Raw genomic sequence first — 474580 nt, 5'->3', positions numbered from 1 at the left:
TATCTGGGTGTAGTAAGAAAATGTCTTTTAATATCCCCAATGAGGTTGGACGAGGCGGTAGACTTGTAACTTCAGGTAACCTCCCCCCCCCCCCCCCACACTACTAATAATCACATGGGTTGAGATCAAAGAGGGCCAAGCCTGATGGAAGTGGCATCTCAGCGTGTGATCCTCACCACACAATGTGCACAAAAGATCTTTCACGCGTTTTAGAATTATGAGGTAGAGAGCCATCCTGCATAAAAATCGTACCTTCCAGCAGGTGTTTGCTAGCATGCCGGCTAGGGGTGAAAAGATTATGTAACATAGCTACATACCTCGCACTCGTCAAGCTAACAGTTTGAAAAGCAAAACCACGCATTTCGTCGAATTAAAAGGGTTCCATCACGATAAATGTGGTAAATCCACACCATGTCGCGACTTTCTCAATGTTGTCGACACCTCGTCGTGACTTTGTAATGGGATTTCTACAACAGTTCTAGGATTTTCAGTAGCACAAATTCTGCAATTGTGGAAACTGGCAGACATTCGGAATGTGAAATGTGCTTCGTCGTCCAGAATGTCCAGAACACGTTGAATAACTTATCATTTTTTTTGAAATACCTATACGACAAGTGCTTTCCACTTTACAAAATCGATAGTTAACAATTCGTGATGAAGCTGGATTTTATACGGATAGCATTGGAAGATGCGTCTTAATGCTCTCCAAACTGTAATGCATGGAAGGCCATTGCAACTTCTACGAGTGCTGACTTCCTCATGCGTAGACAAAGCTGTTAAATTCGCCATTTCTTCCTGCATTGTTAAAGCACACACACCCAACACCGCTTCATGCTCCTGCAATTATAACCAACTGGTTATTTAAATATTGTAATGAGCATAAAGTGGGAGAGACATCAAAAGATGCTCCTGTTCTATTCATCGCTGTGACTATTGCCCAAATTGTTCAACATCTGACATTTATTGATTAAAATTGGGTAAAGGGATTTTAAAATTAGACATAAAAAAAGCCGAGAACAATAAGCTGGTTGAAATTCAAATGAGAAACGGCATTGGCTTATTAACCCTTAAATGGGGAGGTGAAATTTTTGGACTTAACTGGGGAGGTTCGGTCTACGAGACCGCATTTCATTTACACTCAAATTAAATTTTCTAATGAATGTATTAGTATGAAAAACTGCCAATCTATTTTGCAGATATTTTTCTTGATATATAGATATGTTTTAGAAAGTTTTCAAAATATATTACCATTGAAAAAAGTAAATGCGTTGGGACATACATTTTATTCTCAAATTACATGTTACAATAAATAATATTCTTGAAAAGGCATATTACTTTTTACTTTTGAAGTCATATTTATTTTTACAGTATATGAAGGTATATAGAAGACAATATAATGTAAAATTCAACATTTATATGAAAAATAAAAAAATGACAATGGGTAAAATTGGCCCCTTTTTTATAGGCTTGTGTGGCTTTTATAGCACGGTTTTTTAGGGCATTTTAAACATACAGATTAAGAACTAGTATAAAAATCACCCTATAAATTCTGTATGTATATCTCTTGGTATATTAATATATTTTATAAATTTATCAAAATGCATTATCATTAGAAAAATTAATTATGTTTGAATGTACATAGGTTCTACAATTTAGATGTTAAATCCGTGTACCAAATTTTATCTGTCTAGCCATCTAACGAAGAGAGCTAGATAGATAAAATTCTAGATCCAGGCTAATGTTTAGCTGTCTTAGTTTTGAAGCTATCGCATTAACTTATATCCGGACAGTCAAAACAGATAGTCTTCCTCCGAATGAATTTCGGTCAAAATTTGATAGAAATCTATAAATTTGGTGCAAAGACCATACCAAATTTCATCCATCTAGCTCAAAGCATTTTTAAGTTACCTTTGTTACCGACAGCCAAACAGAAATAATATCAAAAATACGTCTTATGACTTGAGAAGGTCTAAAAACATGAACATTCATAAAAAATTCACGTGTTTTTCTTTTCTTTTTTGTAAGACTAAAATACTTTTTCTATATTTCGTGTCAAAGAAAGCAAAAATATACAAAGCTATGACAATCAAATTGGAAAAAATATATCTTCAAAAGTATATCTTTTTGATGTTACCAATTAAATTGCTGTGATTACAAAGGTATACTTTTGAAGCTTAAGATCGTTCGAAATTTATTTCAATACAATAATATTTTCAGCAATTGCGTTGAAAAATCATCAGAATGTTGCTACAATTTTTATAAAATATTTTTAAAAAATCGTTTTGAGGTGTACATTAGCAACCCTTTAAAGTATATTTGATCCCAATTTGGTAGTGGCTCGATTGCTCTGCCCTACATGCGCGCAGATGATTAAGGACATAAAGGGGTAAAGAGCATTATAGCACATATAACGACCATACTTTTTTTTTATTACAATATCCACATTTTCGTTATACATCGGTAATATTTTAAAGGTCACTCGGATTTATGTATGAATGCTTATATGTGCGGGGAGAATGGTGATTCTGCTTCATGTCAATGTACTCATATTTCCAATATTGACTTTTTACTCAAATTGAAAAATTCGTTATTTTTTCATAAGTGAGAAGATATTTCATATTATTTTAAATATATTTTTAATCCTTAGAATTGGTATATATCTATTTCATTAACGTGATTAGGGCAACAAATGATGACGAGAAAGACAATTAAATAAAAAACAATTTCATAAAAATATGTAATCATTTCCTGCTGTTTACGAAGCTGATTGGCTGAATATTGTTTTTGAAGGAAAAAAAGAAAAAGAAGAGACACGATATTATCTCCAACAACGATACCAAACAGTAATGAAATAGCTGAAAACTATCAAATTTGTTCTTTTTGGAACATTGACAGATTTGTTAGCTCCGATTTTCAGTCTCAATACCACTTTTGTTTTCCTATATATCAAAGAAGAATGATTAAAATTTATCTAAGGACATGATGGAAGAACTGGGGGTGAGATTTCTTCCATCCCTTTCCCAGATTCCCTTGCTTCTCCCTCTAACATTAGTGCTATTTGAAATTTCGGTTATCATTTCTGAAAAATCTTTGAACACAATCTGTGCACTTCTGTATTGTTGATATGAAAAATGAATAAAGTGAAATTTTATCTGTGGAAATGTTTTATTTTATTTATGTTTAATCCATTTATGTTTTGCGAAACAATTACAAATGTTTTATCAAAAGAATTGTTTCTGTTTCTCATATGTTATCTCTGTGCTGTGACGTTAATTCAGCAAACAGCCAATGAGATACTCTCAAGAGAGCATAAGTTGATTTCACGATTATTTCAGATGGATGCATCACTTCTGATAACAAATACTTTTGAATCTGTATACCCAAATTCTTATATATATGATAATGCCTTCGTCGCAAAAGTTTTATTTTTGAATATTTTTGAGGATTAGATATCACAGCTATTATCATTGTTAGGTTACACTGATAAAAGATAGTTATATTAACTAGTACAATTTATTTTTGACTAGAAAAATAAGGGAAAATTCATCGAAAAGCAAGAGACTAATTGATTCTTTTTAAAAAACGGAGATTCGTATTTTCAGATCAGTTAAAATTACAAAGTAACCATCGAGTAGTTGTTTCAGGTTCGAGTAATGTGAAACATCCAATCACTTGTGACCAAAACATGTGATGAATTTTTGATTGCATATACTTTGTTTCATAATAGACAGTTCAGGATTTAATTTTACCCGGTGGTTATACAATAAATTTTGACAATGAGCACGTTTTTTCGGTTGTTTATCCTCTTTCTGTTTTATTATTTTCTGAGGACACATGCATCAAATTCACAGAATGACAGACCCATTATTGGTATGTATCTGGATTTTTTTTTTTCTAGTGAAGAAAAGCATACAAGTGTCTTAAATATATGTGACTTTTATAACATAATAACCTAAAGATTTGGACCCCCTCCCATTTTTATTGTTTCACCTTTTATTTGTAGTCATAATTTAATTATTTTTCTTAATAATTGGTAAATAATTTTATGTACTTAAACCAAATAATTTTTTTTTCTTTCGATATATGTTTCTTTGTCATATCCTATTATATATTATTTTTATTCCTGTTAAGTGCTGTTAAAGATTATGGTATTTGAAGCTATTTGATGTAATACAGAGTTTGATATGAAGCATATTGATGTATGAAAATAAAATGTTTAAATAGAGATTATTCATTATGCTTTATTTTTATATTTAAATTACAAAAAATCTTCATTTTCTATTGGTTAAGGATGTATTTTATTAAGGTTAATATTTTGGATTTCATTAACTTCATTTAAGAATACAGTTTAATTAGTAAAACTTTCCTATTTCATACTGATTTACAAATATTTTTTTTTATTATTGATTTTGGTTTTGAGAATGATCTTTCAGAGTTTTATACTCTGTTTCATCCTAACTTGGCAGTAGTGTATATTCTAGGCATGCCGAATCACAGTCACTGTGAGGGGAACTGGGTTACTTTAAACTATAAAGTTACTAGAAATGCAGATCGCTGGCGGAACTTTATCTCGCAAATTTTTCGCCAAATAGTAAATATTTATTAATTTTATTATATTATCATTTTAAATCAGAGAATTTTTTCCTTATTTTCATTATTTTGTTCAGTATTATTGATACATTATTTTAATAAATCATTAAAGTTCGTTCATCGTTTCTCAAAAGAAAACCCTAAATCTTTCAATATTCTATAAAGCGTAGTTCGGTTAATGTTTTTAGAAAAGATATCTGTATCATTGTTCACATCTTTTAAAACTTAATCTAATGTTGGGATCTCATTTCTACAAATAAATACATGGATTTTTTGTCAGATACAGGATAATGTAAAATCATCATATTTTAATGTAAAATCATCATTTTTACATCATCATATTTACTTTTTCATAAGATGGCCTGAATGTTTACCTACTGAGCCTGGTCGCTTCTTTCCAGGGGTACTTTAAGGACTGGATGCCTTTATTTCTGTTTTCATGTTGCACTTTTTGTTGATTTCACTCGTCTTGAAGGTGTGCACAGCGTATTCGGTGATAACACTTTTTCTTTTTCAGACATTTTAGAAGTGAATAGAAATGACGAATCGAATAAATATTCAACAATCAAAACTATTAACTACTCATGTGATTAATAGTATCAAAAATATCAGCTGGTAAAAAGGAGGGAATAAAAAAGTTCAAAAGATGATAATGGTTGGGAACTAAATGAAGCTGAGTTGGCGGAGACGTAAAAGAAAAGCGCGCCAAATATTTGACCTTGAAGACCGGTTCTAGCCAAAGTGGAATTCATTATGTCAATCGTTTCATTTTATTCGTTCGCTTTATTTACAAAATACTTAACAGATAAACACTTCTAACTTGAGAATAATTTTAAATACATACTGATAAAAAAAGGATTTCTGTAATTTATGATATTATTTGATAAATTTCTGAGCATTTTAACTATTTTAAAGTCGGAATTGATGGGGAACTCTTTCCCAATGTGGAGCGTCACATTTTCTGCCTTTTACAATACTGCCTAGTTTGGGTGAAACAGAGTATAGCTACATTTACTGAAATGATTTAGTACATAATATAAGCTGTGCATGCATTAGAAAAGTTTAAAAAATTGATTATAAAGTTTACAGTTCATTTAATTCTGCTAATCCTGTGAAGCTAATAAAATTTTCATGTTCTTCTTTAAATGATGTCTTAACTAAAGAGAACTAGGATGGAATTGTTGAAGACACTAGCTTGACTTTCTTTTATTGCAACTTACTAGAAAAGAAGGGAAGTTTTAAAACAGTTCAGTTAATTTATTGCAATAAAAAAAAGTATCCTCACAGCCTGGATCTAAGACTTTGATACAGTTCTTGACAGATTCACTGTAGACCACTTAGGCAGTAACAAGGGGTGGATAAGTTAAGTGTAAATGATTGCAAAGACATTATTTTATAATTATTATAGATTTTTAAATGTAGAAGTCATGAAATCTGGCTAAAGCAGAAGCATCATTGCTTATAAATAAGCAGTACTGATTGCTTATAAATAAGCAGATCACTATCTATAACTGTTGAAAGCTAATCTCTGGAGAGAAATCTGTAAATTTTATTCTCATCAGAAAACGCACTGTTTTTAGCTTTTGGTTTGCTTTTTAATGCCTAATGCTCAGTTGCAGCATTCTACTAAAACACTCTTGCAAATACTTTTTTTATTAATAATATATTTTCTGGTAACCTATAACTTACCCAGAAACCTTTAATTTAAAATGGGCTGTATAGTAATATTAATATAATAATAGGTTTGACCCACTCATCAACATCATCATAGTGTAAACAGTTTCTTTGGTTTTTATACATTCATTTTTTTTAAGTTTAAATAAACTTTATTTCTGATTGGATAAATACTTTCTGAACTTGAAAGGTAAAAATATGAATATTCTTGACAAAATTTTTCTTCCTTACTCCAGAGTTCTAAGGCACTGATCGTCTCTTTATAATTTCAGATTGTTTTAACTTTATGGTTGAATTAAAAATATATTTCTGTTTTAAAAGATTCTGCTATAGATTTTGTGCAAATTTATATCAGAATTATTTTATTTTAATTAATAAAAATTATATTTATTGGATTTAAACTTCTTATAAGGGATGGGCACGGGATTGAAATTTGAGATAAGGATGAGATTTAGTATAATGATAGTATACATTTAGAATGTTCATCCATGAAAATATTAAAATGCAATGGCCAGTAAATTTCAAGAAAATGGTCCTCAAACTTTTTGTAAAGTTTATATACTGATGACTCCCATTCCGATGCCTGACGATGTCAGAGTTCGAACCTGACTAGAATTTTTTTTCTTTTCTAATAACTTTTATTAAATTAAAAATGTACAAATTCTCTTAATTCATATGTTTTTAATTTTTTCATCCAAAATAAATATTTATAATCAAAATACATAATAATAAAATTAAAATTTTAAAAGAAAAATTCTAAATACAGATGCATTTTTTAAACAAAATAAAATTATTTAAATTTATTTCATTATTTACAGATAGTTTTAGTTAATATGTTACTTATTTTTATGCAAGAATAAATGCTCATTATTTTAATACTTAAATTGTAATTTAATATTAAAAAAATAGTAATAAATATAACATAAATAGTGATAATTATTAATTATAAATACTCACATCGTAAAAAAAAGTTATTTAATATTTCTAAAAAATCATCCTATATACATTTACTTTCGATTATATACAAGAACCAGAATGGTAACTAATTAAAAACATTCAAAACAAAATATATTTCGAATCTTGCACAACTAATAAATGATGATTATCCACAAGAGCAAGATTTCTTTAGGAGATTTATGGGAAAACAAACTTCATTTGCATTTAAAAATATCTCACTTTCATCAGAAAGTTGGGCAGCGTATAATGCATACCTTCTCATCTTATTAAAAATTGGTGATGAAAGTTGATGTTGTACAATTGATTGAATTTTTACACTATCTTCGCAAGAATTTATTTCTTGGTCATATTCGATTAATTATGAATTTTGCATACACTTTGAATCATCTGCCTGCGCATTCAATAAATTAACACCTGCTCTCTATTATTTCTTTTGATTACTGCAGTTGGGGATGTTTGCTTACATATTTAACAAATATCAGCTGCTCCCTTCAATTTTTGATATAAATACAATTTTGTTGAGTTAGAATTGATAATTTATTATTATTAAAATCCAAGAATTTAAAAATCAATTGTTTGAAAATGATGCAAGCAAGTTAAATTATCTGTAACCATTAATGTTACATTTTTAATTATTTTTCCTTTAAACATTAAATTATAATTTAAGTATTAAAAGAATAAACATTTATCCTTGCATAAAAAATAAGTAGCATATTAATTAAAACTATCTGTAAATAGTTAATTAAATTTAAATAATTTTATTTTGTTTAAAAAATGCATCTATTCTTAGAATTTTTTTCTTTTAAAATTTTATTATTATGTAATTCAATAATAAATATTTATTTTGGATGAAAAAGTTAAAAACATATTAGTCAAGAGTATTTGTAAATTTTGAATTGAATAAAAGTTATTATAGAAGGAAAAAAAAAAACCTAGCCAATTTCGAACCCTGAGACGATTACTAGACAACTATGCCATCAGGACGGGAGTCAAGTTATCAGTATATAAGCTTTACCAAAAGTTTGAGAACCATTTTCTCAGAATTCACTGGTCATTGGGTTTTAATATTTCCATGAATGAACATTCTAAATATATACTATCATCATATTAAATCTTATCCCTATCTCAGATTTCAACCCTGTGCCCTCCTCTTGTTAGGCTAGAAAATTGTAATATAGTAAGAAATGTTGTTACTTTTTTTATTTTTATGGTTCTCACAAAAAATCGCCAAAAAATGCTAACCATTGCCAACCTGATGATTGACAATTCATTGTTAGTGATCTTAGTATAATGAAAGCAAGACTTTTAATTGACAAGTAAATCTAGAAATGCAACCATTTTAACAAAATCTTTGCATCTTATGTATAATGAGGCTTTGCAATCTTAACATAGTTAGAAAATAGCCAAATAAATCCATTATTTTGGTGTAATTATCTGAAAATAAGAGGAATGCAGCTATCTTGGTGAAACCTGGCATCTTATGTATAATATAGCTTAGCGTTCTTAAGTATAACTGAAAAAAGCCTATTAAACTCATTTTATTGGCAAAATCTGAAAATTACCAAGTAAGCCTAGGGCCATAAAAATAAATAAGAATGAAATATTTTAACATTGATTATAAATTATTCATATTCAATGGATAGTATTTTTAATAAATATTTATTTCAGCTGTCAAAATATTTATGTTTAATGGCCTTGAAGTTGTGTATTCACTGATATTAAAGATAGCATGTATTATTTCTATACTTATTCATAGAAAAGAAGAATTTAGCAACTTGTAATTTGCTGTCTGAAAAGGAAATAAATTTTATCTCATTATGTTTTTGACAAAAAAATTCAATTTAGTTATATATAACTATTTGAAAGAAATATTTTCAACAAAATTGTATGATGATTGTTATATGATTAAACTAAAGTTACAAACAGTATTTTATTACAATGAATCTAAATTGCTGTAAATTTAGAAGTTTATATCAGTATAAGAATTCTATGACTGATTAATATAATCAAAACATTTATTTATATAATGGAAAATCTTTTAGATACTGAAAGTTAAATAAGTCACATAGCAACTTATTAAATTTGATTTATTTAAAAAAGAATTAGTTTCCAATTTCTGCTACAAATGCTATTTCTCATTAAAAATTTATTAATAATATTAAAATAATTTAGTATACTTGTAAAATAATATCCAATTTGCATTTGAAATATTATTTTTATTCACCTTTGTTTATATTCTGGATTGTTTTAAAAGTTTTATTCAAAAGAATAGGGTTATTTATTTTTATAATGGAAACCATATTCCTTGTGTTTATAATTTAAATGGAAAGACCATGGGAATTTAAAAGGGTTGGATTATATTTTAAAAAGGAATTGTATAAATTATGTATTTATGCAATTCATATTCTAAATTTGTGGCAGCTTTGGAAATTTTATTTACATGTTCTGATTCTTTTCAATTTATAATTATGCTCATGTCTAAATTTTGGATCTGAAATTTAATTAATGAGAGTAACTATGGAGGTGTAATCCTTCATATATTTGTGTTTACTTTTTCGTATATGAAATATAGAGAAAATATTGTAATTGTCAAAAAATTCAAATTCAGGATATTGATAATTCTCCATTTTCTGGACCTCTCTGACAAGAAAAAAAAATGGCTTATGTAACAAAATGATTTAAATATTTTAAATTTAGTATGAAATTGTATGACTACAAGTGTAGTTTTGTGTCAGATTTTTTACTTCATTTGCTTTCAAACATCTAAAACTCTTTTTTTTTTTTTCGGATACTTTTCACTGCATGCTAAGAGTTAATTGCCAAAACAATCACCGAGGTTCACGATAGAATCAGTAAAGATGCTAAATTCGCACCAAAAGCTAATACTTTGTGAATATTGAAAGTCAATGTCGTGCAAGGCTATCTCTGGGATAACATCTTTATTAGAAAGTATGCGAGAAAGTTTTGGGAAGCCAATACCCACTGCTTATTTTTTCTTATCTTTCTTTAGTTTTTATACATTCATATTGAGCTATAATTATTTATATCTATGCAGAATCGTATTCAGTGATTTATAAATATTTTGATATATATATGCTATAAATGTATGTTTTGTGCTACTTTCTCTTTCTACTTAACCACAAAAAAAAATTAGTACTTCTCCAATAGGAGAATTTTGATCTTTGTCAGGCTTGAATGTTGGACAACATCCATTACTCTCTGCTTATGAGAGATAGCACAAATGTTTATCAGATTTTTGTTTGAAAGCTTACTAACAAAAATAGTAAAAGAATCAAAAGTGGTTTAGAAATTAAATTTAGAAGTGAATTTGATTATGTACATTTTATCTTGTTAAAATTTTATTTATTGATTGATTGCAGACTTTCAAATTCGGATTTCTATATTATATTTGCTTTCTCTGTTTATTTTAATAGTATTTACTTTATAAATTGTATCAGTTTGAAAATAAATGGTCTATAAAGTATTAAAATATTTTATAGATATCTTTTTTTGGTGTGCAATATATGTGAAAATCAATTGGGACTTTTGCACCATTAACATTTTATTTTTCTTTTCTTGTCATTATAAATTATGTGAATTTATGTTTGAAGTTTACAAATGAGATGTATATACTATTTGAAAATAGTATTTTAAATATGTTACAATAAATATAATACAATATGTTATAAATTGTGTATCCATTTTTTTATAGATTGCATCGTTTACTTTTGTATCAGAAGTTTAATTTAGACAAAACAAACTTAGAGAGTGCATTATATTTTTTTATGTAACACATTTTATATTTGGATGATAGATATCTAATGTCTGTGTATTTTTAGGAGTTGTAACAGAAGAAATAAATTCCACCATCGTGCCAAGTGCTAAAAGTTATTTACTTGCTTCATATGTCAAATTCCTTGAAGCAGCTGGTGCAAGAGTTGTTCCTATATGGTAATGTTTATTTGTGTATACATACTGTATATTTCCAAAATAAACTGTAATTGGATTTTTTTTAATTTGAAAATTTACCTGAAATTCAAAATTCTCAAAAAATAAAATTTAAAACAATTCTTGTAGTTTTTAAACAAAATATTTGGAAAATAATACAAATCAGGTAAAGTGAATTGAATGTTTTCCAATCAAATTGCTATTAAGTGAGTTGCTTGATACCAATGGCAGTAGTTTTAACTTTGGTATCTGTGTGAAGCCAACATTTTTTTTTCTCATACATTTGTGGTCTTTTATAAAATCTGTGCTAGTCTTATTTCCTGTGCCATTTTAATTTTTTATTTGTAAATTGAGAAATTTTTGAATAGCAAATTTCAAACTTTCATGAATTATTTTTGCAAAAGATTCTGAAGAGCCATTTAGCACTTTTTCATAAATTATCTATTCAACATAATAAACTAGCAATAATAATTTTGAAACTAAAACAAGTCATTTTTATAGAGAGATTAATTCACTTTATTTAGAATTAATTTTTTCTTTAACTTAAGAAATATAAGCTATAGAAATTTGAAAAAAAATCTAATATTTGACAATATTTAACTCTTTATTGCTGGCGCCTAGCTAATAAAAATGTAATTACATTTTTTGTGAGGTTAATGGATCTGTATATAGTGCCAATAGCATAATTTAAATTGTTTTAAACTTTCAAAAATTTCTTAGTTTTTATATGGAAATATACAACATATCATTTAACAAATTATGTGGTATGGTTATTGTTAGTGGAATTATTTGTATTTTATTAGATCGTTATAAATATTTTATTCAAGTTCAATATTTTGTTATTAAATTTTTTCTAAATAAATATTTTTTTATAAATTGTGGTCATTTTATTTACAAGTTGCCTCATAAAATATAAGAATACTTTGAAAAACCCTTACATTAAATATAAATAGCATTCATCAAAGTTTCATAACATAATGGAACTTTATTATAAATATAAAAATATTATGAACCTACACAAGCTTTGTGATTCTAAATAATAATTTTTTCATGTTTTATAAATAGAATTTTTCTACTTTAAAACTATTTTGTCATAAATAGTAGCTTAACCAGTTTTGAAAATTACAATTACTTGATAGTTAATAATGCTTATAATATTAAAACAAAAATAAATTTATAGGACATTAAATATATAGTGTAATTTGTTGGGCCAGTGTGTTGGTTAATTTAACCTTTTTTCTTTGAGAGCATTCTGGCTGGTGATAATTTATCTGAAAGAAAGCCTTCATGCTTAACATTCAGCAGAGATAAAAGATAAAAGAATGGCATTTCCAGGAAGACTGAGCGCCTTCTATTAACGTCATAAATTTTATAAGGAGGCAACTTGGGCGAAATTTTGATAAATAAATTGTTGACATAAATTGATTGTTTGGAATTCTCTACTAACAAGCATATATATGTTTCCTGTTTCATTTAAATGTATTTATTTATGTGTGGAGGAAATGCAATATAATATTAATTGTTCAAAATCAGCTGTAACTTCAGGAAAATATAAAATGAGTAGGCAGACATTTGGGACATCTTTTCATAAATTTATGTAAAAGAAGTGTCATAGGGCACCATTGTTCCAACATTTTAATTATTAAATCAAGTAACAAAAAAATTAATGCTATCATTTTTTGGGTGATATTTCTGACAATGTATTTATGAACAACTAGGACTCCTTTTTATGTTATTAATCTTTCTTAAATATTTTTACTTATTGTTTTAACATCTTGTATATATATACTGATATAATTCATACATTATAGTAACTAAAAGTTACAAAGGGAAAAAATAATTAAATTATTCTTATAGGGTCCTTAAACCAAGAAGCTATTATGAAGATATAATGAGCAAAATCAATGGGTATGTTTTTAAACAATTATAAGAGTTTCTTACTTATATAAATATTTTGATTTTTTTTATATATTTTCATTCCCTCTTTCTTATATTTAATGATTATGAATTAATATAGGAACCATACGGATTAATTTTAATCCACAATCATATAACAAACAACAGATTTATTACACCTCATTTTTCTTTACTTTATTGGGCATCTAACTGAAGGAAAAAAAAAAAAATCAAGTCAATGCATTTTTTATTCTAGTTATATATTTGTTTTATAAATGGATGTCATTTTGAAAGAAAAATTGTTTGAATATTTTGTGTTGAATCTGTATAAATGAAAGAAATTCTTAAATAGTATACTATAGAAAAGCAAGTTACTTAATAGATCTCTTATATTGCTTATAAACATTATGAAGCATAAATAGAATTTTCATGGAGATAAGGTAATAATTATTTAAATGGCTATTGTTTATAAAGTGAAACTGTCTTTTTTGTACAGAAAAGTGTATTTTATCTTCATTGTTATCATTTCACTGTTGGCTATTGTTTATAAAGTGAAACTGTCTTTTTTGTACAGAAAAGTGTATTTTATCTTCATTGTTATCATTTCACTGTTAGCTATTGTTTATTAAGTGAAACTATATTTTTTGTATAGAAATATTTATATTATCTACACTATTATCATTTCACTGTTAATTATTGTTTATTAAGTAAAACTATATTTTTTTGTAAAGAAAAGTTTATTTTATTTCCACTGTTATCATTTCTATTGTATAAATGTATTACAAATATCTTAAATCATTATAAGCCATCAGGTTGCCTATTGCAATTTTTAATCAAATTTTATACCATTCTTTATGAAAGAAAATTCAGTTTTAGTAATCAAAGATCATTTGGTATACTCCAATGCTTTAAGATTTGAAAATTTTCTTGGAGCTACTGATATTCTCATTTTAATCTGAATATAAATAGATCATTTTGGTTATATAGTATGTATATTTCACATTTCCTCCTAAATTGAGTCAATTTTTTAAAAAAATATTATTTAAGACAAAAGGCAGAATAGGCCAACTTTTCAAATTATGAAAGTTAATTAAATATATCAAATAATTAGAAAGTGAATGATATTTTATCATTTTTCTGCTACAGTTTAAAAAAAATGATCATGCAATATATATATATATATATATATATATATATATATATATATATATATATATATATATATATATTATTACTTTTCAGTGATACTAATTTCATTTTTGTGCAATTAATTTTTCAAAATTTAATAAATAATGAAAATAGGTGCAAATGATTTTGAAATAAAGAAAATTATGAATTCTATATTGATAAGCAATAGCAAAATTTTAAGCTACTCTGTTTCAATTTCTTGACATTTCTGCTTCATTTTTAAATATATTTTTGGTAAAAGTTTATCAGTTTCAAAAGAATTTGAAAGATTATGTATTAAAAGTAAAATTGCAAATAAGTGAAAGATTTTATGTACTGTGATATTTTATTTAAAATAAGCTTTTGGATTATAAATAAGTTATTTAAAAAATATTTGTTTATGAACTTACTGACATTCTGTCAAATGCCATTATTAAATTAAAATTTTTACTTTTTGCACGCAACACATACTTAAATTTTTGCTCACAAATACTGTAGCAAGGTTTCATTACATTTAATTTAAAAGAATTAATTAAACCATAAGTGTTTCATTAAAAGTATGAAAGTTCTATCCTGAGTAATGGTACGTATTTGAGCTAATTAAACATAAAAATTTAGATTAGATTATATGTATGTTGTAATATTTTATATAAAGCCATTTTTACCTACAAATTGTTGTATATATATTGCCATACTTCAACTTAATATATATGAAATAAGTTATATAACTTATAATCTCAAAAATAATTAAACACACATGGAATTAGGGTTTCATCTGCTGGGAAAAAAGGAGAAGGATAAATGGTTGAATGAATAAAAATAAAGGAACAGTAACATTTGTTGGCAGCACCACATAAAAATTGTCTAGAAGTTTCTTCTTTAGATTTTTATGTTTATGTGGCATTGTGAGCATTTATTTTTATTTTTTTATTTTACATTTAAAAGTGAACAGAGTTAATAATACTATTAAAAAGCATTTTCTTAAATTTTATTCATGGCAATATATATTTATATATGTGTAGATATATATAACTAAATTGATGACACCTATTTGAGGAATGTGTTGTCTTACTAATTCAAATAAGAATTGGAACACTTTATGCATTTGTAAATTTTGTGTGATTTTTATATTGAATTATAGTTATTTCTGAGAATGTCATTAATTAAATTTCCTTTTTTGTTGTTGTTGTTGTTATTGGATATTGTTTACTTAAGTGTGATTATGCAAAATCTTGGAACTATCTATTAAAATGATGTATTCATTGAAAACAAGAAACACTATTTTAAGTTTATTTTTTATGCTGAAGAATTTTGTTTAGGAAATTCTAGCAGAGCTGATTTGAAATATTTTTTTAATATTAAACTTGATGTGCAATCAATGTTAAATTATTTCAATTACTATTAAGTAGCATAAGTATGATTATTATTCAATGCTATATTGTTTATAAATAGAAATTGTTAATAATTATTAATGTACATAGTTAACTTCTTGGTGATTAATTCATTAATTTAAGAAATTCAGCCTTTTTTCCCTCAAACCTATGCCATTTTTAAAGCAATGATATTAATTTATTTAATTCAAGGTTGATAACTTTCATTTCTTCCCCCACATATTTTATAGGGTACTTTTCCCTGGTGGTGGCAATATTTTAAACAGCAAAGGGTATGGAAGAACTGGGCAAGTAATATTTGAGATTGCTACTAAGGTAATTTCTTTCGATGCATTTAATTATACTTACATTCTGATAATTGAAAATTCTAAAATGAAACAATAACATTTAGAAAAGGTAAATATTATTAGAAATAACAATCTGTAGCTTTCAGAAGTGTTGTATTTCTTCTTTTAGGAACACATTTGTTTTTAGTAAATAATTTTTTTAATTTATTTTATTCATTTTCAATGTTATTTAGAAATTATGTTTTTCCCCCAATGAATTTCTATTTATTGAGAATTTCTCTTTTTTCCATATGAAGATTTATTCTTTATAAGATAATGTGGTAAAATTTATATCATCATCACCAAATCATAATATATATATATTTCCAATATAAAAAGTTTTCTTTCTTACATTTTTTAAAAAGTTCCATGAAGGCAAAAATCTTATTTGTTAATAATATTTTTTAATCGAAGATTTTTGAAAATGCTTTGTTTACTAAAACTGTATGCACTTGCTTAAAATGGTTTAAATCAAATTATATACTCTTCCCCCCACCCCATCCCAATGTTTTAAAAAGGCAATAGGTGACATATTTTTAGTCTCTTAAAGTTATTATTATAGCAATAAACAACAAGTATAAAAAGGAATGCCAGACAAAATTGTCTGTAAATTAAAGTGTGGAAATAATGGTGATAAATAAAATTTCAGTCACAGTTTAAAATGTTATAATACCAATGTATGATGTCTTTTTTATTTTAATGTATTTTCTGTAATAGTAAGTTAAAGAATAACCAACTATTAGAAATAAAGGTTTTTCATGAATAAATTAATGACCTGTAACATTTGATTGTCTGAAATTAAACACTATCATCAATTACCAAAACAAGTTTTGATTTTGTCAAATTAATATTTTTCAAATCTGTTACATTCAGTTAATTACTAACAAAACCATCAATCTCTCTGGCACTTGAATAATAGGTATTCCGTTTGGTATCTTTTACAGAATCAATCAAAATCTACATATTTTTTTCAAAAATTAACCACAGATCATCTCACATTACTTCTTTACAACCTTAGCCTTTTATTGAAAATCGCAAAATCATCATTTTCAAATTGGTACGAATTTATCATAAGTTTAAGCTGGTTCATTTCAATTTTTTAATAAGTGGACTGTAATTTTATTTAAGTCAAACGACAATTCGAAAGCCAATTTTTTATTTCATCGAAGTTTACCGACCCCACAACGATTCAGTACGAAACTGTTTTTAGAACTGATCCCATGTCAGCAGGGTTACAATAAATTTTATCGCTGAAGCCAAGTCAGTGCATGGTTGCAACATTCTTTAACAAAGAGCGCCAACGATGCTGTAACATTCCGCCCCGCGTTGAGTGTTTATGCAACACAAGTTACAATTCAATATTCAAAGTTATAATCAACAATATACAACAAAATATTTTTTTTTTCAAGTTCAAATATGAAAATATATATCAAAAAAGACATAGAAATATAAATAAGTATGAACCATAAATGTACAATTAAATATGTAAAAATAGAAAATAAACATTTGAATATGTACAGAACAATATACAGTTTTTTTTATGTACAGATTAGAAAATCAAGTCTGAATGGGTAGAAGGCAAATTTTAGATTGGTCTTTTAAAATGACCATTTTTAGTTTTGACAGTTACAAAACGAATTTTGTCGTCCTGTTCGGGAATAACTTGGCTTATTCTTCCAAGACACCATTTAAAAGGTGGAAGGTTATCCACCTTTAGTAAAACCATATCATTTTTCTTAATATTATTTTTTGAAAACCGCCATTTTTTTTCGGTCTTGCAAATGATTTATACTCTGTTTCACCCTAACTTGGCAGTAGTGTATATTCTAGGCAAGCCGAATCACAGTCACTGTCAGGGGAACTGGGTTACTTTAAAGTACAAAGTTACTAGAAATGTAGATCGCTGGCGAAACTTTATCTCGCAAATTTTTCGCCAATTAGTAAATATTTATTTACTTTATTATATTATCACTTTATCGCAGAATTAATTGTTTCCTTATTTTCATTATTTTTTCAATATTATCGATACATTATTTTAATAAAACATTAATGTTATTTCATTTCGTTTCTCAAAAGAAACCCCTAAATCTTTCAATATTCGGTAAAGCGTAGTTCGGCTAATGTTTTTCGAAAAGATATCTGTATAATCGTTCACATCTTTTAAAACTTTATCTAATGTTGGGATCTCATTTCTACGAAAATATGCATGGATTTTTCGTCAAATACAGGATAATGTAAAATCATCCTATTTTACAAGACCTGAATGTTTACCTACTGAGCCTGATCATTTCTTTCCAGGGGTACTTAAAGAACTGGATGCCTTTATTTCTTTTTTTCAAAAGGAAAACTGTTCATTGCGAAACACCTGTAAGGTGCGAAACTTTATCGACGATTTGATTGATAGAATCTTGAGGGTTTTTTCGGAGTCGAGAATAAACGTTTAATATGTTTCTGCATGCTGCACTTATTGTTGGTTTCACTCGTCTTGAAGGTGTGCACAGCGTAGTCGGTGATAACACTTTCTCTTTTTCAGACATTTTAGAAGTGAATAAAAATAACGAATCGAATAAATATTCAACAATCAAAACTAATAACTACTAATGTGATTAATAGTATCAAAAATATCAGCTGGTAAAAAAGCGAGAATAAAAAAGTACGAAAGATTATAACGGTTGCGAACTGAATGAAGCTGAGTTGGCGGAGACGTAAAAGAAAAACGCGCCAAATATTTGACCTTGAAGACCGGTTCTAGCCAAAGTGGAATTCATTATGTCAATCTTTTAGCTTTATTCGTTCGCTTTATTTACAAAATACTTAACATATAAGCACTTCTAACTTGAGAATAATTTTAAATACATATTGATAAAAAAAGGATTTCTGTAATTTATGATATTACTTGATAAATTTCTGCGCATTTTAACTATTTTAAAGTCGGAATTGATGGGGAACTCTTTCCCAACGCGGAGCGTCACATTTTCTACCTTTTACAATACTGCCAAGTTAGGGTGAAACAGAGTTTTATAGATAGTCAGTCAACCAGTGTTTCCAGATTTGTTCCATTATTTTTGTCAGTCTTTGCCAACGGGTTAGTTTATTGTCTAGTTCATTTATTACCGAAGTCTGGGATAGAATTTATGGGCCTGCCTATTAAAAAATGGCCTGGAGTTAATGATTTCATGTCCGAAGCATCAGAAGATAAAGGTGAGATACGTCTTGAGTTTAGGATGCCTTCTATTTGAGTAGCAACAGTTAAAAATTCCTCATAAAATAATTTTGTACCAGCAACAGTTCTTTTTAGATGATGCTTGAAGGACTTAATCCAAGACTCCCAGAGTCCTCCGAAATTAGGGGACGGAGGGGAAAGAAATTCCCAGGAGATATTTTCCATTGATAAAAACCTGGATAAATTTTCCATTGATAAAAACCTGGATAAATTTTCATCAGGAAAATTAATAAGTGAAGCGAGTTTTTTCATTTCAAGCGAGTTTTTTCAACAGCCTCATATTCAATCGAAGTAGAAATTCTACCCAGAAACCGATATATTTATTTTTTGTCTTCGTAAATTCGCGCTGTCAGCAAACTGCTTTGTTACAAAATTCGCCTGAGAAGCGCTATCAAGTATTACTCTTGAGAAATGGCCATAAATATTCTGAATAAGTACTATTGCAGTTGGAAGTAGAACGCTTTTATTCTTTATAAGAAAGCAGGCAGAGGAAATATGCTGTGAATCGGCCAAGGTCACATCTGTTGGAGATAAATCAGTTCTCGGCTCCGAAGGAATTGCTTCGGAATGAGTAATATTTTCTCCTCCGATCGAAGGTTTGATGTCTGTGCAAGAGATAATTATGCTTACTATTTCAGATGTTACACAAGTACTTAGATTGGCGACAAAAAGCTAATTTGTGTCCTGGTTTTAAACACAACACACAGAGGGAGTTTTTAAACCATAATTAAACGTTCTACATCATTTAAATCCAGAAAACTTTTGCATTTATAGATAGGATGATTTGCTGGTAGACCACAAACAGGACACTTTGATGAAGTGTCATTTACCTTTGTTACTAAAGTACGTGGTTTAGAACTTTGGGAAATAAATTTTGATTTTGGTGGTCGAACGATATTACTTTGCAAATTTCATAAAATTTGGCATATTTTTTCAATAAATTTTATAAAGGTATCCCAATCAGTTAGCACATTTGACGTCAAAGTCATTTCAAATTGTTTACGCGATTCTTTATCCAATTTCTGCATAACAATATTAATCATTATAGCTTCACTTAGTTTATCCAAATCTAAATCCTATAATTTTAGAGCTCTTAAATGTTTATGTAATTGATCAACTAATGATCTTAAATCTTTGGCACTTTCATTGTGCAATTTTTCAATCGAAAATATTTCATTAATGTGAGTATTAATAATAAGTCTTTTATTATCAAATCTATCTTCCAAAGCTTTCAATAAGGAATGAAATGTATCGTCATTCGATATCATCCGAGTCGCACTTCCAACTAAGCATGATTGTAAATAGTAAAGCTTTTGCGACTCTGCAAGTTGTTTGTTAGAAGAAATTAACGAATCAAATTGAGCTTTAAAAGTGCTCCATTCCTCAAAATTACCCGAAAATTTTGGTAATTGGATTTCTGGCAGCTTGATATTAACACCATTAGATTTATTAATTTTTGCATTCCCATTTTCATGCATGCAATTATTAAAAAGTTTTTTCAAGCTTACCTCCAATTTTAGGAGATCCGAGTAGATATCCTCGAAACTATTTTCAATTTCCACTAAATCTTCATCTTTTTTCACAACTTTGTAGTAGTCTTGTCTTAAAAGTTCAAACGGATGATTTAATTTACGCACTTTATCCAACTTGACTTCAATTTCTTCTACTTCAACATCTTCTAACTGCTGATCCTTTATTGACGTTAATAGTCTAGTTATTTGCGCCTTGATTCCACCACGTGCCCTATTTAACGAAGTAATGTCTTTCTCCATTATTATTTATTATTCAAATCGAAATTTAATTAAAATTCAAACTCCGGCTCGACGGACCAAATTTTATGGTACGAATTTACCATAAGTTTAAGCTGGTTCATTTCAATTTTTTAATAAGTGGACTGTAATCTTATTTAAAATCAAACGACAATTCGAAAGCCAACTTTTTATTTCATCGAGGTTCACTGACCCCGCAACGATTCAGTACGAGACTGTTTTTAGAGCTGATCCCATGTTAGCAGGGTTACAATAAATTTTATCGCTGAAGCCAAGTCAACGCATGGTTGCAACATTCTTTAACAAAGAGCGCCAACGAAGCGGTAACACAAATTTCTTCCTCATCATCATATTTTCTTTTTACTTGATATCATTGTCCTTGTTTTTTTCTGTGACATCAAACTGTGTCAAATCATAATTAAAAATCAACTTATATGTAATGATATTTTAAACTTTAATTTCAATTTAATTAATTTCCTAAGTTTTATTTTAATTTAGCATAGTAACTTCATTCTAAAAATATTCTCTTATTTCGTGATCCAATTCCACTTTCTCTAAGTAATTAATACAAGAGAAGCTATGTAAAATTGCTGAATCGGCTAAAAGCCTAACTTTCCCACACTCCGCGTGAAGAGACAAAATCCCGCTGATGAGACAAATTCTTTTTTAAAATCTCCCTTTGTTTCCCCTACCTTGTCCGCGCGTGTAGCGGAAATCCCTATCGAAATCTCATTAAATATTAGCACTATGAAGAAATATTTTCCCTGTCGATTTCTCAGGTTATATAAGACCAGGGATAAAATGTCTAAGAGCTTTTCCCTCATATTCCTTTATGCGTCGTTCTTTGTGCTCATCCCTTGTACATATGCCTGCTTCTTCAAAATGAAATAAAACGAAGTCACGAAATCAAAAGTATCTTCACTGTCTTCAAACTGCATTCTGCTTCACATAAAACAATGTTATATATATATATATATAGTAGGCATCAAGAGGATAAAGAATCACCATACAATATAGGGTCGCAAACGACGTTTAGTAAGAGAAAATAGCACAAATATAGGGAGTCGGAATAGAAAAATTAATAAAAAAATAACAAATGGTGTTTCAACTATGATTTTTTTTAAAAATGAAAGCACATTATTAAAAGCTTTTTCTTAGGTAGGTAACATGCGGATTTGATGATCTAGGGGATCGTAAATTACTGAAAACGAAAAAGTAATTTAGAACACATATTTGCAAAAATGTTAACACTTGAAGAAAAATAAAAGCTTGAAAATGTAAGGAATTTTATATTCTATAATTTGATATAAGCATGTAGTGTGGGAACTGTTGAGTTTTAAAGATGTTCAAGAAAAACTAAAATGGGAACCAAAAAATATCACTGCAATATCAGTACCGATGTTTGCAGAGAGCGTTGTCAAATTCGAAAGATAAATTTAGAACAAGGATAATAGGCATTAATAGATGAAAAATTACCAGAAAACTTAGGATCGCAGGTAACATTTATTCAGTGAAAATCGTAAAAACAGACGTCGGAAAGAGAATGAATCTGGCGAAGAGAATGGCCCTATGTATGCGAGGATTAGGAGCAAGGTAATCGAGAATAAGCCTTCTCGAATGTAAATTTTTCATGCGCTCGAGAAAATAAAAAGCAGAGAGCAAGTATTCATTAATGAGCATTGAAGAATTGATGGTCATTAAACTTCATTCGCAAACAACAAGTCAGATTTCATGAATGTAACTAAAATGTGCTAGTCTCCATCATGTATTGACCAAATGTTCTGGCGTACAATTGTCAATATTCCCTGCAGTAAATCTGGAGGAGCGTGCTGGAAGAAAACAAGGTACTTTGTGAAGTTGAGGCTTTCGAACAAAAGATACTGGCCAAATAGATGACACTGCCCAGATATTAATATCAAACTTGTGTTGTACGTTCGACGAGATAGTGATGTGGGGATTTTCGAATGACCAAATATTTGCATTGTACGTGTTGAAGACACCTTCTTTCGAAAAGCAGGCTTCATCTAAGAATAAAACTCTAGCAGAAAAGTTTGCATCTTTCTGTGTGGATCAAGAATCCAGAGTGCGAACTCCTTGCGATTTTCATTGAAAAACGTTACCTGCGGCCCTATGTTTTCTGGCAATTTTTCCTCTACTGAATGCCCACTATCCTTGCTCTGAATTTTTCCTCCGAATTTGACAACGCTCTCTGCAAACATCGGTACTGATGTTGTAGCGATGTTTTCTGGTACCTATGTTAGTTTTTCTTGAATATCTTTAAAACTCCCCAGTTCTCACACTTCACGTTTATATCAAATTATAGAATATAAAATTCCTTGCATTTTCAAGCTTTTATTTTTCTTCAAGTTTAATATTTTTTCAAATATGGGTTCTAAACTGCTTTTTCGTTTTCAGTAATTTATCACCCACTAGATCATCAAATCCGCATGTTACCAGCATGAAAAAAAACTTTTGGGAATGTGCTTTCACTTAAAAAAAAATTCGTTGTTGAAACACCATTTGTTATTTTTTTATTAATTTTTTTACTGTTTCCAACAGTTTTTCGACTTTCTCTATTTTTGCGATTTTCACCAATTAAACGTCGTTTGGGACCCCATGTTGTATGGTGATTCTTTATCCTCCTGATGTCTCTATCACCCCTCTGAATTTGTCGGTCGAATTCGGCAACATCCTGTACGTGAATATATATATAATAGATCACATCACTGATTTTTTTCTTTAAATGTTGTTTTAAAAACTTGTTTCTAATTGCTCTCACAGTTAATTGAGAATAGTATCTTGGTATTCAGAAGAAATTTAAAAAAGAAAAGTGATTCCAGCAGTATAGTGACTGAAAGGTGAAAGGTAGTATTGGTTACTTGGGTACCAGTCATATTTTGCGTCAATGGAATAAAATATTAGTGTGTTTATACTAATTTTTAAAAATGAAAATTAATTCATCACAAGTTGCAGATTATGCCTTGGGCACCTGTTATCCTTGTTTTGCCTTTGATTGAATCTTACTTGTAGCTTTAAATATCCTACAGATCCTTAGAAATATATAACTTATCAACTCACTTTGCAAATAACGTTTGTAAATAAATAATGATACTAAGAAAAGTTTTGATTTTTTTTTAATATGGTTGAAACAGAAAATAACACTAAAGGAAATATGAAAGTATTTTTTGTTGTTGTTGTCTTCTGTTAGAATGCCTTAAATAAGATACATATTCACTATTCCCAATTACCTTACCGGACTTTTCTGAGGTTTTACTTATTTATGTTTCTTACAATCTGAGGTAAAACTGTAGGTGCTAAAACGCGAACCCTATGCAATCAGGAAGTAAAGTAAGGTTGTAATGAAGTGAAGTAGTTAGAAAACAGTTAATGTTAAGAATATGAATAAATTTAATTTATTACAAATATATTCTTCTTTTTAAAATATTATCGTAATACAGTATATATTCTACTATATTGTTTGTAAATTCATTAATTTCTTGTTACAGATGAATGATAAAGGAGATTTTTTTCCTCTTTGGGGCACATGTCTTGGCTTTGAATTATTAAATTATGTAGCTGCTGAAAAGTTATGGATGAAAGCTTGTGCTGCTGAGGACTTGGCTACAAATATAGAATTTGCTCAAGGTGAGAAAGATTTTTTGCATAATCAATAACTGATAGTTTTATTATTATTCAGGTATTTTACTTTTATAGTTTCCAACAGTATTAGGAAACATTTAAAATTTCCATACATAAAATTTTTATCACAGCTGTTTTGCTACATATTTCATTAGTTTTAGTTTTATATTTCTCAAAATTTGAACAATAATCTATAGTTGTTTTTTATATTTACATAATGAAATGCTCACCTGTAAATTATAAAAGCTGAAAGGCATGTTTCCTTGTATACACTTCATCTGTTTCTTTAAAAATATAATTTGATTAAACAATACATTACTCTATTAAATGGGGAGTGAAATATTATTATAGATGAATCAATCCAGTGATTGTGTAGTGGAAAGTTCAGCAGGCTTAGTAAAGAATAACGATACTTCATTCAACACAAAAATATGAAACATGGGTAACAAAATACAGATGAAGCATATACAAAACAGCACTTCCAGAAATAAATTTCTTATAAGCGGCAGATTTCAATTAAACAACCATAACAGCACTGTACACTTGAAGAGATTTCACTCAACTACTCACTTGAACTCATTTGACTGTTTCTGGCTGGCTGAAATATTCTGAGTCTTTATTTTTATATCCAAAGGATCCAAGGCAAGAGTCATTGATCTAGCTATCTGTAAAACTGTCTTCTTTACCAGGAGACTTATTGCATAAAGAAACAATATTACAAATTCAAATCAGTATTGAATCATAATTTTTATTGAAAAAAAGGTAATCATTCTTTTCAATTGAAAGTAAGATGTATGAAAAGAAGTCTAATATGTGAATTTAAAAGTTTTAGTTAAGTATGCAATCAAATAATTTTTCACTAGATCCATTTTGTATAATCAAATGGGCTAGGAAGTTAAATTGGCAACTGTTTTAATCCGTTTTACTATTCCTACATCATATTTAAAAAAACAACATATTAAATATTCTGTTTATTCCAACTGGTATGACTAATGAATCATAAACACTTCACTTGTTCAAACTTATTGTATAATTTACAGAATTTTTACTTAAGTTTGCCTAGGAGGTGTTATTCATATTTACTTATTATTCAAGTTCCATTTTGCTTAAAATGCATTTGTCTAATATCATTTTATTTCACCATATTCTATCAGAATGGTCAAACTTTAAAGCCCAGCATTATCATTCTGTCAAAGCTACAAGAATTTACTTATCAAAATTACATGATAAATTTTCTAGTGATCATTGTTTTTTATTTTTGAAATTTGTAAAATTTTATAAATTTAACTGAACAATGGTGTAATTTTCTGGGTTTCTTTTACATTAATTGTTTCATTACTGTATAATAATATTTTTTTTTTAACTTGATACATCTTTAACATCCATTCTATACAGTATAGTCGTTTAATTTTTCTTACAGGAAAATACCTCCAAATAATAATACATTATCTTTTTTCTATAATGTTTGATACAGATGGGGAAGAACATTTAGTTCTTTATTGTTGAACATGAAGTGAATTCAATATTAACTTATGAAAATTTTTCACAGTGCTTTTTTTCTTTGTTTATCTAAAATTAAAAAAAAATATTTTAAAATGAAAATTGCATTAGATTGTATGAAATAGAATATTTTTGTTTGGTATTTTACATTTAACGCATTTTATCATCTTCTCATTTCTCTTAGGTTTCAAAAATAGTAGGATGTTTCAGGATCTTGAAAAACCTTTAGAATATAAAATGAAAAACCAGAGTGTAGTTATTCATTATCACCAGTGGTGTTTAACTCCTCAGGTAACTGACATAGAGAGATTATATTGCTTTTGATTTGTCAAGTTATAAGATTATTATTTGTAACCAATTTTCCATTTTTTTTAATTGGTGAAAACATTATTAGTTCTGTCTCTTTTCTAGAATTACTCATTATCTGGACTAGACAAATTTTTTAAAGTTCTGGCTTTGAATCGAGATGCAAGAAATATGACTTTTGTATCAGTTGTTGAAGGTAAACAAAAAAAAGTTGTTGTTCTTTGTCCTCAGGCATTTATTTTTTAATATAAATTTATTTTTGAGAAGCATTTTATTTTATGTATGCAAATTTTTTATTTGGGGGGGATTTTTTTATTTATGATTTAAGATTTTTTAAAATAAATGTTAGTGTAATTTCAAATGCCAGTTGATTTTCAGTTATATTAATATAGCTTTCCTTCTAAAAGAATTTTTTTTGTTTGTATAGTTTATGAATTATGCCATTTATTTTATATCATAATTTATTAAAATTAATTTTAATTCTTTGAAAAATAGGATTTATTTATTTATTTATCTATTTTGCAGCTTATAAATATCCTTTCTATGGGGTTTCTTTCCACCCAGAAAAAGTTCTCTTTGAATGGATATTGTCCAAAACTCACCAGCACATTCCTCATAATTTAGATGCCATTCGTGTTTCTCAGTATTTTGCTAACTTCTTTGTTAATGAAGGTGAGTAAAAAACATTTGATTGACTTACCATTATTTCAATTTTGTTAGTTGAAATTTTCAATGTGATAGCTTTTCTGATGAAACTTCAGATGTTTATCATTTCATATAGTTATTTCGACACATGAAAAAGTCGTTGGCATTTTTGTCATTTCTTTATATTTAATGTTTAATGATTTGATCTAATAAGCATACATTGAACTATTTGCCTGCCATATTCCTTTTCATCCTCATGTGCTAGTTGAGTTTCTTAAAGCTTATGTGGCAAACTTATTTTATATAATAAATTCAAAGCATGTGTTATATATTTATTATAAATAGAGCAAAAAAAGTATAGTAGATTTTTAGTGACAAATTTTCATCTCAAATTTATGATTGAGTTTACTTGATATTTGAAAGTTTTTAAAATGGTACTTCGTTATTTAATTCTGTTTCTATCTCTTTTTCCTATTTTTAAACTGTTTTCTTTTTTCAATTTGCATAAATATGTTCTCTAAGGGAATATTTTTAAGTGAACTATATTACATTCTATTTCTTATTTGTTGTCAGTCAAATTATTAGGATTGTGAATTAATTTTAAGGGATCTTATCTTTGTAAAATTGAAAGCTCTGCTTAGCCAGATTGTGCTCTATAGATGGGAATAAGTTGTAATTTGCAGAAGCTACATATGGTGAATATGATCAATGAAGTAAAACATCCCCTTTTCAGCATTTCTAAGTATTTTTTATTACTTGAACAACATGTGATCGGATGTTATCATGTTGAAAAATTACTTTATCACGCCTCTGCTCAAATTGCAGTACTTTTTACTGCAGTCTATGGCTCAAATGCATCAATTGTACTCAATAATGATTCCATTCAGATGGAGCAGTTCTTAATACATAACACCTAGCTGGTTCCACTAGCTATAAAGCTTGAGTATTTGGCCTTGCCATCAATATTAATGTATAACTAGGCAAGTCTCACGATTTTCTAAGTTTTGGATTATTATTGGATATCCATTTTTCATTGCCACATACACACACACACTCATGCACAAAACTTTCTTTTTTAATCTTGAAGCAATTGTTTAGTTATAAAAAATCGCCGTTTATCATATCTGGGCTTTATTTTATATGGTTGTGAATTCCCTTGCTTTTGAATCATATCAAGTGGATTCAAATATTTAGAAAATGTTGTGCGATTAATATTTAACATTTCAACAGGTTCATCTTGCATTTGACATGAATTTTCTTTGAATAATGCTTCCAGTTTCTGTTCTTTGATCTTTTTGTTCACCAGAGCTTTCTTTATAAATTGCATTGAAACCAATTTTCACATATTTTTATCGAGAGTTTAAGTTCACCATAAATTTTCAACAGTATTTGACAACTTTCATTTGCACATTCTTTAAAATAAAATAAGAAAAGTAACATGTCCTACAAATATGTTTTGTTGGCTCATAATTCAATATCTTCAGAATGCAGAAAAAATATATTGTTTAAATGTCAGCAAAGTGACACATAATAAAAAGTGAAACCCAATAGCAAAAGTGTCCAATGTAAGTTTTGCCATTTATTATAAAGCCTTCAAAGTTAATTCACAGTCCTTGTAAATATTTATATATTTTTTTAATTATAATATAACTATCAAGGTAATTATGGATTCTAAACTTATAAACCACACAAGGCCATTGTTGTTTATATTTCAAATGTTGGTATATATATTTTACATCATAACCAGTTCTAACCTGAAAAACCACAAGTAATTATTCCATTGATTGAGCTTGTTATTTTTAAATCAAATTTTAAGTTTCATGTTTTTTGTAAAATATAATCACATTTGATATAACATGTAACATGCAAAGCATAAAACAAAAACTATCACAATTCTTATGTTTTGTGGTAGTTTTTTTCTTTAATAATTATTTGTTTTAAAAATTATAATAATGTACAAAATGTAGAAATCTGGAATCTTGATACATAATTTATGTATAGATGAAAAAAAATAATTATGTTAATTATTATTTGTGTGTTTAAATGACGATTGCTAATTTTTACAGCAAGAAAAAGTTCTCATCAGTTTCCAAACAAAAAGGAAGAAGATATTGCTCTCATATACAATTACAATCCTGTATTTACAGGACAATATGGAACCAATCCTAATACACAAACTTACTACTTTATGCAGTAATGATTCTTTTATTATCACATTATTTGCTTGTATTTAGATGGCAATATACATTTTGTTTGATTTTATCTCATTTTAAATTGTTTAATCTGTTAACAGATTTTTTAAAAAGTTTTTATAAATGTTATTGTTAATATTATTTTAACTAAAAATGAGTATTTTAAACCAAAATTCAGAAACTTTTTTGTAAAATAAATGAATAATAAATAAAATATCTCTAAAAATATTTAATTTGCCATTTTATTATATTTATAAATGTTATATATTTTTAATGAATGTATATGTCGATACAGTGTAGTTTTCAAAAGCTGTATGATTTTAATTTTCATATTGAATGAAAGATGTATTTTTAATTTTTTTCTCCCTACCCAATTGAATTTTTTTTTACATATTTTGAAATATGCTCTATTTTTCATGCTTTTTTTTTTTCGTCCATAGTGATAATTTTTTTAAAATATAGTGTGTATTTCTAATAAAAAGGATCTTTATATCTAAGATTGCAGTATTTTATAAAATATATTTACTTCGACATCAATTATTTTTATACATATTTTTTTATGAATTGATGGTATATATATATAATGTGCATACACATAAAAAAGAATTAAAAGGGGTTGCAAGATTTCCTTTATGCTAGACTACATACTTGCAAGTAATTAAACTTCACATCTATGCATTGTATCATTTTCTTGTAAAATATCTGAAATGATATTAAGAGGGGAAAATCAGCTATAGAAATGCAGTGCATGCTCTCTAAAGTGGAAGAATAGCTACTTAAATTTTGTTTTATCATCAACACTTAGGTTTATTTTTAAAAATTTGACAACTATTTTTAATATGTTTTTTATGCTTTTTAATTCAGTTGTGATGTGTCTGTTGTTAATTTTATAATTATTTTATAAAGTTTTGTAATGTGACGTTATTGTAGTGATTTTATTATTGTTGTTGCTTTTCATTTTTGAATTTACTACTTAAATAAACTCGCTTTTATGCAATATTCAGGTAGTTGTTTCCTTTTATTAGATTGCATTTAACATGATTACTTCTCATATTGACTGATTGCTTCAGATATTGACTGGCAGACAAGTAAACAAACTTTAGAGGTGCACAGTTATTGAAGATGTAAATATATATTTTAAAAGCTATTGTGTTTTTCACTTACATGAATAACACAAATAGCTAAATCGTGCAAACTTTTTTTTATCATTGTGTACTATTCAAGTTGATGCTGATTTCTATTAATTCATTCATAAACCTTGGTTGAAAATGTTTTGGAACTTGCAATTCTTTTATCTGATGCAAAATGCTTAATATTTATTTCTTTTAAAACATGCAACTTAAACCAAATAATTAATTAATGTTCTATTTGGTAAACATGAGTATTAAATCAAAAGGATAAAATAACAAAATATTTGTTTTAAATCTTATAATACATGTTTCAAAACAGTAATATTTTGAACTAATAAAACCAAATCCAATTATTTTTAAGTTATTCAATTCTTTATTCTCATTTATTATTTTTTAGAGAGGGAATAATTTCTATTTGCAATGATGCCATCAATAAATTTTGGAGCATTTTATTCTGCAGCAAGACATTTGTATTTACAGCAAAATAAATATGACCTAGTGGAGATATTATGAAAATACAAGAGAAACATGACTAGTCAAATGTAGTAAAAATCTTAATTTGTCCTTGAGTGCTCTCTTATAACTACTTAAGATTATTATGTTATTAGCAAAAACAAAATATATTATTAATCATCCAGTTAGATATTCTACTATGTTAGGAGAGAGCTGAAATTTGCTATCTTAGGTAAGGTCAAGCATTCTTTACAAAGTTTAAGTCCAAAGGTATATGAATCAATCCATTTGATGAATGCCTTCAGTTTGAAGATAGTCATATAGTAACTCTGAGGATAGTATTTAATATTTGAGAAAAAAAAAAAAAACTAGGGTTAATTTCTTCCCTAAAATTTTGCATACAGGAATTTAAAATTACATATAGATATGCAGGATATCCCAAATGTTGCTCATTTACTGTAAGGGCATTATTTTAGTACCAGTAGATGTACCTTATTTTATTAACCTGTTAATAAAATCTGAGATCTGATTGTCACAGAATAAGGAACAAAAGTTGTAGTAAAAAATCTCATGTACACAAGCAAAGTGATTAAGAAATCTTTTAAAAAATTATTTGTAATGCACCTTAGATGTAAATGTATTATAATATTAGAAGTTTTGTTTTCTTGCGATGGGATCCTCTCTCTATCCATGATACTCATGAGTACTCAAATCTAATGACTAAATATTAGATAAAACCTAAAATGTCCTGGTGGATGATCCGCCACTGATGACAAGTAAGGTGTAGTATCGACGAGAGTTCTCTGCTCTACTTGAAGTGAGCGCTCGAGAGACGTGCCTCTGAAGGCATAATAGTTGACTATCCCCCCCCCCCCCGAAATCGAAAAATTCAGAGTGACTGGGCCGCTGCGACAGCATTAGATGGAACTAAGTCCTTAGGGCTTTCACCGACCACGGTACAACCCCTCCCGTAGGAGGCACGTCTCGTCATCACTAGAGAATTGCCGGCTTTACACCGTTTCTGTATCCATCAGGGCGGCGAGAACCGGCCACCATTCCGGACACTTCTCATCCCGATGTCTTAGGTGTCTCCCGGGGGGGTGAGATTGCCCTTAAAGATATTGCCGTATATTTAACTTATTCTGTTGCAAATTTGTAATTTTATTAAATTTATGTTATACACATTTACTGAGCAGTACAGGGGAAGGAACCCGGGGTGGTATTGCCTTAAAGGTATCGGTTTGGACTGCGTTGTCAGGGCAAAATATTAGTATGTTTATATCAGTTTTTAAAAAGAAATATTATGAAGGGATAAAAATAATGCTGTGTTCCGGGCGCCATTTATATTTACTAAACAACCGAGAGCGGAAAAATTATATCATACTCAGGCCATCTGTTACTCTTGTTTGATATAATGTTTTCTTTCACTTAATTCATTGACAAAGAACCCCCTTTGAAATAATTTCATTCAGTAAAATTAGACCTATCTTTAAAGTTTGTAAAAGCTCTTTTGTGACATTGATATAGATATTTTTTCCATGGAATGATTGCATGTGTAGTTCCCCCACCACCACCACACATATATATGTGTGTGCGGGGCAAATGTAGTTAAAAGATACTTTTCTACCTGATGTATCGACAATGATTGGCACTTTACAGATAATTCAATGTTCAACATACAAAGAGAATGTAACGTTTATCGTCTCATGAAGAACAATGTCAATTACAGAACTGTAAATGAGTCTGACAATAAGAAAGTGCATTTTATGGATCTCCTCATTTTTATATAATCTTTACCAAGTTTAAGATTGTATGGTCCAGTTCAACATATTTTGTCAATACAGAGCCGGATTAAGTCTGTAGAAAACTTTCGGCAAAGTAAGTTTCGGGAAAAAGGCTTTTCCCTTGCAAGCGTAGATAATAAGGTATTTTTATAGATTTTAATTTGATATTTACATACGAATATTTTAAATTACAATTAGGAAGATAAAGTGAAATAACTAAACAAATTGCGGATCTCTTTCGAGATAATAATATTAGTATATCTAGTGTATGAAGAAATTAAAAAAAAAAAAAAAAAAAATTGCTCACTATAGAACTCTGCTCCAGAATGTTCCAAAAAAAATAAAACCAAGTATTCTTTTAATTTCCGAATATAATTTCCGTTATTTGTTTATTATTGCAACAGGGCCCTTTACTACACCATTCTACAATTCCTTACAGTGACCTCCTCTCTTAGCCGTGAAGTATTGTTTTAATTTCAGAATATTATTTCCATTTTTTACTTTTAAATTCGTTTACAACAGAAATTCACGCTACACCACTGTACAATTCCTTACAGTGGCATAGCGAGAGTATCACCCCCCTCCCCTCCCTTTCTTATTTGCCATCAGTGACTTCCAAGAGCAAATGGCGTCTGGTGCGTAATGTTATTATTATTATTTTAGCTTTTTTCTCATATTTTTCTTCAACATGTTCATTGTCATGAATCATGCCTGTGATTCGGACCACTATCTAATAAACAGTTGCGTAACTAAGATGGGGCAGGCAGAGAAGTGCCCTGGTCGCCATCACCAGGGGACTCAAAGTTGTAGAATAAATTAATCGCATTTAAGAAAAGAAAAATACATTTTTTTTTTCGTTTTTTTTTTTCCTTAAAATTAAAATAAAACTTTTTGAAAACCAAAATGGGTTTCTTTTAATACCTTGATGTATTCAGATTTCTCAAGTTCAGTTCACTATTTAACTAACTTTGTGTTAACATTAATAATCAAACCATAAACATCTCCAAATACTTTTTTAATTAATAGGCAAAGACATGTATATCACTATAATATGAAAAAAATATTTGATAAAACTTGATTAACGTGCAATAGGAATTCTATTTACCCCAAATTCTGTCTTATCAACAAAACAGGGATTACTGATTCAAAATAGCTAATAGATTGTTTAGAATTGTTATAAAATAATTGAATCAGAAAAACGGAAATAAACTTCACTAACAATAAAGCTATCCAATCGTAGAAATTATAAGTAGAAGAATTTTCTGTAATGAAAGATGGCGTAGATCGAACACGAATTATTAATTTGATATTTTGCGATTTGTGGCTAGAATGAACAAATTTTGTTGTACGCTAAATTCTTCTCACAGAAGATCGGCGAAAGAAACCTTGACAGTTATTTGGCCTGTAATTAGGGTTGACCTTGAAAATGTATTATTCGCTGGTATTACATAAGTTTTACATATTGGTGCAATTCGAGAACAGTGTTTGGCATTGAATAATTAGTCGAATGATTTCTTTACATAATCTCATTGAATTTCAGAACAAAAATATGTTTCATAAAAACACAAACTTTCATGTAAATTTTAGAAATAAATTCTTAGGGTTTTTTTTTCCCCAAAAAAAATGCAGAATTTTAATTTTGCTGTTTTTATTTAATTTCATAATAATATTTCTGAATTTTAAAAATTAATTTATGTTCAATTTTTAATTTTTTTATTATTTAGCTTCAAAGCAAAGATTTTGACCAATATTCTTTCTCCATATTTTCAATGATAGCGGAATCGTTTACTGGGTTATTTTTTTGAATTTAATTCGATGAAAAATTATTTCCGAATTCTAGAAACATGTTTTCTTTATAATAAAAGGGTATTTCGAAGGTTCTTGTAAAAGCTTGCCGTATTTAAATCCTCAACTCTATATTAAAATAAAAGGAATTCAAAATAATGGTTTAAATTTTACATTACCAACTGCAGACTATAATTTGATAAAACAGAGTGGTGTTAATTCTTTTTTAAAAAAGATGCTCTTGAACTGGATTCCTTCATTTTATAAATTTTCTCAGTTTTTGTTTATAACAAATATTTTAATTTCAACTTCTGGTCAACTTTTAGTAAAATTTCAGCTTCTTGTATTAAATTGGGTAATTTTTGTTCATAGAACTCTAAAATGTATCATGAGATTAGAATTTTTTAAAAGAATATACCATTAATTCTCGTTCGAAAATCCTTAATGAAATTCAAATTTGTAATTATGTTTCAATTATTTAAACTGGTCTTTAAAATTTTAGGCAAAAGAAACACAGATAGACTGCAAAGCAAAACTGTACTGTATAATAGGGTGGGACGAAAATAACCTTTTATTTATTTAAGATTTTAGTTTGGTAATAGTGCGGAAAAGTTGCCTTTTAAGTTCAAAAACAATTTTTAAAAGTTTGGTTGCACTATTACATTATCTTGAGATGCCGCAAAAAGCTTAAACTTTGTAAAAAAAATTGAAAAAAATGGAAATTTTTAAAAACGACCTTTAAAATTTTTTCTTAGATTTTAGTTTGGTAATAGTGCAGAAAAGTTAGCTTTTAGGCTCAAAAAGAATTTTAACAAATTTGGTTGCAATACAACAATATTTCGATGTGGTGCAAAGAGCTTAAAGTATGTAAAAAAAAAAAAAAATGAAAAATTATAAACTTTAATAAAATATTTTTATGAATCTTTCGTTCATATAATTTTACAAAAAAGATTTTAAATACATATGTAAGAATTACAACTGAAAAAAAAAATATTAATTACAAAGTGTAATATTGTTTTGTTTTGTCAAATTTTGCGTTTTTTACTTCTGTATACTTAATGATTACAAATGATGCATCTGCAAAATGTTTGTTTCTACTTCATTGCAACATTAAACTGTTTGTTTTTTTAAATTAAATTTTGGCATATTCACAGGTGAGTCAATTTTTGCTCTTATTAATCCTTCTCTTGCAATTGAATCGCTGACATTTTGAGCCGATTCGGCCACCAGCTTCCTAGCTTTTTCCACTGCTTGCATATGACAAGGAAGCCTCAGAAGGTCGATAACTGATTCCCTTATACTATTTGGTTCAGCTTCAGATGACTTCTGTATAAAGTCTTTGAGATAGTCACTGGAAACATGTTTTAGCAAGGGGGCTCAGTTAAGTCATTTTCAAGCCATGAGATCATGTCGATGTAATCCTTTGCATCGAAGTTTATCTTTGGAACTTTCAACTTCCTGACTCTGTTTTTACTTTCTGTTCTTACTTTTAAAATACATCGTAAACCAAGTTCTCTTTGAATGTTACGTTCATCACTTAGCATGGACAAAAGGATATTTTCTGAAGCAGCAAAGTACCCATTTCTCTGAATAATCTGATCTATAATGTTCTTGAGATCGTCAGAGAGATAGCGTGAATATGATGTTTGGAACCATAAATGCATGAAAGGTAACTTAATATTAAACCACACAAGCATCTGGTAGTTTTATCTGTTCTTGTCTATTTGATGGATCTGGTTGGTTTGTCTCTTTTTGTAAAGAACACTTTTGTTCTTCAGCGTTGTCACTGTCGTCAGTAATCGTTTCTGATGTACTAGTATTTTTGTCCGTTCTTGATTAAACTTAACTATTTTCTATAGTTCTTTACTCTTTCTTGCTGCTTTCTTCCTCAAAGAGCTTGTGGTTTCAATATCAATATTACCTGAAACCATTTTAGTGTTAGAGCGTTGATCGTTTAGAATCTTTTATTCCATAACTGGCATTTTTTTTCTTTCATTTATACAAGTCAGCAATATTAAATAAACGTCTAGCTTCTTCTCTAAATTCTGTGAGGTTGGAATCAAACTAATCTGAACATTTTCTGCTTTTAGACTTTAATAAATTCCTGTATTTAGCACGATAAGATTTTATCATTTGTGAAATTCTTTTGCTAGAAGCAACGGGAATAGAAGTTCTTGACCATATTTGTTCTATTATAGGAATTAAAATGTTTCGCTTACAGAAGGATCCTTCTCTGAAGCAATTTGGAGGTTATGCCTATATAGCAGTAGCACTAGATATGAAATTAGTGAGTTCAACTTCAAGCAAATCACTAAATTTCCCAAAAATAGAACACTCCGATATTTGTCTTGTCATCATTAATTTACACTGAACCAATTTTACTCACAGCAAAGCACACAAGCGCACAAACTAACAAATCAATTAAGTTAATTAGTTACACAATAGACGGAGCGAAGACGCCAACTCAACTGAACTCGGCAAAGTTAATGATTTGAAACCAGCTTTGTCCTTGTCACAGGACGCAGGCAAATCTCAGCCTTATCTTAATAATAACCGCCCCGGTGACGACTCAGTGCCATGCCAGTGCAATAGTAAAACTGTTTTTATACTTTTATTCATATGACAATGCCTATTTAAAGCGTTTTATCTCATAATCGAGCCACCCAAAAATCCTTAAAAAGTTACAAAAAGCGCGTTTTTATAAAATTTTAAAGTCCTTGTGGCACCTCAAGATGTACTGTAATATTTTTTATAATTTTTATTTATATTATCTATACCAAAAGGCAATTTTTCCGTTCGCTTAATTTTTGATCATTTAAAATTAATTCAAGTTTAAAAAGATCGCTTTGAAGTACAATTTTCATCATCCAAAACATGAATAATATGACTGATAAGTTTGTTAAGAGTTATAAGTTTGTTTGTTTGTTATGAATAATAAGTTTGATAAGATTGAGTCAAAGAGTTTTACCTATAACAAGCATCAAGACACACCAAAATATAATTTTCCGCTTTTAATATTATCAAACTGAAAGCGAAAAAAGTAAAGATAATTGCGTAACGTATATTACCGATGGTTCTTTCAATTAATGTCGTCTTAATGATATATCATTAAAATGTTTTGAAAAATTTCTGAAGCGATAAAAAAATTTTTAATACAATTTTATGAAACTTGCCTAGGAAATGCGTTTGTGTATCATTGCTATAAATCACTTAAAAAGGGCACGAATGAGAAATTCGAATAATTTCTTCCATGAAAATTTCAAATTATGCTGATATTCTAGGAAGAATTACTTATAAACTACATTTTGAAACATAATTTCAATTGACTTTACACATTTTAACTATATTTTTGTTAACATCTCCCTTTATAATTGCTATATTATTTAATTCTTAAAAGCAATTTAATTAATCAATTAAATAATTTAGGTCGGATGCTAGGCTATATTACCCAAAAATGCTTTATATATAATGGTCTAGGTTTAATTTCAACTCTCCTTATATCATAACATTTTTTGAAAGGGCAGAGGAGGAGAGATTATGAAGATTGCAGTTTAAAGAAAAGGAGGAGGGGACATTGCTTAGGCACTTGTCCTGAGCGCCATTTTATGTAGATATACCACTGCTAATAAGATGCTTGCTTTTTAACTATTTCTTAATTGTAGAAAAGGAGAAAACATCTGATTAGATAGCAGGTGTAAATCACAGGCGATTCATGCGGTGAACAACAGGATATAAATAGTAATAATAAAAAAAGTAGACAGTGGCAAAAAAATTCTACACTGAATGAGAACTTTTGCTGTCACCCAATAGTGTGATACAACACTCAACGTGCTAATTAATAATATTAACGAAACTATGTCTCTTTAGTGCTGCCTTAAACAGGGGCATTTAAAACCCCTTGCTCATCGGTCACTTAAACTAGTGTTTATCTCTCTATCTCTCCTTACAGCGGATTGATTCTCTCAAGCTTGAAAGCCTTAACAAACTTTTTCGGCTGTAATAAACTGAAGAAAGATAAAATTTCAAGTGCGGATTAAATTACTTAATTTGGCACCATTTTCCTGCGGGGAAAAAGGTGTGGCGCTAACATTTACCTTAAATCAAGCGGATGACCTTGTGTTGCAGCTGCATTTTCTGTCCTAAGTTCCGAAAAAAATCCCAACGTTTTCTGATTCGCATAATTTGAGCCATATATATTTTATTAAATTTTTGGAACCAACTAACTTTCGAGGTTTATAAAATGTAGATAAACAAATATACTTTTGTTTTGAGTTAAGAATATAATTATTCTCAACTAAGATATATTACTTTACTATTTCTTTCATTCATTCCAATGTGTTTATTTCTTCAAAATAAAAATAAAAAAAGGTTTAATGTATTAATAACAATAAAGAAACAGGACGGAATTATCTCCCCGCAACTTTCTTGCCCAAACAAAGACCTTGGGTAAGACCTTGAACGCCACGTATGCTCGCTTTTTAATTTTAGAACACCGTAGTTGGATTAGTTTGTAATTTTGTAGTATTATGCAGAAAACCCAGTATGTCCGAGTTTTTAATCTGATTGAAATTAAAATTTAGTGCAGAACTACTTTAATAATTTTAATAACAAGGTTACATACCAAATTTCGTTTAATTTAGTCGCTATGTTTTGAAATATTTTTGAGACGCTAATATCTCTATCTCTACTAGTATTAAAGATAAACATATGTTTCTCTGTGTGTGTTAATGTTCTACAAGCCAGAACATTTGATCAGAAATTCCCAAATTTGATACGATATACTTATGCACTTCAGAATAAGTTTTTGAATTTTAATTAGTTAAAAATTATGCCAAATTTTGAAAATTTTCTATCATAACTTTCGAAAGTATTACAGCAAGAAATTTTATGCCGTTTTAATATTCAAAACGTTATTTTTTAATGATAAAGAATAGATAGTCGCGCAAGTTTGCATAGGTTTTTTTTTTCTTTCAACAATAGCTCTGAAATCGAAACCGTTTTCACTGTTTCATCAAATACTGAATGGCGCGATTTTCCATGCAATCCATTGTTGGAAAAATATATTCAAATCATGTTAAAATTCTAAAAAAAAAAAAAAAAAAAAAAAAAAAAAAAAAAAAAAAAATGAGCGACTACTGCGAGCAGATGATCAAAAGTGTTTCCAGCAGAGGCTCATTCTTCTTGAAGCCGATTTTGATTTCGTGAATTTTTTTCTCACCAAAAAAAGAAAAATTGGGATATACAATTTAGTTTAGTTATATTAACGTCCCTTTTAAAGCAACACTAGAGCTATTTTGGGATGGTCTCGTAATTTTGAGCCGTGGTCAGATAACGAGGATGGCACCTGAGCTTGCGCCCCTTCTCCAAACTTCCACACCACACCAGTGGGAAAGAATATACATGTTTCTTGAATTATGTCTGGGAAATATCTGCAACAGTCTATATGATTGCAAAAGAAGGTGAAAAAATTTATAAATTAAATTGGTATAGTAAAAAAGATAATTTTTCAAAATTTAAAACAGAGTAAAATTTATTTTTGTGCAGCAATATTTCCGAAAGTTATTGCGTGAAAACTCTACAATTCAGCTTAATTTTCAAATAATTAATTTTATTTAAAATTTCAAACGATCTAGCTGTAAATCAAATAGTCTGGCCTGTAGAGCGCCAATCCACTCCCCACACATACATTTATATTTATTATTAGTAAAGATTGGAACTATTAAATATTAAGAAAGATGCAATTTTTAATCAAACTTGTAGCTTTCTTTTTCACTACTCATTTCAAATAAAGTTTTTCTAACATAAATTTCTTGGGAAAAAAAAGTATTTTATTAGGACCTCGTTAATTTCGGATTAACAAGTTCGTACTTTTCATTATTTTACATTGTTTTTGTTGCATATAAAATTTCAAATGCAGACTAAAATAAGAGCTTCCCCCCCACCCCGCTTATATATTCCTGACGAAATAATGATTGGGAATAAAAATTGGATTGAATTAGAAGCAAATTTTTTGGACCTTGAGATGATTATTTCTTTTCTCTAATAGCAGTTTTGATGGTGTGACGTAATAAGATTTAATTCATTTTTATGAAATAATTAAAATATTGGGAAAAAAATAAAAATATAAAATATATTCCTTTCGGACATTAATAAAATTGTGTTTTTAAAAACTCTTTTTATTGAATTACTTTTATATTCTTACCACTCTACAGACTTTCATAAAAATTAGCTGGGAACCGGAAATGATCATTTTTTTTCACAGAGCCTCATTCCTCCTGAATTTAGATTTAGTTCTGTATTGATTTATTTTCCTTCCAAAAAAAAAAAAAAAAAGCAGAATTAGGATATACATGTTTTTTGAATTATGTTTGAAAAATGTTTGCAGTATTTTTTATGATTCCCAAAGTAAAAGAGAAAATTATAAATTAAATGTTTTGCGACCATAGATCTTCATCATAACGCTGTTCTTTACATTCAAAAATAAATGAATAGTTCATTATTCCTTTGTATGTAAGGCATTTACATATATGATCTTTTTAAGCAAATTAAAAGCTTCTGTTGATTTTCAAGGAAATGGCAAAAATTATGAAAACTCATTTTTTTTTTTTTTTTTTTTTTTTTTTTTTGTTATAACTAATAGCCCCATACGACCAGCTATTCGCCGAGAATATTGGTTATATTTCATTTCAGATAAATTGTTTTTTATACCTTCATGTTCATTATTCTGCCAAAATGTCTGATATTAAATTCGTGTTATTTTAATTAGTTAAATTCTGTTTAAAGTATACACGAACCTTTTCGATGGAGATAGTTCCGTGACATCATAACACTATTAAAAACAAATATTCGGATCATTTATCTTCTGAATTTCGTGCTATTATAACCTCACTTCTTTATTTGTTTCGAAAACTATATGGATATTAAATAGGATCCTTCTTTTTTTAGTTATCAACAATGGAAGAAAATCACGCGGTTAAGTATTTCATGAAATGAAGAAAGTTTGAATTTTAGGGTAACAGTATAATCTAATGTTAAAATTAGGTAAAAAAATATATATATTAAAAAAATTGCCAAAATTGAATAAAAATTTGCATTAGTAATAAATTGGCATTACTAAAAAGATAAATTTTAAAATTTTGAAACAATGTAAATTTTTGTGTGTGTCTGCAATCAAATTTTTGGAAGTTATCGCGGAAAAATGCAAAAATTTAATTGATATTTTAGTTATTAAGTTTCTAAGTAAAATTACAAGAAATTTGGTTGCTAAAGGTCATTGCTAAATGCTGCTCATTGATTGCTAAAGGTTGGTTTGTAGAGCACCAACACATATATAATCCATAATCAGTGTAAGTACGCATGCCCTTTTAGATAATAGTTTCATTGTAGGAAAAAAAAAACTGATGAATCATAGTCTCAAGTGAAGAAAGCAAACTATTTTAAATGAATTAATAAAGGAATGGTGAAAAACAAAATAAAAATTAATTAAATAAATAGATGATCAATAAAAAAGTGAAAATTAAAAAAATAATTATTATTTATTTAAAAAAAACACAAAGCGGATGTTCCATGAACTAATAGGATTGTTCTGAGAGAGTGACGATCGTCACAGGGTGGCTGAAAACAGGTTTCACCAGATTATCTATTCACATATGTTTCCCATAGTCGCATTTAATCTGCGCCGAATGCTATGGAAAGTTGCATTCGATACACCATCCTGAAGTAACGAGTCTGGATACTAGTATCCATTACAGGACATTTTCTGTGTTTAAATAGGGGACTGAATGAGTTCCGTAAAATGGCTGGCGTAAAAGAGACGAAAGGATGACTAGTATGATCTGTTATACATATATAAGGAATTCAATTAATTAAATTCCTTTGTAATTTATTAAAAATTCCGGATGAATAAATTTTTTAAAGAAATATATGTGAATATACTTGTAATTTATTTATTACAGTAATATTTAATTTATTGTTTAGAGATTTTTAATTAATTTTTTTTCATAAAGTATTATTATTAAAGAAATATTAATAATAATTTCTAAAAATCAAATTAAAAAAATGCTATTTTGTGTAAAATAAGTTTCAGGAAAGTTAATTTTTATGACAGCCATAAAGGATGAAAAATTGTCAAAAGTGAAACACGAGATTATTTAGGGATAAGGTGCAATCTTGGCAGTTCTGCCAATGCGCAGTATTACTCGGGGCCACAGCGATGAAAATACATCCTATACTTCAACTATTTTATAAAAACAATAAGCCCAACGAGGAAGCAATAAAACGATTTTATTGCTTTCTCGGAGGCCCCTATCACCTCGGTGCGGCACTGAAAACCGGCATAATCAAAAGCAGGATAGAAAAAAATTTATCCAGGTTGTCTAGTCACTTCAAGAAACACACACAAGCACACTCGCATAACCATATTCAAAATACTCGTTCGTTTTTTTTTTTTTTTGTTATATATATATATATATATATATATATATATATATATATATATATATATATATATATATATATATATATATATGACATTTAGAATCAGCATGTTTTTGATTTTGAATTATTGCACGAGAGATTCGAGGTGTTATTTTTTTTTCCTCCAGGAAATTATTATTACAATTTTCTATTCGATTCGTTTATCCCGATTCGGCGTGATTTGATAAGCATGCAGTAGGATTGGTTACTTCGGAATCGATAAAAGCGTGGTGTCCAATCGCAGATTAATCAAGACATGTGACAGTTTTCGGTTTACGCTTCATTTTCGCTTATATATAAATACACGCTTCGGTTTTCGCTTATATAAATTGTTACTTTTTCAGTTACAATTTTATTTCCCCTTCGCAATGAAAATGCCTTTTCAATGCGTATTGATTTTATTGTTTTGTTTATCCAAATCTTTAAATGCACATGATAGTTTTAATGACAGACCTATTATTGGTAAATAGTTTGCCAATTCATTTTTTAGTTTTTAATACTAATTTTAAAATTTTATTCCTTATTATATATTTTTAGTTTTTAATTTTTTGTATCATATCATTTTCACAATTTATAGGATTAATTGTCTCCATTGTTTCATAAATTGCTTAAAATATCTGTAAGCTGCACCTGAAAATGTTTAGGCAATTATTATTTTTTTAAATTTTATCTCAGGAAAAATTACACAATATTTAAAATGAAAAATTGGTAAAAAAATTAAATATAATTAAAAATAATACTTATTCTGCTTGTTAAAATTTTGAATTTGTTACAATTTTTGTAAATTCATAAAAAATTAAAGAGAGCCATTTTTTTCTCCTGATTTGAAAAGTCATTAAAAATTATTACTCAGTCATCATAGCCAATGAATCAAATATATAAATTTAATTTAAAATTGCAGTAAAAAATTTGTTTGAGTAAAATTTGTTTTGAGTAAAATATTAATACAATTACTATCTTGTAAATAATATTTATTAAAACTTCTGAATTTTTTTTTTTTATAAAATTGGTTTTTCAGTGGTAATCTTTTTTCCAAATTGCACGGTTTCTTTACATTGTTGAAAAGAATGTAGAGGATTCGCATTAATTACTCTATTATGTAGCTTATGTAAATGGTGCATTTTTCCTTTATAATTGCAAGAAAAATGCTTATAACATTAAACATAATTCAATTCAAATTTTATATAGCAGTTTCTGACATTAATAAGCAAATATACAATATATTAAAATTTTCACTTAATTCGCTCTTATTTTATTTGTTAAATATATTTATTTCATCTGTTTTTTCACTTATTATTCTTCATTTAAAAGTCAATGAAAATGCTTCATTTTAGGAGTTGTTACAGAAGAAATTAATTCAACTATTGTACCCAAAGCTAAAAATTATGTCCTTGCATCATATGTTAAATTCCTGGAGGCAGCTGGAGCAAGAGTAGTTCCTATTTGGTAATATAGTTTTATACTTTATGTTAATTGAGTAAGCATAATATATTATATATATATATATAATATGGTGTATGGAAAAACCAATGAATTTTCATTAATATGTATGCCATTACTGATATTTTTTTTTGTGGATTATTCATATAGATACTTTTATTTAATGTTATGTTAAAATTGCTTGGTAAATTAATCAAATATTAAACATATTTCAATATTTTTATGTATGGAAATCTGTGTTATTATTAACATGTTGAAAAGTAGCCATCAAAATAGCACCAGGTAAAAATAATCTTTAAAATTTTGATATTATAGAATGAAAGTATGAAATTTCTTAAAACTGGTTAGTGCTAAGTGTATGATTTATAAAACATTTTTTTTTGTGAATTTATTTATATTTGTTTTTCATTCACATTGACTAAAATATTAATTTTAAGCATTTTTTTAAAACAGTAGCATCTATTATGATAAACTTGTTCCTCATATTTTACTTTTGCTACAAAAATAAATTATATAGGAAAATAATAAAAGGAAATTGCAATCTTGACTTAGCAATAGTTATATATTTTAAGAAATGTGGCTTTTTTTATTATGCCTGGGGCTAAATGAATGTAAAAGCACACTTGAAAATCTTGAAAATAAGAAGTAAAACAAACAACCCTATAAACAAAAGGAAGTAAAACAAAACAAACAAACACCCCCCCCCCTCCGACAGTTTCTTTTATATAAATAGAAAGGATATGCCACTTTTACATTTAATAATCTGCATGATTTTACTAAACTGTGCTATATAAGAATTTGTAATTCAAAATGTCCTAATGTGATAAAAATATATTTTTTCTATTAATAAAAAAGATGAATGTATATGTGTTTGTTGGCGCTTTGCAGGTTGTACTGTTTAGTCTAGAACTATCCAATTTGGCCCATTTATACTTTTCAGCATGGAAATGTGCACCTTGGAATGATTTTTTAGAAATTTTATTAAAAATTAAGAAACATTTTGGGGATTTTCTGCCATAGCTGCCAAAAAATATTATTGCATAAAATGTGTTTTAAATTGTATTAAATTGACTGTCATTCTAGTTTTTCCTGAATTTGGTTCCTTTTTTTTTGTTTACTTTTCAAAAATAAACTACATTATTGCCCTGGTATTCAAACTGTTTTCATTGTTCCATCAAATATTAAATTTATTCCTGTGATTTTCTTCCATTGTTGAATAGGAAAAGAAAAAGGATTCTCTGTAATCTCAGGATTTATTCTTATTGCTCTACAGGCAAGATTGAATGTTTGAGTATTTGCAATTATTTATTTAAGTAGGGCTCAGCTGAATTTCAATTTAGTTTAAAAATTTAGTATTTTATTGCTTTTTTTAGCATATTGGATTATCTTAACTTCATTGAGCATGCTGGATTACTTTAACTAATTTTCTAAAATAATTTTACTTTCTAAAAAACTATTCTGTGCCTGTAAAATTTTTTAGTGCAATACATATAAATTTGTCTAATTATTTTTAATCCATAAATGCTTTATTGAGAATTTCTTATTTAAAAAACAATAGTTTTATTTTATTTCTCATAGGATTTATAAATCAAGAGATTATTATGAAGAAATCTTGAGTAAAATCAATGGGTAAGTCTTAAAGTATATGAGCACATGAATACATAACAATAACATATTTAATTTCTAGAATTATTTGAAACTTTCTTAAACATAGGATTGTACATAGAAATTAATATAACGTAAAATGCCAAAACAGCTCTGAATTTTGCATTCAAAATTAGTTAATTTCTCTGTGAAAATTTTGACTTAGATTCAAAGGAATTTTCTTTTGCATGCATGATGTTTATTACACATATATTTTTCAGGACATTTGTAAGATTTGATTAGCCTTCTCTATTATTATTTGAGGTCTATTGTATCATTTTCTTCAATTTATTTTCAAATGGGAAAAATATGGAACTTCAAAGAAATTTGAAAAAATCTTATTTGCATTAAAAGATTTTTTTTAATGAAAAACTCATTGAAACTCATTGCATTTTTCTCATATATTTTTTGCATTAAAATTTTTTTTTTTTCTTTCACATTGTCAAATTTTTTTTGGGAGAGGGATTTAAATGACTTCACTAAAAATTTACAGGAAACTGAAATGCATATTCTGCTTTTTGCTCTAGAACACGTGTTTTAATGTTTCATTGAAACTCATTGCATTTTTCTCATATATTTTTTGTATAATTAGAACTGTTAATGTTTATTTGTGATCAAATTATCTTGTATATGTTTCAAAATGATGGTTGATAGATTATTACAATATAAAAATATCATCTTATTTATTGATCAACAAACATCATCCATATGATATCTGTATTTTTTTAATCTTATATCTTAGGTGAGATTAAAATTACATTTTAATTTTTTCCCATGTAGTTCCATTTCATAGACTTATAAGAATTTTCTGCTCATTCAAAATTTGTGCTTATTTTACATTTATGTCTGTCAGAAATTTTCTAAATTAGGATGTTACTGGTAGAATTTTCTTTTTATCTGCCTTAACTTGCAAATGATAAGAGATAGTACAGAGTTGCAGTATAGTTTTATAATTCATATGAGTTCTTCTATCACCCACTTTCATTTCGCAGATGTAGTCAAACTTGCCATGTATATGTAGCCTCTAAGTGTGTGCATACATGCTTATTTTTTAGATGGGGGAAAACTGGATTAAGAAACAGGAATAAATCATAATACATAAACTTTTGCCTATGTACCTATTAATTGTATTTGCCTAATACACATTTTTTCAAATGAATTTGTCATAATAAAATATTGTTGAAATTAAAAAAATAATAACTGTCCATTTTACTTTTGCCAGATTTTATTTAGTTTTGGGAAAAATGTTAAAGTTTAAATTATTTAGCTTTCTTAATTGTTTATCATTTTAAAAATTATTATTGCAAATATTGTATTTATTATTTGAGATTATGAATTTGATTGTACCTAACTAGATAATACATAATCAAAATATTAAAAATATTTTGTGTTTGTTAAATTATAACTTGAATTAGTGTCTAAGCAATGGTAAATGCTCAGTAATTTGTTGGTGTATTAATTAGTTAATGAAATATTCATTCTGGTTTTAAAAACTTTTGATACTTTTTGTAATATCTAAGGATATAAATTATTTTAAATATGACCTGAATTTAAGATTTTTTTACAGTGTACTTTTTCCCGGTGGTGCAGATTTACTAACAACAAAAGGATATGGCCGAACTGGGAAAATAATATTTGATATTTCTACGAAAGTAAAGTTTGGTTTGAAATATATAAGTCACATTAATTGGAATTTATTTTTTAATGGTGTCAATAATAAATATAATGATTTAATTTTATTTTTAACTGATTTAGATTTATAACTTTTTAAAATAACCATAATTTTTTTATTTTTATAGTATGTTGAGTAAGAAATTTAACTAACCATAACTATCAATATTATAACTATAACCATAACTATCAATTATTATATTTAACTAACCACAATTATCAATATATCATTTGATTATTATTATCTTATCTTTTTGAAGGGTGTAAATTAACTTTTCAAGTATAAAATTATTAGAAAACATTTGCTGACTTGAAAGCAATATCTATTATAAATACAGTTTGCATCATTTCATGGAACTTTCCCTCCAGATAAACCTTAGCATTTTAGGTCAATCTATGATGCAACAGAACTTACATAGAATATTTTAATGTAAATATGGCATTAGTGTTTTGATGTCAATTTTTCTACTGCAGAACTGAAAATTTGTAGTTTTGAAACTTAATTTCTTCAAATATTCACTCATGGGATTGATGCACATAAAATCTATGGATTACAATTCATGGATTTTTTTGGAATGAGTTGCTTTTCAGCGATAATGAGCAAGAGATATCAGGCTGAAAGTAATATAATTGTTTTAAATAGCTGCTATTATAGAAAATTCAGAAATTTCTTCAATCAAAGGTAAAAAAGTACTTGGGACTAAAAATGTATAAAGGTTATATTGTATCATTCTCAAGCAGTGCTTGAATTTAAGATATTGAGTGACTTGATGTTACTTAAATATAAACATTTTATTTTTTTCCTTTGGGATCATTTATTATGAGATATTTCACACAATAAATGAATAATCAAAGAAAATTATTATTTAATTACATTTTTTCTTATGTTTGAATAGTTACAGTTTTCAAACATTTATTAACATATTAAAGTAAATATGATTTAATTCTCTTTTACAGACTTATTTTGCATCATTATTTTTAAGGAACATAACCCTATTAGTACAAAATACCCAACATCATTTTTATGATATCTTCACAATATTGGTCAGTGTTTAGAATATTGAACATCATAGAGCTATTGTATAATATCTTGAGTTAATAGGAAATCATTGTTCTTGACATGTAATAATTAATAATAACTGTTTTCTCAAAAAAAAATTTTTCATATGAATAATATTTTAGAAAATTACCTTTATTCCATTTTTTAAAGAACAACATCTATCAAAACTAGATCTTTTTCTGTCAAAGCAAGAAGAAAAGAAACTACAGCTCATAAAATTTAATAAGAGAGTCAGCGGAGGGAGGGGGGAGGGGCACAAGAACAAATGTGAATTTTGGATGGAAGTGAAAAAAAAAAAATGATTGGTGCTCCATGTGTGGTCTGCCATGATTGCAGCCCCAATGCTTTAAAAATGCTTTTTACCATTTTAATACCAGGGCAAATGCTTTTTACCATTTGCCCTTTGCCAAATGGTAAAAGGGGTGCTTTTTTCTTCAAATCAATCAATATGTTGTGTATACATTGGGTTTTCATAAGTTGCTGGTAAAATCGTTCTGACATGCCTTTATCTTGCCTTTTGCTTCATTTCTTGTCTTATTTTTATATTTTTACTTTCTTATTCTATATCCATTGATCATCAGACTCTCAGAATGGCAAAATAAGAAAAACGAATAAATGTCTCAAAGTAGCAAAGTAAGAAAATTCGATTAAAAAAGAGAAGATTTGCTTTTAGAAATAAATTTAGAGGATGATGCAATTTTTGAGCCCTAATGGATGAGATGCTTTGGAATTTAATATTACAGATAGCATAAAATGTAATTTTTTAAGTACATATATATACATACACATATATATATATATATATATATATATATATATATATATATATATATATATATATATATATATATATATATATATATATATATGGTATATCTCTTGAGCATAATTTCGGGGGATTTTCGGGTCACGAGGAGTCATTGTTAGACTTAATGTCTGTATGTCCTCACAGAAAAAATCCCTTTATTTGAATCCCTGCCTGAGGGTGACCCTTGAAAAAGTCTTCAGGCCGGATTCTTTTTTAATATTTTTTAATAATTTTTTTGGTTTAATTTTTATTTGTTTTTTGTTTTTCCTATTGACTTGATTCTAATACTTTTGTATCAATTCATCTGTGTTTTAGAAGTAGCTGCAATTGCGCTCTCTAAATACTATGAAGTTCCTTTTTGGTTTTAGTTTAAATAGGTAATAAATTTTAGTTGCGATTTCGAAACTATTTTGTTTCGTTTTCATTTTAGTTTCGTTTTCAAACTTTTTCTTACTTTAGATTGGTTATATATATATATATATATATATATATATATATATATATATATATATATATATATATATATATATAATATAATTCATATATTTTTCTCGTATATTAGATTTAATTATCTGTTATCTGTAATTACATCTTTATGAACCTATTATATTATGTTTTTTAAAATTTTGTCTACACATTAGATAACAATCATATAAGCAATTAATAGTGTATTTAAAAACTTGATACAAATATAGAATTTTGTTGACTATTAGTGGTTTTTAAGTTGTTACCAATATTTTCTATTTATTGCTGATTAAACCTACAAGTAAAATTGCAAATGTTTTTAAGCATGCTGGTTATCACTAGGTACATTCTCTGTTATGGATACTGGTCTCAGCTTGTATGTAATTGGTCTCGAGTTGTTAACATTATGTGCATCTCAATAAATAGATAACTATTAAGATTTAATAGGAGTGGGGTATCAGTGCTACTTTTTCATCCTAATCATCTTTCCACCAGAATTCCTTCAAGACAGCTCTTAAATAAAAAATAATTGGAGTTCTCTGTTATATTACACACAACACTTGAATGTGTGATTATGAAACATTATTTGAATCGAATTGAAAGCATCACTTCATTGAATATTTTACTTATGAAACATCACTTGAATGCATGGTTATGCTTTGCTATTATAGTTTCATCTGAACATCAGTAATCATAGTATTTTTTTGGAAGAAAGGCCTGATTGATCTGTATGCTGACAAACTATTTTGTCTAATTGAAATTAGATAAATTTTCATGATTTATTGTCAAAAGAGGATTATTAGCAGTTGAATAATTATAACTTTGATGATTGTTTATGTAATTTTTTTTGGGTGTTAAAGAAAAGAAAAAAGATTATAATTATAAAACCTAACAGTATTAATTTATTAGAATAATGGATTTACAATATAAGACTATAGCCTATATTTGCATTTCTTATTTTGAGTGATGAAGATTTATTATGTGTGTTATTATTTACATAACAGTTATGGAAAGTATGTATATATTTTTTATCATGTATTGTAATTTGTGTATATTTGAAATAGTTATCTGTATAATTTTTAGTAGTTATCTGAATTAATATTTGTATTTTTAAAAATAGATTGTTACAAAATTTATTCCTTTTACAGATGAATGATAAAGGGGATTATTTTCCTCTTTGGGGGACTTGTCTTGGCTTTGAATTATTAAATTATTTAGCTGTGAATAAACTTTGGATGAAAGCTTGTGATGCTGATGATGTGCCTTCAAACATAGAATTTGTGAAAGGTAAGCAACAAGTCCTTCCTTCCCACATTTTACACATTTTTTTTACAACATATAAGTAATTGTGACATTGCTCAGGTCTTATGCACTTTCTAATTGTCTTTCTAAAGTCTGTTCTAAATAATATTTACCTTTTCAATGTGCACTATCTGCCTAAATTATTTGAGGTTCAGAGATATGATCCATTTTGTTGGCCTGTTTAATTGCTTGAGACAACAACTAAATAGTATTTCCTTCTTTAAGCTCAATTTTTTTTTTCTTTTCAAAAATTTTATATTTTTTTCTATGTATTATGTAGGCTTCCCATAAATAAATAAAAAAAATTATCATTTAGTTGATTTTCTAAGTCATTGTTAAGGATATTTTATTATTTTCCATTTCCTCTCTGAGCTTGCTGATTTCTCCCTCACTACTGCATTCTAATATATTTCCTTTATCAATATTTCTTATTTCCTTTATGTTTAGTTGAATTTATAGGATCTTGGAAAGCGTTTTTTAAATTAGTTTTGCATCCTTTTTCCTTTGATAACATTTTAATGTTTATATATGTATGAAGCATGTTATCTTTAGCACTAAATAATCATTTGATGTTTCAACATTTTATTTGAGTAAGGTGAATTTTATTTTTTTGTATATGATTTTCACTTATTTTCATGCATTTTATTTGGTGTTTCTCTAAATTTCTATCATAGTTTATGAAACATATTTTGGTACCTATTTCAACTCTATTTAATAAATATATTGGGAAAGAAGATACTTACAGGGACCATTGATAATATTGATTTGATTCCTTCATAATATTTTGATGCTAAAAATTGGAAATTGAAAAGAAGATTAGAATTAATTGAATTGATTAATTGATTTTGCTAATTTCATGTGTAATTTAATTTATGCATTGTATTAATGTGTTTCTTACTATGGAATATCATATAAAAACTATAATGTAATCTATTTTTAATATTTAGGTTATAAAGACAGCAGAATGTTTCAAGATCTTGATAGTTCTCTGGAGAATAAAATGAAAAGCCAGAATGTTGTTGTTCATTATCACGAATGGTGTTTAACACCAAAAGTAAAAATTTATCTTAAGTGTATTCATTATGAATTTGAATGTTAATTATATAAGATTATATAACATGTTCACCATTGAGAATGACTTTTTAAAAATTTAGAATTTCACACTGTCTGGTTTGGATAAATATTTCAAAGTTTTGGCTCTGAATCAAGATGCAAGAAATATGACATTTGTATCTATTATTGAAGGTAAAATTTTTCTTTTAATCTATCATTTTTATCTTTGTAACTTTTGTTAAATGGTATACAAGAATATTCACATTTCCTTTCATATTTATTTCTTATTTGAGTGATGTTTTATAACAGTAACAGTTTTTAAAAAAGATCATTAGTTAGAAATCATAAAACATCATTTGTTTACGATTTAAAAGTCACTTTTGGGGAATTTTTTAAAAAGATAATTTAGAAGTAAAACACAGTTTCAAAAAAACCTTTAAAAAGAAATTTAAAGGAACAGCATAGTACAGAAATCGAAATTTACTAGTTTTTGTACTTCCCTTTTGATGGAAGCAGTAAATCTTCAAAGGTCACAAGAGTTTGCAAGTATGAATGCACAACTCTGATTTTTATGTGTAGTAATATTGTAAGACATATTTTATGTTTCTAATATAATGCAACTAAAATGCTTTGCAATATAAAGAAATACATTGTAACATAATGAATTTAATTCCACTTATATTAAGTATAGCTTACTAGTATTAGTGGAATCCTTTGCACTGATTTAATTCAAAATTTGTCACAGATATACAAATTTGGCTACCAAATAGCATATTAAATTAAATTTATTTAAGTTCATACATTTCTGAACTATTGCTTTTATATGCATAAAAATAAACAGACAAATAGATAATTATCTCATTGACGAAAATGATCCAAAATTTAATACACATCTACATTTATAATGATAAAATTATGTAACAAATTTAAACCATCTAGCTCTTGAAGTTTTGAGTTATTTTGTTCATATGAATGGAACAAAACAGACAAACAGAATTTCCTTACATGGATTTTGACTATAATTTGACAGAAATCTATAAATTTAGGATTAAGATCACATACCAAATTTCATTTCTCTACTTAAATGTGTTTTTGAGCTATTGTGTTCAGACAAGCATGCTCCGAAATTTAGATTTTTTTTATTTAAAGGAGGCCTGAAACATATAATTAATCAAAATTTCATATTCATACTTTTTGACACTTACCAAACTTCTCTTTATGCATATGCATCTCTTTGTTGGAATTGTGCACAGCAAACAGCTCAATCTAGGGCTATCAAATTTAAAAAAATTTCATCTTGGAGGTTTTTTTTAAAGATTTTAGTTAGTTAAAAATCAGTCAAAATGGTGGAATCATTCTTGCAGTCATTCCCAAAACTATTATTTCATTGTAATAATTTTAAAATAAAAATATATAATTTTTTAATTGTACTAATTTTTTTGGAAGTTTTTACTAATTTTTAACAAATTAAAAATTTTTTTTAAAATATATATTGCAATTGTACTTATTGTTATAACAAAAGTTGAAGAGATTTTATTCATTCATCAAATCTTTAAATTTAATACTTTTCTCTATTAAATTAGGACATCTTCAAGTTTTTTATATCAACATAAAGTTAGATTACCTTTATAAATATATAAAATATCTATGACATTTTGCATATTTTACCAATTTAAAAAATCTTGAATGTAATTTGTAATACTATCTTCTTTTGTTCTAATAGAATACTGTTCATTTCCATTGCTTTCCCAATTTTCTTTTCCAAAGAAAGTTTTTCTTTTAATTACTTTATATTAATTATTTCTTTTAATTAACTTTTCCATTTCATTAAATTGTAGTCATCAGTTAGTATTGAAATAATTATTAAAACTATGTAATTGTACTTGGATTAAAAATATTCTGACACAGAAAACCAAGTTCAAAAATTACTTTCCAAAAAGACAATATTAGAAAGCTATTTGATGAATAAAAATAGATCTTATGTAAATAAATTCTACTTTTATCTTAGTTTCATATTTTTTTTTCATATCAATAATGTGAAGAGAAAGATATGAATAATCAGGTTTCTATGTACTAATATTGCTAATATGTTTGAATTAAAATACCTCCTCACCTTAAATTCTTGATCAGTCATCACCTTAAATTCTTGTAATAAATTATATATGTCAAATGATTTAATTGATTGAATTTGAAAGAAAAGGAAGCATGCAGAGATTTTTTCATTTTACTGTTAGTTTTTTGTAGTTCTTATATTGTCAGCCATCAATGATTTATATTGCTGAAATATATTTTTTATGCATTATGAAGAAATTTTTAACTGTACCCATCTTTTTTTAAAAAAAATAAAAGTGTTATATCCTTTTCAGCTTACAATTACCCATTTTATGGAGTGACTTTTCACCCAGAAAAAGTTCTATTTGAATGGATAATATTTAAGTCTCGCAAGCATATACCTCATGACTCTGATTCTATTCGTGTGTCACAATATTTTGCCAATTTTTTTGTTGATGAAGGTAAGTAAAAATAATCAATTAATATTGTTTTTCAATTACTTCAACCACTCTCAAAATGATTATAAATTTCAACCTTTATATTACATTCAGTTATCTTGAAAAATTGTGTTTCTTTTTTTACTCATAATATTTAATTAACTGAAACAAAATATAAACCAAATAAAGAGAGCTATTAGAAGATATCAAGAAGCCTGTGAAAGGACATTGTCTTTCATATTCATTAAAAATGAGGAAATGTAGAGTCCTGAAAAACAATACATCAAATATATTTTGCAATAATTATGTACTATATATATCTCAAATAATCCAATTCTGAATTTTCTCTCTGCATATATTACTCTAAAGTTCACATTAATTAAAAATCTTTATGAGTAAAAATGAAACAATTTATATAGGTAAAAAGGATTGTTGAGGAATACAGCAAGAATAGATGAAGTTTACATGTCAGAGGTGGACATAAATTGCAATTATTCTTAATGTCATTTTCAAGCATTAGAAATTTCTCAACATATCTTATTCACAGCGAGTCAAAAATAAATATTATCTGAGTTGTATAAGCCTTAGTAATCCATTGCCATTTTGCAAAGACTTATGAGACAATCCAATATAAATTTTAAATAAGATTGGTCAACACTTTAAATAAAATATTACCAAAAGGTAGCATTCTTTGCACATTATTGAGTTATTTAATTTTTCATTTAATTTATATTCTGTATAGAAGTTTATAAATAATGTTTTTTAGAAAAGATTAATAGTTTGGCTGTTAAACAAGATTTTATTGAATTGAAGAGATTAAGGAAGTTAAAATTCCTATATAGATAAAAAAAAAAAAAAAAAAAAAAAGAGAGAGAGAGAGAGAGAGAAATAATTATATTTTGTTTCCAAATAATTTTTTTTTGAACTATATATTGAAATATACATAAACAAATCTAGTCAATGTTAATTAGGAGTTATATCACTATTCCACAAAATAATTTCTACGAGTGTTTTCATAGTATATACAAAATATACTGTTGCTTAACTTTAATATTTTGCCTATATAAAAATGAAATATTAAAAAAATAATTATTAATGATTAGTACATAATTTTTGTCATATTTTTATAATGATGAATGCTTTTTATTTCCTCGGATATTAATACTAATAGAAACATATCTATAAATTCATAAATTTTGAAATAATTTCTTTGATTGATCAAAAATTGATTAATATCCCTATTACCATATTCTATTAATTAAATAGTCATCAACAGGAAAATTAATTTCTTTATTACTGCTCAGAAAAGATATCTAGTAACTACACTGACATTCAAAATTAAGAGAATTTTCATTTTTGTTCTTCTATTCTCAGAAGCAATGTAAGTAAAATGCCTAAAAATTCGATTTAATATGAAAAAATGCTATACAACATTAATGATCTATATCATGATCACATACGTAGGTCATTAATGCAAGAAAGTGTTAAAAAGATGTTATAAGATGAGAAAAAAATGAGTTGATATGAGATATGTTATATGGTTGTCACAATATGACTTCACATTGAATATTATGTAATGTACGAGCCTCTATATACTCTCCCTCTTACAAAATACTTCTTCAGGTACAATAGGATTCTCGCAGGGGAAAGTGAATCATTTACCCCCCCCCCCCGAAAAAAAATCCCACACATGCTCTATGATGTAAAATACAGGAATCTGATTTTTCAATTCATACATGAATATCCTCACTAGCTAGAAATTTATTGATGATATTACCCAGCTGTGGAGGATCATTATCATCCTTAAAAATGAAATTTGGACTAACTGCCATCCTGATAAGGCAAAAAGATGGTTACACATCTTATCTGTGTAACTGATAACGATTACAGATGTCCAGCGAGTCCACTTAGCATTGGACGAAGAACATTGACATTACAGAGACATAAATGGTGACCTGTTATCTGTCCCCCAACTTCTTAACTGCTGTTTTAGATATAGGAAGGGGAAACTGGAGACCTCTGTTTATTTTTTTCAAGAGTGCAATTGGCCCTGCTTTCATTTTTAAGGATAACAACTTTGGTCAAAAAAATATGGAAATTTTATGAACTTATGGATTAGTTAGCTAGATCTCCAAAACTTGATGCATGCAAAATATCTCAAACGCTCTTTAGAGAGCGCAGGGCCGGCCATCTGGGGGGTGCGGCGGAATCTATGCACCAGGGCCCCAACATGAAGTTACAATTGAAGTTTCAACTGGCGAAGAATGTTCCTCACAAACTACACAATCTTGCAATGAAAGAGTAGAAACCGTGAAAACCTTTGAAGAACCATATATTTATACAAATATGATTGAATCAGAAAATAACGACAAAAATGACATTAACAAATGTGATCAAGTGCATGTCAGTAATTCAGGTTTATGACCAAGCATTATAACTGTTAAGTTTAAAATGTTTTCTGTTAAAAACAGACCTGTACAACACAAAGGAGTTTTTGCTAAGAATGTTGAAGGTGGATCATTTTCCACCACTTACTTATTTTTTTAAAAAAAGTTCCAATTGATGAAAAGCAACTTCGCAAAAAACTGATTTATTCAAAAACGCAAGAATCGGTATTTTGTTTTAGTTGTATGTTATTTTCTAGAGGAAATGAAAAATCTACGTGATTTATAGGTGTTTATAATACGCGGAGAAAGTTATCAACTGTAATTCAAGATCATGAGCGTTCGTTTTGTCACGCGTTCTCTCTTCTATCTTATTCATTTATTGTTTGGAAAGAGTTACCGAAACGACTAAAAATAAACGACTGATAAAACAAATCAATTTAATATAAATAAGAAAATGGAATGACTTAAATTACAATTTCAAAAAATTGTAGATGTGATTCTATTTTTAGCATTCCACTTCGAGGAAATCCTGAAATAATAGAAGCGCCTAATAACGGAAATTTTTTAAGTTTATCAAATTATTAAGTAAATACGACTCTGTACTTATAGATCATATAAATATAATAAAAAATTCTAAAAATAGGATTTTACATGATTTAGCATATATATCACAAGAAAAAATTATTCCTGTGTTAGGAAATGAAGTTCTCAACAAAATTAAGGACGATACAAAAGTAGTATACAATAGTACAATATAAAATGGATTCTAATTCTGATATTTCTCATAAAAAACAAACTTTAGTTTTTATTAGGCATGCAGATTTTGAAGAGAAAAAATTAAGTACAGATGAGTCATTTATAGGGTTTATTGATGTGATTAGAGAAGGACTAGTGAAAGCTCTATTGGAAATATTAAGTGAGCATTGTGGACACGCATACAACAACGATAGCAACATGAAAGGGAAATATAAAGTAGTACAATCTAAAATGATTGCTCTAAACACTCATGCAACTTATGTGCCTAACCTATGACATTCTTTTAAATTATTAATTTATGATTCCACTTCCAGTAGTAATTTTTTTTATATATATATTGCAACGTTTACATTGCTTATTTTCTGCATCTACAAAAAGGTGGGACATTCTACAAAAGCGTTATGCGACGCTCATGGGGAAACCAAAAGAGATACGTTTAGAATAGTGTATATACAGTTCGAATAAACTTGTAATGCCTTAGAAGAATTGATTGATGCAAATAATAATATAGCGGTATTCGAAGCTGAAAATCTATTGGATTCAATACAAGAAATGACATCTATTTTATATTTAATAGTATGGTTTACAGTATTGTCCAAAATAAACACTATAAATAAACTATTTCAAGTAAAAAGCATTGTTCTCGACTGCACTTTTAATTTAGTCAATAAATTTAAAACTGAAATCCAAAATTAAAGAACAAAAATTAACTCATTTTTAGACGAAGCAAAAGCGATCGCACGTAATTTGAATCTTTCAGAATATTTTCCTGAAATTCCAAAAAAAGAAAAATTAAATTATAAAAAAATGAGGAAGATGAAATTATAAAAATGCTGGGTGAGATGTAATTTTTTAACTTTGTAAATGATACTGTTATTGCACAGATAGAAGATAAATTTAAAAGTATTCCAAAGTAGTCACTGATATAAAAATTTAATTTGACAACAGACAACAATTTGAAAATTTTTCCCAAAACTTTGTTACGTTTTATAACGATGTAGATGAAAACCTAATCAAATAATTGCTTTGCTACGGAAATGAAAGGCATGTAAAGATTTATTTTTAAATGTATTAACTGTGTTAAAATTTTTCTTTACATTGCTAGTTACTTTAATAAATGCTGAATGCTGTTTCAGCAAATTAAAATTAATAAATAATTGTCTTCGGTCAAGCAAGTATGCATAACTCTTAAATGCACTTGCTATACTTCATAAAAAAAGTATAATTCGAAAGGAATAAGCAAATTCTTAAACATTTTTAAATTAAAAACTCCTGAACTGGCCGCCAATTTATTGAAATCAAAACAAATTCAAAATTTACAAACATAACACCTATTTTTCTCAAATTTTAAAATTACATATAATATTCTTCCCAGATATCTAATTTCTTTAGTCTAAGTCTATTTGTCTCGAAATTATGAGCCTAACAAAAGTTTGAACATCTAATATTAAAATAAAATTTTGAACTTTAATTCATATCTAAAAAAAAATAAATAATAATATAGTTATTGACCTCAAGTCTTTTTATAATAAGAATATAAAATATTCTACACATTTAAACAATAAATAAATAAATAAAATAAATAAGCTTGTCATAGAAATTTTCATTGTAAATATTTTATCATGTATGAAATAGCAAACGATTTTACCATGTAAATAGAAACTTTAAAAATGCTTTTAAAATATGATAAATAAAAAATAAAAATAATATTACTGATGTCTAAAGAATATATAAACCTTACATATTTAAATATGAAAACAATTTCTTAACAGAAAATGTCCAATGTCGCTTGATGCATTCGTAGTATATTAACCAAACTTGTATATTTTGTATAATTTTTTCAGGAATAATTTTTTCACGAAATCTATTCATGACATCAAAAAAAGGAAAAAAGTTGCCTCAGGAAATTTTAAAGTTCGTATAATTTTAAATATGTATACAATCCTCTTTGAAAGCTTTGTACAATAATCTGTTAATATACACTGCTAGCTTTAAAAAGGTATTTCCTTTTTTCATATGCAATGATTGGCAGCAGAATAAGGTTGGGTGACCCCCAACCTATACATACACTGCAACTGCAGTTTTATTAAAGTCTCTAAAGTACTTCTGTAGACCAAGATTGAAAATTCTATTAATTTTGGACACTAATATATATATATATATATATATATATATATATATATATATATATATATATATATATATATATATAAATTTTATTGCATTTATTTAGTTAATTTATTTAGTTTAAATTAAGTAACTTTTCTCTGCAAAATCAAAATTCAAAAATAAATTTATCTAATTGAGAATTATTTATTTCATTAAGTATCTGAAATGGCCTCCCCTTTTGTTATGTAATAAGTTTAATTGGTTATATGAATTTGATAATATTCATCAAATATTAATTGCTTATTTGTACAATATCTAAGCCAGACTGTATGTAAAGAAAAAAAATTCTACTCGTACAGTATTTATCACTTAAAAGAAAATAGTTAATATTTTTTCATATTACTTAATTGCTGATCACATCTTATATGCAATTTCATTGAGTCAATACTGATGGAATATTGTATGAAAGTGTAAACTATCTGAAAAATTAACTGCATCATTTTGAATTGCATTTTTTAATCAAAAAATCAACCAGTTTCATTTTTATTAGAACACATATCATTGATGTATATTGCTGACATCAATATAAAAGACTGTTTTAATAAATTATTTATGCAAATAAACTTTCATTGAATTCTCACTGTCATTTTTATTATGGAAGGCATATATATGTATAAAAATTCTGAAAAATAATGTAATATTTTTAAATTTCTAAAAATTTTGTTTATTTTTACTGCATGCATGTTAAAAATAATTAATGCTTATTTTCGCAGCCAGAAAAAATGACCACCATTTTTCTAATAAGAAGGAAGAAGATGGTGCCCTCATATATAATTATGATCCTGTATACACTGGGAAATATGAAAATAATCCCAATGAACAAACTTATTATTTTACCCAGTAACATTAACTTTACAGATATATATTATTACCCTTTTTATTCTTTATATTTTATCTACATTCTTATATTTACCAATGTTTAAACTGTTGGATTTCATTTTCTACTAGGGTATAATTTTTAAGAATTGATACAACATTATTCAATAAGACATATTATTATAATCATATTTATAAAAGTGTTTTTTTAACTGTAAATAAACAGAATTAAAAAAATTCTTGTTTGAAAATCAAAATAAGTTCATAAATTTTAGTTCACATTGGATAAGAAAATGTTTTAAATAATTAGTAGTGGATGAAAGTTTTATAATTTATTTCATTGCAAACAAAAATGGACTTTTTTTAAAGATTATATTATTATTTAAAATTTTTTGGGTGAAAAATTAAAAAAAAAAATTATCAAGATTTCTTTTAAAGACTTACTTAAAAAACATAAATAATTCAGTAATAATCACAATTTAAAATCAACAATTTTCTGGAAAATTTTTAAAATTGTTTTCCTAGTTAGATATCAATCATTTTATGACTTAAAAAATTTTTTTAGTTTAAAAATACATGTTTAGAACTAACTTCCTAACATTTTCCTGTTCAAAATTGTCAACAGTGTTTTATATTTGTTGAAAATATCTGCAGAATGTTATGAAAATTCACTCCGTTTTGGTATGTTCAAACTCAGATTTTGGCTCAGGAACTTTATTTAGAAGGAAAAGATTTTAAGTGTTTTTTAGAGGTATTTACATTTTTATGACTCATTTTTTTTGAGCAATTACTTAATTTTAGCCAAATATTTACTTTTATTTTCTTGTTACACTTGTGTTTATTTCTTTATTATTTTCTATCATGCAATATATTATTAGTTCAATAAATTCTTTTTAATATAAAAAAAATGTTTCTGAAGTTATTTTTGCGCAGTTTTCAATAATCTGGTTTCAAGTCTTTGTATATAATGATTAATTTAATATTCTTTTGTAAGCTATCTATAACCACTGTGAGCAGGTGAAACTGTGAAAAGGTTGAAATGCGGTTCTAATTTAGATTATTGCAAAGCATTGGCATTCACAAATAATTTCGCCGAGCCTAAGCATTCAGATTTACTGAATGACCAATTTGAGTTCCAAGTTAAATACAAGGCCTATGGAATAAAATCAAAATTTCATTCAAAATATGGTAGGACAATCCACGGCACCAACCACTGATTGTCATAAAGTGGGTAAATTATGAATGATTTAACTGGACTCAAAGTATGTAGAACACATTCACAGTTGAAGAAAAACACAATTGCATAAGACCAGCAACTGCCATACTAAAAATCCAAAGCCATTTAATGCAAATTCACATCCAGCACTTCTCTATTATATCCAATCATATGTATAAAATTCTGGCTTCGAGTACAATGCCATTTTTAGGCATATAAAATGTTTGTCCATAATTGTTACAATCATGGAAGAAAAGAAAAATGAGACCTCAAAAGAAGTTTTAGAGATTCTTAAAACAATTTTTATACCATTTAGAACTTCATTATTTTATTTATTATTAATTTTTTTTTTTGAATTCTGAAATACCTACATAGTGAAAATTTCCTTGAATGTTTTTTTTTTTTTTTTTTTTTTTTTACTAATCTCTCTGAATTATTGGCACCTAAAAATAAAAGATGCAGTACTTTTAATTCTAAAAGGGTATCCTGTGAGTTTAAAAAAAAAAATCTTTTTATTAGAACCCCCATCCAGCATAATCAAAACTAAGTAAATATGAAAATTGTCATAGCAAGCATTGATATTCCAAAATGAAATAGCACATTTGCAGAATTTCATCACTTTGTTACTTGTAAATAAGATCTACCTTTTTTCTTTTGTTTACATCAAAATTTCTGAATTTTGGTATCATAGGTGATAACCTCTAGATAGGTTGTCTGATTTTCCTAAATCATTTGTACATTTATTTCCCTGAATTTCTACATGGGCTTTTACTCAACATAGTTTAATTAATGATTAGTAGTTAAGCGATTTTTTAATACATATAATAATTTTGTGGTTTCTCTTTATGAATTCAATGCTTATAAAAACAGAACACGAGACTGGAAAGATGAACACAGAAATATTTCACATCTCTAACTTTTCCAATACTATATGTAAGGTTATTGCTTTTTCTGTAAATATATTAGCTTTACCATTTTTTCACACAGCATGTCATCATTCTCATTGCAGCAGACTATCTAAGTGTTAGTTTCATTCATTTCCAAACACTGAAATAAAAACTAATCAATATTTTTTCAACAAAAACTTCTAATTCAATATTTTTTTAAATTATGAAATGTATTTTACTACAAAAAATATTTAATATCTAGTGCAAAAAAATAAACTAACAATTGTTTAGTTACTTTAATATTTTAAATAATATCAGGAAAAAATGAATTTTTCAATTTCTAAAATTAGGTTTAAAGCTTGTAATAATTTTGTTAAAAATTCACTGATTTTCAGTGCTGCTTTTGGACATAAATTATAGTGCTTTAAATTTTCTCACATTTAAAATTTTATTACAAAATTATTTAATGACTACCACTGAGGAAAATTTTTTTTCCAAACTATCATTTATTAAGAAATACATGAAAAAAATTTATCTTAATGAATTTTATAAAGCATTATAATCATCTAATGTCACATCAGTCAAAATTCCTTTTTTTATTAAATTCCATAAAATTATTGATAACTTTTCTGTAATTTTGTAACCTGATGACAGTGTCAAGCATTTATGATCTATTTCAATTAATGGTTTCTCATGAATATATGTCTGCTGCATGTAAAATTTAATATGTTTTAAATGCAATGTAGCTTGAAAGGTGAAATGCTAATCTGGGTGTAAGCTTCAGTTATAAGCAAAATGTTCAAAATAAACTAATCTTTTGCAATGTTTTATAATAATAAAATGATATTTACAGAATTTTGAGTGATTTTATTAAGTAAGAAAATATTTACATCATATTTGTGATAAAGCAAATTAATATGCATATATAATAATCGTTGTTTAAAATAATGATTTCAAACTATTGTTTTTTAAAATTCTTATGGCATTCGCAATTAACAGTTATCTGTGCAACAGCAATTTAATTAATTTATTTAAAGTAAAATTCCTTTTTGTAAAAACGTTTTAAAAAATGCATATACAGCAATTTAATGTATACTAAGTAATACTTCACTTGTCATAAATTCTCTTAAAATTAAGTTAAAACTAGTAAAATTTGGTTTAAAAAATAAAGATAAGAATATAAGAACCATAGTTTTATCAAAACAATTTGTCTCATTAACAGACTGAATATTTTAAAATATATGTATGCAACAGTAATATTGAAAGACAGAATGTATCTTTTCATCTTTATTTCATTGGCTGTTTAAAATGAAATAAAAATTTCGAATTTAAAATACACAAAACTGACTAGATACTAAGCAAACATTTAACATATATGTCATGTAACATCGAGTTCACCAGAAGATTTTGAAAAATTGCTCCTAAAGTAACATTACACACACACATTGGTCAATTATCACAGCAAACATATAAAGTCATAACATCAAATACACAATACATACCAACAAAAATTAGAAACAAATTGCGCATAAATACTACGAAATTGCCTTCATTATTTATGAAAAAAATTCTTTATATATATTATTAGATGTCAATAATTTTTTTTCAGCTATCTAAAACAGGACTTCTAATAACTTTTCTCAATCCCTTTTTGTAGGAAAATTTTATTACCATCTCCTAAAGTTGGATTATATTTATACATTCCTTTACAGAAATGAAAATTAATTAATGATAATTAGGAAAAGTATTTAGTAAAATTTGATGACATCTTGCATAATAAGATGTCTATTAATACTTTTGTTTTCAATGTTGATGAATATGGAAAAATGGACTTGCTAAATTTTTCACAACCCATAATGCTAGAAGCCCTGTGTTAACACATCAAAACAGTATTACTGGTTCACAAGCTATGACTTGTATCTCAAATTTGTATAAATCCCATTTTTCTTTGGATCGTATTGCAAACAAAACTTTTTTCAATATTATGTACAGTTAAAAACTATAGCTAAAATTTAAACATTAAAAATTGATGTCTCACATTAACATTCATTTCTTCCAGAAGTTATACTGAAAGACTTATTTTTTTACAGTATGAAATGCAATATCAATTTAATGAGTTTAATAGAAAGCACAATTTTCAATAAAAATGAAAAATTCGTTGTAACTTTTTATTTGTAAAGAGGCAAAATATTTTTCATAGAAAGTGTTTCAACTTTTTCATTAAAAAGTCACATACTTGATTATCATTAGTTTTCTTGGCACATTTTTATCTGAATAGTTTTTTTTTTTAACTTAGATATTTATTTAAATGAGAAATTAGATGTTTAAAAATAGATGAACATTTCAACTTCAACACTATGTCAAATTTTAATAGGATTATATTTATGAATTCTATGAACAAAAGTTTTCATTTTTCTTTCAATATATTAGTTTTAAAATATTAATAATGTAACTTTTTTATACAATTTAAAGAGAAATTACATGCACCAGACCATGAATATTACATCATTTCATGGAGGAATGTAATATGGTTAACATTGGATCTTATTAAAATTGACTGATATCTAATAGTATAAAGTACAATTTCTATGGCATAAATATACAAATAATGAATAAAAAATGATTAAAAATAATTCTATATATCGATTTGCAAACAAAGAATTATTTTAACAGATGCAACACATTATTAGCATTTCATGAGCAATTCAAACTATATCTCATATATCTGCATAACAAACTTCAAACTATATCTCATCCAATTTAATTCACAGCATAAATGTAATACATATATTAAAGAAAAACCCAATATAAAAAAATACCTCAATAAATTACTTCATAAAACATGAACAACAAGAAAACATTTTTAGTACTTGAATACTATTAATTATTGCACAACCAAAAGCTAGGACCAAAGCCCTAAAATATAAAGTTTCAAGCAATCTTGCTAAATATATACATAAATTCCAAATAAATGAAATATGAACAGACTGTCAGATTTATTATTTCTTTGAATTATACTGAAAAAAGTTTTCTACTAGACTGTACAACAAAATACTTTGACAGAATAGAATTTCAATTATGGTACATACAATGTAAATAGAAAGTTAAAAAATAAGTTTAAAGCTTTGCATTGGCTTTTATGTTAGTTCCATTTTTGTGTGTTTTTAAATGAATTAAAAAATAAAAGATTTGACACTTTTCAATATTTTTTCACAAAAGGGAAAGGAAAGAATAACTATTGAGAAATCAAATGCCAGAAATTAGTTATTAAATGCATACATCTGATTAAAATGATAAGTGCTTGTCAATTATCACAAATGCTGAAATTAGCATATAAGTTATACTTGTATGATCCATCAACACTGGTGTGAAATACCCTCACATAGAAGTTGGTGAGAGTATTTGAAATTGCACAAAATTTATTTGCTTAATAAAGGAAATAAGAAGACTTTCTGACAGACAACAAAAACCAAATACTCTGTTTAAAAGAATCAATCATGCTTATTGATATATCAGATTTATTTGCAAAACTGTATAACTATAAAACATTCTTTTATTGTTCTGTTTTTCAAGTTTTTTTTCTGTTCTCTGGTAAAGAATGATTTAAAAAAATCAAACAGTAAAATATATAAAGGATTTCACAGCTTGTTTTAAAGTATATATTATAGACAAAAAATTTACAATTCCAAAATGTTTCACGATTGCAGGGCATTAGTTTTTTCTCATGTCATTTTATCACAAATTAAAAGATTTTACATCCAAATGTTTAATGACATTTTTTGACAAATGGATTTTTCAAAATATAAATTAAATAAATATAAAATTATCAAATAATTCAGTGAGGCAAACTAAATTCTCAAATGGAAACTATATTAATAAGGAAGCAGAATTTAAACTTTATTCACTCTATACATTTAAGAATAAGCTCTGAACAGATGTTTATACAAACCAGGTCTTCCATTTTTAAAGGAAATATCATAATAAAGGAATTCTCCTCCACCTCCTTCTCAAACAAAGCCAGTATTACTGTTTTCTTTTGCACATTGAAATAACATTTATTCTATGACAAAATGTCATAACAATAAATAACATATGAACATTTATAATAGAATAAATAAAAACGGTACATTTAATTGTGCTTAGATAATACTTAAAACAATGCTCTACAGATAATTATTTTTTCAATATATCCTTCAATATCAAACAGTCTATTTCACAATTTTAAGAGATAATACTTTGAAACTGAGGTCTATAACTTTAATCTTTCTTTTACTAGATACTTTAAAATAAATTATGTTCTGTAAAATGAATGTGAAATTGATAAAATTAAGTAACGTTCATATTCTTCTGTAGCTGATAGCTAAATTATAAAATTAATCTTTGTATAAAAAAAAAAAATGAAATATATAGGAACAAGTCATCAAAAATAAATTCCCTGCATGCTTTGTAAATAAAAGAGAGGAAGCGGGGGGGGGGGAAAGCTAGAACATGATTATTTGGTAGAAATATAATCAATTATTGAAATGAAAGAAAAAGAAAATGAAAAGTAAAAAGTAAAATATAAAATCCTACACAATAAGTTGTAGAGTATATAAAAGGGGGAAAAAAATCACATCTTTTTATGAAAAGGAATATTTGGTGTCATCTACTAAAGAAATATTATATGCTTCATTTCAAAATGGTGAGTACACAGAACACTTTTCTTTCTATTTTCTACAATATTTTGCCCAACACATAGATATGATATATTTACAAGTTTAAACATAAATCTTCAAATGAAAGCGTGTTATAATCAGCCTTTCATGTAATTCCATTTAAATTTGGTTCTAAGCAAGCATTGGCAAATGCTGATTTAAATCAAACTGCTGTTAATTTTGAATAAAATTCTTTAAGAATACTTTATATCTTAATAACAATATGCCACTAAATATGAAAGAGGACTGCATATTGTTATAGCATATTTTTGTTCTTTTATATAAATTCTCAAATTCTATACTCTCACAAGACAACTCTCCTACTCCTAAGCTCTTAATTAACAATAGTATCTGATTAAGCATCGAAACATTTGTCACTGTTACATACCACAGAGTATCAAATATGCCTTTAAGTACCAAAGATACACAAGTAAGATTAAAGCACATCTTATTATAAAAATTTTATGAAATACATCATTGTCACAAATCACAATGACAGATTTATCACAAGTTTAAAGTAGCCATTAACAGCTTCTTGATAACTTATACAAAATCATTTAATTAAAAAGAGAAAAAAAAAAAAAAAAGAGAAAGAATAAGCTTAATATATCTGTTCTAAGACAATTAAAAATAAAGATAGTCACAACAATAACAGCTCTCAAAGGACTAGAAATACTATACAAATTTGTAAATAGTAGCAGGATTTTAAGCTTTAGAAAACTCAAGGTCCGACTGCATTATTGGTATTATAAGATCATCCATGTTTGGCATAACTAGGATTTTCTGAAAGAAAAGAATAAAGACAAAATCTTAATGTTAAAAAGTTAATTTTTATTCTTACACATGCTTAAAATTCAAAATATACACTTGTTTCAAAAGAATAGGAAAACCAAATAATGCATGTAGTTAAAAAAATAAATGGCATTTAGGCACTGTTGGTTTAAAAAATGTCATTAACATCTGCAATTTTATTTTCTTGAAATGAAACAGGATAGATAATTACATATTCATTTTTTTTTATTAAAAAGGGTGAAATGAAACAGGATAGATAATTACATATTCATTTTTTTTATTATTAAAAAGGGGTAGGATGACTCAAAATAGAAGAAAGAGGGCACATGAAAGATAATAATATTTTTAATTATAGATAATGTAATTTAATTAGAAAAGTAATTCTTAAATGTAGGTAATTCTCAAGTCTATAGTAGTTGCAATATCTGTGGTAAATAACAGGAATCTTTGTAAAAACTCATTTAGAAATTTACAGTCCTTTAATTTGCAGTTCATATATTTTTATTATTACATTTTTTACATTATTTAAATCTTTGACAATAGAATTGAAGAATATTAAAGCTCTTATTATTTAAGCTAAGCTAAATAAAGCTTAAAGCTAATTATTTAACATACTAATTTTTGCAAATCAATGAAAAAAAAAACATTAAAAAGAAACTAAACAAAATATTAGAAAAATAATTTATGTACCTGAAATTCTGATACCAGTTTCTTCTCAATCCATTCAGTGACATGTGTCAACGTTACTACATGATGACCAAGCTTTGGACGGGCCACAATTGATAAGTGAGGATTTGTACGAAATCCATACCTTATGGGAAAAATTTAAAATAAGAAATGCAGACAAATAAATATATATTGAAATCAAACTTCTATCAATACATATTATTGTTTTCAATGAAACATTACTTAAATATATATATATATATATATATATATATATATATATATATATATATATATATATATATATTGTTAAAAAAATCTTAAAATTGCTCAGATGAATCCATTTCCTCCTTTATATAATTGCATAAAAATTTCAATATTATTTATATTTATGCAAATAGAAACTAATATAAAAAATTCTTTAATATATCAGTGTGTCTCCAGTTAAACAATTTAATGATAATTTTAACTTTTTCTAATTAGTTTAATTTAATTTCTAATTAACTCCTCTAATTTTTTTTAATTATGAAACTACATAAATCTAAAATAACACCAATTCATATTGTTGCACAAACTAAGTAATGTGCAACAATATGAATAGGTCTTTTACATAAACACATGTGTATGTGGGAGGGGGAGAATACAAAATAACATAAATGATACATCCTGTAATGCTAAAAAAAGTTCTTACCACAAACGATCTGTTGGCATTGGTGGGATATTAATAGCTAAAGTTCCAGTTAGCCACTGTACTTCAACTGTCAACACTAGAGGAGTGTTTGATATATCTTCCATGGCTTTTTTTATGTACTTATTTTTGGCAGCTTGTTGAAAATATGTGGACTGAGCAAATCTATCTACAAGTCTCAACAGTTTCTTGCCTGTGCTTCCACCAGCAAGTTGTGCAGCACTAAAGAAAGAAGAAAGTTTATTGAGACTGAGATAAAATTATAAAAGACAAAACAATTGAAATTCCAAATATTCACTTAACAACAGAAATATCTTTAAATATATTCCAAAACTAATAATCAAAGGAAATAAGAGCTAGTAAGATTTTTTTAGATGTTTATAATTTAAATCTTACTATTAAAGTAACCCAAAATTCAGATGTCAACCAGAGAGATGCATTTAAAGCATTATATTGCAGAAATAATATTTCATAAAATATTAAATATACAAAAATAAATTATACTTATGATGTGATTGATATAATTGGCATTAATATTATAATAAATAATTGTATAAACTATAATGAAGCATTTGCTAATAATAATAAAAATGATTGCTTCATAATTTTTCTGAAAAGGAAACAGAGTAAAACTCTAGTTTGCAAGTTATCACAACTTGGATGTTAGTATCCCTTCTCGCAAATAGTAAAGGTCAGAAGAAATAATTAAACACAAGACTTAGCAGAAGGCCTTTTATTCTGAATATTAACATGTTCATATACAGTAAACCATTTAATGAGCTATAAAAACTGACAGCTAATTAGAATATTTACTCATCATGAACAAATAATTTTTTATATTGGACTGAATTGAAAATTGTATTATAATGAAAATTAAATCTTCATATAGCATTTATGTGCTAAAGTAGATTAATTTTCCATTTAAATTTTTAAGATTAAACATGTAAATGTTTAGCCATATCCACAAATATTCCCACCCAGAAAATTTCACATACAAATTTTCAAATGGTTCCAAATCTGGGTGGGAAATATTTATAATTTTCAAAATTTCTTAACTTTGCTGAAATTTATTTTTACAATAATAATCATTTATCAAAATTTCATCTATTTGTGTGTAATTAGATGCTGATTATTAAGTTTATTGCCAGAATGGATGATACAGAAATATTGTATCCAAAGATTCAAAGTCTGCAGCCCTATTTTTAAAGAATTTTGAAAGGTTAAAAAATTATTTGATATTTCTGATTTGATAATTTCCTTTTTAAATTAAATACAAATTATACATAATTAGGAGTTTAACAAATCAAGCTTGAAGTTTTTGTTAGTTTTTTTATTGAAATTTCCATTAGGTAGATTTATTATTGGAGAACTACCTACTGTTATTGTTCTTAGACTATTTCAGAACATTTTAGCAGATCTTTAACAATCATGACCCCTAGAGATCAAAAACATCTTATATTTAAAACTTCATATTTATCGACTATACGAGTTTAATATTTTTGCTATGTTATCTTGTTAAAGTGATAACTAATGAAAATTTGATGATTTTTTTTTATTTGAATTTATTACAAAATGGCTACAAATTTGAATTTACTACAAAATACCACAAAAGGTATAGTTTAGTTTAATTTAGTTATATTTATGTCCCATTTTAAAGCAACACTAGGGCTATTTTGGGACGGACCTCGTAATTTTGAACCATGGTCAGATGACGAGGATGACACCTGAGCTGGCACCCCCCTCACCACACCAGATCAGCAAGAGGACGTTTGGTGCGGACAGTTATAGCATGCACCAGACCCAGTTACACGATGGCTCTTCGGTGTAATCAGGTCACGAACCTGAAACCCTCCGGTTCCAAGGCCATGACCTTACCACCAGACCACCGTGGCCCTTCACAAAAGGTACGGAATAAAAAATAAAAAGTAAACAGTCAATATATAATTAAGTTCAGAAAATATTAAAAAGTATATTGTCATTGACAACAGATATACAAAATTTAAAACTAGCGCAATAAAAAGAGAGGGGAAAAAAACCAATTACAAAATTCCATCTGTAAAGATATGAAAGAAGTTAATTAAAGTACTGAAAAATGAAAAAGAATAATTCAAAATAAGCTTTAATGTGTTCATTAGATTGGCTGTTAATTTATAACATAGACAATTTTATTAAATAAAAAACATACATCCAATAAAAAAAAAAAAATTCCCTCAGAAAAAGCATACAGAAGACCAATTTTTTCCCCATTAATTTCCATTAAAAACATTCCATTTTTTTTCCATTAAAAACAATTTTTATAATATTATGATGAGTTGGTAACATATTTACTTTTTTATTCCATTTTTTTTCATTATTCTTTTAATTAGAAAATCTATTAAGTCTGATACTTTTTTTAATGTTTTTTTGAGACAAATGTTTCACCCTTGTTCTACCTATCAATTAGCGTTTTGCTCATTAATTTATATCACCTTATAAAAAATATAATTTGTAAGAAACAGCAATTACATTTTGACTAAATTCACCTTTCTTAAATTTTCAATAACAAAATAAGATATAAAAATAGAGATTGTGAAAAAATTTAAAACAATTTATAAAATTTGTCAAAAGAGCTCAAACCTTTCATCTGCAGCAGTTGCAGAGTCAAGCATAGATACATCTTCGTCACTTGACGATTCAGCACTGTCTTCTTCTTCACTGTTGTAAACAGGTGATCTGCAATGTCGATTACAAAACCACATTACTAATTTTAATATTAATTTAAATAAATAAATGAACTTATACAAAAAATAAATTTAAAATTTTAACGAAAAATCTCTTTTCCTATATATATTTGAATATACATTTGCTTTATAAAATTATCAATATAAAGTAGATTATAAAATATAACAATGAAAAAATTCTGAAATTTGAAAAATTCTGCTCAAGTATAATAGCTTGTTTGCATTGCACTAACATTATTATTGAAAAAATATTAGTTTTATTCACATAAATGTAGAGAACAAAATTTTTTTATACATATTTCAACATCATGGGGGTATAGACATTCTATATACTTTCGCTAAAATAAGAGAAATACACAATTACGTATACTTTTTTCTATTTCGCCCCAAACACACAGAATATTATTCCACACACCAGTAATTTAGAAAGTTAAATACTTTAAAAGAGCACCAAGGTCACTTTATTTATACAAATAAAATGAACAAGCTGATCTCCTGTAAAGTTTGATAAAAGTTACCTTATACCCTATATGTCTGAGGAACAGTTTCAAGCATAGCCTTTTTCCCATTTGCCTCTTAATTCCTCTCTTTACTTTTTTTGCAATATAACCAATTACATTTCATATTTCTAAATAATTTTTACAATTTTTCCAATAATTTTATTTGATGCCATTTTAGAAAAATTATTATTGAGAAATTAAAAGTCATTTCAAACAAAAGACTAATCAAGATGAAAATAATTTGAATATTTGTAAATATTAGTACAATTATTTTCCTTAGTAAAAAAAAAAAAAAAAAAAAAAAAAAAAACATAAGAATATTTACAAAGAAAGAGTTAAAAAATATCAAATATAAGATTACAAACCTAAGAATTTGCTCCATACTGTCAGTTTCTTTTGACACCTCTGATAATGAAAGCTCTTCAGAAGCACATTTGTATCTCAACAAGTTTATTTTTGTTTCCAGTGTCATTTGGAAGAAGCCATTATAAGATAAATCAATATCAATCCAAAGACCTCGCTGATCAACGGATGGCTCAGATGCTCGATGGATTTTAGGTAATGCTGTGCCTAAATTGATGTCTTTAACAGTAAGTTCTTTTAAGAATACAGGTAACTAGAAAAAAAAAGATACACTTCTATTTAGAATGTTTTTTTTGGAAAATGTCAAATCATTAGAACTTGATGCCAAACTATTGCATAGAATTTTAACAATACTGTCAAATGTACTGGGGAACTTATGACATAAGACTTATTCAGAATGCTCATTCTAAATATGTAACAACAGCTAATTTCTAAATTGCAAGAGATATATACTTCCATTCAGAAAAATGTTCTAAATGACTGAAGAATTATTTCAAGTAATAAATGTAATGCAGAAAAGAATTTTTATACAGTTCTCCAGCTTTATTAGTTATATTCAGTAAGATATTTTTGATGAAATATTTTTTGGTTTAAAATTTTAGTTCATGTTCTTATGACCAATATTTATGAAGTTTTGATTTTCACAACTTTATGCTAATCCATAACCATCCTGCACAAGTGTAGCCCATAAATTAGGGTATACTCCTTCATATAGCTTGAAGTGATCTAAAATCCTTTAAAATAAGGACACACATTTAAAGTTCCTAACTTGGTCAGTTTTAATTGCAGAAGTGTGTCATGCCTTTTTTTGTTTGTTTAAAATGTCAGTATGTCAACATTATACTAAATGTGGCTAATAGGATATAACATAGTATAAAAACGTAGCACTCAAATTCTTTTACAACAGAATATTTATTGATTTAAATAACAAAATTACAATTCTTGACATCATTCAGAGTCTTTTTCAAATTATTATATGACCACCAAATGTTTTAGAAATTAGCTTTTAGGCTATGATTAGAGTAAACATCTGTATCAATAACTTCAACTGAGCAAGAGTCATATCACACAAAAAAAATGATATAAATAGTAGAAAATTTGACTGTTTAATATTTCTTTTTTTAATAATCAGATTCTATGATTCAAAAATAATAATTTCAAATAATTATAGCAAGGTGCATAGTGAGAAATGGATGCAAAAATAACAACTTTTCAAGAAGTTAGATTTTTTTTTTTTTTTTTTTTTTTTTTTTAAATTCTTAACAGCAAGTACATAGCACAATACATTTCCTTCATAGCACAGTAAATAATTTCACAAGAAAAAATAATGCTTCAAAAGTGCAGATGTATCTATAAAAAAATGTCATATGTCTGAATTTAATTTGAGTGAAACTGCTAAGTATATCCATATTCTTTGCAAATTCACAGTTTATGCTAAATCACATTAATTTTTCGCTCTTTTTCTTTCTTTCTTTTTCAGCAGAAAGTACTATGCTTTCTCAGAATGCCTGAGTATTCTTTTCAGTAGACCATTTCCTGCTGCTTTTGAAAAACTTGGTTCGTGTTTCCCACGGCATACTCTATCGCATTTGGCTTACATGGGATGCTGATTTGTTTAGTTTAATTAATGTACAGTTTTTTAGAGCAACACTAGAGCTATTATGGGACAGACCTCATAATTTTGAACCGTGTTCACATGCTGAAGATGACATCTCAGCTGGCATCCGCCTCTTCAAACTTCCACACCACACCAACGGGAGGACATTTGGTCTCAATGGATTTAAAGTGCACCAGACCCGCTCATACGACGGTTCCTCGGTGGAATCGGGACTCGAACCTGAAACCCTCCGGTTTCGAAATCGAGACCTCACCATCAGGCCACTGCGGCCCCTCTGGTGGAGGGAAACATTTTATAGTAGAGCTATAGTAGAGCATCCGATTTGAGAGTTGATAATGGGGAATTCTTCTTTTATTAGCATAGTTAATGCATACTTTTCGGGCATTTGAAGTAAATGGACAAGAAAATTTCAGGCAACCAAAGTAAAGGAGAAGCAACAAGCGGCGATGACAAATCGCAAAAAAAGTTTTGGGAAATAAAATTTCTTGAAGGACGTTCTCAAAAGAAAGAACTTTTTGTTTTATTACGATGTTAATAATATAAAATTGCACGATTCAAAGCCATGATGAAGCATAGATAGTATTTTGAATTTCATTACCGTAAAAATACCGTTTTTAAATTTTTTAAAAAAAACAGTACGACAATAGAGTGCAGTAAAACAGTAAAATTTTTAAAAATTGTGTTCAAAACTATTAAAAATTATTAAAATTAAAAAACCATTCATTCAAACAGAACTAGTATTATTGAAAAGCTATCTTTTTCTTTTAAATGGTGTAAAAATATTTTTTTTTTTTTTTTTGCAATAATATTTTTAGATATTACGGCGGAAACATGTTTAATTTTTTAAATTTTAAATTAAACTTGTGATTGAATTGTTACAAAATCCGTACTTAGAGAATCTCTAATACGAAATAAGTAACTTCCTGCCATATTTCATATTCCTAACTTCTTAATGATATTTTAATTCTAATTTCAATTTAATTAATTTCCAAGATTTTATCTTAATTTAGCCCATAGTAACTTTATTCTAAAAATATTCTCTTATTTAATGATCCAATTCCCCTTTCTCTACTTAATTAATTCAAGAGTAGATTTGCAAAATTGCTGAATCGGATAAAAACTTCACATTCCCACGCTCCGCGAGAAGGGATAGAAAAATGTCCAGTAAGCACATTCTTTTTAAAAGATACCTGTGTTTTCCCTTACCTTGTCGACGCGTGTAGCGAAAATCCCTATCGGAATCTCATTATATATTAGCATTATGTAGAAGTATTTTCCCTATCAAAATCTTAGGTTATATAAGACCAGGGATAAAATGTTCAAATGCTTTTTCCTCATTCCTTTCTGTGTCGTTGTGTGTGTGCTCTTCGCTTGTAAATAATGCACGCGTTTCCAAGATGAAATAAAACGACGTCATGAAATCGAAAGTCTCTTCACTGTCTTCCGCTTCCCATAAAATAATGTTTATATATATATATTATATATATATATATATATATATAATCCAATTTAAATCTTAATTTCCTAAAGTTTAATTTAAATTAGTTCATGTTACTTTCTAAAATTTTCCAGATCCAAATTCCACACGGGCCGCGGTGGCCTGGTGGTAAAGTCTCGGCTTTGGAACCAGAGGGTTAGAGGTTCTGGTTCTCGTTAAATCCGTCTTGCCAAACATCCTCCTGCTGGTGTGGTGTGGTGTGGAAGTTTGGAGAGGGAAGTGCAACTCAGGTGTCACCCTCATCATCTGACTGCGGTTCAAAATTATGAGGTCGGTCTCAAAATAGCCCTAGTGTTGCTTTCGAATGGGACGTTCATATAATTAAAACTAATTCCACTTTTTTTAAATTTAATTATTACCAACACACACTCTAAAATTGCTTTTTTTTTCCCCCCAGCGCCACGAGCGAAGGGATTAGAACACATCGTTGGATTAGAATCTCTGGTGCCTATGTAGGTGTTTTTAAAGGTTCTTACGATTCCCTTTCCTAAGTCGACGCATATCAACTAAATCCTTATAAAAATTTCGTAGTAAAACCATTAAAAGGAACACATTCTGTTATTCTGCTGTTTTATCGCGATGGGAACAGAAAGCTTTTTATTATAGCTTATATTATTTCTTGCACAAATTATGCCTCCTGGGATGAAATAAATCAAAGATAAAATTTCGAAAGTTTCTTCCTTTGGGCCACGCAAGTGGAAAATTATGCTTATATACATAAGAAAGACAGATTTCACTGGAATCAAAAAATGTGTAAGAGTTATAAAAACTTAAAAAAGCAATAAAATCTCAGCCTTAAAGAATAAAGATTTCTTTTAAACTTTAAATATAAGACGAAACAAAACAAAAATTAACATTTCTCAAGATTGATCCAACGAATAATAATTTTCAAAAGAATGGAGGCATTTGAAATGCTCACCGCAAAAGAAATAGTTATTAATGAATATGTACGGCTCCAAATCAAAGGAAAGAAAAGGATGTGAATACTTCCTGGCGCAAGATTCTTTCACAGGATTGCTACGTCGAAAAACGGTTCAATTACGAAGTCTATGCCCCAAATTAGAATTTCATGACACTGGATTTTGTGCAATTGGTTAACGCAACACCGCATCGCAATAAATATTAATTAAATATCGTATTGTAAAACCCCTTTAGGTTGTTCAAGAGATCGCTTCGAAACAACATATTAACGAGAACGATGATCCAATGTGTAACGTGCTACAGAGACTTCACGGTAATAAGAATAAGAGCTGTTAAATGCTATACATACCTTTCATGTATGTTTTTAGATCAGCCTCTACTATCTTCGATGTATCTTTTTGAGATCAGGGGCAAGTCTACATAAAATGGCGTCCAGGATCAATATCAGAATCTCCATGATAATTTTTTTAATGCAATCCTCATATACCCCCATCAAAAATATTACGAGGGTGTTTGGAATAGGTAAAGTCTAATTAATTACATATAATGGCTTAGTAGTTGGTTATACATCTTAATTATTCAGCTAAATTATTTATAAAACCAGGGGAGTTATTTACCCAAAACCTTCTCCCATACTCCTAAATAAGCTTGTCATGCCACAGAAACTAGCGTATACTATTATAGTTATGAAAGACTAGCCTTATGCGTGAATATAGAACTTTTACTGACTCTATCGTGTCATCCTTGGCAAGTGTTTCGGCGATTAACCTCTGACATGTCGTTAATAGTATCCGAAACTCGAATTTGTGCTTTAGGGCACGTTTTTCTCAACCGATTGAAACAAAGATTTGACAAAAAAAACTGCACATGTAGTCAAAAAAATCCCATACCAAATTTGATATATTTAAGTCATTGGGTTTCTGAATTACCATGTTTACACATTACTGAAAATGTAGACCAACAGACAATCAACCCCTTGTTGGATTTGGCTCACAATTTGACACTATAGATGTTAAATCTCAGTACTATATTCTTATCTATCTAGCTCTCTTCTTTTTGTAGTAATCTTATTAACTTGTATTCGAACAGTCGGACAGACAGAACAGATTTTACCTTTGAACAAAGAACTTATCAGATTTTATTAAAATTTTGATAGAAATCTGCCAATTTGGTGTAAAGACCGTATACCAAATTTCAAACGTCTAGCTCAAAAGCGTTTTTGAGTTATCTTTGTGAGTCAGACAAACGAACATTTTCTAAAAATGTGTTTTTCGAACTCAGGGAGGTCTAAAACGTGCAGATTCGTCAAAATCTCGATTTCGAATTTTTTTTGACGATTACTATACTTTCTCTATACAACGTATATGAGAAAATAAAAACAATAAAATAGCAGTTACACAAATAATTTTTAACATACAGATTGTTAAAAGTAGTCGATATAGTTAATTGTAAAAGCATTTGGAATTACATTTTAAAATTTAATAGCTGACAAATCGGAATGTGTATTATATATGATTTCAGTGGAAGCTTCTCAAGAATATCGGCCCCGAAGCCCTCAAGCAAGCTGATTCTGATCCTAACAAGATCTTTGGAATGCATATTGATTTTATATTTTTCTATATCAGAATTTTTATTGAAATAATTGTTCAAGTTACGGCAAGTTACTCATTTAAATCTATTTTTCTGTAGTTTAAATTATTAATACATCAAACATTTTCTGAGTAAGGCTAGTAAAATTTCATAAAAAATTTTTCGAAACGATTTACCTTTTTATAAAAACTTTTTTAGATGTCCGTATGACACCCTTTTAGATAAAAGAATCATTTGTATTTAATGCACCTCATGTAGTTATATCTATTAATATTAAAAACGATAATTGTCTCCTGCCTGCGTTTACTGACACATTAAAGGACAAACTGTTAGAAATTAATGTTACCGGATTTCACACAAATATACTTTGGAGGGTGGGAACGTGCATTGCAATGTAATTTTTCGACACTTGAATTAGTTTTTATTAATCAGAAATGAAGCAATATTTCGATAGTTTTTGAAATAACTTCTAAAAATGTTATCACGCACAAAGACAGTTGCCAACTACATAATGTTAACATAAAATTAAAAAAATAATAATAATCGCACTAACATTAATAACTAACAAATTAAAATAAATTTGTTAATTTAAAATTTTTAAATTCCAGTAAATAAAAATGGCAAATTAAAATTTAAAAAAATAAATTTAGAAATAATTAACAAACAAAGTTTTAACTTTTCAATTACTTATTTAGTTGTGCAATTTTACGTTACTTAAAAAATATATATATTTATTCCAAAACATCGCATCCCTGATAATGGCCTCCGCGGCATTTGTTTTGCCTGCCCCACACTAATTAACCCATTGTAATGCACTCTGATGCATTTTTACTTGATTCTAATTTTTTGTTGATCAGAGCCAATTTGCACATTGTTCTTTAACAGCAAATAAAGGGTTAAACATACACTCATCAAAGGTAGCTAAAATAAATTCTTCATCATCCAAAAAAAAAGTTCGAACGTTTTATGAGTTGCAGCAAGTTTGCCACGGTTTGTATTTGTCATTGCCTCTTAGGAATAACTATTCCAATATTTCAATACACTGCGGTATCCACTGTTGGAGAAAATGAGCGGGAAAAAGTTCATAAAATTTTATCTTAACAATTTCTAGATCCCTTCTCTGAATTTATTCCTTTCGTCGTTTTTCCCCCTTCTTATTTTTTTCTTCTTGATATATCCGGTATGCAAAGATTTATATGTTTCCAATTCACCGTATTCAACGACTGACAGATTTTTTTTTTTTTTTTTTTTTTTGCAATTTTTGAGAAAATTAAGCACTTTTAAGGAAATAAAAAGCCTTCCTCCCTCTTCAAAACAGCTCTTTTAAGATGCCTAAATTTGGTTTTCAAATTCAAGCACTTTCTACGATACTACGCACCTTGCAAAAAAGTATAGAAATTTTATTATTTCATTCCAATTCAAATAGTAAAGATATCTTTCTAATAATACTACTTCACATTCCATCCTCTACCTTTAGGGTCACCCATAAAGAGTTTCAAAAACATTTCAGTTCAATTAACCTGTTAGCCGGTAATGAACTTATATTTAATTCGTTTTGCATTGAAATATTTCGTCATACACAGTTAACAGTTCAAACAAAATTTAAATGATCACAATGCAAGAGGATAAAACTACAAACAATTCTATTAAGATAAAAATTCTGTCAGAAAAAAAAATAATAAAAAATTTTTTTAAAAAAAGATAAAAATCATGGAACAAAGAATTTTTTTAATATTTTTCATTGCTGACAGAAATTGTGAAGCTTTGGAATAATTTTTAAATTTCCACAATTGTAGATAAATACATTACAGAGATAAAATCGTCTGCGTCTTGTTTGGAAACATAAAATCACAGGTTAAAAATAGAGTCACACAGAATGATGTTTTAATTTGAATTTTTAGCCAGTTTTTTTTAGAAATTATGGTGTATCTAATATGTCAAAAAACTCACAAAGCGCTGCCATGACATAAAGAATGAAAACAGCGAAATTAAAATAAAAAAAGATAAAAAATGAAATCTACGATCGCAAATTTCAAGTTATTATGTGAGAACATTATTATTTTTTAAGTCATTATTTGTCTTAATTAATTTGTCATTAACCAGTTTAAACCGGTTTGAAACAATCACGAGCCTTCTCTATCCCTCTCTCTTTCTATACATATATATAAAGATAATTTTTTTAAAACTTTCATTTTCAATTTTTCTATCTGGTAACAAAGTTTTGGAGCTCGAACGATTTTGAGATGAAAAAAACTCATCGTTTTACTAAATGTCTACGCATGCGTAATCTGATAGTTTCGTGAGTGTTTCAAACCGTTTTAAACTGGTTAATGACTTAAATTAATTAAGACAATTTGTAAGAATTCAGAGAATGAACAATTTGGAAATCAAGTCGTAACTTTAGTTGGCGATAAATCGCCAAATGTTACAACTTTCTGCATTATTTTCTAATAATCCTAAAAGTGAAAAATTGATGTCTCAAAAGCGATAGATCGCCGATTTGTTGCCTTCGCATTTTGAAGCTTCTACAATTTGTTGCCTTCGCATTTTGAAGCTTCTACAATTTTATTGCCTGCGCATTTTAAGGTTTCAACAAATTGTTGCCTACGTATTTTGAGGCTTCAACAATTTGTTGCCTACGTATTTTGAGGCTTCACCAATTTGTTGACCACGTATTTTGAGGCTTCAATAATTTGTTGCCTACGCATTTTGAGGCTTCAAAAAAATCAAACCAAAACAACATCATGTTTTCACATGATAAAACAATTTAACCTGCATTTTACTGGACTTTTAAGTTCTGTAGTCTTTACGATTGGCCATACTACACTGCTCCTAATTAACAATAAATTATTATATGTAAGTCAGGGAATAAAACTATCTATAGGGTGATGGATCTCTATATGACAACCAAATTAATTCAATAGGGAATAATTTAACAGCACAACCTCTTTACCAGCCCAAATATAGATAAAACAAAAATTCTTCCAGTAAAGGATCAATATCACTTTTAAGGAGAAGTTTTAAATATTGAAATATCACTTTATAGGTTCTAGCATATACATTTTTAAAATAATCTAATATATATTTAGAAAAATTTATATTTACCTTTATTTTACTTAATTTCCTTTGAATTTTTTCTGCAACCAATTGTGCCCACATATCTTCTGTCAAAAAATCAAAGAAAATTCTTCCAAGTAAAACATTTAACCATGTCAAATTACTTTGTGATGAAGATGATTTAGAAACTTTGCTATTTTCATCTTTCTTCTCCTTCATTCCAAGTGATAATGGATGGTCATGATGAACGGGATTCATCAGGTGCGACATATACATCTTGAATTTTTCTTGCTTCGACATTGATAGATCAGTAAAGCTATCAACTTCATCATTCCCTTTATCTAATGATTCAGAATCACCATTTGAGCACAATTGTAATGAAGCTAAGTCAATTGATATAGTTCTTTTACTTTCCAAAGAATAGGTGTCAATAGCAGCTATGTTAGGGGATGAAGATGGGGAATGAGATTTCAGGAGTTTCAAGCGAGAAGCCTTTTTAAAACGGTTGTGCCATAAATCTTTCTCCCTATCTGTACGAGCGAATAAGTATAAAACAACTTCATTATTTTCATTGATGCGTGGAATGTATTTTTTAACAGGAGACTCCTTGCGACCAGTTGTTTTCGTTGGCACAGCAGAATCAACAGCATCCTTCGCAAAGTTGGAGAGTACAGATTGTTTATGATTAGGAATTCTTAAACAAATAGGATATTTTTTACTCCATAACCTAGAAGAGAAACAAGAAAGAAATATATTTAAAAACAAATTCAACAACTAAGAGAATAAAAGCTTTTTAATGACACTAATATTCAGCTTAAAAAATTAATGAATATAATGATATTTCCGCTTATAAAATTTTTGTTGCATCACAGAAATTAAATTTTTTCCTAAACATATACAGTTAAATTTAATTACATTTCATAAAAGACGCTAGTGACAGAAAGTATTAGATTATTAAAAGGATAAATTAACAATTACAAATAAAATGTAATAAAATTAATAGTTGGATTCAAAGTTTACTGATTATTGATGTATAGAAACTAGAAATGAAATGGAAAGAAAACTACCAAAAATGACATAATGATAAGGAATCAAGATAGCAGTAAATGTAAAGAATCTTAAGTTTTACCTCTTTTTTTTTTCAAAATTTAAAACTTATTGATCTAATTTATCTGTTGTCGTTGCTCCTAATGCCACTTATCATAGACAAGCCCACTGACTTTAGAAGTCAGTGATTTTAAGCCAAGAGTACGTCTCTAGTTTTTCAGTAGTGTTATCTAGGGCCAAGAGTACGACTTAGCTACACAAACGTCACAACCCTTTTTACGAGGCGGATTTCATTCATGCATTTCAATCACTCATCCACAGATCGTAATTTAGACCTGAATCAGAGAACGATCACCTATGATTTAGTATCCCCAGTGGTATTACTCTTGACATGGAGGACTTTGTGACCATGACAGATTTATACGCGCGGGAGCCACCACACACGCGAAGAGTCTTCGGCCGGCGAGGTTCGTACTCGCAACCCAAGGAACACGAATCCAACGCCCTACCAACCAGGCTGTCCCGGCCTACTCTAATTTATCTAGTGTATGTAATAGAAAATATTAACACTGGAATAATAACAGAATCGATTCGACTCCTCCATTCACTCAACTATGATCCTATCGATTCTGGAAGAGGTCGAACTCCCTCTACTAGTTATGCTACCTAGAGATCTTAAAACAGTTGAGGACCCATTTAATATTCATATACTTTCTGGTCTTTCCGGTTTATCCGGTAATTTTCAAAACACTGTGAATCAAATTGACACTAAGTAGCAATAGAGGACACCAAGTATGATCAATCTGACTCTTTATTTCCATACAATTATAAGTGCTATGAATTAACCACATGCCAGCAATTAACCAACAAAGATATCATGTTTATTGAAACCAATGATTTATCACCAATAATGTCATGTTAGTCTATGGCTTAATTTGCCAAAGATGTGCTGTTAAGAGAAAATTTGTTAATGATATGCAGTTAAGCCAAAAGTTAGTCAATGGAATAAGGTTAATGTACAAGTTGACAAATATTTAAGAAGAGTCAATTTCATTCTAGCTCCATTTTGTATCCTTTTGATCCTTGATATTATTTTATTTAAGAATAAAATAATTTACTGATTACATTTTTTAAAGGAAATATAAAGACAATTATGTATATTATATAAAGTTTTAATTCTTTTCCAGAGAAAATGTTAAAAAGAAAACAAATTGCAAATAATAAAAGCTATTCTGCAGCTGAACAAAATTATAGTTTAATGACTGATAGGATAAATTAATCTAGATAATGATTTTGATCATTTTTTTGTGAATCATTTACATTAATAACTTTTTTAAAAGTTAATTTTTATAGATTAGTTATATAATTTCTATATGCTACCCTTCTCTTTAAGGATAATATTTTTTAAAAACAATATATATATTTAAAAAAAAAAAAAAAAACTTAACACATTGACCCTATTTATTTTAAACAAAAAATATTTTTTATTATAAATTTTGAGTTGATTGATTAGATTGTGTTTTTTTGCACAAAAGCTATATTTGATCATGCTGTGTCAACACAAGATAATCAAATGTTATCATTCTTTTTTACGAAATGTTATCTTCTTATTCTGACAACAAAAGTTACTTTTATAAACAAAAACAAAAAACTAATTTTTAAATTTATACCATTTAATAGAATAACAATGGTTTAATCACACTTATTATTATACACATGCTTGCGTTTCAATAACATTTAAATTTTGTTCGAATAAATTTTGTTTTTGTTTTAAAAAAGGCCAATTCCTTTTTATTGCATCTAATCTATCATTCATTAATGCTTGAGTTTTTAAAAAAATGTAAAACATAAAGGGTACTGAAACATGCATGAATATCTGATTAGATTTTAATAAAATATTGCAACACTTCAGACAGGATTAATTTTAGAATATGAGTCAAATTGATTTCATATTTCCAAAAAAATGATTACATGGTTTATGTTATCATTCTGGGTAAAATTTTTTCTTAATATTAATTTTTTTTCTTTAAATTTTTTAAAAAGTATTGTGTTAATGCATATAAATGTTTCATTTCATAAATAAAATTTTATAGGTTATTATTATTAGAATAATACAAATTGGTATCAACAATATAAATTGTTGCAATAAAATACAAGTATAAATTGTGAGCTTTGTACAATTAAAGACTTTAGAATTCAATAAATCCTTGAATAAATTTTAAATCAAGATTTTATTTATGTTTTATAAATTCAATCTAGAAAACAATTTTTTTTAAATTAATAGATATGAGGATTAAATTATCCATTTTAAGAAGCATTAATTTTTTTTTTTTTATTAAAGCCGATTTTTTTTTTTTTTACATATACCTAACTTATCAGTAGGAAGGGAAAACGCAAAATCCTTTCATAACATCAATGTATGAAAATATAAACTAAAGCTTTTATATGTTACTACCATATTTCTAGACACAAAATATGATCATTAAAAAAATATTATGAAAGAAAAAAGAATTAACGCTAATATATATATTTCTTTTTTCCCTTTTAAAAGTAATTTGACAAAGTTAAAAAGAGAACATTAAATTTTACTCAACTTTTAGATGCTGAATTCCAAGTTTATAAAAGCAGGACATAATATAAATATGCAATAATTTTTTAGATTATTAAAATAAATATGTAATAATTTTTTATATTATTAAAATTAAAATATTATTTTAAATGATTTAATTAAATAAATTATGAATATTTATTCAAAATAAATTTTTTTATCTTGAAAATATTTATTTATTTATTAAAATAAAAAATAATTAATAGCACATCAATAGGACTTTCCCCCCTCATGAACTGGACTAGAATGTGAGGAATTATTATGTAACAAAACTAAATAATATAAGAAAGAAGCTATGTCTGTAAATATTTTAGTGTCAGATTACGAATACAGATATCTTTAAAGGCCTGTTTTTTAATATATTATCTAAATCAACACTTCTTAAACAATATGAATGGAACTCTACCATATCACACACACTTTTCAATATTGCTTGCTTTTAAGATTTTTTTTAATAGTTGTAAGTAAAAAAAAAAAAAAAAATGATAAACAAAGTTTAATTTCAAATATTTCATTTTAGTTTGTTGAATAATTTTTCTTTCAACTTGCTATTAACTAAAGCTTTTTATTATACTTTGCTTCCATTTTTTGAAGATTCTATTTAACCTAAAAAAGTTTCAAAAGGAAAAGGTTTTTAAGCTAACATCTGAATAATATTTTTATATATCTGAGCTGTAATTTTTTCATTATCTAATTATTAAAATTAATTTGATAAATAAAACAATGAAATAAAAATTACTAAAATTTAGAGAACAAGAAAAGAGAACAAAAGAACAATTTAGAGAACAAAATCCTAACATTCAATATTATCAGCACATTAAAAAAAGTCAAATTGATTTTAAGAAATTTAAAGAGAAAAATTCACAATTATTTGAAATTGTATTTTTCTTAATTTTTGAATAATAATGATTCTGAATTAGTAACTAAAGATTTATAAGATTCTTTTCTAAAACTTCAAATGGAAGGAAAAGTAAAAACATCATATTGCTTTCATTTCATTTCCTTTTATTTTGTCAGCTGCAGAGAAAATAGAAGAAAAAGAAAAGACATTATTATTCAAACAGGTGGTTTCAGAAAAGTCTTTGACAGAAATGAATGCACAGATGTTATCAGATAATGGAAAGCAAATATTTCAAATTATTGTGCAACATGAAGTAAATTATTTATTCATCCTCATAGGTAGGATAATAACAATAAGAAAAAGAAAAACCTTCAATAGCTATTTGTTTAAAATAATAAGGAGGAAAAAATTACATGTGGATAATTTTATGCAAGGGGGAAAAAAAAAGGAAGAAAAAAGATTCACTTTTTAATATTAAATATGAATAAGTTATTTTCTTTTAAGAAAGCTAATTTTTTTTTAAATAAAAATCTAAAAGAAAATCTAATTTTATTTGTATATTGATTTTTAATTTTTTTAAACACAGCTTACAACTAATAATAATGTAAAACAAATAAGCAAAATAAATAAATAATTTTTTTAAAATACTGTATATTAATGAAGCATAATTGTGAATTAACCAAAATTGATAAAATTTTAAATATTTAAAATATATAAATTTTTATATAAAGAAAAAAATGTATTAAAATTTTTTAAAAAAATGTACCTCTTTTTTGCCAGACCAACTGGTAAAAGCTCAACAGATGATCCTGTAATATCATAATGTTGCTGATGGACAAACTGCATTTCATGTCGTGGCTCATTGAACATAGCTCTTTTTGGAATGTTTTTTTGAGGGAAGGACACTCGCAAATAAGATCCGTCAAGTCGAATAAACAATGACCGTGTACAATTGACATGATAAGTATCAGGGTTATAAGTCATATCATATGGCAAAATATTCATCCAACCCTAGATAAACATAAAAAAAAATTACATAGTTAAAAAGCATTAGATACCACAGTAATGAAACAAGAAATTTGAGAAAATGATGCTCATATAAGTACATCATTAAATTCACACGAGCTAAAAAAAGTAATTTATTGTCAAGTTAAAAATGGAGTGATTTTTTTTAAAAAGATTTATTCTTGTTTCCAGCTACTCACTAAATCAGCTTTTTTTTTATAAAATTTTATTCATCACTTATGATTATTATTTATTCAATAAGTCTTTATTTTGATTATTCAATTCAGTGCTTAAATTTAAAAGTACATCAACAGCAAAAACTATCCCATCTTAAACACCAAAAAAAAAAAAAAAAAAAAAAAACTGAATGGTAATTTTTTTACATAACATTAAAAAAAATTGTTAAAATTATCATTTATAATACTCATTAAATGTTTAAAAACATTAATAAATGAAAATTTATGAACAATGGTGAAATCTCCACTTTTTCTAAAAACTCTAATAATATAACTATATTTTAATTATACTGGAATGTTTAAAGATGAAATGAAAAAAAATTCTTATTATTAGTCACACAATTAACAGTTCTCAGAACTGCATATAAATATTAGGCATTCTATTGATCATTTTTTAGCATCAAGTGGCAATAAAATCTCTCATACCACTGGCAATCTTATATTTAGGAATATTTTTAAAAAATATATTTGATCTCAAATTATATTGCAGATGAGAAAAATTTACACCACAGTCCCTTCATTTTATCTCTTTTTTTGGTTATCTTCATTATACATCAATACTAAAGTCAAGTTGTCAATGGTGATGCCTTTAAAAATGTAATAATGGTATATTTTAATCAACAAATGTAAATTGTATTAATGCATTTTTTAATAGGATGATAAAAGATTTGAAAATGACATGAACAGTATACTTAATACTTTGTAGTTCCCACACTCATTACAATATTATATATATATGTGCACACATTGCAAATTAAGTAAATCATAATTAAAGAGAGCTTACAGAATTAGAAAATGAAAATGACTGTGATTACCTATATATATGATTCTGTAATTATCTATATATTGATTTCATATAGAATAAAATCATATTTATAAGAAATCAAAAATATGATTTTAAAATAGCATTTAAAAAAAAAATTGTTGTTTTTAATAATATAATATTGTTGTTTTTAATTTTAAAAGTATAATAATGAAGCATATTTTAAGATTAAAATAAGGGATACTTGAATAATAACCATATGGTATTGCCAAACGATCAAATTCTAGTTAAAAAAAACTATTAGCATGGAGTCCTGAACTGGTATGCAATTAATATGCGCGTATCAAAATAAGATTACTATTTTAAATAAATGAAAATTTAAATATAATGATATAAATATGCTTACCTTATAAATAATAACTTCATCTTCAACTTCTGTGACTGGTATATTGGATGGAGATGGCTGACTGAAGTCAGGAAGAACAAAGGCTTCCTTCGGTTTACCTGGTTTAAATAAAAAATATACAAAATAACCTGATAAGACAGCACCAGCAATAAACCCACATATCCAGGAAGGTACAGGAACAAACAATAGACCTAAAATGCCAACAAGAATACGAAATATCACTGTGTTCCAGTAAGTTTTTATAAAATAGTAGCATCTTCTAATTTTTACAGATAATCCATTTAATTCATTTTCTGTATGAATTTCTGGTAGTTTTGGAGGTGATACATTTTCTTCAATTTTTACAGGTTCTGTACTCAGTTCCTTTTCTTTTGATGCTATATCAATATCCATACTTGGTTGACGATTAGCCATTAATGTTGATAATGTCATACTAATATCCATTTTTGCAGCGGATGGTTTGGGAGGATGTTTCAAGAAGAACTGTGAAGAAGAAGTAGCTGTTTTTGTTGATATTATTTCACACTTGGCTCTTTCAAGTTTGTCGTCAATATATTCAGCAAATACAGAATCTTCATTCTCGACTTCTGCCGCCTCAATTGCAGGACTCAGTTTGAAAGAGCTCTTTTCCTCAGCAGTTTCTGTTGGAGTACGATCTGGGTCCATATAATCACAAGAATCTTTTCTTTCAATATCACTCTCTGATGTGCCTTTTTCATCCTTACCTGATTTTGATATAGAAGACTTACGCTCTTCTAAGGTTTTCGTAAGCTTTCCTTTGATATCTTTAAAAAACATCCATCCTTCATTTGGATCTGGAGGTTTATCTGGGATTCCCATGTCTGAATCCACACTAGACGCTCGTTTACTAATTCGAGACCAGTATTCCTTAACAACTGAGTCTCGGCCTGGAGTCGATTCACGACTATTTTTTTCATCTTTGTCAACAATTGTTTTGGATAAGTTTTCATCATTATCACTTATATCTTCCTCAGGACATTTATTTTCTGATGCCGATGTTGCTTCCGGTATATTTTCTTCCTTTTTGGCAGCTTCGGATGCTGTTTCACCTTTATCACCATAGCTTATTTCTAACTGTTCTTCGTCGGCTTTATTAAAATGGAGAGATATGAAAGTTGTTGAGGACGATCGGCTTTTAGATCCATGAATATTACGGAAAGATTTGTTCATTTCTTTAGTTAGGAAATATTAGAAATTCTATTACAAAAACATCTTTAATTTGTTTTTAACTAAAAGCAAAAAACATCCATTAAAAAAAAAACTGATAAAAAAAGCTACAGCAATATGCAAATGATATAAAAATTATATATTCTTAGAATTCCAGAAATTTATTTCAGTAAACTCAGAATAAAAAATTTAAAACAGAAAGTGGAAACTCCGGCTAATTAACAGGAAGGAAATAACTAGCTTTGAAAGCGATTCAATTCAGCATACAGATAGCTCTCCCAACTACGACACTTACGATCAAAACATTGAATTGTATACAAAAATAGAAAGTGGAAGTAAAAGCAGATACTCCCCCTATGAACACAAAATATGTTCTAACAAGTGCCAACTTTGAAAAACAATTGAAAGGTTTTTCAACAGAGTGAAATAATTTCGAAAGTTTTTTAGAATTGCGTAAGCTTTTAAAAAATCATATAAAGAATAAAAAATATAATTGTATTGGTTCATTAAGTTCATATTATATAAAAATAAACACTAAACGTGTTTTCCAAAATGAAAGAATAGATAATTAGGTCAACCAATGGATTTGCTAACTGTAACTGTTTGATGGACTTGATTGTAATTGTTTGTTTTTAATTTTCGGTTTATCGTGCTTGTATCTGTCTACTTCGCATATTTAAGAATTCATTAAGAAATAATGACGAAATCAATTATTTGATTGAATATGATGAATTTAAGGGTTTCAAAAATAATAATTATTTTAATTAGTTTAACATTGCTGTTTATTTATGCAGTTAATGCAGATGAAGTAAGTCTTGCTACTTGATCAGGCAATATCAATTCTTTAACATATGCTCGCAATTATGACATGCTAAATTTTTCATTAGCCTAATATAAAATTAAATTATTGTTATACAATGGTTATAAAACTTTATCTTAAATATTTTATGGTATTGATTGGTTATTTCTCATTACTTGGCTTAATATGTGCTTGACATGTGATTATTTACGCGTTGTCACTGAGTGTAATTTACATTAGATGTACACTTATTCTAATCCTAATAATTCGTTAGTGGAGATACGTTTGTACAAAAATACATTACTGTTTCATGGCTTTATGGTGTAATTTTTATATTCTGAATTAAAAATATTTTTGAGAAACTTGAATGTTTAGTTGCAAAATAAAAAGCAATGTCTTATTAATTTTATATGCAGTTTTCCTTTAATATAGCTACATTTGTGCTCCTTACTATCAAAGTTTATTTTATAGATGACGAGTACATAATTTAATAAATAATTGTAACTCTTAGAAAGATCGTCCGTGGATTTCTCTCTCCATTAACCAATAATTGTCAGCATTCGTAAATGTTATAAAAAAGCAGACTTTGCTTTGAAGTGATTTTTAAATAAGATTTTTGTTAAGCGTTTATTGAAACTTAAATTTTTCTCTGGGCTGTATTGTTAGTTTTACTATTCAAGCATAATAAAAATAAGAGTATTATTAATTGTTAAAAGGTGGATTAGTACTAACCACACTAATCTAAATGAATGTCTGTAACGGATATTGTCCAGGTTAGCATATTTTGAGATAGCTGTTTTTAAAATATGAAAACAAAGCTTAGATATTATGAAATTCACTTTCTTCTATTGTTAGAACGCTTACTTCTTGAAATCAGAAATTAATATTATTTAAATATCCTTTATCCTTCCTGAATGCATGATTATTTGTGTTTTTTAAAACAATATATTTAATTTAATATTAGTGTGTTTTTGCATCAGCCCATAAAATATTTAGTCTTGTATCGTATTATGATTGATTATAAAATACATTTGAATTTCTTACTTCACAAAGGTTTTTTATATCATATTTTTTAGCTGCAATCAAGTTCCTTTTCCTTATATTTGCATTTATTAAATGTCTTCGCCTCCTTTACAAAAAGAATATATTCTAGACCTTTGAAAAAAAAAATATCTGAGCAGTATGCATTGTATTCATTGATTTTCTTTCTTAATATCCTACAATCACTATTACAACAAAAGTAAAAGATATATATATTTTTTCATTTTATTAATCTTATTAAGTGGTGAATGACATAAAAGAGATATTATTTTGTCACAGTAAATTGCTTTTTATTTGTTTTGAAATTTTAGATATAAGTTTTTTTTTAAAAAGTAGAAATGTTTTAAATTTAATCCAAAAAAATGCTAGTTGTTGTTGTTTGTTAATTAGTGCTTAGTCTGTATTCTTCATTTCAGTTTAAAAATATATTAGTAATATGATATAGAAGTATAATTTGGAGACAAAAGCTCAATACGAAACTTTATGATGTTTTTAGTATTAAAAGAAGATCCCTGCCTTGGATTTCTGACTTTTTACAGCTCAGATCGATTAGAGTAAAATACAAAAACACTGTCTGACCTTTTTAGACTGAGTCATGGTTTACCTCAGGGGTCAGTATTGAGTCTGTTATTGTTTTCTCTATATATTGCTGGTATTGAAGGGGTAATTGGTAACTACTGTAACGTGGGACTTTTTGCCGATGACATCATCTTGTGGCATTCTGCCTCTGACATAGGAAGAATTGAATCTAACCTCAAGGTAACCTCTGAGGTATGTGCTTTTGCTGAAACTCATAAATTGACTTTCAATTCCTCAAAGTCTTTGATTACTTTCTTTACTACCAACAGACGACTTTATAACTATCAGCCAAGTGTCTTTATGAATGGCTGTCAATTAAATTATGCAAAAAATGCCAAATATTTGGGCTACGTTCTTGATCAAGAGATATTGAGCAACTGACATATAGAAGCTCTTGTAAATAAATGTAGGAAAAGACTCAACATACTTAAATATATTTCTGGACGAGACTGGGGTTCAGACACTAATACACTGAGAACCACCTACATCTCTCTGATCAGACCAATTCTAGAGTATGGTTTCCCAGTTTACTTTTGTGCTTTAAAAGCTAACTTAGGCAAACTTGAAAGAGTGCATTTAAATGCTTCAAGAATAATTACTGGCCTTCGTAATAGTTGCCCTAATAATATTGTACTGTACGAGAGTGATCTACCACCTCTTTCTCTGAGAAGAAGTTACTGTCTTTCAAAATATTACAACAAGCTCTTTAGCTACAATGATCAGCACAGAACTGCTTTTCATTTATGACATAATAATAAGCGTTTAAAGAAACACAACCCTTTTTCCTTTGCAAAAGAGATGGGTCTACCTTCTGCAGATGTGGAACTAAATTCCTTAATGCCTTATAGGAATTTTAAGTTAGACATTGATCAAATTCATTTCCATATTGATCTTTTGGCCAAGATTAGCAAAAATTCAGAATTACCTGAATTTACTAGACAAATGTCTCTCGAAACAATTCATAGCATTCTATCTTCGGCTCTGAAAATGTACACTGATGGCAGTAAAGGAGATGGTGGCGTTTCTGGTAGTGGCATGCACATTGAGACTCCTGAAGGAACTACTGATATTTTGTTTAGTAATTCTATCAACTGTTCTGTATGCGGGTTCGAACTTATTGCAATCTATAAGGAACTTCAATATATGAACACGTCCTCTGAAATTGTCTTCGGAGACATTTGGATTTTAACGTACAGTCGTGCCTCTATACAGCACCTTTCTCATTGAACAAAAGTGTGGGACAAGATTAGCATGGATATCTTAAACCTTATTGCCAGACTCTCCACTGAACACTCTATACACTTTCAATAAATCCCCTCACATGTTGGTTTAAATGGTAATGAGATTGCCGATAACTTAGCTAAGATTGCCTCAGCTGACATATTTCATGGTGATGCTACACTAACTTATTCTGAAATCTCCTCTATCAAAAAGATGCAGTCGAGTGCACTTTGGAGAGTCCCACCTGCTCACTCTTGGTATTTTGGTTAGAGTCCTGGTTGTTGTCACCGCCTGAATATCTCTAGAAAATAGCAAACGGCTCTATCTCTCATTTTTCGAGTGGACACACCAAATCCATCACCTTCCAACACGGATGGAGGATCTTTGCTGAATGTCCTTGATGCAAGGCAGATCAAGCCTCCCTCAATCACATTCTTAAATGTTTAAATTTAACGATTTTTGAAATTTTAAAGGATTTGCTATTGTTTTTGGATTTCTTAGAGATTTCTTTCTTTCTTGTTTTTGGATTTCTTTGGTTTCATGGAGGTAGTATAGCGCAGCTATAACACCTGGGATTAGAAACAACAACAGAATTATAATTTATATATGTCATATTTTAAAGTATAAAAAATGTTAATATATCACCATGGAATTAAATATTTTGTTGCATTAAAAAAACAACAACTGATGCTTAACATTTACTTTAGCTATTTTTTTTAACCTTAGGAAACATAGAAAATTGTCTGAATGAGTTTTGCAAATAATGGCTGAACATAGAAAATCATCCTTTGTGTATTCAAGCATCTTAGTTTTTGGGAAATTAAGGTGTTGGACAGTTGCCAATTCAAGAGTTAACTTTTGCTTTAACTATAAATATATACTTTTTTTATTTTTGAATAAATTATTTTATATAGTTTCTATAAATAAGGAATATATTCTGGCTGTTCTTTTTCTACAAATTCTTTATCATAATCATTATAATTTGCATCTTGTAATATCCTGTATCAAGTTTGTATTGCCTGTGTCTGGGCCGGCCATCTGTGGGTTGTGGCAGATACTATGCACTGGGGTCTCGTGTTTGAGGGACCCCCAACATGATTAAGAACTAAAATTATGTTCTGGATGGTAATAATAGAATGGACAGAAGAGAGGAAGAAATTTAACTGAAACAATTGATGGGTTTTGAAATATATGGAGTTTACAGATATATTATAGTTTTGTGCAAGTGTGCAATGTATCATAAACATAAGTATGGTCATTTTCCTCATCTACTAGGTTAGATTGTATATATTAATTTGATAATTCATTCATTCATGCGACAACGGTAGCAACATGAAAGGGGAATATAAAGGTGTCCAATTTAGAATAATTGCTTTAAACCCTCAAGTAATTTATGTGCCTTGCTCTTTTGTGACACTCTTTTAATTTATTTATTTGTGATGCTGCTTCCATCAATATATATTGTTTTTAGGATATTGCTATGTTTATATTGTTTATTTTCTACACCTATGAAAAGATGGGAAATTTAACAAAAGCATTTCAACATTACTCTTAAATTATTATGCTAAACTCGTTCGAAAGCGTAAACAGATATGGTTAAAGCAAAGCAGTGTAAACACAGTTTGAACAAATTTTTATTGTCCTACAACAATTTACTGATGCAAATAACAATAATACAACAGTATCTAAAGCATAAAATCTATTGGATTCAATACAAGAAATGACATATGTTTTTTGTTTAATAGTAAAGTTTACAATATTGCCCAAAATTAAAACTATCAATAAACTATTTCAAGTAAAAACAATTATTCTTGATTTGTCTTTCACTTTAGTGAATAAAATTAAAACTGAAATCCAAAATTGAAAAACAAAATTTAACTCATTTTTAGATGAAGTAAAATCGATAGCACATAATTTAAATCTTCCAGAACATTTTCTTGAAAAACGAATTCGAAAGAAGAGAAAAATTATATTTCGAAACAGCAGAAGACGAGATTATAGAAACCCGGGTGAGGAATTTTGATGTAATTTTTTAACTTTATAACTGATACTATTATTGTACAGATAGAAGATATATTTAAAAGTATTTCAAATTAATCACTGATATAAAAATTTGAGAAAAACATGAATTAGAAAAATGTTCCGAAAACTTTGTAATGTTTTATAATAACAATGTAGATGAAAACCTAATCGAAACAATTCTTTTGCTACAGGGTTTGATTTTGAAAGAAAGGGATGTAAATAACATTCTACTTGCATTGCAATATATATTAATGAATAAGGATTTATTTCTAAATGTATTAATTATGTTAAAACCTTTCTTTATATTACCAGTTACTATTATAAATGCTGAGTGCTCTTTTAGCAAATTAAAATTAATAAAATATTGTCTTTGGTAAAGCATGTGTGGATAAAGCTTAATTGCTTTTGCTATATTAAGCACTGAAAAAAAAATTGAAAAAAATTATAATTTTCTTGAAGAAATTAATAGCAAAAACAAAATAGCACATTAAATAAATATTCAATTTTTTTTTGTTTGCAAAAAATTTAGGACCCCAAAGGGTTTTTTTGCATCCGGGCCACTTCATAGAGAAGACCGGCTCTGGCTTGTGTTAAGTTGTGTGTGTAATATGTAAAAAATTATTATGCTTGTCATAAAAGACTGCATAATTAAACTATTTGTGAAAGGAAGGAACATGATGCTGATTAAGGAAGGAAGGATACAGTAATAAAAGAAAGAAAAAAAATTAGCTCTTTTTTTTCTTTATTTAACATTGTTTTTATTCACCCTTTTTTTTTTTAAATAGACAATTGAAAGCTTTCATGTCCTTTCACTGAATAAAGTTTGAAGTACAAATTATTAAAAGTGAAATATTTATTGAATATTATTTTTTATATTATTATAGACAAATTTGGCCTGTTTCTTAAAATTTATATGTTTGTTTTTTAACGGTCTGTACTTGCAAGCTTTTTTCCCTTCATCAATAAGCTTTAACATTTAAAATATTAAATTCAACCTATTAGATTTTTTTAAAAATAAACTGTTCCTTTGTAGATGTTTGATTGTGTAAAAATTCTCTTTATCATGAATTAATTTTGAATGTATTAAAAGCATTTTATGTTTTGTATGCATAAAAAAATTATGAAAATAAAAAGTTGGCAATTATTGTACTAATATCATTATAAAATGTTCATATATCTCTTTAAATTTTCAACATTCATACAATGCAGAATATAGCTGAATACATATGTTTAATAATGAGATTTGTTGTTGCTGAAGATTTTAGTGAAAACTTTACAATATGGAGAAGAATATGTATTATAATCAGTTTCATACCAATGTGACTGTTTTGAAGAATATTCAATGTTATTAACTGCTAGAAGGTTTTAATCAGAATTTATAATTAATTTATTAGTATATAGTACATGATTGACTGATGTCATGATTGGTCTGTCCAGTATCAAATTTTTACCATTTGTTGTGCATTTTTTTAGATTAAAAAAATTATTAAAATTTAAATGCTGCAAATGAAATTACATCATTTTTATGAAGTTTGAGGAATTTATTTTCTTATTTTTTTAATAATAACTGAATGTCAATTATAGAATTTTTTAAAAATGTTAGATTTTTTTAAAAATCTATAAATAATTTACTGGCAAACAAGGTTGTAAAATTGTTTACCTTTTATAATTTTTAATTATGTTGTATTCCTATAGGAAAGAATTATTGTAATTAGTAAATATATGTGATAAGTTTTTTTCTTTGTCACGTTGCCAAATGTGGTGAGGAACAAACTATAGTTTGTGGATATATAATGCAACTCGATTTCTCATTCCAACCTGTGAAATTTCAAAACAATAATATAGAAAACTTATAGCTATAATCCTATATTGTTACAAATCTATAATTTGCTTTCCTGCACAGTTAATTTCATAGTAAGGAAATTAGTTATACAGATATTTTAATGGTTACCTATTATATTAGTAAATGTATGTGATAAGTTTTTACTTTGTCATATTGTCTGGTGCAGTGATGGACAAACTATTGTTTATGGATATAATGCAACTCACTTGAAGTCTCACCCCAAACTGTGAAAATTTTATAATAATAGTATAGAAAATTTATAACTATTAGTAATCTTATATTGTTACAAATCTGTAATATTGTTTTCCTGTAATATTGTTTTCCTTATTTGACCTAAAATAAATTTGTCTTTTTGTGCATTTCCTCTATAGAGAAGGAATATTCCAATAGTATCTGCTTAATAATTTTTTTTTTTTTGAAAATATAACTTTTTGAAATTTATCTTCTTTTTATTATTTTCTGAATTTTTTTATTTAGTAGTTTTCTTACATACAAATATATGCAAGTATGGTTTTAGAAAATTATGTTGTTTTCTTTGTCATATAATACATTTATAATTTTTTGAAGTTTATTTTTTAATTTTATTAGTATAATATTTTAACTCGAAGAATATATCCTGATATACTTTGAAATTTTTCAGTCGTCCAGTGTTATTGCCATCCAAGACCCAACTTTGTTAGTCTCGACTTTAAATGGTACTTTATATGCTGTTAGTTTAAAGACTGGTGCTGTGAAATGGAAATTACAAGAAGGTGAAATTTTGTTTTCAAATACTACTGTTTCTTTTAAAATTAATGTTGCAAATGTTTTAGTGCAACTTGTTTTTTAAATGAATAAAATATAAAATAGTAATGAACAAAATTTTGCTCATGTGTGATACACCTCATAAGTGCAATATATATATATATATATATATATATATATATATATATATATATATATATATAAAATTTAATAATTTAATAAAATTTAATTTAAAAATAATTAATTTTGAATATCATAATACAAGATACCATTGAAAATGAGGATAAAATACTTTAAGGTTTATATAGATAACTAAACCATTTCTTTTTATACAACATGAGATTTGATTCTATTTTGATTTGATTCTTTCTAGTGTATCCTATATTTTATATATATTTTTATAAGTTATTATCAGTGATACATCATATAGCTGCACCATTTTGTTGTTCAATTATGTAATGAGTAATTAACCAGAAAATATTATCATCTATTAGATACTTTATTTTATTCTTATTATGAAAGTAAAGTTTATTTATCTGTAACAAAGATTATATTACAAAATAAAGCTGTATTCTTTTTATTTAATTGACTTTCATGGCTTAATAATGCTCATTGATTAATTGATGCCGTTTTTACTTTCCTAAAGAAGTTTCAGAAGCAAGCAAATTAACTTTAAACTTTTAATTTTTTATCTCATAATGAAGATTAATCCTCAAAATTCTGTGCAGATTTTTAAAAACATCTGTGCAAGTTTGAAATAAATTTATCAGAATATTTCTAATTTATTAAGTCATTCATAATTTTTACAGTACTTCTTAATTCAAACTATTTTCAACTATGTAAGAATATCTGCTACTTAAAAATATTAAAAAAATATTTTTGCTCAATATGCATTAAAAATTTATCTTTAAATATTCAAATTAGCTGATTAGCGATTAATAATTGCTTTAAAAACAGAAGGCATACAATTTTAGTCCAAAGTTTAGCGAAATTATTATAAAAATGGTTTGTGCATTTATTGAAGAAATCTAAACTACTTATAATTTTTATATATCTTATTCTACCAGGCATATTTGTTTCTTATAATCTGAATTTTTTTGTGTTGCATTGCTTGCCTTTGGCAGCTAGCTAGTTGTTTGGTTTCATTTACAGTTTCATTTACCTTCAATTAAACTTCTTATGTCTAATTTAATGTTCATGATTTTCCTAAGAAAATATTTTTAAGCATCAAATTGTTGCACATATTAAAGCCATATTATTTTAATAGACTTTCACGTGTTCTGTCAATTGTGTTTATGAATTACTGTAATAAAGTCCCATGACATACATTATAGTTCTATTAAGTGTATAGTTATTCAAGTATTCTGTTTTCTAACATGTGCAATGACGTAACTTCATTCATTATGTAAATATTAAACAACCCTTTTTTTTTAGTTTTCAATAATGGAAGAAAATTACATACATAAATATTTAATGGAATATTTAAAATCATTGGAATTTCAATTCAACACTGAAAACTATTGTTGAAAATTTTATTAAAAATATATTAAAAATTACCAAAAAAATTTGCGCCCCAATTAAGTTGTTATTAAAAAGATAATTTTTCAAAATTTAAAAAGGTTATGAAAATCAATTTTGTAAAATAATATTTTAAAAGAGTTATTGCAAGAAATACGTAATTTTTGCTTAATTTTTAATTAATTAAAATTTAAAAACATTGCTTTGAAGTGCAAATTATCTTTCCTCAAAGTATAGCTCTGCCAAATTATGTTTCTTTATATCAAACAGTGTTTCCTGTAGAGTGGCAACATATGTTCAAAGAACCACCAACTCTTTTTTTATCAGTTGAAATGGGGAAAAAATAATGAATAATAATGTTTTCTAAACTATTATTATGCACATATAATAAAATTAGCAAGAAAATTTTATAAGCATTAATTTTTTATATGTTTGAATAAAATTTCTTTATTTTTTTTATAAAGTATTGTAATGCTAACTATTTTAATTTTTTGAAATTGCAAATATATAATATTATTTTTAAATAGCGAAGAGAAATTGTTCAAATTTATATTCTAGTAAATATCACAAAGTATTTCTTTGTCTTGTAACTGCTGTAAATAATTGGTTGGCACTGTACATTTTGGATTGATCTGTAAAACTGATTTATTAAAATATTTTGAAAGTACTATCTGTAGTTGTGCTTTACATATAATATTATTCAAGCACTTTAAAGTTTCTTTTGAATATTGCTGGATTAGAAATCTTTGAAATCACATAGAATTCCTGGTGTAAAGTAGATTTTAAAAATCCCGATTCATTCAATCTGTAAAAATCTATAAATTTCATTTAGAACCTTAAGAACATTTATGGAAATTAACTTATCAAAATTCTACTATTTAACTTTTGATTGATATTATATGGTATGCCTAATTTTGATAAGAGAATAAAAATATATTGTTGCTGTAGAATAATAAGGAGAAAAAAATGTCTAAAATGTTACATTTTTGTGATATTTAGAATTATAAAAATGTTAATGTTAGAATGTTAAAGTTATGCATATAATTTTATGAATTGTTGAAAAATAATTGGTAGAAGATTATATAATTCAATTTCAAAGCACCAAATGCTTAACAAAGATTTTAAATATCACTTAAAAATCTATTTGTCTAATTCTAATTCTATTTTTTGTTTTCTTTTTTGATAATTTTCATTTTACTATTCAATTCCTGTGACATTCTGATCTATAAAATTGTCTTTTATTGATAAAAAAAAAATAAAAATTTGTAAGATTGGAATAATTTACATGTCATTTTTATATGGATTGTAATGTATTTTAAAGTTTCATCAAATTTATTTGTCATTTTTTGTTTGATTTATATTATTAGTACTTTTGCATCAAAGAAAAATGTATAATTGTGATTTTCCGATTTCAGAACCCATACTGAAATTAAATTTAGGAGGTTCTCAAAAGTAAGTTTCTCATTTTATGGTTCCTTTTAGTGTGTTGATTTTACCATTTTTGTTTTTAAATAGTTGCTAAGAATAAGAATTAATATATATATCTCCTTCAACCTCATTCAGCATTTCTATTATAGAAAGTTCACACTTAGAAGCTAATAATGATTCACATGAAAGCAGAACTTTAAAGTATAGCAGCATAAATAATTTATCCTGTACAATTTTATTTTCTTCATGTTCAATAAATGTAAATTACATATTTTAAAATTGGAAAGAAAAAATTCATTACAAAAGTCCATAAGTAAGTTATGTTGTAGTTAATTATATAATATAATTTTTCTGATAGCCTGCTTTTAGCAATTTATACAATTCAAAACAAAAATATTAAAATTTGAGGCACATTCTTATCATTATGTTTATTGAAATAGATTCTATTATACTTAAATATCTTGATACCTTTTACTGCATCTTATGTTATTTAACAGAAAATTATGTAATTTCAAAGTATGGCAATCATGATAAAATTGCTAGTTGTGCTATAGTAGACATTAAATTACTTGTATAATATTGTCTTGAATTCTACCGATTTTACAATGGCCTAAATCTTTTAATCTTTATTGATATTTGATGTGGCTTGAAAGAAAATTAATAAGGCTTTACTAAATGACTTGAAATTTTTTTTAAAAAAATTCTCTATTCATTTTATTTTAATGAGTAATATTCATATTATTTTTAGCTTTAAAATTGTCTTTAACTCTTGTTGCAATAATTTTATTAAATAGTGATTTTTTTCTTCTAAAGATGAAAAATGAGTTTTAATTGTTATTGTATACATATATGTATATAATGTTTATAGGAAAATTTTTCCTGATCCTCGAGATGGCTCACTTTATATGTATATGTCCAGCCATGCAACAAATGACTTCAAAAAGTTAAGATACACAATATCAGAATTAATATATCATGCACCACTACGATCTGATGATGGAATTTTATACACAGGTTTGAATATTTTTCTTGTCATATTTTGTTTGATGCTGTGTTAAATAAATAAAAAATTTATTTTATTCACTTCAAATATACTGTGCAATTTAATTTGAAATGTATTCTTAACCTTGATTTTCCATGTTAACTTTTTCATCGTAAAGCCTTCCCAAATTTGACTTTTTTGATACTGAGTTCCATCTTATATATAGCATTAATTTTATGGAATATAATGATTCATATTTTCATCACCACATTTTTGCCTTTAAAAAAAATTTAATAAATATTTACTATCATTAGTTTTGTCTTGGAAGAGGGAAAATATTTTTAGCAAAGAAATATTATTTAACAATTTTTTAATTAATAAGTTTTGATTAAAAATTTAGTTAAATTTTGAAATAGTTTTTTTTCTCACATTTATTTATAGAAATTCATACAATTTTTGTTATAAAATATATAGTATGTGAAAGTCATAAATGATTAAAAAAATTTAAAAATTTATTAAAGAAATTTGCAAAATAGTGTTCTCTTTAATTGAAAATAGATTTATCTATTTGTTCATGAAGAATAATCTCTCTTTCTCTCTCTCTCTGTATATATATATATATATATATATATATATATTTCTTCTCATATTTTTTCTGAATCTTTGTCTTAACTGACTAAAATATTGTGTAACATTTAAAATTATAATAGTAACTTATTTTATATTAAAAATACAATATTCTTACTACCTTTGATTTAACCAGGGAAGAAAATAGCATCTTGGTTTGCAATTGATCCAATTTCTGGAGAAAAGCTGGACACTGTGACCAGTGGAGGATCTGACAAGATTTGTCCTGCTGTTAATAAAAATGCTGTTTTTATAGGACGAACAGGTAAATGGTTTGTGCTGGAATAATATTTCTGTATTTTCAAAAGTTTCATTTCTTTCCTGCAAGAAATATTTCTTTCAATGCTATTTTTGTTCTAGTTTATTATTTTTTTTTATCTGTGAATGTTATTTTAATTTTAAATGAAATGAAAAATATATTTTTCTCTTCATATATTGTGCCATATTTACTTGAAAATTCAACATTTTGTTTTACTTTTTGAATTTTTCTTCGTTTTTTTTTAATTAGTTGTTTACTTTTTTTACCTCAATCAGTTTATAATTCTGTAAAATTGATTTTTTTTTTTCTTTTGCAGATTTTGAATTGTCTATGTATGATTTAAATTATGGTGTCCAATCGTAAGTGTATTGCTAGTTTATAAACAATAGAAATTACAGATATATATAATGCAAAAAATTATTCTTCATAAGAAAATATGAATGAAAAAAATTATTAAGTCTGTTACAGTCTGTTTTGCAAGTTGCAAGATTTAAATGATAGATTTTTTTGATAAATGTAACTCTGTGCTTGTCTTATTTTTTATTTTGCAATTCAATAATATGAACTAATTCGTTAATAATTTATTAAAATGGCTTCATTTGAATTTGATATATATTATGCAAAACATTTACAAATGTTTTAATACATTTTAAACAAATTTGACTCAAAAGAAATGCTATCCTTATAAATAATTATGAACATCTAATTTGGTTCTGTAGTTTGAAAAAGCAAATTTACATCAGTGTTAGGAATAATTACACTGATTTGGGAGTGGCAGCGCTTCTATTTACTGGGGAAAAGGCCAGAGGTAGGAAGGGAACTAATTTATGATTCATCTTATAATTGTTTTTAAGAATATGGTATAAATTGTTAATGTGCCAATAATTGTGTTTGAGTTAATCATATAAATGAATAAAAAAACTACAATTAAGGGTATTAATACTTAATTATTTCATGAAAATTTAGTCCAGATACTTTATAAAAATTAAGGTTTGTGTAAAAATCTTTGAATTTACTTTTTAAAAAAAATGCATGCTTATTTAGGGACCTACTGTCATGTTGAAAGTTGGAAATAACAATGGTAGTTTACTTGGTTGGCTATGTGCTGTTTCATTGAATTCTGTAATAGTTTTCTTTTATTTGTTTTGAATATATCCAAATCTAGTAATTGGGAGGGGGGATTACTTTTTAAATGTACCAGGGCTGTTTTTTACTCATGAGTTGAAATGATAATATTTTGAGTGCTATTTGCACATAAGATATGCATTAAATATCTCATAATGCAATTTAAAATGATGGATGTTTTATGTGCCTCTACTATTAATAATGATAATTTATTGCTTATTGGCACTTTCTTTCTCTTTCTTGTGACATCTGAAGATGTTTGTTCATTATTTGTGTTATATTAAATTACTAAAACTTTTCATTTGATTGGATATAATTATTTAAATTATATTTTATTTTGCATTATAATTAATATTGTACATGTGTTGAAAACCTGCTTATGTTATATTGTTTATTTGTGTTATGTAATTCAATAGATAATTTATATGTATTTTAATCACTTAGATGGAATGTTACATACTCAGATTATGCAGCAAGCAGTTCTTCTAAATTTAATAGTGAATATGGTTAGTATATTATCTCACAATAATATTGTTGTAGCATTTTATATAGACATGGCTTTGATTAATTGTTTGAATAATTCCTTTGCAGGTGTTGCTCATTTTACATCTTGTTCTAGTGGGAGGATTTTGTCTGTTGAAAAAAGAAATGGTATGATTTCTTTTAAAATGAATTTGCTTCTTTGATTTGATAGAAAAATATGTTTAATAAATTATCACTTAAAATATTGAGCCAATACTATATTTTATGTAAGAAATAAAAAACTATGCTATCAGTGGTTAGTCAGTTGGTTATATTATCAACGACAGGTTCTAGTATTCAAAGAAATTTTTTTTAAAGCTGTGATTTATGTAAATCATTTATTGTAATTAATTATTTTTTAAATTTATGCTCTTGACTGAAACATTTACTGAAGTTTCTTAGATTTCATAAGTCATTACATAAATTTTTATTTATTGTTTTTTGATCAGTAATTGAAGTCAGTTTTGTTTTAATGTGTTCAGCTTATTTTTGTTTGTATTGCAATCTTTATATTTTAATTCAATTATTCTTAATCATGTAATAGTGACTTTAAGTATAGATTTAATTTTAATTTATTTATATATATATATATATATATATATATATATATATATATATATATATATATATATATATATATATATATATAAATAAATGTAAATTAGTTTTCTTTAAAAAACTTTTTTTATTATTTAGTGTTCAGTTTAAATAACAAATTCTTTTTAATATCAGTTAACTAAAAACAAAACAAAACTGAAAACCAAGTAGTCTTATGCCACTAAAACCAACTAGACTTTAGCAGCCATCAATGTAATAAATTCTTTATATTTTTATATATTGTTTGTTTCATTGCCTATATGTCTTGCTATAAATATGCCTGTATACTTTCTATTTCTTTAATTATGAAATTATTCATTTGCTAATTGTGAAATTTGTATATGTATTCTTTGATTCAAGGAATTTTAATTTATAAGTCTTATTTCTCATTGATACTTGAACCATCAAGTTTTAATATCTTTCTTTTATATAGGAAATATCTTGTGGTATGGTGATTATGAATCTCCTGTAGTTGGATTATACTTGCTAGAAAGAAATGGGCTAAAAAATGTTCCATTCCATAGTTTATCTACTGAAACTCTTGAACACATTTCACAAGCACAAACGTCTTCTCAGTGGGAACACCTTTTCTCCAATTACAAAAAGGGATCTCTTTTGTACGTAATTATATGTTTTAATATAAGTATTTAATTTTCCTACTGTTTTTCATTTTGCAATGGTCATATATTCAAGCAGCAGCTAGAATATATAGTGTATGGTTTTCATTTGCTATAATTTTATCATAAAAATGAAAATTGATATTTTAAAAAAAATTAATTATGTGCAGCACTTTAGTTATCCTCTTACTGTATTACTTTGGAAACTCATGCAAGCAATTAGTTCTGGAATTTTCTGCCAAAAAATTTCAATAAATTGTTTTATGTATGATTTGTTTGTAATAGTTTTATCAGCAGAGTTTTAAAAAATTTGGATGGACATGTAATATATATTATTTTGAAGGTTTTACTCCTGTTCTCTTCATTGTGATATGCACCTGCTAATTTCTGTATCTGTCATCTCAACTAAAATTTAAGTTTTAATCTAAAATTGAAAATGAAGTAGGAGAATTTCAATAAATCTTATGACTTGCTTGCTGAACAAATCATGCTTAAAATTATAAGAATAAGAAGTGAAATAATTCATCATCTGAGGATTGTTTTTTGTAATATTGATAATGTTTGTTGTATATTTGAGACAGTTTTTGTTTTCTAATTCAATAAAAAATTATTGTATTACAATAAAATAGCAAAAACTTCATGTTTTAAGAGTGCTAACATGTTTTTATTCATATTAGCTCATAGAAATGTATAAATTATTATCTATTTTCATCATTGCTTACTGAAGTTTAACCTTAACTTTTGAAGTTGAAGTTTTTTTTATTAAAACCATGCTGTTGAAAGAAACTTATTGGATATGCATAGTAATAAAACCCTTCGTATTTTAGCTAGTAATTATAGGAAAAAATTTGTATGCAGTAACAATGACAATGATTTAAATGTCTTTATAAGAATGAAAAATATTATAAAACATACTTTAAAGTATATTTGAAGATGTAGCAAAATTAGAGAAAGAAATTGAATTGCAATAAAATTGGTATGTAGAAGACATAATTTTTTTTAATTTTCAGATATTTTCTATAGTTTTTAGCTAAAGGTTGCTTAATTTTTAATTAAAATTTAAAGTAAATAATTAAAAATTTCAAGGTGTACATTCCCACTTTCTAAAGGTAATTTGTGGGAAAGACTTCTGTTTCAAGACTGGAGGGTTCCATTGAAATGCGATTCCACTGAAGAAATACTATGCAAATGGGTCTGTTCCACATTGAATTCATCAGGGACCAAATGAACCCCTTTGACATGGAATGAAAGTTTGTAAATCTAGTGCCAAATCTGTGTAGTTTTTTATCATCTGACCATGGTTTCATTATGAGACCGACCCCAAAATAACTTTATGTTGCTTCCCAAGTGGGATGTAATTATGACTAAACCTTTTTAGAGGTATGAGACGCGGGAGGATAGAACCTGAAACCTTTAGGTTAGCAGTCCAGTGACGATCCGGTTTTACCAAAATAGCTGTTCGGGTAGAAGCGCTGTTACTGGCTTATATGCAATTCACCACAGTACTCTCCCTCCAGTGAGTCAAAGGGGAGACGAACGATATGGCGTTGAGTGGTGATGTATTATTAGTAGTAGCTGTTGTCTTAATGGGCCGGTACCAAGTTTGAATAGCGCCAAGCGTTATGGCGAGCGTTTGTGGGTGCTGATGTGCCAAATGTGTCTGGCGACTTTTTGGGTTGCTGCGTCATGTGAGTCTGACGACTTTGCTGCGGCAAGTGATTCTGGCGACTTTAGTTGCGGGTAGATGGCGCCACAACAGCTGTATGAAGGTTGAAGGTTCAGCGTCTGAGGTCACCAATTTAGAGGTATGAGACGCGGGAGGATAGAACCTGTGACCTTTAGGTTAGCAGTCCAGTAACGATCCGATTTTCCAAAACAGCTGTTCGGGTAGAAGCGCTGTTACTGGCTTATATGCAATTCACCAGCCCTTCTAAAGCATACTTATGCTAAAATATGTATTTTTAGATTCAATTATGTAGATTGTTAGACATAGAAACATTTTTTCCTTTATTATTAGTAGATATATCTATTCAATGTAAGTATTAAATGCTAATCTAATTTAAAGGTCTAAGTTTTATAGGTCTTAGTTTTTGTTGATATAAAGTTTAGGTGGTCATAGTTTGGTTGATTTTTCAGCTATTGTAAATTACAAAATTCCTTACTCGACATTTTAAACTATTTTCAGTTTTATATTATTTATAAGAAGGAAGGAGTATTAAAATAGACTGTTTCCTGATGTTATTAAATTATAATATGTAATTAATCAAATATTTTCAATTTCTTATCAAATTTGATATAAAATCTAATTAATCTTAATTTTTGATTGAGCACAGCTTTAGATTGAAAAGCAAGCTTATAAATTGCTATTGTATACTCGTGGGTTTACATTTTAATTTAAAAGTACTAGTGCATTATATATATATTTGATACTATTTATTGAATATAGATTAGAATATTGAAGTATTGATATATTAAATAAGAGGAATCATAATCACTACTTGTAAAAAATTTCTTTTTTTCATATTTATATAATTGAATTTTTATTTAGAACCCCAGGCATTTTTTGTTGTCTGATTTCCCTAAATTTCAATTTTTAAGGCCTTCAAGAAAGTCAAAGAGCCTGACATATGAAATGGTTTATTTAATTGAAATCTGCTGTTTTTAAAATTGAAAAATGAATAAATTTGTACATGTAATGTTGATGTTTCTAAAAACATCCCACATTTAAAATATTTCCATTTCTATGATTTGCTCTACGGACCTTGCAAATATACTTTTAAAATTTGATTAGAAAATAACGATTTTAAATTTAGTACTATCTTAAAGTGTTTTCTTTTTGTTTATGATTTTTAACACTGTAAAAGTCTGCTTTTTAAGGATTTTATTGATAAAGAAATATATGAACTTTGCTCAAATGTGCTTTTATTTATTTTTATTTATGTATGTACTACATACAGAGTAATAGTATCATTTTTTGTAGGTGGTATGTACAGTAAAAACATGTCATCCATTACATATGGGGATGGTTTGTAGATAGAAAATGATGAGTATTTTATGATTAGTGTTACTATTAGTTCTTTAGATAATTAGTACTATTTTATAAACAAAATTTCTCTAAGTCTAATGATTTAAGTTTCAAATTATTGTTGTATTTTTCCAAAAATACTTAATAATGAATAATGTGTGTAACATTTTTAATAGTTCATTAACTTCAAATTTATTTATTATTACTATTAGATGCCTATTTTAAAATTGTTTGTTTGTTTTTTATTCTGAAATATTATCCTATCTACATATTTCATTTTTTAATTTTTATATACATTAAAAAATGTATTAGTAATTTTTTTTTTACCACGTAGAATGGTTAAGTCAAAGAATTTCTCATTTTACTTCTTAAGTTCTGAATGATTTTCATCTGTCATAAAAGAAGTTATATATGAGACTATTTGATATTTGTATAAATGATTATTATTTAAATATTCATCTAAATAATTCACTACTCTTTTATTGCATATTCACTAAAACATATTTTCTAAGGCCATATTTTAAATTAGAAATATATTTTATGTTATTTATAAAACTGGAATAACATTTTAATAATTTGTAACTAAATGTTTAATTTCATATGAAATTAAAAACCCATATGGTATTTGCAGATAATTATAGAATGCACCATATTTTAAAATACCTTACATTATATACAGTGCAGTATTAGAAAAACTAAATAATTCAGATGGTTTCAAATGATTAATTTCAATTTCCAAAGTTTATATAATAAAGCCATGTTAACAGGATGATGATTCCAATATAATACTGGCAGTAGCTTTTATAGATATTTCATTGAAAATATTAAACAAGTACTAGTTGATTACATCTGCATTGTATTTTAAAGAATAATATGGAAGAGTGAGTATCAAATACACAGGATCATTACTTGTATTTGTAGTCTCATTTCTATTATTTAGAAGTAATAATATATTTAATTGTTATTAACTGTGGAAATGTATCTCATAAAATTTTAAATAATTTTATAATTTATTTTTTTCTATACTTTGTTATTTCCTCTATTATATTTCTGTAAAGAAAGTTGATGTTAAATTCTTTTTATGTCTTAACTAATTTTCATCTAATATATATTAATTGTACTAGGGGATGTTCACATATTATTTAAAATATTAATTACTATTTATTTTAAATATTTGAACATACATATACACACATTATTCATTATTTTATTTGCTGTAAGAGTTTGATTGCTGCTATGAATAAGAAAATTCGGGTTATTCTAATATTTCTCTGGCTAAATCTGATATAAATTTATTAAATTAGGATAATAATCTTAATTTTGCTATATCTAAATAGAATAAATTTTATCATTTCAAATAAATAAATGAATAATAAAATAATAGTAAGGAAATTTAAAAGATAAAAGAATTTTATTTATAAATATTTTTACTAATTCTATTGCCTAATTTTCAAAAATTAATTGTAATGATTATTTTAATGATATGAACAATTTGCAATTGTTTGCACCAATATAATTTATATTAATTTTTTATATGTTTGCTAAGTAATATTAATAAAGATTCAAATTTATAAAAGTCAGGCAAACAAATGGATGTTTTTTAAGAACTTGAAAGACAAATAAATGTAATCTCAATAACCTGTATTTTGTTGCAGATTATTGTTCGTTTGAAATTAAACCAAGAAAGATAAAACCAATCAATACCTTTTTTTTAAATACATGAATTTTAAATTTAAAAAAAAGTCAAAGCTTCATAAACTAATTGTTATTATATTTCATTTGCGATTTGTATTTTGTAGTTAAGATCTTTATACAGATTTATATTTAATCTATAATTTTATTTAGTTTGAATGGTATGTATTTATTCTGCTTTATTATTAGATAGTATAATAATATTTGATTTTTTTTTCTTTAAAAAAAATAACTAAAAATTAGAATGTATTTTCCCTTTTCTCCATTTTTCTATTGCATCTCATGATTTCCACTAGCTAGTAGAATTAACTTATACTAATATATCTGTAGATTATATTATGCTGTTGCAGCATTGTATATGTATTGTAAATTTCTAGGCAGTGAAAGTATTTGACTCTATTTTACAAGTTTTGCATGGGAAAGCCATCAAAATATTAAAGAAAAATATTAAATTTGAAAAAATTATGAGGGATAATTTTCTAAGTTAGTGTCTTACCTTTCAAAACTCCGTTGAATTATTTCTTCAAGTAAAAATACAATGAATGTTTAATTAAAAATTCTGGTTTATGTTTCATTTTATTTTTGCATTTCAGGCCTACTGTTTATGTTGGACATACTTTACATGGCTTCTATGCTATAACCTCTCTAGTAGATGATAAGCAATTAATAATTCCTGTAAGTACATTTTTGGAATATATAAATTTATAATTGATTATAACTAATTTTTTAAATGTCATTTAGAAATTCAAAAATTTTACGGATTCTATTTATTATTTTATTGCTAATTTTTCCCCTTTCCATAGGAGATTTCTGAAATTCTGTATTTTATATTCAAAAAATCGAGCTTTTAGTTTTCAATTTTGCATTTTAGTTAAAGAAGCTCTTTTGCATCAAGTAGAGTAGAGTAGAACTGTTATTCTTTCACTATGAGACTGTTCCTCCTTGCTTACCCTTTTTGTAACAGAGTTGTTTTTTTAAAATTATGATCGTATAAGCATAAGATTAAAAAAGTTATAAATAAATTTCTTATTTGAATTTTGACTAATAACAAACTTGCTGGATTTCAAATATAAATATTAATGTATTGAGAAAATTGGTTATGATTCTGTATGGACTTTTCTTTTGTTTTGCATAAATAAAATTTCTAAACTTAATTTGAAATTTTCAGCCATTTTTATGTATTGAGAATATAAAATATAAATAAAATGCTTTTGATCAAGATAAACAGCTGAGAAATGTTACAAAATATTTTAAGTTGACTAACTTTTTTTATCATAAATTTGCTGTATATGTTTTTTTTTTCTTTCTTTTTAAATATTCAAGATGCACATGAGAAAGCCACTTCTTTTGGAAGGGCCTAATGCGACTGTAACCATTCCACATGACACTATAACAGAGACTATCGAAGAATTTGTTCGTAATAACCATAGCAGAATGAATGGAAGAGTAGATGACTTTTTGATAGGTATATTTATTTCCTGTAATATTTATTGATGTACTTTTTATTAGGGGAATAAATGTCCTAATTTATAATTAGTATATAATATTACCTTATATTTACAGGTATTAAAATGACATTACTTTAACTCTAAACAAGATTAACAATTACTTTTTCTAAAGCTACTTGCTTGGTAGTGAAAGAATTAATTGAAGGATACTTATAATGTTGTTTGGTTATCTGCAATTACAATTCAATGGAATCAAACTTTATATGAATCAGAATACAGTGTGAACTAAAGAATATAACAATAACGTTGACATAACTTTTAATAATCATTCTAATCTTGATTATAGTGCATATCCATTATAAAAAAAGTATCTAAAATAATGTGATAAAATAATAAAAAAATATATAATGCATATAATAAAGAATATCTTTTGAGGCATTAAATTAAAACTAATAATTGAAATTCACCAGTATTACAAACCAGAGAGAAAAATTTGATTTTAATATCAGGTACAATAACTGATTTGATTTCATATAACTGAAGCATTATGTACTTACTCAATTCTGTTTGCGTTTATTGATAAGGTGAACCTCTCTTAACGAGCATGATTCATTTCGAAATCTTACTTGTAATGTGAAACACTCGTTAAGCAAATCAATTTTTTATATAGGAATCCATGTAAAAAAAGGACAATGTGTTTCATTCTGAAAAAATATTCAAATCAATCAGTAATAATATATTATCTATAATATATGCTTGTTTTAAAAAAAAGAGTCTAAAAATATTTCTTTGTCTAAGCTTCAAAATTTAGTAAAAATGAGTCTCAGCATTATTATTAAATGAATTTGTAAAATGCATAGCTGCTACTTTATTAAGATTGTTCTTCTCAATATACATTGGAATAATTTTCCATGATTTCAGCATCTGCCTTATTTCACTGGAAAGTTGTTGCTCTTCTGAATGTATTATTTCTTCCTTTCCTGACCATATCTTCTCTGCAACTTTTTTTCTGCGGCACAGAATGCAGATCCATAAATTGTTCAATAGTTCTAGCTACATTCTCGCACCAGTTCATTGATGTCATTGTTATCCACCTCCAGCCGCATAATCTTGGCCAGAGCCATAATCTCATCAGTTGAGGTTCCACAGGAATTTGTTACAACTCATGGGAGTCGCATTGGTCAGAGCCATTTATCTAAAACATCTATTATGTAGATATAAGGGTTCTTTCAAAAAAGCATTTAACACAGAATGATACAGACCAAACCTATATCTGAGTTAATTGTCTCCATGCCATCCGTTCTGTGAAACATTGTTCATTCAGTGAGTCATTTTTTAAAATATTTTGTTTTACTCATTATGCAAATCATTGATAAGAGGTACTCATTAAGCAAGGTTTGACTTTATTTATTTAAGATCAGCGCTAATTACATTTCCCCACCATCTACTATTTGCACCATTTCTTTTCTTCTTTAGCACTTAGTCTATTTAACAATAACTATAACTATCTATTAACAATAACTTAGTCTATTTAACAATATCTTATTCATAAGTGTATCCTGCTGTGTAATGCATCCTAAGATAATTAATCACTTCTCTCTGTAGGTCATAGGTGTACACACACACACATACATTAGAATATTCTTAATGCTGAAATATCTTTAACATCTTAAAAGTGAATTGAAAGTATTTGTTTCTGGGACATTTATTTTTAACTTATGAATTGTATTGAATTTGCTCTATAAAATTACCCTTTGCCTTTCCTTTGAAATAGAGGATTGCCTTTTTTTTTTAATCCCTATGTAATAATAATAAAAAAATTGTGTTTTATTTGTTTCACAGAATATTAAAGGCTTATGTATTAAGACTTTTCAGCAATTAACTTATTTTAAAGAAAACATGTTTCATTACATTTGATAATATATGGATAATAGTGAGTTCATAAATAGCCTCATTTTTTTATGAAGTTCTCAACTATATTTTTTACAACAGCCTTAAAACTGACGATCAAAACGGTTTGATTAATATATCTATGGGTGCTAAAAATTCTGTGTCAAATAAAAGGGGTAATGAAAGGAGTGACTTATGCAGGGGTGTTTGTGCTCCGGGGAAACCCCGGAATTCCGGGGATTTTGAACTTCGATACCCGGAAATTCCGGGGATCGTCGTTCAAAAGGAAGTAGGAATAATAATGAATTATTTATTTTGATCTGGGTAATTTTGTTTGCTTTGAAAGCAGAAAACGCAAGGTCAGTGTGTGTGGTGAAAACTTTTCCTTTCTTTCTCAAAAGGCAGTGATAATGCGTGAAAAGGGGGAAAAACTTCTTTTTTGTTCTTTCCTTATTGCGAGTTATGACTCATTCCCCCGGTTCTCGGACATTCTCTTCTGGATTCTTTTCGGCAAGTAGGCGCGGCAGAAAAAAAAAGGGAGAGACTTCGTTCGACCAGATGTGCGATCACGTGACCTGGGTTCAAAGGTCTTAATTTTGCAAAAAAAGTAATTCATTGAACTTTTATAATTAGGTCATTCAATACTTCATAATCGTAATTTTTCATTTCTCCCCCCCCCCCTTCTCGAAACTCCAAAATGTCGGTAGTAAGTCCGTAAAAGTTTCTGGGGATTTTTTGGGGTCCCACAAACACCCCTGCTTATGTTATGACTTAGCAATTTAGAGAAATTTTACTGTAATTAATATTCTAATGTGGGCTGCGATTATTATTTGCATTTTAAGTAATCCAAATACTATATACTTTTTATTAATATGGATTTTATTGATTTAATATTGATATTTTTGTTTAGGGCATTATGAAATACCAGACTATGCAACTCCTGCCTTTTCCCCTTTGTTACAAATAGCTGCAATACCAGACCTTCCTTTTGCTCCTTCAAGACCAACATACACCCCAAAAATTATTACTGAAAAAATAAATGACTCTATTGTATCATATTGTTTAATTGAAGGATTGATGCCATTCTTGGAGAAATCTGATTATGGAAAGTCAAAGCAGGCATTGCTTTCTGTTGATGCTGAAACTTCAACTGACGACCTTTATCAAAGAAATATATTTTTATCTTGGCCATTTATTCTGCTATATTTTCTACTTTTTGGAACTGTTTTGAGCATAGTGGTATACTTTTATATTCAGGTAAGTCCTAGTTATTATTCTATTTAGTGTATTAGATATATAATATAGTTTATTAGGTAACATCTTTCAATATAAATGTTGTTTTAAAGAAAACAGTTAAAGAACATTTTTATTTAACTTGAAAATAAAATAAGCAGTTTAGCTATCACTTTGCGAAAATTTAATCAATAGAATTATCTTTGCCATTTATAGTAAATAATTAAAATGAATGCATATTTCTTTTCCAAGAGTGCAATACTAATTTAATAAAATAATTAATTTAAAGAGAGTTTTCAGTCTTCTAGATATGAGTTGCACTCAGTTATCATTTGCATCATTTTGGCTTCTGATATAATTTTTCAAAGGAATAGCATTTTATTACAAGCTACAAGGCTTAGTTGGCAATAGGGATTGCAATACTGGACCAAAAGTTCAATACCGGTATTCGGTATTTTTTAGATCTTAATACCGGTATTAGAAATTTTAGGAAAAGAAAGAAAACACGGGTGTCTCTTTGTTTTATTTACCAGTTTTATTAGAGAAAGTAAATATCACAAAAATAATTTGTAGCATATAAATTATAACGGTTTATAAAGAATCACAAAAAAGTAAAGGAACATCTTTATTTCAATCACAAAAAAGTGCTGTTGTTGTTTCTGATCCAAAGTGGTATAGCTGCACTATACCACCTCCATGAAACCAAAGATCTCTAAAAAGTCCAAAAACAATAACGGATCCCTTAAAATCTCAAAAATTGTAAAATTTAAACATTTAAGAATATGATTGGGGGAGGCTTGATCTGCTTGCACCAAGGACATTCAGCAAAGATCCTCCTTCTGTGTTGGAAGATGAGGGATTTGGTGTGTCCACTTAAAAAACGAGACAGAGCCGTTTGCTGTTTTCTAGAGATATTCAGATGGTGACACCAATCAGGACTTTTACCAAAGTACCAAGGGTGAGCAGGTGGGATTCTCCAAAGTGCACTCGACTCCATCTTTTTGATAGAGGAGATTTCAGAATAAGTTACTGTTGCATCACCATGAAGTATGTCTGCTTAGGCAGTCTTAGCTAAATTATCCGCTACCTCATTACAATTTAAACCAACATGTGAGGGGACCCACTGAAAGTGTATAGAGTGTTCAGCAGAGAACCTGGCAGTAATAATGTTTAGATAAACAAAAAAGTGTTAACATCACCACTAAAATAATTATAATTATGTAAATACCGTAAGACATTTTCTATTTCAGTATGCCTTTCTTCTGTGCGATTTTTCAATGTAATATATAATTCTTCAGATAGTGATGTGTGCTGTTCTTTGTGACTGTAAAATGAAATTTATTGTTGCATTTGCTGTTAATAAATTAGAATCTCTCCGACATAATGCCTCAACAGCCAGTTTTAATATTAAGTTTATATTAAGTTATAACAATCTGTTCTGAATATTAATTCAAATTCACTATCTGAAAAATTAATTTGGTGGTTCAAGTCGATTATTGCTTTTTGGATTGGATATCTCAGTTTTAAAAATCGTTCCATCATTAGGAGTAAACTGCTCCAACGTGTTTTGAATCTCCTCCTAAACATCTCCTTTCATCTTTCCTCTCACTCCTATTTTGTCAAAGTAAACGCAAAGTTGTGCGCAAAAGGTGGAGGCTTTAACAATCCATTGTCATTCAGTATTTTATCACTTCTCTTGATTGTACGATGCAACTTTGTATTCACAGTCTAATTAATTTCGCCCGTTAGGAGACATAAAAACAAAAACTTTACTATTTTGCTATGTTGGCGATTCTTGAACAGATAGTGGAGACAATTTAAAAGATTTCTAATAAATATCGAAAAAACGGTATTTAAACTTGTGAATACCGGTATTACAAAATTGTACAAATGGCTCAAAATACCGGTATTCAGTATTCCCGGTATTGCAATCCCTAAATACATCTATTACTCCTAATTGAATTCCATGTGCATAGCACAATTGCTGATTTGCACCAATCAACTTTCCAACTTTTTCATAACTGTTGCTCCATCAGTCGTTATGGATACAATATCTTTTTTCGGGGATAATCCATGTTTTGCTAATTTAGATTTAAGCAATTAATTAAGCCATTAATTAGCTAATTAATTTCGCCCGTTAGGGAAACATAAAAACAAAAACGTATACTATTTTGCTATGTTGGTGGTCCCTGAACTTATAGTGGAGACAGTTTTAAAAATATTACGAAATACCGAAAAACTGGTATTTAAACTTGCGAATACCGGTATTACAAAATTGTACAAATGGCTCAAAATACCAGTATTCGGTATCCCGGTATTGCAATCCCTAGTTGGCAATAATGTAAAGTGATATTCAATGCACTTTTTGTTCTCCAAAGCATAATTTTTTTTTTAAATATCCTGGAATTATGTTGAATTGCAACAAGAATTATGCCTTTTTTAATCACTCACATGTGTCTTTAATTTATTGGTGTATAATAAAGTTATATTCTTTATACATATAGTAAATCATTTCTCTAATTGTAGTTACTCAGTGCTCAATTTATTTATATTTTACCTCATTTTTTTTAAGTAATTGATATGACAGCTCCAATAAATTGTCTCATTCTGATATTTTTTCTTTCATTGACATTGCTTGTAGGGACTGTTCTCAAATATATACTCACGACTTTAGACTGAATGCATAGATTTTCTTCATAAAATTGTTTCATATGTATGACTTCAAATTTTAAATCCACTTTTAAATGAATTCTGTTAAGATTTTCCATCTCTTTGAATAGCAGAATATTTCTTTAAATCCTTCAATATGACATGAAAGAATCATAGTAATTACACTCATGGCATTGTATAATGGCTTTTTAAAAAAAATTATAAACTCATTGTTTTATGCTTGGCTAAGTTATGTTAGTTCTTAAAAGCACTTCATAATTTAGTTAATTCTTCAATTTTTTAAATATATTTGATCTTAATCTACTGACTGACAACCACCTGAGTCTTTATAAAACAACAATGCATGAATGTAGAAATATATATTTTCTACATTCCAGCTATTATTGACAAAATTCGTTGGGTCAACTTTTTATGTTTCATCTAGTTGAATTGTTAAAAAAACAATACACATACATATACAAAAAAAAAAAAGTATTTGCTTTAATTGCAATTTTGAAAGTTTATTTGTTTAAGTGATTTATGAAATGTGAATAGGCATATAAGAATCATTTGGAATGTATATCTTATAAATTTTGCATATTCTAGTTAAATAACTTTTTATTCAGGAAATTTGAAAAATCATTGTATCTTTTTGACAAATTATTTCCTATTTATCACTTATTTTTTGAATAAATTCATTGAACATTAATTGATTACTTTGTGATAGTTTTCATTAAGAAGAATAAGAAGAAATATTGTGATTCCAACATTAAAACAGAATTATTTTATATGTTATTACATAAAATTTTGGATTAAAATACATTTTGCAACATAAATCATAATTTTATTGTTTGATTTGTAATATCTAATTATTTTCTAATTTTTCTTTCTAACTTTTTCCTTTTTCATTTCTAGGCTGGGAAGACTTCAAGCTGCACAGATTATGTTTTAGGTAGTGAAAATTCTTTCATCGTTTTATTAGTTTAGTTTTAAAATTAATATAAAATTTTAAAAATTTGTTTTTAATTCTCTTTTGATGTTTTAATTTTCAGGTTCTGAAGACCTAATTCACGTGGGAAAAATTACTTTTAATCCAGTTAACATACTTGGTCATGGTTGTTATGGAACATTTGTATACAAGTAATTGAAATTTCATGATATTTTATCTCAAAAGAGATTTTCATTAATGCATTTGTCATATAATTAAATTTTTGTAATTAAATATATAAGTTTATAATGGTCAAGTTACTTTTATTTATATTTAAGAATAATCTATTTTTAATATATATGCCACTTTTGCCTTTCAGAGGAACATTTGAAAATAGATCTGTTGCAGTGAAAAGAATTTTACCTGAATGTTTCAGTGTTGCTAATCGGGAAGTGGATATGCTGCAAGAATCAGATGAGCATCCTAATGTCATAAGATATTTTTGTATGGTATGGTTTGATTTATTAGTCACTTAATTGATGATAATCTATTAATTGAATAATGTTTTTCTAAATGTATATCTTACCGGCAAAGAATGAAATCTGGTATTCTTTAGAATGCCTAAAACTGGCTGGCAATGTATGAAATGATTCTTATTTCACACATATCCTATATTTCACACATATCCTATATATATATATCCTATATTTCACACATATCCTATATATACATATCCTATATTTCACACATATTCTATAGAATGCCAAATGAGAAAATGACAGAGTATGAAATGCATCTCCAATTTATTTCAAATATCACAGAGCACATGACTTTTAACGTGCGCTTTAGGCATCTCTGAAATTTTTTTTCCCACTGCTGCTTTTGGAACTACTGTGCAAGTTCCTATTCCTGACATCAACAAGAGGCAAAGTGATTTGCTTGATAAATTGGCAATTGTAATGAGTGTGACAGAGGATAGTTTCTACTGACTTGGAACTTCTGAAGGAACTTTAAAACAAGTAAATTTGAGATCATACGAACTTCCTTAGAATTGAAAGAACCTAGAACATTCTAAGAACTTGCTTGGAATTGAAAATAATCCTGGCTACAAAATTCCTCTCAGTTGCAATTGCTCAGTCCACAAGAATCAGTCAAGGATTTCTCAAATTTAAGTGTCAAACTGCCAAATATGAAATGTCTTTACTTGAAAAATGTAATGTAATGAAATGGAATTCAAACCTACCATGTTGCAACAAATAGATTGATTTTAATATCTTATTTTTTATATGAAAATTTATTTTCCTTTGATAAAAAAGGTATAAATTTTGTTTTGTACTACTTTCATTTTTCTTAATGTATTTTGAATAAACTTTTTTAATGGAACTTTTATCATTTTTTAGAATAATATTTGTATTTTTGGAGAAAGTACATCATTTATATGATTTTATTAAGGCCTTTTTTTAAAAATTTGCCTAAATAGCATTTGTTATTCTATAGAATGCCTAGGTATTATATACAATTCCTAGAGAAAGTATATAATAATTCTCATTTTTTTATACATCCAGCATTATATACAATGCATAGGCATTTATATAATGCCTAGTTTGTGTTTCTGTACTTTATTTGGTGTTTTATATAAATTGAAGTGAAAGTATTCATTGTCATCATAATTTCATGCAAAGTTCTGTCAAATTCTTTATCATCAAATCTTCGATTCTTTGTTGAATAGGAATAACAAAATATTTCGAAAATTAAATGTGTCATTTTATTATTTTGCACTTGCATAATCAGGTTCAGTTCCCAGGTAAAACTTCAGCATTTTATGTCTTTCTAAAGACATAGTGAGTGGACAGATTAAAAGATTAAAAAATAACAAATATTTTTAATCAGTATATTAAATAGAAAAAATAATTTTCTATCAGAAATCTGGAAATGAGAATATTATACAATTGTTAAGATCGTGCAGATTGTAAATATATAAATAAATCTTAATATATATAAATTACGTGTCACGTTGTTTGTCCGCGATGGACTCCTAAACTACTTAACCGATTTTAATCAAATTTGCACACCGTGTGCAGTTTGATCTAACTTAAAAGATAGGATAGCCCATTTTTTGAATTTTGAATTAGAATTTTAATTATTAATTAAAAACTAACTTTCCCGCCAAAAAAACTTTTCATTTTCCCCATCGCCAAATGAGTCAGGCTTCAGTTTTTTTTCCCAACAGTCATGAGGCTAGGTTTAAGATTTTTCGGCTGATTATTTGAAACGATTCTATTTATTTTCTTAATCTTCGATGCATTTAAAATTAAACATTGTTAATTAATCGATCTTTCAGATTCATTCTTAAGTACTTTTGAATTAAAATAAAATAGTATAAAGGAAATTAAAAATGTCTAATCTGCATAGCGTTACCCCAACTGGCGTAGAAAAACTCACGCATTTGCATTGTGTTCTGATTGTTGACATGACAACCATTATCAACGGATGATTTAAATTATTTTTAGGTTAGTTGCATGTTTTTGTAATTAAATTGTATTTATGTTAGTTATATATTTTTTGTATACGCTTATAGTTTTAAGTACATCGTTTTTTAGTTTTTTTTAACCTGTTTTCGACCGATTAGTTTAAACGATTCGTTTTATTTTCTCAGTGTTTGATGCATTTAAAATTAAACATTGTTAATGAATCGATCTGCTCATGATGAATCTAAGAAAATTTTGTTGACTAATTCTTGAAATATTACATAAATTAGTAAAGATATTCTTTAGTGCCCATAAAGTTTAAACGCCCAGTGTCTGTTTTCAGTAATGATATTGCAAAAAAATACTTTGTTTCAGTAAAAAATATTATTATATTAATTGCAGATTAATCCTTTCCACTTTAATTTATAGTATAAATTCTACGGGAACTAACAGAAAATTAGAGAGATACATATTATGTTATGACTGAAAGCGTTTATAATATTATGAGTGAATTATATAACTATCAAAATTTGAAGTTTTAAAATATTTTGATGAAGAAGCTATTAAAGTAGGAATTGCATAAAATATTTAATTATTAAAATTTTAGCGAACAATAAGATTGGCGAACCGGCTGGTCGCCAAAGGCGGCTAGTATAAAATAAAAAGGAACTATTAACTACAATTCATAGAAGACAAGTTATAAAGTCACAATAAAAATTGTAAAGGGGAAAAAAAATCCTAAACACTTATTATATAGAAATTAGAATACATTATAAATGTGATTCAATTTATTTAAGACTGTTCTGTTTTTTCACCTCATTCTTTTGCTATTTTTATTTTAAATTTTAGATAAAAATATTTTTTTAATGCTTTTGGTGAATGCTTTTTTTATGTAATCATTTTGTGTTATTTAAGTAGGATTGGTAATTGCCTTTTTGTTTGCAATCTTTTGTCCTTTAATAATGGCTCAAATTTAATAATATTTGTAGTTACTTGAAAATAATTCATTTATTTTTCAGTTTCACTTTTTCTAAATTTAAATGCTATTTCATATAGTTATTTGCTTCTGTTATATATTTGCTGTGATTAAAAATTTTTTTTTAGGAACAAGACAAACAGTTTCGATACATTGCTCTTGAACTGTGTGCTGCTACAGTCTGTGATTATGTTGAAGATGAAAATTTTGATCGACTTAATTTAGATCCTATTTCACTTTTAAAACAAGCAGCTTCTGGCCTTGCTCATTTGCATTCCTTAGATATTGGTAATTATATATTACAGATAAATATAATTTTTTGTTATTTTATTTTTATTCATTTCATTTATATATAAAAATTTCTGGTGTTTTATAGTAGACCTTTCTTATCTATGCATTTTATTTGAAGCCCATAATTTATTTTTAGTGCACAGAGATATTAAACCTCACAATGTATTGATATCCATGCCAAATGCAAATGGTGAAGTTAAGGCTCTGATTTCTGATTTTGGAATGTGTAAAAAGTTAGCTGATGGCCGAATATCATTGTCAACAAGATCAGGAGCTGCTGGCACAGAAGGCTGGATTGCTCCAGAAATGTTATCAGGAGAAAAACGAACTGTAAGATTTTTTTTTTTCTCAAAAAGTTATGTATTTTAAAAAAAGTTCACAAAAGTTCAAAAAGTTATGTTTTTTTCTTTTAATTTGTATATATTTATTGTAATCTAATTCATATTCAGATGCTTTAAAAAACTGCTGTAAGGAAATATTATGATGGAAGAATGGGTAATATCAATCTTTATTGTAAGAAATTAAGTCATGGTAAGAGACAATTCATTGTAAAAAAGTACTATATATACAAAACAACATGGTTGCTTTATGACAATTAATGTTTTTTTTTCTAATTATCTTGGGAAATATTTTTAATGGTTATGGCTGTTTTAATATATCAACTTATCAGTAATAAATGTTTTTATTTCAATATTTTTTTTAATTAGAAAGAAATCTTTTTTTTTGTTGTTGTTTGTTTGTACTAAATGAACATTTAAAAAATTTTAATATAAGTAATATTTTGTATAAAACAGTTTGTGAGAAACATTTTTTTTTATTTTAAAATTATGAAATTTAATGCATATCTTTGTATTATCATTGCTTGTTTATTAGATAAATCATTCTTTTCTTGAATGGTTTAATGTTGCATTCTGTCTGTGATCTTTTTCTACTAATTTGCTTTTATTTTGTAAAGTCTTTTGTAAATTCACAAATATATTTTGAATCTTGGTTGAGTAAAATTATGCAATGCCATTAAAACTGTTGCTATAATTTCAAGAGAGGTTTGTTAAGGAGTATGGGTTATAGATCTTTAAGATTGTTTAAATAAAAAGAGGGAATTTTTGTTACCTATAAAGCAAGTTTAATATCATTAGTATAATTTATTATAATTGCTAAGAGTTTTAAGTGCTTTGATAATTTTTCATAGAAATATTTGAAATTTGGTATATTTAGTATTTATCATAATTTTTTTGTTATTTAATAAAAAGTACATATTGAATTATCAATTTAATGTGATTACTAAAAGTTTTGAGTACTTTGATACATTTTTCATAGAAGTATTTGAAATTTGGTGATGATTTTGATGTTATTTATTAGAAAGTATATGTTGAATCATTAATTTTGGTCTAAAATTTCTTTTTTTTTTGTTCCTTTTAGACCTGCTCTGTAGATACCTTCTCTTTAGGATTAGTGTTTTATTATGTTCTGAGTGATGGAAAACATCCATTTGGAGATTCTGTCAGAAGACAAGGGAATATTTTGAATGGAGAATATTCTTTAAATGATTTAGATGAGAAAAGTATGATTTTAAATCTTAATCTCCTAGAATAATTAATATTTTTTTGAATTCAATAGATAGAAAAATCATAGCAAGATGACAAATATCTTGTTGTTTAATTTATATAGATCTTTTTTAGTATTTTTGTGTTTCTCCCTACTTTGGGTGAAAAAAAAAGAAAAAAAAAAAAAAAAAAAAAACCTTTTTTTTTCTTTTTTTTTTGAAAAATGTTTTATTTAATTTTTTTTTCTTGGAGCAAATAGTTTAATCTATTAAAGTTTATAACTTTTATAATTGTGAACTATACATATATGGTTCATTTGTACATTCAATCACTTTTGTCCCGATAAAATATAAAGATATATTAACATAATTAATATGGGTATTAGATTAATGCATGAAAATGTAAAAGAATTGCATGCTTGTGCTGAAATTTTGAAAGACATCATTTTTTCTTTTCTTTTTTCATATAGTAACCATGATTTTCAGCTTTGCAGTTCCAGTTTTATTTTGAGAAGAAAATATTTATGTAATTTATTTCAGTATTATTATGTGATGTTTAATCCATCTGCCATTTTTTCCTCTTTAGAATACCCAGAAGCTTTTTACTTAATTGAGCACATGATAAAAAACAATGCTGCTGAAAGACCTGCCATTTCTGCTATACTAAAGCATCCATTTTTTTGGAACAATGAAAAAACATTGAGCTTTTTCCAAGTAAGATTCTTTATTTAAAATGCTATGTGTTTTTTTTCATTCTTTTTCATATCATATTTTGAAAGTTAACATTATATTTTTCAATTTTATAATTTGAATTTACCAATAAATATTAATTTAAGTTTTACAAAACCAGATTCATAGTTTCTTTTTTTTTTTTATCATTACAATTTCTTCAGGTATATGGAAGAAACATTTTTGATATTCTTTTATCTTCTTTATTTTATTATTCTAGGAATTTCAAAAGTGATTGATATTGTACTTTATGTTAATGGTAAATGCCACTAAAACTGCCATAAATATGTGTAGTTATTTAAAAGAACTGATAAGCATTTTGTTTTCTTTTATTAATGAAAAAATATTTTGAACTTCAAAATAACTAAATTCTATTAAAATGGGGGGAAAAAAAAATCTAATTATAGGATACCAGTGATCGTATTGAAAAAGAGCCTGCTGATAGTGACATTGTGAAAACCTTGGAAAGATTTAATCATTATATTGTTAAGCAAGATTGGAGGGAACATATCACAGTTGAACTCCAAACTGGTGAGTTATTTTTAAATATTATTATTTTGCTTTTTTTCTCATGTATCAATATTTAAAGATGTTGAGAGATCTACTTGCAAGATTAAAAATTTTGAAATATGTAATTTTTATGATAAAAAATATTTGTTTTCTTTTATTAAAAATGTTTTTTGTGGTTTTATTGTGATTTTAAGAATAACTTTAAAAGTTTTGAAGTATATATATTTTTAAAGTTAAAAAATATAAACATTTAATGAGGAACCAATTATGAGTCTTTTAGTGAAAATTCTATCAGATATTTACATTTTATTAAGGTTTTTGAGAAGTTAAGAGAGAAAAAAAAAATGGAGAAATATTTGCATGAAAGAAAATGTCTAGCTCAGAAATTTAGTTTGTCTGTCCATGAATTAAAAAATTTTTATGCAGAAATTTTTAAAATAAAAATTATATAAAAAAATTAAATTATTAAAATTATTTAAAATATTATTTTATTTTAAATTTAAATATTTTTTTTTTTTTACATTTGTTTTTTACATGCTAAGATGTAACATGTAAAAGATAAATTTTGATTTCCATGCCTTTAAATTTCCTTCTTCCGTTTAATGCATTTTAAAATTTTGTTCATCTTTTATTTAAATAAAAGCAAAATTTTCTGAATCTGTTAAATTGTATATTTATTGAATTTAAGTTTTTATGTTTTTATTAATGCATGAGTGAATATTTTATTGGAGTTATTAATTATTCGATTTTCTGCTTGAATTTGGTAAATTATTAGAAGGTTCTGGCCTTCTATCCAACTCTGTCTGATCTCTTGAGAAAAAGTCCAGCTGATTTTGTTCTCCTTATTTCACATTTTTTATAGCTATATAATAAAAAAAAAAAAGAAAAGAACTGAACACTACCATCTTTTGTGCTATTATGAATTTATATTTTTAAACTTTAAAACCAAATAAATTTTTAAAATTTCTTTAGTATTTTACTAAATATGGATAAAATTAGAAAAGAATGATACTAAACTCGGAAACATAGGATTTAACATAAGTCAGAATATGATAAATTTTGGCATGTCTTGTTGTGTGCATATTTATATATGCATATTGATATGTATATTGGGAGAAGGTACATTTGTAATTGTTTTTAATTAATTTGAAATGGATTAGAATATGTTTGCATATATTGTCTACAAATAAAATACATAATTGATTTTTCAAATCACTGTGTACTCTAATCTATTTAATGATTCATTGTGAGTGCATTTGTTGAAGTGTTTGATCTATGATATATTAACTTATTAATAATACTTTTGTTAATTTTAATATAATACTTGTTTTAATACATTCTTGGGGAAACTGAATAACTTTTAATTCATTGTTTAGCATGTTTTGCTGTTTTGTTACTTTTGATCTATTCACTTAGAAAATTGATTGGTTTGGATATGTTAAATAAAATTGAATTTAGAATTTGTTACTGATTAAAAATGGATTATACTTAAACTGATTACATATAACTAACCACTATAGATTGATCGACATATATTGCCACTTTAAAATAAAAATTACGACTCTTCTAGATTTGAGGAAGTTTCGAAGCTATAGAGGAAATTCAGTTCGTGATTTACTACGTGCTATGAGAAATAAAGTAAGTATTTTTTAAATTTTTAGTAAATTATTCTATCAAAGAGAAGACTTACACAAGAGAAAACTTATATTTATTATCTATATAAATTTAGAAAATATTGAATAATTCTTTACAATTTTTAATCATAATAAATTTTAACTAATGTAAAAATTTTCCAAATAATTTACATTTTTTTATATATTTATTTAGCCCTTTACGATTTACATAAATAAGTACAATTTTTTTTTTAAATTTCAATCTGAATATGATAAAGGAAAACAATGTAATTCTATATATTGCACATACAAAAATGTGAATAAATTATAGATAAGTTAGATAAAAGATGGCTTTTCATGTACTGGCAAGCCTTTTCTTTTTTTCTCATTTCATTAAAGGAAAAGGAACTAATGTTTTATATGGCTAGGAATTTGTCTTCATATTATGTTTTATGTAGGCAATTATAATATGATCCTTATGATCCTTTGTAAAGAGGTTTCAAAAACCATGAGATTTCCAATCGTTAAAAAGGAATGGAAACATATTCTGTGATATTCAAGAATTTTTAGCTATTATATTAGCTATTATTTTATTGTATTTATTTTTGATGTTGGGTGTTTTTTATGTTATATGAAATGTTATATAATAATTACAGAGTGTTGTGTTATTTGAGGACTGCACTACTTTTCAGAGAAATAATAAGCAACAATTACATGAAATTATGCCAAAAAAAATTAAGCAACAGACAAAATTATAAATGTTAGTCATGTCAAATTATAATATTATTAATTCAGTTCATTAGAGATAAAAAAAAGGGAATAAATATAATTTAATTCATATTTTATTCCCTTTTTATGTAGCTTGGAAATAATAAAGCATTTCTTAAACACATTTTCATAAAATTTATTTTTCAAGAAATTCGTAAAGATTTTCTTCTGTTTTTCACAAATTCCTGCTTGTTAATAGTTTCCTCAATTTTCCTTTGAATTAAAAAATAAAAAGAATTGCATAATATTTTATTTTAATCTGATGTTAATTAAAAAAACTTATTAAATATGAAGAATCACTAATTTTATTTAATTTCCTCATTTACTCATAATTAAGTAAAATATTTTTAATCATTAATTGTGTAACTGTGTTACTTTTTATTGTTTTTGCAAATATTATATTGGAAAATGTAGCTTAAAATATTAAGTATGATTATTTTCTTGCCTTTATATTGTTATTTACATTGTGAACATTTTGTTATAAAAAGGCAGTTATATTTTTAAAAAGTTATGCTTTTCATTAGAATTTATACTGTTGTAGCTACTTATCAAGGTTTATAAATAATTTTGGTTCATTATTTTTGTACAAAATAGAAAATATTTTGATACATCGACTTATAGGTGAGAATTTAAAATTTGAATGTTTTTACTAAAAAGGTTGGTAAATATTTTTAGCTGAGCATTTTCTATGAGTTTTACTGAATCTCCAACTCCCTCCTTTTTTTGCAGAAACATCATTATCGGGAACTTCCTTCAGAACTACAAGAATCATTAGGGGAAATTCCAGATAAATTTGTAACTTATTTCACTTCTCGTTTTCCTAAACTTTTGATCCATACTTATCTCTCCATGCAACAGTTGAAGAAAGAGAATATATTTTCTAAATATTATGATTCAGATGTTGATTTACCGTTGTTAGATCAATATAGCAAGAAAATTCCTCTTCCCCTCTGGAAAATCCAGAAATTAATGAAAGCTACAGAAAATACTTCTCAGTCTGAACAAACTGTTCAGTCTAGTGAAAAACTTTTAGAGAATGAAGTTATTGCAGAAATCAGCATCGAAAATGACAATATCTATGATTCTGAAGCACAACCGAGGAGCGGGAAAGGTTCAAACTTTTTGGACTTACAGGTCCCTTCTGACTTTGTTTCTGGTAATGAAGAAGCAAACATTACTGCTGACAGAAACCAATTCTTTTGTTTATTAAATGACAATAATTTTAAAAGGTCACCTCGGAATGACACAAAAAAGAAAAAACCGAAAAGGAAACAGAAGCAACCTGTAACTATTGAGAATTCAGTATGTCATGAGTCCTCAGAGATATAAAAGAATTTATCTTTCTTATTTATCATGATTATTCTTATTAATTTCTTAATTATTGAAAGACTTGGGCATGGTGCAACTTATGTGTTTATTTATATGTGACCAAGTGTTAATTTTCGTGCATGATTTTCTAATAAATAAAAATTGTTGAAGCCATGGATAGTGTATAAATTCTTCTGGAAGGATCAAGTTTAAAATCAAACATGAATCATATTTAATCTGAATGTCCTAATATTAGGAAATACTGTTACATAATAATATTTACTATTCATTGGCTTTGTTACAACTTGTGTGTAATCTGTGATAAAAAATATTTGTAAAAGAGTAATTTGTAACAACTAATTTGTTGTTATAACAAGTAAGTTATTATGTGGTAATATAGACTGCTTTTAAAAATTGTGTCTGCTGTTTAATTCAAAAGCAGTTTGGTATACTAGTCTATGTTTTGTTGAAAATCTTGTTATGAATTTGTGATTATTTTGTTCAGAATTGTCTTTTTCATTTTAAAAAGATTTTTTTTTTCAGCCTTTTTAAAAAATCTGTAAGGAACTAGTAATGTATAATAATATTTAAGTTTTTAAATATTTTCTTATTGATATGTTAAAATGACCCCAGTCTAAATATATTCTGTTGGCTTCACTTTTATCCAGAATGCATCCAAATTTATTGTGGCACATAGTTAATCCAAGTTTGTTATCAGTTGCATACTTAGATTTGCATTTCTAGGTCTCTGTCAATCATTTGCAAATTTGTCTTAGTTCAAATTCTAGACTTTTATAATAATCATCACATTTCATTTGCTGGCATAATTGCATGATCTCAGTGTAGAACTTTAGACTATCTAAAATAATTTTAAACTGAAAGAAAGAAAAAAAAAAAAAAACTGTTTGGTTTTTTCACTTTGAGACCTGTAAAAAGAGCATTTTTTAATGCAGAAATTCTTTTTATGCTGTGATATACATGATACAAAGATTTTTACCACCAATTATTTGTAGCAACCATTATGTCTAGCTTTATGACCATTATGAATGCATAAATACTGTATTATATACAGTATAAATGTTTGATAAGTCATTGTGCATATTGTTTTTATGTATTATGTTTCAATTTTTGGGTTATATTTTTGATTTTCAAACTGTTATTATCATTTTTTTTCTGTGTTTTCCATGTGTATTTTTTATTATACATACATGTATATAATATGATTTATCATTTTTCCATTAAACAACTTTCAGAATGAAACATTTTTTTTCCCCCTTTAACATAAAGAAGCTCATATTATCATTCTTTTTCTAATGAATTCCAGAAATATAATAGCATGTATTTTATGCAAGTATGTATGTATTTCTGATTTAACAATGAAAGGAAAGTATATATTAAAAAGAATGTTGTTTTTGGCACTTAATCTGCTATAAAATATTATACACTATTTTTATGTATTAAATAGTTGAATTTTCGTTTACATTCATGCATTATATGTATTTACTGACTTTATTTGTAATATTTTTGCGTGGTTTTTTGTCATTTATAATTTTATTTTTTCACCATATACTTAAAAAAACAAATCTTTATCTAGAATAAAGTCTAATTAAAAGAAAATATTTTTATGGAATTATTAATGACAACTACAGAAATAGTATAGTAATTTCAAATTGAAACAATTTTTCTGTTCAAATAAATAAATAATTAAAAAAAAAAATTATTTGCATTTATGTGAGTTATTACATTTATTTTTTTATGATCATGACTTTGCCAAAGCAATTTTTATAGTACGATCATATTTCTGTTGTTAGTCGCTTTGTTCATTCAATAGAAAATAATTCTCATTGCAAAGATATTTGTATTTAAACTATATACTCCTGCACAAATCCAATTCTTTACAATTTGAATGAATATTCATATTAAAGATCAGATTGACATTTGAAAGGTATCTCTTTTTAGTTTTTGTTAACAGCAATTTGTTCTAAGTTTCTTTATGATTGGAAGATTACTTGTAAATTTTCTTTTTATAATTAATGTGAAATTGATTTTTAGGAATGAAAGTTATAGGTCATTTTTTCAACACTTGATATAGCATGCAATGAATCTTGTATAAATAAGAAGCTTAGGGATCCTATATGATGATGAACCATATCAAATATAGAACGGATTATGTAGTATTTTGTGGTGTTATTGAAAAACAGTTAAAATGTGCCTTGAATTTTCGCATTCAAATTTCTTTGTTCAGAAAAAGATATTTAAACTTTAAGTGCCTTGGTTTTATTTTAACCATCTAATAACTTTTTTTGTAAATTTTATAACGACAAATATTTGCTTATTATAATCATTTGTTATCAGACATTTACAGTACATTAATCTGTGCCACTTAAATAATTACAATTAATACAAATTATAATGATTTAATTTTCGATTTTATTCTTTTTTACAATACCAGAGTAATCGATATCAAGGATTTGAAGCAAAGTCATATGAATTAAACTGGAAGTAATAAATAGTTAATATGAATTTTTTATATATACAGTGTAACAAAATTTTAAAATATTGTTTCCTTTTGCATTAGTTATCGATATTTCTAATTTCATTTTCATACGTAATTAGAAGAATGCATTTCAATTCTTTCCCCTTTTTACTACTTAAAATTTATCAAAACTGGATGTATTTTTTGAACCACTTAAATCTGAAACCATTTCATGTTACATCAATTTGTTAGAAAATGTAGATAACAAATATATTATACAAAAAAGAAAAAAAAAAGGTAATTTTTATTCAGTAGTATTGTCCTACTTTTCAAATTTATTTTTAAAAGTATGTTTTTGTTACTGTTAAATATGCATCATTATTGCACAAATGCTGGTCATTAATTTTTTTTGTCATAATTTATTTCTACATTCTCTATGTTGATTTTCTTAATGAAAATGAATTAATAACAGTGCTAATCATTCATTGAGAAATAAATAAATGTGCCTTTTGAATTTCATATTATTTTTTTGTAAAGATAATTTAACTAATATTACATTTCTTACTATTATATGTCTCATCTTGGATGATACTTTGCTGCCAATGCATGTTCTCTTAATGTATACATATAGAAATTGTTCATATATGTGATGTTTGATGTATAACTTTTTAGAGATTCATATTTTTGTTTCTGCTTATCAATGGCCAAATCATTTTAAATAGTGTATTGCTTGAATGAAAATATGATAAATATTTTGTGTGCATACCTCTTACTAAAAACAATGTTGCATATGTATTTTAAATTATTGCATTAATTTTTAAAGTTATATTTTCATGAAAATCAAATTACAAACAATTATTATTAAAATAGTTCAAATTTTGGCCTTCAGTCTAATGAAAGAATGTTATTGGTAACATTCTTTGTGTATAAATAATTGTATTTTATTTTTACCAACATTCCAAAACTATATATATATATATATATATCATAAGTTTCATATGTAAAAATTTTGGCTATTCATAATTCATGGTTTTGTAGGATGGATGACATTATATTTATCATCTTATTTGAAGTATTATTTTTACTTTAAAATTTCAATAATGGGTACTTTAAATCGCCATATATTTTTTAAAATACTTTTCATGATCTGTACATAAAAAATATGTTGTAATGGTAATGAAATTCAATATTCTGCTAATTAATACTATGGAATCTATTGCAATGCATTGTTGAACTTTAAAAAAGGGTGCTTTCATGAATGTTAAAGTTATTGGACTACATATGTTTATGAAAATGTTATTGGATCTAAAATTGATAAAATGTGGAGTGTTACAAGTTTGATTATTACTTGAAAAGTCTTATCTTAATTACATAATAGTTTATTTAATATTGATATTTTTAAATGAGCTTTTTAGAATTTTGAAGACTAAATCCTGATTATTAATTAAATGTTCTCATTTTATGGTTCAATCAAAATGATACAGTGAACAAAATAAATTTTGTTCGCAGTATTATTTTGAACAAAATTTGCAAATGTTTTTAACCATTATTTTTCATATTTTCTTTTTATATCTTTTTTTACTTAATAAGTACAAAGAAAATGATGAATAACAGATTGCAATCTTTTGTTTGAGTAGTTTATATGTTGTTTCATGAAGAAAATATGTGTATCATTGAATAACATTTACTCTGTGTTTCATATTTACTTTTACAGTTGAAATTGGATTATTTTTTTAAAGAAAGATGAATTGTAAAATATTCTCATCCTCACAAGAATCTATACTCTTTTTGTGACACAGTTGCAATTTCAAATATATTTCGTTTATTAACATTTCATACTGTTTATGAATTTGTTTTTTTGTATGCAATTTGCACTGTGTTAAAATACTGTGAAATTTTATTTATTCAAATAAATGTTGGGAGTATTTTGGTTCTTATTTGTTGATTATTTTTTTGTTTATTGTTTTCTATTCGTTATAAATAATCATTATTAAGTCACAACGACCAATATAAAAGAATTCAAGAGGTACCGAATTTGGTACTTAAGTACTTTGGAAGGTGGGAATATGCACTTTGGTGCTTTTTGTGAAATTTTATTTAATTAAAAATTGACTTATTTTTGTTGTGTTTTTTTATGATAACTTTCGAAAATATTATTGCACAAAATAAATTTTCCACCATTTTAAAATGTATGTATAAAAAAGGTGTCTTTTTAGTGAAACCAACTTAATAGCCATGCAAATTTTTGTCAATTTTTTAAAATTTTTTTATATGATTTAAATTTTCACCAATAGTTTACATTGTTTCCCTAAAATTCAAACAGTTTTCATTTGTTTCATGAAATAGCAAACTGCGTGATCTTCTCTGCAAATAGCTGAAAAAGAAGGACCCTGTTTAATATCCGTATAGTTTACAAGAGAAATAATGAAATGAAGTTATAATATCAAGACATTTAGAAGATGAATGAACTGGATCTTTATCTTGTAAATAGTACTATGGGATTACGGAACCATCTCCATTAGAAAGGTTGATGTATATTATAAACAGAACTTAACTAAGACAATTAAAATGACACGGCTTTACTTTCAGACAATTTGGCAGAATCATGTAGATAAAGTGTATTTATCTGAGATCAAATATAACCAAAATTCCTGTCGAACCAACTGGAGCCCGAGGCGACTAGTAGCAAATATAAAAAAAAGAAGAAGAAAAAAAAATCATTTCTGTTAATTTTTATTTGAAAATATGAATTTCAAAACATTTAATTTTGGGCTATTGAAGCAATTTTCATTTTATAAGGACAAACCGATTATCAAAGAAATAGAATAATATACTGTGACAATGCTAGCCCTTTTTCTTGGAACAATTTTCCATATCATGTGTTTTACTTTAACATTTCTTAACAGTTTATATGTACAATTTCCAACAAATTGGGAAAATTACAGTGTGTTTTGGTATGCTAAATGGATAACAAAAGGACAAATCTTTATAAAATTTTTAATTACAAATTTTTCTGAAATCTAAATTGAGTATAAGGATTTAAATTTTCTTTCTCTGAAAATATTAGTTATTCCTGGAATCTCTCTTTCAATTATAGAGGGTGGATTCAGATTAGTTACATAAAAAGGACTTTTTATTTATAATTATGTACCAAACGGGATTGTTCAATCTTGAAACATGAGACATGCTCACTTTTCTCTAGCCTGAGTATAAAAGGGGACCTTGTGAGAAACCTGATAAATTTAGCTGAAGGAATTTTTAGGCCTGAAAGCAAAAGCCACTCAGAATAAGATTTCAGATTAAAAATGACAAATTTTGAGGTTGCTTCAAATAAAATAAGTCACAAATTGGAGTGGTTTACGAAGATGTTATTTGATATTCGCATATAAGAAGTATGTACGCGTTCCTCCTTTTTGGAAATTTTTTTTTTCCTTCTTAAATCTTCAATTTTCAGATGGCATTATTTTTCAAGCACTATAGTGATTTCTAGATGTGGCTATATGATAAATAAACGCACAAATATTCCTTTTTGCGTGAATGCTAAGTGTTACGCCTCCCCCCCCCCCCTCGTGATTCTGATGACATGCCATCAGTAAATCAGTTCTTGCCATATATTTATGAGAATGCTCTGACCAATCAAGAGCAAATAATGTTCCATCCAAGGCATTCTGTATGCAAATTTCATTTCACTGGTTTAATGGAATTGAGTCGTAAAACCATAGTCAGCCAATTGCATTTTCAGCGTTGTTATACATCGTCACAGTTGCAGAACAGTTACACAGAAAGAAATATAAATGCCAAAGGCATCTTACTCAAATGCGGACTTCATACATCTCAGGCTAAATATGCATTAATTTGCCATGGAACCTGGTGCCTTAGAATCCATATTTCGCAAATTATTGAGCTAACTGAAGCTGTCCAACTGTATTGGTCTATTTTTAAAAGTCGCTTGTTTGAAAATTGAAGTTGAACAAACTTAATCCTTGAATTTATGATAAAAAAAAATCTTAAAATAGTAAATTATTTAAGTAATTAATATTTAAATATATTTAAGAAATAAAACATAAATTCGAAAATAACCTTTAGTACTCATTTTTACTTTCTCGCATGCCAAGTATAGAGGAAGTACTGTTATCTCCAAAAAATTCTTACTCGAGATTTTAACGAAGATCCACGTTTCACACCTCTCAAAAGTCCGAAAAACATTTTTACTATCTGTCCATGAGTCGATAACTCAAAAAATTTATAAGATAGAAATATATGAAAGATAATCTGAAATTTGGTATATGAAATAAAGACAAAATTGGTAGATTTCTATCATATTTTAAAATAAGTTCATCGACAGGAAGTCTATTTGTATGGTTGTCCAAAAAAAGTGAACTCTGTAATTACAAAGCGCAATGAGCGAGGTTGATAAAATTTGGAACACATATTATGCATCTAAAATGTATATACTTATCAAATTTTGAACCAAATCTGTCAATAGTTGACCATTTGCACTTTCGTAAGCATGTCAGTGCAATAACTCATAAACGCCACGGTTTACATCAATGAAATTAGTTATTTTATGTCTACAGCTGTAGCTTAATGTTAAATTTTGGTGTCAATCGACCAGCAAAAAACCCCATCTAAAACGTATATTCTCGTGATAAATGCCGTAAAAATGCTAGAATCATGCTAAAGATTATATTTCGTAACTTTTATTCACCAATGCCATTCTAGATATTCACAGCTTTACTCAAGGTCCTTAATTCATGCGGATGAAAGGGATAATAATCGCGTGATAGATGCCATTTCTTAATATTCTCGTGATAGATGTCGTAAAAATGCTAGAATCATGCTAAAGATTATATTTCGTAACTTTTATTCACTAATACCATTCAAGATATTCGCAGCTTTACTCAAGGTCCTTAATTCATGCGGATGAAAGGGATAATATTCTCGTGATAGATGCCATTTCTTAATATTCTCGTGGTAGATGCCGTAAAAATGCTAGAATCATGCTAAAGATTATATTTCGTAACTTTTATTCACTAATACCATTCAAGATATTCGCAGCTATACTCAAGGTCTGTAATTTATGCGGATGAAAGAGATAAGATTTTCATTGGAGTGCGTACAAGAAAGTTTCGGGGGGGGGGGAAGATCTCTCCCGCTTGTTGTATTTAGTAACTGTGTCTCTTCTGTTTGAATGCGAGATATCAAGATACTTGAATCATTCAGTGCAACGCTTATCAAATTCATGATCCTCAAAGGATAATTTTTTTTCTATTCATATTGACATAAATGTTAGTAAAATTTTAAAAACTTAATTATTTTAAATTAATTTCCAAGTATACTTGATAAGAATGGACAGTAAATTTTTGAGGTGACCAACTGATTGCTTTATCAAGTTGTTTATAGTTTCTGTCGTAGAAAATCAAAGGTATTAATCACACTTTGATCAGATGCTGAAGGCCGGTTTTATCACAAAATGACACTAGATGATCGTCTAGATGTGGCACAATAATGGGACACTTTTCTACGATATATGCGATGATTTCTATACGTATTCTAATTGTCATTTGTTCGTCGAGTTTCCGTCTCTCGTCTCTACTAATTCATGAGAATGCATACATATAATGCATACATTGCAAGTCAAATCGTTTGGTCTAGAATAACCAAATTTGGTATAAATATACTTTGGAGGTGGAAATGAGCATCTAAAAGCGATTTTTTGTTGAAATTTTAATTTGTCAAATTAAAAATCATGTGAGATATTTCCGTTTTTTATACGTAATATTTTCTGAAAATATTACTGATCAAAAATGATTTTTATGCCATTTTAAAAGTAAAAAATAATCTTTAAATGATATGAATTTAATTGCATTGCAGTTTTTTCTTTGAAATTAAATAATATATTATTATGCAATATTTAAAACAATATTTTTCATTATTGCAATAAAATTCAAAACATTTAAAATAAAATTCCTCCGTTGTTAAAAATTAAGGACAAACAATATTCTTAACAAAAGTTGTCATTATATATGTTACGGCCAAAGCCCGAAATCGGCCAGATCGCGAATTGGCCGGCCAATTCGCGATCTGGCCAACGTTGCTGTAAACTTACCGGCCAATGTCCGATCTTTTCTTGATTTCGGGCTTTGGCCGGCCAATTCGCGAAATGGCTGGGGACGATCGGCCAAAGTAGAAAGAAAGGAATCAAGAGTACATTGTTTTACACCCTGTTAAAAATGAAGTATTTAAAAATGAGTAATTCTGTGTACTGTTTTTTTTTTTTTTAAAGTACAATTGTTTCAGAAACGAGTTCACATATAAGTGACACCTCTGAGTTAAAAATAAGCTTGTAATATATAAAAATATGATCTCATGTTATTCTGTTCTCATATTAAAGCCATAATAGAAATTATTCAGTGAACGTATATACTTTAACAACGTGATAGCGTGAAGATTATATTTGTGCCCTTCAAAATGGAAGAATTATATCTTGAGCAAAGGCCTTGCGTATCGTGTATGAATACAAAGACAAATTGAGTACTCAATTTGCCAACTTCCTTTAAGGGTGATCCTTACTCTTTTTCTGCTCCGTAGACCTAATGTTAAAGATCCCACATCACATTGTCTCCCGAAATGTCGCTTCAAAAAATATGAAATTTTTTGCAAAGGCAAATAACAAAAATACGGGCTAATTAAAACAAATAGTTCTGTTATTAATATCATTTAAAGACATTTCTTTGTTGGCGCCATCTGTCGAATTTCACCTACAGCATGTCCTTATTTATATTTTATACATGAATGTCATTATATTTATTTACCACTAGTCGTCTTTGGCGACCAGCCGGTTCACCAGTATTAATGATCGCTAAAATTTTCAATTAATGTAAATTGCTCTCTTAGTAGCTTTTTCTGCAAAATATTTTTGAGCTTCATATTTTGGTAGTTATATGATTCAGTCGTACTTTTATGTAGGCCTTAAAGAGTTCTGTTTCATTGTACTACTTTCCCTAATGTTCTGTCAGTATCCATAAAATTTCTACTTTAAACTAAAGTGGAAATGTTAAACTGCAATCAATATAAAAGCTTTTTATATTAAAGCTAACCATGTCTTTTTTTTAAATATGAAAATTGAAATCAGAGTCGTTCAGCAGTGAAATCTGACCCATTTATGAAGTTTTTATGCATCAGTTTTAGAACTATCAACATTTTTATACTCACAGGCCAATCACTGTCTAGAAACCCTGGAGAGGATTAGCGTATCTTCATTGAGACAGTCGGTGAAGTGGTCTAAAATCGCCAGTTTTTATAGAAGAGTGATATTGAAATTTCATAAATCAGTCAGTTTTAGTGATTGATTTAGTTGGTTTGGAGTTCAACAATTTTTATTAAAAATATTGGTGTCTCAAGAATATTTTGTTAAATATGATTCAAAGGGTAGAGGACCTATGTAAAAATTTAAAATTCCTGATTCATCGGAGCATTTATTGACTAAAGTTATATTAAATATAATTATTTAGTTAATTTAGACCCTTTTGTTAGCAAATGTATGCCCCAAATTAGCTGGTGGTAGCTGATTAGAATGATTATCCTAAGTATATTAAACTATGTTTGCCTTAAATTAAATTGTTTTATAGAATTAATAATATAGGTATTGTCAAAGCTCATAGTAAACTTTTCCTCCTTTTACTTTTCAGAAAATATCTTATTTCATTTTTTTTTTATTTTATACAGACACCTGCAGAAAATTACAATTTTGTTTATTAAATTTGCAATAATAGTTGATTTATTTTTTAATTTAAACTTCTATTAATGTGATGGCAACACGTTGATAAAAGCTATTTTTTTTTAATTTGACTTGCTCGTGCAGATTAAATTTTAGCATAATTTAATCTAAGCATAATTTATTAATTAAACTTTAAGCTTTAATTAAAAAAGAGTTTTAATTTGATGCAAAAATCGATTTTGTGCTGTAATATTTTCTGGTTTTAGCGACAAAACGCCGAAACGGCGCTTAATTTTTAATTAAAATTCTAATTAAAAATTTTAAAAAATCGCTCCACGGTGCACATTTTCGAACTCCAAGGTATATATATGCCAAATTCGATAATTGTTTGTCAAACGGTTTGGACTGTAGAGCGCCAACACAGACACACACACACGCGCGCGAGCACAAACATACATTGAGCTTTATTTATAAGTATAGATTACCACATCGGGCTTTGGCCAAGGATCCCCGGTAACTTCGCGAAATGGCCAGCCAAAGTAGAAAATACAACATTAATTGCAAGTATTTCGGACTTTGGCCAAACCTCTTGGCCAGTTCGCGAATTGGCCGGCCAATTCGCGAACTGGCCGTATTTCGGGCTTTGGCCGTAACATATACAAAGTTTACATTTGGAATAAGAAAGTGAAATTTCAGTTCCACGAACAATAACAATTAGAAGATAAATTTCCCAGACTGTTACATGTTTAATGGTTTACGTTTTTATAGAACTTTATTCTAGTAGAAATGTTCAGAATAAAAACTAATATGTCCGGTTATTTAAATACCATGGTTTTAATATCTTTCACAATTTAATGGTTAAAAATGTTTGTCGAGTGAACCGTCAGCATGAAGTTGTGTTTAAGAGATTTAATTGAAGTTAAATGCAATTAATATTCCAAGCGAACCAGCTGGTTGCCAAAAGCGGTTGGTAATAAATATACATTTACAGCTTGTGTATATCTAACTGCAGATATATTATTAAATGTGTTAATGAATTATTGATGCTTAAAATACAAATTAATGAATATATTACTGAAAACTATTTTACCATTTCCCCTTATATTATGTTTGGTTAAGCTTGTTAATACGTAAGTGTATACAGTGTAATTGTTAAAAGACAAATACATTTTTTTCTTTTCCTTTAGGAGCAAAAAGCATTTTTATACTGATTTTGAAGATAGTCATTTTCATTAAATAGTCTAATATTATCATTTAAAAATCATTATCATTATCTTAAAAGAATTTAGGTAAATTCGTTGGTAACATATAAAGAATAATTATCATCCAAAAAATATCTTATTTTGGGAGGGTAATTTTTATCAAAAGTTTGTGCAGTGGCGATCATCAAATGCTTTGTAATTGCTGCGATACAGTTAGTTCTCACCTTAATTTCGTCGGAAAAAATTACATTTGAGTTTTCCATTTTCAGGCGATTGACTTAAAGCTTCCTCCTTTTTTTTTTTTTTTTTCATTGTGCGATGTTTTTCGTCAATCTTTAAATGAAAGCGTTTGGTTTCGTTTTTTCCCCTTTCCTGATATTCCATGTGTAATTATTGATGTTTTAAAAAAAAATATTTAGAATTTATCAGTCACATTTGAAAGTATTTCGAAATTTGTATATAGAATTAAACAAAATTTCTCTATATTTAAAGGCACAATTACACTTTGCGGATTAGAAGCAAATAAGCAGGAACACAATAAAGATTCTATTTACCAGAAAAAAATATCAAATGAAATAAAACTGGGTCTGAAAATGAGTATAGTAAGACAAAACTAAAAATGACAGAAAAGATTTATTATTCAACGATTTTAATAAATAATACAAAATTTATAACAATCTTGAATGAATTCAAATAAATAAAGTCATAATATTTGTAATTAAAACTTGCCAATTTTAACAAATAAGTAATTCACTAGTATTTCAATCACCTCTATAAATGAAATAATGTTATAATAAAATTTCGACATAAATAGTGCATTTACCGATTTCATATTGAAATTTAAAATATAGAGACTTTCTTAATTGAAAGCATTCGGCGGAAGTAAAACCACGAGGAGAGTAAAATGCTTTAAGTAATTATTCACTTTCGATCACTGATGATAAAAACTATATTAAGAGTGTTTAACCAACGAAAACAATTTTAGAAATAAGAATATTTTATACCGTTTAGATCTGATTTCGAACTAAAATAAATTTGAATTGTAGACAATATTTAACATAATGTTAACAATAAATTCAAAGAACCGTTGAAAAGATTAGAACAACCGGTAAATTCGAATTAAAAACTTTTAAATTAGCCAAATTCCACTGTCGTTAGATATTGTTATCAGTTACAAAGGGAAATAACGTGTAGAATCTATGCCTTTCCCCTCGAATCAATTATGACTGTAATAATACTGCGGACAACATTTTCCTTTAAGTGGCAAGCTGGTGGCAGAGAAAAAAAATATATATTCAAGAATAAAATATTGACTGCAACGTGGTAAATATTTTTTTTTAAAATTCCTTTTATAATAAATCTACCTTTCCGTAAAACATTTTGCCATCATCACATAAATTAGAGCTTTTTTTATTAACTCCATTTAGCTTAATGCAAAATTTGACTGGATTGTTAATCTTGCTAAAACGTGCGCAAATTACATTGTTAGCAGTTAAATACTGCAAGTATATCTCCCGTTCGCTGTGAAGTTACGTTACGAGGTGCGGTTGTCTTTCGATTATGTGGTGGAAAAGCTGGCCACTATTTTACGGTTTCATTATCTCGCAGATAACATTGACCAAAAGGCCGTCAATATGTTTCATCGCGGTAATCGCTTTTCCTGGATTTTACTGCTAATAACCTGTCCAATAAAAATCGGATTATACATAAGATTTTAAGATATGTGATTACATTCAGATTGAATTTATTGAAAAATGGTATAAAATGTTTCTATTTTTGTATAAAATGTACTGGAAACATATCTATAAAACAAAAATATATCGTTAAAAGTCAAACTGTTTTGAAAATTGAAAGAAATAAGAACCCCCTTTTTTTGGGCTAGAAAGAGATCAAAGCAAAAACCCTGTTAAGATATTTTGTCAAACGAACTTTCAAAATTTTGAAACTTAGCTCAAGAAATATATTACATAAGTTTCTGAACCAAGAAATAAGCTGTATCTCTATTCAGTCTTTAAATACTGAAACCCGAGTGTTAAATAATATGAAATTTACAATTTTTTCTACATTGTAAAGTATTAAAACAGTTGTAAAGTCTTTTCAAAGGAACATAAAATTTATTCTGTTGTTTAAGATTTGGTGAATGTATAGAGAAAATACGAAATTGTATTTAGATTAAAAAATTGGCATCAAATTTTAATATTTTTTTTTTAAGAAGGTTTTACCAAAATTCAGAAATTGGGAAAATAGCATTTAAGGCATACAAAATACTATTAAAATGCTAAAATATAAAATATGAAAATGAACTTCCTAGAATGAACGTAAAAACAAAATTAAAATGATTTTAATAAAGAAAATTATTCAGAAATTGAGAATATCGAATAAAAAATATTCGATATTTTCGCCTGAACTCAATTTTTCCAATACAATCACTTATTTTAACTTTCGAATTTGACATGCCTAGCTTAGGGAATTGTAATTGTAATCCTGTAACTGTAACTCTGCTTGATTTGTAAGTAAATTTAAATTATTTTGACTATTATTGAGAAAATGCACCAAAGCAACATTTTTTTAAAATTTGAAATTTTTGCGAATTTTGCTTAAATTATGGATTGCATTTTAACTGCAGTCTATTAAGCAATCATGGAGGCATAAAAATCTTTTTACAGTTCTTCTTTCACATTTTAGAATACTTTAGAAAAAAAAATCTATTAAAAAACAACTTTTGAAAACATTTTAATAAAATTATCTGCATAATATGTCATCTTATCTGCATAATGTTTCATAATTATTTTTCTTGCTGTTGTTATTCTTCAGTAAATTTTTCATGTTTTTGATAATTTTGGAGTATATGAAAGCGGTTTTGTGAATTCGAAAGTAGGCCTTGTTATACACGAGTACAAAAACTCTGTGATACTATTTCTGTAGTCAGATGCAGTATGTACAAAATTTTTGACTTGAAATGAGTAAAAATATTCCAGCTATTCTGCTTCTAAAACATATAAAAGGAAGCACTCTACGATAATTTTTTTAATGTAGTTTACTGAAACAAAAACATATTCTCATTTTAGTATATACACATGTATTAATAAGCGAGACATTAAAGTATAATACATAAAACACTGTCCACAACCGACTGACTCACAAATAAGAACACTCAAGGAACACATCTACGGGACTGTCAATATGCATGATGACATTCAAAATGTAACAAGTAAAAATGAGAAATGTCTTCCGAGCTGATTAGAGCAGCATACGAACGAATTCTGAAACAAAAAAGAAAATATCATGTAAAAATTTGAGTCACAACAATATATGACTTAAAAACGATCTAGGCACATCGTAAAATTGTATGAAAAACAATAAGAAAAACAGTTGCATTTTTTTAAATACCGCGTATTGTTAAGGTCGTTCTTTTATGACATTGTTATTCCCTAAACTCCAATAGATGGCGCTAGTTGTAGCTTTATGTGGATTGTATGAGAAAATATCACTTAGTACTTATAGAATACGATTTCTTCGTGTGGGGTTATATGAAAGTTTAGCCATTTTGTACCAATTTGTAGTTTTAGAGCAACGTATGACAGCTGTTATTCTATTTCTAAATCAACGGATGCTGGAAAATTCATGGCGGGAAATGAAATAAGTTTGTACATAAGGACAACAATCAAGAAATTTCGCATCAAGATTTATTTTGTAGTTCTATTGTAAATTAGTAATACCACTCTAGTTTCAGCGTTACATACTTTTGCAATGTGTCCAGGACTTCTGAAACGACCAGAATATGTAAAGGCAGATTATCGATAAATAAATTTGTTAGCAGTGAGGAGTTGCAAACAGGTTGATTAAAAATATATTATTAGCCTTTTGTCAAATAAATTACGATAATATATATATACATTGTGAAGGATAATTTATCATATCTATTTCATTATGATCACTTAGTTATTACTATATTGCTAAATATAAAACATCTGTTTAAATAATATTGTGTACACACATAAATGCCATGTAATTGCAAATATTAAATAAATAAAAGCACTGGAACTTTTACAAAATTACTAAAATAAATCATTACATCATACTAAGTTAAAAACGTTTTAAAAAATGAGGCTAAATTAACAAGTTATTAACCTTTTGTGGCATCCTCCTATGTTGTTGCAGCATTCTGATCATTCAGTTTTTTTCTTATGCCAAAGACTAGAGTATTTTAGCTTATCGTTTACACTTAGAAAATCATTTACACTCTTACTTACGTTAGAAACTAAAATATTAGGAACTTTCTGTTTTGCTGTAATTGTGTTAATCCTCTTCGTCACATTTTGTCGCAGGTATTTTCAGGGTATAAATTCTAAATATTGAGGGATATAATGAAATGTTCATTGAAGTTCAACTCTTTATTCCTTTAAATTAGATGGTGGTATTTGGGATTTGCGAACAGATATTCGCATTTCAACCTTTTAGTGTATTAGACGATCTACCATAAGTATGATGGTAGAAGAAGTATCAATCTTAACATTTTTCCATTCGATAAATGTCTGTGCTGTCGGTTGTTTTTTAATACATAAAAGACGCTTTTTTTTCTGTTTTGAAAGAAATCAAAAGTATCTTTGTCGCCTTATCAAAGTATCGCCGGCCGCTATCTGATTACAGTTCAAATTACGAAATTCTTTTCTAAATAGTGTCCGAGTTGTTTCTAAACAAGATGTTTATGTAAATTAGCAAAATAAAACAAATTTTTGTTTGCCTACTATTAAAATAAATTTGTTCTAAAATCCATCCATTCAAAGGCAATATGAAATATTTCTAAGCCAGTTTTCGTGAACGAACATGTACATTATTAAAAAAATAGCCAAATTAATACAATCAAGTTTTTGCAAGTAGCCAATATTAAGAAACCGGCAACTTGGTAATCTACAAGAGAAAAAATTTCGTTTGGACTTTAATTAGTTTATAAATACTTTGAACAGTTGTTTAGCTTCTAAACGAGTTATTATAATTAACAAATGATATCAATTAGAAAACGCATGTCATCTTACAAAATTATATTATTATCTTGTCATACTTCTAAGCATTCTTAGTCACAATTAGTACTCTTGGATTACCAGAAAATTAGACAATTATCTGTAGAATCACGACAGAGAGGGTAAAAAGAGGGTATAGATTACCTCGATGCCATTGTAAAAAAAACAAAATAATAGTATTTTATTTCATTCTAGATATATTTCGATCCATAACTCTAGATATGTTTACTATCTTAGGAATAATAATAATAATAAAAAAAATTGATACCAAGATACATTTTATGATAATTACGCCAACGGCACGTACGGGTCATTTCTCATATATAGCTGTGTTCGAGCTTATAAGAATTTCATATATCAGAGGAGAGAGAAAATTTAACATCCAGGGGATACTTAGCCTCGCTACGCCACTGAATAAGGAGTATTTCTCATTTCTTGTTTTGTCTTGTGTCTGGGCCTGTCTGAATAGCGTGAACTCAGAGGAGATAAAATAAGTATTTAATATTTTTGTATACATTCTTGTGTTTACTTTTACAGGAATGTCATGCATCCGAGTAGAGAAAAAATATCACATACTGACCATATTTACCCTTGTTATGCCGCCAATGAACATTTACCACTTCTTGTATTTTCGTGTATAATGCCTACCCGAAATGAACATAATCGAGAAGAGAAAAGATAAATATTCACCATTTCTTATATATATTCTTGTGTTTGGATTTACAGGAATTGCATACATCCGAGGAGATGCCGACGACAGCCTCGCTACACTACTGATGAGTATTACTCATTTTTTATATTTTCTTGTATAATGCATGTTCGGATTGCACACAATCGACAAGAGAAAACATTAGTATTTGCCGTTTCCTATATATACTTGTATTTGAAATTACAGGAATTGCACACACCTGAGGAGATGCCGGCAACAGCATCGGTACTCTACTAATGAGTATCACTCATATTTTTTGAGTAATGTCTACCCGAATTGCATACACCCGAGATGATAAAAAATAAATACTTGTCATTTCTTATGTATATTCTTGTGTTTGTATTTACAGAAATTGCATACACCTGAGGAGATGGCGGCAACAGCATCGCTGCGCTACTAATGAGTATCACTCATTAGTAGTGTAATACCTGCTCACTCATTATTTTCTTGTGTAATGCTTGCTCGAATTGCGTACACTCGACATAAGAAAAAAAATACTTGCCATTTCTTATATATATTCTTGTGTTGAATTTACAGGAATTTCATTCATCCGAGAAGGGAGAAAATTTCGGTGATACTTAGCCCCCTCTTGCGCCATTGATGAATTTTATTCATTTTTTTTTTTACTTCATTGTACTTATGGCTGCCAAAAGTGCATTTCTTCGAAAAGAAAAAAAAAGTACTTGTCTTTTCTTATACATATTCTTGTGTTTGAATTTACTCAGATTGCGTATATACAAAGTGAGAGAAAATACGGATCTCGGTAACACTTTGCCACTGTTGCAGTATTACTATTTTCTTATATTTGAGTATACTCGAATACGTACACCCAAGAGAGAGGGGGAGGGAGAAACGATACCAGCATCAATTATCCTTGCTGAGTCATTGACGATTATTTATCATTTATTATGTTTGCGCACTCACCAATTGCATACTCCATTGTTGTTTGAAGAAAGAATTTACGCTTTTATCGATCCCGTCAAATGAATTATCATTGTGTTTTGAAAGAAATATATCATACTTGTCTGATATTCGAAAATCCTTTGAGATTTTTCTTTCTATAAGCATTTAGAACCCCAATAAATGTGATATAATCTTTTTAGACTCTCCACTTTCATTCTGAAAGAATACCGAGTGTTTACAGACACATCATCCAAGACAAAAATTAAAAATTAAAGAAAAAAATCCTATAGTCAAAACCATCTGTTCACAAACTAAGTAATCCTCACTATAATTCGTCTTTTCGAATAGACGCAGAGCTAAGAGCTTTCGCAAATTCTTCTCACAGCTAAGTTGATGTCTCGGATAATTATCATTAATGGCATTTAGATTCGAGATTGATTCAATACCAGTCTCGAAAATGACGTTAGGAGCTCCAGTAAGAAGATTAAGGTCTTTGGGCGTTTCTCTTTTTTCTTCGGAACCCGTGTTTGGGACAGCTGTTTAAAGGACAGCTTCATGTAAGCCTTGAATGTGGTGAGATTTTTACGACTTTAAGCATGTCTTTATAAGGATTACAGTCATGAAGATCGTTTTAAAGTTATGAGGTATTTATTATATTAATCCCTGATGCTGAGAAGTGAATGACAAAATGCCCATAGCCGATTAAATCAGAATCGGGCTATGACTTGTTTAGTTCTTCTCCCACATGTCTGATTGAAGTCTTAACATGATTTAGTTTTGTGTGTGGATCAAAAACTTCATATGAGACCTCTGAAGCAATAATTTAAAGTTGCCATGAAGTTGTCATGATAAGACATTAAAAATTAACAAATATTTCTCGAAAAAATCATAAGTATTTTATACTCAACTTAATCAAATGTTTCAGAACAGGATATATTTTTTTTGTACATAATGAAAAAACTGGAACAGTTAGCAATTTTTACTTTTAGAAGTGATTTCAACATGAGTAAGATAATAATTAAAATGACAATTAAAATAATGCATTAAAGTTTAAAGAAAGGCCTTTGGTAATTAATATTAATTATAAGCATTTTCAACAAATCAAATATATTTCAAAACAGAAAGAATAAATATGAAATATATTTGTTTTTTCTTTAATGAATAGTTTCTGTTTATTTATTTTTTCATTTATTTACTTATTTTTTTATTTATTTATATTTTTCTTTTTTCTTTTCTTTTTCTTATTTTCCTCTTTTAAAATTTTAAACTAGCTATTTTTGGTAAATTTTATTATTTACTAATTATTTTTCAATGATACTGTTACTGTGGAATATTATGTAGGCTCTTCGGCTGGAGCCATTCAGACCTTCTCCACTTTTTCTTTTTTATACTTGCTGCTTTATTATTTGGTCCGTTTTTTTCTTTGGCTGTCTTTAGCTTCTTTTGCATCTAGTACACACGCATATGAAAGATTTTTTTTTTGAACAACCAGCCCTTTGATAGCTATTTTAATTCTATTTTTTATTTTAACTATGATCTTTTCACCGGTCTAACCCCACTTTTCGCACACACCTAATCATCATCAGAATACATCAGAATATTGAATAGTTCAATAATTATGCAATACTAATAGTTCAATAGCTCAAAAAACTTCAATAAATTTTTTGTAAATTATTTGTTCATAGTTTCTTATTTGAGCTGTCAATTAGTGTTATCGAGTTTCATTAGTGACTCCATGTCCACGATACAGATTATAAAAGCGCACCTTCGTAGTTGATCCTGCCATCGTTATCGGTGTCTGTGGCCCGTATCATCAGATCGAGCTGTTCTTCTGACATGGGCTCACCAATCATTTCCATGGCCGTCCGGAGTTCATCCTATAATAATCGAATAATAAAAGTCAAATGTGACGGAAACAACATTCCATTAAAGCATCTGAATTGGAGATTGATATGAAAGTAGAAAATATATAAAAACAGAAAGACGATATTGCAGCTGCAAATAACAATTATATGGAGACGTAGTCATTCTGACACCACTGAAATCTGCAGCTTCTACAGGATTAACCTGACCGAGAATTATCACAAGTCCTACTGAGCTACGTCACTGATCAACCTTTCTCTTAATCCTGACTCTAGGGATCTAATCTTTCTCTTCTACATCCTGACTCTAAAGAAACGGTTTGTTCAAAGCAGTACAGTGCCCATAATCACCACTCTAGCTGCAGACAATACCTGGGATTTCGAGTTGCCATATTTAAAATAGATAGCACTCTGTGCCTCATAATCATTGACCATTACTAATAAATAATACTTTAATTATTTTACTGATTAAATTATTATTTCTTTAAGGACAAATATTTTATTATTGGAAGGTAAGGCCTATGCTGGTATGTTGGTCTGATTTTAAGACCAGAGGAGATAATTTGAAATCAATTTCACTAAAGATCGATTGTGCATTTGAGACTGACATAAGTTAATTCCGGTGTTACATGTCAAATGCCAGTGGTTCGAAAATTTGGCTTGAAACTAGAAAATATGTAAAAGCAGAAAGATGATCTTGTACTTATAGAGAACAGTTGGGATTTCTAACAACCATGTTTGGTATAGATCGCCCCCTCAGTGTCATAATCATTGACGATTACTAATTAAAAATGCTAAATAATATAATATATTAATAGATACTGCTAACATATATCTATTTTTAAGGTTTTAGTATCAGAGGGTTTTAGCCGATGGAGAGGAATGTAGCCGATTTCATTTAAAGATCGAATCATGCATCAAGGACTGATATATGTTATCACTAGCATCAAAGGTCAAGTGACTACCCTTCAGTGTGGCATGAAAGATTGGACTGAAAGCACTAGTTCAGATATCCTCTTTTCCATTTAATTACAATTTAAAATTTTAATTTGAGACTCGTGTTGTTACGAAATTAGAAATCAATAGAACTAAGCCAAACTACTGCATTGGCTATTTGCCAATGGAAAACGTAAAAGGAAAGATACACCAAATAAAGTGTACAACATATATTGAAAGGAAGAATAACTTACAATAAATAGCAACAATATAAATAGTACACACCATGGAAGATATAATAACATTGAACGCAACATGAGCAACAAATACTTGGATACTCGTAGTAAGTGTTAAAATAATTTGGCATTTGCGATGTTGCAAAGTCGCTTTCTATTCAATCTGTGTTGTGCACTTCACCTAGTGATTTCTTTTCTTTTACATAATACATAGGCAGACATCCTATGTGGTGGTCGCCCTCAGTGTTTGCGACCTTGTGTTCCGTTGTAAAATTGATTTATTTCTATATGCCTGACCTGTCTTTTGAGTTTATAAGACAACCCCGTGAATCTAATTTTAAGTAAAACCGGCATAGTTTTTCTGAATGATATATTCCGAAATCGTGAGGAAAACATAGCTCACCCGCGTGATATACCCATTCCTGTCCTTGTCGAAGACTCTGAAGGCTGCCATGAGATCGGCCATCACGTCTTCCTGGACACTTTGGTGGGCCATCCAAGAGAGGAACTCCTCTTCATTCAGCAAGCGGTCACCTGAAAACCATACGATAATAAATATTTCCAGTGCTAAAGATTGAAATGTAAATAATGCTTTTATTTTTTGCAGGATTTATACTGATTTTTAACCACTTGTGGTGGAAGAAATTCACAGGTACTCTACCCAAAACAGCCTATTGTAACTCTCAGCGAGACTACACAAAATATCTGATTCTTTATAGAAATCGGATAAAGATTTATATCATCAAAATGAATTACTTTTCGATTTCTGTAAAATGTGTTCCAGCAAACAATATCAGCAGACGCGTCGTTAACATCATTTTTGCCTCTGTGAAAATTCCCAGCTGCGTCTTTAACATGTCTTTGGCAATTCAGTGATAGAAGCATATCGGCGTAAGTGACATTTTTCCCACCACAAGTGGTTAAGAAGGTAAAAGCGGGTGTAGAAACAAAAACATTTCACTATAGTACGCAGAGTGTTTCAAAATTCAGCGCATAATTTGTTAACGGGAAGAAAGCCAAGAATCACATAGAAATATTAAACAGTAAGATCTTATTTATACTTTATAATTGGACAGAACATTTATATTTAGTTTCACAAAGAATGCCTTCGCAGTTATGGAACTTCCCTTTTAAAACTATCCAGCCTTTCGTGTACGATTGCAGAAGAAACTTAGATTCTTGTCAAGTCAGAGCAAGGTCAACGGTTATTTGCTGAGTCTCGCATGCAAGAAGAAAAATTCAGGCTAATTAAATCGAGCAGTGGTTATAACCAATGGTTGAGTGTTCCCAGTCTTTGGACTCCTAAAGTTTCTATTCAAAGAATCATGCGCAGTGTTGGAAAAATGAGATACAGTTAAATTGCTCTGGAATCATATGGTGTAAAGAACAGATATAGGGAAAAGGTTGAGTTCTTGTATGCGAGTATAATTTATTTTAGAATCTTGTTTTTGCATAACTTGTTTTTAATCCAAGGTTGTTCCCTTGTTTTTAATCCGAGGTTGTTGAGTTATAGTGTTTTTAAATCGAAGTTTCTGGAAATATATCCATTGGAGTAAAAGCTATTTTGCAAGAACCGTCATCTTACCTCTCTTGCTCGCCTGGTCGATGAGTTTGCCAACCATAGTGTCCGTGAGGACGATTCCGAGTTTCTCCAACATGCATTTGATCTCCGTTTCATTCACGCGCCCGTCCTTGTTCTTGTCCAGCATAGAGAAAGCTGCTTTCAGCTCTGCAATGGAAGAAACAAACATTCCGTTATCGAATTACCTAATAACGTCAAATTCAGAGACTCTCTTTAATTTTTAACACAAAAATAAACAGGTGGTAGTACACAGTAAAACGAACAGTTTCTGCCATAGAACTCGGGATCGCAGTCTGTTTGATTTGGAAGGGAAAAAAAGGATATCACTTGTATTCGCATGGAAATTTTTGCATTATTAAATCATTCACATTCATTTTTTTTGTTTCACCAGATTTAGTAAATCTAAGCATAATTCCTGGATATTATGAATTCTATCAGAATAATCATTTGTAGTTTAAGTAAGGTACCAGAGAACAATATAGCCAATGAACACGTTTTAAAACGAAGTTTTTTTAAAGGTCTTATCCACAATTAAATTGCATAAGTTTCACCTTATCGAAAAAATAAATAACAGATTATTCTTACTGATATCTATCACTTTGAAGTTTTTTTGATATTAGCTTTCTTTCCGAATTTAAAAAATTGCAGAACGCCTTATTTAGAAGAATAATAAAACCAGTGAAAGAAGTTTGAACTTTTAAAATTTTTCTCAATAAATCCAATTATTCCAAAGCTGAAAAGCCACAATTTCATTATTTTTATATCAATAAAATTTAGTTATTTATATTCGAAGCAATTCAAATATAAATAGAAACATCCCCCTCCCCCAAATCTGAAAATTTCCAAAACGCTTTAAAAAAATTCAGACGATTAAAAGTTTTGAAATCATCGGAGTATTCACACACACACACACACACACACACACACACACACACACACACACACACACACACACACACACACACACACACACACACACACACACACACACACACACACACACACACACACACACACACACACACACACACACACACACACACACACACACTTATTCTTGCTTTGGCAGCGTTTTTAATAGTGTTGTGTGAATTGTGATAGCTTAAGTAGGCAGTCCACATTTATGAAACGTTTTTGTGTTATTGCTAACAACACAAAAGAAAAGTATATCAACCCCGCATATTTTTTCTACGAACTAATGATAATTATTCGTTTGTGCGCTTCTTTTGAGGACTCACGTGACGGAATTTTTACTCACGTGATGGAATCTTATTTTGTCTTTATTGTGTTGCAATATGGAAAAATTTATTAAAATGTTTTTTAAATGCATAATTCATTTGCCACCATCTTTAAACCTAAATACTGTATACATAGCTTTTTACCCAAGCTAGAAAATATTTTATTATTATTATTTCTTCAGCATATTCAATTTCACGATTTACGTTATAAAGATTATACAAATTCGATAACTTTTGGTCTAGACATTTTCTTTTTAAAGTCCGTAAGCAGTCTCAAAGTGAAATTTTAATTACGAACACACTGTTTATTAGAATTATGTGTAGATTTAGTTAATTAAAAACCTTAATTGTCAACCAAAAGATCATTTGTGACTGTCATATTCCTACTAAACAATACAACATACATCATTATATAAGCCGTTTATTTTGAAAATGGGGCAAGTCCATTTTTGAAAAAAATGGGGATAATGGTAGTTATAGATTAAACTTGTTATGATCTTTTTTATGAGAAAACAGTTTAAAGTAAAAAAAAAAAAAAAAAAATAATAATCAGTGTCTAGTATTTTGGAGATGGCAGTTTTAGCCCTTAACAGTATTAAAAATCTGTTTATTTTGAAAGTGGTGCAAGTCCATCTTAAATTGAAATAATTTTTGACGGAATATATTACTGCAAAATTTTGTTCCGGTTGCAGCAAGGCGAAGCAAATGTGGCCATTTGATATCATGTCTGAAATCTAGGGTGTTTCTATCCATCTATCTTTGATAATGAAAATCGGTGGTTGTACAGTGTTTCATAAATAATAAAAAGTATATCTTAATTTTGTGTTTCAATAATAATAATATCATTATCGATAATATTATATTCGATAATAATAATATTAATAATACTAGCTGACCCGGCAAACGTTGTTCTGCCATATAAATTATTTCTTGTGAATATTTTGGTTATTAATTAAAAAATAACGAATGTATTGTAAGTGTCTAGAGAGGGGATCTACGGCAGAAAGAGGAATGGAGAGCCGTAGACGATGATCGCCGATAAAAACAGAAAAACACCAACCATTCATTTTCTCAATACAATGTATTTCATTAACGTAACGAACATATACATTGTTTGATCTCTTAAAAGTTAAACGTAAAGTGAAAAAAGTAATATATTTTTTGTTCCTAAAGTATAAAAATGAAATAAAGAAAATCAATATTCATTTCGAAGAGCAATTGAGTGTACGATATTTTTTTGTTAGTCCGTCTTTAGCCAATACAAATATGCTCGATGGTTTGCCCATGCAAGAACATGCCACGTATAATTGTCCGTGTGAAAAACCTGGTGTGCCCAAATCTAATCCGTAAACAGACATCTTTTGGCATTGCGACTTATTGACTGTCATTGCGAATGCCAATCTAATAAGAAATTAAACGCGTTTGAATTCAATTGGAATGTCTGTGAGAATCATTGAAATTCGTGGCAGCAAAACATTTTCGGCTAGGAATTTGCCATTCAAAATGGTGGCTTCGATAACGTTTTTCATCAATTCTTTAATGACCAATCGCGTGCCATTGCACAGCTGTTGTGGGTTCAAATTCCGAAGTAAAATAACCGGAGATTCAACTTTCAGTCATAGAAGGTGTGGTGACATGCCTGGCAAATCCAGTTAGTTCAAAAACTCTGTTGGGTAATTTACAACTTCATTAGCATCGTAAATTTATGATACCAAGTACCCTGGCAACGACTGTTGTATCTTGAAGTTTAAATCGTCGACGTCCACATTTTTTTGCTGCCAAAATGGCTCTTTCCGCCAGCCACGCATGATTCATATATTGTGTGCGTACATCGGGAAATATGCGGTCAATGAGAACATTTTGCGAATCAAAGACAGTGCAGAAATTGGTGGGCAATTTTATGCATCCAGTATTTTCATAGACAACAACTTTGCAAGCGCCGATATCTAACAACTGGTCCGAGAATGTGTCAGCAGATGGATCTTGTAGCATTTGGATGCGCATGTTCATTTTTAACTGGACGTTTTCCAACATTATTCCACAGTGGCGATGATTTCAAGCAAACATTGATCTCATCAGCGTACATTGAATGTGGAATGACGGGATACGGACACCTAATTACCTAGCGTTATGAAATATACTTTACGACCTATTCTCATACCTACCAAATGCACATAAAACATTTCATAAAAATCGGTCGAGCCGTTTCGGAGTTTAGTTAAACAATTTACGGTTTCTTCATCGGTATTTTTATTTCCTTTTAAAATCGCATTCTCCAAAGGTTTGGTTGAAAATAAATATCCGCGTTTCATTTCATGCATTAAACATTTATTATATTTTCGACAATTTCCATTCTTTTATAATAATCCTGGGAAATATAAAAGAAACTGGTTTTCCGGATTGCCAATACTACCACTCCAAAATCACGACAACAAAAATTTATGATCAATGATATTTATTTCATTGTCACTGGACTGAACAATGGGTGTTGGAAGTAAACATATTATTATCGAAACACAAAATTAAGATATACTTTTTATTATTTATGAAACACTGTACAACCACCGATTTTCATTATCAAAGAAAAATAGATAGAAAAACCCTAGATTTCAGAAATGGTATCAAATGGTCACATTTGCTTCCCCATACAGGAACCGAAGCTAAACTTTGCCGTAATATATTCAAAATAATTTCAATCTAAGATGGACTTGCACCACTTTCAAAATAAAAAAATTTTCAATACTTTTAAGAGCTAAAACTTCCATCTCCAAAATACTAGAATCCGATTTTTTTTTACTTTAAATCGTTAACGCATAAATAGCTCATAACAAGTTTTATCTATAAGTATCAATATCTGAATATTTTTCAAAAATGGACTTGCCCTACTTTCAAAATAAAGGGCTCATATGGATCTAAATAGATGCAGATCTGATGCAGGCTTAATTAGTTGCGGACTTGATGCAGGCCTAATTAGATGCTGTTCTATTTAGATGCGGATAAAATTAGATGCAGATCTAATGTGGGCCTTATTAGATGCAGATTTGAATATATCTAGTTATACACATCTCTAAATAGATGCCGATGAATTAGATGTCGTTCTGATGCGGGTCTAATAAGATGCAGATCTATTTAGATGCGGGCCTAGTAAGATGCAATGTTATTTACATGCGGAAATCATGCACGCTTAATTAGATGCAGGACAGATGCTGGCCTCATTAGATGCAGACATGATTCCGATCTAATTAGACGCAAACATGGCGCAGATGTAGATATGGATCTAATTAGATGTAGATCTGATGAGAGCCTAATTAGATGCAGACTAGATCCAAGCCTAATTAGATGCAGTTCTATTTAAATGTGGATCTAATAATATGATAGATCTGATGCTCGCCTAATTAGATGCAGATGAAATCAGATCATATTACATGCAGTTCTACTTAGATGCAGGTCTGATGTAGGCCTAATTAGATGAAGATCTGAACAGATGTAGTTACATGCAGTTCTAATTAGATGCAGATCTAATAATATACAGACCTGATTCAGATCTAAATAGATGCAGTTCTATTTAGATCTGAATCAGGCCTAATTAGAACTGCATCTAAATAGATTATTATATGCGGATCTGATGCCGGTGTAATTAGATGCAGGTATGATGAGGGCCTAATTAGACGCACACCTGATCCAGACCTACTTAGATATGGGTCATATTAGATGCAGACCTCATACGTGCCTAATAAGATGCAGACTTGCTGCAGGCCTAATTAGTTGCAGATCTATTTAGATGCAGTTCTATTTAGATACAGGTCTGATGCGGGGTTAATTAGATGCAGACCTGATTCAGATCTAATTAGATGCAGACCTGATTCAGATCTAATTAGATGCAGATTTATTTAGAGACGCGCCTTATATGAGGATCTGATGTCGGCCTAATTAGATGCATGTATGATGACGGTCTAATTAGATGCAGGTATGATGTCGACCTACTTAGATATGGGTAATATTAGATGCAGACCAGACTTGCTGCAGGCCTAATTAGATGCAGGTCTGATGCGGGTCTAATTAGATGCAGCCCTGATTCAGATCTAATTAGATGCAGATTTATTTAGAGACGGCCCTTATTATATGCAGATCTGATGCCGGCCTAATTAGATGCAATTATGATGATGGCCTAATTAGGCGCACATCTGATGCAGACCTACTTAGATATGGCTTGTATTAGATGCAGACCTCATACGGGCCTAATAAGATGCAGACTTGCTGCAGGCCTAATTATAGGCAGATCTATTTAGATGCAGGTCTGATGCGGTTCTAATTAGATGCAGCCCTGATATAAATTTAATTAGATGCAAACCTGATTCAGATCTAATTAGATGCAGATTTATTTAGAGACGGGCCTTATTATATGCGGATCTGATGCCGACCTAATTAGATGCAGGTATGCTGAGGGCCTAATTAAACGCACACCTGATGCAGACCTACTTAGATATGGGTGATATTAGATGCAGACCTCATCGTGCCTAATAAGATGCAGACTTGCTGCAGGCCTAATTATAGGCAGATCTATTTAGATGCAGTTCTATTTAGATGCAGGTCTGATGCGGGGTTAATTAGATGCAGACCTGTTTCAGATCTAATTAGATGCAGACCTGATTCGGATCTAATTAGATGCAGACCTGATTCGGATCTAATTAGATGCAGACCTGATTCAGATCTAATTAGATGCAGATTTATTTAGGGACGGGCCTTATTATATGCGGATCTGATGCCAGCCTAATTAGATGCAGGTACGATGATTGCCTAATTAGACGCACACCTGATGTAGAACTAGTTAGATATGGGTAATATTAGATGCAGACCTCATACATGCCTAATAAGATGCAGACTTGCTGCAGGCATAATTAGATGCAGGTCTGATGCGGGTCTAATTCGTTGCAGCCGTGATTGAAATCTAATTAGATGCAGCCCTGATTCACATCTAATTAGATGCAGATTTATTTAGAGACGCACCTTATTATATGAGGATCTGACGCCGGCCTAATTAGATGCATGTATGATGAGGGTCTAATTAGATGCAGGTATGATGTCGACCTACTTAGATATGGGTAATATTAGATGGAGACCAGACTTGCTGCAGGCCTAATTAGATGCAGGTCTGATGCGGGTCTAATTAGATGCAGCCCTGATTGAAATCTAATTAGATGCAGCCCTGATTCACATCTAATTAGATGCAGATTTATTTAGAGACGCACCTTATTATATGAGGATCTGACGCCGGCCTAATTAGATGCATGTATGGTGAGGGTCTAATTAGATGCAGGTATGATGTCTACCTACTTAGATATGGGTAATATTAGATGGAGACCAGACTTGCTGCAGGCATAATTAGATGCAGGTCTGATGCGGGTCTAATTCGTTGCAGCCGTGATTGAAATCTAATTAGATGCAGCCCTGATTCACATCTAATTAGATGCAGATTTATTTAGAGACGCACCTTATTATATGAGGATCTGATGCCGGCCTAATTAGATGCATGTATGATGAGGGTCTAATTAGATGCAGGTATGATGTCGACCTACTTAGATATGGGCAATATTAGATGGAGACCAGACTTGCTGCAGGCCTAATTAGATGCAGGTCTGATGCGGGTCTAATTAGATGCAGCCCTGATTGAAATCTAATTAGATGCAGCCGTGATTCAGATCTAATTAGATGCAGATTTATGTAGAGACAGTCCTTATTATATGCGAATCTGATGCCGAACTAATTAGATGCAGGTATGATAAGGGGCCTAATCTGACGCAAACCTGATGCAGACCTATTTAGATATGGGTCATATTAGATGCAGACCTCATCGTGCCTAATAAGATGCAGACTTTCTGCAGGCCTAATTAGATGCAGGTCTGATGCGGGGCTAATTAGATGCAGACTTGTTTCAGATCTAATTAGATGCAGATTTATATAGGGACGGGTTTTATTATATGCGGATCTGATGCCGGCCTAATTAGATGCAGGTACGATGAGGGCCTAATTAGATGCACATCTGATGTAGACCTAGTTAGATATGGGTAATATTAGATGCAGACCTCATACGTGCCTAATAAGATGCAGACTTGCTGCAGGCCTAATTAGATGCATGTCTGATGCGGGTCTAATTAGATACCGACCTGATTCATATCTAATTAGATGCAGACCTGATTGATATCTAATTAGATGCAGACCTGATTCATATCTATTTAGATGCAGACCTGATTCATATCTATTTAGATGCAGACCTGATTGATATCTAATTAGATGCAGCCCTGATTCAGATCTAATTAGATGCAGATTTATTTAGAGACGGGCCTTATTATATGCGGATCTGATGCCGGCCTAATTAGATGCAGGTATGATGAGGGCCTAATTAGACGCAGGTATGATGTAGAGCTACTTAGATATGGGTAATATTAGATGCAGACCTCATACGTGCCTAATATGATGCAGACTTGCTATAAGCCTAATTAGATGCAGGTGTGATGCGGGTCTAATTAGATGCAGCCGTGATTCAGATCTAATTAGATGCAGATTTATTTAGAGACGGGCCTTATGATATGCGGAACTGATGCCGTCCTAATTAGATGCAGGTATGATGAAGGCCTAATTAGGCGCACATCTGATGCAGACCTACTTAGATATGGCTTGTATTAGGTGCAGACCTCATCGTGCCTAATAAGATGCAGACTTGCTGCAGGCCTAATTAGATGCAGGTCTGATGCGGGTCTAATTAGATGCTGACCTGTTTCAGATCTAATTAGATGCTGACCTGTTTCAGATCTAATTAGATGCAGACCTGTTTCATATCTAATTAAATACAGACCTGTTTCAGATCTAATGAGATGCAGATTTATTTAGAGACGGGCCTTATTATATGAGGATCTGATGCCGGCCTAATTAGATGCAGGTATGATGTAGACCTCCTTACATGTGGGTAATATTAGATGCAGACCTCATACGTGCCTAATAAGACGCAGACTTGCTGCAGGCATAATAAGACGCAGACTTGCTGCAGGCATAATTAGATGCAGGTCTGATGCGGGTCTAATTTGTTGCAGCCGTGATTGAAATCGAATTAGATGCAGCCCTGATTCAGATCTAATTAGATGCAGATTTATTTAGGGACTTGCCTTATTATATGTGGATCTGATTCCGGCCTAATTGGATGCAGGTACGATGAGAGCCTAATTAGACGCACATCTGATGCAGACCTATTTAGATATGGGTTATATTAGATGCAGACCTCATTCGTGAATAATAAGATGCAGACTTGCTGTAGGCCTAATTAGATGCAGTTCTATTTAGATGCAGGTCTGATGCGGGTCTAATTAGATGCAGACTTATTCAGATCTTATTAGATGCAGACCTGATTAATATCTAATTCGATGCTGACCTGATTGAGATCTAATTAGATGCAGACCTGATTCAGTTCTAATCAGATGCAGATTTATTTAGAAACGGGCCTTATTATATGCGGATCTCATGCCGGCCTAATTAGATGCAGGTATGATGAGGGCCTAATTAGGCGCACAGCTGATGCAGACCTACTTAGATATGGCTTGTATTAGATGCAGGCCTCATATGGGCCTAATAAGGTGCAGACTTGCTGCAATCCTAATTAGATGCAGTTCTATTTAGATGCCGGTCTGATGCGGGGCTAATTTGATGCAGACCTGATTCAGATCTAATTAGATGCAGATTTATTTAGAGACGGCCTTATTATATGCGGATCTGATGCCGGCCTAATTAGATGCATGTATGATGAGGGCCTAATTAGATGCACACCTGCTTAGATATGGGTCATATTAGATGCAGACCTCATACGTACCTAATAAGATGCACACTTGCTGCAGGCCTAATTAGATTCAGATCTATTTAGATTCAGGTCTGATGCGGGTCTTATTAGATGCAGACCTGATTCAGATCTAATTAGATGCAGATTTATTTAGAGACGGGTCTTATTATATACGGATCTGATGCCAGCCTAATTAGATGCACACCTGCTTAGATATGGGTCATATTAGATGCAGACCTCATACGTGCCTAATAAGATGCACACTTGCTGCAGGCCTAATTAGATTCAGATCTATTTAGATTCAGGTCTGATGCGGGTCTTATTAGATGCAGACCTGATTCAGATCTAATTAGATGCAGATTTATTTAGAGACGGGTCTTATTATATGCGGATCTGATGCCAGCCTAATTAGATGCAGGTCTGATGATGCACACCTGATGAAGACTTCATTTGATGTGGATCATACTAGATGCAGACCTCATACGGGCCTAATAAGATGCAGAATTTCTGCATGTGTAATTAGATGCCGTTCTAGATTCGGATATAATTAGATGCAGATCTGATGTGGAGCTAATTAGATGCAATTACATGCGGTTCAAATTTGATGCAGATCTAATTAGATGCATGTCTGATGCGGGCCTAATAAGATGTAGACCTGATTCTGATATGTATTTAGAGGTGGGCCTTACTGGATGCAGTTCTATTTTGATGCATATCTGATGCGGGCCTAATTAGATGCAGATCTGATCAGAGATGCACATATGATGCTGTATTATTATCGAAACACAAAATTAAGATGTACTTTTTATTATTTATGAAACACTGTACAACCATCGATTTTCATTATCAAAGATAGATAGATAGAAACACTCTAGATTTCAGAAATGATATCAAATGGCCACATTTCCTTCACCGTACAGCAACCGGAGCTAAATTTTGCCGTAATATATTCGGTGAAAAATAATTTTAATCAATGATTGATTTGCACCACTTTCAAAACAAACAGATTTTCAACACTGTTAAGAGCTAAAACTGCCAGCTCCAAAACACTAGAATCTGAATTTTTTTTCACTTTAAATTGTTTAGACATAAAAAAAACCTTAACAAGTTTTATCTATACTACCATTATCTCCATTTCTTTCAAAAATGGACTTGCCCACTTTTAAAATAAACGCCTCATCTGCTGAATCAGATGTACAAGGGATGCACCATATAAAATATGCTACAAAACTTCGATAGAACGAGATGCTGAATTTAATATTATCGGTATGAAAACCGCAACGAGGAAGACCAAACGATTTCTGAAATATAAAATTATCCTTTATGTATGAAAAAAGAAGGTCTATTACATCTGAAAAATGCAAGGGAGGGATGGATTTATTACCATATATAACTCCTGTCCATCATGGACATTTTAAAATGTTAAATCCTGAATAAAATTCAATTTAATTATACCTACGTATAAACTGAAAATGTATAATTTCATTGAAATTCTTAATAAAACTGAATTGTTTTTTGTTATTTTATATTTTCTACAAGAATATTCTTTGTTTCGTTTCACTTTTTATCAAATGAATAAATAATTGTAAATTTTTGGATAATATTTTGTTTCTATTATTAAAATACAGACTGATGTAACTGAAATATTTTCCAATTAAATGAACGTTTACAATGATTCATTCATTTTGAAAGTGAGGCAAGTCCATTTAGTTATAATAAAACTCGTATTTTTTTAGTCAGCACTGTAAACACTATTGGATTATAAACTTGCATTATCTTTTACCACAAAATACAAAAATTATATCTATTAATACTTACCAATATTTTTAAATTTACTGAAATGCAAACCTTTAAATATCTCGCAATAAGAAAAAAAGGAACTTGCCCCATTTTCAAAATAAACGCCTCATATATGGTACAGCAAACATCATAATGTACTGCAATACTATATTACACATATAACAGTATGGATTCATTAACTAATAGAGTCACTCAGTATACATTCAATAACATACATCATTAACTAACAGAAACACAAATCGCTCATTCAATGAATCAGTGAATTAAAGAATAAATAAAGATTCTTTAAGAGATGCATTTATGCTATTTTAGCTACTTGTGTATTAATGCTATTTTAGGCTCAATTCAAGCGACTATTGAATGCTCAGACGAAAACCAAAAATGTTCTTTAAGCCTGATTAATAATCCAGAGCTCGATTTTTTCAAGGCTATTTAATTTAATCATTGGTGGTTATTCAATAGTTGGTTAAATTATACCAAGAAGAGTCTTCATTAGCTCATGAGCTGTTTTTAGAATTTATTATGAAGGGAGAAGGAGTAAACGATTTTCAGTCCACTTCTTCGTGAAATGTGGAATTTATTTTTGAGGACAAAAGCGAATGATTACGTAAAATCAAATCAATATACTTGAGTTTTTTGTTTTTGTTTTTAGTAGTTTCCTCCTCCCCCCTCTCCCAGCAGAACTACTCTTGAACTCCATCCTTCTTTCACGTTTGGCGAAATATTTTTGGAGCGTGACTTCCACTTCAATCCATATCTCGCATTGAAATGCCCAGATTTCGTTTCTTAAAATTGTGTTTTTCAGGTTCAAAAAGTATCCGATGCTTTTAGGTAATTTATTCTTTTTTACTAATCGTCATTGTATTCGATAACGAATAAAATCTAAAACATAGTCAGTTCTTTAGGAAATTTCAGTCAATATTTTTCAAAAATGCTTTTTAAATAACAAAAAAAGAAGGGAATTTCATCGATGGAATTCCCTTCAATCTATATTCTCATGACATACAACAAGTACTCAGCATCAATTTGATTTTGGAATACATTTCCCATTGTGTAGGATAATAAAGGACCATGGTATCACATTCCAACACAAGATAATAAATAGATGATTGTTTGATGACACGAGCAGTCCTGTTTGTCATGTGGGTGTTACATCGCACATACTGATTGTAATTTATATTTATATTTCAAACAGGTAATAATAAACGCCGATATATTTTACTGTTTCAGATTAGTAGACAATGTGCCCCGAAAAACGATCAGCAAATGCATAAAAAAGTGTATTTCAGAGTGATTTCAATTTTTTAAATTTCTAAATGATCAATAACTGAATAAAGGCTTCACACACGCTGTCACAGGATCGGCATGATATCAATATCGCAGTTGCTGTGAATATAATTGAAAAATTTCTATAAACCCGAAACAAATAAAAAAACTGCCAATTAAATTTATTATGAAAGTTACACTGGCAACGGTCCGATAATGTTTGATACTGTGAATGGTTCCAATAACAGTTTCGAGTAGCTGGAATCATTTTGACGAATCTTAGTTCGCATGAACTTCACACCTAAACTAAAAATATTTTGAGGTAAAAGAACACCATCTCAACAAGTTAAGGGTCGAGTGTTTGTTAATGGTTTGAATAGGTATAACAAATGAAACAAAAGGCATGAAGTTTGATTTTCATGAGTTAAACTTGTTAAATCAAAAATATGAGGGAATCAAATCCTCCAATTAAAGCCTTATAATGATAATTATCCCTAATCCTCCTATTCTTTAGAACTTAAATATAATTAAAGAACCAATAAACTTCCCACTCCCCACAAAATGTATTTAAAAGGATAGAGCGTTTGACACGAAATTTGATTCTCAAGTCTTAACTTATCCAACTAAAAATATGGTGGAAATAAATCTTCTTTAATAAACCCTTTAGGACTTAATTGCCTTTGGCTCCAAGAAATATTTGTTCAGAACAGCTGAAGCAACTTTGACGGAGATTAATAAACATTCTCTCATTTTACAACGTAGTAAAATGAGCCTAAACTCATCCCCATGCGCTGGGTGCTAGAGGAGGAGTCCTTGAAAGACATTTTACAAATGAATGAAAAAGTATGCATATTTCATATCCAGGGTTCCTGAAAAGTAAGATTTTTAAAAAGTCGGAAGTAGCGATAATAGAAGAATAAGAAATTTAGGATTTTATGTATAACTAAATAAAAAAAAATTCTACACTCTTAATTTCTAAATGATTTTATTAGAATTTAAGAATTTAAAGAAATAATAATAATTACACCAAGAATAATTATTTTTATTTCTTCCCCCATTTATTTTTACTATGTTTCTATCCTCCTACTTACTTTATTATCTAATAAGTGTGCAAATAGAATTAAAAACATTCTTTAATATATACAATTTCCCTCTTATTCTGGATATATGTAGCTTGGTCATTGATGATTTTTTTACACAAGTTTCAGTCATTTACAAGTTGTCATTCCGTATGTGTCAGTTTTATATAAGGGATGGATAAATCATGATAATCAACACTTACGCTGTTGCATTCCCTTCTGTTTTCAAATGAAATTAAAATGCTGCTCAAGCAATGAAATTGATTAATTCGACTTTTAGTAAACATTCTGTGCGTCTTTGAACAGTAAAAATGTGGTTTGCAAGTTTTCGCGAGGGAAATTTTAATCTTGAGGGCGATTCACATCCAAGAGCAATTAAAAAAAATAAAAGACGAAAAAGTTTTACTGTAGTTAAAGTAGTTACCTTCTGTTTTCAAATGAAATTAAAATGCTGCTCAAGCAATGAAATTGATTAATTCGACTTTTAGTAAACATTCTGTGCGTCTTTGAACAGTAAAAAAGTGGTTTGCAAGTTTTCGCGAGGGAAATTTTAATCTTGAGGGCGATTCACATCCAAGAGCAATTAAAAAAAATAAAAGACGAAAAAGTTTTACTGTAGTTAAAGTAGTTACCTTCTGTTTTCAAATGAAATTAAAATGCTGCTCAAGCAATGAAATTGATTAATTCGACTTTTAGTAAACATTCTGTGCGTCTTTGAACAGTAAAAAAGTGGTTTGCAAGTTTTCGCGAGGGAAATTTTAATCTTGAGGGCGATTCACATCCAAGAGCAATTAAAAAAAATAAAAGACGAAAAAGTTTTACTGGTTGAAAACTCGTGTCAAACTAAAGAGCTTGTAGAAAGATTAGGATTAATCACCAAACAATATCACTTCGAATGCATGGAATGGGAAAGATACAAAAGTTGTGGAAAATGGTTCCTCATAAATAGATGGAAGAAAACAAAAACCGAAGAATAGATACCTGCATGAAATTGCTTTCTCAGTACAAAAGAATTTTTTTTTTTTGCACAAAAGGAAAAATAGATTTTGTGGTAAAATCCTAAAGGCAGAAATGCATTGGTTGATCCAGACTAGTCATCAACATCAGTGGCAAAAAGAATATTCATACCAAGAAAATGCTACTGTGTGTCTGATAAGATTGGGAAGGAGCCATTGACTACGAGATTCTGGTACCTGGTCAAACAATCACGGTTGCACGTTACCAAGCACAGTTGATCAGTGAAGTTCAGCAGGGAAAAACATTTATGGATCAAGGAAGGCGGAAAGTGATATTGTTGAACAACAACTTTCTTCCACGTACTGCCAAACGAACGTAGGAACTCATCTTCTTTTTCTTCTTAGTTTTCTAGCATGCCGCTTATTCTCTAGACTTGGTGCCTGCCAATAATCTTTTATTCTCAATGAATTTCGTTAGTCATATTTATTTGAAAGACGAGAGGTTCACAAAAGTTGAAGATGTGTAAAAATGACTCTATGACTATTTTGCTTTGAAACCACCAAGTTTCTATCACTATTCTTCATCATCTAGCCAATGAATGGCAGAAGACCATAGATAGTAATGGCGAATATCTCGATTATTAATCTTCATTACAAATATATTTTCAATAAAATTAATATCGACCAAAAAAGACTAGTATTTGTTTGTAATTCCGTTTTTTTTTGTAACCGACAAGGTTTCGATAAGAAAAAGATCGAGCAACTCTATTAATTTTGAAGTAATTTGTATCTTAGCCGACTGAAGGAAAGACTTTTTGCCAAATCAAGTAAAAATGAATATATCAGATAAAGTATATAGCTTTAATGGAATGCAAAGTCATGATAAAAAAATAATTTTAATTATTTTCTATGCTTTAGTCTTTAAATGATTATAATATTGGAATCCATATTTAAAATTCACTACTAGATGGCGTCACAGAACAAGAATCAAATTTTAGTTATACTAATCAATTATGTGATTATTAAGTCCCGAAAATATTAAAATCATGAATTAACATGGGAAATATACAAACTTTAAGAATTTTAGAAACCTAAAATATCAGGAAATGAGTGAAAAATTCCATTTTTGCAAAAATAAAACGAATCAAGTGAAAAAAGAAATACGTAACACGTAACTGTTTTAAAAATAATGATAAGCAAAAAATAACCACAACTTCTAATGTATGTCCACTTTCCCCAACTTTTAATAATAAGATATCCACTTTGGCAGGCCAAATATTATGCCATCAATAAATAAGAAAATAAATAAGAAAGTCATACGTCGACAAACGTGACCCAGACATGCAAATATTAAGCAAGAAAACACTCTGTCCTTATCGCTGTATACCAGACTTACTTACACAGGTTTCATTTGGACAGATGGATTTGCTTACATTACAGTCCCGAAAGATTCAAAAACTCCGAATCTGTTTGACCTTGCACGATAAAAGCGTTTCTATTTTGGAAAGAGGGATGGATTGAAACAACACCAGGACCAAGGGGACTGGCCTTTTATTTTTTAACCGTATGCATATGATAGTTGATGAATTTACTAACTTACTTATTGTGGTTGATTTTATTATCGAAATAGATATCAATAGAAAAACATCGAAATAAGTTGTATACTTCAGAATAATTAAATAGGAAGAAATGCTCAAATTAAAGGGAAATCTTTTATGCACCTATATATCCTTTCCTTACTTAGTAAGTAGAATAGTTCTGGCATTCAGTCTTATAGATGGTTGATGAGTTCGGTTTCGCGGCTGTGAGGAAACAATGTCCACATTAGAAAGACTTGCAAAACTTTCAGCTTTTTTAAAGACAAATAACAGTTTTGCAGTATCTGTTTTCAGCTGGTAAATCACTTTTCTTTTTCTAAAATCACTTTAATTTTCACTTTTATCAATCACTTAATTCACTTAAATCATTTTTGTTTTCAGTCATTTTGAATGATGAGAACAAAAGCATCAACCATAATGGAAATATTAAATTTTGGGTTTCTTTTTTTTCTGTTTTGTATGGATTATTCATATAAAACAGAATTCATTCAGAATTATTTATATAATTGTCGTGTTCTATTTGAATAATTGAATCAAAGGTCAAAAAAGTAAAAAAATAAAGGCAGGAAATCAAATAGCAATCAGAAAATAATGTCGATAATTGACAAAAATAATTATTTTTAATGTTTCTAGTCTGAATCCATATTAATTGATGCTTAGTATAGCTGAAATATACAGGGTAACCATAATTATTTAGATGTTTAAAGTTCAGAAAAGAAGAATGAACAGGGCCACACACAATGCCATTTCTTATTCTTAATATTTACAACATAGAAATTATATAAATAAAAAAGAAAATATAACTAACAAATAAAAAATGCAACAAGAAAGAATAAAGCAAAACTGAAAAGAAACTGAAATAAAAAGAAGAAGAGAGCTTAAAGATAAAAACACATGAATAAAAAATGGAGAAAATGTAAAATACAGACGATCCAAAAAGAGTAGAATAAGCAATTTTTTTCCTTAACTGTTGCAACTAGTCATATACTTCCAAATGCAAAGTTTTTCCAAAGAAGGCACTCAAATATATGTAAATGTTTTGACTTCTGCAGAGGAAGATAGTAAATTTTTTTAAAAAAGTAAAATATTTTCACACTCAACTATAAGGTAACCTAAGTTTCGTATTTCTATCAATAAAATTTGCTGAGACATTAAAAAGTAAATTCAATGACATAGATTTTTTCCATACTTCTGACCGGTGTTTGAGGCTTTCATTATAATTTTTAGGGGTATTGTACGCATTAAGAAATATTAATAAAAGGGTGGGATCAGAAAAATAACAACGTATTAATTAAATATCTTTCATTAAATTAAAAAAATGATCAGATATATAATCACAAATAAAGAATGCATTTATAAAAAAAAATGCCAAAAATTCAAAGTGATAGTTTTGAAAATGACGGTTTTTATCTGGGTTAAAGCAACATCTTTATATCCAGACTGCATTTCCCAGAAAAGAAGAATATAGGTGTACCAAAGTTAGGCCCTAAAAGTAAAAATTAAATCTAGATGCCGATTCTAGATTTAATTTTAGATTGTATGGATTCAGTTTTTACTTTAAAATATTCTGCACTCTGTCGGTTTTGTAATGATTATTCGGAAACTAACAAGAAGGGTAAATTGGAAAAATAAGGCAAATTGTCGATTTCTACATCAAATGTATAATCCCTAGAAATCGTGGATAATATGCTCCGCAATTATCGAGAAAAGATGTTAAAGCCATTATTATTATTTTTAAGCTATTTAAAAGTTTAGGTTAAAATTTTATAAACTCCTTTCTGAGCGGCATTTACTGCCTAAGAAGTGCTTATGTACCAAATTTGACAGCTCCAGGTCCAACAGCCTTTTATGTAGAGTAGTTTAACAGATTTTTTTTTAACTATGCATGTCAGAAAACGTAATTTACAAACATCATTTATAAATAGTATTATGTTAAAAAACGGAGAAAAGAAATCAATCAACAAAAAGTCAATCCATGTAACTAGTGTAATCCTGATTCAAAATTCATAGATAGAAATCCACATTTCTCATTTTAGGGTTCCGTTTTCATCGGAACCCCCCCCCCCCCCCAAAAAAAAAAATGAAAATCATTTACAAAAGATAAGGAACCCCATTCGCTGGCGAGTTCGTTGTTGCTCATGGGAACCTTTTATTGTTCTATTATTATTTATTCATTTCTCTGGTGGCAGCGCCAAAAGATAACAATAAGATGCATTTCTAAAGTCTTACATATAGTCCCGATTTCTTTATTTGTTATGCAAAGAAGATAATATGTATTCCTTTTAAGAACAGAATCACAAAATTCTTTCGCAAAAGATGTATTCATAGTCCGAAAAGTTCCTAAATTGATTATCCACTGTATTTTAACACATAATGCATTTCATGAACAATGCATAAAGTTTCATGCTTTTAAGAATTTTCAAAATCAGTTTTTTTGGCATTTCGAAATTTTTGTTTCATCCAATTGTCATGCAAGCATTTTCCAAATGTAATTTCAAATTCTTACCTCTGATTTGACTGGATGTCAAGGTGGGTCTTGAAGTATCCTGAAAGAAGAAAGGGTGACTTTTAGCTAACAAAACTAAAAAATAAATATACAATTTACAAAAAGTTATTTTCCTTAGAAATCGAAATATTTAAAAAGTTATACATACCTATTGCAAATATATATATATATATATATATATATATATATATATAAACCCACACACACACGCGCATTGAATAGTGTTCTCCTACATTTCTCACTAACTTTCCTATTTGAAAGGAAGCTATTTACTTCTTATAAAAATGCAGTTTGCCCGAAAAGCATACATCGCAAAAAATTTCATACATATCAAGTTTTATGTCAAAGAAATGGAAAAAAGAACACTGTAAGAAATGGCTGTTTTTGAAAGTAAAGCCTTTCTTTGATGCACATTACATGTTGCATTCAGAAGTCATGCTGTTTTATAGTGAAAAATGTCCCCACCCCCTTTTTTTCTTGAAACCAGCTTTCCGGTTGTAGTTGACTCAATTTTTATTCAGTATTAAAAAGCTCTCGTTTCTTTCCACTGAAAACGTTCTTTTCCTTCGCTTGCTCTAAGGAAAAATTCGCTCTTTTCAAAAGTAAGGAGAATCGCCATGTGAAATAAATTTATTTAAAAAAAAAATGACTTTTACACTTCTGCGTCACATATTTAAAAATAATTCTAATTAAAAATAATTTATAGAAACATATCTTTATTAATGTACTAAACAGAGGAACATTCCTTTTTATTATTTTGTAATATTTAATTCTGATGCTAATTTTTCACAAACTTGTCACCGGATGGCAACATAAGCATGAATTCAAAATTTAGTTTTATTAAGCGATGAATTACTTTCTGGAAAAAAGTAAAATAGTTTATCATCTCAAATATCAGTTTCCCCTGACAACTCTTCAAGAAAGCATCCCATTTCCATATATATTCGAGAAAAGTGAGATTTCTAACTTAGGCTCTCCAAAATCGCTTTAACCATCATTATTTGTTATACTTTTATTTCACCATACATTTTTGTCTCACAGATGGTTAAGTATACATTTTTAGATAAACCATCAAAAACTGATACATTTCCAGTTCATCATGAGTTCTTGTTTCATAAACTTGGCAAAATGTACCATCAGGAGATATTTCACTTCCATTTCATCATGAATATTTGTCTGATGAACTTGGTTAGATATACCATCAAGACATTTTTCACTTCCACTTTATATTAGTTTTTTGTTTAATTAATTTAACATGTATATTAAAAAATCAAATTTAGTTATTGATATAGATGATGCAATGTGAAATATTATAGGCTAATTCTCCGCCGATCCTAGAGTGAAGAGGTAACACTATTACTACAAATAATGTACAATATCTTCACTATGTTGGCCTATATTCTGAATGCCGTCCAATGCTGTCATGATATCATAAGAATATTGTTTGTTATTTTGTGCTATATAAGGAAAGTCATCTAGCAAGACTAGCTTGGCGAAGTTAGAGCAGCCTCCACATGCTCAGCCATTTTAATACTTATTTACTGGTCAGGAATATATAAAATTCCTCAGTAGAATCCATCTTAACGCTTTTCTTCGCGCATTAAAGCTTCTAATCACGCATCTAATTAGCAGGTAAACTAAAGCATCTTGACTAGGGATCAAAAATGTTTTTTCCTAGAGAGTCATTTTTAGAATTACATTTACATAACAATAACGGAGCCTAATATCAGCAACTGAATTATGAAATACTAGCCGCCTTTGGCGACCAGCCGATTTGCCAATCTTAATGTTCGTTAAAATTTTAAAAATTAAATATTTTATGCAATTCCTACTTTAATAACTTCTTCATCAAAATATTTTAAAACTTCAAATTTTGATAGTCATATAATTTACTCATAATATTATAAAGGCCTTCAGTCATGACGTAATATGTATCTCTCGAAGTTTCTGTTAGCTCCCGTAGAATTTATGCTTTAAATTAAAGTGGAAAGGATGAATCTGCAATTAATATAATAATATTTTTTACTGAAACAAAGCATTTTTTTAAATAATATGATTACTGAAAACAGAGTCACTGAGCTTTTAAACTTTATGGCACTAAAGAATATATGTCTTAATTTATATAATATCTCAAGAATTTGTTAATAAAATTTTCTGAGATTCATCATGAGCAGATCGATTAATTAACAATGTTTAATTTTAAATGAATCAAACACTAAGAAAATAAAATGAATCGTTTAAAATAATTGCTCGAAAACAGGTTAAAAAAAACTACTTAAAAAACGATGTACTTAAAACTATAAGCATATACAAAAAATATATAACTAACATAAATACAATTTAATTACAAAAGCACACAACTAACCTAAAAATAATTTAAATCAAGTCCGAATCCGTTGAAACCGTAGTCAACAATCGGAACACAATGCGCATGCGTGAATTTTCAACACCAGTTACGGTAACGCAAATGCGTGAATTTTTCTACGCCAGTTGGAGTAACGCTATGCAGATTAGAAGTTTTTAATTTTCTTTATTCTGTTTTATTTTAATTCAAAAGTACTTCAGAATGAGTCTGAAAGATTGATTAATTAATAATGTTTAATTTTAAATACATCAAACATTAAGAAAATAAACAGAATCGTTTGAAATAATCGGCAGAAAAATGTCAACCCTAGCCTCATTAGTGTGGGAAAAAAACTGAAGCCTTACTCATTTGGCGGTGGGGAAAATGAAAAGATTTTTTTGGCTGAAAAATTAGTTTTTAATTAATAAAAATTCTAATTAAAAATTCAAAAAAGGGACCCCAGCTGCACATTCCCGACCTCCAAGGTATACATGTACCAACGGTCTGGCCTGTAGAGCGTCAACACACACACACACACACACACACACACACACACACACACACACACACACACACACACACACACACACACACACACACACACACACACACACACACACACACACACACACACACACACATTGAGCTTTACTTAAACTAGAGTTTTTTTATTATGATGAGTTTATATTTGCTTTAATTGAAGATATGTAATGGACCAAATAGTAATTCAATAATTTATTATCAATATTATTACTTGTTGGTTGGTGTCCCGGAATTTCTAAGGAAAACGTTAAGGGCAGTTAAAATGCATTTGAAGAAAAAGAAACATATTTTGTACAGTAATAAAGGGCCAGAGATAAAAAAAAGTGTAGGTGGGAAACAATAAGAAATGCAGAGGAAATGAAAAAAAGTTCTTTATTTTCATAATATTGTTAGAGCAAACGATATACAAATTTAGTGACACAGCTTAAATAAAAATGAATTTTTGAGAAGAAAAATATGGAAAAGTTATGAAGGTTTAATTAGTTTGTATTATCAAATCGTCTGAAAAATAGTTTTATTGAGTTTGAATGGCATTATGCGAGCTTCAAACGATTCTTTGTTGCTAGAGGACATTTTTATATGATGAAGCTCTCTTTGATAAAGCAGGCATGCCTCTTATGTACGGGGTGCGAATTGTAAGGAAGCGAGGCGTAATACCATAAATGCTTCCCCTATAGGACAAAATCGGATCATAAAAATTTCCCCCACTCACACCACCAGTTTTGCAAGAGCTATTTCTTTCCTATCAAGAAACAGTATTTTCTTGATAGGAATAGGAAGTGATAATTGTCCACAGCATTTCTTGTTTTTTTTCCGCGTATACGTTTCATTTTCGACCCTGTATTGCTGTTCAAAAAATGCCTTTTTCATGGGTATTTTACTTACCTTTAAAGTCTGACCCACAAATACAAGGATGCCCTGTATCACAAGTTGCAATCTTAATAATTGCAAAATATAGCTATTAAAATGAGAAATAGAATGTGTTTATAAACATTTAAAATTATTATGTTTCGTTCATCAAACAGTCTACTGGAATTTAAAATATTTTATACAGTTTATATAAACAATAAAATTTAAATATACGCATCCTAAAAATTAAGAATATATAAATTTTAATAAATTTTCTTTTTCTGAATTTCTTGAAAAATATTAATCGAAGCACAATGAATATTATATTTCTTCCATTTCCAAATAAGAGAGCTGATTTACATTGCTCAGCTGATCTCTTAGTTGATGTTTTTCTTTTTTTGTAAAATTTATATTCGGAAATGTTTATTGCAAATAATATATCGTTCAAGAATCTACAGAAATCGAAATGCACACGTGTTAAGTTAAACTATATTGTTTATCAACTTGAAATGAGTCACAATTGCGCATTTAAAAGGAGAAGTCGCTGATGTTCGATTTTTGATCAAAGTAAAAAAAAAAGTTCGATAAATTATAAGTTAACAGTGAAAAGAATTGTAACATAGTCAGACACTTTTATAAGTTTCTTCAAGAGAAACTAACTCCTTGATCTGAGATTATTCACAATTTACTTATGAAGTCCAACAAAAAAGACATCTAGTACAGAATTTCATATTTAAAGGATTTTGATACAGCTTTTTTGAATTTTTTTTTTTGTAACTTTAGTATCGATTCCGAACATCAAAGACTAAGAGTCTTATCGAACAAATTGAAAGCGAGGGATGGAAATGGGTGGAGTGAAGCTATCTAATGTAATTAGTTGCTGTTTTTTTCGCTCTTCAGTGGTCAGCATCCAAGTAATGACCTTGAACCACAGTGCGATTCATTGAACCAAAAAAAGTTCTGGAAAATAAGATCATTGTTCTGTTATACTCTAGTGACAAATTACAGTTGCAGTGCCGAAACAGGAAAATCAGAAAAAAGTGCTTTTTTTTCTCTCTATGAGTAGAGCTATACGATATGCAATTAGCACTGATAATTTTTATTGCATTCATTGCGTATATTCACTTAACTATGAAAAATACTTTTGGGTATTTAATTTGAATATTTATATTTAACTTGTTACAAGTGTGGAAAAAAGGAATTTTGCCATCGAATTTTCGTTCTCTTTCTTAGAGTGCTAAAGTTTTCAAATGGTGTGCACTTATTTAATATTAATGGTAGCACATTATTTTAATATTTTCGGATTTAAATTGACAGTTGATCGATTAATGAAATTAATTTTGAATCCATACGAATGGCGCCACCTGATAGAGAATTTTAAGAACATCCGATCTTAGTGTTCCATAATATCCATAATAATTATAAATTAAAGAATAGATTTGGAAACGCAATAAAAATATTCTATTGTTAGAGCACTAATAAAGGTATGGATTAAAAATTGTTTAGATTATCTTATCACTATTATCTTATTATCACTCTTATCACTATCTTATCACTCTTAAAAGGAATACCATGAAAAAGAACAAAGAAATGATCGCTGTATGGATTTTGCACCATTTCTCTTATTTTATTTAAATTTGAATTGTATTAGAATATTTAATCAGCAATAAAAAATAGGGAATTTATAAACTACTCTAAGGCAATGATTACGTCCCAGAAGAATGTTTTGAGAAACACTCTAAAATAGTTATATTTCTGAATTGTTGCATAAAAAGGATTGGAGAATCCAATGTGGAATTAAAATATACCATTTAATTAACAAAAATTTTTAAAAATGGGGAAAAAGGCTTTTTTGACTAAAAAGTGAGATAATCTCTTAGTTCAGAGGTTTATCAAATGATTTGCTTAAAATTTTGCAAATAGATTAAGAAATATATTATCCAGTTCCAGAATTAAAAAAATAAACTGTATTTCTTTATCCATTTTTAAATATCGGGGTGCGACTGATAGATAAAAAGAAATTATCCAATTTTCTTTTTGCATTGCGATGCAATAAAAAACTATTGAACCTTTCTAAATGAGTAGATTTTTTTTCTCTGTAGAACATATTGAGAAATTACTTTATATCAAATTGAGCATAAATATGCATCAGAGCTTAATTTATGACGTTTTTCTTAAGAAAATTTTATCCAAGATTAGAATTTGAAAAAATAGCATTCAAAAGGCATGAAATTGTACATAAAAGCAAATATAAATATCAGTGTACCTACCAAAAACTGATTTTAAAAGGAAAATTTAAGCGGTTTTTATAAAGAAAACAGTTTAAAGGTTAAGAATATAAAATTTTAAAAAAATCATAATTTCGTAAAAATTCGACTTTTCAATGTAGTCATCTACCTTTAATATAAACTCTTTTTCATGCAAATTAATTTTATGTTGACATTAAAATAAATTTAGTGAGAAATGGATCAAAAGGAGTTAAAAGCCGCCTGAAGAAGTTTCTTGGATTTCTCTTGAAAAAACATTTTGAAAAGGACAAACTTTCATTTTAATTTGAATAGGAAGTTTTCAATAGTCTTAGAAAAAAAGAAAAACTGGACACGTTTTAAACGGAAAAACGTTCTTTGTTGATATTAGATGATAAATATTAGCTGCTGCAAATTCCAGAAAAAAAATGGAAAAAGGATGTAAAAAGTAGAATAAATAAAATTTCATGCCAATTTCCTCAGAATAACTACCAAGTAAATATTTCACATCAAAACCACGTACTAAATTCTAGGAACATCAGTGATTCTGGAACAGAATCTTCTGCGAGAAGAATTTTGTCGAATGAGCAGCATTCTGTTTGAGGAAAAAGAAATATGTTAAAGAACTGTCAAGTTCTGATTGTTTCCTAGAGATGAAAATGAATAAATAAATAAAAATAAAATATAAAGTATAGATTTTCCAGTTGATAGACATTTAGCTGAATTGACAAGATTTTTTTAAAATTTCATTTTAGGAGAAGCGTAGGAGGAATTTATAACCCAGAGAATGAATTATAAAAAGAGAGGGATACAGAATAAAAATAAGACATAATAAATACAAATTATAGAATAATTTATTATGAAGGTTAAAAAAAAAGCAGAGTTAAAGAAAAATCAATAAAGTATTTTTTTTTTTTTACAATTTTTCCGTCAGGTTAATTTATTTTTTATTATTGATGTTGCGATGATCTTATTCTATGCATATCAAAAGCTGAAAAGGAGACTTCTAAGAACTTGAGTATGAGTCATATTTTGACAAATATGAATTAGTACAATCCAGGATATTTATTTCAAATGTGAAGTATATTTCAATCAGAAGAAAATTTTCTTCAAGGAATAAAGAGACAAAAATACTCACACACAACCATACACGTGAGCGCGCACACACACATCAACACACATACACACATACGTATATATAAAGAGAGAGAGAAACACGCTCGCACACACAAAGAGAGAGAGAGAGAGACGCATACACGCACACACACACATTTTCATTGTTATTATTAGTAGAGATTGAGAAAGCCTAAATATTCACACAAGAATAAAACGATAGAATCGAAGTAATTTCTTAAGCGTGCGTTGTTCTTTCAATTTGTTAACTCTCACAATGGAAGCTTTTTTCTAACTGAATCTTCACGGAAGAGATTGTAAAATATTTATATATTTTTTATTACTTTAGATTAATATTTTTTTAATGTGTACAATTTGCTTAAAAGTAAATTCTAAGAAATTTGATTCCAAATCTGGATACTTTTTCTACCCGGAGTAGATAATCAAGACTGGTCTGGAATATCCAGGATGTCTGGTTACTTTAACTCAGAAGAAAATAAGGTAGCATAGAGGAATAGCAACAGATAATAAGAGATATCTATAGATATAATGGAGAACACCCACGAGATGGATACTTGTTTACATCAGTGAATAACACTTATTATTATGACATTAGATTCTCATTTTCGATCTACAGCAAACAAATATCCAAGCCTCGACATTGGCAATATGTTCTGGAATGTGATAAAATCTTGATTTCGAAACTATCACGCAAACTCCACTGGATAGTCTCGAAGCAAAGACGAAACATTTGGCGAAAAGGGGAAATTACTCATTATGCGCATCTCAATATCGAGATTTCTTTCTCTCTAGACTAAAAACGGTTTTGTATATTTATTTCACGACACTTATTGTGTGCCTGTATAAAATATCGATTGTAACTGCAATATTATATATATTATCCACAAATATATGTTTTTATGTCTTTTTTTAATTACATATACACATAGTACGAAGCTCATCAGCCCCCCCCCCCCCGCGCTCCAATTTACTTTCTTATAAAAGCAATATACCAAGAAACAGTATTGTAATCGTCAAATAATTCGCATTCGAAGTTTTAATTTCAGATTTTTCTAAGTCCAAGAAACACGTTTTTAGAATTTTGTCTGTCTGCCTGTGAACACAATAACTCATAAACACTTTAAAGCAAATAGTATATGGTATATGATTTTAAAATCAAATTTGTAAACTTCAAATTCCTCAGGGAAATATATCTGTCAGGTTGTTCAAATACAAGTTAATGCGATTAATAATTAAGTATAAGAGCTATACAGATAAAATTCAGTACACAGATTTAGTATCTAAAGCGTAGATTTGTATCATACTAATTAACTAAACTATTAAATCTATTAAAGGGTTGTCTGTATGTCTGTATGAACTTTCATATGTATGCAAACGCAATGATTAAAAAAGCAAGGACTTAAAGAAATTTGCTACGTGGTTTTGTGAATTCTAACCGTAGCTCTGCGTCAAATTTTGGTGTAAATTATTTGGAAGAAAAAGCGGCTAAAATATACATTTGGTTTTTTGGTACTTGGATATTAATCGTATCACAACGATTAATCGCCAAAAAATCGTACTCCAGTAGGATCGTACATAACTATTGTTCGACAATGGTATATGGTTAATAATACACAACAACCGGCTTTCTATAGTATACTTTGAATCATATAATTATTATGCCCTGGACTTGTGAAATAAAAATCTGAGCATTGTCCACGGGGTCTACAATTTTATGTGGTGGTAGAGGTGAATAATGTATTTTTTAGAGAGCATACGAAAAAGTTTCACGAAAAATATTCTAACTGATTAATAAAAATTGATAAACTTTATGTATTCCATTAATTAATTAATATTTTTTTGCTCTATTTTGCTTTTTAGTATGTATAAAAAAGGCGTCAAAGAAACTTATTCATCAAAAATATCAGCTATCTAAAATTTTGTTGAATAGATTTCAAATATTTCTATGTCCTAAAATATAAATTTCCAATATATGGGACATTATCCAGAAAATAGAGATCATTTAGTTATACAACATGAAAAGCACAATATTTATTGTTAAATACAATTCTGTTTATACTTAAGGCTTTCTTCCTATCCCTGACTTCCCGCATTTAAACATTTGTCCGATCCAGCCAAAAGCTTCAGAATACCCAATTCATATTCTTCTGTCGCCAATTTATTAAGCCAAGTGGTCACTGCATTCGCCAACTCTTTATCACTTCCAAAATATTTACCATCAAGAAATTCTTGAGGCAGTGATAGAAATCGTCAGGAATAAGATCATAGTGCCTTTTGGCATGAAAATCTTCAAAAGAACACCTATATGATCCCAAAAGATAGTTGCCATGACATTTTGTTTTTAGAGCGGTTGTTCAAATGGTTTTTTTTTTAATAATGAGGAATGATGATGCTCAAGAGAATGACAACCAGAACTCATCGACATGACAATCCGAACAGAGAAAAGAAAGGGGAAAGAAGTTGCATTTTTCATAAAATTTTGATGAAATATATCAACGGGGAGTCTGTCTGTTTATTCTTTCGTATACGTACGAAAATAAAAATTTAAATTTGAAACGATTTAAGTCTGTGAAATTTAACAAGTTATAGATATATGTCAAATCTCCAACCCATGTATATGTTTAAAACATGTTTTTTTGTCTGTCTTGTCGTTATGAGAAACTTATTCCATATAGATCTCTTTCTCATCGAAGTAAACTGCCATTCACAGGACATATTTTTTCGCACGAGATCTTCAAAATCGCGAAAGCTCTTATATTGTTCACGATCCAAGCGCTTCACACATACGACATCAACCAACTAATCAAATAACAGCTTGTATAAAATTATTTATGATAATTTATACATGCAATAAAATCATAAATTTGTTCTCCCCAGTGAATTCTAAAATTTTGCACAAAATTGATAAAAAATTAATTGCTTAGGTGCAAGGTAATCATTCGAAATATAACTTTAAATCTGAAATATTCTAGAACTGAAGAAAGAGAAAAGAATTAAAATTGGCCAAGAGAAACCTTGTTATTTTTTTCCTTTGTAGTTTTGTAGTAGAGTCTTGCAGTTTTTTTTATTTCTTTAAAATTGAGTAAGCATCCTTGAAAGAAATACATTAACGTATCAATCATTTTACTGTCAGAAATGAATATATGCTTTTTTTTCATTCCTTTGTATACTCGCCAAAGTTTCCTGCCAAATGTCATTAAGTCAAAGAAACCGGTAAAGTATATATTAAGAGTTTATTTTCATGGAAAATACTCTTGTAAATTTTTTTATCAACAGCATTGTAGCATAGATCCAACATAATAAATATGTGAAACTGTGTCCAGGTGATAAAATTATGGTCATCAGAAGAAGTAGTCATATTGTTGCTACTTATCTCGAAACTGCAGAAAAAACAATATGAAAATTATAAATCTTTTATTTTATATTGCACAAAACATCGATTATTGGTAATGAAAACTAAATTCACTTCAGATAGAGGTGGAATGTAAAATAAATTGATTTATTCATTCAGAGCATTCTGTGTCTGCAATCGCTGATTTGGCATCAAAATTCGTGCACATAATGTAGAAGGCGAGCTCAAAACGATTCCACAATTAAAAAAGCAACAACTCCAGTATTATCATACAGAGGACATTTTGTCAGTTATAGGTGGAGGAAAAGTAATTCACAAAAACAAAATAAAACTTTGTATGCTATACAGTACAGTTTAAAAAATATATAAAATTTGTTTCATTCTGCAGTATTATTTATTGGAAGTGTTTTAGGTACGCCATTTGTTTTGAAAATTCACCGAATCAGTGCTTTAGCATTGATTGAGAAAATGTTTTTATTTTTTCATTCCTTCGTAATCACCCTCTCCCGACCTAATTCCCTATGATTTCTAGTTGTGGAGATATTGAATGTCTGTTGCTAATTTCATCGAACTAATAAGATCGTTTCACTCTACAAGAATGAACTATTCAGCGGGATTACATACGATCAGCGAATATGCGATTTTCATTCAAATTTTGGTATCGATATACATATTAGACATTAAAATATAAACCAAATTATACCCATGTAGTTACTTACGCTTTGAGTTATTGTGATTAACTGTTCTTGGGTGATCAGAGATACAGATTTCCTGTGAATAGATTTCCTTCAAACTTTGATAGAAATCTACACATTTGGTGTAAGGATCGCATATTGAATTTCATCCATCAAGCTGAAAGAATTTTTCAATTATCGTTTTCATAGATAGAGTAAAATAATTTAAACCAGAGGGAGTGGTCTCCATAAAATTTTCTGCTTATTCTCTCTGATAAACTTGTCATTCCAGAGAACGCCTTGCATGACTGGCGTACAATTGTTATGAAATATTAACTTTTGGCGTGAATTTAACATATTTATGGATTCTATCGTATCATCCTTGGCGAGGATTTCGACGCTTAATCTCTGGAATGCCGTTAATAGTATCCGAAAATCGAATTTGTATTTTAGATTCCTTTTCGCCGCCGTCCTGACTTATGGGTAGCGCGTCTTCCTCGTGATCTGGGCATCCTGGGTTCGAGTCCCGGTTCGAGCATAATTGTTCTACTTCTGTGCTCCATCTTTGAGGTGTGCGAATGAACCCCTCTGTAAAAAGGGGTTGTGCAAGCGAATGTGACGCATGAAGCACCTAAGCTGTACTCGTGGCCCTAGTTAGCGCTACTGAAAAAGCAAGAGCCGCTTACTCGACTTAAATCGCTGCCAGGTCTGTCAGCGGGCTTGTAAAGTGCCATGAGTAACAACAATAACTGACTCATTTTCTCAATCAGTTGAAACATAAATCTGACACCAAACAAAGACTGTATACCGAATTCCAACCGTCTAGCTCGAACCAGTTTTGAGTTATCTTTTTCATAGACATTTTCCAAAAATATGTTTTTTAAACTCAGGGTAGTCTAAAACGTGGAGGTTCATCAAAATCTTAAGATCGAATTTTTTAACGATTTACTATACTTTCTCTATACTACGTATATGAAAAAGTGAAAATGCATTTTTCGGATTCCAGGAGATTTGAAAAGTGGAGATTCATCAAAATCCCGAACTCAAAATTTTTCACGATTTTATTACTTTCTTTTTGTATAATTAGTATACAAAACAGTGAAACAACTTTTCGGACAACTATCAGTGAAACAACATTCACTGATAGTCTTAAAATATTGCTGTCTTGATCGATACTGCTTCGCCTTTCGCTTACTCGACATTTTAATAATTATCGAAAAATTCTATAATGGATATTTTAATGACACTTATACTTTAAAATCAGGAAAAAAACATACAAAATTTGATGACATCAGTAAAAACGAAAAAAAAAAAAAATCAAATGCCAGAAGCAGACGCGCTTAATTCTGCGATCAACAAAAAAGAGTTAACTCTACAGTAAATATTTCGCGTGAGCTTCGTGTTATGTTTTACAGAAAAGTTGTAACAAAATTTGCTCGAACTTAAGAAATTTACATAATACTCTTTTTCGGCGAAAACTATTACCGCTTCATTAGAGAGTAGTAAAATGATCACGTGCTTAAAAAAATAATGATTCCAGAGGGTGTGGCCACCCTGAAACTTTTTCGTGTACTTCTTAATAATGGTATAATCTCCATCCCTTTGCATAAACTTTTGGACCTTAAGCAAAGTCGTGAAAACCACGAGGTCCCAGATTTATTTTTAAAGTTTTGTAAAGAAGCATTCAATGCTTAAAAAAATGCGAGTACAGTTTGAACGCCTTTTCTCCGACCAAATGAAACCAGAATTTGATATACAGTTATAATATTAATAATATGATTGCGTTAAATTTCATTTATCTAAGTTGTTGCGTTTTGGAGTTATCAGGTTTACACTTGTTAACGTACAAACAGACCGATGGTCAACCGTTATTCAAAATTTCAAAGGATCTGCAATTCAGAAAATAAAAATGGACGCAGAATTTCATTCAACTAAGTGATTACGTTTTTAAGTTTTCTTATTTATATGCATGCGAAAATGCAGAAAGATGGATGGTTAACCCTTCATCGAGCTTAGTTTGAAAGTTGATATTGATCTAGAATTTAGATGCCAAATCTGTTTTCGAAATTATATTTATCCATCCTTTTATGCTTTGTGGTTATATGCTCATCTGTTCTCGAATAATTGCCATGCAGAGTTCTTTTGATTGGAATTCTCTCAATTTGATAAACAGATACAATTTTGATTGTACGATCATATACAAAATTTAATCCATCTAGTTCAAAGAGTTGTTGTGATATATTATTCACAAACAATCAGGACGAAAGACACGCAGAAAAATATGACTCCAACTAGTGAAATTCATCTTCCCGAAACTTTCCAGCGTACTCTCCAATAAATTTTCTACCCCCCCCCCACGATTCAATTTCAAGATTCGATTTTCAAGATTCATCCAATTAAAATTGTGGACCTCGGATAAATTAAATTAAAAACCGGATAAATTAAATTAATTAACTCGGATAAAACCAATTAAAATTGTGAATACCTTGCATCACATTGGTGGACGATAGCTTCGAAATGTAGATCTTTTGCTTGAATATAGCATTTTTAATGAATCTATCGTGAGAATATGTATTTTAGAAGCATTTTTGACGACTCATTGACATTGACATTCGATGCGGAATTGCAATTGTAGTTACAGCATTGACTAAAATCAAATTTCATTGATTTCAGTCATTGCCTTTATTAATTACTAGCCGCCTTTGGCGACCAGCCGGTTCACCAGTATTACCGCTCGCTACAATTTTCAATTAAATATTTTAAGTAACTTGTCTCTTAATAGCTTCTCAAACAAAATATTTTTAATCTTCAAATTTTGATAGTTATACCAAACTTATACTGTTGTTTAGATCGTTTCGTTCAATTTACTATATATATTTTGCTAATTTGTTGTCATTTCCGGGAAAACAACTTTAAATTAAAGTGGAAATGCTGAAATAGCAATTAATATAAAGATATTTTTTAATGAAACCAAAGGTTTTATTTTATTTATCATTTTTGTTGTTATTTATTTATTATTATTATTATTGAATATGAGTACTGCAAACAGAATCGTTCGGTATTTAAGTCTTATGTGAACTGCAAAATATTTTTCATAATTTGTGTAATATTTCAAAGAATAATTCAACAAAAAATTCTCAGATTCAGCATAAAATTCAGTTTTTAGTTTTGCTTTCAAAAGGATTGAAATGAAATCAATAATAATATTTTGTTCCGGCCTATAAATATATTTCAAAAATTATGAAGTCTAAATTTCATGCAGTAAGGTATCATATTCTGAGAAATATTCTGGACATACCAAATTTTAAATAAATGAATGAATGTTTCTATTTTAAACGATAAATTTATTCTGATTTATTAAGTTTTGAATGTTAAAAATTTAGAAAAACTCAACATTTTCATAATATTAGGCCAATTAATCTTGAGAAACCTGCGCGCTGATTGGCGCATTTTCTTTAAAACAATCAATAAAAAATCTAAAATTATCCTTTTTTTTTTTTTTTTTTTGAACAGTGATATTCAAATTTTCATAAATCAGTCAGTTTAAGTGATTGATTTAGTTGATTGGAAATTAATTCTTTATTTAAAATATTAGTGTTTCAAGAACATTTTGTTAAACGCGATTTCCACAGCAGAAGCTTTATGTAAAATCAAAAATTCGTTATATAGGGTGTTCATTAATTATTGTCGGGGTTTCCGTACCTCATAACTTTCAAATAAAAAATATTACACAAAAACCTATTACGTATTCGTAAATTACAACTCAAAGAATTTTACGTGGCAACAATGCGATCTTAGAGCATTTGCAGTGAAACTAAATCAGTCATAACTACTCAACGTCGCTTCAGGACCACGTACAAGAAAGATCCTCCTTCGGATAATTCTATCAAACGCTGGTTAACACAATTTCAGGAAGCTGGTAGCGTTCTACACCGAAAGGGAGCGGGAAGACCGAGCACATACGACGATATGGAACGTTCTCCATAACCGCCTTCAACTGAATGCCTACAAAGTGCAAATTGTGCAAGCTTTACATTTTAATGTCATTAATAAAATTCTTTGAGTTGTAATTTACGAATATTTAATCGGTTTTTGCGTAATATTTTTTATTCGAAAGTTATGAGGTACGGAAACCCCGACAATAATTAATGAACACCCTATATATTAGAGGATTTATTGGTTTAAGTTACATAAAATATAATCAATTTCCATTTAGACCATTTTAGAAGATCTATATCTATTACTAAAGGTTTACAAATTAGCTGTGTGGCCCTGATTTGAATGGATATCCTGTTCATATTAAACAAAACTTGCCTTAAAATATAACTGATTTATTGGATTAATAACATAGATAGTGTAAAAGATAATAAAATAATTTTTCTTGAATTTATTTTTTAGAAAAAAAATAATATTTTATATTTGTTTCATTTCCTACAGACACGTGACGAAAGTCATATTTTTGCAGATTTCATTTCTAAAAAGATTTAATTGATTTTTAAATGGAGCTTTAATCGATGTGATGGCAACACTTTGAAAAAAGCTAATTTTTCCCCATGAATGCGAAACGTGCTCGTGCAGCTTAAATTTTATTTTTATTTTGTACAAAAAAAATTGTTGAAAAATATAGTTAAATTATTTATTTAAAAATTAATTAAAAATAGAAATTTAATTTTAAGGTTAAAACATTGGTATCATTTAAAAGATAAATTTTTGATCTTTAACTTCATGTAAAAATCTTTTTTATGCGGTAATATTTTCGGAAGTTATAGCAGAAACACGCCAAAATTACGCTTAATTTTTAAATAAATAAAATTCTAATTAAAAATTCGAAAAACTAACCCCCAGGTGCACATTCCCGGCCTCCAAGGTATACACGTGCCAAATTTGGTAGCTGTAGGTTGAATGGTCTGGCCTGTAGAGCGCCAACACACACACACACACACACACACACACACACACACACACACACACACACACACACACACACACACACACACACACACACACACACACATTGAGCTTTATTATAAGTATAGATTACGTTTATATGTGTGACAAAGTGTAGACAGATTGATGATCAATCTGATAGATTTGGTCCAAAATTTGATAGGAATATATATTTCATATATTCTAAGCTTTTGTACCAAAATTCATCTACATAATATTTGTAGTTATCTCGTTCACTAATACTCGAACAGTGAGACAGACGGACTTCCGGTAAATGAATTCCGTTCAAAATGTGATAGAAATTTGGTCGTAAGCGCATGTATTGGATTTATGTACCCATTAAGCCTATTTCAGTCGACTAGCTGAAAGCATGTTTGAGTATTGTGGTCTCTGCCTGAGTTATCGTGACCTCTGGCAAACTGATATGTATACTGCCAAAAATGAGTTTTTCGGTCAAAATGTCCTCAATACTTCGCACACTAGAAAGTAAAAATAGGTTGTTCGGACCCTGGTAGGTCTAAAACGTAGAGTTTCAACCAATATTTAGATCGAATTTTTTTTTATTACAGTACTTTCTTCTACGTTTCCCAGAAATGAACCAATTAGCGGGACTGATCTTCTCAAAACTCTATCACATACTGTCAAATAAAAGTAAATTTGTGTTTTAGACGCATTTTTTTCAAACCGTTTGAAAATAAAATTTAAGACAGAACTACAAGTGCTATCGCGAAATCAAACAGCAGATTTATTATATTTAAATCATTGCATATTTTAGCAATCGCGTTTACATGTTTCTGAAAGTATAATAACGACAGAAGTTCAATTCCTGTTTGGATTTGGCTCACCATTTGTTCGGGGTCTACTATATACACGCTAAATTTGTGTACCGAATTTTATCTGTCTAGTTATCTTCATTTTATAGTTTTTATGTTAATTTACATTCAAACTTCCTCTGAATAGATTTTGTTCAAAATATGATAAAAAATTTACAAATTTGGTGTAAAGACTATGCGAAATTTCCTCCGTTGATCTCACATAACGCATGCGTATGTATGGTATGGTTTAATTTTTGAGTCATCTGTATTACAGACAGACAAATAGACAGCCTGACAGGCAGATAGACACAATGTCAAAAATGTGTTTTTCGAACTCAGGGAGATGGAGGGGTCTCAAAATCCCGAGTTCGAACATTTTGATGACTATAATACTTCGAATACGTTAAAGCAAAAATCAGCCTTCTATAGATATGTTTACGAATAACTGAAAGGGCGTTGAATTCGTGTCACTTGGGTTGCGAGTTTGAACCCCGAAGACCGAAAATTCTCCATGTGTGTGGTGGCTGGTGCACGTATAAATCTGTCGTGGTCACAGAATTCTCCATGTCCACTGGGGGGTACTGGATCAGGGGTTGTCGTTCTCTGATTCAGGTCTAAATTACGATCTGTGGATGAGTGAATGAAATGCATGAATGAAGTCCGCCCCGTCAAAAGGGTTGTGACGTATGTGTAGCTAAGTCGTATCCTTGGCCCTAGATGGCGCTATTGAAAAGGCAAGAGACGCATCCTTGGCTTAAAATCACTGACTTCTAAAGTCAGTGGGTTTGTTTATGACAAGTGCTATTCGAAACAACAACACGAGTAACTGACATACTTAGAGTCGCTCTGGATAAAATTGTTTTATTGTCTTTTATTCCTGAAATATTAACATTTTAATTTATTTTTATTTCGAAATCTTTCTTATATACATCAACGCTTCTGAGAAAAAAAATTGAGACTTTATGATAAATATTAAGTTTATCAATCTCTAAATATGAACACTAAAACGCACAGACCATGAACGAACGGATGATAAAAATTTGAAATGCGAGTCATAAAAGACAGAAAAAGGTTGGAGGCTGGATTTGAACGGCCTGGCCATGCTGCGCCAAACATATGGTAAATACATAGGCACATTTAGTATGGTGAAAAATTCTAGATTACAGTCTACTTATTTTAATAAAAATGGTTAAAGTAGTTAAAAGCAAAATACACCCGATAAAGAAAGACAACAAAATTATAGTTAAAAGTAGTAGAGTATGATATTTTTGTTATTCTTCTACATTCATCTGAAAAAATTATAATGAACTAGAAATTGTTCCTCCCTCCATTTATTCACTTCACTTCATTTATTTTAAACAATACTTTTATATGATTCAGGAAAGAGGAATTATTATAAAGAGAGGCACTTTCTTGTAAAAAGAGTTTTGATACACTCTTAAAAAAGGAGCAAGAAATTCAGTCGACCGTAAAGACTCTGGTGAATAATTGGTATTTAAAAATCAAATTTCTGAAAGTCGTTTCCAAAGATTTCATATTTCAAAGATTTAAAATAATTATAAAAGGTGTCCGAAAATTAACTCAAGATATGAATTTGACACCATTTGTGCAGCAAGGGGTTGGCAACCCTATTAAAGAATCCGTTTGACAACTGATAATTTAGGGTCAGTAAAATAGGAGAGTTACACGATAGAGCAAAGCGTTTTCATTGTTGAAGAATATTTCAAATATAATGAAAGTCTGGTGGCGACAGTTCGAAAATTTGAGAATGGACCCCCTAGATTTTGTGATTTAACACCAATGAATTTCTTTTTATGAGGTAAATTGAAATCAAAGATCTATGCCAGCAAGCCTACAACCACGCGTGCATTGAAAGAGGAAATTCAACTCTGCATCAACGAAATTCATCCACATTTATGCAAAATGGTCGTGGAAAATTTCGACAAAAGAGTGAGCATGTGCCAGTAAGCCATGGAAACCATTTGCTGTATATGTTATTCCATACATAACCCTATGCTGTACACTTCACGATTCAATAAAAATATAACAATTTAAAGAAAAAAAGATTGTTTTTTATTTAATTCAAATCTTGCTTTAACACGTTGCTCTAATGAGTAAAGCTCCATTTTTACTAACCCTAAACTATCAACTGCCAAATGGTCTTTTTTTAACAGAGTAGCCAACACTTTACTGCACGAATGGTAGCAAATTCAAAACTTTCTTTAATTTTGAGAAGTTTTTTATAGTTAAATTATATTAATTGCGAATGTTAATCACACCGACATTACGTTCATTTTGATAATCCATCTGTTCCATCCGATTATGTACCATTTGAATCCAAGCTTCTTCAATTACCAATAAAGATATGGATTGACAAAAAAGCTAAAAAGCAGAATTCAGAAATGATTATTGCATGGGATGTTTTCTTTTAGGAACAGTATATCATTTGTTTACAGTCGTTTATTCTAAAAGCCTGATCATTCTACAAGCCAAAGAGAAAACTACAAATGCAGTCTAATACGAAATCCTTTAAAATTGCTTTTATTCTATTAACTTTTTTTTCTAGAAATATAATAAACCAAAAAAAAAATTATGCATATTCTTCTTTGCTGGGCTACCTATCAAAACTGAAGCTCCGACAGGAATGCTTCATTCAAATCAATCATTGACTTTGTTGATGCAGGTTTTGGATGCTTCGTCACGTGATGTACGTTTTGCACAAATTATTCACCCTTTATAATTATTATAAAAAATATTCTGTTAATTTTTTTATGTAAAAAAATTAACAGAATATTTTTATATGTAATTTTTTAAATTTTTTTTTATGTAAAAAATATATTAATAGGGAAAGAAAAAAAAACTGAATCTAGTACTATTTCTTTTATTTGCAAATTTTAAACCAGTCTAAATAAACACAGCGAAAATTTTATCATGTTAGATTTTTATTACAGCTAAAAGAACGTCCGATTTATTTAAATTCATTTTTCTCGACTTATTATTGGATTTTATTTCCATTTGATATCTCTTTATTGTTCATAAAAATCTTTTCCCTATCATTAATTAATAATTTAATTTAAAAAAACTTTCATACCCTGGATACTGATAAAGAGTTTCCTGTATTTATTTAGATGGTTGATAGTAGTTCCTAACTATAGTCTTACATTTTTAATCACATTCGATCAGTTAATTACATAACCTCTGTCTGGTAGGAACAAAATAAAAACCTACAATACAACACTAGCATTCGATGAAAGAAAAATGATATATATTTTTTGACAAATTTATAAATGATACACAGATTCATGTATTTGTTTATATAGATATTGATAGTAATTCCTAACTATAAACCTACATTCTTAATCATATTTTATCAGTTAATTAAACAAACTCTGTCTGGTAGGAACAAATAAAAACATTCTAAACAACATTGGCATTCGGTGAAAAAAAATAATTGTATTTTCTCGCCAAATTTATAAATGATAAAGTGATTCCTATATTTATTTAGATAGATATTGATGGTAGCTCCTAATTAGAGTCCTACATCTGATCACATTCTATCAGTTAATTATATAACCTCTTTCTGGTAGGAACAAAAAAAAAAAAAAAAAACCCTACTATACAACATTGGCATTCGGTGAAAGAAAAAGGATTTTTTTTTTTTTTGCAAAATTTATAAATGATAAAGTGATTCATGTCTTTATTTAGATAGATATTGATAGCAGTTCCTAACTATAAACCTACATTCTTAATCACATTTTTTCAGTTAATTAAAACAAACTCTGTCTGGTAGGAACAAAATAAACACATACTAAACAACACTGGAATTCGGTGAAAGAAAATTATTAATTTTTCACGCCAAATTTATAAATAAATCGTCTTCTATTTTCCCGCAGGATCGCCACGTGCGACTCTCCATTGTTTTCATGGCGGGCTTGATAAGTATTCTTAGCCCAACTTCATATTTCAGGCAAGTCTATTGTTAGCACCACGTCATCGTAATCGATTTCCGCGACGCCCCACATACAATTCTACCCTCTCCCTTTCCGAGACCTTTAAAAACTTCCCAATCCTTACTACCAAATCACTCTTGGCCATTATTAAAATCAGAAAACAACCGTGAAAAAGTTGTGGAAGAAGTTTTGGCGCTGCTTTCTTGGCGCCCTGCCAGAGCCCCTCACGCCATTCAGGATCATTTGGCGGAATAGAATAGGTGATAAGTATGACGAGATAAGAAAAGTAATTTGCACATTAGCTCAATGTATTATAACTGACGAGTTGTTATGTAGCAGGTAAAAAATAGATCTAGCGTTGCTTGGAAGCTTTCGAGCTTGGAACCGTAGGCAGCATGAAAAAAGATAATTTGGAATAATTGAATCAATTCCTTTGTAGCACGATGCTTTGATAAGAAAGTGCACGGGATGATATAGCATGTTGTAAAAAAAGTGCGACAACATTGTCACAGATCTACTTTAATAAAGTAAATAAAATAAGACATTATCAAAAGATGCTCTCAAATTATTGAGCATATAACAGTATTGAACGAAAGAAGAACGAAGATAAGAACTTACACGTCTTCTATTTTTTATGTAAAAATATCTCAAACAGTTTCATTTAATAATATTTTAAAATCTCAATAATTTCAACATGGCTCCATTGATCACACGCAAAATATGCGAAGCAATATACGATCTTTCGCATTTTCTCAAACGGAGTGTTATTGCCGTAAATCTTCCTTTTAAATCATGATTATTTCAAACTCTTGCATATCGGTCTTTTATTAATTCTGTAAGAACATTAAAAAAGTGGACATATAATAATTTCCACTTTTCCTACCTATTACAGATGCAACATGTTTATTTTATTATATATTAATTTATTCTGTTTTATTGTGTTTATTTTTATTAACTAGGCAATTGATTGAATAAAATAAACTATTTTTTTCTACTTACACTTTTTTGAATTGGAATGATCAGTGGGATAGGCAAATAAGAAAAAAAAATACATAAAACATTAATAGGTCTTTCTCGATCCATTCATCGTGTCGAAACGTTTTTCCTAAAGTTTATACTAGACAATGGAACTCCAGTGTAACAGTGCTTACTCCCAAAAAGTTGTTATAAATGCTACGTAATTAAAGCAAAACAACTGGTTAATATAATTTGATTTTCCTTCATTCGATTCAGACATGCATTTAAAATGTATGATTATCTTGTCTGATAACAAAAGGGAGGGATTTTTTCCAAAACTTTTTCGCATTCTCTCGAATAAGAGTGTATGAGAGTATATAAAAGTGGTACTCTTATAGAGTACCCCCCTCCATCTTCATAAAAATTGTGGAATTTAAGCAAGGCTATTTATTCTAAGAGTGCTTAGAAGAAAAAGGAAACTTTTTCTTGTGCCTCATTTGCCTGGCATTATAGAACAATAACTACAAATATCGATCTTTGGCGTGATTGTAGCTTGCAATCTTTGACGATTTTTTTTAAAAAAAATGTTACTGGCATACGGTTAATACACAGTACCATAAAATTGAATATGTATTTTAGACGATCTTTTCCCCGATAAATAAACACTAAATTTGATACAGTATATAGACATATAGGTGACATCTATGGGGTTTGGAGTAAAGTCATTTCAATCTTATATAATAATACGCACCGAATGCACCACATTAGTTAGATTTTAGATCCACTGCTCATCTTATAAGAGGGAAAATGGCGCGTAATCACCGTACAGGTTATGGTAATGTGTAGTTATAAATTGTTGGCAAGTGCAGCTGCCTTTATAACATAACTTTTACGTCATATAAGCAGATTTCATTGAGTTTCATAAGGTACAGTAAACATGTTCACTCCATTTACTCCCATAGCACAAATGTTAAACAAAATGTTTGAAGCCCACGTTAGCGAGTGCTTCAGATTGCTGGTTAAACGCACGACCCAACAAATGGGTGAGAAGGCACTTCGATTAGAGAGTGATGAGAAATTATCCACATCCATCATTACGTGGAATCGGAATTGTTTGCTCAGGGCGTTGCCAATGGATAAGAGGAAACAATTTGACCAGAAACTTTTTGTGTGCTTTACGTGGATTGTGTGCTCGGTCAGCATTCGTCCATCATTATTAACGCCGGGCGATTTCTCTTTACACAAAAACGATGTATTTTTTCTTTCCATCGCTTATCGAGATTATACTTTTATTATAATTAATCGTTAAAGTTATAACATTGTTTAAGAAATATGATCATGTACTTGAAACTTAGTATGTCACGAAAATTTATTATTCAATTTCTTATTGGCAACATATCTCTAAACCAATAGGAGTCGTCTCCCAAAACTTTCACGTATACTCTCTAATAAAAGTGCAATACCAGAGAATGCCTTGTATGGCACTCTCTGCAACTGTTATATATTGCAACAGTTGCGAAATATTAGCCTTTTTATTGAATCCGTTGTATGATCCTTGGCAAATTTTTTGGCCATGACTCCCTGGCATACTATTAATAGCATCAAAAACTCGAATTTCTGTTTCAGACGCGCTTTTTTTAAACGATTGAAAAAAAATCATACAAAACTACATTTGTAGTCATAAAATCCCGTACCAAATTTGCTAAATTTAAGTCACTGCGTATTTGAGTTATGTTTATATATTTCTAAATGTACAAACTGACAGACGGTCAACTTATTAGATTAGGCCCAAAATTTGATGTTTCTACGCATTAGATATTAAATCGATGGGCCGAAATTTATCTATCTAGCGTTCTTCGTTTTGTACTTAACGTGTTAACGTATATTCGGACAACAGGGTAGACATACTTCTTCAGAATAGAATTTGCTCAGAAATTTATTGAAATCTGCAAATTTAGCGAAAAGACTGTAAACTAAATTTCATCAGGCATAAGTTAAAGCTTTTTTGAGTTAACTTTGTCATAGACAAACAGACGGACATTTTCCAAAAATATGTCTTTGACTTCAGGGATATCTCAAAGGTGGAAATACGTCAAAATCTCGAGTTCGAATTTTTTAATTTTTGCAACATTTTCTCTATATACGAGAAAATAAAAATTTATCTTCATTTTGACGTGATAATGTTATAATTTGAACAACACTATCTGTAACTTGTGGTATGTGAAATACAAAAATCAACCAAACTCAGGTGTCCTCCTTGTCATTTGACAACGATTCAAAATTACGAGGTCCTTCCTATAATAGCTTTGATGTTGCTTTAAAACCGGACGTTAAGATTATTAAACGAGGCTAACTAAACTAAATTCTTAATATTGTACACATCATTTTAGTTCTAAGCAAAACTTGTCGAAAAACCATTGTATCTACTTTTTCATCTAAATGCGTAAGCAAACAATTATCGAATTAAATAATGGTTGTATGAAAGAAAATTGGTATGGTTTTATCAGTTTAACTATAGATTTGTATCCAATTTGTAAGAAAATAATTGAGTAAATTGATTGCCTGCCGATTTATCTGTCTGTGTCAAGACGACAACTCAAAAATGAAATAGTACAGATGGCTGATTTTCGGTTGTGATCTTCAGACTAAATGAATGATTGGTAATAAATTTTGGATTGCTTTTGTCACAGGTAAGTTATCTGCTTGTGTATTTGTTTGTCTCTATATTAAAAAGTAAATGCATAGAGCTAAATAATTGAAATTTGGTAAGTTGTCTCAATTAGAGAGATGTGATATATTTTGGTCTCAATCAGTGAACAGTAAGAGAAAAATACATATTTGATATGAAATTGATACCTTGATCTAGGAAGTCGCCTCTCGCTGCTACCAAAATATTGTTGAATATACAAAATGATTATCAACGAAACAGTTCAAAATTTCAGCATCAAAATCTCTCCGAGATTTAGAGAATCTTTCAAGCGTTATTGCTCGACATTAGTTCATAATTTTTTTAAAAAATGCAATATATCATGATAAGTAGATCATGTAAATCAATGCTAGGAAACTCTTTTTCAAGATTCATCCAATTTTTAATTTATTCCTAAAAATAAATTAAGAAAAAAATCATTATTACTCATATCAGTTCTTTTACTCCTCCTTTAAATATTCAAATTTTCTCTCGACAAATACTGACATTATTAATCACGAATTCTCACAAAATCAGAGGGGAGCCAGCTGATTGGTCGTCCTCGTCATCTGACTGCGGTTAAAAATTACGATGCCTGTCCCATAATAGCCACAGTGTTGTTTTAAAATGGGACATTAATATACCTAAGCTAAACTAACTAAACTGAATTCTCATTACTGTATACTGCATAAACAACATTTGCCGAAATTTTTTTTTATCTCTCTCTTTTTGTTTAGATGAGTACAGAAACAATAATCGAATTAAATAATGACCGTATGAAAGAAAATTGGTATAAATTGGAAAATTTGGTATTTTATAGGGTTATATGAGTTGTTTGAAAGTAGGAACAAAATAAGAGAGTAAATAGATTACCTGCCGATATATCTGTCTATGTGAAGACAATAATTCAAAAATGAAACAAGACAGATGGCTCAATTTCGGTTGGGATTTTCAGACTTGATAACATTTTGAATTGTTTCTGTTAAGGTTTAGGCTATCTATTTGTGTATGTGCCTGTCTCTGTATGAAAATGCTAAGATAAAAATGAAACGAGCTAAATAGATGAAATTTGGAACGCTGTTTAAGCCAGATATGTGTCACATATTTTGGACTCAATTAGTCAACGGTAAGAGAAAAATGCATATCTGATGCGCATTTGATGCTTTTATCTAAGAAGTTTCATTGCGAATGTTGCCAAAGTACAGTTGCAAATACAAAATGATTATCTATAAAACAGCTCAACATTTCAGCATTATTTAGATTCCGAGATTTAGAGAATGTTTCAAGCTTTATTGTTTGATATTAGTTTATAATTAACAAAAAAATAGAAAAAAAATGCAGTATATCTCTTGATAAGCAGATCATGTAAATCAATGCTAGGAAATTCTTTTTCAAAGTTCATTCAATTTTTAGTTTATTCCTAAAAATAAATAACGTGAAAAATTATTATTACTCATATCAATCCTTTTACTCTTATTTAAATCTTCAAACTCAAGTTCGAGAAATACTGACTTTATTAATGACGAATTCTCAAAAATTGGTGCGAATGTTTACTGTTGCAAATATCCGAGCTTGCTTATTTGAAACTGAAGAGTAATTGGAAAAATCCGGAACGGTGACTTTTTCCATCTTTTTGTTGACTCCGTTTCAAAAAGCCCGAGGGAAATTGATCTGGATTTGGAAGATATTTGATTTAGTTTGTCGCAGCATCGAATGCAAATGAGAGAACTCTTATTTTTCTGTCATTTATTTACCAAGCATCTGCGTCTCAAGTCTAATTTCCCCTGATTTTTCAACTACATTTTTTCCACTACAAAATTTTCGGAAGTTTAGATTTGTAAATTATCTCTCTCGTCAATGAAGCGTTATCCGCTAGAATTCTGTGTTTGACATTTATTTAAGAAATTAAATCAGATTCGAAGCTTTGTTTAAAATTCGGCCCTATGGGAGATTCGTTAGGAATATCAAGCTTAACTACTTCATTGAAATAAATACCATTTTTCAAACTCTCAGATTGCTTTCCCAATTATAAAGTTAGAAACTTTAAGAGGAGTTTCTCTAATGATTAAGACTTTTCTTCTGAATGCAATTTAAATATCTAACGTATTCGTTATTATATTCAATTCGACTTGTTTCATATTTGTGCCGCTTTCTAATTAATTTTTCGTCCCTCCCGCTGGTCTTATTGATATGCTAGAATTTCCAAATTTTGTTCACTTGTACCTTCTCACAGACGATACATTATTTTAAAATTCTCAGTACTTGATTAATTTTAAATCTATCGACCCATTTAATTAAATTTTGCTTTTCAAGGAGTGGCGGCACCTGGTGGCTGATTTGATAAAATTGAATTCTGACATTCTATAAGATTTTTAATAGTAAATTCTAAATTAAAAAGAATTGAAATAATTAAAATCTGCATTTATTTTGACAATATGAGAAGACATTTCAAAAATAAGTTCACTGATTTGTGTGAATATCTTCGATTTTCCCTCCGTGTAATGATGGAATTTTGAATCAATTTTTTCTTCATTTCCTGATGCACAAGAGTTCTCAACTTCTTAAAAGCTGTGTGTTATTGATAATAAAAAATATTAATATTTCCAGGAATTTATTTTCATTTTTCAATTATTTTAATTCAGCTTGAGATGCATTCTCCCGTAGAATAATTCGAGAATAATGACAGCAAAATTCTATAATAACAGGCTATAAGAAGCAGAAAATGATAAAAAAAAATTATTTTATATCATACGGTTTTATCAGTGATTTGGCAAGTAGGAAATAATTCGTTATCAAAAATCTTATCATCAAAACCTTTTCGTACAGTCCCGAAAATAATACTTAAAGTTTAACCACTGTAAACGTGTTAGGAGAGAAATACAGTTACAGTGAATATCACAAGAAAGGAAAAAAATCATGCAAGAATTAAAACTTTTTATAAAAGCCATTTAAATTCCAGTTGAATTAAGAGTATTATTATTGGAGTCTCATAACTTTTACGATTTTGGCTTTTACATCCTGTTTTTTAAAAAAAATATTTATTGTTTTAAGTGTTCTAATAAAAGTTTGTTAGTTTTTAGAGTTATATATATATATATTATTTTTCATCTTTATTTTAACATGTTTCTTATTGTCAAATCAAGAAAAAAATATCAATAGTATCAAAAATAAATCATGATAACCTTACAAAATAAAAAATAGAAGGATGCAAAGTTTTGCATTGTGAAGAACAAGAACGAATTGAAATGAATACAATTTATTTTCGTTTAGATAAATTAACATCACACTACGAGCTCAAATTTGTGTTATTTTTTTGTGTACAATCGCCAATTCCCGGTCACTCAATTCCTTCTGCCTATCATTCGTGTTAGTTGTAAATGATGGCGCATTCTTTTAAAAAAGAATAAAACTTTACGAGAAAAAGTTCGACTTTTTTTATCACTTGTTCAAAAAGTGAATTGACAATTTTCTCAAAATTGCTTTTCTTTTCCTTATAAATTAAAAAACACCAAGAGGAAATCCATTTATTTTCTTCATCAGATCCATCATTTAAAAAGAACTGACAGAACGGAGCAGTTCCATCCTAATTGGATAGGGATCGGACTTTCTTATTGTTCCATATTAATCCGAATGAGAATGAGCCGGGGAGATACTTCTTATCATTTTGTCCCGCGTCAACAGTTTCAAACGATAATTACCGCCTCATTAGCTCAAGGTTAAAGAAAGGTCGCAGGAATCAGCCCTACAAGGTGCTTTCTTTTAATTTATGATGTCAGTCAGCAGATAAATCTTTTATTCTAAAGAACAGTTCTTTACTTCCTTTAATATTCTCTTCACTTCTTCATTTTCTTCGATAATTTAATTAGCGTTTATTAACACTTGGTACCTGGAAGATTAATTAGGCATGCAGCGATTAATGTGTGAATGCCCGAATTAGCAACAGGACAACAAAATACTGAATAAATCAGAATAATTGATTTGAAAAATCATTCAAAATGTTTGACGGGTATCATTAAAATAAGTCATCCTTAGATGTCAGTGAATTTGCTTACTATAGTAATGAAACAACTTAAACTGAAAATAGCGGGAAAGTGCAAAAAGTATAATAAAGCGAACGTAAATAGTACTCATAATTTTAATCAGATTAAAATTCGAATTTCGAAGCAGAGATACTATTTCTTAACTCATAATTTTAAACGTTATCAGATGATGAAGACGATCTCTAAGGCGGTACCCTTATTGAAAAATCACACGTCTTACTAATATTGTAAAGAAACCTGTTCTAACTTGGCGCAAACTGAATGGCTCAGTGGCAAAATGTTATGAACTGAAAGCGTTAGTTCGTATCTGACTGTAAGAAAGTTGCCTACAAATTGTTTTGTTATTGATTTACTTTCTGTTATTCCTCGTTTGTTCTGAAATGTTCTTATAATTTCTGTATCTTTCTAAATCTGGAAGATTCGAGTCATTTCGTCTTGGGGATAAAAGCAGATATGAGGTTTAGTCCCTTGAATAAAGTATAGAGTTGCGATTAGCGAGTGTTCTCTTTGTCTTTACTTAACACACGGTTCATTAACGCGACAATAAGAAGAGTCTGATCAGCGAAACATTGGGCATGGTCATGTACATATAGTACAAGAATGTACATATAGTACGAATATTCGATGAAATTGAACCCCCTTTGCGATTGCGAAAGCCGTGATCTTGCCACAATAGCGACTTTGTCAAAAGTCATACTTTTAACTCGCGATCAGAGGTGGAGGACGACGCTTGAGTCGGTGCCCTTATGGCAAACTTCCACACCACACTAATTTGAAAATGTTTGATGAATGAGAAATTTGACATGGTCTTATCACAATAGCAATTTCACCTCAATAAAATAATAATAATAAACACCATTAATCTTCATCACAAAATTATCCGCGCCTATTCAATTCGGGAATCCGAGATTGCTATTTGTGATTTCATAAACAATTTGTCTTTCACTGTCTGAGATAGCTTTCTTTTTGTTTTGTGTTTTCTTCAATAATATGATTTAATTTTAATTATTACGTTGGCGTGTAAATTATTATAAGGTCTCAAATTTTATCCAATTTATTTAACATTGTATCCTGTTTACATTAATACTATTTATATTCATTAATATTATTAGAGTTAGGCCTAATTTAAATTGTATTGTTGTTTATTCAATACGTAATATACTACATAACTTTTACTTAAATTTTTTATTGGATTATTTTTCATTTTTATTATTTTGTTAATAAATATGCACACCATTGTGTTAGAAAACTCTTTATGCTTAAAAGAATGCAATATGATATAGATTTAAGAAAAATTTTTTCTAGTTTTCATAGTTCAGACTTTAATAACATTTTAAAATAGAAATCTAAAAAAACTCATTTTAATTTGATAATTTCTTTTATTCTTTGTATTAAAACTGTGAAATCCTGACTGCAATGCACTTTTTTTTACACCTTTAAAACATATAATGTAAATACAACTTTACAGCACAGCTTAAAATCGTAGATAACAAACAAGTGGTCATTATGCCATAAGTTATGCTTATTATGATAAAGTGCGAATATTATTTAAACATTTAGTTATAAGTTTTGAAGGTATATACAGCTACTTTCGTCAGGTGACTTTGAAGTAGTATCAATTGCCTCCATTGTTAAGCCACTAAATGAATAAAATGTTACTTCCCTGACAGAACTAATCCGAGTTTCTTTTAATCACCAGGTAGATTTATTAGATAGATTTACTTTTGTGCTCTGTTGCATCATATGATATCTGACAGTTGAATTTACAGCGAGTGGAAAGAGAGAAAAAACAATAATCCAAGGACAGTTAAAAGATCTGAGAAATCTTATCTCAGAATGATTTATGAAGAAGAGAAAACACTTTCACTTTTCCTTTGTCAAAATTTTCTTTGTAAGAGGACGTTTGAGATTTCTCTTTCTCAATAATCTGAAAGGAAAAAAAAGTGGTATTTGAAATGGGACACCATACAGGTTGAAGAAGCTGTTCTTGATTTCTTCTATTCAATAATGTATCCTTAAAAAACCGGAAGGCGAAGGCAGTTTCTGTTTGTACCTCTGAGATAAAAAGGGAAGAAAATTTTAACCCCCCCCCGTTGTTTCTTTTATCTATTTCTGAAGAATTGGAACTAAGACGATGAAAAAGAAAACTGAGAGCTTTTCTACGAGCTGTCACATACAGATGTTAAAAAATACTAAGAAGATTTGAACTTCCGAAACGTCTTAACATGATAATGCTTCACTTGTTTACATATTACTTAAAAAAATTTTCTATTAATTACAATGATGATAATGCACAAATAAAAAAATATGCCTATATACTTAATATGTGTAAATGAAGTAAATACAACAATGAAAAATATTGTTTAAAATGTATTTTAAAACATTTATTACAATTAGAAAAATAACTGTAGAGGGGAATAAATTCGATATAAATATAAATTTTTTTTGAATTTATAAGTGATATAATACTAATTTATATATATTAAAATGCTCAGCTCCAAAGGTATAAAGAAAAAGGTTAACATTTTAACCTTATAAAGAAAAGGTAACGCCTCAGGCGACCAGCTGTTCGCCGGGAATATTGGTTATATTTGACTTCAGATAAATCGTTTTTAATAACCCCAGGTTCATGATTCAGCCAAATTGTCTGACATTTGAGCCATGGTCATTGTAGTTGTCTTAGTTAAATACTGTTTATCATGTATATGAAGCTTTCTATTTGAGACAGTGCGATAATATAATAGCGTTGTTAGAAATGTAAATATCGAATTTTCTATTTTTTCAAATTTTTTGGTATAATAATTTAAGTGTTTTATTTGCCATGCAATCTACCCAGATATTAAATATATAATTCTTCTTTAGCTTTCAAACACGGAAAAAAAAATCACGTGATTCATTATTTGATGAAACAATGAAAATGGTTTTGCATTTCGGGGCTGTTGTTGGAAATGCGACAAAAATTATTTTTTAAAATTTGCCAAATTTCAGCAAACATTTGCACGATTATTAAATTGGTATCATTAAAAAGAATTTTTTTAAAATTTTGAAACGCTTTAAATTTAATTTTATGCAGTAATATTATTTTAGAGGTATTCAAAAAAACAACCAAAATTACTTTTACTTTTTAATTAATTAAAATTTCAAAAAAAGTTACTCCGTGGGGCGTATTCTCACCCTCCAAGTAATACATGAGCCAGATTTGATAGTTGTAATGCAAATGATCTTGCCTTGGAAGTGCCTACACAAACACACATGTTTCTCTTCATTAGTAACATAGATATAAATTAAACGTTATTAAAATGTTCTTTTTAAATTTCAAATTTGAATTAGAATTTAAAAAAAACTCTTTCCTACACAGCACCAACTTTCCAAGAAATAATTTCGCTAAATTTAGTAGCTTTAAGTGCAGCGATCTGTCCTGTACAATACTGCGAATAATTTGTGCGAAACGTACATCACGTGACAAGGCATCCAAAACCTGTGTCAACAAAGTCAATGATTGATTTGAAAGAAGCATTTCTGTTGCAACTTCAGTTTTGATAGGTAATCCAGCAAAGAAAAATATACATAATTTTTTTTGGTTTATTATATTTCTAGAAAAAAAAAGTTAATAGAATATAAATACTTTTAAAGGATTTCGTGTTAGACTACATTTGTAGTTTTCTCTTTGGTTTGCAGAAAGATCAGGTTATTAGAGTAAACGACTGATAAACAAGTGATATACTGTTCCTAAAAGAAACATCCCATCCAATAATCATTTCGGAATTCTACTTTTTAGCTTTTTTGTCAATCCATATCTTTATTGGTAATTGAAGAAGCTTGAATTCAAATGGTACATAATCGGATGGAACAGATGGATTATCAAAATGAACGTAATGTCGATGTGATTAACATTCGCATTAATATAATTCAAATATAAAGGATTTCCCTAGATTAACGCAAGTTTTGAATTTGCTACCATTCGTGCAGTAAAGTGTTGGCAACTCTGTTAAAAAAATAATTTGACAGCTGATAGTTTAGGGTTAGTAAAAATGGAGCTTTACGCGATAGAGCAACGTGTTAAAGCAAGATTTGAATTAAATAAAAAAAACAGTCTTTTTTTCTTTAAATTGCTATATTTTTATTCAATCGTAAAAGTATACAGGATAAGGTTATGTATGGAATAACATATAGGGCAAAGGGCCTGCATGGCCTACTGGCACATGCTCACTCTTTTGTCGAAATTTTCCACGACCATTTTGCATAAATGTGGATGAATTTCGTTGATGCAGCGTTGAATTTCCTCTTTCAATGCACGCGTGGTTGTGAGCTTGTTGGCTTAGTCCTTTGATTTCAATTTACCTCATAAAAAGAAATTCATTGGTGTTAAATCACAAAATCTAGGGGGTCCATTCTCAAATTTTCGAACTGTCGTCACCAGACTTTCATTATATTTGAAATATTGTTCAACAATGAAAATCTGTTGCTCTAACGTGTAACGCTCCCATTTTACTGACCCTAAATTATCAGTTGTCAAACGGATTCTTTAATAGGGTTGCCAACCCCTTGCTACACGAATGGTGTCAAATTCATATCTTGCGTTAATTTTGGGGCATCCTTTATAATTATTTTAAATTAACAATCTCTGTGATATTTAAATTGCGTTCGCACGGAAAACAGCTAATACTAATCATGGCGAAAACGTCAAACGCAAATATTTGAATATGTGGCTACTCGGGGAATGAATTTTGATATTAGAAAATGAGCATCAAAAATATTTAAATAAATATTAATTATTTAAATAATAAAAAGTAAAACTGCCCATAAATGACTCATGAAAATTCAGCATTTTTTTTCAAATTATTTTTATTTATTAAATATTATCCTTATTACAGTTTCAAAACTAATTTTTCCTTCTATGTGGTTATATATTTATAATCATTTGTTATATATTTTTGTAATTCCATACTAATTTTTTACCCGCTTTTTAATATTTAGTTTGCTTAATTTTGTGTTTTGGATAAGTTTTTATTTCACCAAATGTTTGGAGTCACAAATAAATTCTATATAATTTTCATATCATTGTTCTTTTTTCTTATTACAATATTTTATAAATTTCATTTATTCATTTTCACACTGTCGAAATGTTTGTAAAAGTCATTTATATTTTGTAGAATTTGGTTGTTATTTGTAAATATTTGTTATATACTGTATTTAATAGTTATAGTGCTGATTATATTTCTATAAATTTTAAGATGCATTGTATTGTGCTGAATTCTAAACATTTAAAAATTTACTTCTAGTGATTTATTATTTATTTGATACACTTAATTGCCTAATTGCATATATTGTGTTACCATTTGAGTTCCTTTTATTTTTTCAAATACGAAGTATAAAGAAAGTATTACAATCGTCAAAAGTTCGAATTCTAGATTTTGACGAATCTCCGTGTTTCAGACCTCCATGAATCCGAAAAACATATTTTATCTGTCTGTCTATGAATACAGCACCTAAAAAAACGTTTTGAGCTAGACAGATGAAATTTGGTATATGGACTAACGACCAAGCTTGTAGATTTCTATCAAGTTTCGAAAGAAATCTATCCACAGGAAGTCAATTCGTCTGGCTGTACGAGTATAAGCGAGCTCGATAATTGCAAAATGCAAAGAACTATGTAGATGAAATATAATACACAGGTTTAGCATTTATAATATAGATTCTTCTCACATTTTGAACCGACTTCTGTCTCCACTTTTAAATACATGAAAACGCAATAACTCACAAATGAAATGACTTAAATAAATGAAATTTGTTATATGTTCTTATGATTCAATTGTAATTCCGCGCCAAATTTTGGTTTCATTCGATTGGCTAGAAAAAGATATTCAAAATACATACTCACAAGATAAAATCAATAAAAATGCTAGATTCACGCCAAAAAAATCAATATTTCGTAACTATTATTCACTAATTTCATGCTAGTCATTTGCGGTCTTACCTAAGAATCGCAATTTAACGAAGGGGATAAGACCTTTATTGGGGAGTAAGGGAGAAAATTTCAAAGTGACCACTCCCGCTGGTCTTTACAGTATTCTCCTCCCGGAAGACCAATTAATGCTCTATAACCAAAGGGCTAAGCCGGCTCACTTGGGCATTAAATGAAAGTAAAAACCTACTAAATTTCTACAACTAAATTAGTATTTCAACTAATTTCTACTAATTCTATGACTGAATTAGTATTTCAAATTATTTCTATTAATTCTACAGCTGAATTAGTATTTCAACTAATTTCTACTAATTCTATGACTGAATTAGTATTTCAAATTATTTCTATTAATTCTACAGCTGAATTAGTATTTCAACTAATTTCTACTAATTCTATGACTGAATTAGTATTTCAAATTATTTCTATTAATTCTACAGCTGAATTAGTATTTATATTAATTTCTGTTAATTCTGCAACTAAATTAGTATTTCTACTAATTTCTATTAATTCTACTACTGAATTGGTATTTCAAATAATTTTTATTAATTCTACAGCTGAATTAATATTTCAACTAATTTCTATTAATTCTACGACTAAATTAGTATTTAAATTTATTTCTATTAATTCCACAACTAAATTAGTATTTCTACTAATTCTACTGCTGAATTGCTTATTTCAGATGAAATATTCACTGAGTTTCAATAAAAATCAATCTTAAGAGATTGATTATTTTCACATTTGGATAATCAGTTGAAGTTTTCCTTTTTTTCTAGTAGTTTGAGAAAGGCCGCAGAAGAACAGAATTTCTGATCTTGTGATTAGTTTTTAAACTCTAGTTCTTCTTGGAATATTACACCTAAGCTCATTTGAAGGAAAATGAACAAAATTTGAAGTCAAAAGAGAAAATAACCCAAGATTCAAAATTTAACTTGAAACATTCTCATGAAAACTACAAACAGTGTTTAAACTACGTACAGTTCATTATCAAATACACTTTTAAATAAATTTTATTTTTTAATGTAAAAGAAAAACGACTAAGTGTAATTCTCAGAATTTTGGAGAAGCATTTAAATTGTAATATCGTTTGAAGCCTTACGCCTGAACTCTTCTTTATGCTAATACACTAAACTAATCATTTGCGATTTCGATCAAAATTTAAAAACAAAAGAGAAAATAATGCAAGATTCAAAATATGAAACATGCTCATGAAAACAACAGAATGATATTTAAAATATACGCATTTCATAAACTTAAGAACTTTAAAGAAACCTTATTTATCAATGCAATACGAAAACATCTAGCTTTAATAAGGAAATTTGAAGCTTTCAAAGAGAAGAAAAATGTCCAATCGCCAATATTATGCCAAGATATAAAAAGCTGTCATTTAATAGCGTTTTTATTTCTAAAATAAATTCTTCATGGCATTTATTTCAAAGGTAAATACAAAACATTCGACTAAGTTTTAGAAAAAATTCACAACATTTAAGATGGACGTAATTCACCAATCTTAATAGTACTCTAATAGCAGATTTGGCGAAAAAATATGCAAAAAATATTTTTATCGTCACTTTTATAAAGAGAAAACAAGAGGATAAAGGAATTAGCGAAATAATAAAATCAATTTGAATAAACTGTATAACAGATTTAATTGGAGATATTTGAAAGATTAATTCAAATTTAAAAAATTGTGGCACAGAAACAAAATTTAAAAGCATAGTTAGTTATACACTAATAAATATAATATTTTTACTTCATTGCATGAGAATTAATATAAAAATTCACAATGGTTATTGAAAGTGTTCTTGTTTTGCTGCGCATGATCACATGAAAGGAAAAAAATCATTAAAAAATTGTCTTAAGAACTAATTTTAAAAATTTATTAAAATGAAAGAAACAATTCGTACGGAAATAAACTATTATCCTTGAAGAGCTAATCTCTTAAATTGTAAGATGGTGTAAATAGGGTCTTGATATGATAATATTCTCCTTATTTATTATGAAAAATCTTCAAAATTTGGGGCAATTTTTAGTTAAGAAAATTCTGATTAAAATCTTGAAAAACTGTTTCTAAGAGAGAACTAATACGCAAGAGAAAACACCTGCCGAATTTCAAATATCTAGGCTTAATCATCGAGATTTGATAAAAGAGTGTTATTTCACTTTTACATATATAGATCGAATTAAAAGAATCGAAATGAGGGATTGGAAATATATCCTCCGTCTGCAACTTCCAAGAAATGGCACTCAATAAAACATTTTCAATACAAAAGGGGTTTCTATAATGAAACGCATTTTTCCATTTTCAGTCGTAAGGAACTTATAGGAAATTGAAGATTTCCTCCAGCTATGAGCAAGATGGACCATGTATGATTTCATTCAAAATTTTTACACTCTCTACTTCATATTTTACACTAGCTAATATCGAATCAAAATTACTCTAATCATCTAGTTACGATGCTTAGAAGATAATTTAGGTAAAATTACACACACACACACACACTCACTCACACACACACACACACTCACTCACACACACACACACACACACACACACACACACACACACACACACACACACACACACACACACACACACACACAAATATGTTCCAAAAAGTGGGTAAGTGTTTATTTCCCTAAATAATATACCTAGACGTAAGTTTTCAATTACAAGTTTTATTCAATAAGGTTGGCAGTTGTATGCCTTCACTTTAATCTCTATACAGCCTGACAATAAAAAGTTGCAAAAATTAAATTTTAATAGGGTCTCCTTAGTGAAAAAAGGCCAATTAGTAAAATGCTTCTCTTACATTCATTTATCAGAATATAAAATTAGAAGGCACATTTATTCATTTCGATCGCTTTTCATATTTCAGATTGGTATTTGATTGAATGTTCAGAGATTCTACATACATTACAGAAGGTTATTAAAAAGTTTTAATCAGAAAATAATAAAGCATTTATGAACTCTTATTAAATTTTGAAAAATTATCATTGACGAAAAGTTTACAAAACTTCTTCTCCAAAAAAATCTGCGTAGATCTGACAATACTTGTGTTCATAAGATCCAGCTCATCACAAGTGGCATTAACATAGGCTTCGTGAATTCGTCGGCAAAGATATACCACATATACAGAGGCGGTTATATACAGAAGAATGCAAGCGATTTAAAACTGCTTGAATATAATGATGACCATTCAGCTGACTGCTGTTCAAAATAGGAAATTTCTGAAAAATCCACTTCACACATCAATAGAAGATTTCCACTGATCACGAACCTCTCGGACTAAGAATAGAATTCTAAAGTTCTAAAAATGACCATTCTGATAAGTGATGCTTCAATATCAATTAAAAGGATACTTGTCTATTAAAAATGATATTTCTCAGAAAAGAAGAATTTAATACTATCTTAAACTGAATCTAATTGCAAAATTTTAGCTGCCGGTCATAATACAATTATAGAAATCCGTGGAGTCCGCGAATATAATATGGGTACTAGTTATTTTGTTGAATGTTTTGCTGCACCATCATTTTGATATGTTCATTCTGAATTAGTTTTTCGTACTCTAGCTTGATAATAACTTAAAAATAAAATTATTAATAAGGCAAAATGACAACTATTGTGTCATTTGTATAGCGCCTCATTCTTTCCGATGAAGTAAATGTCCACCAGTTTGCAATCGCTAAAACATTCTGTAAATTCAAATTCCTAGAAAAATACCGGAAATTAGGAAAACATCTATTTCCTTTTGCAACTAAGGTAGCATTATGATTACATACAAATTTCTAATCATTTCTTGTTATTGAAATATGTCATACTTTTGGAAAGCTTAATAATGCATATATAATTGTGAGAAAGCATTATTATTTTCTTTTTCGGTACTTCATTCCATCTCTGAAATACTTTAAAATTTTATTTTAAAAAATTTAAATTGCTTTCTTTATACAGTCGAAGCTGAAACTATGGGCCAATCAAAATGAACAACATATCACGCGATTATCAAGTTTTGGCACTCAATTCCTTACATGATGATTACACGATGTGCAACTAGATATCTTTGGAAAATTTTCTGCATTGAATAAATTTGCATTTCTAAAGTAAATATTTCAAATTACTTTAGAAATGTCTTTGTGTAAATGTATTTAGAAATGTATTCAAATTTGTGATCAGTCTCTCCAGAATTAAAAATAGGATTGAAATTTTAAAATATAAAATTATTAGCAAATAAACTTTTAAATTAGTAAAAATTAATTCTTTAATAAATTTATTTTGATATCAAAATTAGTTTTAGTTATAATCAACCCTCATCGAAGGTAGAATTTTTTTTTGTACAATTGCCCATTTATTTATTGAAACTTTATGAATGAAAGTATATATCTGTGCGCAATATTTAGGGGGATAAAACATTTTTTTCACTATTTTGGGAACGAAGAGGTCTATGAATTTTGAGTCGAGGGTTCTATAGGGCACATTTGGAGAAGACACGAATAAATGTTTTTTGAATCTTGTTATGAGAATCCCTACAACAACTAGTCTTCCTATGAGGAATTTATTTAAAATTTTTAAACTATATTTGCCACTGGGCGATGAAATACAATTTTAGGTCACCCAATAGGTTAGGGAAATCTCCGTGTGTGTGTGGTGGCTGGCGCACGTGTAAATCTGTCGTGGTCTCAAAGTCCTCCATGTCGAGAGTAATACCACTGGGGGGGTACTGGATCAGGGGTTGTCGTTCTCTGTTTCAGGTCTAAATTGCGATCTGTGGATGAATAAATGAAATGCATGAATGAAGTCCGTCCCGTAAAAAGGGCTGTGACGTGTGTGTAGCTAAGTCGTACTCTTGGCCCTAGATGATGCGACTGAAAAAACAAGAGACGCACCCTTGGCGTAAAACCATTGACTTCTAAAGTTAGTAGGCCTGTCTACGGTAAGTGCCCTAAGAAACAACAACCACACAACTATCAATTTCTCCTTTGTCCTAGCTCTTAAAATGGTTTTTTTGAGGTTATGCTTTATTATTATAGGTCTTATACGATACAAGTGTGGTAGATATATTCACCGATTCCTTTACATTTTGTTTAATAAGATAACCCTCAAGAAAGGATAGCTGCATAAGTATGATAAAGGTCAAATAGGACAAAGTTCTCGGTTTTTGTATCACCACTTTTAAAAATAAAGGTGATTCGCTTTTACTTTTATGACCTGAAAACATGAAAAAATTTCGCCTAATATCTGAAGTTCAGTTCCTTAATATAAAAATCTAAACGATGGTCATATCCGTTATTGGACAGGACATCAATAAAAACTTGACGGCAGCTATTTGCGTCAAAAAATGATAGATTATGAAATATCTCCTACTTTCTCAGCTTCGGTCTTTCAAAACAAAATTTTTCAGTTTATTTTTATTGGCTATTCCATCAAGCTGAATATTTGTTGGAATACTGACCTTCATGCGGTGGTGTTATCTATAGTCCGTTCTGTCACAACACTGCACAGCCATCTTGTCTTTATTCTTTAGATTATGGACTGAAGACATTTAAGATATCTTTTGAGGGCAGGGATTTAGGAAGGAAAATGGCTTCCTTTCTGTTGACATGCCACGTTTGGCGTCTAGGTTGATAAGCTATGTGTATATTGAGTTTTACTTCTTGGGGTTGGTCTCTAGGAGGCTTCTCAGTAATAAAATCAATAAGATATTTATGTTCAACAGTATTTCAATATTTCTTTAAATGGTTCTAGATAGAACAATTATATGCATCGAATGGTTAGGCAAATTTGTTACATTTAGCTGGAAATTTCAATATTTTTTGGACATTACTAAACTCAATATACAACCCGCTTATGTACTGTCTTGCCAGGTATTGAGTCTTAAATCCTAAGAATTTTGTTCGCGCATAAAAAGTGCGAATAAACATAGCATCAACAGGTACCACTCACTTGGTTGGATAAAAATATTGAAATTGTTCAATCAAATCCTTCATATATATATAGTCATATCACTGACTCTCCGCCTCGCTCGAAGACACACGGATAAAGAAAACTGAATGACCGGACCGCCGCAACAGCAACACTGGCGGGAACTGTGGTTGAGTCCTAAGGGCCATCACCGGCCACGGTACAACCCTTCCCGAAGGAAGTACCTCCCGTCATCGTACCCTCCAGCATGGCGAGATCCAACCACCATACCGGAAGCATCTTATCCTCTTTTCGTGGTGCGCCCAGGGGTTATCCTTCATATATATATGTGCTAAGAAGGAGTCATTCTTATTTAATTTCCTAAATGCCTGTCATATCACATATGAACCGTTTACCGATGTTTCAATTTATATAAAATGGAAAGGACATCAGTGTACTTAAGCGTTTTCAAAAGATTTTTGTCATAAACTAATTGTTACTTCAAAATAAATATAGGGTAAAATTTCAAAGTTTTTATTCTACTGGAGCCAAATATATCAATGGAAGCAGAGGAAATAAATTTAATAATGTATATGATACCGTATGCAACCATTTTGAGTGGTTTCCTCAAAACTTTCTCGCTTATTCTCTTATATTTCGCTAGAATACAATAATTTTGAAATATTAGTTATTCACGTGAGCTTACCCTTTTTACTGAATAAATCATATGATCCTTGGTGAGTTTTTTTGGCAATTAATCCTTATCACACAGTTAATAGTACCCGAAAATCGAATTTGTGTTTAGAAGCCTTTTCCCCAATCAATTGAAACAAAAATTTGATACAAAACTAAACGTGTAGCAACAAAACCACATACCAAATTTGATATATTTAAGTCATTGGGTTTTTGAGTTATACCATTTACATGTTTCTGGAAGTATAGACCGACAAACAGTCATCCCCGATGTGGATTTGGCTTAAAATTTGATAAGGTTTTATGTTATAGATGTTAAAACGGCATACCAAGTTTCATCCATACAACTCTCTTTAGTAGGTAGTTATCGGGTTAATTTCTATTCGAACAACTGGACAGGTAAACTTATTTTGAACGGATTTTTCTCAAAAGTCGATAGAAATTTACAACTATAAGGATCGTATATGAAATTTCCTTTATTTATCTCAAAGAATTTATGAGTTATCTTAATCATAGACGGATAGACAGACGGATATTTTCTAAAAATGTGTTTTTGGAACACAGGGAGATCTAAAACATGGAGATTCGTCAAAATCTCGATTTCGACGTCTACAATACTTTCTGGACGATTGCAATAATTTCTCTATACTTCGTACACAAGAAATGTAAAAAAAAAGATACTATTTTTTCTATCTCTTATCAGACTTTTCCAAATGTTCGACATGGACAATCCCTCCCTCTAAATATCGAATAACCGAGACCCAAGCGAATGATACGAGCAACGGGTAACACGAGAAACCCAATTCAGAAAACAATGACCTCCGCGCAGCATATATATTAACATGGTTATCTTTCTCTTTCCCTTACTAAATGACCTGCGATTTCAAAGAAACAAAAGACAAAACGGTTGGTTACACTACGCTGTCCCCTGGAAATAGTCCTGCTATAAATAGTGATTACTCAGAGCTGAGTGCGCAATGTGAATGGCTATCACTGCGATTTGGGGGCTGATCCCTGGGGATCTCAATCGATGAATGGTCGAAGTGGTTTAGAGAAGATGTGTGTGCCAAACTATCGGCGACCAGGAGTGGAAAAAAAAGGGCTTTCCTGTCCGATCTATTTCGAAAGACCATTCATTGCTGGCCAATCACGGGACATCTAGATAACGGTGGGAGTTTAGGAAAGCTTTTATTTCACTGTGACCCATAAATTTAATCTTTATGAATATGCGAGTGGACAATGTCCACTTTTATTGTTCTGCTGTGCATTGATAATGTATATATCTACGAAAAAAGGTCACTTTACTAAATTCAGCTTTAGATATGCATTCCTCTATGTTTTATCTTTCGGAAAAAGTTCTATGCAAATGAGGATAAGGAATGTAATAAAAATATTTATTTTGGATTTATTTCTGGTTAAAACTAATTTTCAAAAATTGCAAAAATTCTATAGAAATTTATAGCAAGTAGTATATTATATATTTAATAAATAATTGTATTAATTAATTTGTGAATTATTTAAAATAATTTGAAGATAGAACTAATGATTGCGAAAACTTTTTTAAAGGACCAAAATTTCCTTTTTTCTTCAAATAAAAGTGACTTTAATTTCCCTACATTTGTATTTGTTTGAATTTCGTGACCTACAAACTTTAAATCTATTGGCAGTTAGCCTTTTTCTAGTGGTGTAGTGCACATAGTCATTTTATCTGCCCGTTTGTGGTAAAGATAAATCAAAGATGATGTGAGCTAGACGGATGAAATTTCATATAAATTCTATACACCGAATGAAAAGATTTGTTTGAAATTTTGTGCAAAATCATTTCAGAGTTAGTCTGTCTATTCGGCTGATTGAGTGCAAATGAACTCTATAATCACAAAACGCAAAGAGTTATGTAAATAAAATTTGCCACATGTTTAATGTAAAGGTCTGATATGTAGATTATCAAATTTTGAATCAAATTTGTCATACGGTTTACCATCTGTCGGTCAGTACATTCTCATGAAAGTAAACGCGGTAGTTCATAAACACAAAAACTTAAATCAATGTAATTCGTTATGTTGTCTTGTGACCACATTTCTGGTTCCGTATCACATTTTGGCGTGAATCATTTGGCAAAAAAGCATTCAAAACGCATATTTTCAAGATAAATTCAGTAAAAATGGCATATTCTGGTCAAAGATCTAAATATTATAACTGTCGTTCATCATCGTCATGTTAGATATTTGCAGCATTACTCAATGTCCAGAATTTCATGCTGGAAAAGGGGGGGGGGCTAATTGTAGAGTATCCTTGAATGTTTCGGGATCACTATTCATTGCCTTTGGTTTTTGTCTAAAGATTGAAAAGAATTTAAAAAAAATTACAATTCTGAAAATGGATTTTAATATTTAAAAGTTTTAAATTAACAAAATGTACAATTAAATATATTTTAAATACCAATTTCATTAAAAGTTTCCATTCAAATTTTTCTTTGTTATTTTTAAGAATCAAAATTCTTAATATTCTATTCGAGCCATAAACTATAAAGACATAAAAGTCTTCACATTATCATTAGTTTTGATTCTATCCCATCGATAGAATCGACAAATATACGGTCCATTCAACGGTTAATACCCAAGGATCACACTTTAATAATCATTTTTTTGTAACCATTGTTTGTCGAAATTACACGGTTAATAATATACAAGTATCTGTAAAGTTTGAGGGGTTTTTTTTTTAATGATTTGAAGCACACAAATCTCATGTATCGAACTCAGAAATTAAAAATCCGAATGTTTATGGAGCCGTACCTTTGCCAAAGTCTACAATTTTATGCAGGGAGGTGATAGGGAAGGGAGGTGATTATTTATATATATATATATTTTTCCTTATTGGAGATCCTTTTATTTTAACTTACATACGTGTGAAAGTTTCGAGGAGACAATTTCCACTGGTTTGTAAATGATCACATAATGAAAGAGAAGATATGATCCAAAACGAAATTCCCAGAAGAGTAAAAAAATATTTTAAAAAGTAAATATCGTTGTTTAAGCATAACTGGCTTTATCATCTCACTTTTAGGATAAGAAAAAATGCCTTATCGTACATGGGATTTAATGTCTAAGTAAAATAAATAAATACAATTGGTGTTCAAATGAAAAGGTACGAAACGATACTGTGGTTATAAATGAAGATTTTATTCGAAGTATACACCATAGGCCGAAGCACAACGATCCCATTGAATAACGAGCCGAAGAGTCCTTGTTCATAGAATTCCCGTGGTCGTAACGAGACCCAGTCCTTCACAGCGTCTTTGAGTTCGCCGTCCAAGGTCCACCACTTGTTGAATTGCTCTAGCACAGAAGAACCATTAACTCCGATGTGTACTGTGAGACACTCCAAAAATTACGCAGGTCCATCAAAAACAAAAGAACGGGGCTACTCATGGAGGGTGTGGTTCTACTCCTTGATAACGCAAGTCCACACGTCTCCAGGGTCACACACGCTCAACTGGCCAAGTTGAAGTGGGAGCAGCTCGACATTCACCCTACAGCCCTGACATGTCACCCTGCGATTTTCATGTGTTTGGTTCCCTAAAAAAACATCTGAAAGGGAAGCGCTTCAACTCGGATGGCGAACTCAAGAACGCTGTGAAGGAGTGGGTCTCGTTACTGCCACAAAAATTCGGGCAACAAGGAATCCTTCGGCACGTTAATCAATGTGCTCAGGCCTATGGTGCATACTTTGAATAAAGTCTTCATTTATACCCACAGTGTCCTTTCGTACCTTTTCATTTGAACACCCCCTTGTAAATAATAAATAAATAAAACTCACTCAATGGAGAGATTTTTAGATGACAAAGTGGAAATGGCAAAGGCTTAGAAGCACTGACTTCATTAAAAAAATCTCACGCTGTTCGAATATTTCCACATTCACAGTAACACAGCAACAAACAGCGAAATTCCCCGCAGAATTTGTTTTGGAAGTGAGTCGAAATTCCGAAAAAAACCCCAGGCGAGTAAAGAAGAACATGACCCGATAAATGGTTGCTATGGTAAGTTATAAATCAGAAAAGTTTGCAGACGATAATTTTAAGAAAGTTTTTTTTTTCAGAAATAATTTACTGTTAAATAAAATGAAAGTTATTCAAAACAAGATTGATGAAAGCGGAACTTCTGAGAAGATAAAAAAAAAGTTTTATATTAGCTTTAAACAGCTAAATTTAAATGAAAAAGAATTTGCGTGTAACAAAAAATAATAAATAAATGGAAAACGGATTTTGCTGAGATCTTTTTTTTATACAAAGTTATTATAAAAATTAAAAATAGGAGTGGGAAAGAATATTAAAAATAAAAGCAAAAATTAAATATAATAAGCGGATTAAAATTTAAAGAAAAGACGGAAAGAAAGAAAAAACATTTAAGTATCTTAAATTAGTTTTATTTTGAGATACGCAAATATTGTTTTGTCCTCTTTTATTTTTAATTTCTAGTACTTGAAGTATAAAAAGAGAAATATTGCGATCGAAAAAAAAAATTCGACCTCGAGATTTTGACGAATCTTTACGAATAACCCCTTCCTGATTAAAAAAACAATTAATTCTCTAATTATGTCTGTTAGTGATGCATGATGTTTGTCCAGATATCATAATACATCTTACTGGACATCTTTCAAATGCAATAAGTTACATATATGAAATTCAGTGAGATTTGCAGATATTTAAACAGCTTTGAAAGCAATCTTTCAAGGAATGGCCATCTAATCATCATTCCATTCCACGTGAACACGAGAACTCAAAAATGCAAACAACCAAATGAATTGAATTTAGCATATAAATATATCATTTAAATTTTAGACCTCAATAAAATTTTCGAATGAAGACGTAAAAGGATTTGTCTTTTGTTGGTTTACCCATTTTACTTAAACGAAACTTGGTTTGTGGTATTGACTGAAACACTATAGATTTGTACATAGTTTTGAACCTGATCGGCGGAAGGAAATACACTTAAAAATCAGTAGTTAGTTTTTTTGGTAACGCAATGAAGTACTAAATGCGTCATATGGTGGAAAAAGGCAAAAACGTGATGGGAAATCTCTTCAACCACCAAATAAAAGAAATAATTCACATTTAACCATCTCAATTTCATCAATTTTAATCTATCATGGAATATATTTACAACCAGCTGCCTTTCGCGACCAGCTTTATCGGTACAATTATTGACTTTTTAGTTATATATATATATTTCAACCTCGATTTTAATATTGGAAAAGGCGCTCACCTGAATGTTTTGAAGGATGGACTTGAATTTCAAATAATAAAATTTAATTATTGTAAACTAAGGATTACATTTCAAAACTTAAAAAAACTAAGAACATACTGTACAAAAATAAAAATGATATAATTAAATTGGTAATTTTTTAAGTTTTATGAGTTTTGGAAAATATAGTCATCCATTTCCTAGATAAATCATAGTGATTAGCTGTCATAATGATTAAGCCTATTTTCGAGCTATTTTAGAATTTTTGATGTCTATTTCTTGATTTTTTTGTAATTTATTTCCTTTGAGTGAATAAAAAATTTGGGGAGTTCTTTCCAGAGCATTTCTAATAATATTTTGCAGCTTCATTAATTAGCGCCTGTTGAATTAAGTGCAACTATAAAAATATTAATTCGTCTGAAACGTTCATGTAGTGATTTTTTTACACTCAATTGTTGCCATTCGATAATATGTAATAATAACGATTTCTGTTCCACGTATGTTATATATATATAAATATTATATATATATTGTGAGGGAGAGAGAGAAATTTTTGTATCTGTTACATATATTGGTACGAAATATTCTATTATTATTATTTTTTGCATCAGACACGGTTATCTTTACTTACAATATAATATCTAACAACAAAAATTAACTCAAGAAATTCACAAAAATATGAATAAAAAATTAATTAAAAAATAGATCATTTCTTTTTTTTGGAGAAGCTCATCTTGTGATTATTTTAGAATAAAGAAATAGAAAACACATTCTTTAAAAAAAAATTAATTCAAGATCTTAGAGTGCCGGAAATAAAAAAATAAAATTCAAACAATCATGAGTGAAAAAAGATGTCGCAAGTTTAGAAAATTTATTAATCTCCTAGATGAGATCAAACGATCATCTTCTCACCTAATACTTGAAGAATAATTTAATTAGGACGCCCCGCGTTTGTTTGTTAATCGAAGGGCTTGTTAATTATAGGTGTCCGCCTGGGGACCGGGTTCTAACTACTGGCGGCTCGGTGTAATAATTCTGTAGAGCATTCCTAGCACTCCTGACATTATGAAGTGCGATGACATATTTGCTGATCTTTGTGAACATAATCCGTGTGTTTATTAATTATTTAAGATAGAACCTGAGGCAATATTTATCGTCTGGGGAGCTTAATTGCATTTTCTTCTATGGGAATATTTGGCTGAAGCGTATAGTTTAGGTGAAAGAGCTTTATTTATTAATTTGACGCTTTCGGCGTTGTGCAAAGGTACGCCGATTTTCTGAATTTTAGTAAACACAACAGGATTCTCTTCTATAAGTTTATGGATTAGTAAATTATTATAAGTATTAAGCATTTAAGCGAGGAAAAATTGTTGGTTGTAATTGAAATAAAAGCATACAACCTAGAAAGGTGATTTGAAGGCGTAATTAATTTTGTTTCAAAATCGGAATGTAAATTTAATTTAAAACATTTAGAATGATTTATTTTTCATTATTTTATTTTTGTTTAAATAATTATTTCTTATCGAAAATCTGGTTCTCCCTCCCGGAGGCACCTCAGGCATGGGGATGAGGAACTTCTGGTATGGTGGTTGGTTCTCGCCTCCCTGAAGTGTATGGAAATGGTGATGGATTAGCTACCCCCTACCTATGACGGGAAGGATTGTACTGTGTTCGCAGATGGTCCTTAGGACTCAACCTTATTTGCAGCCAATACTGTCGTGGCGTCCAGTTATTCAGGTTTATTCGTGTACTTTTGTAGGGAGCAGAGTAGCTGTTGATGGTTATCAGAAATCCGGAGGTTTGAACTAAATTCATAAAAAATGAAGCAAAGTGGTATTCCATGCATTCTGAGCAAAATGGAAATTTAATTATAACATAAGTATGATTTTGAGAATTTTTATTCTAATGGTATTCATTTTAGCTAAATTTTCTTATAGATATGTTTTTAGTGCCTCGCGTTTTTGCCGTTTGCATCAAATATCTGAGGCTCATTCTATATTTAAATAAAAAAAAAATTATTTTCTGTTTTTCAGTACAATATTAAAAGTTTCTTTTTGCTAACCTTTTTATTTTATTATTTTCATCAATCTGATCTATATTCATCATTATAAATATTATTGAATTCGGAAATAAATTATTTCTGATATTAACTATCAGGTGAGCCACAGGTAAGGAATCAAAATTTAACTTCAATAATTAATTACCTGATGCACATTTCATAAATTGTAAAATATTGTCATCCACAGCACTCTAGTATACAACATTTCAACAAAAATCTTGTACATAAAAAGAGTGAAAATTGTATACAGAATTCCAAACAAATCAATTTTTAAAAAAAATGGATAAAGTTAAATCTACTCCGGCTATACGCGTACAATTCATTCTTGTCAGACTGTAAGGAAATCTCCTTTCTTTTAGTAAGAATTATAGACGTGAATCACATAGCGATAAATTTATCGAAATACATGTATTCTTTTACACGCAGACTTGTTTTCCTTATTGCTATTCTAAAAATATCATCCCTTAGTTTTGTTTGTTTCTATTTTCATCTACCTGTATGTTAATTTTAAACTATTAAAAGTTTAATAAGAATCTTGAATAAAAGATTTTTTTTTTAATTCCCTAAACGAATAACTCTTTTCAAAAATTGACAAGTAGTACCACGGCTCTCTATTGCTTAGAAAGTTACAAGAATCTTTGCTTATATAATTGAATAATTTATAATGTTTATTTGATTTTTAAATACAAGCATAAGCCTTTATTATAATAGAATTCAGGCGTGTCTTTAAAACACACTTTTATTAATCTATTAAATAGTTCACGCTTTTATTTCAGTTATTTGGTGTTTAGTTTTTCAAGGACCCTGGCACTGTAATGGTAAAGTCTTGGCTTTGGAGCAGATGTCCCCTGATTCGAAACGTGTTTCCTCAAAAGACTTGTCGTGTAGGCGGGGTAGCATACACGAAATATGTTGGTGTGCATCCTTCGCCTATGTGGTGTGAAAATCTGTAGAGGAAGCCCCATGCCAAGCGTCAGATGACAAGGTGAAATCTTTGTCATCTGATCAGAATTCAAAATCATGAAGTAGTCTCAAAATAGCTAATATTGTTTCAAACTTTACGTTAAAATAACTGAACTGTGTAATTTTGAAATCTAATTTTCCTATATTCACTGCCTATTACTAAATTTCTGTTTTTCTCTGTTTCTCGCCGCATTAGAACAAACAAAACTAAAACCTCAAACAAGTAAACCTTTACAAAGGGTTTGAAACGTTTAAAAGTTTTAAAAATGTAGAAGAACGCTCGAAGCGTGTTACGACCGCCCTGTAGAAATTTCACTTGAAAGCTAGACGCGTTACGGGCGACGAAGTGGTTAATATAATTAATGATTGATTTATACTTAAATCCTCAAATTATTAAAGCTATGTAATGGCATCGAGACACAACATTCCAAATTTCTAATGTTTAAGGATATAATCGGAAAACAAGCTACGAAATTCCATCTTTACTAAGATGAACCTGGTAAAATAAACGTATTTAGTAAGTAAAAAAAAAAAAAAAAATTCCACGTTAACTTCCGCTGCACATTTTCATTCGTAAACTTAAAACATAAATGTTACTTAAAAACCCTTAATTTCAAAAAAAATCAATACTCCTAATCTGCCTTAATGAAGTAAATATAATTAACTACGAGAAGAAATTCTTTAAAAAAAATTTGAGCTTGCATTTTGAATAAGATTTTTTTTGTCAAAAAAAAAAAAATCCTTTGAAATGCATTTTTCTTTAACAGTTTAAAAGTATTTTTACAGACTAGAAGAACAAACATAAAATTCCGTTTTATAATTAACTTTAGATTTTTCTTTATGAATTTTAGGTATTTTTTTTTCATATGTTTCTTTCTTAAAAATTCCACTAAATTGCTTTTATTTGATGCATTAAACATAATTAATAACTCAATTTCCAAGAATAGTAAGCTTTAACTGCTTCTATTGTTTTTGTTTGGCAAAAATGTATTTATTTTCTCGGTTGTAGACTTTTTGTTTTAATTGAATTATTTTTAATTTTATTTAATTGAGTTACTTTTAATAACTACTTCTATCTTATACGTTTATATTTTAATACTACGTTACATGTTTATATTGAATAAACGTTATTATTTCATATTTACTTTATTTTTTTACATAAAAATGGCCATGAAATTTGCATCAAAGAAACAAATGTTTCAGAACTTTTAATGTTGACAGCATTTAAATATAAAAAATAATAAATGTGATATCTCACAATTGTTACATTAACCAAATTTATCGATTCCAAATCTGGTACATAATTGATTAAATTGGACCAGTAAATTCAGTTATTAAAGTCAAATTTTCAACTATTTTGGGTTGCTTGGAGAACTTTATTAATTGAATTAAATTGAATGTTAATGATAACAAGTCAACACTTCACAACCAAATTTTAAAATAAGGCCAACTCGGAAATGAGTGATTTTGGAAGATTTCATATGCATGAGATCCTAAACCACCTAAGCATCGGATTTTTCATGGTCTTGATTCTGAGACCCTTTGATCCGAAATTATAGCTCTGTTACGAGGTTAATAAGCCTTATTAATAAGTTGAAAATGCATGTATCTGTGTCTCACCTTAGAATATTTTCTCGTAAAATAAACATCCACGGAATTTTTTTTATATTATTGGCACAGGTTATTTTTCTAGTAAAATGAGCAGACGCAAAAAATTCTTTGATATTTTCTTCTCGGAGAATTTCTTTTTCTTCTAAAAAGATCATCCGCAAAATTATTTTTTTTTGCACTCTTCCCACAGGGTAATTTTTCTTGCAAAATCAGCAAAAAAGGAAGTTTCTTTTCATACTCACTCCTCAGGACATTTCTTTATCTCATAAAATGAGTATCCGCAAAACATTTTTTCTATATTCACCCTTCAGGGCAATTTTTCTTCAACAGGGCATTCGAAAATGAAGTTCCGAAAAATTTCATTTTACGCTCCCACTTCAGAGTATTTTTTTTCCTCGTAAAATCAGCATCTGCAAATTTTTTTTGTACCCTCACTTCAGAGTATTTTTTTTTCCTCGCCAAATCAGCATCTGCAAATTTTTTTTATACTCTCACTTCAGAGTATATTTTTTCCTCGTCAAATCAGCATCTGCAAATTTTTTTTATACTCTCACTTCAGAGTATTTATTTTCCTCGTAAAATCAATCAGCATCCGCAAAAATGTCTTTTTATACTTTTTCCTCAGGGTATTTTTTCCCCGTAAAATCAGCAGAATGAAAAATTTCTTTTCATACTCACTCCTCAGGAAATTTCTTTTTCTCGTAAAATGAGTATTCACAAGAAATTCTTTTTATATTCTCCATTCAAGGCTTTTTTCTTTGCAAAATGAGCATCCGCAAAAATTTATTTTTGTACTTTTTCCTCAGAGCATTTTTCTCTTAAAGTGAGCATCCGCAAAACTTTTATTATTACTTACCTCTGTCTCTGATAATACAGGAGAATGTCTCTCTCTGCGTGTGTCTTTTGGTGCCTGCTTTATAGAACACAGAATTTAAAAAGAACTTCCAATTTTGGCATAAATATACTTTACGGGAATTTGTATATACTGAAAGGATTATTTGAAAGTATGGTTATAATTTTGATTAATCAAAAATGAAACTTTGTTTCAATACTTTTTTGCTAAATCTATGAAAATGTTATTGAGCAAAAATAATTTTTAAGCCATTTTAAAATAAAAATAATTTTTTAGTAATACCAATTAACTATTGTGTAATTTTTTCCAAAATTTCGCCAATTGCTAAAAGTATATTTTGTGTAGTTTTCACCATTGCTATGAAATTCAAACCGTCCTCATTGTATCATAAAATATTTGAGCGATTTTCTTCCATTGCTGAAAGCCATGAAACTGTTTTGTTTTAATTGCTGTTAGGTTTTTCTTTAAAGTAATAATGAAGTTAACGGCATTGATCCAATGAGAAGCAAATCATCCATGCAATAAATAAAACAGGTGCAAGGTTATTAAAATAACACGAATTTGCTGCATTGGCGACACATCTAAGTGGCATTAACTTTCAAATGCATTTTTTTAAATGAGAAAAATTGGTACAATATTTGTTACTAGAGGACTCTTTCAAGAGTTTTGTTCCCAAAAAATGTTTACTGGCATTTTTTAAATCTCTCAAAAATTGAGGATCGCAAGTGACCCCTGGTAACATATCTAGAGATCATGAAATTCAAATAAATATAAAATCAATGAAATCGGTCTCGTGGTTGTTGCTAGTGGATTGATTTCCCGATTTTGTCAGTTACTGAGAGTCGAACAGATGGTCGCCTAAGCGGCTAGCATTTATAATACATTTTATATTTACGTGACCTAAAATAAGTTTTATTTATTTTTACTTAACTTATATAAAAATTATTGACTATTTTGCAAAAGCTATTTATCGGAGTTTTACAGAGAGGATCTGGACGATTTTTAGATTTAGAAAAAAACATCAAAAATTGTTAACCACTGCATCACACATTTTTTTATTTCTTGAATTGCTCTATTATAGTTATCTCCTCCTGTATAGATTTCCTGAACCCTCTATACATAAGCCAACTCTCATTCTTAAGCTATATTTGATAGATAAAATTGTTTTAAATATTTCCCACATATATTACCGTTACCAATTTATATGTATTTTGGTACCTTTCAATCCTTTTCTGAAACACACGATCGGCTTTGTAATATCTCAGACTGCCAAGATTTTGGGAGATATTATTGAAGCAGCTAAATCCGTAATTCTCAATCATCATTTTGACTATATTTTTCACTTTTTTCGTCTTTAAATTATAAATCATTATTGATAACATTATAATAATAGTCTTAAAATCATTTTTTCTCAAAACTAATTTATTTATTATATTTTAAGTGTCTAAAAATTACTTCGGGTGTTATAAGTTATTATTCTTCATAATACTCTTCTGTCAAAGTTTGGTAATTTTTGGTCTAACTATGGGTCATTACAACCCCCCCCCCCGAACACACTCTTCTTTATTATTAATCGAGATTTTTCATTAATCACAGCAAGAAATTCCAGCATTAAGATCAATTTCACAGACTATTCAAATTTAATAATGTTGGCACGACAACGAATGGAATTTATCTCAGCACTATTATTCGTTATTATTAAGAAGATTCCCAGGACGTCCTAGCATAAAAGAATAAAAAAATTCCATTGAACGCAAGGAAGAGCTTCCTTATTAAAGGAAAATCCTGATTGACGTGCGCTTTCTGATGCTTCATTATTTTGGATTTATTTTGAAAAGTCTGAGATATTCGCATGAAGTGAATTGAAGAAAAAATAGAATTATATTTTTTTCTTTGAAACGAGGCCTAAGAAAGCTCTTTTAACTGACTCTTATCCCGCTTTTATGTTCTCATTTTTGACGTTTTTCGGTTGTATACAACACTTCTTTTGTCAGATGTCTTATATTTACCATGTCTTAAAATCCTCAAGTTCACTTTTATAAAATTTTGTAATTACCACTATTTAGACTAAGCTTTAGATCCCCTCGAACTTTTTATTAGTTCGAGGGGATCAGAAATCGAAATAAAATGATTTCACAAGGAATTGGAGACATTTTAAGAGACCAAGGCATCATTGGTAGAGAAGGTACAGACAATTTTGACAACTTTTGTGAACTTGGAAGTCAGATAGCAGTAATAAGAGTAAAAGATACAACTTGAAATCCGTATTGGATAAAATATTTAATCGGAAAATTTTAATTGTGTTTTTCATCCGGAATACATATTTATTAGTACAAATACAATACCACTTAAAGATATGTATTGTCTCTCAGGTAATCAAACATTTTTTACCATGGAAAAAATAAGCAACAAAAAATCAAAAATATATATAAAAATAATGAGGTCCTAACTACGTTTTTCCGAGAAAAAATACAGAACAACAATTTAATTGGTTTCAGTGTTTGATTTGATAATCCAAAACAATCCCCTAAGTATTCACTTGGTTATAAAAGATGGAGGGGTAGTAGTGGAAGTTTTAACATCGGTGCTTTACATACAACTAAAAAAACCGTTGATTTGAGAAAAAGAAATGAAGTTAAAAAATTATAGATGCAATGAGGACCTATAGAATAATCTATAAAACGTAATGATAATTTAAATTATATCAGTAATAAATTTAAAATAACAGAAAATTTGGAAAAATGTTTTTTTAATTTTTTTATAATTCAAAGAAATTTTCGAAATTCTATTTGCGTACGTCTTATATTAAATCGAATAACTAGTAAATTTAACTATCAATACATGCATTGTTTTTTTGAAAAAAAAACATCGATTTTGTTGCAAAAAAAACAAAAAAAAACAGGGTTATTGAAAAATGCGTGTTAGAATTTTTTATCAGGTGGAATTTGTGGAAAAAAAACAATGTTCCAAAAAGAGTTAATCTACATTTAAAATAATATTCATAATCCTCAAAGTGGATTGTCTCAATTATTAAGCCTAAATTTATTGTATGAAATCATACATTCATAGGTCAGACTTTTTTTTTTCGCGATAGATATTTTTTCCGAGAAGGAATAATTGCAAGGTAAGGCTTATTTCATTTCCAAATTTAATTCTGATAATAAATCTGTGTACCAATTTTTTTTCTATTCAGCTCTTTGGGTATTTTTTGTAGTTATCGTGTTTGCTTATATACAAACATTCAGACACATAGACTTATTTTGATTGTATTTCGTTTAAAATTTAATAGAAATAAGCAAACTTTCGTAACGATTACAAACAGAATTTCACCCCTCTAGCTCAATGTATTTTCGACAGACAGATGGACACAATTCAAACAAACGTATTTTTCATGATCAGGGAAGAAACGTGGAAATTCTATGAAATTTCGAGATTCAGTTTTTTGAAGTTTGCAATACTTTCTCTTTGTATATTTCGTATACGAGAGAGTAAAACGGTAGACCTATGCAAAAATGCGCACTCGATCGGTCAAAGAGAAATGCTTCAAATGCATTCATCATTTTCTCAATATTTCACGAAGATAAACACAAAATGTAAGACAGAATTTGTTGCTCTGTAGTATTTTGGTATTTTAGGATGCTAATACCAATTCTATGATGGTGAATTTCATGGATGGTGTGATTTCATAAAACCAACAATACTGTTATTCTTTAGATACTCTTATATACTTGGAAATAAGCACCTTGTTTCAGATTCTCCTTATGTCCTGAATGACCTTGAGATAAGAGGATCGGCTCATAGTTGAAGTGACGGCTAAATCCGTTCATCTTGTGACGAATTGTGATGAGCGAGGATAGAACCTGGGACCTTGTGGTTCACAGTTCAGTAACATGACCACGATATAAAAGCAATTGCTTGGGTAGCGTAGTTATTAACTGGCTTATAAACTATTCACCACAATCTTCAATTATCGCACACTTCGCGAGTTTCAGCTGTAGTTACTCAATATACTGCATTTTGCATCAAAATAAAGTAAGAAAAATTAAGTATGAATTTTGAACCTCTTCCTTTCTGCTGGCTGGGTTCAAACTTTAATACATATTTACAATTTTGGAAATACACACACCATACACCCGAAACTTTATCTATGCCGTCATGTTTCTGAGCTATCGCTTTCACATCAACAGAAAAATACTAACCGACAGAGAATCACCCCCTTGACCCCATATAAGCAAGAATCTGTTAGTAAAGATGTGTATCACATTTGATCCATCGAACTCTTTGCACTCTGGATTATGTGCTCCTAACATAGAGGCAAATGGATAGAAATAAATCTCCCAGGCGAATTTTATCCAAAATTGGATAGAAATCTGCATGTCTGATGCTAAGGCAACGTGTCACATTTTATTCCTTTCAGCTCAATACGCTTTTGAATCATCGCATTCACAGAACGAGAAGATTTTAAAAATGATTCTTTCGAATTCAGATTCAGATTGAGATAAATCATCACTTCGATGTCAAGTTCTAGGACGATAACGATGTTTTCTTTTTTTGTATACTTTGTATGCTTAGAAGTGAGGGGGGGGGAAAGGGGAATTCGAATCTCTAGATCGAGCAATCGTAATATATTAATGTTTTAGTTTTGATTCGTCAGATTTGATCGTATGAAATACAGTTTTTACTTCTTCGAAAACGAAGTATAGAGGAAGTATTGCAATCGTCAAAATATTCAAAGTTGAGATTCTGACAAATCTCCACATTTCAAACCTTAATGAATGCGGAAAAAAAAAAATATTTTTTTTGGCATTACTTTTCTCAGTTTATTTGCCCGGCTGTCAATCTGTGACAAAGATAACACAAAACTCCTTTGTGCTATACAAATGAAATTTGGGATATTGTTTTAAAAACAAATTTATAGTTTTCTATCAAACTTTGAACAAAATTAGTTCAGAGAAAAATTAAAATATATTAATTATCTGTCCGGTATTCGAATGGAAGTTTACATTAAAACTACAAAACGAAGAGAGCTTTATGGATAAAATTTGGTAGATAGATTTAACATCTGAAATGTAGATTCTTTACAAATGTTCTGCCATATCCAACAAGGAGTTGACCGTCTGTCGGTCTACACGTTCAGAAACATGTAAACAACATAACTCAGAAACGTACTGTTTTAAATGTATAAAATTTCGTATGTGATTTTTTTATCTACAAGTGTAATTGTACGTCAAATTTTGTTTTCAATCGGTTAGGAAAAGCGTGTCTACAACGTATATTCGATTTTCGTATACTATTAGCCGCATACTGAAGACTAATCGCCAGAAATATCGCCAAGGATTACTGATAAATTCAGTAATAATGCTAATTTACGCCAAAGATTAATATTTTGTAATATTTGTATGCTTGTGCTAAAGATTAATATATTTCATGTAAAGTGTTCTCTATGATAAAGTGTGCGAGAATTTTTTAGTTGCACCATTCCCGCCTGTTACTTGGCGCAATTTACAGAAAGGATGCAAACCTCAGATCATTATCGCGCCAATAAAAGCGAAAGCACGCCTTAGTAAACTTTAACACTTTCCTATCTAAAGTGACCCGACGTCCTGAGGATTAACAACATTTCCTGGAATGATGTGCGGGGTATGCTGATTGCGAATTAAGCTAGAGCGTGGGCGGGAAATGCAGGGCACGTTTCAACCCATCTTATCTCCTTTTGTTTTCTCTGATAAAAAAAAAAAAAAATATCTTTTTGACGAAAGTCTTAGAATGGAACTCATTTAGGGGCCGTTTAACATTTTTTTCTCCTGATTTTTAATTTTTCTCAGCTTTTGTCATAAGCACACTCATTGTGTGTTTAATAAAAAACTGAATAACTGAAATTTAAAATAATCAGCGGGTGTGTTCTTCCAAAAACTTTCAAGCATATTTTCTTGTAAAGGTAAATTTACGTTTTAGTTGCAGATTTTTTTACATGTGAATTCAAACCAAAATTTGGCACAAAACTAAAATTGCAATCACAAAATTATCTTCTGAATTTGATACATTTAAGTCACTGCTTTTTTAGATTATCGCATTTTCATGCTTCTGAAAATAAAAACCGACAGATGTTTAAACTCTTGTTGGATTTGGTTCAAAATTTTATAAGTGATGCGATATATAAATTAAACCTGTGTACCGAAAGAATCTAGTTCTTTTGGTTTTGTAGCTTTTGTGTTATCTTATATCCGAAAAGCTGGATGAACAAACTAAAATAAACTAAACTCCTCTAAATAGTTTTTGCTTAAAATTTGACAAAAATCTAAAAATTCGATACAAAGATCGTATGCCAAATTCCATCTTTCTAATTCAAAGTGTTTTTGAGTTATCTCTGTGATAAATGTTTACAGACAGACAAATGAACAGAAATTTTCCAAAAATGTGTTTTTCGGACTAAAGAAAAGGTCTAAAACATCAAAATCCGGAATTCGAATGTGTTAAAGATTACAATATTTTCTCTATACTTCTCAGAGAGAAAGTAAAAAACCATCAGGGAGAAATGATTGCATTTATTTTTAAAACACCATGAAAATCTTATTTTTGTATTTTCATGTAGATTCTTTTTAGGAAGACTACTTGTTGCAATGGTTCCCTTAAAAGGAATTGGGGTGATTTAACTGAATTTGTGCCGGTGAGGATATGCAATAGAAAAGTTTAGGTCTCGGTCGATTATATCTTTAGAGTAAAGGTGAGAGAATCAAATCTCATTTCCTCGTAGTCCTTTGAAAAGTAGAAAGGCGATTGAAATTCGGAGTATTTTCGCCACATTGTAATTAACATGTTTTTTTAATGACAGAATTTAAATACTGTAATCTCTTCGATTCTGGGACTGAAAATCCTCTGAATATATACTATTCCAAATTTGACAGAAATTTACAAATTTGATGTAAAGACAATATACCAAATTTCATCCGTCTTGTTAAAAGGAGTTTTGAGTTACCTTTATCGCAGACTGACGGAGGGCCATAATGCCAAAAATGTGTTTTTCGAATTCATATAGCTAGCTGTAAAACGTGAATATTCTCCAAAGTCTTGAGTTCGAATTTTTTTGGTGATTACAATGCTTTATCTATGCTTCTTGTACGTGAAAGTAAAAAGCTGCCACTTGAATTCACGGAACGAAGTCAGTGAAAGAGAAAAGTTATTCGGAAATGTTGATTTCACTATGAAGACCAATCGAAACTGTGAAACCTTTCCCTTGCATTTTCTCCATTTTCCCCTCGCCCACTCACAAGCAATTCAATTGTGAAATCTTATTTCATCTTCATTTAGACATTTCACTTTCTGATTTCATAGTATTTAATGATTTCCAACTCTCTAATTTCATATAATTTTGAACATTTTCCCGTTTTCTATTCATAAATATTAATAATAATAACTACTTTATACCTTCCTTTTCCCTTTCCACCCTCCCCCCCCCCCCCAACTGAACAGGAGCAACCCATTCTTTAGTACGAGAATGTGTCGTGGCATAATAGTAGTACTTGATGAATAGATAAAGCCTTTAAGTTTTACGTTTAAAAGGTAATTTTTGGTCAAAATTTACAATTTTTATTGTTTTATTTTAAAATCTATTTATTTGGGTTTCCAAATCTGTGTTTGTTTTAATTCTACGATAAATAGAAACTGAGATAGGCGATATTTTATAATCAACTATAGCTGAAAACGAAACTGGAAATACCAAGGGGAAGTTGAAAGTTTTCCAACGTTATATTAAATACACGCCTCTCTAAATTATAATTTATTTTATAATATATCCTATCACTAAGCTACATGTATTAGAATACGTTTTGAGTAGTTTTTATACCGAAAGGATTGGCAATTATATCTGCTTTTGAACATTGTTTATCTTTTCAAAATATATTTAGTACAAGACAAACGAAATTTTTTTTTGAAAAACTTTGATTTCGTATAAAATTTTATACTCAGAACATGATACCTTAAAAAGTTATGGCTAAACTTTGATATACAGTCATTTGGCACCTTGCGAGGTCGGCAATTTTTCGGTGGCGCTTTGTTTGGAGTTACGATTGGAAATGTTATTGCTGTCGTTCGTGTCGCATTCGGCAATTTCTCTAAAATTTGGTGATAAACTATTTTTTGGTGAAAATGACTGCATATCAAAGCTGTTCCAAAGTTATTAAAATTGTTACAAAATTTTTTTCTACAAATACCGCCAATCAATTGTAATAACGCAGCACATTTAATCGTTAATTCAGCAACTTGCTTGCTGTCTAATCCTCTAGTTCCTACTCACTACTTCTCAGACTCCGACTACTCACACACGACTTCCTCGCAGCTTGATGGTTGGGTTGACGGGGAGCCTAGCTCTGGCAGAGGCTTATCCCCAGTAAGGAGAGACTTCACAGTGATTTGCTGTCTATACTTTGCCGTGGCCGTTTTCGTTGAGATTTGGAGATGGCGAGTGTCAGGACTCATTGTACTTCCTCGCAGTTTGATGGTTGGGTTGACGGGGAGCCTAGCCCCGGCAGGGGCTTATCCCCGGTAAGGAGAGACTTCACAGTGCTTTTCTGTCTATACTTTGCCGTGGCCGTCTTCGACGAAATTTGGAGATGACGAGTGTCAGGACTCATTGTGACTTCCTCGCAGCTTGAGAGTGCCTGTCTTTTATAGTTCCAGGAGGCGGGGCTAGAATCTTCCAGACCAATCAGGGCATATCTGGGTATATCTCGATTCCTACTGGATGGATCGTGAAAATTCTCGAACTTTTCAGTATTATCCATTTTGTCGCCAAAGTCATCGCCAATCCGCCAAATGATCTCCAAGTTTGTCGCCAAGCTTTGAGGTCATTGACGCGGCACCCGCTCAGCATGCACAGGACAGATCGTACAACGGTCTTTCTTACAATGACATTATTCGTGATGGGAAGCAAATTACAGGTTTGTAACAATATATTACCTTGAAATTTTGCATTATAATACCTTAATTATTCCAAAGGCAATGAACTAGGGATATGACTTTGAACTGAGTAGTTATTGTTTTAGAGCTGCTTAGTGTAATTTTCAATAACGAATTTGGTGAAATTTTTATACACAAATACTCGATTGGCTATAACGTTTTTGAAAAAGCATATATTTATTAGATTCTAGTTCCTTCCATTCACCACAGCAGTAAGTATATTGTGTATAAAAATAACTGGAATATGTGCAATAGAATTTTTTATAGAGTGTTTTAAGTTTTGTTGCAATTTTAACTTTTTTTTTTAATCCAAATTAACATTTGACAGAATCGCAATTGGAACAAAATTTCCTGATCAATCTTTTTCATTCTTTGCAATCACATTGATCCAGAAAATGAACTGAAAAAGCTCATTAGAGGGATTTTTCAAATATTTGTCTGCGCAAGTGGACAGAAACCTTAAAGACAAAGATTCAAATTGAGCAATCACATGAAGAATTGATATGAAAGCAATTTCACAAATTTCCCTGAAATTTTATACACTCGGTATTTTTTATTTAATTCTTTCCTAGGAGATAAGGCAATATAAATTATAGTAAAAACAATTATAGTAAAAAAAATTTGGCAAACCATAAACTTTTACAGTTTAGAAGATCTTGTCGCGTTATTTATTTAGAGTAACAGATATTTAAATCTTTTTGATGCCTCCATTAATAATGACTTTATAAACATTAAAATTAATTTTAACTTTAATGCGTTTTCCAAATTCCATAAGCCAACAAAAAGATCATGAACTTCATGAAAATATTTCAAGTTGTTTGCTTAAAAATGGATTTCAGTTTTTTAATTTCAATTTGGAAAAATAATTCCTCACTCAGACAGAGACAGTGTTTTAATTCAGAAATACTTAATTCCCAAAAATAACAAATTTAATTCTTAATTTTCCATCTTTAGAATTCCAAAATTTGATCATTTAATAATACTGGTTGTCATTACATTACGAATCTGGAAAATATTTTTGACCTTAATTTCATTTTTTTCAATAGTTTCATCTCATTTTGAAAAATAATCGAGGAAATTGGTTTTTTTCCTCTTTACCAACGGAACTCCGAACTTAATTTCGTTAGAAGATTTATAATTAATTCCGATTCGATAAAATCGTTTGGTTTTCCTGCGGAAGAAAAAAACAATCAGCGGTTTTATTATTCTTGCTAGGAGTCATAAAATCTTCGAAGCGTTAACATCCGCTAACTGTATTAGCAGATTTTTTAAAAAAATATTTCCTTTTAAAGATAGCTAATTCATTAAAAATTTTATAATTTAGGATATCCTTAATTATTTGGCAACGAATCTAAGGGGAATCATGCTCGATAAGAATATTTTGTGTGTTTATTTTGGTTTTTGAAGTTTAGTAGTATTTTCGGGTATCTCGAATTAAGGATTTCAATTAAGAAGATTTAAGCAAATTTTCGAAGGACAGTTAAATAATCCTCTGGAAATTAGGTTCAATATTTTTTTTCTTTTTACTTCTTGAAAAAATGAAATTTAAAGTTTTATAATTATTTTTTTATAATTTAAAAGTTTGAAAATGACGAAAAATTTTTAAAATTTTTTATAATAGTTACATCTTTTGAATTATGGAAAAAAAATTAAAAATGGGAGATCCAAACTGATAAAATATTATATCTAAATAAAGAGCACTGATTAGGGAATAAAAAAGATATACATATAAGTTTACGTTTAACTAGCGAATGAATACAAAACAATATATTCTTGTTATATAATTTCTGTACTTCGTAAATGCCCTAATAAGGTATAAAATTTATGCAATTAATTCTTTTATTATAGTTTAACTTATTTATTTAGATAAAAAATAAACGAAAGAATGTATTGTCATAGTTAAAATATTCTACCTGAAGATCACAAAGAATCAATATGATTTTAATTTATATAAATCTGAAAAAATAATTTGAATTTTTAGTATGTTAGGGAACACGATTAATTCCAAAGCAAAATGAAATCAGATATATGATCTTTAAGTCCAAATTGCAGATTTTTTATAACTTGCTATAATCTATTTCATATTCATGAACACAATAATCCGCAAACCCATGAAGTTACATAATGAAATTTGTTGTATAATTTTATAGCTAAAATTGCAGATATCTGATACTTTTTGGACAAAAGTTGCCAAAAGTTTGATTGTAGATCTATTTTTTTCGTATTTATGCGAAAGCGGTAACACAAAAATAATAGAAGCTGAAGAAATAAATTTGATTGGACAATAAAAAATGAAATTTTGTTTGATTATTCTTTTGGTAACAATATTTTAATATCTACGCAAGACGCAAGTTCGGTCGAATTATTTGGTCACCAAACTAATTTTAAATAAATTAAAAGTAATTTGGGAGCTTATAAATAAAATAAATTCTATTTGTGACATGAAACCAATAGAAATATAATGCAAATTAAAAAAATAATTTCAAAAAGCAAGAACATTATCGATTTCATTTTGAATTGCAGAATGCTCAGTGGATTTTAATTTTTAGTAGATATGCATTGCTTTATAATGATCACTTGAGCTCCATTGATTCATGGATAAAATATATTTCTTGTAAAACATCTTGACGCTTGGATGGAGAAAGGCTGTTAGAATATGCATATTTAACTACTTTCCATATCCAAGTTAAAATTCTAATTACAATTATAAAAGACATGACAATCGTTAAGTAACCACTGCAGTAATATTTCCTACTAACATTATATATATCACGTATGTTGCGCCAAATTGATTCTTGGAGCCACTGCGCATTATTTAGAAGAAAGAAGGCTATATGTCATGACATGTGCAATAATAATTTTGATGTGATTTTCAATGACATAAATTGACAAACATGCTGTATTAGAATTTAAATGCGTCAATAAAATATCAAAATTCATACAATTGTAATTTAGAAAATAAGCATAAAAATATTTAAAAAGTTAAAACTAAGGTAAACCAGCGGAAGGAATCTTCCTGAAACTTCTTCGCAAACTCTCTAATAAAAGTGTTTCAGTCATTCTCGCTTAACGGGCATCTCCCATATTGAGTGAAACAAAATGCAAAAAAATGACTCTCTTAAAAGAGCGATGTTTCGCAGAATGAGTGCCGAGCAAACAACGTGGCATTACATGCTAGATTGGCCTGTATCTCGGGTATCAATCTGAGTTGAGCACTTATTTGAAAGAAAAAAAAAACCTTATTTCTGAACGAAAAAAGCTTTTGCTGGACAGCGTTGTCGAACGCGATTGTGAGAGGTTTAATAGCCAAGGGAATTGAGCTTAATTGATGAAATCGTATCTCTGGCAAAGATTATGAGACTAGAAGTGAATAGTAATGACATCGATGAGCTGGTGGAAGAGCAGAGTTAGAATTAATCTAGAACATAAGCAGCTGCATTCTATATTATGTCGAAAAGCTATGGATGCGATTTGTTCCGTAAAGAAGAAATTAATAGTCTCAGCAGAACAACATTCATCCAGTGAAATAATGAAGATGCTGAAAGCATTGGGAATTAGACAGTAGCTTGGCAAAGCAGCGAAGCCTTATCCTTACAAGGCAATAGCTTCGCACATGTAATAAATTCATTTAATGATAATGCTCAGTCTCTTTTTCACCAAATTTTGAGGCCAAGCCAAAGATAAAAGCAATTTCTTGTAAAAAAAATGGCCTATACTATGTATAATAAATTCCAATATCATGAATTTGCTTGAGCAGTTTTTTTTTAAGAATGAAATGCAATTTCGATTTTATCTTGATTCTTATGGAAAGAATTGTTTCGCTTTACGAATAAAATTCGTAACGAATCATGCTCCTAAAGCGATGCTCCACTGCATTATTCCTCTTTTTCCTACATAAAAATTGTGAAAATTGAACAAAGCTGTTAACATCGCGAGTGCATAGATTTTTTTTATTGTCAGTCTCACACAAGAGCGTTTCGCGCTTCTTTCTAGTACTATCTTATATTTCATTTTCTGTGTGTGAGTTATTGCGTTTGCGCGCATGCGAATGCACAGATTGGCTGAAGGTTAATCCATTGACAAATTCGATTTAAAATTTACTATGACTATTCAATTGTGATGAAAAATCTGTGCACCAAATTTTAATTACCTAGATGTTTATGTTTTGCAATTATCATGCTCATTTGTAATATCTAGAAAACCGAGTTTCGCTTGGCAGTATTTTTTTATTTTTTGTAAAGTCCTGTTTTTTCGGAGAAAATATTTAGATACGAATCACAACTGATTACATACGAATATTTTTCAATCTTACCTAATCTCACATCCATCAGCGTCATCTCACAAAATTTTGTGTTACTAGTGGGTTATCATCCTATGGTAATAATGCAAGTACCACACAAATTTATGAGGCGGCGCTGCATAAGATTGTCAATATGAGAGCAAATAGAAACTGATTCTAATAGTTTAGTTTTGAGTGTATGTGTGCGTGTACGTGCGTGTAAAATCATGTTTTTTTCAGAAAAGACACCTACATAGGCAAACTTAAAAATCAAAACTTTATCTGATATAAAATTTAATCCAAATAGTTAGAGCCATTTCCGAGATACATGAAATAAATTTATATATATATAAAAGAATTGCTCGTTCAAAGATCTGGATAGTCGGGCAGATTTCCTGGCAATGGATTTCGTTAAAAATTTATAACATTTGGCGTGACATAACTGTCATTTGGCGTAAAAACCACATATTAAATTTTGTCTATCTCAGTGTATTTTATAGTTACGTATTCATAGACAAGCAGACATAATTTCAAAAATTTTGAACTCTGGGAAATTTGAAACTAGACATTCATTAAAATCTTTGAGTCGAATTTTTTGACGATTCTTTCACTTTTCATTCGAGAAGGTAAAAGTCGAAATGAGAGAAAAAAAAAAAAAAACGATTTTTTTTAACATTTTTTTTAGCAGCTGCTATTAATAGTGTTAAATAAGATAAAATAATCGGCAGAGTTAAAAAGAAAATAAGTAAAAAAGAAAAAACACAAATTAAACTAATGAAATGGACAGAAGCGATTTGAAAAATGATTAATGCTGTAGTCATCGTATACGATGTCAGCAAACTCTAGGCTGTTGTCACTCTAGTTATCCTGCCAAGATTTTATTCCTTTTCCCACCAACCCACACGACAGCGAATTCAGAAACCAATAGAAATGCCAAATTTCTTATACCGCCGACAAGTTGTGTGTAGTCTCTTAACGGTGTGGGAAAACGAAACATCAGAAGAAAATCGTGCGCGTTGGCGGCAAGAGGCGGAAAAATTGGCAAAATGTATCATATTTGGCATCGTGTGGACTGAACGCGCGATTCCAGATGGAAATAAATAATGTAACAACCCCCAGAGGCGAGCCCACGCGCTAAATTTAGCTGAAACGAGATCCGGTATTGCTTTGGCGCGCTAAAATATTTGGAAGTTGCAATATTCATCTAGGAGCATTCGTGCCTTTTCAAGTTCGGAGAGAATTGTAAGTGTTCCGGTTTTCCCAGAAACAAATATGAAACATACAGTTTTCTCTGAAATCGTGTGGAGCCTTTATTGACTTTTTAGATTGTTTTTAAAATATTTTCTCGTGTAAGAAATATGCATAAAGTATTGTAATACTCTAGTTTCAGATATCGTCGAAAAATTCAACCTAGTATATTTGATGAATTTCTACGTTTCAGTCCACCATGAATCTGGGAAGAACATTTTTAAATTTATGATGGTAGTCCGTCATATTAAAAATGGTAACTATCAAACGATTAGATATTTTTCAAAGTTTAGACAAAATCAACACTTAAAAGAAACAAACACCTTCCCATATTATTTACACGCCCACGTAAATATGAACTCAATATCCTGAACTTTGTTGAAAATATGAAGGAAAAAAAACCATCAGGGCATATAAATCTGGTATTTGGGACACAATTTTTATGAATAGAATCGTAAATTTTGAAACAAATCCGTCAATAGATTGACTTGTATGCCTGTTTGTCTTATGTGTGAATGTGACAACTAAAAAAAGAATTAAATAAATTATACTTGTTATGTCTTGTCTGTCTACTTGTTTATGTGTGAATGTGATAAATCAAAAACAAAGACAAAAGAAATAAATGATATTTGGTATGCCTTGTTCGTCTATTTTCTTATGTGTGAATGTAATGACTAAAAAAGAAGTTAAATAAATGATATTTGGTATGTCTTGTCTATCTGTTTTTCTTATGTGTGAATGTGACAACTAAAAAAAATTAAATAAATTATATTTGGTATGTTTTATCTATGTATTTATCTTAGTGTGAATGTGACAACTAAAAAAAAGAAGTTAAATAAATTATATTTGGCATGTTTTATCTATGTATTTATCTCAGTGTGAATGTGACAACTAAAAAAAAAGTTAAATAAATTATATTTGGTATGTTTTATCTATGTATTTATCTTAGTGTGAATGTGACAACTAAAAAAAAATTAAATAAATGATATTTGGCATGTTTTATCTATGTATTTATCTTAGAGTGAATGTGACAACTAAAAAAAAAAGAAGTTAAATAAATGTTATTTGGTATGTGGTTTCTATCAAGTATGTAGATGTCTATTAACTTTTCGTTCTTAAGTTCTTAAAAATTTTAATAGTCCAAAGGGAAAACAATCAGATGCATATTCGATTTCTCTTTCTGCTAAGCTAAACTCAAACGCAAATACTTTGGAAATGTACGAGAAAATCAAAGAAAGAACGTTCTGACTGGTTTTTTGACATAATCACAATCGCAAAATGCTCTTTTTTTATTTTCAGGGAACAATTACGCTTTTTCCTTAAAAATGTTTTAAAAATATTATTCGGTTATCTATATTTGGTACAACTCGTGACATTTTATAATCATAGACGAATGTGAAAAAAAAGTATGCAATTTGAACTACTACTACAATCCGGAAATATTCCAATATTGAGATACTTTTTCCTTTGCTGAAAGAAATAAAATACACGTAACATCATAGACTATTTTTTTAAAAAAAAGTAAATTACAATGTTCAATTCTTAAATTCCTCACAAAAGAAAAGGAGACATCCAGGGGATTTTGAAAATTACTTTCAAAAGAAAACGGATGACACACGTCATTTTTAACCGGCAAATATTAGCATCAATTTCTGTAATCCCTCTCCTTTTTTGGGAAAGGTGCCCAAAAGATCCCACCCACGAAAACAAAACGTAAAAAAAAGGAAGAAGACAACCATTTAACAGCTTGGCCCAACCCTCTGAACTTTAAGGCAGGGCGTTGCCTAGCCTAGTTAAAAAAAAGACCCGCAGAAAGAACCGCGAACAAGATTGATAACAACGTAATAAAACCTGGTTGTATTAGAACTTTTTTTTTTTGCTTATTTTTTGTTCTAAGTCTATTTATCAAAGAACACCAGATTATTAAAAAAAATGAAAAGAAGAAATCAAATTAGGTTTCCTCTTCGTTCTTTTTTATTAGCTGAAGCTGGATTATTAAAACAGAATTTTGAGCAGACGATAAAGAATCCGTTGCCACAAAAGGCGAGAAGGAGTAATAATTATTGTCGACAAACAGAATGTGATTAGCTTCCAAAAATATCCTTCCCCCAGAACCCATCAGACGCTTTCTGATATGATCAGTGTCATTTCGAATTTAGACGCCCGAAGACAAAAGATGGAAATGATTATGATTCCTTTATCGGCAACGCGATATTATTTTCAAGGGAAGAAGTGCAAATTATTCTTTGGCTGTCAGAATCGTTCGAAGGCTTATTAAGTATTCTGGGGGAAAATTTCGCGCAGTATCTTGTCGTTTCAATAATCTTTGACTTTGGTAGTCGATTGAATTGAAAACTCTTGGATTTAATTAAGTTGGGAAGAACGTTGAAACACTGATATAAAATTATCAGATATTGTTTTTGACAGTCAGGCTAAATTATAGAATGAACAAAATTATTTTTCTAGAACTGAATAACAAGTAAAAGTCTATCACTCTGAATAGCATTTTATTTATGATTAATTGCTAACTCATTGCTTTTAGGGTTCAAAATATTTTTGGGGGTCTTTTATTATTAAACATTAATTATTAATCGGTATTTGTTAATTTTTACTAAAATAAATTATGCACCAATATTTGTTAACAAACATTGAAATGCTTATAATGAGATAAATACTGATACTATGGGGGAAGGTTATAATTATCCTAAATATACAGTCAAATATCATATCAAATCAGCTCTTAAGGCTGTATGTAATAAAAAGTGAGAAGATAATGTTTTTCATGCACAGGGTCGTCTTCTTTATGGCTTAAAATGACTAAATTCACCCCAAAAAAGCACTTCATATTGCATTAAATTGGAACGCTATTATAATTAAACTAACTATCTCTTTATAGACTTTGTATGCGAAAACTGGGAAAGAAGTAAAACCGACGAAGTTCTGCGCCAGCAATTCGATATTTTTTTCCACAAAACACATCGGAGCGAAAATGAGACCATCATCTCCACTTTCCCGAAAAAATAAAAGCCACCGGCAACCTAATACGACCTGCATAAAAAGAAATCACCAAGTCACGTGCCACGCTGAAAGTTGCTACCAGAGATCGTATTCTATGAATATTTAACAACTTCTTCAGGGCAAAAAGATAGTAAGAAAAAGGTGGATGTTTTTCTTTTCTACAGTTTGTGCGCGAGTTCGAAATGTAAGTCAATTATTATTACACCGAGCTGCGAATCTTCTATGGCTACCATCTGGAGGTAAAAGAAACAGAATTGTGCATGATTCTGGAAATAAAAATCATATTTTATGCAGCAGTGGTTTTGGTGGAACTTTTCAGTTTGATTTTGTTAGGAAAAAAAAGTCTTTTTCGTTTCTGTTTAGTACGTGTAGAAAAGTTTGGATTGAAATTTGCAGATTCGAAAGTCCAGTATAAAAGATGGTGTTTAGCCCCGAAGCAAGATAAGAAGATTTAATGAACATTTTTTGTTGTTTTTCATTTCATGAAATGTTTCTAGAGGCAATGCGAGTCTTAACAACTTATTTGAAAATTTTTAAATAAGTGGTGTAGTTGAAAAAAAATTTTTTTAAGGAAATTCTTTAAATACCTCATTAAAAAATGTTTAGCTTTAAAAAAGTTCGTTCTCTTTCCTCAAAATTTGCAGAATCAAAAATGTCATGTTTGTTTATTCCATAAGGGAAAATAAAAGTAAAAATTTTATTCACATTTTTTTTTCTTTTTCAGCTCTATTGATGATTTTTTTTAGCTCTATGGATTTACTTTACTCGAATGGAAATAATTCGTCTATAATTTAATTTATAAAAAAGAAATTAATATATTTATTTAATATATTTTTAGTAAATTTAAATCCTTACTATTCCACAATTAATTTCGAATAAAAATTGAAAAGAAATAATAAGTCAGATAAGTTGAAATTAAATAATAAGAAAATCAACTGTTCACATAACATTCATTTCATTGATATTTATATTATGTTAGGTGATATGCAGCACCATGAAGAAAAATCAATTATTTTGAAAATTATAAACAAATTTTATTTAAAATAATTGGTTTGATTTGTAAATCATTTGAGTGAAATACTATATGCACCAAAAGAATAAATTAATTTCCCATAAAATTTCCCACATAATTTAACATTTTTGCCTCATATTTCGATGCTTATAAAGCATCGGAAGCATTAAGATCTTGCGTATATGAGTAGACATTAGGTACCTTCAATATGTAAAATATCGAATTACAATTTTAAGTTGTTTTGTATTTAAAGAATTGCCTAAAATTTATAAATATTTAATAAATCGTTTAACAGTAGCAAAGTATCGATTTAAGAAATTAACGAGACGAAAAGAGATGTTCCTTAAATTATAAATCGTGTGGTGAATTATTCTATATATGATATTGTACTTGAAGTTTTATTATGTGGCGCAATTGAAAATATTTACTGTACCTTCCATATTAGTAGAAGATATAGTTTTATAGCTGTACATTAGAAAGATTAAAAATGTTCAATATTAAGTATCATTTATAGCATTTAATATGAATTCTTTACATAAATAAATTTTAAACAGTTAAAATAAAAAAAAAAGCCCCACAATTTCTCTGTATGCCATGTATATAGAATTATTCTTTGAATGAAGGTGTAAGGATATTATCGTTTATCATTACAGACAATCAACAATTCTTTTTGTTTTCCCTCTACATTATGTTTGTATCAACCGTTTATTGTACAAAACATTTAATGCATGTAAAAGATTTTATTGTATTAAAGAAATTTGTATTTGAATTTGCATAAATTTCAATCTAACATTGTTTAAGAAAAGTTTTATTATATTCATCAACAATTCGCGGAATAAATTATTCAGAAAAGCACTTTGATCATTTAAATTCATTATTGGTATTAAAACTACTTTACAACGATAATAATATTCTTACAATTTCATACAAATGAATTGTTGAACTTTGTATTTCAGCTTTTTTCAGTGGTGTTTTACGACTGCATTATTATTTTAGAAATATATTCTGTATTACTCATATTTATCATGAAAGATCATTTGTTAATTGGTTTCTGAGTATCTATTAATTTGGTTAAGCAAGTTTCAAAAATAACATTTCTTTCGTTTAAGTTTCGAAAATAAAATATTTCTGACAACGAATTTAATGTAATATAATCAGAATAAAGGAGGTACATTTGAAACGTAATGAATAGCACCTAATTTCAACTGAAATGATTTTTTTTTTTACTTTCATGTAATTCATATAAAATTAGATATTTCGTAAGAAATTCTGTTTTTTTATGTAAAAACTTTCATACTGATTCCTGCGCAAAAGTTTAATTAAATTTCAAATTAATCAAAAGTTTGGAAATGAAAGTAATAAGTATAATATAGACAGACGAATTTAGGGAAAAATAAATAGAACATTCAGCAATTATTCACTGTGCACACCTGAAGTGCAGAAACATGAATTAATTCCTCTTGAATAAAGAAGAAATCATTCATATAAAATTAAACAGCGCATATGAATTTCAGATAATCTTATGTTAAAAATAAATTTAGATTAATAAATGTCTTAAAAGTATTTCTAAGATTTACGATAATTTTATTGCAAATATTCGATTCAGTTCATGAAATGATCTGATTTGACTGAACTTATAATATTTTAAAGACACTTCGGCATTCTTCCTATTTTATAACGGAAGTATCTCAGGCATTCTTTTAGTTTGTTAGATTCTTAATGGTAAATTAAAGTCGTTCAATTCTTGCAAATAAAACATTCTTATAAATATATTCTTCCAGAGTTTTAAGGTGCTTTTATACAATAAAGTACTTTCAGATAAAATGTGAATGTTTCATGCTTTAAATGCATAATATTGAAATACACTTAAAAATATAAAAACAAAGCCCGAAAAAAATATCTCAACAAGTTCTTATATGAATTTGAATAACAAAAAATATTCCAAAGAGGATATGTTACTTATTTAATACTTTTGGTAGAATCGTTTGTCAAAAGTTTAAATAAAAGTTTAGAAATCTTTCTAGAAACTTTAATCTTTATGAACGATCAGGATCTTTTATTTCAAAAAACGTTATTTAAGAAAGAGTGTCTTATCCAATAAATAATTAACAATAAACTTTAAGTTAAATTTACGAAGTTCGTAAATAAAATATTTACCACAAGTAATCTCTTTATGTGAGTGCTGATTTCTACAGCAAAAACACTCCAATTTAAAGCAAATACTAGTACCAGAAGAGCACAGAAAGCTGTAATTTAAGAATTTCGAAAAACAAGAGCTCCAATCACATCCAAAAGATCACGTGTCTAAAAAAACAGAGAACTATTCAGTTACACGTAGCGATTACTATCTAAAAACGAAGAAAGGGAATCAATACCCAAGAGTACAAAAGACAGTCTGATGTATTTTTTATACTGTAGAAGAGAAAGGCTTCTTTACGATAACAGGGAAAAAAACCCGTAATTCTAGACCAGAATTGTAAAAGATAGATTGCCCTTGTTCCTCGCCGTAACACCTAAAGTACTTCAGATATTTAGCTCCATTCTGCAATTACTTCGTACTTTTATCTATTCTCTCTGTTTTCACCAAGGCGGCTGTCGACGAAACTTTTTATCACTTTGTAATTAAGGTCAAATCGAATGGATTAGGGTTAATCTAATAAAACTTTCAAATTACCTTCACTAGATAAAGACAAAGGGTCAAGTTGACACAATTGTTCAGGATTTCCTGAGATAAAAACTGATTTGATGGCTTCTTTCGATGCTGCTAATTAAATCAATTGACAATAACATGGTAAACTTATTTACACATGTCGTTTTTCTAACAAAGTTTTCTTTGTTTTCTGCTATACTGTGACATTAAGTTTTTTTTTCTTTAAGTAAATGTACAAGAGTTGAGGAAATTGAATTGATATTGTGTGTTTGAAATGTATCACATGATAATATCTTTAGGCTGGCTTACTTTTTTTTTTATAAATTAGATAACATAATCATCGACCGAAACGATTTACAGAGCTTACCGCTAGACGTAGAACTACGAAATTTGCTATATAACCACTTTTTAGGCAGAAAATGCTCTCTAGTTTTCTTTGTTTTATACTATATACTGTGACGTTATGTTCTTTTTGCCTTCAGCAAATGTGAAAAAGCTGCGGAAATTTAATTGATACTATGTATTTAAAAGGAATTACATGATAATATCTTCAGGTTGGCTTACTTTTTATAAATTAGATAACATAAAAATCGATCAAAACGATTTACATGGCTTAGTGTTCGATATAGTGCTACGAAATTTGGTATAACCAATTTTGGGGCAGAAAATGCTTTATAGAAAATGAGTTTTGAAAATTTTTTAATCGGATTTTTAAATAATTAAAAAGTTAAATGAAATTTTAACGGTTTTCCACAGTTAAAACAATGTATTTTTACCATTTCTCTAATGTAATGCTTAGCAATCTGTTTATTTGTGCAGACGGTTTTCTCAATATAACTTTTAATTAAGAAATATGCAAAATTTCATTTTAAAAAGTATATTTTTTGAAACTTTTCTTCACATTTTTGTATAAAATTTAATGGAGTTATTTCATATTATGCATTATTTGGATATATTAATATGTAAACTTGATTCAGAAATGAAGGCGAAATAAAACGAATAAAATTATAAATACGCAGATGAAAAATTAAAAAAAGCTTTTTTTTAATCACAATGTCACGTAGATACTTTGGTGTTGAACTCAATGACACACACAAGAAGTAGAGCTAAACTAATTTATTAACTGAACTCTGAACTGAGAACACAATGACCGACAAATCTGCTTTTATACTAGCAGGGAAAGTTCCAGGATACTTTTCTGGAGACAGTAAGAAAAGTCCAGAACACTTGTCTGGTAAACTAAAGAAATGTCCAGAATCTTCTGGAACATGAAATAAAGGGAAACATAAAATTAAGGAATTAAATATTTACACAAACTGTGAATCGCAGTGTTTCTAGCGGGATTCGAATTTACGATCTCTTGATTATGAGATCAGTGCTATGATCATTCAGCCATGGAGAGTCGACTGCCTCTTTTCAGAGCGGCAATAATAATGATTTTATACTTGCATTATTTCTGTAAATTCTGTGATGTAGAAATCGTCAAGCACAGAATACAGCAGCTGATAAAACTAAATCAGGCGAAACTATTCTAACCGACTTAAGATTTAAGTTTTTAGGGTATACGAAATCATATTCGTTTGTAAATTCAACTAGCAATTGTTATAAATTGATGCAATATTTAATCAATACGTCTGTTACCTAACTTCGTTTGTAATGTGATTTTTATTTATTTGATTTCGATTCTTTCATTTTCTGAATTAATTTTGAACAATTTAATAATTAATCAATAAAAACCATTTTTTAGTTACATTTTTGACATGAAGAAGGAAACAATTTTAGTAAAGAGATATAATTAAAAAAACTCTATTGAACAATTAATTTAAGTAAAAGAATAACTTTCAAATTAAAAGTTTTATTACATTATCCTGCACGATAATTCGACACTTAATCTAGATCAACTACCTTCGATTTCCGTATTACAAACAGGATATATTTTAAAATTTGCATACCAAAATTTCCCATGGAATCCACAAATTTATTCATTTTCAAAGCCTATTTGGCACATCTCGTTAGAAAACAAGCAACGACATGGTTATTAATAATGGGCAATCGATTTTTTAAAAATTTTCTAAGGCTTTTGTAAGTAAATACCTTAATAAATAAGGAGGCTTTGGGAGTTGAGAAAGTTTAATTGAAAAGCAATTCATCTTTCGCTGCGGCTTATTTTTCTGACACGTTTTCTGATAAGCATTAGTATTATTTCTTTTTAAAAATTCTTAGGTTATTCTTATGAAATAGATAGCCATGTGACATTGAATATGACATAAGATTTCGCTTCATGGGAAACAGAGCATTTAGAATATTATTTACATATTATATACATAGAATCTTAATACATAGAATGATTTAGGAACAATTGAATTAATCTTTAAAAAGCAAAAATAAACTTTTTTAATGTTAGATCTGGTAACATTTGCTCTGCACTACTAAATTCTGCATTAAGGCAGAAGGGATTTACATAAAATGCATTGATTTCCATTTCGTTTCTATTACTTTACAGATTCCATCAGTCGAAGTAGATTTGCGCTTAGAAAGAATTCGTTTCAATATAGGGTCAAGTTTTATTTCACTTAAACAAAAAGTCACAAAAAAAAACAAGCTAGTATTATATATACATTATTTATATATTCTCGTACCTCGTATATACATTACTTATACTTTACCCACTAATTTACCCAATACTTTCTCGTTTTATATTTCGCACATCTGAAAATAAAAAGGAACGCACTAGACAATAGGCCTCGGATGAGATCGCTGGTAGGACATCTAACTCATAGGGAATGGGGGTTGAAAAATTCATTTCCCTATAACTTCCTGAATATTGACGATAGAAAAATGAACCAAGTTAGGCGAATTAGGTTTTCATTAAGACGAATACCTTCTGTATTGAAATTTTTTCGATAGCTGCAGATACCTAGGAATTGGGGCGAATAAGGAATTTTCTACTTCATCTATTTTAAAGGGCCCTGTTGGCATAGTTTTAGAATATGGCCTTCGGGATTTAGTTTTGTCAGCAATAACGATCATCTGTATACCATATTTCGGGCCGACGTCCTGGCATAGGGGTAGCACTTCTTCCCTGTTATCTGAGCGTCCTGGGTTCGAGTCCCGGTTCGGGCATGGTTGTTCTTCATCTGTTCTGTCTGTGAGATGTGTGAATGTGTCCCCCTGTGAAAAGGGGTTGTGCGAGCGAATGTGATGCGTGAGTAGCTGAAACGTACTCTTTGCCCTAGTTGGCGCTACTAAAAAACAAGAGACGCACTCTCGGCTTAAAATCGCTGATTTCGCCAACGAGCTTGTCCATGGCAAGTGCCATTAGAAACAACAACAACAGCCATATTTTGGACTCAGTTGTAAAACAGAAAAGTTCTCGAAATTCAAACTCTATTTTTTACAGTACCAAGAAGCACAAATTGTGATTATACGAGGAAGTCGAAGGGAGATTTATTCCCGATGATTTATTTCACAGAAGTAACTATTGTAAGATTGTGCTTTTGTACCAAATTTTAAAGAGATAGAAACTAATTTCAGAATCATATTTAACAACCATTGTCTAAGTAATTTTATTTCTATGGCCATTGTCTGCATAAGTGAATCATGCTACTTCCTTTTAGATAGATGGACTTTTAAGATTCATGTTATTTTTTCTTGCATTCTTCGGATTCCTTTATAAAAGTTACACAGCTGTTTTGAAAAAAGAAAAGAAAAACAATTTATTTTAGACTGAGTTTGTTCCGGGGCAATTGTTTCAAGCCCTCATTGTTTACACCCGGAAGGAAATGCAAAAGCGAACCTTTTGTCTTAAAGGTTAGAGGTGAAGAAAGGAGGCTGTTGGAGTGCTATAAGCACTTACAACCCGCATCTGCTTTCACTTAAGCACTTTAAGTCTCACGAAACTCGATTGAACAGGAAGAATACGGTGTCCGGAACTCGCGCGGCGAACTGGAGTGCCATCGAAAGAGATACATGTGGATGAATGTCGTTTCGCACTTTCTTTTGTATTTTTTTAGGCACTGAGACTATAAATAGATTATGGAGATTTCGAATTTGCGCTTTAATTTTATTTTGAACAGTTTTATCTTTGAGAAATATGAAAGTTTTAGAAGATTTTTTTTATTTTTTTCATTTTCTGAAATAAAAAAGTCCAGAACACTTGTCTGGTAAACTAAAGAAATGTCCAGGATCTTCTGGAACATGAAATAAAGGAAAACATAAAATCAAGGAATTAAATATCTATACAAACTGTGAATCGCACTGCCTCTAGCGGGATTCGAACCTACAATCTCTTGATTTTGAGATCACTGCTATGACCATTCGGCCATGGAGAGCCGACTGCCCTCTTTCAATGCGGCAATATTGTTAGATATAATCATGTCCATGCCAAGGATGTATCTCTCTGGGTGCCAAGACTGGATTTTAAGAAAAGAAAATTAGCAGAGAATAAAGAAGAAGGAAAGTTATATTTCAAAAAGTTATGAGTAGATTTGTTTTCTTGTTAACGAAGTAATTCTGACAATGAAATTGTTTCGTTTTCGTAAGTTAGAATTCAAGCTTCAACTGGTAAAGAAAATTCCGCCAAACTACACAATGTTGCGATAAAAGTGTAGAAATGGTGAAAACTCTTTGAAGAATCATATGTTTATACAAATATGATTGAATCAGAAAATAATAACAATAACAAATGAGATCAAATGCATAAAGTGATTCAGGTTTATGACCAAGCATTATGAATGATAAGTTTAGAATGTTTTGCTTTAAAAACAGACCTATCAACACAAAGCAGTTTTTGCTGAGAGTGCTGAAGGTAGGCCATTTTCCACTAATAACTACTTTTTTTAAAAAAAAGTACCAATTGGTGAAATGCAACCTCGCAGCTGACTGATTTATTCAAAAACGCAAGTCTGAGTATTTTGTTTTTGCTATACATTATTTTCCAGAGGAAATGAAAAATCTCCATGATTTATAGGGGGTTACAAAAACTGGAGAACGTTATAATCTGCAATTCAAGATCATGAGCGTCACTTAATTCATTTATTGCTGGGAAAGAGTTACTGAAACGACTAAATTTATGTTCGACTATTGATAAAACAAATGAATTCAATATAAATAAGGAAATGGAATGGCTATTTCAAAAAATTGTAGATGTGATTCTATTTTTAGCATTCCACTTCGAGGAAACCCTGAAATAATAGAAGTGCCTGATAATGAACATTTTTTAAGTTTATTGAATTATTAAGTAAATACGACTCTGTGCTTATGGATCATATAGATAGAATAAAAAATTCCAAAAATAGGATAGTACATGATTTAGCACATATACCACAAGAAAAATTATTCTTGTGTTAGGAAATGAAGTTCTCAACAAAATTAAGGACGATACAAAAGTAATATACAATAGTACAATATAAAATGGATTCTACTTCTGATATTTCTCATAAAAAACCAAACTTCAGTCTTTATTAGGTATGTAAATTTTGAAGAGAAAAGATTAAGTATAGATGAGTCATTTATAGGGTTTATTGATGTGACTGGAGAAGGACTAGCAAAAGATCTAATGGAAATATTAAGTGAGCTTGATTTAGATATTATGAATTGTAGAGGGCAGGCATACGACAACGATAGCGACATGAAAGGGAAATATAAAGGTGTACAATCTAGAATAATTGCTCTAAACCCTCATTCAATTTATGTATCTAACCCATGACACTCTTTTATTAATTTGTGATGAAGCTTCCTGCAGTAATTTTTTTGGCTATTGCAGCATTTATATTGCTTATTTTCTTCATCTACAAAAAGATGGGAAATTCTACAAAAGCAATTAAACATTACTCTTAAACCATTATGCGACATTTGTTGGGAAGTCAAAATAAATACAGTTAAAGCAATGTATATACAATTCGAACAAACTTGTAATGCCTTAGAAGAATTGATTGATGCAAATAACAATAATACAGCGATATCCAAAGCTAAAAGTCTATTGGATTCAATACTAGAAATGATATTTATTTTATGTTTAATAGTGTGGTTTACAGTATTGTCCAAAATTAGCACTATCAATAAACTATTTCAAGTAAAATCCATTGTTCTCGACTGGGATTTTAATTTAATGAATAAAATTAAAACTGAAATAAAAAAAATTTAGAACAAAATTTAACTCATTTTTAGACAAAGCAAAAACGATAGCACGTAATTTGAATCCTTCAGAATATTTTCCTGAAAAATGAATTCGAAAAAAAGAAAAGTTATATTTCTAAACAGCGGAAGATAAAATTATAAAAAGCCAACTGAGGAATTTAGATGGTATTTTTTATCTCTGTAATTGATACTGTTATTATACAGATAGAAGATAAATTTAAATGTATTTCAAATTAGTCACTGATATAAAAACTTTAGAAAAGCATGAATTAGAAAAATGCTTCCAAAACTTTGCAACGTTTTATAATAAAGATGTAGATGAAAACCTAATCCCAATAATTGTTCTGCAACTGGATTTGATTTTGAATGAAAGGGATGTAAATAACGCTTAACACATATTGCAATATATACTAATTAATAATCATAACGAGTTATTTCTAAATGTATGAACTGTGTTAAAAATTTTCTTTACATTGCCAGTTACTATAATAATATTACTATAATCTGAGCACTTTTTCAGCAAATTAAAATTAATAAAGAATTGTCTTCGGTCAAGCATGTGTGCATAACGCTTAAATGCATTTGTTTTACTAAGCATCGAAAAATAAATTGCAAAAAATTGTAATTTTCTAGCCTTAGAAACAACAAAAATGTGTTTAATTTTAATTTACTGGCATTTTAATGACTTGGATTTTGAAAAGTTGATATTATCTTAAAGAGCGCGTATGCCCAAATTTCCTAAAGATACTGATTCTAAGTGTAATTTTAAGCAAAACTGTCGATTTGTATAAAATATATGCAAACACTCATCTTGATCTTGCAAGCTACGAAATAATTCCATCATCTATTCATATCTATTGAGTTCTTTGGTTTAAAAAAAGCCAAAGAAAGTAAACACAGATTTCATTCTACTTTTCCCACCTTATTTCCCAGCGAAAACTCTCATTTAGGCTATTTTCTTGTGTCCCGAGGGACAAAAGAAACTTGGCTTTTTCAGAGGTCTTAATGGTTCTCTTAACCCAAAAACGGAAGCCATTTCTTCCACTTGATGGTCCTTCCTAATGCCTTTTTGTTTCACCCTTTGCTGTCCAGTAACATCGGAGGATATGATGTTTTATTATTGAGCGATCTTGGCTGGCCAGTGCCGGGCTGATTAAGGAATGCCATCTTTTATAGTCGAGATAAATGTCTTAGTTTGTGTTATTTATCCCCCATAATTCAGGTGGTTATGGTTTACATCTAATCGTAAACAGTGATCAGATTGATGATTCAGCAGTAAAATATATAATGAAAAAAGAAATTAATGCGTTTTTCTCTAACTGAAATATGATTGGAAAATTGCTTTTTTCCCTTGTGTGTATATGATACCGTTTCGGGTAGAAGCAGGTGCCAACTTCAGAATGAGCAGATGTTAAAAAAAAGAATGGGGAGGGGGGGGGGACAGGTTAACCCTTCTTTGCACGGTGGAAATTTCCATCACAACATTTAGTGAACAAAAAATTGTACTCAAAACAGGTGTAGTGTAAATTGGTTGTTGCTGTCAACTTTTTTCACGACTATTGCGTAATAAGGAACGTAGTTGTATATATATATAAAAAAAAAACAGATGTCCCAATCATTATATCGGGTTTGAACTTGTCATTCAACTGTCTGTTGTGGTTGGAAGAAACTGTAATTTCTGGAATATTTTTATATAACTAATCTGAGATTTTTTGCTAATAAAAGCGATAATGAGCGGAGAAATTTAGAAGAGAGAGACATTGAAATATTGTACTGATCTTAACGTGTAAATATGCATGATGATGAATTTCTATCATACTGTTTTATAACTATTTTATATTGTATATTTATACTGGAATTTTTAAAACATTTTTCTTTTAATCTAGAGCATAAATTATATCACCATGATTTATTTCACAAAAGAGAAAAAAAAATCATGCAAAGAATTTTTAAGATCTCATACAATATGTAGTAGAACAATAACGCTTTTAAGTCTGATTCCTCTGCCTTTATATTAGTTTTTTAAATTTATTTCTAACTATCACAAAGATAACGTGCTCAAAAAGTAACGTTCCCACTTCATATCTTCATAATACGAAATCAAAAATAATATCAAATATTGCTGCAAAATATACTTAAAATATTCGTATAAATTCTATAAAGCTGGAGAAAAAAAACTGTGCTGAAAATTCAGTATCGCAGAAAAGCTATATACTTTTTAAAAATGGTGTAAGAATAAATTTTTGATCAGTAATATGTTCCAATGTTATAGAGATAAAACTAAACATTTTTCTTTTAATTTTTAATTAATAATCTAATTCAAACTTTGAAAAAAATTTCTTAAGAATCTCGTTCTCCCCAATAAATAAGAACCAGTTTCGGTAATTTTATGGTTAATAGAGTGACCTTTAGAGCTTTTTGAAAAACTTTTCTATTTCTTCTTTCTAGGTGTCACGTCAGGTGATTTACAAATGATATCCAATAATGTAATTGGGTATTTTTAATTTTTTTATAATGGTTATGAAAATACGAGTTTATATTAGAAACTATTACTTATTCTTTTAATATGTAGTTAAATAATATAAAAACAACAAAACCAATACATACAAAACAATTTTTCATTTAATTTATTTTTAATACTTGAAGAAGCTTCCAATCTTTGAAACATAATAAAACTAGAAAGTGATATCAGTATATCCATGAACTTAAGAAGTTTTAGTTTTTCAAATATAAAGTCTTTTTCATATTAATAATAAATTGATTATAAGGAATTAACAACTGCTCCCTAAAGATTGTTATTTACAATGAAGTGTTTTCTTTAAGAATCGGTGCTTAGTTATTGTTTAAAATATCATTAAGAGCAGAATCACGTGATTTATGAAAAATTGAACTATAATTTTCAATAATAAAACTATGCAGTCACTTTTAGTGACTTTTTCCCCCTTGAAAAAGGTTGTCGAAATTCCAAAACATTTCGATAAGTTAAGTTTTATTGTAAACTTTTTTTCCACGAAGACAAACTATTAAATATTGTAGGTAGTCCTCACTTTTCGATCTAGGTATACTAATTCTAAAAAAATTTATAAGTTAATTAGTTTTAAAAAATTTCCAAATATTCAGAATTAAATTAAAAAAACATGAATTGAATTATTAATGTTGCAATTAATCTACTTTTCCATTATTTATTATGTAATCTGATTTAATGTGCAATTATGAAAATTTTATTTTACCTACATTTATAAAAATGAAGCTCATAAATAGATTACTAATTATAGAGATTCAAAGTATAATATTCATTTTTTTCTGATTCTGCTCGCAAATTAGATTAGAAAGATTTAATTAGAAGTTTGAAGTAACCAATGAATTAGTTAATCTTTTATTAATGAAACTGTGTTTCCATTTATAGGAATATAAATGCATTAAATATACAAATTAATATATATTTGGCATTGACACAGAATAAAAATATAAAATAATAAAAACATTTTATTTAGTACTCTCTCTATTGTATAGCCATTCGAAATTAATTATAGATTTAATTAAATTGTATAGCCATTCGAAATTAATTATAGATTTAATTAAATCTTGTAAGATTCTTTAATTTATTAATAACTTATGACAAAAATTCAGCTTCCATGTTTTTAAAAATTTTCAAAATAGTCTATATATTAAAAATAGTTTTTTTTTAAATATTCTAATTATAATTGAAAATAACATTGCGGACAATAAAGAGAATCTTTGTGTTATAATATTTTACATTAAACCATTTTTTTATTTGAAAATCTTTTGAGAAATTTTTATTTTTTTTAAAAAAGAAGAGCAATTTAAAATGCATTCATCACCAACTAAAAAAGAAACATCGCTTTTGCTAACGGGTAGCAGATGGAACAAGAAAGTTTGTAACATTGCAAAACCTGAATATTCAAAAGAATCGATTTTAATGCATTTTTCAAACTAGAGAAAGACATTCAATATTTTTTTCGCCTATATTTAGACGCATTCATATTAATTGAATAAAAATAGAAGAATTTCATAGGAAATACCTTGAAAACGCACTCATTTTAGATGTAAAAAGGAAAAAAACTTGAAGATTGCGTACTACCAATAGATTGCGTACTACCAATAGATTGCGTACTACCATGGAAAATAACAAGTATTTTCAAGCAAAATAACAAATAAACATACAAACAACAGCAACATCATCGTCAACAACAACAACAAAAAAAACAAAAAAAACCCTACACAAATTATACTTAAGTAAATTGGGTATGTATTTTGAATCTCGTAACGTTTGCGGCATGGGTTCAAAATTTGAAACAGATTTACAATTCAGATATCAAGAGCACATGTCAAATTTTATTTAGAATCTCGTCACATAACAAACAGTACTCCCTTATTTCAATTTTTAAAATTTTACAATAGGACGAAGAAAAAAGAATTCTTCGTAACTAATAGTGAGTTTTTTCCATCTTTTGTATGAGAAATGGGACAGAATATTCATGCCTAATGCGAAAATAGAGTTAAAATGATCCATTATTCGTTGTAAAACATTTACTTACAGTATTCCTGTTCCACTTACAGCATTTTGAAAATTGAGATAGTCCATTTTGCTTCTTAAGTGGAAGTATATCATGTTTTACTTTACTATCTACATATGCCTTTTATATACCCATGAATAAACAGATAAGTAGACATGTTAAAATCTGAAACGCATCTGTGATTAGGTGCTAAACCTAAGATCTAAATTTCATCCTATCTAGCTCGTTTTGTTATTAACTTATTAAAGTTTCACATGTATAGGAATGTATAGACAGTCATCCAGTTGATAGACTTCATCTTAGCCTAATGCGTATAGAACTAATCTGTAGTTTTGGTATAAAAAGTAAGTATCAAACCATAACCTTCTTCTTGTTTCTTTCTTTTATTATATAAAGTATGCAGAAAGTATCATAATCGTCAAAAAATTCGAATTTAAGATTTTGATGAATCTTCAGGTATTAGATTCACAGACATTCTTGGACAATATCTGTCTGTCCATCTATACATTTGTCTGTGACAAAGCTAACTCATAAATACATTGAGGTAGATGAGGTAGATACATTGAGATTTGGTACATTATACCTAATTTACATAAACATTTTATTTATTTTAAGATTGGAACAATTGTTCCAGAGTGCTGCATTGAGAACTTCCATTTGGTTATTTAAACTGTTGGACTACTTTAAGACTATCCCTGGGATCATACAAACAATTGATAAATTTTTTGAGAAGTAAATTATGATTTACGAAGCATTCAAAATGATTTGAGACAAGAAAGAAACGGTCATGTAATTTTTATCAATAACTAAATGGACGGAATAACTGAATACATCGAATTTTTCAAACTTCCGAATAGCAAGTATGAGAATATTTAGGCCCTAATAACCAATTTAATTCATACTGAATTCACATGCAGATCAAATGTTCTGTATAATCTGGTCTAAATTCAAGTATCTCCTATCGCACAGCCGCATGTCTTGCACGTACCTAGTATAGATAGATTTTTATTTAATTTAGTTAAATTTTGATCCTTGAGAACCATTTAGGAAATGAATCTTGCCATTTTGAAATATGATCTGGTAATGAGGATGAACATGAGATCCAATGAGAAGCTTTCTAGAAATCGGATTACGAATTGGCTCCTCTACGGCGACGAAGCTAATTCCGTGCCTAGAGATTTTAAAGGCCCATCGATATAATATGAAGCAATATTAAACAATTGTTTAAAATTCCAAATATGATTTCCTGACCGAATATACAAATAAATTGAATAAAAACAATTTTAAAAATATGTAATAATTTAAAATTCATTATGTATTTTTATGTTTTTAATTCGTTATTTATTATTACAATAGTGCAGAAACTTAAATTTCTACGAAATACATTCTTTCTTAATTGAACAATCAGATAGCGCCCCTATTCTAAAATAAAAATTTATTATATTCAATCAATGCTTTCTGTCCTTAATTATTGGTTATTTGATAATTAAGGCATGAGAACATCAAAAACTTGTATTATTATCTAGAATACGTAAATGTAGAAGATTTCAAAACTAGGATGCCAGGGAAAATACATATGATAAATAAATTTATTGCAAAATTCTGTCTTTACATACAAATATGAAAAAAATCATGTTAGATAAAAACTTTATGAAGAAAACATCAAGCATATAAGATTGATATTTCTTAGATTTGTACAAGAGACTTAAACTGTTAAGCCAATGAAATTGCAAAAACACTAAATTCTTTTATTTTGCAACATTTTTAGCAATGAAATATATTTTGAAAGGCGAATTGTCAATAAAAAGTAATGTTTTCCTAACTTCACCTCATGCTACAAAGCGTTGACATTAACATCGAATTTAAGGGAATTTAAATTGCAAATCACGTACTCGAGAAAATAAATTGACTGAAAAACATATAAATATTCCAAATAACACTCTTTGCATTCAACAGGAATGCATTAAACTGGAGGCAAAACTAATCTTGACAGTTTACCAGTAAACAGTATACAGAAAACATAAAAGTTTCTCGAAATTTATTACCAGAGCAAACTTTATACCGGTAATAAAATGCTACAAAATATCATCAAGTGAACGCTTGTGTGCACACGCTTGACGTGGAGTGCAGAGACAACGGTACGAAATATACGACAAGGCAACCGAATTCTTGCACCCCAGAATCCTGGCTCCCCTCCTGTTCCTCTTATTGCTCGTTTCCATGGCAACAAAAGAGGATGGAGAGACTTTGAATGGATGGTGATGATCCAGAAGGATTCCACTCGCATCAATTGAAGAAGAGGATGAAGGAGAGGAGGAGGTGGGCTTTCATGAGTGATTGTATCAACTGAAAAGACTACTGATTCTCGAAGAAATCTCCGTCATTAAGTGTGTAGAGGAGACAGGGAAGTGAAAATTAGCCCCGAGGACGAATCAAATACCTTCAAGTTATTAATTCAAGTGCTTGGTGAATTAATGAGTGTGTATTTGGCTTGCAAGATGTTTGTATCTGAAAACGTGCCCAACATCAGATTTCTGTTTTGTTCGTTGAACAAAAGAATGGAGTGTGCATGCTAAATATAGACATAATGATTTAAAGATGTTGTTGAGAAAGTTGTGAAAGCCTGCTTTGAAAATACTTGTAAACAAAATACCAGTCATTTTGGCGATGATTATTGTTTAAAGACATCAATTCAACTCGCACTAATATTTAAATATAATTGGAAAGAATTTTTAAATAACTTAATTATCTACTTTTGCAAATGAGGGTGCCAATTGGAAAGCTTATTGATACTCGAAGAAATCTCAAACAATAAGTGTAAAGAGGGTAATTATCTTTTAAAATGTATGAATCATTAAGTGCTTAGTGAATTAATGCATTGTGGCATTGTGTGTGGGCTGCAAGATGGCTGTGCTTGAAATCGAGCCCACTATCGAGTTTTCTGTCTTATTAGTGAATAAAATAATTAACTACAAGCTAAATATAGACTTAATTATTTGAAAAATTTTAGAAAGTTCTGAGACTATTTAGCATTTTGAAAATTCATTTAAATAAAATATTAGTTACACAGGAAATATTATTTAAAGATTATATTTGCACATTCATTCACATTTGAATGCAGCTGATATGAAACGCTTTAAATAATTGTAATAAAATTGTTTAAATATTCTTTGTCGTTTTATTAGAAGTAATCATCGTTAAATTTGGAATGCTATTTCTATACCATGATTCCTAAAGCGAGATCGTTTCTAGTTTGTTTGAAAAGAATGTGAGTAGAAATAAGAAACACGAAGCGACTATTTTTAAGTAAGAAACAGTTAATGTAAAAAATGGCAGAAGAAATATTTGAAATCATTTAAACAAGATTTAAAAACGAGGAATTATTTTTGAAATATACGAATTCTGGAAAACTCAGCAGCAGAAATGTTATTGAATTCCTTTCCTTTCATGTTTCTCCTTTGATAGAGAAAACTGATAATTGAACTTTTAGTTGGGAGCTGACATGAAAAGTATTAAATACAAAATAGAGGAAGAAAAATTCTAGTTACTCATAAATATAGATTAATATAAAAGTTTTACGCAGATATTAAATATATTTCCTAGGATAATGTGACCTAAAGAAGGGGAATTAAATTTAAAAGTCCAATTGAAAGAAGGAAAAAACTGAAAAATAAATAAATAAGAATAAAAGAAAAGGGTAACTATTTGGATATATATTATACAACGATTAACGATTTACACATATCTTCTACATACAGGCTAACAGCTTTAAAGTATCATTTCAAAGGATCAGTTTAATATCGTAAGGCATAAATTTTCAAGAAAAAAGAAAAGCTAATAGTTACACACACATCATTATTATTAGCATAGATAAAGCAAATCGCACCATTTAAATGACACTGAAGGAAAAGAAAATTAAAAGGATTTCTGCAACGTCATATTTCTGATTGTTTTGTTGAAAGGTATCTTATGTATTCAGAAGAAGTACTGAGAAATGGTCAATATCTTCTGCCGACAGGTGCGAGTGCACACACACACACACAATTTCCAGCAAGTGGTTCAGAGATTCAAATACATAAAGGAGTGCAAATGAATAAAAATTAAAATAATTGACAATAATTAATAATATTATTATTGTCAAAAAAAGGTGAATATTCCATGAAGATATTTAAAATTCCACTTGGGGATTTTCTATCAGTATTTCATGCTTTAACACTTATTGTTTTGATACCCAAAAGCAGAAGAACTTTTATTTTCTAGAAAACAAACAAAAGTACATCAAAATTTTTATGAATTTTATTACATGAAAATTGATTTTTGAAAGATTCAAAAACGTCATGAAAACATTGGCTGAAATAAAACCCAGTCGACTGTTACATACAAGCTCCTCGAAATGAACTTTCGTTTAGAAGTTTTCCACTTTCGATCGTAGAAAAGAAGTGGGGAAAATCAATAGATCAATCTACGGCAGCTGCGACCATTTCCTGCTCCATAACTTCTTCGAACGAAAATACTCATCCATAAGGATATCACATGACACACGTGCATCCAATAAGAATGCAACCACGACACACGCCTTCGGAAGGAAAAAGATGGAATGTAAACTGATCTCCCTATCCAACGACATTTGAACAAAGAGCTTTTTTAATTTCATGCGTTTTGAGCAGCGAAGAAAAATGATTAGTTTGATAGGTCGTGTTGTTTTGAAATGACGAAAAGAAATAGCTTATTGATTAAGAATGAGAGTAATACATTTATTTTGAGTAATTTGAGCAGCGATTTTGTGTTCTTCATGGTTTATCAGAGGCGGAATTTTGAATAGGCAGCTGCCTAGCACCGCAAGAAAACTAAAAACTAATTAACGCATATATATATATATATAAATTTAATTTTTTAAATTTTAATCCTTATTAATTTCCTAATTTTTATCTTAAATCAGCCCACATTACTTTCTTCTAAAATGTTCACTTATTTTCTGACCCTAATTCCACTCTTTATTTTTTTATTTCTAACACGAACTTTAAAGATTGCCGATTTTTGACTTCCCATAATATGAGCAAAGGGATAAAAATACTTAACGCCCGCCACATATTTTTACAGATACCTAAGATAACCTTTCCTAAAATGACACATATCTAAGAAATCCACTAAAAAGAATCTCTTGGTAAAAATAATCAAAGGAAAAACTTCTCTTACTTTGCTCTTGTGTTGCTATATAAACAGACGCGTACCCCATGTACAAATTATGCTCTTCCGTGGTAAAAAAATTTAAAATTAAATTCCCAAGTTGTCTTCTTTTCTGCCACACATCTATATAATTATATTACAAAGATATATAAAAATTATGAATGTTCAAATGATGACTCAATGATGTAAGTATCAGACCCCTTCCCCATACCAACACCCTTTCTTTGACCATTATTTATATTTTTCCCATTCAGCATGATAACGTTTGTTCGAAAATGGATACCAGATTAAATGGTCAATTAATTATCTGTAATGTTTATCATTTTTCATTTGTAATAAATATTAATTAAATATCCCTTCATTTCAAAATTTAATAACGTTTCAGGAAAGTATCTGTCTATACCTTCTTTTTGAATGGCCTATAGCAACAAAAAATGAATATTGAATAAATGATTTATATTACTGTCAAGACAATAAAAATCGAAAATTGTATATAAACAATGAAAATGAGGCAGAAGGCGATGTCTGAATGGGAATAAAATAAAAAGGATAAGTTGGCTGTTCTCCAAATCGGATCTGGTCTGCTTACAGCTCTACTGTCGCTAAATTCTAAGACAGGAACAATAGTTTCTTGTCTTTTGATAAATCACTCCTTCAGTTTTCTGGTACTTCAGACATTATTTATTGTAGTTTCCATCATTTTGTCAATTTATGATGCAATTGTATGTTTGTCATGTATCTCTCTACAATGTAATCTTTTCTTTTCTTTTTAAAGGAAGTCTACCTATATCTATATCAAACCACACGAGCTCTTAAAACGGAGATGTGATATGGTATTAAGATGTAAGATAAATCAATCAGTTTTTGCGGTTTGGGTTACTTGCATTTCTCTTGCTTTTTTTTTATCCACTTCCAACCTTATTTTCTCATTTTTATTTCCTTTTCCCATTTTCCTTGATCACTGAATTCCGAAAGGAAAGAAACAGGTATAAAACAATGAGCCCTCGGAATGGATTAAGAAAATTAGAAGGAAAAAAAGAAGGAGGAGGAGGAAATGTAACTTTAAGAAATAATTTCAGAAGTGCGACAATTCTGCAGCTCTAATGAATGCCCCGCAGCTGATGGAATTATGACTGCACTGAATGTTATGCCAGGAGAGATTTATTCTTGTTCGAAATAGTGTAGTCAAGAAATAAAAGAATTGAGATGATTATATTTTGTTGAAAGCAAATGGCATATTTGCTTTCTTAATAAATTAAAATATCTTAATATGCTGCATACTTCAATCAATTGCCAACTTATATTAAGTAATTAAGTGAAAGGATCGATAAAAGCACTCTTCATGTTTGCCATGTACGCTTTAATTTAATAAATCAGTTGGCTGTCAAGGTAAAAGTAATTAAGTTTGTTGATTTTCAGTCTACTGTGCCTATTCTATGTGGGGAAAGGCAGGAAAGGCAGCCCACATTGTTCCTCTCTTCCAAAGTGTTAATAGAAATATTCTTAGGGTGGACGGAAAGATATAACCACCTGGTTCAAATAAAATAGTTTGGAAAATCCAAGCACCAAAGAACTAAACATTTATTAAATGATCATTGAAGAATTTGCAATATACTTAATAACATTCACAACTTACATTTAGTAAAACTAATTACTTGCTTCTATGACATAGAGAAAAAAAATTGAAACGAAAATACTCAAAAATTAATAGATAATCTAAAAAAAAATAATATCAACAAAAGAAAAAAAACTATTTTGTATTCTACATAGACTTCATTCTTAAATACAGAGCATCCATAATTAAGCCTAGGTATTTAGAACTGTTTCAGAAAACAATGTGCAACGCCAAATGCAAAATCATTTCTTATACATACTATTTAAATTAAAAAAAATTATATTTATTTCAATACTCCAAAAGTTTCTGTGTTTGTCTCAAGGGGCAAACGTGAAATGGGAGTTATGCAGCGTTTCTTATTCATATGATTTAAATTATATAGAAAAATCTATTTGTTCCCTTATTGCAAATGTTTCCATTTTTGTTCCGAAATGCAAAAGTTGCGCTGCAAAGTAAAATGGGAGAATAAAGTAGGCGTAAAAAAAAGTAATATTTTAAATAGCTGACTAAAATTGATAAGTCATTTTAATGTATATATTTTTTTAGCAATTTTATTTTTTTCAGCATTTTAATTTGTTTCACCAGAATGTTATATGGATTTGGATTATGCAGCATTTCATATACAAGCCATTCAAATTATAATAATTCTATTTATTCCATTATTCTAAAAATTGCCATTTTTTGTCGCCAAGCGCAAAAGTTGAGCTGCAATATGAATTGTGAGAGTAAAATAAGAATAAAAATGTAATCTTTTAAATGGTAGACTGAACTTTAATGGGCATTTTAACGCATAAATTTTTCAGCTATTATATGTGGAATTTTTTTAAACATTTCCACTTTTTCTTGCCGAAAAGTTGTGCGAACTGTGCGAATTATGCAAATTTCTGTCAACTATAGCTAACGTCAGTCGCGGGTCATTTAATGCGGAAATGCACTCGGCAAATGTGTGTAATTTAACCGATTTAAAGGACTGCATGACCTTCCACATCAGACAGATCGATCCAGACATGCCGCATTCTGCAGTTGACTGTATTGTTTTGAGAAAGAACTAACAGCAAAAAGGAAAAAACATTGAAACATTTTATAAACTAAAGTATAAAATGAGAGATTAAAAGTTGCAGACTGTAAGGTTAGAATTCTAAAGTCAATAAATGAACTGGAGATGTGTAAAATTTCAGTAAAGCGTTGAAAATAAAATATAACTGCTAAAAATTTATTTCTCTGTTTCAATTCATCACATACCGAGGAACTTAAGCTCCTGGAGGAGGAAATATTAGCTTCTTATGCGCGCACGCACACACAGACTTTCTCTCTCTCCCTGTCACACACATATATGCATATGTGTATATGCTGCAGTGAATGTTATTAATCCGCTTATTATGCAAAATGACCGGTGGCTATTCATTATCGTCACTGAACTCTTTGGTAATCATGCATAATTATCGGTGATTTTACATAATTACCAATTTATTAAAGTACCGTAGCATATATGTAATCAACCTCCCATAATCTAATAGTATGTCTGTTTCAGATGATAAATTTCTGTATCATTGTAAGGTTTAGCTGTTTGTGTTTTGTAGTTATCCGGTTTATAAGTACTCGGACAATAAGACAGATATGCTGCCTGTGAACGAATATTCTTCAAAATTTGATAGAATTCTGTAAACTTGGTGAAAAAAAACCCATATACCTTATTTCAATAATTTGGCTGAAAGAGTTTTTCGTTATTGTGTGGACAGACAGATATTATACCATAAAATATGAACTTCGGTGAAAGTTGAACATTATGTGAATTTGACTATTATCTGTACACGGCTATTATCTTTTTACTATTATCTTTTTAAGCATGCGGATTGAGAAAGGCTTTTTTTTCTCGAGAATATCATGGGATATTAATGAAAATTTGTAACTGCAATACAAATTTTCATTAAATTAGTGGTCAAATTATTATGACCACTTGACAGTTTTATGCAAAATGAACTATCGCGTCACAGAGTTGCCGTTAGAAGGTGAGATAGCTACAAAAAGGGAATTCAAGGTGAGTGAACTATCAGTGACTTTACTGAGTTTGAATGCGGGGTGTTTGTAGGCACTCGAAGCGTCGGAACCAGTATCAGCAAAACGGCTGCTCTTGTGAAGTGTTCGAGAGCAGCAGTTGTTAATGCGTACAGAGAGTGGACTACCAAGTAGAAAACCGGGTATCAACGTCAGGCTTGTGGTCGTCAGAGGCTACTGAATGCTCCAGTTGAAAGGAGACTGGCCAGAGTTGTTCACTCCAACAGAAGTGCAACAGTACGTCAAATAGCTGGGAATCTTAATGAAGAAACAACTGGGAAAGTCTCTGAATGAACTGTGCTACGCACATTACACCGTATAGGCTATGGGAGCTGACGAGCTGTTCGAAAGTCTCTGCTGTCAGCCTTGAACAAGAGCAGACGTCACCAGTTTGCAAAGACGCATAAGGATTGGACAATAGATGATTGGAAAAGGGTCATACGGTCTGATGAATCGCGTTTTCAACTACACCATGCAGATGACAGGGCTCGGATATGGCGAAAACAGCACGAATGCATGGACCCCAACTGCATTGCCACAACACTTCAAGCTGGTGGAGGCAATATTAGGGTTTGGGGGATGTTTTCTTGGCATTGCACGGGTCCTTTGATTACTGTGGAACAACGTCTGAATGTCCAAAGGTATTTAAGTATTCTCGCAGATCAAGTACATCCTGTTATGTTAATAGTTTACCCTGCCGGTGATGGATACCTTCAACAAGACAATGCTCCTTGTCATACAGCTGGTATTGTTTTCAGATAGTTCGAAGAACATGACGTTGACTTTACCTGCCTTCGTTGGCCAGCACAATAACCAAATCTCAATCCAATTGAGAATTTCGGGAATGAGACCGAGCGGTGTGTCAGACAGCTGGATCCAATGCCATCCAATCTGAAGGGAAGAGAGTACAGTTCATCGGATATGGGGTCAAATTCCACCTACCACCTATCAACATCTCACAGAATCTATGCCAAGAATGCGAGCAGTATTACGGGCTAAAAGTGGTACAACACTGTATTGAGGGGGGTGGTCATAATAATTTGGCCATTCAGTGTATATTAAGCATCCAAGAAATGTTTGGGAACTATGAAAAATACATCAAACAAAATCGAGGACTTCCAAATACTAATGTGAGGTCTTTTATAGAAAAAATTTTGCGGAACAGACAGTTAAGGAAGAAAATGTACCACCGAGGATATCCATGCTATCAGGAATTTACGCTGACGAATTTTTTTGGAGGATGCAAGAGAAAATAATATTAGTAATAATTATTAATAATAAAATAATAATAGCTGCAAATTGAGTAAGAGTTAATGAGCTGACAGCTTTCTTGAAAAACAATGAATACAAATGTCATATAACATTTTAATACAATTTGCTATTTGTTGAAAGTTTTGGCTACGACTTATCAACCATTGGAATTCTTTTCTAGTAAATAAATAAATATCACATTTTTCCTTTCCCGTAAGCAAATTATAGAAAAAGTATTGCAATCGTCAAAAAAATTTGAATTCGAGTTCTTTTGACAAATCTCCACAATTTAGAAACTCCTGAGTTCAAAATACACATGCTTGACATTACATTCTTTTTATGCCTTTACATGCCTGTCTGTGACAAAGATATATCAAAAATGCCTAGATTTAGGTGGTTGAAATTTGGTGTACGATCTTAATAACAAATTTGTAAATTTCTAACACAATTTGAGCAAACTCCGTTTCTGAGGAAGTCTATTTGTCCGTTGCTCGAATATAAATTGACAAGATAACCGCAAAATGAAGAGAGCTGGATAGTTAATATTCGGCACACTGAATTAACATCTATAATATAGATACTTATGGAATTTTCATACAGATATTAGAAGGGTCTGACAGTCTACCGGTCTGTACTTTCAGAAATATGCAAACGCGATATCTTAAAAACAGAATGATTTAATATCACATTTGGTATGAGATTTTGAGACTACAAGCATAATTTTCTATCAAATGTTTGTTTCAATCGACTGAGAATAATGTGTTTAAAATCCAAATTCAATTTTTGAATACCTTTAAATGTATGCCAGTGATCGCCAATAATCGCCAATAAACTCGCTAAGAATTGTAAGATAGATTAAGTAAAAATGCTAAATTCACTTCAAAGTTTAATATTTCGCAACTATTGTACATAAAACGTTATAGGAGGATTATAAATGAATATCGCAACAGAAATATTAGCAGGAATGTTAAAATCAAGCAAAACACGGTACGACTTTGTTGTTCAAAATGTGTTTGAATTTTCAATTGTTATTTATAATTTTCGATGAACAACAAGGTTGTACTGTGTTTTCTTTTCTTTTAACATTCCTGCAAAGTTGAGATATTCATTTATAGTCACTCTGTATTATAATTAAACAAAATATACATATATTCTTCTAGGACCATTGTAGCAATTTCATAATTATCTTGATACATTTCAAATAAAATTAAATGGAAGGAAGAATTGATAATGCGAGCAGGTAATAAGAACGTAAACTCAGAGATCTCGATATGGTTATCGAAACAAAGTGGTCTTTATTTATTTATATGCTCTGAATTTTCAAACGCTACCAGTAAGATTTATGGTGCAGTTCCGCATCGAGTTTATTAAACTTTTATCAACTACTTCCGCATTTAGTTTTAAAATGTACCATTCGTGATTAATAGTTAATAAATTTGAGCAAGCTGTTATCGTCATTCATCATTTATAAGACGAGGAGGAAATGCTTAAGTGCATTTAAAAAATACATAAATCTAGTGACAGTAGCTTTTATGTCGAATAAATAAGTAGAAGATAACAGATTGGAAAATGGAGTCATTCATTGGCGTTGAAATAAGGAAATATAAAAATAAATTTATGTACTTAGCATTCAATGTCAATTAATAGGATTCTCATTAACTCTGACAGCAAAAACAAACTTAAAATTCTTCTGTCACAAATTATATTTATAGATGAATTCATCAGATTCATCAGATAAAAGATCATTCAATAAATTAAAAATGCTAAAGTAATTCGTCAATCGAGACGTGAATTTTAATTTGGTACTGTCAGTTTACCTACTAACTGTTGCATTAAAATTGTAATGAAGTTAGTTTTAAGAACAGACATTTTTACTTTCTTGTGAACAAAGTATACCAACAGAAAGTATTGTAATAGTCGAAAAATTCGAACTGGAGATTTCGACCCATTTTCATGTTTTGGATTTTATCTCTGTCCGAAATTTAAATTTTTGAAATTTTGTTTATTTCTATCTGAGAAATGATAACTTCAAATGAGTCGAATGAAATTTGGTACTTGGTTTTTAAACCAAATATGTAAATTTCAGTCAAATTTTAAAGAACTTTATTAATACGAATTACGTCCTTGTATCCGTCTGAAAGCAACTGAATATGAAAATTACAAAATATGAAGAGTAAGATGATTTAAATTTGGTACATCTGAAGTATATGAACATTTGGATTTACCATCTGAAGTGGATATCTTTATCTAATTTGGAACAATCACCCTCAGCAGATCGACTAGAGTTGATCTGCACGTTTATCTGCATATAAACGTGATAACGCAAAAATGCGATGATTTAAATAAATAAAAAAATCTTGTATATGATCTTACTACTAAAATTGATGTTCTGTGTTAATTTTCTTCAATCTGTCGATAATAAGGTGTCAAACCAGCAGGAATGTTTTCCCCAAAACTATTTTGTATATTCTCTAATAAATATGTTTTCTCAAAGAACGTCTTGCAGTGCTTTGGCACATAATTCTAATGAAATATTAACATTTGGAGTGAATTTATCATTTTTATTGAATCTATCGCTGATCCTTGGCGAGTGTTGTGGCAATTCATCCCTGTCATACGGTAAATAAAATCCGAAATTTGAATTTGTGTTTTTGACGCGTTTTTACCACCAGATTGAAACAAAAATATGACACAGAACTATAGTTTTAGTCATAAAATCACATATCAATTTTGATTCATTTAAACCAGCACGTTTTTCAGCTACCGCGTTTACATGCTTCTGAAAATACAGATGGACAGACGGTCAACTAATTGTTGGGGTACCAAATTTTATCCATCTAGTTGTCTTCATTTGTAGTTATCGTGAAAACTTACATTCGAATAGCAGACAGATAGTCAACCTTTTTGGCGGATTTAGCTCAAAATTTGGTAAATGCAAACTATTTGCACTATAGATGTCAAATATACTGAATTTTATTTATTTAGCTTCCTTAATTTTGTAGCTATCGCGTTAACTTACATTCGAACAACTGGACAGACAGCCTTCCTCTGTATAGATTTTGTCCAAAATTTGATACAAATCTAGAAATTTGTGTAAAGATCGTATACCAATGCGTTTCATCAGTCTTGTTTAAAGCGGCTTTCAGTTATTTTTAACACAAACAGACAGACATAATGTCATTAAAGTGCTTTCAAACTCTGAGAAGTTCGAAGCATGGAGATAAGTTGAAATATCAAGTTCGATTTTTTTTATTATTAAAATACTTTCTCTATACTTCTTATTCGAGAAATTAGAAAGCATATACAATTTTCTTCATTGAAGTATGAAGCAAAATCTTTCACATGAAGAACTCTGAAAATAAAAATTTGGGCACTTGTGGTTTATACGACGTTGCTCAAGGTACCCAATTTTTAAGCTAGGAGACGGAGGAGGAGGAGGAGGAGGAGGAGGTGGGAAACATCATTATTGGTGGTAAAGAGGAAGCTTCGAGGATATGTCTCTTCCCAATTTAATTGTGCATTAAAAAATTGTTTTTAGTTAAATTTAAAAAAACACACACCTTTGTCTTTGATTTGTAATTTACAATTAAAAATACATAAAATCTTGAAATGTTTTTCTTCCCCAACAGCTGAGGTCACCTCTGAATAAAAAAAATTGAATTAAATAAGCAAATTAATTAAACAAACTCTAAAATATGGCCATTAAGTAATCACAAGCGTGTAAAAAGCCAAAACTCTAACGCACTGGGAAATCAATATCAAATTCCATTCTTTACAATCATTAACTGAGTCAGGTAAAATAAAAATGTCTAAGAATCTATTTATGCCTTCTCTACTGATTTTTGATGGCATTTATTAAGCAGAATCAATAAAGCTTAGAAGAATATAAATAGTATTGTATTTAACGAAGAAAAAATAATAGCTGTTATTCTATACATCATTTGGAAAGAAGAAAAAAACAAAGGAAAAATAAAAACTAACAAAATGAACATATGAACAAAATGAATAAATAAAATGAACATATGATGCCAACAAAAAAAGACAATTAATTGCTACCATACAGAAATACGACACAAAAAATTTACAAATGAGGAATTTAATCACAAATATTAAAAAAATTTTTTTAAACTACATTACACTCTCGAGTATCCGGCCTAATGTAACGGAAGGGATGACCGGATAACAAAAATGCCGGATAGGCCGGAGTTCTATGAACTCATTTCTTTGCCCACAAATACTAGAAGACAAAGTTTTTGTACCGAAATTCACTATTAATTATATTTTATTATAATACGTATTTTCTCACTTCTTATTGAGTACTAAACCCTCCATTTGTCTAAAGCCACGTAGAATGTGAACTTGGCAGTGGCCTTGTGAATCGTAGAAGCAGTTGCCGGTAACGTGTCGAGTTAAAATAGAAGGCTCTGTGCTGGTAGTTTATACATGTCTATATACTGCACTGCATGCTTCAAGAATTTATTTGAGAAAAAATAAGTTACGTGCTGTAAATTGTTCACATTTTAGCATAAGCTCTTTAATGCCTGACTTAAATGCAGGAAATTTAAACAAATTAATTTAAGCAAATTTGTAAAAAAAATTGATTCACACTGGTTTTATTTTTCACTGATAAATGATATACAGATATGAAACGATAAGAGTCAAAATTCACAGTTTTTAGTTCCTGGGAAAAACTAGGATGGATAGTACAGAAGCCGGATAGTTGCGAACCGCATACTCGGAAGTGTACTGTGCAAAAATTTCATATTCAGGAGCCTGATTATCAAAAAAAAAAAAAAAAAAAAAAAACCTTTTTCAGAAAATATTATAATGAATCACAAACGACTGAGAATATATATTTATGAGAAAAAATGGGTATTACCTTTATATTCAACACACTTCCACTAGTTAAATTTAAGGTATCCTCTGGCTTATGATGAAATGTACATTTACCTTCCCATCTTTGGGTGACATTGTCTAAAATATCGTCATTATCTCTATACAAATTATTAAGTTTCGAATTGCATGTGACGTAGAATTTCTGCGAGAGCGCGATTTGGATTGCCTTTGACGTTGAAGTTAATACATTCAGCTTTGGTCGCCTAAGCGGAAAGGACGCGTCGGGAATTCAATTGCAAACACCTCGGGGCTATTCTGCCGGCGTATTCGATTAAGATTACGACTGAATGATCGCTGAACTCGTTAAAGGACTAGGTAACAGGGGTTTCACAATCGAAACTCGAGGCGATTCCATAAATATTTATGGTAACTAAACATTACCTGTGAATTTTCCGAATGCTGTTAAGTTCTAATTCCAGCCTTTTACTCAGAGAAATTGAAATATTTCCCAGCTACATTAGTTGAAATAATAATAGTTATTAAATTAGTTACTAAATTTAGCGTATTTTCCGATTCTTTTGCAAATAAATGACACTCTACTTCATTTCACTTTTTCAAAATACTTCTTATTACTTCACTTTCACTTCTGAATTTCAATTCACTTAAATGGCTAAATCGTATTTCAATATCCATTATTATTTTCTCTACTTAAAAAATATGCACTTGTAAATTAATCAGTTTCAACTGGCATTTACCATCATTAGCCAGATTTTGAAGTCAAAGTGATATCATTTTGAATTTTCCCCCCTTTGATTTGTTTTTTTCAATACAAGAGCTTTAAAATGTATCTTCACTGTAAATTTTATTTTTAAAACCTCAATATATTTTTAATTTTTTTATTATATATCTATAAGACAGTTTTTTTTAAAGGAGATTTTTACCGCAAAAATAAATAAGAAAAAAAAAAGGGAAAGACCATTTTTTCTTCTTTAAAAATTAAATTGGGTTTTAACGGATTAAAATAATCGCTAATATAATTTTATGAAAATTACATATTCTTCTGATTTTAATATTGTTTCCAATATTTCAATTCCATTCCTATGCCATTATCATTAATACAATAGCGCTATTGAATTGCTGGAGAATGTAAATCGATTATACATTCTTAGACTTGCCATTTATTCGCAAAATGTATTTCAATATTTTAAAATTTCGAATACGACACCATGTAAATCTTTTTTACTATATAGAGTATAAAATAAAGATACTAACCAAAATTTTGTACCAAATTCGTAAAACGGTTGGCCGCCTGTTGTTCTGTACATTCGGGTCCATGTGCATGCAGCAATTAGTCATAAACTCAATGACTTAAATCAATAAAATTGTCATCTTGCGATCAAATTATAGTTTTATGCCATATTTTAGTGCCAGTTTGCGACAAGAAGTCATCAAAAATACATTTTATGACAATTGATTCATCAAAAATGCTAGATTTGCTCCATAGACCTGTATTTCGTAGCTATTGTTCACCATTGCTATGTTAGATATTTGTGGCTTTACAAATGATCAGCAATTTTTTGCGGAATAAGGAGAAAAAGATCTTTGTTGTAGAGTATGCGAGAAAATATCGGAGAGACCATTTTGCCGTTGATTTATAAATTATAATACAAAGTCTTCAGAGACGAATTATAGAGGGTAAAATAATTTTTAGAGACTTCAGACATAGCGCACTGATTTTCCGTTAAACCATACTGCTGCTTTAAAATTCAAGTTAAAAAATTAAGACATTTGAAATATTATTATATTACGGGAAGCCAACCTATATAAACTGGGAGGGGTGATCAAAAAAAAAAAAATGTTTACAAGGCAAAGGAAAAATGTTTTATCAACAGTAGACACAGGATACTAATGGTAATTAAGAGACATATGTGGCGGTCACTTCTCTACATAATCACCGAACCTCTTGAGGCATTTATCACATCGCTGGACCAATTTGCTTAACTCGTCTTGATAATAATCAGGTCCCTGGCTATTGAGGCAGTTCTCAGCAACTTTTTGAACATAACCGTCTGATATGAACCTTGCTTCGGATAAGTGTTACTTCATTGCTGGGAAAAGGAAATAGTCACTGGGAGCCAAATCGGGGCTGTATGGGGATGGCTCCAGACCTCCGACCTAAACGTTTCCAGCAATCTCTCTGCCCGTTTCAAAAGAATGACACCATTACGCCTCCTGTTGTCGACCCATTGCTTCGCCCCTATACACTTCATAGATTTGTCTGTGAATGTCCAATGGGGACACATTTTTGGCCCATAGAAATCATATCACGGCTCGCACCTCTGTGCGAGACCACTTCTCTAGACGTCTTGCCATTACTGTCACTGTTTCAGGTCTCAGTACTAACACTATCAGTTCTAGCGATTGGTGTAAGACAACTAGCGCCATGTGTCTCTACTCTGGGTAACAATATTCCCAACCACCATTTCTACTTTCTAAATGCTGCTGCTTGTAAACTTTTTTTTTTTTTGGATCACTGCTCGTACTTAGCAATACATTACTTTGGCTAAGTTAACATATAACTTGAAACAGATTGAAGCCAACAATTTCTCATACGATTTTCAATAATTGGTAAAAGTCACGATAATTGCATTCTGACATCTATAAAAGTGGAGGATATAACGTTTCGTTGCTCCAAAGGTGGTTGTATTATATGCGCTGATTTGTTGTTTGTTTGAGATATTCTTCTATTTAATCAAATCAAGACAAATAAATGTTGTAAATTATGAATGTCTATCTTATGAAAGAAATATCAGCAAAGAAATATTATTAGTTATAAGGTGCCATCTTGTTTGTGTTCTTTTAGGCAAACAAAATTTCAAGCTTGCACATATTATTTTATTGACGAGGATGGAAATACTTAAATTGGACGGAAGTTACTACATAAAATTTTAACCCTGTCTCTTCAAGAATGATGACCGTTTCCTAAATACAGTGGGCAACACCAACGTCTATCCCAATTCAATTCATCAACTCACAACAAAGAACTATTACCAATCACAAATATTCTCTTGTTTATGAACTGTCTTGACAATTTTGTGTCACCATTTCGCTGAGCATTTTTTTCCAAAATAAGAAAATATTAAATACTTTCTTGGAGGATAGGAGAAGGGTCAGTGTTCGAAAGATTGGAATGAGTTTGTTGATAATTTTCAAAAGTGATTATACAATTTTTTTTTTCTTTTTAAACCTTGAGCTTTTACGAATTTGCTATAATTTCAGCCATTTTTTTCTAAAAATATTGTTTTCTGTTTCTTAATATACTAATAAAAGTGTGTTTTAAAACATCTGTTCTTATTTTGTCTTTATCTATCAAAAGTGATTATACAATTTTTTTAATTTTTGTTTGAAATTGAAGGTTTCTTTTATCCATTATTTTGTTAAAATATTATTTTCTGATTTTTATTTTCCCATAAGAGAAAGTATTGTAATTTTGAAAAAAATTCGAACTCATGATTCTGACGAATCTTCACGTTTCAGTCCTCCCTGAATTCGAAAAACACATTTTTCGGCAAATGTCCGTCTGTCTACAAGACCCATGAGGCTGAGTAATGTGTCATTTTATCACGTATGTGGGAAAAGAATTTAATGCCTGTTCTCAACTTTAGTATGAGTTTCCTGCTTAAAGAAATATTGAAAGTTGTGGATCGTGAGAGCCAGTTAGTGATAATTCAGTGTTTGACAAGTATGGAGAAATTAGCTAAATAATTTATTTTGGTGGTTGGTAGTTTAATTTGGATAATTAAGGAGAATAGGAAAATAATTAATTAGAGTGCTTGATGAACACCTGGGACATAAAAATGGGATAAATTAGGCAAGGTCTGGGTTTCGGTTTTATGCGATGCCGGGTGAAGCGTAGATGGTGGTAATCGGGCTTCCACCTGTCGCTTGGGTGAAGGGGGGGGTGAATAAAGCGGCGTTCCTACGACCTGTCCAGACGGCATATGAGGCATGCGTTCCCCCCTCGACCCCTCTTGTGGTTTTCTGGGGCGCTTTAATGTTTGTCCAGTTTAGCGGCAATTTGTCGGTAAACTAGGCAGGCATCAAAGCACCCCAGAAAACCGCAAGAGGGGCTCAAAGGCGGAATGCGTGGCCCGTCTGAAGATTCTCCGGTCGTAGGAACGCCGCTTAAGAAAGCAGCTAGCAGAGGATGCTAACTAGGGGCACATAATTGTTTCGACATAGTATATCTAGAAAGAAGTAGGAGGGGGTCCGACATCTCTTCACAGAGAATATTAAAATCCGGGAAACTGACTACTAGTGTAGCTGGATAGGGAATGAACAGTCAGTTATTCTAATCTTGTTATATTGCTATATTCGGTGCCAACGGGATGGCCCGATGCACTAAATGCCTGTCCATCTGTCTGGCTGTGACAAAGATAAAAATGCTTAGAAATAGTTAGATGAAGTTTCATATACGGTTTTAAAACCAAATTCATAAATTTCTATCAAATTTTGAGAAAAATCCGTATTGAGGAAGTTTGTCAGGTCGACTGTTCGAATGTATGTTAACGCGATAACGGTAAAACAAATAGAGTCAAATTGATAAAATTTGGTACACAGACTTAACCTTTATAGTATAAACAAAATTTAACATCTGTCAAATACAACGAGGGGTTGACATTCTGTTGCTATATGCATTCAGAAATATATAAAAGTGATAATTTAGAAATACAAGGACTTAAATATGTCAAATCTGTCAAGGGCTTTTATGACAACAAGTCTAGTTTTGTGTCACATTTTTCAATCACTTGGGATAAATGCGTCTAAAACAAATGTGATTTTTGACAGTGTGCTAAGGAGTATTTGCCGCTAAATTTATCAAGGATCACAACATGAATTCAGTAAAAGACTAAGTTTGTAGGAAAAGTCAATATTTCGTAATGAGTGTACACCGATGTCATGCCAAGCCTATTCTGAGATAACATCTTAATTAGAGAAAGTTTTGAGGAGACCACACCCATCGGTTAGTATGCAAATGATGGTGTGTTTTAAAACATGTATCACCATTATTTATCCTTATTTATCAAAAATCTTTATACATAATTTTTTTATTTATTTATTTTTAAATTTCATATTTTTACGATTTTTCTCCAGCTTTATCCATATTTATTATATTAACATACTTCAAACACAAATTCGATTTCTCGATACTATTCATTTCAGAAGCTAAGGAAAAGCTAAAAGCAGCAAAGATAAATATTTCATAACCATTGTACACCAATGCCATGCATGACTCTCTCGGATATAACACCTTCAATTGAGAATATGCGAGAAAGTTTGGGAAGACTACTTCCGTTGGTTAGTATATGTGTGAAAATGTATTCATACAGTATATTTCATAACTGTTTTTTACAATGCCATGCACGGCACTCTGTGGTATAGCATTTTTATTACAGAATTTGCGAGAAAATTTTGTGGTGATAGTTTCCTATTGGTTAATATACAAATGAATGTGTACTTTAAAACATGTATTATTATTATTATTTAATCTTTATTTATCAAAAATAATTATAAATAAATTTTAATTTATTTTTAAAATTCATACTTTTACGATTTTGCACCAACCTTATCCATATTTATTATATTAACATATTTCAAACACAAATTCAATTTTCGGTTAATATTAATCGCATGTTCATTCCAGAAGCTAAGGAAACGTTAAAGATAAATTCAGAATAAAAGTTAATATTTCGTAGCTGTAGTTCACAATGCAATGCCAGACACTCTGCGGGATAACACCTTTATCAGAGAGTATGCGAAAAAATTTCGGAGAGACCACTGCCGCTGGTTATCATACAAATAAAAGTGTGTTTCGAAACATGTATTATTATTATTTAATCTTTATTATTATTATTATTTAATCTTTATTATTATTATTATTTAATCTTTGATTATACATAATTTTTAATTTATTTCTGAATATCACACTTTTATGATTTTACTACAACCTTATCCATATTTATTATATTATTACATATTTATATATATTATTTTCTGTTATTCAATATATTAAAAAAAGTGTGCTTTAAAATATTTGCTGTTATTAATACATTTTTTTTCTTTTTCTATCCAGTAACATAGTGTTTAAACAAATACTAATATGCATTATTACATTATTACATATTTATATATATTACTTTCTGTTATTTAATATATTAAAGAAAGTGTGCTTTAAAACATCTGGTTTTATTAATACTTTTTTATTTTTTTTCTATCCAGTAAAATAATGTTTAAACAAATGTTAATATGAAACTAAAACCATTGAGATGAATATTGGCCCCCCGAAAAAGAAAAACTGAGAGTTAGGAACGGATTGAACGCAGTTGAGTCAACTTTTCTTGTCCATAATGGAATGGCGTCGCCTCGTCAGCGTTTTCGCTACGAGTATTCTTCCTAGGAAATTTTTCTAAGGCTTCGGCATGCGACGGAACGCCGTGGAGAGGAAGGAAAACACCAAGAGGAAAAGATAAAATGTCGGTGAAAAAAATAAGTCGAGTCCGTGAAATAAAAGCAATCCAGCCAGATGCTCGGGAGCAAAAAAGTTCAGTGTTTTTCTCGTTCAATGAACGCGTTCATCCTTTTGGTTTGGGAAGGAATTTTTTTCTGGTTAGGAACTGGAGATAGGGAAAAATAAAAGAAATAGTGAAGAAATAGTTCGACAGAATAGTTGGAAGAAAGAAAAAGAAAAAAAAAATATCCGAAAGGGGACTGTATTTTCATTTGTTAGATATTTTTTTAAGCCTTGGGAAATAAATGACCCTGCTTTCGTCTGATTGATGTTGATACAAGAATCTGAGGTGGATATTTTTTAAAAATTGTCGAAGAAAATTTTTTTGAAGACTCTTTTTGTTATATTGGAGATGTTACAGTAAAACATTTTCTCTGAAATTAAGGTAGAAGTTTCCCTTTTCAGGCACGCAAGGAAAATTTCTTTGGCTGTACTTTCTCTCTTAATCTTTTTTTTCAGTCTCGACCGCATATCGTTTGTAAAATTACTACTCAAACCCTTAATGCGCAATTTCTCTCTCACTCTCGTTTTTGAAATCATAAGAATACACGTATATAAAAAACAAGGAATGATAATGATACTTTAATTAATTATAAAGTCAATATGAATTAAATATATTTATCTACATGATTGTAATTAAATTTCAAATTAAGATGATTTCTTAAATTTCTTAGTTATTTTTATTTTCTAATGTTTTGTAGTCCTATAGATATAATTGCTCTTATTGCTTATTAGAGCCCAAAGTCTAAGAAGCAACAATTAATGCAGAAGTTCTTGGTTTCATGTATACATTTTATTTGGTTTTTAAAATTGAGCAAACAATTTTTATGTGCCATCGATGTATTCAGCTTGTAAAAAGTTCAACCCAGGTCAAGATGTAGTATCATAGTCATACTATTCACAACGTTACATTTTTTTCTTTTTATTGTTATATATGTTATAATTTTAAAAAAATTTTCAATTGAAAAGAGCTTAATGGTAAAAAAGTATGTTGAAATTTATATTCTTAATTATAAGAAGTTTTGATAATGTTAGAAAAATAGTAAGTCTACATTAGAATAGAACATCAAAATAAATTTCTTTTAAATGCTAAAATGCTCAAATTCAAAATGAATAAAAAACGAGTTTGAATGAATTGAGAGTGAATTTTTAGAAAATTTGACTTCTTCGGATAAGTAAACAATAAATCTTCAAATAAAACTCTATTTCAAAGTAGTATTATATAAAAAAGGTTTAATCTCTTTTTTTAAAAAAACAGGATTTTTATTTAAAAAGTAAAGAAGTACAAATAGAAGAAGCATGGTGAAAAATATATATTATCTTTTCCTATTTAATATTATAAATTCAAAGCTCTTGAGATATTGAAAAATAAAGCATTAGATCTCAGAATTAACAAGATATAATTATTTTCACATTTGAAATGTTTCAATTCGACGAATAGCTCAGTGGGAAAGAAAAAGTTTTTAAAAACATATCCTGTAAATATAAATATTTTGCCATTGAAAACATCAACGTAAAGGAAATTAAAAATAAGAAGTAAAGCATTGAAACAAATAAACGGGAGTGCAGAAACATTTTTTAAATGCTTCCTACAAACATAATTTGGGATGCAAATCATTTGCCGCTAAAACATTAACGTAAACGGAAATGAAAGGCAAGAACTGCAGCATTGGAATTGTTTTGGAAATCTTTAAGTGCACACAGCAAAATGTACAATGGATGTGAAATTGGCGTCTGCACAACTCATCTCCCATCACTCAGGTCTAATTTTCACTCATTTCATTCGACTGTCTTTTCAGGTTAGTTTTTAAAGAATAACCTCCAGTCAAGCATTTCATGTTTAGCAAGTCTTAATTTTATAAATCAGTATTATTAGAATCTTTATTTCTACAAAGCAATATTTATTCGGAAAAATTAATGTTTATTTTTCTTTATGATTTTTTTTTTGTCAAAATCTTATGTAGGATTTGTATGTATATTGAATCTTATGTAACAATATGTAGAATTTTTTTTGTCAAATCTTGATCTGACATCCGTAGTTTCTTTAGGAAAAGCAAAAATAATTGACATTTATTTGTAAAATATTCATGCTTCCACACAAGCCTAAATATATGAGTTTTCTTTCAGAAAAATGCATTGAGCAGATATTGAAAGTTACATATTTAACATTGTTAACAAACTCATTTAATGCTGCAATAAAACAATAGAAATAAATTTAAAAATACTTTAAACATTTATATTTCTTTACTGGTAATAATAAAAATTATTTTGGTAGGTAATTTTCCGATACAGAAACCACAACTCCTGAATTTTCTGATGAATTTATTTGTGTTTGTATTGAGAATGGGTTTACTAATATTTTACCTTTTTTATAGATGTACGGCAATATGTTACCCGAGAAAATGTCAATCAGTACTATGTATGGATTTCAAAATGCATCTAATACTGCTAAGTTCAAAAAGTACATGAACTTTTTATAAATTTTCCAAAAGTTACCAATTTATACCAGGTCCCATTTAAAAAAATGTACCATGGTAATAACTGATCATAATCATCTTTATAAGTTACTTCGTGCTTACAAGCATTCAAAGCTTCCCATCACGAATTTAAGATGTCGAGATTTCTTCGACTGCGAGAAGATTGTTTACAAAATATTTCTTAATTGCCAATTCGTTTCAAGCTTTACACCTATTAGAGATTTCTTCGACTGCGAGAAGATTGCTTACAAAATATTTCTTAATTGCCAATTCGTTTCAAGCTTTACACCTATTAGAGATTTCTTCGATTGCGAGAAGATTGCTTACAAAATATTTCTTAATTGCCAATTCGTTTCAAGCTTTACACCTATTAGAGATTTCTTCGATTGCGAGAAGATTGCTTACAAAATATTTCTTAATTGCCAATTCGTTTCAAGCTTTACACCTATTAGAGATTTCTTCGACTGCGAGAAGATTGCTTACAAAATATTTCTTAATTGCCAATTCGTTTCAAGCTTTACACCTATTAGAGATTTCTTCGACTGCGAGAAGATTGCTTACAAAATATTTCTTAATTGCCAATTCGTTTCAAGCTTTACACCTATTAGAGATTTCTTCGACTGCGAGAAGATTGTTTACAAAATATTTCTTAATTGCCAATTCGTTTCAAGCTTTATACCTATTAGAGATTTCTTCGATTGCGAGAAGATTGCTTACAAAATATTTCTTAATTGCCAATTCGTTTCAAGCTTTATACCTATTAGAGATTTCTTCGATTGCGAGAAGATTCCTTACAAAATATTTCTTATTTGCCAATTCGTTTCAAGCTTTACACCTATTAGAGATTTCTTCGATTGCGAGAAGATTGCTTACAAAATATTTCTTAATTGCCAATTCGTTTCAAGCTTTACACCTATTAGAGATTTCTTCGACTGCGAGAAGATTGTTTACAAAATATTTCTTAATTGCCAATTCGTTTCAAGCTTTACACCTATTAGAGATTTCTTCGATTGCGAGAAGATTGCTTACAAAATATTTCTTCATTGCCAATTCGTTTCAAGCTTTATACCTATTAGAGATTTCTTCGATTGCGAGAAGATTGCTTACAAAATATTTCTTAATTGCCAATTCGTTTCAAGCTTTACACCTATTAGAGATTTCTTCGATTGCGAGAAGATTGCTTACAAAATATTTCTTAATTGCCAATTCGTTTCAAGCTTTACACCTATTAGAGATTTCTTCGATTGCGAGAAGATTGCTTACAAAATATTTCTTAATTGCCAATTCGTTTCAAGCTTTACACCTATTAGAGATTTCTTCGATTGCGAGAAGATTGCTTACAAAATATTTCTTAATTGCCAATTCGTTTCAAGCTTTACACCTATTAGAGATTTCTTCGACTGCGAGAAGATTGTTTACAAAATATTTCTTAATTGCCAATTCGTTTCAAGCTTTACACCTATTAGAGATTTCTTCGATTGCGAGAAGATTGCTTACAAAATATTTCTTAATTGCCAATTCGTTTCAAGCTTTACACCTATTAGAGATTTCTTCGACTGCGAGAAGATTGTTTACAAAATATTTCTTAATTGCCAATTCGTTTCAAGCTTTACACCTATTAGAGATTTCTTCGATTGCGAGAAGATTGCTTACAAAATATTTCTTAATTGCCAATTCGTTTCAAGCTTTATACCTATTAGAGATTTCTTCGATTGCGAGAAGATTGCTTACAAAATATTTCTTAATTGCCAATTCGTTTCAAGCTTTACACCTATTAGAGATTTCTTCGATTGCGAGAAGATTGCTTACAAAATATTTCTTAATTGCCAATTCGTTTCAAGCTTTACACCTATTAGAGATTTCTTCGATTGCGAGAAGATTGCTTACAAAATATTTCTTAATTGCCAATTCGTTTCAAGCTTTACACCTATTAGAGATTTCTTCGATTGCGAGAAGATTGCTTACAAAATATTTCTTAATTGCCAATTCGTTTCAAGCTTTACACCTATTAGAGATTTCTTCGACTGCGAGAAGATTGCTTACAAAATATTTCTTAATTGCCAATTCGTTTCAAGCTTTACACCTATTAGAGATTTCTTCGACTGCGAGAAGATTGTTTACAAAATATTTCTTAATTGACAATTCGTTTCAAGCTTTACACCTATTAGAGATTTCTTCGATTGCAAGAAGATTGCTTACAAAATATTTCTTAATTGCCAATTCGTTTCAAGCTTTATACCTATTAGATAAACTAGTCAATATAAGAAATTTTTAAAAAAATTCTTTCATAACGGTAAACAATTATAATTGAAAAATGCATTAATTTTTAACCAGACATTTGGAAGGCAAAGTTTTGGTGCTTCATCTTGAAAGTATGGCGGATTTTAGGCTCCTTCTAGGATCAAACTACATGTCAAAATATATTAAGGTGCTTCTACAACCAGCTTGTATTCTGATCTCGAGAAATATGAATTTTTATTCAATGACGAATTTTGTTTAAAGACACCGACTTCCAAGTTCCGAAAAAGTGCAATAACGAATGAACTTATGGAAGCGGCAAAACATTGACCCACAATCTGTATTTACATCCTTGCATGAATGAAGGCAGAAAAGGATAGTAAAGCTTCGAAGTAGTAAAACAAAGTAACTACTTCGAAGGAAGCACCATTCAAAAAAGATTTACCTATTCTTTATCCTCTGCGATAATATAAATAGCCAAAATTTTTCAACAGAGCATTAAACTAAAAATAAATTTTTATTCTATTATATAAGGAAAAATAAAGAAATTTAGCAGAATGTTAGTTTATTTCTATTAAAAAATGCAAGCTATTGAATTCAGTTTACAAGTGCTATTTTACCATGTATATTATGATAAACAAATACATTTTTTTTATCTTACACTTTAAATAGGAATTAAGTCTTAATATATTTAAAACATGAAGGAAAAAGAAAAAAAAAGCTCTTCTTGGAGAAGCAACCATTTGAAGTTTATTTTGTAAATAAATTGGTATAATATAATAAATAAAGACATTTAAATAACTTTTGAAATATTAAAGAGTAAACTTTAAAATTCTGTATAGAAATCGAAATTTTATTAATTTTTTCTAAACTGTGAATTCTTAAAAGAATCTTATATACTCATATCAGTCTTATTTATTTTCCGAGAATACTTGTTCCCTTAACTTAGGCGCTGAAACCAGAAAAAGCTAGGAAAACATTCTATTACTAACTTTTTTTGAAATTCAAAAGATTTAGAAACGAAATAGATAAATAAATAAAACAATTTTTAGAAAACTCTTTTATTAGTGTTCATAACAGAAAAAATAATGTTTTTATTTTAATTAATTCTACTTTTTAATTCTAAAAAATAGTTTTTATTTTAATTAATTCTACTTTTTAATCTTGAATTTATAATTCAATATGACAAATATGACTGTATAATCAAACTAGTTATTTTTATATTTGCTATCAGGAAACATCACAAGTATGGATTGAAATCTACAAGTATAGAATAAATTAAGTTCTGAAAATAGTAAAATAAGGCATTATCTCAATAGTTTATAAATATGAAAAATTTTAAAACTATAACTAACCAGAAAGTAAATGAAATATTAGCTCCAATTTTCCGTCTTTATAAACAAAATAAAAAATGAGCCAAGTTAAATAAAAGTGAGTAAAAACTATCCAGTTAAAAAAAATGTCTGATCTCGCTAACATTGAATGTAAACGAAAGAAAAAAAATATTATTGTTTCTTAAATAAAACGATAAAAGATTTCTAACACAAAAATTCTGGATGCTTTCTTGATCTTATTACCCGTTGAAATTCTAATCCGATATGTTTCGTTTCAGAAGAGATTATATGAAATCGAACGTCGCTTGTGGGCAGCAGAAATCTGCAGATCAAAGACACGTGAAATGATTTGCCTTCAGAAGATAAGACGACATTAATTACAGCAGCATATGTTAGGATTAATCTTTGACGAGGACACGTCATTATCTGAAAGACACACTCAAGGAAGAAAGTGATCATTCCGATGGATTTTGCACGAGGACATTGCGAAATCATTCGTATTATCTGCTTTTCATTCACTCACAATAGTACCGAGTGCAAGAAAGCAAAGGAAATTGAAAGATTTGTATTGGTATTTTATCATTTTCTGTAAAGCTAAAAAAGATTTAAATTTCGCTAAATTAATTCATTTTGTATAAAATTGTTATTTCATTCCTTATTATTTTAATGGAAACGTGCAAAGAAAATAAAAGAAATTGAAATATTTGTTTTGAATATTTTATCATTTCCAATGAAGCTAAAGAAGTTTGAACATGTCTAAATTAATTTATTTGTATAAAACTATTATTTCATTCCTTATTATTTTAATGGAAACGTGAAAGAAAACAAAAGCGATTGAAAGATTTGTATTGATATTTTATCATTTCCTGTGAAACTAAATAAGTTTGAATATAATTAAATTACTTCATTTGTATAAAACTATTATTTCATTTTTTGTTTTGTTTTTTATTTAAACTTGCAAGAAAACAAAACAAAAAAAAATGTAAGATTTGTATTGATATTTTGTCACTTCTTGTGGAGCTAAAAAAATTTGAATTGGACTAAATTGCTTCATTTGTATAAAACTATCATTTTATTTCTTATTTTTTTAAAGCTAAAGATTTTTTTATTGTCATTTCTATCTCGTGAAAATACAGAAAAGAAAGTGTTATAATTATCGGTAAATTTTATTGAGAGATTTCGATGAATATTCTTCATCTAAAAAATCCTCAAATTCGAAAAATCCATTTTTTAAATTATACCTCCCAGCTAATTCGATATCTGACTAAACATAACAAGTGAAGTGATAAAAAGTGATAAACGGTTCTGACGCGAGAATTTTAATAAAATTCTGGAATATGTCTTGATGTATCTATAACTATTCTATCTGCTGATTTCTATAAAATTTTAAACAGAATCCTTCGGTGGGGAAGTCAGTCTGTTTGTTCTTTTGATAACTTAACAACGCCTCTAACTCTGTAGATGAAAGTTAACAAACGGTTTGATTTCAACAATTATGGATACGCATTAAGCTTTGGTCCAGATCAGTCAGTGAGTGACGATCAATCGATTTGCTCCGGATATTACGATAATACACATAAAAGAAAATGAAATCTACGATCGCAAATTTCATGTTATCATGTGAGAACATAATTATTTTTAAGTCAATATTTGTCTTAATTAATTTGTCATTAACGAGTTTAAACCGGTTTGAAGCCTTATGTACATATAACTTTCATTTTCAATTTTTCTAACTGGCAAACAAAGTTTTGAGCTCGACCGATTTTGAGATGAAAAAAAAAACCCATCGTTTTTCTAAATATCAAAGCATGCGTAATCTGATAATCTCGTGATTGTTTCAAACCGGTTTAAACTTTCAATGAGTTAAATTAATTAAGACAATTCGTAAGAATTCAGTGAATGAATAATTTGGAAATCAAGTTGTAACTTTAGTTGGCGATAAATTGCGAAATGTGACAACCTTCTGCATTATTTTCTGATAACCCTAAAAGCGAAAAATGGATGCCTCAAAAGCGATAAATCGCCAATTTGTTGTCTGCGCATTTTGAGGCTTCACAAACTTCAAACCAAAACAACATCCTGTTCTCACATGATAAAAAGAGCCATATGGATGAGATTCTATGTAAGGTTTTATTGCTACAATTGCAAATAAGTATGTTTTAGTTCAAGTTAGTCAGTGGATTGACTGCAGATTCATTTGTTCCTGTTATTACACATATGAAAACGATTTATTTAAAAGACAATATCTTAGATGGAGAAATATTATTATATGATCTCAACACCAGCATTTTAAATTTATATGAAATTTTGGGTCCAAACAATCAACAGAGGGCTTCGAAATCCGTGCCCGATTCTCTTCAATGTAATTCAAAGTTGAAATCAGAAATGCCGTATTGTGCCAGCCTACAAGAGAGCTATAGAAGAAAAACCCTAGAAGGTATTTATGAATATAAATATGTTATTTCATTTCATATCATGATTTGTTTTATTTAGGGTTTCATTTTGTAGATTTCGTGCTCTAATTCCAATATTATTATTTCTTAATTTTTTTTATACAGATGTGTATGAAAACACATTAGAGCAAATATGTACTCCAATGACAATATAATTAGAACAATTCCAAATACAATTAGAGAAATATTCGTTGTCGTAAAAAAAAATTGTGATGAATGCTGTACGAGAAAATGAATGTATTACAATTCTTAATGTCTTTCTGGAAATAAAATATACAGTGACTTCAAGAAAACGCTTTACCTCCTTCTTTCAGTATTTATTTTCTTCTTATATGTAGGATAAACCAATATGAACGTCCTGAATTCAAAACTTTTCTGTACAAAGGAAAATTGTTGCATTTATTTGAAACATGCATACTTCATGAGATGTTTTATTCAGGTATTGATTGCAAGCATCACGGATGTTTAATATGCGCTCTTTTTGTTGCAAAGCATGCATGAATTGTGTAACACAGTTCTTTTTTGCAATCTTTAGAAAGTTTGCCGATGCCGGCAGCTGCAAGTTTTCATTTTAAAATAAAGATGTTGCATTATCACATTTTCTTATAAAGAAAAAAAAATTATCAATGCCACATTACCACTTTGGTGGATAGATCATTCAGCTGTCAAAAATAAAATGAAGAATTATTACTTCAATCATTATAATTTCAGGTTTTTCAATAAGAGTATTTGCAATACTATGTTTAACAATCATTTAACGATTCTAAAAACCGTATCACAGCTGACAATAATAATATGACATTGGCAGAAACATGTTACAAAAATTTCGTGACTGTCTCTGTTATCAAGACACTATTTTATTTATTTATGTGTACACACTATCATACTCCGAGTAGCCTCTTTATACAACAAAGTAGACTTTATGCCTCTTCCATAACATGTTCCACGACGGGATTCTCGTCACATTACAATGACGTTGTTTCGCTTTCAAGCAACATACACTATATTGCACACCGCGTTCATTATTTGTGATAACATAGCAGTAAATTAACTGTACCATGCGCAATGTCTCCGTGGCATATTTGTTGAATTTCAAGAGCGTCCTTTGTCCATCTAGGAATCGAAAAAATGGTACAACACGTGATCTCAACGCAGGAAACTGTACAGTTTCCGGTGTGTACAGCGCGTTTTCTCTTGATACACTCATTCGATATCACTCTTGTATCGATGCTACCTGTGACTTCTGTACGGTAAACTAAATTAATTTAACATTTTGTATCAGATTTTATAAATACCTCAGAAATGATTTTAAAAAAAAAAGAAAATTGTTATGCACAAATTTGTACCTCAGAGATAAACTAAGTCCAAATTTCTTGCCTTTGTTATTTTTGTTGTATTTACAAAATTTTGGTCATATTTGTAAAGAAAGATAAATAAAAAATTGGTTTCAAAAATAAAACACAGTTTACGAGTACACGACGTTCTGGAAGTTTCTTTGTAAAATGTCTAAATTCTTATTCCCGATCATTTACCTCTGATGTGTAGAAATGAAGTGAGTTTGAAAAGTTTGATGTTTAAAAGAAAACAGTGTTTCTTTTAAACATCAAAGAAAACAAAAACAAAAGAAAACAGTGTACAATCCACGTTTCCCTGGAATTTACAGTATCTTAGGTTAAATAATCCATTAATTCCTAATGGAAACTCAAAAAAAAAAAAAAAAAAAAAAAACGTTTTCATAGGACAATTCTTTATTCTGCATTAAATCTGACAAAATCATAGCAATAGCGATTTTTCTTTCAATTTAATAATTTACATTAAATGTAAAATGTTGTGTAATATTTTATCTGACAGGCGCAAGAGCAGTGCCTCTTACAGTGCAACAAGTGACGCGTTATGGTACGAGTCATTACATTGGCCCTATGATTGTGACGTTCCCACAAATTGATACTATTTCAAAATATCCAACTAGGTAAACATAGACTTACCACTCGAGATGCGGATCCTTCTCTGTGGAAGAATCGCCTGAACGCTGACGCCAGGATTGCCGTGTAATGGAGGGTCGGACCCTCGGTCAGTGTACCGCACAAAGTCTGACAACAAAGAGCCCCTGAATGAATGGAAAGAGATCGTCCTAGCACACGCAGGTGCCTACATAGCCAGCGGTCAAATACTTCCCGGCGCCAATGGTGCGGTACGGTAGCAGGGGCGGAGAAGCGACGACTCTGGAGCTGGCGGTTCGGATAGCGGTATCTGGAGCTCCGGGTGGGATCCAGTGGTAAGATAGCTGGGGGAGAAAAAGAAAGTCAGTTTAGATGAGTTAAATCAGCTGAATATGTTTTCCGAAGTTACACGAGGTCTCGTTATTAGGACTGACGAATATTTTCAGAGCGGTTATTACGTAACCAATATCAAAAAGTCACAAATACAAGTGATCAATCTTTTTCAAAGAGGGGTGTGATTCAAATACGTGATACGATCTTACTGATGAAATTTCGATTACAGATTTTGGATCACGATAGAAAGTAACAATCGATACGATATCACTGAAATTTGCCAGAGCGGTGACTTCACTGGAAAGTTACAATCGATACGATCTGTCCGATGGAAGCTCTCGAAAGAAATCTGTGATTGGATTGAAAAGTGAACGGACCGGTTATTGGAATTATCGTATCGTATCATTGAATTGCATATCACTGAAATTTATCGGAGCGGTGATTTCACCGGAAAGTGCGAGGTTTCACTGGAAAGTGCGGAGTCACCGCTCCACTTTACGGGAGTGACCGATATTCGTATTTGATGATGCACTATTCCATACAGATCATTTTTAATTGCTCGTGACATGATTGACTTTGATTACATGTATTCTGTTTACTGTTGGTGCCATCTATTGGTAGAATATAGGACTAAAGTAAACATTTTAAAGAAATGACATATATTTTTAATTCACCTTTTCCAGAAAATGGTTCACTCTAATAAATAAATTAAATAAATGGTTTTGAGAAAAAAAATAAAATTTAAGAAGTAAGCTGAAACAGATAAATTAATTCAATCACAAGTTACTTAAATTAGTAAATTAAGTATTAATTACAATTAATAAATTTCATATTTAATACTAATAATTTTTAATTAATAATATGATTGAAATAACAGATATTTGGAACGCATATTTAAAAAAACAATAGCAATATTATTTGTTATTCAAAAAATCGTGGATTATGCATCTCTACTCGTTATTTTAAAATTGTAGCGATATCTATGCTGAAATCACACGCTCCGAATTTCCTAACCACTACAGAGAATGGATACTTGGTGCTCGATCTATGACGAAACCGTTCCGGCAGAGTCTCGTTTCTGTCAGTATCCGGCAAAACTCTGACGTCCAGATCTCGATCCCACGATCTTCTAGTTCGGAAGCAGAAATTCTGTCATTATTGTCATAAATCTCTGGCTTGAAAATATATACTCTTCAATCAGGGTCTAGATCTCGCGAGTTTCTGATTAAGAAGAAAACGCTCTGCAGTAGTAGTCTCAAACCCAGGATCTCTGTGAATAAACGTTTTTGCGGTTGTTATTAGCGGCAGGGTCTTTTCCCGTATGCTATTACTATATAGCGTGTTTTGTGTTTCACTGTAGAGTGAAACCAGTGGGCGTGGTCTTGAAAAAATTTTCTCGCATGTTTTTTTAATAAAGATGTTACTGTATGTACAAATGTTGTGTCACAATGTTATGTTGTTGTCTAAAATATGAAATAAATAAGAAAGTCAATATTCTTCCTTTCAGAACGTAAACCTTAAACTTTCTCCATGACATGCAAAATGTTGTTGAAAAAATGACAGGTTTGTTTATTTTTAGCGGTACAACTGGCAAGTCAAGGGTAAGCGTATTATGACTATGAAACAAATCTTCTCCGATACAATCGGCTTGTGTTTTAACTCTGCATATAGCTCCAATCGTTTGTAAAATTAGTTAGAAGTGATTCATTGAGCTAGCTAAAAATATCTTGCTTTGTTTTCAGAAAGCGCAGCATATTAATATGAAATTTGATTTTAAATTTGGCAGTCGAGACAAAACTTAGTTAGTATTGCAATAAGTCTAAGGATATAGTTCTTGTTGCATGTGTAAATCTTTGACTGTTTTAAAGGAGAGTCGAGATGACGACGTATATTGCAACAGATCAATATACTATTCAACTTTATAACCATGAATCTCTTTCCAGCCAAATGTTTATTGCATATAATTTATGATATTCAGCATTTTGGACCGTTTACGGCGGATTATTAGGAGAAAAAATGACTATAAATCTCGAATTTCTTTTACTTTCATCGTGTTTGAAAATAAAACTACCCTTATGAGAATCGTCATGTTCAGTTGAAGAGAGACTCAAAACTGTGCATTTGTCCTCCATATTACTTTCTATGTCTCAAAAGGGTACGAAAAAATTGGTAAATTAATCCAATAAGTCGCCGTCAGCAACAATATTAACTGCAAATCCCTAATTACTGTTGGGGCCGTGGTGGCCTGGTGGTAATGTCTCGGCTTGTGAGGTGGAGGTTTTCAGGTTCGAGACTCGATTCCACCAAAGAACCGTCGTGTAAGGGGGTCTGTTGTACGTTAAATCCGTCATGCCAAACGGTCTCCCGCTAGTGTGGTGTGGAGAGGGGGCTGCCAGCTAAGATGTCGTCCTCGTCATCTGATCGCGGCTCAAAATGACGAGGTCCGTCCCAAAATAACCATAGTGCATACTTTTGCAATGAAAACAAAAATAGAAAGTATAATTTTATCCATACAACACATTCTTGCAAAACATGCAAAAATTCATTCAAGATTTTGTCTTAATCCACAGCTTGGAAAATCCTGATTTAAATGAAAGAAGCAACTTGTGGTTCAAATTATGAAGGCATCATCGCTTTTTATCTGAGCATTCTGTACATGAAAATCGCCATGAAGGACTTACTATAGTACGGAGTTTTAATGTCGTATTTAGCTTTAAAGGAACAGGCTGTTAAATGTTGAAATATCAAATCAAACACATTTTATGTAAAATTGTAGTCACCTTTCTGTAATAATTTTTAAAAAAATCATGCAGGGCTTCCAGTTAACAACAAAAAAATATGACTGATTTTATTCAAAAAACGTAGAAAGATATTTTCAAGAACTTCTCAAATCAAATACTATTCGTGGAACCAAATACTGCCCATAGGGTTGCATCGATTACCGATTCACCTCAAAATATTGGTTTTCCTGGGAAAACGATTCTCGATGTAGAGTTCGAGAGTAATTGAATATCGATGCATATGTTGTCTCCTATTTTATCTAAAGATACAGAAGCTCATACATTCGATAAATCTAATAAAATACTCTATTCGCTACAGTAGGATGATATGTATTTATTCCACGAAAAAGGATTCTCTTCTCTTACAATAGTTCAGGGAGCTTTCACATAGTTTTTGCGATGCTAAAGAATACAATAAGGAGAATATGAAGATGCAATTGAGTTTAGAAACATATAAAACCCAATTAATTATAATATTATGTGATATTTTTGTTACAAACCATTTCAATTTTTATTAATTCCGCGAATGACAACTAAGTACAATTAGTATTAATGTTACACCTCGAGTGGGCACCGCTCTATACTTTTAGTACATTTCCTCAAAGATAATGTAGATGACTAGTAACTTCATTTGAAGCTATATTTCTGTGAAATTAGTAAGGATTTGTTTCATTAAGGCAGTATAAACATTAAAAAAAATTGGCAGAATATTTTTTGGATGTTACCTACCCCTCTTTTTGTAATGTTACTATGAGAAAAACAAATTATTCAAGCTATTTCATACTTTTTCTTTTTTGGGCCATTTTGAAACGTTATAAACACGTCCGTAACACTTCCCAGCATCTGGTCTAATGTGGTAGAAGGGCAGGTCATATAACAAAAAAACTGGATAGACCGGATGAGTTCTCTGAACTCCTTTCTTTTCCCACCAATACCAGAAGACGAAATGCTTATATCAAAACTCACTTTTATAATACGTATTTTCTCTTTACATATTTACTTCTTATGCAGTACTAAGTACTCCATTTATCTCAAGCCACGTAGAATGCGACAGCGATCACGGCCCGTGAATCATAGAAGCAGTTGCCGGTAACGTGTCGAGTTAAATTAGAAGGCTCTGTACTGGTAGTTTATATATGTTTACATAGGCACTGCGTATTTCAAGAGTTTATTACGAATCCTGTATGTACTGTGCAGTTATAATCACGAACAGCGGAAACAATTGAGATTCGTTTCACTCAGACGAAACAATGAGCAACGAGCAGAATGCTGCCATAGCTTGTATTTTGCTCACGACACTTAGGAGGATCGTAGCAGATATCATCTTCCGATGCTTTGGTAATGGTGCCAATGCAAAGCCTTGCCTTTCGCATTTATTTGCGATAAAAGAAAACTAGACCCGACAGTAAGGTAGCCAAACAGTCTGATGTTGTTTCTGAATGGACAATAGAAGAACAGATACGGTATACATGTATATCTTATAAATAACCAATGATGGCTACGACTAATAAGTCTTCATAATTCAGTAGATTTAAAAGGAATACTATTTTGATCATCAGGTAAGATTAGTGCAAAAAATATTGATCCGTTTCGTTGATTGTAAAAGAGGATCAGTGAAAGAATTTTTCAGATTTCTACAAAGTAAAGAAGATGGACGCTGTTTCAGATACACATTTCTGTTGTTGAGTATGTCAAAAAAATCAGCCTCTTTGCCTTTTATTTCTTTATTATAGCACGTACATTTTAGCAAACACTTCACGACACGAATTTAATATTAAAAAAAATCCAAACACTAAGAGATAATAATATAGTTTTAATTATTGTTCCCAGAGATTTACCGATTCTATAGTCAAACGATCAAGTTTTTCTAGACTGACTGAAATCCCCATCGATTAGGAAATACGTGCTAGTAATTCCCTTTTTTGAAATTATTGCCTCTCTAAGTCGCCACAGAGGCTTTGAATGGTGATTAGGGCACGATAATCTTAACTATCATGAAATCAAGGTAAAAGATAAAAAATTTAATTAGCCTGCATAAAATACACTATTCTCGAGTTGGAAGGCATCATCCATGAGTGGATTGGTGACAGAACATCAGACTGTTTGGTTGTTGTTGCGCTGGATACTGTTCGCTCTAAGTACTTTTTCTTATATAATCATTCTATGCAGTTATATAAGTTATGTTACTGTGCAGTTATAATTTATTGGTAAGGGAATAAAAGTAAGCATGAATAAAAATTAGTTTGTTTGTTTCTTATGGCACTTGCCACTGACAAGCCCACTGTTACGAAGACAGCGATTTAAGCCTGAGGGGGAACGTCTCTTATTTTTTATAGCAGCGCCAACTAGGGCCAAGAGTACGACTTTGCCACTCACGCATCACTCATTCGCTTGCACAACCCCTTTTTACAGGAGGGCACATTCACACATCTCACAGATAGAACAACAGAAGAACAACCATGCCCAAACCAGGACTCGAACCCGGGACGCCCAGATCACGGGGAAGACGCGCTACCCCTATGCCAGGACGCCGGCATGAAAATTAGTTGTTTACGTTGGTTATAGTTCACATAACCTTCAAGTTTAGTTAGAGTTTTTTACGATAGATTTTGACAAAGGTCAGTGAACCATGGTATGTTATTTTACAACTATTTACTTTCGGCATTTTTTTTTGTTGAATTTTTGCCATTTTTTTTATTACATTTTTTATGTAGCGGATCATTATTTATTTCGATGCCTTTTAAATAATTAATTTTGATTTCAGCATAGAGTTTTTTAGTTCATGGAATTTCAAGCTTTTATTATTTATTTTTAACGTTTATACATCTAATAAAATTCTGTATACATCTAATAACGTTACTGTTTACATCTAAATAAAAACTAGATAGTTTGTAACTAGCGTTACAAATTACAATATTTTTTTATATTCTAAGCAATTATAAAATGCCAATATTCATGAAATTTTTTAGAATAACGTCCGTTAATTAGTCTGTGGCAAACAAATCTGAGGTATTGCTAACAGTCCATCTAAACGGACATATAATAGCAAATATATCGATATGTCTTCTGATAAGATAGTCATTTATATCGTTATAAGATAGCAAATATCTTTATGATTATGATGCCTCAGTTTATAATTGGATGGTCCCTATTGTAAATGATCTAAAACCTGATGAGGAGCATTTTCGATGTAAGTGAGCCCTTTTTCAGTTCAATGCAAGCAGAATAAGATAAGGATGGAGTAATTGTCCGTTTCTCAATGATAGAAACAAGAATCTTTCTTTCTGGTATACTAAGTGCCTAAATGAAAGGTACTGTAATCACTTTATAATTATAAGCAAATAATCAAACTAAAATATTTTATTTTATGTTAAACCTTATATTTTTTTATGGCTACCTGTACAAGAAAGTTAAAGGAAGAACACTCCCGATTTATGAATGTATTTGGTATTGTGAGTATGTATTTTAAGTCTTAAACAATATTATTTTAACTCTTAAATAATAATATAATATATAATATAATATTTCAAATATGAATAATACTTCTCATTATATTTCAAAACATGAAATTTTATGAAAGAGTTATTTTTAGCATTTAAACATAAAGGAACATTGCATTTGCTACAGCACCACCGTGTGATACCTTTATATACATTTACTGGAATTTTACATCTCAAGTTAAACCAAAGCCATCTTTTGTATATCCATAGACAGTAAAGGATGAGATGACCCTCTAGGTTTAATGAGCTTATGTAGAACCAATTTTGCATATTATTGTATTTTTTTACATCACAAAAAAAAGCTTCATTTTTTACATAAATTTATCAGTATATGCTAAAATATAAATATTATTTGTTACTCTCACCATGTTTCTATCTGAAAACAATTTTTCTTGAAAACAATTTTCAACATTGAAAATTGTCAAGGATAAAAAAATAAACTGTCAAAGATTCTAGTTGCATTTGGAAACGATAAAATACTTTTGGTGAAATTAAAATACTATGCAGATGTTTCTACATAAACAGATATGAGATTTTAAGAGTACAATGCAGATCTACATCACTCTGTATTTAAGGGTTAAGCTATAAATTTCTGTTTGATCGAAACGCCTGAGATTTAAGTTTCATCCTGCATCGGTACATGCCAAGATTAGCGGTGATATAGAGCGACATGGCGCCAAAATGATAGCAGAAATCCAGCCTTTTAGTCGCGAACGGTACTCCCGGTCCCGAAAACCTATTATTTAGGATTGCTGTTCACTCTGAAAAAATAAAGGATGAAAAAAGTCGAAACGTAAAAGAAGCCAGTGGTAACAGTTAGGAAACCACATTGATTTAGCTTTTAGAAAGGCAGGGAAGAGCGGAACGACATGGAGTCTAGAATCAAACTGATCTCTCAAATAAAAAGCAACCGATCCATCATTCGAACGGTTCTTGAGAGCTTCTAGGATACATTTTCCTGTTTCCACTTACTGCCGGATGTGAATAAATGTTTATTAAATCTGAAAAGCTTTGATTTGGAAAGTTTCTTCTTTTTTTCTACCAGGCTCGTTTTCTTTTCAAATATTTGACATGAAGAGTGAATCTATTTGTTTTATATAGAACTGAAGTAAGAAAAAAATTGGATCCCAAAATAAATTCAAAGAGAATTCATTTGTATATTGGAATATAGTTCAATGGAATTCAATTTAGGGCAAAATATATTAATAGTAATTTTTTTCAGCCATATTAATTAATTAATGTAATTATTTCATTTTATTTTGGAAATTTTCAGTCCAATATGTTCTACACATACAGTACACACCCGAATATCCGGCCTAATGTGGCGGAAGGACTGGCCGGATAACAAAAAAACCCAGATAGGCCGGAGTTCTATGTACTCATTTCTTTGTCCCCCAATACCAGAAAACAAAGTTTTTATGCAGAGACTCACAGTTATAATATATATTTTCTCACTTCTCATTGAGTACTAGGGGTACTAGGGTACTCATTGAGTAATAGAGTCTCAATATATGAGCGCAGCCGCGGTCCGGTGAATCATAGCAGCAATTACAGGTAACGTATCGAGTTAAAATGGAAGGCTCTGTAATGGCAGTTTATAAATGTTTATATACTGCACTGCACGTTTCAAGAATTTATTGTTAAAGCATATAAAACTGTTCACATTTTAACATCCATTCTGTAATGCTCAATTTAAATATAACAAAACATAAATGAAACATTAACGTAAAGACGGAAGAATTAAGAAAGAATTCTAAAGAAAATTGGCTCAAACTGATTTTATTTTACTCTGATGAATGATTAAACAGATATGAAAAGTTAACCCTAAGATAAGAGTCAAAGCTTACAATTTTTAGGTTTTGAAATGTTCTTAATAGACGACTTTATACACGCCTTGCCTTCCTCTTTTAATTATGATAAATTAAAACTTGGCCAACTTGGCCGGCTAGTACGGAAGCCAAATAGTCGCGAACCGGATACCTCGAGAGTGTACTGTATATACAATGCAGCCTTATTTAGCAACATTTAATAAAGTGTCCAAAATATCTCGATATTTGAATCTCCCCAAGCTTCTGAATTCATATATCCATCTTTATTTTGAATAACATGTCGAAGACTAACGTCTTTTACTAAAAAGCAAATAGTTTATGGCATGAAAATTAAATAAAGATTTATTAGTTTTAATTTTATTAAATTATTTTTGGAAATTCCTACTTTGCAAGTGTAATGACTATTAGTTAGTTACAAGTTACGAAATCAGATTTGCAATGTTTTCTAATATAATGAAATTCTCAAGTTTATAGTTATGAAATTTTAATACTTCCTACTGTTTATCTGACAACATACAAATCTAGAGAGAAATAAACAAATAATATAACGCCAGGACAAATATTTTCAGAAATCTTTTATGACGGAAAGCAAAGGACATAAAGAATGAGAAATACAAGCTAAATAGATTTAGCTGACATATTTCGGTAGGAAGCAATAATTGTGCTTTTTAACTCCAGTAAATAAAGGATTTTAGTATTCTAAATACAAAACTGGTTAATAAAATTTTAATGCTTCACGAAGAAACAATTATTGTTTCTGAAATAATTTTATATCCTTAGTAATTATAAATATAAACCCCGTCCTGACGATGCATTCGGGTTTATTGAATGATCAACTCTTCAGTTGCTTCAACACATTGAGCTGTGGTGGAACCCTTTATCTTGGCAAATGATCAGATCTTTACTATGAAAGATGAAAACATCAAACGAATATACTGGCATTCTTTATCTATTCAGTGGATAAATAAAAATACAAAAGCATAATAATATCATTAAATGACTTACTTCCATTCTTATCCTAGTAATTCATTCTTATCCAAAATGATTTATCATTTTTATTCCTTATTTCATACTTATTCAAGTGATTTATCATATCTATTCCTAGTAATTCGTTCTCATTCAAATGATTTATTATTCTTTGTCCTAGTAATTCATTCTTATCCAAATAATTTATCATTCTTATTCTTAATAATTCATCCTTATTCAAGTTATTTATCATTCCTATTCCCAGTAATTTGTTCTTATCCAAATAATTTATCATTCTTATTCTTAATAATTCATCCTTATTCAAGTTATTTATCATTCCTATTCCCAGTAATTTGTTCTTATCCAAGTGATTTATCATTCCTATTCTTATCATTCATTCTTATTCAAATGATTTATCATTCTTAGTCCTACTAATTCGTTCTTATTCAAATGATTTATCATTCTTAGTCCTAGTAATTTGTTTTTATCCAAATGATTTATCATTCTTTTTCTTAATAATTCTTTCTTATTCAATCGATTTATCATTCCTATTTCTAGTAATTTGTTCTTATTCAATTGATTTATCATTCCTGTTCCTAGTAATTCATCCTTATCCAAATGAGTTATCATTCTTATTCATGATAATTCATTCTTTCTTATTCATGATAATTTATTCTTATCCAAATGATTTATCATTCTTATTCATGATAATTTATTCTTATCCAAATGATTTATCATTCTTATTCATGATAATTTATTCTTATCCAAATGATTTATCATTCTTATTCATGATAATTTATTCTTATCCAAATGATTTATCATTCTTATTCATGATAATTTATTCTTATCCAAATGATTTATCATTCTTATTCATGATAATTTATTCTTATCCAAATGATTTATCATTCTTATTCATGATAATTTATTCTTATCCAAATGATTTATCATTCTTATTCATGATAATTTATTCTTATCCAAATGATTTATCATTCTTATTCATGATAATTTATACTTATCCAAATGATTTATCATTCTTATTCTTAGCAATTTATTTTTATCCAAATGATTTATCATTCTTATTTTTAGCAATTCATTTTTATCCAAATGATTTATCATTCTTATTTTTAGCAATTCATTCTTATCTAAATGATTTATCATTCTTACTCCAAGTACAAGGTAAAAAGTAGGAATAAGAATAATATATTCCAACGCATCAACAACCTTTTTTCCGATTTTCTTAACGAGCAGTTTTATTGATGTAAGTGATATCCTATGAGTCACCATTTCCCGTCATTTACACCATTATTTTTCTAGTTCATTGAAAAGTGTAGAATTGTCATTAATATGAGATTCTATTTACTATTTAGCCGAGATAAAAAATTTGGACATATAATGAGAGTAAAGAGCAAACTCCAAAATATAAATATTCAACTATAGAGCTATAAAGACTTCACAAAATCTTTGAAAGAAAGATTTCGGTGCTACATTTTCTATATTTGAATACTGTACTATATGTAATCTGTTGCGCAAAAAGTTACAGTTTTTACTGAATAAACTATTTTATTAGTTTTCATAACAATATTTTATTCCTTTTTCAAGAACAAATATTAATATATATCTCATTGGCAAATCAAGGTACTTAATTATTTTAAACTAGTATTAAAACAACTTAATTATTTTAAGCTTTTGATTGATTTCTATTTGTTTCCTCGTATATAAAGTGAAAATACTGTAATTGTTAAAACACTAGACCTTGATATTTTGAAGAATCCCTAAATTTTGTAAGAGAATGTTAGAAAGTCGGGGAGAAAACACTCTATTTAGTTGGAATTAGATTTGTATATCTACCAACACGATAACTAAAAAACTGAAATAACCAGAAGAGTTGGAATTTGGCACAGGTTTTGATACTATATTTTCCATGCTTTATAGAAAACTACCTGTTTTCTTAAGCTTTAAAATATAGATTGCAGAGCATTTTAAATTCTTAAAACTAAAATAATACTCCAAGCAATTTAGCATTCCATCGGCTTGTTTATTCTTTCAACATAACAGCGTCTCTTACAAACATTGCCAGATTCCAGGAGGTTTACAATTGATCATCAGCTATTATACAAAAAATAAATGAAATAATATTAACAAAATATGTTTATAGAAGAAAAAATCGTTTGATTTTACTTTTTAATAATATTTTAACAAAATAAAAATGGTAGCAGTTATAAAATGTCTGAAAAGAAACGTCTGCTAAATGTCTATTAGCAGATTTAGATTATGATATTTACCGAACACCATAAGTAAAGAATTCTTACAAATTTGCCATCAAATTCATCGGCCTTTCTATTCAAGGGATATAATTCAAAATCATTACAAATTAGAAATTTTTCCCTTGACAGATCATTCATAATTCACGTTCAAAATATTTACAAAAATTTACATATGATAAAGCTTAACAGAAAATGGATCTGATTTAGTAAATATATCAGGAAATTTAACGTTGCTGTCCCCAAGCAGTCTACAAATTTATATGGAAAATTCTCTCTCATACAAATTCTCAGATGAATCCAGAAAATGATAGCTCTTTTTTTATTGCTTAACTGTGCCCATTTGCGGCCGAATATTAAACAATAAGTAGAATAATTTCTGTATTCAACAGAATAGAATTCACTTTTCTGCCGATAAATGTTTCATACGATCTCATTTTGAAATCGGAAAGAAAATTTGATTTGTAATAGAAATAGTGAGAAAATGCAAATTAGTTTTACTTGAAACGCAAAGCTGATTTGCAATGAAAATTTATCTCAAATCCTACATAACATTAAACTGTGCTTAAAACTGCTTTTTTCTAATGCTGCTTTGCTACAGCATAATTTTTACTTTGATCTCTGCATTTTTATTTATTTCCGTATGCTCTATTTCCAAATTACTATACTCACTGAATCATGTTCCAAATTTGCATAAAAGCGCAGTTAAAATTCGATTCGTGCTGAAGCTGCAAGCTGTTGCCTTACTATTCTCGAGAAATCTTTTAATATGTTTTGAGTAAATGCAGTACAGATCATGCTGTTATCACGTTTCCCACGGATTATGTATTTCGTTATGTGAAGGTAGAAACGAGGGAAGCAAATGTCCCGACTGAGTCGTGACAGTTACAGTTTTTGTATTTTTGTTCCAACTTGTACGTAATTTAGCACGTTTTAGCGTCCGGCTTTGAAGTAACAAGAAGACCATTTTAGAAATGACAACATAATTTGAACCACAATCTGATGACGAGGATGGCACTTGGGCTCACACTCCTCCAAAATCCTGCACTACATCAGGGAAAAAAAACCATGATGTCAGATTTAATGTGCGCAGCTCATCAAAAATTATCCGAACACTGCTCCTTATACCGAAATTAAAATTACATAAAAATTTTTTCATCTATAAATTTCACAAACTCAATTTTTTAAATAGCAACATTCAATTTCAAATACATATCTAGGTTATCCAGATTAAAACAGCTTGAATACATATAACATTTTGTGATTTTAAGTAAATGGTTGATGAGAATAAAGAATTAAAATTTTCAGTTTCTAATGTTAGTTTCGTTTTTTCATTGTATTTTCATATATAATAAATACTTTACAATAATTCTTGATTTACCTTAAAATAATAAAAAAGGCAAAAGTTATGCATACTTAAATTTATAAAAGTCATATATATATATATATATATATATATATATATATATATATATATATATATATATATATATATATATATCAATTTCTCAGTTCATAAGTTAAGCACTTTCTGAATTGAAATTTACAAAAAATTCGATAATAACCAAAACAGCAAGATCTTAAACATCACCTTACAAATCCTATTCTTTTATGTCATAAGTTTTAAAGACATATAGCAAAAACTAAAAGATTTGAAAACAGCATGATTTTCGTTTTCTTTGCGAGAGGGGCATATCAGCTTTAAAAGGGTTTTTCAGGTAAGGATTTTTTTTTAAAAAATCTCTAATTAGGGATCTAATTTGAACTAAATCTCGAATTCTAGCTAGGGATAGAAACGTTATTACAGATTATACGTTATCATTAATTATTACAGATTTAAACGTTTCAACGTTATTATAGATTAAGATTTTTCTTTTCTTTTGACATATATATGAAGATGAGGGAGAAAGAACCGATCCATGTGACAAATTCTATTCTGTTTGCATTCCAAACGAAATTTTATTTGGGACAAATAGATGCCGATTACAGTTGTAAAAATGCCTTGCGAGACTTTAAATTACTCGATAAAATACAGAAGTAAAATTCTGTGTTATGCATGCTATTATGTCTAATTGTGTATTTTATATTAATTTATATAGAGCTAAATAGATAAAACGCCATTGAATAAAATACAGCTCCTTGTGTAAGGATAATGCACTGCCTCTAGACTTTGATAAAATACCTCTTTTAAAAAATGGAACAAAAACTTAAAAATGTTTCGGTAAATTAATTATTCTTTTTTTTAATGCTCTTTATAATAAGTGATTTTTCAAATTTTTTTTAAAAAAATGATATAATAGTTTGACGTAAAATTGGATATGCGTTATGATATTTATATTTCAATTATAAAAGAAAGTTTGAGAAATAAGCATCTTTCTTTTATTTTGTAGCTATCTGCAAAAGCCTTTAAATTTCAGCTTATTTTATTATTATTAATAGTCAACTTATTCATTATTTTTTTAAAATTTTAAGCAATATGCCTTAAGAATATTCTTTTATTGTTTTTAATTTCTAATTAAACATACAAATAAAAGTATACGTTCTAAATTCTTATTTTTGTCATATTTCATCATTTCTAACAATAACTTTAAAATAAAGCATTTATTTTTCTTCAGACAATAATACCACATTAACGAATGAAATAAAAACTTGAATGAATGAAATAAAGTGTTTACAGAGTGAATTATTTGCTATATTATCATATATTTAAATAAAAATTAAATCTTTATTTTTGTTTATATATATTTACCGATTAGTCTAACATTTTAGAAATTTTAGGGCACTCTAGAAGGGTCGAAAAATTGCAGGCTGCAAGTTGATGATTTGTAGATGATCCCATTTTCGTGAATGCAGTTGCCAAATCTTTAAAGAGTATATTCTTTCAAGTTGAATGACCTATTTTCTTTGAATTTAGCTTTTATAGATAACAAACAATATGAAAAATCCAGGTATTTATTTGACCGAATGTACCAAACACACAGACAGGCGGTACGGGATTGAGGGACTTTGACAGAATTCAGTTTCGAATCTGCAATCTTTTTGCTTTAAAGCTGAGGACATAACACTAAACCAAAAAGACCCACACAGATTTGAACAAATGCGCAAAACTGCAAAAACAAATAAGCAAAAAAAAAAAAAAAAAAAAAAAAAAAAAAAAAAAAAAACCGGTTTAAATTGACATATATATATATATATAATGATATTTTGATATCTAATTTAAACTTAATTAATTTCCCAACTTTCAGTTTAATTTAGCCCATGTCAAAGTCAGTCTAAAATATTCTCTTATTTCCTGATCCCATTTCTTTTTTTATATTTAATTAATTCAACTGAAACTTTATAAAAATGCTTTCGTCAGCGGTTCCCACGCTCTGAGTGAAGGGATAGAAAATTGGCAGCTAAGGAAATACTTCTAAAATATCCCTATGTTTCCCTTGTCTAAATCGGCACGTGTAGAGAAATCTTTTCAAAATCTCATGATATATAAGACCAGGGATAATTAATTTCTCTCTCTTTTACCTTCTCCTGCTTTTGTCTGCGCTGTGAGCGGACGTGTCTTGTCTGCGCCTCTTGTAAATAAAGTATGCCTTCCATGGTTGGATTAAAACGAACTTAAAAATGCAAATATATATATATATATAAATAATATATTATTCTACATATATCTGTTTAGATTTCTTTGTATTCTTTGAAATTAGATTCTGAATCCCCCCCCCCATTTTTCATTTTATTCATAAAAAGTGTTTTTCGAATTCAAATAAATGATTGGAGTTTATCATCATAATTCCTTTGAATACAATTAATTTACATTATCTTGCTTTTATTATGTAAATGGTCAGAAGGCGAAACGTTTCTAAAAGTTCAAAAAAATCTCATTTTCTGATTTATTTTTCTTTGCTTCAGTTTAGAAATTTCCCCCATTTTGATATTCTGCTGATCACTTACAGTCGAATATTTTATTTCGGAACATTAAATTAGATTTCAATTCGAATTTTTAAATGAATAATCGGAAAGAAGTAAAGTCAAACAAACAAGGGAAAAAAGTAATTTCTAGTAAATCAAAACGCAGCAGACGTTCTCCACCAGATTGCTGTGATACGTGAGTAGAATTCATTGGATAAAAGGATTCGTGTTGGATCTTTGAAATTGATATATTTGTGGCGAATTGGAAGAGATGAGTAGGGGCAGTTTCAGAAATTTTCCCTTGAGGGGTGGAACGAACATTTTCTCCCTAATTTAATTTCAAAATAACACACAATAATTAATTTTATATTTATGAGCATGTATTTTAATCAGCGACATCTATTGGTAAACATGCGAAGTATCTATATAAACGATAATGGTTTTGGGTTTTACCAGCTTATTAATACTTTATTGTTATCGTTTTGAAAGTGTTTCATTTAGTATTATTGAGTTATTTTGTGTATAAAGACACCAATCATAGAAAGCTCCAAATTGCATTTCCGACAGCCATTGCTTTTTTTTTGTTTTATTTGAAGAAATCTGCTGCCGAAGCCCATCAGACACTTTTAGAAACTTATGGTGATACTGCTCCGTCATATCCCAAGTGTCGGTTTTGGTTTCAGGGATTTAAGAGTGGTGATTTCGATGTCAATGACAAAGAACAGTCTGGAGAACCAAAGAAATTCGAAGACAATCAATTACAAGACTTAGTGGACGAAAATGAAAAAAAATTGTAGAAAATGGCGGATAATATTTTAATTGATATATATTTTATATATATTGTATAAAATTTTCACAATAAATGTCTTTTTAAAGTGAAAAAAATGATTAAAATATATGCAAGCACCTAATATCTAAATGTAATTAAGAATTTAATAGCTAAATCGATTAATGGAAATAACTATTTGCTATAATTAACTATTTGTGGTATCGGGACATTAAGAAATGGCCAATGCAACGAAGAGCAATAACAGAAAATTAAGAATCAAGAGCATAATTTCAAATTAAATGTTCCTCACTGATGTACAAAAGAAGTTCTCACATTATTATTTAAAACAAAAACTAAATAAAGTAATAGCCGAAACAAACGAAAATAATTATTAATTTATTATGAAATTTGACTAGTGAATGGTAGTTTATGCTATTTGAATGAAACTTTGTTAATTAATTAGACACAGTATGAAATAACATAAATTAAATCGAATGTTAAAGACCTTCACAAAATCACATTTGGATTGTTCGTTAAAGTATCAAACAATTATTACTTTTAATTTTGTAAAATAAATAAATATTTATCTATGATGAATTTACTTCATCTTAATAAAAACTAGAAACAATTATGAAATTTCAAATAAATCTTATTTCTGAAACAAAACAAAGTCTTCAGGCCGGATTCTTAATTTCTTTTTTGTTTCTATTTTTATTCATTTTGCTTTATTGACTTGGTATTTTCACTAATTTTGTTAATAAAAACTAGATTATAACTACCAAATGTTTTCAATTCAGAAATATATTTTGGAAATAAATTTATATAATGAAACTGAATTTCTATACTGTTTTGGAAACTTTTTGTCATAAGTTTCTATATTAACCTTTTTTTTAACTAAGAGTTTTTATTTTTCAACTTCTGATTACATTTTAAGTTCTTTCAAAAGTAAGGATTTTAATACATAATATTTAAAGGCATTCATTTGTGCTAATATTTTTATTATTTAGATTACTTAAGAAAGTTATTTCATAAGTTTGATACTTGTTAAAAGGTAATATTAAAATATACTTTATTAGAAAACATAAATTACAGGCTAAAATTTAATGATAAGAATTCAAAAATAATCTCAATTAGAATTTCTAAATATGAGAATTGAAGAAAATAAAATCCCCTTTAACTTATAAAATCAATGCGTCACAATATCTCCATTCAATATTTCAGTCAAGTTGAAATAACAAGAAATCCGTTCATTATTGACACAACATTTCAAACCGTATAAACGAGGTTTCCATTGAAGTTGCATGCAATGAGATGAGCTCTTAAAAGAGGAATTCGCCCTTTTTTTATTTAAAAGCACGAAATCTACGTATGATGTAAATTGACAAAAAAAAATATAAAAGAAAAGATAATCATTTGATCACAACTTATTTACAACCATACAACCTCCTATTATTTATGCTAAATCGAATCAGTCGTTAAAATGGTTTATATATTTTATAATTCATCCAAATAAAATGCAATAAAGTAGAAACTTTTTCAAATGAATTTGTCAAGAAAATGAAAAAGAATAACGCCTGGGTGAATGAAATGACGCTTCTTTTCTTAAGTGTTGAAAAAATATGAATCAAACGAAAGAAGACAAAAGATGACCATGCATTCTTTATAATAACCTATCATTATTCTTTTGCATAATACTATAATCTGATTTTCACTAATAACCCATAAACAATTGATCAGAATGATCAATGGAAGTAATAATACAAACGAAATTCCATCCTTCGAGCTGAGTCTAACGACAAAACTGTCAGCGAAATGAGAACATCAGATTAATTATTTCACTTATATTGCTACACATTACACATTGCAAGATGAATGGTCAAATGTTTAATCAATTGTTGTTGTTCGATTGTTTTAGCTGTAGTTTTTCATCTGTATATTCCGATAAAATTCGCTTTTTTCAACTGTTTACTGTAATATAATAGTTTTTGGACGGAATCTACGTTATCATATTCCTTGAACCTCACCTCTTCACTTACAAAATAGTTAAGAGCTTTGCTGATGAAATTCTTAATTTTTCGTCGACGAGAGGCAATTATAGTGAATTATAAACATATATTCTAAAAAATATAATTATGCTTTTGTAAAAATTGGAAATTTATACAAAATAACAAATATTATTGAAATAAGAATCAATATGTTCGTTCAAGAAAATCGTTTCTATGCAATTAATTTTAATATCTCTGAACAGGTATCGTCCTCGTCATCTGACCGCGGTTTAAAATTACAAGGTTCGTCTCAAAATGACCCTAGTGTTGCTTTAAAACGGGACGTTAATATAAGTAAATTAAACTTGATATCTCTGGTTTTATCTCTATCCATTTCAATCACAAATAAATTTCAAGCCGTAATCATGGTCAGAATTTATTTTTAATTTGTAGCATGGCTGAAGATTCAATTTTACAAGCTATTATATATTGAGTGGAGCCATATAAATTTTATTACTGTATAGGCTTATACAGTAATACTTACACTTACTTACTTACACAGTTTCATAACCTAAAATTGCATAACTTATCTCTTTTGTACTCATCTAGAAAATGACATGAAAGTTAATGTCTTCATTGAACTGAAATATTACCCTTTATAGCATGCAAAATCAAACTAAATAAATTAATTAATAACTAAATTAAATATAAAATAAATTATTTATTAATAAATTAATAAATAAATTAAATATAAAAAAAAGTAATTCTATCAAAATTTATTTTCAAATTACCAATGAAAAAATAATGAAACTAGTTAGCAATTTTTTTCTAAAATATCAAGTAATTTCTCAGTATTTGAAAAAAAAAACGATAAAATCAGGAACAGCAAATAATTGAGTAGTGAAAATAATATCAAAAATAAGAAGGACTCCATTTTACATTAATTTAATTTGTGTGTGAGTGTGTGTGTGTGTGTAAAAAAACTGCACGACCAAAAATATTAAATATCTAATATATATTTTCCTACTTCTCAAAATTATATATATATATATATATATATATATATATTTTAAAGAATAAAATTTTAACAATATCATATGATTTAAAATTTATTCTGATATTTCCCATCTTGTGAATAAACTTCTGTTTCCGAGATTAACGTTATTTTTTTTTATTATTATTTTTACCGGCAACGAATATCATGCAAATTCTCGCGATTTTTCGTGTTTATTTCATCGCTGCCAAAATGTAAGAAATGTCAGTTTTCCATCTGCATATTTATTTCTTTTTTTACCGTCTGTCGCGTTAGAGGATTACTCATTTGCAGGAGAAAAAAAGTTCAACAAATGTAACACTCGTGACCTCCGACATTTGGCGCGTAGCAACAGAACTAAATAAAAAGAATTTTTTCACGGAGTTTCTAAAACATTTTGAATTCATTCTCCTTAAAAATAAAAATAAAAGTCATTAGAATTATCAATGGTAATAGAATGGGAGCTTTTTGAATTCTGAAATTATATATATATATATATTTTGCTCGTTTGCTTTATTATGAATGGATAATTATCTTTATTCATAAGTAAGATGTAAAAGTTTAAGGAAAAAAAATCTGTATAAATTTTGAAGAGAAATGTAGAATCTAAATTGATATAAATGAGTGAACTAACATTTTGCTTAATTTTTATAACTTTGAAATGATTTTGCTTTAATTGTAAAAAAAAAAAAAAAAAAAAAAAAAAAAAAAAAAAAAAAAAAGATTTTGAATTAAAAAAAAAATAATTTTGAATAAGTCCTGTAAATTAAGAATAAAAGTAAAAAGAATTTTAAAAGTATTTTTTTGTTAAAATTTTAGAAAGTAGAAAAACTTATTCAATCAAAAATATTGAAAGCCAAAACAAAATCGAACAAATTTCAGGCACTGATAGAAATACTCTAACCGAATAGAAATTTTATTCACACTGTATTATTCATTATATTTTAATCCAACGAAATAAAAAAAATAATTAAAAATCTATTTTTGGAATTAGTTTTAAAGATTAAATATAGACATGAAGGATATTTTAAAAACATGCCTTTGCTTGTTTTTAAAAAAGTAGAAAATATATTTTATCAAAAATAAGGACGTCATCAAAATAGAATCATAAAAGTGTATGGCAATGATAAAAATATTTTAAGCAAATTTGTATTTTATTCACATTTGTACTATATTCTAAATTTTGGAATGGTTTTTTTTCTTGTAATATTCATAGCAGTTTTTATTTTTTATCTCATTATGCTTTTACTGCTTGATTTCGATACACCTATTTTTAATAATTAAAAAATTATTCACTTTTTCTAATACAATAATAACAGTATTATTCTTTTTTTTAAAAAAATATTTTAATTATTATTTATTTTTATACACAATATTTCATAATTCATTATTATAAATACTATAGAATTTGGGAATTGATTGAAAAATATATACCAGATGGCGCTACTTTAAAAAAATAAAAATTTAATTAGAATGAATCGTTAGTTTAAAGTTTTATACCTCGGATAATAAAACCTTAAATCATCGTTGGAGACATTTAACAGTTCAAAATTTTGGAACTCAAGAGCGTTGAAAAATGAGTGCGATATCAATTACGAATTATATTATAAATTTATTAATTTTAATTTGATAATATAATTTATAAATTATTATCAATTATAATTGATATTATAATTTATAAATTATTATCAATTATAATTGATATTATAATTTATAAATTATTATCAATTATAATTGATATTATAATTTATCATCAATTACGGATCATAATATCAATTTATCAGTTATAATTTAATATTTTAATTTATCAATTATTATCAATTAAGAATTATAATATCAATTTATCAATTATAATTTGATATTATAATTTATCAATTATGAATTATTATATCCATTTATCAATTATAATTTAATATTATAATTTATCAATTATTAGTAATTACGAATAATAAAATAATTTATCAGTTATAATTAAATCTTTACAAAATAGGTCAAGTTAATTAAAAGAGTAGAGTAAGATAACTACTCTTTTATAAATAAGAAAAAATAAGTAAAACCATTATGATCCAGAATTATATCTGAAGGAATAATCATTACTTTTAAAACTTAATATTCCCAAACCATAATTTTCCTGTAATGAAATATTTTACAAAAAGATGCAAAATATGATTTGATATTCTACCCATGGTGATTATGGTTTTTTTTAAATTTATTTACTAGCCGCCTTTGGCGACCAGCCGGTTCGCCAATCTTAATGTTCGTTAACATTTTAATAATTAAATATTTTATGCAATTCCAACTTTAATAGATTCTTCAGCAAAATATTTTAAAACTTCAAATTTTGATAGTCATATAATTCACTCATAATATTATAAAGGCCTTCAGTCATAACGTGATATGTATCTCTCTAATTTTCTGTTACCCCTCGTAGAATTTATGCTTTAAATTAAAGTGTTAATGATTAATCTGCAATTAATATAATAATATTTTTTACTGAAACAAAGCATTTTTTTTAATAATATGATTACTGATTTATTTTTTATTTAAGAACGTAAAATAAAGATTAAATAGAACTGTGAAACCTCAAATATAAAAACATAAATACCCTTAAATATTTGAAGTATCGTATTTTTTATGCTTAGTTTTGTCAATCACTAATGCTCTTAAAATCTAGTCTTTTTTTTTTTTTTTTTTTTTTTTTTTTTTTTTTTAATTCTGCGCAATTCCTTTTGTTAAAAAAGACATTTAAGAAAGTTTACAATCAAAGCTTTCTAAACATTAAATAAATCGAAATGTTCCGTAAACAATAAATTTATTCATTAGGTTTAAAAATGAATGTCCGCGAAATTTTAACAAATTAGAAACAAATATAACTTTTCTCAGAAAGTTCCTTTCATGAGTAGGGAAATCGAGTATGTTATTGCGTTTCCCAATCTTACGAAGTTTCAATTTTAATTCAATTTTTAAAAACAAGTTCCTTATTGATGCACATTTTCACTCTGTTGAACAAATGCAAAAGAAAACGAAATGATATTTTAGGATATCAAACTGAAAAAACAAATAATGAAGATAATTATTATCTCAAGATATTGAAAGAAACGAAAGGAAAAAGAAAAGAAATAAATTGATGAATATATATATGAATATCAATATGATGATGATCAAATGAGGAATATCAATAAAATCAACGGGAGTGATCATACTCGGCCTTCTCTTATGCGAACTTTGCTTTATTTTCACCTTATACGATTCTTTATGACTGAGAAAATAAATAAGGAAAGGCGTAAACTCTAAAAGTAAATCACGTATCGTGGTGACGCAACAGGCCTATGGAAAACAATGATGCAGTTAGGCACGATTTTGTGCTTCTTAATGTAATGAAGAAAGCTAAGTCTACATTTTAGATATCTTCATTTCGATGAAATGGATCTAAAATTTCACAAAAAATCGATCACAAGATCGCATACAAAATTTCATTTATCGCATCTAAGTCTCTGCATTGTTGTATTTACATACACGCGAATGGATACGCCATCCACCCACCATCGGATCTAATGCGAAATGTGATTTTAAAAAATCAACAATTTCGATGACTGAACCATATGTAAATTTTTATCCATCTAACTTTTTGTATTTTTCAGCTATTATATTGCCGCATTGAAAAGAGGCAGTCAACTCTCCCTGGTCGAATGGTCATAGCACTGGTCTCTTACTCAAGAGATTGTGAGTTCGAATCCCGCTAGAGATAATGCGATTAACAGTTCTGTGTAAATATTTAATTCCTTGATTTTATGTTTTCCTTTATTTCATGCTCCAGAAGATTCGGGACATTTCTTTAGTTTTCCAGACAAGTATTCTGGACTTTTTTTACTGTCTCCAGAAAAGTATTCTGGAACTTTCCCTGTTAGTATAAAGGCAGAAGATCTGTCAGTCACTGTGTTCTGAGTTCAGAGATGAGTTAATAAATAGGTTTAGTTCTACTTCTTGTGTGTGTCATTGAGTTCTCCACTAAAGTATCTACTTGGCAATATTCACGAGCAGCTCAGGCAGACAAGTGTTGTTATATTTCGTCCAAAATTGCTGATAATATCCAGTTTCGGTATGAAAAACCCAAGTGAAATTTGATAGATCTAGTTTGTTCCATTTTGGAATTATCATAACAACAGACAGACAGAATTCCAAAAACTGATTTTCGAACTCTGGTAGGTAACGAGGAAACGTAGAGATTTATTCAAATATAGGGAATGATTTTTTAAAAAATCAATTACAACACTTTTTTTGTAACTTCGTGTGTACGAGAAAATAATATGAAATAAATAAATACATAAAGTGATTATTGTGATACAATATAAAGACTAATGATACGATGATCATTTTTCTAAAGCCCCAATAGGTCTCATGAAAAATAATCAAGGACAAAATGAAGATTCAAGCATTCGTCACACAGGTGAACCAATTTTCCGATTCCTCTCCGAAGAACGTTCAGTTCAACCGAATCAGTTTGAGTCAAAATTCATATAGAAATATGATCGCTTTTCGATATAATCGCTGTGAATATTCAAACATTTGTCACACAGGTGAACCAATTTTCCGATCCTTCTCCGAAGAACGTTCAGTTCAATCGAATCAGTTTGCATCAAAAATCATACACAAGCATGATCGCTTTTCGATATAGTCGCTATGAAGATTCAAGCATTCGTCACACCGGTGAACCAATTTTCCGATTCCTCTCCGAAGAACGTTCAGTTCAACCGAATCAGTTTGAGTCAAAATTCATATAGAAATATGATCGCTTTTCGATATAATCGCTGTGAATATTCAAACATTTGTCACACAGGTGAACCAATTTTCCGATCCTTCTCCGAAGAACGTTCAGTTCAATCGAATCAGTTTGTATCAAAAATCATACACAAGCATGATCGCTTTTCGATATAGTCACTATGAAGATTCAAGCATTCGTCACACCGGTGAACCAATTTTCCGATTCCTCTCCGAAGAACGCTCAGTTCAATCGAATCAGTTTGAGTCAAAATTCATATAGAAACATGATCGCTTTTCGATATAATCGCTGTGAATATTCAAACATTTGTCACACAGGTGAACCAATTTTCCGATCCTTCTCCGAAGAACGTTCAGTTCAATCGAATCAGTTTGTATCAAAAATCATACACAAGCATGATCGCTTTTCGATATAGTCGCTGTGAAGATTCAAGCATTCGTCACACCGGTGAACCAATTTTCCGATTCCTCTCCGAAGAACGCTCAGTTCAATCGAATCAGTTTGAGTCAAAATTCATATAGAAATATGATCGCTTTTCGATATAATCGCTGTGAATATTCAAACATTTGTCACACAGGTGAACCAATTTTCCGATCCTTCTCCGAAGAACGTTGTTACCAATAATGTGAAATAAAATCCAAAAATCTTTTAAAGTTTCTCATGAGTCTGAAAGCTTTCACCTTCAAGCTAGTTCTACAATTTTAAAAGATTAAAATCACTTGACCCTAAGTCACGTTCTCGGTGAAAGGAGAATAAAGGTGCAGTCTAGCGTAGAATAAGATCTCATTCAGAGAGTTGGTCTAAGGGTTCGAAAGAAATGAAGGGTGATGGAATTTCAAGCAATGAACTGACCGACCATCATGACCGAATTTTGACTTAGCAGGATTGGCATTCAGACATTTCTACTTCATATTCTTTTCTTCAAAGGCAGCTTGAGGAATTCTCAAACTAATAAAGAGCTTCAAAATAACTTTAATGTCCGTCTCACCTCTCGTTACTGATGGTAATATTCTTCAAAGATAAGATCAGAAACCGGATTCACCGATATGACATATACTTGAATTTTCACAGCTATTATGTTGAAAATTCACCTTTGGTAATAAATTCATTTAGTTCGCCACTCTTGTCTTTTTTATAATCCGTAGGAGTTTGAAATACACATACACACAAAAACACACATATTCATAAGGTTTTTTTAACTGTAATATAATCTAATGTTTAACGGCTTTAAAACTGATAAGAATTTTTTCTTCAGCGATATTTCGCATCCAATTCATATCAGGTTTAAAAGTAACAACAAAATTTCAATCACAACGATAGTGAGTTGAACTTTCCTGGCGAAATAGAACTAATGATTAACAAGAAATTAATTCATCCAAATCTTAAAATAATATCTAGTTACTCTCGTTACTACGAGGTTACAACTAGAAATTCATCCTTTTATCACCAATAAATCTTCTTTTAGTTCTTGCTTTCGTTTTTATGGCTTTACTAACACAACCATATGAGGTTTTTCCCATGTCATTTTTAACACCATTCCATAAAATATTTTATGTTTAAGCTTGTAGTTTTCTCCAGAACTCAAACAAGCTCTAAAGTTTTTGAATAACAATTGGACATATTTTTGACGGGTATTCACTTCATTATTTGAATTATTTCCGAAATACTTGGCACGGTTTAAAAATTCCACCAAGTTTCATTTCCACAACAACGATTACACGCTAGAAATATTCAGACACAATAAAAAATATCACACATGCCAAAGTATTGATCCTCACTCAGTCATTTGCAGCTGGGAAAAGTCAAAGCCTTTAACGTAATCGTTATGCCGATGTATAAAATCAAATTTGAATTGTAATAGATTCAAAAGTTCACAACATCCATAAAATTAAATATATTTGGTTTTTCATATAACTAATAACACATTCATTCATGTGCATGAGACGCAAACTTTTTTTCTTTCTTTCTGAAGATATCTCATAAAGGATTAAAGTCAGGGCAGTTTATATGTTTTATGTACAGGATGTTCATTAAATAAAGGTAGATGTTTTGAGACTTTTAAATATCAATTTATAATTATATTTTGTGAAAAATGATTAAATTAGACATGAACATAGAAGAATATAACAAGAATACTGAAAAAAGATATTTTTTAAAAAATGGAGCTTGAAATGTAAATGACAACCGCTACAGACAACTTATTGTTGAAGAATTAAGTAAAATAAAGTATATTACATATCAAATGCATAGAATTTGTTTAATGAGATAAAAAAATTAAAATGACACAAGAACACGGTTTTATGAATGATAATACAGCAAATCGCGTGTAGCACGACAAATAGGATAATGATTGCTGAAATTTACAGTAATGTATTATGTGATTTTGAAGTAAATGTTCAAGGTGTCATATTTTCCATCTGAAACGATACATATTTTGCATATAGCTATATTTGAAACTTTTTGTTAAGAATTTGTCAAACTGAAACAAAAAAAATCCATGGAGTCATGAAATATATAATTTTTTTGAATTTTAAGATGTCACAAAGCATATTTTTATGTGATAATATCTAATGAAGTTATCAAAAGAGAACGTTAATTGCATATACAATTTAAACTAATTAAAAAGTTGTGATTAACATCTCAATCTATCCCCTGAATCGCACATTTTTAGCTTCCAAAGTATATCAGCGGAAAATAGTCAGTTCTATGATAGAAGTTCCTAACCATTCCTAGACTCCTCCTCCTGCTTACAGTAAAAATAGATTCCACCTTTCCCCCCACCATAATTATGCAAAATATTAAAATTGTTGCTTATTAACAATGAATGTTCTTCAGTTATAGTTAATAAGCAACTGTTCAAAAGTTATATAACTTTTTGTGCAAATATCTATAACTTATCCGAGCAAAAAATTTCGAAAAGAAGGGCAGTTAATGGACTAAATAGAAATAAAAACAACTATAAAATGTAGCAAAAAATGATTAATTACGAATTTAAAAATAAATACATAATTAAAACAGAAATAAAAATATTAATGCAATGGTTGAAGCTGATGGAGTTTTAGTTATTTATAAATTTCACATTCCGATATCGTTAACATCAGTTTCAAATTGCCATGTTCTGTTATGAAAAGTCTGTTCCTTTTTTTAGTAAATAAGCTGTTGAACTAAATCCATACTCAAACATGATAAAGCAAAACCAATTAAAAATTTCATGACTTTTACCCACAATTAAGGGTAGAGAACTTGCACGGAGTTTTAGAGTCATGATTCTTTCTATAAATTTCTGAGTTTTAATTCTTCATTAGTTGCGAATTCTAGAAGTATATTTATTCTAAATTTGAGTCTGCTATATTCTGTACTCGTCAAAATATCTAAACTCCTGAATCAGAGTTAGGGTTTTAAAGTTAGGAGTTCGCATCTGATAATTATGCAGATAAAAGGGACAGAAATATTTTTGAACTCCAACCAAAGTAATAGACATCGATGGAGGATTATATATATATATATATATATATATATATATATATATATATATATACTGGTTGGAATTGTGTTCTATATGAATATCACTCCAATTATCGCATACAATCATTATGTGACCTTTTCCATAGCTTGGCTTGCTTGGTTTTGTAGAGATAGTTCTGATCAATCAATTTGCTCAAATGTTTACCGTGAATTTATTATGTTCTTCAATTCTCAGCAAGGTTTTAAACCTTTAAAGCTCAGAAAAGATGGCTTAGAATTCACTTTCAGCTGATAATTCTTGCTCGCTTAATAATGCACGCTCGCTTAAAAGAAGTGTCACTGGATTCATTAATTTTCACAAACGAGATTTTTTTTTCAATAGTTCCTTTTATTTTCAAATTTGCTCTGCACATATACAAATCTACACATGATTCTCTGAAAGCAAGGCTATATATTTTTTTTGTTGCAAATGGATTTTAGAACATCTTTTTACTTTCAAACATACACAGCATATAAAAAAAATTGATTTCCACATTTTGATGGATCTTCAAATTTCAGACATCTCTGAACTCTATGTTAAAGTTGGCCGTATTTCATCTATTAATTAATCCACCTTTTTGAATGGGACTGTCAGTCCGTGTGAATATGAAAACAATAACTCAAAAATTTAGAAAGCTGCATAGATGAATTTGAGATTTTGTTTTTATACATAAAAGTAGGTCTGTATCAATGTTTGAATGCAATCCTTCGAAAAGAAGTCTGTCTGATTATACTTTCGTTTAGATATTAAGAAGTTAATTCATAAATAGAACATTGAAATTGGATGGGTTAAATTTTATACATGATTGTAATTTCGAACCTGCACTAAATTTTGAACAAATTATTTCAAAGTTATGCAGTCTTTATATTCATCTATCCTTATGTATAGGAATATGCTAATTTAAACATGAAACTAAACTAGATGAGGTAAATTTGATTTGAAGTCTCTAAGCAAGTATGAGGCTTGAAGATAAGATATTGAATTAAATCCATTTGGAGTTAAATTACTAAAATATATCCTCAAATCCATTTAGAAATCACATCAATAGATGACATCTTAAATTTTGAAAGGACAAGGTTTATCCCCCAAATAATCATTGAATAACCTCAAAATATATATTAGTCTAATAGTGTTAAACAGAATCTCAGATTTCCGCAGTTCACGGTCTCCGAACACTGTGTCACTTCGTTCAACAGAACATTGTGTTGCATTCACTGAATATATTACCCACCGGAGAGCTATGATGTCATTTTAGGTAATTATTAATCTAACTTGTCACGAATTTGAAAAATCTTTTAATAATCTGCTTGCGTTTATGTCTTATCTACAAAATCTTCAAATATTCTCATATTTTACGTCTTCTTTTTCCAGAGGAGGAACCGTCTGACGTGTACGAAAAGAAACTCGGCCATTTTCAGGTATCTCTTCAAGGTATAAGGAAACTTTTATGACCTCATAAATAATTTCATGGCCCTTCTGGGGTTTTTTTTCCTTCTCACTTTTTCAGACTTCGAAGATAAATATTTGTGAAATTGCTAGCATAGTAAAAAGAACTATAGAGACTCTAAATTTATATTTTCAAAATATTATTTAAAATAGCATGAAATTCTCTTCATTTAGAAAACATTTTTTCATTATACGACATTATTTTAACACGATCCACAATAACTTTTAGGGAAAATTTACAAAATTTTCAAGTACCGTATGCACTATTCTAATGGATTCTTATTTGTAGCTTTCATAAAAAATTGGCCCTCAAATGAAATATAAAGATTTAAAACAGTATTTGATCTGTTAATTAAATCCATATAAGATTGGTTGCAGTGGATTTGTCATAGAGCCTCTAGAGCTTTTACTCCTCACAATTTATTAATTAGATTCTCAACGACCAAATAGAAGAGTCTCTACATATTGTTCAAGCGCTCGATCTATTAATTAAGGTTGCAGTTGTTGGATGAAAGAGTTTCTGTATGTTACTCTAGTGCACGATCTATAAAGTAGAGCTACATCTGCCGTTTAGAAGAGTCTTTACATGTTATTCTAATACACGATCTATTATTAATTAAAGAAGCAATGGCTATTAAAAAGAATCTTCATATTTCTCTAATGCCCCATTTATTAATTAGGATCAGAACGATCCGGTAAAAAGAGACCTAAATACTACCTTAATTCTCGGTATATTAAAGAAACTGATAATGGCCATATGGATGAGTTTTTGTATGGGGACATACTTTACGATCTATTAAGTAGGATCCCAGACCTAGAGAGCATTAGAATTCGACTTTCTGAAGACTTGTAAAATGGAGCCAAAATGACCTGGCAATAAAATCTCTACACATATAAATCCTGTGATCACAGCGTCCAGATAGAAGAGTCTCTACATATTGTTAAAGCTTTATTAATTAAAGTGGCATTTGATGGATAAAAACGTTTCTGTATGTTATTTTAGTGCATGATCTATTAAATAGGGCCACAGCAGACGGATAGAAGAGTCTCTATATGTTACTCTAATGCACGATCTATTATTAATTAAAGCCACAATGGCTGGATAAAAGAATCTCCATATTTCTCTAATGTTCCATCTCTTAATTAGGGCCACAACGGTCAGGTAGAAAGATCTATGCGTTTCCCTAATGTTCTATCTATCAATCAGGACCACAACGATCAGTTAGAAAGATCTACACGTTACCCTAATGCTCGATGTATTAATTAGGGCCACAACGATCGGTTAGGAAGCTCTACACATTACCCTAATGTACGATCTATTAATGAAGCTGATAAAGTTTTCATGGGAGAATTTCTGTTATGTTGACATACTTCACGTAAGATCCCAGAGCTTAGAGGAAAAGTATCAGAATTCAACTCTCTGAAGATTTGTTAAATGGAACCAAAATTACCTGGCAATAGAATCTTTACGCATATAAATGCTGTAACGTCTATTTATTAAGGCCATAGTGGCTTAGTGCAAGAGTCGTAACATATTGATTTGCTGAACTACTATTAATTAGGACTGTAATGACCTGCTCTGTAAGGACTGTAATACTGCTGAAGTAATGCTACCGCATATTGAATCTAATGTTGGAGGTTAAAAGGTCTCAAAGTTAAATTTGTATAAGAATTTGGAAAGTAAAACATCACCTCAGTTTTCATCTTTATGTCAGGAGAATTATGAGGTTCACTCTAAAATGTGTTCTAAATGGGAATTAATGTCGCAAACTATGTCATAAAACATGCATTAATTATTTTAAGTAAAAAAATATAATAGATAAACAAAGCATTTGCTAGAAAGGAAAATCATTGAGATAAAGAATTACTAAAATTTTACAACCTATAAAAATATGGTATGTTTTATACCAATTTCTGCAATTTTATTAATGATTTTTTTTTTCAAAAAATCAAATGGATGCTTTCTCTGTTATAAATTCTTATAAAATAAGTTAAACTGTTATAAGAATTTCTTATAAGTCTGTCATAAATTCTTATTATAATTTCTTATTAAATAATCGTGAAAAGTTTCATGACCTTTAGAGTTTTCACTTCTTCGCGAATGTCAAATAGCTTAGTTTTCTGCAATCTATGATATAATGAAGGAATTTTTTGACTGGTAAACTGATGGCGGGCAATCACTAATGAAGGCATCGCCTTCAACCATTCCCGAGCTGCCGCTTACACGAATGCTAATAATCATGACTATGATCGAATTATTCTGTTGTGCTTCTTTTTACAGCATTAGTATACCCGTAATGTTTACATTTTTTTTTCAGAAATACTACCAGCAGAGCGCAGTTTTTCATATTACCAAGCAATATTATATCAGAAAATTTTCAGTTCCATAGAATTTAATTAAATTCACTCAAATATAAATTTTATCTTAATTTGAATATCAACCATCTGTTACAACCACCTGTTTCACCGGGAATACTAGATTTGTTTCATATAAATTGAACCTGTTATGAATAGTCTGATATCCATGATTTCTTAAAATGTAATTTTAAGATTATAATTGTTTCAGACATTTAACTTATGTTTTTCTATAATTGTTCTATGTATGGTCTACAGGAATGTCACTGGAATTAACCAATTGCTCGTCTACATCTAATATCCACTAACAAGAGTTCAACTTCTTATTTTTCATGTAAATTATACATCTGATTTTGACATTAAAACAGTAATGTCCAACAGAACGTTAACTGAGCTTAAACATGCCAAAAAATGAATTAAATCTAGGCAGCGATAAATTTTAATCTTATTGAACTTATTTACTCTCTTAAAGGTCTCTGCTCACAGATTTAGCAGAAAAAAAAAATAGAAGATATAAAAAAGAAAGTAAAATTTATTAGGATATTACTTTAGCTTTCTGCAGTTCAAGGAAAACTTACAATTAAGCATTTCGGTAAACAATGAAAAGGGTTGGAGTTTCATTACAATAACGAAAAGTGATGTAAATTATGCATTAAGAAATTTCCAATTTCTTAAAACTGCAGGGCAACTCATTTGATATCATTGAAAAGATATATATTTTTAATTTTTTTAAAGTAAAAAGGAAACAATTTTTATGCGATAAAGTTTCAAGAAGTTATCGATATAGAACGCCCCAAATTAGAATTAATAAAAAATTTAAATAAAATTTTGAAAAATCCTGTGTATTTGCTCATTCTCAAATACCAAAGTATTGGCAATTCAAAGTAGTTTGGTAATTCCAGGTTTAATGATCTGACCTGTAGAGCCCCAATACGACATCTCGATTTTATCATAAGTAACTATTAATATGTAATGGTGCTTTTTTATCTTTAAAAAATCGAAACTTTGGTTTAAACAATTTTTTTATCACATTATTGAAACATTTACACTCGTTAAAACCAAATGTGCAAACAATTTTGTTACACGCTCACAGCTGTCTGAATATGTGAAATCTCTTCCATTTTTACATCTTATTTGTTATATCATAAAACTCTGATGTATGGAAAAAATCCATCATATTTACACGCCCATATGATGGATTTTTATCATATGGGCGTGATGAAATGCGTCAGATGGTAGTTAAAGGGTTAAAACTCCAATGCATGATTTATGCAGTTAATGGTGCCTCTTTAACAAAGACCCTAATGGAGAATCTCTCATTTTTTCACTGTATGGCAACAAATCTGAGACAGAACAACTTGTATTGTTCTATAATTATTTTCATTCAAATTTCACAAATTTAGATACATTTGAAACATTTGAGAGTTGCATTAGATTAAGATCTAACGGCCATGTATTATAACATATAAGAACGTATTTGAAAATAGTTTTTATAAAAATTTGCGATAGATACTATTTAGAACGATTTTAAATTATTTCAATGGTTACCTTAAGAAAGATCTATCATTAATACACAATTCTTCCTCGAAATGGGTGTTGATTTGCCTAAAATAGCAATATTCAAAATTTAAGAACTCACAATTTTGACCACAGAAGGATAGATATTTTTCTGTATAAAATATTAGTGAACAAATGTTATTTTACTAAATATGACCAACAGAATCGAAAAACAATATAAAAATTTAGGTATCATAACTTTTTTTTTCTTTAGAAATACATCTATTATCTCAAAAGCTTTAAAGATGGTTAAACTATTTGGAGTCCTTTTCCAAATGGAGTTATATAACTGTCTCTAATGGTCGCTGATCGGGATTACAAAGATCAGGATGACACGTACATTAAAATCTAATCGCTTCTCGTCCGCGATTAGAATTTACAGTACGTGTAATCCTGATTATAAATCAATTGAATATGTTTGTGGTTCATAAATTGCAAATTTAAGACTATATTCTTTTTAATATATTATATAATATATTGAATTTTTTCTTACATATGATATTTATAGGCGTATAGAGAATGTATGGTATGGAAAAAAAATACAAATACTTGCAAGATATAATTTCTTCTATGATAACTCGCATTCCTAAAATGATTTAAAATAACATAGAAAAAAAAAGGCTTTCTTCTAAGATGCCTTTCAAATTTTCAGATAATGCTTATTACATTTTTTTATCATATATTAACTTGGAATGCGCACAATTAGTTCTTTTTATTGTTAGAAATATTTGTAATTGCAAAGAGGATAAATTAATTGCGTTGTAATTAAATGTAATTGCGTTGGATAAATATCTTTCAAAACCTGTAAGAATTTTTTCCTTTTTTAAACTTGTGCGCAGTATTTACATATTTACGATCCTTCAGATATCGATTGGTATATTGGACAGAGTATTAATGCTTTTTTTTTTCATTATGCGTCATTGACGTCACCCATTTCTGCATGAAATGATGCGTAAGCATTTCAGTTGTTTTATGTGCGCTACCTCCAGAATCTTATGCCAAAGGTAAAAAAAAAAAAATAACGATGTCATCATAATAAAAATTCGATCGATAAAACAATTCATTGTGAGATGATATGACATAGCTTTACTATCTAATAAAATGAAGTTTAAAATTATGAGGGCAGTAATGCATCACGAAAAAAAAAATAACGATACTGTTCTCAAGAAAGTTTTTTCTATGGTTTCGTTTAAGAATGTTGCTTTTGGAATGCGATCTAAAATATTTCTGTCGGAATTGGTTTTACAACTATGAAAAATCCTCTAAAAGAATTCAAAATTATCTTTTTCACTAACATTTTTTCAGTTCACCATTTTAAGATTAACAAACGATTTTTGAAGTTTTAATCCGAAGAAAATTTACTTTTTCACATTTAAAAAACATCTTCGTAGTGACACTAGTTTAAATATTTTATTTGTTTTAATTCATATAATTTTTATTAACCAGTTTATTTTTAATGAGTATACTCGTCATGGTAAAAGTATAACATTTTGCGTTATGACGAGTCTATTTGTCAGGAATAATAAGTAGTAACAATCTACAGTTTCTATTACAATTTTAGTAAAAACTGAAACATTTTCGTAATTTCATGATGTTTAAAATATTTGGAGGCCAAGTCGAAATTAAAAGAATAAATAAAAGATTAGTATGCGTTGTACCACGCTTTGTTCAATACCATTCTCTAACAAAAATTAAGATAATAAATTGATATTTTATGTTTATTTTCGTTCTTATGCAAAAAAAAAAATGTATGTTAGTTTAAGTAAATAAATAAATGTGATTATTGAAATAAAAACATAAAAGTTATTTCATTACAACATAATTTCAAAGTATGCATACTTTGTGTTTAACGAGTATACTCGTCATCGCTTCATTTTTGCGACACAATTTAGAAACGCATTCTCTGAAGAGGTCGAAGTAGTTAACTGGTTAAAATATAGTTTCAATATAGGGTAAGATAGCTGTCTTACAATTAAAAAAAAATCTTACACCTGTCATTGTGAGCTACCTAAGTTATATAATAGAAATTAATAAACATTGCTAAAAAAAAGGGCAGGACGTAAATATAACTAAACTGAATTTTATTAATTCGGTGTAGATATATTTAACTACAGCTTTGAAGCAACAGGTGACACAGTTTAGAATGGATCTTATAATACCTGGTTCAAATGATAAGGATGGGCGTAAAGCTGATATCTCCTTTTTCAAACTTTTGACAACAAAATCATCTTTATAAATGTACTAAACAGCAAAAAAAAAAAAAACTTTTTTATTTTTATTTTTTTAAAATCATATTTATTGTTTCCCAAAATTGCTACCAGGTAACGCAACTGTTTGGTTATTAATTAATTTCTGCTAAATTAATAATTAATTCCTTGAAGTATTATAACAGTATATTACTATCAAAATATACAGGTATACAAAATCTCCTTCCTATAGCACATGATAAAATCAGTGAATAATCGATTCCAAAATTTGATCTTTAGAATAACCAAACAGTGAAAAAAAAACAGGCTTTATTTGATGGCAGAATGTCGGAAGGCGACAGTGGATTCGTGATCAAGTCGCGACAGCGATAGGTTTCAGGTTCAAAAGCAGAGCCCATCTCAATTTCTCTACGAATTTGTGAATAGAGATCTGGATCTCTAATCGAGATAAAAAAAATAATCTATTAATATGACAAGAAAATTTGCAGTGTCTAGTTCGAGTGTCATCTTTATTAACTAGTTCTGGGATTATGCGCACTCATTGACGAAAAGTAAAATATAGCCAAATAAGAAGTTTCTACTTATTGGTTTTGTAAATAGAGCATTTTTTAAAACTGATCTTGAGAGTGGTCCAGTCACATATCTCCCGTGATTCTGGCTTGTTTTATCTGCTCTGGCTTTCTATCTGCTCTGTTATTTCACGCTGAAATTTGAATTATTTACTTGGTACAGAAGACCATTTCATTGGAAACGACAGAAAACAATTCTGCTACTGATAATTAAGCATTAGTTCCTTCTATTTGATAAACCATTAAAAGCGATATCATATATGAACGAACTATTACTCATAAATTTAAAAATCGAATAATAGTTTCACCTTCATTAGGTGGGGTTTGTTTCGCTCTTTGTAAAACACCGGACACTTGGGCTAACGTACATTGAGTGTTATTGGCGAATCCAAGTCGACAAATCGCGATACTAGGAGGACTGATGAATTGATAGACGAGGAAATAGTCCTGCTCATTAAGAATAAAAGAACAAGTTTTAAGGATGGTTAAGTGTGCCTCATGGTATTAAAATGTCTCGAAAAGACGGACTAAATATTGTTGGCACAGCTTTGCCAATATATTGAACGTCAACAGAAAGTCTGAAATACAGATACTATATTTTTCACGTGATGGCTTTATTCAACAAGTAAAAAAGCATTATTCTTCAGGAAAGCAATTTACTATTGCAAATATTAAAAAAAAATAACTGCTTAGTATCTAAAGATTCATTTTCATATCAAATTAAGCTTACGTTATTTGCTTGTTGGTTATGTCTTATGCTTTTTTAATCTCAAAAATCAGGATATCGTAAAAGATAGTGTTTAATAATAAACATTTCCCGTAAAAATTACTCATTTCCCCATTTTTACATCATCATTATTTAAAATTTTCATTACTTCGGAATTGGGATATTTTGCTTTGTAGTCAAATTAGCAAAAATAAATAAATAAATAAAAGAAAGAAACAAAAATTATACTTAATACCTCATCTTTTATATCATTCCCCACCACCTTCTTTTTTTCTTTTAAACCGGCACTTGAAAATAATGGAATCTACGCTATTAAATGAACTCTACCTCACATATATTAGAAACTTTAGACGAAGGATAGTATAAACATTCATTTATCTTTATATATCCTTTATTATACCTTATATTTGTTTTGCTTGATTCTTAAATGTAGCAATGATAATACATATACAGAAATGTATTTCATATCGTGGCAACATAAGGTACTTGAATAGGTTAAAAAGCCGATTTTTTTGCGAAAATATGAAATTTTCTTGTTTCATGTTTTTGATATTTGAACAATTTTCTTTATAAAATTGAAGTTCGTTTCTAAGTCTATTTTTATTGAGAAATTGTACTGATTTTTATTCTTACATTTATATATATTTTAATGTTATATTACGTCTTTAAAAACTTTTTTCTCAAATTTTAATTCTTGGTAGAATTTTCTTACGAAGACTTTTATAAATTAAAATCCAATGCGTAGTTTTTGTTCACATTTGATATGACAATTTTTCAATATGTTTTGCAGTTTTAGAAGTAAAGAATAAGTAATGGATTAAGTTAGAAATATTCTATAGTCGTTTCCATGCTTCATAAAAAGGCAAAAAAAAAAAAAAAAAGTGGAAAATTTTATGTTATTTATTAATTGAATCCCAATATTTAAAGAATGGCCGGAAATACAGCTTATCTTTTATTTCGAGAACTAGGTAATATATTTCTCAAGGTATTTGCAAAATTGCAATCAAATCCTTTTGATAAACCACTAAACTAAATGATTTTTGCCTTACACCTGTTTTTAGCTAAAAAAATGCCCCTTAACTAATTAAACAAAAGCTTATGTCGTTTAAACGGTACATTTTGGTTTCATAGATGTTTTTTTCAATCTTTTTTATGCAATATTGTAACTATTCTAGAGTGTTTTTTCAAAAAATGAATCGTGAACATAATCACATCCTTAATTGTACCAACGACAATAATCATATAGAAAATGTGTCTGATATCCTTACAATGCAATTGGGTGTAAGAACAATTATTAAAGTACTGAAAAGTTTTGATGCAGGTTATATTCGATTTTTTTTGTAATTTATTGGAATTAAATCAAGATTGATCTCGTATTTTTTTGTAAAATTTATATTACAGATAATTTACTATCCTTTTGATTTTAAGGTTGTGTAATTTTTTTTTACGATAGTTGAGAAAACATTTTGATGATTTCTTATTAATAATCTGACAAAATTCTTAAAAACCTTTCCCCTTCTTTTATTTAAGAAGCAACTACATTCCAAGTGTGATCACCCTAAGTTTAATATTTTGCCATATATAACATTTTGAACAATTTCTCCTTGGTGCTTGATGGAATTTAGAAAATAATATGCCTGCAGATATGCATTATCATGTCAAAACTTTCTTCTCGAAGTTTTCAAACTGATAGAAATTTAGTAAATCAATTTTGCATTAAAAAAAAAGAATTTTATTGGATTCCTTAACGTTTGTAAAGTGATACTTCTTTGAACAAGGTGAGAATGAAATTTTGGTTATTGCTGAAAGTTTAAAATCGAATACCCCACCCAAATAACAATATAGTGTTAGTTATTAAAAAAGAGAAGTCTATGCATGATTTACACATGGAGACTTCTAGTTAGTATATTGCTATATTGCAATAAATGAATGTTTTGCCATTTAATTCAAAATTAATTTCCTTAAGACAGAAAAATGTATTGATATTCATCTTAATTTCAAATGTACAATGGTACAAGTGATGAAAACCATGAATAATTTTTAAAAAACATGCATAATGGACTATTATGTATTTTTTATAAAAAAAATATTCATGGTTAGCATCGTTTTAAAAATGGATCCGTTATATCATTTGAAGTGATGTAGTGTCTTTACATTGAATTATCCGATACAATGCGCAGAGGTCCAGATGGATGGGTGGTCAGGTCTTGATTTCGGAATCGGAAGGTTTCATGTTCTAGACCCACTTCCACCGAAGAACCGTCACGTAAGCAGGTCTGGTGCACCCCAAATCTGCCGCGAACAAACTTTCTCCCGCTGGTGTGGTGTAGAAGTTTGGGGAGGGAGCTACCCTCTCAGGTGTCGCCTTCGTCATCTGACCGTGGTTCAAAATAACCATAGTGTTGCTTTAAGATGGGACGTTTAATTAAATTAAATTAAACCTATGCAGAAATTTCTTTTGAGTTTCATATTGGTTCCGCATCCTGATGAGCAATGAATGCGCCGATTCCTTTGTTTCATTTCTATTCTTTAATTTATTTCCTGCTTTGACAATGTAGTGATTTGACAGTGTAGTAGGCACTAAAACTACTGATTTATTTCCATTGCGTTCATTGAATTGCAGCTCTTTGCAGATTCGTTTTTCACATATGTTTTATATTTTTTCTTCCTTTCGCCTCCCCTTAAACTTTTGTTCTTTTTGCTTTTTAGTCCTTTTTACTTTCCGTATTCAGTTTTTTTTTATTATTGTGACATTTTTACATGTATTTTGTTTGTATATTATTTTGTTATATATAGAAATTTTACCTAACAACAACAACAAAAAAAAAAAAAAAAAAGATAAAAATAATAATAAAAAAAACCTTGCTTCGAAGTTGAAAAGCAAATATTTTCCGCACGTGTTATTTTCTTTTAATTCATGAGAAATGGCAAAAAAGTTCATACTATCGATAGTATAGAATGTGAAAAAAGCTTTAAAACATATGATTTATTAATGAAATTCCAAAACTGAATTCTAGAATTAAAATGTAAATAATTTCTGCATTTGTGTGCATGTGTATATGTGTTCCTTTTAAGTTCACGAAATGAGATAGATTAAACTGAATATTGACGAAAACATAGAATAAGAAGCTATAACAGCTGCAGTTCAAGAAAATTATAATAAGTGTTATGTTGTATTTTTAATAGTTATACTTGTAGTTTTATAATTTTTAAAATGTTGTTAATATCAGAAGAGAACGAATAAAGTTGTAGATATTGGCAACAAAAAAAAAAAAAAAGAAATGGTTCTCCATATGAACCAGTAAACAAACAACCTAATACAGTTTCAAGTTTATTTCCTCATATTCAGATGCGAGTTTTCTTTTCTTTTCTTTATTTTCTCTTCTTTTTTGAATCATTAATAGAATTAAAACACCACTTTACTCTTTGATGATATAAATTCCTGAATGGGTTTCAAAAATATAACTTCTGCTGCGCATAGGTAATTGCATGCCCTTGTATTTTTTGAAAAAAAAACTTGTTTTGTTTCATGATTTTAATAATGCAATTCTTGAGTCAGTTTTTTTTTTAAAATTCTTTTCCTGCTGTACTAGAAATATTGTCGTATATATATTAACGATGGCAAAACAATGTTTTAATATTTTCAGAACTTAAATGTTATTAATTAATTATTAATTAAATTAAATTTTGAACTTTTAGAATAATGCCTTGTAGTGAGTTTATGAAATAAAGGTTAAAAAAAGAAAATGATTAAAAAATTATACTGTCAACACACTAATAAAAATATGTTCTTAAAAATTATTTTCTATTAAATTTATTAATGCTATATTTGTAATCAGGAAATATTTCAAAAATATTAATAAGATATAATATCTTTCTACCCTTTGTTGCTTTAGAATCATATATGAATTTTTACTTCTTTACAAATTCTCTGTTTTAACAGAAAAGATATTATATATATATACCAAATAAGATAAAAAACGAAAATTATTAAATAATTTTTTTGTTGTAGTTTGAAATATTCAAATGAACGTAAATGCTCAATGTATCATTATTATTAAAATGTATAGTTATTGCTCTTTTACTAATTTGATTATTATTAAAAATATATAATTATAGTTATTATTAAAATGTATAGCTATTGCTCTTTCAATAACATGATTACTATTAAAAATGTATAGTTATAATTGTTAAAAATGTATAGTTATAGTTATTAAAAATGTATAGTTATAGTTATTAAAAATGTATAGTTATTATTAAAAATTTATTGTTATTGCTCTTTTTAATTGCATGATGATGAAGATAGTATTAGTCAAGTTGATGAAGATAGTAATAGTCAAATAATTTTTTTTTATTCTTAAACAAAATAAAATCTGTATTAAAAAAATTAGATTAAAACACGAAAATTTCATAAAAGCAAATAAAACATTTTAGGAATTTTGATAATTAACATACTTTTGAAGAATTTTATATATATATATTTCTACTAAAAATATTTATGTTTCACGGAAAAAAAAATTAAATATGGTAGGAAATGTGTAGGGAAACGTACGCGAGATAGTTGCCTTTATTGTTATGTAAATGTGAAAATATGATAAATAAAATACTTTTAGGGCTATACATCATACATATTGATAAGCCTTCAAATTATTGAATTCATGTTAATAGTAAAATTCTTAAGTAATCATAAATGATTTTATAAAACATTAATTTTAATCTAGAAATTTATATTAAATTTAGAATCTAATACCACTTTTTAATAGTTTCTCTTTATTATCTGCTTTTATTTTTAATGTTAAAACAAAAATGTTGTTGAGCATTTCCAATATTCGTAAAATTTTTAATTATTCTTTGAGCTTAATTGAATTATTTTTAGCTTGAATAATTGTTTGTTTAAAAAAATAAATATTGGGCCGAAACTTACCAAGAGTTCCTAGGTGAGCAAGTGCCTCCTTCGTTCTCACTTCGGAGTTCTCCGAACTTTTCCGAGTGGGAAGAGCAGGCAATGTCCAATTGAATGCGCTACCGCCGGGATCTGTAAACAGAGAGCGAAAGGCCACTCCGATCGCGCCGAGGGTTGCCAAATTTCGTGCTGGCGAAAACTGTTTCTCGCCAAAACACTGAATCAGCGGGCTATCACCAGGTTCAAAGAAAAGAAAGCCCTCATCAGAAAAGAAAAGAGGAAGTGGAACATAGGGCCAGATTATTAAATAAACAAAACTGAAAACTTCTTAGCTTTCCCTCCTACAAACAAATTTTTTATAGATTTTTAATAAAAGTTTGTACTTTCTTTTGATTTATTTGTTCAAGGGTTGGAGAGTATTAAATCAAGTATGGTTTAATTTTCAGAAAGAAATTCTTAGGATTTTGTTTTCTTCTTTTTCAAGTGCTTGCAGATGAGTGCATGTTTAAATTTAAATTTATTTAATTATTTTTAAATAATTTTTTATTTATTTATTCAATTTAATTTGAATTTAAAATTTTTTGTAATTAATTTTAAATTTATTTGATTCACAGTTGGTTGTTGAATCAAAAGTCCATTCTTCTGCAAATCATTTTTCGTTATCAAATTGCATGAGACATTGGAATCACGTTTTTTGAAAACGATCTCCAGTTAAACGCTTTGTTATTTTTAATTGTTAACTATTTTTATTTTGAAATTTGTTTATTTAAAAATTAAGATCAATAAAACTGAAATTGAAAAGGGGAACTGTTGAATTACCTACGTAATTTAATCTTCCCATCGAAAATTACAATGTCCAAAGGTTCTTGTCACATTTTTTTAAATATTTAATAACAAATATAAGCATTCATTTGACTGGCAAAAAAATTTATTTTTCTGAAATAATTTTAGAATTTAAATTACAGTCTGGTACTAATTTTTTTAAAAAATTATAATAATTAATTTATGAAATAGTTAAAGATTTCAATTCTTATAATTTGTAGATACGTAATAGATAGAATAATACCTTTTCGCTTCTTCCGCAGATAAAATAATACATAAGTTTGTTATTGAAAAGCCTCGTGAAAGTCATGGAATCAGTATATCTAAAGGTGCAATAAATCGTTGATATAAGGATCAAATACTTTTAAAAATTTGCAATTGGCTGAAAAATAATTCTTACTATTGTAATAAATTTCTAATCTTGCAATTTATGAAGATCCGTGAAATTATTTACACATCTTTTAAACTTGTGGTAATCTGAATAAAAGGGTGGGAAAAAAATTGGTACTGAATGCGTGGAAAAATGTAATTATAAATTAGTTCAGCTTATTATTAAAATAATATTTTACAGTGACATATAATACAGAAATATCACCTCCCTGCTAGCCCATTCGTCGAACGATACAGCTTCATCAAGATGAAGCTGGTAATCCTTCATTTAAACCCACTATTAATTTATTGAAAAAATATGAAACAAGAAACTAATATCAGTCGATATCTTTTAAATTTCTGCTAAACACTAGAAGAATTATTAATACATTTTCTCTCATTTGGACTTCTGCAAAGGGCAATAGGCAATAATAAAGTTTCAATGTGTAATAAGAAAGTCGGCAAAAGATGTGAGAAAAATTACGTAAGTAAGAATTTTAGAAACAACATTATTATCATAAAAAATTAAGATTAGAATGAAAGTTAAGAAAAAGTTCAATAGCAAATAAAAGTATTTAAAATTCAAGAATTTCATGTAATAACGGATTTATTTTACGTCAAAAATCGTTCCAAAAATGTAAGAGCAATCTCTGTTTAACTTGGTTCTGGAATAAGGTAAATTCTCGAAAGATCGGATTTAGTTTAGTTCTTTATTAAAGTCTCTTACTTTATATTACTTTTTGTAATCTTAATGTTCGTTCTTTGCAAATCAATAATATTTTTGTTTTGAAATTTTTTGTAATATGGTATCACAAGCAAAATTAAAAAAAGTTGATAATTTTGTAGATCTAAATAACCTTTCTCTATGAAAATCGAAAAAATTGTAAATCATGATAGTTATGGTGCTGATTCAGAACCAAAAATTGCATACTGAAGAAATTTTTTTCGCATTTGGTATTTACATCGAACGGATTGCGCAACCAGAAGTTATAGACAAATTTTGATAAAATAAATTTTTATACTCGTAAGATGTTGAATGCTTTACAGCAAATCTTATAATAAGCATGTTATAAATAATTTTAAATTCTAAAAATTAATGCATAATAATCGGTTTTTGGAACTTTTTACTAATTTTAAGCCCCGTTCGAGAATAGAAGATAAGATACTCTTTTTTTAAATTTCTTTTTTATATTTCTAATAAATTAATAATATTATCTTGGCTTAACGATACGGGGAAAATTATTTTTTTTCTCTTCCTATCCAACTGCCAGTCGGAAATCCGCTATTAACTACAATGGTTCCAAAATCGCAACATTTTTTTTTCTAAAATTGTGTTAGGCAGCATAACTTTTAAATTCAGTTTCGTAGGTCACAACACTGAGCACAGCCCGAATCCAAGTAAATACTTGCCTTAATTGAATTATGAGATAACATTCCAACCAAAATGAAGTGCAGTGGAATTAACTGAATCTGGTGGCGAGCAAGCATAGAATAAAAATCGTAAATGTTAAAAATTGGATAAATTTAATTCAATTTGCCTTTTCTTATTTCTGAAAAGCTGAGATTTCGACAACTGGGGCACAATTTTCGCTCCACATAAACAAGTATTGTGTGAAAATCATTGTGGCTGTAACATTCCCCGTTTCCCAGTACTGATAAGACATTTACAGCCAGCTGTGTCGTCGCTGTTACTTACTAAACTCCTCGAGATAGCCAGATGGTGTATCTTTTCACCTGGGTGGTCTCTCACCTGTTCATTAGCGATTACAGTGAAAGACCACATGTGGAATTCCTCGTCCAAGAGGTATTGATAGTACCTTCAAAGAGAAAGGGGTGTCCAAATATCTGGATGCTAGATGTTTCTCTTTGTGAAAGTACCTCCCCACGACCCACTGGCGCCGCTGAGAGAGCATATTTCTGAACCCCGATTGGCCGAAAGAGAGCTCAAATGACCAATGTAAATTAAAAGACGGAGATTGTCACCGAAATAAAGTCCGGAGATTTTTTTTTTTTTTTTTTTTTTTTTTTAGGAGGAGAGAAGAAACGAATTGCAGAGAGACTATTGGACTACGCCCACGAGTTCGGAGTCCGTGAACCAACTCAGTTTCAAGAAACTCTTCGACTTCGACTCTTGTACCTCCTACTACAGGTGTAAATAACTATTTATTTAATCAAGATTAGAACAAGTTGCTGTTTTGTATATATAGGGCTGTAAAATAAAGGATTGTCTTGAAATTCTGCTTCGTTATTTGATCAGTCTAGATCAAGACATTACATGGCAAAGGTAATTATGTCCAACTTAATTTCACATTTTAGAAAATGAGTAGTATTCTAAGAGCTAATTCATCCTACTCATATATATTATTATATTTATATACTATTGTCTAACACTTTCATTATATATATGAATGTTATATTTAATGAGAGAAGCTACTTTATGTTATATATATAAGTTTTAAAATACGTTTTATTTATTTTTTATATAAAGTGTTAAAAAAATTATTAACAAAGAACTCTGGAGTGGGAGAACACAAATTCACACTCACACTCACGCTCACACACACACACACACACACACACAGTTTAGGAATCACTAACGCATTTTCATCCAATCCGATGGGGAAAAGAGAAAATCGGCATTTTTAGCAAGTTGAATAACAACTTCAAATACGAGAGAAAAATCTTAAATAAAATGGCTTATAAAATAAATATTGCATAAAATTGGATGTTACTTTCATGTGAAAGGCGATTCGTATTTCCAAGTAGAACACGAAACGCCTGCCTTCTGAAAAGACTTTTTCGCTATCTAACAGGAAAATTCTATTTTATGCAGTCGAATATTTTTTATATGAAGAAAAATGCACAACAATATTTTTATCACTTTAATTTATTTAGATGGCGATCCAAAATTATATAATTAAAAAGCATGACAATATATCAAGCAGACGGATTATGGACAGCATAAAAGAAGGGAAGAAGTTGCCGTATTAGTTTTATGTGCTTTTGAATATAGGTTATTAAACTGAGAAGAAAGGTTTCAATTAAAAAATTATCAAGATTGAAATAGCTATAAAATTATAAATTTATAATTTACAGCTATTGAATGAATAAATTAAGAATGAATATATATTTTTAAATGAATGTATAAATGAATTATAAATTTAAATAATAATAATTTTAATAAATGAATTATAAATTTAAGATGGCATAATTTGATTAAAGGAAAATTAAAAATTAAAATGAATTTATTTTATTTTTTACCTAATTTCAGTAAAAATTTTGGAATTGTATTAAAGTGTGTGCAAAACAGAATTGAGACATTGGTAAAATTTTTAAATCGATCTTTGCATTATTTTTTGACAAAAAAAAAAAAAAAAAAAAAAAAAAAACTTTTCATGCATTGAAAAAAAGTGTTTATAAATACTAAAATCCATTTCGCGAAAGAAAAAATATAATAGATTTCAATTCTCTAAATGTTGTTCTGCAATTTCAAATTGCTTTTCCATGATCAGTATTCAGATATAAGCTGTAAAAATTATATCAGAGTTATCTCAGGGATGATATTCGTCTCATAAGATGTTTAAATATTCAAAATATTTGAGTAAAATATTTGTTCTCAATTTAATGGCCCTTTATTTAAAAGTAAAAAAAAATTATTTTTCCTTAAAATCTTCCCAATTTCCTTATCCGATCCATTATTAGTCTGTATAACATAGAGGCATGTTTTGGATGATCAACCCAGCAGATAAAAGCAACCAAAAATGTGTTAAATATTTTTTTTCACATTTTGTTATTTATGATGTCATTCCAATTAAATAATTTTTAATTGGAAATAGCCGCACAACTCACAAAATGATTTCGACTTTATTTGCATATTCATGAATTATCAAACTGTAGACTCTATCCATCTTTAAAGAAAGAAGACGACTTTTGGGATAGGTCGAAGTGATTTTTTGGGATAAAGCTCCAATGCCTTCAAATATGAAAGTTGATTATATCGATATATTGGTTCATAATATCGATATATTGCCTCAGGATATTGATAAAAGTACAGATTCATTTCGAGAAAAGATTGTTATTTTAGTGAGTAGATGAATCCTCTCTGTTTACAAAAGAAAACCAAACAAAGGAGAATCTTTCTCATGAAATATAGGTTGGATTCACAACACAGTAAAAAAATTGACCCAAAATATGTGATTGTTAGTGCTGTAGAAGATAACTATGCCGAGTGATTTTTGAAATTTGGAAATGGAATATTTATACCCTCCAGCAGTTACGGAAATTCTGTAATTGCTATCGAAATTTGGTGAAACTACGGAGCTACAAATACATAGTAAAAAACTACGATTTACTGTAAAAAAATGCAGATAATACCTTCTAAAACCCCTTCACAACAGTGCTAGTAGTGAAATTTTTTTTAGCATTGTTATAAAAACGGAATTTTGTCCTAGTATAAATGCAAAAACTTTGGAGTCACTCGTAATAACAAAAAATGCGTATAGGAGTTTGTTTTAATGTTAAACTGAGCAATAATAATAATAATAAAAAAAAAAACCCAAAGGTGTTTGCTATGGAATGAAAAAAAAAATTAAATTTCTAATAAATAGTACTAATTTACGTTATGTGATTTAAAAAAAACTATTTCACTTATGTATTTAGTCAATAATAAATGTATGTTAAATAATTTTGAATAATGTTTGAAAATATTAGTTTTAATTAATTAAATTCTTTGGAAATATTTATTCGTTAATAATTTGTCGATATTTCGTTATATATAATGTATTGTTAAGAAGAGTTACCGATGATTGGGCAACCAATGTTGAAAGATATGCCGATAAAAATTTAAATGTATAAATATCGATGTACATTATGAATGTACTTTAATTTCATGCTTGACTAAAGAAATTTACGTCACATTGATATATATATATTTGAAATGCGTACTCCTTCGTCAAAATTAATCCTTTGTATATTTGACGGAGATGTTGAATATGTTAACACTGTAATTATAACCCGTATTGCAATTCAATAATTTTCAACGCAATCGATTTTATTGAATCCGTCTATCTAAATTTGTCATCTAATTGAATTTTTCGTATCATCCACTCCTTCAAGTTTTCTCACCCTTAAGTTAACTGTAAAACTTGGAAACAAATTAAAATCTTTAGCTGGAACGACGGCTAAATTAATGAAATACTGTTAATTGCGAAAGAGATTCTCTTATCTCATCTGTACTGTTCCAACAATTGAACAAGCATTATGTAAAAAAATAATTTTGAAAATCAAACTAACATCTTTCAAAATCAAGTTGGCCTTCGTATTTTCTAAGAAATAATTTCCACATCGTCTGACCTTACTATTACTATCAATAAATATTTGGCCTGTTTTATTTTGAAATGATATATACAATACTTTCAAAAGCTCTCGAGTGAAAAAAAAAAAAAAAAAAAAAAAAAAAAAAAAAAAAAACCCTTGAAAATTAAAATATACATAATTTTGTTTCAATTCAGAAATTCAGATAGATATATGTACAGAAAATGTATGCACAGTCTTTGATAAATATAATAATTAAGTATTTAAAAAAATGAAAAAATTTTATCTAATATTTTATTTTATTTTTTTCAAAAAAATTTATATCGTTATTCTTTTGCGAAACCTTTATTTTTAAACCCATGATTTGCCAAGCGATTTTATATTACTTTAAAAAACATTTGATAAAAGTATTTGAAAGTAATGTAACATCGTTTGGCAGATCCTGTCAATCTGTTTTTAAAAATAAAAATTTCGTAAAAAAAAGAACGAACTTTTGTTTATCTTCTACGGAACAAGGAATTAAACTAAATATAATTTAGCTAATATATATTTATATGCTGTTTAATAAATTGATCTACAAAATTTGGTCGATATTTTTTTTATCTTAAGCATGAGATGATGGATAAAAACATAAAAGATCGCATCAAACATAAATGAACTTTTTAAAGTTATCTGTATTAAATGTATTTTCAATTGGTAATGTTTATTCTAAAGCTGTCTATGCTTTACTTTTTCATTTACTGTTTAAAAAGCGTGAGTGAGAGAGAGAGAGAGAGAGAGAAAATGCATAAATCTTTTCAGATGTTAATGCTTCTATTAATCAAAGAAAAAAATCATTTTTATAAATGTAATGTAAAATACAAAGCACAAAAAAACTAATAGAAATTCCAAATGGTATTTAAAAATAGATGCTAAAAATAGCATAGTATATTGATTCAAATGGTTATTTTTAGCAAATGGCTTGACATTTTTTGAAAATTGTAGAGATGTAGATTGCGCAAGGGAATGTACAATTTGTCATAGGGGCTTTTTAATAAATTTTTTATGTTATTAATGAATTAAAATACAGTGGCTCAAAAAATTGAGAGTACACCTTACATTTTCTTGATAAATCTGACTTTCAATATAAATAAAACATTACCGGGAAGTGCAAACATGTTTTTATTTTTACACATAACAAATGGTTTAATTTAGAGCAAAAATAAAGAAAAATCAACGAAAAACTTCTAAACTGAAAAGTTTCAGAAGAATTTTAAATAAACATATGCAGAATTTTGCCTCAAAAAATTGAGAATACACCAATGAAATTTTTGCAATATCACGCATAGAAACAAAGTGTCACTATTAAATTGCATATCTTTTGGCTCTTATAATTTCCTCTAAACGTCGTGGTACAAATTCGACCCATTTTTGGTGGTATCTGTGTTTTTGGACCACTGCTTCGAGTGTGGCCCACAGATATTCAATGGTATTGATGTCGGGGTACTATGGTGATGTGTGTAACTGCTGTTTACAATGAAAAGGATACCATATTTTGACTTTACTTACATTCTGTTTGGGGTCGTTGTCCTGCTGGAAAATGGAATTTCCATCTAAAGCCAAATTTTTAACACTTTTCTTTAGATTGCTGCGACCATATGGATCATCCAATTTGTTGCAGAAACTTTTCAAATCATAGGCAGAAGCGTAAGTGCTGAAACTGTGCGAAATGCCATTAGACAAGCTGGATATAAAAGTCGCACTGTTAGAGAGAAACCGTTCATCAGCTTGCAAATTCAGAAAAAGCATTTGAAGTTTGCAAAACTCTTCAATTGAAGGCCAATAACCTTTGGAAGAAAGCTATATTTAGTAATGAAAGAAAACTCAACATTTTTGTCAGTGACAGCCATCGTACTGTATGGAGAAAACCTAATACTGCTTTGGATCCAAAAAATTTACGTCCTACTGTTAAACATGATGATGACTCCGCCATGATTTGAGGTTACATGGCTTCATCCGGGGTAGAAAATTTAATTTTTATAGATGGCATTATAAATGTTATGGTTTACTTGGATATACTTCGCAGCAATCTAAAGGAAAGTGCTAAAAATGTCGATTTAGATGGAAATTTTCTTTTCCAGGAGGTCATCGACCCCAAATAGAATACACGTAACTTCAAAATATGGTGCCTTTTTCATTGTAAACAGCAGTTACACACACCATCACAGTACCCCGACATCAATGCCAATGAATATTCGTGGGCCTTTCTCAAAAAAGTGGTTCAAAAGCACAAAATTAGAAACAAAACCCATTTAAAACAAGTGGGCAAGAAGAATGGGGTAAACTATCTTCATATACCACCAAAAATGGGTCGAATGGGTACCATCACGTTTAGAGGTCATTATAAGAGCTAAAAGACATGCAATTTAATAGTGACACATTGTTTCTATGCGTTATATTGCAAAAATTTCATTGGTGTATTCTCAATTTTTTGAGGTAAAATTCTGCGTATGTTTATTTAAAATACTTCTAAAATGTTTCAGTTTAGAAATTTTTTTGTTGATTTTTCTTTACTTTTATTCTAAATTAAAGCATTTGCTATGTGTAAAAATAAAAACATGTTTGCACTTCCCGGTAATGTGTTATTTATATTGAAAGTCAGATTTATCAAGTAAAAGTAAGGTGTACTCTCAATTTTTTGAGCCACTGTAAATATGACGTTACTTTTTTCTTATTCTGCTTATAAAATGTAAATGAGGAATTAAATATATTAAAATATTAAATTATGTTGAACTATATTTGTTGAATTTATCTTGTCCTTAATAAATTTAATAAAACATTTTAATTATTTAAAAAATAGCAACATATCTTAAAATCTTTATTAACTCAATCAAAATTTATAAAATGTTAAGAATCAAATAAAAACCAAATGAGAACCTATTTTGTCACTTTTAAAAACATGTTTTTTCTGAATAAAATTTAGTTATACACTAACCTCCTTTAGTAACCAGCTGGTTATCCAGAAATAATGCTCTCTAAAATTTTCAATTAAATATTTATTTACCTTTTTCTCTTAATAATTTCTTCAGCACAATATTTTTAAGCTGCAAAATTCGATAGTGACATAATTTACACTATTATGGAAGCCTTAGGATATTTTGTTCATTGTACTATACAGGGTGTTACCGCATTCGAGCGACAGATTCAGAGGGGTGATAGTAGGCACCAGGAGGATAAAGAATCACCATATAATAGGGTCCCAAACGACGTTTAATTGGTGAAAATCGCAAAAATATAGAGAGTCGGAGAACTGTTTTGAAACTAAAAAATTAATTAAAAAATAACAAATGGTGTTTCGAAAATAACAAAATTTTTTTTCAAGTGAAAGCAAATTCTTGAAAGTTTTTTCTCATGTTGGTAATATACCGATTTCATGATCTAGGGAGTCATAAATTACTGAAAACGAAAAAGTAGTTTAGAACTCGTATTTGTAAAAATATTAAAACTTGAAGAAAAATAAAATCTTGAAAATGTAAGGAATTTTATATTCTATAATTTGATATAAGCGTGTAGTTTGAGAGCTGGGGAATTTTAAAGATATTCAAGAAAAACTAAAATGGGAACCAGAAAACATCGCTGCAGCATCAGTACCGATGTTCGCAGAGAGAGTGATCAAATTCGAAAGACAAATTCAGAGCAAGGATAATGGGAATTAAGTAGATGAAAAATCCCAAGGATATTCTAAATCCCAGGACAAATTCTGTATATATTAAACTATATGTGCCTTAAATTATTGAATTAATTATATAGATATTTCAAACCATCACCTTAAATCTTTTCTCGGATTCCTTTTTTAGAAGATAGCACATTTTATATTATTTCCATCTCATACAAACTTGTTGAACATCTCATGAAAACGTGCAAACGTGCATTCACATGCTGAACATCACACTTTCCTTAGTTTGCAGTAATTGTTAACTTCATTTTTGAGATTGAGTTTTTGTCAACGAGCTGATAAAATCAAATTTTCCCAAGTATTCAAGCGTGATCGTGCAGGTTAAATTTGATTTTCATCTTGTGCGAAATAAATTTTTGGAAAGTATGATTTAAATATTTTTTTTAAAAAATTCGTTAAAAATAGAAGTTTAATTTATAGGTTAAAATATTGGTATCATTTGAAAGATTATTTTTGAATTTAAAAATCAGTTCTATGCTGTAATTATTCGGACTTTTAGTTAAATAAAAATATTTGTGCATATTTTAAGACCAGTGATGGTAACGTGACTTTAAACCCTGATGATAGAAAAATATTCGCATATTAGATGTTAATCATTTACTGCTACATTATGCATCAGTAAATGATATGATTCAAAATGCAGAGATATATTGCCCTCAGACTGTGAAAATTAAAAGTATAAATATACTTTTTTATGCCTTTTCTATCTTTCATCTTTTTAATTTAAATAAACGCTTTTTGTGGGGTAAAAATAAGAATAATTGTACAATGACCTGTTTTAAATAAATAACTTTAATAATTCGATCGTCTAACTATATTTCTCGAATGAGTTATTTGGAATCTGTTACAGACAGAAAGCTTCTATAATTCGACAATCATTATAAGGACATTTTTTTATTAAGAAATTCCCATTCAATTTATTTGTTCAATTCCTCATGAAATGATTTTGAATTGTTTAAGAAGGCATATCTTAGCCCTACGCATTCCTCACTAATTATCCGGAAATATATGGTTGAAATTTGATGCGTAAGTTAAATTACCTTATCTGCACAAGTAACTTAGTCCACGGTGTAAATGTAAAATTGTTTTATGGGATTGACTCTTGAAAATCTGGTAGACTACAAACGATAAAACCAGGTATCTATTCTGTTCAAACTGAGGAAGATTTCTCAGAACCACGACGTCCACCTCTAATGGATCCATCACACGTAAACATTAGTAGTAATGAGATCGCTGATACATTGGCCAAAGAGGGTAGTGTGAATGAAACGGCCAATGGCTCTTCGCTTACTTATCAAAAACTATACTCAAATGAAAGATCTAAACTCAATTTAATATTACGTGTTCCCCCTACCCACCAATGGCACGCGGGAACATCCCCTGGCACTCTGCTAGAAATCAAATGTGACTGTGGCTCCCTGATTGTCCTGGCTGGACTAAAAAGTGGCCACCTTAAGTGTTTTTCCTTTGAAAATGGTAAAAAAATCCATCCCCCTTGTAAAAAATGCTGTGACCATCCGGCTTCACCGGATAACATTCTGGAGGGGGGCATCGAACTTTCTAAGGGAGGTTTAACATCTGATCCCCTTATTATTATAGATTTCTTGGCGGTCAAGAAACTAATGGAGCTGATCTGACATATGTCAGATCTTTAGAGGATAAGAAACAACAACCACAAATCCGGTAGAAATAAAACGAAAAATAACGAGACATCTGAACAGTTCAAAATCTTAGGAATTCCAGAGATATTTTGGATAGAAATGCAATGCAGATTATGAACCGAAGGAGTATTTAGAACCGAAAACTACCTGATGTATTCTAAATTTTGAAATATATATATATATATATATATATATATATATATATATATATATATATATATATATATATTTCAAAATTTAGAATACATCAGGTAGTTTTCGGTTATATATATATATATATATATTGCTGAAAGGGAGGGAGGTATGAATCGACGAATGGATATAGATGAAATATATGATTGAGAGTAATATGATTATCTAACACTCGGGGCGTTTTTTGCTTTACTTTTAACTCATGGTATGCATCCCAATTTGTATTATCCAGAATGAATGAAAATGCCGAACATACACAAGATAATCAAAAATATTCTGTCACTTTAAAATTTACGCATTTTTTTAAATCTCCAGAAAGGCTAAATCAACTGTTTTTAAATTTTCAATAAGATATAAACATGTGTTCAAGTTTTTCATGAAATTTAAGTAAGGAGAGCGCATAGGGGATTGGCCAAAAATGGATGAAAAAATACTTTTGGCTCTCTTTGTTTCTTAGAAAGCAGTGATGATTTTAAAACTTTCAGCAATGATTTTATTTGCCTTTAGCAGTAGCAGTCTTACATGAATTTTTGCAGAAATAGCATACGTCCTAAATTTTTCCTTAATTTTTTTTAATAAAAATATGCAGAGCTTTCAAACTAAATTATACAAAACTTGCAAAATATATATCTAAGTATTATTGAAATATTATATAAAAATTTAAAGAGAATTCAATAAATAATTGGGGAAACATGAGCACTTTTAGTAAATAAGTTTAAACTGCTTATGGTTGAAACATAGAATATTTTTATTTTTAAAGTTTCAAAGCCAGATATATAGAAATATGTATATAAAATTTCAGTTGAATATCTTTAAAATTCAAACATTGGTATAAGATTTCATTGACATTACAGCAACATTCGGTTGCTGTCTAAGAGAAGCTAAATGACAAGAGTTTTTTCCACGAATTAATATTCTTTAATCTTAAGTCTTCAAATTGTTATATTAAAGGGTACGAAAATTCAAAATATTTTCAACATATCTGAATTCTTGCAGTAAAAATATATAATTTTGACTATAATGAATTAGTGATCATAATTAACAAAAGTTTATTAATTTTCGTCATTATTATTTGTACAAGCATTTGACTTACAATACAAATAAAAGCCATTTACCACCATTATGCTTTATTTATTTTGTCGATGTGTCAATTATTAGCATGAGGTGGGATTATATTTTGCTGTTACCTTAAAAGGAAGTATTTATTCCCAAAAGTCGAGCAGTAGAGAGCCGATTTTCTGACATGGATTTTGTGATATTATTCCAACCTGCTCAGAATTGGGATCTCGATTCCATAGAACATTTTTAAAATTGATTGGAACATCGTAGACCGTAACAACATATAGTAGTCATAGAACTTACTTTTATAAGAATATATGCGATTTCTACAGAAATATTCAAAAAATTAATGGATTATTGGAAAATTCTAGTTTAATGAATATTTAATTGTGGAAAACCTATTGTCTTTTAATTTTTTAGAGAGAAAATGCAATTCAGTTCACCGCCATGACATTCTGAATTTTAAAGACATTTAAGTAAAATGTGTATTCAAATTTCCTTTACATGCTATATTCGACGCATGCATTGTTAGATTTTATTTTCTAAAAATTTAAACTTTCTTATAAATTCCACGCATATTTATAAAACTCCTTTTAAAATTGAATATCATTTTTCGATTATGCATTTTTTTACATATTTTTTAAACTTTTGTTTAATAAATAATTTTTGCATTTCATAGGCAAAAAATTTGTGAAAAGTCTAGAATTAAATAAAAAACTGTATTTTTAAATATTTCCGAATATACATGTTATTTTTGCAAAAATGTATGTAATTATTATTCTCAAAGAATAGAATCACGGTTAAAAGTTTCAAATTATTTTCTTTTTGTGCAATGACAATATAATATGAGGAAAATAATTATTTTCTTCTTCATCAATTTTCTGTCACTCCCTTATGACTGAATGCGCACGTGATCGAATTTCCACCACGAACTCATGTATATCTTTTACATGTTCGAAATTCTAAAATAATACGTCCTGCCTTTCCAGAGAAATTGGGAAAAATGTGCACATTTGAAAGTTTGCAGATACTTTAGATCACAATATATTCATAATATACAATATAATGCATAGTATGGCATAGTACATACAGTACACTCATTATATATAATTACAACATGGTTCACCTCACATATGGGCATGAGAAATTTCCGATATGGTGATGGATTCTCTCTCTTCTGGTGGGTACACAAATAATGTGCTGTTGCTTCCCCCCTACCGATGATGGGATCTGCTTCCTACAGGAATGATTATACCGTGACCGGTTAGGACTTTTCGGTAGATACCGATTCTAAGATACTGTGGGCGATTATATTAGTTCCCGCCAATGCTGTCACGGCGCTTCGGTCATTCAGATTTTATCCGCGTGTTTCAAGGCGGATTGGAATAGTCAATTTGTGATACCCAATATATATACAAACCTGAAAGGGGAGGTGGGGTATTAAAAGTCAACGTTGACATGAATTCGTACTGCCTGAAATTAGCAGAAGCGGCTTCCTCGAAACTTTTTCGCATACACTCTAGTAAAAAGTTATACTTCTTCCCTCACATAATATTATGAATCCTGGGCTAAGCCGAGAATTCAAAAAGTAACCAGAATTTTATATTCAGTGTCATGCATACGAAAATTATATGGATTTTTGAATTATCGCTTTCAAATACAAAATAAAATCTAGAACCGATAGATAGCACACCATTTGATAGATTTAGTTCCAAATTTGCTTAGTAGGTTTTTTTATATCAATTTGGCTACACTTTATATTAAAAATCTGTGCATAAAATTTCATCTATACCACTCTTAATGTTTTGTAGTTAATCGTGCTCATTTGCACTTGCACAGACAGACATAATTCATGCGATTGTTAAAAGTCTACAAATTTAAATCTACAATGTTTGTAATGTCAAAACTTTATATTGAACTTCCCCCTCTTGGCTTAAATCGTATTTGAGTCATGGCGTTCACCGATACAATCCCAAAAATTTGTTTCTCGGATTCTGGAAAATCTGAAATATAAAGATTCGTAGAAATCTCAATTTCAAATTTTTGGCGATTACAATAATTTCCCTTCGCATTCTTTATATATAAGAAAGTAACCAGCGGAAATGGTCCCCTCAAGACGTTCTCGCACACTCTCTAATAAAGGCGTTAACTCCGAATTGGCGTCTTTGGCGTAAATTTATCATTTTTACTTAATCTATCAAGTGATCCTTGGCGAGAACTTTGGCAATTAATAGTAAGTGATTGACAATGTACAAAATTCGAATTTGTGTTTTAGACTCGTTTTTCCCCAACCGACTGAAACGGAAAGTTGGCACAGAACTATAATTATAGTCGCAATGTCACATACCAAATTTCATATATTTAATTCATTCATTTATTGAGTTATCATGTTTACATGCTTAAGAATATATCGACAGATAGTCAATCCCTTTAGCCCTTTCAATATTTGATGAAAATCTACATTTTTGAGGGTAAATTTCTGTACCACAGTTTATTCATCTATCACCCTACATTTTTTAGTTATCGTGTTAATTTATATGCGGACAGCCGGATAGACAGACTTCCTCTGCATGGATTTCGCTCAAAGTTTGATTGACACCTGCAAATTGTGTGTGTGTGTGTGTGTTTAACTTTAATCTCTGTGTAAACAATTTTAGGTAGCACATGTGAAACTCAAGAGAGTTTATTTTACAATTTAACAATTACAAAAAATTCAATATTAATTAAATTAATAAAATATTAATAATACTTTAATAAATAATAATTTTTATACTGTTTAAAATATAATTTTTTAAATTATAATTTTTTTAGAATTATTAAATGAAAAAAAAAGTTGCAATTTGTTTTAAAATTATTGTCAAGTTATGTTTTTCAAATAAAGACCCGCAATTTAAACGACGCTGGATTTTAAATTCAGTTTGTTCGAATGTATGGATCTAGTAAATTAAATGAGAGCAAAAATCAAATTGTTCTGAAAATGACATAAAACACAATCAGGGTCCCTGAAAATGGCGATGCCTCTCAGCATTCATCCCCTTCTTTGTCTGTATATAGAAAAAAATTATATTTATAAATTCATAAATTTTATCATCTTGACATTTTCTATGACTGTATAAAGAGTCCGCCATCTTTATTTCGAAATAAAAAAATAAAATACCTTTTAAGGGTATAAGACTACAAGGTTATGAATGAAATATTTCCGAATCGGGATTGATTACGCATATTATTTATTAGAAAAATTCAAATATTGAAAAACTGAATTGTGATAAAGTTCATTTTATATTTTAGAAACTAAATAAAATATTTCATAAGTTCCCTGATAGATTTTGGACATATCATTTGGTATAGATTTGAACTAGAAGATTTTTCTTTTATATTTATTTTTATCCAGCAAAAACACTTCTACTATTTTTAAAAAGAATTTTTGGCATTTAATATTTGCAAATATTTTATAGATGTTTTTTCTATTTATTATATTAAAAAATTATGAAAAATAACTATTTGACAGCGTTGTTAAAAAAAAAATTCACCTCGAACGTAGGAAAAGCTTTTAGTCAGCAACAGGCATTTGGATAAATTTACTGACTTCCTGAAAACTTTTAAGAAACCATGCAGTATGCCGCCATCTATATTTCGAAAAATATGTTAAAAATTAAAGGACAAAAATATATTGTGAGCTGACTAGTAATAAAATAGCTACTTCATTCGAGTACTTCATTATATTCTGTGAATTGTCACATCTTCTTTTTGTTTGTTTAGACTTCCATTCCAACAACGTTTGCCGATAGCCCTGTATGTCTAAAGTTTTGATTAATTTTATTTCAAATAAAAAGTATCGACTCTAAAATTAATAGAAAATCGACTAAAATAGAAAATCAACAGTCATATTGAAAGAAATACTGAAGACGGCTCAAACTTTTATATTTCTTTTTGGATCAGCATTTTTAAGATTAATCTACATTTTATTTAAAAGCCTCCTCCCAATAAATTAAAAGAATAAAACAATTAAAACTTTTTGACAAAGTAATCTTTTAATCAAATTACAAGATGCAGGATTACCCAATTTTCACATTTTTATTCCAACGTTTTCCTATAGTTTGCAACATTTTTTCTAGATTTCCTCTGATTAAGTGGCAAGTGGTTCAGTGATTTGCATTTTTAAAATTGTATCATCGTTCCTTTGGTCGTTTGAAAAGTAGAAAAACGAAATAATATTGCATATCAAATGCTCAGAGGCTTTTCTTGCCGTTTAAAACAATTTTCTATAATGTTAATCGTGTGTAACTTTTTCTGCATTCTTTTTCAACTCTGTTTGAAATATTCTCATCAGCTTTTCAGAAAGAATTGTAATTAGATTCCGATCTCGTCACTAGATGTCCCTAGTGTATTCTCTTTGGACTTCTTGAGCAACCGAAAAATAACCCACGACAGTTAATCTCTGCATGAGAATTGCCGTTTTTCTGCAGTATTGATTCCAAATTCTGCATAAGGTCCATTATAATATTTAAGAAAATATTGTAATCACTAGCTGATAAATTCTAATTTACTTGGAATAAAATACTTATGTATTTGATATTTTTTATGCAAAAATTACCGTTGTATAAAATATTATAATTTGCAAAATCTTTTTATCAATTGAAATCTTTTTTTTTAAAAAAATTATACTAAGAATATCGAATTAAGCGATTTTTAAAACACACCATTAAGTAATTCTTCCATGAATCAAAATTTATGAAAAAGTATAAATAAAATATAGCAATCATAAAAATTATAGAAATATTATTTTTCTATAAATCATATAATTTATAAAAATAATATTTGTTATAGAAACATTTCACGTTTTGTTCTCAAATATTGATGAATAAGAAAGATTTTAATGAATTTATTATTAATTATTTAATGTTTTCAGAGAAGTAATTAAAAAGTTTTTTTCAAAAAAATTCAATTAAATTTTTTTATTATTAAAAAACATGGAAATAAACCTGATATAAATTATAAATTATCTGCTGATGGAGCTTTTTTTATACATTGTCAGAATTCTGCTAATGTATTTCTTCAGTTCTTATATCTTCTTCTTCTCCTCATCAATATATTTATATAATTCCCCGACCCATCTCTGATCTGGCATACTGTTTGTGTGTGTGTGTATATAAGCGAATAATTAATAGAAGAAATGAATAGCAATTAATTTTTCTTATGCAAGTTGGAATTTTGATCCACGAACATTATGTAGTAGTAGGATCAAAAACTTCGTGCTTTTTTTTTTATGGGTTGCAACAAAGATTAAAAAGCTGAAGTCTGTTAATTCATCATATTTCCTTTCAGTTCTAAGCCATTTTACTTATTTATTTTCTTTCAACATTATTTTTATTTTTTATTTGGCATTGCATTTTAGCAAAAATGCGGTTTAAAGCGTTTTCAGGCCCATTTTTTTATTTTTTCCGAGATTGATTGATTTTCTTTTATGTAATAATTATATTATATTTTTAATAACTCAAACACTTTTTGAATAACTTATTCATTATATTGTTTATTTAATAGTATTAATTTTAAATTTTCAAATTATTTAATAGTATTCATTTAAATTTTTTAAATTTTCATAATTGTATGAAGTTTAGCCCTTTTTTGTCCCAAACTTGTGTTTGATTTCTTTCTATTAATAATTAGTTTTGATTTGAGAGAGCGGGAATGTTGTGGATAGAAAAGATGCCACTATAAGGAAGCAAAGTTTTTGATGTTACTACATATTTACAACTAAAGTGCATTAACAATAATTATTTTCATTTTTTAAGCTTTCTGCCAAAGTGTACGAGATTTTATACTAAAGCTTTATTTAGTTAATTCAACATAATCCTATCTGAGACATTATTAACAAGAGTACATCCCATCTAGATAGGCAGATCTGTCAGTTGTTTCATATTTGTATAAAATTAATTTTTTAAAATTTATGAAAGTGAAAGAAACAAATTGTTTGAAAATGAAATTTATGCCATTGAAAAGATAATTTTCTTAAACTTTCTTATGATGTAAAAATAACATTTATTCTCATCATTGTCGAACAATGGAGTATCTAAAATTTTCCTGAATTTGTTACCTTTTCCAGAAATATGATAGAAAAGTAAATTGTTTAATTTGTTACAAATTGCATTCTAAGTATCAAATTTATTTAAGTATCATTATTATTATTTTGTTTATTTTATTTTATTTTTTATGCGTAGAATCTCTAACACTAGTTAGATACCTTAACACTACACAGTTTTTTTCGAAAAGACAAGAACAAGCATAAAATTTTTTATATAAATTTATTAACTTTTATTAGAATATTCATTCTGAATGCATTCTGAAGACAACAAAATACATTAAAAAAGTCTGCTATTAAAGTAGAATTTAGAATAGAATAGTTACTCATGCAAAAAAATGAAAAAAATGTTTATACATCTCGTTATGATGTATACATTTTCATATAATACATATACTTTTTATTCCTTATTAGAATGATGTGCACATACTATACATTTGGCAAAGCTTTTTTTTATTGTTTAAATTTTTATTGTTAATTGTTTACAGAGGTTGATATAAAAGATACAGTTAGTTTATAAAGGCATAACATAACTTGCACGGAGAAAGAAATGATTTAAAAATAAAAAGTACTAAAGCAATCACTTTTCCACTGGTCGATTACAATTTAAAAAAGGAACTAAGTTACAACTGTTAACTGAAAAAAAATCGTTTGGTGTTTCATCAAAAGAAAAAAAAAATAGAAAAATAAGCATTAAACTTCAAGCAATTGTTGGAGCGAAATAAATATTTCCAAAATGAAATGTTGAAACTTTGTTAACACTTAATAAGTTTCCAACTGAACTAGCCAACTTTTCTTTTCATGGCAAAATTGAAAATTAAATAAATATAAGCTTTTTATTTGTACGAAAAAGACAAGTTAGATATATGCACAATAAGTTATATCCTTTGTTTTAAATGGGAGTTATAATTTTAGTTGATTAAATACTGAATATTTCTTAGATATACCGTCTCTAAATACAATGAAACTTCATTATACGTTGAAACCTCAGCATTCTCTCTAGATTAGATCTAGTCAGTTGTGTCATTAGTCTTGAGAACTAATGCACGTCTTAGAATATAGCGAACAAATATAATCAGACGATATAAATTTCTATCTTGAATATTACGAAATGCCCAGAAAATATTTGAGAAATATTAATATTCGTCGAGGAAGAACATACGATATACCCGCGCACATAGAAGATAGAAAACGTCTTAAATTATGCACCCCTGGAACAAAATATTTAATCATTATTAAACATCTTTAATAATAAAATAAAGGAACAAAGTAAGAAAACCATTTTCCATTTTGAAGTTTTATTTTACTATGTAAAATGAATTCTTTGTCTTCCTCCTTTCAACAACAACAAACATGTATTCAATAATAAATATAAGATAAGTTAAAAGAACATATAATGAATCAAAAATTCATTTGTGATTTTTGAAAGGATGCAATAAAAAAAGAAACTAGAAAAAAATTCATTTTCAAAATACAAATGCTTAGAAGCGCTATTTTCAAGGATGTAAAAGGAAAACCTGAACTGAGTATAGGTTAAAGTATTGCTCCCTATCTCTATATTAATTTTGATTATGATTTTTTTTTTTTTTTACTTTTGCCTTGAAGAAACTTTTTTACTTTTGAATTGAATAAATTCCCATTTTAAATTTAATCTATAAAGTTCTTATTTACAATGATCTTGTTCATAGTTATATAGGAGTTAGACCAAAATGAGTTTTTTGAATTCAAGGATGTCTGAAATATGGAAATTTATGAAAATCACTAAATCGAAGCTTTTAACGATTATAATTGACTTATTATAAAGTAAAAACATAAAATTTTCTCATGAGTTTAATAATATATTAAAACAAATGAAAGAAAAACCTTTCAAAGTGAAAAATGGTTTAAATACTGATATATTATCCCTATTGCACAGTTGTGTTTAATGACACGCTGTTTAAGAAGGAACTTTTATATTTTGAAAAAAAAATGACCACTTTTACCATCTTGCAATACACTTTTCAACTTCTATAGTTCTTTCAAAGTAGCTCTTGATTACTCTGAATGAATAGAGTATGCATCTATTTCATCTGCAATTCTCTGTTTTTCATTTATTAAGGATTTTGAAGATGGATTAGGATTAGGACAGAAGATGCATATTTCGTTTTCAAATCTCTCTTTGCCATTGGTCTAGGATTTTGAGGATGGATTAGGATCAGGATTGATGATAATTGTTCGTCGCTAAACATTTTAAAGAAATGACATATATTTTTAATTTAAATCTTTTCATTTAATAAGAATTCAAAAGATGCATTAGGAATGATGTCATTCTTTTCATTTTCAATGATTTGTTTTTTGTCTCATTCTTTATGAATTCTGAAGATGGATTAAGATTAGGACTGATAGCAACTTTTCCATGTCCAGTTATTTGTTTTACAATTTGTTAAAAATTTTGCAAATAGATTCGGATTGATATCTGTTTCTTCTCCAATTCTTTGTCTGACATTTCCTAAGACGGATTAGGACTGATGACAGTTGCTTCATCTCCTATTTTTTGTTCATCATTCGTTAAGGATTCTGAAGAAGGATTAGAATTATCGCTTATTTCTTCCTGAATGAATAAATAGAAAAACAAAATAACTTTCAAAGCATTTTTTTGAATTTATTACTATACAGTTTATATGGAACATTATAAAAATTATGGAATATTATCAGAAAATAATGGAATATTATCAGAAAAAATAATTCATTATAAAGTAATTCTGGTGAATAAATAATAATTTTCCAAAAAATATAATGGAACTGCTATCACAGCACACACACAAAAAAAAAAATCATTCAAATTCTTATTCAAGATTGGGAATTCAAAAATATCACAAGCAACATTTGAACTTAGGGACCTAAATTTTAAATTAAGACTAATAATTAAGGCTCTTTTGAATGATAGTACACGGTAGTAGCGATTACATGAAATATCTATCTTTGTGAACTGCTATTTGGAACTAAATAAAATAACATAATTCAGACAATAATCAAAAAAATAAATTGATTTAAATGCTACCAATTACTGCCACTACTATGGATTCGTCTGTGTCTTTTTTTTTCTATATGAATGTGAGAAAAATCAAACACATACTTGTAAATAGCGCAGAATTAAGTCATACAAAAAGTAATACCGATCAAAGTTATTTTTAAATTAATTTTGAAAAATTTATTAAGAATCTGAGAAAAATCGTTTGGCAATGGTATTGATGTCACTGTAATGCTTTTTTTTTATGTTTCTGATGGTATAGAAATATTGTTGGTGCAATGATTTGATCAAAAGTTATGGCGGAAAACAGTTAAAGCGGTTACCTCCCATTTCTATACTTTGGAAAGGCATAGGAACTTTTTAGAAGTTGATTAATCCTTCTACTCGCTGAGAAATATCTGTTCCCAATTTCTCTTTGAAAATCCGCAATGGATGTGGAATTGTACAATATTCAAATAAGCAACCGAACGGACATTCCATTTCATATAGAGATATCGAATTTAAATTAGATAAAAAGATATATAAAGCACAAGGGTTTTAACATGACTTCTTACCTTTGAAATTTTTTGGATGTCAATATGTACAAGCAAACGTGACAACTCTAATTCTTCATTGAATTCATTCTTTAAGGAAATGGATCTAAAACCTGTAATCATAAACATGATTATAAAAATTTCACTAGTATTTCAAAAATTTTAGACTAATTGAAAATTTTTAAAATGTTGAGAATTTCCAGGATTCTTTCCAAAATTTATATAATGAATTCATCTCGAATTATTTACATATTTAAAACGTACTCGCGCAACTTCTAAAGATAATTTCAAAATTAATAATCTTAGGAAATGAAATATTTTTTAGCCTCAGTACTATAATAATTGTCTTGAGGATCTTTAAAATTGCTCTTAATTTTTTTGTTTTGTTTTTCTTTGTTATAGATTGAAATTTGCAATGAGATTAAAACTTGGTCTGGGAAAGTTTCTATTTACAATCTAATAGAATGAAAACCATCCCTGATGTTATGTATACCTAATTTTGTGTGTATACGTAGTATTGTATATTGGACATAATATTGTATATGCAGATAGTGTATATATATTATATAGCTTATTCTTGCTGTTATGTATTATAATGTATGCATACCTAATTTTGTGTGTATACTTAGTATTGTATATTGTACATAATATTGCATATTCATATAGCGTATGTATATTATATAGCTTATCCTTGCTGTTATGTGTTACGAAGAAAGTTTCTTTCTTGTATTTGTTTTAATATGTTCATGAATTAATATCTACCTATTTTTCTACGTTGATAAAAATTATATAAATTTCAGTGAAAATTGGCCTTCAAATTCTGTGAAATGAAGAAAATGCCAGGAGACAAAAAAAAAAAAAAATACTTAAAAGTATACTGTGTTCTCAAATAGTGAAAATTAGCTCAAAAAATGGGGAAATATTGAAAAATGCAGCAAGGTGTTAATGACAATAAAAATTTTAACTATTCAAAATTCGAGCAGCAATGGTCGAGCTCTTCGCAGATAAGTTTGGATTGCAACTAGCATAACATTAGATTTATTGCAACAAAAACAATTTAATAGAATATTGGAAATCTTCTCAATTGCTAGAATTAAGCTTAAAATTCTTTTTAATATTTCACTTTTTAGTTCAGTCCAGGACACACAAATGAAAAAGATATTATGTATCGAAATATAGTAAAGAATTTTCAGCACTAATTAAGTATAAAACTATCAAAAAATGATGTTAAATTTCTTAAAGTTTAATCATATTATTATCAATATATTGTTTCATAATAACCGTATTTTTTAGAATTTCTTGTTTCTAACTGAAGTGAATCCAAATGAAAGGGTGTTTTATACAAAAACAGCAAGTTAATAATTTTGTAAGCTTTCGTTTTATCAAAATAATCTTACGCTTATTTAAACATTTTTTTAAAATTTTAATTATGTTTTAATAACTTTTCGATTTCAACATTACAGATGAAAAAATGACTCTTATATTATTAAAAAAACCCAATCAATTGACAAACTTTTTAAAATGGATGTTGAATTAGAAACATCAGAATTCAAATTAAAGTTATAATTTATAAATTATATTTATAAAATGTTAAGTTATGGTTATTAAATAACTAGTGTATTTGAAAATTATGTTAGTGTATGCATTATATGTTAGGAAGGTTTTCATATTGCGCATATAAAATGGAAAGAAAGTGGCATTTTTTTTCCGTTTTACCCGTAACTAGAGACATGAATTTCCTTACGCGACCAAAGACATGGAGTCAAAATGACTCCAGTGTTATTTTTTTCTTTTTCATCTTTTGTAAACAGCAGTGGAATTGATTTTGGAAATGCAATTCATTCTGGAAATCAAATAGTTAAAGAAAATATTAAAAAGATTAATATTAAAAATGTTAAATGTTAGAAAGATGTTATCAGAAAAATCTTAACAATCTTTTATTGAGTATTTACTTCATTTAGATATTACAAAATTGCATTAATATTGATAACTGTTAGAATTTATCAAATAAAATAAAAATGAAGAATACAATATCTTAAAATATTATTTTAATAATATTTCTTTATTCTTTTTACATTACAAAATACCATGTGATAATCAGAGCTAATGAACAAGGCACAGTCATTTTGACTCCCGTCTCTAGTTAAGAGTTAAAATAAATACCTGGTTTCAAACAAGTGATGGGATAAGCAGCCTGCCCAAGAATTTTTGAATTTTTGAAATAAATATTTTCAAAATGAAATGTTGAAACTTTTTTAACATTTAATAAGTTTCCAACTGAACTAGCCAACTTTTCTTTTCATGGTAAAATTCAAAATAAAATAAATATAAGCTTATTTTTTTGTACGAAAAAGACAAATTAGATATATGCACAATAAGTTATATCCTTTGTTTTAAATGGGAGTTATAATTTTAGTTGATTAAATACTGAATATTTCTTATATATACCGTCTCTAAATGCAATGAACATTATACGTAGAAACCTCATCATTATCTCTAGATTAGATCTAGTCAGTTGTGTCATTAGTCTTGAGAACTAATGCAAGTCTTAGAATATAGCGAACAAATATAATCAGACGATATAAATTTCTATCTTAAATATTACGAAATGCCCAGAAAATATTTGAGAAATATTAATATTCGTTGAGGAAGAACATATGATATACCTGCGAACATAGAAAAGAGAGAAAGTCTTAAATTATGCACCCCTGGAACAAAATATTTAATCATTATTAAACATCTTTAAGATTATAATAATAAAATAAAGGAACAAAGTAAGAAAACCATTTTCCATTTTCCCATTTTGAAGTTTTATTTTACTATGTAAAATGAATTCTTTGTCTTCCTCCTTTCAACAACAACAAACATATATTCAATAATAAATATAAGATAAGTTAAAAGAACATATAATGAATCAAAAATTCATTTGTGATTTTTGAAAGGATGCAATGAGAAAAGAAACTAGAAAAAAAATTAATTTTCAAAATACACATGCTTAGAAGTGTTATTTTCAAGGATGTAAAAGGAAAACCTGAACTTAATGCAGGTTAAAGTATTGCTCCCTATCTCTATATTAATTTTGATTATGATTTTTTTTTTTACTTTTGCCTTGAAGAAAAATAAGTAAATGAAAACCATTATTTGATGAAAATAAAATTCAACAAAACAGTTAACAGTTCATATGAAACAAGTTACCAGAATAGTTAAAAACTCATGTAATATTTACATTTAATAATTTCACCTTTATTGCTTAAAATCACAAATGAATAGATTTAATTTTTCTGCACAGTTGTATTCATCCATTTCAATCTTGTAATTTCGAATAGGGAGATTTAAGTTTTAATTTGCTGAATCGAATAAACATTATATGGAACAATTTAAAGGTGCTCAAAAAAGCACCTGTATACCTGTGCAATCATTTTAGTTAGGCTGAGTTAGGCGAAGAATTTGAAAAAAAATCAAAAACAAAAGTGTACAGGTGCTCTTAGAAAATTAAAAAAAAAAGCATGCATTATAAATAATAAATTGCTTTATTATAAATTTTTTTCGAAATAAAACACATTTTCTAATTTTATTTGGATTCCTATGGGAAAAAAGTACAGTAGACTCCCGATTATCCGCGCCTGCCGCACTAATTTTTTTTTTTTTTTTTTTTTTTTTTTGCTTTTAAGCAAAGAGAAAATGCTTCCAAAGCAAGAAGCAAACACAAATGTCTGATTTCTTCAAAAAGGTGTCGTTTTACAGTTATGCTTTTGTAATTACATAATACATCACAGTATTAAGACAGTACATATGTATTAATTTTTCTGTGTATCCTTGACGCCTCTCGTAAGTACAAAGCACTTTTCTGTTTTCATTAAAAAAATGCATTTTAGGTTCGTTTTGAGTGATATACTAAAATATTAAGCGTTAGTTAAATATTTCCTGCTGTTTATTTTACGTTTTATTGTACATAAAACGATTTTTCAAAGCTGGAATGACTGTTTTCTCTTTTGATATACCCGTTTTTAGCTTTTTTCGGATTATCCGCGATTTTCGTTATCCGCGGCGGCCGCGCCACCCGATTCCGCGGATAATCGGGAGTGTACTGTACTTCGCTTAATTAGTGTTTTGCATTAAGAGTAATATCTATGAGCGAATTATGCTCATTAAACGAGATTCTATTGGATTCACTCGGAACTCCAAAATTTTTGTTAGAATTCGCCAAATTTTGAAAAAAGTCAAAAACAAATGTCTTTTTTATAAATAAATGCCTTTAGACAATTTTCTTGTAAAAAAAAACATATTAATATAAATAATAAATTATATAATTATTATGAGAGAACATCATGCTGTTTTGCTTTGAGGTTTTTGAAGACTCAAAATGCGTAGGCAACAAATTGTTGAAACCTCAAGATGCGTAGGCAACAAATTGCCTATTTATCAATTAACAATTTTTCGCTTTTAGAGTTATTAGAAAATAATGCGGAAGGTTGTCACAATTGGCGATTTATCGCCAACTAAAGTTACAACTTTATTTCTAAATTATTCATTGTCTGAATTCTTACGAATTGTCTTAATTAATTTAGGTCATTAACCAGTTTAAAACGGTTTGAAACAATCACGAGACAATCAGATGACGCATGCACCGTTATTTAGAAAAACAATAGTTTTTCTTTTCATCTTTTTTTTCTCCCTCAAAACGGTCGAGCTCCAATACTTTGTATGTCAGCTAGAAAAATTGAAAATGAAAATTTAAAAAATTTATCAATATATATATATAATCAAGAGAGAATGATGAAATTTCTACGTATAATGAAATTTTATTGCATTTAGAGAAGGTATATTTAAGAAATATTCAATATTTAATCAAATAAGATTATAACTCCCATTTAAAACAGAGTCTATAAATTACTGTGCATATATCTAATTTGGTTATTATAAATTATTTTAAGCATATTTTGAGGAATTAATATTTTAAATTACTTTCTACGGAAAAAAGTGCTTTGAATGAGTGTTTTGAATTATAAGTAAATTTTGGAAACGAATAATATTCGTTAAGCGAAATTCCACTGCTGTGCATTTATCATTTAGAAACATAATGAAGAAAAACGGATGCTTTCGTTTGTATTGATAGTATTCAAAATAACACTTGGATATGTAATTCTGGTTCTAAGATAGCGTACCAAATTTCGTATGTGAATGATGTTGCGTTTTTGATTTATCATCTTCATATATACGCAGATACACAGGCTGATAAAAGGTTTCTCTCCTTTTGACAGATTTTTAAAATTTTGTACAGATCTGTGATACAGAATTTAATGACGATTCAAAATTAATTCAAATCGACAATTCTGATGATAAATTTCCATTTTAAATTTAATCTATGTTTACAATTATCTTGTTCATAGATATATAGGAGTTAGGAGTGAATTTTTTGAATTCAAGGATGTCTGAAATATGGAAATTTATGAAAATCACTAAATCGAAGCTTTTGACGATTATAATTGGCTTATTATAAAGTAAAAACATAAAATTTTCTCATGAGTTTAATAATATATTAAAACAAATGAAAGAAAAAACCTTTCAAAGTGAAAAATGGTTTAAATACTGATATATTATCCCTATTGCACAGTTGTGTTTAATGACACGCTGTTTCAGAAGGAACTTTTATATTTTGAAAAAAAAAATGACCACTTTTACCATCTTGCAATACTCTTTTCAACTTCTATAGTTCTTTGAAAGTAGCTCTTGATTACTCTGAATGAATAGAGTATGCGTCTATTTCATCTGAAATTATCTGTTTTTCATTCATTAAGGATTTTGAAGATGGATTAGGATTAGGACAGAAGATATATATTTCGTTTTCAAATCTCTCTTTGCCATTTGTCTAGGATTTTGAGGATGGATTAGGATCAGGATTGATGATAATTGTTCGTCGCCAAATCTTTTCATTTAATAAGAATTCAAAAGATGCATTAGGAATGATGTCATTCTTTTCATTTTCAATGATTTTTTTTTTTTGTCATTCTTGATGAATTCTGAAGATGGATTAAGATTAGGACTGATAGCAACTTTTCCATATCCAATTATTTGTTTTACAATTTGTTAAAAATTTTGCAGATAGATTAGGATTGATATCTGTTTCTTCTATAATTCTTTGTCTGTCATTACCTAAGATTCTGAAGACGGATTAGAAATGATGACCACTGCTTCATCTCCAATTTTTTGTTTGTCATTCTTTAAGGATTCTGAAGATCCACTAGGACTGACGACAACTGCCTTATCTCCAATTTTTTGTTTGTTATTCGTTAAGGATTCTGACGATTCATTAAGACACACGACAACTGCTTCATCTCCAATTTTTTGTTTGTCATTCGTTAAGGATTGTGAAGATCCATTAGGACTGACAACAACTGCTTTATCTCCAATTTTTTGTTTGTCATTCGTTAAGGATTCTGAAGATGAATTAGAATTATTGCTTATTTCTTCCTGAATGAATAAATAGAAAAACAAAATAACTTTTTAAGCATTTCTTTGAATTTATTACTATACAGTTTATATGGAATATTTTTCCAGAAAAAATAATTCATTATAAAGTAATACTGATGAATAAATAATAATTTTTCCAAAAAAATATAATAAAACTGCTATTACAGCACTAAAAAAATAATTCAAATTCTTATTGAAGATTGGGAATTCAAAAATATCACAAACAACATTTGAGTTTAGGGATCTAAATTTTAAATTGTCCTCATACCAAAGATTTAAAAATCTTAAATAGCTGATAAATCAATATTTGATAAATTTTTATGATTGATAAACTTTTAAAAACTAGAGGATATTAATATTTCTTCACTTTTTATAAACTTCAGAAAAGCTGATTTTAAACATTAAAAAGTAAATTCAGATATTTTGTAAATTGAAAATCATTTTGAATAAAAATGAAATAAATGGGAAGAAAGCCATCAAAGATGATGATTAATTGATAAGTAAAAGGTTTGTAGATTCAAATAAATTATTTTGTCTGAAATATCGAAATTGACAAACCAAAATAATAAATTAAAAATAATAGTGATGACAAGTTTACTAATAAACTATTGTGAATGATAAAAAGACTCGGTAGTGATGAGTATTGTATAGCTGAAAATAAGCTGTATAGTTGCTAATTAATAATTAAGGCTCTATTGAACAACAGTACACGGTAGTAGCGATTACATGAAATATCTATCTTTGTGGACTGCTATGTGGAACTAAACAAAATAACGTAATTCAGACAATAATCAAAAAATAAATTGATTTAAATGCTACCAATTACTTGCCACTGTACCTATGGATTCGTCTGTGTCTTTTTTTTTCTATACGAATGTGAAAAAAATCAAACACACACTTGTAAATAGCGCAGATTAAAGTCATACAAAAAGTAATACCAATCAAAGTTATTTTTAAATTAATTTTGAAAAATTTATTAAGAATCTGAGAAAAATCGCTTGGTAATGGCATTGATGTCACTGTAATGCTTTTTTTTATGTTTCTGATGGTATAGAAATATTGTTGGTGCAATGATTTGATCAAAAGTTATGGCGGAAAACAGTTAAAGCGGTTACCTCCCATTTCTATACTTTGGAAAGGCATAGGAACTTTTTAGAAGTTGATTAATCCTTCTACTCGCTGAGAAATATCTGTTCCCAATTTCTCTTTGAAAATCCGCAATGGATGTGGAATTGTACAATATTCAAATAAGCAACCGAACGGACATTCCATTTCATATAGAGATATCGAATTTAAATTAGATAAAAAGATATATAAAGCACAAGGGTTTTAACATGACTTCTTACCTTTGAAATTTTTTGGATGTCAATATGTACAAGCAAACGTGACAACTCTAATTCTTCATTGAATTCATTCTTTAAGGAAATGGATCTAAAACCTGTAATCATAAACATGATTATAAAAATTTCACTAGTATTTCAAAAATTTTAGACTAATTGAAAATTTTTAAAATGTTGAGAATTTCCAGGATTCTTTCCAAAATTTATATAATGAATTCATCTCGAATTATTTACATATTTAAAACGTACTCGCGCAACTTCTAAAGATAATTTCAAAATTAATAATCTTAGGAAATGAAATATTTTTTAGCCTCAGTACTATAATAATTGTCTTGAGGATCTTTAAAATTGCTCTTAATTGTTTTGTTTTGTTTTTCTTTGTTATAGATTGAAATTTGCAATGAGATTAAAACTTGGTCTGGGAAAGTTTCTATTTACAATCTAATAGAATGAAAACCATCCCTGATGTTATGTATACCTAATTTTGTGTGTATACGTAGTATTGTATATTGGACATAATATTGTATATGCAGATAGTGTATATATATTATATAGCTTATTCTTGCTGTTATGTATTATAATGTATGCATACCTAATTTTGTGTGTATACTTAGTATTGTATATTGTACATAATATTGCATATTCATATAGCGTATGTATATTATATAGCTTATCCTTGCTGTTATGTGTTACGAAGAAAGTTTCTTTCTTGTATTTGTTTTAATATGTTCATGAATTAATATCTACCTATTTTTCTACGTTGATAAAAATTATATAAATTTCAGTGAAAATTGGCCTTCAAATTCTGTGAAATGAAGAAAATGCCAGGAGACAAAAAAAAATACTTATTTCAAAGTATACTGTGTTCTCAAATAGTGAAAATTAGCTCAAAAAATGGGGAAATATTGAAAAATGCAGCAAGGTGTTAATGACAATAAAAATTTTAACTATTCAAAATTCGAGCAGCAATGGTCGAGCTCTTCGCAGATAAGTTTGGATTGCAACTAGCATAACATTAGATTTATTGCAACAAAAACAATTTAATAGAATATTGGAAATCTTCTCAATTGCTAGAATTAAGCTTAAAATTCTTTTTAATATTTCACTTTTTAGTTCAGTCCAGGACACACAAATGAAAAAGATATTATGTATCGAAATATAGTAAAGAATTTTCAGCACTAATTAAGTATAAAACTATCAAAAAATGATGTTAAATTTCTTAAAGTTTAATCATATTATTATCAATATATTGTTTCATAATAACCGTATTTTTTAGAATTTCTTGTTTCTAACTGAAGTGAATCCAAATGAAAGGGTGTTTTATACAAAAACAGCAAGTTAATAATTTTGTAAGCTTTCGTTTTATCAAAATAATCTTACGCTTATTTAAACATTTTTTTAAAATTTTAATTATGTTTTAATAACTTTTCGATTTCAACATTACAGATGAAAAAATGACTCTTATATTATTAAAAAAACCCAATCAATTGACAAACTTTTTAAAATGGATGTTGAATTAGAAACATCAGAATTCAAATTAAAGTTATAATTTATAAATTATATTTATAAAATGTTAAGTTATGGTTATTAAATAACTAGTGTATTTGAAAATTATGTTAGTGTATGCATTATATGTTAGGAAGGTTTTCATATTGCGCATATAAAATGGAAAGAAAGTGGCATTTTTTTTCCGTTTTACCCGTAACTAGAGACATGAATTTCCTTACGCGACCAAAGACATGGAGTCAAAATGACTCCAGTGTTATTTTTTTCTTTTTCATCTTTTGTAAACAGCAGTGGAATTGATTTTGGAAATGCAATTCATTCTGGAAATCAAATAGTTAAAGAAAATATTAAAAAGATTAATATTAAAAATGTTAAATGTTAGAAAGATGTTATCAGAAAAATCTTAACAATCTTTTATTGAGTATTTACTTCATTTAGATATTACAAAATTGCATTAATATTGATAACTGTTAGAATTTATCAAATAAAATAAAAATGAAGAATACAATATCTTAAAATATTATTTTAATAATATTTCTTTATTCTTTTTACATTACAAAATACCATGTGATAATCAGAGCTAATGAACAACGCACAGTCATTTTGACTCCCGTCTCTAGTTAAGAGTTAAAATAAATACCTGGTTTCAAACAAGTGATGGGATAAGCAGCCTGCCCAAGAATTTTTGAATTCCCAAATTCGTCTTCAGACTGAGCTACAAACCTGATAATCGCTAAATCAGGATTATAAACATTGCATCTAAAAGACTCTCTCCAAACAAGATTCAAACCTCTATATTCTGCAAGTAAAACAATAAAAAATAATTGCTTAAATTTAAATTGAATGTCTAAAATATTGTTCAAAGGACATACTCTAAAATCTCTAAGCACCTTTTGGTTTAAATTAAAGGACAGAAACAATAAATTTTACGAAATAAATTATTTTCAAAAAGGAGAAGCAGTTTAAAATATTTTTTTCTAATGGATTACAAAACCTAGGCACAAACGATACAAACCCGGATTATAGGAAAACTCATTTATTTTTTAAAAAGATTGATTCCTCATGAGAGCTTTTCGCTTTATATAGTCTCCTGGTAATGTCTGAAGTACATGGATACTATAAAAGAATCATTATATTTCAGCTCCATAGATCTACAGCCTAACGTTTGCACTTTACAGAATTCGTTTCGGCATTTTTGTAGCCAAATGTGTTGTTATGTCATGAAATGATTGCAAGGATTTGATATCATTGAATCTTTCACTTTGTATACAGTAAGTTGTAAGTAGAAGCGTTTTAAAAAGTTTTATATTTTAATAATCCAGATAAAAGCGGCGTTGTTATTTGTTTACAAAAAATGGCAAAGCATCATAAAAAGTTTTCCTCTCACACGCGAGAATGACCAATGCTTTTCCTTTTCCATACGAACACATTTTCTATGAATTCATTTACCTACTGAGAATCTTTTTATACCGTGACGTCTCTTTGCTGAAAGCGAAATGGACGCTTCATGGAACAATGGCTTCACTTTTTGCATACTGCAGTACACAAACAGTCTTTTTATGATTTGTTAAAGGATCTCTCAAACATTCAAACAAATCATAATATGTCGTTTCGTGTGATGCAGTATGCAAAAGCAGTATCCATTATTACATTGTAGCCTGCGTTTCACCTCCTCAAAGAGACGTCTTTATCCAGATTGGTTTCGAATGTAATCTTAAGAAATTTACAAGCGAAAGAAGTAGAGAGCCTTAGAATTTCGCAAGCAACATGAAGTCCCATGCTTAACATCTATACATTCTACTCTTAAAGATTTGCTAATTCGAACTGCAGCAGACCTGATTCCAATAACAAGAATTCGGTTACTACATGTGTAACAAGAAACATTTTTTCCTCTCGAAGTTCGTAAATTAACAAATGGAACTCATGTTGAATAAATAAAAATTAAACATTGAATTTTTCTCTATCCAGTGACCTTAATTATTGTCGTCCATTAGAAATAAATATTTTAAATTTCTTTCTTCTTTTCAAATAGCCTTTTATAATCAAGTTAATAAAATCACAGAATTACGCTGTTAATGTAAATTGTAGTATATTTATATAGCATTTGAATATGATCCTTCGAAATCTTATGCAAAAAGTGATGGAAATGTCACTATGCCTTCCATAAAAATGGATTCTTGCATAAAAACAAGGCAATAAATGATTTCAGTTTTCAAATTCAAATTCAATTCTTCAAGGCAATGAAAGATAAAATTTACTTCGATTCATTATGATTTGTAATAATAAATCTCTGGATTATCTATTTTTTTTTCTCTCGGAGAAATAGAAACATTATATTTGCGACGTTTCTAAAACTGCGCAACCGATTTAAAGGTTTGGTAAGAATATCGGTGCGAAATACCCCTTTTGTTAAATGCCACTGATTGAATGACGGAGGTACTTGTTTAGTTCGTTAGAGAGGCTCTCTCATGTTGGGTTTGATGAATGGGAGGTTTTCATCTCAAAGGATGCCAGAATATACATTTACTTGAATATCTATCAATTAAGGGTAGGTTTCTTTTATATAACAAACCATTAGAAATACGCAATGTTTCTGCGATTTTTGAGAATGTAAAGAATTTTTCCTATCTTTGAAAGAGAAACGCGGATATTCCAATACTTTGAAGTACCTGAATTGAGAAGGTTAGATTAATTACTTCAGAAATTTGTTTGTAGGTACCTATCCTACTTTTTATTCATGCCACTGGTTGATGTGCTTCTGTGAATTTGTATTTCATCAAGGTAGTTTTATACATTTAATATAGTACATTCTTTTCCTTTATTTAATTTAATGATGAAGATTCCCCTTTTTTAGCCCTTCCTTCTTTTTTGTGTTCGAGACTACATATTCTATTTTAAAGATGACATGTTTCCTTTTGCCTGGTTAGCTCTTAAAGGTTGTTCCATCATTTATGAAACACTTTTAAGGTGGTAATACAACAGATTAGGAAATGAACTTTTTCTAGCCTGTAAGATTTCAAATTAGTTCCAGGTAGGAGGGAAAATGTTAGTTGTACGCTCAGTCTATATAACGAAGGAATTTAATATAAAAATATTCTGATGCTGCATATATTCTGTGAAGAAAAGGTTAAAAATTTGAAAAGATATATGACTACGTATTCTCGAAAATTTATTTCTTGAAAACTTTAAAATTTATTAATAGTAAGGAAGTAGTTGCATCTAATAATTTAATATTATTTTATATATTAATTTTGAATTGGAAAACTTAGTAGAAAAATATGGATGTTTTAGTTCAAATTTCTTTAAAAGATATATCTTACCCTTCCATATAAATTTTGTAAGAGCAATGTTAAGTTCACAAAATTATAGAATATATGCTTTTGACATTCTTTTATTAAATAGAGTAATAGCTGCGCAATAAATCTCATCATCATTCTCATCTTATTTGCAGCATTAATAAAAATTAGAATTCTGACTTCAGGATTTTGAAACTAACATTGAATCAAAATTTATCTCTTCTAACAAGAGATAAATTTTGATTCAATGATAGAGATAATTGATTCAATCCAAAATAAAAGATTTAACAAGACTTATTTTGAAATAAATCAAATGTCTTTTCCTGTATAAAAAGACATCTGATTTATTGAAAAAAAAGTGTTTTTCTTGAAAGACATTGTACAAAAAAGCATGATATACCTTTTGTACTGGTATTAAAGAGACGGCAATCATATTCAGCTCCAACTATTTCAACTTCTATGAATAAAATACCAAGTTCTTTACTTGTTTCCATCAAATGTCGAGCAGTGATGATCTAAAAATAACCAAACATAAATTAAGCAAACAAAATCTGAAAATTAATTCTTCTAATTACTATGCACAATCGAATAAAAACTAATATGACATAATATCGTTAAGGAGCTTTAAAGTAGTTTGTTTTGCATTATATTCCATGCTGTACAGCCTGTTGCACAATATTATGCAGTATTATATTATTCAATGTTTCACAATATTATACATTATAGTGAATATTATTTACTATCAATATATATGGGTCATTGGGAACACAAATCCTTTCAACTGAGACATTTAAATTACATAATTTTAACACATAAACAGTACTGACAAAGAAGTTTTGCTGGCTACAAAATTATACAAATGAAATTGTCAGCCCTCAAGCCAATTTAAAAGGCAAAGGTTTTCTCAAAATTCTGAACCACGAATTGTTTATAAACTAATTATCAACAGAATTTAAATAAGTAATTTGATTCTTCTCACGGCCTACAAATTTCGATTACTAGCAAAATACATTGTTTGATCATTTTAGAAAAAAATGATAAAAAACTATTTTTTATTAACTAAAACCTATAATATTATAAATATGTAAAACAAGAATTACTGAAATAGTAGTTAAGTATATCTAATGTAAAAGGAAAAAAATACTGTATAAATATAATACTGTATAAATACCACGACTATAAAAGGAAATTCAAACAATGAAGAACGTAAACAAAAATATTTTTAAAAAATCTGAAAATGAACTCGGGAAATCTCAAGTTATTTAGTGTATCTTTTTAGATGAACCCATTTTCAAATCCCGGGAAGCTCAAAATTTTAATCTCAAATATTTCCGCCAAAAGCACATTTTTCCAACTGGGAGTTTTTTTTTTCTGCAAGGAGCACTGCAACCTGTCTCAATAAATTCAGTACCGTATTTTGATTGTAGAACGTGTTATTTCTCTGACTATATAATACGTCGTTTTGAATTTAAGACAGATTTTTTTAAAAAAATAACTTTTGTAATTGCCTTTTATACTCTAAATAATAATAATAATAATAGAAATTATATGAAAAGAAGCAAAATTGACAATAATCATGAATTAATAATTTAAGATATAAAAAAATGGAAAATTTCTTTTTCACTTATCTTCCTCAAACTTATTAATCATTATGGCTGTTTTTCACTGTTGTGGCACAAGGTAGAAGGTGTTTACATTATAAAGAAATATTAATATGGAATCAAATGTGATATTATTTGGTAAACAACATATCTATTCTCAATGCATTCCACTAATTTTGTGATATAAAATATCATAGTAATAAATAGAAAATTTTGTATTTCCATCAAAAAGACAATTTATATTTTTAAAAAAATGACAAAAAATTTTATGTGCATATTTAAAAAAATATAATTACCTGAATAGTGATGACAAAAGGTTCAACATTTTGCAGTGTTACCGGATCATGAGGATCAAACTTATCATCAAACATGCATTTGGGTCTCAAAACATAACCACATCTACAAAAGTGTACAAAATCTGTCTTTAATTTTTCGATACAAACATCGAAAAAAAATTGTATCAAAACCTAACAGGAATAAGAGGAGGAAGATCGTTTTATGTCCTTAAGAAGAGAATATCAACAACAAAAACGACAAAATAAATCCTATCGGCGACCCAGAAAGCAACAATGGATTCATTTTGCTGAGAGATATACGGAAAAGAAAATCCTCCCCCTCTTTCATTTCGTACTCTATTTGGGACGCAGTTGTGACGATAAAAGAGAGGGAAAGTCAATGCAACTGATGATATCTCTTCAACAAGTCGTAACATGCATTAAAAATCATTCAAATTTAGGAGGTGAAAATCACTATAAGACTTCACAGCTATCGAAAACTTTTAGTTCAAAAGAAGTTCATTAGGGTGACTCAGAGACGCGGATCGTTGTAAAATTGAAGAAATCTGGATTAGACTTGTATAACTTTCTATCACAATAGTAAGAGAGTTACAAGGAAATGAAAAATTCACATACCCATATTATTTATATCCCCTTTTTATGGATTGAGTAATCCTCAAATCTCCTCTTGTATATATATATATATATATATATATATATATATATAATTCAGTTTGTCATCTTGTGCATGCTCGAAGATTTTGATGAAGATGTTATATTCTTGACCTTGATTTGAATCCTTCTTTTGTAGAATGTATCAAGTTTAAACATACATTGAATACCAATACATTTGAAAGATAATAGAAAAATGTATGTTTATTACTTCTTACTTGTAGAATAAACGCTTTGTAAATGGAAAACATACATTTTCCTTTGATACTGATTTGTTTTTATAAATTATCTGGAGGACAACAGAAGTGAAAGGAGGTCATTTTTTTGTAAAGCAGATAAGCTTAATCTAAAAGTAGAAAACGTTGAAAATAGTTCGAAGCTTTAAGAAATTGCAGATGAGGGTTTGAAAAACGTTTTAAAAAAATGGCAGGTGTGGATGAAATTTCGAGAGATGTTTTCACCAGACAGATGGTATCCAGATGCCCTTTTTTTCATATCATTCTTTAAAGCTATAGGCATTGAATTCTTTAACACTTTTTATTTTTAATGGTTTAGAGAATTAGCGCGATTTTAAATTTGTATCAAGTTTCCTTCTGTTATAACCATGATGAACATGGTGCTGCGCACCGAATAGGAGGGCGGGAAGCAGGAAAGATAAAGTATCAGAAAGGATGTAGAACTTATATAGTTTTAGAAAGGAATTCGCCCAAAGTTTTAGTTTTGTGGAAAAATATTATCCCACATAACTTAGAAGTTAAAATTACAGACTTTTAATAAATTTTCTTAGAAAGAGAGAGGTTGCATAATCTATAAAAATAACTATTCCACACGAAATCATTTTGATTAAATATTCAAATTCCTCAAATTTTATAAAATTAATTTCAAAATATTTAAGAGGTATACGAATTTAGAAATCGCCCAGAAGCAAATGCTATTATTGTAGTTATTTACTTAAAATTTTGATTCGTTTTCTAATCCTGTTGCTAAAATAACATATATCTTCTATTATTTTTATATTTCATTATATTTTTTTAACTCCTTCCATATCTTGAAGTTAAGGATTAACATTTAAACAATTTCTTATTTAAAACACCAAATACTGAATCAATAACCGATGGTAATTATGAAATTAGAGTAAATAAGAAAAATAAGTTTTACTCGCATCAAAATCAATCGGACTTCTGTCAAATCCATTAAATAGTTTATGATCCAAAAAAACACTCACCTTCCGTTCTGCAAAAACCTTGCATGATTTAGCTGCATTGCTCTATCTAAATAAAAATTTTAAAAATTTGAATGAACAAATGGTTTCACATTATTTTAATTTAATAGATAAAATAAAATGCATAGATGAATAAATTTTGAATTTTTTATTTTAAATGCATTTCAATATGAGAATGAATTTACTAAAAAAAAGCAGAAATTGCTTTAACTCTAAATTACTTTTTTAAAACTATTGACCTGGGTGCAAGTGATGAGTTTCACAATTTATTTCAGCTTAAGACTTAAAAACAAAATGATTGATTCGGGGCTTTTCTAATTTGTGTAAAAAGGTTGCGTAGTCTTTAAAATATAAATTTTTTGCACTTAATACATAATTAATTTGAGACAATTTTAAAAAAGCAAATTAATTTACAAATCTTTCTTAAACACATGGAACATTGAATGGAGCCTTCTACAAAATCAGATTTTATACAGGAGGAAAATTTTCTCTTGTATAAAAGAATAATGTTAAAAATAAGATTGAATAATAAGGAAATGAATAATATTGAAAATAAGATTAATTTAAAACGATATTTTTAGAAATCAATTATTTTCATATTTACCTGCAGTTTGATAATTCAATGCAACCATTTGGATTCCAGCGTTCCACATTTTTATTGGATCATAATTAGAAGAATCAATGCGGCTTGCTTTAGGATAGACTCGGCTGAAATTCATCCTATTATACTTATTCATAATTAAGTGAAACAAAGGCATTTTAGATTCATTTGCATTTTCGCATTATATGGTTAAAAATGGTAATAAAACTTTAAAAATAAATTTGAATATCATCCGAAATTTGATGTTAAGAATGAATGAAAGATCAGTGTAAGAAATAGTAACAAATCTTCCTCTAAAAAAATGGTATATATAATAGAAATCACTAATTGAAACTAAACATAGAACATAATCGCCTAAAATCAAACATATAAAAAGGATATTTCACAAGGAATTCGCATCTCTCAGGTTCAACCCACTTCTCCATTTTTGTTTCGGGACAGGAGGCCATTTCAGTGAAATTTCCAATTTCTCGAAATCAAAACATAAATATATTTAAAAAAACAATCTAAATGTCTAACTAGCTCTCAAATTAAATAAATATAACAAATTCAATTTTTATGCACTTTTAATTGGGTTTTTTGCCATTTAAATTCTAAGATAAAGACTAACTTCTTTACTTAAGACAGATAAAGACTTCACTTGTTTACTTTACTTACAGGTAAAGACTTTAATTTCTGAGTCATGTTGGATTTTGGTTACTTTCAAATTTCCGAAAGTCGAACTGCTACCATTTTAATCGTTTAATTTTGGCCTGCTTTAAATGTCAAGAATCAACTCTTTTTTGGGCGTAAATATCCATTTCAAATGCAAGAATACCAAGAACGTTTCGTACTCTCTTTGCACTTTAAATATTAACAGGTGATGTGCATGTGGTGTTTATCTCAAATAATCATGGATTAGATAGATATGACATATAGCATATTACTGTGAATTAGTATTACCACTTTTCAGCTGCATTGGTTTCATGATTTGAAAAGGAGATTCAAAAAAATTCTTACAGAATGAAAGGTTCAATGACACCTGATCCTTGCAATCATTTGAGGACAAAACCGCAAATATGGCTATAAAAACGCCAAAACAAAATTTGTTGCCAAACCAGTTCTGTAAAGTGCAAACGTTAGGAACGTAGATAAATTTGGAACTAAAATCCAGAGATTCTTCCGAATAATTCATGTACGTCCCACCTTTCAGGAGAGTACATAAGACGAAAAGCTAACATGAATTACATATGCTCTCATATGGAATCAATCTTTTTAAATTTGAATTCACAGAGTGAGCTGGAAAATGAGATCGCTAAGCGTATTTACTGTTTATAATTAGATATTAAGCTTTTACATGTGTTTTTAATGTCAATGTTTTTAATGCTATTTTTTGTGTGCAATTTGGCTGTTTTCTTATTACCTGCCCCTTACGGGACAGATAATATTATCAAAAGAGTTGAATTCATATTTCATTATTCGAAGTGCCAGTGCACACCCACAGACAAACAAATATTATATATATATATATATATATATATATATATATATATATATATATATATATATATATATATATATATATATATATATATATATATATATATATATATATATATATAGCAGAATTCAGGTTTGACAAGCAGTGAAGAGACTTTGTATTTTTAATTTCGTTTTATTCTCTCCCTGAAGACAGCCATGATTATTTACAAGAAGGCGCATCGCGGCACAAAAGCAGAAGTAAAGAAGGGACGAAACAAATTATCACTAGTCTTATATAACATGGGATTTCCGGCCACGTGTCGACTGAATACATGTGTTGACCTTTGAGAAGGGCAACGGAAGTATCACTTTCACTCGATACGTAGAACGGATTCCGCAGTAATTTTTACACAGCTTCATACGCGAAATGGTATCAGGAAACAAGATAACACTTTAGAATCACCCCGACATGGGTCGAATTAGTCAAAAAATTGAGGAAATTAATTTAAATTAAATTATATATATATATATATATAGCAAAAATTCTAATTTCAAGCCAAAGATCTGTAACTAATTTGCTGCCTTATTTAGAATCAGCAGTTTTATGTGTCTGGGGAAGAGTGATAAAATATTTATTGGAACGTATGCGAGAGAGCGTATGAGAAACCACTCCTCTGATTTTTTACTAAAAATATGGCTGCTTAGTTTAAAAGATTCTTAATCGTCTATCAATTCTTTTACAATTTGCGAAAACCCAACCATATTTTTACCAAGTCGCCAAAAATGTTGCAAAATCCAAATCGCGATTAATAATATAGATGAATGCTTGTATGTGTACACATGTGTTTGATGGCAGTCCACTGGCCAATTACTGCTCGACTAACATCAACCAAATTTGTCACATGTTTATCTTGGGAAATGGGAATGTGCACATGGTATTTTACAAAAGATAGACATTCCAATCAATACATTTAAATATTTCAAAAGTATTTATACAATTCTACTTTCTTATCAAATTTACGAAATGAAATAGTTTTATCTAAGTTAAATCTGACAAACTTAGTTTAATGTTTTTAAATTAATTTCTTTTCAACAGAATTTCTTTTCAGAATCATGTCAAAATCTGGAAACAAATTATTTTATCGTAAATAAATGTTAATAAAATTACAAAAATGAATACAAATCTCTTATAATTTCAAACAAGTAAGAATTGATTACATATAATATAATATGGGATTTTTACAGGTCTTCAAAATAAATATTACTAATTTAAATACTTACCTTGTATATTAAACTGCTTTGATTTAAAATATATCAGCAAGCTAGACAATTCTTTGGCTACTTTTGGCTTTTTCAGCTGTTTTCTGTGTTTTAACTACCCGAGAAAGAAAAATTGTGTAAAATAAGACATAATAAAATACAGGAAATATTATGGAAAGATTGACTAAAGACATTTAAATTTTATTTCACATTTTTACATTAAAAAAAATTCTAATCTGCCATGAGATAACAACTAAAAAAAATGTGCACAGTAAGAAAAATCTTCCACAAATTTCTACTAATAATAAAAGTGAATGTGAAACTGTTGGCAATGCACGGTGTAGGTCATTGGAACTAAAAATAACAAATCTTGTCACAAATAGGTTTTTGGTGATTGGCAATAGGCACCTTTAAAGAATTTCCATTAATTTTTTTTAACAATAATAAAATTTGACAATTATCTTTTTGATACTGACACTTTAGCTGCTATCTTATTTTTTCTGTTTCATTTCTATAAGTTTCAGAAATAATTTTTAACAAAACTTATTTACATTTTTTTGTTATTCAGGTCAATTTATAAACGTTTGCATTGCTTTCACAAATATGACTTAATTTCATTTATCTCTTCCATTATTGCAAGCTCATTAAAATCATTAAGATTTTTTTTTTTGTTATTTCATGAAATTTTCTGTAAATTCTTTGAAGAAAGTATTCTAAAGTATTCAGTATATTAGTAAATATATCATAAGCGGTGAAATATTCTAATTTTTAATTTTTCCAACAGCATGTTTTCATCAGTAGGCGATAAAAGTGTGGCATTTTTTAATACTATTATGTTTTCATCAAAGATATTTACTTAATATATGAATAGGAGTTATACAAGACTATTAAAGAAACACGGGTAATATCTAATCAAAATTTGAATTTACTTTGTAAAGGAAGCTATAAATATGAAATATGCATAAATAATTCCACTGAAATTAAATTAATCGATATTATTTGGAAACAAGTTGGCTGCCGAAACAAGTTGGGCTAGATTTTATTCATTTCGAGTTTTCCCTTTGATAAATAATTAAATGATTTTATGGAATACGTAAGTTTAATGTCTATGAAATTGCAGCTGCAATGGAAAATTTCAGTTTTTCTATGTAACAATAAAATTTTAAGATATAGAACCATTGAAATGTGATAGCCAAATCGTTTGCATCAAACTTATAAATTCATTGTAAAAAGAGAAATGAATGTGTAGTGAAATAAAAAATCTCGGTATTCCCACAAAATTTAGTAAAATGAGATTAAAATCTCATTTACTGAAATTTCCAGTAGGAAAAGACATTTTCCTTCTCACTAAACTGATGGGCTCGAAACCCGATTCCGCCGAAGAACCATTCTGCAAGTGAGTCCAGTTCATGATATATCCGCCAGAGCCAAACGTCCACCCCCTGGCACGGCGCAAAAGCTGGGAGAGAAGGGGACACCAGCCAGGGCATCGCCATCATCACCTAACCGCGGCTTAAAACTATGAGGTCCGTCCCAAAATAATTAGTGTAGCTTTAAAACACAACGATATTATAAGTTAATTAAACACTATGCACTAAATTGTTCTAACACACTATTCACAGATAGCTAATCATCAGATTTAGTTTAATTTAGTCCGATTTATCTTCCGTTTAGAAGTGACATTAGGGCGATCAGATGACACCTGATCTAGCACCCCCCCCCCCCTTTCGCACTACACCACTGGTGGGGAAACCGTGACTAGGGTGTCAACGATCAAATAGAGGACGTTCTTAGTAAAAGACAGCATACGAGTACCCTAATTAAGTGAATAACAATGTACCTACCCATTTTATAAAAAATTAGCCCACAAAAGATATTTCAGTCGTTGAACTGTTGATAATTGATTCTGTTAACTAATGAGTTTGCCGGCCACTGCACCACACCAACGGGACTAATCATTAGAAGTTGTCTTAATAGATCAGTAAACGGAAAATATTAGGTACTCAATAAATATTTTTTGTATCCCAGATTTTTCAAGGATGTAAAAATGCCTTATAACCTCAGTTATAGCAGTTATTTCTTCATTTGTGACTAAAAAAATAATTATTTTATCATTAAGTTATATTATTTATTATAAATGATTCAGTATTCTATAGAATAAATTATTTTATATCTACACTAATAATTCTGCTATGTATATATATTAATTTTTTAAAGTTATACAACATATCCATTAAGAATATATTTCAAAATGTTGATTCTTGTTATAAAATCCTTCACAGCATATAAATAATGAACTTACGGGAATGTATTAATTATGTAGAATTATAATAAATTTTATAGTATAAATAACTGATGTCAGAACTTTTTAATACTTTTAAGTAAACTTAAAGAGTACAAACTCATCACAATACAGAGCATCTTTGTTAGAAACAGAAAAGGATTTTATGTCGAATAATTTACTCGCGATACAGAGTAGCTTTGTTAAAAGCAGAAAACGGTTTCAAGACGAATAATTTAATCGCGATACAGAATATTTTTGTTATATACAGAAATGATTTTATGTCGAATAGTTTAATTGCGATACAGAGTACCTTTGTTAGATACAGAAAAAAAGATTTTATGGCGAATAATTTATTCGCGATATAGAGTATCTTTGTTAGGAACAGAAAAAAGCTTTATGTTGAATAATTTAATCGCGATACAGAGTATTTTTGTTAGAAACAGAAAAAGATTTTATGCCGAAAACTTTATCTTAAGAACAGAGCAAAATTTTATAGCTTCCAAATCATTATGAAAGATAAGAAAAAGTGCTCAACATAAATAAACTAGAATGAGACATTGATAAACAAGTATACAGAGTCATAAAAAGACTGCGCTGTCTCTCGTATCTTGTGGATCCAATCCAGCATATCTTCTTCAGATGCAGCTTCGAGGTAGTAAACTAGACCTTCTGAAAGTATTCTAAACACATGCTTCTTGTCTCCAAATGTCTTCGAAGACACGTCTAAATAATAAGTATTCAATAATGTCAATACAACAACTACAAAATAATAATAATGCCAATTGTAATCAATTTCAGGCCCAAAACAGTTTTTTTTATTAAAAAAAAAAGACTTCCAAAAAATAAATATTTGCAGAGAAATACACTAAGGTAAAGCAAAAGATCTGTTAATTAACTCTTAGAGCTTCACTTTTATATAAAAAAAATTTAACCTAGTTCACAATTTTTTTTTATTATGAAAAATGGAATGAATTCGATTATTTCACATAATATATTACTCAAAAAAAGAAAAAAAAAACATTTCAATAATCCTTTTGCACTGGTGTAGCATACATCATCCCACCACATCACAGCTTTAAAACTAGCTTAAAAGATAAAATAACATAATTTTTATATATACTCATAATAAAACAACACATACCGATATGAAGGATAAAAATTTAAAGATTTGTATTTTAAATATTTACTCATAAAAAACAACACATACTATTCTGAACAACAAATACCGATATGAACAATAAAAAATAATCACAGCAGCACATATAACTTACGGATGCATTTTGATTTGTATAGATTTTTTTCTCTTATTTAGGTATTTATCATTGATGCAACTGAAAATTTTAAATAAAAACCAATAATTTGCAAAAAAAAAAAAAAAGACACAATCAGAGCGTTATAGCTAATGCATGATACCATTAATATCAACAGATAGATTCAATAACTTTACATAAAATTAATAATAAATAAATAAAACTTTAATCAGTTGTTGCTTAATCTCTCTTTTATAATTTGAAATAACTCTTATAATTAAAAAAAAAGAATTATTACGAATATTCAGAAATTTTATAAATCTAAGACACCCAAATGGTATTAAAACTTTTAGACTTTTTATTTCACATTCGAAACAAGATATTCAAACTCCGCTTTTAACATTCAGTGTTGGCTCAATATTATCTTAGTGAATATTGTCTTCAGAAATATAGAACGAAGCAACAAAATAGATTGTATATAAGATAAAATATAAGATAAATGCATGGAAAAATAAAATTCTACTATTACAGAGCCTTTTAATCTCTCATTTCTAATGTAATATAGAGAAATAGGTAGTGTAATAGGTAGTTTGAATAAGTAGTACATTCAGGGCCCGACTTAGCCTAATTATGGCTCGGGGCAAAAACTTCTTTGCTCTCCCCCTGTCTTTTTTGTCTTTGAAAAGCAATGTTAAAAAAAGTTCAATAAAGAAGGAAACGTAAAATAAACTTTCTGTTCGATTTGGGGGCCCTCCTCTGATGTATGGGGCCCAGGGCAACTGTTCCGTATGCCCCTGCCTTAGTCATACTCTGAGTATATCATATGGAGAAATTGGCATACGATTTCTCTATTCGTATCTATTCATATTGAAACAAATAGAATATCGTATAGAAAAATTCGTGTAGGTAGTATAGAGAAAGTATGGTAATCTTTAAAAAATTGGAACTCGAGATTTTGAAGCATATCCACGTTTTACACCTTCCTGGGCTCGAAAAATACATTTTTAGAAAATGTCTGTCTGTCTGTATGTCTTGACAAAGAAAATTTTAAAACGCTTAGGAATACATAAGAAAAATCACCCCACTCCAATCTCAAAAACTGCAATGGCAGCTGTTAAAGAATTGTTATAGTCAAAACAAATCTTCGCTTAATTGATAACTATTAAGCAAATGTAGGCTCAGATGTCCTTTGAGTGACCCTAGAAAACCTCCCTGTCCCTCAAATCCATCTGGGCGAGGGTTTCTTACGAACAAAGCATGCATCACGGATATTCAGTAAATCATACTTAACGAAAGGAGGCAGGAATTTTTCAGTGATATCCAGGAGATTTGGGCGGGCGTTTTGAATGGGCTTTTGAAGCTTTTCCATACTGATAGAATTAAAGGAGAAATAAATTTCAAGTGGCAGTATAGGCTGTAATAAACAACTTTCATCTTAAAATTTATGGTCTCAAACAAAATACAAAAATGTTAACATAACTGAAAAAAACATTCTGAAAATGCTAAAATCTTAAAACACAAAGGATATGGCCCTGTGTCTCTATCCACCCTACCTTACTATAGTTAATATTCGGAATTTAATATAAATGCATAGATTGAAATTAACAATGTAATTATTTGGAAAATAAAGATGTACATATTTAAGGATGCAAAAAATTGCTGGAGATAATTATGAAATGACAAACGTCATTTCACCAATTAAAAAAGAACCATAAGTGTAAATGAATTTCAGGTTCAAGCTATGTAATCATCCCTATTGAAATAATACAATTCACTGGTACAGCACATCTTATGGAAGCAAAGTTGAAGTTGCCATTAATGACTTACAAATACGAAATATCAAATATCTGCTTTTAAGCATCAATCGCCTCTTCCCAACATGAGTATCTTAGAAATGACTGTACACTCAAATAGTCTATTATATAAAATGTAAGCCTAATTAAAAATAACTATAATTTCGTTTGCTCATTTAATTTATTGTATATGTTACCGTTAAAGCTCTAAAGCCGTTAATGTGCAGATTTCCTAGCTAATCTGCATCTATCTAACTGATTTGCCCCATTAAAGTGCGAAATTAAGAGTTCTCCGCATTTCAACTAGGTAATGTGCCCATTAATAGCTTCCGTGTTGTTAAAATTCAAAAGTTTGTCAGGGTTTCAAAAATTGCGACTTCAAATCTAAATGCACCACAAATAGGTATATTCGCCGCAAAACCCAACTGCTTTACGACTCAAAGTGCCACCAATCTTAAGATTGCACTTATAAGTAAGAATAATTTTATCATATTGTTACGAATTCGATTCGTTTTTTCCATTTGTTAGTTGATGAAGAAGCAGTCTTTTAGAAATGAACGTTGACTTTCATTAAATACGAAGACAACGAATACACAGCCGACAAATACACAAGAATGTTCGTAGCTACTCTCTACGGTCTCTCCAAACGCCTGCAATTTTCCACTGTCTCCTCGCTTTAGCTGTATCCAACTGCCAACTCACAACTACACGAATGGCTACTCCTCACACGACTCGATGCTGCTTCTACAATCAATACCAGGATTCAGCACACAGCTCAATTCACCTAGAGTTCCACTCAACACCTGTGCTTCCCTGGATTGATTCACCTATTCGCCATTGACTCTTTCCAAGATTCTATACACAACTGTCTTCGGCTTGAGACTGCCAGACTTTTATAGCTTCCGGAGGAGGGCAAAGAAGATTCTGAAACAATTAGGCATATCTTTGTTCCTATTGGCACTATCCCCAAAATTCTCGAAGATTCCAATATTATCTATTTTATCGCCCAGCCCTGGGATCACTGATTCGGCAATCGATCAGTATCCAACAGAGCTGATCGTAAAGCGGTTTTTCCAGGGATTGAACTAACCATGCTGGGAAGCAACCTTACAGATTTGTAAAAATATGTTTCGCAAATTCATTTCCTTAATTGTAATAATATGTAAACCGATTGATTCTTTATATTATTGTTTGAAATAGATTGATTATTTGATTCTATTAATGTGAATCAAAGTTGTTGTTTGTTCGATTTTTGTAACGTGATTCCTTAGATATCGATAAATAAATAAATAAAATCATGCACATTTCGTTAATTGCAATAATATTTTAAACCATTTGATTCTTTGTATTGAAGTTTTCCAATTGACTGAAGATTGATTAAAGTAAATAATGTGTTGGTTGTTCGATTGTATTAACTTGATTCTTTAAGTATCAAAAATAAATAAACAACATTTAATTTAAGCGTACAGAAACGTTGCTGCTGTACCAGCAAAGATCTTATTTTCATTTTAACGAGCATTTAGTAAGTAGTGTGCTGATTATCTAGGAATTCGCAGATTACCTAGGTAATTTGAGAAATAAAACAATTTTTGCACTTTAATGGATGACTTTAGTTAATGTGCAGATTAGCTATGAGATCTATATATTATTTGATTCCTGCACTTTTACAAAATTTTTGCTAATTTCAAATTTCAGATTGATATTGAAATACTAATTTTCATCACCAAGAAATTAATTATTAAATTTGTAGCACAAAACAAAAAAAATGTATGCCAAATATATAGTACTCACCTACACTACAATCAATTAAATCAATGGAGCCTTTTTGCAGATCTCTTGGCATAATTTCTATAAACTAATGAAAAACAAATTTTAGAATTAAAAGGAAGGGGGCACGATTTGAAGTTTATATTTTACTGAAAATTTTTTATTCGTTCATCATTAATTAATTTAAAAATCTTTGCCATTACTGAGTGAATTATGTTTTAATATAAATAAACTATTCTGAGTAATTTATTTATTATAACAATAAATTATTACTATAAATTACTAAATAATAATTATAAGATAATAAATAAAACAACTAATTATTAACCAAGAATTAATAGGATCTAGATTTAGTCATAATGCATAATAATACGCAGTCATCTATATCTATACTTATAATAAAGCTCAATGTGTGTGTGTGTGTGTGTGTGTTGGCGCTCTACAGGCCAGACCGTTTGACCTACAGCTACCAAATTTGGTACATGTATACCTTGGAGGTCGGGAATGTGCACCTGGGGTTCCTTTTTTCGAATTTTTAATTCGAATTTTAGTTATTAATTAAAAACTAACTTTCCCGCCAAAAAAATCTTCCATTTTCCCCACCGCCAACTTTTCCGCCAAAAAAGTCTTCCATTTTCTCCACCGCCAAATGACTAAGGCTTCCGTTTTATTCTCTCCCAACAGTAATGAGGCTAGGGTTAATATTTTTCGGCGGATTATTTCAAACGATTCTGTTTATTTTCTTAATGTTTGATGCATTTAAAATTAAACATTTTTAATTAATCCATGTTTCAGATTCATTCTGAAGTACTTTTGAATTAAAATAACACAGAATAAAGGAAATTAAAAATGTAAAATCTGCATAGCGTTACCCCAACTGGCGTAGAAAAATTCACGCATTTGTGTTAACGTAACTGGCGAAGAAAATTCACGCATGCGCACTGTGTTCTGATTGTTGCCATGACAACCGTTATGAACGGACGATTTAAATTATTTTTAGGTTTGTTGCATGCTTTTGTAAGTAAATTGTATTTATGTTAGTTATATATTTTTTGTATATGCTTATAGTTTTAAGTACATCGTTTTTTAAGTAGTTTTTTAAACCTGTTTTCAATTATTTAAATTATTTTTACATTAGTTGCATGCTTTTTTTAATTAAATTCTATTTATGTTAGTTATATATATTTTTTGTATATGCTTATAGTTTTAAGTACATCGTTTTTTAAGTAGTTTTTTTAAACCTGTTTTCGACCGATTATTTTAAACGATTCATTTTATTTTCTTAGTGTTTGATGCATTTAAAATGAAACATTGTTAATGAATCGATTTGTTCATGATGAATCTGAGAAAATTTTGTTGACAAATTCTTGAGATATTACATAAATTAAGAAAGATATTCTTTAGTGCCCATAAAGTTTAAACGCTCAGTGACTCTATTATCAGCAATCATATTATTAAAAAAAATGCTTTGTTTCAGTAAAAAAATATTATTATATTAATTGCAGATTAATCATTTACACTTTAATTTAAAGCATACATTCTACGAGGGGTTACAGAAAATGAGAGAGATACATATCACGTTATGACTAAAGGCCTTTATAATATTATGAGTGAATTATATGACTATCAAAATTTGAAGTTTTAAAATATTTTGCTGAAGAATCTATTAAAGTTGGAATTGCATAAAATATTTAATTATTAAAATTTTAACGAACATTAAGATTGGCGAACCGGCTGGTCGCCAAAGGCGGCTAGTATAATATAAAGATAATATTTAGTTGATTTTTAAATACATGTCCATTTGATTCTTTCCCCTGTTCTGTGTAGATAACTTCATGAAGTAATTTCGAGCTTAATAGATAAAGACCGTGAGTTGTAGACACAAGTCATCGGAATATAACTCTCTAATTATTGAAGATAGAAAGGTTATTCAAATTATGTGAGTTTATTGCTACATTCTTCAAACAGCTTCGGTACTAACCGTTACCTGGTGGTAAGGTCTCATCTTTGGAACCGAAGGGCTTCAGGTTCGAAACCTTATTTTATCTGAGAACTGTCGTAAAGCGTTAAATCCGTCGAGGCCAAATGTCCTCCCGGTGATGTGGTGCTGAGATTTAAAGAGGGATATGCCAGTTCATGTGTCATCCTGGTAATCTGACCGCAGTTCAAAATTACGAGGTTCGTCCCACAGTAGCCCTAGTGTTGCTTTAAAACAGAGCGTTAATATAAGTGAAACTAAACGTTTTATGATAAATATCTCCCCTTTAGCAGTTACAGTTCGATAACATCATTATATAGTTTAAACTTTGGTAGCTGCATGCCATGGTTCAGGACTCAGGTTGGTGGAGTACCAGTCGTATATACGTATAGAATATCTATACTTAACCTAGATAAAATAAAATAAAAAAAATAAAGAATCCACCTTCGTTCTCCAGTTCCAGAAAGAAAAATTTAAAATATTTTCAGAAACTAGCCAACAATGGAAAATAAATTTAGGAAAATTTCACCAATATAGGTAATAACTGACTTTAATTTTTAAAAATGTCATTATATATCGTCATTAATAAAAGAGAACAATAATTTCATTAAAATTAAATACTCAGTTTATCCTTCATTTATATTCTCGATCACAGTGAGTAGCTGAATAAAAAAGAAACAGGAATTATAACAACATGTTACAAATTCATACACTTTCATCACTGCTTTCTTCAAGTTCGATTTCTTCCACATAATTCGCAGGAAACCAATGCTGCAGCTTTCCACCGTAATCTCCTTTCCACCAGCCGCCATCTTCTTTGGACACATTTGTAATGAGAGCATATTTGCAGAAAGACAGCTCATCGATTCTCTGAGCACTATAATCGTACAAAGCTTTTACAGTGATCTAAAGATAAAAATGATATCAAAAGTCATGCACAAATTCATACATTTGCATGTCAGTACATGAAAAGCAATTTTTATTCATAAACGGATGTTCGAGAATTCGAGGTTTGTTAAAAAGAGAGAGGAAAGATAATTTCTAACAATAAATGTTAGGGGAAGAATACATTGTTGCAATAATAATGAGTAAGTAAGTGATAACTATATGTTAGTTGCCTTGGAAGACAATGAAAAAGTGTTAAGTATGTATCCTCGAATTTACCGACTTGACACCTGTTAACTTCATTCTACTGGGATATGCAGCATCCATAACATCAGAAGCTCACTTCATCTATTCCAACACGAACAATTTCTAAATTATAGGCAAGTAAAAGCGCTTACCTTTATTGTTTTGTTGGTTGGAATCTTTTTGTTAACATACTGATGTTGTTGTCTCCATCTGGTTGCAGCTGAAAATCTCAAATTTCTAATTAGTGGCAGGTTCAGTGACTATGACTCATTAATACGGGGAGCTTATCTTTAAGAAGATTATTTAATAGTTACCCTATTATATGTTACATGATTAAGAATATATTTACAAGTTAGAAGAGAATAAAACGCGTTCGTTGGTTGCCGCCAAAACGAGAGGAAGTCAACAAACCCCTGGTGGCGGGAAGGGAAAGTTCTTTACAGTCAAAACTGGTTACAGTTAAGTCCTTGTTTCCAACATCATCGTTATAATTAATCAAATCAACAGCTACGCTCATAAATGTCCTAGCACAATTTGAACTCGTCCAAGATTAAAAGCATAGTCAGTGCGAAGCACACATAATAGAATTTACCCAATGGACACCTGCTAAACTTAACTTCCCTAACATCATAAAAGAAACTATCCCGTTTCAAAATTTAAAAAATATGTCTTTTTAAAGATAGCAATTTAATAGGAGGGTATATTTTTCTTGAATTTTGGCATTTTTTTAAAACGTTTTTTGCCTAATTTTCAACAACAGATTACACTTTTGCTCCGATATTAAATCTGTTTTCATCGTTTCATCAAATATTAAACGCGTGAATTGCAATCTTTCATTGTTGATAGCTAAAGAAGAAGTATGCTATTTAATATCGATGTAGTTTACAAGATGAGTAAAAAAGAGGGAAGTTTCAGTGCCACGAAATTTAGGAGACAAATGAAATTCACATTTACGCTTTTAATAGCGCTATGATATCACAAAACTGGCTTCCATTAGAAAATTCCATGCACACAATGAACAGATGATATACAGGGTGATTGAAAACTTATTGTTCAAATTTCGTGGGGATGTAGGGAATATCTCAAGAAATCAATTTCGCACAGAAAAGTATGCCCACAAGCTCCATCTGCATGAATCTAAATCTGTGAAGTGAACACAAGAAAACAGTGCAGTTTAAGCGGTAACCAATGTGACCTTTTCCAACAAGGTAAAGTACATTCGTTACCAGCAAGTGCTCAAAATTGCGACCATTTACGCGAACACGGAATTCACAACGCCGTTGCATCAACCACCTAACATTTTAAAAAATATCAAGCGCGTGATTACCTGAACCGAACATTCGGAGCTCAATGGATCGGCAGAGGTTGACCGATCACCCAGGTCACCTGATTTTTCGCCCATGGATTTCTTTTTGTGCTGGGTCATGTGCACGTCTGTGAACTTGTATTTTACCTTTTTGGAATAAAAGTCATATTCGTTACCATTTAACTGGGCTGTTTCCTTGTGTTCACTTGTCCATTTTGTCCATGCAGATGACGTTTGCAGACATACTTTCCTATGTAAAATCGCTTTCCTGACGTCTCCTTCCCTACCTCCCCACGAAATTTGAACGATACGTTTTGAATCACCCTGCATATATAAATAAATAAATTAAACTAACTACTGTAATGTCTGACAATTAGACAGAATTACTGACATGAAGTTCTATCTCAACGATCAAAATAAAATGACATGCAACAGATATCCTAGGCAAACCAACAAGTTCCTAACGGCAATTAGAGTACTAATAAGATTATTTTCTAACAATGAAATGAAACAATAAAAGCAGTTCATTCCGAAGTTACGCATGATCTATTCAAAAGGATGCTGTTTCATATCAATTATCGAATATTCCTAACATATACACTGAACAATCATCTCATATAATATCTATAAATAAGTTAAATCTTTCTAAAAATTTTAAATTCAGTAATACAAAGAGTGAGTTAAACAGGATTATTTAGAAGAATTAATATACACATAACAAAAGTAATAAATTACTTACATTAGAAGGTACATGAATCACTTGTTCACTACCAGAAGGCTTTAATTTTACTTCCACGTAAAGCCCATGCTCTTCATAATAATTAACAAGTTCCACTAAACTATCAAAATGTTTAGTCCCAATCGTGTAAAGACCGCCTTCTTGCCTTATTCTGGCATGTTTTATTGTGTTGAAAGCTCTAAAAATAAATATGAATGTTGCAATCAGACTTTCATTCAATGAATCAACTAAAAATTTCCTGAAATATTTAGCAGAATAAATGAAAAGGCATGATATGAATCAACGAAAGGAGTCTTCTCGGAACTTTCTCGCCTATGATCAATATACTTATATTAGTAACCGCTATAATACATTTAATGTATTATAGCCAAAACCAAGCCATTATACCAAAAAATCGAATTCATCTAGATGGATTTTGTTTGAAAGTTGATATAGATCTACACATTAGAAACTAAATCTGTACACTAAAGTTTATTCGTCTGTTTTCGTTTTGCAGTCTTAGATTTAATTTGCTTTGGGAAAAAGATCATTTAAAATTTGATAGAAATCCGGAGATTTGGTGTAAAGAGCGCATATCAGATTCCATCCGTCTAGTTTAAAACATTTTTCAGTTATCATGAACGTAATAGTTCCAAAAATGTGTTTTCTGAATCTGTGATATCTAAAACGTGGAGATTCGTCAGAAGATCAAATTTGAATTTTTTGATGGTACAACTCTTTCCACATTCGTACTTAAGCACATTACTTTTAATTAAAGCGTGCTCACGATCGCCAAAATTGAATTAGAATTATTTCCTTAGTATTATTTTGGATAATAAATTATTAACTATTAATATACCTAACTGAAATAAAAAAATAAAAAAATTATGAAAATAATTATAGTGTAACATAGTTTGCTTCAAAAAGTTAATTAATTACCTGAAAGAAAGCACGAAATCGTTTTCTTCTCTTTCACTTGGGCGAACTAAATATGTTCTGCTGCTTTCCCGCCTTAATACTTCTTCTGCTTGTGCTCGTGTCATATTCGAATGAAACCATCTGTGGAAAAAATTCAATTCAATGAATTAAAATATCCCCCGCAAACATGCCAATATTTTTCATATATTTTCTATATTACAAAATATTAAATTTATATTTAAATATATTAATTAATTTCTGTATTTATAAAACAATTCGCAAAACCAAAACATCCAGTCCCTTTATCCTATCCTAAAAACTAATCCGATTTTTTTCAATTTTTTATTTCTTATTATATTTATGGCCTCTAGAGACGCATCATCGTTGATAGCTTGCCCTCTACCACTTTTCATTTTTAAAAATCTCAAAAAAAAAAAAAAAATCAATTTACAATCTTAAAGGAAAAAATAACTCAACAAAATCCCCCAAAGTCAGTTGTCGTATTGATTTCTGCAATTTTATTGTGATATGAAATGCCACTATCTTCCTAGCTATTTTAACAGGGGCCATTCGCTCCCCCTAAGTACTCTCCAGTTTTGAGATACATCGCAAAAGAAAACGTCGGAGCCACGAAGTCAGCAATAAAAACACATTTATTCATCAATTAATTTAACTATTCTGTAAATCTAGTTAGCCAATCATATAGCTCCACGTTTATTGGGCAACTCTAATTTAAAATGAAAGTTTCTTTCATTATAATACTGCCTATCAATATTGATTGGTATGATGAATGAACATCGAGTGTCTGAAGGCGGCTTATAATGATTTTCGAGTTAAACTCTATCATAAAATGAACTTACTAGCTGCTTACAATTTTTCAACTACAGTACACTCCCGAGTATGACCCTAATGTGGCGGAAGAATAGGCCAGAGTTCTATGTACTCATTTCTTTGTCCACCAATACCAGAAGACAAAGTTTTTATACCAAAACTCACTGTTATAATAAATACATATGGAGTACTAAATCCTTCATTTATCTTAATGTGAGCACGGCCGCGGTCCGGTGAATCAAAGCAGCAGTTGCGGGTAACGTGTCTGGTTAAAGTTGAAGGTTCTGTGCTGGTAGTTTATATATGTTTATATCCTGTACTGCACGTTTCAAGAATTTATTAAAGAAAAAGTAAGCTAAAGGATATAAACTGCTCACATTTTAAAACAAATTTTGTAATGCCCAACTTAAATGCAGGAAAAATAAGTAAAGCATTAATTTAAATCGTAGGCCAAATTCTTAAGAAAATTAGCTCAAACTGTTCAAATTAAGAGCAAAATTCAGACGAACTGCTCCTTTCCTGTCACAATTTGCATTTTGCACACGACACGTAGGAGAATCGCAAGACGCCTGCTTCTAATGCCTTGGCAATGAAAGCAAATGCAATTCCTTGCCATTTCATTGCGATAAAAGTAGACTAAGTCGGATTGTACAAAAGACGGGTAGTCGCGAATTGGATACTCAGGAGTGTGCTGTATAATCACATTTTATGATAAAAAAGAGAGTTTTGCATATTTAGTGGAGTATTTCTACAAAATATCTATACTAGTAAGCTGAAATGTAATGTAATTTAGAAAATGAAATAAAAATGAATGTAATTCAGGATGCTTATTAACTTTACATGGCTTTGCTTTAAAATCAAGATTATGTAAAGTTCTCAAAATATTATACGAATTCTTACTTTACAGCAGTTTTCAGTTGTTAAAATCAAGTTACATGTGTATTTCGACTTGTTGTTGTGGTTTTTAAATTACATATGTAATTGCATTCGTAATAATTGTTTTAAAATCGTAACTTAGAATTTTTGAAACTGTGAAAAAAAATAAAGGATATACTCGAATATAGAATTTTCAAAGAGCTTTAAAAGAATGAAATCAACAAGATATTGAATTTTATAAACAAAAAGTAAAGGGAGTAAATCCTAATTCAAGATAATATCATCCAAAAAATGATCAACTTAACAATTTAGCATCTAAAATGTCAAAGAATACTAACTCCATTTCTTCATGCTTTTTTATCTGAGAAACAGGTTCTGTCAAACGTATGCACGATTCATGAGTTTTCAATGGATTAGACTGATAATATGTGATCAGATTGCAAATTGTATCAAAATAAGAGTTGTCAATCAAGAAGTACTTCGCTTGTCCACTTTCTTGTTTTTTTCTGATACAGCAATGATGAACTGTACCTTGTGACAAAAATGACAAAGAAACGATATCAGGAAAAACCCCACTCTGACGAACAAGAAAAATACCATCCCCTAAATTTGAATGCTGATAAAGCAGTTCCTGAGCTTCATCACGGGACATCATCTCATGAAACCATTTTTTTCCAACATGATCGCCAAGAATGTTCTGAAAAAACAGTGGCATTTTATAAAAAATGATATACAAAAATCCAAATCTAAAGAAAACAATTCTCTAAACAATTGAAAACTAAATTTTGGAATTAAGATGTATGTTGCAAATAATAAAAGAATATAAAATAGGAAAAAAACCTAGTTAAAGAAAAATTAAAAATGTTAATAGTAATGTTCCTACAATGCCAATAAGACTTGCTCTTTAACTTATTTTGGTGAAAGAAAAAATTTGTTTCCTGAAAAACATTTTCATCTTTACAATTGTTCTATGGTTTGAAACCTGTTTCAAAGTTTTTAGTGCAGTCTTTTAAAATTTTATCAAAAACATTTTAAATTTTTTTTATCATAAACAATATTTCTAACAACAGTATATATAAAAGCATGTGCGTCAATCTGTTCGCCAGTGTATGATGGCAATGTTCAGAATAAATCAAATCTAGATTTTGCAACCACATTTTGCAGATGTATACCTTGGATGCTCAAATTATACTTGGGTGCTTTTTTTTTCATATTTTAATAAAATTTTATCATTAATAATCACAGGGAAGTAAAAACTTCAACCGTTCCTATGAATATTAGTGCGTGCTAGATAATCCGTACACTATGTCTATAAAATTGGTTCTCTATGGTTTTACCATTTGCTTGGCGCAGTATGACCCAATATGGCCCTTGCGCCAAAAAAACCGAATCATCCAACCAACCAACTATTAAAATTGGTTTGAAGTGCATCTTGTAGAAATAAGCAGTCTTAGAAAAATGTAAACTTTTATTTGATAAAGTTGATCAGAAGTATCATATGTATCTGTTGTTTCTTATAAGAGATCTACGGCTCCAAATGCTTTGCATGGGTATTGTACACATCTTTTTGAGTAATAATTAAAGTAAATCATCTAAAAATTCCAAGAATTCATTAATTTATAATGAAATAATATATATATATATATATATATATATATATATATATATATATATATATATATATATATATATATATATATATATATATATATATATATATATATATATATATATATATATATAGCAAGCATATGTACAAGCGATGAGCACACAGAGCGACACAGAAAAGGAATGAGGAAAAAGCTCTTGGACATTTTATCCCTGGTCTTATATAACCTATGATTTTGATAGAGAAAATATTTCTTTACAGTGCTAATGTATTATGAGATTTCGATAGGGAATTTCGTTACATGCATGGACAAGGTAGGGGAAACAGAGAGAGATTTAAAAAAAGAATTTGCCCGATCAGCGGTATTTTATCTCTTCACGCGTGGTGTGGGAAAGTTAGATTTTAGCTGATTCAACAATTTAACAAAGCTTCTCTTGAATTAATTAAGTAGAGACAGTGGAATTGGATCACGAAATAAGAGAATATTTTAGAATGAAGTTACTATGGGCTAAATTAAGATAAAATCTTGAAAATTAATTAAATTGAAATTAGAGTTAAAATATCATAACATATATATATATATATATATATATATATATATATATATATATATATATATATATATATATATATATATATATATATATATATATATATTGGTAAAAGCGTGAATACTCGAAATTAGTCAAAACCGAATTAACTAGGTAAAACGGGCTTTAATTAATAGTTTTACGTAGAACCTGAATTAACAAGGGAAAATGCGTTCTTACAGCACAAGGGAGAACTCATTTTTTCCAGTTATTAGAATAATCAGCTATTCATTTCTCAATGAATAATAGGTCTAGAAACCAAAACTTTCCTTTTTATTTTTATTTATTTTTTTTTTGTTATTGTTGACATGTTTCACACATCGATAAAAAAATATATCACCTCAGAAGTTCTGTTAACATATTATCTGGAAGTTGCAATTTTGAATCTGTCTCTACCACCATGCCCTATGACCACATGTGCACTCCCGATAACATTAACAATTTCTTCAACTGGTAAATAATATTTTATGGGATCATTTGAAGTAACCAACTTTTTTACTCCACTGATTTCAAGAGTATCAAAACATTTTAATCTGAGATATTGAAATGAAGTCTTACTAACGACAGATTTTGTTTCTTCAACCTCAAATAAAAGAATGTTGTATTCATCACATTAGAGTTATTCTGTTTTAAATATAACAACTGTATTTATTCAAAAAAACCATTATTCCGATTTTTAGCACAAAAAGCATTAACATTTTCTTTATTCATCGTAAATAAATCAACCAGCACACGCACATTCCAACAAGAATAAAATTAGCCGACTGCAATTCCTTTACAAATTTCATAAACAACAAATTTAGTTTCGTATGACTTTAACAGGACAAAACCTGAAATAGCTAAAGAAAACGGGTTGTCCCTAGCACTGTCAGTTAGAACGCGTTTTCCCTAGTAAACTATGGATTCCGGATACTATTAACTATAAATAATATCCCAAACAATGTATACAATCCTTAGCAATTTAAAAATCGCTAGGGATTGGTATACACTTTCAATTAAAGAAATGTTTTAAACGAAACAAATAAATGTATTTTATGTTGGTTGAATCAATAAATGAACTTTTGAAAATAGTAAGACTAAATTTTTATATATTTTCATTAATTATATTTAGTAGGTTATTCTTAAAACACTAACATTTGAGACAAATAAAGGTGTTACTATTCAACAATTAAAACTGATCCAGGTATGAAACTTTAAATTTCGTTATTTCAACTCAATAAATGACCACCTCTAGCAAGTACAGTTACTAACTGACGAAATTTTCCCGAGGAAAAAAGTTAATGGTTCTAAAATTATCTAAAGTAGCGATATTCAAAGCTTTATAACTTAGTTTTAACCGTAGAAGAATGAAACATTTTTGTTTAAAATATTACCGTGTTAAAAATAATTTGCTAAATATGTCAAATTAGAAATAAATATTAAGTTACATGCAAAAATAGAAGCAAAAAGAAAGAAATGAAGAAAGCGACCCTTGACTTTTTTAAGGTCATCCACAAGCAGAGATTCAACTCATTTTTTTGTGAGGGGTCTGACTTTGGTTAAAAATATTGAACCTTCGTAACTCTAAATCCGAAAAAATTGAGGTTTTAAGGATAGGAATTAGTACCATGAAATCGAAGACAATGAATTACACAATAGTAAGCAAAATATTTCAAAATTTTAAATCTAAGCAAGATCACAGCAAAACTGAATCAAACCGAATTACAAAAAGACCATTTTATCAGAAAACCAAAAAGCATCAATAAAATACATAAGCAAAATATATACCAGTTAAAAGCAAAAATTCAAAAAATTTTGGGAAGAAAATAAACCTATCAGCGCAGACTCACAACTTTAAACTAAATTCAATTTTCCCGCGTTTAAAGCTACATATGCTTATTTCATTATGTCAAAATGCCTTGTCATCATAAGAAATAAATATATCGATATCAGCGCCATCTTTTCAGTTAAAAAAATCAAAATGAAATAAACTAGAAGGCATATGTTTAGTTGTGAAAAAATATAGGTGTATGCAGCTTTAAACGCGGGAAAATTTAATTTAGTTTAAAGTTGTGAGTCTGCATTGATAGGTTTATTTTTATGTCTATCTGTTAAGGTTTAAATCAGCAACGGACCAAAAGTAGAATGGATACCTTGCGTTTTAGTACCTTTTCTGAATGCATGTTATTGTCTTTCTGACCTTCATCTTCGGTGTCCTCTAGTTCTTCATTAAAGTACAGCTTGTCTTGCTTTAGTACAAACAAGTAAGATTTCCATTCTTTACATGTTGGATGACCAAGGTGAAGAGTACCATTTTTCACAGCATCACTGGTATCAGAATAAGCACCTAAAATAACAATCATTTTTAAGGGATACATGAATAATGTTAAAAATTGCATCTTGAATTTATATCTACTAATAATAAAAGCAAATGCCTGCCTGCCTGTTTCAGTTGGCGCTTTAAAGGGTAGACCGTTCTGTGTAAAGTTATCCATTTGATTCAAATACACTATCAGCCAATCAGTATTTGGACACTCATGCAAATGAAGATATCTGCTGCCCTGATCTACTTCACGCTTTCTGTGGTTAAATATCGTGTAGGAAACAGAACTGGAATTAGTCGCATGCAAGATGCCACGAAATTCAGAGCTGTCTGATTTTGAGAAAGGCGTAATTTTCGGATATCATAGAAATGATTTATCCTTAAGGAACATATCTAGTGAATTAAATATTCCAAAATCGACAGTAGCTTTTGCGATTAAGAAGTAGAATATGAGTGGTGATTGTCAGAATGCGCTTCAACCCGGCAGATCCAGAGAAATAAGAAATAGAGACTGACAAATGTAGTCCAAAGAAATTCGGAAAAAACCGTCCCAAACCGATGGTCCATACACTCCAGTAGTTCTAACAAGCATTCGGGACTGTTTCAATAAATATCATTCTCAAGGAAGCACATTTGCTTGGTTTCCATAATCGTGCTTTCACCCATTAGCCTTTGATTACAAAATCCAACCACTCAGGTCAGTTGAGGTGGTGCAAGGCACGTAAACATTGGACTGTAAGTGAGTGAAAACAGATCCTCTGGAGTGATGAATCAAGGTTCAATCTCTACCAGTCTAATGGAAGAGTCTGGGTTTAATGTTTGCGTGGGGAACGCCTTTTTACCATAATACATCGTGCCTACAGTAAAGTTTGGCGGAGATAGAATTATGGTATAGTAACTATGACATCATTATTGTTCACCGTTTCGGAAAAATTCTGGTGAGTCATGCATTTTTTGCTTTACTTTATTCATTCTATTTCAATGATACAAACAAAAGCTCCTGAATTCAAAATATATTTTCATCATTATATGAAATATTTTTATACCTTCATTCTTTTCCAGAATTATTGTTTCATCTTCTTCTGCAGGAATCTTTTTATGCTGGAGAAAGAAAAGAATATTACAATAAGACAACAAAAATCACAAAAAAAAAAAAATGGATAAAATTTTGTGTTTAATTTCTGAAAATTTTGCTATTTTATTTGTATAGCTCTAAACAAGATACAACTAATAATGCATTTAACTAAATGGAAAAAGTGAAGTAATTATGACCATAAAGCAGGAGCAAATACAAAATGAAATTTTTTTAAATTTGACAAAAATTACGATTGCGAAGGCTATAAACAAGACGATATTGGCAATTTTGGGAATTATAAAACAATTTTGTATAATTATAAAACGATAACAATAGCAAAGAAAAGGTATTGATTAATTAATGCTTTATTAACATTTTCAAACATATCTTAATTCATCTTACATCAAATAAAATCGAAGTATATGGTATTTATAAAAAAAAAGGAAAATTAATGTTACAAATAAAAGATAGATTTACTATTTTGATTTTTGGCTGTGAATGGTATTTACTATAATAGTCACTTCGACTGTGTGAACAAATGTTTTTCGTTTCCGTATATCCTGTTTGAAATATTCCTATTTTTCTCCCGTCAATAGTAACCATAAATGGAAGATAAAGTTATATTTAAAAAAAAGTTGTTTTATACGTCCAGGAGAGGAAGATAATACTGATAATAATATGCATTATATGAATTACTGACAAACAAAACTAATCCACGCTCAAAATTACCATTTAGAATATAGATATATATAAACCAATGAGTCATTTTTGGTTCCAATTCATTTTTTGTTTGGTTTCAAAATCCTTTAGCTTCGATTGATTCACGTAGACAATATTAAAATGAGACATGTATTATGTATTAAGAATCTTCTAAATAAATCTCATTCCAGCATTCATGGAAGATTCACGGACTATTTTTTAGAGTTTGTGTTTCGTCTCCTCCGCCACACGTATGCTAATTTCCTAAACTTGTTGGAATCATTCACAATTACAAACTAAGAAATAGTACACATTGGGATATAGCTGATTTCAGAATTCGGTAACTTATTTTCTTTAAAAATGAATCATCCCCATTCAAAACTAATAAGAGCTTTCCTCAAGAGTAGAAAAGTTACTTAGCAGTAAACGATTATTATGAATTCGGTTTCGTCAGTCAAAATGAGAGAGCAAAATCCTTTATCGATAGCATCTTAGAAGAACGATATCTATCATTGAAGAAAAAGAAAAACATCGCTTTCGACTGTTCATTACAAATCCAGAAACCTAGGGGTGTTTTGAAAATATGTCTTCTCTTCATAGAAATGTATTTTTTCTTGTACATCTATAAGGGTTGCCCCAATGAAAAGTGGACACTTGTGATTGTGTCAGAATGACTGAAGTTGTAGTAACACCACTAAACAAAGATATATAGGGCGGTAAGAGGTATTTACTCAATGCGGCGTTCAACAGTGAAAGTTGTTCATATTACAGGAAACTTGCCAAAAGTAAAACATGGATTCATCAAAGATCGGAACAACGCGCGATGGTACGGCTTCTGATTCTTCGACTGCCTTTGATTGATTTCCTGCCTCAAAGAAACATTATCAATTCAACACAATATTGTATAGTACTCTGACAAAACTATGGAAAGGAATCAAAAGCAAACGGCCAGGCCTTCTCACAAGACAATTGATCATTTTCCGTGATAATGCCTGACCACACATCTCTCGTAAAACCCAAACGACCTTGAAAATATTCCTCTCGGAAGTGTTGTAACAACCGCCGTACAGACCGGATTTGTCACCCTGTGACTTCTACATTCTTGGGCCACTTAAGCGAGCATTACAGAGGACACGTTTCCATTCGGACGGCGAAGTGAAGGGAGCTCTGCAGGACTTCCTCAAGAATCAACTACCATCTTTCTACAGAAAAGGCATAGACATGCTTACCTAAACGATGGGACCTGTGTTACAACGCCCACGACAATTTCTTTTGATTTCCAATAAATATTTTCTTTTCATTCAACTTTTACACTTTTCATTTGGCAACCCTTATATAAAAAATATAATTAAGGAAAAAAATTTGCTTCTTCTGTTAAATTTGTAAAAGTGGACATTAGCCTCTTTCAAAATTATTGTTTCAGTTAAAATAATGATAAGTTCTCCTAAAAAGACCTTCTTACCATAATGATAATTTTCTTTTTTAACTGATCAGGTGATGGCATCTGTGCACTATCTCTTTTAACGGGCTCTATTAGGAGCATATCTAAAAAAGAAGTAAATAAAAATTCTACATGAAATTATATATTAAAGTAGTTTTTTAAAGTCTAAGTAATACTGATTACAGTTATATAATATTGTTACGAAATTTCCGGGGTTCGTTTGGATAGTGGTAATTATATGGTGTGGGGAACGCTCAATCAGCAGGCGACAATAGAAAAAAAAAACGACGTTTATTTACACGAAGACACACAGGACAGCACAAAGACGACAACTATGTACAGCATAGAAGACGATTATCTTCAGCCGAGACGTGCAGCATGCAATCAGACTCTACTGCAGACAGTAGCGCACAGCTTAGTTCAGCACTTCACTCCGTCGCTGCTCCGCTTATCTCTGGAAGGCCAGTTCCTTAGCGTCGATTCCGACTACTCTTCCCGGTCGATTCCGACCACTTTTCTCTGTCGCTTCCCACTACTCTTCGATCTGGTTCACGACGACTCTCTCTCTCTGGAAGACTCGTTCTTCCCCGTCGATCCCGACGACTCTACTCTGTCGCTTCCGACTACTCTTCACTGTCGCTTCCGACTACTCTACCACTACTGGTTCACGACTACTGTCTCCTTTTATAGGTCTCAGGAGGCGGGCTAGAAGCCTCTCAACAAATCAAGAACGTTCAAGGCGTATCTCGGTTCCTACTGGACGGATCGGGAAAATTCTCGATGTTTCGGGTATAATCTATTTTGTCGCCAAAGTCGTCGCCAAGTCGCCAAATGGTCGCCAAGTTTGTCGCCACGCTCTGGGACCTCCTATGGAACCAACTATGCTGGGAAGTAGCATCACAGATTCGTAACAATATTGGTAGCTGTTTCATATCATATCATTCACTTTTACAACATTTAAAAATATTAAACAAACTTTTGACATATAATTGCACTCATTCTACTCATTTTCAGAATAATATTAAATTCGAAACATATAAACAAATATATCTGATAGTACTTAAATATAAATAGTACTAGAATATAAATCAGCCTTAAAAATAATGGAACAGAATTTTGCAATTATAGTAATTTGGTTAATAAGTTTATTGCTACACCAAATAATTCTCCGATATAAATCATCATTAAATCGTTCGGGGGTAAAATAATGTAAATGAATTTCGGCAATCGTGGTGATTGAATAATAAATTTATTGTTACAGTCCGTTAAAAAAGTTTATGAACTCCATTTCTTAACTCGAAATTAATTACTGCATTATGAAACTGTAAATGCATATCGCTGTAGAAATATATTATCTACAAATTTACTAAGCATTTCTTCATATAAGAAATCTCTTCCATTATTAGATTTTTATGAATTCGTTTTTTTAAGATAACATCACCCAATTTTTCCAATATATTTCTGAATTTTGAAGATTAAAATATCCAAATGCATATAACAATTTGTAATTATGGTTAATGTAATGGTTAATGAGTTATGGCAATAATGAGTTATAAGCAAATAAAATTAACTCCAAATGTTAAATGAAATTCTGAAAAATTCACTAAACCTTCTTTATAAACAAGATTAAAATTATGCATTTTTAAAAATATGAAAGTATATTCTATATTTCAGATTAATTATTAAATAATCTAAAATAAAAAATATATTTAAAAAATAAAATAAAATTTAAAAGTAAAATAAAAACTCATAAAAATAAAAATAGAAAAAGGAGCCACATCAGAGACATCATTATTTCAAACTTTATTCATACCGTCAAACAGTTTTAAGATATGTAGCAATAACCGAAAGCATTCAGAATGACATGATTTTAGACTTTTGATGGGTCATTTCACTTTCGCAAAAGAATTCTTTAGCAAAAATTAAAAAGTATTAAAATGGAGCTGAAAACAAAGCATGTAAGAGATTCTACTCCGGCATTTCAAGGCAAATATTATTTGGAACGGTTAGAAGCCGATTATGGTTAAAGAAATGATTTGTAAGATTTTTACTTTATAAAAAAAACATAAAGGTGAAATCTGCACAATTTACACAACGTGAAAAATATGAATAAATAAAACATTATTGAATAAAATAAACAAGAAATTATTTGCTCTTAGATAAAGCAACGCCATTACACTAACATAAAATACCATTTAAAAATTAAATAAAAGCTAATAAACTTTTCGATAATTATTTTCTTTATTAAATATTCTTTCTAGTAAAAAAAAAAAAAAAGATATTAAGTATAAAAAGATAGTTCTTAAAAAAACGATTGAAATGATCGTTTGGGGAAAATTTGAAAATGCAAACCAACGGCATCATATTTTCTATGTTTCAATTTTAAGGATCGTTACCGGAAATAAACATTTATCTGCTATAAAAACATTTACAGTATTGTGCAAATTAATTGGGACAAACAGATTTTTTAAGAAAATTGTTCTTTTCTCGGGGATTTTCTGCCTGAAACCGTTTTTAATTGCATTTTCTTAGAACGTGTGACTGCCCTTGACTAATCTAAATCGGTTTGACCACGTGATCATGACATGGCGAAAATTTTTCCCTTCAGTTTCTGTAAAAAGTGGTCGCTTGTGTGAATTGTGTCCTTCTGACGTGTATTAAAAAAAATGGATATCACTACCAGGTAAAGGACTAGAATTGTTACCCTTAGTCAGCATACTTCTATGGCTGTGAGGGATATTGCTGCAGTAATTGGAGTTGGAAAATCCAGTGTTTCTAGTATTATTAATCAGCAAAAGAATTTTGGGGCAGTGTCTCCAAACTGAAAGAGTAAATGTGGACCACACTTCAAACAGACAAATTTCTTGTCCGAAATAGTACAATGCATCCTTACAAAACAAGTAGAGATCTTCAAAGAGAATTATTAGCTACTGGTGTTAGCGTGTATTCATCAACAGTTCGAAGAAGGCTTAGTGAAGCTGGGATATTTGCAAGAAAACCAATAGAAAAACAGTTATTGACACCTGCAATGAAGAAAAAACATTTGGATTGGGATAGAAAATATCAATTCTGGACTGCACAAGATTGGAAGAAGGTTGTATTCAGCGATGAAAAGCATTTTCTTGTGCAAGGGTTTCGACCAAGATTTGTCAGACGAAGTGGTGGAGAATCCATCAAGGATCAACATCCTATTCAAACAGTTAAGCACCCTCAGAAACAGATGTTTTACGGTTATTTTACTTCTGAAAGACCTAGCAGCTTAGTACTAGTTGAAGGGATGATGAACTCTAAGCAATATATTTCTATAATAGTAATATTGCGCCTATGATGCAAACGTTTGCTGGTAGTGTTGGTATCTTTCAAAAAGATCTTGCTCCATGTCATCCTTCTAAGCTAACAACGAAATTTTTTCAAAAACAGAAAATAACGGTTTTGGATTGGTCTGGTAATTCTCCTGATGTAAATCCCATCGAAAATTTGTAGAGCATTGTAATGAGACATCTGAGTAAAATGGACTGCTCAACAAAGAAAGCAATGATTGAGAATGCTATAAAAGTTTGGTTTCGAGATGACGGGATCAAAAATTTATGTCCTAATTTAGTGGAATCTATGCCAAACCGTGTACAGGATCACATTCAAGTTAGAGGAGGACATATTTTACATTAGATTGCTATACTGGGCATGTAAGTTAACCTATACTAATTAAACAACATTTGTGAAAATTTTTGTGTTTGTCCCAATTAATTTGCACAGTACTGTAATTCATTAATATTGCATTAGTTACCCAAGAGTTTTGATTACTTTAAAAAATATGCTTCGAAAATACTATTATCTGTTATTTATTTATAATTAAGCTTGTTTCATTACTCAAAATATTATGCATTAATCAGCGGGTTTCGTGTCCCCAAAACTTTCTCGCATACTCTCTAATAAAAGTTTTATCCCAGAGAACGCCTCACTTGGTGTCCGATAGTTACGAAACCTTAAACTTTAGCGAGAATTTAACATTTTGACAGAATCTTTCGTGCCATCCTTGACAAGTTTTTTGGCAATTAATCACTGGCTTTCGATTAATAGTACCCAAATATGTTTTAAACGCATTTTTCTCAACGCATTGAAACCAAAATTTTACACAAAACTGACGTGTAGTTATAAAATTCCATACACAATTTGATATGTAAATCATTGCGTTTTTCTTAAATTACTAACCGACAAACGGTCAACCGTAGTTGTATTTGGCTCAAAATTTGAAAATGTCGACAATATATTAAATCTATATACCGAATTTTATCTCTAGCTCTCTTCGCTTTGTAATTATCGTGTTAATTTATATACGAACAACCAGACAGACGGATTTCATCAGACTAAAAATTTGATAGAAATCTGAAAGTTTGGTGCAAATACCGTGCACCAAATTTCAGACGTCAAACCCCAAGCGTTTTCGAATTATCTTTGTCACAGACAGACAGACGTACATTTTCCAAATATGTGCTTTTCGAAGACAGCGAGGTTAAAAAGGCGGAGATTCGTCAAAATTTCGATTTCGAATTTTTTTAACAATTACTGTACTTTCTTTATACTAAAGATACCATAATAAAGACTGAAATAAAAAATGTTAATCGTGTGACCTGTTTGCAACATTTGCATAGGTTGAAACAACCTTTAAATCTTTCTCTCTTATATCTCCACTTATTTTGAGTCTATTTGTTTAACACTTTATATTAGGGGATTCCACATGATGTGTGGAATCCCCTAATATAAAGTGTTTATATTAGGTCAATGGTTTATATTAGGTCCTAATATAAAGTCCACATGTGTGTGAATTTTTCTGTAGATTGAGGAATATAAATGTGGTAAAGATATATTCTGGAAGGTAGGAATATATAGTTTGGAGCAATTTTTTTTTATCATTTGATTTAGAATTTTAATAAAATTAAAATGAAATTTTAGTTTTTTCCATAGTAATTGAAAAAATATTATAGCATCAAAGTGTTTTCTAAACTTTTGAAAAATTTATGAAATTATCATTTTTGATACCAATAGAGATGTAGAATTTTGCCTTTTTTCAAAAATAATCTATAAAAACATTTATATACGTATATTTTATTAAAAAAAATTATTTTACTGATTTTATCAAATTCAAGCGTTTTCATGGTTTCTGCGAATCTTTCATCCGTTGTTCATGTTCGAGCTAAGAAGAACCGGCTTATTTTTCAACAATAAGTAAGTTTCTTCATAAATCAAAATAAAGTTTTTAATAATTTTTCTAAAATGTTCTTATACATTAATTCGTTTAACTTCAGAAATAAGCTGAGATCAAATATTTTTTTAAGTTCATGCAATTTTAAACATTGTTGCTCTCTTGTGTAATATATTTTTTTTATTGAACATTTATAAATCCCCCATATTAAATATATATCTGCTCGTTCTGCTATTTTGAAAATTGCTTTCTTATTGTATTTATGAGAATTATTGCTTTTATTTGAATTTTTATTGTGTAATGTTCGATATATTATAAAAATGTTGAAATATGTTCTGTAGCATGCACAAAACTTCAATGCTGAAAGTTTTTCTTTTCCTTTTTTATGTATTTTCATGTAATACGGGCTGTATGTCTATCAAAATTTAAGGTTTATAAATGCGGAGGAAATAAGATTCAGATTTTAAATCAAATTTTAGCAACCATTGACAGTTAAATGATCGCCAAATTCGTCTCGTTATAAAATGTTAAAACTGTTAAAAAATGAAAAGGATAAAATATTTCATTCATATATATTTTATTAGAATAATTTACCTCCAAAAACTTCATGAAGTGCCGCCGCCATAATTCTTTGTTGAACTAAATTACAATGGTTGACAATCGACAAAATTACTGGATACCTAAACAAAAAAATTGACGAATGGAAAGAGGGAAACACTTTTAAGTTGATAACACTATATAAAAATTACACATTAAATGGTTGTATCCAAAAATTAAATCTATTTTTGCAAAAAAAAGAAGAAAGAAAGAAATATGTAAAGAGAAGAAACACACACTAAATGTTAATCATAAAAAAACTAATCATAAAAAAAGAAAAAAACTCTTACTCAGATGTAACAAATGCATGCTCTTTGATTGTTCTGATAGCATCCATAAATTTAGTTCCGTTTCTGTTTAAAAGAGAGACAAAAGGCATGTAGTCAGGTCCATCCCAGCATTCCACTGCGAAAAATTTTCGTAAATGAATAGCTTGAAAACTTTTTCAAAAGCGTGAATATTACTAACAAAAATTTTTGAAAATTTTATAGAAGTGGGATTCAATAAATAAGATCAGGAGTTCTCGAAAATATAATAGCGATAAGAGATTTAATGTCTATAAATATAAGTGTCACAATTCGAAAAATGTGATACAGGCTTACAATCTTCGTCAAACCACATGAAAGCAACAAGGGAAAAAAGTTTATTTCGTGCACAAAGGCTTGTATCGAACGACAAGAAATGAAGAAACAAAACAAATGTCTTTTCAATGATAGGATGACGTATATTAACAAAGAGCTTTTTGTATATAACACATCTACCGCATTGGTTGATGCTCCAATCTATGGAATCGATTACGTTTGCATGCACGACACACCCTCTCAGAAACTCCTTTTCGCTGTGATCGTTCAAGGTTACGTTGCCATGCAGTATATCAGTTCTTGTCCATTCGATCAGAAACTCCCTTCCGTTATGACTTTTCAAGCTTATGTTTCCATGCAGTACGTCGGATCCTATTCACCCAATCATAAACTCATTTTCGCTGACAAGGTTACGTTTTCATACAGTACATCAGACCACAGCCAATCAGAAACTCCTTTTCGCTGTTACCTTTCAAGGTTATGTTTTCATGTAGTACTTAAACCTTTTGCAATCAAAGAGTAACTCATATTCGCTACGATAGACCAAGTTTATGTTTCCATGTAATACTTCAGACATCATCCACCCATTAAGAAATCTTTTAGCTATGACTGTTCAAGGTTAAATCTTCATGCATTACATTAGACACTATCCACGCAATCAGAAACTCCTTTTCGCTATGACTATTCAAGGATACGTTTTCATGCAGCACGTCAGACCCTGTTCACCCAATCAGAAACTCCTTTCCACTATTATCTTCCTAGATTGTGTGTCCAGTACTTGAGACTTTGTGCAGCCAACCAGAAATTTTACTCCCTATGACCGATCAAGGTTACGTTTTCATGCAGCATGTCAGACACTATCCACCCAATCAGAAACTCCTTTTCGCTATGACAGTTTAAGGTTACGTTTTCATGCACCATGTCAGACACTATCCACCCAATCAGAATCTCCTTTTCTCTATGACAGTTTAAGGTTCATACTGTTTCATACAATACGTCAGACCCTATGTAGCCAATCAGAAATTCTTTTTGTTATGACCCTTCAAATGAACCTGTGCACGAATAGATTTTGAAGTGATTCATTATCATTTTTGTAAACATTTATTATGCTTAATATTAAATATTTTTCAGCTATAAATTTTCTTTCGGAAAGCATGCGTATATTCGTCTCTGAAGAAAATCAATGCTCTAAGGATGAAACGGGTTTCTATAGAATAGGCTTCCAAAATGGATAGCAATGTTTAAAAATTAATAATCTCTAAATTAAACAAACTTATTCATAATAGTATTAATAGGTAATCCAATAATATTCAATATTTACTAATATAAACAAACACTAAATTTGCCAGAATAATAAAAAATGCAATGAAATTTTCACAATAATAAGAAGGAAATATAAGCTTCTGAAGTTATAAGAAATTCAGTAGCCTAGATTGCCTTTTTTTATAATCTTAAAGTTAATATAGAAAATTATGAAAATTTTAATAAATTAAAAAACAAACATTTTTTTTTCTGTAACAAAAATTATTTTCTGTACTATATGGTACATATTTTGATTACAAAAATATTAATGAAGCAGAATAACTTTTGAAAGCATCCTTTCAAAATATTTTTATATAAAATCTGGAAATGAAGTCCGACAATTTTTCGGTTATTATGCAACAAACATAAGCGCATTTTTCTAGTGGATTTTATTTTCACATATCAGCAGACTTACGTCTAGGAATGCGCTAATTTTTTAATTTAAAATAACAGTTAAGGAATTAAATTATTAGTTGAATGCATGTTTAAGGATTTCAGTTAAGGAATTCAGTTTTAAGTATTTTATTGTCCTATATTCTTATTAAGTGATTATTAGTATAAAATTTGCTTTTCCTTCTATTACATATAGGTATCAACACATCAAATATATTAATGTTTATTCCAAACAAAAAAAAATCAATATTATTTTCTGAATATAATCAGATTTGTCATTATTAAGATAAGAGACTTGGAAAAATTAAATGTCTGCATTCAATTCATATATATATATTTGCCTACAAAGCAACTCACGTGCCCTAGAATGTAATATGCTCTCAGAAAAACAAACTTTACTGAGTAGAATTCCATGCGGAGATTCTTTTCTTTAAAATATGCGGAGTTGTTGAATTTCTTTTCTTGAAAATAATTATAAATAATACTCGCCAATACATTTCAAATTTATCAACATAATTATATAAATAAAATACAAATTAAATTTCACCTTCTAGTGAGTAAGAATAAGAAAAACGAGCTTATACATACATTCAATACACCGACATCCCATTCTAAGGCATCTGGCATAGGCTTCAACTGACACTTCTGAGTTTAACTGACCACTATTAAGATAACTAAATGGAGATAAACAGTTAAAATGAACAATAACAAAATCCTTTTTAATGCACAGTTAAAGAGATATTTTTATATTTACAGTACAAAAGTTGTGCACAAACTGCAACGAACAATATGCTCATACATATAATTTATTTTTATTTTATTTCACAAATGGATAATTTAGATATCCTCCCGCACTTATTAACAATACTGGGTGCGTAATAAATTAATACAACCTTAAAAATTCATTATGAAAGAAGTAGTGCTAGGAAAACATTTCGGCTTGGGCGAATATGATATGAGGGATATTGGATTCCTTCCGTGCATAAAAAGGATCATTTCAAGAGTAAACAAAATGACGTTTTAATCTGATATGTGAGTATTCGAAGAATGGAACTGGCACATCATATTAAAACATTTTATGCAAATGTAGTAAACACAAACAGACAGTAAAAGAGACCATAATATCATAATGACGTGCATCTATTTTTAAATAAAAGATGATCAACATCATAAGGCGTTAGGCAAACCAGACACGCCACTACGCCTATAAAAGCTGAGTGTAGAGTATCGGCATTGACACCAGTGAATGGTAGCTTTCAATTCCACCAAAGCAGCTGGTGCGCACTCAATAATACAAAGGAGATTTATAGCCTCCATATAACCAAAATTCTGCAAAGGCCAATTCTGAGGGACACTTAAACTTAAAACTAGCTAACCATTCGATCCTCAGTGAAAGTGCTCAAAGGAAATGCCTTAACTTCGCGTGCACTGCGGGGCGGGGTACCATCCAGCATGAACTGACAACACTAACGCATGTCTTTTCTGGAATGCAGGCCCAATGTGGTCATGCAAAAGCGTAATATACCGTTTTGTAGAGACTTTATAGGTTTTCCAAATGAATACAGGGCAACACTCTTAAAAAAATGAAAGATAAGGCACAGAATAAAAAACGTGGTGAAGCCACACAAAAAAAAAAAAAAAAACTGTCACTTGAGGATATTTCAGCGGCATGGTCAGGTACTCACGATTGTTTGACGTCTCCTGTGTACGATTATTTCGCCTTTTGATGTCACTTTGTATTGAAAAGTGGATTTAATTAATCCATATGATGTTCAGTAATTATTATGGGAAGCTTTCAATTATTTCAATTGAAAGCTTCCACTAAGGGTTATATTTCATCCATCTTCATATGTTAGGCTCCATGGGCTATATTACAGCGGCCATGTAGCAAACTTTAATCTTTCATTTGTATCTGCAGATAATAACTGGTGAAGTAAGGATATAGATTCAAGATTCTATTCAGAATACGTCGAATCATCGATTCCGGAATCTCTATTATTCAATAGGCCGGGATAGCCTGGTTGGTAGAGCGTCGGATTCGCGTCCCTTGGTTGCGAGTTCGAACACCGCCGGCCGAAGACTCCCCGCGTGTGTGGTGGTTGACTCGCGTATAAATCTGTCGTGGTCACAAAGTCTCCCATATCGAGAGTAATACCACTGGGGGTACTGGATCAGGGGTGATCGTTCTCTCATTCAGGTCTAAATTAACGATCTGTGGTTAAGTGAACGAAATGAGTGAATAAAGTCCGCCCTGTAAAAAGGGTTGTGACGTGTATATAGCTAAGTCGTTCTCTTGGCCGTAGATGGCGCTACTATAGAAACAAGAGGCGCTCCCCCTCAGGGTTAAATCGGCTGTCTTCGAACAGCGTGCTTGTCTATGAAAAGTGCCATAAGAAACAACAACAACAACTATTATTCAATAAACTTCATGAGCACTGCAGCTCCCCGTTGATGTTTCGCCTGCCAATTTTTTCATGGCACATTTCATAACATGGATATGGACGATATTCAAGGATGGTGTACTAATCGGTCGGCTATTTTTAAAACTTCCCGTTTTCTCAAAATGCTGTACTAATTTTAGTATTCCATTCAATAAAGTGTGTGAGTGCCGTCTTTTGGTTATGTTTGGAAGCCTTTTTTACATAGAAAAAATTTCAATCTCTTTCTGTTCATATTTGAGCAAATCGAAATTTTTCCCGAGCATTACTTCTCTGATAAGGAATTTTCCAAATATGCACGAATTTATGACGCACTCTACATATATTTTTCTGTAAGGAAGTAAAGAACATTTTTTTTTACTTTGGTTTTTAATTACATGCATTTATTTTTATTACAATTTTGCAAATGGTAGAATGTGAGTTTCGAAAAATTAAAAAGAAACTTTAACTGTTCATAAAATTTATTACATTATACATCTATTTTGACAGCTATCATTTTTTCAAAATCATGTTTAAATTTTAAACGCAACAAGTATTTGAATTTTTTAAGCAATAACTCTCCTATTTTGATGCTTTATACTTTATTTCCAAAGCAAATATAGAGAAAGATAACATTTTAGCATAAATTACAATTGTCATTAAATTCATGTTTCTCCGTCATTTCAAATGAAGATGCAATTTTCAATAGTTGTGCATTCCGTATTGGTAATAAACAAATCAGAAATATGATATTCCGGGAGAAGAAGCTAGTTACCAAAGGCAGATAGTTGTTTTATAAAATGCATTTTTAAAATTAAGTTATATGACATTAGTTTCAAATTGAAAAGGACATTTTCAGATTTATTTATTGAGGTAATTACATACGTCTTGTGAGATGATGCAATCCAGTAATTGACTAAGGGCTGAGTCATATCTTGATTGACTTCATTGTGTTGCTCGTCCCATACGTCGTTTTGCTTTGAAAAGAGGAAATCTATAAACTAAAAAATAGAATGTTTTTCTATATTATTTACAAGATTTTAGTATGCTAAGATCAAATATTACAAATTTTCTAAAGGGAATTTAAAAAGAAGGAAGGTGAAACACACACACATCAGAGTTAAAGGATCATCTATCAGCCAAAATAGCCACTTCTTTATCTAGCTTTTAATAGGTGTACTTTTCCAATATATATACATGCAGTAACCTATTTAGTTCCGCTTAGATGATATTTACTCAGATATATGTAAAACTATCTAATGGTCCATAATCTAATGAGCAAAGTAGCTCAGTATTTGTTGTTAAATTAAAGAAGAATTTCATAAAAACCTTTTTAATATAATATCTTATTGCTGAAAAATTTATGAATAACTTTAAAACTAAATAATATACCAGTTTTAAAAAAATAAATAAGAATATGAAAAGAAAATTTCATGATTCACCAAATTTAGTGAACGAAAAAAATTTATGTTTTAATGTTTTTTGTAACAAACCTCGGAGACAGTAAAAAATGGTTCTTGGATATTTCTGGCTGGATCTTGAAAATATTCCCTCATGAGCTGGCTAACTTTTTGTTCATCTGTAGCATCATGATCCTGTAATAAATAATTGCATCATAAATAGATTCTTTGCAACTGCATATATTTTACTCTGGTTCTTTTTTTCACAATATAATGATTGAAAAAGACAATTTACATAACATCATTTTTAAGTGCGGAATAAATTGACTTATTATTGTTTTTCTCTCAAGAATGCTTTTTGAATGAAATTTAGTTTATAGATTTTGCACCGAATTTGCAGTTTTCTATCAAATTTTGGAGAAATTAAAGAAAGTTTGAATCATTTTTGAAAGTTTGAATCATTAAAGAAAGTTTGAATCATTAAAGAAAGTTTGAATCATTAAAGAAAGTTTGAATCAAAGAATTTCTATCAAATTCTGGAAGAAATCCATTTAAAGAAAGTTTGTCTATCCTATTATTCGAGTACAAGCGTGACCTCCGAGAAACAAGGCCTGCTGGCTCTACGAGCCGCTCCTGCATGAGTCATCGCTGCTAGTCGATCGAGAAGCCGTTTAACAATCGTCACTCTGCACTTTTTCTGCGCGAAGTGAACGCCGACTGGCGTTTATAAGCCTTCATTTTTTTTCTATTTTTATATTTATTTCGTGATCCAAGATGGTGTTATATTGAAATGAATGAAACGCAAAAGCAAGTTTGGGATACAAATTATTGAAGGTAAGTGTATTTCTTTTATAATCCTCAATATAAACTTAAAGTGTTATTGAATCTGTTACTGTTAAGCCTATTTGTTCATCACGTTCTGTTTTAACTACAGATTATAATTACGATTTAGTTTTTCAATATTACTTGTTCTCTCAATGATGTAGCGTTGATTACGAATGAAATTAATGAAATAAGAATAAATACCTGTAATCTATTTATACAAACTCTCTATTTCTTTATGTCAAAAATCGAATCAATTTTTAGACTATCATTTGTTTATCTATGATAGTCCTGTCAAGCTTCTTACTTATTCGATTCTTATTCATAATTTTGGTATAAAATTTCTGTTTAAATAATCTCTTTATTAAATTTTTTCATCAATTAATCTCAAGCTTATCTTTTATTTACTATTTAGTTGCTTACAATTTATAAAGTTGCATCCATTATCTCTTAAGTATTTTTAATCATGATAGTGAGTTTTATTTTTAAAGTGACAATGTATATTAATATCACTATGAATATCTATAAACAAAGAAATTTATATTATTTTATTTGAACTTTTATTTTAATTAAATCATTTATTTTTTGGTAAATAATCTTTACCTTTTCTAAAAACAGAGAGAGAGAGAGAGAGAGAGAGAAATTGCTGCATGCAATTCCAAGAAAAAATTTTACCATTACAAAGAATTCTAAGATTAGCACATATTAGCATTGATAATTAATACGTTTTAATATTTTGAAATAGTTTCAATTATTTTTAGGTGTAAAATATTATAATGTGTTAGTTACAGTCTTAATTTTTGTAAAAAAAATTAATGTCATTCTGATTTAATTAAAATTTATTTAAGATGCATTAATTTTAGTTCAATCTAGCTTCACTATTTTGTTAATGTAAAATAGAGGCCACTCAGATTTATTTTTTATAAAATAAAGCATGAAAATAACTGATTTTTAAGCAGTAGTTTAAAACATTTTTAGAATTTAAAAAAAAATTTCCTCTTGATTTGTAGGTTTATAAATATAAAAAGTTATTCTACATGATAGCGATTTTTTTTCTTTTTCTTTCAGGTATGTGAAAGACATTTTAAAGATGGTGAAGTGTTTTAAAGAACTACTTTCTACGATGAAAATACTGGGAAAACTATATGCTCCTCTGAAGAAGCCCAGGCTGAAAGAAAATGATGTGCCAAGTATTTTTCCTGGCTGCCCAACATATTTGTCATCATCAACATCCTCAATTCGAGAGAGTCCTTCAAAAAAGAGGCAACGATTATAACAAGTCCAAATTGAACGTTCCATTACTGAAAACTTAAATTCCAAACAGAACTATGACAGCAAAACTGCATTTACTAATTTTAATGAATTAAAAATGTATTAAAGGCCATACCTTTTCTTCCTTTTGGACTATTATTGAAAAGAATGAAAATATGTTATTCATCTACCTATCTGTTAATGATGGCATTCCTACCATAACATATGCTGTAAGTATTAATATTGATCTATTTTTAAATGCATCATTTATGGGAGAAAGGATTTTGAAACACGAGCCATTCCCATTACCAATTAAAGTTAATAATATAAATCAAATATTTGATATTCTTGGTTATTATGAAAAGGATCCCTGTGATAGATTATCAAGTTCATTGAATGTCAAAATTAATATTATTGAATTTATTATCAAAAATTCAGAAGATGTATTTACTGACAAATGTAAATTTTTCTTTGATTTTTTTTTTGAGTAATTAATCTGCTGAAGTGTAAACCTGAACTCCTTTTTTATATAGTACCTTTAATGAACCTTTTTTATATAGTACCTATTTCATATAGTAATGAACCTTTTTTATATAGTACATATTTCATATAGTAATGAACCTTTTTTATATCGTACATATTTCATATAGTAATGAACCTTTTTTATATAGTACCTATTTCATATAGTAATGAACTTTTTTTATGTAGTACTTATTTCATATAGTAATGAACCTTTTTTATATAATACAAAAAAATAATTGATTATTAATCACATTTTAATAATATTTCTATTTTGTATATGTATGAGTTCTGAATAATTGTATTTTTTTTCTTGCTATTATGTTGAAATAAATTAATGTTTATTGATATATTTCTATTTTGTATATATGTATTCTAAATAATAGTATTTTTTTATATAGTGCATAAAAATAATGGTTTATTAATCACATTTTAATAGTATTTCTATTTTGTATATGTACGAGTTCTGAATAATTGTATTTTTTTTCCTTGCTATTATGTTGAAATAAATAAATGTTTACTAATATGTGTCTTCATCTGGTTCATATTTTATAATTTCTTAATTCATTCATATTTATTAATTAAATATGTTATTTCTTTATACAAGTACAGCTCATAGATTTGCTATATTTTTTTTTAAACAAACATTTCTAGTAAAAAATTTTAAATCCAATATTTATATAAAGCATGAAAAATGAATGAATAATCTCATTATGTTACTAATCAAATTTTTTGTTTACAGAAATTTTATTTCCTACATATAAATATTTTACAATTAGTTAGCTTCCTTTTTTAAAAAATAAAATTTCTGAGAACTAAAAAGTTTTCATTTCAAAGAAAATTTAATGTAAACATCTATTTTACACAAACGCATAACAAATAATTCGTAAATAAACAATTATTATGCACCTATTTAATAATTCGGTGAATGTGTTTTTAATAACGAAAGTTGTTAAGAAAATGTGATATTTAATATCGAAAATTCTCAAACCGTCATTTAAATGTCAATTTTTTAAATACAAAGTAATATTTTTTAATTAATATCTATGCAATTATTTGATAATTTAGAGATTTGACGAAAACTGTCGAGGAAGCATAACGCTATACATCGCAAGTTACGCGTTATGTTAATCTCCGTCCTTCTCGGCGCATCCGCCTAGCTGTGATGACTCATTACAACAGCCAGCAGGCCTTATCTCTCGGAGGTCATGGTACAAGTGAACTCGATAGCTATAAAACAAAGAGAGCTAGATAGAAATAATTTGGTACTCAGATTTAACGTCTAATCAAATTTGAAATCTAATCAATCAAATGTTTAACCACCTATCTATTTCTACTTTCTAAGCTGTAAAAGCGATAATATAATGACTTAAATAAATGAAATTTTATTTATGATTTTGTGACTACAACTGCAGTTTAATGTCAAATTTTTGTTTAAGTTGGTCAGAAAAAAGGTGTTTGAAAGACAAATTAGATTTTTCGGTAAAAGTGTATATAATGCATATTAAGGGTTTATAATCCTCCCCTCCAAAAAATATTCTTCGAAAAGGAGCGCATGCTATATTTACCTAGTTTAAAGAACCTATCCACTTCACATTGTGAACAAAACTGCATTTTTACAAGTATCAATTACAACAAAGAGGTACTTTTCAATATACGAAATCTAAATTGATATGTTAATCAACTGTAAAATTTTTGTGCAATTCCAGCTGTTATAAGAGGATAATTTAGAATTTTCGTCGGTAACGAAGGCAAAAGTGATAGCCTAATTTTTCAAGTTTGCTGTGAGATTTTCGTAGAAAAACAGTTGTTACTTATGGCGCTTGCCATAGACAAGCCCGAAGTCAGCAATTTAAGCCGAATTTGTGCAGTAGTTTCTGAGGCCCTTGAGCACCCGAAGGCAGAAGTCTGACTTCTAGCTCAGCCCTTACTCACACACTTCTAGTACAACCCCTTTTTACAGAGGAGGGGGGAGGGCTCTTTCATACTCCTCACAGAAAGAACACAGGGAAAAGAGCAACCATGCCCGAACCAAGACGCGAACTCGGGAAGTCCAGACCACGGCGAAGACGCGCTACCCCTAGGCCAGGACGCCGGCCGTAGAAAAACAGTGCTAACATTTTAATAAATATGCATTTTTTCATCAATAAAGTTTTAAGAAAACTTTAAAAATATGACTCAGTATTTGTCTCATTAGTATCAATTTATATGTTTGAATCGCTTATTAAAGTTCAAACACAATTTTGTATATTGTATTATAAAATATGCAAAATTTATGTTTATTTGAATTAAATTTAATCCGTTTAAAATAAATAAGTCTTCAAACCCACAATAAATAAAATAATCCCGCAAATTCATGTCTCTTTGCCACTGATTTTAAAGCTTAGAAAATGTTGCACAAGAAGATTTAAATACTTGATGAAAATTTCGTACTTTTTGCTGCTTTATCAAAAAATTTCGGAACCATTTCAAAGTGATTCTAGGTTTATCTTTTGTATGTTCTCCATCAAATACCTAAAAAAAACACATCAATAATGATATAAAGCAACGACGAGAATGAATTAAAATAATACATGTTTCAGTTTATTTCAATTTATTAAATATACAAGTGAAAGTGCTTGTGTAGTATCGCAAGTATATTGGTGAAGTTTGTCGACTTTTTTCTTGGAAAATAAATTCGAATTTTGCAATTTATTTAAGGTTTGGGACAGGTTTGCGATAATACATAAATACTTATATAAGACAACTGATGATAAAAAGAAGTAATAAAATTCTCTATTCTTCTAAATAAACAAATATGGAACACAAAATGTAAGAGATCTATCATGTCTGAAACATCGTAACATTGAAAAGTTTTAAACTTTATTTGTACATTTTATTTCTCAATTTCTCAAATTTATTCTTAACTAGATAGCAGCAATAAACTGTATCAAAAGAATGAATTTACTATTATCTTAATAGGTGTTTGTATCAATTATGTTATTGGAGTATTAAAAAGTGTTTTTAATTTGAAAATATTTCGGAAAATTTATTTAAATTGGAGAAAAAATTATATTGAAATAAAACTGACATGGTTGAAGAATCAAATTTTTTTTTCATTATAAAGATACGTAAAAATAATTGTGGGAGGGGGGATATTCTTTGAAGTTATAAATGAAAAAAATGTAAAGTAATAAATAATAATTATAACTTTTAAAAAGTTAAAACTTCTTATAATAAAATATTTTAATCAAAAAAAAAAACTTGCTAAAAGTTAAACTAAGAAGACCATTCCTAAGTGGACATTTATTATGAAACCAACTATATGCCAAATTTGATAGTTCTTCATCCAACTGATATATAAAGGGTGTAGCCGAATTCGACCGACAAATTCAGAGGGGTAATAGTAGACATCAGGAGAATAAAGAATCACCATATAACATAGGGTCCCAAATGACGTTTAATTGGTGAAAATCGCAAAAATAGAGAGAGTCGAAGAACTGTTGGAAACTGTAAAATATTAATAAAAAAATAACAAATGGTGTTTAAACTGCGAATCTTTTTAAGTGAAAGCAAATTCTTAAAACTTTTTTTTCATGCAGTAAACATGCCCATTTGATGATCCAGGGGGTCGTAAATGACTGAAAGCGAAAAAACAAGTTTAGAACCCTTAACTGCAAAAATGTTAAAACTTGAAGAAAAATAAAAGCTTGAAAATATAAGGAATTTTATAGTCTATAATTTGATATAAGCGTGTAGTGTGAGAACTGTGGAGTTTTTAAGATATTCAAGAAAAACTAAAATGGGAACCAGAAAACATCGCTGCAACATCAGTACCAAAGTTTGCAGAGGCGTTATCAAATTGGAAAGTCAGACTCAGAGCAAGGATAGTGGGCATTAAGTAAAAGAAAAATTGCCAGAAAACATAGAGTCGCAGGTAACGTTTTTCAATGAAAATCACAAATCGGATGGAGTTCGCACGCTGGATGCTTGATACACACAGAAACCACTTTTCTGCTAGAGTTTTATTCTCAGATGAAGCGTGCTTTACGAGATAAAGTGTTTTCAACACTCACAATGCAAATATTTGGTCATTCGAAACCCCCACAAATAACTTTCTCGTCGAATTTACAATACAAGTTAGATATTAACATATGGGCAGAGTCTTCTATTTGGACCTGCCCGAACGCCTCAGCGGCAAAAAATATCTTGTTTTCTTTCAACACGTTCCTCCGGATTTACTGCAGGGAACACCAAATATTTGGTTAATGCATGATGGAGCACCAGCATATTTTAGTTACATTCGTGAAATCTGACTCGTTGTTTGCGAATGAAGTATAACCACCATCAAGTCGACAATGTTCATTAATAAATACTTTTTCGCTGCTTTTATTTTTCTCGAACGCATGAAAAATTTACATATTTTAAGTAATATACGCATGGAAAACTTACATATTCAAGCCTCCTCATATTACATAGGAGAAGGCTTCTTCTCAATTACCTTGTTCCTAATCGTCGCTTTCATAGGGCCATTCTCTTCGCCAGACTCATTGTCTTTACGACGTCTGTTTTTGCGATTTTCACTGAATAAGCGTTAACTGCGACCCTATGTTTACTGGTAATTTTTCTACTGGTACTTTTCTTCTGGTAATTAATCTACTTAATGCCCATTATCCTTGCTCTGAGTCTGTCTTTGAATTTTACAACGTTCTCTGCAACATCGGTATTGATGTTGTAGCGATGTTCTCTGGTTCCCATTTTAGTTTTTCTTGAATATCCTTAAAACTCCCCAGTTCTCACACTATGCGCTTATATCAAATTATAGACTATAAAATTCCTTATTTTCAAACTTTTATTTTTCTTCAAGTTTTAAATTTTTTTCAAATATAGGTTCTAAACTACTTTTCCGTTTTCAATCATTTACGACCCTCTAGATCATCAAATCCGCATGTTACCAGCATGAAAAAAAAAAAAAACTTTTAAGAATGTGCTTTCACTTAAAAAAAAATTCATAGTTTAAACACCATTTGTAAAAAGGAGATACGTATAATTTTCTGATATTAATAATTTGTTCTTAAAAAAAATTCGTATTTTTTATTATTAGATCTTTGTATGTAGGAATTTTTAGATATTGAAATGCGAAATATGGACATTGTTTGAAACTCTATAAACTAAATATTAGCTGCGAAGTATACAATTGCACATATTTTTAAAGCCCGTGGATTTGAATATTCACTCTTTTAAAATAATGATTTTTATAAGTTTGCATTCAGTCTGTAATTTTCTGCATACAAAATGAAATCAAAATTCTTCAGAGTTCTCTAAAAGGTAAAATGTTGATTCAAGAATTACCAAATGCTATTCGTAGTTATTTCTAGGGTAAAAAAGAAAGTAAATGAGGTATTTTCAAAGTTTTAACTCTCTTTTATATTTATTGTTGATAAAAATTGTAAAACTTTTCGTGATTAACTCAGAGCATAATGCTGTAAAAACATTAACTGTTTTAAAGTAAGTAATTAATTAAGTAAGTGTCAAGCATACATATTTTATTTCAAATTTTGTTTTATTTTTTACAATTTCACAAAATATTTTTAAGCATATTTCACAAAACTTATTGCAGAATTGTCTTATTGCTGAATTTGTAAGTGTGGTTGCTGCGACATTATTAAATACGTTTTTTTTGTGTGTGTGCAGTAAGAGTAAATTTTTAAAAGTATATAAAGAAAAATTAATTTAGCCGAAACATTTTCAGACAATGAAGCTTCGAAAAAAAAAATTTAGAATCTTCTTTATTTTATTTCAAACTTATGAATAAGAAAATCGATCTTAAGTGCATGATTAAGAAATGTAAAGTTTTTCTTATAAATAACTAAACATATATCATATCTAAAAGTTCAACAGAACGTAAGAATTAAATTTAAATAAAAGGTGACAGTTATTTTACCTGGTCAGCATGAATTGAATCATGATAAAAAGAAGCAAAGATTTCGGAATCAATTTCTGTCATTCTTGTGATGATATTATCCTGAAGTCAAATGGAAGATAAAAAAAAGCACTAAACAAGTACAACAAACGATGAAATTTTGATAATTTAAAATAAAGTTGATAGTGAAATCAAAAAGCAGCAATTAAACAAAATTGGTAATTATTTTACCTGCTCATCACGAATTAACTTATGATAAAATGAAGCAAAGTCTTCATATCCAATTTCACCATCAACATCCTACAACAAAAAAACACTATTAATGTTTTAAATCTCTACAACATGAATATGATACATGAAAATATGATCACAAACATAATAATATGATGAAACCTTTTTATTCGTTTGAAATTACTCTGAGAATATTGCATAAAGAAATCAAAAATCTATAAATTATCTTTAAAAGTAAATCATGTATATACAAACGAATTATTTTTACACAGGAATACCTAGTCATAAAAAAGCAACACAGGATCAATAGATGAATTATTGTAACAGTACAGTAACGAAAAACGCAGCTTATTAATTATTAAAAGAAAGATGTTACAGAATATATTCTCCAGAACGTAACTAGAGGATCATTTCCTCCAAAATATCAGATAAGCTTTCTAGCTGAGCCTTGTTATCAATAAGGCTCGGTCGAGAAACGCGACAGTCAAAGCCTGATTGTACTGTTTTTCATATGTCGATAAATAGCCCGTTGTGACAGCAACTTAACTAAAATCTCAGGAGATAAATTGTACTATATTACAGAATATGACTCGAGGATCACTTACTTCATCAATATCCGCTTGGTTATATTGTTGAGTTTTATTGACAATAAGTATGGACCAAGGAACGCGTCAATAAAAGCACTAATGCTGAAATGCATTGCACTTTATTTTTACACTATGTCGATAAATGGATCGTTGTGACAACAGCATTTCTAAAATCTCTGCTGACAAACTGCAGCAAGTTATAGAACAGACTCGATGATCACTTCCTCCATCAATATCCGATTGTTTCTCTTGTTCAGCCTTGTTGAGAGTACGTATGAGTCACGCATCACGATATTGGCCTAAATGATGTTATTTAAGTGCATTATGTTGTTTTTTTTATCTCGTGAATGCATCAATAGATTTTTGTTACAATTACATAGTAATAGAAATAGCAGGAGACTAGATGTTACAGAACCGTACATTGCAAAGAATGTTTTTCAGAAAATAATTCTTTTATCAAGTTTTCCAATAATATGTGATTAGTTTTCTCACTGAATCTTCTTGTAAGTAAATAAAAGTTGAGTAAAACAAGGCCCTTCGAGGCATTGATGCTAACTTGCATTATATTATATTATTACCCCAAGTATTTTCAAACACACTCAAATATTGGCTATGTCTTATTTACCAAATTAACCGTGCAAAATATAGATTCTTTTTTGAACAAGCCCTGGACGGAAAATTGGTATGCGTTACAAATTGTTACTTCACTGTCAGAGCAACTCCTTTATAATGATGTATAGCTTTTGTAGTAACACAAATTTACAAAAAATAAATGAATTCTCTGTGTATGTCTGACCTACTTTTAAAGTTTGTGCAAGAGCTATTGATTCACCCAGTACATTTTAAATATTACAAGATATTAAATGTAATAAACAATTTACTTCACTCTAATACATCTAAACCACATACCTGTAAAAGTTCTTGAAGCCTATTAGTGGTCATCTTCACATTTATCTTCGTTAAAAACATTTCCAAATCTTTAATAGTTATTCTAAATAAAAGTAGATAAGATGGTTTACAATCTTAAACCGTGTGTAAAGATAAAGAATACAAATTTTTCTAGTCAATAATTCTTGCAAAAAAATAATAGTAACAAGCACAAACAAAATAATTCTTCAATTGAATTTGATTTCCGATTTCAAATGTTTTTTGAGAAAACACTCAATAACAAAATAGATTTTCATTGAGGAGATTCTTTTGTTATTATTTCTTTTGATTATTTATCATAGATTTATACATCAGAAAAATTGTTATATTTAAGTACTTTATAACAAAACAATATGATTATTTAGTATGTATCAAAAATTTAAGCCGAACTATAATTTTAAAATTAAAAGTTCATTTTATAGTTAATAAAACGTTTATATATATAAAAATTTGAAATTTTCAAGATCATTTTAAGCAAATTATTTAATTATCTTTTAAACTCTGGTCTTAACAATCGGTTCTAAAAAACAGAAGAAAAAAATCCTTCCTTCAAAAAAATAATAATAATAAGCACAAGATTGATTTAATGCAAGTTAACGAAATCGTACAAGCAGTAACGACATTGAAAACGAGAAACTATTCGTAAAAAAGTCATAGAATCAAGGTATTTGAAAAATGGTCCGCGTGCCATTTTTGAAATCACAACAGAAGAATTTCGATATAATCGTACCAAACAGTAGCTGCTATTTGGTGATAATTTACTGAATATAAAATCCTGCAATGATTTAAAAAAAAAATGGAATTTTAAAAGACGTGATGATGATTATCTTTTTGCGTATTCTGAAAAAAAAAAAGAAAAAAAATCCTAGGCGCATAGTCAGTAGATGACGCTCAGATGGTTCACGGATGATATGGAAGCGATTTGTTTCTAAGGTAAGTGATTCCTAGTTTTCTTCTATGACCAATAAAAATTTGAACTATTCAAAGAGATATTTATAGATCGATTTAGTGAAATTTTTGATAGCAAACATTGGATTTTTAAGAATTATAATTCTTTAGTCTGTGCTTTCAGATCAATGTCATATAAGTTTAAATCCAAAATGATATTAGTTTTGAAATGGTCAGCTCTAAGGGTTGATTTGAACTCTGCGAAGAACGTTTCGGGTATATTCATATGTACGGTGGTGTTTCTTATGGCACTTGCCATTTGGACATGCCCGCGGTAACGAAGACAGCGATTTAAGCCGATAGGGTGCGTCTCCTTTTTTTAAGTAGCGCCGTCTAGGGTCAAGAGTACGACTTAGCTACACACACGTCACAACCCTTATTACGGGGCGGACTTCATTCAAGTATTTCATTCACTCATCCACAGATCGTAATTTAGAACTGAATCAGAGAACGATCACCCTTCATTCAGTTCCCCCAGTGGTATTGCTCTCGACATGGAGGGCTTCGTGACCACGACAGATTTATTCGTGCGCCAGCCACCCACACATGAGGAGTCTTCGGCCGGCGGAGTTCGAAATCGCAACCCAAGAGATGCGAATTCAATACCCTAATAAACAGCCTATCCCGGCTCCATTCATATGTATGATTTATCGAAATCTAAGGAGTATTTTTCAATTGTAGAATACAAGTAAGGCCGTTGAAAATGCGTTTTAAGATATAACCAAGCATATGAGCTGAAATAATACAGAAGTACTTTAGTGGAATTCTATGCATTTCAACTAATCCCATCTACAGGAACAATAATTAAATACTAATTTTCTATTTATAATTGATTGTGTCTCGTGTGCATAAATTTAAGATTTTGCATTTTTGCTTGGCTCACTGATTAAATATAAATTTAAGACATAACTGTACTAAAAATAGATTCTAAAATTACATATTATATATATATATATATATATATATATATATATATATATATATATATATATATATATATATAGATATATATATATATATATATATATATATATATATATATATATATATATATATATATATATATATATATATATATATATATATATATATATATATGCAGGGTGTCCTGAATTATACTAATGATTTTCAAAAAATGTATAACGGGAAAACTGTTAAGGTTAAAAAACAATTCTTGTAGCAAATTCATGTGAAAGGATATAAATTTTTCCTGCCACAGTTTTTGGTTTCAGTTTAAAAAGTTGTTGATAGATGGTGCCTGCAAGTCCCTTTTATCATTCTTCTCGCATGCAAATCATCAGAATAAACAACCTCAGATGGGATAACTGTTTCAACATGAAAATGAATGTTATGTGACTGGAGAAGCAGTAAAGGGTTAAACAGCAGGTTACGTAGGAAAATTTTTGAAATGTATTCGTTGGAGGACGGCATTTTTCTAATATTGTAATTCTACCGATTTGGGGGAGAATACTACTGCAGCAAGAAGAAGCATTAAATGTAAAATATGAGTCACTAAAAGTCCACAGTCGAATACAATAAAGCAATTATTTCAGAAATTCTGATGAACAGATAGTGCTAAGGATGAGGAAGTCAAAACTGTTGGACGACACCATTCGGCTATTACACCAGCGAAAATATTGCGCTGTGATTGGTTATTAAAAGATTTTTAAAAAAATGTGATGTGATTTTCAAATTATTTCCTTATTTACATTTTTATTGTCAACTGCGTCATCGACAACTCTTTGAACTAAACCTAAAAACTGTTGGAGGAAAAATGTGTGCCTATCACATGAATTTACTGCAGGAATTGTTTTCCTTAAACTTATCCGCTTTCCTGTTATGCATATTTGAAAATCATCAGTCAGTATATAATTTTAGTTATATACAAATCATTTTGTTAATTACTATTTATAACAACTGTTTAAAATGCATACACTCCTCTTGATTTCTCCATCCTATAAAATTCTTTACGGAGCCATCTTCCAACTAAAATGGAATGGGGTGCATTGGCACTCTCTGCTGCAAGCTGGCGAATATCTTTAACCAACATTTCGCATTCTTCCTCTTTTGCTATAGAATCAAAAGTAAAAATGCACATTAATCACCATATGTGAATGAGAGATACATGTCATATGTCTATTATTAAAGATTCATTCAACTAGTCACAGAATCTGCAGAATAAGTACGCTGACAAAAGAAACTGCAACGAGATAGCAATAAATTAACTTTGCTTTTAAGGCATACAGTACCAAAATTTAATAAAAAATCTGAATTCATTTCAAAATATTTAGACAGATAAATATAATTTAATTCATTTTAATTGGTTGAATCATTTGAGAAGGGGGGGGGTAGAACTTGAATAGCAACCACCTTCTTGTGATGCTTTCAGGACCATTTCATAAAAAAATTATGAAATCAGGAAATGGTTGCAAAATAAATATATAATCATGAATATTAAAGAATTATTCAGAAAAATGGATTTTTATAAACTTAATTGCCACTGTTTCAAAGTAAATTTTTAAAATTCAATTTTTCCTCTAAATTTTAAAACTTTTGAATTTTTGTGCAAACTTACAATGTAGTGTATGGTTGATAAATATAATTTTTCTAGTACCAGGCAACTAAAAGGAAGCACACAAAATATTTTATAAGCAAGAAAAACACAGTTTGTATGATGGAAAGACATAGTTAAATTTTGGTGTTTTTGTTATTATTTTCCTTGGCCTGTAGACACTTTAAACGAACTTAAAATTAAAGGTATATTTTTTCAATACTTTTCTGTAGATCACTATGCATTCATGCAACTTTTGGACCCCATTATAATTCGATACTCAAAAACTTTAGCGCCTTATTGTATAATCATTCACAAATTTAAAAATTGTATTGGAAAAAAAATTATTCATTCATCACTTTGAATTTCAAACAAAAATAAAATCGCAAAATGCTTCAGCAAATTGACTAAATACAAATTAAATTCTGTATTAAAGCTCTACCAAAGGCACAATTGATCTCAAACTTTTTAAACAAATAATTCCATATATTTTAGCATTCTATATCTATTATAATGACATTGCACTAAAACTATGATATTTCCACAAAATGATTCATCATAAAACTGAGTTCAAAATACTTTTTTTGCTTCTGGTCCTATCTATAAATGATTAGTATTTTTAAACCACTTAGAGAACATCTCAAAAAGTTAATTTATGTGCTTTTAAATTTTATTTCATTTATTCTTGCGCAATTTAGTAAAATATGGCAAATTGTTTTCACGATAATTTGAGTATTTATCTAACCAATATATACAGTACACTCCCGATTATCCGCGGAATTGGGTGGCGCGGCCGCCGCGGATAACAAAAATCGCGGATAATCCGAAAAAAGCTAAAAACGGGTATAGCAAAAAAGAAAACAGTCATTCCAACTTTGAAAAATCGTTTTATGTACAATAAAACGTAAAATAAACAGCAGGAAATGTTTAACTAACGCTTAATATTTTAGTATATCACTCAAAACTAACCTAAAATGCACTTTGTTAATGAAAACAGAAAAGTGCTTTGTACTTACGAGAGGCGTCAAGGATGCACAGAAAAATTAATACATATGTACTGTTTCAATACTGTAATGTATTATGTAATTACAAAAGCATAACTGTAAAACTGCACCTTTTTAAAAAAATCAGTCAAAAAAAAAAAGATAAAAACTTTGCGCGGCAGTCGCGGATAATCCGCACCGCGGATAACCCGCCCGCGGATAATCGGGAGTCTACTGTATATATATATTTAAAAGAGAAGACAGAATAAAAATATGAAAACTTACCGATGCCTGACAAAGAATTCAAAATAAAAGAATTGCCGTAGAGTATAACAAAGCATTCCTCATTTCGAAATTTTCGAGTTTCTTCAGGCCATACTTCAAAGGCTTTCGAGTTCTTCCCAATCCGAACTTCCTTTACTTCCCGTAAGTCAACTAGGAAGCAAAAGTAAATAAATTTATTACAGAGTAAAACTTTTAAAGCTAAAAATATTTTATAACGGCATAAGATTTTAATATATAATAACATATCAGTTTCAGTATCACTATTTAGTATCACAATTTTTTAGCAATTTTATTACGCATTTGACCAAAACATCAATTTAAAAATATCCAAAGCAAACTTTTTGAATTATAATCTTTTTTTGTCAGTTTAATCACAAAGTTTTCTGATTTCACAGAAAAATGTAGAAATAATCAATTTTACAAAACCCATTTCAGCCTGTTCATAAAAAAAGATTGGTTGTTGCGGCAAGCAAGCAAGCAAACAATTCTGTATAGTTACTTTTAGCTTGAGTGGCATCACCTTGTTTTGTTGTTATTCTAAAACTACTTATATGCTTGTACGTCTACTTATTGTGAAGAATAAATATATGTTTTACTAACGCCGTCGTCTTCTAATATATGGTGCTGAAAACTCTATTTGAATCAAGACCGCGAATTTATACTTGCTGCTTTTACGAAATATCGGCAAGTAAACTTTCTTACTTATATATATATATTTCGGATTTCTACAGTTGCGAACGCCGGATAAAACTTTAAACAAATTGGCGCAACTCAAGCAAAAACGGAAAACTATTCGCGGAAACATTACTCTTTTTTCTGTTGAAATAAATAACCTTAAAGATGATTTTTCAATTGAAGATGTGGAATATACTTGTAATCGTTTAACTACTACTTTAAATGAAATGAAAATAACGGATAATGAAATACAGAATTTACTTTCTTATGAAGAATACGAAAACGATATTTTACAATGTGAAAGCTATAACGATAATGCTGAACTCGCGATTTTTAAAGCCAAAATAATAATAATAATAATAATAATTTAAAATAAATTATCGTCAATTACGAATAACTTTACTGATTTGGCTATTAATAACAATAATTTGGCGATGAATTTAAACCCTTGCATTACAACGGCTGTTATTCAATCGTATATTGTAAAACTGCCTACAATTAAACTAGAACCGTTTAACGGCGATGTAGAACAGTAGCAAAGTTTTTGGAAACAATTTCGGCCTTCCATAGATAATAATCCAAATCTTTCAGTAATTGATAAACATGTTTTTTAAGTGGCTATTTACAAAATGAACCAAAACGATTGGCCAATGGTATAAGCATTATTGGCGATACATATGAAACTATTAAAAAACTCCTTCTGGACAAATATGGCGACAAAAACAGAATCATTCAAGCTCATTTGGACTTTTTAGAAAATTTGACGCCAATTCAAAATCCATCGCCGACATCACTAAACGAAGTTTTTATTGAGTGTAATAGAAGATTACAAGCTCTACGTGCCTTGGGAGAAGATGTTAATGCTTATGGCCGAATTTTAACTCCTAACATTTTACGAGCATTTCCGGATGACATTTGCCGCCGTTGGATTATTTTTACAAAACGACAGAAAATTTCGGAAGGTACATAACAAAATGAATACAATTTCTCTCGGAAAAGGTAGAAGGCGCACTTACAACTCTGAAAATTAGAGGTGAGCAGTCTGTTCACTATGATTTTAAACCTTTCACTACTAACTTATATGTTAATTCCAAGAACATTACGCCAATTAAAAAACGTTCTCCATTTTGTGCTTTCTGTGATACTAATGGACACTGGCCGCAAGACTGAAACATTGTAACTGATATAGATACTCGTAAGCAAAAATTAAAAAATAGTAATCTTGTTTTTTTATGCACAAACCGTGGCCATAACGTAAATAATTGCCCCCGGAAAGACAAAGCCCGTTGCTATAAATGCAAAAAAGGCATCATATTTTCATCTGTAAAACTGTAACTGAGAATCCAAATTTAACTAACATTCCAGTTACTTCTAATAATGACGTTGATATTATAACTCCCAAATTTACTCATCTGCAAACTGCCCGAATATATGCAATTGGCCCAACTGGTTAGAAAAAGGTAACGCGGTGTCTCTTAGACGGTGGGAATCAGTCTAGCTTCATTCATCCTAGTTTGATCGACTTTCTGCAACTGGAAATCACTCTCTCAGAAAAACTGAACCTTCAAGCATTCGAATCCATTTCAAGAAACACTAAATAAGACGTAAAATGAAATTTATCTTGTCAAGCATTTCGAACAACTCAAAAATAAATATACAAGCATTTGAAAGTTCAAATACTTATGCCTTTCATCCATCTACTCCACAACCTGTCTTTTCTTTTGCTCATAGTCAGAAGTTGAAACTTGCTGATCCATCAGACAGTTTAAATGACTTACCTATAGAAATTCTGATAGGTGCTGATTTTTATTGGACTATAATACATACTAAATCTCCTATTAGACTTTCTGCAACTCATGTGTACGGTATTTGGATGGATTATTTCCAGCAACTGTTAGTTCACTACTATAGCATATTCTTCTGTTTCTTCAGTTCACAACATTAGCGCAGAAACTTTGGTACGTGGTCTGGACGATTACGTGAGACGATTTTGGGACTTGAAAACACTTGGCATTAAAACTACGCAAGATAAAGAGATGACTATTCGTAATTCTGGAATTTTAAGTGATTTTCCCAATTTATTCTGCAAAGTTGATGGCCGTCGTGTGTAAAGTTGCCAAGGAAACCATAGGTGATTCTTTCATCGAATAATTGCGAAATAGCCCTTAAACGATTTCAAATCTCCGTAACAAACTCTTTACTCATTCAGATTTAAGAAATATTTATACAGAACAAATACAAAATCATATCGATAACCAACATGTTGAACTTGACAAGTCCTTGCAATGAATCAAAACTATTTTACCTGACTCATCATATAGTGAAAAAACAAAAGAATGACGAAAAGAAATGGCGAATCGTATTTGACGCTTCTTCCTCATACGCCAGGATATCCTTCCTTAAATGATGCTCTTGAGCAGAGTCCTAATTTGCTTCCAGAAATATATGCAACATTGTTACGATTTCGACTTCACAAATTCGCAATCACGAGAGACGGACGTCAAGCATTCTTGCAACTTATTTTGGCTGAAGAGGATAGAAACTGTATTAGGTTCCTGTGGTTTAGGACAGAAAAGGATGCAAACGGAAAAATACACTTGCGAAATGAAATACTTGCTTATCATTTTTCACGTTTACCTTATGGATTGATTTCTAGTCCCTTTTTGCTTTCTGCCACTCTTCATGAATTAGCTAATATGCACTCTAATTCCTACCCTATTGCAGCTAAGCACCTGGAGAATAATATTTTCATGGACGACTTTGTTATGGGAGTAGATACGTAGATACTGCTGAACAAGCAACAACTCTTTACCAAAAAATGCAAGATTTAATGGCACAGATAAGTTTACCTTTGGTTAAATGGAGTACAAACTTCAAGAGCCTACAGGCTATTTGGGAACTAAAGCATATCATCTTTAAATGTAATACGCAAGTTATTAGGAATTAACTGTAATACCAAGGGTGACGTATTTCATACAGGCATAAACTAAAATGTTTATCAGTTTGCTGTTCCTGCAACAAAACGTTTACTTCTTAAAATTGTATCAATGTTGTATGATCCTTTAGGCCTCTATGCACCAGCAATAATAGTTGGAAAAATTCATTTTCAAACCACGTGGCACATGGGAGTTCAATGGGACGAAATTCTTCCTCCATGCATTGCCGTAAGCTTTAACAGATGGGTATCTGAAATATCCTCTTTAAACAAGATTCGTATTCCTCGCTGGATTGGAATTTCTGCTACTTCACATGAGTATCCATGTCTTTTGCGATGCTTTGGAAAAGGCCTATGGTGCCGCATTATAAATTTGTTTCACTGAGCTTAACGAAACGAAGGTTCGACTAGTTTGCAGTCGCAACAGACTTTCTTCCCTTAAAAAGGTGACACTTCCACGGTTGTAACTTTTGGCAGCCTTTCTAGGAGCTCGTTTATTTCACTATTTTTGCAAAGAAACTGAATTTAAATAATCAAACATCTACACTTTGGAGTGATTCAACTATCGTATTAAGTTGGATAAGAAATGATCCTAATCGATGGAAAACATTCCTATGTAACCGAGTCACTGAAATTCTGCAATACACTTTTCCAGCGCAGTGGCGACATTGCCCAGGAACACAGAACCCAGCAGATCATCTTTCTCGTGGAGTATTCCCAACAGAATTACCAAATCTAGAAATTTGGTGGAACGGCCCACGTTGGTTAGTGCAAATTTCAGACGCCTGGCCAGACCAAAACATTTTGACAAACGAAGAAAAATTATTAATGGATAGAGAAACTCGTCAAGTACAGACCCAAACATTGTGTACATCAACTATCCAAACTTTAATCGATATATCCCTCTTCAGTTCATACATAAAACTCTTGAGATTAACAACTTGTATTTATCGCTTTCTGCACAACTGTATAAATCTCGACAACATTTTACTTCAGAATTAACAACTGATAAGCTGAATAAGGCAAGAAACTATTGTATTTCAGTTGTACAAAAACAGTTTTTCTGTAGAAATGAACGCACTAGAGCATAATCGTTCCTTACCTAAATCCTCAAAAATTTCCGTTTTCGCCCATTTCTAAAAGATGACATTTTACGACTTGGTTGTAGGCTACAATTAGCACGGATATCAGTTGAACAAAGACATCCAATACTACTTGAAGGATCTCATTATCTTGTGCACTTGTTGATTAGCCACACGCACATTCGTCTACATCATTTGAGTGTTCGTGTAGTTCTTTCAGAATTACGCTCCGAGTTTTGGATACTCCGTGGTCGTCAAGCCATCTAGTGAGTAATTAAAACTTGCTTACCGTGCAAACTGTCCCATGCTTTAAGTTCTAATGAAATGGAAGCCCCTCCTCCTGTTGACAGACTTACTCCTTGTATACCTTTCGATACAAATGGAATAGACTTTGCAGGCCCAGTTTATATTAGGACCTTTAAACATTTATATACAGCTTACTTCACGCTATTTACATATTCTACTAATAGAGCCTTGAATATCTAACTTGTTTCTGACCTTTCTGTAGACATATTTCTTTTGGCCTTGCTAAGATTTTTCAGTAGAAGAGGACTTTCATATACTATATACAGTGACAATGCCATTACCTTCCATACCGCAAACAAAGAATTCATTTTCCTTTAGAATACATTGACTTCAGAGAAAGTGCAGCAATTCTATGCTCACAATGGTATAAAGTGGAAGTTTAGTGCACCACGAGACGCTTGATGGGAAGGATGATGGGAGCGATTAATAAGTCTAACCAAACGATGCCTTCGAAAATCCCTTGGTCACTCATTACCAGATGAGGAAGTTTTAACTACGGTATTAGTGGGAATAGAAGCCTCACTCAACAGTAGACCCTTGATTTATGAGCGTGGTGAGAATGATACAGAGGAAGCTTTGACCCCAGCTCATTTCCTAACTGGTCGAAAGTTGACCACTCTCCCATCCGGACCTGAGTCTAGAAATAACAAGCGCACAAATATTTACAGACAACAGCAAAACCTACTGGATGCATTTTGGGAAAGATGGTCCAAAAAAATATCTTTTGGAGTTACGTACATATCATCAAGTACGAAATGTAAACCAATCACCACGAGTACGAGTAGGAGACTTGGTGCTATTACAAGAAGATTTACGACCACGACAAACGTGGAAGAAAGCTCTCGTGGTGAAATTAATCGATGGTCGGGACGGAAGAATTCGAATCTGCATCCTTCGTGTCAAAGGAAAGGAGATTACCCTTACAATTCAACTGGTCATACCTCTGGAGGTTGACCAGGGTGGGGAGGATGTTGTGGCAAGCAAGCAAGCAAACAATTTTGTATAGTTACTTTTAGCTAGAGTAGCATCACCTTGTTTTGTTGTTATTCTAAAACTACCTATATGCTTGTACGTCTACTTATTGTGAAGAATAAATATATGTCATACTAACGACGTCGTCTTTAATATATCTAATATATATAATATTCTAATAGATTTATATATATTATTAATATATATTAATATATTTAATATTTAATATATCTAAAGGTCCCTGGTTGGTTCCCGGGTTTCGGCACCATATATTAAAGACGACGGCATTAGTATGACATATATTTATTCTTCACAATAAGTAGACGTACAAGCATATAAGTAGTTTTAGAATAATTACAAAATAAGGTGATGCCACTCAAGCTAAAAGTAACTATACAGAATTGTTTGCTTGCTTGCTTGCTGTAACATCAGAAACAAAAGAAAAATGTATTACAAAATTTTACAAAACCCATTTCAACCTGTTCATAAAAAAAAGCATTGTAGTATATGGGAGCCCTTATGGGACACTAAAAAAACATATAAAAATTCACGAAAGTCATATGAAATGTTAAAAAACACTTCATTTTTAAGCCACAAAATCTTAAAAATGCAGGAATTTTTGTTTTTCAAACTTTTTTGTTTTTGTTTTTAGGGGCCCAAAAATGAGGTATTTTTTGACATTTCATATGACTTTTGTGAATTTTTATAATGTGTTTTAGTGTTCTATAAGAGTTCCCATATACTACTAGCATTTTTTATTACTTAATATTCTTCGAAGAAATGTTTTACTTTCTTTTTGTAAAAACGTTAAGGAGCAGCTCTACAACATACATGTTTTGATATGACGCCGGTGTATTGAAATGCGATTGTTTTGAATTTAGTTTTAATGAGAAAGAAAAGGTTATTTATTTTAATTTTTTGACTAACATGACAGATTAATTTTATTCTCGGCGATATAAATTAGGTATTAAACTCTTTGGTTAATTTACATAATTCATTAAATACTGTTTTCACTAAGTATATTGCTATGTCAGCAAAAATTACTTTAAAATAGGTTGTTGTTGTTGTTGCTAATCTCCATGGTCCGACTTAGTCAGACCAAATCCAAAAATCCGTTGACAAGAAGAAAGTCAAAAACGAGGAAGGGAGAAGAATAAATTTCTCCCCAATGAAATCCTAAACAGTCCAGGATATGTTCAGCAGAGGCCTGATGCTGGCAGCATTTCGGGCAAAGAGGGTAAAACTTTTCACCCTGAGAAAAGAAAAGACATTTAAGGTGGCCACTGGCAAGGCGCGACAGGTAAGTGTTGGTTTTTCTATCACAAGGAAGATTTAAGGATTGGTCCGGCTTATTGGCTCTATACCAATCATGAGTAGGGGGAACCATCCAATTCTTCTTATTTAGGAATTTCGCCTGAGACTTTAAAATATAATATAATTAAGATGAAGTAATGAAATAATCACATAAGCCTCATTTAAAACTATTATAAAATGCTGAAATAACATATTGATACGTAAATTTATAATGTAATACACATTATTGATATACAAATTTATATTCTATGTGCGAGAATTATTCAGTTTCCAAATTTAGCAATCGCTTCTCTATCAAAATAAAACAGATACATCAAAATCTACAATGCACATAAATATCAGATAAAACTAAATCACAATTCTTTTATATTACAAAAAAAATATGAAAAATAAATAAATAAATGGTATTTTATGGCCTCTTTGCACCACTTTATAGGAAAGAGGCTTGGTAGAGGTAGGAAAAGATACAGTCCAAATATAATCAAAGCTGAAATTTTCCATCCAATATTTCTTAAAATATAAGATGAAACGTTGTAGTTATTGGTTAACACTCAAAATTTGATATTTGAATGATATTATATGCCTTGCTAAATAATCACAAGGCTAAATAAACGAGAATCCAAATATAATATAAACAAAAATAAAACCTTTTCAAATTAAATACAAAAGCATTCTTTAGTCCATTTAACACTTGAATTAAGCATAAATTAAATTTACTGTTATTTGTAAATTTGAGTTTGTTTAGATCTGACAAATTATTAGTAAATTGGGTAGCATTATCAAAAAACATAATTATTTCCCATAACGTTTTCAATAAAGCTGGAAAAACTGGAATTGTGAAGACAATTTCGCAATCTAATGATTACATGCAAAGTGTGCATTTTAAAAATGTATTGGAAATAAAAGTATTGAAGACAGTTTTTTTAAAGAAATAGTCTTAAAGCAAAGAAGAAGTTCTAGAAATACATAAAACCTTTTTTAATTTCCCCCCTTTCAATTAGAAAAATAAATAACACGTAGACATTTAAACAGATATTTAAATGTTTTGTAGAAACCTAAGCAACAAAAATATTTTTTTAAACACAGTTTTACTAATAAAATTTTATTCAAATCGTTGTATAATGGTAGTAAAAGATTTTACAGAGATTTTTATAAGTTGACCAAAGTATAAATGGTTTTACGGAGTAATATGTTCATTACTTACATAATTGTATTACTTTTTGTTTTATTATAATAATTTATAATTCACTCTATAATTCAAATAATTTATAATTTATTATTATATAGTTTTAAGATATTACTTTCTGTTTTACTATAATAATTCATAAATCACACTATAATTAAAAAATAATTTATATTTATTATAATAATTCATAATTCAAATAAATATTTAAAACAATAAAAATTAAAAATTTAGCACTTTAGGGAATATTTCAAAATTATATACTCTTAACACATATTGACAAAAACATTTTAAATGTTTACTGTCTGCAAACATAAAAATGCCCTCTTCGGTTCAATAACTTCAGTATGAAAATTTATGAAAAAAATTATGAGACAAAAGAAATAATATTCATAGATTTGGTATTGCCGTATATATATCCTTAGGTATATATAATGAAAAGTATTCATCATAATATAAATCACATTTAACAAATCACTTAAGATTTAATTTAAGAAATCTAGCAAAATGACAGTCATAAACTCAAACAAATAAGAAATTAAAATATTATTCTGTTCATTTAAATTTTCAATATCTAAAATTTATTTAGTACTAATCCATTTTTAAATAACATCTGTTTTCAAGCTAATAAAGAAATAATTTAACTTCCATATGGAAAAAAGACAGGTTTGTTTAAAACAATTTTGCTTACTTAATTAAATATAATGAATCTACAATACTAAATAGACCATAGAAACGATGAAAATTAAATTTAACTCATAAAATAAGTAATAAAAACCTGGCAAAATAAAATGAAATAGATGATGCAAATAAAAGGAAATTATTTTAACGAACAGTAAAGAATATTATTCTATTTTAAGCAAACTGGGCAACAACAGCATTCCACTTTAAATGAATCTAATCTTCAAACTTCTGAACACAATTAAATTGAGAAAAACAGTCTAATTCAAGAAAATTAAATTTGTTATTATAAATTTAGTAAATGAAAACTCACTGGCATTTTCAAGAATACTGCAACCGTCAACCTTTTTGAACAGAAGTATTTGATGTGTTTCTAGCTTTAGGCAAAATGTCACTCTTTCGGGTCTTCTGTTTCGACACACTTTTAACAAACCAATGCCTTTTTCAAACGTTCCGTGTATTTTCTCATTTTCTGACATTGTTATGGTGATAGATTTGAAATAATTCGCATTTGAAGTCAATTAATTGCCTTTATATTTCTATTTATAAACTTTCTATGACAGCACTGTCTTTTCAGATAAGTGCGAATAGAATAAGTTACAAAGGATATGACGTTATGTAAAAGTATTTCAGCGGAACACATGCGTGAATGATTCGTCGAACGACGGGAAAAAAGAGAGATTAAAATAATACTTCCGGAAAATATTTCCAACTTCATCAAAAATCGGAAGTTTCATGGTTTTTGAAAAAAAATCGATATGGCAAATTCATCCTCTATGATGATTAAGCTTCTTTAAAGTAACTAAATAGCAAAATAATAATAACTTTTTTTTCATTAAAGAGTAAATGATAAATCGATGAAAATGTGATTTTTAAATTTTGTGCTTATAATCATTTTTAGTATACTGTATCTAAATGCTCGGAAAATTTCAAAAGGATCTGACAAATATTTTGAAATGTGCGAAGTCATTTTAACCGATGCGATATAGAGGGCCACGTCCTTTCACTATTTTATTGTATGTTTTTACAGTAATTTGTTGTTTGTTTTTTTTAAATTTAAAGTAAAGTATAGCTCTTTTCTAAAAACTGTATTGTTCAATAAATGTTTGTTTATAACTTTAATAATTTTAATAGCATGTCTATGTTGATTTTCAGCGACTTTTAAAAAGAAAATCAACTTTCTTCAAAGTTGAAACGCAATTAATTGCGTATTTTTATTTTGATTAATTTAGAAATGCCACGAGTTAACAAAAAGGCAGATTATTTTATTTTGAATAATAAAAGGAATAGAACGCGTAAATCAGTTTACTCAAATAGAATAGTTTCAAAAAACTGTTGATATTTAACTGTCAAATTAATTAGTAAAACCGAAATTAATGATTCCGCATATTTACTAAAACATTTTAATTTCAAAAAATCAAAATGTACAACTGTTTTTCACAAAATAGATTTGTTTTATGTAAAAAATAGTGATTACAAATTCATATACATGTGTTTAAACGCCTTTTTATTCAATTCCTTTTCCTAGAAACTTGTTTCAAGTGGTCTTTTCCATTTATATCTTATTTGAATGGTTTACAAGGCATTAATAAGCATTTGTAAAACAAAAATTAGGATTTATTCCTTAAATATATTGGCTATAAAAGTATTAAAATAAATAAAAACTTTGATTTTTTTCAGTTACTTTATAGAATTTCAGCAAATGTAAACTAGAACAATCATTAATTCTAGATACAATAAAATTTTATTAAATTACTATTATTTTATTATTATTTATTATTATTTTTACTTAAAAAAATTTTCATTATTGTTTAGAAAAAAGTAGTTAAAATAAGTTGGTTTAAGTTTAATATTACTATTTCTGAATCTTTAACCCTGTTTTTCTCAGTTTCTTTTTTCTAAATCATGTCTATTACATAATACAAAAAGCCAAACACATTTTATTCAACTGCATGAAACTTTTTCGGTAAACCCAAAAAGATCGACTTAATAGAATTGGCTATCAATTTTTGAAAATAATGATTAGAAAAAATTTTTAAACAGGAAAAGTGAAAAATTCGGTTAGTTTCCAAAAAAATCCACAAAATTTTTAAATAAAATTTTTTCTCCGAAATTAATTTAAATACCTAATTTCATTAAGTTTCATTTTAGAAAATTATTCAAACAAATTTGGATTAAAAAAACATTAAAAATTGAATAAGAAGAAGCATCTTAAATAAACTGTTAACTTTTAAAGGAAAGTTTTCAAAATTTTAACTTTAAATTTCTGAACAGAAAAAATGTTTTAAAAATTTAACTGGATAATTTACATTTAATCATAGAAAAACAAAGCATATTTTGTCAAAATTGTGGAAGAAACTTTTGGGGGGCACCGAATCTCCTTAAGAGAAGATAAATTCGAGACGAAATATTTCAATATTTGTACAATGTAATGATATAAGTAAATCTTGAGATTTTTTTAAAAAAAAGACAATTATTGTTTGCTGTTAAATTTAAGTAATTTAGTTTAGTTATGAAGATCATTAAACGAAACTTTTACTTATGAAAACTTTACTGCCATTAATATCCGAATCAAATCAATCAAGGTGCACGTTGAAGTTTAATGCAGTACTAAGAGCAGGCTGGTTTTACCTCTAATAATTTCAAAAAGTAAAAGGTAAGAAAACAAGGTTTCAAAATATACAAAAAAAAAAAAAAAAAAAATCCTCTATTGTTAAAACCTTTCTAAAGGAGATACGTCTAGTCATTGTTAGAGGGTAGCTGACCTCACGCAATTTTTGTACTCTCTAGATTGGAGAAAACCAATCATCACTCCAGAAACTTATTATATCCATGTCTAAAGTGCCCCCCCCCCGAGGAAATGCAAATAGGTGACTACTCCGACCCGCCCTGAGGCACACAGATAAATCTGGATGACTGCAGGGCCACGACAGCATTGGAAGTAAATTAAGATTGAGGCTTAAGAGTCGTCACTGGCCACGGTACAACCCTTCCCGAGGGAAGCACGTCTTGTCATCGGTAGGAGGTAGTCGACCCCATACCATTTCTATACCTACTAGGATGGTGAGAACCAGCAACTATATTGGAAGATTATCAACTTTATATATGAGATGTCTCCCCCCCCGGTGGGAGATACAAAGAGTATAGGAAAACTCTTAATAAACAAGAGTCATGAGATCAGATTCTACGTAAGAAACCATTCGCATTTAGAGCAAACCAGAACAAGTATCTGCCACTTGCTAGAAAATATTATATTAAAGATTTAAATTTTTGGAATAACATTTTATTTCTTAAAGAAAAAAGATGCAGTTTCTTAGCTTAAGGGGAAAAATGTGAAGATAGAACAATTAATTTAGCAAAAAATAGGAAATTTACCATTACTTATTAATTTTTTATAAGTCACAGGAGGTTCTAGCAATACTCAGCAAGAACAAATTTTCTTTCTCTCACACACACAAATAAGAAGATCCATATCCCCTTATGTTTAAGGAAAACCACTTAATATCAGCTAAGCTGGCAACAATAGCAGGAACACTCCCCATCGACCATCATTGATGTTTATACGCAATATAAAAGGAAGCCCGCCGTAATACATACAATCGTCCAATCGCGGTAACTCCACCCCTTTATAAGCCTTACAAAATTTCCGGCAAAGAATACTCATGGAGAACTTCAGAAGTCTAGCAAGCCAGAGCGTTTTAGACCCCTAATCAGAATTCTCTGTAAGATATATCCCTAAAAACCACACGGCTGAGGCCGTACAAGTTGGAAAATCTAGTTTAAGTTCAATTCCAGGTCGATCAGAATCGACTCTTCCAATCACTGCGAGTGCCAGAGAGGTCGCCATCTTCTTGGCGCTTACTATTCAAAGACTTTATAAGTAAAACCCAACGAAGGAGAGTAGGTGCAATTGCATAGGCTGGCCGCACCACAGACCACTGGTGCCAGCTTTAGCTTCTAGCCAGCATTACACTGGACCGGGACTCCCCTTTGTATACGACATCTGGCAACAAGGTTAAATTAGAGCATTATGAGGGAAAATCCTATTTCAATACTGAAAGTGACCTGAAAAAGTATTCTGTGACAAACGTGTATAATTACTTTACACTAAACCAGCTTTTAACCAGCGGGAATGGTCTCCCCGGAACTTGCTTGTATGATCTCTAATAAAAGTATTTCTGTATTAACCGTAGGTCATTCATGAACGGCAATAAGGGAAGAGCCTATTAGGGTGCGATCTTCGGCAATGAATCGCTGGGAGCATCAGAATACCGAAAGCGTATTTTATATGCTTCTTTTCTGATCGAGTAAAAGCAAAATTTGACGCAGATTGTAATCACAAAACCATTTGCCAAATGTCACATATTTGAGACATTGTATTTTTTAAGTTATCGCATTTACATGCTTTTGGAAGTAAAGATCGATAGACGTCCGTCCTCTCTCTATTTAGTTCTAAATATGATGGTCATTTATTCTTTAGATGTTAAATCTATGCACAAAATTTCATTCATTCAGCTCTCTCTCATTTGTAGTTATCGTATTATCTTATATTTTGATAGTGTGCTATCAGCTTAAAATGCGCAGAACTGTGAAATTTAGGTTAACGTGTGCCATTTGGTAATGTCCATTGAATTAATATTATTATTATTTATTTAATGTAATCAACCGTTGCAATGTAAAACTGAGAAGCCTCATATAAATCATGTCACAAAAATAAGCAAGTAGATGGATAAAGAAGAAATAGAAATCCTTAGCACGTCGACGAAAGTTCAATGCCTTTGGTGTGTATATTCTACCCCTTGTACATTTGCCCAGTCGAAACTAGCAACGTTTTGATTCCCGGTACGGTGATATGTTGCTGTGTTAAAATATTATTACAAGTTTAGAAAATAATAGGAATTTTTATTTTTTATTTTGTTTCATCTGAAAAAAAAATTGTTTGGGATGTTATTTTTTTTCTGGCTGAAAATTCATATTTATGAGGCTGACAGTTTACATAAGGCAAGATGCATCACTCGATTCAGTAGTAGTATTTGTTGAAGCTGATACAGCTGCAATCACCTGAAAGTGAAAGAAAAAAACATCATGATTTCTACTGAATACAACAAAATCAGGTACAATATATAAACCTTAATAAGTACGGATCGGATTATACATGTAAATCAAATGTATTGGTTTATCACAAATGCATCAATGTAACATTTAAAAAAAGTCTACAAGATTCTTGCATTAATCTGAGTAATGTAGCAAGTGGTCAGGAATGCAAAGATACATCAGGAGGTCACTTTTAGGAGACATTGTAAAATCTAAACATGAAAGGATTTTATATCATATTTTAAAGCTAAATATAAAGAAAGTATACCCTAAGTGACATTTACACTGATTGGGATTGCGAGGGAGGGGGGAGGGGAATGATATAAGAATCCAAATGATACTGACACACAATATGTCGCAGTAATCTTTGATTCCGTTACGAGACCTTTAGTGGACCTTTTATATCATTAAACCTTCATACCAATGTTAAAATAAATAATATTACAATTTTATTCATTGCAATGTCAGGCCATACCAAAATTTTGTCTAAACGGAAACTTCAATTTTACTAAGCAGAGTTACCAGGAAAAGTCTGCAGCTAATTTTCCTATCAAACAAAGCTGGAGATATTGAAATAAAGAACCTGATTGATATTGAAACTTAAAATTAATTGGTATATATCTGGAACTATCTTAAGATGAAACCTTCCATCAGTTAACCAAGAGGCAGCCATTTATGGCTCGACACTTTAGAGCGCCATTTGATATACGCAAGAAAAGTGGTGAAATATAGATATTACTCTTTTAAAACTACCGTGAATGAGATAATATACGGATTGAAGTTCACAAGAATGGAAATAATACACAGCGTTGACAAGTTGAAGTATATCAGAATGGAAATAACATATAAGGTTGACAGGTTGAAAATGTTCTCCAGTATTACATTATTATCATTCGTTCTACTATTAATGATTGGTGATCCGGAGAGCTTCAGCGTTCTTTAAACAATGGTAAACTTTTCGAGCCGCATATTATAGATGAATTTTTAAAAATTGTATACCATAATTTATTAAATTCGACCATTTTTATCAAACATTTTATGTTGGCACAGCAAGCATTGGGTTAATCCAGCTGTTATAAACACATTAATATAATATTTTATAACTTTAATTTAAATTGCAAGCTCAGATAAACCATATAATATAGCTATAAAAATTTCTGCTAAATTGTTTTAAAAAGCTTATGTTCAGTGTATGAAATGATGCATATAAATTTTAATTGAAATTAAACATAGAACTAATTGATAGTCAAAAGCGATTAGTTAACTAAAGAAAGAAAATGGGAAAGTGAATGAACATTAAATCCTCCATGCATGCACGCGCGCTGTGCTCACATAATATAATGCAGTAAATAGTTTTTTTAAGCGAGTAGTAATTATTTTTTGATAATAGGATTATAGTCCCACTTTTCTTACATTTAGATAGCTGCAGTATGACACAGTTTTGTTTTCATACATATGAATATTCTATATGTATTTGCATATATTTTATAAAAGGCATTAATTTTTTAATAAAAAAGTATATTTAACAAAATTAAATTATTTTATATGTTTCTAATCTGTATGAATCATTTAAATATATTGTTAGACTTTTCTCAAAATAACGTTTTATAGTGCTAAAAAATATTAAAATATCCCCTGCCTAATATACTTCTAGTTATAACTCTGTAACTTATCTGTTTATTTTTTTCCTATTATATTTAATTTCGATATAGTTTTGCATGAATAGATCATTTATGATTCTAAGAAAAAAAGTTTATTTAAAATCTCGAGTAATATTATCATAATGATTTTTAAACATTTTTCAAAAAAATGTCAAATAATTGAAGTTTTTAAATAAAATTTGTATTTTGATGCCAATATTGTATAGAATTAAAATATCTATCAAAAAAAATCTGATAAAATAGGTTTATGTTCTATCTAAATGCGCATGGAACAATTTGAAATTTTATAAAATTTTAATACAATATTTTCATTTTTTTTCCTAAGAAATCAAAAAGTTACCAATGAATTTTAACGAAAATTATTTTGTAACCTTAAGTTGGCATCATAAAATTGCCAAGAAAATTAAAACAATGTCTCAAAAAATGAGAAATTTTAATTTCAAAGTCCATTATACCCTTAAAAAGAAAATTCTGAAATACTCTTTAGAATCAGAATTTATTCTGAATGCGATGAAAATTCCAGTTTGCTTAAAAGTATGTCTGCTAGGGCTTCACGTTTTGACACACATATAATAAATAAGAAAAAAGAAAAGAAAGTGATATGTAAGAAAAATATTGCTATTTTTTAGTCCACAATAAAAGCATCTTCCTTTTTATCTGAGGCAACATATCCACTCTAATCTTCTCTAAATGAGTATTTGAAAAATAAATACTCTGAAATAAGTACTTGGAGAAGTTATTAATCTGTCTAAATGAGCATTTGAAAAATAAATACTCTAAAGTACTTGGAGAAGTTATTACTCTGTTTAAATGAGCATTTGAAAAATAAATACTTTAAAGTAAATAATTGGAGAAGTTATTAATCTGTCAAAATGTGCATTTAAAAAAATAAATTCTCTGAAGTAAATAATTGGAGAAGTCATTACTCTGACTAAAGGAGCATTTGAAAAATACTCTGAAGTAAATAATTTCAGAAGTTATTAATCTGTCTAAATGTGCATTTGAAAAATAAATACTATGAAATAAATAATTGGAGAAGTTATTACTCTGACTAAAGGAGTATTTAAAAAATACTCTGAAGTAAATAATTGGAGAAGTTATTACTCAGTCTAAATGAGCATTTGAAAAATTAAATACTCTGAAGTAAGTACTTGGAGAAGTTTTTATTTATTTATTTATTATTATTTACCTACCACTGATTAAAAATGCTATGAAGACAGAGCAGGCGGGATCTCCTCAAAAGACTGGTGGTGTGACTCATGATTCAAGGTGGCAGATGAGTCCCTTCGGCTGATCTCATCCGAGTCAGGGGCTAACTCGTCGATCTCAACAAATGATCTGGGAAGAAGAACATTTTTTTAATAAAAATGATAATCAATGTGTAATTGACTCATATAAAAACAACACTGAAGTGAAGCTTTTGTAGTAAACACTGTTAACGAGAAAACAGTGTGGTAACTCATTCTCGTTAACGGTAAAATAATAACTTCTAGTAGTTAGTTATTTTTAACTCAGTTTTTATCATTTACACAAATCAAAGCAAAATTCATCAACTGTTTTTACACTATATCCAGTTTTCTACAGAATTTTTCCAAATTTTGTTTATAAACTATAAGAAGCTTATGAGAAATTTCAGTGAAATCTTCAGCGCAATTAAATATTTTTTTAGTATTTTATTAACTAAGAACTATATTTCCATGCATTGAAAATATTATTTTGTCTTTTATGTTGACGTTCTTATTTGTATGAAAATATTAAAAATATTTTTAATTTCTTTATTTATTTAATGAGTTCTCAATCACAAAGTTTAAATTAAACTCTATGTCATTCCTTAAAAATAACCTATGAAAAGAAAGAAATTTTCAGTTGTTTTTAACAATCATTTGGCACGTCTAATAATCGAATTTTGATTAAATACAAAATTGCAGGAGATAAGATGATTTTGCGTGTTATAGCATTTTAAATAAAAGGATTTTTTAAATGCTTTATAGTATACGACATTTATAGTCAGTACTGTCAATACTCAGCTAATATATAAAAATTGTTACCATTATTATGCTAAAAGTATATCGAATTTTGTTCAGAAACATTGAAGCATCATCACCAAGTATCGACTCCTACCCTTATTTAGTATGCTGGGTCTTACTGAATAATCGTCATCGCGACATTTACAAAATAAATCAGACTGGAGTCCTAAGGTCATCATCGATTATCGAACAAAAGGTATGTTCCGTTATCAAAATAGTGATAATTCGACCCCAAATCATTATTATATCATGTTATTATATTGTTTTTACAATCAAAAACTCGTCTACTTTTCCGGTGACTTCTCGTCCACCCCCCGCTTCCTAGAGACTGTATTGAAGCAAAACCAAGATAACCAGATCTGAGTTACTTATGCCGTGTATGGGGATTCAATTTTAATGAATATCGTCACGACATAAGAAGACAGGAACTGAAAATTAAGTTCCAAAAAAACCTAAAGACGACGATTGAAATTCAAAATATCTCGTCGTTCACGCTTTCAATGAATATTTTATTATTGAAAACTTAATCACCAGTTACCTGAAAAGCTCGTCCATAACTTCATTGTGAGGCGCGCTGAAGTGATAGATGGCCCACAGAGCTCCCAAGTACATGGGGATTCCTAGGGTAGCGGACAGAAACATCAGAAACAGAACTAGGGAATGTAGCGTCATCTGCAAAAAGATCCCACTTTTATGAACAAAGTCATTATAAGTCAGTAGATATGGCAAAATTCTTTTGCATGAAATTATCAAAATATGCCACAGTACATACAGTAGTGCCTAACCGTTCTTTATACTCGTAGCCTTTGACTGGTCTTTCTATTTTTGAGTATCCCTTTTTGTTACAACCTCCCAAATATCCCAAAATATGCCACAGTACATACAGTAGTGCCTAACCTTTCTTTATTCTCGTAGCCTTTGACTGGTCTTTTTATTTTTCAGTATCCCTTTTTGTTACAACCTCCCAAATATCCCAAAATATGCCACAGTACATACAGTAGTGCCTAACCTTTCTTTATTCTCGTAGCCTTTGACTGGTCTTTTTATTTTTCAGTATCCCTTTTTGTTACAACCTCCCAAATATCCCAAAATATGCCACAGTACATACAGTAGTGCCTAACCTTTCTTTATTCTCGTAGCCTTTGACTGGTCTTTTTATTTTTCAGTATCCCTTTTTGTTACAACCTCCCAAATATCCCAAAATATGCCACAGTACATACAGTAGTGCCTAACCTTTCTTTATTCTCGTAGCCTTTGACTGGTCTTTTTATTTTTCAGTATCCCTTTTTGTTACAACCTCCCAAATATCCCAAAATATGCCACAGTACATACAGTAGTGCCTAACCTTTCTTTATTCTCGTAGCCTTTGACTGGTCTTTTTATTTTTCAGTATCCCTTTTTGTTACAACCTCCCAAATATCCCAAAATATGCCACAGTACATACAGTAGTGCCTAACCTTTCTTTATTCTCGTAGCCTTTGACTGGTCTTTTTATTTTTCAGTATCCCTTTTTGTTACAACCTCCCAAATATCCCAAAATATTCCACAGTACATACAGTAGTGCCTAACCTTTCTTTATTCTCGTAGCCTTTAACTGGTCTTTTTATTTTTCAGTATCCCTTTTTGTTACAACCTCTCAAATATCTCAAAATATGCCACAGTACATACAGTAGTGCCTAACTTTTCTTTATTCTCGTAGCCTTTGACTGGTCTTTTTATTTTTGAGTATCCCTTTTTGTTACTACCTCCCAAATATACCATTGTGGAAAAAGGTTTTAATTAAACTGTTAAGGTCTTAACGACTTGAATTAACTTAATATTTGTAAGATTTACAGTTAATTTACATCATATTACATTTTTAACAGAAGTGTTAGTCCAGTGCCAAAACTAATGAGAACAACACTGAAATAATTTTGCATTAACTTTTAGATTGAAAGAAAACTAGTTAATTATTCATTGTTATCATACATTTCTCATGACGACATTTTATACCATTTTAAACAATAACGTAGAAACAAGAATCTTTGAAATGATTCTGGATTTTTCTGGATAATCTAAAAAAAAATGATCAGTTATGGATTTAGATATTTTGCAGCTCGAAGTGTACACTCCTAGAACTCCATATCCAGAAACAAACTAAATGGTATGCTTTCGATAGTCAATTCAATAACTTAAACCAATAAAATGGCTGTTATATATTTTTACATACGAGAAAAGTACAATTAGAAAGGACTAATTTTGAAATTTGATCAATTATACATGATGAAATGTCAATATTTTCCTAATATTTTATTTCATAAAATTTACATTTTTCACAAATTTAATCTTGAAGCTAGATTAATAACACTTTCCTGCCATAGAATTAGAAATTACCCTCAACAACAACAATAAAATCTTCATCCTTATGATCAGATCCCTAAACCCAATGAGCAGCACATTAAAGCCCCTCCCTTTAACCTTTTTTACCTCTTTCTGAGAAACAAATGGCGCAGTTTCACTGAGGCTGGCTCTTGCGCCAATAAGCCTCATAAATAACCATTTACTGAGAAACAATAATCCCTCCTCGTTAAAAAATAAATAGTGAACGCTTGTTTTCAAACAAGAAATCTAATTATTGGACAATATTGCAGGTGATGGTTGATTAGATGACACAACAGAAAATTTTCAGAAAAAATTGGAAAATTTTGAAAATAACCTTTCGCCTTCAATATTATATCAGAGCGTATCTTCCGATAGCCCAACCAGGTATCGTTTCACTCGCGAAACTATTTAATGGTTTTAGGAACCAGACTGAACAGAATGATATTTTTTCAATTTAATTTCCTCACGTTTGAGAGGGAGGAATTGAATTATTTTTGTGGAGATTGGAAAGAATGAGCACCTTTATTGCAAATCCTTAACATATAAAGTTATCCTCAATGATATAATTATCCTTGGATCAGTGTTGCCCCTTCAACACGCGTAATTTAAAGGATAGAATCGGAATGGCACCAAAGACAGTAAATACACTCATGTCCAAAATTAAGGTCACAAACATAAAATCTGCAAAAAATGAAAAACTATTCACTATGTTGCCACGAAATTTGGCACACAGGTACATTATAATGGAAGAAAGAACATAGACACATAACAACATGGAAAAGATTTTAATTGGGAATTAAGAAACAGGGTATATCAAAAAGTGTTACATTATGAATCAGAGATAAAGCATTTATCTCGGGAAAAGCCTGTCTAATATGGAGTGTGACCACCTTGCACTGCTATACAGGTTTCACAACGAGCTTTCATACTGTTTATGAGGGTGTAAATAAATTTTGGGGCAACAAAGACCATTCTTCCAAAAGCGCGGCTTTTAATTCTTGGAGGGTATTAGGAGGGGGGTTACGCTGTGCAATGGCTCTTCCAAGACCATCCCAAACATGTTCAATAAGATCCGGGGGATCTCGAGGGCCAGTCCATACGTCGAATATCTTCTTCCTCAAGAAAATCATCAACGATCTGGGTTCTGTGCAGACGCGCGTTATCTTCCATAAACATGAAGTCTGGGCCAAAAGCACACCGGAATAACTTCACATAGGCTTCAAGGATCTCATCCCTATAGCTATGTGCATCGACAGTACCCGCATCGAAGACGTACAGTGGTGTACGATTGCCCAATATTATGCCACCTCAGACAAGAATTCCTCTGCCACCAAATCTGTCGATTTCTTTTACGTAGGAGGGATGATAGCGAGCTCCTCGCTTTCTCCAGATGAAAAGTCGACGATGTCACTCTGTGTGGTAAATCTCGACTCATCGGCACCACAACAACCGGGATTTTCTGTTGGATGCAGTCAAAGTGACACACTCAACTGGTCGCAGGGAATAAAGGGCTCTCTCTGCTAGACATCTCTATACTGTTTGTCTGAAAATTCTTATTCCAGACGCAGCAGCAAGGTCACGAGCGAGATGAGGATGCTCGTTGCTCTGTGACGGCCTTGGCCGGCCTTCCTGGTTACAGTACCACTTGTTTGGAATTGATTCCACAACCTGGATATCACTTTCGGTGCCACTTGTGACTGCCCAGCGTCAAGCTTGACAACGGTTCTCCATCTCAAGGAATCGTCTAAACGATTGTGAGAACTCATTTGCACTGAAAACAGGTTAAATTTTTTGTTTTACTGCAATATTCACAAAATTGCAGGCAAAAGTCCCAGATGCCTAAACGGTCTAATTTCAGTAGTTCCTCAAAAACTAACGCTAAACAGCATTTTTTCCTACAACAAAGGTTAATATCGTGTTTCCGGTCCTTCACAATATATAAAATATAATTTGTTTAAATTTTACTGCAGCCATTTAGAATTACTTTTAAGAACATTTTTGTGACCTTAATTTTGAACATGAGTGCATATACATTTATATGAATAATAAAGATTGAAACAAAATAATAAAAGCGTCAACATTTTATGCCAATTTTGAGTGTTCATTTTAGTTTGTTGTGCAAAATTAGCATTACTAAAAAAACATAATATTATGTAATAGAACCCTCTGATATAATCTTATTAGAAGCTGCTGAAATTTTTACTGAATCTCTCACTACATTGCAAAATCAAACGCTCGGGTGAAATAGTAATAATATGAATGAACGAATTACAATTTTGTGAGATAAGCCAAGGGGAAAAAATTCAATCTTCAGGCTTACTGACAAGAAAAAATGTAGCTCTTCTGATTTTATATTTATAAATAATCTTAAAGGTGTTTTTTTTTGTTTGTTTTTTACTGCTTTTTAAATGTTTACAAGCGTTGACACAGAATATCGTATCAGCATCATTCATTTGAAATGTGTGAAAAACACTTACCTTTGCAGCGCTTTCATCAGCAAAAAATTGTTGCTGTAACAAGTAGCAGAGAACAGCGGCTAGTAGGACGGGCGCCAGGGCAAAATTGAAGGCCAGGAAGAAGAACCGGAAGTCTTCGTAACCCTTCAGCTGAAAAGAGATCTGCTGAAACGATACAGAAGGAAAGTGCGATTAAGAAACAGGTTAAGTCACAGAACACATCCGACATTTTGTCGCTAATTGCTAGTCCGATGCCGGACTTATCGATAGCAATTGAATTGAGCATACAAACTCTATAATCTCAAAAAAGCAATTAGTGATTGTTTTGTTATATAAGAATTGATGTTAACACATATGAAGTGCTAGCATCAACCCTAAACTGGTAAATTGATAGCAGTTGAACAGAACACACTACTTTTGGACAGCACACTTTCGATGCAGAATGGGAGTTGGATAAACAATTAGCACTAAAAATCGGATATGCGCATGGGCTTAAAAGAAATACATTTCATTCAAACTATCTTTATCTGAGAACGAATTAATGATACAGAAATAAAACATCCAAGGCCAGTCTATAGCCATTCGATTAACCATTCCCAAGTAGACCTCAGACCTAATCGCATTCAGAATGCTATCTATTTCCCATTTTGTTCATTGGCATGGTCAGAATTGAGAGATCATGAGTCATCAGTGTCGAAATTCAAATTCGGGACCTTGTTAAATTTCAAGAAAGCAGGATACATTTAAAAGAAATTATTAACCGCACAAAGAGTTTATCAATGTTTGGAATAAAGCATTTAATAATAGATCTCCCTAATGAATGTCACATCCATATATTTTACATGATAATCTAATATATCATCAACAGAACCACAAAGGAAGCGACCCCTTTAGTGCAGCAGTAATACAATGATATATCTTAAGAATCCAGAACTCACAACGCTTCGTAAATTTATGTGGCAAAAATGCGGTTAATACCGTAATGAAAATTTTTAATTATTTCTTACTGGTAAACCCATGAAAAGCGTTCGCACATTCAAACTCACCCGCTAGCAAAAAATAATATTGTTGTTGTTGTTGATATGGTGAAATTAAATACTTAGCGAAATTGATGAACAAAGCAACATACACCACTTTACTGTTGTGAGGATGTTTGCAATACCTATAAAAATATAATACTAGCTATAATCATCCCGAAGTTCGTTTCGTTTACCTCGGTAATTAATACAAAAATATTGTTACACTGTTTACATAGAGATGTCCATAAGTAGAAACAGAATATCAGCTAAGCTTTAAGTGTAGTAGACACAGAATAAGATTAATTAATATAATTTAATTATATTAACCTCCCGTTTAAAGTAACACTAGGGCTATTTTAGGACGGACCTCGTTATTTTGAACCGCGGTCAGATGACGAGGACGACACCTGAGCTGCCCCTCTCCACACCACGCCATACCTGCGGGAGGACGTTTGGTCATAACGTACTACAAACCCGCTTACACGACGGTTCTTCGGTGGAATCGGGTCACGAACCTGAAATCCTCCAGTTCAGAAGCCGAGACCTGACCCCCAGGCCACCGTGGCCCACAGAATAAGAAAAAAATGTATGAGGAAGCTGTGTATTTATGATGCAGACAATGTTTCACTTTTTATCTTTATAAAATCTCAAACGAGAATTGCGTTTTAATGTAAATTGAATATGCTAAGCCAGAAATAAGTTTAAAAAATCTTGCCAAAAGATGTTCCCTTTATTGCTCCTGGTTTTTCATTACTTGAGATTAATGTTGATATCAGAAATAATATTTTGGTATTAACAAAAATATACAAAACTCAATAAATTTAAAGCTATTTTTATGAAGCTAACCATTTAATAAAATATTTACTAACGAAAAAACACACACACACACAATTTATGAGGAAGATACATTGCATTTAGATTGCGCCAATGCTGCGACATGTAAATCATAAACGAAATTTTCCAAACTAGAAATATTCAGTGATCTTTAAGTTCATAGTCCATTAAAATAAAATGGAAAGCTACACACACACTAAAGATGAATTCGGCCTGAAGACTTTATTAAGGATCACATTCAAACAGGGATTCACACCAGGGATTTTTTTTTCTGCGAATGGCCTAACTTAGAAAGTCTTGGAACGAAGGTCAGATTCATCATTTTTTTTTCTTTAGTTTTCCATTTTATTATAGTTTAAAGCATTATAAATTCAAAGCTTATTGAATATTTCTATTTTGGTAATCTTAAATAGAAATACGCTTAATAATCTATACGCTTACTCCTATTCATAGCTGAATCTCAAATAATGATAACCTAATAATAATGATGATAAACCTAATAATATTAATGATTGTCCTTTTAAAACGGGATCATCTTTGATATTCAACAAGAATGTTTGATCAATAATTAAGCGTCTTTTTTAATATTATCATCGGGAATATTCTCCTTTCGACCTTTTTGTATGTAATAGGAGGCAGTTTATACTTATGTTCGGCTTATAAAAAAGGAAATTAAGCCTGTGCTTCTGATATTTTCCGTTCAACCAACTAGGTCCGAAATTCAATTCAGGTCAACAATTTAGGTGCTGAAACCGCATATCAAATTTCATTTATTTTCTTGTATGTCTGATTCATCGAGTTTACAAGCACACAGACAGGCAATCTACTGTTTGACGGTTTCTGCTCAAAACTTGGTATATTATAAATGTAGTGACGAGCGCCATCTACTGGTTGTTAGACGGAGTTGACGCTGGTTAGACGGAGAGCAGATCAGACGGATCTGGACGAGAGTAAAGACGTGGCAGATCAGACGGATCTGGACGAGAGTAAAGACGTGTCAGATCAGACGGATCTGGACGAAAGTAAAGACGAGACGAGACACGACGTATTCGACGAAATCTACTGAATGTTCAATTCTTTTATGTTAATGTATATATATATATCCTAATCGTGCTAAATGTAATTAAATGTGCGTTCTAAAATAGTAGTGATTTCTGAGTCCTACAAATATGGGGGTTCGGCCGGGATATTGATGAAGACCGGCACATAGACGAAAGAAGAGCCAAACAGGAGTGAAATTTGACGTAGAGCAATTTGACGTGCTACAATAAACCTTTTGGATACCAACTCCTTGTGGACTGACGCAGTGTGGATCGACGTTGAAGAAATTGTGAGTACAATTTTGATTTATTCTCAAGTATGGCATTTCTTACACGAGCACGAAAGAGCGACTTACTAACTTTAGTAGACGAATTAGAACTAACGGCACCACAGGATGCCAAAGTGCGACAGTTAGTTACAATGATAACAGAGTCGAAAGACTATGACGAAGAGTTCGTAAAAAATTTACTTTTAACTATCACTCAGGAGCGCGAAAGGGTAGATGCTGAAAAAGCCGAAGCCGAAAAGGCCAAGGCAGAAGCCGAAAAGAATGAGCGTGAATATACTTTGAAAAAGTTAGAACTTGAGTTAAAAAGTAGAGAAAATACTTTAACCGTATCAGATATGCCTAAGACTGATATATTAAAATTGCTAAAGAATTATGATAATAGCGGAGACATAAGTGTTTACCTTTCGTTATTTGAGAAACAAATAAGTAGGGCTAACATTGCAAAAGAAAACTGGATTTCTTATTTACTCGGGTTATTACCATTGGATATAGTCAATTTAATTGCTCGCGAATCTGATCCATCAGCTAATGACTATGATTACATAAAAAAACTGTTGCTTAAAAGATTTAAATTAACTTCCGAGCAACTCAGGCAGAAGTTCTTTACTCACAAACGAGATTCTTCTTCATTATGGCGGGATTTCGGTTTTGAACTGAATAACTTTTTTGAGGAATGGATAAATTGTTTAGAAATAACCGATTTTGAAGATTTAAAGCAGCTAATGGTCGTTGACCAGTTAAAGAGTAAAATACCAAATGACGTACGCGATCATTTTCTCGACGATTTGCCCAAAATAAAGAAAGTAGAAGATTTGGTTAATAAACTGGACGAATATGAAGCTGCACGAAGTCACCTTAAAAAGGAAACAAACAGAAATTGGCGCGTTTCCGAAAACAGAAGTAAATTTGATATCGCAAAAGAAGCTAAAAATTCACCATTGCCGTTCGTTCGTGCTCAAAAGAATTATGCTGATGATAATTACTATAACAAGAGTAATAATAAATGTTTTAATTGTAATGAGACTGGCCATAAATCGATTAATTGCAAGTTTAAAAACAAAGGATTGAAATGTTTTCAATGTGGTAGCTTTGGCCACAAAGCCAATAACTGCCCGCAAAGAGATTTTAAAGTGTCTCTCTCTAATAAAGTGTATATTCGTAACTCTCCAAAAACTGTAAATAAGCTTAGTAAAAATGTTGAAATAAATGGTGTAAATTGTGATGCATTAATTGATACTGGAAGTGATATTACTATGATTAATTATGATTTTTATTTGAAAATTGGTAAACCTAATTTAACAACTGATAATGTTAAATTAGCTGGTATAAGTGGAGATAGCATTACTCCTCTAGGTTTTTTTTATTGTGATATATTAATTGATGAATATGTAATATCAACTAATGTGTATGTGTTAGAAATAATGCCGAACGAAATAATCATTGGCATGGACGTATTAAATAATCTAAGCTTTTCATTCCAAGAAAAACAAATTATCATTCATGGAAAAAAAAGTCCAAATAAATTACACCCGGCTGGTGAGAAGCGAGGTCAAGGCCGCATCACTACGTTCCTCGGAGCTTAAAAGAGACAGTCAGGCACCTATTTTTGCTGAGACTGGCAATAAAATAAATACACATCCTCTCCCATACTTCATTCATTTAGCGGATTCGATAAACTATGATGAAATCGACATGAGTCATGTAAAAAAACCCTTGAGACAGGAAATAAATCGTCTATTAAATAAGTATTCGCCAAACAAAACAAAAAGTACGGAGTTGCAAATGAAAATAATATTGAGCGATGATATTCCGATTAGTCATAACCCTCGAAGGCTACCTTTTAAAGAACAAAAATTCGTTGAAACTCAGATTGATAAATGGTTACAGGAAGGGATAATAAAACCCAGTTGTTCAAATTTTTCTTCGCCCGTGGTTTTGTGCAAGAAGAAGGATGACAGTTATAGGTTATGCATTGATTATCGTAAGCTAAATAAAAAGATGATTAAAGATCGGTACCCTTTACCCCTCATAGAAGATTTGCTCGACAAACTTGAGCAATCAAAAATATTTACTACTCTGGACTTGAAAAACGGATTTTTTCATGTAGACGTAGAGAAAGATAGCACAAAATTTACGTCTTTTGTAACACATCATGGCCAGTGGGAATTTCTTAAAGTACCATTTGGACTTTCCAATAGTCCGAGTGTATTTCAGCGTTATATTAATGTGATATTCAGGAATTTGATGCTAGATGGAACTATACTGATTTATATGGATGACATTATTATTCCATCCAAAACCGAGGAAGAAGGGCTAGAAAAATTACAACGTGTTCTAAAGGTTGCATCAGAGTACAGTTTGGAGTTTAATTTTAAGAAGTGTCAGTTTTTAAAACCACAAATAGAATTTTTAGGCTATAGAATCCAAAACGGAACTATACAGCCCTCTGTATCTAAAACGGTAGCTGTAAAAAAATTTCCACAACCACAAACTGTTAAACAAGTACAAAGCTTTTTAGTCCTTACTAGTTATTTTCGGAAATTCATACACCACTATTCAAAAATCGCAAAACCGCTTAGTGATCTACTAAGAAAAGACATTGCATTTAAGTTTGAATCTGAACAAAAGGAAGCTTTTCAAAAACTCAAAGATATTTTAACTCAGGAGCCAATTTTGCATCTCTATCAACAGGAATCAGTTTTAGAACTCCATACAGATGCTAGCAGTCAGGGATTCGGAGCAGTGCTGCTGCAACAGGGAACCGACAATAAGTTTTATCCTATTCATTATTTTAGTCGAAAAACATCCCCACAACAAGAAAAATATAGTAGCTATGAATTAGAAGTTTTGGCTGTAATCGAAGCGTTAAAAAAATTTAGACATTATTTACTGGGTTCTAAGTTTAAAATTGTGACTGATTGTTCCGCTTTTCAACAAACTATGAGTAAAAGAGATCTTACACCAAAAGTTGCAAGATGGGCTTTACAATTAGAGGAATTTGATTACCAAATTGTTCACAGATCAGGAAAACAAATGGCACACGTAGATTCTCTTAGTCGAAACGCAGTACTTGTTGTTACTCGTTCATATAGTGAAGTGACCACTAAAATAGCCAATGCTCAAAATCAGGACGAATTCCTTAAGAAATTAAAAGCTTTGATAGATAAGCAAGAAGACGGTGAACACATTGTGAGAAATGGAGTTTTATACAAATACGATAATGGTAGAGAATTGCACAAATACGATAATGGTAGAGAATTGCTCATAGTCCCAGAAGCATTACAAAGAGAAATTATTCGAGAAATTCACAATAAAGGACATTACGCTGTGGCTAAGACGGAAGAAATTTTAAAACAGGAATTTTACATACCAAAGTTGAGGTCAAAAATAGAAAGTGTGATTGCCAATTGCGTGGAGTGTATTCTTTGTAATAAGAAACGTGGGAAAGGTGAAGGTTTCCTTAACCCGATCCCAAAAGAAAATTTGCCTTTAAGTACATATCACGTAGATTTCATTGGCCCTATGCCTTCTACAAATAAGAACTATCAGCATATTTTTTCAATAGTCGACGCTTTTACAAAATTTGTCTGGTTGTATCCGGTTAAATCAACATCTACTCAGGATGCAATAACTAAACTTAAGCTTCAACAATCTACTTTTGGAAATCCGACAAGAATAATAACAGACAGAGGTTCAGCTTTTACTTCAAAAGAATTTGAAACATACTGTCAGGATGAAAATATTGAACATTTCAAAATTAGCACTGGAATTCCTCGCGGAAATGGGCAAATTGAAATAATGCATAAAATTTTAATACCCATTCTATCAAAACTCTCAATAACAGACCCTACCAAATGGTATAAACATGTTGCATCAGTGCAAAAAATAATCAATAGTACTGTTTCAAGGAGTACAAAGTTTACCCTGTTTGATCTTTTAACTGGAGTAAAATTAAAAGATACAACTGATTTACATTTAAAGGAAATATTGGAAAAAGAATACACAAAAGCAATGATGGAAGATCGAAATAATATGAGAGAAGAAGCAAGGGAAAACATTTTGAAGATGCAAGAAGAGAATCGGAAAAGTTTCAACAAACGAAGAAAAGTGGCGCGCGTCTACAAACTTGGTGAATTAGTGGCCATACAACGGACGCAGTTTGGAACTGGACTCAAACTAAGACCAAAGTTTCATGGACCATATCGGATTGTTAAGGTTAAACCTAAGGATCGCTATGACGTGGAAAAAGTTGGATGTCATGACGGACCAAATACAACTTCCAGAGCAGCCGATTTCATGAAAGCATGGTCTTCAGACTAAAAGAAAAAAAAATGTTTATTGTTTTATCCAGATACTGTTTTCTTTTTTTTATTCTTTCAGATTTTTCTACTTTAACTTTCGAGGACGAAAGAGACGTCAGGATCGCCGAATGTAGTGACGAGCGCCTGTTGGCGAGCGCCATCTGCTGGTTGTTAGACGGAGTTGACGCTGGTTAGACGGAGAGCAGATCAGACGGATCTGGACGAAAGTAAAGACGTGGCAGATCAGACGGATCTGGACGAGAGTAAAGACGTGTCAGATCAGACGGATCTGGACGAAAGTAAAGACGAGACGAGACACGACGTATTCGACGAAATCTACTGAATGTTCAATTCTTTTATGTTAATGTATATATATATATCCTAATCGTGCTAAATGTAATTAAATGTGCGTTCTAAAATAGTAGTGATTTCTGAGTCCTACATAAATTTGTTGTGAAAACTACAGACTGATGTTGATGAGTTATGTTCAAAAATGCAAATAGATAAAGAATCATAATAAGCTGACAAACTATCCAAGTGTGAGGGATTTGGGTTAAAATTTGATACACATTTACAAGTTTGATGTAAAAGTTAAACACATACTTTCAATTATATCTCGTCTGTTGATAAACTACTGTACGCACATTTATAGATGGATAGGATATAATTTTTTTAATTAATTCCAGTGCGGGAAAAATATTATCAAAACTTTGATATTGAAATTGTAATCGATAACGCAAAATTCGTTTTGTAAACTAAAAGGTGAAAATGCTTAATAATTCGGTGAGAAGAGATTAGCATCCATCAGCATAATTTCTTTATCAAAACTTTCCTTCAGGCCCAATAACGTAAAAGTAAATATTTGGCTATTATCTTTGTCACACCAAATCAAGATAAATTTCGTCAAATTGCGCGTAGATTAGCATCTTATTATGTATGAAACTTACATAACAATTATTTTGTTAAGCTTTAACATATAGAGATGAGTGTAAGAACAGAGTTACTCATAAAATTTAATTAGTTGAACTGAGAGTTAATTAAATTCCAGATATCCAGCATTTCAAAAATTCATCAGAAATTTCCAAACATGAATAATATTGAAAAAGCACACAAAGCGTTTGCGCAGAAATGATGGGGGATGAAATCGAATTTTATAGAACAGTTTTTCAGAATTAATTGGTTCTCCAGTTGTCATAGCAATGTGCTGCAGTGGAAAACCAATGAGAGTCATCATGATTGGTCCATCACTTATGCATGGTTATAATTACCAAACAGCGAGCCAAATTTTCCCTCTATCAATAAACAACACTTATTTGTCATGCCACGTAAAAAAGAACAAAATGCTACGAAAAATGTAGTTCTTTGTCAGATAGTTGTGTTATTCTGTATGAAAGGAAACCAACTGAGTATTAATAAATCTTCATTCCATTCATTATTTTTCCAATGTAAAGCATTGTCCGACAATTGAATAATTATTCAGTGACTTAAATTCTAACTTATGTCACCCAGTAGATTTTAGTTTGGTGAAAAAGAAAATTAGGTCTCATTTCTATACTTTCTGTAGAAAAATGCTATTTCTCTACCTAATATCATTCAGTTGCCAATTTTTTGTTTTTAAAGTAGTTCGAAATTCTGGAACTAGGAGATGCTATAGAGATTTCAAGACATGAATTGCTTACCGCTCGGAGCGTCCTATCTTCCAAATCGTGCACTGTATTGTGGAGGAGTGAGATGTCATCGTCCAGTGCGTCCAGCACACGCGCCATCTGGGCAGCATCCATTCCTGAAATCAGACTCGTCCTATTATTTCTCTCATTCTGATTTGACCTTTGGGATAAATATCTAGGTTTTGCTAGCACGATTTGGACTCCGTTTGGCTACAGAAATGTTAATTTAAACAAATCTTGAAATTTTGAAATGCAGACATATGATAAGAACGATACCCCCCCCCCCACCATTCTCCAATTTTCCATAGAAATATTTGATCCAAGCCAGATTTACAGTCGAAACAGATCTTCATAAACTGCATTCCAGTATATCAGCATCTAATCTTATCTATCACCAGGCCATTTCCTTTAATATAGTGCATTCATAGAGTCACAAAGGAGTTGAAAAGGCAAGACATGCATTGCTAAAATATATCTACGATGTTTTCATTGCATGAAAAAGCATCTCAAAGAGTACAGTCGCGTATTAGAAATAACTAAACAAAAAAGTGGGATTAGGATCACGAAATAAGAGAGCGTTTTAGAATGAAGTTAACATGGACTAATTTAAGATAAAAATTCGAAACTTATATAGGATTTAAATTAAATTAAGATATATCATTTCAATGTCCCTCTCCCTGCAAGACGTGGAACTGCAACCCAAACCCTTGACACATAACTCTACCTAACAGTGGTATCCAAGTATGAGATTAAAAATATATTAAAAGGAATACTTATGCTTCTTTTACGTTTAAATTAATATGAAAATCCAATTCAATAAGAAAATTAAAGACATAAAAATATATAAGAGTTATTCTCGTGGAAAAAATAAAAATACTAATCAAAATAATAATAATAAAATGTATAATGTAAAAAGTATATTTTCTGCAGAAACTGAGCTGATAGTCTTTACTTGGTGAGGATTATCTCTTGAGTAAGCTTGCATATAATGAATTTAATTGTAAAAACTCGGCTCATCAGAATTATCAATTTAGGAATAGAATAGTGGATTGGTAAATTGAACTCATACAATTATAAAATATCAACATAATTATAATTTTATATAAAACATATGAATATGAAAATAATAAACATGAGATTCCAAATACCATCATAATAAATATTAATATTGAAATAAATGGTATAAAAACATTTGTTACACTGCGTAGCTAACTAGCATTTTTAGTGGGTGACTCTCAATGGCTTACAAATTAGAAAATCGAGAAGGAAAATGTAATTCTGGTTCTCTTTCTACTCCCATTCAGGAATATTTTTCTAAAGAGAACAGAATATACGGGATAAAAAGCTTATTGATCGGCAGGTTGACCATATACTCGCATCTCAATAACACTGCTATATTTGAACACGTGTGATGACACCTATCAAGACATCATCATGAAGAAAAATTAAAAAACTAACTCTTATATCCGGAGACAACGGACCAACTAAAATTGGGTTTTATGCGAGAAAAAAATGGGAAATAAAAGCTTTTTTAATTATTATTCATGAATTAATTTTTTCTAGTGGATAATAAGTTCTTAATTTTGACACATATCAGTAATTTTGTTTGTGTTGGTATGAAACTAAACATTTGCGCATGCACATTGAAACAGGAAAATGTTCTCACACAAGAGATAACAGAAGATGATTTAATTATAATCAGAAATGTAAAGAAAAATTCCATTGAGGTATTTACTACTTTATTCTAAATATTACGTGTCATTAACAAGTATTACATTCATAGATTACTATTTTTTTTTTCCCTTCACTAACAAGTCCACTTTAATTTTTAACTGTAGTAATATCAAATTTATTATTAATATTATTTAATATCATTTAACTTAAAACCCTGAGGGTTAGATAAATCTAATTTAGTAGGGTCAGTCAGCTTTTCTGTTCTTAATAGAATTAATGTAAACTTCAAATGAAACACATTTTAATATTAAGAATACATTTTGAATAATAGATCTGATAAAAGATTTTAAAAGTTACAATATTTTAAATATTACTTTAAAAGGATTATTTTATATCATAATTTAAATATGCAATTCAAAATATAATCATGAATGCACTATATAAATCTTAAATTGCTGTAAAGAAATAATGATATTATTTATGAATTCACTTATACTCTTTCATTTAATGAGCCAGGAACGTATGCTAGAGACAGATATTTTTTTGAAAAGTTCTTGAAATTCTTAACTTAATAACTTGTTGAGGAACCACAATAACAGGAAAGCAAAATAATTTTAAGCACCATCACAAAATTATTAATTATTGTGATGAGAACGGAACACATGCTATCAATATCTGGATGGATCATTCGGCATACGGAAGAAGCTTGGGAGTGAATGGAGTCTTTCCAAAATAAAAAGACACAAAAATAGCTATTTCAAAGCACAACGGACTGCGATTAGAACTAATAAAGCAGCGTTCAGACGAGGTCAACTATTGCACGCAATGAAAGGTCACGCCTGCCTCGGGACAATCACGTTACCTCAACGGACAATGGCAAAAGTTGTCTCATTGGGACAACTATTTACCATTGTCCCATTAATTTTTGTAAAGTAGGCTGACTTAATATTGCGCGTAATAGTTGGCCTCGTCTGAACGCTGCTTCAGGCAGAATCACGTTAACCGAATGGGTCAATGGAAAAAGGTTGTCTCACCGAGACAACGATTTACCATTGTCCGATTAGAGTCACATGATTTTTCTGAAATAAACGTAACTTCCTACTGCACGCAATAGTTGACCTCATGTGAACCCTGCTTAACTCTCGGAGGCGACACCTAAGCAGCACACGAGGCGAATTGGATCCGGAGAATCTCCCCAGAAGGACTGCAGAAAGCACTGCTTGAGCTAGGAAGACGCGGCTAATCAGGTATCGGTGTTTCGGCATCGGCGAGTCCTGGAATCAAGCTAAAACGTCTATAAAAATAGTACTGACAGTAAAATTTTTACTACAATTTAATCATCGAAAAATTCCATATATTGTTTTCACACATCATTATTTTAAGTTAAAACTCATGACTAAGTCAATGGCGTCAATAGGGAAAGGGAAGTAAGTCTGAATCGATTAGCCATCATCTTCCCGATACAGTATCTTCCAACAGAGATATGTCCCCCATTGAAGTGGAGGTAACTCGACTCCACAAATTTAATAAACTCAATCGGGAAACGAAAGCTTCCCATAACATATATTCTCTTCCTATAGTACAGAATACTTCAAATATGGTGAACACAAGTTTTCACATTCAATGATTTTTGTATGAGATTCTGATAGGGATTTCTTTGATACATGTAGATTTAGGAAAGAGAATCATAGGTATCTTTGAGTGAAATGCATATTTGTTATCCCTATCTTATGCCTTATTTGTTATCTCTTTACTCATGGCGTTGAGGAAAAAAGGAGTCAGCAGTTTTTTTAGAGGGCGTGTTAAAAATAACTAAACAGAAAAGTAGAATTTGGATCAGAAAATAAGAAAATATTTTAGAATGTAATTAACATAGACTAAATTAAGATAAAGATTAGAAAATTAATTAGGATTTAAATTAAACTTAGAAGATATATAAAATTAATTTAAATCCTGATTAATTTTCTAATATTTATCTTATATATATATATATATTTAAGCATTAAAATACTTGTTTATAACTGAGAAATAAATAAGTAAAGAAAGGAAAAAAAAAACCCCATTATTAAAGCCTTTTTTTAAATTAAATATTTTAATGACCTGACGATACAATAATATTGTTATGTGTTTATTAATATTAATCATATCTAATGTAACTTAAGGTGAGAAAAAAAAAGAAAAAATTTTCAAAATTGAAATAATAACTGAATTTTTATTCATTTCATTGGACAACGCTTGTTTTCTCAAACAGGAAAATAGTATATATATATATATATATATATATGTGTGTGTGTGTGTGTGTGTTTAAATTTTAAGCAGCACATACAAAAGGGATAGAAAAACTGGAAGATAATGCTGAAGTCGGTGTCGGTATCTACAGTTTCTTTGAAATTAATGTGGATAATAATTAGGGGAGAATTCACACAGCAATATTTATTTCTAGTTTCTCCATTAGATAGAGGAGAAACTATAAACTCTTGCTTTATCCTAATTGTTTAAACAGCTACAATATTGTTTGTGTTTAACACAGAAACCCTTAATTTTATGCCTCAGGAGTAAATACAAATTCTTAATTTTTTTTCAATGATTTTTTTGTCTTATTATTTGTAAAACAAAAATATTTTTAACATGTAGCAAACTCAAAGATATATTGTTTGTAACATAACAATCAAATTAAGTGGTAATTTAACTTATAGTTTACGAAAAAAAATTACTAATTTTAAATGTAGTATACTTCATGTGATACAAATTTAAAAAAAAATTCTGCAGCGGGAGGTATGAAGCAACATCAATTAAGGTGGAATGAGACATCCCTATTATATTTCAATACATTTTATAAAATATGCTAAAAATTCAAATTTTTCATTTTTTAAAAATATTATTAAGAAAATATTATAATTTTTGGAGTTTTATAATACAATAGCAAGTTAATGATTTTTAGTTTATATAAATTATTAAATGAATTTAAGTTAGTATAAATTATTAGGTCATATAAGAGATATATATATATATAAATAACATAAAGAAATAATGCACAGCAAACAAAGGGGCTTCCCTTAACAAAAACAAAAAGCATAAAACCAAATTCCATTCTTTTTCAAAAAATTCCTTTAAAAACACAAGTGACTCTAAACATGTTCTGTTCTTTATTTTTGTTAATATCTGTGTCGTAAAATAGGAATACATATTGTAAATCATTATGCATTGTTACATATTTAAGGAAAAGTATCCAGAAAGAGAAAAATATAATACATTGCAATCAGTGGGAATGGTTGTAAAAGAAAAGAAAATTTTTCACAATGTGACAACACTAATGAAGGTTTCAAAATCAGCTTTCGTTTGATATGTTTAAAATCATAAATCATTGAATGAAAAGAACATCAAAACACAATACTTATTAAATTTAATATTCTTAAACTTTGTTCTATTCCTCTCTCATGTAAGAGAAGTCTGGCTTGCCACTCAAATAAATAAATTAAAAAAAATGCTGTATTTTAGTTGTATGTGTATGCGACATAAGAAGAAATGCACAAATAATACTTAAATGCTAGTTATAATGGAATAATAATACTCCATACTTTTTACGAGTGAAATATGAAAGGAAATTAAGCAAAGATTTTACATTACTCAAAATAATAGTAGATTAAATTAATGTTTATATTTTTATATCGCAAAAAGCAATTTCTCTTCACTTATTTTCTAGAATTTAGTAAGACAAAATTTACATATTTAGGAGGTGGAGGCGATATATTGATCACCTCTCATATTCTCAAATTGTAAGTCATACAAAATTAAGGACTTAAATGAAATAAAACACAAAATAACATTTTTGCTATTAAGATACAAACCATTTAATAATTACTTAACAAAAAACATTACAAAAATAAATTCATTATTTTTATTTTCCACTTTTTTCTTTTGCCAGTTTATATATTTGGGCATCAATTTCTGCAAATTTTTCAGTCATCAGCTTTTTCACATAAAACTGCATTGTTCTTCAATAAATATTGATTTAAACAAGATGCAGATAGAAAAACAGATAATTTTTTGGATATCCTTTGAAATATTTCTTTTAAAGTATTCTTCAGAGATATAAAACACTCTACTAAGTTTTCTTTTTACAGCTTCAGTCCACTAGAAATCAAGTAGCTAGTATTTAATTTCTCCATTTTTTCTCTGTCTTAGATTTTAGAATCCTTAAGTTCTATAAAAATTAATGCCATGTTTTACTTCTTCGATTATGTTTCTTTTGACAGTATTTTTCATTAACTGTTTAATAATGAAAAGATTTTCATATAAGTAAGGCACCATTGGTTCATAAGTCTGAATTTTTTAAAGAAATGGCTAAAGAATTTCATCTACATAATAAAAGAAGCTAATTTTAATTTATCCTGATAAGTATTTACAATATTATCACTTGCAACAGATTCAAGTAGTTTCTTTTTACTTAAATATGTGTATTTCTTTATGTTAACAAAAACTTTAAGAGCATCTAGTTTTGTTACCCAGTAGATAGTATAAAATTTAATGTAAATTCAGAACCTGTCATTTCCAGGAATGTTCCATGCATTATATGTAGTCCATAACCTAGTTCTAAAATTTTACTGTCATTTTTCAAAAAAAAAAAAAAAAAAAAAAAAAAAAAAAATTGTTCTTTGACATGTTTTAAAAAATTTTAATTTACATTTCGTCCATCCACGCTAATTTCTAAAAGTAACTGTTGTATATCCAAACTTGATACAACTTCTTTAAAATTCTTCACCAGTCAAAAATACTGAATTTCAATATCTTCTGGAGATTCTATTGGTCGATTCAAATGAGTATTTTACAATAAGATTAATTTAGCATTTTCCTGAAATGTGGTGCAAAGCTTCATCAAAGCATATTATAGATTTTTATTATTATTATTTAAAGATTTCTTTAGAGGCTGTTGAAAAAATAAAGTAATATGTAGCAAAGTTTAATATATAGCAAAAAAATGTATGACATTTTTGTACAATCTAATGCAATTTTTTTTGGCTATTTCACTATCAGTGAATATATATGAAATATTTCCAATATATTTTAAATGCCTTAAAGGGCAAACATAATACAACAAGTTTCAATAACCATAAAAGTTCAGCTTTAGATTATTCTTCTTGAACTAAAAAGTTTGAATTCAGTTTATTTTTGGATATCAAATTTGATGTTTTCTGACTTGACTTGATGTGTCCTCCTTTATTCCTTTTAGATACAAAGTTCTATACCAATGATGATTTTTATTTTTTGAATTGGTACGTTGTTTTCCTCTTTTGGCATGACTGGCAGGTGCCTTTTCCCCCATATTACTTAAGCTTATTATCTTTTTACAAAGAGAACAGCAAATAGATTTTGTGGAGCTTCTCTAACATATTCAGCAAAGTCAGGATTGATTTTTTTCTTTTTTTTCTTGCATCTAATATGTATTAAATATGGATTTTGTGCAGCATATTCTTTAAAAAAAAAAAAATCTAATCTCACTCTGAATAAGCGCACAATTTCTCAAATAATAAACAAACCATTCAATATATTCATAGCTGAGGCACTAAATACCACCATGAAGCTTCAGATTAAATATTGCTATCCCTACCAGAAGAATTTGTTCTATTGTCTCACACAGCACAACAACCTCTTAAATTGAAATTGAACTGATCCATATAGAAAAAAAGTGATGCAAGTTGGAAAAGAGTGTTCTCAAGATTACACAGCTATGAATGATGTTGTTTCATTTTTGAAGTCTTGGCTACAATCTTTTATTTTTGCAATATTTAAAGAGATTTGTATTTTTAAAGATAAAATTAGATAAAAAAAAATCCTGTACTTTCCAGTTTTTATAGAAATTTTCAAATTTCCTAGCATTTTTTCTGTTCTATAAATGATTTTTAAATTCCCTGTATTTTCAAAGTTTTTCCCAGTTCATTCGGTGTCATGGTAACCTGGAGGTGTATAGTAAAATATGTTACAATTTTGAACCATGCAAATAAAAGCTATTTGTTTGTATTTAGTTTTTGTATTTAAAAAAAAAAATCAATTAGAGAACATACTATCCGATTCTTAGAATCTGCACTCTTTATATGTCTAAACTAGAGAAGTAAAAAAATTCTATTAAATATGTCCCACTCCTCCCGATTCTCCCCGTAAACTTGTACAACTTTCAAATTTCTCATAACTTATCTGAGAAACAAAATATCAAAACAAAATGTTATAAAAAGCAACAAAATGTTTTATATATTGAATGCGTATGAAATGAGTAAATATGTATTATATATACAAGAAATATTTAATATATGAGTTGATCATTAATGATTGCCATATTTTACACATATATAAAGTAAATCAAACTACATTTCTATGATAAAAATAGCATTATTTTTATGCTATCAAATGAATTTTCTTCATGGAATAAAGCATGATATTTATAGTTGAATTAATATATTATGAAATGAGTTTATCAATAATGGATATTTGATTACATAAAGTTGTGAATTCTCCATCTTTCGATTCTGAATTTTAAGTTGGATAAAGGTAACTGTAACCTCCAAAATATAAATTAACTAACTGAAAAAGAAATAAAACAAATATAAGCAAAATTCTTTAAAAAGTAAGTTTTCTCAAATCTTTCAAATTATTAGTTAAATATTTTATACAATATTCAAATTTAATCTTAAATTTGAAACTTGGCTAGCACTGAGATATTGCAGTTTTCAAAGCATAAAATAATTACAGAAAAGGTATTCCACTTATGCTTATTTACATAAGCTTCGATAAACAACAAGATTTTAAGAATCAATCAAGCTACCAACTAAAAAATATTGAAATCAAATTATATTTAGAATAAAATATTCAATGTCTTATTTTAAGGAACACAAAGGATATTTTTTTAAACATCATTATGCTATATATATATATATATTTTATATTATAGCACATTTTACTGAAATAGTTTTGTACCAATTTAGACCTAACTTTCTTGCATAATTTAAACAACATTCACTAAATGAACTTCTTAATAAATCATGTCCTATAAATTTCACATTCCTATTGTCTTTAACCAGTTTGAATTGTGTAATGTGATTAGAAAGCAGAATTACCAGAAAACTTTTTGTCACATTGATATTTCTTTTTTAATTTGCTCTTTCTAAAATGAATCATTTTATATCTTAACAATGTTGAAGACTTAGAAATTGGACTACATTCATATATCCCAGGTCCATTCTCCTGAAACTTAATGTGTTTTATAAATGAACCTATCTGATTAAAGCACTTTTTACAAATCAGACACTTGCTCAGTTTTTCCCCTGTATGGATCATATAATGGTGCATGATGGATGAATTTTCATAAAAAAATGTTGCCACATTGATTGCATTCATGAATTTCAGCATTTTTGCAATGAGTACTATTATGCTTGCACAGCCCAGTAGCATATCTGAATTCTTTTCAACATTCAGAATATTTTTACAATTTGATGGGAGAAGATATAAAAGTTTTGTGAATTTTAACATGTTTTACAAGTTAACTTGTTTTATTAAACTGTTTCCTACAAGTTTTACATTAGAATTATTTGTTTGTTTTTACCTATATAGATCATATAATGTTATTTGAGGTAAAACAGAAAACTTCTTGTCACATTTATGAACTTTGACAATCCTACAATAAGTAGTTTCATGTCTCAATAACGAAAAAGAACTTTTTACTCTTTCCCATGTTCAGGACATTTCTGTATTTGGATGGGAGAAAATACTCAAACCTTATGAGTCCTTTTAGTATGTTTTACAAGCGTACTTTTTAGATGAAAACACTTTTTACAAATCTCGCATTCATATGGTTTTTCTCCTGTATGGATCCTATAATGGTATTTAAGGGATGAAATATCAAAAAACCTCTTGCCACACTGATCACATTCATGAATTCTGGCATTTTCACGATGTGCCCTTTTATGTTTGAACAGTCCAGAAGAACTTTTAAACTCTTTTCCACATTCAGAACATTTTTGTATCGGAGCATCAAAGGATAATCCAGGTTCATGAATCATACCATGTCTTACAAGCGTACTCTTTTTATTAAATCGTTTTCCACAAATTTCACATTCAAACAATGTTTCCCCTGTATGGCTCATATAATGCTGTTTGAGAGTTGACTTAGTAGTAAACTTTTTGCCACATAGATCACATTTATGAACTTTGACATCTACAAAATGAGTTCTTTTATGCTTTGACATTGCCGAATGAGTTTTGAACTCTTTCCCACATTCAGGACATTTTGAAAGCTGGACAGGAGGTGGTATTCCAGTCATATGAGTGTTAGCATGTTTTAGAAGTGCACTCTTTTTATTAAATCGATTCCCACAAATTTCACATTCAAAGGGTTTTTCTCCCGTATGGATCAAATAATGATGTGTGAGGCATGATTTTAAAGAAAAAATTTTGCCACAATGATCGCACTTGTGGATTTCAGCATTTCCATGAATGCTTCTATGTCTGCGCAATGCAGTTAAATATTTGAATTCTTTTCCACACTCAGAACATTTCTGAATCTGAATGGGAGAAGATATCCCTGTTTCATGCATTTCAGTATGTTTTACAAATGTGTTTTGCATGGTAAAGTCAATTGTTAAAACACCTTCTAAAAAATTTCTTCATATGGCTTTTCATCCATATGAATCCTTTAATACTTCATGAAAAAACAACAATATTTAACAGATTTTACTGTGAAATTTTTTCATGTTTTAATTGCTTTTTTGAATAGATATATCATAAATGCCACCAGTTATTTTAATGTATATTCCCTCCAGTGGCTTTTCATCCGTATGAATCCTTTAATACTTCATGAAAAAACAACAATATTTAACAGATTTTACTGTGAATTTTTTTTATGTTTTTAATTGCTTTTTTGAATAGATATAGCATAAATGCCACCAGTTACTTTAATGCACATTCCCTCCATTTGAAACCACAGGAAGAAAGGAATGGAGGTTTGTTTTCCGGCATGTGCTCCTGAACGAGTTCTTAGCTTGTGCCGGGTTAACAAAAACAAAACATAGAAACCACGATTCATCCATTAAAAAAATAACACAAACTTTAGGTTGAAATGGTTCCAGTTAAGGTACAACAGACTGGTGCCAAACACCTAAATTATTTTTACATATATAGTTACTAATATATAGTTGACAAACGTTTCAACAACTTTTAATTACACGAAATGAAATTTAGAACTGTCATTGTGCTTCAAAAAAACTCACACGTCTGTGACTTGATTTAATATGGACAAATAGTGAACATAGTTTTGATTCCGATTGGAATCATGTGATCTAGGAACATTTTATTATTGATATGTGAGAATACTAAACTTATAAGTTTAGAAATTGAATAAAAATCATAATTTAAAAATAAAAACATACTTTTTGTTTTAACAATTTTTTATTAAAAGCTTAATGTATAATGTCACACATATTGTAAAATAATACTGAAATTTTGAATGAAATTGAATGTTATTGTTGAAACTAGAATGTAAATTCTGGATTTGACAACGTTGAGGACTCAAATTCTGTATACATTTATGATATTGTTGCCGGCGTCTTGACATAGGGGTAGCGCGTCTTCCTCGTGATCTGGGCGTCCTGAGTTCGAGTCCCGTTTCGGGCATGGTTGTTCTGTGTTCTATCTGTGAGGTGTGTGAATGTGCCCCCCCCCCTGTAAAACGGGGTTGTGCAAGCGAATGTGTGTGAGTTTCATCTTCATATGAGCTAGAAGTCAGACTTCTGCCCTTGGGTGCTCAGGGGTGTTTACCCTCAGAAGCTACTGCAACCCCCTTCCGTGGTAACGCGGACACGACATCATCATCATTTATGATGAGTTTATTGCATTATGCACTTTACATGAAGTGAACCAACCAAAATGCATTCATAGATATCCTAAAATGGAAAATAATTCGATTTTTAATAAGCTGTCTTTTTAATTATTTGAAGAAAAAAATTTTTGTTAGAAAATAGCAATAAATTAAAGAAAGATTTTTTTTATAATGATGAAAGAAAACTAAAAAGAATAAAAGAAAAGAGAATTAACTATGTACTGATGAAAAAAAAAAAAAATTTGCTTGTGAAAACTCTCCATTCCAATTTTTACCAGGTATAAAACATAACAAATGTTCTATGCTTAAACAAACTATCAAGACATGTGATGAGCAATCCTCGTTTTACTAGCGTTAGACAATTAATAGCGTTAGACTTATGATGATTATTGTGCATTTAATATTCGTAAAGGAGTCAAGTCCTATTACATCGCAATGCCATAAAAACATAGTTGCACTTTTTTTTTTCTTTTGCAGTTTCAGTTATCTTTAGCGGTTCTCTAATTTCATTCCCTTATTCTTAATATTATTTCTTATTTCTTACAAGATCAATTCGAAGTTCTTTCTTCTTTTTCTTATAAAAGGAGACAATCCTGCAATTATGAAAACATTTTCGAAAGCTGTGCAAAAAATATTTTTAAAAATTTACTAAAAAAATAAAACATTAAATTTTTGTAATAAAAAAGTGCATTTTTAAATTTTTAGATGACATAAAAATTGTGCAGTAATATTTGGAAGCGACAGTTAAACTAATTATGGTTCAGATTAATTGACTATTTCTACTATTTTAACTTAAATGAGTCTTGAAAAAAGAAGATTTAGCCATAAAAACAGTTTTTTCTCTTGTTTTTGTAAAAATTTATTTTATATATTCTAATTAGAATAATTCAAAAAAATTTATGAAAGTGCACCAAAAAAAGTAAACAAGAATTTCAAGACGGATAAAAAGAATTCTATTTAGGTTCATTATTTTAAAGTTTGTAGTGCAATATCATAAAATACAATTATCATGAAAGAGATAACTTTTTGAAATACTCAAAATCCTAAGTTAATATGCTTTTAATGTTTTCATTTTAATCAGCATAGCATAGAATTTGCGAGTCCTTCAAATTTCACTTTTTCTACATTGAAAGAAAATTTAGAAAAATGAAAGTATCTAAGAAAATTTTTATATGTATAAGAAGAATGATAAATGCAGAGTCATTAAAAAAAACAGCACACTTGCAGTTAAATAAATATTCAATATGTAGATGTTTTTGAGAATAGAGAATTTTGAGAAAGAGAGACACACATTTTATACAATTTAGGCAGTAACAGGTCCAAATGAAAGGTACCTACTAAGGATCATATCATGCTCGTTATACTTTTTCGAAGACGTAGCACAAAAACTTTCACGAAACAATCCGGCAACGCGGAGAATTTCGTCGTAGTAAAACTTCGAGTATTTATTAGAAGTATACCTTTCATTCTCTATAAAATAAATGCATTAAATTCACACATTTTTTGCCACTGCTCAAACATAGTTGTCTTCAATGCTTTGATCGCTGCTATAAATACGAGCATGATAATGATTTGAAACAAATTATTTCTCACTCTCCCAGTAAGTGTTCCAATTTTTTTTTCATTTCATTTATTTGCAATCTGCATCCTATCCGAGCCGAATATCTATATCTACTTTAATAATAAAGATGAATGCGTGTGTAAATGTGTGTGTACATGCTTTTCTATGTGCATCTTCCATAACTGCCTCTCTCTCTCTCTCTCTCTCTCTCTCTGTGTGTGTGTGTGTGTGCGTTGGCGCTCTACAGGCCAGACCATTTGACCCATAACAATCAAATTTGTCACATATATGCCTTGGATGGTGGGAATATTCACTTAGAAGGGACTTTCCTTTTTGAAATTTTAATTTATTAGAAAAGAAATTGAATTTTGGAATTTTTCCACTATAACTTGCGAAAATACTGTCGCACAAATAGGAATTTTAAACCATTTCGAAATTGAAAAATTTATATTTTTATAAAATAATTTAATAGTTATGAAAATGTTTATAGAATTTAGACAATATTTTAAAAATATACATCGCTTAATTTCCACTAGGCGACTAAAATGAAATAAGACGGGCTGAATAAAATGAATGAGATTCATGTTTCTCTTACCGAGCAAATAGGGGTCAAATTATATATCTTCTTTAGGGGATTTTCATTAACACTAGTGCTAATGCGCAGTGGTCTGATGCCAATATGTGCTAACTAAGTTTGATTACTGTTTATATTGTTACAATCCTGTAAAGGTGCTTCCCATCACGGTTAGTTAAATCACTGGAAAGACCGTTTTACGATCAGCCCTGTGGGCGCTGATCGGGTGCCACATCAGTAATCCCAGAGCTTGGCGAGAAACTTGACTACCATTTAGCGACTTGGCGACGAAATTGGCAACAAAATAGATAATGCTGAAAACTTCGAGAATTTTAACGATCTATCCAATAGGAACTGAGATACGCCTAATTGACCCAGAAGGTTCTCGACCCGCTTCCCGGGAACTATAGAAGGACGGCAGTCTCAAGCTGCAATTAATTTCATTTGGAGTCGTAGTCAAGTATCGAGTCTTCGAGAGGATAGCGAAGCAACACCGGAGTGCCAGCGCTGTGTGGAGCCCAAGCTATTGCTGAACTGAGCTGTGTGCCGAGTCCTATTGTATATTCTGGAAGCAGCATCAAGTGGTGTGTGGAGTAGTCAGTCGTGTGGTAGTGGGTCAGCAGTTACATACAGCTAAAGCGAAGAGACAGTGGAGAATTTAGCCGTTTGGAAAGACCATAGAGCGAAGCTCCAAGGTTCTCCTCTCCTGCTGAATTCTGCCTAGCCGCTTTGTGTCCTGTGGTCGAATTACTACATGCTACGGTCTGTTGTAGTGTGCTGCTGTGTGTTCGTCTAGGCTGTGCATATTTGTCATCGATGTAGTATGTCTTCACGTTAAATAAACGTCGTTGTTGTTTTCTACTGAGGCCTGCTGATTGTTTCCACACCATCCACCTACTACAAGCGAACCTGGACCTAGTAGTAGCAGTGGAATCCGTAACATGTTGCTACGTTGCGTTAAAATATTTGTAGATAACTGGGACTAACATCTTAATTTGTTGATCACATGTGCTGTCTTACGAAATTACTACAATATTTATATAGAAACTCCATTTGTTTTGATTTGAAAATTTAACTAGCGTAAAATATCATTTGCTGCAGATATTGCTAAATCATATAACTAAATGATAAATTTTCTAATAGCAGCATAAATGAAACATTTATAAAGACTCAAAAATATGTGGTAAATATAGTCCTTCTCCCATATACTAACACAATATGGCTTATTTTCACTTTATTGCTTTAGTTCATCTTATAATGAAGATTATCGCGTACTTTTTTACTATCACGGCACCAGCGCTAATACTCAAAATCTGAGATCAATATTTAGTTACCACGCTTAAGTACTATCCGTCTTTGGAAACTACTTGATTCGTCAGAATCAGCAATTGCTGAGACTTTCAATTAAACTTTTTATGTAACTTGCTTTTAATGATTTTATACATATGCTTTTAAGTTTTTTTAGACTTCGAATTTTGATAGCCGTATCATACTTTTACTATCTTATCATACTACTATTTTAAAAATCTTACGTCATTCTGTTATTTGTAATCCGTCTTTCGCTAATTTTCTATTTTTAATTTTATGCATTCAATTATATAAGAAAGAGCAGAAGTATTTATGATGCAATATTCAACATCAACATGAGCAGCAGCTAATAACCTTTAGATATTAAACACTAACTTACATGATACAGAAATCGCATTCATTACTTATTGCAGAATGGCAGCAGTCAAATATGAAGAAATCTTCATACGAAAGTTTCATGTTATTTCATTGAACGCTTTTACAGCTGCATTAAAGTTGAAGGTGGGTTTATACTCACCTAGCTATAAACCTGAAGCGGTATGAGACGCGTGAGGATAGAACCTGGGACCTTGTGGATCGCAGTCCAGTAACTTAACAATTATACCAAAACGATCGTTCGGGTAGAAGAGTTGTTACTGGCTTATATATGCGATTCACCACAGTACTCTCCCAACAGTGAAGTCGAAGGTGAGACGAACGATATGGCGTTGAGTGGTGATGTGTTATGTAGTAACTGTTGTCTTAATGGGCCGTACCCTTATTTGAGTAGCGCCAAGCGTTATGGCGAGAGTTTGTGGGTGCCGACGCGCCAAGTGTGTCTGGCGATTTTGGGTTGCTGCGTCATGTGAGTCTGACGACTTTGCTGCGCCAAGTGAGTCTGGCGACTTTGGTTGCGGGTAGATGGCGCCACAACAGCTGATGAGAAGGTTGAAGGTTAAGCGTCCGAGGTCACCAATGTGCAGGTTTGGGACGCGCTAGGATAGAACCTGGGACCTTGTGGTTCGCAGTCCAGTAACTTAACAATTATACCAAAACGATCGTTCGGGTAGAAGAGTTGTTACTGGCTTATATGCGATTCACCACAAACCATTCAGTAAGATTACGCATGAGCAGAAACAGTAAAGTAGAAGGTACTTGTTCCATGGAGACAAGGACTTGCTATCGTCCGCTGTCTTAGTGCACGCGCTATCTTACTTCTGCGCATGCCTGATTTATTGGAATTTCATAACTGGTGGAATGTAAACCCATTTTTATGCTTTGCAAAATAATGGAGTTGCAAATTACCATCAAAAATAATTCCAGAAAGGGTTCCATAACTCTATTCAGCCAAAGAAAATAAGATGTAAAATAAATCCAGAAATAATGTCAAACAGAAAATCTGCCCGAGCGCAAAAATAGGTTTATAGAAATTTATATTTCATCATTTAATAAAAAAGCTTGTTTGGCTGTTCAGAATTTTCTCAAAAGCACCAATTTATTTTAAACTGTCCATTTGTTCAAAGAATCATAGACAAAGCCTGCTTTATCTTGTAACATAAGCCAATAAAATCACTTTTCATCTTAGAAAATCGATGACGATATCTTCCAAAACCATTATCTAAAATACTATTAACAACAACAACAAAAAAAGTGATGTTTGCTTTATTTTGAATCTCAAAACAATTATCATTTCTATGATATTAATTTACGTTTTTATTTCTATACAATCTTTTTCTTTATTTTCAATGTATTTTTTAAAAATTTAATAAGAGGGGTGATAAAAAAAAAAGTTTGCAAGCAGCAGTATTTGGAAAGTAGAAATTGTGAATGGTAATATTGTTACCCAGAGTGGAGACAGATGGCGCCAGTTGTCTTAGATCGGTCGTTCGAACAGATAGTGTTAGTACTGAGACCTGAAACAGCGACAGTAATGGAAGACGTCTAAAGAAAGGGTCTCAGACAGAGGTGCGAGCCGTGATACGATTTCTATAAGCCAAGAATGTGTCGGACATTCACAGACTAATCATTGAAGTGTACGGGGCAAAGCAATGAATAGACAACAGGTGGAGAAACTGTGTCGTTCTTTTGAAGTGGGCAGAGTGCAAGTGGAAAACCGCAATATGGAAAAGAGAGAACGTTCAACTTCTGAAACATCCGAACTAAACACGGCACGTGTTGAAGAAATGATCCAAGAGAGATCACCGCACAACTTGGAATGAGCTATAGTTTGGTTCAGCGTATCGTTACGGATGTGTTGCGGTATTCCAAAGTTTGTGCCCTTTGGCTTCCAAGTGCGTTATCTGAGGAGCATAAAGTCACTCGAATGATGTGCAGCCTCTCATTTCTTCAGCGTTATTACGCACACGGCCAACAATTCATTGATCACATCGTTACTGAGGAGAAACATGGCTGCATCATTTCACCCTCACATCCAAAATAGCCACAGTGAAGTGGAAGCGCGCTGAATCACCGACGAGGAAGAAGTTTAAGATGACACTCACTACCGGCAAAGTTATGGCAACCGTTTTCTGGGATACGAGTGGTGTTATCCTAATAGAATATCTGGAGTATGGCCATACCATTAATGCCAGCTGTTACTGTGGCACTTTAACGAAATTGCGTGAAACCATCCGACGCAAACGTCCTGGATTTCTAACCTGAAGGTGTCATTCTCCTGTATGATAATGCCCGGCCCCATACAGCTCGCCCGACTCAGCGATTGCTGGACACCTTTAGGTGGAGGTCTGGAGCCACCACCCCATACAGCCCCCAATTTAGCTCCCAGAGACTATTTACTTATCCCAGCATTGAAGAAACACTTATCCGAAACAAGGTTCATATTAGACGGTGATGTTCAAAAAGGTGCCGAGAACTGGCTCAAAGCAGGCACCTGATTATTACCAAGACGAGTTTAACAAATTGGTCCAGCGATGTGATAAATGCCTCAACAGGTTTGGTGATTTTGTAGAGAAGTGACCGCCACATACGTCTCTTAATTACCATTTGTATCCTGTTTCTTTTGTTAATAAAGCATTTTTTCTTTGCTTTGTACACTTTTATTTGGATCACACCTTGTACATAATCTAATGAAGTTTTTAATTTTATAATTCAATTCAGATTCATCCATAAAAATATCCAGTCGCGTACTTTTACCAATATTAAAATTAAGACAAAAAAAAAAACTGGTTGCTTTGGCATTAATTCTAAAATAGGATTTCCATTTTTATTTTTTAGAATATACTTTGCATTCTTAATAGACAAACATTCTTAATTTGCTTCTGCAATAATTTGTAATGTATTTATTTAATAAAATTCATGTATTTGTTGTATCAATTAACAAGGTGAAATAAAAAAAAATGGATATCTTTTAACAGCATAGGAAGTAAATTTCTGGTCGAACAAGCTGATCACCAAAGGCGGCTAGTAGAGATGTAAAACAAAGAGACATTGTTTAAAACCAAGAGAGACGAATTCTTTTCAATGAAGAAAATTTATTTATTCGAAATAAGCACACTACACATTGACTCCATTTATGGAGTGCATTAATCAAAAGTCTACAAGGAACACAAGATCCAAAGCATAATTAAAACACACATTAAACCAGTGTGGATAATCTCCCCAAAACTTCCTCGCACAATCTCTAATAAACATATCATGCCAGAGAACCCTTTACATTATCCAAGCATTCAATAATTACGAAATATTAGTTTCTGGCGAGAATTTAGCATTTTTACTAAATCTATAATGTGGTACTTGGTGAATTTCTTGGCTATTAACAACTGGTATGCGTTAATAGTATCCAAAATTCGAATTTGTCTTTTAGATATATTTTTCTCAACCGATTGAAATAAAAAATTGACACAAACCTGCAATTGCACTCACAAAATTCCATAGCAAATGTGATATTGAGTTTCTGAATTATTGAGTTTGCATGTTTTTGAAAGTACAGAATAGCAGACAATCAATTCGTATTTGGATATGGCATAACATTTCATAGGTGCATACTCTATAGATATTAAATCTCTGTACCGAATTTTATATATATAGTTCTCTATGTTTTGTAATTATCTCTTTAACTTATAATCAAACAGCCGGGCAAGCGGTTTTCTTCAGAATAGATTTTACTCATAATTTGAGAGAAAATTTGCAAATTTAGGGTAAAGACCTTATACCAAATTTGAACCATCTAGCTCAAAGCGTTTTTGAGTTATCTTTGTCATAGAAAAACAGATTGCCATTTTCCAAAAACGTGTTTTTCGAATTCAGGGAGAATTCGGAGGCATTGTTCTCCTTGGATTAAAACGTGGGGATTCATCAAAATTTCGAGTTGGTGAAATTTTGTTAAAAATATAGTAATCGTCAAAAAAAAAAAAATCGAATGGATTTTTTTTTTGACGATTACTATATTTTCTCTATACTACGTATGAAAGAAAGTAATAATGTGTAGTCAAAAAGTAAAAAAATGATAAAGTGAATATAAAAGACGTAATATCAAGTGTTTAAATATTTTATGCAATCAAATATTTTATGAAGCAGTAAAAAATTCATTGCTTCATTAAATTCATTCACAAAATGAAATACTGTTATAAAATGCATTTAAAAGTCCTTTAATAGTTTATCATATCTAAACTAGAAATTTTACAGCAGCAAACTTATTATCATTAATCTTCTGGCTCCTGAAAGTAATTTAAATTTGAGTAAACTTGTATACGAAGAATTTTTTTTACTAATGATAGACTGAAATGGACTGACCCGACTTTTCTCCTCTCCGCGGGTGGTAGAAAATCCACAGGTGTTACTAATGACTGATGCAGTTGAGGCTGAAAATCACCAGATGCTATTCTACCTTAGGTAGTAAAAGAATGTCCATGCGGGGAAAATATAACAAGTTTATATATATATTATATATATATATATATATATATATATTGTTACGAAATTTTTCTCTATAAATACCGCCAATAAATCGTAATGACGCAGCACATTTAATTGCTATAGTTCAGCAGCTTGCTTGCTGTCTAATCCTCCAGTTTCTTTTCTTGCCGGCGACTCCGACTCCTCTCACACACAACTTCTAACGATCCCCACAACTTCTCTGACGATCTACACAACTTCTTTGCAGATTCAGATTGCCTATCTTTTATAGTTCCGGGAGGCGAGGCTAGAATCTTCAGACCAATCAGGGCGTACCTGGCTGCATCTCGGGTCTTAGTGGATGGATCGTAAAAGTTCTCGAACTTTCCAGTAGTATCCACTTAGTCGCCAAACTCGCCAAATTCGTCGCCAAGTCGTCATTTGATCGCCAAGCTCTCATTTACGCGGCAGCTGCTCAGCACAGATCTTACAAGGGTTTTTCCCACGATGACACTATTTGTGAGGGTAGCAAAATTACAGATTTGTAACTATATATATATATATATATATATATATATATATATATATATATATATATATATATATATATTGTGACAAATGTTGTTTTCCAGCACAGTTAGTTTAATCACTGGAAAGACCGTTTTACGATCAGCTCTATTGGATGTTGATCGGATGCCTTATCAGTGTTCCCAGGCTTTGTCTGCAAACTTGGCGACCATTTGGCGACTTGACAACGGATTTGACGAGTTTGACAACAAAATAGATATTATTGGAAACTTCGAGAATTTTAGAAATTTAGCCAATAGGAATCGAGATACACCTGATTGGTCCAGAACCTTCTCGGCCCGCCTCCAGGGAACTATAAAAAGCCGGCAGTCGCAAGCTGAAGGCAGTGTTTTGAGTTCAACTCTGATTAATAGTTGAACGAGCTGTCTCTCCCAGGGTGCTCCGACCAGCTTATCATTGTTGTGCTGCGCTGTGTTATTGCGTACTGCTGCGTGTTGCTTGTGTGCATCACCGGCTACGAATTTGTCTGCGAATCAGTGACTTCGTGTTAATAAAGTCGTCGTCTGTTGCTGAGGCCTGCTATTTGTTTTTCACACCATTCACCCACTACAAGCGAACCCGGTGACTTTACGGACTTAGTGGAATTGAAGTTGCGTAACAATATATAAGTTTGACAATCAGGGAGATAAAGAGCCAACACATCACACACATTCTTCTTTATTATTACTTAAAATAGAGAATAGTTGTTAAAGTATCTGGCAATATAATCGATTATGTCTTCTGAGTTGTATTCCTTCGATCAATTGATTTCGAAATTGCCCTGACTTATTAATAATGCCCATTCGCCGAAAATTGCATTACTTGGAGAAAAATTTCGCCAAATGTAATCCTAAAATTTTTTAAAATTTTAATAAGTTATTGCAGCCCTCCAAAATCGCAGACTTTTGGCATGTTTTTGTTTGCTTGACACCATCTTAAGCTGGGCGAGAAGCCAGACACTAATTTTATCTGAAAATTCACATACAGCTACAGTTATGAAGATAAAATCACAAGCGAATTTTAATTTCTTCAACATGTTACATTTTCGAGTTCTTTCTTTCACATACCTATGAATAAATATGTCGATAGATAACCATGATGGATTAGATTAAACAAGAATCTTTGATGGATTAGTTTTAAAAAAGATATAGATTAAAAAAGAAATGATAGCGTCTGTTTGTGCTGTTTATATTCAAAGATGTCAAGATTATTAATGTCAAAAATGTAAAAAAATATCGCCAACGAATCGCCAGTTCTTCAGTGTTAATTAATAAGTAATGAATTTGTCAATGGTTGAATTACTTTAATTTTATGTGTGTATATAAGAAAGTAAAAAAAAAAAAATGCTTGAAGTATAAGGATAGAGAAGGAAGGAAGGGGATAATTTTTAGAAGAAAAAAAGGGATTCTATAAACATAATAGCACAGATTTTCAAAAACATCTTCAACTGAGATAAACACAACTGAAGCATTCAGTAAGAGCTCAGTATAAAAATGTCGCCAATCTCTATCAAATTCTGTCAAAAAATTATGTATTAACTTGCTACATATTAATTAAAGAATGCAGTTAGGTTATCATATTTGGAAGTTTTTCTCCTTTAAATGTTTATAGAGATTATATTGTATTCTTGAATTTAACGCGAGTTCGCAAATTGTACAGACTAAGTCTATGGCAAAGGATACTGACGTGTACTAGTAATACTACTAATACTAGTTAATAATAATACTAACAAATATTACTAATAATACTGGTAAAACAAGTAACTAATGTTGTTTATGCACAGAAGTATAAAAACTATATGAAAGTAATTACTCAACATATGATGCAGCAATTAAATAATTCTTATTTTTTTTTATGATTTTCGTGCCTTTATTAGATAATTTATGCAGTCATTGAAACTTGTTGCTTAACGTTTGTTACTTTCTCATCAACTACATATGGGGAGATGTTTACTTAATGCCCAAAACGTATAAATATGTAAGCTTTAACGAAATATGTTATTTTGTAGCTAATTTTTTTTAGATATATCAAAATAATATTAAGAAGAAACACACACAAAAATATTTTTAATAGATTGTAAATTTTATATTTCCTGAATTTAGGTTTCAGGATTTGATCTTTTGATATACCAGATTAATATTACATGTAAACCATAAAAATGGGGGGGGGGGGAATAAATGCACATATTTTATTTATTTTTATAAAAATATATTTCGGTATGACATTTTTTTGGCAAAATGTTGTCAAAAAGATGCCAAGGCTTAAGCCAATCAGAGCACGTCGGTATCCTTTGCCATAGACTTAGTCTGTACAATTTGCGAACTCGCGAATTTTTAACCAGATTTTCTTATCAGATCTTCTACCTTTGCTCTAGAAAGTTAAAATTGTTATTACTGTTACGAGCGCCTTTGGCTAAAAATAGTTTTAATTTTAAGCATATTAGAGCTATAACTTATTTTCAGAACTCTAAAGTCAGAATTAATTGCGCAAGAAACCAATATACGTTTTTGTATATGGCAACTATACAAAGCAAGCAACTATATATATAGCAGGTGAATAGAATTGTAAATGAGAGAGAATAAAATTGGAGTCAGATTAACAATGAGTGAATTATTTCACATTACGAACCCACATGTTTGAATCTTATTAGAGGAGAAAAGACTGAATGAAATGAAATTCAGATAGAGTCTCAACAATTACAATTAGTGCATACGCCCACTTCCTTAGAAACAGTGCTACCTTTTCACTATATAAGTATCCATTTTAATGAGGATAAATGATTTCCAATTGAATCCAATGATCTGGAAGATACAATGAAAATATAGTGAGTGTGATCTCCTTGACACTTTCTCGCGTATTCTCCAATAAATTTTTTATCCCTCTTTCCCTACCTAAAAGTGCGCATCTTAGGTAAGCTCTCTGCTACCTTAAAAAGCATTGGTGAAAGATAGTTACAAAATATAGGTATTTGGCGGGAATGTAGAATTTTATTTAATATAGTCCGAAATTATGCAAGTTGGACATCTTTTTCCTAACCAATTGACACCAAACACAAGATAATATAGCGAATTTCATTGATTAAAATCATTCCGTTTATGAGTTATTGCGTTTACATGCATGCGAAAGTACATACTGACAGACGACAGTTGGACAAAATGAATACCAAATTTGATACGAATTCATACATTAAATGCTAAATCTGTGTAACCAAATTTTGCCTACCTAGTTCCTTGCATT

At 29.5% G+C, this 474580-nt stretch overlaps 7 protein-coding genes across 7 annotated transcripts; 3 read left to right on the top strand and 4 right to left on the bottom strand.

The window, feature by feature from the left end:
* The first annotated feature begins 3362 nt into the window (after positions 1–3362).
* On the top strand, positions 3363–30222 carry LOC129988588 (gamma-glutamyl hydrolase-like). Its single transcript, XM_056096840.1, has 9 exons — positions 3363–3870; positions 11061–11172; positions 13027–13077; positions 15854–15938; positions 24448–24586; positions 26265–26371; positions 26492–26582; positions 26912–27058; positions 29098–30222. Exons 1-9 carry the CDS (start codon positions 3777–3779, stop codon positions 29226–29228), a joined length of 957 nt encoding a protein of 318 aa, XP_055952815.1. The 5' UTR covers positions 3363–3776; the 3' UTR covers positions 29229–30222.
* Positions 30223–43163: 12941 nt separating this feature from the next.
* LOC129988876 (gamma-glutamyl hydrolase-like) lies at positions 43164–61070 on the top strand. The gene is made up of 9 exons (XM_056097152.1): positions 43164–43312; positions 44185–44296; positions 45869–45919; positions 47502–47586; positions 51087–51225; positions 52188–52294; positions 52395–52485; positions 54660–54806; positions 60808–61070. The coding sequence occupies exons 1-9, from the start codon at positions 43219–43221 to the stop codon at positions 60936–60938; spliced, it is 957 nt and encodes a 318-aa protein (XP_055953127.1). The 5' UTR covers positions 43164–43218; the 3' UTR covers positions 60939–61070.
* Positions 61071–64253: 3183 nt separating this feature from the next.
* On the bottom strand, positions 64254–90555 carry LOC129988167 (testis-expressed protein 2-like). Its single transcript, XM_056096320.1, has 8 exons — positions 89027–90555; positions 87383–87627; positions 82169–82847; positions 73439–73689; positions 72470–72565; positions 69857–70075; positions 69190–69310; positions 64254–68490 (listed from the first exon to the last, which is right to left on the bottom strand). Exons 1-8 carry the CDS (start codon positions 90215–90217, stop codon positions 68413–68415), a joined length of 2880 nt encoding a protein of 959 aa, XP_055952295.1. The 5' UTR covers positions 90218–90555; the 3' UTR covers positions 64254–68412.
* A 289-nt stretch (positions 90556–90844) lies between these two features.
* LOC129988043 (serine/threonine-protein kinase/endoribonuclease IRE1-like) lies at positions 90845–130675 on the top strand. The gene is made up of 22 exons (XM_056096136.1): positions 90845–91022; positions 98360–98471; positions 101397–101433; positions 102278–102423; positions 103155–103283; positions 103594–103636; positions 104847–104908; positions 104994–105053; positions 105955–106138; positions 111449–111530; positions 112179–112320; positions 115104–115450; positions 118991–119027; positions 119128–119215; positions 119383–119512; positions 122576–122735; positions 122875–123068; positions 124158–124299; positions 124868–124995; positions 125418–125541; positions 127091–127158; positions 128631–130675. Exons 1-22 carry the CDS (start codon positions 90939–90941, stop codon positions 129228–129230), a joined length of 3099 nt encoding a protein of 1032 aa, XP_055952111.1. The 5' UTR covers positions 90845–90938; the 3' UTR covers positions 129231–130675.
* Positions 130676–143619: 12944 nt separating this feature from the next.
* LOC129987761 (uncharacterized) lies at positions 143620–328621 on the bottom strand. Its single transcript, XM_056095701.1, has 8 exons — positions 328559–328621; positions 327163–327358; positions 285779–286077; positions 170125–170164; positions 151860–152003; positions 150678–150808; positions 149006–149117; positions 143620–143870 (listed from the first exon to the last, which is right to left on the bottom strand). Exons 1-8 carry the CDS (start codon positions 328619–328621, stop codon positions 143848–143850), a joined length of 1008 nt encoding a protein of 335 aa, XP_055951676.1. The 3' UTR covers positions 143620–143847.
* Positions 328622–355501: 26880 nt separating this feature from the next.
* LOC129987760 (1-phosphatidylinositol 4,5-bisphosphate phosphodiesterase gamma-1-like) lies at positions 355502–428732 on the bottom strand. Its single transcript, XM_056095700.1, has 31 exons — positions 428525–428732; positions 419064–419213; positions 417179–417314; positions 414279–414360; positions 412783–412851; positions 412573–412653; positions 409083–409163; positions 404151–404252; positions 403543–403658; positions 400829–400914; positions 398255–398369; positions 397962–398047; positions 392189–392271; positions 389999–390053; positions 388798–388976; positions 384790–385148; positions 382766–382885; positions 381848–382025; positions 379383–379577; positions 376718–376781; positions 372458–372606; positions 369621–369714; positions 367218–367347; positions 367162–367171; positions 366882–367005; positions 366281–366326; positions 364405–364507; positions 362908–363022; positions 359852–360010; positions 357712–357803; positions 355502–356365 (listed from the first exon to the last, which is right to left on the bottom strand). The coding sequence occupies exons 1-31, from the start codon at positions 428688–428690 to the stop codon at positions 356048–356050; spliced, it is 3843 nt and encodes a 1280-aa protein (XP_055951675.1). The 5' UTR covers positions 428691–428732; the 3' UTR covers positions 355502–356047.
* Positions 428733–433092: 4360 nt separating this feature from the next.
* On the bottom strand, positions 433093–461917 carry LOC129989267 (uncharacterized). Its single transcript, XM_056097673.1, has 6 exons — positions 461893–461917; positions 450974–451077; positions 441832–441972; positions 437532–437665; positions 436160–436304; positions 433093–433272 (listed from the first exon to the last, which is right to left on the bottom strand). The coding sequence occupies exons 2-5, from the start codon at positions 451073–451075 to the stop codon at positions 436175–436177; spliced, it is 507 nt and encodes a 168-aa protein (XP_055953648.1). The 5' UTR covers positions 451076–451077; positions 461893–461917; the 3' UTR covers positions 433093–433272; positions 436160–436174.
* Between the last annotated feature and the right edge of the window lie 12663 nt (positions 461918–474580).

This window comes from Argiope bruennichi, chromosome 10 (assembly GCF_947563725.1).
Source record: "Argiope bruennichi chromosome 10, qqArgBrue1.1, whole genome shotgun sequence".
Taxonomy (NCBI): Eukaryota; Metazoa; Arthropoda; class Arachnida; order Araneae; family Araneidae; genus Argiope; species Argiope bruennichi.
This window is presented reverse-complemented; position numbering and strand designations above follow the sequence as displayed.

Excerpts from the sequence above, each read along its gene's own strand:
- LOC129988588 (XM_056096840.1), top strand. The coding sequence starts at position 3,777 with ATGAGCACGTTTTTTCGGTTGTTTATCCTCTTTCTGTTTTATTATTTT. Across the intron at positions 3,871-11,060 it reads GAATGACAGACCCATTATTG|GAGTTGTAACAGAAGAAATA; the intron begins GTATGTATCTGG and ends GTGTATTTTTAG. Across the intron at positions 26,583-26,911 it reads TTTTGTATCAGTTGTTGAAG|CTTATAAATATCCTTTCTAT; the intron begins GTAAACAAAAAA and ends TCTATTTTGCAG.
- LOC129988876 (XM_056097152.1), top strand. The coding sequence starts at position 43,219 with ATGAAAATGCCTTTTCAATGCGTATTGATTTTATTGTTTTGTTTATCC. Across the intron at positions 44,297-45,868 it reads GCAAGAGTAGTTCCTATTTG|GATTTATAAATCAAGAGATT; the intron begins GTAATATAGTTT and ends TATTTCTCATAG. Across the intron at positions 52,295-52,394 it reads AATGGTGTTTAACACCAAAA|AATTTCACACTGTCTGGTTT; the intron begins GTAAAAATTTAT and ends TTAAAAATTTAG.
- LOC129988167 (XM_056096320.1), bottom strand. The coding sequence starts at position 90,217 with ATGAACAAATCTTTCCGTAATATTCATGGATCTAAAAGCCGATCGTCC. Across the intron at positions 87,628-89,026 it reads ATGAAGTTATTATTTATAAG|GGTTGGATGAATATTTTGCC; the intron begins GTAAGCATATTT and ends ATGTTTATCTAG. Across the intron at positions 73,690-82,168 it reads GGAAATTAAGTAAAATAAAG|TTACCTGTATTCTTAAAAGA; the intron begins GTAAATATAAAT and ends TTTTTTTTCTAG.
- LOC129988043 (XM_056096136.1), top strand. The coding sequence starts at position 90,939 with ATGATGAATTTAAGGGTTTCAAAAATAATAATTATTTTAATTAGTTTA. Across the intron at positions 111,531-112,178 it reads ATAAGCAATTAATAATTCCT|ATGCACATGAGAAAGCCACT; the intron begins GTAAGTACATTT and ends TAAATATTCAAG. Across the intron at positions 124,300-124,867 it reads AAATGATTTAGATGAGAAAA|AATACCCAGAAGCTTTTTAC; the intron begins GTATGATTTTAA and ends TTTCCTCTTTAG.
- LOC129987761 (XM_056095701.1), bottom strand. The coding sequence starts at position 328,621 with ATGAAGGATTACCAGCTTCATCTTGATGAAGCTGTATCGTTCGACGAA. Across the intron at positions 152,004-170,124 it reads GACATCCAGTCAAATCAGAG|AGCTGAAAGCAGCTTTCTCT; the intron begins GTAAGAATTTGA and ends CTTCCATTGCAG. Across the intron at positions 150,809-151,859 it reads CGACCAGGCGAGCAAGAGAG|GTGACCGCTTGCTGAATGAA; the intron begins GTAAGATGACGG and ends TATGGTTTTCAG.
- LOC129987760 (XM_056095700.1), bottom strand. The coding sequence starts at position 428,690 with ATGTCAGAAAATGAGAAAATACACGGAACGTTTGAAAAAGGCATTGGT. Across the intron at positions 382,886-384,789 it reads AAAAAGCATGAAGAAATGGA|ATGGTTTCATTCGAATATGA; the intron begins GTTAGTATTCTT and ends TTTTTTCCACAG. Across the intron at positions 363,023-364,404 it reads CTTTTGTCATCACTATTCAG|ATCATCACTGCTCGACATTT; the intron begins GTAATTATATTT and ends GGTTATTTTTAG.
- LOC129989267 (XM_056097673.1), bottom strand. The coding sequence starts at position 451,075 with ATGGATGCTGCCCAGATGGCGCGTGTGCTGGACGCACTGGACGATGAC. Across the intron at positions 437,666-441,831 it reads CTGATGAAAGCGCTGCAAAG|ATGACGCTACATTCCCTAGT; the intron begins GTAAGTGTTTTT and ends ATCTTTTTGCAG. Across the intron at positions 436,305-437,531 it reads GTTATGGACGAGCTTTTCAG|ATCATTTGTTGAGATCGACG; the intron begins GTAACTGGTGAT and ends TCTTCTTCCCAG.